The following is a 576716-nucleotide window of genomic DNA, read 5'->3' on the forward strand; positions in this document are numbered from 1 at the left end:
ATTTTGCAATAAATATTTTAATAAAAATAACACCTTGGAATAAAAGTGACTCCTATTATTTCTTATAAAACATGAATTTTATCACAGGATTTTAAAGTCCTGGTGTTATTATACCTTAAAAAAATAAAAACAACTGAGATCAAGGATTCAGAGCTGCTTGGCCACACTTAATAAATAAGGTAGCTTAAAAATGAGTCCACATACAATAATGTAAAAAATGAGAGTTCAGCATAGGCACTCTTCAGTGAACATTCATTTACTTTAAAATCCTGGTAACTTATAAATGCCTTTTAGCAGGTGGTTAGGTTTTAATCTTCTTGGAGTTGATCACAAGGAAAGCACTTTGATTTGTGTTAATGTCAATATGTTGTGTGCACACACACACACACACGGACACACACACACACACATTTGCTGGCCTCAGCTGATTTCTAAATGTTTGCTGCTGAATGAATGTGGTTTGGTGATACTGGATTTACTTTCAGACTTTGGGATGTATGTTAGTGCTCTGAATGAAGAGAAGCCTAGCTGCTTTTTTCCAACATAATATTCATGCCAAGCAATCAGACCTATTTTCCAGCAAGGAAAACAAGTTCGATATCAACTGATTATACCTTAGGATTTGATTTGCCTGTGTTTTCCCTCACAATATATGTGAATATTTGTTAACATTATTTCATTGGGAATTATATATCATCAGAAATATTTTCCCTATTTAGAAATAAACAAGGAGTGGGATTTTCCCACAAGAAAATCTGTCACCCGCAGGTAAAACCCTGTTCTGGTATTTCAGTTGAAGTAGTTTGCCCAATAGAGTTGCCCCACAAAAGACTGATTTTGTGAGTTTTGTTCTCCTTTAGCAAGAGAAATTAGCAGCTATGCTGTGATATAAATAAATTCTGCCCTTTTGGGGCCAGTTCCTGAAAGTGGACTGTGAAAGAGCAGTAAGATGACCTTATTGGTTTAGGAGGATGTCTTGGTTTGGGCTGCTATAACAAACTACTATAAACTGGGTGGCTTATAAAGAAGTCAATTTACTACAGTTCTGAGAAGTTCAAGATCAAGGTGCCGGCAGATTCAGTATCGGGTGAGAGACTACTTCCTGGTTCATAGATGACTGTCCTCTCACTGTGTCCTCACATGGTGGAAGGGACAAGAGAGCTCTCTATGGTCTCTTTCTAAGGGTAATTATCCCATTCAAGAGGGCTCCATTCTCTGACCTAATCACAACCCAAAGACCCCATCTCCAAATACCATCACATTAGGGGTGAGGGCTCAACATATGAATTTTGGAGAGACACAATCTATAGCAGAGGAGAAAATATCACCTAGAGATCTTTTTTCTGTGAGAGTCATTGAGCCATCTCCCCTCATCATAGGTGTAGGCTAAGCAGACTTAGAGTCAGTGCCCAGTGTTCTCAGATAATTCAATTTAAAGGGCATGAGAACTCTCAGGAGAAGAGGCTGAGCTTCACAATAATGAGGCCTGTAGGACCTGTGAGCAATCAAGTGGCTAACTGGAAAAATAGGGAGCAATGTCCATATTTAAATTCCAAGTTTGTGGGGCAATTCATTCAGACTACATTTGCATGGCTAAACTAAGCATTGCCCCCGGGAAAAATGAATAGAAGACCACTGGTATTTCTTATGGTTTTAAAACTCTGCCTCCACTCTGGAAAAGAAGGTGGCCACTCTGAGAAACAGGGACAGTAATTTTGCATCTGAGGGGGGTGCTGGCAGTTAGTGTGACCTCCTGCTCCCTGGGAAGCTATGACTGTGTCACTCCAGAAGGTTGTGATTTAAGAGATTCCAAGTGGGGTCTCACTGTGAATGCAATGATCTGAACTTGTCAAGGCATCCTTGTAATGGACAAATATCCATAGAAATGTTCAATTGCAATACATGTGGCAGTGAAACGGTAACTGCACTGGGTGGTATAAACAGACCAAATTTCAGTTCCCTCTACATTTGGCATTAGAAGAGGACTAACCCATTTTGGAGTAAGTGCCCAATGTTCTAAGACAATTTAATTCAAGGTGCATAAGAACTGTAAGAAGATGCTAAGCTTCATAATAATGAGGCCTGTAGGACATGTGAACAAGTAGCTAGTTGGAAAAATAGGGGGGAAAGGCCCATATTCAAATTCCAAGTTTGTGGGGAAGTTCATTCCTCTTAACAGGTAAACATGTGTTTTCTTAAAGCTAATAAAATGTAAAGCTTTTGAGGTGCAATTCTTTAGATATGACTTTTGGCTTCTTAACTATTTTTTAGTGAAGGATTTTGGATGTATATCTCTCATTTTCACTGATGCTGTTGATTAGTCAGCTATTAGCTTATCATCATTCCTTTATAGGTCATTTTTCTTTTCTCTGTAGCTTCTTTCAAGATCTGTTTATCTTCGGTATTCTATAATTTTAATAGGATTAAACAGGATTAAAGTATCTAGGTGTGGTTTTCTAATTTATCATGCTTGGTACTCACAAGGATTTCTGAATCTGAGGATTCCTGTATTTCATCAATTCTGGAAACTTTTCATGCATTATAACTTGGGATATGCATCTCTGCCATTATCTCTTATTATTACTTTCCTTAATTCCAATTAGATGTATATCATACCTTCTCACTTTATCTTCCCTTTCTCTTTAACTTACCTCCCATATTTTCAATCTCTTTGTTCCTCTGTGCTTTCAAAGTAATCTGAAAATATCTATCGTCACATTCACTCTCTTTCACCTGTGTAACTGAAACTTTTAAATGCCAGTGGCTATATTTTTCATTTACACAAGTTCTAATTCTTTTTTTTTTAAGATTTTTTTTTAAGTGGACCATTTTTAAAGTCTTTATTGAATTTGTTACAATACTGCTTCTGTTGTATGTTTCGGTTTTTGGCCGCGAGGCATGTGGGATCCTAGCTCCCCAACCAGGTATCGAAAACACACTTCCTGCACTGGAAGGCGAAGTCTTAACCACTGGACCACCAGGGAAGTCCTGCTAATTGATTCTTTTCAGTAAATATTCTTGGTAATTTCTTATCCTTTCAATACTTCTATTTATATATTGTATCCATTTCTAATATCTGAAGTTTTTAAAGTTCTGAGGATGCTTCTTGATGTTTCTCTTGATTTCTTCCCCTGACATCTTATTTCCTCATTTATTTTGTGATTTTTTAAAATTTTGAGCCAAAATTTAATTGGAATCATAACTGCAGGAACTTTTTTTTTTTTTTTTTTGCAGTACGCGGGCCTCTCACTGTTGTGGCCTCTCCCGCTGCGAAGCACAGGCTCCGGACGCGCAGGCTCAGCGGCCATGGCTCACGGGCCCAGCCGCTCCGCGGCATGTGGGATCCTCCCGGACCCGAGCACGAACTCGTGTCCTCTGCCTCGGCAGGCGGACTCTCAACCACTGCGCCACCAGGGAAGCCCTACAGGAACTTTCTGAGGCCTGAAATCATAGCACATGCCTTCAGAGAAAATTTATGTTTGCTCCTATCAGGCACCTGGGGGCACTACCCAACTCAGATTATTTTGAATTCTCAGCTTGGGATTCTCAGCTCATATTAATGATGCGAAGTCTAGCCTCAAATCCAACGAGAGTGACTCATGGTTATGAATTTCTCAGAAGAAATTTACCCTTCCTCACATCCCAAGGGTGAGAAGTTGTATTTAACTGGGCTTCCTTTGAGGGGCACATTATTTTCCTATTTCCTCTTTCCACCAAGGATGTCATCTTTGGGGAAACACTAGCTTTAGGCAACAGTATTTGATCCTATTTTCCACCTTGCTAACACCTTAAGATTTGTTTCTTCTCTCCCAAATGTAGTTTTCTCTGGTTTCTGCTTTCTTGTCATTTTTGGCCTCTAGGAATTTTCCTTTCTTGCCAATACAACTATGCATTTTTTAAAATATATAATTTTCCCAATTTTACATTCTTTTTTTCGGTGCTCTGCACCAGAAGGATTTTTTTTAATATCTAGTATTCCATATTGCCAGAAACAGAACTTCTATTTTTCATTTAGTTAGCTATATCAGGTTTCCCCAGCCTTTTGAATTTACCAAAGGGTAAATTTTAACAAAAAAAGAATTGACAGACATAGGCTTGCCAACTTTTTATTTTGTAAAGCAACATTTTAAAACAAACAAACAAATAAACAAAAACCTAACTACCTCTTACTAACACAATCATTCCATAGTGGAAATTTGGGCAAGCAGATTATGAAAGAAACAGCCTTTAACTTAAATTTACTTTATTTTGCATTTTGCTGAGATTGGTGACAACTTTGTCATACACCATCATTGGTCCATGGACTAGCATTTGGAAACCACTAAGCTATGTTATATTTCATGAAGACTAGTCTATCTGAAAGTGTAAAATCTATTAACCGGAAATTCCAACCACTAGCAAGTCAACAGCCAGCTGAGCTAATGCCACTAAATTTATTTGTTTGCAGTTAAGCAAATAATTCCCAATTTATAAAAGGAAGAAATAAAGCATGGGATGTGAAGTCTAAATCTTTAGTCCCACCTCCACTGGGAAAATCATGTAACCTCTCAGCCTCAGTTTCTTCATCTGTGACAATAATACATTACATATGTGGATATTCTGAAGACAAATAGGAGGAATATTCATTGGGGTTATTGACGTCTCCATTATTCCCCTCCCTTGCAAAATACAAACTGAATTCCCCCAGGAGGACTCAGCTCCAAACTCCACACAACAGAACTTTCTTTTCTTTTCTTTTTTTATTTTATTTTATTTTTTTATTTTTTTGTGCGTGTGTTTTAAATTTCCTTTATTAGAATCTTTTTTATTTTACTAGCAAAAATTAACTTTTCAGTGAGGAAGACTTTATAATTCTTACCTAACTTAATTGAATGCACAGTTCTTATCTTCTGATGGGGTTTAATTATGACAACATCAGTGAAGGGAGTTAAGTTTCATGAAGTTGGTGAGGTCATTCATCTCCCAAAGACAAAGAACTTTCTCTTCAATATGGATCTAGAACAGGCAATGTGTTCAATGGGCTCCTTTCACTCCTATCAGGGAGGAAGAAGTTTGGGCCAGCTAAGACTTCCAGGAGAATAAAATCTGCTAACACAAAAGACAACCCCGCCAAAATGTAAGCTCCACAGAAGCTGGGACTTTGTTCATAGCTGTCTCTTCAGTACCTGCAACAATGCTTGGCACATTGTAATTGTTCACTAAATGAATGAGGAATAAGAAAACAAATCTGAGCCCTATTAAAAAAAAAAAAAAAGAGCCATAAAGCTACTGCCAAAATGAGCCAACAGGAGCAGAAATCCTGTGTTCCACTTCATAGTCTTCTCTTTCATCCATCCTCTTGGCCCCTCTTCTTCCCATCCTCCCCACCAGGCAGTGCCTTTCCAACAAGTTCTGCACAGTCTCGGAGGCAGAACCTGACTTGGGAGAAAACAGGCAGAATTAGATTCAATATGTTGAGCCACCTTTTCAGAGTCCTTGCAATCTGTGCACAAGTCTGTCGTACAATAATTGTTTGTACCATGCTCGGTGCTGGCTCTGAAGGCCTGCAAGAGCATCAATCAACTGCATCATGGATGGTCAGCTAAAAGCTATGAATAATAATACTAGTTAACACTCACTGAGCATTTTCATTATGCCAGGCTCTATGCGAATGGCCTTTTATGGATTATCGCATTTAATTCTCAGAGCAACCCACCAAGTTAGGTATTATTTTTTTCCCCATTTTATAGATGGTGAATCTGAAGCTTAGAAAAGTGAAATAGCTCAGCTGGGGTCACATAGCTAATACTCTGTCTGCAAAATCCATGCTCTTATCTATGGCATTAAAAAAAAAAAAAGATTTTTATACCACTTCAAAGTCTTGAGTGTGGGTCCTATGTAAGCATATCCATGTTGTGGTGTAACTTTTCTTAAATAAATCTATCCCCTTTGATTTTCTTATACCAGGATATAAGATGAAAAGATACATATGAAAACAGAAAACTAAGCCAAAAGTGAAAATAGAGTTTGAAGTGACTAGAGTAGAGAGAAAGAACAAAACTGCTCTTCTTTCTTATATTTTTGTCTTCCTCCTCTAAATGTCTCTGTCCTGTCCCTTTATCACCATCACCCTCTGATTTATTATCATTTTTTAACTTCACTATCACCGCAAAGGCTTCCTACCTGATTTCCCAGTATCCACTTTTGCTCCTCCCCATTCTATCAGTCTTTCAAGAAAGAAAGAAAAGAGGGGATTGATAACAAAGTATGATCTGACCATGCCCATCCTCCCACCTAAAACCCTTTTCAGCGGCTTCTCTTTACCCTTAGGAGAAAGCAAAGCTCCACAATGGGGCCAATAAGGCCCTGCCCATCCCTCATGCTGCTTCCTGTTGCTCCCACTTCAGCAGCAGAGCTTGTGAACTTCCTGTTCTCTCTGCCTATCTGCTCTCCATCGCTTCTCCACCTAAGGGAGTCTGACTCATCTTCCAGACTGCTTGCCAGTGTATCACCATGCAGAGTACACATGTGCCCGCTGCATGACAGGGGCTCAACAGATGTGGTTAAGTGAGTGAATAAAGGAGTAAATCTATGATGGTCCACATCCCAGGTCTGTTGGCATCTAGTCCTCATTTTGAATCCTCCTGAATGATGAGGCTGGAGTTCTTTCACCTCCTGCCTCTGCCACGATTGGCTCAGGATCTGGATCAGACTGAGCCTGCAGGTGGGGGCTTATGACCCAATCCCACCAGGAAAGACAAAGGCAAGACCTATCTCAGAAGGCAAGCTACTCACCGAGGTAATCAAATTCAGTGATCTGTCTCTTGGAAAATCTTGAGGCTAAAATCAACCAACAGATGACCAGGAAGCTGGGAAGATACTGGTAGTATGCATATGTCCTCCTGATTAGTTCAGCAATGGCTCAACATCATTACTTCTAGCAGAATTAATCAGAATAACCAGGTGGCCACTCCTGACTTCCGCTTTTTGAAATCTCAACAGCTTTCTCTTCCACTAAGGCTCTGTTCCCTCTCTGAATTCTGTACCCTTGTCACTCCTCTCACATCTCCCATTGCACTATTAATACTCTGTTGGCTGTGCCTGGCCCTTCCCATCACTTCCTCATTAACTCCATGGCTGTCCTTCTCCAGTTCCCACAACCTCCCAATTTCCCCCATGTCCCCAACCCTTCAGAGCCAGAAGGATCCAATATTCCATGTTCTTTGGGCTTCATATCTCCCCATAGCACCTGATTAGACCTAGGAGGGATATGCACCTGTAGCAGATATTGTAATTAGCCTGCTCCAAATTTATTCTAACCTCCTTCTAGTGTGCCTGCCTGTGCTGAAGAGTCCAGAAAGCCAAAAACTACATTTTCCAGATTCTCTTGCAGCTAGGTTTCCAGAAAGACTCAAGTTTCATGGAAGAAACTTGAAAGGAGGGAGACAGAGCATCCATCCATTTGCTGGCATAGATTAAGGCAGAGGCAGCATGTTCCACAGCCAGCAGCTTCCTAATTTAGCAGCCTCCTGCAGCAGACATGCAACTGTTCTGATTATAACTGAGGTATATATGACTTCGGGGGCTGGAAGTATTTTTGGAAGCTCATCCTAGAGTCAATTCTTCCAGCCCTCAAGTAATTTGGTAGCCATTAAATATCTGGTAATATTAGTATCTGGTAATATTTCCCCTTAAATTAGTGAATTTAATTAGAATGGTTTTTGTTCTCTGAAGCTGAATCCACCAATACAGAGCATGAACTGTAAGTCTCTGGGGCACTAGGCAGGGACATGTTCAGTCTACCTGGAGGCCTTGTCAGGCCCAGGCCATTTCACATCTGTATTAGTCCCTGGCTGGCACCCTTAAGACACCACACCACACAGCAAACCCATGCCCAGGTTTTAGAGACACCAGACAAAAGGATCATTTTCAGGAATGCTCACTCACAGGCAGTCCTTAAATTGCTGCCTCTAATTGCCTTTTTGCTACCCCTGATAACTAACTTTGCACTTCCTCTCTTGTCTGTCTTAAGAGTCAGCTTATGGATTCTCCCAAAGAATTCCTCATTACCCCTACTTCCCAGGCCATGAAACAATCTTAGCTACTTTTACTAATCACTTCAAATGTAAATAGATACCCCTCTTAAGTGCCCCATAGCACTTTGTACACGCTCCGATATAGAGTTTGTCACACCATCTTATAAATTACCTGTCTACTTTTCTGTAGCCCCGACTAGACTGTATCTGCATGAGAGTGAGGTCAGAGCCTGTTTTGTGCAGTACTGACTCCCAATGCTTAGCACTATGCTTGGCATATAGTAGATGCTAAACAAATAGTTCTACAATTTTTTAATGAATACATAAATTCCTATGTAAATGTGGTTGTTTATTGCTAAATCCCAGGGTCTTTCCCTAGCTCCTCTGACTAAATCCTCAGCCAATCAACAAAGCACTGCTACGGGGAGAAAGAGAATTGCCAAAAGCCACTGCTCAGACAAATAGACTATTCTGGAATTGATCAGTCATATAAAAGTTGCATAATTTCATTCTTCCTCTGGGGAATGTCAAAATTCTGTAAAGGTAAGTTATTGTGTAATGTCTGCAAAGTCTTTTCCCCCAGTTATGATTTTCTTGGGCTTGGAATTAAATATATCTCAATATTCTCTATTCAGGTATAATTGTAATGAGATTTCTGAAATACAAAATAAAATCCTTTGACCATATCAAAGTCCTCCCTGGCAGCTCCTTGTCTTGAAGATTGGCATTCACAGATCTCCAGTTGCACCCATGTTGCGTTCATAGTAGGCAACACACAAATGAATAGCAAATGGTGTCAGAAAAACAATCCTGAACACCTGTGTGTGTTTGTTTGCTTTTGACATTTCATTCAACTGCTAGCTATAAATTAATTATCCAGTCAAAATTAATTTCACCCTCTTCTATTGCCCAGTAATACTTTCTTTATGCTGCAATTAGAGCACCTAGCACATTTTTCCATGTGTTGCAGAATAAGTTCCCCAGTATACCTATTTAGGAACTGCTACCCCATTTATTCAAAGACTGGAAGAGAACCACAAACCATCATTGAGATGAGGGGTCTTAGATGATTAGTTAGCTTCATGCACTAGTTAATGTCTAGTTCTCACATACCAGGCTCAAAACACTTGGATTCAAATTTATACTACAGCAATATTATAAATGATATTCATTACATTCATATAAGCTGTAACTTTACTACACTGTTACCCAAAGAGTGTGTCTCTGACCACTTGAATCAGAATCAAGTGGGGTTATAATTAATTAACACATGCAGATTCCCAGGCTCCGTGGTAGAGCTGCCTAATCAGAAGTCCCACCTGGGAGAGAGGACACAATATCCTAAGACACAGGCTGGGGCCCCATCTATCTGGCAGGCCACTATTTTCCCAGTCCTAGGCCTGAACATCATAGGTATTCAATAGATTGTTGTTGCAGCTGCTGCTTTTAAATTCTTTTGCCCACTGAGTTTTGAGGACTGCTGATTAACTACATAACACACCACGATAAGATAAATGTTATGTAATAAAATCATACAATAAAGAAGTAAATAAAATATTAATAAAGTAAAAAAGAAAATAAGAGAGATAAGTATGAACAAAGTGCTAGGAAACACCAAAGTGGAGATAATCAATTCTGCGTAGAAGGCTCTAGAAAGACCTCATAGAACAGATTATAGTTGAATTCAGTCATTCAAGATCCACTGGAAGTAGCCAATCAGAGAAACAACACAAAAACACTGTGGGTGGGAGGGCATGAGCTGGCTTGGAGAGGGAAACAAACACGACTTGGATGTCAGAGACGAGCGAGTCTCAAATTAGCTTGGGGGGCAGGGGGCAGAATGCAGGGAAGGGAAGTCGGTGGGAGGTGAAGCTTGCTGTCCTGACCAGGGCCACACTGTGAGGCATCTAGGCCATATGTGCCTTCCCCTGTATTCTCAGAGCTGTAAGGGATCTCAAGAAGCAATCTGGCACAGCAGCAGTCTAACCCAGCAAGAGGCAGGGCTGCCCTCAGACCTGGAGCTTCCACATGCTAGATTGTTTTTCAGTGCGTAGTTGTCCTTAGCATCCAGGTGACCATTTTCAGTGATGTGGAGGCCTGTCTGTTACATTAACCAGTCAAAGTGTGGACTTGTCTGGCTTATGACTTATCTGAAAAGGAACCCCAAATGGGGTCATGAATTATTTTCAGTGTCTACTGCTTTAGAGCCCAACAGTAAATTCTGAGAAACCAATTTCCACCATGGGCAGAACCCAGCTCCTGGTGTCTCATCATTTGTTCAAGCTTCAGAATGAAGAAAGTTGAGGAACGACTCAGTGACAGGTCCAGCCTGGTCAGATTTGCTAAAGGGATTGCAGATCTTGGGGGGAAGGGTGGACTCCCTTTGTCCCTTCCTCGCAGTGGAGCAGGATGAGAGCAGGTCCTCTTCGAAAACATTCAGACTTCATTCGCAGAAAACCAGGCAGGCTTGAAGCCTGCAGGAGGAAAGAGAAACCTTGCTGGACCACAAGAAAGGTGGGAAAGAACCCAAATGAAAGGGCTATTCTGGACCTTTTCCCTGTGGCTCTACCGAGAGGAAAATCACCCCGATCAAGCTCCCACCACTACTTCCATCTTCCTTTGGCAAGTTTCTGCCTCCAGTTGGGTCCTGTCCCTCCAATATCAGATGGTTTGCTCAACATCAAACCAACTACCAGTGCCCTTGAGCTTGATCTTTCCTGTAGAGAGGTCCGTACTCAACAGTAATGGCCAACACTTCCCCAAAACTGACCACACTCCTTACACAAAGGTCTCACTTAACCCTCCCAACAGTCTCATAAGGTGCACACTGTTGTTATCTCCATGTTACAAATGAGGAAACTGTGTCCCAGAGAGGTGAAGTCATCCACCACGGTCATCAGCCATGGCAAAACCACAGAGCTGGTGTGTGAACCCAGGCGATGTGACTCCGGACTCACAAGCTTAGCCTCTACATCATGCACACAGAAATGAAGCTCGATCAGAAAAGCAACACAGGGTCATTATAGGAAATTTGGGAAAATATAGAAAAGGCACGAAAAGGAAATAAAAATCACCCACAATCCTATCACTTCTACCTTCTGCAGAAGGGGATAAAGTAAAAACTGAAAATTCCTTCTTATTTCTAACTTCAGCTCTGAAAGGTATCCACAGTCCTTCCAGACTTTTTTCTTTAATGTTTACACGAATATGTGTAGGCATATATATCCACATACAGTGGCTTTCTTAAATAATAAGACTGTTTGCATGTTGCACAATAAGATTATTTTGCATATTGCTTTTTTTACTTAATATAACATCTATTCAAACTTTTTTAAATCATTGCATAATTATCCACTGTCTGCTGAACCATACTTTATTCAACCAGTGCTATAATAAATATACCTTTGTCCATACAGCTTTATTTGCCCAGGCTAGTAGTTCCGTAAGACACATTCCAACAAGCGGCTCATAGAGCATGTGCATTTTTCACTGCTAATGGTCAAATAACCCAGTGGATCTTTATGATGACAAAAAAGGTAGTTGTTGATAATAAATCTACATTATATAATGAAAACTGCACATAGCTTAAGCATAATTGTACACAACACTGAATAAGTCATACAGAAGGGGTTTGTACATTTCAAACTCCTCCCCACTATGAAACTGAAGAAATATACCCTTGCTTGTTGTGGGTAACAAAATGTGGGTCTTTCTGGCTTCTCTAGAATTCTCCTCTCTATTGGGCACTGCTTTTGCCCCACATGAGTCCATGCTGGGGTGTATCTTTCTTGTCTACATGCCTTGTCTACTATTTCCTGAAAATGTACATTCTTGATACCCGTATGCATTCAACATGTACTCCAAATGCCAAGGCTTTACCAACAACTCTGTCCTCAAACAGCCGTTCCCTCCAATACCTCCGCGAGATGCTCACTGCTGATTTTCCTGTCTGTTTGCCTGGCCTGCCCCTCTGCTCTAGAGCTGGCCAGTCTGACGGCTTCGGGCACTCTGGTCAGCACGGGGAGGGCAACGTCGCTGTCTTTTCCACAAAGAGTAACTTCCAGCTCGAGTTGGACCTGGTCAAACTCTTCAACTTCCCTCGGGCTGCTGCCCACTGTTCCTCTTAGCCGATTCTCCCCTTCACTTGACCTGCACCCCCTTGCGTTAACTAACTATCCCCCCGCCTGTGAGGCAGTATCGCCAAATGCAGAGTATGTGAGGTTTTGGAATCAGAAACGTAGGGGTTCGAATCCTGACTCTTAACCCAGTTGGTATGACCTTCAGCAAGGCATTTAACCTCTCTGCACCTCAATCTCCGATCATAAAGTAGGTAGTAATGAAAACAAATTAACTCACAGGACTGTTGAAAGCACCCGGTATACGGCGTCTAGTGCACACACACAGCCTAGTAATAATTTGTAGCTATTCTGAACATCATTCCACAGCTGAACTACTCAAATGATAGTAACGTCATATGAAATGTTAGAAGGGTTTCAAATGTGGGGATTTTTCTCAAGTTTCTTTCATACATGAGCCATGGAAGAGGCTCTGAATCTTAAAGCTTCTTCAGCCTCAGAGACTGTCCTCCCCTCTGCTGGTGGCATGTGACCAAGTGGGACACTTATGCATGGCTAGAGGTAGTGTGACTAACACGGCTCTTTCAGAGAGGGTCACACCCCCAGGGAGGAGACAGTCAGCATCAGCAATCTTTAAATACTCGTTCAACCGTGAGAGCTCGAGCTGCCAGCCTCCCCCGTTTGAGAACAAGGAACAGGGGCCCCCGCCGAGGCCAGGCAGCAGGTGTGCAGGCATATTTGCAGGGAGGACATTCCAGGCATGTTGTCCCTGGAATGTTGTCCATGTGGGGTTCCCAGCCTGAAGAGGTTAAGACACGTGTAGGGTCTTTTTGGTTATTGCAGCACCTGTGAGGTGAGAGGCTCTCCTGACATTTAGTGGGCAGGGTCCACAGGCGCCATATATCCTGCATTGCTTGGGACAGTGCCACCCAGTGAAGAACTGTCCCTCCCGTAATGCCAATAACATTTCTTTTTTTTTTTTCTTTTTTTTTTTTTTTTGCGGTATGCGGGCTTCTCACTGTTGTGGCCTCTCCCGTTGCGGAGCACAGGCTCCAGACGCGCAGGCCCAGCGGCCATGGCTCACGGGCCCAGCCGCTCCGCGGCACGTGGGATCCTCCCGGACCAGGGCACGAACCCATGTCCCCTGCATCGGCAGGCGGACTCCCAGCCACTGCGCCACCAGGGAAGCCCCCAATAACATTTCTTTTGAGAACCATCCGTAGGGTTCAAAAAGCCTTTATTATTGTTCCCCATCCTGGTAAAGAGGGCTTTGCTCCTTTGGCCCGGAGGCTGGGTTACAATTAGAGGTGTTGCTCTCCATGCCTCCTTCCCTGGGTTCCACATCACTGCTCACGTGGCTGCCAGTGCAGACCGGGCAGAAGGCAAATGCATCCTGTCTGACCTATAAAGCTCTGCCTTCAAACCCCTATGTGGTATCCTTGCTGGTGAACTGCCATTTGACATCTTGCCTCCTGGCTGATGCCCCAAGAAAAGCCCACGCAAGGAAAAACTCCCTTGGGCCTCCCAAGGGGAATGTAACCCACTAGCTTCGTGGCCTGGTAGTGCCACCGACCCTCCCCCAACGCTGCCCACACATCCCCAGGCCTTTGAGAATGCCAAATATGGAAGACCCCTAAGTCTCGCCAGAAAAACCCGAGAAAATAACAATTAATGAGTCAAAACTTTCTGAGTGCTTGCTATGTGCTAGGCTCGGTGCTAAGCATTTTACATGCATTATGTCACTCAATGCCAAGTGACATAAAATAAAGATCACCTTCGAAAAAGGCAATACCATTTGTGCTAATCGCGCCCCTCAGCCTTTGTGGGTGAGTGTCTCCTGGGCTGAAGCTGCACTCCGGGCCACCTGTGCTCCCAGAATCCCTCAGGTCTCAATGGCTTTGGAGGCCAAGCAGATAAATTCACGTGTCCAGGACACACACAGGGAGGGCTTATCTCTCACATGTCTTTTGCCATTAACAGAGGTAAATCCCGGGATTGTCATTATGGTAATGGCCTCTGTGACTAAGAGGGGTTAAATGGAAAGTCAGTGAACATCAACTATCTTGAAAAGTCTATTCACCATGAAGTCACCTTCTAATGTGTTCTGAGGAAACAGTAACATCCATTTTCACTCCAGACACTACTGTCTGTGGTGAATAATATCACTATGCGACTCTACCCTGTAAGTCCACAGAAATTGTTTTCTCATTATTGTCAGAGCACATCAGTTACCAATAGCGCCTCTGGGCAGCCCTCGTCATGGCTCTGAGTATAAACATGCTTTACTTCCATTTTTCCCATCAAGCCTCTCAGCCCTCTACATAATTAGTTGCCCTGTTTGGCAGTGGGCCTGCTTTCTTCACCCTCCTCTCTGAAGCTCTCATGGTGAAGTCGGCTTCTCATCTGGTCTCAGCCTGCACCTCACCCTCCTTGAGAAGCTCCTCAGCACCTGCCAAGGGCTCGTTCTATCCCTTCAGAAACACTGGGCTCTGGTGACCCAGATAACTGATAAAAGTGCTTTCAATCAAAAAACCAAAAACCCACTCTGGGCCGTGTACTGTATTATAAGCACATTTCATACATTATCTCATTAAATCCTCAGAATGACCCTGTGAGGGAGGTACAGTTACTTTCTCCCTTCTCCATTTGGGAAAACTGAGGCACAAGGAGGTTAAATAACTCGCCCGGAGTCACTTAACAAACAAACGGAGGACCTGCGGCCACCATGATGGAGTCTGTCTTCGCTTCCATTCTTCCGGAGGCCCTGGGCTGGGGTGGGGCTGGCGGGGGGGCGCTGGGCTTCCTCCTTATGTCCTCTCCTGATCACTGACCTCTGCATCCCTCCCACTCATTCCTTGAAGATTTTAGTCAGTTGGACTCTTTCCAAAGCTAGTTCTTCTATCATAATTCTTGCTGCTTTCAACATCCAACTAGACTTCAGGGAGCTGGGCTCCAGAAGACACCACCAGCAGGAAGTGGGGGAGCCTGAGGGGTAGCTGCCTGGCAGGGGAAGGCTCCTCCCCAAGTGCTGACCCCCCATTATTTCAGCTCCTCTCCTCCAGTGACTTCGCTGCTACCATCTTGGCCAGCCAGCCCATGTTCAGGCCACCACCTGGACATCACTAACTGCAATGCAACCGCACTCTCTGTTCCAACATCTCCCTCTGAGACCACTGTCTCCTCTCATTCCAGCTCACCTTTTCTAGGTTCCCAGTTCCAACAATTCTTGGACGACTCCAGGACTGACAAACCATTGTTCCTGGCACGTTGTTAGTGCCCCCCACCCTTCCCTACCTCCTGCCCTCTTACCCAACCTAGATTCCATCACTGTGCTACTCCCTGTGTAGACCTTCAGCATCCTCAACCTGCTCTCCCTTCATTGTACTCAGCTGGCAAAACCCTAAGCCTAGTGCAAGCCAACTCTCCCCTTACTCCATACCTGCACCTGAGCAGTTAAGCATGGCTGAAGAAAACAACCTTGCTGACTGGTCTCACTTTAGTCTTATCACAGGCCTCAACTGGGCCTCCCCAGTGCTGCCTGGCAGCCTGCTGTATCTCCCTAATCCACTTACTTTCCCAGGATCATTTCACCTGTTCCTCTCTCTCTTCAAACCTCCAACACCTCTCTTCCTCCTTGACAATTCTTGGCTGATAAATTCACTTCCCAATTTACTGAGAAAATCTGAGCAATCAGAAAAAGAATTGGCACAAGTTTCTACCATCACATCTACATCTTTCTGCACTTATGTCCATGTACTTTACCTTCCCACCTGTTGCTATGCATGAACTGTCCATCTCCTACCTAAAGCCAACCCCTCCACTTTGCACTATATCCCATCCCCTCATGCCTACTCAATGACATTGCTTTCATAACAATTTTCCTTATCCACTGAATCTGTATACAAACATGGTGCTATTTCTCTAATCAAAAACACAAACAAGGCTTCCCTGGTGGTGCAGTGGTTGAGAGTTCACCTGCCGAGGCAGGGGACACGGGTTCGTGCCCCAGTACGGGAAGATCCCACATGTCGCGGAGCGGCTGGGCCCATGAGCCATGGCCACTGAGCCTGCGCGTCCAGAGCCTGTGCTCCACAACGGGAGAGGCCACAACAGTGAGAGGCCCGCATACCGCAAAAAAAAAAAAAAAAAAAACACAAACAAACAAAGGCCCTTTGATCCCACATCTAAATCAAACTACTGCTCTATTTTTGTTCCCCTTCACAACAAAACTCCTTAAAATGGTTGTCTTCGTTCACTCTCTCCCATTCTTCTCCTCTGTGTTTTTTTTGGGTTTTTTTTTTATTTGTTTTTGTTTTGTTTTGTTTTGCCATGCTGCGGCTTGCAGGATCTTAGTTCCCCGACCAGGGGTTGAACCCGGGCTGTGAAAGCACCATGGTCTAACCACTGGACCACCAGGGAATCCCTTCCTCTGTCTTTTCTTAAATACATCACAAGTAGACTTTTGTTCCCTCCATTCTACTAAAACAGCTCTCGCCAAGGTCACCAATGACCACTCAAGGCTAAATGCAGTGGTAAATTCTAATTTGACCTTCCAGCTGCATTTGACCCAGAGGCTCATACCTTCCTTCTTAAAATGCTTCCCTCCCTTACCTTCCAGAGCACCACTCTGTCACCATCTGGTCATCTCAGTCTCCTTTGCTTGTTCCTCCTCATCTCCCTCGACATTTAGATGTTGGAATCTCCTAGGGTTTCAGTCTTTAGGTCTTTTCCCTTCTCTGGCTAGAACCAACCCTCAGGTGACAGCTCCACCTGGCGACACCTCCCTGCTGACATCCAGACTCCTGTAGTCAGCCAGCCTCGTCGCTGTTCCTGGGACACGCTGAGCACACCTGCTCCCTGGCTCAGTGCCTGCTGCCCTCTCCTCCAGGATTCTGTCCCCTAGACGGTCTGTTCCTTTCAGTTTCTCCTGAAGACTCACCTCAGAAGTAAGCCCCTCACTGCCCAGTTGATCTAGCATGGAACCACCATTACCTTCCCCACCCATTCTCCTTACCTTCCACACCAATGTATTTTTCTCCATAGCACTTATCTTTATCTGGAATATTACAGACTCAGTTGTTTATCTGTTTATATGTGTCTCCCTTCCCTGGAACCTAAATTCCATGAGAACTCGGACTGCTCTTTCCTATAGTGTCAGGTTCATAAGTGGGCACTCCTTTTAAATGTACTTTGACTGAATGAATGAAGTCGGGATTTGAATCCACACAGTCTGACTGTGGTGGCATTGGTCAGACAGTAGAAGAGAGACATCCTTGTCATGGAGGACTCCAAAAATTATTTGAGAAATCAAAGGATTGGAGGTCCCACCTAGTAAGGACACAGTCAGAAAAACAAAAGCTGTTTGTCATAACCTTATTTTTGCTGCCTGACTGGTGGGCTGAGAAGGCCAAGTTACACATCTGTGTTGCTACGAGAGATGCAAAACACCCCTGAATCCCGAGAACATGTGGTTTGACCTGACAACTGCACCCAGAGATCACTATGCGCTTCTTATGCATCTTTTTTTTTTTAACTCGCCAATTTCTGTTTCAACGGCCATGTGCTCACCCTGCCCTGAATTATTTTCCCCATCTGAGCACACCTGTGCCCACCCATGGACAAATCTGGGCCCATGCAGACAGTACCATCTTGCCCTGCTTGGTTGGGAAATGTGTCCGTAACGCTATAATCACAACTGCCATCTGAGCAGAGCTAGATGGAATTAGAGCACTCATTGGTCTATTAAAGTAAGGATGGGTTTTTCAGCCCTGCTGCTCTCTCAAAAAATAAAAAAGCCAACCCTTTTTTTTTTTTTTTTTTTTTACTTTGCTTTGCATTCACCTAGATATTCGTGCCAGGACTTGCATGAGAAAAACACTTCTTTCTGACCCCTGTAGTGATCAACTGGTGCCTTGAAGCAGGAAATTTGATTACCCCCATCTCAGGCTGAGACTCTGTTTTACCAATTACAAAATGACTCAACCCCTTTTTAAAAGCCAGCTGTGATCATTGACTCTGTGACCTCCCATGGTGGTGAATTCAGTTTAAAAACTAATAATGATAAAATAAGCAAGGTTATCGAAGCTATTAAGGCTTCAATTCTCAACCCTTTGGGGGCTGGAGGAAATAAAGCAAGTTGGCCAAACCTGAGGAGTTGATGATACACATTTCCCTCCTCCAGAAGCATCTTGTAACTCACCCTACCCCAGCAGCGACTTCCCAGGACGGCTTTTCTCTCTGCTGTTCCCCGTCAGCAAGAACGTGCTGACACACAGGCTGATGAGCGGCGCCTGCCTCGAACCCCACAGCCTGTCATCCCCTGTGGTCACACGGCTCCGGCTCATTCACTCACCGCTCACACAAATCTAGATGATGATCAAAGGAAAACTGCACCAGCTCACCCCTGCCTAGACCGGCGCAGGGATTGGTCAAGCGTGCTTGTGAAATATTACCAGATTCTAATCTATTTTTCACCTAGCTCGCTGGCTCGTACACTCACCCTCTCTTCTCTCATCTTCCAAAAAAATAAATTAATTAATGAATTCTGGGTTGGCTGAAGATTTCAGCACTGTGACTGCTGTACAGATGGATCCTGCTGAAGCTGGTGCTGGCTCTCTAGGGAGTAGCATGAAATGCTGGTTTTCAAAACCTGAGCAGCGTGTAAATGGCAGCTAAAAAGGAAATGCAGATTGGTGCTCGGTGTTAATTGTCTCTTCCTCTCTTCTTCACACACTTCAGAGGCTGTGTGCTGGCAGAAGACAGGAAAGCAGGCCTGCCCCCTCGTGGGGTGGGCTTTTTTTCTTTCAAGCTGGACTGAGAGAATTAACACCTAGAATCCAAGTCAAAACATGGAATGGTTTTTTTTTTTTTTTTTTTCCAAGTTCTTATCTGATGAAAGTCAAGGAAGTGGCACCGAGCTCTTCATGAAAGTAAGATTCTGCTGAGGAGCCGATGAGATGTGACACAGAAAGGGGAAGCAGGATGTCTTTGTTTTGAAATGACAGGCGATAAGCTATGGGGGTGCCTGGTGAGATTTTAGTCCATAACTAGGTAGCAGCCTGTCAAATGTAGGCCCCTGAAATGCATCACAAGAATTCTCACTTGAGATGATTTCAATTCCAGCTCTGCGTGTGTGAGTGTATGCACGCACGCATAGCAAATATAATTGAATGCCAGAATCACGGCTGTGTCCTGTTAAGGGTACAACCGTATTCACGCTGGGGCCAGAGCTCTAATTCCCTCCATCACCTTCCTTGCTTAGGCAGTGACAAGGTCAGCCTTAGGACCACAACCCAAGCTCAGCGCCATTTATTTTCATCCCTGGAGACTCATGTTAGCCTTCTCCCAAGACCTTCATCAAGCAGAACCTTGATTGACTGTCTTTTCTTTTTGTGTGTTTTGTCTAGATGAAGTGGGGTTCTTTGAATATGTGCAGTTCTGAATAAGACAGGGGCAATAGAGAAGCAACTGGAGAAATGGACTATCAGCAAGGAGAAAAGAAGAATCTAGAACCTTTTTTAAAAATCATAAAACCCCTGGGCCCCACCTGAGCCATGGTTCCCCCGTGTCTCCACGAATTCATGAAGAGGCTGTGTCTCCCTGCTGCTGTTGCTGGACTGCCAACCCCATTCTAGCTTACCAGTTGGAGGCAAAGATAAGCAATCATGAATGAAAACAAGTTACTGTCTGGACCCATTTTGAACTGCGTGACCAAGGATGTGCAGATGAACTGGTCCCCACCCCTGCTCTTCACTGGCACGACCAAGAAGAGCATGGAGTGGGCACTTTCCAAAGAAATGAATACCTCCTGTTGTTGCCTCCAACTCACCTGGGTGGTGGGCTCCACACTCCAGCCTCTCCTAGCACCTTTCCTAACCGGGGCAGAGAGTGGTCTCAGCCGAGGATGGGAAAACCATGAGCCGGGTCTTGCTCCAAGTACAAGTGGCCTCACTCAAGCTGCATGTGTGAAGGAAGCAGATAAAGAAGGTTCTTTCAAGGAATTGGCAAAGACAGTTGTAGGGGTGCAAGGGGGACCATCCTGGCTGACCCCTCGCCCCCAGAGAGAGCTTCCCAGGCTAGAAATAGGGCTCAGGTATGGGACACAAGACTGAACCACTAGGTCTCTGCCCTTAGAAACACCTCCTCAGTCTGAGTCCAGTCGGTTACCTGCCACCTTTCTGGGTAGAGTCCAATTCCCCAAGCCTATTCCCCCCGCCCCCCGCAAAAGGGAGCGGCCTCCATATGCAGGTCACCTAGACAGAATCACCACAGTCATCACTAATAAATGGGAGTAGTGATGGCTGCCATTGTAGACCATGATGTTGGCTAATGGGCTTTAGGGCATGACTCAGCCTTCCCAGCCCTGTGTGCAGAGGAGAGTCCGTCCCCTGTGGGGAAAACCCAGCGTAGATGTCTATGAGCTTATAACCCACTCTCCCCAGAGGGGGAAATGGGATGGGGCTGATGCTTTATGTTGTCTCAACATTTTCTTGATGCCAGTGGTTTGTTATGTGCCAGCCAACAAGAGCCTCAGGCAAGGTCTGGAAGCTGCTTAAATGTCACTTGCCACCTAGTGAATGCACAAGGGAGCTGTTGTCACAGAGACACTGCCTCCGTTTAGTGACATAAGCTGGCAGCTCTATCCAAGGGGTTTGCATGTAGCCTGGTACCAGGATGACCATGGCAACCAAAAGAGATGACAGGGTCCCTGCTGCCAGTCCAGCCCCTCCCATAGGTGACCAAAACAGAGCCACCTTAAAGCAGTTTTCCGAAGCTATGGGATGGGAATCGGAACTGAGGTTATTCGGCAGGAAGACCTGATTGGGGGACGGGTGTTGACTGAGATGGGACGTGAAATGATGGAAATATTTCTGGAGTGATGGAGATATTCTACTTCTTGATTGTATGTGGTTTACATGAGTGTCTGTATTTGTCAAAAGTGATCAAACTGTACACTCCGTTTCACTGTACGTAAATTATACTTTCATTATAAAAAAGCTATTCTACTTCTACAGGAGGCCACAAGAGGGGCAATTTTGATATTCCTTACCTTCAACCTACCTTTCTTGTACCAGTTGAAAAAGGGCAGCCCGGAAGTTCCATTCCTGGCTCCCTGGGTCCCGCTCTGTGCAGTAGGTCATGCCGAGGACCTGGAATCCAAAGCCTGCATCTGAAGCCCTGTCTCCCACTCACCACACCTGTGACTTCTGGATAGTCTCTTCATCTTCTGAGACTCTGTCTCTTCATCTTTAAAATGGAAGGTAATGACCCCTGCCTATAATATTATCAGAGGACTAATGGGTTGAAGTCACAGAAAACACAGAGGACCTAAAAGTAAAAAAGATATTTCCAACAAAATTTGTCCAACAATGAGATAGGCTCTTTCTAAGGGTGATAGAAATTCCTCAACACTGGAGAATTTCAAAGAGGCTGTGATAAGATAATATAGATGTTTGACTAGAGTTTTTCTATATTCAATGCTAATTATTTATCATTCTTATACTAGAGAAGAGATTCAAATTTGCCAAAGAGTCTCTTCTTAGAGTCATCAGGCAATAGCCAAGAGTAAATTGCCCTGAAAGAGAGAAGTAAAAGCACAGAGGAGCCTCACAATGGGCCAGCAGGGAGAGATATTTAGACTCTACTGGCTGAACCAGTGGTCCCATTAGGAGCTTGTCTGGCCATCCCAGGCAAGGTATCTTGAGAGGCTACCTTGAGCCCAAAGTGAGCTTCTGTCAGTATCCAAAGAGTCCAGTCTGATGATCTGAAAAACAGCCACAGGAGACTCTAGACAGTATAAAGTTCCATCCACAGTCTGGGATTCAAAATAAAGATAGAGTTGCAACCAGGGATAAGCATGCTAATAAGAAACCTAAGCAGTGGTTCTTAACTGTTTCAGGATCCCATACCCTTTTGAGAGTCTATGAAAGTTATGGACCCGCTCTGCAGAAAAATGTACATTGGCACAAATATACACCATCACGCTTATAATTTCAAAGGCTTCTTTGAACCCCCTACAGTTCATTCAAGAACTACAGCTTCAAAATACCAGGCACCATCAGTATATGATGATGGATTAGTTTTCTTGTACGAGTCAGTCTTACCAAAGTCTGAACAACTCTGATAAATAAACATTGTGGTTTCAATCCAGCAAGGTCTAAAGTAGGAAGAAATCATAACCTATTTATCTTTCTTCCTGGTACCTTTCCACTCACAGAGGCTAGGGAAATAGGTAAAGATACCTCAGTAGATAGCTCTTCTGTGCCCCTAGAGGAGAGGAGAGTGTAGGCCATACCTGAACCATCCAAAGGTCAATATGCAAAAATATTTTCAGGGTACTATTCACAACCACAGAGAAGTTGGCCATCCCCGCTCCCCAATTTAGCTCTTCCTATAAGCTGGCCCAGGCTGCTACGCCCAAACAGATCCAGAGAAAGTATTCACTTATCTTCTTTTAAAATGTCTTTTCCTGGCATGTAAACCAATTTGAGGTTCTTACCAAAGAGCAGTAAACATGGGGTGTTCATTGTCTATTGATGCAAAACAAATTACCTCAAAATTTAACAGATTAAAATAGGATTTATTATCTCACATGATTGTGGGTCAAGAATCTGGGCACAGCTTAGACAGATGCCTGTATCTCAAGGTCTCTCACAAGGCTACATTCAAGGTGCTGGCTAGGACTGCAGTCTCATCTAAAGGCTTGACTGAGGGAAGACCCACTTCTAAGCTCCTTACATAGTTGTTGGCAGAATTCAGTTTCCCACAGTCTTCTAGACTGGAGGTCTCACCTCCTCACTGGCTGTTGAATAGAGGCCTTCTTTGCTTCCTTGCCATTTGTATCTCTCCACCACATAGCTCCCAACATGGCAACTAGCTTCCTTCAGAGCAAACAAGCAAGTGAATGAAAGAGGGCAAGCAAGATTGAAGTCATAGTTTTTTTGGAATATAATCTCAGAAGTGGCATCTCATCTCTTTTGCTGTATTCTATTCATTAGAAATGAGTTATTAACATCAGCTCACACTCAAGGTGAGGGGGATTATACAAGGGCATGAATATCAGGAAGGGGCATCATGGAGATCCATCTTAGAGACTGCCTACCACACATGGGTTCAAATTCTGGCCCTGTACTGTAGGACCACAAGCAAGTAACCCAGCCTCTCTCAGCCTTGTTTTTCTCCTCTGTGAAGTTAGGGTAATAATGCCTAATATGCAGGGTTGTGATGAAGATTAAAGATAATGAATGTAACTCCTACAACTCAAAAACAAAACACAACAACTCAATTAAAAATGGGCAAAGCACTTGAATGAGTATGTCTCCAAAGATATACAATGGGCAATAAGTACATTTAAAAATGCTCAACATCATTAGTCTTTAGGGAAACGCAAATCAAAACCAAAATTAGATACCATTTCACACCTACTAAGATGACTATTATTTTTTAAAAATGAAATAACAAGGGTTGGTAAAAATGTGAAGAAATTGGAACCTTCCTACATTGCTCGTGGGAATGTAAATTGTATAGCTGCCATGGAAAAGAGTTTGTTCCTCAAAAAGTTAAATATAGAATTACCATATGACCCAGCAATTCTACTCCTAGGTATATACCCAAAATAATTGAAATGGGAACTGAAACAAATACTCATATGCCAGTGTTCATAACAGTAATATTCACAATAAACAAAGGTAGTAACAACCTAAGTGTCCATCAACAGATGAATGGATAAACAAATTGTGGTATACAGTATACATACAATGGAATACTATTCAGCCATAGAAAGGAATGAAGTTCTGAAACATGCTACAATATGGATGAATCTTGAAAATATTATTTTAAGTGAAGTGAGCCAGACACAAAAGGAAAAATATTGTATGATTCCACTTACATAAAATATCTAGAATAGGTAAATTCATAGACACAGAAAGTACCTTAGAGTTTACCAGGGACTAGGGGAAGGGAGGAATGAGGAGTTGTTGCTTAATGGATACAGAGTTTCTGAGATGATGAAAGGGTTTTGGAAATACATAGTAGAGATTGTTGAATAACACTGTGAATGTAATTAATGTCATTGAATCATACGTTTAAAAATGATTAAAATGGCAACTTTTATGTTATGCATATTTTACCATAATTTTTAAAATAATGACTGTCGTCTAGTATAGTAGGTACTCAACAAATTGTAATATTAAATACTTAACCATCAGCAGAAACTCATGCAGAAAATAGTTTGAATGCCTTGGACTATAGCCGTCTCAGACCTGGGATGTGAAAAATGTTACAGAGAGGGTGAGGGAGGTCAAATTTGCTTCTACCAACAGCTACTTCCTTGGTTGCCATTTGTGGGGCACTGCATTTTCTAAAAACTTTTAGTGCTAATAATCTGAGAAAGAATTTGCTATAATCCCTATGATAGTTTGGGGAACAGACATAAGCTCAGGGTCTCAGGTAAAACTTACACAAAAGTTAAATTTGCCTTTGTTAGATCATCTTCTTTCATTTCAGTTCCCCTCAGGATTTGAAGTGCTCTAAAATCACTCAGCTGACTTTTTATAATGGTTACTTTCCCATGGCAATCTAGACCAGTGGTTAAGGGCTCAGGGCTTGAATCCAAGCACCCTGGGATTTGAATCGCAGCTCTGCAGTTCCTTGAGAGTGATCAGGAACTGGTTACCCAGTCTCTAATGCTTCAGTTTCTTCCTCTGTAAAATGAGGAGAACAACGCCTAACTCATAAGCTATTGTAAGGTATAAATCCAATAATGCATATAAAGGATTTAGGAAGGAGTCTGGCAAATATCAAAGAGCACAATAAATGGCAGCTAATATTAATTTAGAGCACTATTACTTTCCTACCAAAGTTTATAAACACCTGTCTGTGGAACTTTAAATGAAGGAAGAATTATTTAACTTTAGTTTCCAGGTATCTGATGAATAAAATAGACCACTTATTTCTCCATTCAAACATTTAATGGACACTTGCCATTATGCTATTCTATTGTATGTATGTATTGTATGTATGTATGTATGTATTGTCAATGCTATTCTATTGTATGATTATATAATCATGCTTCATTCAACTGATGGAGTGGGTAGAGAAAGGAGGTGTGAACCAGATAATAGCCAGGACTGGAGTCACTGTAAGAATGAGATGAAGTTCCTCAAGCAATTAAAATCTTCCTATTAGCTTCTAGTATCCAGGTCACCTTATGTTACAAAGGTTTTTGAAAAGTCAATATGACTGTGCCAACATCTTTAATTAGAGCACACTGCTTCCTGGATATGACTAATTATGAAGACCAAGTCTGTTCTAACCCTCTTGGTAGGAAATAAGACTTACTTTGGTACAGTTCATGATGATTATTCGACAGCTGGACCAGAAGGCAAAGGAAACCCTGTGTGAGTGTTCAAATTGTGTAACACTCCAACAGACAGCTTTTCCTTTAAGAACATAAAGAAATAGCAAGAGAAAGCAACTACAGATCTTTCTGGACTTGTGATGGGGTTACATCCCAATAAACCCATCATAAGTTGAAAGTATCCCAAGTCAAAAATGCCTTTAAATACACCTAATGTACCAAACATCACAGCTGAACCTAGCCTGCCTTAAACACATTCAGAACACTTACTTTAGCCTACACTTGGGCAAAATCACCTAACACAAAGCTTATTTTATAATAAAGTGTTGAATATCTCATGTAATTTATTGAATACTGTACTGAAAGTAAAAAACAGAATGGTTGTATGGGTACAAGTGGTTGCAAGTGTATTGGTTGTTTACTCTCGTGGTCACGTGGCTGACTGGGAATGATGGCCCACTGCCACTGCCCCAGCATCACGAGAGTATCTTACCACACATCACTAGCCTGGGAAAATGTCAAAATGCAAAATTCCAAGTGTGGTTCTTACTGAATAGCTGTCACACCATCATAAAGTCGAAAAATCTCAAGTCAAACCATCATAAGTCAAAGACCATTTGTAAGAAGAAACCTTAGGCATCACTGAACTTCAGAAAATCCATAACAATTTTTGAGGTATAAGAAAAAGAAAGAAAAGTCATTAAGAGGTTTAAGTGATTGTGTGAGAGTTTTTTAAAAATATTTTTCAATGGACATAAGTTTAAGTTTCTAGAACTAATACTTCGTCAATTTTCTCTTAAGCACCTAAAGATACCACCAAGGGTAAACAGCAAGAACAAAACTATTTTTTAATTTAAAAAGAGAACCAAGTTTGAAACTTTGGAGGAAACTAATAGGGACAGGCTTCTCTGAAAGGAAAAATAGCCTGTAAAAAAGAAAAATTAGTTTCAAGAGAGGAAAACTAAATACATCACAGGAACATGATTAAATCTAGTAATTAGGACAAGCCCAAAGAAACTACACATGAATACAAAACATCAGTTGATCCACTTCATTTCCTGAACTATCTGATATTTTGCTTCATTATTTCAGAAATGCTGCTTTTTCATTTCCATCAATTGTTCTAATCATACAGTGTCATTTACTTCGTATTTATCACATGATTTTCTCATATGCACTTAGCTTTCTCTGAATTTCTAATTGTATTTCTTTGTAGTTGCTGCTCTTACTATTTTTCATTCATAGAGATTTTTTTTCCTTCATCTCATCAATATCATACTTTCCACTTTCAGGTTCTTAACAATCAATTCATAATATATATGACTCTCTTTAGAGACATTTTTCATGGATCTTCTGATAGTATGTTATGATTTAGACTTTAATTTTAGGCCTGCTAATCAGTTGTTAAACCAGGAGATTTTCTAATTTCATTCAAGGGTTATTTCCAATAGTTATTAACTCTTCATAATGACAGGGGGAAAAAATCAATCAAAAGTGACCCAGAACTAATACAGATATTAAATTTGGCAGATTAGGGCATTAAAACCATTATTACAACTGCATTCTTTACATTCGAAAACTTAAGCAGAGGTATGCAAAGGAAAAACAGCTAAATTGAATTTCTAGTAATGAAAACTACAATATGGGAGATGAAAAATTTATTGAATGGGATTAATGACATCAAAGAAGAAAATATTAGTGAACTTGACATAAAAAGAGAAACTATCAAAAATGAAACACAGGAAGAATTTTTAAATATATGTATATTTATAGAAAGACAGAGAGCCAGAAAGAGAGAGACAGAGACAAAGAGGAGAGAAATAAAAGTCAGCAAGATTGGAAAGAAATAAAACTGTCATTATTTTCAAATAACATGACTATCTATGTATAAAATCCAAAAGAATCTACAAAAAAAAAAACTGAACAAAAATCTCTAGAACAAATAAGTGCAAGCTGGAAGGATACAAAATCAATATGTAAAAAACAATTGTATATTTCTTTTTTTTTAGATAATATATTCTTTCGTTCTTTCTTTCTTTCTTTCTCTCCTTCTTTCCCTCTCTCTCTCTCTCTCTCTCTCTTTCTTTCTTTTTAGCTGCATTGGGTCTTCGTTGCTGTGTGCGGGCTTTCTCTAGCAGGGGCTAGTCTTCATTGCGGTGCACGGGCTTTTGATTGCAGTGGCTTCTCTTGTTGCGGAGCACGGGCTCTCAGCACACGGGCTTCCATAGTTGCAGCATGCAGGCTCAGTAGTTGTGGCTTGTGGGCTCTAGAGCGCAGGCTCAGTAGTTGTGGCGCAAGGGCTTAGTTGCTCCACGACATGTGGCAGGTGATTCTTAACCACTGCACCACAAGGGAAGGCCCAATAATTGTATATTTCTATACACTACCAACAAACAATTGGAAACTGATATTATAAAATAATATTATTTACAATAGAATTAAGAGCAATAGAATTATTGCATAAGAGCATATCTCTCCTTAAAGATACATCTGACAAAAGGAATGAAAGACCTATACACTAAAAACTATAAAATACTGCTGAGAAAAACTAAGAAAGACCTAAATAAATCAAGAAACATATCTTTGTTCATATGTGGAAAGATTCAACATTGATTTATAAGGAAGACCCTAAATTGATCTATGGAATAAATGCAATTCCAATCAAAATCCCTACATACTTTTGGGGTAAAAAGTAACAAGCTGATTTTAAAGTTTGTATGGAAATGCAGAGTACCTAAAATGGCCAAACAACTTTGAGAAAGAAGAACAAAGTCCTAGAGGTCTGACATTACCTGATTTCAAGACTTAGCTACAGTAATCAAGATTGTTTTAACTGATAAACAGATCAATGGAATGAAAGAGAAAGTCCAGAAATATACCTATACATATATGGACACTCATTTTGACAAAGGCACAAAGGCAATTCAATGGAGAAAAAATAGCCTTTTCAACAAGTAAAGGTAGGGAAAAAATGGACATCCTTGTGTAAAAATATGAACTTCAATCCATGCTTTGTACCATAACCAAAAACTATCTTAAAATATATCCAGGCTTCCCTGGTGGCGCAGTGGTTAAGAATCCACCTGCCAATGCAGAGGACGTGGGTTGGAGCCCTGGTCCGGGAAGATCCCACATGCGGCGGCGCAACTAAGCCCGTGCACCACAACTACTGAGCCTGCGCTCTAGTACCCGTGAACCACAACAACTGAAGCCTGTGCACCTAGAGCCCGTGCTCCACAAGAAGAGAAGCCACCGCAATGAGACGCCTGCGCACTGCAACGAAGAGTAGACCCCGCTCACCACAACTAGAGAAAGCCTGTGCACAGCAACGAAGACCCAACGCAGCCAAAAATAAAATACAATAAATAAATTTATTTTTTAAAAAAATATATACAGTAGACCTAAATGTAAAACCTAATACTATGAAAACTCTAGAAAAAAAAAAAAGAAAATCTCTGTGACCTTGGGTTAGGCAAAATTTCTTTATAAGACACCAAAACACAATCCATTAAAAAGAAAGTGTTGATAAATTGGACTTCATCAAAATATTAAACTTTTGCCATTCAAAAGACACTATAAAAGAATGAAGAGACAGACATAGACTGGAAAGAATATATTTTCAAAGTTTACATCAGATAAAGAGGCTGTATCCAGAATGAATAATGAACTCTCAAAACTCAATAATAAGAAAATAAATATCCAATATAAAATGGGGAAAGGATTTGACTAGACACTTCTCCAACACAAAAATATAGAGGTGGTAAATAAGCACATAAAAATATGCTCGGGGCTTCCCTGGTGGCACAGTGGTTGAGAGTCCACCTGCCGATGAAGGGGACACGGGTTTGTGCCCCGGTCCAGGAAGATCCCACATGCCGCGGAGCACCTAGGCCCGTGAGCCATGGCCACTGAGCCTGCGCGTCGGAGCCTGTGCTCCGCAACTGGAGAGGCCACAACAGTGAGAGGCCTGTGTACCACAAAAAAAAAAAAAAAAAAAAAATGCTCAACATCATTATTCATTATTCATCATTTAATAACTAAAATTAAAAAGGCTGGTCATATAAGTGCCAATAAGGATGTGGGGGAACTGGAACTTTCATACGCTGTTGGTGGGAATGTAAAGATGGTTCAACCACTTGTGTGGTACTGTTTTACACCTATCATGTGATCCAACCATTACACTCCTAGGAATGTATCCAAGAGAAAAGAAGCACACATCGATACAAAGACTTGTGACTTGTACAGGTATGTTCATAGCTGCCTTATTTCTAATAACTGAACAGTGGAATGCTACTCAGCATTAAAAAGAAATGAATTATTGATACAAACAACAACATGAATGGATATAAAATAACTATGCCAAGTGAAAGGTAAAAAAGAGTACATACTGTATGATTCTATTAAAATAAAAATTCTTCACAAAGCAAACTAATTTATATGGACAGAAAACAGAGCAATTGTTGCCTAGGGAAGGGGGTTGGATATAGGAAGGATAGTTGGGCAGGATTACATATGGGCACAAGGAAACTTTGGGGGATGATGAATATGTTGACTATCTTGATCATAGTCAAGGGTGTCAAATTTATGTTCAAACTTACCAAATTGCATACTTTAAATATGTGCAGTTCATCAGTTATACTCCAATTTAAACAATAAAAACTCTAGGTGTGATTATGAAGCCTAGTTAGCATGAGAGACACTACATCAGTCCTACGTCATGGATACCAACACGGCCATCCGCTCAGACTGTGCTCTTGTTCTACAGCAACATTGCAGAGGTTACAGGGACGGTCTGGAATGCAAAGGGAATATTCGCTCCCTGGTTTTGTGAGCTTTTGCCTCTACTGCCTAAGGTTTTGTGGATGTTTCCTTTACTTTAATCGGACTGCTAAATCTTTTCAAGCTTATAATCCAATCCATCATTGCCCCTAAAGTCTTAGTTCCATAAGTATTGTCAAGTCAGATCTCCCTATCCTCTACTTTTAGATCAATTGGCATTTTACATGCGACTAACATGTTTTATAATTTTTAACTCTTTTATAGTGTTATAAATAGAAATGCTTTCTATGTAACCCTTTTGAAACTTAATTGAACTATCCGACATTGCAATATACTAGTTATCCCTCCTCACTTTGAATTAACTTCAAACCTGAAAGTAAAACTATCTAGATTTTTCAACCACAAGGCTGATAACTTTTAAAAGTTAATTGATGTCTTAAATCGTATCAATGTTTTCTTAGGACAGTCTACCAAGGAAATAGAAACAAAAGCAAAAATAAACAAATGGGACCTAATCAAACTTATAAGCTTTTGCACAGCAAAGGAAACCATAAATAAAATGAAAAGACAATCTACAGACTAGGAGAAAATATTTGCAAATGATGCAACTGACAAGGGCTTAATTTCCAAAATATACAAACAGCTCGTACAACTAAGTAACAAAAACAAACAATCCAATCAAAAAAAATGGGCAGATGACCTAAATAGACATTTCTCCAAAGAAGACATACAGATGGCCAATAGGCACATGAAAAGATGCTCAACATCACTAATTATTAGGGAAATGCAAATCAAAACCACAATGAGGTACCATCCTACACCTGTCAGAAGGGCCATCATTTAAAAGTCTACAAATAATATATGCTGGAGAGGGTGTGGACAAGAGGGAACCCTTCTACACTGTTGGTGGGAATATAAATTGGTGCAGCCGCAATGGAGAACAGTATGGAGGTTCCTTTAAAAACTAAAAATAGAGTTGCCATATGATCAGCAATCCCACTCCTGGACATATATTTGGACAAAACTGTAATTCAAAAAGATACATGCACCCCTATGTTCATAGAAGCACTATTTACAATAGCTAAGACATGGAAGCAACCTAAATGTCCTTCAACAGAGGAACAGATAAAGAAGATGTGGATGTATATACAATGGAATATTATTCAGCCATCAAAAAAATGAAATAATGCCATTTGCAGCTACATGTATGGACCTAAAGATTATCATACTAAGTGAAGTAAATCAGAAAGAGAAAGACAAATACCATATTACTTATATGTGGAATCTAAAATATGACACAAATGAACTTATCTATGAAACAGAAATGGACTCACAGACATAGAGAATAGACTTGTGGTTACCAAGGGGCATGGGGCCTGGGGCGGGTAGGAGGTCCACATGGGAGGGATGGATTGGGAGTTTGGGACTAGCAGATGCAAACTACTATATATAGAGTGGATAAACAACAAGGAACTACTGTAGAGCACAGGGAACTATATTCAATATCCTATAATAAAACATAATGGAAAAGAAAAAAATATCACTTCATGTCTTATTGTCTCTATTTGCCAGTCTCTGCTATTACATGAGTAATAAAGATTGCTATGGAACTTAGTTACTTTGCTTAGCTAACTTGTGAGTAATTGAGGTATTTTCATAAAGTTACACATTTTATTGACTGTGATGACAGGCATTTAATGTCACCTCATTTCAACATTTACACTTTTGCTGGGGTTTGGATATGTCTGTTGACCCAGCACAATGCCACTTGACATCCTTTAACTAGACTAGGGCTACACATTTTTGGCCTCTATTTTACAGAGAATTCTGAAAGTATCTCCCAGTTATTGCAAATAAGACAAAAGCAATTGCATGCAATAACATTCTCCCCTTAGAATTCAGGGAGTCTTCCACCAGAAAAGTTTCCTATTTAGTAGCAGATTCTTAAGCTCCCCCATCGCCCGCCCTTCTTCCCCCACCCTCTTCCCTTCCTCCCTGTCCCCCTCAAGGACTAAGGCACTTGACAAGCCTCTGGCTCAGCCTCAAGTGGTTTCTTTTGAAAGGAAATCACTGATGAGTAGATTAGAGCTGATTGGAGATACCTGCCAGGGGGAATTTCCTAAGAACTGAGAGCAGACAAGCCTCCCCCAAGTCTTAGGAAAGTTGTTCCTTCTTCATTGTGGATGACTACGTGAAGCAGATTTTGCTCTGAACATTAGTGATAAATGACTTGAAAGCAAGAGGAGACTTTGTTTTACTTGAGGGATTTCAAAAGGAAAAAAGAAAAATCTTTTCCATATGCTCCAAGCCCGTGTCTCTCTTTCCCATGGAAGGAGGCAAGGTAGAAAGTGACTGTCTGAGACAAGACAGAATGCCTGCCTTCAAAAGAACAGAGAAAAGCAGGTAGTAAGTCCAAGTCCATCACATGGAAAACTGACAACGTGGTTGTGTAAGATCAGAAACGCTGGCGTTCCCCACACATCTTTAGAGATATCAACGGCAGAAAGAATGGATTCAGGATTCAGAGAGGACCTGGCAGGGCATGCTTTCTGAAACACAGGATGGAAACAAAAAGAGGAAACTGAGTCTAACACACTGACTTGGAGGTGGACCAAAGTCACATTGGCCGCATCATTTTGGGATATCATTTAGGGCCTACTATCTCGGTCACTCAGATGAACAGGGACAGAAGCTGGTTGACACCTTGACCATATTTTATGAATCAAAAATCAGAACACACGATCTGACAGACATGAATTTACTTACAGGATAGAATATTTAAAATTAAAACTGACCAGGAGACTCCAGAATGTTTGGTGACAAGAGAATAGGGCAACAAGACAATTTAAGTTGTACCTACTCAGTGAACTCAACAAAAAAGCTAAGCGAAACTGGTTCACACACTCAAACTGTGTGTATGTGTTCATTTATACCCAGAAAAACTGAACAAATGAAATTTAATATGCTTATTTTAAGATTTCCCTTTCTAGACTTTGAGGTATCCCTTTATGTCTTTTTTTAATATTATTTTTTTCACATCTTTATTGGAGTATAAATGCTTTACGATGTTGTCTTAGTTTTTGTTGTACAACAAAGTGAATCAGCTATACATATACGTATACATATATCCCCATCTCGCCTCCATCTTGCGTCTCCCTCCCACCCTCCCTATCCCACCCCTCTAGGTCATTGCAAAGCACCGAGCTGATCTCCCTGTGCTATATGGCTGCTTCCCACTAGCTATCTATTTTATATTTGGTAGTGTATATATGTCAATGCTCCTCTCTCACTTCATCCCAGCTTCCCCTTCCCCTGCCGTACCCTCATGTCTGTTCTCTATGTCTGCGTCTTTATTCCTGCCCTGCCACTGGGTTCATCAGTCCCACTTTTTAAAATTCCATATATATGCGTTAGCATACGGTATTTGTTTTTCTCTTTCTGACTTACTTCACTCTGTATGACAGATTCTAGGTCCATCCACCTTACTACAAATAACTCAGCTTAGTGTACGAAGGACTCCAAGATACACATAAACCACAAGGGGAGGGGAGAGTGTTTGAGAAAAATTCCAATCAGGATACAAGGAAAGTGTGTTCCTCCTCAACCCCTCCCCCAGCCCATAGTGCCCACCAAGCCATAAAGGCTCTCATATGCAGCAGAGATGCTCTGTGTTAGCAGAGCTTGAGAAACAGAAGTCCAGTGTAGGCCCAGCTGACTCGGGAAGCCTTGAGAGGTAGGGAGAGGGGGGCTTCCAGGCTGGAGAAGCAGCCCTTCTTCAGTGAGGTCCGCCACTGTGTCTGACGGCCCATGTAAGTGTTAACTGTCTGCTATCCTCTTTATTTCCATTCTCATTCCAGGTATTCCAGCACTGGCTACCATAAGAAATCCAGCACAGTACTTCTCAAACTCTATGTTATGTAAGTTCAAGGTTTTTTTAAAAATTTCCAACCCATACATTAGATTGGAGCAATGAAAAAGAAAGGCATATAAGCATAAAATTTAAATACTAACAGACATAAAATTATTTTGTCCAATTGTTATAAATGTTTCTGAACGCTTACTCTCTATTTCTATATTTATCTTATCTCAGACCAGTAACAAAGTTCACCTACCGACCCCACTTGGTAAACCACGCTTGGAACCCTACAGAATGTTCTTTTGACAATTGGAATAGGTGGACATAAATGTCATTAGACAACCCTGTGTCTTAGGATCGGAAGCTCAACTAATATCTGTCATAAAATAGTCACCCAGCAGAGGTGAGAGCTGTATGAGCTACTGAAGGAAAGCCTGATCTCTAGTAGAAAACTGAGGTTGAAACAGAGAAAGAAACAGGGAACAGTAAACAGGAGGAGAGAAATAGATACACGGGAGCTTGGAGAAAGAAATATATAGAAATTTATGATCTGCTTCAAAGAGAAAAGTAAGTTTAATCAAGACATTGAGAGATTGAACATACAATCAGACAATGGCCAGACCATATATACAAACAGAACTTTGCCCTACAACCTGCAGCAACCTGCCCAGGAAACCAACCAGTTATTTACAATAAACAACCCCAGAAGCCAGTTTGCTATAAGTCAGACTCCTAGGAAGCCCGACTGCTATCTCTAGTGACAATCCAGGAAGCGAAACAATAACTTATGTAACAATCAGCCAAAAACAACCAGGACTTGATTAATAACTGACAGCTTCCCTAAGTTTTGTCCCTTCTTCCCTAGTTTTTGCCCATCCTTCCCTAATTTTGTTCTAACCAGAAAAAGCCAAATATGCACCCCTAACCAATCTCACAGGATGCCCTGCTTCCAGGTAGCCCACTTAGAGCTTCCCCATGCCAACAGCCATCAATCAGGGCATAGCAGAAGCCTTCCTGTTTTTCACTATAAAGCTCTGCCTCTGGGTCTCTGCCTAACTTTGAGTCTCTACCAAAACGCAAATGACAGTGGCCGACTCCCTTGCCATAGCACGCTCTGAATAGTCTTTGGTTCTCTCATTTAGTTGGTCTTCATTTATTTCCACAGTATGCTTACTTTTGTTCAGAGACCTCAATGCTGTTCGCATTGGATGACAGAGTTTCCATAAGCATTTCAGAGAAATTTGCACATTCTTAATAACCAAGTCCAATTCTATCACTATCTTGGCAACTCCATTTCCTTCATGCCCATATCCAATCTATCAGTAAGTCCTGTCAAGTCTGTATCCAAAATGTAACCCAAATGGATTCACTACTTCTCCATCTCCAGTACCATCACTGAATCCAAGGAAACACCCACGTGCTCTGGATTGCCACAACGGCCTCTTCACTGGTCACTGCTTCCTCTCTTGCTCCTGCTGTGATCCATTCTTATACAGCAGCCAGAGAGATGTGCATATCAAATATATCATTTCTCCTCCACGTGTAAGCCTTCCAATGGCTTCCATCCCACTTAGAATAAAATCCAAACTCCTATACCATCTGGCATACTCCCTCTCCAGCCTCACCTTGTTCCACCCCTCCTGTCATCTGCTACACACCAGTGACACTGGCCTTCTCAAATGTGCCAAACATGTTCCCATCTCAGGGCCTCCGCGCCAGCTGTTCCCTCTGCCAGGAATACTCTTTCCCCTGCGTGGCTGGCTGTTTTTTGTCTTTCAGATCTGAGCTTAGCCATCACATTTTCAGAGAAGCAAAGAAAACACCTACTCTACCATAGTCACCCAATCACCTTCACATCACCCAATTCTACCTCTCTGTGTAATGTTTACCACTTCCTGAGACTTTCTTTTGTTAGTCAGTTTTATTCTCTGTCTCCCTCTACCAGAGCTGGGATCTGTCTGTCATGATTATTGACTGTATCCCCTGGCGTAAAACAGGCCTGGTATAAATCTATGCTCAATAAGTATTTGTTGAACAAATAAATGAATGAATAAAAGATTGAACTGCCTGAGACTTTGGACTCTGGTAGGTGAAACCATTCTCCTTCACCATATCCCAGCTCAAACCTAACTTACATGCACTGTAGCATTCAAATCAGTTTCCAGCTTCTCTGGAAAGTCTTCCCATTCCACTCAGATGCTGTGTTTTCTCTCTTTCTCACACACACGGCTCTGTCTGAAGGGTTCATTTGAATTCGATCACATCCTACCTTGAGGCCTCTCTCTGGCATCCTGCTGCCTAGTCCTGTTAAACTCTCCCTTTGCTTCTTAACTTAGCACATGTGCATGCTGTACCCACACACGTGCAAACACACATCTTTGTACCTTCCATAAGCAATGCAGTGAACATAGCGAAAACTCAATATCTAGTTGTTGAATAAATTTCTCAGATAAATATCAGGTGAAATTAGGATAACATAAGGCTAAGTTGTGTAGGACAGAGCCAATGACGAATGAGGTCAAAGCAGAGACCTCAGAGCACTTCCTCAGTTCTACATGGATTCCCTATTGGTGTAATGGCCCATGTTTCCCATTGCCCATTCATTGGTTTGTTCTGTGCAAAGTTATTTCATCTCTTTTTTCCTCTCTAGGATGCATCCTGTGCTCCAAAGGCAATGTTATGCATGGATTCAGATAACGTTATTGAGGACAGGCTTGTATGCCCAGTGGGCAGCCAGCCAGAAATTGCAGCATGAATGACATTTTTTTTGCTTGGCAAAGAAAGCATTGCTTCACCACCCCGGAGCTCAAACACCACTTCACCTGGTTGGTGAAGGCTTCTTGCTATTTTATTGAAATTATACTCCTGAAAACTCATATAGTAGTTGCTCCCTTAGAGTCTGGTTTATTAACACTAGCTCTTTCTAAAGTATGTAAGGGAGCTAAAATAATGTTTGGAGGAGTGAATTCTCAAAAAAGGTCAGCAATTCCACAGGTTACTCCGGCTTTTTTCCCCATCTGCTGTGACAGCAGGTGTGATTTCACAAGCCCACTCCCATCAATCATCCTCTCCAACCTGCCTCTGGTGCCTGACAAGGTGTTTATGTGCATAACATGGAAACCATCACTAGATCTTGCGAACGAGTAAGGCTGCCTTTCGCAGTCCTCCAAAGGAAGACTTCCATGGAAACCTAGGTGCTGGGTTCAGGTGGGTGATTTATTTAATCACCACGGTCTTACCTCCATCCAGGAGCTGCAAACTCAAAGTCTTCAGGGGCAGGTGGGTATTATGAAAGTCGGAAGCATCCTAGTGTAAAACAACAGAGGAGAAAACTGTGGCCAAAGTACATAGTGCATACTCCATCTAAAAAGTATTTGCATTCATTTTACATAAAATTGTGCTGGCTAAACACAAGTTTAATGTGGCCGGGTATAATGTGGCCACCAGTTTTCCATCTCTATGCTTCTATTAAGTCGGTATCCTAGCCTGAGGCCCAAGCACTGATGCTTTCCAAAGAATCTTAGAATTCATAAAATTATGGACAATGGAAACTGGAAATGATCTGAGAATTTATTTATTTCAACTTCGTCTTTCCAAGTAAGGGAACCAAAACCCAAAGGGTGATAAACCAACCAAAGGGTATACAGCAAGCATGTAGCATAGTCAAGACAAAACTCTAGTCTCCAACTCTGATGATTTTTCAGCTGCTTGCCATCACTTTTCCTATGTATTAGTAACAGCCTTATACTTCATGTTTGCTTAATATAAATATCATTTTAAAGATTTATCACAGTGATATTAATAACAGTAAAAGGTTCAAATGATAGAGGCTGGATTAAAATGTTATGTCAATGCAATAAAAGGGAATTTAGTCATTTAAGATAACAATAATGTAAAATGTGTACAAATATTATTCACAATTATTTTACATGATAAACAGTGACTACAAAATTAAGGTTTCAACTATGTAAAAGTATGTGGGCATGTGGACAAGGACAAGAATGAAATTTGCAAAAAGAAATTAATTAGAGTGGCATGATTATTGTCATTCTTTTAAAAATCATTTTAATGCTGTTATAATATTCCTTATAGCATTTTAGATTATTCTCTTTAACATGGGGGTTCATTTTAATCTCAAAGGTAGCCAGTTATCACTTCCTACCTTCTTTCTTGTTAGCAAAACCTCATATTTTGTTCAGTTATCCAGGCTTTTCCCTTATGACTAAAGAGAATGTCCTGATAAATCTGTCAATAGCAGTGTTTCCATTCCCTTTGTTAGTGATTGGCCCAAGCATGGGCATATGATATAAATCTGGCAAGTGAAATGTAAAAGAATTTGGTGTGGAACTACTTGGAATGGGTTTCCTAATCTTAAAAGCAGGTCTCTTTTTCCACTTCTTGATGTTGTTGTGAGAATATGAACACCTGGAGCTGCTGCAGCCATTCTGTGACCATGAGGCAGGCCAGCCTAAGGACAAGAACTATAAGCTGAGATTGGCAGAGCAGAAAGATAGAAATGATCCCTAATGAATTAGTGTGAAGTCACCTACCTCTGTACATCTTCTGTGTGATAATCAACCCCTTACCATTTAATTCAGTTGAGTTTTCCTGTTGTTTGCCAAAGCCCCAGCCAAAATAATAAACTTAATTCTCCCCTTGTATTTTGGGAAGCATAGTGGGATACCTTTGTGGAGAGGGGAGCATACCCCATATTTTCTTCTCTTTTTCTCTCCCTAAGGCATAGGCAGCATGACTAAATTGAAATTCTCTGGTGTCTCATTTCAGGGGTGTGATCAGGATGGATATAAGCACAATTCTTGTGCCTGAACTACCAGTTATGGTTCTTCTAAGCACCCTAATATGACCAGGAACTGATGACAATCAGTACTTTAATATGGCATCTTTAAACCATAAGAGCATTGAAACCAGTGTGAGAAAGGAATCCTCTCTTAAGGGAAAATAAGATAAGAAAGAGGAGGAAATGAGCATTTCTAGGACTAGGAATGTCAGCCCAATAAATCTGAGTTTTTATAAATTCCTCCAAGAGTTCTAGTGACACCAAATACCCTTGTTTGGATGTTTGTATTTGTCCTTTTTCAAACCAGCTACTTTGTAATAATCTGTCATTTTTCTTTACTCTGGGAGTGACTGTATTTCAATCAGGGCAGTGCAGTAGGATATCTGGACATCAGTGACAAGCTTGCAAAGGGGCTGTGGAGGGGACAAAAGCTACCACTGAATGCAAGATCATTGTCATTAACATACAGGTTCTACAACTCTTGTCTGCTGGGGAGAACTGAACTTTTGAGGATTAGAAAATGTAACCCACAGAGAATGGACTGCAGATATGCCTTATACATGCTGAGAATCTTGAAAAGTCAGGTATGAAGATAAAGGAGCTCCTTTGTGCTCTAGGGCAGGGATCAAACTATTATACAGGCACTTACCCAAGAGAGGCTTACTCAAGCCTCAATTTATGGCAACAATAATAATAGTCTATTTTTAATCTGAGAGAACATTTCCTCCTGGGAAATCCTAAAGTGTTTAAGACTTTTTTTTTTTTTTTACAAAATAAACATATATTTTTCATCTATATTTAGGGATTTGCCAAAAAAAAAAAAAAAAAAAAAGCACAACCTATTCTATAATAGAATGTTGTCAACTATGAAAAGGTTAAAGAACCTCTACTATCCCTCCATCTTATTCCCCCTATTGTCCCTCACCCCTTAATGTAAAACAGTTGAAACGTGCCTCACCCAGTCTAGAGCTTCTAGGTCTCTTTTGGGCTCCCAGATCCTTGCTTTCTTAGCCATCTCCACCTCTGTCATAACATTTCTCGTACTTCTCCCTCATCTCTCATCCCACACACATACAGCCTCCTGATTTCCAGGGTAGCAGTAAAAACAAATGGAAAGTAAATAATAAATTTTTCATGTCGTGTCTGTAACTTCATCTCTTTTACAGGCTTTTTCTTTACACTAGTGCTTCTCAAACTTTAATGAATAACCTGGGCATCTTGTTAAGATGCAGATTCTAGACTCAGCAAGTCTGGGGTGGTACCCAAGATTCTCCATTTCTAACAACTTCCAAAGTGAAACTGTTGTTGCTGCTTCTGGTCCATGGCCCATACTTTGAGTAACACAGTTTTATAAAATCAGTTACATAAGCAGCATCTGAGATTCAAACAAACACACTAAATAATAAAATGGCAATTGCTTCAGAATGGGATTTGACAGAATTTGAGATGTGCTCTTCTGAACACTAAATGTGACAAGTTCTAGAAAGATTGAATCTAAGTGTATTACCTATTGCTATACAATAAAATTATTTGCTTAAAACAGTACCAAACATTTATTGTGCTAATGAATCTGAAATCTGGGCAGAGCTTTGCAGAGACAGCTTGTCTCTGTTCCACATGGCATCAACTGGGACAGCTCAATTGGAGATTGGAGGAGCCACTTACAAAATGACTTACTCTTAGGGCTGGCAAGTTGATGCTGGCTTTCAGCTGGAAGCTCACCCAGGGCTGTGGGGCAAACTGTCTTGGTTTCTCTCCATGTGGATCCCTTCAGGGGTTGCTTGGGCTTTCTCAAAGCATGGAGACTGAGTTCCAAGAACAAGTGTCCCAAAAGAACAAAATGGAAGTATGTGGCATTTTTATGGCCTGACCTCAGAAATCACATAGCATCACTTCTGCCATACTCTATTAGTCGAGGGAGTTACAAGGGCCTACGAGGTTCAAGGAGAGACATAGACTCTACTCTTGATGGTGTAGTGGCAAGGTTCTAGAAGAGCATGAAAGATAGAAGATGTAATTGTGGTCATCTTTGGAAGATACAATCTGCCACATTCAACAACCCAAAGTCCTTTTTGAACAAATGATAAATTAATTAAGATACAAATTTCTCTAATTCCATCCCATCCCCATTCCCTTTTATATGTAATTTGGGGAAGAAGAAAAGAAATAGAATATTGGGGGAGAAAATGAGAAAAAGGTAAAAGAATAAAAGATTATCTGATGTAGAGTAGGAAAAAACAGGAAGAACATAGGTGGAAAAGTGAAGATGAAAGTATAAAAAGGAAGTAAGATAGATGCGCACACAGAAAAGTTGATATAAATATGAAAACAGATATCACTTATTTATTTCCTTCCCTACTCTTACTCTGCTACCTGTAAAAGAGTGGAGTGGGTACTGATCTGATTGGTTGGGAATCTTCCACTGTAACTTGGTGACATTCTCTAGTAAAAAAGAAGAAAGATTCGAGCCCAGTACTAGACAATAAAAAATGAATTGACCTATTTTTCTCTTTCATACGTTTATTACAGCAGCAGAGTGAATTCAAACATAAAACCTAGGTCTTTCTCATCTATGGCAAGACCACCGTGTCATTGGTGAGGAATGGGGGCTGGGATTAGGAAGATGCTATCATACTACTTGGCCCACTTACTGCATTTGCCAAATTACCTTTGCACTCTACAACTTGAGGTCTGATTCTAGTGAAAAACATACCAAAAGGCTATTCTCTGATGGTATTTATGTAATTTAATATCGTCATGCGAAGTGAGAGAGTAACACTGACATATATACACTACCAAATGTAAAATAGATAGCTAGTGGGAAGCATCCGCATAGCACAGGGAGATCAGCTTGATGCTTTGTGACAACCTAGAGGGGCAAGATAAGGAGGGTGGGAGGGAGACGCAAGAAGGAGGAGATATGGGGATACATGTATACATATAGCTGATTCACTTTGTTGTACAGAAAAAAACTAACACAACATTGTAAAGCAATTATACTACAATAAGATGTAAAAAAAAAAAAAAAAATATGTCGTGCTTCCCTGGTGGCGCAGTGGTTGAGAGCCTGCCTGCCGATGCAGGGGACATGGGTTCATGCCCCGGTCCGGGAAGATCCCACATGCCGCAGAGCGGCTGGGCCTGTGAGCCATGGTCGCTGAGCCTGCGTGTCCGGAGCCTGTGCTCCGCAACGGGAGAGGCCACAACAGTGAGAGCCCTGAAAATTGGCTCCCTACCCTGCCTCATTCGGTCTCCACACTGTCCTGTTGAGTGTGAGCTCTGTGGCGGCTTAAAGTGATGTGAGAAAGTCATGTTACACTCAATGGTTGGTACTGAAGGCCAGCTTTCTGTGATGAAACCCAAAAACCACTACCCTGGAGCAGCATTTCAAAGACTAGAGGGGAATATTTCTACCACAGACTTCACACCAATTCCCTTTCAAACAAAACCACTGAGCATGCCTATGTATCAGACACCCACCACCTCTTAACTCTTGCTCTAAACCTCCCAGTTCAGGTTCAAAATAGGAAGACTTCCCTGATGAAGCACTGTTGACTGGAACATAAGATGTTCCAGTCATGCTACTGAGACAGGTTCCTGGAAGGAAAATGAGAATGATCTATATTTTTCTTGATTTCTGCCCAAGCATATCGGTTTTGTAGGCATCCTGGAGTCCTTCCCAGAAGGCAGGTCTCCAAATCTTCAATGCCAATCACGAATAAGAGTTCTGTTTACTTAAAAGATTGAAAGTTGTTCAGTGTTGTATGAATGGGAAGTGCCAGATTAAAAGGAGCAATTGCTGACTGTCATCTACATTGAAGTCCTGAGAGAAAGGACCCCCTTATTCACCACCCACTTTCTGTTCCCTAAGGCAGTCAGGGAATCTACTAGAGAGGCAGTTGAGTGAAGACTGAGTTGACTGCCCAGATGTGTGACTTTGGGGATGTCGGTTAATTTCCCTCTTTATCTTCCTTTGAAATTTGCCAAATAAAGACATTACAAAAATGCTGAGGAAAATTCTGCCAGCAACATTTATAGCTGCTCTGTGAGGATACACCATGTACTCTCAACACAGAAAGTTTAGAAATGTGACCTTTCCTGCTACATTCGTGCATTATCAGGGCAGCATTATCATCAGATATGATATCATCAAACGCTAAAGAAAATAAACAGGGTACTCAAAGTGGAACCATGATGCTGAAAATGAGCAATAAGACCCTGAGCCCCTTAATAGGATTCTGCTAAATTCTACTCGTACATTCTCTGCTGTTACATATCAGATATGCCAAACCTTGACAGTGCATATTCTCTTGGTCCCCAAATCCAAGGGAAGAAGAGCCTAGGGGTTTACATTCAAGCTGGAAATTCCAGTTTTAGGGCATATTCGATATATTTATGCCCCATAAATCATGAGCAACCTTGGATATGGCACCTAACCTCCCTAAACTTCTGTATTAGTTTGCTAGGGTTTATGTAACAAAATACTACAGTTTGGATGGCTTAAACAACATAAATTAATTTTCCCACACTTCTGGGGGCTAGAAGTCCAAGATCAACTTGTTGACAGGTTTGGTTTCTCCTGAGGACTCTCTTCTTGGCTTGCAGAGGGCTGCCTTCTTGTTGTGTTCTCATGTGGCCTTTTCTCTGTGTGTGTCTCCCTGGTGTCTCTCCCTCTTCTTATAAGGACACCAGTCAGATTGTATTAGGGCACACTGTAATGGTCTCATTTTTTTTGTTTTTTTTTTTGTGGTACGCAGGCCTCTCACTGTTGTGGCCTATCCCGTTGCGGAGCACAGGCTCCAGACGTGCAAGCCCGGCGGCCATGGCTCACGGGCCCAGCCACTCCGCGGCATGTGGGATCCTCCCGGACCAGGGCATGAACCTGTGTCCCCTGCATCGGCAGGCAGACTCCCAACCACTGCGCCACAAGGGAAGCCCTGGCCTCATTTTTACTTAATCACCTCTTTAAAGACCTTATTTCCAAATATAGTCACATTCTGAGATTATGGATTTGGGGAGGATACAATTCAATCCATAACAGCCTCTGTAAAAATGGGCATCATGAGGATTTATGTAAGATGCAGATGGGAGCATGAATTAGAAAATGCCTTATAAACTATAAGTCACCATAGCAATATTGTATCATTGATATCATCATTTTTGTCATCATAATTATTATTCTCTATGACATATTGTCAGCCTCCTGGGAAATCTAAATTTTCCATCTTTGGAAGAATTGTAGCACAGTAGTGAAGAGAACATGCTCCAGAATTAACTGATGTCAGATCTAAATCCTGGCTCTACTACTTGTTAGCCGTGTGACCTTCAGAAATTATTTTAACCTCTCTAAGCCTCAATTTCCCTATTTATAAACTAGGAATGGAAAAACAGTACCTACCTTTTAGCGTTGTTGAAAGGATTAAAAGAGAGAATGCATTAAAATGACTGGCTACTAGTACATGCTCAATAAATGATGGCTGTTATTAATAGCAATATTTAGACCTTGTTGTTGCTGCCTTTCTCAGCCAGCAGAGGTCTCTATCATAGTTGAACTGGGACTAGTTTCCCATGACAGTCTGGACTGCAGCTGCCAAACATATCCACTGTTGGCAGAGAAAGTAGTCAAAGAATTACCACCCTTTCTGAAGGAAGGAAAAGAAATCGAAAACAAGAAAGTAGGGAATAGTTAGGATTCCATGGTTAAATGTTACATGAACAGGTGACAATGAATTAAGATTGTTTAAGTTCTAGTGCTGCTTCAGAAACTGACTTTCACTGACTACCCTTCATTGCATCTCCCTTTAGCCAGTTCTAAAGTTGAGTTTTAAAAAATTACTCACATATACCTCAGACGAGCAGTAAGCATGAATTGGCAAAGGTTATTGTAAAGTTCTCTGAAAACAAAGAGTGCCACTAAATAAACATTTAACAGTTCTCACAGTATTAAACTTATTTCAACTTTATCACCAGTTATACTTCATGCCTCAGTTTTGCTTCTGCTGTAATATATTTCCTTTAACCTTCTTTTCAAAGACAGGCTTACACCTCCAAGTTCAATTATTCTGTCAATTGTGTTTTAAAGTGTACTGATTTCTATTAACCACTTGTGGTATCAATTTGTTGATCTGCTCATTCTTCTGAACCAATCATCTTTACACCCACCAAAAGCTGGAATGACAATTAAACTGAGGAAGGTGAGAATTATTCAAGATAAATTAAAGCATAGAAGTAAAGACAGTGGGAAAACTGAGATTCAAAAGAGCACTGAGGGGAAAATACACATGTACTAAAAAGCATAGCACAAAGCACATAGAGGCACAGAGGGAAAAGAGAAGAGAGAGGTGGAAAACGGATCCTGCTACACCTCTTTTTCAGCACCAGGGACAGAGCTTCTGAAGGGCTGACCCAAGCAACGTTCAGTTTAGGGTCCCTCCCAAATTCTCTAGAGAAAATGATGCATTCGAAAGCAGCTATGAAACATGCAGTAAGGTCTAATAGGGAAGCTGGAAGAGAAGCACACAAGTGATTTCACCTGAGAGGCAAAAATGGGTGATTTTCCTTCTGTTCATTTCCACAGTTTCTGTGTCCTAGGAAAGGCAAAGTTTGCTTTGATTGGGCATGTCTGCTGTTAGTAAATGGCTGCAGGAGCTGAGGTGCTAAACCCCACAGTCTCCAGAAATCAGAAGAAATTTTCAGGGTAAGTAGTTTTTCTTTTTGTTTCTAGTTTAATACACAGTGTTTTCCTGAGAGGTTATTTAAGCAGTTTGGGGTTCTGTGGTTCTCTGAGAACATGCATTAAAACTCTGTACCCTCTCTTATTTAAAAACCTGAACCCCTGAGGAAACTGTTTTCATTTCTTCTCATTTTTTGGGCAGTAGAAACCTGTTCTCTTTCTCTTTTTTTCCCCCCAAATTAGATCTTCATGGGCTCTAGAAGCTATATCAAGGCAGAATTAAAAGATGGAAAATAAAAAGATGTTACTATTCCTGAGATTTTTATGGAAGTTGATTGTTTTCCTCTTAAGGGTTTTACTTAATTGGAAGGGTCTGTTATTTTAAATTCCCCAATTCAGCACCCTGGTAATCCAGGGCTGAGGGTTTGGAGAGGCACTGTTTTCAATGGTCTATTTTAAGTCAGGCTGTTTCCAAGTCAGAATCCAATTATTCCCAACAGAGATATGCAGTACTTGAGATGATAATTGTGTATATTTTCTTTACTGATGACGTGTGATTTTGAGGGTATTGTTGTTGTTTAATTGTAGGACTTTCATTACTTACTGTAGCTTATTGGGTCAACGGAAGTTGTTGCAATTAGTCATTTTTCCAGTTCATGTCTTTAGTTTAATCAAATACTATCAAAATGAATGCACAAACATTCATTTCTAAACACATTCTGCATGCTGTTTGCACTTTACAGGTGAAGCCCTTTGCTTACTGACACTAAAAGGTCAGTAAAACGTCTGTCCATGGGTAGGAGTGAAGAATCGCTGCTTGACATAGCACTGGATCTCTTGTAGCCAAAGAGAAGCAGATACCATATGAGAAAGATTCTTACTCAGACACATGTTTATTTATAGTTGAACATTTTCAAGGGTCTGCTTGGCTAGCAGTGTGCAGGGATGTTGAGCATAGAAAACACTGACAGTATTCGAATATATGCCTCATATTAAAGAATCTATACAGAAGCCTGCTTATTATGGAATATGAATTTAAACAAATATAAAGTAGAGTTTACCGAATCCTAAATTCAATTTCTAATGTATTGAAGTTTGTCATCAATTAACATTTGTTTATTGATTGATTGACTAATCCATTGAGTTCCCCCATTTTATCTCTGAATAGAATGGTAGGATGCTCAGACATTAGAATGTGTGATGGAAAGTAGGGATGCTCTGCTTTACTGGGAAAGTTTAATGAAGCAAAACTATATTACCTTAGCTACTGGATCTCAGTAACCAGATATGATTTTTCTCTGTACATTTACCAACAATGTAGGTGTGCCCAAATACATAAATAGGCTATGTATTTCAAAGCACTCGTGAATTTTCAGTAGGAAAATAAACTAACAGCAATTTTCAAGAATAAAGTGCCATAGAAATGCTAAAGACTACCTCTAATAATAATGACAATGTAACTCCCACTGTTTCTATGTGCAGTGTGCACCTGCATTGACTTCACTGAGTTTGGTCAGGTCATGTGCACAAGGTGCTCTGAAAAGGCGAGGTTTTAAAATTAGCCGCCATTTCAGGTTTGCTCCTTCACCTGAATAATGAGGAAGTTAAGAACATAGAGCTCTGGAAACAGACAGATCTTGAGTTGAATCAGCTCCATAATTACTGGTGTATGCCCTCAGCAAGATACTTAACCTTTCTGCTACTTACTTTCTTCAACTGCAAAAATGGGGATAATAATAGCACCTATTTCCTTCATCAGGTTGTTGTGAGGTTTAAAAAAGATAATGCTTATAAAATGTTAGTTATAATTATTAATTTTTTCAGGCAATATAGCAAGTTTGCATTGAAGCCCCAAGCCAGAAAAGCTCTGGAGACTAGAGATCAGGATGTAACTGAGTGAAAGTTTAGAGATGGCAAAAGACAGAGATCTATTATATAAGTAGTTGGTCTTGTGACCCTGCTATCAGGGCGTTTTGTTCTGGGTTTAGGAAAAACCATTTCTATCTGGAAATGACTGCCCACATCACCTTCCACCCCCAGCACAGACACATTAAATGTCACAAGTTTTGGATTTAGGGAAACACAAGATGAAAGCTGGGCTCAACATAGCCCCCTACACATTGTGTAATCTTAAGAAAGTTACCAAGTCTCAATTTTTTAACCTATAAAAGGGAGATATGAATATCCACCTTCAGGGTTACTATAAATATTAAAACGAGGTAATATCTGTACGGTACTAGTGCCTGGCACACAGTAGCAGCCAGAAGTGGTAGTGAATATTGTCTTCAGAAGGAGGTTGAGAACTCAAGATGTTTTTGTTTTTCTTGTTTGTTTTTTGCTTAACTTGATAGCCTTGAGGAAAGAGAACAAACAATTAAAGCCCTGTATATCTTAATAAATAACTTCTTAACAAACTCAATGGGAGCCTGGTATGGAACCAGGAGCCCAAACGAGACAACCTACAGATAGATGTTCCGGGCAGACTGTGGTTCCACACTGAGGGACTGAATATCATCAAATCAGGATGTATGTCATAGCTGATGGGGGCCTGACCAGGCTCTGTCCCCCTGCTTTTTAAAGTAGATTATGCATTCACTCTAAGAGATGCTAGAATAAACTATAAAGACTGTGTAAGAAATTCAAAGGCTCATTAAAATTTGTAAGTAGTATTATATATAATGATTCTTAAAAGAGTAAGACCAGCAATAATCTTCTAGTCCTTGCCTTCTCCACTTTCTCACTTCCATCCACTCTTAACTAACGCTCTTTGCTGAGGTCATCAGTAATCTCCTAATTTCCAAGTCCATTAGACACGCTGCAATTGTAGTTTATTTGACCCATGCACCTATTCCCACTTGCCCTTAAACAATAAAAGCTACAATATTTTAAGTGCAACGTACTAGACATTATGTTAGAGCCATGAATCTCAATGGGGAGAGCAATTTTGCCCCACAAGGGACATTTGACAATGCCGGAGACTTTTTTCACTGTCACAGCTGGGGCGAGGGGAAGTGCTACTGGCATCTAGTGAATAGATGTCAGGGATGTTGCTAAAAATCCTACAATGCAGATGACAGCACCCCCTGCCCCAAGAAAGAATTATCCAGCCCCAGTTGTCAACAGTGCCAAGACTTTACGTATATAATTTTATTTGACTGCACAATAACCCTATAGTTGGGTATGATTATCCTCATTTTGCTGATGAGGAAACCAGGCTATCATTATGAATTACTTAGAGAGTGATTATCAAGTTAATGAATTCTCCAGGCTCTTTACTTCTCCTACCTGAGACCAGTTTACTATCTGATAGCATATCTATCAAAAGGAGAAAGAAAGGAGAAAACCCAGCCCAGTGCTGTGTTATATAAGCAATGCTGGTTAAAAAAAAATTTTTTTTAATCTAAGGAGGGAGGAAGTTGAAACAATGAAGCTGAAAAGTGGGGAGTAATCTAGCATCTCACTCATGTTCTGCTTTCATCTCCCACACCCACAACTCATCAGGAACTGCCTGGGCAACCAAGGCTTACCCCCACCTGCTGCTCTAAAGAATCTAAGAGCAGAGACAGTGCAATGCAAAAAATAAGTAAATCAGAAACTCATGCAATGGTGAGTCCAACGTCAGGCTCAGAATTGATTTTCAGAGTTGAGGGTTTCCCTTCATATAGTTAGTCATTGACACTTAGCTGTACTATTTTTAAGTAGCTGTCAAACCTCGGCAGAGTAAAATGTCCAGCAAGATGGTCACAAATATCCCAAGGTTTTATGCCTCCCTCCTACCTGACAGGGAAGATGAGGCTAAGACATCATGAGACAACTACAGACCCTAGGAAAGAGTGATTTCTGGCCATTGATTTCCAACGTGGCCCAGGTGCAGAAGGAAAGGCGTTCTGGGCCTGAGGCTGCCTCGAAGGTGAAAATATCCTTGAACAATCAGAAAGCTTTGTATTTTTCCAGAAGCTCTTGGCAGCAACAGTGCTATCTCCAGGGTAGTGGCTGCCCTTCTCTGAATAATGAGAAAATTATAATTATTATCAAAAATTATTATTATGCTTTAAAATATATTTAGTGCAAACAGTGTGCCAAGATAAAGAACAATTTTTTTTAAACAATTCTCTGAATGCATTCCAAATCACTCGCCCCTTACAATTATTTGTTCATTTTAACACTTTCACATTCCAGGCTGAAACATTCAAAATGGCATACGAAATGACAGCCAGGATTAAGCCAATCTCCTAATCAAAGGAGAGCAGCAGTTAGCAGAATTGAGAGCAAATCCTGGCCACCAAGCCAGCCTCTACCTCAGCCACAGCCTAGAGCAAGAGTTCCCATGGAGGCCCATATACTCCATGTCTAAATATTTTAGTTATAATTAACAAACACCATTGAATGAAATGTTTACTCCTTCTGCCTTGATAAAGGCACCTTCTTAACAATCTGGAAGGCCAGATTTGAATTTAGTGTTCCTGGGCCTTAAGAGTTCCATACAAAATGTGAGATGGCAGGAGAAGCTGCCCCACCCGACATCTTGTCCCAGGGACTCGGTCCTTTTCTCTCCACACCTCGGGCTACATCCAAGCTATTCATCTGAGCTCCCCCAAACAGCTACCCCTGGAGCCCATGGGTCCCACACATACATGCCACAGTCTTCCTTCAGGGTGACAGATCCAAAATGAGGCTGGTGCTGCCCTAGAAATAGGCTCCAAGCAGTTTGGGCAGAGAATCCTGAGATCTTGGTACCAAGAGTATGGTCTAGAATGGGAGTGTAGGCTCTTGATGGATCTGCTCCTTGGTGCCATGGGAGAGCATGACCTCATCCTCTAGGAAGGATATGACCAGATGGGGTCCAATGTGGAGCCCTCGGAAGCACAGCGCCCAGGGCAGGAGTCACTCTTACCCAAGTCTCAGGGTCATACCATAGGCTATAAGCCTTGTGCTTCCCCCAGCATGTGGCTTTGGTGCACTGCTACCCTTGGCACAAAGTCATTTCCATATTTTTCTTCAGGACACAATGACTTTTGTCCCCCACAGACATGCACAAACCTGGCTTTAAGAGCCCAGAGTCTCTTCTGGCCCCAACAGGTTGGTGCCATGGGGGCAACCAATGGGCTCTGTTGCCTTTCCCACGCTATGTCCAAAGTCCCCACGGTTGGAGGATTGGTTTTTCCCAGTGGGCTAGTGATGTGACAGTTGCTATGGCTTTCAGATGTCAAAGGAGGGCGTTGGAAGGTCTGCATGCCAGTTCTGCCGCTAAGAAGCTGTGACTTAAGGTTTGTTAATCATCTCTCTGGGTCTCAATTTCCCTGTTTGAACAGTGAGGGCATTGGACTAGGTCAGAGATTGAAAACTGCTGATGCATGGGTCATTGGCCCATGGATGTGGGATTTTGGGGTGGAGGGGGACGGGAGACTTCATAAGGCTTAAATATTTTTTAAATTAGTAATGAGTCTTTAAAAATTAGGAGGTTTCAGGAATTCCCTGGTGGTCCAGTGGTTAGGACTGGCGCTTTCACTGCCATGGCCTGGGTTCAATCCCTGGTCGGGAACTAAGATCCCACAAGCCACATGGTGCAGCCAAAAAAAAAAAATTAGGAGGTTTCAAATAAAATTCGGTACATGGATTTTCCCTAAATATAAAAATCACTGTACTGCCTCTAAACCCCATTATTCTTGAGATTTTCTCCCACAGCCCAGTCTCCCAAACCCACCATGTCCTGCTCCATAAGACCCAAGAGAAAGAATGGGAGATTGAAGGAAGTGAAGGGAGGCATGGGAAAGGCAACTGCGGGCAAGAGAGACAGGGAGGGAGGAGACAAGGAGAGGGGCTGGGAAGCTAAGAGAAACAGACCAATCAGAGAAAAAGAGCTAAGACTTGCATAGCTTTCTAGGTGTCGGGCATGGCTGTCAATGTCTTCCCTATGTAATAGCTCATTTAATCTTCACAAAATCCCTGTGGGACGAGTTCCATTATTTCCCCCATTTTAGAGAGGAGGAAACTGAAGCTCAGAGAGGTGAAGTTACATGCCCAAGACCCCAGAGTTCGGAAGTGGTAGAGCTGGGATTCTAATCCTGCAACAGCTCCCCATCTCACTCAGAGTCCAAGCACGGTTCTTGCAATGGCCCAGCACGACCTCTCAACCTCAGACCCTTCCACTCTGCCCCTGCCTCACCCGGCTCTTTCCACTGGCCTCCCTGCTGTCCCTTCCACCTGCCAGCTGCCCTGTCTTTGTACCTACCATTCCTCCTGCTCGGCTATCAGCACAGTGGGCTTCCTCAGGTCCTCCAGGTCGTGACTCAACTGTCAGCATCTCCATGAGGGCTTCCTGCTTACCCAAGTACTCACACACACGCCATCCTCACCCTGTCCTCACCCCCTTCCCTAATTGTTTGTTCTCCAAAATACATGTCATCATCGAACATACCACATCTTGGATTTATCTTGTTTATTACTGTCCTCTCTGGAATGGAGGCTTCATGAGGGCAGGGATTTTTATCTATTTTTTTCATTGCTGTATATCCAGGGCTTAGAATAGTGCCCAGCATATAGAAAGTGCTCAACAAAATATTTATCGAATCAAAAAATCAAAAAGTGTACCCCGGGCTTCCCTGGTGGCACAGTGGTTGAGAGTCCGCCTGCCGATTCAGGGGACACGGGTTCGTGCCCCAGTCCGGGAGGATCCCACATGCCGCAGAGCAGCTGGGCCCGTGAGCCACGGCCGCTGAGCCTGCGCGTCCGGAGCCTGTGCTCCGCAACGGGAGAGGCCACAACAGTGAGAGGCTGGCGTACCGCAAAAAAAAAAAAACTACCCAAAGCAGCCAAGCTCCAAAGAGTCTGACTTGACCGACATTGTTTTCTATCTCCTCCCAGTAAACGTGTCGGGGTCCCTCCTCTCCCTCCGGGCTATGGCGCCTCTCAGCCAGCTGGGGGGCCACATCAACACCACGTGTGCGGCAGAGAACTCCACCGGGGCCAGCCGGGCCCGCCCACATGCCTACTACGCCCTCTCCTACTGCGTGCTCATCCTGGCCATCATCTTCGGAAATGGTCTGGTGTGTGTGGCCGTGCTGAAGGAACGGGCCCTGCAGACCACCACCAACTATCTGGTGGTGAGCCTGGCCGTGGCAGACCTGCTGGTGGCCACCTTGGTGATGCCCTGGGTGGTGTACCTGGAGGTGAGTAGGTCGCAAGTGCAAGCTGCCCATGTGACCGTGCTTGTCTTTGTCTTCTGTGAGGTCCTGGCATCTGGGGTCAGAATGCTCCCTGCCATGATCCAGGGTCTAGGGAGGGAAGGAGAGCTCCTGTCATTCTCCCTTTCACAAGGGACTTGAAGTTCCTGAGAGCAGCATTTTTCCAGCATCATTTGCCCATGTCAGAACCAGGGAGCTGGGAATGATTCTCTCCCCAGGCCTCCAGCATCCAGGTGACTGGACTTGAGTGATGGGACTTGTCCTAGAAATGCACTAGGCTTACTCTCTGTGCCAGTCATGTTGCGAAGACACAGGGGGTGGGGTGGGAGCAGTCCAGTGGCCATCCTCATCAGTGTTTCAATGTATATAGGGGTGGCGATGTGCAGGAGGCATGTAGGGGCAGAGGAATTAATTTTTAAAAAAACAATTTTCTTTTTTAACTGAATGAGAGGAAAAGAGAGCAAGAACAGTCTGCAGATAGATCAGACTTCTGATGGTTCAGTTGCCCTCGGACTCAGCATTTTCCTCCTGGGTACCAGCTTTCCACAGACTCTGCTTCCAAAGGAAAAGATCAAATTTATATTTTTGGTGCCTCCCTCACCAGTTAGATAATGCAGCAGACCCTGGAGAATTCTGCCGGAGAGAAACATTTCTTAAATGTGAAAGTATTTTCATCTGAAAGTGCAAAACAGAGTCAGGAGGTGATCAAGACAAAACATCCATTTGCTAACAAGGAAATCAGGGTGCCTACACCTGTTCAAGAAACAGATATTCCTACCAGGAAAACATGCAATTACTAAGGAGGTTTTTTTAAACCCTTAATATCCTATTAATATTTCTCCTCTGCACTGTGTATCATTCGAAAAAGGTATCCAATGAAAGCTCAAAATGATGCCATGATTAAGAGAAATTAAAATTCATCAAATTAATATCTCAGTTAATATTAATAGTGAAGATGACAGTTAATTAAGTATGACATATCACAGGAGAACAAAAACCTCGAACATAGACTGCTTAGGCAAGCAACCATATTAAAGAATGACTGGGAACTAAAATTAGACTTATGATCTCAATGGGGAGACATTAAGGAAAGAAATCAAGGAGATAGAAAAGGAAGGGAAAAGAATAAAAACAACTAGGCTGATTGGGATAGATTTAAAGGCTAAGGGAATACTCAGAGAAAAAAATATGCATTAATGTTTCCCAGTTAGGATTATCCTGATGTTAAAAGGTCTTGTAATTATCTTGACTTTTCTGTCAACCCAATTAGGCCGAGACATCCTTGAAGTCAGAAGCTATGTCTTTGTTCTTTTTTTCCCTGTAGTCCAAACATACTACCTGGCACATAATATGTACTAAATAAATATTTGATGTATGAATGATTAAATGAATCTGGTCTGCAATGTATGCATTAGATGGGCCATTTCTACTTATACCATCTGCAGCTACATCTATTGTTACAATGAACTATTTACTTTTATTTTATTTTTTAATGATGATACTGAAAAGTAGTTAGTAGTATATGATATTTCTGTTCAAGAGTGAGCAGACTTTAGGTGCTACAACCCAGTGTGGATGGATTAGTCAATGATTCAGAACATCACCACACCCTCTTCAAAAGTGTTTCTGTCCATCCCTATTCGTTACAAGGATTCTTAAGTCTGCCAGAAGGATGAATGTCAGAAAGAAAGGCAGGAAGAGAACCTTCACTCTGATAAGCATTTTAATTGCCTCTGAAATAAAACCAGGCTTTTGGTGTCTGTGCACTCAGGGCACTCATTGGCTGTCCATTTGTGATTGCTTCCAGGACTCTGAAGGGATTATACTGGAAAACCTCTGTAGCTACGGGTATAGGAGGTGGACATTGTGACCTTCTCACACTAGATACCCCTGGCATCCCCTTCTAGCCACACCTGCCAGTATGGGTGGTACGCCCACTCTACTGCTGAGCAGAGAGGAGCAACTGAGCAACAGAGGGCCAGCATAAAATCTTGCCAAAGGCCTTAGTGGACTCTCTGCAGGTTGTATCTATGGGTTTTCCCCTGTGAGAAGAGCTCTGGTGGAGCTCTTGTTTCCCCTCATTAAAACCAAGATGGCCTCTGTCCAACAGGTTATTTATAACAGGTAGGTATTCAGTAATCAAGAGTAGGTCACATAAGTTTAAAATCATACAAAAAAGATTTGGGGGAGCAGAGACATCTCTCCACTGGGAAATGGGCTTTGCGATCTCTTTTTGGTCCTACCCACTTGCTTCAAGGCTCTAGTAATTGCAGCCTAGTATCTCTTCATCACTTTCCCCAACAGTCAACTAAGGGTCTGTCTCAATAAAAGACAGAATAGGTAGCCATCATTAACAGAGAAGCAGTTAAGATAATAGAGGCTCTATTCCAAAGGATCAGGTCTCCCTATCCCACCCCAGTCTGTATATTTCCCTTAGTCTTAAATGCCTGCCTGCTTTCTGTGGACCTCAGAAGTAGACTGGGTGCTTTAACGAGAGAAAAGAGCACTTTGAGCTCTTAAAGTGATCGTGAATACATAAGTTCACGTGTCTCAGAGAAGAGCAAAAAGTGTAACTCTCACTAACTTGTCCTAATGATGAGTAGCTGGTCTAGTAATTAGAAGATCATACCACAGAGCTCCCTTGAAAAGAGGAAACGATGCAGTGTTGACCACAGAGACTGCTGGAGGTTTGAGGGCCCCCAGGAGGACAGAACAAACATGAGAAGAACACCATGAGGGGGCCAAATTAGCTGTCAAATTCCCAGCTTCCCGTGCTTTGATTTGAATGTATCCATCTTGTTTGAAGGGAATATTGGCTCACATTGGCCAGACCCCTTCCTTCAGAGGAAAACTGGCTCATATTGACAGACACCAGTATATATGAGTTATGAATGTTTTGTCTATAAATATTGGAAAATTTGACTCACTGTGGCTTAAACAAATAGGAGTTGCTTTTCTCACATAAACAGAATTCTGGAGGAAGGAGTTCTGTTGGTATTGGTTCAGCTGCTTCAGGTGTCATCAAGGACCAGACTCCCATTCTTTCTGTTCATCATCCTTGGCAAACTCACTTCCTCGTTCTAGTCACAAGAGGGCTGCCATAGCCCCAAGCTTCATGGCCATATTCAAAAGTAGGACAGGTGGGGACAGCAGAAAAAGAAAAAGTAAATAAAAGCCTTTTCCCTGGAGTGGCTTGAAGCATCTCCCTAAGGAACTTCATTTGTCTAAATGGCTACACCTGGAAGCTAAGGCCACTTTTAGATGCAAGGGAGGATAGAAAAGGAAAAGTGAAAATGTGGGTTTTATTAAAAAAGAAGATGTGGGGGTGATGTAGGCAATAAAATGTCATATAACTTTGTGCTTCTGCTGGAATTCACTGGGATGAATGTTATTCTGATGCAGGGTTGTGCTATGAGAAAGACTCAGAATTGGGAGTCAGAAGGCGTGGAGTTAAATGAATAAAATGAAAGTGACAACTACACTTTCCCTACCTCACAAGGTTGATTTAGGCTCAACTGTCATCAACGGAAAAAATGCTTCAATAACTAAAAAGCGTGATCAAGAAATATCTCAGTTTAGACAATTTTATTGTTAAGTAAAAGAAACCTTAACTCCGAGTGACTTAAACAATGAACAGAATGCATTGGTTCTCATACCAGCAAGTTTAAAAGTCCTGTGGTAGGGTGGACTGCAGGCACAATTTGAACAGGGCTCCAGTTCCATTTCTCTGCAGTTCTCTCAGCTCTGTCTTCTTCCATATACTGACCTTATCCACAGGCAAAGGGTAAGCTAGAGACCTCACATGTGTGCACCACACCATTCACAGCAAAAGAGAAAATCCATGTCCCAGAATTTCTAGTAGAAGTGTCAAGATGTACTTGGATTGGACTGGCTTATGGCACACGATTTTCTCTGAACTAATCACTGAATAGAATAGTCAGTTTAGCCTAGGTTATGTGTACCTTTCATAGAACACATCAACTGCTCAGGAATCTCAGGGATTCCCAGTGGAATCCAAGGACTATTGGAAAGAGGAAAGAAGACAGTCAGCAGGTATGCACCACAGTGGCCTTCGCTGGTACCATTCTCATCATGAAGGTACACAGAAGACTGGGCCTGGACAATATATTAAAAGGGACTAGCGGGAGCCAGTCACTGACCTTCTTCAGTTTCCTCAGTCCTCAGGCCTAGCAGAGAAGTTGAGGATAAGAGCCATGCAGGTGACCTCAGAGTAAATTATATTCCAGAGGGCCCTGGCCTGGCCATCTCTGTAATTCAGTTTGCAGCATTTTCATGAAAACTCTTTTCTGTTCTGTACCAAAGAGTTCTATCTCAGATTCCCTCTCAAGTTTTTAATTTCCTGCTCTAGAAGCTGCAGTCTGTTTGGAGCTCCCTCTCTAAGCACCAACATTCCATTTTGTTCCACTCGGTTAAGCACCTTTTGTGATGTTTCATACGCTTGTATCAGGGCAGAGAGGCAGCGTAGGCAACCAGGGGAACATTTAGAATACTAAACTCAGAGTACTTGGGTCCCAGTGTGGACTGGAGAAAAGATTTGAGGGTTAGGGAATATAAACAAGCAAAAAAGTGCCAAGTGGGTTCAGGCAGGGAAACTCGCCCTAGAGAGCCTGATTGAAGGTCAGAGAGTGATGGCGGGAAGAAGCAGTGTTGTTTGGGGAGACAGGTGCCTTTGGACTCGTAATGATATTGATTATTAAAAATAAAGACTTTTGGGCTTGTCTGGTGGCTCAGTGGTTGAGAGTCCACCTGCCGATGCAGGGGACACGGGTTCGTGACCCAGTCTGGGAAGATGTCACACGCTGCGGAGCGGCTGGGCCCGTGAGCCATGGCCGCTGAGCCTGCACGTCCGGAGCCTGTGCTCCGCAGCGGGAGAGGCCACAACAGTGAGAGGCCCGCGTACGGCAAAAATAAATAAATAAATAAATAAAGACTTTTTAAAGAAGAATTTTACCATTGTTCAAAAAACCCCAGATGATAGCAATTTAAAAGCTCCCTGCTGGAAAACAAAAGCAGGAGGTTCTCACAGTCTCTTCACCAAAGTCTGGATTTTGATGGAAGTCATAGACTATGAAAGCTGGAAGGGCTTGGAGAGTATTTCTGCTGTCATTTCTAAAGTATGATCCAACCTCAAGAAATTTCTGGCCACATCCCAGTGACCGGGATTCTCTGTGGGCATGGGCCTCAGGGTCTGCACTTTAAAAGAGCTCCTCCATGACTTTCATGAACCTAAACTTTGAGCTAAACCTTTATGACGGGGAGCTGCTTGTTCAAAATACAGACTGATGGGTGTACCCCAGATCTACCAAACTGGAATTTCTAGGGGTGGTCCTGAAAGTCTATAGCAATTGTAACAAGCCCTTAGTCCCAGGCCCATTCCCACCCCAGCTGATTTGTGCAGCCAGCTGGCCATCTGCTACAAACTGACAGGTAGGAACCACTAATCTGTAAAAACCCCATTTCACAGATGAGGAAATTGGGATTCAGAGAAGTGAAAAATCCTTATTTAGTACCCTATTTTGTCCCACAGCAATCCCATCCTGCAAAAAAAAAAAAGAAAAGAAAAGGAGGAAGGAAGGAAGGAAGGAAGGAAGGAGGGAGGGAGGGAGAATAAAAAGGATTTCAATTGTGGCAAACAAAAATGGAATGAAGAGGCTAATTAGAGAAGTAATTCCATCTTTGCTCCTTGGATATCTCCCCCAAACAACTAAAACTCCATCCCTTAGAACAGGAGTTCTTAACCTGGGGAGTCCATCAACTTGGATATAAATAAAATTACTTCTTTATTTTCACTAAACTGAAATTAAGCACTTCCTTCAATTATGAATGTCAGCATCAACCCACAGCAGAAGAAATCCTTATCATCCCCGATGGAAATCACAGGTATTTATATTTTCAAATCGCATTACAGTTTTTGCAGACCCCAAAATATCATTTACACTCATCAGTGCTTTGAAACTACTAGGTCTTGTCATTTAGTGCATTCTTAAAGAATCACATTTTTTTTTAAACTTTGGTAACTATATTTTGATATAATCACTATCCTTTGTGATCCACTGTATTTTATTTCATGCATTTAAAAACATTCTTCTGAGAAGGAACTATGAGGCCAAAGGCATCCAAGGGATAAAGAATGCTTAAGGAGCTCTAGAGACAACCATTTCTTTCTTTTTTTTCTTTGCGGTACGCGGGCCTCTCACTGTTATGGCCTCTCCCGTTGCGGAGCACAGGCTCCGGACGCGCAGGCTCAGCGGCCATGGCTCACGGGCCCAGCCACTCCGCGGCATGTGGGATCCTCCCGGAATGGGGCACAAACCCGTGTCCCCTGCAGGCAGACTCTCAACCACTGCGCCACCAGGGAAGCCCTCTTTCTTCATATATATATATATATATTTTTTTTTTTTAATTTTACTAAGGTACAGTTGAGTTACAATGTTGTGTTCATTTCTGCTGTACAGCAAAGTGACTCAGTTTTATATATATATATACGTATATATATATATATATACATATATATATATACATATATATATTCTTTAGGGACAAAGTCATGCCCCCACACCCGCTAGAGCCAGCATTTCCCAACCCTCTGAGGCAGCAAAAATCACTGGAGGTACTTATTATTCTGAGTAGGGCCTAAGAATCATTTTAACAAGAGCCTCAGGTGATTTCGGAAATGCTGCCTTATCAGAAAATTTGGGAAATGCTGCCTTAGGCTGTGTCTGTTGAAAATCAATAGCCAACTTCAGTACCTGAAGACACTCTTGCTTCTCCCACCTTCTGTATTGCCAAAGGGAGTTAGTTATATTCATTAGCAAGTGAGAGTAACACCATCTGGCCGCCGTTTAATTCCAAAGTGAGTTTTATTCATTAAAATTTAGGAAGAAGGTAGAATCATGTTTCTAAAAAGCCTTAAATCAATCAGATTTTTTTTTTGCTTCGCTTTACTTCTGCTTTAATTTCAAAAATCACTTTACCTTTCATGTTCTCCCAACACTCTGTAGTACTCATCTCACTGTCAGCACTTATCATACTGTATCATAGTTATTTTCTTAGCATCCATCTCCTGGGCCCTCAGTTCATCCCTTCTCATTCACACATGACTCCCCCTAACACACAGATATTATATTCTGAGGCCCTGGGAACAAAAACAGGTTTAATTCATTTCAGTACACCCACCCCAGCAAGGTATCAGCCCTATAATGGGCCCTCAGTGAACACCAGCTTTGTGGGTGGGTAGACGGACCAATGCCAACTCTTCTCCCTCCTATGATATGAGAATGGAGTTAAACTGTACACTTCCCGGAAGCAGCGTGTCGGGGTGCTGACCTCTGAGAGGCAAAATAGAGTAATGCTTGATATTAAGGGTTTGAAATTCCAGCTACTTTTTTTTTTTTTTTTTTTTTTTGCTGTACACGGGCCTCTCACTGTTGTGGCCTCTCCCGCTGTGGAGCACAGGCTCCAGACGCGCAGGCTCAGCAGCCATGGCTCACGGGCCCAGCCGCTCCGCGGCATGTGGGATCTTCCCGCACCGGGGCACGAACCCGTGTCCCCTGCATCAGCAGGCGGACTCTCAACCACTGTGCCACCAGGGAAGCCCCCAGCTACTTTTACTAGCTATGTGTCCTTAGGCAAATTATTCAACCCTTCTCAGACTCCATTTCTTTATCTATAAATTGGAAAGAACATTTACCTCATTTGGTGGCTGTAAGAGTTACTTAGCATGTTCTTGGCCCTTTCACTTCTTTATTGATCGTTCACTATTATTTACTTGGCGTGGAGGACTTAAGTATTTCCATTACACATCCCACCAATTAGGGAAAACCAAGTGATGGCACCTTAGCAGGAGTTACTTAAATTAGCTAATCAGGTTGTTTTCTTCTTGACACTTAGCTGAGATCAAGGAGTGAATGGGGATTTTGCTGGCAGAGTTGGAGACGGGATGAGAGGAGAGCCAGAATGGGGTAGCACAGTGGGGGCCTGGAAGCCAGAGGGCAGCTTGAGGGCTTTGGTCCTTAGGGGCTCAAGAAACCAGGGACCAAAGAAATCTGCCAGGTACATACTTTCACTAGGCCCCAAAGTCAGTAGCCCCCACTGTCTTGTGCTGTTTTTCTACAACCCTGGGATACAAGCAATCAGAAGGAGGTGTCTCATTCCCTAGAAGGGGGTTGATGTGGTCTGTCACACAAAAATCCTTGATGGCACATGGTTTTCTCCTTCTCCCTTGTGGCCACCCATTTCCATCCCTTTCCAACAGCTGCCCCCTCCTCGCCTGACACCCCCATACAGCAGGTGTGTAACAACCTACATTCCAGTGCCCCATCTGCCTCTATAGCCATGCCTCTCTGGGCAAGGTACTGAACCTCCCCAAGCCTTAGTTTCTTTCTCTGCAATGAAGATAACAATAGTCCTCTCTCACAGGACCATAATCAGCAATAGAGGCCATGTATGTAAAGTTCAGACATCGGTAATTATTAGTATTAACACAGATTATGTCAGAGACCATTCATTCTGTCAGAATATATTTGCAGGCTGGGCATTGCTCTAGGAGCCTGGATGCAGCAGCAAACAAGTAAAAGTCCCTGCTCCTATCAGGTTGATTAAGTTACAGTCATTTAATCTCCTATCAAATAAGTGTATAATTTGTCTTCAAAAAGCTTTAAAAGCATATACAGTTTTTAAAAATTCAGGTATCAAGTTATCAGAATCAATGTTTCAAAGTTATAGAACTTTCTGGAATGGGTTATATGGGTTGGTGACACACATAGATTGAGTTCTCAATAAATGTTAGCTTGTTTTAATGATATTAGGATCTCATGATGATCTCTAGTTACTTTATTTAAGAATGCCTTGCTTCTCCAGTTCTCTTCAAGAACAGGGCCTGAAGATCTTTTTTAAAAACCTCTTAAAACACGTAACAGGGCTTCTCTGGTGGTGCAATGGTTAAGAATCTGCCTGCCAATGCAGGGGACACAGGTTTGAGCCCTGGGCTGGTAAGATCCCACATGCCGCAAAGCAACTAAGCCCGTGCACCACAACTACTGAACCTGCGCTCTAGAGCCCGTGAGCCACGACTACTGAAGCCCGCACGCCTAGAGCCTGTGCTCCACAGCAAGAGAAGCCACTGCAATGAGAAGCCCACACACCCACAATGAAGAGTAGCCTCTGCTCACCGCAACTAGAGAAAGCCCACATGCAGCAATGAAGACCCAACAGGGTCAATAGATAAATGAAATAAATTGTTTTTAAAAATTTAAAGCACATAACATACCCTCCTCCAATGAACTAAGTATTAGGAGTTTCACAAGCACTTGTTTTATGATTGAATGAATGAACGAATGGACAAATGAGCAAACAAATGAACGAACATATAGGACAACCAGCAAGCCTGCAGTTTTCTATTGTTCTAATGATCCTCTCTCACCTACACTGTCCCCCAACATACGTACACAAACAGGCACTCACAATTTTGAAAAAAAAAAAGTGGTTTTCCCCAATTTAAGACATAAATTGCATAGTAAACATACGTTAAAAGAGATTTAGTATACAAATTTCACCTTTTGCAAGAAGCTTTTACAGCATACAACTGTCCTATGGATTGAGCAAAACCATCTTCTATTCTCCCGGTTCCTCTCATTGTGTTATACTATACATTGTGTTAGACTATACATGTAACTTTAAAAAAGTTTTCATTCTCAGAATTCCTTTAAAATTCATATTAAGTTTTTATTTACATACAGCCAAATGGTTGGACTAAAAGAGAGAAAGTAAATCCACAACTAAATGAACAAAAATGATGACTTCATCACTAGTTTGAACTTTTCATTGTTGCTTTCAAACAAAATATTTTCGGTCAGAGTTTCTCATAGTAGAGCTTGGAAATGACCAAATATAGGGAAAAGATCAAATGCTGAAAAGGAAATAAATCTAAGGGGAAAGAAATTAGTAGGGAAGGGGAAAGAGAGAGAGCCTTTCAGGAACTTGCATTAGTGCCATAAAACAATGATGTATAGTCAGGTGGCCTGGTGATATAACCAGCATCTTGGATGAGAAAAATTAGACAGAGGGCCAACAGCATCTTTATGCACTATTTTTTGTAGCTTTTTTCCTTGAGAACCTACTTCAGAGGCTACTGTACCTATGTTTCACTCCCTTTTCTCTTGAATAGCCATTGGGCCTGCCCAGCAGAGGTAACATGAACACCCAGCTACAGCCTGAGGTACAAAGCTTCACAGGTTTCCCCTTGAGAACCATGGTGCCCAAGAATGGCAGCCCCAAGAGCAGGAAGCTGGCAAATGCACAAAAGCCTCGGGGCCCCAAGAGTGGCATTTGTGGATGAAAGTGATAATCTCCCTAGCATATCGCTCTGGCTCAATTAGGTAATGTAAAAAAATTTTTTAATAAAATAGAAATGTGCTAGAATATAACTTAAATTACCTAAATTCCTGACTTACTTATAAGTGTTACTCAGAGGAGTTATGGAGCTTGGAACACACATGTAAATGCGTGAGGTCAGAACCATCCTCAGTGATTCCGTGAATAGTAAAGAGGATCTGGGCCCCTTTCCAATGCCCTGGACACACCTTCCCCCGACCTCTTGGTGAGTGAGACCATGGTGACGAAGGCAGGCACACCGGCACAGATTTATTTTACATAGGCTTTTATAGATGTTGTTAAAGCTTCAAAACCGGAAGCCAGATAGATTTTCATTTTGGAGGTAAGTTTTATGAAAAATGTGTTCTCAGTTTATTTCCTGGTATATGGTGAGCTCTCCACTGGGCGGAGGGCTTCAGAGAGGCAGTTTTGGCACGGCGCACACATCTGGCAGTCACCCAAGTTCTTTTACTCCCAGCTGTGCATCTATGGGCGTTATCACTTAATTACGATGAGCTTTAGTTGCCTCCTGGGTTTGAACCAGATCAGCAATTCACAAACCTTGGTGTGATGGGAGACAGGGGCGTTTATTTATTTAAAAATGAAGATTCATGGACCCCAGATCCAGAGACTGTGACTCAGGAGGTCTAAGGAAGGGTTCAGAAATCTACATCTTTAATGAGCACCCCACTGTGGACCACACTTTGAGAAATGCTGGACTAATTGATTTGGAAGATCCCTTCCAGCACTAACATTCTATGGATTTGTCCTTTCAGGGCAGCCTAGGGAAGGCGGTAGAGTCGAGTGGGTTGCTGTCTCTTCGCTGTGGGGAAACACTAACATCCTTGTCTCTGATACCCAGGTGACAGGTGGAGTCTGGAATTTCAGCCGAGTTTGCTGTGATGTTTTCGTCACTCTGGATGTCATGATGTGTACAGCCAGCATCCTGAACCTCTGTGCCATCAGCATCGACAGGTAAGGCTGGGCTTCCCTTCCAGACTTAGGAGAGAGGTGGCCTAGGTCAGGTGGTGAGGGAAACCACCTAGGGAAGCTGCTCTTGCTATATTCAAGGCACAGGCTTTGCATCTGAGGGCACTGGGGTCACTGCCATGTACAACTTAACTCTGAGACATTTTCTTTTCTTTTTCTTTTAAGCGATGGTTTGTAGGTGAGAGGAAACTCCTGTGACAGGAGAGAAATAACTATCCTATAAGCTTTCCTTTCCCCCAGAGGATTCTGGTTTTGCTTTTCCACCACCCTTGGGGCTTTTGTGATTCCTAATTTTTTGTGGGGAGAAAAGGTGAGGGGGACAAAGAGGTGAGATGAGCTGACACAGTTAGGAGACACTGTTCCTGTTGTTATTGTGTTTTGGTAAAGGGAGGGAGATAGAGAGAGCAGGGGCAAAAGATAGAGAGGGGAGAGAAAAGCTTGCGAGCTTGGGAGTACCTGTGAGGAGGGAGAGAGGAGTGGAGAATGGTAATTTTAGAAAATGTGGCTGTGCCCTATTTATTTATTTCCTTCATAGAGTTTAAGAAGAACAATGTTTTTTAGAATTGCCTTTTGGTGGCTGGAGTGGATTTCTGTGATTTTGACTAGAGCCTTTGTGTGTTCCACCAGAGTAACATCATTCTCTATCCCTAAGAGTGTACCGCCTTGGCTCTGGGGACCTCTGTTCCTCTCTTCCCCTCTCTTTCAGTTTCCTCTCCTCTTTCCCTTTCCCCTCCCTGAGTCTTAGATCTGCCATGGCTCCCAAGGACATCTGCAGGCCCACTGAGCGCCCTGGGGAAAGGAAGTCGTTTTCGAGCTTATGGCCCCTGTTGCCAGTCAAGAGCCTCCAATCTTCCCTTCTCCGAGTCCCCGTCTACCTCTTCTTTTCCTACAGTCTCTCCCAGGAATATTATCCATCCACTCCATAGCTCCAACAGGTGACCCCAAATAAAATCTGCCATCTATTGGGAATTTAGCACATCGCGCTAAGGCACGACAAAGCCTTAACTCACTTCCTCTTCACAACTCTCAGGTACTCTTACTATCTTCATTTCCAGCTTCTCAGACTAATTAAGGAATTTGCACAGTCACACAGCTGAGAAGAAGCAGTGCCAGGATTTGAATTCATGTCTATCTGACTCCAAGTTAACAATCTTAGACTTTGTGCTAAGGCTCCTCAAATCTCCAGCCTCACCCCTAATTTCTCCCCTGATATCCAGACCACATTACTTCCTGGATATACCACTGGCTCCTACAAGGCAAAATGTTAAAAACCAAACCATCAAAGCATCACAGCACCAAACCATCTTGACTTGATGATCTCTTACTGACAACATCTTTCTTCTGAAAACTTGGATTTTGTTCAAATCCTTTCTCTTCCTCATCTCCCACATCTAAGCAATCAATGCTTACAGACTCTCTTTCTGAAATGCTTTCTAAATGTGACCCATCTTTCCCTTCTTACCTCACCTGCTTATTGGGGGCTCCTATGACCTCCCACCTAGACTTCTGCCACAGCCTCCTAATTGGCCCTTCAACCACTCTCAGAATTATTCCCCCAGAAGTAAAGCCCGAATGTCTATTGCCCTACTCAAAACCCTTCAGTGTCTCTCTGGCCTGTGGAATAAAAACTGAAGTTACCTTCACAGCCTAAGATTCAAAGTTTTCCACAATATGGCCTCACGTTACTTTTTCAATCTCATCCCTTTCTGGGTTGCCCTCTAGCCCTCTCATGCTCCAAGGCCGATCACACTGGCCCCCTTTTCCGTGAAGCCCTTCCAAATGTCTACAGCTTAATTCAGTCACCCCTGTACTCTCACAGTGCTTCCTCTGTAACCATGTTGTGGCATCTCCAGGCTCCCTTTGCAGGAGTCCTAATACACGTCCTCCTCACGTGCCCAAGTGTGACATTCACATGACCCACTGTTGTGCCCTCTGTATCAACAACCCTAAACTTCCTTGCATGTGTGTAACCAAAGAATGGGCATGAAAACCCTATCCTCTAGTGATACTGCAAACCCAACCAGTCAACTCGGTGGGCTTTGACTTTTATCATTTGCTTGGCTATCACTTGACTTTTATTACTTGATTGGCTAGCCTGAGAAGGAAAATTAAAGAACGTGTCCATAATGCTGAAACTAATACCATTAAAGAATGTGTTAAAAATAAAGGGATACAGTTGCATAACTGTAAATATACCCCAAAAATCCACATTGATATTTATACTTAGATGAATTGTGTGGTATGCAAATTATATCTTGATAAAGCTGTTAAAAAGTGAAGGGATAGTTAGTGACTTTATAATATTTTTAGCTCTCTGAGAACAGAATTCCTCCAATAACATCTAAGTCATTTGTGTGATTTCCTGACATTTAGTACATGTTTTAGTACATGTTTTCAGAAATATATCATTTACAGAAGTAACAGACTGCATCTGGTTTGCTATATCATCACCTCCACCACCCCAAACTATTATATTATCCTAGTTCCTCATTACCTGTGAATCTCCCTGCTGTGCCTATTACAGAGCTTTGAACAAGGAATATTAAACCAGGGAATTTCCCTGGCGGTCCAGTGGTTAGGGCTCCACGCTTTCACTGCCGAGGGCACAGGTTCAGTCCCTGGTAAGGGAACTAAGATTCCGCAAGCCACCTGGCGCGGCCAAAAGAAAAAGGGAATATTAACTGAATCCTGAATCCGGTGGTCCCTGCCTGAGGGTAGCCAATGCTTATACCACAAATATGCACCTTCAGAAAGGACAAGAGAGAGGAGGATCAGATCAGCCTTGGAGGAGGGAGGGAAGAACTGTATAAAGAGACCTTCTAGAAGAGGGTCTGGGACAGCCCCCTCCCAGCCTTCCAGTTCCGACCCTACCCTCTACCATCTTGGAAAGTGTGCCTATACACTCCACCCACACACATTCTCACACATGCGGCTGGCAGGTGAGGCTGTGCACTGGAGTGTGGGAACTGAATTCAGACAAGGGCTGCATTGCCAAGCCTTGAGTAAACCAAGATAGGGCGCCCTTTACCAGCCAGGAGAGGGTATCTTTTTGTAACTTGCACAAAAGCACCATTTTGCTGGCAGTGGTCATGCTTAACACACACTTCTACTTGCACCACCAAGTAGATACAACCAACAAGAACAAACCTTGAACTGGCTTCTGTCCCATATGGGGAGAACTCCCAGAATGCATAGCATTCACCTACCTGCAACCTGAGGAACAAGTCCTGCCTTAGACCGCAAAGGACAAGGATGCACCCCTCTTGGCCTGTAGGTCTATAGGAACCAATCCTCACCAAACTTCAAAATGGAGCCTCCTTTCTCTTCTAGGACTGAAAATAGGCCTTGGAAAAGCCGTCTCCATTATCCTTCACAGCAGTTTGCAGTACACAGCATTAAATTCTGTTCATGGGATGCCAAATGGTTGGTCAATTCATTAAAAATGCAGTCATTCATGCAGACCTTTGGTCTTCACACAATGCTAGTCACCCGTCTGACAAACTTGACCAAATGGATTCAGCATTTTTTGGTCATGAAGCCCTGATCAGTAATAACAGGGTGGTAAGAGATAGGAAAGAAAAGGAAATGATAAAAGGGTTTTTGAAAGCAAGTAATGCCATTGTCATTAGATTCGTAGGCATAGCTCTGGATGTTGGGATTAATGCCGCCTTTTCTTTTATAAAAAGCAGAGTGGGTGAGCACAACCCCCTAACCCGCCCTTGGCTCCTTGCCTCCCAGTAGGCCAGCCCCCTCCTGCCACATCCTGGGTCAGAACTAACTCAGGGAGAGGGCTGAGAAAGTGTCAAAGGAGCAGGACAAGATCCGAGCAAGCGGTGAGAATTCGAGTCCTCCGCAAGGAGCCCAGGGATAATGCAACCAAATTCATTCACCAGGGAGTTCTTTAAGTGGCTCTCAAACGGCACCCATCACATAGGCAAGCCTCCGCGTCTCTGCAGCGAGCACAATAGGTACCAGATGAGTCACAGGCACCTTGGATTTTTAGTTTGCATCTAAATAAGCACTTTATATTTGCAAAGGGCTTTCCAGTCATTTGCAAAAAGCTTTCTCCTTCAACCATTCCGTGAGGGGAGTCCACAGAACTAAAGATTTATTGAGCCCCCTGTCTGACCAAATAAAAGGTGGTGAAAAGCAGCCCTCACAGAGCTCGGGGGCTCATTAAACCCAGGCGGGGAGTTAGACTCAGGTCCTCCCACCCAGCCCAGCCTCCTTCCTCCCCCACTGCCGCTTCCCTGGGACGCACCTTCCTCAGTACACACACACACACACACACACACACACACACACCTCCCACTTGGGGACAGGGCCCCAAGCAGAGGTCGAATTCTGTGAGGATCCTGAAAACTTCAGCAGAGTGACAAGCCCACGAACCCCCGTCACAGAATTGGGAGTCGTAAGGGGCGTTAGAGTTTAACTCATTTATGCAGAAATGAGTTAAACTAAATGCCCCCACGGGGACCCGTAGCCTCTTAGGTCTGAAACTAGAACCTGGGTCTCCCAACTCCCACACCACCGGTCTGGCCCCTTCATTGGTGGAGGCGGGGATGGGACACCGAGGGAGGGGCCTCTGGCCATGCCAGCGCCCAGTTCTCTAGGTGCTATTTCCTTGGACTAAACCAGTCACATTTGCTTTGTCTTCAATGCCCTGGCTACCTCTGTGCTAATCCTAACTTGAGTGAATCTAAAGGCAACAGCGGTAGAAATAGCTACCATTTCTTTAGCATGTACTACGTGCCGGGCACCAAGAGCTTGTCATTATCGCTAACGCTCACGACATCCCAGCAAGGTAGGTGTATTACCCGCACTCTACAGGTAAGGATTCTTAAGACTAGACTGTGTGGGTAACCTTGCCCAGATCACACAGCTGGTAGGTGCTGGAGAGGGGATTCAGCCAGCCTCTTTCTACTCCAGCTCACTGCCTTTCTCAGAGGCGTAGCCTACTCTGGGCCCCTAGCTCTGGGTCACACTGCCTAGCTGGAAATCCTGGCTTTTTCACTTAATAGCAAGGTGAACTTGAGCAAGTCAGTTAACCTCTCTGGGCCTCAGTTCCCTTACCTGTTTAGGGGAGATCAGAGCAAAAGTGTTGTTATGCAGAGTAAATGAGTTAATGTTTGTAAAGACTTCGAACAGTTGCCTGGCCCCTAGAAAGTGCTGTCTACTTTTTTGTTTGAGGAATAAATAAATTTAATGTTCCCTGATAATCAGGAATAAGGGGCAGACACCCCTAAATTCACTGATATGAACAATCACAGATCCCTTGGGCTAGCACAATAATAATGACAATAATAATAATACTATTTTTTGAATGCTTAAGATGGACGGGGCATTGTGCTAAAAAACTTCCCAGAGATCATCTCATTCAATACGCATAACAGCTCTATCAGGCGGACTCGTTATCCCCCTTGTGCGATGAGGAAACTGGGTCTCAAAGAAGCCACATCTGTGGGCTTCCCTGGTGGCGCAGTGGTTGAGAGTCCGCCTGCCAATGCAGGGAACGCAGGTTCGTGCCCCGGTCCGGGAGGATCCCACATGCCATGGCCCAGTGAGCCATGGCCGCTGGGCCTCCGCGTCCGGAGCCTGTGCTCCGCAACGGGAGAGGCCGCAACAGTGAGAGGCCCGCGTACCGCAAAAAAAAAAAAAAAGAAGTCACATCTGTGGTCCAGGTCACAAGGTTCAGCGGCAGGCCAAGCGGGATTCAGACGCTAATCACTCTGTTTCCAACGTCCATTGACTTACCCACTGAGCACACTGCCAGCGTTGCCGGAAAAGACCAAAAAGCTAGGAGCTCAAAGGGAGGCGGCTGGCCAGGCAGTGATTGGGCAGCACGCGCAGCGCGCGCTCGCTCTCTGACCTAAGACCCGGAAGAGCCGGGTGAGCGCATCGGGTCCACGCCCAGCCCTGCCCTGGCCTGCGGTCGGTCATCTGCGATCGATTCGGGAGGAGATCAGAGGCTGAGCAGTCTGCTTGAGTTGGAATTCAGGGTCCCTGCAGGGCTGCAGGAACCAGGGGGGCTGAGCTTTCCCTCCCCGCCTCCCCACTGGGGGCCTGGAGAGCCCCCAGGTGAGCCGTGAACTTCTCACCCCGCCGCGCTGGCTGGGTTCTTGCTGCATTCTGGTGCCCTCCGATGGTTCAATGACGGAACAGCCTCTGTGTTTCAGCCCCGATGGCAAGCTTCCTGGCGTTTTTCACCCTAGAAACAAATTTGGCGGGGCGCGGGGTGGGGGGGTCTCATTTATTCTAAAAGTTTAATCATGTTTTAAAACTAAGAAGAAAAAATATATAAATGTAACAGTGGTAAACGTTGTCTCATCTCTCACTTCTTACCCAATTTAACAAGAGTTTTGACACAGAAATTTTCCCTAATGCAGACTTTCTCCAACTTGTCTAATCTTATAAGATGCACTTGCTTGTTAAAAATACAAACTTCTGGAGTGGAACAAGTATTCAAGGGTGTGGCCTTGGAATATGTGTTTTAACAGGACCCCCAGGAAATTAATACAATCGAGCTAATTGATGGGGAAACTCAGTTCTGGGTAGCGGCGATGCTCTCAAACTACAAACCACCTTTCAGTGCCACGTTTCCTGAGGAAGCCCTTGTCCCCCGTAAGGCCTCAGAGACTTGCAGTGCCCTTGGCAGGGAGCAGGGCACCCAGGAGAGACCTGGCCTCGGAGACTGCTACCACCAGCTGTGGGAACTTGATTTCATCATGTAACCTCTGTATGGCCTTGATTCCTCCTTTATAAAATGGAGCCAGTACTCCCTACACTTACTGACTCATTGAATTAATGGGAGTCTCCAAGAAGTTGCTGAATATTAAAGCGGATCTAGGAAAGTGTGCAGCATTCAGTGGTGGACTTGGAGTCAGCTTGTAATGGCTAGTGGGAACTGATTGGCAAAATTTTAGTTTTTTGAGCCGGTTATTAAACCAATGGTGTAACTTGAAGTGGACAATGGTGGGAGTATTTGTCCCACAGAAATTGACAAATGGTATAAGTTAGGGCTTTTATTCGCCTGCAGAGCCAGTTGTTAGGCATTTAGCAGCACACTACCAAATGATGGAATGGTCGGATTCTTTTACATCCAAGGTCATTATGTAAATGAAGGCCAACAGGTCTGGACAAGGAAGAAGTGTGCCATACCTTTCCTTCCTGACCCTCATCAGCTGTTTGGCCAGGACAGCTGCAGGGCTTCAGGCTCAGCCTCTCCTCCACGGTGCCTCAGGGATCACTGCTAAGGGCCAGACCCTGGTTGACGTATTTGACGTGAAGCCCCAGCTCACTGCCCCAGCAGAGTCGGAAGTCCTGAGAGAGTGAGAGGCCTGGAGGAGTGCCAGGTGCTACTTGCCCTGCTCCTTTGTCGCCAAGTTAGGGATTCAAGGGAGGATCTATAGTGTATGTGCATCAGGAAAAGGGAACTGGGTTGTCATGGGCCTTCCTTGAGGTTGGTGGTGGGATGGTAATTTGACCTTATTAAATAAGGACTCTATTTCTCCCTCTTGACAAAGAAGCCACCTCTGTCACGTGTTAGGGTGCCAAGGCCAAGTTCTGCAGAGTCTGCCTCCATCTCAGCCCTCAGAGCTGACTCTCAGGCTGCTCTTTGGGGATACAAATGTTAACACATGAACTCTAAGGCCAGATGCATATGAGGCAGATGAGTCAGGTGGCTGGCACATATAGGAGGAGCATCGGGGAGCACTACCCCACCCCTTCCAGCCCAGGGTCTGTCCTTCCCTTCCTCAGCCCCAAGCCTTGAGGTGCACAAGGGGAGCTAAGGGGGTTCCTGCTCTGCATCTGGCCTCCAGGTTCCCTGGACGCTGATGAGACAATGAAAAATTGAGCATATGTACTATTTACAATTGCCAAGACATGGAAGCAACCTAAATGTCCATCAACAGATGAATGAATAAAGAAGATGTGGTATATATACACAATGAAATAATGCTCAGTCATAAAAAAAGAATGAAATAATGCCATTTGCAGCAACATGGATGGACCTAGAGATTATCATACTAAGTGAAGTTAGAGAGAGACAAATATCATATATCACTTATATGTGGAATCTAAAAAAAATGATACAGATGAACTTACTCACAAAACAGAAACAGACTCACAGACGTAGAAAAATCCTTATGCTTACCAAAGGGGAAAGGTGGACAGGACAGATAAATTAGGAATTTGGGAGGAACATATACACACTACTATATATAAAATAGATAAACAGCAAGGACCTACTGTATAGCACAGGAACTATACTCAATATTATGTAATAACCTATATGGGAAAAGAATCTGAAAAAGAATGTATATATAACTGATTCACTTTGCTGTATACCTGAAACTAACACATTGTAAATCAACTATACTTCAATAATAAATAAATAAATTAATTAATTAATTAAAAATTGAGGGCTTCCCTGGTGGCGCAGTGGTTGAGAGTCCGCCTGCCGATGCAGGGGTCACAGGTTCGTGCCCCGGTCTGGGAAGATCCCACATGCCGCGGAGCGGCTGGGCCCATGAGCCATGGCCACTAAGCCTGTGCATCTGGAGCCTGTGCTCCACAGCGGGAGAGGCCACAACAGTGAGAGGCCCACATACCGCAAAAACACAAAACAAACAAACAAAAAAAATTGAGCATATGTAGACACAGCTATATATGTTAGATCCCTTGAGCTGGGCTAGGATTAGAATTGTCCTCTTATGAGGACAGAGGCCTTCAGAGTCCATGAGGCAATCAGTCAACAGCTTCTTACTACTTGCTTTGTACAAGGACCTATATGGAATACCAAGTCTATAAGATGATTTGAGCCATTAAGTAACTTAAATCCTATGGGGTCTATCTCTCTCCAGCCACGAGGCAAGTTCAATAATGCATGCAGAAGGGCAACGTGATTGATTGGCATAGGAGTGCTATGCATTCAGAGTTAGAGGTCTCTGTAAGATAGAAGGACTGGGAAGGTTACTGGAGAGCTGATCTGGGATTAAAGGAGAGAAAAAATGAGCTACCCAGGGAAGAAAAAGGGATAATGGATTGAACAAAGACTGTTGAAGATAACCCGTCACTAGGCCAATATGGCTGCAGTTACATGTAAGTGTCAGGGTCCAACGGGAGGTCAGGTTGGCTGGGCTAGTTGGGGTCATGTTGAGGAAGGCTAAGTATTGACGTTGTATTTGTTTTCTGTTGCTGTGGAACAAATTATCACAAAGGTAGTGACTTTATATCAGTTTTTAATCTCACAGGTCAAAAAGTCTGTGCACCATGTAGGTAGGTTCTCTGCTAAGGGTCTCACAAAGCTGAAAATGAGGTGTAGGCTGACTTGTGTTTTCGTCTTCAAAATTTATTCAGCTAGTCAGTAGAATTCAGTTCCTTGCAGTTATAAGATTGAGGTTCCCACTTTCTTGGTGGTTGTCAACCAGGGGCTGTTCTCAGCTCACATAGGCCTTTTGCTGTTCCTTGCCAAATGATCTTTTCCCAAACATGGCAGTTTGCCCCTTGCAGGCCAGGAGGATAATTTCTCATGCTTTGAATCTCTCTGAATTAAGGAAGGGCTCAGTCCCTTTCAAGGGCTCACCCAATGAGGTCAGGATCACCCAATATAATCTCCTTTTTGATTTACTCAGTCTGTTGATTTGTAATCTAATCACACGATTTCTACTAGTTCTACAGTACATAAATCTTGGGGGCCATCTTAGAATTATGCCTATTTCAGACAGTTTTCCTCTGAGTTGGGGGGAACATGGGGTGGGGTGGACAGGATGAAATCTATTTGGGGACTTAGCAATAGGAGACCAGCCAGGAGGCTGTGGCCATCACAGAGAAAAAGTGGTAGAAAAGAAATGCATGGATAATGGGGAAGATACCATAATGGGTAAATTTACAGGACCTGCTGTCCTTCTGCCTAAAATGTTCTTTTCCTACCTTCCCTCATGTCTGGCTCCTTCTCACCCCACTCATTTTCCTACCCACTTATGTCATTTGCCCCTTCTTTACATCCTCCACTATCCTTAAACACATCACCCAACTTACTTCCTTTGTGATACTCATTTTATATTAACATTTTTTTCATCTATCTACTCCACTCAACTCCCAGCTCAGTAAGGACAGAGACAATGTCCCATTTGCACATCTGTGTAGTTCCAGAATAAGACCTGGTATATAGTAAGAACTCAATAAATATTGAATGAATGAAAGGCTAAATGAATGGGTGAGCAAATGATATGGAAGGACCAAAGAAGAGTCCAAAAGCCTGAGTGTTGGGTGTGGATGTCTGGAAGAAAGGCAGGAAGTGGAAGCAGATTAAGGGATGTAGGGAAATAGAAGATCTATTTCAGATAATTTGAGTTTGGGACAACCATGGAGCAATCATGCAGGTAAGTCCAACAAGCAGCTGTGAATGTATGTGTGGATATACCACAGAAAAGACAACAATATCCAACAAGAATAAGAAACTGTGCTTTGACCATGTAAAAGCATGTGCTGTAGAGTGAATGTTTGTGCCCCCCCAAAATTCATATGTTAAAATCCTAACTGCCAATGTGATGGTATAGGAGGTGGGACATTTGGGTGGTGATTAGGGCTCCACCCTCATGAATGGGATTAGTGCCCTTATAAAAGAGACTCCAGAGAGCTCCCCTCAGCCCTCCCACCGTGTGAGAACACAGCAAGAAGACTGCCGTCTACAAACCAAGAAGTGGGTTTTCACCAGGCACCAAATCTGCCAGCACATTGATGCTGGACTTCCCAGCCTCCTGAACTGTGAAATATAAATATTTATTGTTTAAGTCACCCAGTGTATGGTATTTTTGATATAGCAGCCCAAGCAGACTAAGACAGCATGAAAACTTGATTTTAAAATAAGCCTTCATTGGATATTACTCATCTCTATTTACAAAATCTCTGCTACTTGGAATAGTTGTCACTATGAGGATTAGAATTAATGTTAGGATACAGGCAGGGCTAAGCATCCTCTTTGGGCACAGTTCCGTCATTATCTGAAAAACTGTGGGAGAACATAAAGGCACACAAACCAGCATCTAGAGTCTTCAAGGTTAAAGGTGTGTGAATATAAGGCTGGGATATGCTGGGCCATCAACCAGCACTGGTAGAAGCTCTCCGGCAACCCAGTGTTGTTATGCTATGCTTTTTATTCTTTCTCCCTTTCTCTGCTCACCTCCTTCAATGAGTACTTCATCTATCTTGTCTCAGCCTTTCTGCTCTGTTCACTCAAATACCCCTTTCTCTCTAAGTTTCTCCAACCAAATTATTTTTCTCCTGCCACATGCATCAACCTGAGTATTTCTCTAGTAACCTCTTTCAACTTGTCTTTAGAACCTTTCTCATCATGTCTATCCTCCCTCCCCTCCCTTTCACAGGTACACTGCAGTGGTCATGCCAGTTCACTACCAACATGGCACAGGACAGAGCTCCTGTCGGCGCGTGGCCCTCATGATCACGGCTGTCTGGGTGCTGGCCTTTGCCGTGTCTTGCCCTCTCCTCTTTGGCTTCAACACCACAGGTAACAGTGACGGCCCCACTTCCAATAGCGGCGTGATTCACAGCACATCTGAATGGTTGTGAGTGGTGCTGAGCCCTGAAATGTCTGACCCCTGCTCAATGTAATCAAATGAGGATGCTATAGACTGCAAAGGGTTGGCCTTTATTGATTACAAATAAAATAGAAAACAAAACCTCTTCAATTAATGGCACAATAATAATGTTCTGCCCCAATTAATGAAAAGTCTGCTTACTCCTATTTTGAAAGAAAAGCCATTGTATTCATTTGAAGAAATGTGCCAGTTAAAAAACTATGCTATATGAATAATTCAGGTGAAGTTTACTAACGAAAAGATGATAATTCATAATGGATTTACAATGCAAAATAACATATCATGAAAGCCCTGGAGTAGGGTATACATTTCTAACTTTTTTTTTTTTTTTTTTTTTTTTTTTTTTTTCTTTTTGCGGTATGCGGGCCTCTCACTGTTGTGGCCTCTCCCGTTGCGGAGCACAGGCTCCGGATGCGCAGGCCCAGCGGCCATGGCTCACGGGCCCAGCCGCTCCGCGGCATATGGGATCCTCCCAGACCGGGGCACGAACCCGTATCCCCTGCATCGGCAGGCGGACTCTCAACCACTGCGCCACCAGGGAGGCCCCTATTTCTAACTTTTTATTCAATAAAAATCTTTTCTGGTGTTTGGGAACTAGGATGAATTCCTAAATTACTGGGGGATGTATTTCATATTTTTTAATATGCAAAAATTTTGGCCATGGTGCTTGGCACATGGTACATCTTCTATTGGATGGATGGATGGATGGATGGATGGATGGATGGATGGATGGATGGATGGATGGGTGGATGGGTGGATGGACAAATGGTTGAACAATGTGTATATCTGAGTTGTCTGGGATTTTAGATATGACACCAATCTGAACTGACACCTCACAGTGCCTTCAGTGTCTGTTCCATGACCATCTTTCAGCCTCAAGAATTTCATGTGTTGAATGGAAACTATTAGTACATATAGTATAGTTACAGGTATTGAAAATAAACAGAGTGTTCACTAAGAGAAAACTGATTGACTCATGTTCTAGTGTTCATCTGGACTTCTTAGTTTCTCCATTTGAATTGTTTCATTCAATTCCTACTATGTTCCAGGTTCATGAATTGCTGGTATATATGTACAAGTCATGTAGCTGTGTACTTATGTGTATACAGATATATTATATGTAACACATTACATGTAAATACAGGCAAATCTTAACTTATATATAGTCTTCAAAGAGTCATTTGCTGGTCAATTATTTAGAAGTCAAAATACATTTAGGAAGACAGAGGCTCTGGAGTCAGAAAAATCTAGATTCAAACTCCAGTTCTGCTGCTTAACAGCTGTGTCTGCTTGAACAAGTTACTTAACTTTTCTAAGTTAAGCTTCCTTGTTGATAAATTTGTGATAACAATATAGCACGGCATAAACTTGAACAAAATCAAATATGTGGACTAGGTCTATGTATTTAGTTAGGAAGTTTTCAGTATTTATTTTTATATATGGCCTCCTACAAGTAAGTCCAGCAACTTCATCTCTAAAATTATATGTTAGGTTGAACTCTTTATAATAGATGACATATTACTGCATGTGTCATATGTCTTTACTTATTACTGTTCAGGGTTGTAATCAAACCATGCGTATCTTTATACGTGATTCAGGGTGAATTTTGACTCTCTATAATTTTCATTGACTCTAGAATCTAAGCCTACATATGTTATAACTCCACTCTACCTCCTTCACAGAGTTCTTTTACAAGTAAGTGAGGATTAAATTGGGATAACATACATAGATGTGCCAAGCACATATCACCTGCTCAAGGTTAGGCTTGTTTCTCTGCTGCATTAGAGGTTAAGTAGCCAAGTTATCCAACAAAGATGTGCCTGGTTAACTCAGGGTGTTCCTAAAATATGATGTTGTTATTGTCTTTGCATTACTCTTTAATGCTTCCCATTATCAGTCACCAATGTCACGTTATAAACACAAACATGCGTTTCCACACACATGCACCAAGGCGACATTCTCTAACACGACTGTAGAAGCTGACTCTGGCGCTCAAATACCATTTCAATGAGTCTAAATGTGCCTTGGGGGTTAGTCCGATAACTAAGCCACCTTCTATATCCATGTTTCTATGAGAAAATGCCTTCTAAGTTGGAATTTGTAGTATGGGCCACTTCCTACCACTGCTAGACCAAGGCAATCTGTAACCCGGCCAGCAGCAAAGCCCCACCAACTTTTGCTGGGCGGAGTGATTCCTCTTCCTCATTCTTAGAGGCTGGCAGGGGCGGTCTTTCTCATGCGCGTGTGCGGGCACACACACACACACACACACACATGCACACACACAGATACACACATAGAGACACACACACAGATACACACACACATACACACAGCTATACAGACACACAGATACACACACATACACACACACACACCCGGTAACACTTAGTCAAAATCTGACATCAGACAGAGTTCCCAGTTAAAGTCAACATATAAAGTGAAGAACAATGATGACCTAATCGCAGTGTTGTTCCCACCAGTGACATCTTTATTGTTTCAGAAACAAAACTCAGAAAAATCTTTCCAAAAGGATTTTCAAATATAGAATTGAGAAGGCAAAAAATGCTCATGACTTACCACGTATAGGCTCACTTCTTTCTCATCTCCCTCTCTCTGTCTCTCACTTTTAAATGTATTAATTAGACTACAGTAGGCTCTCCACGTGTTCATGTACTGTGCTCAAGTGTCAGGTCCACTGCAAAAGCCCAGTAGATACTAGCTAGTGTTATTGTTGTTATTATGATTATGTATTAGAAAACGTTCCTCTGCCTCAAACTTTAACTGTGCCCCTGCTCCAACGGACATCTAAACAGTGGTAGTCCTGTTGGTGGTCAGAGAGCGGCCTAGTCATCTCATTCTAGAACATTAGTTCAGGGAATTCGTGAGCAGGACTCAAGGCAGAGAAGCCCCACCAGCCTTCTCTGCCTCCGTCTGACCTTCACAGCAAAGCTTCATTACCTTGATAGATGTGGGTTCCTCCAGCACCTCTTACAGCTCTAAGGAATTTCCCAAGTTCATCCAAAAGCCCAATAGAAATGACTTCCCTCGGCCATTTATTTCTACTCCTCCTGTGAGAAGGAGAGGAGAAAAGGGCAGGATACTGCCAACAACACCTGATATTGGCAGTGGCTGGATTTTCATGAGGTGCGACACAAAACAGAACTTTCTGGCAGGGCTCTTCTTTTAAGGAAATGGGCTGCCACGTGGGACTCTGAATTGTCAGAGAATGTAACGGAGAGGAAAGTTGAATTTCAGGTTCTTCTATCTTGGAATTGCTCTTATTGTCCGAAGAAAGAGTGACATGCATGTCTGGATGCACACCTAAAGCAGGATCTTGGGTCACAGAGAGTTCCAAGGCTGTGGGGCCTGGCTGACCTGTGTTGCCCCAGGTCCCAGCAGAGACCCAGCAGTCAGGAGCCAAATATCACATCCTCAACAGCCCCTGATGGCGGCGGAGGATGGAGGGTTACTGCTAGAGGAAACCTGAAACATCCCTGATCCTTTTATTTTACAGATAAGAAAAATAACTAGTATTTAAATGTCTGTTAAATCAGATAGCTATTGGGTTATTAAAAATTCCAGAATGGATAAGCAATAGCTGGTGACCAGGGTTTAAGAAACTTCCAAGGGCAGAAAAACTTAAAGTTGAGAAAGTCCAACCAACTGACATAATTTTCCTCTGAAACAAAGAAATGGAGGAGGGCTATTTAGATTTTAGCAATAGAACGCCTCACCTGGCTTTCAGAGCCCTGCATCTGGGGGTAGGGGGACTTGGCTGAGAAGCACAAAGAGAATACTAGGCTCATCTTCGATCAGATTCATTAAGATCTCCTGTCTTTGGAAACAAATTGAGGACAAATCCTTCAATGAACTAGAAGTTCATGAATCTCTCAACTCAACTTGCTTTTGACTTTGCCATTCACATGACTGTGGGGCTCAAGTTCCCAGGCTAGCGCACGAAAGACATCTAGTGTATCACCGAGCACAGCGCCTTGAATACAGCAGGTGCTCTGTAAACTTGTGTTGAATGAGTCAGTGGATGAGTCCTCCTCATAGTTCTTTCCTCCTTAGCTGTTGAGATTAGTTGGGATAAACATCCCAATCTCGGAGGATGGGGAGTAGCCTCCTGGCCTTCCCTATTATGCTCCAGCTAGTGACTGCTGATGTGCTTATGGAAAATGCTCATCTGTACAGTCTGCTCGTTTATTCATCATTCATGTATTCATTCATTCAATAACTGTCATGCTGACAGCACACTACCCTTTCAGTTAAATAATCAAGACAAGGCACCTCATCTCCTGGGGAAGCCTAGCTCCTGGGGGCCTCACTGCCCTCACCACCTCCTCAGGACTCAGCAGAGAGAAGCTTTCAGAATTGCTGTGCGTGGTGTTTCACTCTGCGCTGCCCACAGGACACACACCCAGGCCAGGCCTGGCGGAGGCTGGGGCAGGGCCCCACTCACTGCCCAACCGCCTCCAGCATCACTCTGCCTGCTGACAGGCCTCACGGGGGTGCATAACATGGAGAAATTCTGGGAGAGGCTGCAAAACTCTGTCTAAGGACAGGCAGCAGTTTCTTAGGTAGGGAAGGAAGGAAGGGATGACAATGCAGGTTCGGGGATTTATACTGAAGATCTTCATTGATCAGCAATTTCGAAATAGCTATGTGCTCTCTCTTCACTCTGTTTCTCATAGGCTTTCAATATTTCAACGTTTCAATATTTCAATGCTTTTAATGGAAAAATAAATACTTGCACATGATAAAACATAAGGTATAATGAGGTCTATATACAGACTTACCTGTACGTCTCCCTTCTACCCTAGATTGCCAGTCCCCCTGTGCCCTCCCTAGAAGTGAACACCCATATTCTTAAAAGATAATGCTTGGGACTTCCCTGGAGATCCAGTGGTTAAGACTCCGAGCTTCCACTGCAGGGCGCACGGGTTCAATCCCTGGTCAGGGAACTAAGATCCTGCACGCCACGCTTGAAGCAAGTGCATACACACACCCGTGCGTGGACACATGTGAGTGTGTGTGTGTGTCCATGTTTACACAAATGGAAGCATACTATACCCACTTTGGCTCTTGGCTTTTTAAGTGTAGTTGTTAATATATAAAATATAGAGGTCAGCCTCCCAAAACCCAGAGGAGGATAGAGAAGGGTAGATGGTATATCTGCAGAGACACATGGGGACTACCCAGCACACCAAGGATGGTGACAAGACGAATAGGGGGAAAGTGGCCCTGCCACCCCTGTGACCCCCTCTCACTACAAAACGTGCTGAGGTACCTCCTCATTAGAGGAGGCATTTCAATCATAGTCAGACGCTGACAGCAGGGGAGCTGACTGCAGGGGAGGGGTGATCACTGCCAGCATGGCTGCTTACAGATTCAGAAAGACCACCAGCCACCACCCTATCCTTACTCTCAACCCCACTCCCCTAGAAGACCAGAAGATGCCATTTTGGTGACCACTGTTCAGTTTTATGAGCCATTTCCTAAAAGATGATGATACAGGCTTTGGTGAGATGCCATTAATTTTACCTGATTTTTACCCCCCTACAAAGAGAGTCAGAGAAGTTGGAGTAGCTCATAAAGATTCTGGTGGCAGTGCCATCATTAAAATGCCCGACCGAGCACTGAATACATGCTTTCTTGTTCATTTTGTTTTAATTCTTAGCTGTTGCTCCCTTCTCTCCCCCACAAATATTGTTCCCTATAAGTCTCTCTCCAAATTTTCATTCCAAGTGATACCTTCCCTTTCAAGTTCAAAAAGCTCAGAGGAAGTATATAATAAATAATAGTAAAGAATAAATAATAATAATAGTTACCATTTCGTCTCACAACCACTAAATGAGACAATATTTTTGTCCTTCTTTTACAGACCATGAAACTGAGACTTGGCATAGTTAAGTAACATGACCAAGGTCACACAGTTAGTAAATGGAGACCTGAGTCTCCCACTTCAGGCTGCCTGGACTCTACCTACCTCCGTAGACCAAGAAGCAGAATGAGGGGCCCATGTGGCCACGGCCCTCTCCCCACCAGTTCACATCTGAGGCTGCATCTTCCGAGGCCAGAGTTTGGGTTGGAGAATGCCCATCCCTTTATTAAGATTGGCTGGATGTACCAACACCTGTTGCTGGCAGGACAAAGTGCAAATTTGTCATACCCCAATAGTAGAGGGAGGTGGAGAGTCAAAATCATAGAAAGAACATTGGTTTGGGGGTCAAAATGACTAGAGGAACACATCCAGACTGTGTGATGTTAGGCCACTTACCGAATAGCTCTGAGCCTTAGTCTGCTCATCTGAGAATAGAGACAGTAATGGCATCTGCCTACATCATGTTGCACATTTATTAGGTAAGATAATGTGTCTAAAACCCTTGGAATCACCTGGAAGATATTAGTTTCCTTCCACTTTCTTTTTCAAGATGGGGCAAGTTGTAGGCCTTACTCTGGCTCCTGGAGGGATCTCAACATCTGCTAGTGAAGAAGACAGAGCTGCAGGGCCCCCTAAGGAGGAAGGGAAGGAGCGTTTCAGGGCATAAAGCAAGGACAAGGATGTGCCTCGATTCACATTGCCCATGATGACAGTAGGTTTACTGGCCCTTTTCCCATCTCAACCCTGAGCAGTACTGGGATTCACCGAAAAATAGACTGGCCCGTATTCAGCCACCACCTGCCCAACAACTCAGATTCAAAATTGGGGACCTGGCACTCTCAGCAAAGAAGCCTTCCTCCTTTCTTTCATTGCGTGCAACAATCCTCTGATGCCTCCACACAGGCAGGCCCTTTTCTGGGGGCCGCACCCCTCCTGGGAGCCTCTGCTCTGTTGCTCTGTGACACCCCCCGACCCCAGCCTCCCAGGCCGTGTTCCTCTGTGACGCTTAGTACAGCATGCGGAAGGGATCGTCTGTCTGTCTAGACTGGGAGCTCCTTCAAGGGAGGACACTGTGTCTTATTCATCTTTGCAGTCCCATTGTAGAGCAGTGTCTGGCATGTGATCATTAGTAAATTTTCTTTTTAGTGAACTGTGCATGACATCGGGATGAATTAGACCTCCTACGCTCAGCGAGAGGACGACGTAGGTGTCTAAGATGGCACCCTCACGAGTTAACAATCAGGCCATGTGTGCTAACTGCACAGTAAAGGGCTGTGGGGCACAAAGGAAGTAAGAGTCCCTCCTGACTGAGAAAATCAAGCAAGGAAGCCTCCACGGAGGAGGCAGCACATAGACCGGGACATGATGAGGGGGTAGGTGGGACTGGCCAGTGCTTCTCGAAGCTCCACTGTGGATTCGATGGTGGAGACACCACACAGGATGTGAGGTCTATTTTGTGCCCCCCACCGAGGTCCCATACTTGGCCAACTACTCTGCTCTCTCCCCTTCTCTCACTCCCAGGAGACCCCAGCATCTGCTCCATCTCCAACCCTGACTTTGTCCTCTACTCTTCAGTGGTGTCCTTCTACCTGCCCTTTGGGGTGACCGTCCTCGTCTATGCCAGGATCTACGTGGTGTTGAGACAGAGGAGACGGAAACGGATCCTCACTCGACAGAACAGTCAGTGCATCAGCGTCAGGCCCGGCTTCCCCCAACAGGTAAGCACCCTGGAGGGGCAGGAGGAAGACAGCACCCAGCCCCGTGGCCTCCAGCCTTGTGTCCAGCAGTGCATGCTTTTGCCTGTTCTGCCACATCGGGGACACACATCTGATACCCACCTTTTAATCAGCAGATATTGGCTAGGCTTTAAAGGTAGGAAATCCAATCTCAAAAGTGCATTGATGGTCTTCCCTAGAGCACACTTGACTTAGCGAGATGATAGGATAGGTTCTGGGCTTGTTCTTCTCCCCTTCAAAGTCTTTCATTGCCCCTAAATGGCCAGCTGTTCAGATGTCACACAGGTATGAAGTTTTAGTGTGGCAGCTTTACCATTCGCTGATGCCGGGTTTCCAGGAATGACTTTTTGGCCAGATCATTACATCAGGAATCACTGGGGGTCCATTGAAACTTCTTGTCCTTTCTAGATCTGCCTCTGTGTGGAGGCACTAACCAGCTGAGGGAATGGGAGATGCTGATGACACATTTTATTAGGTCTTTCAAGGCTCTGAAAAGGAAGGTCACTGAAATCTTCTGATGGCTTGGGCTGTAAATTCTGCTCATTCCAGTGCCTGGCACATGCTTCAAGGTGTACTTGAAGCATGAATGGATGAATACCAATCACTTGCAATCTGCTAGGGAAGAGACAGCAGGAATATTATACAGCCTCTGCCTTCATGTAGCTTAGAATCTTAGACAAGGAAATAAAACACACCTCCACCCAAAATTAATGAGCAGCCCAACACTGACTGGGACGTTTGCCAAATGTGAGATGAAGACAACTACGCATCTAAATATTAAATGCTGGAGAGGTTATGAGAAGACAAAAGTCCATGTGCTCTGGAAAGGCTTCATAGAGTAAGAATTGAGTTTGATGTTGAAGGCAGGTACACATTGGATGTCTAGATCAACCTATAATGACTTGAATGAGAATCAGAACCTCAAACTCAAAGTCCCAAGACTTGCGTAGAGCAAAAATATTGGCCCCTGTGAAACAGGAGGTCAGGACCCAATACGGAGGATAAGAACACACTGTATTCAAAGCATTGTCACCTATATGGCCCAACTATATAGAGCTTAACCCACAACTGTTTCTCCTTCAACCCACCCTAGTCTTCCTGGCTACGTTTGCACCCTATGTGACAGTTTTTCAATAAGGGCCAGATTTCCATCAGATGCCATGGGGAAAATGGTGAGTAAGCCATGCCTTTGACTGTAGGAAAAGAATAAGAGACCCTTTCTTGAGACATTGGCTTGACTTAATTCCGCTTCCACCCCAAAATCAAATTTAGCGCCAACCTCACACTTGCGCCTGTAATAAATAACAGATCTGAGATTCTGCCTGATTTGAGCTTCAGAATAGGCATTATCAAATAATATTCCAAAAGCATATGACTGTTGGGCTAGATTCCAATGACCAGAGCCAAGGACTCTTGGATGTGTTGTGAAGATACCATCCAGAACAACCTGCATTAGAGGAAACAGGGCGTTGCTGAAACAGACATGAGCAGATCCAAGAAAAGCTGAAAAGGGAGACTAATGGGAAACTTTCAAGTGCCTTATTTGCCATTAAATATGGGGAAAACCAAGACAATTTCATAGTCACCCTGATTCTTATCCTTCCAATTCAAACCAGCCCCAAGAAAGCCAAGTGCTGCATGGAGCCTGAAGGTGTTAGATAAAAGACCAGTATTCCTCTCCCTGAGCTCCACAGCCAAGTAAATATTAGGAATGAAGCTTCAAAAACCCATAATGATGAATGTCTAAGCCTTGTCTAATCTCCGTATAGTTAATTAACCACTTTTACACGGGCCAGATGTAGCTATTACAGACTCTTGCTGAAAATGATTTTTTTTAATAGATAAGAGATTTAAAGTCCGAGAAGGCTCCAAGGCCAAAAGAAGGAAAAGTGTTGACTACAGAGGAGAGACTGAAGAGTCAAGAAGCTGGCATTGCCTGGAGTGTGGAGAATTGGGTTCTGTCTTGCCATCTGGGAGTGGAGGGCTCTGCCAGCCAGATCCAAAGCAATCCAATGTTTCTTTATGTCAGTCATGGAGGTGGTGATAAAAGTTTGCAGAGAGAGCTGAAAAATACACTCATCAATATAGAATCTTGGAAGAATCACTTTCCTTCTACATGACTGAATTTCCAAATCTGTGAAATGGAGGCAAGCTGTACTAGATCAGTGTTCTCAAATATAAGATTTCATAAATTTTTTTTTTTTTTTTTTGGCTGTGCTGGGTCTTCGTTGCTGTGTGGGCTTTCTCTAGCTGCCGTGAGCGGGGCCTACTCTTCGCTGTGGTGCGTGGGTTTCTCATTGCAGTGGCTTCTCTTGCTGTGGAGCATGGGCTCTCGACGCACAGGCTTCAGTTGTTGCAGCACACAGGCTCAGTAGTTGCAGCACGTGGGTCCTAGAGCTCAGGCTCAGTAGTTGTGTCACACGGGCTTAGTTGCTCCGCAGCAAGTGGGATCTTCCCGGACCAGGAATCAAACCCATGTCCCCTGCATTGGCAGGTGGATTCTTAAGAGCTGCGCCACCAGGGAAGTCCCAAATCTGAGATTTCATAAGCATTCTCAAAAATTTGTCCCTAGTCCTTTAGTTTCAGAAATAATGCATCTTTTAGAAGATCACTAGATGCCAGCTCAATCATAAAATATAATCTTGGTTACAAATGGTCATTCAGATAAAACACAGTATACTTACATTAATTATTAGAAAATTCCATCAAAATGAAAACCAAATTTTAAAAAATATGTTATGATAGGATTCCTACAAACACCTCTGTGGAGCACAGTTTTTAAAACACTAAATAATCTTGAAGCCCACTTACATTCATTCATTCATTTATTCAATAATGTTTCTACGTTTGTACAGTGTACCAGCCCTGTGTGTCTAGAAAACTATGATTCCTTGAACTAAGGAGAGACTAGTGAATGTTCTTGGTTGTTGACACTGACTAACTTATATAAAAAAGGAATTTACTGGAAGGATATCAAGTAGCTCAGACTCAACGAGAAGGCTGAAGAACAGCTTCAGAAGATGCTGTTCATGCCTAAGGAAGAATCTGGTTCAAATACCTAGGACACTGGACATTGACTGTCACACTGCTAGATGAATTCTGAAGTCTCCCTGCTTCATGAGCTCTAATTCAAGGTTGTAGGTGTGAATCTCCAATTGGCTGGGCTTGGTTCAGGTACCAGAGTTCTAGCTGCCCAGCGGGGAGGTCAGGGAGAGTGAATATCTGGCTTTTATGGCTTTAGTAAGGGTGCTGGGGAGTCCTGCCTTCTACTCAAGATTGACACAGCATCTGATTTTTCAAACATGGAAAGAAGTTCAGACGTTGGCACACACACGTCCTCCCAAAATACCAGAAACTTTCACGTATCTTCAGTTTCCTACCCTCAGAGTCTGCTCATCCCAAACCTGTTTCTTTTCATTTCCTTTCTATTTTACAAATGAGGCTCAGAGACATTTAATTAACTTGCCCAGGATGCATCAACTAAGTAGGAAACTGAGATGAAAATCCTGGATTTTTTAAAACTTTTTATTATTGAAAATTTCAAAACTAAAAAAGTAGAAAGACAAATATAACTAAGCTTTCAGTAGTCATCAGCCAGCTCCAGCAATTATCAACTCATGGCCCCGTCTTCTTTCAACTACACTCCCACCTACATTCACACCCCCGCACTGGATTGTTATGAAGCAAATCTCAAACATAACAACATTACAGCCAAAAATATTTCTCTAAGACTCTCTAAAGGATATGGGCTCTTTTATAAAACACATAACCACAATACCACATCACACTAAAAAATTTAATAATAATTCCTTACTATGATTAAATATCCAGTCAATGTTCAAATTTCCCCAATTGTCTTACAGATTTTTTATAGTTGGTTTATTTGAATCAAAATTCAAATAAGACCCATACCTGGTAAGTGGTGGTGGTGGTGTCACTGCAATTTATTTGTTGAAGAAACTGAGTCATTTGTCTTATCGTTTCCCACTTTCCAGATTTTTCTGCTTACATCTCAATGGTGCCATTTAACATTTTCCTCTGTATATCCAGGTCATTCTACCTTAAAAAGGCCAGGCTATAATTCTATTCTACCCTCCTCACGGGATTATTGTGATTCTCAAATGTTCTTTATGTGGTAGGTGCTTTTGAGTTGTAAAGGCGGAAGCAGGTTTTGTTTGCCTTAACTTCCCATGAGCCCGCCACTCTCAGATGCACCCTCTGTAGGTTTCACACAATGATGGCTTCTTCTTCCTTCATTGCATTCTGTTTCCCTTTCAGGAACATTCAGAAGATAAACAATATCCCCAGAAATGTCAGGACCCTCTCTTGTTACACCTACAACCCCTCTCCCCTGGTCGGACACACATGGAGCTGAAGCGCTACTACAGCATCTGCCAAGATACTGTCTTGGGAAGACCAGGCTTCCAAGAAGGGGAAGGAGAGTTGAAAAGGGAGGGGAGGACTCGGAACTCCCTCAGCCCCACCATGGCACCTAGGCTCAGCTTAGAGGTTCGAAAACTCAGTAATGGCAGGCTGTCGACATCCCTGAAGCTGGGCCCCCTGCAACCTCGGGGAGTGCCGCTGCGGGAGAAGAAGGCAACCCAGATGCTGGTCATGGTGCTTGGTGAGTCAGGTTAAGTTGGGATGGGTTGGATTATGTTGGGTTAGGTTGAGTTCAGTGGAGCTGGTGGAGGACACTAAGGTAACCATATTTAACAGAAATTGGAAATCCAATGACTGTAATATTTATAAATGTTTATAATGTAAATGAAAAGAGTTTGTGAATAAATCTTAACTCTGGTGGAAATTCAAAACACCTAGACTGAAATTTATGAAACTGAACAAGTCACATAATTGAGCTGTGTTTTGTGTCTATCACTTGGAATTATAATGGATAAATCAAATAATAAGTAAGATAATGATTCATTAAAAGCATCTAGCACATACTGGATATTTCCTACCTGCTTACCTATTTTAAAATATTAAGTGAAAAATGTGAGGATGCAAAAAGACTACTGTCATATGGTATTATAACATCTAGATTATTTTAAATACAGAGAAAAAAAGACTGAAAATTAATTCACTCAGATGTCAAAAGTGATTGATTGTCTTTGTGTGGTGGGTGATTATTTCACTTCTTCCTACTTTTGCATATTTACCCAGTTTTCCATAATGTATAAAATCAGGGCTGGTTTTTATAGTAGAAAAATATAAATTTATTTAAATAAACAAATTAAAAATTGATAAGTTGCGGTACCATACAGAGTTAGTGAAGGTGAACACATCCTGTTCACTGTCACAGACAAGCCCCAAACTACTCATGTCTTAGGGGCTTCTCCTATCCAGGGAACCTCTATGTTAATCCCCTCAACAACCTTAACTATATGAATTGCATCTTTAACGTCTTTTTTCCTATCAGTGCCTAGGAACCTATCTTGCATGGATAGACATAAAATAAATATTTGAATTGAATTGAGAAGTAGAAAAGACTAGCGAAGGACTATCTAAAGATCAACCCAGAAAACTGATTTAGGAACAAAGGCGTGGGATGAGTCAAAGATGTTAGCATCTAGTTTTCTCACCTAAGAAAAAAAAAAAAAAAGTGACTAATCACACCTGCTTCATAGGGTTGGTGTAAAAATTAAAAGGGTATGTGAAACTTACAGGGTAGTAGCTGCCATAAAGTAGACAACTGTGACTCATTTCCACGTTACAACAAAGGGAGTAAACAAACTCCTGACCCAGTTTTTCTCTTCCTTTGCAACCTAGGGACCTTCATTGTCTGCTGGCTGCCCTTCTTCTTGACCCACATTCTCAATACCCACTGCCAAGCATGCCACGTGTCCCCAGAGCTCTACAGTGCCACCACGTGGCTGGGCTACGTGAACAGCGCCCTGAACCCCGTGATCTATACCACCTTCAACATCGAGTTCCGAAAAGCCTTCCTCAAGATCCTGTCTTGCTGAAGGAGGAGAGAAGACTCCCTGTGCCCACCTTTAGCTGCCAGGCCACCAGGCCACTGACCAGGGCCTTCTCAAAACGCAGTGTGACGTCTGCTGGCATGTGGCAGGAAGAAGATCCCTGAAGGCAAGATGTCCCTGAGTAGCAGGTGTAACCAACTGCTTCCTCCAGAACAGACAGTTCTAGCTCCCCAGCTAAACTCTGACTTCACTCTGGCAATCTTCAAGTCGTTCGGAGGCCCCCAACTGATAAACAGTCATTCGGCGAGAAGATGATAGAACATGACTCCACACACAAACACAATTTTCATCAGAGGCATGATTCATTGTAGCGAAGGAAAAAGGAACAGATCTCATAATTCTCAACTTGCCAAGGGTCCTTGAAATCTCAGCCAGTAAACTGTCTTGCAGACAGCCGGTCTCACTTCCTTCAAACTTCTAATTAACTGTCAGGCTAACCTTGTACTTTCATGGGCCCACTCTCTTTGGTCCTTCCTTTCATTCATTGCATCCTGAAATACAATAGCAAGGCCAGTGCTTCCACCTCTCTGTAGAATCTGATTGGCTACATTTGATTTGGGAAATTCCTCACTCTGAGGGAAACATGGTCCCACACTGGGACCTGGGCTTCCTTTTCAAACCTTGCTCCCCCTGTATTTTAGCTCTAGCTAAGAAGCCCCTTTGATTCCACTTCCTTACTCTCAGAGTCTCAGTTCCAGAGTAATTTAAGATGGGAATGTTAAGTGACAAAGGAATGACAATGCCCACTACAGTATCACTGTTGAATCTTGTGGTTCAGAGCGTGCTTTAGATGTGTTTTCATAACGCTGTGAGGTTTTCCTACCCAGGTATCTCCATCTCCTGCTTAACAGAGATCCATTACTTTCAGACCCTGAAACCCATTAACTATTAAGTGTCTACAAGGTGCCATTCACCTCCCAGGTTCTGGATATATGACATTGAATAAGACAGCTCCTGCACTCAAGGAGCCCACCGCCTGCTCCTGTATTTGGCAGTTTACTTGTCTAAGGGTGGTACGGACCCACCTAAACTGCCAGAGGACACAAGAACTGAGACAGACTAGCTGTCCAAAGCCATCATATGGACAGTCTTTGTAAAGTCCTAATGCAGATGCTAGACATTATCCTCTCACAATTGAGATTAAAGGTATAGTAGAAACAATGTGTAAATGTCATTCAAAATTGCATTTATAAGAAACTTGAATATCCTCACATTTACCTTTTCACCTACAGAAGCTATTTCTTATTGATTACAGAATCAAGATACAATCTGTGGATAATTTATGAAATGTTATCATCCTGAGCCTCAATAAATTTGCTGTTAAGACCTGTTAGGGCATAGGCGTGACAGATACCTGCTGCAATGCTGTTAAAACCTCAAAAAACACAGGAATTGTATATGGAATCTGAGGGGTCCCTTGCCCCTTCTTATTCCTCTAACCCTTAAGTGTATAAGGAGGAAATATATACCCCCCCCCCAGTGAGTCAGTTATGTTACTCCTAAATGCTTTTAATGTCTATATATATATATATATATATATATATATTTTTTTTTTTTTTTTTTTTTTTTTTTTTTTTTTTTTGCGCAGGCCTCTCACTCTTGTGGCCTCTCCCGTTGCGGAGCACAGGCTCCGGACGCGCAGGCTCAGAGGCCATGGCTCACGAGCCCAGCCACTCCGCGGCATGTGGGATACTCCCGGACCAGGGCACGAACCCGTGTCCCCTGCATCGGCAGGTGGACTCTCAACCACTGAGCCACCAGGGAAGCCCTAATGTCAATATTTAATGCCAATATTTTTAAATGTTATCGTTGATAACAATGCTCTCTGCCCACTAGTTCTTGTACCTGGAGCCGTCTAGCTCAACAGGTTTATGGCACAAGCAGAACTAGGGACTGAGACAATTAAATATCAGAAGAAGTCAAAGTACGTGATTTCTAAGTTTTTTCAAACAGAATAAACAGCAAATGGGTGGGAGAGTGGGGTGAAAGACCACAGAATTTCATGTCAAAATCAGAGTTTTAAAGAGAGAAATATAAACAGCATCAGTATTCATATATTTGTGAGGAAAAGTGATAGAAAATATTTTGTTGCATTTCTTTACATCAGGTCATCCAACCCTTACGATGACTTTAGGAAGATAAGCATCATTTTGTAGGTGAGGAAACTGAGACCGAGGGAAGTTAAGAAATTGGCCTCAGGTCACACAGTCAGTAAGTGGCAGAGCCCGGATTCAAGAGCATGCCTGCCTGATTCCCAAGCTCATGCAATTAACCACTATGGTGCACTGCCTCCCACCAGAGTGGCAAAGGGGTGGGGAGAAAAAGATGGAGCAAGATCCCTGGGAGAGCCTCACCCTGCCCCACCTACCTCCGCCTTAGACTTTCCTAAGAACCCAGCCCAAGGCATTACTCTCACTCTCCTGCCATATTCAACCTCTGAACCAGTCACATGGGACATGCATAACCTATTTTTATAGAATCATGGAACAAACCCAAGGGAGTATTTGGTTCTACCCTCTCCTTCATTTACAGAAAAGGAAAGTGAGGCCAGGAATTGTTGACCCATGGTTGGATAATGACACACAAGTATTCAAATCCGCTGAATCCTAGTTCAGTGCCCTTTCTACTTTATCCCACTCCCTGAGAAGCCCATAAAAACTATAAACTCCACACAGATACAAGGATAAAATCGTATTGTCATCGCCATCGTTAAACTGAGAGGCACTTTTTTCCCTAGATAGTATCTATTAGGAGACAACATCTCCTTCCCAGGATTTTCTTCTGATCCAGGAAGAGCCTCCTGGTGGAATCCCAAACACATCTCCCAAGCACTCACTTCAGCCTCTTCATCCTGGGATTCTGCATTCTATCTCTTCCAACTCTACATTCCCAACATGAATCAGTACGCTTGACCTCAGAGCTCGCTACTTTCAGAGCCAGTATGACTCTGGAGAGATGTTGGCCTGAATAAAGCAGAGCAGAGTTATTGGGGCAAACCAGGCCTGGAGCCCAAAGACACCTCACAGCAGTCCATTCTACTTGGGTGAAATGCAAACAGCATGGAAATCCAAACAGATTACAATCAACATTCAACTCTAGACTTTAGTAAATATTTTCTTCTTCTAAGACACCATCCTGAAAAAATTCCATTCATCACTCATTTATTAAATCAGTCCCTTATTCAATAAATAAATTGATTACCTTCTATGTGTTCGGCATGATGCTTGGTGCTGGGAACATGATCAAGGAAGACATAGTCCTTGCTTTCAGAAGCCTGTAGACCACTGGGGAGGTAGAATTCCTGTGTACAGTGATGACCTGCTTGTCATCTATAATAAAGGGAATTCATGGTGTCTGGAAATCCCGTATTCTGCCTTGAGAAGGCTTCGCAGATGTGTTGCCAGGGTTGAGGCATAATGAAAAAGTAGGAAGAGTGTTCTCGCCAGAGAAAACCTCTGAAAAGTTAAAGAAACAAACAAGCAAGGAACATGCAAGGAATCTCAAATAATTCCAACTGGCTGTAGAGAAAAGATCCTACAGATAGCACAGGAAAGTAAAGGGCCGCATCTTTGGAGACATCCTCTGGCTCTGCTCAGGTGGCAGCTGAGCTGGTGGTGACACCTCTCACAGAAAATCTCAAGATTTTGCCTCCATTTTCCTCCAGGTGGGCAACGTGCATCACAGAACATTTATCACTGACTAACTTAACTACCTCTCTCTGAGCTGCAGTCAATTTCAGCAAATGCAGAATTCGATTCGAATTCTCTGTTCTTTTATCTACAAGAGGAGGGATGGCTTGTTGGGTGTCTGTAGAGTCAAAGGTGATTAAAATAAGGCAGTTCAGAGAGTTTAGATCAGAAATCAAGGGAGGTCAGGCAGAGAGATTTGTTTTTCTGAATGCTTGGGTCAGAACTAAACAGAGAGACAGGTTAAGGGATTTGCTAAAAACTGGCTGTTTCCTAGAGATCCTGACTCCCAGGCCTGTGCTCTGATCATATGGTATCTGCTGACATCAGAAAACTGAAAAAACTTAATTTGAATCAACACACAGAGAGCAGAGAGCGGATGACAGGCAATTAATTTGATTCCTCCTTTCTACCTAATTCTCTCCTCATCAGCTTAGAAAGGGAGTGAGTTTCCATGACTACCTCCTGCCACGGAGACTCAGTTGAGGGTGATGCCAGGCAGCTCAGCTTTGTAGCACACACTGGCAGAGGCCGAATCTGAAGTCTGTGCCAAGCACAAGACCTGGGGCCTCTCGCTCCACCTACCCTCACCTCAATTAATCACCCAGCCTCCACCACTGTGCAGCAAGTCCCTGCTTTGTGCAGTCTGCTGGGTACTGGGACGAGTGGAGAGATGGCCATAGGCCACTGAGGATGGATGTGCCCTAGAGAGGGGGCTGGGCTGAACCCAAGGTTTCTCTGACCAGCTTATGGGAAAAACAATGGACAGAAATGAATCAAAAAGACTGGAGGACTAGCAGGGACAAGCGACCTTGGGCAAGTGTTTCACCTCTATGAGTTCCAACCTCCTCATTAGTAAAATGGTGACCTGAAGACCTAGCCTTCTTCATAGACCATTGAAAGATTAAGTAGCTAATTTTGTGTGTGTGTGTGTGGTACACGGGCCTCTCACTGTTGTGGCCTCTCCCGTTGCGGAGCACAGGCTCCGGACTCGCAGGCTCAGCGGCCATGGCTCACGGACCCAGCCGCTCCGCGGCATGTGGGATCTTCCCAGACTGGGGCACAAACCCGTGTCACCTGCATCGGCAGGCGGACTCTCAACCACTGCGCCACCTGGGAAGCCCTAAATAGCTAATATTAAAAGTGCTTTGTTAACTACAAAACTCTAACAAATGTAAGAGATTATTATTATCATTGATATTATTATTTCCCCCCTAAGCAACTGTTTCTATGCTAACTATCTGGTTCACAGCCCACCTTTCTTTCTCTTTGCTGATTCTCTAATAGTCTCAAGTTATTAGGCATAATCTGTTCAGCCTCCCACTTGAAACTGATTTTTCTCTTGTCTTTTATTCCCCAAATGTGCCCAAGATACTTGGCTGAATTTGTAGTCAGATTGTTAGGCAATTGGCTAGTCCCTTTCCCTGTTCACACAGCCAAGTACACAAGTGTGGCATGATCTAACACCAGACTGACGGCAGATGCTCGCTTGCTAAAGTGACCTCAGGGCCTCTCTTCCTCTCCTGGCCAGGAAAAAGCAGCAGAACACATCTATTCCTTAGGACTTTCCAGCTTTGTTCCTCATGACGTCTGAGCCAAACATGCTTTTCTCTTTCTCCATCTCTTCCCTCCTGAGACAAGTGCATTGGATCTGGTGCAGTAGTTTCCTGGGGCTACTGTAACAAATTCCTACAAACTGGGTGGCTTAAAACAACAATAAAGAAGTTTATTCTTTCACAGTTCCGGGAGCTGGAGTCCAAAGCCAAGGTGTTGGCAGGGCCATGCTCTCTCCGAAGGCTATAAGAGAAGATCCTTCGTTGCCTCTTCCTAGTTTCTGGTAGCTGCCAGCAATCCTTGGTGTTCCATAGCTTGTGGCAGCATGACTCCAATCTCTGCTTCCATCTTCACCTGGGGTTCTCTCCTGTGTGTCCATGTCCAAATTTCACTCTTCTTATCAGTCATTGAATTAGGTCCCACCTTAATCTGATATAACCCCATCTTAACTCAATTACATCAGCAAAGACCCTATTTCCAAATAAGGTCACCTTTACAGGATCTGGAGAATTAGAACTTCAACATATCTTTTTGTGGGAACACAAATAAATCCATAGCTTTAGGAAGATAAGCATCATGGTGAAAGTGATCTGAAAGGCAGGAGGACTTAGAACTTGGATGACTTGGGGAAGTGTACAAAGCTCTGTCGTTCAGAATATAAGATGTCTGATTTCAGCCTTGGCATATAGTCCTTTTAGTGGCCCTGAGTCAAATCTGCAGACTTCCTGGAACTCAACTTTCTTATCAGTAAAAGTGATAAGTCTGAATTCCTAAGCTATGACAAGACAAGTTAAAATAATTCTAGAAGGATATAAATTATCTTCTGAGCCCTAAAAGCCTACAAATATGCTTATTAATAAAAGTCAAAACTGTTCAGAAACAACTCTTAGTTGCTTCTCTGGATCTTAAGAAAAAAAAACCTAATTCAACGGCAATTAGGGGCTGAGGAGGAAAGCTGATGGAATATCATGTAGGTCTCCTACTCCATGTAGCACCACTTCAGACTGACTAAGGTGGAGGAGGGTGTTTTTTCCTTTAAGAAAAACAAACATAATTGAGTTTTGCATGATGGTTTGAGCAGACTCCATAAAACTCCATAGTAAAGACTTAAAAAGCTTACAGTTCTGGCTTCCCTGGTGGCACAGTCGTTAAGAATCCGCCTGCCAATGCAGGGGACATGGGTTCGATTCCTGGTCCGGGAAGATCCCACATGCATGGAGCAACTAAGCCCATGCGCCACAACTACTGAGTCTGTGCTCTAGAGCCCGCAAGCCACAACTACTGAGCCCGTGTGCTGCAACTACTGAAGCCCACATGCCTAGAGCCCATGCTCTGCAACGAGAGGCCACCGCAATGAGAAGCCCACGCACCACAACGAAGAGTAGCCCCCGCTCGCTGCAACTAGAGAAAGCCCGCGCGCAGCAAGGAAGACCAAACACAGCCAATAAATAAATCAATATATTTATTTTTTTAAAAAAAGCTTGCAATTCATCACAGTGTATAATTATGGGATTTGAGAGTTGGAGGGGACTTTACTCCAATCCCCTGGTTATTGTAGAAATTCTCTCTAACATCTCTGATTCGTTATCACCCAGCTGTATTAAGGAGCTGGTTCACTTCTTTCCAAGACATATAACAAGTTATCCTTTAGAAAATCCCGCCCTCTTTTAAACCAAAATTTGCCTTCTTATAAAATTCAGCTTTTGGTCCCGTTCTCTCCTCTGTTCCATCTTCTCAATGATAGCCTTTGTGCGATTAAGACAGTTCTCCAAAGTTTCAATCCCTATATCTCTACTTCAAGTTACATTTTCTTACACTCTCTATCTTGGTTGCTTTCCTCTGGATGTAACCATGTTGTTAGTGTTTCTCTTAAAATATGAGGCCACAGGGGCTTCCCTGGTGGCGCAGTGGTTGAGAGTCCGCCTGCCGATGCAGGGGACACGGGTTCGTGCCCTGGTCTGGGAAGATCCCACATGCCGCGGAGCAGCTGGGCCCGTGAGCCATAGCCGCTGAGCCTGCGCGTCCGGAGCCTGTGCTCTGCAGTGGGAGAGGCCACAACAGTGAGAGGCTCGCGTACCGGAACGACAACAAAAAAAAAGATAATATGGTATTGGCATAAGAATAGATATATAGATAACTGGACAGAATTAAAAGTCTAGAAAGAAATCCTTACATTTATGCTTAATTGATTTTCAAAAAAAGGCAATCTGTTAGTGAAAGGAAAGCCTTTTAAACAAATGGTGTTAGGACAGTTGGATATTCATATGCATAAACATGAAATTAGACCATCCCCCCATATTAATTCAATATGGATCATAGAATTAAATGTAAGAGCTAAACAATAAAACTTTAAAAAGAAAACCTAGGTAGAAATCTTTGGACCTTAGGATAGACAAAGATTTCTTAGATATAACACTATAAGCACCTTAAAAAAGAAAAAAGTGATAAATTGATCTTGTGAAAATTTAAAACTTTGCACTTCAAAAGACACTAATTAGAAACAGCAGACTGGCTTGCAAAATATTTGCAAAACACATATCTGATAAAGGACTTGTATCCAGAATATACAAAGAACACTTACAACTCAATAATAAGAAGACAACTCAATCTAAAAATGGCAAAATATTTTAATGGATATTTTACTGAAAAGGATAGAAAAGTTGCTTATAAATACATGAAAAAGACACTCATCATTTTCATTAGAGAATGACTAAAAAATTTTTAAAAAGACAGACAATAACAAATGTTGGAGAGGAGGTGGAGAAATGAGAATCCTCATACATTGCTGATAGGAATGTAAAATAATGCAGTCACTTTGGAAAACAGTTTGGCAGTCTCTTAAAAAGTTAGATATAAATTTACCGTATCATCAGGTGATTCTGCTCCTGGGCATCTATCCAAGAGAAAGTAAATAAAACAAATATCCACACAAAGACTTGCACATTATATTCTTTGCAGCATTATTCATAATAGCCAAAAGTTAAAAACAACCCAAACATCCATCAGCTGGTGAATGGATAGACAGATTGTGGTGTATCTGTAAAACAAAATATTATTCAACAACTGGTTGTACATGCTGTGACGTGGACAAATGTCAGAAACTTTTACTAAATGAAAGAAGCAAGCCACAAGAGACTATGTATTGTATGATTCCCTTTATATGAAATGTCCAAAAAGGCAAATTTCTAGAGAAAGAGAGAAGATTAGTGGTTGCCTGGGACAGGGAGATGTAATGGGCATGAGGATCTTACTGGAATGATACAAATGTTTTAAAACTGATTTATTGTGATGGTTGTACAACTTGGTAAACTTACTAAAAATCACTGAATTATACACTTGAAGTATGTGAATTACACACTATGTAAAATATGCCTCAATAAAAATGTTTTTTTAAAAAAAGACCTGTAAATTTGCAGAGTCCTAAATAGCAGGGACAAGAAGTACAAAATTCCTCAAGTGTATCAGAGAGAATAATGTTAAGCAGTGGTGCTTGTACTTCTACTTCTCATTTCCCAGATCCATGTATTTTACTGATTGGATTGGAATCACATAAGGGTCTTTGGTTTAGAGTATATACTCTGTCTGAAGTCTGGTGCCCATCATCAGAAGGCATCATCTCCAAGCTGATGCCTCTACCGTGCATCCAAAAAGCTGTTGCACATCCATTAGACTAGCAGCTTCTGGGAGGTGTAATATGTGATAGAAACAGTGGATCACATGGTCATGTGCATACGGCCATCCCTCCATCCATACAAGCAATTACCTGGGTCTGAGGTAATGTTTGTCAGGATTCTATTCCAGTGGATCGAGTACCACATAAGCACTGTTGGGCTAAGATTGTATGAGTAGGAAAGGTAAATCCATACTGGAAAATGTGTCAATTCCTACAAAGAGGAATCACAAGATGGAAGGTCCCATTGTAATAAACTTTCCATTAAGGAGCTGATGGGTCTCTTCAAGAGGTGGAGCCATATTGGGAGCTCATTGCTGGTGTTTTTTGCTGGTAGGCTGGATATTCAACAGTGGCAATAATTAGATCAGACTTAAATAGCTGGAGCCCATGTTTTGGGGCCATGCGTAGCTTCCATCCTTGCTACCATTTCACAGGCCATGGTTGTTGTACTTGTCCATTACCATCATATTTGGGCAACTGAGTATTCTTTTCTATCTCCATTATGTAAGAGCAGAACTGTCTTCTCCTGGTGATAAAGGTCAGTGAGCCTTGCTAGGATGGTGGCTCCATTTCTTACCTACTAGTGCATTAATGTGCCTTTTGTGTCAGCACTGATAGAAGTTGGCTGACATCAACTAGCTAAGACATTCTCTTTCTTAGGTTGTAAAGCATCAACTGGCCAAATCATTCACTACTGCCCATGAGTGATATATATTCTTACCTCAAAGTATTTCTCTTGACAGGCATACTACCTGAGGCTTTGTCCCTTAAAAAGAATTCCCATTATCCTTGGATTAAGTCTGTAACCCTCTAAAATCCATCCTGGCAAGGGGAATGGAATACCATGATTGGTTTAGCCTTAAACCAGTCATTTGCAATGGAATCGATGTCAGGCTTCCTGATCCATGGTTGGTAGAATCTAATCTGTTCCCCTGTGTGAAAAGCCTTCAGTCTTCAGGCACCTCTCCCTTTTGCTGTAACCCCCAATGGATTACTGATAGAGGCACTGGGAATCCCTCTGCACTGCACATTATTTCAATTTCCTGGCATTTAATTCCTCCAGCTCTAGAAACTTAAATCCACTAAGAGAGGTTCCATGTTTTCTTAATTTCTCACTTATGTGGGACTTCAATTCTCCTTGCACCTCCCTTTCAAAATTGAATGTGGTATATCCTGGTACCCCCTTCCTCTGGTTCCTGCATTTGAAAGTTGGTTTTTATTTTCCCCAGGCCCCCTAGGGAACTGAGCTGAGTTCCATCTTCTATTTCCATAAGAAGCCCACTCACACTAAGCAATTAACAAGCTTTAATGGAATTTACCCAAGATCTGAGCCCCGTGGGGAAGGGGGGGGGCACATCACCACCTTCCTGGCTTGGTCTTTCTCCTGTATCTTCTCACCACCTGTCTCCCAAATTTGGCCTCAGGGCTCCCAAGTCTTCTCCTGTCTTTTTTTTTTTTTTTCTTCTTCTTCTTCTCCTGTCTTTGATGCCCAGACTCCGGGAATCTTCATTCCTTTTCCAAGTGGGATAATATCAATATACTCCTTCCACACTAGCTAAGAGAAAAACAATTTTTTTCCATCTTTTTGCATGTCGGTGAAGACAAAGCAATATAAACAATAGAAAAAAGTAAGAACTACTTAACTTATGTTAACATTATACCATCTCACTTACTGAAAGAACAAGTTGCTCCATGTTTGGGCTTCTCCTTACCATAACAAAGCTTTTAGGGTCCTTACAGCAGTCTTCAGCACTTTTTGTAAGGCTAGGTTTATTCCCAACTTTAGCCTCTTTTATTCTGTTTTTGAAGGTTCATGACAGTCTTTTGTGTTCAAGCTCATCTGTAATCCACTTTCCCTGTCTTTTGTGCATGTCCTTTTAAAAGCTTGAGCTCTGCAGAGAGCTCCCTGTACAACCACCTCCTTCTTTAGATGTCTCCCCTTTTATCCCTGGATTATTTCCTATTATATTATAATCAGGATTTTATTGTTTAAATCTCCCACCTCCCCCAAGTCATATTCCATTCTAAAGTCTCACATCACAGAATCACACCTGTGGTAAATACTCTTTTGAAGTGAAGAGTCAATTTGTAATGCAAATAATTTATCTCATTTTATTATTTATTTATCTCATTTTCAAGTAGGAATTTTCATATATCAAATTTTCATAAAGACAAATTAGGAGCAAATTCTTTCACACCTTTTTTCTTCTCCGTTACTTACTCTCCTTCCCCCTCCCCCTTCCCTCCTGTCTTTTTCCCCTCTGTTTTCCTGCTTCCTTCTAGGATCTGTGTAAGACCCCTGGGCTTCTCTTCCAGACACTGCTTTTGTTGGACTGAAATACCTTCTGTTCATGTATTGGAGTGAGCCTTTGTTGTACCAGGCAAACTCACCTACCACCTGCCTCCAGAAAACTCATGAGCGGAGCCAAGTGAAGAAAGCACTTCTACAGGGAATTGGCTGTCTCCACCTGTAAACCCTGACAGCTGGGGATTTCCATCTCCTAATTGTTCTACTTCTATCAACTTCAATTGAAGTCCACCTTCTTCAGCTGACAAACTCTAAGGAGTAAATCTCTGCCTCAGCCTCCTCAGTGAGGGCAATGAACTCTGTCCTGTCTACAGAGCTGTTGAAAAAAAATCACGTGTAAGAAAATATAAACTGGAAACCATGATCTATCTATACAAGAATATCTACTACTTGTGCTTAACATAGATATGTTGCCTGAAAATATCAGAGATGGGAGTTATGAGTTGGAACTGGGTAGAAATGAACAATCTTTAGGGAGAATTTTGAACAAGGAATGCTGAGAACTGAGTTTTTAAAAGATTTATTTTATTGAAGTATAGTTGATTTGCAATGTTGTGTTAATTTCTGCCATACAGCAAATTGATTCAGTTATACATATATATATACATTATTTTTCATATTCTTTTCCATTATGGTTTATCCCAGGATATTGAATATAGTTCCCTGTATTATACAGTAGGACCTTCTTGTTTATCCATTCTACATATAATAGTTTACATCTGCTAATCTCAAACTCCCAATCCATTCCTCCCCTACCTCCCCTTCTTGGCAAACACGAGTCTGAGAACTGAGTTTTTTAAATCAAGAATTGCCCTGTCCCCACCTCTCCCCATGGGGGTGGCCCTGGGTTTGTGAAAACCAGGGGTGGCCTGTCTGTATTGTATTTGTGGTATCCGGTTGCAGTGCCCCTCTACATACCTGACTCTAGGGATATCGCAGAAGAGGGGCAGACCAAGATTATAAGGGTCATGCAGGGTACGTAGGGGTGGAGTGTGTGGTCAGACCACTCAGGATGGCTGTTCTCTTGCTCTCCGTACATCCCCTGCCTGACCAGTGCCTGCTTCACCTGTATCTTACTCATATGACTGACTTTCCTACATACTTACCTCAGGCCCCAGCTAGTGATTGTTCTTATCAAAGGGGCGGTGAAGGGTGTGACCCTCTACTGGTTTCTCTGGTAACTAATGAGCCCACCTGACATGTCACTTCCCCTATAACTGGTAATCTTCTCCTCCGCCCCCAGTGAAGCCTGCAGCCACCTGCGGCCATACACAGTGGGGTGTCACTCCAGGACCTTTCTTCAGATGTGTAAGTTCCCCTATCGAGAAAACTACTGATGTCCCCCCCCCAAAAAAATGCCCTGTCCCCACACATATGGGGATTAAAGCCTGAGAATGTAGGAGGGTTTCATGAGATAAAAATGTTACTACCTCTTAGATGATTTGTCTCACTTTTGAAAATACTATAAAGACAAAACTGTCCAGAAGACTGAGATAGAGGGAGGGGAGTGGAGATAAGGGCAAGTCTTGCTCAGGATTTGCAAAGGGAGGTAAAGTGAGGGAGCAAAGATTCTGTGAGATAAGGGAAGTTGTGCTGTGTAGAGTAGAAATTAAAAGGAAGTAGGAAAACAGCTTGATCAAGTGAAAATAAACTCAAGTTTAGAAAAAAGAGAGAGAAGCTGTGAGATATGTTAGTAAGAAATAAAGAATTCAGTGAGAAGCTAGAAAGAAGCTAAGAAAGCTAGGAAGAGTAATTCCTTTCCATGAAGAAGAAAACAAAGCTTGCCTGGTAACGCTGTCCCACCCATATTCTCATTCGGCCCAGCACCGTCACCTTCAAACTTTATCAGGTTTCACTCTGAAGAAATGTAGGGGAAACCTCAAAGTTCTCATTCGTTTAATTATGTCAATCCATGAGCAACATCAGAGGGGTGGAAATAGAACATGAGTTTTAGTTCTTGTCAGGAAAAAAAAAACAAAACCATAGGGAACAAATAAAAAGTTGGTTCTCGCGGGCTGCCCTGGTGGTTACACAAACATGACCTCATACTAACTTCCTAAAGAGGAGACAGGGAGCTCAGAGAGGGGACTGGAACATCCAGCTGGTAGAAACGCTAAATTCTGCAACCCTGGGAGTGGTCCATGAGATTAAAAATGTTGTCTTCTTAGATGATTTATTTCACTTTTGAAAATATCATAAAATGTATCAAATACTCAGAAAACTTTAGAGAATAATACTATACCTAATAGCTATATCAGATGTTAACATTTTGCTATATTCATTTCAGATCTTTAAAAAGAAAGAGTACATTACAAAAACACTTAATCATCTTTATAGTATTTTTCGCCTTCTATGCCCAGAAGGAATCACTATTTGGCATTAAATGTTTATCATTTTCATCATGTTTTATGCTTTGCTACATACACATATATCCATATTGTATTTTATTTTATGCTTTCAAAGTATATATAAGTACTATTCTCTGAGAATTCTTTTTTTACATTAGTTGATACATGGAAGTTTAGTTCAATCATTCATTTTAACTCTATATAAACATACCATTCTCCTGTTGATAATCATTTAATCTGTTCTGAAATCTTTATTGTTTTAAAAAGCTATAATGAATATTTTTATAATATATCCTTGAGCATATGTGCTGAATTTTTTCTAGGATATAAACCTATAAGAGAAATTATTGGTAGAAAGATTTGCACATCTTTTACTTTAGTAGATATCATCAAATTTTTCTCCAAAGTGGTTGTGTTAATTTACTTCCCCATCTTTAGTTTATGAGTTCCCATTTATCCATATTCTTTCAAACCTTTGAGTTGTTAACTATTTAATTTGTTAATCTAATGGGTATTATTTGTTCCTAGACACTTTATAGCTTTATGGCTATCACTGATGAAATATCATTATTACAATTGCAATTTGCTTATTACCACAATATAGAAATACAATTGATCATTTTATATTGATATTGTATCCAGAAACCTTCAAAGACTCTCTGATTAAGTCTTGTAGCTTGTAGATTCTCTTAGATTTCCTATGTAATCAAAAATGTTGACTGAAAATAAGATCTATTTGGGAACTTCTTTGTAATTTCTGTACCTCTTACTCTTTTTCTCGTCTTATTACATTGTTTAGGATGTTCAGTAGAATGTGGAATAGAAAGTGGTGATATAGTTTTTCAGTTTCATTATTAACTTTCTGCAAGATTTTGATAGATACCTTTTGTCCAGTTAAGGATATTTTCTTCTACCCGTAAGTGTTAAGAGTTTAGTTGTTTACATCTTTTATGACTTAAAAAGCAATACACATGTTCCCATCTCAAAGTCTATATCCCTAACATTCTTCCCTCAGATGTCAGCATGGCTCACTGCCTCACTTCCATGAGGTCTCTACTCATATGTCACCTATAAAAGGCACTCTTTATATATTGATATAATAGCAACTCTCAACTCCTCAATACTTATTCTGCTTTTTTCCTTTAAATCAATGAATAAGAGAGTGCAAGAATGTTTGTTTAATTTTATCAAATGTGCTTTCTTTTTTCTATATCTATTAAGTTGATCACAGAGTTTTTTCAACCAATTTTCTTAATTGGTTGTGTGGTATATTAATAGATTTTCTGATGTAAAATCATTTGCATTTTGGGGATCAATTCATCTTGGTCAGGAAATTTTTTTTTTCAAAAGGTAGAGATTACGTTTGTTAAATTACTCTGTAAAAATCAACTGAGACTTTTGGTGAGGAACAGTGGGAGAAATGCTATAGTGTGAAGAGCTTTCTCCTAATGCAGCTTTGATTTTGTATTAAGGAGAGAATGGCCTACCCAGGGATTTCTGCTGGTATCTCACCATCCAGAACTGGTCACATGACTACCTTCGTTGCAAGGGAGACTGGGAAATCAAGTATTTTTAGCTAGGCACATTTCCTCCCTGAAAAATATCAAGATACTGCTATTAAGGGTGGAGGAGTGATGGTGATTGGGTAGGCTGTTAGTAATTCCTTCTGCAATAAAAATCCTATTAGATATACTGGAATGTTGGAACCTTTGAATCTATCCTCCATGTCTCTTAACTGAAGTAAATTAATTAAATAAACACATCACACATATATAGTGTGAATAAATACACACACACATTGTCTTGTTCAGGCTGCTGTAACAAAAATACCACAGACTGAGAGGCTTATAACCAACAGACATTTATTTCTCACAGTTCTGGAGGCTCGAAGTCCTAGATCAGGGTGCCAGCATGGCTGGATTCTGGTGAGAACGCTTTTCTGGGTTGCAGACTGCCGACTTCTCATTGTGTCTTCATATGGCAGAGAGCAGAGAAGGGAAGCAAGCTCTTTGTGACTCTTATAAGGGTACTCATCCCATTCCTGAGGTCTCCACCCTCATGACCTTCTCTAATCTTAATTACCTCCACAGGCCCCACCTCCTAATACCATCACACTTGGGTTTAGTGTTTCAAAATTTGAGTTTGGAGGGGACACAAACACTCAGACCATACACATATGTATATATGGGTCTCTGGGCTATATTCTGGGTGAATTTCTCAATATATACTATCTTCAGTTTACTAATTCAGTCTTCAATTTTATACAGATTTGAGTTTATATCATTGTTATGGGTTGAATTGTGTCCCTCAGAAAAGATATGTTGAAGTTCTAACCCCCAGTACCTCAGAACACTACCTTTGGAGATAGGGTCTTTACAAGGGTAATCAAGTTAAAATGAGGTCATTAGAAAGGCCCCTAATCCAATATGACCAGTGTCCTTATAAAAAAGAGAAGTTTGGAGACTTATTTGAAGTAATAATGGCTGAGAATTTTCCAAAATCAATGACACACATTAAACCACAGATCCAGGAAGCTCAGAGAACACCCAGCAGGATAAATATTAAAAAATCTACACCTAGGAATATTATATTCAAACTGCAGAAAACCAAAGACAAAAAGGAAAACAAATCTTGAAAGAAGCCAGAGGAAAAGAGCAACTTACCTGTAGAGAACAAGCATAAGAATTACAACTTCTCTTCAGAAACCAGGCAAGCAAGAAGAGATCAGAGTGAAATATTTAAAGTGTTGAAAGAAAAAACCACTCACCCTTATCTGGATTAAATACTCATGAAAATAAGCAACCCCTACCAATCAAAAGCAAAATAAAATAAACAAATCTGTGAATAGATTTGATTTAGCCACAGAGAGAAGAGTCATTCCAAGTGACTTTAAAATACATAATTGACTGTACATCTCTAAGAGGTGTACATCTCCAAGAGCATGAAGAATTATAAAGAACCTTTAAACTGTTATGAGACATCACATTGTTAGTAATAATATTAGAAATGTTACTCTGACACTGTTGCATATGTGGGTGGGGTAAATCAAAATATGCAATTAGGCTGATGTCATTAAGGAACTAAAATTTTCAGTGTAAAGGGAGATATAAATATAATATGTTTAACATAACAAAAGTTATGTTAAAACCCCATAATCTAAATTTGACTTTGAGTTCACAGAGTATTTTCTCTTTTAAAAAATATGTATTTCGGGCTTCCCTGGTGGTGCAGTGGTTGAGAGTCTGCCTGCCGATACAGGGGACACGGGTTCGTGCCCCGGTCTGGGAGGATCCTGCATGCCGCGGAGCGGCTGGGCCCGTGAACCATGGCCGCTGAGCCTGTGCGTCCGGAGCCTGTGCTCCGCAATGGGAGAGGCCACAGCGGTGGGAGGCCCGTGTAACGCAAAAAAAAAAAATATATATATATATATATATATATATATATTTCTTTGCTCTTTCCACTGAAAAAATGTAGAAGCAATGATCATAATGTACAGAAATAAATACTCCTAGAACCCAGATTATGGTCTCTGAAAAAGCATTTTCCAATAAAAGGAATCAGAACTTCTTTGCAAAATGGTTAATTCCAATTTGGGGCAGGAAATGTAAAATATGATCCTGGAAAATCTTATTATACCAGAAAGAAAAAAATAAATATTGGGATTGTGTCAAAAGGACTCAGAAGCCAACAGGATGATCCTTCTAATGACCAAAGCTGAGACAATTTGAGCATCACAAAGGATAACTGAAATGGTTTTTAAAACAACAGACAGTTAAAATGTTGTGAGTACCTTATGATACTTAACATATAAATTTTAAAAAACTCTCATTTGTTACTTTTGGAGGATGCTAAGAAAACAACACATTCTTTTGAAAACTAGTAAACACAGGAAAATAATCAAGCACTTATCCTATATAATTTGAACCTCAATAAAACCAAATCTTTGATGAGGAAAGGTTTTTTTTACAGAAATACTCCAACTAATAAAGACAGAAGTAATGGCAGACTGTTTCCTAGAAACCCCTGTCTTAATCAACTTGGGCTGTTGTAACAGAATACCGTGCACAGGGTGACTTTAACAATAAACACTAATTTCTCACAGTTCTGGAGACTGGAAAGTCCAAGATCAAGGTGCTGGCAGATTCGGTGTCTGGTGAGAGCCCTTTTCCTGGTTTGCAGGTGGCCATCTCCCTGTTGTACCCTCCAATGGTGGAGAGAGCGTAGTTTTCTAGTTTCTTCTTATAAGGACACTGATCCCATCATGAGGACTCCATCATGATCTCATCTAAACCTAATTATCTCACAAAGGCCCCATCTCCAATTACCATCACGTTGGGGTTAGGGTTTCAACATGAATTTGGGGGGGACACAAATATTCAGTCCACAGCAGCCACTAATGAAATAGCGCATCTGGGAAATGATCATTAGTGGCTGCCACGACCATTAGATGAAAAGCTGATGGATCAGGCTGCAATGCCAGGACCACTGATCAATCTTAACAGCACAAAAAGTGAACGAACCATTACATGCCTCCATGTGGAAGAACACACCACCATCCATGAAATGGTTTTGCCAGAAACATCAAATCTGAACCTGATCAAGCCTCTAAATGATCACTATCCAACAGAAATATAATATAAACCACACAGGTAATTAAAAATTTTCTACCAGCCACATTAAAAAAGTAAAAGTAAATAAGTAAAATTAATTTTAATAATAATATATTTATTCCAATGTGTTAAATATTATTTATCATTGAAATGTTAACAGGGTAAAAATTATTGTTTGCATCTTTTTTATGTGCTAAATTTCTGAAATCTGTTGTATATTTTATACTGTAAGGATATAACAATTCAGACTAGCCACATTTCAAGCAATTAATAGCTACATAGATGCTGATTCAAAAAAATCAACTCTAAAAAATTATGAGATGATGGAGGAACTTTGTGTACTGTCTAGGTATTTGGTTATAGTAAGGTATTATTCATTTTAAGTGGAATAACAGTACTGTGTTTACTTATTTATTTGTTTATTGATTGTTGAAATTTTTTTATTGAACCACTTTCAAAGATTTTTCAGTAAAAATCACTAGTCTTTAATCAATAATAGGATAAAGTGGTATAGTGTGTAATGAAGTAAAATCTGAAGTGGTCGGCTATTTCACATGTGTATTTTAGAGTTTCTTAGTTGTTTTTTAAATTATTATTACTCTTTTAAGAGTCCTTATTTTTTAAAGATACATGTTGAAATGTTTACAAATGATATCATAAATTGTCTGTAATTTGCTTCAAAATAATCCAGATAGGAGTGGGAGGAATAGATATGAATGTAGAACAAACAAGATTCGCCCTGAGCTCATCGGTTGACACTAAGAAAATGGCACCAGCTTGCTGCTTAGAGTTTCTGTCAAAGAATAGCAAGGGTCTTGTTTATTGAATCCACTGCAAAGGAGATAATGGAATCAGGATTAGCTGCTATAATACATGTGTGTGTTTTTTTTAAAGGGAACTTTATTATTTTTATTTCTTTATTTTTGGCTGTGTTGGGTCTTTGTTGCCGCGCGGGCTTTCTCTAGTTGGAGCGAGCGGGGACTACTCTTCGTTACGGTGCGTGGACTTCTCATTGCGGTGGCTTCTCCTGTTGCGGAGCACGGGCTCTCAGCACGTGGGCTTCAGTAATTGTGGCACGTGGGCTCAGTAGTTGTGGCTCAGGGGCTCTAGAGTGCAGGCTCAGTAGTTGTGGCAGACGAGCTTAGTTGCTCCGCGGCATGTGGGATCTTCCCAGACCAGGGCTCAAACCCGCGTCCCCTGCATTGTCAGGCAGATTCTTAACCACTGCACCACCGGGGAAACCCAGGATTAGCTGCTGGTTATGTCAATCACAGAAGTCAATCACTTCTGATTCCAGGAGAGGTTGTAACAGTGGCCAGAATACCTCCCCTGGCTTTGAAGCAGACACCAAATTGTGGGCAGTATCTCCCCACGTTCCCTCTGCTACCCTACATCGCCCCCAATGCTGAAATTTTAAAAAGATTGTGGGACTTTTCCCTGGTGGCACAGTGGTTAAGAATCTGCCTGCCAATGCAGGGGACAGGGGTTCGAGCCCTGGTCCGGGAAGATCCCACATGCCGTGGAGCAACTAAGCCCATGAGCCACAACTACTGAGCCACAACTACTGAACCTGCTCTCTAGAGCCCGTGAGTCACAACTACTGAGCCCGTGTGCCACAACTACTGAAACCCATGCACCTAGAGCCTGCGATCTGCAATAAGAGAAGCCACCACAATGAAAAGCCCAAGCACCACAATGAAGAGTAGCCGCCACTCGCTGCAACTAGAGAAAGCCCACACGCAGCAACGAAGACCCAATGCAGCCAAAAATAAATAAATAAATTTTAAAAATAAATAAAAAATAAAAAAGATGGTGGATCTAAAGATTTAGATCATCTATGTGAAAAAATGAAGAAATTCCAACTGCTGTCAGGGAAGGAGACAAATATTTCCAATCCAGCTTGAGCCAGCGTTCCTCCAGGAGAAGCTCACATGATGGAGACAGGGCTAACTTGAATATGAAACCTCCAGAGGGAAGTTAAATCCCAGCAGGAGAACGCTGGGACGGCTGGAATCAGTGAACCACCCCTTTGTGGAATACCACCTTCCTTCCAGCGCTAAACTTCAGGGATTCTGGGTTTCATTTTATCAGAGGAAACAACATTCCTTTCTTCTGTATCCCTTGCATTGCCTGCCTAGTCAGTCAGCAAATTGTGGGTGAGTAACGGATGGATAACGGAAGGGTAATCAGAGGCAACATGGCACCGTGGAAAGAACACAGGCAAGTCCGGGAGGAATTCCTGGACCACTTGGTTAGTGGCCTGGAATCTTCTTCCCTTGGTAAAACTCTATACATCGTTTTTAAATTACCAAGTCAACTATTTTCCCTGTTGTCCCCAAAAGTAGATTCATATTCATCCAACTACATGTTCCTATTTTGGTTAAAAAAACATGGTGAGTAAAACTTTCATACCATGGTATTATACTTTGTATATCTCACCAGCAATGTGGTTACTGTGCTGTTTTGCACAGTAAAATGTTTATTTTCTCCACTGAGCTGTGATTTCAAAAGCAAAACCCCTGACATTTTCACCTTTCAATCTCCACCATCCAGCAACTGTGGGACATATAAGCAGGCAATACATGTTGAATGAATAGACCATCCATCAACAAATATTATCAGGCATCCAAACAGGTTAATAGTATGAAATGGCAACTTCTTTAATTTTTTGTTTTCTGGATGAACACTCCAAATGTGGCTTTCTAGCTAGGATCCTTTTACTGACTTCAAAAATCACATGAGAAAACCAGTAGTCGTTTACTTTGCAGCTACTCTGACCCATACACCCACACCCTTTAAAAAAAAATCATAACCAGAATTACTTAGCTTGACCTTCTCATGAGACATGGATTCAAATGACCTTTTGTTATTTTCTAAAATATAAAGTACATATACAATGCTCTCATTAAGAACACTCAGCTGGGTGTGCTTTTGAGTCTGAACTCCTTTCCCAAACTCTGTTTCCAAATGTTGCTCCAAAAAGGTTTTGAATAATTGTTGGGTCATTAGGAAAGGTCTCTACTCCCATGAGGATCTTCTAGACATCAATATTAGATCACTTCTTTCAAAATTCTGTTTAAAAAAAATCAGTGACATGTCTCTGTAGAAATACATTTATTAAAAGAAGGCAGGCTATATATCCATTGCAGTGCCCTACCCTGGACCCCAGGTGCCAGTGAGTGAGAAGGGGGTGAGGTTGAAATTATAGTGTAGGCTCCAGAGCTAGATATTCCTGGAATCAAGGTACATAATTGTAAGTAGTTATTTGATTGTTCCAGCCTGTTTTTTCAAATATAAATGGGAACAATTATACTTTTCTGAGGGATTGTAGATTTGTTGGGAGCCTTAAAATGAAGAACACTCAAATTGAATTAGTGTGAGCCAGCCCAGGCAAACTCAGCTCACTAATTTGGCCCGCGGTTCTATTTCTTCATTAACGAATAGTAGAAAACTCTTTAACATTTGTATTTTCTTTTTCTATAGGTATTATCATCTGGTGATCTTCTACATTCTCTCATTTCTTAGGACAGTTTCATAGTCTTCTTTCGTGGTTGGGATATGATTTAATAGATTATTGAGCAAAGTGAAGTTTTCTAACTCTGTAGAATGTATGTAATTTTGAGTTTGCTCCTGGTCTATAAATTCCAAGAAGGTAGGTGCTCTCTGTGGGGTGTTTGTCATTGAACCCCAAGTGTAGAGAGTGCCTGACACTTAGCTGGAACTGGATAAGTTTTTTCTTGACTGACTGAATGAACTAATGCTAGGTATTGGAAGAATCAGGATGGTGAGGATATATATGACTGAACAATGTCCCTAGTGCCAAATTATGGGGAAGTCCCTCAAGATTTGTTTTTATGTATTGATTTAGCTGGACCAAATTCCATAGATCATCAAGGACCCATGAGAAAAAGATATGGTCACCTGATGAGGCCCTGGATGATAAACACCATTGCTCACTCCTTCCCCTCTCCTGACACAAAATTCATAAAAAGCAGTGGGGCCCTTTACAATTATGGGAAGGGCATAGGCCAGAGAAGGGCTTATAAATGGCATAATGTAATACATTGGGAAAAGCTTGGTCTACATGATCTTTCTGAACTAGGCTTGTGACATCTTTGCCAACCCAACATGGTACCCACAGTCATAATGAGGTCAATGTAGACTTTTAAAAATGTATCTACAAACAGAATGACCTTTGCGTTCAAGAATCACTATTATCCCAACAGCTGGGGAGGCTACAGCCACTGCCAGAGTGGTAAAATCATGCCTGTCAGAGTTCTCCAGAGAAACAGAACCAAAAGGAGATAGAGAGATGATAGATAGATAGATAGATAGATAGATAGATAGATAGATGGATAGATAAAAGACAGATAGGAGAGATTTATTATAGGAATTGGCTCACATGATTATGTAGGTCAAGAAGTCCTACAATCTGATCTGCCATCCATCCACAAGCTGGTGGCCCAGAGAAGCTGGTGGTGTAGTTCCAGTCCAAACCCAAGGTCCTGAGAACCAGGGGAGCAAATGGTGTAAGTTCCAGCCTGAGTCCAAAAGGCCAAGAATCAGGAACATCGATATCCAGAGGAACAGGAGAAGGTGGATGTCCCAGCTCAAGCAAGAGAGCTAATTCAGCCTTCCTCTGCCTTTTTGTTCTATTCAGGCCCTCAAGAAACTGGATGATGCCCACTGCACTGGTGAGAGAGATCTTCTTTATTCAGTCTGTGGATTCGAATGCTAATCTTTCCTGAAACATCCTCACAGACACACTCAGAAATAATGTCTTACCAGCTACCTGGGCATCACTTACCCAGTCAAGCTGACACATAAAATTAACTATCACAAGCACCCAGTATATGACGTAGGAGCTGCTTACGAGTACTGATCCTGCATGAGGCAGAACAAGAGATAGGGACAGAGAGAAGACCTGAGAAAGGAAACCTAAACTCTTAAACTCCTGTTCCAGCCTTGCCTCCCATTTCCTGTTGGACCTTGGGTTAGTCATATTCTATCTGGGCCACAGTTCTACCTCTGTGTATAAAATGAGGGGGTTGATAAATTATTATATTCTCTGTGTCACCAAAGAATCCTTTTTTGATAAGGAGAAAAGCTAATTTCCTCCCCCCACTTCTACAATTTAAATGTCCTTTGGTTTTTCATTTATATGTAAATGTATGAGACTTTGACCAAAACAAAATTACCATCTCTGGGTGACTCTTCAGTCCTCTCATCATTAAAATGCAGCTGCAGATTTCTGGACCCAAAAACGGAAAAGAAAACAGTTGCTAAGTCAATCTGACTTACCAGTCCTAGAATAACAGGCAGTAATTATGGGGCTGGCCCAGAGGGCAACCAGGAGAGGTGATCACACAAGGAACTTTGGCCTAGGCTTCCACCTACCTCTGGCCTTTGTTCCTGAAGGAGAGTAGATGCTCTCAATTTAGAGAGTTCAAGGCGTGAAACTGGGAAACACTGGGCTTCAGACTTTGTTTGTTTTTGCGGGAGGAAGAGGGGAGAGAAGTCCATGGCAACTGGGTAGCATCAGATTGTGACAGGGCTAGACATTCATGCAGCCAGCTTAGTGCTGATCTATATGGCATTGGACAGCCATGGAAGGTTTTTAGTCAGGGAGTGTCCCAGTGAAGGTAACATTTATGACAGCTTAGCCTAGTAGCAGTGAATGGTAAAACTAAAAGAGAAAGAGAGGAGTGGGATCAGACAAGAAGGGGATGAGGGCAGAACAGGTGGTAATCTTCCTTGAATCATGACTTAACTGCATCCTCTGAACTAGCCATCAAGCCTGTTGCTCTCTCCCTTAAAATATCTTATCCCCATCCCTTTTATGAATTGTACCATTCATCCAAGGAGTAAGTTTCCCAGCTGGATTGACTAGAAGACAGGTGCCATTGACAGAGGCAAGGAAGTTGAAGTGGAGAACTAGTTTGATTGAAGGAACATAGACAATAAATCTAGATTCTGACATGTTGGATTTGTGGTAATAGCTGAATGTTCAAGTCGAAAAGTGAAGTTGAAATGACTTTTTTCACATGACTGGAAGCGACTTTTCTACTCAGACAACATGAATTGGAGTCTAACCAAAATCAGATACAGGGTAAAAAAAGAAAAAATTGAACATGCTCTGTCATTCTCTTCTCTTTTGATGTGTAATTACTATGTGGGGGACTGAATATATTTACATAGTTTGTATTTTCTTCAGCTGGCATCATGGGGAATGATACAAAGAAGTGTCATGAAAATGTTCTATAAGTTTGTTAAATGAAAATAAAAATAAATGAGTAGGGAATGGAAAATGCTGGAAAATGTGGGTAAATATTTTAGCTTTTGGGAGGTGTGATTTGAAAAACACTTATATCTATTATGTAATTGAATTCTATGAAAGGATTTATGACCAACATAAATGATCCTGGGATGGTTCTGAGCAGTACTTTAACCATCTGGAAGGAAATCAGATCCTCCGAAGGGAGACCATCTTCCCATTCCATCCATAAAAATTAGAGGAAAACTTCACCAGACCACTGGGCTTGTAACGTTCAGTCTTCAGGGCTAATCTCACCTAATTTCTTCATGAAAGAAGCATCCCGAAGATGCTTGTCCCGTGTTTCAGTTTTGGAGATTCCCTCAACCCCTCACCTTTTGGCTTCTCTTCCCTTACTTTTATCTCCTCTCTCATATGCCTTATTGATAGCAACGATAAAGAGTAGTTATGAAATGGTTATGAAGCTTTTTTTTTTTTTTTTTTTTTTTTGCAGTATGCGGGCCTCTCACTGTGGTGGCCTCTCCCATTGTGGAGCACAGGCTCCGGACGCGCAGGCCCAGTGGCCGTGGCTCACGGGGCCAGCCGCTCCGTGGCATGTGGGATCTTCCCGGACCGGGGCACGAACCCGTGTCCCCTGCATCGGCAGGCGGACTCTCAACCACTGCGCCACCAGAGAAGCCCGAAACTTTTCTTTGAAGCAGAGATGATTATGTTGTGTTCGGGAGGGCAGAGAAAATGGACTAAATAAAAGGAAGTGACTCTGGGCTGTTAAGAAAGAAGACCATTAATAGCCACATCCTGATTTTGTTCCGAAGTCATCAGAAAGAGGCAGGGAACAAGGGGATAATAAGAGAAAATGTATTTCTCAGACAAAGGAGCAGACTGCAGGGGACAGCAGTTTAGAGAAAGAGACGAACATTGCAGAGGGAGAGTGTGCGGAGTGGGACGCGCTAATCCCTCTGAATCACACTGGCAGAGGCACAGGCATTTGAAGTCCTTGGCAACTTCAGCCTGGTCTCAAAGTGGATTGTGAGGAATAAGAACAAAAGAAAAGTTCACTCTGAGCTCCTCTTGTCAGAGCAGGGGAAATTGCTTTGAGGCCAGCACTAGAAGATGCTAATGGTAGAAAGCAGAGTCAAAGAAGAGAATAAAAGTGTGTCAGGTCACTGGGAGCTTGCCTAGCATAAAGTGAGATAAAACCACACTAACGAAATTGAGCTATTTGTAATGAGGTGGATAGACCTAGAGTCTGTCATACAGAGTGAAGTAAGTCAGAAAGAGAAAGACAAATACTGTATGCTAACAATATATATGGAATATAAGAGAAAAAAAAGGTCATGAAGAACCTAGGGGTAAGACAGGAATAAAGACACAGACCTACTAGAGAATGGACTTGAGGATATGGGGAGGGGGAAGGGTAAGCTGTGACAAAGTGAGAGAGTGGCATGGACATATATACACTACCAAACATAAAATAGATAGCTAGTGGGAAGCAGTCACATAGCACAGGGAGATCAGCTCGGTGCTTTGTGACCACCTAGAGGGGTGGGATAGGGAGGGTGGAGGGAGGGAGACGCAAGAGGGAAGAGATATGGGAACAGATGTATATGTATAACTGATTCACTTTGTTATAAAGCAGAAACTAACACACCATTGTAAAGCAATTATACTCCAATAAAGATGTAAAAAAGAAAAAAACCACACTAACAAGACATTCAGCCTAGGTCTCACCACGTGTTGCTGTGCCAGTCACTTCTAACCAGTGCTCAGCTGGCGAAAATCTGAAGATAATGCCTCAACTGCTCTGAAAGTATTCGTTCCCTCAACAAACAGTAATTGAGCTGTGCCAGCCAGGACTACTGCTGTTAATGCTGGAAGGTGTGATAGGAGACCTTACGTCCTTGTACCAATTGGTTTTGTGAGTCAGAAAGGATCCTTGCAAAGCGGGTACTGGGAAATCACTGCTGACCCTGGAAGGGCACAGCCCGGCAGGAAATAAGGTAGGACGGGGGAAAGCCAAAATGGTAACTGGAAAGAAATATGCTTCTGTTTTAAACTCCTTAAGAGGAAAGACACTGTGACTGCTACTCTTTCTTCTCCAGGCCTGAGGTTTCTCAACCATAAAATAGGTTGAACAAGGCGATCCATACCTTCCCTTTGGGCAGGTTTGGAATGGCTCTGGGAGTTATCTGGGGATTGTGCCAGGGAGTTGGAACAACATAGGGATCTCTTTAAAAAAAAAAAATACAATTACTTTATTGATTTCTTACAATCAAATACTGCCAACTAACATTAGTTCCACTCATGCATCACTGAAAACAAAAGGATATTTCCTTGTTATTTGCAAGTGATGCATTACACAATAAACAAAAAATGTTAGAACTTAAAATGCATCCTGATTAATTATGTAAACTGGTAATTTTTTTTTTAAAAAGCATAACTAATAATTTGGTTCCTAACATGGGGATCTCTTAATGGGGAAATCTGTAATCAGCTGCAGGAGCTAGAAACTCTAGGTGTTTTTTCTATATATTTTTATGCATCACTGAGAAACTTTTAAATGTTAAAGATGCCAGTCTTCCCTCCAGATTCTAACCCAAAGGCTGCAAACTAGGCACACCTAGATTTTGTCTGGCTAGCAGAATATTTTTAAAAAATGGATCCAGCATTTAAAAATTGTGAGCTTTCACGTGAAAATCCAGATTTTCTGGCTTCTCTGAAACACTGGAAGATCTGAAAGCACTGGACCCACAGCAGCGGTTAGCAGGAGGTGGGTAGCAACTGTCCGGTTTAGATGGGGCATCTGCTCTCTAGTTTGACCATCCCCACCACTCACATTAGGGTGACCATATAACTTGTCCAAACAGGGCACTTTTGAGAGTAAAAGGGGGTGCTGTTAGTAATGACGCCTGGACCACAGACATAAACCAGGACTGTTGTGAACAACGAGGATGTATGTTTACCCTACTTCACACTGCCTACACTGGGCTTGCTCTTCTTGTTTGGCCAACTGTTATTTGGGTTATATGGTCATAAGTCAGGGATTCCCATGAGGAAGAAGAGAGAGAAAAGGTGTAAAATGAGGAAGAGACTTGGCAGTTGAAAAAAATAAAAGAAATGAAAAAGAATATTAGGATGAATGCCAATTACACCAAACCTTCGGGTAAACGCAGAGCCTTGCTGGTGGCTGGCTCAGCATGTAAGTTTGACCTTCCTGGCTCCCTGCCCCCCACAGCACTGTCAGTTTTAATAAGCTGTAATCCCATCGCTACCAGCGAGACTAATCAAACTGCAGAGAGCAGCCTGTTCCTAATTAGGAAGGCACAGGATAATCATTTAACTCTGTGGTTTCTCAGTGAGCTCCAAGCTGCCTCAACAGGAAAAAAACATCCTGGAGAAGATGGTTGCTTACACACTCTAATCTTGACCTTTTGATGGTCTTTGTTTGAAATTTTTTAAAAATGCTTTAATTACGCAAGTATTTAGTTTGAAAAATGTTTTAAAAGAATCTTTTCCCTTTATTCCCAGAGAATAATAAAATATCCTTCCCCCAAGGCATACAGGAAACCTCAGGCTCCTATTGATTCCCCAAGAGTCCACTTTAATTGACTGCAGACAGAAATCCTCTCGAAACCATTCAAGGTGTGATTACAGTCCCCAAACTGGGGTCAGGAAGGACTGGGGGACGTGGAATGGCAACTCACATTGAGCACGTACAGACCTACAGGTGCCAACATGGTACCATGGGCCACACAGGCTGGGGCCAGCTAGTCTCCAGTGGAGCAGTGGAAACCAGGACTGAGCTGCAGCAAAGCTCCAGAAGCACCCCGCACCTCGGGGCCAGAAGGCCCATCTCTTCAGTCCTCACTTCTCATAGCCCCTTCAACTCAGGAGTAAGCACCAGGAAGAAGCTAGCGCAATGGTCAACTGTTGAGTTTTAGTCAGATGGCGCCAAGTCTAACCTGGGAGCTGACTAGTGGTAGGTCCTTAGGCAAACTACTCAACCTTCCAGAAATTCCTGGTAGGCCCTCAGGCAGGCTACTCAACCTTCCCGAAACTCAGGCTAGGAATAATAGTATCAACACCTCACAGCCATGCTCTAGAAGAGTCAATGAGATATGTGTGGAAAGCATTTACTAAGGTGCCTGGCACAGTAAAAGTACTCCATAGATTGTGGCTATTATTTTTTTTTTATTATGTGCTAGTATAGCCTTAAGGCCCTTGATGATATAATGTAAAAAGACAGGTGCATCCCTGAATCTCTTTCTTGGATTCTGCATTTAGTGTGAGTGCACTTAAAGCAATGACTACAGATGGAATAGGTGTAGAAAAATTCTTTTCTAATGGAGAACATTTCTGGTACCACGGAAATTTAACGTTTTGTTTAATAGACTCATTACTATTTACAGGAAACCAGACTAGTATATTTTTTTAATTAAAAATATTTATTGGCTATTGACCTTAATAGATTTACATTAAAGGAAAGGAACATTTTTTTCAAATGTGCTAATAAGAAAAAGACCCATAAAAATGGACAAAGTTGGACAGAATTTTCAGTTTTGAACACAAATAAAACTCATAAATTTTATATGGATTCTGGGATATTTATTAATACTCCTCCCACAATGGGTTTGGCATTGAACAGGAGTTATAAACATATGAACAACTCCAATCCAATATATTTCAAAACAAGCAGATTCTTCTTTTTTTAAATAAATTTATTTTATTTATTTATTTTTGGCTGCACTGGGTCTTCGTTGCTGCACGCAGGCTTTCTCTAATTGCGTTGAGCGGGGGCCACTCTTCATTGAGGTGCACAGGCTTCTCACTGCGATCGCTTCTCTTGTTGAGGAGCACAGGCTCTCGGTGTGTGGGCTTCAGTAGTTGCAGCATGCAGGCTCAGTAGTTGTGGTGCATGTGCTTAGTTGCTCTGTGGCATGTGGGATCTTTCCGGACCAGGGCTCGAACCCATGTCCCCTGCACCGGCAGGCGGATTCTTAACCACTGCGCCACCAGGGAAGCCCAAAACAAGCAGATTCTTGAGAACAGAAACTTTGTCTTTCATAAGTATCCTTGCCATTAATTGGAGGAGAGGTTGTAAGAATATCCATGAATTCTGGAATTCATGAGCTTTGGAATTCATGGACGTTCTTAAACCACTAATAAAAGAAAACAGTATAGATGGGTACCCTACATATAAAAATATAGTAACCACATAATAATTAAAAACAATGTTCGGTAATGCCCACTAAAATGAACAAATAGAAAAATGTAGCAAAAGAATGTAAAACAAATATATTTTATACCCCTGCAAACAAAACAAAGGCATCTTTTTGGTTCTGCTGTTTTTATAAAAACTATGTGTGAAACGTGCATGTATGTGTATTCTTATAGAAAACTTGACAAATATAGAAAAGCACAAAGAGAATAAAAATCACTTGTCACACCATCAACATGAATGTCATTCCTTTGACAAGCGCAGAAAAAAATTCAGAGAATCAGAGGTGATCAGCGAAGGTCTTCCCAGCCTCAGGACCTGCTGATGCCAATTTACCAACCACTTTAAAATCCACGGGCTAAACCTTTTTAGGCTCTCAAATATCTCTACTGTTGCCTGACTCCTGGCACCACCGCATTTTTTATCAGGCCAATAGTGATCAATAAACAAGGATACACATAAAGCTATGGTTCCAATCTAAAACTTCTTGCTCCCCAAATATTAGAGCTAGATGGAACCTTAGAAATTCATTTAGTACTATTCACTTTGCCTGTCCCCATTTATTCAGGAGGAAACAGGCATGGAGAGGTTAAGTGATTTGCCCAAGTGTCATAGTTGAGTAGAACTGAAACCCAATCCTCTAACTGGCAGGCCAGGGCTCTGTCCAAGTGAACACACGGTGACTGAATCTCCCCAGGTGATGTAGCTCCAGTTATTATGTGGTTCGACTCTTAATGAGCTTAAAAGGCAGACCACAGTGGATCTGTACGACCAGATGAAAGCAGCTAGGCAAACTTTCAGCTCCTAATAAGCAACTGCGCTGACTCTAGTGAGACAAGTCACAGAAAGACCATATGGTCAAACAAAGAGTGTGCCCTGGGCCAACTGGTCATTGGAGCAATGTGTGAGCTCCACATTCCGTGGAGATGTGAGCCTGGTTAAATCAGAAGAGTCATTTCTGGTTGATTGCACTGCCAGGACAGCCTGGAAGGCACAAGTGTCCAAAAGAGACCCCTGAGAATATAAGGATTAAAATGAAGAAAACTCTTGAATCAGACAAATTCCTTCTTGGTCAACAGGCATGTGTCCACAGAGGTCACTCATGACCAGTCAACTCCCTTCAAGCTCTAATCCAACTCAGGGAACCCTCAGATTCTCATCATCCCCACTTCAAGGCTGTCCCTTCACATCTAAAGCTTTTATCTTTGACTAAACGAATCTCTGTTGACTAAAAGAGTTAGCGCAGAAATATTCAAGGTCAGGTTTCAATTCTTTCTGATCAATCTAGGTCATTCTAGGTCATTTCAGTCGTAAGAAGAAGTCTCTTTAGCCTCAGGTGGGCAGAGTACAGTACAGATGTTCCTTATTTGAGTAGACTTCATTCTCAAATATAGGTGATTAAAGTGAAGATCACTTCCTGCTGTCTTCTTCCCACATTACAACTGTGGTGCAGGCTCAATGTGAAGAGTCAGGTTATGCGTACCAGCTCTCAAGATGCTTGCCTGTGGATGAGCTCTTTCAACTGTGCCAGTCGGTCACTTTTTAGTGCTTCCCGGATGGCCTGGAAAAATCCAAAGTAGTGTTCAAAGTTGTGCATCATAAGCAGGACGCCAGCCAACAGCTCGTTGGTCACCAGCAGATGGTGGATGTACGCACGAGTGTGATTCTTACAGCAGTAACAGGGACACCCTCTCACGAGCGGATCAAAGTCCTCCTGGTACCTGAGAAAGGAAGTTACAACAATATTCTGGAAAGTGAGGAAAACAAGACCTCGACAACCTAGACTGGCACGTAACCAATAGTCAGTAACACAACTGGCAAACGTAGTGCCAGGCACCTGCTTAAGACGGCAATGGGGTCAAAAGTTAACAGAGAGTACAGTGGGCCAGGAGACTCAGGAGTCTTCCTCAGATGGATACAACCTCCTAGACTGAGGCTTACCAAGGAGCAGCAGCAGAGTCACGTGCTCGCTCCCCCATGCTGAGCAGGGTTAGTCACACTGTAAAGGCACACAAAGATGTCAGGAGACACTGTTCTGATGAATGACACTTTTCTCCCACTCGCCACCAGAGCTAATATTAGAAGAGATGATATGACCTTTTACTTGCATAGCTTTTTGCAGTTTACAAAAAACTTTTATGTATACTGTCTCATTTAATCTCTGCAACCACCCATGGAGATAGGCATTTTTCTTGTCACTTTACCAGTGAAGACTGCCAAGGGGTTTAAGAGGGAGGGCTATGGAGCTACAATGCCTGGGGTTGGTTCCTGGCTCACAACTTACTTGGGAAAGTCACTTAACCTCTCCCTGTGTCTTTGTTTTCTTATCTGAAATGTAATAAGGTAGTAACAGTGCCTACCTAATAGAGTTGTTCCAAGAATTAAATAAGTTAATATAGTAAAGGACACTGCTAGGTACATGCTAAGCACTATATACGTGCTACCTTCTATCAGCTATTAAAAAGAAGTTAAATGACTTGACCAAGCTCACACAGTCACAAGCAAGGCTGCAATCTGAACGCCGAATCTCCAAAACTTCTAGTGCTGATGATAAAAATATCAGTTTCCAATTATATCTATAATGTAAAGTGAATTTTAGTAGTAACCATTTATACTACCCTAGCTTTTTAAAAATGGAAATGAATCTCCTTGGCTATTTTTCAAGAAGTCAAATGTGATAAAGGTCACCATTACAGACCTATAATCAAGAAATCACTATAGAAATAAGAACTAGGAACTTCATATTCTTTCATAAATTTTCAAGTCTGTACTGTTACTAGATAGACATAAATGAGTCTGAGTCCCTAAAATGTCCCTTTACGTAAGACCAAAAACACCCCAGCATTAAAGTGAGTATATACCAAGTTCACAGAAAAACCACTCACTGGTCCACTGATTATTTTATTTCCACTTTTGGCCAAATACAAAGTTATAAGATATCTTAGTTCAGTCTTTACAGAGGCAAATATTTTATTTAAGACTTATAGTCTGTATATAACCAAGATGGCTTAAATTCCTTAAAATTAAAAAATTTTGTTGTACTATTTTATCTTGAAATCCTTATTTTACACTGCTACTATTTAAAGTAATCATAAGGAGTAAAGAACACCAAACAATGGATCTGGTCTAATTTTTCTGACAGCTCTTCTAAAACAACAGTTATCTAGCCTCAGTTTTCTGACAAGACAAAGTACACAAATTCATCTGCAGAAAAAAAGAGTACTGCTGGCACTGACTTTGAGAAGGCCCAAACAATATCCAACTATAAATATTTTTTGAAGTCATGAACTGAAAAGGGAACAGTTATATAAACTTTCAAAACAGACTGAAATTACAAAGTCAGAAATCAAAATCCATACTTAAAAAAAAATTCCTTACTTTTTTTCCTTCAGATTAATTTCAAATGATGTCATTTCTTGGTTGCAGCTAGTTGTTTTACTTTTCTTTGCTTGATCCACATATTTTACTTCTTCCTGTGTCCCATTTTGTTGCAATACTAAAGGACAAACCAATAAAAAGTCTTGAAAGAAGATCAGATAAAGAGTGGCCATTGCGAGAATTTTATTTTAGTTACTATTTCATGCCTTTGACCCTGTAATTCCACTCCTCAGAATTTATCCGAAGGAAACAGCACAAGAAAAACAAAGCAATATGTAACAAGATGATCAATGACCTATTATCTATAGTATCAAAACTTGGAGATTCAACTATGTCTAAGTGAATAGTAGTTACAAGTATATATCTTATAATTAAATGGGGACTTGAGTTGTTCCCTTGAACTCTTTGCTTTAAGAAAGAACATTCCTGGAATTGCAAGAGAAACACCAGGAATACTTATCTACTTGCCTCTCTTCAGAGCAGCTGGCTCTTTGCATGGTAACTAGTGTTACTAGGGGGAATTGCTGCCTACATTATGCAACTTATTCCCTTGGAATTTTCACTTTGTAATTGGCAAAAAGCCTCAATTTACTATACACACATACGCACACAAATGTGATTCATAATACTTGCATAAAAATGTTCAAACTCAGTTTTCCCAATCATAAAGAAATCTGGCTTTCTCTGGCCCAAAAGGAACGTGTTTGTTACAGAGAATTCAATATCAGGTTCTTTGTAGAGTTTTGCATATTCACGGTACAGAATGACTATCAGTCACCTATGTCCTGGCAGAGATAATTTCACTTGTAAATGAAGTCATGAACATGTATAAAGTGTTTATGGTGTGCCTATCCATATACATTACATTCTAGTCTGTCTAAAAGATAGTAAAATTGACCTCCTCTATATAAGAATTTGATCAACTTGATTTTGTTTCTAGAACTAATTCCATTTAGATTAACTTTTAAGTTGCTTTATAGGAGTGTAACATATTCTGAATGAAATTTTCATCACTTGTGGGGAATAAAATGAACCCTTAAAGAAGTCTCTGGCCCTACTCAAATTTAAGGTTGGTGATGATAGAGCAAGAGTTCAACGGAGAGCAGGAGGAGAGAAAGGAAAGCACACTCTGAAGGCCAGACGGAAGGCCAGGCACACAACATTCTCCTGAAACACTGTGGAGACACTTCAAGGGACCCCAACCCAAAGTCTGTATCCTGGTTCCTTTTCTACTGCCAGTTAAATGTTAGAATCTGAAACTGATTTTCTTGACTTCTGAATAACCAAACACTAAAAGAAAATGGCAGTGCTTCAAAGCACCATTAGCAGAGGAAAACAGCTTTCACATCTCAGTATGTATAAAAAACCAAAAAAGCAAAAGTAACACTAGGATCAGAGGGGATGAGACACCCTGTATATTAATAGCATTGGGGTTTGCAAAAAGCAGACAAGAACTCTTTTGTGAAAAAACAAATTAACTTTTACCAAGCAGTTCAAAGGTTTTCTTTTCTTAGATTTTCATCACTATTCACTCTGAATGTTCTTTTTTCAGGTTGTTAATAGAAGAGCTTTTGTTTTTCTTGGTTCTGCTCACTACAAAATCACTTCCTAATATTGATGAGCTCTGTGTATAGTATCAAGTGCCTGGTTTTGTGTGCCAACATGCCAGAGCATACAGATAAGAAACAAAGACATAGTTTTATAAAAGCCTGGCTTTATAGTATGCACATATTTCTGGCTTGTAACTCAAGGCAAAAATTGATAGGAAATAGAGAGAATTTAAGGGTAACACAGAGATTAACTTCAAAAGACCTACATGTCTCTTCAGGAATCGGCTGGCAATCAAAGCTGAAAGTGAGGGCACATCCCCGCTCTGTTGCTTGATAAGGGAAAAAACTCTCAAATAAGTCCACTCCTCTTTCAATACACTCGAGCACCTCATCTGGCTGGCTAACACCGCAGATCAGCCTGTGAAAATAATGTGAACAGTGACATAAGAACAATGCCAGGAATGAAATCAGAGAGTCTTTCCAGAGGGCATTAACAGTAATAATAATAAAAATCATGGTTAGCATGGCAGGCAGTAGATAAGGAGGTGTATGGAAAGAACATAGAGCTTTCGAGGCAGAGAGACCTGGACCAGAATCCCAGCTCTGCCATTTATTTACTTGCTGTGTTACTTTGGGAAGGTTTCTTAACCTTTCTGAGTTTTAGTTTTCTCATTTTAAAAACAAGAGCAAGAATACATACCTCATAGACTGGTTGTAAGGATTAATGATATATTTGCAAAAGCACAGAGTGTAGTTTCTGCCCCAAAGAGAAGCTTAACAAAGGTTAGTTTTCCTTCCCTTCTCATCCCTTCTGAAATAACCTCCGTAGTCTCAGACTGAACTTTGTAGTCTTCCTATCCACTATATAAGACTTTTTTAGTGCAAAGCTGTGTGCTTTATTTCCCCTTCAAATACTCTTCCATGTTTTAACTTTATTTTGCTTATAATTCTTTTTCATAATTGCTTCAAGAAAGACATTTTTATCTACTGTATTCTTCATAGGTTCATTTACGAAGCAATTCTTGCTCTCAGAATTTCAACTCTGCCCACAGGCTCTAAGAATCTAGTCAGCTTTCTTTATGCTTCTTTATATTTTCTCCATTAATAAAATGTCTGCATGGTAGAATAAGATGGTATTTCCAGAGGCAATGGGTAATGAATTCTGAGAGTGTTAATAACATTCAACCAGGTTTTGCCACTAAAACAAGATGGGGAAATGCACTAGACTAGGGCTGGCTGGCTGGCTGCTATTTTTTATGTTTGTTTTTCTACTCATAGTCCCTTTTACAAACTGGCAGAGAAAAGCTTATAGACTCCCTGATTTCTAAAAGAAGTCCAAAAAAAGGCTTATGTAATATTAAACAACCAGAACCCTTAAATATATGCTGGTTTTTCTGACTACAGTTTCCTTCAAGTAATGTCATGTTTTAGAACTCCTCTCCAACTGAAGCTGGCATTTCTACACACTTATAGAAAGAAAAACAATCCCAGCTTTCAAATCCAGTAACAGACATCTGTGAGCACTTAACTCAAAAGAAGTCCAGAAAATGACTAGAAATACTAGTGCTGAATTATCATCTGCACCAGAATGAAATAAGCACAGGAGGGAAAGCAATGAACACAGAGAGTTAGGATAAAACTGGGGCTGGTGGAGCGGTGGGGTTGGGGGGGGAATGCTGGCTGGGGTGATGGCAATATCTTGCGCTGGCTGGTATTTACACAAGCATATATATGAATAAAAATTCACCAGGGTATACATAAAATTCATATACTTAACTGCAAGCTATACCTGGATTTTTTTAAAAGTAGTAAAATTACATACACATATCCAGCAGCCCAAGGGGTATAAAGCAGCACCCCATAATCAAACCTCTTAATATATCTGTAGGAAAAAAGCATGAATATTCATATCAACTGGGATAAAAGACTACAGTTTTTTAAAAAGGAAAAAATAAAAAATTTGGATAGTCTAATAAGACATTGGCTATACTCAGAAACTTGGGGATTTTTAGCTTTGAATCCTGCAGATCACTCTTCTCTCCAGCACATAATGAATCCTGTGACTGATGGAAAGAACCAACCCCACTAGGGTTGCCAGTGCCCTTGATTTAAAAAATAATACCACTCACTACCTGTCTCCAATCTAAGAACTTCTTAAAGGACCTTATTGACAGAACCCATCTTCATTGCACCAGGCATCCCAGGTCTGTCCTCAACTTTACTTGCTTAAGGCCAGAGTTCCACATGACTTTATATCTGTCCCCAGGCACCAGGTTATAGTGAATAAAGAACAATATTTACAACTGGCACAAGAATGAGGGGAACCAGTATAACACTTGCCCTCGCTTATAATGAGGATCAAATAAACTAATTCAGGGCTTCCCTGGTGGTGCAGTGGTTGAGAGTCTGCCTGCTGATGCAGGGGACACGGGTTCGTGCCCCGGTCCGGGAGGATCCCACATGCTGCGGAGCGGCTGGGCCCGTGAGCCATGGCCACTGAGCCTGCGCATCTGGAGCCTGTGCTCTGCAACGGGAGAGGCCACAGCAGTGAGAAGCCCGCATACTGCAAAAAAAAAATAATAATAAAATAAACTAATTCACATGGCAGTGTCCTCTGGTCTACATTCTGAAATCAAAGGCAAGACAGCCTTGATGGAAACTTCCTCCACAGTCCGCCTCAGCAGACTCAGCCCAGAAAGAACGTAATCAAAACATCAAAAGACACACCCACACACAGACTGCATACCGCACATTCGGCAGCACCCCTGCTCTGCAGCCCACCAGGCTCGGCCTGCACCCTAACGGAACACTAGCCTCGGTTTGTGCTCCGGTAGCTCCGCAGTGACTGATGACAGCAAGTGCAGTCTAGTCTCCAGGGTTGTTGGAGCCCCTTGAAAGCCATCCAGAAGGAAGCCACCTACAGGCCGCTTGGCTGTCTCTCGTGCTGACCTCAGCCTCTCCTCCATCACATCTCCACCTTCAATCACTCCAATGATCACACTTTTCCGGAGGACCTAAGGTAAGAAAGGATTGAACGCTTTTAACTGTTTCCAGTAGTGGAGACCTCTGTTTAAATGAGCCTTACCGCCTTCCTGAGAACCCTTAGGGCTCCAAAGAACACAATTTGAAAGCCACTCAAAGAGGGAAGAAAAGACTGAAAAGAAGCTGAGGCAATCAACATAGTTAATCAGGCTTTAGCTTAGATTAAATTAAGCACACACCAAGCAGGTATAAGAGGAAAAGAACAAAAGCAACAGTTTTAATTTCTATAAATGGTTATCCTGGTCTACCTTAGGTTACTTCTAAATCTCTTAGTTAGAAATAACTTTAGGAACTGCAAAACTGTTTGGATGGGACAACTGACTGTCCATTTGGAAAAAGATAAAACAAAAATTACTACTGTACACCATCCTCAAAAATAAATTCCAGACGGCCCTAAGATCTAAACATAAAAAATATAGTTATACAAGTATTAGAAGAATACGTTGAATATTTTTATAGTCTTGAGATAAGGCCTTTCAAAGCAAGCTAAAGCTTACAGGAAAAGGCAGACATGTTTGAGTACAAAAACATTAAAAATTCCCTAGTGAAATATACTATCAACAAAGACAAAGGGGAACTTATACTTTGGAGGAACAGATAAATGTCTACAGTATAGGTAAAGCTCCAACAAATCCTCTAAGGAAATGACAACCCCATAGAAATCTAGGCAGATATGTGACTATGAACTTCAAAAAAACAAATGTGAATGCCCCGTACATATCCGGAGAGCTTACTAAACCTCACAAGTAAGGAAATGAAAACTGGAAATAATTCGATACCATTTTTGCCCATCACACTGACAAAAAAGTTAAAAGACAGAGAGCAACATAGCAGAGGTAAAAGCGTTAGAGAAATGGCACTTATATACCCTGATAACTAGAGAGAATAAAAATTAGTTCAGCCTCTTGGGAGGGCAAGTAGATAACACTTATCAAAACGTCAATGCTTTTATCTTTATATATCCTAAGATTCCACTTCTAAGAATATCTCCTACAAATATATTGGGAGGGCAAGTAGATAACACTTATCAAAACGTCAATGCTTTTATCTTTTTATATCCTACGATTCCACTTCTAAGAATATCTCCTACAAATATATTCATTCATATGCACCAAGGTTTATTTGCGAAAGATGTTTAGAATAATGAAAAACTGGAAACATGCTAAACATCCATCAATAGAGTAAAGGCTTGGGCTTCCCTGGTGGCGCAGTGGTTGACAGTCCGCCTGCTGATGCAGGGGACACAGGTTCGTGCCCGCCCCGGTCCAGGAAGATCCCACATGCCACGGAGCGGCTGGGCCCGTGAGCCATGGCTGCTGAGCCTGCAGGTCTGGAGCCTGTGCTCCGCAACGGGAGAGGCCACAGCAGTGAGAGGCCCGCGTACCGTAAAAAAAAAAAAAAAAAAAAAAAAAAATCAGGTGAGAGTAAGAGACCAAGAAATGAGGAGCAGAGAAGCAGAAGGAGAAGAAAGGGTGGTATCTTGGAACGTAAATGAGCGAGAGTTTCTAAGAGAAAGGAGTGGTGAGTGGCAGAGCTTTACCTCTGACTCTTCCTGTAGCTTCAGACAATTATCCAGGAATAGAAGCGATCGGTCAACAGACTTTCTGGCTCTCTTTATGGAAGTGGCTTCATCACAAGTTGCCTCTCCATCTGAAAGGCACTGGAACCAGTCTGGCTGAAGGGCCTGCTGAATTGCCATGAACTTGGAGGCAGTCATTTCCACTCGTCCTCCAACACCCCACACAGACACTGACTGCCACAGGACAAGACGATGAGGGATTCAGAAGAGTAACATGCAAAGAAAAAGAAAATAATAAAATGATCAAAGCAATCCTGAACTCAACACTTCTTTACAGATGGAGAGATGGTGGCAATTCAATATCCTAGACACGGTGGGTAAAGAGGTTTCCTATACTATATTCCAATTTCTCTAAGGACCTGATAGCTCAGAGGGACTCCGATAAAGTCTTTCAATGGCCACACAAGCCAACTTCTGAGTTAGCACTCAGAATTCTATAATTACTTTTCCAGAAGCCCAGTCTTCCATTCTCCGCCACCCCCTGCTGTTCCTGAATACACCACAGACTTTAATTCTTCTGTCTTTGATCACATTGTTCCTTTTGACTGAAATGGCCTTCCCCTACTTCTCTGCCTGGTAAAATACTATTCAAGACATAAGAGTTCAAATACCATCTACTCTATTGTGTTCCCCAAACGTTACTAGGCATAATCAATTGCTCACTCTTATAAGCTCTTTCAGCAATTTGTATTTATTTCTTTCACAGAAAAGATAGCCCTGGGGCTTCCCTGGTGGCGCAGTGGTTAAGAATCCACCTGCCAATGCAGGTGACACGGGTTTGATGCCTGGTCCGGGAAGATCCCACATGCCGCGGAACAACTAAGCCCGTGCGCCACAACTACTGAGCCTGCACTCTAGAGCCCGCAAGCCACAACTACTGAAGCCCGCATGCCTAGAGCCCGTGCTCTGCAACAAGAGAAGCCACTGCAATGAGAAGCCCACGCACCACAATGAAGAGCAGCCCGCACTTGCCGTAACTAGAGAAAGTCCATGAGCAGCAACGAAGACCCAACACAGCCATAAATAAACAAACAAAGAAAAAAAGAAAGAAAAAGAAAAGATAGCCCTTACCACACCATTGTATATATGTCTGACTAGAGTATCCGAATTCATGGTTGTGCCCCAAGCGCACAGTCTGGGGCCTCACACATTATTAATGTTTATTAAGTGTTTACTAGAGTGAGTTAGATACAGAAATATGTGCAAAGACATAAATCCCATAGTACACAAGAATCTCTATATGTACCTTTGGTTACTCCTTTCCCTACAGCATCTCTCTTGTTAGAAGAGATGGACATAAATGCGGGGCCACATATAATCTTTTTATTCTGGCATAAGAACACTGTTTAAATGAATCCTTTCTCCCTTATAAGTGGAATAGACAACCGAGGTCAAAATATTTTCTTTTGAATTCAAATTACAAAATAAAAAGAAGTGTAAAACAGAAGACAAATTTAAAATAGTTACCTTAGGTAAGATTAATAGATATTGTTGATATCAATAAAGTGGGTGCAGGAAAAGTAACTGTTTGTAAAGTGGCAATATATACTAAAGCTTTTCTAGAATGCTGTCCTCAAGGACAATGCAATGGGGCCATATCTCAGGTTAAAACTTTTAAGGAAGTCCTCTGAATACTGTTTTTCACCAGCTAAAATCTCCAGCTTTTTCAAATTCTGTTCTAAAAAGCAGTATTATACTGAGATTCTACTATATATAGTTATACATGTGATAACACTCATCAGCAACTTTCCCCACTATTCCTGAGGTTGTTAAAACTTCAAATAAAGCATGGTATCAAAAGACTATTGTTTTCTACCATCATAGCAATTTCTTTTTTTGGCATGTACTTGACCTTTCTCTACTCCCAAATTTTTGGCAACAATGAAAAAGCTGAGGATACAGTCCTTACCTTAACCTCATCCTTGGGCTGCCCCACTCTAACTCCTATAAACCACACCATCCCACTGTAGTCGTAGAAATAAAGAGAAGGCATAAAGGGGTCTGGAATGATTCAGCATCCCAAGCAGTGGGATCCTTGCAGCTGAGAGATCCCATAGGCTGACTTCCTGAGAAAAACCTTCAGCCTTGGAGGACCTTCTGAGAACATACCTTATTTGTTACATAACCAGCTGGGCAAGGGCTGACTGGATCATGCAGGGAGCAGTACAAGAGTGATTCTGGCATGCCTGTATAAACATAAAAAAAGAACCCTTGAGAGCACCTACATCAACAATTACACTGTGTTGTAACAGAGAGTAGCTTCATAATGTGTACTGCTGGATAAAGCAGTACAGATTACAGAGTACAGTATCTCAGAATTGTAGGAGGCCTGTCAACATGAATGAAAAGATTACTTTGAAACCTACTAATCTAAAAGAAGAATTAAATGTAAAGGTTCACGTCTAAAGACATAGCGAGTTGCTGCAAAGGAAAGGTATAACCTGAAGTATGATACAATGAAAGTGTTTAATGATATGTTGACCCTACTTGATTTGTTTTGAAGAATTTAATATCATGTATGGTCATTCTAGGCACTATCCAAGGGGAACTAGCTACTGGAAAGATGAAATTATACAGTCAATAGGTAATCTTATTAATAATAAATCCAGCCCACACCATGGGTCCCTAGGGGCAGAATTATAGAAAAGCTGTAGGACATTGCAAATGGATCTAATTTTCAATAAGTTTCATTTACTCAAGATGCCAGTTTCCTAGGTTCTTTAATCAAAAAGACAGTTGCTTTAAAAAAAATCCAAAAAAAGTTCACTAAGCCATATGTACTTAAATTTCATATGCTGCATTTTCATAAGAAAAAAAATAGAATTTTGCTGAAAAAAGACCAAAAATATAAAGCAAACAAAAATCTCTGCAGTTCTCCACCTTATTGTCTATAATTTCAATTATTACAATTATCTCTAGAAAGCTTATATTTGCTATTTTCACTTAATTATATGCTTGTATACTTTAAAGCTGGTTATTAAAATTGGTCTCAGATCAAGGAAAACGATATTATATAAATTCCTCTCCTGAAACACAGGCCCTTGTGACAACCAAGTCATCATGCAGTTTCCCTCAGAAGCAGAGGACTGAACAACCAATGGAAGCAGGATTTTCATTCATTTAAGTGAGTCCTAGATATTGGGAAAAAGCTTCAAGAGAAAATGGTCTACAGAAGAATTGGTTCTCTGGCTGTCCCTGCTAAGCTTTTCCTATAAATAAATGGACACATAGATCAGCATTCAAAATCCAATTTCTGGAACAGAAGATAATATTAACACATCAGAATATAGCTGAATATAAACTCTTCATCCTCTGCCTTATGTTTTAGGCGCAAACATGACAAGCCTGCTTTGGATCTTAGGTGTGTCCCATGCAGTCCTTCACCTCTAGGTCTTTGCTCTTTGCCTGGAGTGTCTGCTCACACCTGTCTACCACCACCACTGCACCCACCTCCTGACCTGTCTAACTACTACTCCTCCTTGACCCAGGTAAGGCGCCCCCTCATCTTCTTTGTCAAGAATCCTTCCTTTATTCTGACCTCCTTCCACATGGACCCAACAGCAGGTTATGTGTTCCTTCCTCTGGGCTCTCATGATACATGTATCTACACCTGATCCTGCAAATGTAGTCACCACACTCTACTAGAATTACCTGTTTATCTTTATCCCACCTAGGCTCTGAGTTTCATGAGGGCAGCAATTGTTTCCCACTCATCTTTGAATCCCCAGTGCAAAGGGGTTCCTGGTTCTTAGATACTCATTAAATGCTTATTAAATTAATGAATAAATAAATGTATGAATGATCAAAGCATAAACAGCATCTCCAACCTCCAAATTAATACACCATAAGGCACACACAAATAACTTGATTAATTTTTACCTATAAACTTTCCAACTCCTTCCTTATATTCTGCCAAGACTTCATGATATTCTGCCCTGTAAGCAAAACAGAAAACTATGTAACATAATAATGAATTATTCTACAGATACTCTATGCAACAACTGAAGCCCTCTTCTCACCGAAACAAGCTACGTGACAGTAAATGTAGTCTCAAACAACCAAGTACATACACCATTATTCAAGAGTCCCCACTCATTAGGTTGGGTTCATTAGCCAGAGCAAAGCTCTTCAATTTGCAAGTGGTTCTGTGAGAGGAGAAATTGACAAAGAACAATGGCCCCAGAATATCTAGATTTTCTTCTTTCCCTTGTCCCTTTAAATTCACTGTTATTAACACAATCTTACAGAGTTATTTGATCTTATAGCAGATTCTTCAATTAGGGACAAGGTCAGTATGTACATTACACAAAATGATCTCACTCCATTAGTTGTTTCCTTAGAGTAGAACACGTGCAGAGACAGAGAAAACTTTGAGGCTGGTGAGTGAAGACAGCCCCTAGGTTCCAAGTTTAGCCCTCATAGAGCATTCCAGGCCCTGTCACCCCTGGGAGCAGTGGCAATGAGGGTGGTATGGAAAAGTGAAGCAGCTCTATCATGTAGGTCTGGCCCATGGTTCCAGATTAGGGCCAGATGATGTAGAATATTTGATATCTCTCTTCTGATTTCATTCTAAAAAACCTACAAATTTGGCACATAAGCAAAAAAGTCTTTCTCTTTACCACACCTTATTAAGGTAACCAAGCTGCTGCCAGGGTTGACATGTGAATGATCAGGTCTCATACTTACAGTGATGACAGTGTAAGCTGAGCCATGGCAGGAACCCCGTGGATTTTATGCAGTGTGTGATGGGTCAGGTGTGGGGCAGAGCCAGTCTTGGTGTACAGAAGGCAGCCTGGAATGTCCATGGTGCAGTCTCCTGTTTTGCCTACGTTTTTTATTTTTCCTAGGCGACAGCCATTAACCACCTTGGTAAGACTTAGCTTCATCCTAAGGGGTTCCTCCAGGTCCTGATAAGAAAAGTACATTACATTCAGAAGGAGTTCCATGACATCTAAAAGCTAAATATTTTTCCAAGCGAACTACAAAAAAAAAAAAAATGATAGCATGTTTGTTATTACTTCCAGTCTAGGATTTTTTTAGATATCAGGAATAGGGGAATGGGAAAAGACACAGAGAGAATAAGACACCTTCCCCAAAGTCCCAGCACAATATGATGACACCAACCACATTTAAATTCAGTCATGGAAATTTTGTCTGAGCTGATGGAAACCAAACAAACAGAAGGACAGAAGTAAAGACTAATCATGGAAAGAGCACTGTGAAGCCGAGGATTGCTCTCAGCCATGAAAATGTGTATAGAGAAAGGTCATACTGCTTAGGAAATACTGATTACTGATTTGATCCATTTTTTTTTCTTTCTCTAATTTGAGAGAATCCTAGGCAACATAGCAATTTTCCCTAATATGTAATTAAATGAAGAAAACAGATTCCAAAAGAGCATTCTGCTGTTTATTAAAATATATGGAAGAACATACATCAAAAGAGAAACAGAGGTTATGTCAGAGAGGTGGGATTATTCTCCAACTTTGTTCTTATACGGTGTCCAAACAGAGGTAAGAAACTGTGTGGGCATCCATGCAATTCGTAAGCTACGTTGCATTATTCTTATAATTGGGAAGGAAAAATATTTGATTAACAAAAAAGATATACTTTCTAAATTCCAAAGATACACAGGGAAAAAAATCAGAAAACATGGTCAATTACTTTGTTGGACTGTGTTAATTAATTATTATTCAGTGAAGCAAATCCTGGGTCCCACTTCTTTAAATGCCCTGTAAAACTCAGTGACCAGGCATGGCAGATCATTTGCAAAATGTCACTGGATATCCAGCATTTTGAAATACCAGCGTCTCTGCAGCAAGTATTGATACCATACCCTCTGGAATTTTTGCCAGTTAGGCTAGGCCCAGTTTTATTAACAGATAAATTAATACAGCTCTCTGAGAGGTTCCAACCTTAGATTCTATCCTCTTAAGCATTATACTAAACCACATGCTGAAAGTCAACCATTGTTTAAGATATTACTAAATAAATAAGCATTATTTATCGTTAGTTAAAAAATATTCAAGAATGCAAATATTACTTTTTGGGGAGTTATAAATTTTTATATTGAAATAAAATAGTTAACAGTCTTTTGAATTTTAGAAATAAGAGTAACTACTTTCCGTATGGTTCAATAAGTGATTTCATGTTAAACATGAATTATAAAAAATAGTATAAGTATTTGGGGAAAGGCTGGTCAATTTTCTGTGACTCTACCTTCATTATTTCAAGTTATCACAAAGATAAAATGTCTCACTGGAACCCACAGAAATGGAGAGTGTTAAGAGAAAAAAGTTATTATGTTTTAACAAAGGGTAATATAAAAGCTACTTTTTTTAAAGCCAGGCTATACACATTAAAACAGTTAAAATAAAAGAAAGTTTATACCAAAAAATAAATATAATTACAGGCTAATGAGAATGTAATATAGAAAATACAAGAGAATAGAAGAGTCATTAGTTTATACAATCATATTCCTTTTTTTTAAAAAAAGATTATTTATTTATTTATTTATTTATTTTATTTACTCTTGGCTGCATCAGGTCTTAGTTGCGGCACGCGGGATCTTCGTTGAGGCACGTGGCGCGCGGGCTTCTCTCTAGTTGTGGCGTGCGGGTTTTCTCTAGTTGTGGCTCGTGGGGTTCAGAGCGCATGGGCATCCCCCAGGCTCTCTCATTGAGGCGTGCGAGCTCAGTAGTTGTGGTACACAGGCTTGTGGGATCTTAGTTCCCTGACTAGGGATTGAACCCACGTCCCCTGCATTGTAAGGTGGATTCTTTACCACTGGACCACCAGGGAAGTCCCTCATGCTCCTTATTGATTTATCAAATAATACACATAACCTTCTGGTTTCAAGTGATAAAATCTTTTAAACTAACAGAGCTTGGAAGCCATTTGTAGCAAAGTTAAAGAATGTATTTTGCAATCTAAGTAAGTTCTAGAGAACTGAAGCGGGGGAAGCACGAAAGTAAGAAATTCACTTCAAAGTTAATGAATCAACCCTATTATTCTGACTATTAGAATAAACAAATATGGAACAATAGGTTTTTGAAACATAAATAAGAACTAATGAAAATTTAATGGACCAAGATTACTAATACTGCAACAACTTAGCACTTACTACCCTCATACACATCTGAGAATGGAAGAAACTGCATTGTCCTGCGTGTTTTCAGAAAGGCCTAGAGAGAATTTGCTGATTTCTCCTCTTACTCCAAAAGTTCTGTCTCATCTGAGCTGCCTAAGTTTTGTAAAGAGTTTAAATGTACACACGAGTTGTATTTTTTAAATTAAATCCATATAAAAGTAGGAAGAGCCTTCATAGGATAAAACTAGCATGTTTGAAAAATGAAGTTTAGGATTCTAGAATGCTACCAATTTTTATTGTTATCTCTCCCCATCAAACCCTCCTTTCATTTTTCCAGTTTATTAATAAATAAAAGACTGACAATCAAAGCTGCTGACAAGCATGAGATAATGTGCTTTTCCATGTCAAGTTAACTCAATTCCAGGTAAAAACAACAAACCGCAGTGCTTTAGTAACCTTCTGTTTAACATCCCAGGTAATGTATGATTGCCATCAGACTTTAGAAATTCTGAAAATAGTTAAGTCTGACCATTACTACCAGAGATGCCAAACAGAGAGCTCCTCATGGACTTCATCATCCCCTCTGCCGTTCCACAATAACAAATCTGAGGCTAAGCAAGATTAATCAGACTTAGTCTAGAACCCAGGTCTCTGCCAAGAGGCCTGAGCTTTTGATTACATCTTTGAAGTGAGAGTAATACAATGTCTGTATATGCATATCTCCTCTTCCCACTTTTTCCTCAATCGAAGAAATAGCTTCCTTCATTCTTAACCCAAGGTCTGTCATTACAGGTCCGTCGTAGTTCTAGAGGACCTCAGCCACCATGCTCTTAGATGCAGAGATGGGTCCTCCTGTGATACAATGCATAAAAGTTTAATCTCCATAACTTTAAGGATGAAATTGAAAATCCTTAGCTTAGTGTACTGAACCCACTAGGTCAGCTGGAGAGAAATACCCACTTGGTTCTCTCCACAGTATGGGACTCTGATGCTATGCACTCACATTCTGCTGTTTGGGGTTTCTTAAGAGTCCTACCCTAATCACAGTAAATGGACGCAGCATCAAAGGAAAAAGTATAAGCAAGGAAAAGTAGACAAATGTGCCTAAAGAAAAGTATTGTAATAGATAAATTGTTACTGGTGATTCTGTGTATTGTGAGGATGAATGCAAATATTAAGAAATCTGAGGAAAGCATCAGAGAATGTACTTTAGCTGGAAATCAACATTTAAAAAATAACATGCAACTTTGTCCAGCTTTGAACCCAGCTTTCCTTTCCTCATTACTGATCAATTTGTGGTTAGTGTTTTTGTCTTTGTTTTTGTTTTCGGTACGCGGGCCTCTCACTGTTGTGGCCTCTCCCGTTGCAGAGCACAGGCTCCGGACGCGCAGGCTCAGCGGCCATGGCTCACGGGCCCAGCCACTCCGCGGCACGTGGGATCTTCCCGGACCGGGGCGCGAACCCGTGTCCCCTGCATCAGCAGGCGGACTCTCCACCACTGCGCCACCAGGGAAGCCCTGTGGTTAGTGTTATTATAATTGCACCTTTTTTCTAGGGGCTTGAACACAAAAAGTTTTTATTATGGAGTAATGTAAATATAATATATACACACACACACATATTCATGTACATATTTTTAAAACATGTTTTTGGAGTAATATAGTCTATTAATCCAAGCAAAGTTCTCAAGAAATAAACTAACGGTCTCCAAAATATTAACTGGTTTTTATTTGGCTTCATATCATTACCCTTTTCCCTTTCACTTGTTGTGAGTCTCTTCTAAGATTTCTGGGGTTGTGCTTTTCTCAATATACAAACACCTACATTTTCACTTCCTGGTAAAGTCTTAAAAAACCATTAAAAGAGCCATTTGGAAATAATGGTTAATGGAAAAACTCTTAATCACTTTAAGGACAAGTAGATCTATGCTTTTACAAGGGCTAACCAAGATTCCCTGCGCTTGTGGCAGCATTGTACGTATCTTAATACCTCCATTGCCACATATTTCTCCCCTCCTTCCATTCCCTTAGGAAAAAAGGGATTTTTTAATGTTTCTTAATGGATTCTCTACAGACTGTCATGGAAAGATGACCACAATACACTGAGGGAAAAGAGCAGGCTTAGGTGAACATATTTTTTGCAAAAGAAAAATTGCATATATATATTTATAAATATACACACACAAACACACACTGTATATGCATGCAAAAAAAGTCTGAAGGACTTCTAAACAATATGGTGCACTGAGCTAAGAAAGACATATAGAAATGATGGACTCTAAAATTCTAGAAACTAGTAATGGAAGATGAGGAGGAAAGTATTCAGAGGTACTATTCTAAAATTCTTACACTATTTGGGAGGAGGAGAGAGATCATGAATAATGTTAAACTTTAAGTACGCGTGTTAAAAATTTTTAAGTAAGCATTAAAAGATTACTGAAAATGGATAATTCCCAAACCCGCTGGGGAGGGGCAGGGAAGGATCAAGAAAAATTGGTTAATACTTAAGGGAAAAAAAGAGGAAAAGAGACCAAAAAGCACATCAAAAATAGAAAATACAAAATAAGATGGCAGGAGTGAGTCCAAATATGTCAGTAATCACAATAAAAGTTAAATTAGTTTCACCTATTTAAAGAAATAACAGTAGCAACATTTATTGGGTGTTTACTATGTATCAGGTCCTGTTATTCACATGTTAACTCCACTATTATGTACTGTCATGTCAATCTAAGGCAGATTCTATTATTACAGGCATTTTACAGATGAGGAAACTGAGGCTAAAAAAGTCACCATTTACAAAGTGGCAGAGCCACTTAAATCATAGAAGTCTGCCTTTAGAGGCTGTAGTCTAATAGGCTGGTAGTCTATTAGAAGTCCCACCTTGTCCATCAGCACATGCAATGTTTACATATTAACTGTAATGTTAAGATATAATGTTACAGTCATATTTTCCATTTTTCTATACTGTTATTACTGTTCTTGTCTTCCTTCATCTCCCTTCTCTGCCTCTATCCATCCTCCAACCTCGACAACCTTTCTATGCACACAAACATTTAAATATACTTGTATGGGAAACGGTGTTTTTTAATTAAAAAAATGCAAATATACTATACTATAAGCACTTCTCTGAAATTTGCTTATCGCCCAGGAATACACAACGGATATTTTTCCTGAAGAAGAGACGCAGAATTTAACTTACCCTTTAAAATAACTACTTCATGATATTGCATAGCTTGGATGTAACACAACTTAATCTACCATCACCCTTCTGATGAACACTCAAGTTACAGAACAGGTCCTGTGATTGCTGCAGTAGTCTTGAGGGCACAGCTTCCCTGATTTTTTTTTTTGACAAACCTCAAGTCTATTTCAGTTTACGTTTCCTGGCAGAGTTCTCTACATACATTGATTTTTTAATGGGTACCACACTCTAATGATTTAGGTACTATAGCTCCCATTTTACAGATGAGTAAATCGAGGGTCCGAGAGTTATTAAACAAGTTGCGTAAGGTCATACAACTACAAAGTAGCAGGGTCTAAATCTCTACCCTGCCTTATGAACCTACATATCCCAGCATGGACTGTCCCTGGGAACACCTAGGCTCAGTCAGTAACGATGGATTTAGCTTCACTCCATGGGCCGTCTCCAGGGGCCCCAGACCTCGCGAAGGGCTTAGATCAGGTATTCGAGATCGGTCCAACCCTCTCAAGCATCCTGGGGAGTCTAGAAAAAACTTGCGCACGGAAACTTGACCTTTAAGCAGAGCCCGGTCGAAAGGAGACACTTCTCTCTGAGATGCGGTGAGGCTCACACGATTTGGGAGAATCTGGATTAACAGAAGCCAGGATCCACCAGGAGACCCAGAAAAATGAAAGAGACATGGCGCGAGTACAATCAGTTACCACAACACAACCAGGAAGCGTCTAGACGCGACGCGACTCTCTCGCAGCAGCCTCCCCTTACGCGTAGCAGCTCCCACACTAACAGGGAAAGGGAGCACTTACCTGCAAACCTCCCAACTTTTTGGGGCTTGAGACCCCTTAAGCTCCTCACCGTTCGCTACCACGTGTCCAGCTTTCAGAATTCTCGGCTCCCTGAACCACCGCCTCCGATGCAGAGCCAATCAGGGAGCATTGCGTCATCACCGGGCGCCAGGAAAAGGCAAAGATTAATTGAAAATGAGCTTTGGCGTTTGCAAGGCCGAGGGACTGCTACCATCGCCATGGGTAACTGAGCATACACGTTCCGCCTGCGCAAGGCCTCCTGGGAGTGGTGGTTCGACGGCGCCCCACACCTGCAGCCTTTGTGGGCAGAGGAACTACAACTCCCAGAGAGACCCGGAAGCAGCCTAGGCAAAGGAGCGGTTGTTTCAGCTTTGGCCGAAGTCCGGCCCTGAGCCTGGGAAATGCTTCTGGCGCCCCAGGAAAGGACCTCCTCAAGGAAGAGGTCGGGGCTGAATGGATGGAAACAGTTTACAAGGAAGCCGAGTCCCACCAAGGTGATCCATTCCTATCGGGAGCTCTTGGGGAGGCGAGGGGAGGGGAGGCGGGGACCGGCCCTAAGGCCAGCCGCAGCCCCACCTGCGCTTCCTCCCTCTTGCCCCAGGGGTATCATTACCTGGTCCGCTCCTGCCATGACCCACTGAGAGCCAGCACTGCGCTAAGTGAAGGGGGCCTAGGAACTTTGGGGCTTGGTTACCTTACGGCTTTGATGGGCAGCGTCATGGAAGAACTGTTTCCATCTAACGCTTTTCTCAAAAACCGGGGAGTCTTGATAGTGCCCATCCCGGTGAAGAGAATTCGAGAGCTATCCCTGCTCCCCACCACTCCTGGTTTTAGGGAGGTTCCCACACGGTTTCATTTCTTTTTCTTTTCTTTCTTCTTCTTCTTTTTTTTTTTAATGTTTTGCAAATCATAGGAAACTTCTTTATTGGAGGGGTAAGATCTTTACCTTAAGTCCTCGGCCTCATATTCCTCCCCTTCTAGTTTTACATAAAGTATCTAAAATGAACTCAGAAATGCAATTGGATATTGACTATATCAATACTTGATTCACTTGAAAATCTAAATTCTAGAAACAATCAAAAAATAGATCCTCTTTATATTTGCCACCTTCTTTGATTCATTAGCATCCAAAGACATGGAAAACTGATAACCCCACTGTAAACTTGAAATGTGTAAATGACATGTGAAAAGTCACAGTCACACGGAGTGTGCTTTACACAGACTACTTTTTTTTAAATTAATTAATTTCTTTATTTTTGGCTGCGTTGGGTCTTCGTTGCTGCGCGCGGGCTTTTCTCTAGTGGCGAAAGGGGGCTACTCTTCGTTGCAGTGCGCGGGCTTCTCATTGCAGTGGTTTCTCTTGTTGCGGAGCATGGGCTCTAGGCGCTTGGGCTTCAGTAGTTGTGGCTCGCGGGCTCTAGAGTGCAGGCTCAGTAGTTGTGGTGCATGGGCTTAGCTGCTCTGCGGCATGTGGGATCTTCCTGGAGCACGGCTCGAACCCGTGTCCCCTGCACTGGCAGGCGGATTCTCAACCACTGCACCACCAGGGAAGCCCCACAGACTACTTTTTTTAACAGTCACAAAAAATGAATGCCTTAAATGTAAATGGGAGTACCAAATGGAGGGCTTCTCAGCTTACAGCTGTTTTCACCCTTAAGTTACACCTCCTTAAAAAATATTCTGTAGACATGTGGCGTTTCTGAGGCCCCTAGGCAATTGTGCTTGCAGGTTATTCTAAATATACCAGCTAAATAATGCACTGGACATATTCTACTTGGTGAATATCTTGCGCCAGATGCTGGAGTGTGCAGACTGGAGCATTAGAGAGACTTGGAAACGGAGTCTGCTCCTGTTATACCAGTTCCATAATAGATTGGATCCAAAGTAGGTTATGGGTATAAACTTGATGATGAAAGGTAAAAGCTGGGGATAGTTTTGGGGACCCCAAAAGGAAAGTTTTTGCTGCTAGTGCTCATTGTTACTGCCTAGAGGATAGAAAGGTAAAAACACAGGATCTCCTTGAGGTTCAATTGTGTTTGAATAGGATCAGCTGTTTCTTTGTTGCAGCGACAAAATTATTCAGCAGTACAGCTGCATTAATTAGTTATCTGTAAGGTGCTTTGAAGGGGAAGTGTTATATAAGTGAAGGATAGTATTATACCTTTCCCTCCTGTATGTGTCAGCATACTCATTTAGATATTCCCTTATTTATTTAAAAACCCACCTGAATTATTAGCAAAGCAAATACCTCTATTTGTTAAGTTGCTATTAGAGGGAATTCTGCAAACTTCTGAGAGTTAACAGAGAGTGAAGAAAGCAGGTGTCCTACTGGTCTGATTTCTAATTTCAGATTAATATCTGACTGACCTGGGTAGAAATTTATGCGATTTCTGCCTTATTTTTGCTCTGTAAAACAGTGGAAGACTGGTTATCCCTCACTCTACCCCCCATTTCTTATTGGACTAAACAATATCCCTGCTCTAGGTAAATACAAGTTACTCGTGAAAAGAGGGGTCTGGGGAGAGGCGCACACCTTTCTCCAAGCAGATTTGCTTCCATGACACTTGAATAACCCGACTAATTAATCAGTGCTTATTTGGGTTTTTATAAGGAATATTATATGTAGCATTCCTCTATCTTGGCTCTTAACCCTGGGGAGCTTTAAAAAAATACATGGGCCCTACCCCAGACCAATTGAATCAGAATCTGGAGATGGGCCTAGGTAAGAGATAAAGCAGTCAGAAGTTGTTCCAGAGAAGGCTTCGTGTTTTCTTCATCCTACCAGCATTCTGTATTTTTTTGTTGCTGAACTTTCTAATGCAGTGCTTTGGGGAATGACTAAAGGACGCTTGTCCCCATGCTTCAACCAGAAAGACAAATTAAAATGGCAAAGATGATAGATACATTGCTGGGTACTAATATTCTGTATATATTATCTACAGTCTGTGTTTGACCCTGACAATGTGGAACACTGGATTAAGGTAAGGATATTTCATAATTAAGATAGAAAGAGAATTAAGAGTCACACATAATCAGATGGAATAGGAATACTAATAGGTCTCCATCTTGCATATATTTTGCTGTTTTCATTCCCATGTGACTATATATGTTGCCTTAGTTTTGTATCGTAGTACATTTTCATGATTTTGTGGCTTCTAGTAAAAGCATGAATGACAAGATAACAGGTAGACATCCTTTCAAATGCCATGAGGATCATCTGAAGAGGATTAAAGGAGGAGGGGAGGAGAAGCCTTAGGAGAGGACATTGTGGCTTTCCCCAGATAATTGGAAAGAACGTACTGTAGTTACATTGACCTGTGGGACCAATACAATAGGTAAAAGCTATGCATGCATCACAAGTAAGAATCTTCTAGTAACTAAAGCAATCCAAAAATGAAGTGGGCATTCTTATAAACAGATGGATTTTCTATCACTAGAGGTATTCAAGTGGCTTCTAAATGGTCACTTAATGTTAGGACTAATGAGGAATACGTTTGAGCATTTAGTGGGGGTGGCGGATGGTGGTGGATTGGGTTAGATAACCTCTGAGGTCTCTTCCAGGCCTGAGATGTATATTTTTGAGTCCAAGTACCATTTAAGTTGAAAGTACCATTAAACCACTACCAGTGCGTGCCTCCGAGTGTCATTTTGGCAAGTTGCCATACTCATTTGTGCACCACATGTTTCAAAATCATGCAGTATTTTCCTGGGAAAATATCCTTCTGCCTATTAGTATTTTTTTTTTTTTTTTGGCGGTACGCGGGCCTCTCACTGTTGTGGCCTCTCCCGTTGCGGAGCACAGGCTCCAGACACGCAGGCTCAGCGGCCATGGCTCATGGGCCCAGCCGCTCCGCGGCATGTGGGATCCTCCCAGACCGGGACACGAACCCGTGTCCCCTGCATCGGCAGGCGGACTCTCAACCACTGCGCCACCAGGGAAGCCCCCTGCCTGGTACTGTTTTGAAGAGCTATTACTTATCTAAATTGACAGGCATTATGAGCACCAGGCCAGGTGGAACCTAGGCCAGATATAATCACTGTTAACCATTTTTTCATCCAGCCAGTATTTATTAAGTTCCTGCCCAGTACTAGCCCACTATGTTGGGCACTGGAAGTAAAACAGTGCACGGGGCAGGTACAGTTTCTGCCCTCCCAGAGTTTATAGTCCAGTGGGGGGCTAAACAACTTATTTTAAATTGTTGGGAGAATTAAGGATGCAGTGGAAGCTCATGGCGTGGGGCGCTCATATAAATGGGGCCAGGGAAGCTTCCTGGCTCCTGCAGAAGGCCTGACTTAGAAGACAATAAAATGGGTCCACCGTCATGGAGGCTAGCCTCTAGGAAGCACACTTCTCAGTCTCCATCAGGCTCAGCTTGCGTGTCAGTGTTGAAAGTCAGAATGCCAAGCCTTTGAAGGGCTTAATTGTACATTTAGTCACCGTCTCCCCCAGAGGGGAAGATTTAGGTAAAATAGAAGGATAAAATTCTGCTGTGACTTGTCTGCACCATTTTCCTCTTTCATGCCGTTGTCAGCCAGCTTGAGTTGGTTAGATTTTATCATTCCTCTAAAACTTCTGCAGTAGCTCTTTCTCCATTATACCCTCAAATCTCCCGTCTTGAAAAAAAATCAAGAAGTTCTCATTTCACCATGCAGTCCATTCTGACTGCCATACTATTTCTTTTTCTTTTCCAGTATCTTTGGATGTATAGCCTGGACTCCTTGCCTTTGTGTTTTTATTATCCTCTTGTATCCAAAATTATTTTCCTTCAGTTTCTACTTCTTACCACTCCACAGAAAGTTGTCATAAATGACTTCCTGAGTAAATCCAGTGATCCGTTCTCAAACTTTTTAAGGTCTGTTTGATACAGTTATCACTTTTTAATTCTAGTTATCACTTTTTTATTCTAGAAATTCTCTCCTCCATTACCTTTTCGTGACACTGTTTCCTCTTTTCTTTTTTTTTTTTTTTTTTTTTTTTTTTTGTGGTACGCGGGCCTCTCACTGTTGTGGCCTCTCCCATTGCGGAGCACAGGCTCCGGACGCACAGGCTCAGCGGCCACGGCTCACGGGCCCAGCTGCTCTGCAGCATGTGGGATCTTCCCAAACCGGGGCACGAACCTGTGTCCCCTGCATCGGCAGGTGGACTGTCAACCACTGCGCCACCAGGGAAGCCCCCCTCTTGCTTCTCTTAATACCTCTCTGTTCACTCCTCTGTCTTCTTGTCTGATTTTGTTCCCTAATATATCCCAACTCTGGGTGTACCCTAAACTGTTACAACTTCTAGAACTAAGATTTCCAAATCCACTGAGTGGACCACTCACTCAAAATGGAAGAGGGGGACATATATGGAAAGATAATGTGGGAAACAGATCTCTCCAGAGTGACCTCATAAAGAATAAATGATACTTTCTTGACTCTAACCCTGATTAGATCATTTTTCTTCTGATTCATATCTTTTCCCATATGTTCTATTTTCTACATCTTTTTCAAGTTATCCTTGCCTTTTCAACTTTATTCCTCTGCTTCTAATTCAAACTTAGTATACAAAACCCTTGAGAGTTTAAAAGGTAAAGCCCATGGCAGGTTTTGACAGTTGTACTACCAGTCTTTCCACAAAGGGCACGAGGAAAAATCATTTTCAAAATAGGTCAGACAACAACATAAACTATGGGAAAGTGTGGCTTTTTTGAATAACTCTTTAACATAGTCATTCTTTAACAAACATTGATGGGGCATCTGTTATGTACCAAGCACTGTTTTAGGTGCTAGGGGTTTCACGCATGAAAAAGACAAAAATCCCTGCTTATGTTCAAGTTAGGGGAGACGATAAATGATAAAATATGTTATAAGGTCATAAGTGCTACAGAGAAAGTCAGAACTGCCGAGGGAAACTGGGAGAGCCAGGAGGGGGGTGTTTACAATTCTTTAAGGGGTAGTCAGAGCGGGCCTTGCTACGAAGGTGACATTTGAGTAAAGACTTGAGGAGGGGAGCGAAACAGTAGTACGGCCTTCTGGAGGAGAGCAGTCAGAGGGGAAGAAAGCACAGAGGCTGAGGTGAGAATGCGCTTGGCATGTTTAAGGAGGAATGAACAAGGAAGTCAGAGTGGCTGAGGTAGAGTGATCAGTGGCAGGAGCGGCAAGCGAGCTTAGCGGGCTCACAAAGGGCCTGATGTTGGAGGACCACGGAGCACATCATGAGGACTTCGACTTTTGTTCTGAGGGAGCTAGGGAACCATTGAAGGGTTTTGAGTATAGTTAATAGGAGACGGCTTTCATTTTAAAAGGGTTTCTCTGGCTGCTGTGGTGGGAGACTATTCCAGAAAATGTGTCAGGAGATGGTGGTGCCTTGGACCAGGGTGATAGCACTGGAGGTAACAAGAAGGGGTCAGCTTCTGGATATATTTTGAAATTAGAGTCAACAGATTTCCTGACAGATTATGTCTGGGATAACAGAGAGTGGATTCAAGAAGGCCTCCAAGATTTTCGTCCTGATGAACTGAAAGAATAGTCACTACCTGAGTTGGAAGGCTGGGAACACAACAGGCATGGAGGAAAAACCAGCTTGTGGTGTGAGAGGGGGGAAGTTGGGGGTTAATTGTAAAATACACTTTTTATACCATGCAGGTAAACCAAAATGCCAAGAGTTTGTCCACCTCTGCTAATCCCTTCCCCGTTGCTGTGAATTTGGCCATACTTTTACTAGATTCCCACTGTTGAGTTAAAATATTCCTGATTACTGCAGTTCAATGACTCTGTTTATCCCACTTTTTTTGAACTTACAGTTTGCCTAATATATGATGGGAAGTTCCTTTCAGAGGTAATTGAGGAAGTGTAGCTACCTGCCTCTGGTTCATATTCATATGCAAGTCCTAGTGGCATGGAAACTAATAAAATATTATATATTTTTTAAAATAAAATGTCCAGGTGTCAGGATCCCATTACTAATGCTCTAAACAAAAGTTATCTAAAGCTTAAATTACCTTTTGTTCAAATATAAACATTGTGAACACCTGTTAAAACTTGGTAAAATACTGTAATTAATCGCATATTTAATGAATGAAATTATTTAGGGTGGATGTTTAAACCTCAGAGTTCCTTTAAAATTGGAAAAATGAAAGTATCTTGGTAGTTGGTAGAAGATCAGATTCTTAAATAGGAGAGAAATTCTCTAACCCTGAAGGAAGCTGTCATCTTAGTGGATTTTTTCTTTTTTCTTTTAAAGAGAGTGGAGAAAACTTCAGAATTTGCAGTTTCAAAAGCATTTTCTGCTGGAAATTCAGATTTATCCAGAAGGCTTTGGGGCCAAATTGTAGATTTGGAAACACCTGAGCAAATAGAGGATCATGATGAAGTCTATGCAGAAGGTAAGAGAATACATTTTTTGCTGCGATGTTAACAATTCTTTGGAGTACAACTTACTAAAGAGTAACCCATAATGTATTTCAAAGTATGAAATGAGAGCTTTTCTTTCTCTTGTTCTTAATTTTTGTTTGTTTCTACTTCCCTGAAGCTAATTTACTTTAACTCCAATATTACAAGTCAGTTTACATTTAAGGCTTATTTTGTCTCTTGAAGTAGAACCACATCCAGAGGCAGTTTTGACATAACACAGTTATCTAGTAAGTGTAAGATATTAATCCTGTGGCACGGAGGGCAGCTTGTTAACTTGATCTACTATCATACGGGTAATCTGACCACTAGTTTATAAATCAACTTTGTTCTTTATGAAGAGAGTCTAAAGCTGACCTCACCTCCCTGCCTCCCCAAAACATTTATTCCTCTGGAATTCAGTATTTTAGTTACTGATGCCCTGAGGAACTCCACTGTTTAGGGGTGAAGAGATCAGGAGGGACCAGCAAAGAAGACTGGAAAGGAGAGGCCCCTGAGGTAGGAGGAAAGCCAGGGTGCCATGTCCTAGAAGCCAATTTCCATTTGGATCATTTATGTCTCCAGTTTTTCAGATTATTTCTTCATTTATTCAACATATATATTAAATTGTTACTCTGTGCCAGGTACTATTTTAGGCATTGGAAGAGCAGGTTATGAACAACAGATGAAGTCCTTGCTTTCATGGAGTATACATTCTAGAGTGGGAATAAATAAAACGAAAAATAAATGGTCAGGTAGTGATAAGTCATCCGAGTTTGGACCTGAATAACAAGAAAGGGCCAGGTGAGCTGTGATGGAGGAAGAGCATCCCAGGCAGTGGGAAAGGTGGCATCAAGAATTAAAGTACAGGGCTTCCCTGGTGGCGCAGTGGTTGAGAGTCCGCCTGCCGATGCAGGGGACACGGGTTCATGCCCCAGTCTGGGAAGATCCCACATGCCGCAGAGTGGCTGGGCCCGTGAGCCATGGCCGCTGAGCCTGCATGTCTGGAGCCTGTGCTCCGCAATGGGAGAGACCACAACGGGGAGATGCCCGCGTACCGCAAAAAAAAAAAAAAAAAAAGAATTAAAGTACAGAGAGACCTTCAAGATGGCGGAGGAGTAAGACGTGGAGATCACCTTCCTCCCCACAAATATATCAGAAATGCATCCTACAGAACACTTATTGAACACTGGCAGAAGACCTCAGACTTCCCAAAAGGCAAGAAACTCCCCATGTACCTGGGTAGGGCAAAAGAAAAAAGAAAAAACAGACAAAAGAATAGGGATGGGACCTGCATCTCTGGGAGGGATCTGTGAAGGAGAAAAAGTTCCCACACACTAGGAAGCCCCTTCACTGGCAGAGACGGCGGGTGGCAGGGGGAAGCTTCGGAGCCACAGAGGAGAGTGCAGCAACAGGGTTGCAGAAGGCAAAGCAGAGAGATTCCCACACAGAGGATCAGTGTTGACCAGCACTCACCAGCCCGAGAGGCTTGTCTGCTCACCCAGCGGGACGGGTGGGGACTGGGAGCTGAGGCTTGGGCTTCGGAGGTCAGATCCCAGGGAGAGGACTGGGGTTGGCTGCGTGAACACAGCCTGAAGGGGGCTAGTGTGCCACAGCTAGCCAGGAGGGAGTCCGGGAAAAAGTCTGGAACTGCCTAAGAGACAAGAGACCATTGTTTTGGGGTACGCGAGGAGAGGGGATTCAGAGCACTGCCTAAACGAGCTCCAGAGATGGGTGTGAGCCGCGGCTACCAGCGCAGACCCCAGAGACGGGCATGAAATGCTAAGGCTGCTGCTGCAGCCCCCAAGAAGCTTGTGTGCAAGCACAGGTCGCTATCCACACCTCCTCTCCTGGGAGCCTGTGCAGCCCACCAATGCCAGGGTCCTGAGATCCAGGGACAACTTTCCCAGGAAAACACACGGCACACCTCAGGCTGTTGCAACATCACGCTAGCCTCTGCCACTGCAGGCTCACCCTGCATTCTGAACCTCTCCCTCCCCCAAGCCTGAGTAAGCCAGAGCCCCCTAAACAACTGCTACTTTAACCCTGTCCTGTCTGAGCAGGGAACATATGCCCTCGGCGGCCTACACGCAGAGGTGCAGCAAAATCCAAAGCTGAACCCCAGGAGCTGTGCGAACAAAGAAGAGAAAGGGAAATTTCTCCCAGCAGCCTCAGGAGCAGCAGATTAAATCTCCACAATCAACTTGATGTACCCTGCATCTCTGGAATACCTGAATAGAACAAATCATCCCAAAATTGAGGCGGTGGACTTCGGGAGCAACTGTAGACTTGGGGTTTGCTTTCTGCATCTAATTTGCTTTTCATTTAATGTTTATCGTAGTTTAGTATTTAGAGTTTATTATCATTGTTAGATTTGTTTCATTGATTTGGTTGCTCTCTTCCTTTTTTCTTTTACTATATATATATATTTTTTCTTTTTCTCTTTTTGTGAGTGTGTATGTGTATGCCTCTTTCTGTGATTTTGTCTTTATAGCTTTGCTTTTACCATTTGTCCTAGATTTCTCTCTGTTTTGTTTGTTTGATTTTAGTATAATTTTTAGCACTGGTTCTCATTGCTGGCTTTGTGTTTTCGTTTGGTTGCTCTCTTCTTTCTTTCTTTTTTTTTTCTTTTTTTCTTTTAAGATTTTTTTATTTCTAATAATTTTTAAATTATTGTTTATTTTAACAACTTTATTTTATTTTATTTTTTCTTTCTTCCCTTCTTTTTTTCTACTTTTTCTTCTGAGCCATGTGTCTGACAGGGTCTTGGTGCTCCAGCCAGATGTCAGGCTTGTGCCTCTGAGGTGGGAGAGCCGAGTTCAGGACATTGGTCACCAGAGACCTCCCGGCTCAAACAGCGAAAGCTCTCTCAGAAATCTCCAACTCAGCACTAACACCCAGCTCCACTCAATGACCAGCAAGCTACAGTGCTGGCCACCCTATGCCAAACAAGTAGCAAGACAGGAACGCAACCCCACCCATTAGCAGAGAGGCTGCCTAAAATCATAATAAGGTCACAGACACCCCAAAACACATCACTGGATGCGGTCCTGCCCACCAGAAAGACAAGATCCAACCTCATCCACCAGAACACAGACATCAGTCCCCTCTACCAGGAAGCCTACACAACCCACTGAACCAACCTTAGCCACTGGGGGCAGACACCAAAAACAATGGGAACTACAAACCTGCAGCCTGCCAAAAGGAGACCCCAGACACAGAAAGTTAAGCAAAATGAGAAGACAGAGAAACACACAGCAGATAAAGGAGCAAGGCAAAAACCCACCAGACCAAACAGATGAACAGGAAATAGGCAGTCTACCTGAAAAAGAATTCAGAGTAATGATAGGAAAGATAATCCAAAATCTTGGAAATAGAATGGGAAAAATACAAGAAACGTTTAACAAGGACCTACAAGAACTAAAGAGCAAACAAACAACAATGAACAACACAATAAATGAAATTAAAAATTCTCTAGAAGAAATCAATAGCAGAATAACTGAGAAAGAAGAACAGATAAGTGACCTGGAAGATGAAATAGTGGAAATAACTACCACAGAGGAGAGTAAAGAAAAAAAAATGTAAAGAACTGAAGACAGTCTCAGACACCTCTGGGACAGCATGAAATGCACCAACATTCTAATTATAGAGGTCCCAAAAAAGAGGAGAAAAAGAAAGGGACTGAGAAAATATTTGAAGAGATTATAGTTCAAAACTTCCCTAATATGGGAATGGAAATAGTCAATCAAATCCAGGAAGAGCAGAGAGTCCCATACAGGACAAATCCAAGGAGAAACACTCCAAGACACATATTAATCAAACTGTCAAAAATTAAATACAAAGAAAAAATATTAAAAGCAGCAAGAGACAAACAACAAATAACATACAAGGGAATCCCCATAAGGTTAACAGCAGATCTTTCAGCAGAAACTCTGCAAGCCAGAAGGGAGTAGCAGGACATATTTAAAGTGATAAAAGGGAAAAACCTACAACCAAGATTACTCTACCCAGCAAGGATCTCATTCATATTTGACGAAGAAATTAAAACCTTTACAGACAAGCAAAAGCTAAGAGAATTCAGCACCACCAAACCAGCTTTACAACAAATGCTAAAGGAACTTCTCTAGGCAGGAAACATAAGAGAAGTAAAACACCTACAATAACAAACCCAAAACATTAAGAAAATGGTAATTGGAACATACATATTGATAACTACCTTAAATGTAAATGGATTAAATGCTCCCACCAAAAGACATAGACTGGCTGAATGGATACAAGAACAAGACCCATATATATGCTGTCTACAACAGACCCACTTCAGCCCTAGGGACACAAACAGACTGAAAGTGAGGGGATGGAAAAAGATATTCCAGGCAAATGGAAATCAAAAGAAGGCTAGAGTAGCAATTCTCATATCAGACAAAATAGACTTTAAAGACTGTTACAAGAGACAAAGAAAGACACTACATAATGATCAAGGGGTCAATCCAAGAAGAAAATATAACAATTGTAAATATATATGCACCCAACGTAGGAGCACATACATAAGGTAAATGCTAACAGCCGTAAAAGGGGAAATCAACAGTAGCACAATCATAGTAGGGGACTTTAGCACCCCACTTTCACCAATAGACAGATCATTCAAAATGAAAATAAATGAGGAAACACAAGCTTTAAATGATACATTAAACAAGATGGACTTAACTGATATTTATAGGACATTCCAACCAAAAACAACAGAATACACTTTCTTCTCAAGTGCTCATGGAATATTCTCCAGGATAGATCATATCTTGGGTCACAAATCAAGCCTTGGTAAATTTAAGAAAATTGAAATCATATCAAGTATCTTTTCTGACCACAACACTATGAGACTAGACATCAATTACAGGAAAAAATCTGTAAAAACTACAAACACATGGAGCATAAACAATACACTACTAAATAACCAAGAGGTCACTGAAGAAATCAAAGAGGAAATCAAAAAATACCTAGAAACAAATGACAGTGAAAACACAACGACCCAAAACCTATGGGATGCAACAAAAGCAGTTCTAAGAGGGAAGTTTATAGCAATACAATCCTACCTTAAGAAACAGGAACCATCTCGAATAAACAACCTAACCTTACACCTAAAGCAATTAGAGGAAGAAGAACAAAAAAACCCCAAAGTTAGCAGAATGAAAGAAATCATAAAGATCAGATCAGAAATAAATGAAAAAGAAATGAAGGAAACAATAGCAGAGATCAGTAAAACTAAAAGCTGGTTCTTTGAAAAGATAAACAAAATTGATAAACCATTAGCCAGACTCATCAAGAAAAAAAGGGAGAAGACTCAAATCAATAGAGTTAGAAATGAAAAAGGCGAAGGAACAACTGACACTGCAGAAATACAAAGGCTCATGAGAGATTACTATAAGCAACTATATGCCACTAAAATGGACAACCTGAAAGAAATGGACAAATTCTTAGAAGAGCACAACCTTCTGAGACTGAACCAGGAAGAAATAGAAAATATAAACAGACAAGTCAAAAACACTGAAATTGAGACTGTGATTAAAAATCTTCCAACAAACAAAAGCCCAGGACCAGATGGCTTCACAGGTGATTTCTATCAAACATTTAGAGAAGAGCTAACACCTATCCTTCTCAAACTCTTCCAAAATATAGTAGAGGGAGGAACACTCCCAAACTCACTCTATGAGGCCACCATCACCCTGATATCAAAACCAGGCAAAGATGTCACAAAGAAAGAAAACTACAGGCCAATATCACTGATGAACATAGATGCAAAAATCCTCAACAAAATACTAGCAAACAGAATCGAACAGCACATTAAAAGGATCATTACACCATGATCAAGTGGGGTTTATCCCAGGAATGAAAGGATTCTTCAATGTATGCAAATCAATCAATGTGATTCACCATAGTAACAAACTGAAGCATAAAAACCATATGATCATCTCAATAGATGCAAAAAAGCTTTTGACAAAATTCAACACCCATTTATGATAAAAACCCTCCAGAAAGTAGGCATAAAGGGAACCTACCTCAACATAATAAAGGCCATATATGACAAACCCACAGCCAGCATCGTTCTCAATGGTGAAAAACTGAAACCATTTCCACTAAGATCAGGAACTGAACAAGGCAAGGTTGTCCACTCTCACCACTATTATTCAACATAGTTTTGGAAATTTTAGCCACAGCAATCAGAGAAGTAAAAGAAATAGAAGTAATCCAAATCAGAAAAGAAGCAGTAAAGCTGTCACTGTTTGCAGATGACATGATACTATACATAAAGAATCCTAAAGCTGCTACCAGAAATCTGCTAGAGCTAATCAATGAATTTGGTAAAGTAGCAGGATACAAAATTAACACACAGAAATCTCTTGTATTCCTATACACTAATGATGAGAAATCTGAAAGAGAAATTAAGGAAGCACTCCCATTTACCATTGCTACTAAAAGAATAAAATACCTAGGAGTAAACCTACCGAAGGAGGAAAAATACCTGTATGTAGAAAACTATAAGACACTGATGAAAGAAATTAAAGATGATGCAAACATTTGGGGACATATACCATGTTCTTGGATTGGAAGAATCAACATTGTGAAAATGACTATACTACCCAAAGCAATCTACAGATTCAATGCAATCCCTATGAAACTACCAATGGCATTTTCATAGAGCTAGAACAAAAAATTTCACAATCTGTATGGAGACACAAAAGACCCCGAATAGCCAAAGCAATCTTGAGAAAGAAAAACAGAGCTGGAGGAATTAGGCTCCCAGACTTCAGACTATACGACAAAGCTACAGTAATCAAGACAGTATGGTACTGGCACGAAAACTGAAATATAGGTCAATGGAACAAGATAGAAAGCCCAGAGATAAACCCACACACATATGGTCACCTTATTTTTGATAAAGGAGGCAAGAATATACAATGGAGAAGACAGCCTCTTCAATAAGTGGTGCTGGGAAAACTGGACAGCTACATGTAAAAGAATGAAATTAGACCACTCCTTAACACTACACACAAAAATAAACTCAAAATGGATTAAAGACCTAAATGTAAGGACAGACACTACAAAACTCTTAGAGGAAAACATAGGCAGAACACTCTGACATAAATCACAGCAAGATCCTTTTCGACCCACCTCGTAGAGAAATGGAGATAAAAACAAAAATAAACAAATGGGATCTAATGAAACTGAAAAGCTTTTGCACAGCAAAGGAAACCATAAACAAGGTGAAAAGACAAACCTCAGAATGGGTAAAAATATTTGTAAATGAAGCAACTGACAAAGGATTAATCTCCAAAATTTACAATTAGCTCATGCTGTTCAAAATCAAAAATAAGGGGCCTCCCTGGTGGCGCAGTGGTTGAGAGTCCGCCTGCCGATGCAGGGGATACGGGTTCGTGCCCCGGTCTGGGAGGATCCCATATGCCGCGGAGCGGCTGGGCCCGTGAGCCATGGCCGCTGAGCCTGCGCATCCGGAGCCTGTGCTCCGCAACGGGAGAGGCCACAACAGTGAGAGGCCCGCGTACGGAAAAAAAAAAAAAAAAAAAAAAATCAAAAATAAAAACAACCCAATCCAAAAATAGGCAGAAGACCTAAATAGACATTTCTCCAAAGAAGATATACAGATTGCCAACAAACACATGAAAGGATGCTCAACATCAGTAATCACTAGAGAAATGCAAATCAAAACTACGATGAGGTATCACCTCACACCAGTCAGAATGGCCATCCTCAAAAAATCTACAAACAATAAATGCTGGAAAGAGTGTGGAGAAAAGGGAACCCTCTTGCACTGTTGGTGGGAATGTAAATTGATACAGCCAGTATGGAGAACAGTATGGAGGTTCCTTAAAAAACTAAAAATAGAACTACCATATGACCCAGCAATGCCACTACTGGGCATATACCCTGAGAAAACCATAATTCAAAAAGAGTCATGTACCACAATGTTCATTGCAGCTCTGTTTACAATAGCCAGGACATGGAAGTGACCTAAGTGTCCATCAACAGATGAATGGATAAAGAAAATGTGGCACATATATACAATGGAATATTACTCAGCCATAAAAAGAAACAAAATTGAGTTATATGTAGTTAGGTGGGTGGTCCTAGAGTGTGTCATACAGAGTGAAGTAAGTCAGAAGGAGAAAAACAAATACTGTATGCTAACACATATATATGGAATCTAAAAAAAAAAATTTGGAGAACCTAGGGGCAGGACAGGAATAAAGACGCAGATGTAGAGAATGGACTTGAGACCATGGGGAGTGGGAAGGGTAAGCTGGGACAAAGTGAGAGAGTGTCATGGACATATATACACTACCAAATGTAAAATAGATAGCTAGTGGGAAGCAGCAGCATAGCACAGGGAGATCAGCTCCGTGCTTTGTGCCCACCTAGAGGGGTGGGATAGGGAGGGTGGGAGGGAGACACAAGAGGGAGGAAATATGGAGATATATGTGTATGTATAGCTGATTCACTTTGCTATAAAGCAGAAACTAACACACCATTATAAAGCAATTATACTCCAATAAAGATGTTAAAAAAAAAAAAAAGTTAAAGTACAAGCTTGGTGTGCTTGAGGAACTGAAGGAAGACCAGTGTTGCTGCAGCTACTCCATGGAGGTGAGCTTGCAGGCGTGAGCAGAAGACATGTCACATAGGGCCTTATAGGCCTGGGGGAAGAATTTAGATTTTATTCTGAGTATGATTAGACATCATTGAAGGGTTTTAAGCAGAGGTGCTTAAATATATGAAGTGCTTTTAATATATGAGGTGCTTTTAATATATGAAGAATGATTTATAGGGAAGAAAAAGGGAAAAGGGAGACTAGTGGGAGGCTATTGTAGTGGTCTCTGTGAGCTGTAATGGCACTTGGTCTTGGGTGGTTGGTGGTACTGGAGTTGGAGAAAGGAGATTGATTCAGTAATTGGCAAGGCTATGTCTTACCCACCCCTTCTCCCACCCCACCAATAGGAATACACACTATACTTTAGCCACTCAAGGTTTCCAAAAAGTCCTGCAGTTAAATATATATTTACTTACCCCATTTTCCAAGCTTCCTAGAACCTGAACTCTTTTTATCTTGAAATACATATTAATATCCTGAGAAGCTAGTGATCCACATTAGAAAGTACTAGTGTATGAATAGAACATGTGTTTCAAAGGTTTATATCCTTTTTTCCTCCTCTCATCAGCTGTCTATTGATATTCAGTAAGAACTAGTGTTCTGGGGAACATACTTTGAGAAACTCTGCTTTGAGGTAGGCGTCAAGCCTCTGATCCAACATGAAGCGTTACTACAGTTGAACCCTCCCAGAGACGTTCTCATTCCTTGTTCTTTTGGAGCACTTCATAGTAAACCTCTATTTACTAATAAATGGCATTTAGTAGATCCAAATTATTTTACACATAATTTATTATAAATATGTGAACCATTGTACACAGGGTTACTCAGTAAATATCTGCTCACTTTCTCTACCTTCCTCTGAAAGCCAGTAGTATCTGTTGCTAGCGTACTTTTTTTTTTCCTGCGGTACACGGGCCTCTCACCGCTGTGGCCTCTCCCGTTGTGGAGCACAGGCTCCGGACACACAGGCTCAGTGGCCATGGCTCACGGTCCCAGCTGCTCCGCGGCATGTGGGATCCTCCCAGACTGGGGCACGAACCCGCGTCCCCTGCATCGGCAGGCGGACTCTCAACCACTGCGCCACCAGGGAAGCCCTGTAGCGTACTTTTTACACCTAGTTTCTATCACCTTGATTCATTTTTTTCTATTTTTACATATCACGGATTCCTATCTATATTAAATGTCTCTTGGCATCATTTAGTATTTGGAAACACTCCATTCCCTTAGAGTTGTGCAATAATGATAATAACAATGATGAAGATAATACTAAAATAGACATTTTTCTTCTTTGAAACACCCATGCCCTATCCATAAGAGCTGTATGATAATGATGAAAGTAATGCTAAAGTAGACATTTTCTCTCATAACTCTATAATTAAGAAGATTTTCTGAATGTCACTAAGAAAGAAATCCAAATGGAAGTTGGCTTCCAGGATATCACACTCTTTGATTTTCCTCCTATCTCAATGGTCTCTCCTTCCTAGTCTATTTACCTGGTTCTGCCTTATCTCTTCAACCTCTAAATACTAGAGTTCCTCAGGGCTTAGTCCTTGAACCAGTTCTCTATCTACCTTCCTCCTTTGCTGATCTCATTCATTTCTATGGCTTTAAATACCATTTGTTTGCTGACAACACCCATGTTTATTTCTTCAGCTTGGACCTCTCCCTTGAAATCCAGATGATATAACCAATACCTATTTGACATCCCTATTTGGATGTCTCATAAGCATCTCAAACCCAACTCATCTGATACTGAACTCCTGATCTTCCATCCAAACCTGCTGCTCCCTTGGTCTTCCCTATCTCGGTAAATGACATCTCCATTCTGTAGTTGCTTAAGCCAAAACCCTTATAGATTTCTTTCTCTCACATTCCATATCCAGCCCATCAGCAAATCATGTCAACTCCACCTCAAAACATTATGTTCTAGAATCTGAGCATTTCTAGTACCTCCACTTGGCAGGTCCAGGCCATCATCACCCCTTTTCTGGATATTTATCTCTCAACTGTTGTCTCCGGCTTCTGAGCTTGTCCCCGTATAGTCTATTTTAACATAGTAGTCAGAGTGATGCTCTTAAAATATGTTACCTCTTTGCTCAAAAACCTCCCATTACATACAGAGTAAAAGCCAAAGTACCTAGAATGCTGTCAAGACTTATCTAAACAAAGTGTTTTCAACCTCAACACTGTTGATATTTTGGGCCAGATAATTTTTGTTGTGGGGCCTGTCCTATGAATTGTAGGATGTTTAGCAGCATCCCTGGCCTCTACCCAGTTCCCCAGTTGTAATAACCAAAAATGGCTCCAGACATTGCCAGATGTCCACTGGGGAGTAAGATCACCCCCACTGCTCTAGAACCACTGCTCTAAACCTGATCCCTACATTACCTCTTCTAGCTCATCTCCAACTACTCTCCCTTCACTCATTCCTCCAGCTATACCACCTCCATGCTGTTTTTCCAATACACTAGACACTCTACTGCCTTAGGGCCTTTGCACTTGTTTTCCCTCTGCACAGATTAATTTTCCCTTACATAGCCAGATGGCTCACTCCCTTACTTCCTTCCCTTTTTTGCTCAGATGTCTTCTCAGTGATGTCTCCTTTGACCACCCAAAACCCAGTTTTAATTTAAAACTATCAACACCCATCTTTCATTTCTTGTACACCATTTCTCCTTCTCCTGCTCTGTTTTTCTGACTTGCTTGTTCATTGTCTCTCTTCCCCAATTAGAACATAAGCTTCATGGTGGTAGGTTTTATTTTTCCTCTTTTATTCACTGGTATATTCCCAACATCTAGAGCAGTACTTGACTCATGATAAGTGCTCAGTTAACATTTACTGAATGAGTGAAAACAGCAAATGAAGAAAGTCTCCGAAGTAAAAAGATGTTTTTGTTTTATTGACAGCTCAGGAATTGGTCAATGACTGGTTAGACACCAAACTTAAACAAGAACTAGCAAGTGATGGGGACGGTGATGCTGAAGACACTGTGTCACGTATCCCTCCTGTGCCAGAAGCCAACGGGCATTTGAAATATGACAAGTGCGATGGTAAGAACTTACTTAATTGTGCTAAGCTTTAACATCCAATGAATGTGTCCAAGAACGTGTCCAAAACTTTTAAACTGTTTTGAATAATAAATGATATGTTATTTGACTTTTCTGTGTTTTGCTTAGTTTTGTAATTGGCTTTAATTTTTCTTGATTCAATTTAAATTACTTATCTATATCCTCAGTAAATTTGTCATTTTTTTTAAATTAAAATATTCTATTATTTGTAATTCTTCTTATGATTATAAAGGCAATTAATGCTGTTTAAGAGTGCCTCTTTCCATATATTATTGGATGACCATTTACTTTGATGGCTTTTAAATGTTTTACTATATTTAAGCATTGATATCTCATTTTGTGTTTACAAAATGCTTCATATATCTTTATAAGGGAGGTTAGTACTTGTACATGGAGTTAGTTCAGACAAGTTAAATAGCTAACTTGTGAGGATTCCTCAGTTGTAACCAAAGAGTCTAAGATTTTTTTCCCTAAGCATAAGGGTAGGCATAGTGATGGTGGTGGCATCTTGCCATGCATGGCTCAGACACCCCTGATGAGCTCATCTTGCAGCATTTCCCTTGTTTAGGACACTACAGAATCCCCAGCTCACAAATCACAAAGTCATGAGCCCTTAAAGTTTGGGGACTCCTCAAGATCACCTAATCCAATCTACCCTCTTCACCCCCTTAGACAGAGATTCTTCTACAGTATCCCTAATATGGGGTAATACAACCTCTGCCTGAACACCTCCCAGGATAGGGAGCCTGCACTCTGGGAGGAGCCCATTCACCTGTTGTGAGGCTCTAATATTCATAAATTCTCTCTTAGTTAGGAGAATTAGGATTTTGTCCTCAGTAACTTTTACCCTTTTGTGCAACAGAAAATAATATCATGTTCTCTCTCTCAAGAACAGTCTTTTCTTTTCTTGTGGGAGTTGTAATCATATCTGATCTTTCATATACATCAGTCTTCCTAGATTAAATAGCACCAGTACTCTCAACAGTTCTTTATATCACATTGTTTCTAGATATACAGGTTGCCACCTTCTGGATGTTTTCTAGTTTAATGATATCATTATTAAAGTGAGGCATTTCAGTACGTAATATTTATTCTGAAGCATGTCTGAAATGTAATGAGACTGCTACTTTCTTTCATATGGTGCTAATATATCTAGTTATATCTCTTTACTTAGATTTGTTATTACCTTCTAGTATCTTATGAGGCCTCACTCATCTTATGCTTGTAGTATTACTTTTTTGGGGGATCGAAACATTGAACAAAAATATTACCTAGCCATTAAAAAAGGATGTTTATCAAAATTATTAACTAACGGACTTCCCTGGTGATGCAATGGTTAAGAATCCCCCTGCCAATGCAGGGGACACAGGTTCGAGCCCTGGTCCAGGAAGATCCCACATGCCGTGGAGCAACTAAGCTCGTGTGCCACAGCTACTGAGCCTGCATGCCACAGCTACTGAGGACCGCACATCTAGAGCCCATGCTCTGCAACAAGAGGAGCCATCACAACAAAGAGTAGACCCTGCTTGCCGCAACTAGAGAAAGTCCGCGTGTAGCAATGAAGACCCAACACAGCCATAAATAAATAAATAAATAAATAAATAAATAAATTATTAACATATGATTATCTCAATAGGTACAGGAAAAATACTTGACAAAATTAATTCCTGATTAAAACTCTCAGCAAACTAGTAATAAAAGGTAAATTTTTCATCCTGAAAGGGGCATTTACATGAGACATATAGAAAACAAATATCAAAATGACAAGCGTAAATCCTGCCTTATCAAGAATTACATTAATGTAAATGGATTAAACATCCCAATCAAAAGATGGAGACTGGCAGAATGAACTTAAAAATATGACCTAACTATATGCTATCCCAGGAGACACAGTCTAGAGTCAAAGACACAAACAGCTTGAAAATAAAAGGATGGAAAAAGATGTACTATGCAAACAGTAACCAAAAGAGAGTGAGAACAGCTTACTAATCTCAGAAAAAATAGGCTCTAAGATAAAAAATTGTTACTCAAGACAAAGAAGGGCATTCTATAATAATAAAAGGGTCAATCCATCTAGAAAACATAAGTGTAAACATATATGCACCTAACAAAGAGCCCCCAAATATGTGAAGCATAAACTGACAAAATTGAAGGGAGAAACAGATAATTCAGCAATAACAGTTGGAGACTTCAGTACCCCATTTTCAATAATGTATGGAACTAAATAGAACATCATCAAGAACGATATTCAATATTGCTAGTCATTAGGAAAAAGAAAATTAAAACTACCATGAGTAACCACAATGCACCTATTAAAATGGCTTAAATTAAAAGACTGATCATACCAAGTTTTGGTAAGGATGTGGAGGAACTGGAACCCTCCTACACTGCTGGTGAGAATGTGAAATTGTATAACCACCTTGGAAAACAGCTTGACAGTTTCTTAAAAAGTTAAACACATACTTATGCGATCCAACCATTCCAGTCCTAGGCATTTTTCCAAGAGAAAAGAAAGCAAATGTTCATACAAAGACTTGTACACAAATGTTCATAACAACTTTATTTGTAATAGCCAAAATCTGGAGGCAACCCAAATGTTTATCCCCAGATGAATGAATGAACAAATGTGGTATGCCCATACAGTGGAATACTACTCAGCAATAAAAAGGGATAAACTATTGATACAACAACATGAATGAATGTCAGAATAATTATGCTGAGTAAAAGAAGGACAACCAGAAAGAGTACATAGTATATGATTTAATTGATACCAAATTCTGGAAAATTTAAACTAATCTATTGGCAGAAAGTAGGTCTGGGGTTGCCCGGGATAGGGCAAAGAGCATGGGGAGGAGTGAGAGGAAGAGATTGCAAATCTGCGTGAGGACCCTTTTGCAGCTGACAGACACATTCATTATCTTGATTGTAATGATGTTTACTTATATCTATATATGTCAAAGCTTACTGCAGACTTTAAATACTTACACGTTGATTACATGTCAATTATACCACAGTAAAGCCTTTTTTTTTTTTAGATGTTGGCGGTAGGAGTTTATTAATTAATTTATTTATTTTTGCTGTGTTGGGTCTTTGTTTCTGTGTGAGGGCTTTCTCTAGTTGTGGCAAGCGGGGGTCACTCTTCATCGCGGTGCGCGGGCCTCTCACTATCGCGGCCTCTCTTGTTGCGGAGCACAGGCCCCAGACACGCAGGCTCAGTAGTTGTGGCTCACGGGCCTAGTTGCTCCACGGCATGTGGGATCCTCTCAGACCAGGGCTCGAACCTGTGTCCCTTGCATTAGCAGGCAGATTCTCAACCACTGTGCCAACAGGGAAGCCCCTAAAGCCTTTTTTAAGAAGAGCAATGGAGTCCTCAAGGATGTTTAGATCCTTGTAACATAAATGTAAAAGTACTAGCTTTTAAATTTGGCAGTGAGGGAGTTAGTGACTTGGGTGAGGGCAGTTCCTCATGAGTGGAGGTTTTTTCCCCTTAGTTGAAGGTAATTGCTGAGGGCTGTATTCATCCAACTGGCATTATCAGTTACTATTTATCGAACACTCACAGCTTTGTATTTTTATTGTACCAGGACTATTTACATAAATATGGAAATTATACTAAAATTAAGTTTTAAAAAAATTAAAAAAATTTTCCTTCTTTGTTGTTGTTATGTTTCCCCCAGATTTATGTGGTTATTTGGAGGAAGAAGACGAAAGTATCACCTTTCAAAAATTCATAGACCATCTGCTCCATAAAGACGTGGTAGATTCTGGGATATTGGAAGATCTTGGAATGAATGAAAACCAAGACAAGAAGTGGCAGAAGGATCCTCATCTTACCATGGAGATGAGACATAAGCAGGTGGGAGGGAAAAGCAAAATTAAAATGGATAACAGGAAGCAATTTTTGTGTAACACATTTAATAAGCTTAAATAAAGACTTAGGCTTTATTGTGAAAAAGGGTGCCATCTGTGGTTTGGTTAGAAAGAATAAAAATAAAATATAAGAACTTCAGAAGAAAAATAATGCTCATAAGCTGAGGATAGGAAACAATTTATTTAAGAAAAGCAAAAAGAGGAATAATTGATTTTAACCATGAGAGTGGTGAGCTAAACTTTATTAGTTTGGATGTGATACTTCCTATTGTAAATATGTAGATTGGGTTTTGCTTGAATTTGGTTTTTGTATTGTGACATCAAGATATTAATATCATGAATATTCTGGTGAATGTTATAATGATAATTCTTTTCTAGACAGTGGAAAAATTCACTTATTTTGTGATTATAATTTGAAAGGGAAGACAGAGCGGAATTAAATCTAGTTCAGCTGTTTTGAATTACAAAGGCGTATGGGAACTTTCTTTTCTCCAAAGGGAATAGTAGGTTATAGGAAAAAAATTCATCTCAACACTTTGTAGAGGAACTTCAGGAAGTCCGAAAGACCAAGTCTTTTCCACATGTCCAGAACCAAGACCAGAGTAGTATTAACGTCTATATGTGTGTATGCTATCTTTTTATAACACTGAATTTCTGATTACTTTAAACCATAATGTATGCCAAAGCAGCACTAAGGATTTGAGAGAAACTGGAGTAGAAGCATGATCCTGGTTTGGATTTATGATAAAAGGGAAGAGAGAAGGTTCAGTAAGAGGTAGCCGTTATCTAGAAGTCTTATCATAACTGAAGAGTAAGATAAGGGTAAAGTTAAGTGAAGCAGGAAGGAAAGGACCACTCCTTAATTCATAGCTAGTCTAAAGAATTGAGTTTGAAAAAAATGATTGTGCTTATTCAGAAATATCTGCGAAGTTTGTGGTTTTGATTTCCAAATATGATCCAGAATCACTGATAAATTCAAATAAAGATAGAATTGAATAAAAGGTCCTGATGCTCCTTTAAGGCAGTAAATCACTGTTCTAGCCTTCACAAAGTTGCCTCTCCAAAATATCCTTATTCTTTCTTAAATTATAATTAACATACAGACAGAGCCTAAATAAAAGTAAAAATGTATGCCTTGGAAAATCTTATGGATTGAAAATCATTACTAAATAAGAATCCAGAATTTGGCATCCAACCCATTGGATTTTCAGCTTTTCTGTAGTGCCAATCATTCCCAAATTGTTTGGAGTCATCTCACCTGACTTCATTTAAAATTTTGTATAGGCCATTACCCAGTAAACAAATGAGTTTCCCCTATTTTTCTGATAAACAGTGGGGTTCTGGGCCAAAATGTTTCAAAGTAGTTGTATTCTGAACTTCAAAATGTGTTCTAAGGTTTTGCATATCCCTTTCTACTTGAAAGGCTGCATTTCACCCTTGTTGTATTCTCTTTAAGGTAAAAGAAAATCGCTTAAGACGTGAGAAAGAACTGGAGCGCCAGAGAATTGAAAAGACCCTGAAAAAATCAACCTTCTTAGAGGCTCAGTATCTGGTGCAAGAAGAGAAAAAAAGGAAGGCTCTAGAGGCCAAGAAAGAGGAGGAGGAGATTCAAAGGGAGATGGTAAGGCTGCGGAGGGAGATAATTGAGAGGAGACGCACTGTGGAAGAAGCATGGAAAATGTAAGCCAACCTGATGAGCAGCGTGAAGTTTTTTTTGTTAAAGCAGTCATTTTGGAAGTACTTTAAAGGTCCTTAAAATGCACAGACAATGCAATAATAAAACACAAAAGAGAAATCACCCACTAGTCCACCATCTTAACAAGTTAACTATTTCCATTTTTCTATGTTTCCTCGTGGTCTTGGTCCCTTTATGAACTTAACTGCAACCATAAAGTACATTTAATTGGTTATTCTGCTTGTTGTAATAACCACATCGCCTGGAGTCCTAAGGTCTGTATATTACTCCACTGAGTTCCTATACCATAATTTATGTAATGACCTCCACTCCCTATACTGGTAAGCATTTCAGCTAATTTCAGATTTTTCACCAATAGTGCAGTGAGCATCCTTAAGCATAGAGCTTTTTCATTCTTTTGAATTATGTTCATAGTGTAATTACTGAGGTAAATTGTGTAGGTTTTTTATGACTTTTGAAACATTGCCAAATTCCTTTCCAGACGAGTTGTGCATATTTACACAATTGCTGACAGTGAGCCCCACTCAGCATTGGGGGAGATCATCATTTTGAATATTTTTGCACTTTTAATAGGTATTTTATTGGTCAGTGTGCATCTCTTTGTGTACCTGAACATTTGTAAGGTTGAACACGTTTCCTTATGCATGTTTGCTAATTATGCCTCATTCTATTGTGAATTGCCTCAGTGTCTTCTGATAATCATACTGAGAGTCACCATTGCCTTACTGCTACTGATGAAGAAAAAGAATATCTGACATAAGAGGGAAATCAAAATACTCCTCACAGGATGTAGTACTATTGTGTATCCTCATGCAGAAAATGAGCTTCATAAATGAAATAACTAATGTATTTATTCTGAGAACCAGCACTGGTGCATAAACTGCAAAAGCCTTAGGACAATGTACCTGAAATGCCTGAATACTCAAACTGAGGGGCCAGAAAGACCTATTATCCTGCCACCCGCTTCCACCCCCATTAGCCTACACAGCTTTTCCCCCTGTGTTCTTGACTGCTCTCATCCTACCCAGTTTAAAACAGCTCGGCAGTGGACGTGCATTTCATTCTTCCAAGTGCCAGGCTGAAGCCTCCTCCAGAGGCCTTTCCTTTCAGAAAGCAATCTCCAGTTTTTTAGTGAGTTCTTGCTAAGGTCAGCCTTGCTCTTCAGATTGTTCTCAAGCCCTGAAGAATCTAGGCTGACCTAAAATAAATTGTGAAAACAAGTAATATTTGATGGTAGCAGGAAGTTCTGCTCACAGTGGGCACTCAACAGACATTCACTAACCAGTCATTTCTTTTAAAAGTTAAAAGCTTATCCACATGGGGATATATGTATATGTATAGCTGATTCACTTTGTTAAAAAGCAGAAACTAACACACCATTGTAAAGCAATTATACTCCAATAAAGAGGTTTAAAAAAAATAAAAAATAAATAAAAGTGGGCAAAAAAAAAAAAAAGCTTATCCACAGATAGATACAGTGAGACAGGTAATATGCAGTACTTCTAGGTGGACAGACTGGTTTAAACGTTCCAGAAAGCAATTTGGCAATAAACAATAAGAGCCATAAAAATGTTATCACTTGACCGGGGAATTCCAGTCCTAGGAAAACTACCCTAAGAAAGGGATCAGAATCGCTCCTCGGCCTTTTGGCTAAGATCAAGTGTAGAAAGTGATCAGAAATCCAAAGATTTGTACACAAAGATAATGAAAATAATATTATTTATAATAACAGACACTAATAAATATTGGAGAAATTAATAAATACTAGTTGTACAATGAAACAGCACTGACATGTTATCAGGGTTTTCTTCTGGGTGGAAATATGGATGGCTTTTATACATCTCCAATTTTGCACAATGAGCAAACATTGCTTTCATAACAGATACGTGTTTTGATGTTTTTTTAAAAGACTACATCCATGGTATTAGAACTGTATTTCTTTAAATGCCCACTATGACCTGTCTATAACTATCTAATATAACATTGTTATGGCATTAGTAAGTTTGGTAAGAGTCAATAAAATTTTATTGTTGGTAGGGCTTTTTAAATTTATTTGTAAGGTGTCCTAAACCTGCTTCATTGCATAGTTTCAAAGTATCTTCTCTAAGAGATTTATTGATTACAAAGGGAAAAATAGCAACTTTACACTGGAGAAACCACCTTAACCAAATGATGGTTCATATCACCAGTAATAAGATTGTGTGCCCCCTGTGTGATATATGATAATTAATGAATGAATGTCTATAGATTATTCTGTCATCCCTCTCTCAATTTGCGTTTCCACAACTGTAAAGTGAAATTCAGAAAGACTGGGTGACTTGCCTGAGTTTTCACAGCTGATTTGTGGCCAGAACCCATGAATCCAGATTCCTGACTAGATGCTATCTTTACTACATCATTGATAAAATATATACCTTATACACTTACACACACCTGTGTAGTTTAATACACTCCAATAAGAAGGCAATGGCTATGAGCTGGCTTGGATTCTGAGTATAAGAGGGATAACCTGGATGAGAAAGAAAATGTAAGTGAGTGAGAAAGAGGTAAGCAGAAATATGAACAACAGAGTTACTAAGAGATTCTTGTTAACTTGCCTGAAGTCCTTTTCCTTATTGTTACTAAGTTCTATTTTTTCTCTTTCCAGCTATTTTAGAATTAATATAAATTCCATTTTCTCCTTATTCAGTAACACCTGATTCTTTTATTATTTTTCTTCCTAGAAACCTTGTAAAAACCTTGTGGGAAAAAAAAATGTCATTCCTTTCTTACCTGAGGGTCCTGTTTTGTCTCCCCTTGTGAGAAGAGAGAGAACTTATGTCTGTATTAGAGAATACCTGATAGTTGTTATCTCTCAAATTTTGATCAAGGTATCACTCAATGTTAAACTCAATAAAAATACTTTACTAAAATATATATAAGGCTTTCTCCTTTTCAGAGTACATTATAATTTTATTTCATTTAACTGTATTTTATAAAGGAATAAACTAAATCTCAAAAAAAAATCACCCTACTTTGTAGTTTTAGGGCCAAATCTAAAAATCTCTATCTTCTGATGGAAAATTCAGTGTCCATTCCACTATGGTATGTTCTAATTACTCATTGTTAAGTCTATTATTCATACTTGTGTTTTTTAATTGTTATTAATAGAGAGAAGAAAAAGCAAGAAGAAAATTCTCTAAAAAATCCAGAGAAAGGCATGTTTCAAAGTGTTTGTATTCTTCTGGATGAAGAAAAAATAGCAAAAGAAAGAAAGAAGAAACTGAAAGAGTTATTAATCCAAACTTTCAAGGAAAATCACCAGGTAGGAATTGTAATGTCCCTTTGTTCAGCATTCTGTAGCATAAATGACAAAGGGCTCCGTCAGAGATGGACGGTGTAACACTAAGCCCAATTGAGCCTCGTTACAAATACCAAAGTTGCCTACACCATTTGTTCTGTGCTACCCAGCTGGCTTAGTACACAGGGGAGTGCTTCAATCCTCTATTCAGGGCTATTCTTATATATTCCATGTGATCCTGGGAAATTGGGGTATGAATTTCCTAAATAATTTCCTAAATTACCCTTTTTAGAATTGCATGCAAGTACTAATGTAGATCTCTGGCAGTTTGGAAACATAGCTTCCACTTTGACAGTTTTGTGGACCATTGTGTTCTGGATTATTCAGAAGAATTATTCAGAAAGTTACTTGCCTTTTGGTAGCTCAGATCCTAAACAATGACATGTTTGTGCTTCTACTTTTAATGGTCTGCATTTTATTTTACTCTTCTATCCCTTTCTTTAGTTTCACTTTTTATAAAATTAACTGGCCAATTTTTATTTATTTATTTTTTTTTTGTGGTATGCGGGCCTCTCACTGTTGTGGCCTCTCCCGTTGCGGAGCACAGGCTCCGGACGCGCAGGCTCAGCAGCCATGGCTCACGGGCCCAGCCGCTCCGCGGCATATGGGATCCTCCCAGACCGGGGCACAAACCCGCATCCCCTGCATCGGCAGGCGGACTCTCAACCACTGCGCCACCAGGGAGGCCCAACTGGCCAATTTTTTATTGACTAATCAGCATCCTCCCCAGGCTACTTAGACAGAAATTTTTTTCAGTGAAGTGGGATTGATAACACCATAAATTTGGGGTTTATAAACATTTCAGGTGAAAGGAATTACTTGGAAGATTTGTAAATGAGGTGGTCAGATGAGAAAAGATAAATATGTATGTTTTATATTTCCTACAACATCCACTCCAAGGCCTTGGGCATTGATGAAATTCAGTGAAAGTTGATGGAATGAATGTATAAATGAATGGATTTAACAAGAGAAAAGAATGTCAGGAAGAGATTGAGGGAGTTTGATAAATGTAGGCTAGACTAAAAGGGACCTAGAAATCAAAAACAGGCCTGTGAATATGATATGGATAACTAAGATATGAGGGAAAAGTAAAGTAGTCAAAGCAATTCTTTTTTTTTTTTTTGCGGTACGCGGGCCTCTCACTGTTGTGGCCTCTCCTATTGCGGAGCACAGGCTCCGGACGCGCAGGCCCAGCGGCCATGGCTCACGGGCCCAGCCGCTCCGCGGCATGTGGGATCTTCCCAGACCGGGGCACGAACCCATGTCCCCTGCATCGGCAGGCAGACTCCCAACCACTGCGCCACCAGGGAAGCCCAAAGCAATTCTTTAGACACGTTTGATGGTAGCATTTTGGACTGATAGGCAAGAAGTCATAATTATTCAAATACAAAACAGCGAGTTTGGTCAGAGTTTTGGCTTTAGGAATAGGCAGAGGCCAGTGTAATAGGAGGAACTATTAAGAGTTGGGACTAACATTTTGGGAAAGATGGGCAAAGGCTTTTGGATGCTGTGTCCCCTCCATGAGACGGATGGAGTTAATGTGTCCTCCTACAGTAACAGTTCAGATTTATGAAAGAAAATAGGAAAGGAAATGAGTACAGAGGGGGCCATCTTGAGAAGACATAAGGAAAAAGGGCCATGATATGTTTGTTCCCCAACCAATGAGAGATGGATAAGATGTGTGTTCCCTATAAGATTAAGTTTTTAGTTTTATTGAACTCCACTGTGCAAGAAGTAATACAGTCGTCCCTTGGTATCCAAGGGGGATTGGTTCCAGGATCCCCTGCAAATACCGAAATCTGTGGATGCTCAAATCCCTTATATAAAATAGCATAGCATTTGCATATAACCTATTCACATACTCCCGTATACTTTAAATCATCTCTAGATTACTTATAACACCTATGTAAAAAATTAATAAATAGAAACCTGAATTAAGTAGAGTCAGAAGACCAGAAGGGGGAGCTCTCATGCCCTGTGACAATAGCAGAGCCCAAAAGGAAGAAGAAAAACTTATTTCCTGGCACGAGCTCAACCAATGAAAAGCCATGGACTCTGCCTACTACAGCCCTCCCAACTTACTTTTCCCTCTATAAGAGTTCTCCTCCCCTTGCCCTGAAAGAACTTGCACATGGATTACCAAGGTTGGAGATCCCAAATTGCAATTCTTTGCTGATTCCAAATAAATCCATCTTTGCTGGAGTAAACCCTCGCAGTCTATTTGTTCCAGGTCAACACCTAATACAGCGTAAATGCTATGTAAATAGATGTGAATACAATGTAAATGCTATGTAAATAGTTGCCAGCCAGGCAAATCAAGTTTTGCTTTTTGGAACTTTCTGGCAATTTTTCTTTTTTCCAAATGTTTTCTATCCATGGTTGGTTGAATCCACAGATGTAGAGCTTGCAGATACAGAGGGCTGACTATATATGTTTTAGAAAGAAGTGCTAGGTATGAATTTCAGACACACAAAAAGAGTTTTACAAAATTAGTGGCCTACCAAAACAGATTACTCAGCTTTAAAAGGATCAGCTGGTATATTTAAAAATGAGCCAATATGAATAAATTATCTCTACTTTGCCACAGATTCTGCTTGATTTGAACCTATATTTTTGAATCTTTATTTTGAAATAATTTTAGACATACAAAAAAATTGCAAAAAATAGTACATGGCGTTCCTGAATACCCTTCACCCAGCTCTCCTCAATGTTAACATCTTACATAACCATAGTTTAATTATCAAAACTAGGAAATTAACATTGGTAAAATACCATTAAGTACAATTAACAAGACTTATTAGAATGTCACCTATTTTTCCTCTAAGGTCTTTTTTCTGTTTCAGGACTTGATCTGTAATTTCATGCTGCATTTGCTTGTCGTGTCTCCTTAGTCTCCTTCAGTTTGTAATAGTTCCTCAATCTTTGCTTTTCTTTTGTGACCTTGACAGTTTTGAAGAGTACTGGTCAGGTACTTTGTAGAATGTCTCTCAATTTGGGGTTTTCCGATGTTCTCTTCTGTATAGATTGAGATTATGCGTTACTGGTAAGAATACTACAAGAAGTGATGCAGTGCCCCTGACACTATAGTATCAGGTATATTTAATGGTTTCTATTGTTGTTTTTTCTTTTTTAACTTTTGAATTTTATTTTATTTATTTTTTTATACAGCAGGTTCTTATTAGTTATCCATTTTATATATATTAGTGTATACATGTCAATCCCAATCTCCCAATTCATCACACCACCACCCCCAACCCCCCCACCGTTTTCCCCCCTTGGTGTCCATACATTTGTTCTCTTCATCTGTGTCTCAATTTCTGTCCTGCAAACCGGTTCACCTGTACCATTTTTCTAGGTTCCACATATATGTGTTAATATACGATATTTGTTTTTCTCTTTTTGATTTCACTCTGTACAGCAGTCTCTAGATCCAACCACGTCTCTACAAATAACCCACTTTCATTCCTTTTTAAGGCAGAGTAATATTCCATTGTATATATGTACCACATCTTCCTTATCCATTCGTCTGTCGATGGGCATTTAGGTTGCTTCCATGATCTGGCTATTGAAAATAGTGCTGCAGTGAACATTGGGGTGCATGTGTCTTTTTGAATTATGGTTTTCTCTGGGTATATTCCCAGTAGTGGGATTGCTGGGTCATATGGTTATTCTATTTTTAGTTTTTTAAGGAACCTCCATACTGTTCTCCATAGTGGCTGCATCAATTTACATTCCCACCAACAGTGCAAGAGGGTTCCCTTTTCTCCACACCCTCTCCAGCATTTGTTGTTTGTAGATTTTCTGATGATGCCCATTCTAACTGGTGTGAAGTGATACCTCATTGTAGTTTTGATTTGCCTTTCTCTAATAATTATTGATGTTGAGCAGCTTTTCATGTGCTTCTTGGCCATCTGTATGTCTTCTTTGGAGAAATGCCTATTTAGGTCTTCTGCCCATTTTTGAATTGGGTAGTTTGCTTCTTTAATATTGAGCTGCATGAACTGTTTATATATTTTGGAGATTAATCCTTTGTCCATTGATTCGTTTGCAAATATTTTCTCCTATTCTGAGGGTTGTCTTTTCATCTTGTTCATGGTTTCCTTTGCTTTGCAAAAGCTTTTAACTTTCATTAGGTCCCATTTGTTTATTTTTGGTTTTATTTCCATTACTCTAGGAGGTGAATCAAAAAAGATCTTGCTGTGATTTATGTCAAAGAATGGTCTTCCTATGTTTTCCTCCAAGAGTTTTATAGTGTCTGGTCTTACATTTAGGTCTCTAATCCACTTTGAGTTTATTTTTGTGTATGGTGTTAGGGAGTGTTCTAATTTCATTCTTTTACATGTAGCTGTCCAGTTTTCCCAACACCACTTATTGAAGAGACTGTCTTTTCTCCATTGTATATCCTTGCCTCCTTTGTCATAGATTAGTTGACCATAGATGAATGGGTTTATCTCTGGGCTTTCTATCCTGTTCCATTGATCTGTATTTCTGTTTTTGTGCAAGTACCGTATTGTCTTGATTACTGTAGCTTTGTAGTACAGTCTGAAGTCAGGGAGTCTGATTCCTCCAGCTCCATTTTTTTCCTTCAAGACTGCTTTGGCTATTCGGGGTCTTTTCTGTCTCCATACAAATTTTAAGACTTTTTGTTCTAGTTCTGTAAAAAATGCCATTGGTAATTTGATAGGGATTGCATTGAATCTGTAGATTGCTTTGGGTAGTATAGTCATTTTCACAATATTGATTCTTCCAATCCAAGAACATGGTATATCTCTCTATCTGTTGGTATCATCTTTAATTTCTTTCATCAGTGTCTTATAGTTTTCTGCATACAGGTCTTTTGTCTCCCTAGGTAGGTTTATTCCTAGGTATTTTATTCTTTTTGTTGTAATGGTAAATGGGAATGTTTCCTTAATTTCTCTTTCAGATTTTTCATCATTAGTGTATAGGAATGTAAGAGATTTCTGTGCATTAATTGTGTATCCTGCAACTTTACCAAATTCATTTATTAGCTCTAGTAGTTTTCTGGTAGCATCTTTAGGATTCTCTATGTATAGTATCATGTCATCTGCAAACAGTGAGAGTTTTACTTCTTCTTTTCCAATTTGTATTCCTTTTATTTCTTTTGCTTCTCTGATTGCCTTGGCTAGGACTTCCAAAACTATGTTGAATAAGAGTGGCGACAGTGGACGTCCTTGTCTTGTTCCTGATCTTAGAGGAAATGCCTTCAGTTTTTCACCACTGAGAATGATGTTTGCTGGGGGTTTGTCATATATGGCCTTTATTATGTTGAGGTAGGTTCCCTCTGTGCCCACTTTCTGGAGAGTTTTTATCATATATGGGTGTTGAATTTTGTCAAAAGCTTTTTCTGCATCTGTTGAGATGATCATATGGTTTTTATGCTTCAATTTGTTACTATGGTGTATCACATTGATTGATTTGCATATATTGAAGAATCCTTGCATCCCTAGGATAAATTCCACTTGATCATGGTTTATGATCCTTTTAATGTGCTGTTGGATTCTGTTTGCTAGTATTTTGTTGAGGATTTTTACATCTATATTCATCAGTGATATTGGTGTGTAATTTTCTTTTTTTGTAGTATCATTGTCTGGTTTTGGTATCAGGATGATGGTGACCTCATAGAATGAGTTATGGAGGGTTCCTTCCTCTGCAATTTTTTGGAAGAGTTTGAGAAGGATGGGTGTTAGCTCTTCTCTAAATGTTTGATAGAATTCACCTGTGAAGCCATCTGGTCCTGGGCTTTTGTTTGTTGGAAGATTTTTAATCACAGTTTCAATTTCATTACTTGTGATTGCTCTCGTCATATTCTCCATTTCTTCCGGGTTCAGCCTTGGAAGGTTATACCTTTCTAAGAATTTGTCCATTTCTTCCAGGTTTTCCATTTTATTGACATAGAGTTGCTTGTAGTAGTTCCTTAGGATGCTTTGTATTTCTGCTGTGTCTGTTGTAACTTCTCCTTTTTCATTTCTAATTTTATTGATTTGATTCCTCTCCCTCTTGATGAGTCTGGCTAATGGTTTCTCAATTTTGTTTATCTTCTCAAAGAAGCAACTTTTAGTTTTATTGATTTTTGCTATTTTTTTCTTTGTTTCTCTTTCATTTATTTCTGCTCTGATCATTATGATTTCTTTCCTTCTACTATCTTTGGGTTTTGTTTGTTCTTCTTTCTCTAGTTCCTTTAGGTGTAAGGTTAGAGTGTTTATTTGAGATGTTTCTTGTTTCTTGAGGTAAGCTTGTATTGCTATAAACTTCCCTCTTAGAACTGCTTTTGCTGCATCCCATAGGTTTTGGATTGTCGTATTTTCATTGTAATTTGTCTCTAGGTATTTTTTTATTTCCTCTTTGATTTCTTCAGTGATCTCTTAGTTATTTAGTAATGTATTGTTTAGCCTCCATGTGTTTGTGTTTCTTTATGGTTTTTTCCCTGTAATTGATTTCTAATCTCATAGCGTTGTTGTCTGAAAAGATGCTTGGTATGATTTCAATTTTCTTAAATTTACTGAGGCTTGATATGTGACCCAAGATGTGATCTATCCTGGAGAATGTTCTGTGCACTCTTGGGAAGAAAGGGTAATCTGCTGTTTTGGGATGGAATGTCCTACAAATATCAATTAAATCTCTCTGGTCTATTGTGTCATTTAAAGCTTGTGTTTCCTTATTAATTTTCTGTTTGGATGATCTGTCCATTGGTGTAAGTGAGGTGGTAAAGTCCCCCACTATTATTGTGTTACTGTTGATTTCCTCTTTTACAGCTGTTAGCAGTTGCCTTATGTATTGAGGTGCTCCTATGTTGGGTGCATATATATTTATAATTGTTATATCTTCTTAGATTGATCCCTTGATCATTATGTAGTGTCCATCCTTGTCTCTTGTAACATTCTTCATTTTAAAGTCTATTTTATCTGATATGAGTATTGCCACTCCAGCTTTCTTTTGATTTCCATTTACATGGAATATCTTTTTCCATCCCCTCACTTTTAGTCTGTATGTGTCCCTAGGTCTGAAATGGGTCTCCTGTAGACAGGATATATATGGGTCTTGTTTTTGTATCCATTCAGCAAGCCTGTGTCTTTTGGTTGGAGTGTTTAATCCATTCACTTGTAAAGTAATGATCGATATGTATGTTCCTATGAACATTCTCTTAATTGTTTTGGGTTTGTTTTTGTAGGTCCTTTCCTTCTCTTGTGTTTCCCACTTAGAGAAGTTCCTTTAGCATTTGCTGTAGAGCTCGTTTGGTGGTGCTGAATTCTCTTAGCTTTTGCTTGTCTGTTAAGCTTTTGTTTTCTCCATCGAATCTGAATGAGATCGTTGCTGAGTAGAGTAATCTTGGTTGTAGGTTCTTCCCTTTCATCACTTTAAGTATATCATGCCACTCTCTTCTGGCTTGTAGTGTTTCTGCTGAGAAATCAGCTGTTAACCTTATGCGAGTTCCCTTGTATGTTATTTGTCATTTTTCCCTTGTTGCTTTCAGTAATTTTTCTTTGTCTTTAATTTTTGTCAGTTTGATTACTATGTGTGTCGGCGTGTTCCTCCTTGGCTGTATCCTGCCTGGGACTCTCTATGCTTCCTGGAGTTGGGTGGCTATTTCCTTTCCCATGTTAAGGATGTTTTTGACTATAATCTCTTCAAATATTTTCTCGGGTCCTTTCTCTCTCTCTTCTCCTTCTGGAACCCCTATAATACGAATGTTGTTGCATTTAATGTTGTCCCAGAGGTCTCTTAGGCTGTCTTCATTTCTTTTCATTCTTTTTTCTTTATTCTGTTCTGCAGCAGTGAATTCCCCCATTCTGTCTTCCAGGTCACTTATCCATTCTTCTGCCTCAGTTATTCTGCTATTGATTCCTTTAGTGAATTTTTCATTTAGTTATTATATTGTTCATCTCTGTTTGTTTGTTCTTTAATTCTTCTAGGTGTTTGTTCTTTATTTCTTCTAGGTCTGCATTAAACATTTCTTGCATCTTCCCAATCTTTGCCTCCATTCTTTTTCCAAGGTCCTGGATCATCTTCACTACCATTATTCTGAATTCTTTTTGTGGAAGGTTGCCTATCTCCACTTCGTTTAGTTGTTTTTCTGGTGTTTATCTTGTTCCTTCATCTGGTACATAGCCCTTTGCCTTTTCATCTTGTCTATCTTTCTTTGAATGTGGTTTTCATTTCACAGCCTGCAGGATTGTAGTTCTTCTTGCTTCTGCTGTCTGCCCAATGGTGGATGGGCTATCTAAGAGGCTTGTGCAAGCTTCCTGATGGGAGGGAGTTGTGGTGGGTAGAGCTGGGTGTTGCTCTGGTGGGCAGTAAAACTTTAATCCACTTGTGTGCTGATGGATGGGGCTGGGTTTCCTCCCTGTTGGTTGTTTTGCCTGAGGCGACCCAACACTGGAGCCTATCCGGCTCTTTGGTGGGGCTAATTGTGGACTCTGGGAGGGTCATGCCAAGGAGTACTTCCCAGAACCTCTGTTGCCAGTGTCCTGGTCCTCACAGTGAGCCACAGCCACCCCCGACCTCTGCAGAAGACCCTCCAACACTAGCCCGTAGGTCTGGTTCAGTCTCCAATGGGATCACTGCTCTTTCCCCTGGTTCCGGATGTGCACACTACTTTGTGTGTGGCCTCCAAGAGTGGAGTCTCTGTTTCCCTCAGTCCTGTCGAAGTCCTGCAATGAAATCCCGCTAGCCTTCCAAGTCTGATTCTCTAGGAATTCCTCCTCCCGCTGCCGGACCCCCAGGTTAGGAAGCCTGACGTGGGGCTCAGAACCTTCACTCCAGTGGGTGGACTTCTGTGGTATAAGTGTTCTCCAGTTTGTCAGTCACCCAGCCAGAAGTTATGGAATTTGATTTTATTGTGATTGTGCCCCTCCTACCATCTCACTGTAGCTTCTCCTTTGTCTTTGGATGTGGGGTATCTTTTTTATTGAGTTCCATTTCTTCCTGTTGATGATTGTTCAGCAGTTAGTTGTGATTCCAGTGCTCTCGCAAGAGGGAGTGAGAGCACGTCCTTCTATTCCGCCATCTTGAGCCAATCTCTGTTTTTTGTTTTTGTTTTTTGGGGGCCATGACATGCGGCTTGTGTTATCTTAGTTCCCTGACCAGCGGTTGAACCCAGGCTCTCGGCAGTGAGAGTGCGCAGTCCTAACCACTGGACTGCCAGGGAATTCCACATAATGTTAATAAGTCTTATTACTGTTGATGTTAACTTTGATCACTTAAGATTGTGTCTGCTGGGTTTCTCCACTGTAAAGTTACTATTTTTCTCTTTGTAATTCATAAATGTCTTAGAGGAAATATTGTGAAACTATGCAAATATTCTGTTTATCCTTAAACTTTCACCTATTAATTTTAGCATTCATTGATGGGTCTTGCCTGTAACAATAACTAATGTGGTATTTGTCTAACGATGATTTTGCATTTCCCTTCTTGTCTCCATGTATTCATTTAAATTCTTCTAGAAGGAAAAACTGTCCCTTCTCCCCCATTTATTTATTTATTCATTTATTCAGTTGTTTATTTGTATCAGTATGGACTTGCGGATATTTACTTTATCCTAGGGATTATATTCTAGTATTATTTTTACTTTGTTTCTCAAATTTTTCTAACCTTGACTTCTGGGAAAATTTTCAGGTTGACTCTTTTGCCCTTTCAAAATCCTTTTCTGAAAGAATCCTTTATTTCTCTGGCACCACAAGATGTTCCAGGCTCATCATATTTTCCCTGCCCTAGCTCTGGAATCAACCACTTCTATCAATACATGAAACCCTCATTCCATTTGTTGGAGAATAATATTTGGAAACCAAGATCTAGGTACTAGCTGTGCTCACTGCTACTGGGGTATCATGTTTTCTGGGCCCTCTCAGCAGACAGAGCTGGGAAATAGTTGTAGCTATACTAACTACACATACACACATTATATTTGTTTCTGTGTCTATCTATTTGTGTACACATTAAAATCCATTAATTCATACTGATACATCCAATTCCAGTGCAGTAACACAGGGGTCATGCTCTCCTCCCCTTTCCTTAATTGTCACTTATTTCTGTATCTATCTGTATATATATTAAAATAATTGTGAGTTCATAATGATAACTTCAACCTTAATCTAGCACCATAGGTTTTAGTGTAGCCTTTTGCCCTTGCTTGTTTATACCTGGAGCTTATTATCTAAATTATATTTACTTATTTGTTTAGTCCTAGTATACTATAAAAGTAGTTTCAGAATTGGTAACCTATACTGCTGTGGAAACAGATTTACTAGCTACAGTGTAAAAGTTGTACAGTTATTTTTGTTTTCAGCCTTACTCAGCCAAAATTGTTTTCCAAAGTTACTTAGCTTGGTTCTTTTCTTCCCCTTCCCCTTCCACGTGATTATGTTATTCATGTGTATTATTGTTCGTGAACCTCTAATTTAGATTTCCCCAGTGTATGTGGATATAACTGAGACACAGGGGGAAATCCGCTTACCACACTCCTCAGGCTTTTACGTAGACTTGGCTGGAGACAGGATGTCCTCTGGTAAACACCGCCAGAGCAGCAGGCCCTCTGGGCTCATTATCTTGGTCCCAGTCCACATGCCTAGCCTGGCTCTGAAGGAGCCTGAAGCTGCCCTTGGATGATGAAACTTGGATACTCAGCAGCCTAAATATGACCACAGAATAAAAAGCGGGAAAATGCCTACGTGGCTTGCAGTGAGTGGTTAGATAGCCGGAAACTCTTGTCAGCACCCTCAGAATGGTTCACTGGCACAAACCCAACAGCAAGCTATATAATTCGCAGGAAGACTTCAAAGAATCTGTTTCTAAGGGCTGCTCTAGTTCAGGCCCTTTTAGGTCCTGTATTCTTTGTGCTTTGACTCTGGGTTTGTTCTGCCAAACAACTTCTTAACGTCACATTTGGGCCACATTGTGTGTGTGTGTGTGTGTGTGTGTGTGTGTGTGAAATTTATTTATTTATTTATTTATTTATTTATTTATTTTAAACATCTTTATTGGAGTATAATTGCTTTACAATGGTGTGTTAGTTTCTGCTTTATAACAAAGTGAATCAGTTATACATATGTCCCCATATCTCTTCCCTCCTGTGTCTCCCTCCCTCCCACCCTCCCTATCCCACCCCTCTAGGTGGTCACAAAGCACCAAGCTGATCTCCCTGGGCTGTGCGTGGGCCACATTATTTAATAGGAGACTTTCTAAGAGAAACAGAGCAGGCTCTCTTACCAAAACACAAGTTCAGGTGCAGCACTGTTCATGCCTCTTTCCCACTCATTTCATTGCCGAGTCTCTTTATTTTGTCAAAAACACTTATTTTTATATAGAAAGTTTCCACTTCCATCCTATCCTACTTTCTCTTTGATCTCTTTGGGAGATTTAGCAATCCACATGTCAGTGCTAATTAGCAGAAACAACAAGGGATTAAGTATGAAATTCTTATACTGTTTGGAAAGTGGCCTTCTTAATTCTCACCCTATTCTGAAATACATTTTATGTTTACTTCAGATTAAAAAATCTATGTTCTTTCCTGCTTGTAAAAGTTGAAAACAAAGAAAGATGCGTTGACACTAACTAAATCTTAATTCTAGGGGGGGAAGGTTTTGATTTGCTTGTTTACGTATCTCTGTTAGAGGATAAGATAATAATGACCCAAAGGAGGCATTGTTGATGTTATGCTTGTGGCACAGTGCCTTCCAGGAGGCTGCCCCGAACTAAACTGAGGGAATGTGGGAATCCATGGAAGAGAAGCCTGCATTTTTTTTTTCTTTCTTTCAAGGTGTTGAAAACTGTAGTTAAGAACCTCATTTATACAGCATGATTCCTTCCCCCAAATCTTAGCTTTAGCAGGACTGCCTACACAGCACTGAAACACAACCATTCCTGAGCTGAAACATAGCCGTTGCTGCTGTCGTCTCAGCAATGTTGTCTTATGTTTGGGGAAGGAAATGGAGGAAAAACTTCTTTGCAAATAAAACTGCAGAGTAAGAGAAGTGTTGGGCACACACACGAAGAATATTGGGATTCATGTAAATCTCCCCTCTGAACGTATTGCCAAGGGCATTGTGTGCTGTGTATTTTAGGAGGGCTTTGAAGCATTATTACATATTACTTCATACAGCCACTCTATGGAAAATTTCCAAATAAAATTTTGTTGCTGTTGGTAAGGAGGTTGTTTAGTTTGTTATTGTACTCTTCCTTACTCTCACCCTGTGAGTAACCTGGGTTTCCCATTCTCACAGAAGGGACAGTGAGAGCCAGTTTACCAAAACATTGCAAGAGCGTTTTGCTTTTCAAAACACCGTTTTGATCCCAGAGGTTCTAATTCAAAAGTATCTGATTTTCTTTTTTTGTCTTTTGAAAAAAGTACTGATTAAATTCTGCTTTTAAAAAGTTAAGAAAAGAGCCTTTGGCATAAATGAAGCCCATTCTCTAAAATTATGCAGAGTAGAGTATCTTTTCCCCTAAACACTAGAAATTTCAGGTGAATATTTATAAGGATCTTAAGAACCATATGCATAAGGAACAAATGACATCACATCATCGTCTTACTGTCAGAGACCCCTAGAGGTGAATCCAGCATTTGTCTAATATATTCTGAGGTCAGCTGTACTTTTGGCATAGTGTATGTTTGTGGGGCATGCTTGGAGTGGGGAGAATGGACAGGGAGTGGAGATTGTAGAGGGAGGAAGAAGGTCTAGAAGGGAAAGAAAGATGAAAGAGAAGCTGATGAGGAGCAGTAGTCCTGCCTTCCCTAAAGACATGAGGTCAAGAAAATTGGTTCAGGCTTTGTTGGGAAAGGAGCCCCATCCTAGTCAGGTTATAGGCTGTATTGCGATCATTCTTCTTTAAAAGATCCCAGAGCGTTTTATTGGTTAAGAATTTAATATGATGAGACTAAGCAGTTGCTTTCTGAAATTCTGCTACTTCTGCAGTGAAACAGAATTAGATAAATACAGCAATATTATTGATTGAAACTTCTTAGCAGAATTAAGAAGAATTTACAAAATGTCCTTTTGTTAGTAATACATATCAATGCATTTATGGGTGAAATGATACAATGTCTGATGTCTGGAATTTATTTTTAAATACTCCAGGAAAGAAAAGTGAGTGGAAGAGAAATGAAACAAAATCAGCATAATGCTGGTAATTTTTGAAGCTGAGTGAGGAGTTTATTCTTCTATTCTACTTTTGGGTATGTTTATGAAATTTCTGTAATAGAGTGAGGGGTTTTTTTAAGTTTAAAAAATGAAGGGGAAAAAATTAAATACAGAAGTAAAATGAGCATCACAGCTTCCAGTATATAACAAAAGTAGCTTTTTGTCTGTAGCCAGTGTTACCATTTCACATTGCAGTGGTTGTCAGAGTTTAGGCTTTTGCATGGAACCCAACACTAAGTCCAGGTCTTAGCACAGGGTGCTGAAAACTGAATGTATTTTCCCTAATGTATTTACGTATGCTAGTTATAGGAGTGTATATGGTTGACGGTAGGGGACACAGTGATTTCCTCTCTTTTCTTTGGGGCAAAATTATGAAAATCAGGGATAGGATGGGATATAGGGGACTGCTTTTCAGTGCTGCTTCTTCCCAGGGGCATTCATTTCGTCATGAACAAGATCCTCCTCTCCACCCATCAAATACTTCTTAGCATCTGTGGGGTCTTCTGCCTGGCTGTAGTGGTCCTCAAAAAGGAAAACAGGAGTGGAGGACTGCTTTCTTGGGTAGTATTAGAGCATCTGTCTGTTCCTTTGGGTCTGGGAGCAGCCAGGAGTCAGCTGGGCCCTTTATCTCTAACCTTTGGTCCTTATCCGGCGCCCCTTGACCACCAGTTGCACCACAATTAGTTCCATTCGGCAAAAATAAATTGTAAACTTGTTGACATTTTTGTCCTCTTTACAATTCATTGTTTATTTTTCCATGACTGAGAATTTTGATGCAGTTATCACTGAGCTTTCTGACAAAGGGGAAATAGCTGAGGAATTTTGATGAGTTACCCCCTTCATTAATCAGAACAAGCATCTCTAGTGACAGGGTTAGAATTACAATGAAGATTAGATAGCAAATTGCTGTTCCACCTAACGTCAATCATTCCCAGTGACAGCAGTGTGATTACACTTCAGGGAAGAGCTTTTCTTGCCAACAAAACGAGGGTAACTCCAGTGCAGGTAATAAATTTAGCAGGGTGAGCTGTCATTTCTTCTCTTGAGTGGAATCCTTAATGACCAAATGATGTCTCGTGGAAGATTTTGATTTTGAAAGGAGGAAAGCATTTCACTTAAAAACTTGCTAAATTTCACTTTGCAGTATTTTATTTTAAAAATTATTGTAGATATGTACTTAGGAGCAGTTCTTCCTACAGCGATTTTCAGTATTTTACTTACCTGTAACAAGCCTTAATTATCACCACAACTATAATAAAGAGATGGTAGAAATTACTAAAAGAACACATGACTATATTTGAGAATCTATCAGAAATAAAAACATGGTACAGAAATAAATGAACTAGGTAAGAAACGGAGGGAGGTCAGACTAGTTGTCCATCTAGTTCAAATGTTAAGTTCTCTGGCTTAAGCAGAAGTTGTTCCTCTTCTGACCAGTTGTGGTTTTAAATAATAGCTCTTGTTTCAAAGAGCAAAGGGATAGAGCGCTGCTGTAGTTCGAGTGTAGAACTGAAGAGGAAAAGCAGGCCTGAGCGCTGCAGGGACGCCACTTGGGGGAGGGGAATAGGAAATGTGAGTAGATGGTGACTGTGAACTATGCCACTTCTTGTCCCTTCTAAGTAGGAGTGGAGTGCTAGCATCTTCTCCCAGAGAAGACAGGGCCGAGAATGTTTTCCTTTCCCAAGTATTTTCCTCCAAGCACATTTATGGGACTCCTGTTTGCCTAAATAATGTTTGCTGTGAATCAAGAATAACTAAGTGGCTATTGTTTTTTGTTTTTTTTAAAGAAGATGTTGGGGGTAGGAGTCCATCAATTAATCTATTTAATTTTGGCTGTGTTGGGTCTTTGTTTCTGTGCGAGGACCTTCTCCAGTTGTGGCGAGTGGGGGCCACTCTTTATCGCAGTGCGCAGGCCTCTCACTGTCATGGCCTCTCTTGTTACGGAGCACAGGCTCCAGACGTGCAGGCTCAGTAGTTGTGGCTCACGGGCCTAGTTGCTCCACAGCATGTGGGATCCTCCCAGACCAGGGCTCGAACCCGTGTCCCCTGCATCAGCAGGCAGATTCTCAACCACTGCGCCACCAGGGAAGCCCCTAAGTGGCTATTCTTGATTCATACTTTTTATTTTTTTAATTTAATTTAAACGGGATTGCTCTTTTGAGTAGGCAGGAAAAAAAAACCAATGGCAAGTTGATTTCAAGAAAGCAGCTACTGTATGAGTATGTCACTTTGCTGCTATTAACCTCTGTGTAGTGAAACTGAATTATAGACCTTCAAAACCAATCATTTTGCTCTCACAGTCCAAACTTAAGTATTTTTAAAGAAATATATTGACTATGGCATTTACAGACTCAAATTTTCCCCCTCTCAAATTCAGATATTTTCCAGCAGTGCTTTTCTACTGTAGTAAGTTATATATCAAGTTCTTTCTCTTTCAGAAAAAAAGCAAGTAATTTGTTCTTCCTCTTTTTTTTTAAATTTATTTATTTATTTTTGACTGTGTTGGGTCTTCGTTTCTGTGCGAGGACTTTCTCTAGTTGTGGCAGGCGGGGGCCACTCTTCATTGCGGTGCGCGGGCCTCTCACTGTCGCAGCCTCTCTTGTTAAGGAGCACAGGCTCCAGACGCACAGGCTCAGTAGTTGTGGCTCACGGGCCCAGTTGCTCCGCGGCATGTGGGATCTTCCCAGACCAGGGCTCGAACCCATGTGCCCTGCATTGGCAGGCAGATTCTCAACCACTGCGCCACCAGGGAAGCCCTGTTCTTCCTCTTTAAAAGAGACTTTTTGCCTAGTAGAGTAGGGTCATCAGGATGCCTGAATGTTTCGGATTTAGCCTTAGGTATACCACTAACTCTTTGCTTTGTGAATAGCAATAGCAATTTGTGAATAGTCATTATCCGTTCTCTATTTGAAGTCTGGCTTGGTAAGGTAAATCATAATATCTGCAGCCTCTCTATTTTGTAGTGATGGTCTATGAGTCAATAAAGTAGTACATGTGAAATGCTTTGGACTAGAGAAAAAAAATGTGGAAATCCAAGAAGGACACTATTAATAGTGCTATTATTGTCAAGGTGGATTATGTTTGTACTATTTCATCATTAGAAATATTCCAGGAGTTAAAATTAGAGATAACTACCCATACGTAGACTATTTCATCAAGTCTTTTAAGAAGAATCTCTTAAATGAATCTGGTAAATAGATAGATTTTCTTTTGACTATGGTGCACAAGTTAACACTGTTTTTTTTTTCCATGCTGTATTTTGTGGGATAGATAAGCAAATAATAATGCAAAAAGCATACCCTCTCAACCAGGAAGCTGTGTGTCTTTTCCTTGTTATGACTGAAGGCATATCTTGTATTCAGCAAGTTTCCCTTCATTCATTCCTCCCTTCCTCCCTGTTCTCTTGCTCTCTCCCTCCTTCCCTCCTTTCCTTCCACAGAATCTAAGGCGAAGGTCTAGGAAACGTGCCCTCATTTGACATAATGGAAAGGGAACAAGGGCTTTTTAAAGACTGCCATGGTTTCTCCTAATGGAAAATTATAATAAAGAAGATTTTGTCGTTTGTCTAAATGGGAATATAATTGGTTTCTTTTGTAGAAAATATTTCAGGCCAAATGGGCTATTTCTAAGAAGTCTAGCCTGTGCTCTCTCATGTTATTGGTCTTTTAATTTATATATTCTCTCTCCCTATAACCTTTCAAAAATAGAGATTATATCTTAAACAACTTTGTTCAGAATTCCCACATTCAAACACAGCTTACTAAATGTTGAAATAGTGAAAGACAAGTATTTTTAAAGAGGAAGAAGCAATAAATAGGGCTGACCCTGATATGGCTACCAAGTTCTCGAAGCTGGTCAGCAGGCATCTCCTATACCTCCCAGAGTCACTTCCTGTGAGGTTACTTTCTGTTTCAGTGCTCCTCACACGTGGTGCTCTCAGATCTGCCAGTCCCTCCTTCTGGAGGCTCACAGTCTTGTGGAAACTGGTAAACAGGTGATTATAACACAGTGTGATGACCTTTTTTTTTTTTTTTTTTTTTTTGCGGTACGCGGGCCTCCCACTGTTGCGGCCTCTCCTGCTGCGGAGCACAGGCTCCGGACGCGCAGGCTCAGCGGCCATGGCTCACGGGCCCAGCCACTCCGCGGCATGTGGGATCCTCCCGGACCGGGGCACGAACCCGTGTCCCCTGCATCGGCAGGCGGACTCTCAACCACTGCGCCACCAGGGAAGCCCTGATGACCATTTTGACTAAAGAAAGCATAAGTTGCTCTGGGAACACAGTGGAAGGGCACTTACATGTGGGGAGAGTGATTGGTATTAGGAGGGCTTCCTGAGAGAGGTGACTCTTGAGATAGGCAGAGAGAGGGCAGAAAAGGACAGAGAAATTACTGTGACCATGTATAGAAAAGCACGGAACAGTGTGGTTGGTATAAGACCAAGAGCTGAAAGTAATTTGATATAGTAGGAGCATAAAGTTTTCTGTGAAGATAGAAGATGTAGGCAAGGCCTAGATCGCAGAGATTTTCTTAGCCTAGGACCGTAAGTACTTCTCTGGGGACATGCTTAGGGTCAGTAGACCTTGTCTGATTTGTTGTCAGATACATATAGTGGAAGAACGCAAGCAGCCCACGTACCTAGCTTCTGTAGGAGTGTTCACCAAAGCCCTGACGTGGTCAGTGGTAGCCCAGCTGAAGCTGTTTTCAGCCATCTTGTTCCCAGGGACCAGAGACCCCATTCCATCCTATGGGATCTCCCATGTTCATTTGTGCAGGACATCAGTGGTGATAATGGTTAATGGTATTTTAAACTCCAAGACAGCCTGGCAGGGGAGATCTGTTGGAAGCAGGCCTTTCAAGTCTCTCAAACAAGCCCCTTAACTTAGATCTTAGTTGTGACAGTTACTCCAGCTCTGCATAGGACTGGTGCCTTACAATGAGAACTAAATGTTTTAGTTTGCCATGAGGCTGATAGTGCCTTCATTGCATGGCTTGAATATTTCTTGTCATTTGAGCATAAAGCAATTGTCTGTTCCCCTTCCATCAAGACAACAGTTCCTAGATTTGTTAGAAAAAGTGTGAGGGGGATATCTGAGGAGAGGGTTCTCACTAGTAGATATTAGAAACCCTAGTACTGATTTTCCAATGTTTCCATTGCAGTGTCAAAAACGGTATTTCTCTGCCTGGCACAAGCTGATTCTTGATCATCGGATTAAGCTGGGGAAAGCTGGGACCCTGTCTGACTGGAAGTTGCAACTGAAGGTCCTGCGGGCCTGGAGAGACTACACAAGATCCCAGAAGTTGGGGCGGGAGACTCAAGCCATGGAAAATGACCTTAGGGAAGAAAACAGGTACTATTACTTATGCCATGAAAATCCTTCTAGTATGTTTATGTAGGACATCTTTCCTCCTGAAGAATCCAGAAATAAGCTCTAAAAGTGTTGTTCACTGGAATCATCTCATCTCCTTATAATGTATGCTAATTACTGTTTTTCTTTGTTACATCCCAAACTAGAAAATTGTAACAGAAAATTATAAGTGAAAAAAAATTTTTGATTAAAATATACCAATGTACATGCTATCCTTTTTTAAAGGTAGCAAGTATTATGCTTTTTCCCTTATCCTTTGCTGTAGTATCATTGCAGCCTGGACCATCTTACAATTTAGAAGACAGAATTTGGCTCATGTAGTAGTAATTCTCATTGAGAGAAATCACTGTCTGCATATGGAATATTAATTAGGGAGACAGGGAACATTCATCTGGAAAGGCAGACCTGGCAAGGGTGATTTCTCCCTTCCCCCACACCTTCTTTAGAGGTTTTGGACACCTTTATATCAGCTCCCTCTTAGGCTTGTGAATGACACAGAATTTGCCTTCAAATAAAACTTTCTTTGTTCCATCATCCTAAAATCAAATACATTTTCTTCTTTTCATTTCCAAGGTTAACTTTGCATTCTTGAACTGAAATCATAGATGTAGAAGGAGCCATTTGTTTATTGGTTGGGGGAGCTGGAGGGAGAAGTTCATGGTCTTACGTTTAATCACTTTTCTACCAGCAACTCTCTTATTCCTTCTGGGTGAAACTGATGTGAAAGCATCGTCATGTAGAGGGAATGGCGCCCCCTGGAGTTGTGCATCCCTGTGACAGCATCAGACCCTGGGGAGACTACTTAGGAGCCTGACACATGGCCCCTTGTCCTCCAAGAACTCAGTTTTGTGGGGAAAATGAGATCTAGAAACAGTATAGGTATGGATTAACATGATAAACTTTGTAATGCATCTCTTTCTGCTGCTGAGAACTTAGTAGAGGGAAGTAACTGGGCAGGCTCCTACAGAGCGTCCGGAAAGGCTTTATCAGGAAGATGGGTCTTACTGGGCTCTGAACAGTAAGTAGGATGTTCCTAGGTAGAAAGAGGGAGATGAGGTAATGGCATTACGTGTGGCTGGAAATCATCAAGCATGTGGTTGTCAAGTTCATCAACTTGTGGAAGGCCTTAAATGCTAGGGCAAGGAGTTTAGGCGTTCTTAGGTAAATTAAGGTGAATTCCTGAAGGTTTTTAAGCAGGAGGGTGACCTAGACAGTTTTCCTTTCCTACAGTATGCTGGGGGAAATCTTCAGTGGGGGGGGAAAAAAGCTCTTTCACAATTTATGTCTAAATTTTCAGGACCTAGTGATTAATCTAAGGAATTGGGATGATAACTTACTCAAAGCTGGATTTGTTGGATAAAGAAGAGAAATTGGAGGTGTTGGAAAGGGGAAGCATCACGAGTGAGGGCATAGAGGGAGCGGCAACTAAGATGTTAAAGGTAAAAGTGGTCTGTGAAATTTACATGCCAGAAGAAACTTGTAGAAGAAAAATCTGAAGAACTTCAGATTCCATTCCAATTAAACTATTTAAATATAAAAGCACTAAATGGGGATTTCAAAATAGCATATGTGCCAATTTTTTTTAAAGATCCTCTTAGAACTTCTTGTCTCATATCTGTGAATTATTTTCAAGTGTCTATTTTTAAATGTTCAGAATGGGTGCTACATTTTTTTAACTGTCAGAGTTAGAAAATATTTAACTTATAATAATTTTTTTTACTATAAAACTTTAGAGCAAAAAATTCTTAAGAGTAGGAAAGCACCTCAAGGAGCATCTGATCCAGCCCCTCATTTTACAGATGATAAAAGTAAGGCACAAAAAGGATAAACAACTGTCTCAAATCATAAAGTTACAAGTAGCCAGCCCAGGACTAGAGCCTTGTCCTTTCGATGCTGAGTCAGATGCTTTTTCCTATAACATGCTGCTCCTAGTTAAATAGCATCTAGGTGATGGCTCCCTAAGACAGCCATGTTTTTCAGTTATATTGCAGTTGACTTCAGATGATTGTAGATGTAAAACAAGAGCAATAATGAACAAATAACAAGTCATGCTAGAAACATATAAGAAAGGAGCTATTAGATACAAACTGTCCTTCATGCTGCTTTCCTACAGATCCTGGGCTCTCTGCATGTTGTTCTTTGTTCTAGAGATTGTTTTAGGAAACTGTTAGGTGATTTTGTTCAAAGAAGGTTGGGATAATAGAGGTGGAGAAAAAAGCTCAAAGGTAGCTACTATCAATACAAGCAGAAACCAAGAAATGTCAGTGGGATCGGGGGTGTCAGGAGAGCCAGGACCCTCATTACCGTGCTCATCGGAGTCTCTCCCAGTTCCTCTGTGGACACCAAATACATAATTGTTGAATAATAGGTGAGTTAGTGGATGAATGAAGAGCTCAGTTGCTTCCTCTCCTGCAATTTAACTCCATAACATTTTCAAGCACTTTTTTCTATATAGTGAGATCGAGGGATAGAGCACATTTATTGTAAATGGGTTACTCATTGTAGCAACTAAACTCTTACCAGATTGACAAGACATAGGTGGTTCTTTGGCCCATCTACCTGGACATGGAAATCATTTGCTGTGTCTGTTTCTCAGATGTCAGCTGTGTCCTTAGCCTCCAGCTCTTGAACCCACATTTGTTTTTGCCACTTGGACTTTCCTCTTACTGGCCATGCAGGGCCCAGCCTTTTGGGCTTCTTTCTTTGCCTTCTTTCTTTTTTGTTCTTCCCACTTTCTCTCGGGAGCAACAGCAGATCCCTCGCTTCTTCTCATTCATGATTTAGCCACCATATTTTCTTTTTTATAAATTTATTTATTTCTTTATTTTTGGCTGCGTTGAGTCTTTGTTGCTGCGCGCGGGCTCTCTCTAGTTGCGGTGAGCGGGGGCTACCCATCATTGCGGTGTGCAGGCTTCTCATTGCAGTGGCTTCTCTTGTTGCAGAGCATAGGCTCTAGGCACATGGGCTTCAGTAGTTGTGGCTCGCGGGCTCTAGAGCGCAGGCTCAGTAGTTGTGGCGCACGGGCTTAGTTGCTCCACGGCATGTGGGATCTTCCCAGACCAGGGCTTGAACCCGTGTCCCCTGCATTAGCAGGCGGATTCTTAACCACTGCGCCATCAGGGTAGTCCAGCCACCATATTTTCTTACTGAGCCTCTGTGCTCAGAGTCTCACTCCACTCCAAGGTCATCCATGTATTTCTTCTAAAAAATGTACCTTGCTTTCCCTAATAGGAATTTTTGTCCACCTCTTTTCTTTTAAAAGTAGTTATGGTAATGGTGTTATAAAATTTCAATACAATGTTGTAATACAATTGAAACATTAACAAATATTCCCAAATTCTAACTAAGGATTCAACCACTCAGGCAGTACAACAAAATTCTGGTACACCCGCTAAGTTAGACCCTTGGACATGGTGGTATGGGAATTTGAACTGTATTTTTTAATTCTTTAGCATATTCACTTTTGAAAGTTGGCTCCAGATCTTTCATTCCTCCTCTCTCCCTTCTTCTCTCAATTTACAGCCAGCCCTAGACAAGTTGGGAAGAAGCAGGGTTTGTTTCAACCTCCTCTTTCCACCCTTCCTGAGCCTTGGTACTCGGTACCAAATACTTTGGGCCTTTCCTGGAACAGGCTTTTATCTCTTCCCTGTGTCCCTCTAGCCCCTCATGCTCTGTCTCTGTACTCCTCAACTGATGTTATCCCTCCCAGGAAACTTATACATTAATAGGCATTGTCTGGAAACAGTGCCCAAAATGTAAGTGATGGGGATTTGAGGGTACAGTGGCAGGCCAGTGGAAAAACTGGCCCTATGATGTCCCTCAAACCATGGCATTCATTCATTCACTCATTCATTTATTCTGTTTGATAGCATATATTCAGTGAGTCAGCTTTACTGATGCTTACTGTGTACTAGACTTTTTTTTGGCCGTGCCATGAGGCATGCGGGATCTTAGTTCCCCGACCAGGGATTGAACCCGGGCCGCCTGCATTGGGAGTGTGGAGTCTTAACCACTGGACTGCCAGGGAAGTCCCTAGACTCTTTCTTAAGTACCAGCAGGGGTACTCCTGCCTTCTAGGAGTTTTCAATCTAAGTGAAGAAGTTAAAAATTTACCCAAATACTAAAAATAATTGCAACAGAAGGCACAATAACATAAAAACTTAGGAGTGACAAAGACTTGGCTATCATGCATTACAATCCCCCAAGAAGCTTTTTAAAGATAGAAACTGTTTGGTCCCATCTTCTGAGAGAGACAGATCGTGGCTAAGTAGAAGAGAGCACTTTTCAGTCTAGGGGAAAACTGGTAAACCAGCACATATGCAGCTTGTGTGGGAACAGGCTGGGGTGAATCCGCCAGGCTAGCCTAGGGGTGGGGAGACTGAATTGAAAAGAGACTGTCAGGTATTCCCCATTCCCAGCACTCCTGATTTCAGCGTACGTTAGGGCAGTCATTTATGCAGCACCTCTGTTAGTCATGGTCCATTGCCCTTCCCTCCATGCTCACCTGGGTATCCAGTTGAGAGGCTAGAAATTGCATGGCATCTGAAGCTGATAAAGCTCCTGGTATCTGCCAGAGAGGCAGGAGCACCAGACTTGCATTGACTGGCTCACTTTAAAACTCTTGAAAACAGAACGGTGTTATCTTCCACATTTTCCCTGGGGGGCTACCTGGTGCATTTCTGAATGCATTAGCTTATGCATTCCTATTCCTGCTGAACCTGCCTGTCCCAAATGCAGCTGTTTGCATCATTGCTATTTTCATGTTCTGTTCAGATTTCAGTACTCAATCAGATCAGTAGTATGTGGTTATTTATTTGTCATTTCTCATTTCCCTTTAAAAAATTCAAGACACTTTTTAGATATCTAGTAGTCGTGTCCTAAGATAGTGTTATTACCTTACATGTGAATTTGTTCTATATTTTCAGGTTCTTTTTAAAATTTAATTACATCTTTAAAAACAAAATCCTGTAGGATAGGCAGTATAGGGCTTGTTGTTGTCGTTAGAGTGACACCATCTTTGAGGAGGAATTTAGATACTTTCAGCTGCTTGCCCAGTGTCCTATATCTAGCTGGTGTTCTTCTGACTACTGTGTTTTAGAATGTGCATCAATAACTAAGTATCATTGGAGGTGCTGATTCTAAGTATCCTGGTTCATATTTAAATTCCTATTTAAACCTATATATCTTATATTCTTAGGTCTTTAGAAACAGTCTTTCTCTGCATGCAGTTGTATAATTACAATGATCAGTTTATAGACCCTTGCCAGAAATTACCTGATTTCAGCTTGGAAACATATTGGGATAGGATGTTTTCCATAAAGTAACTCTGTCCTTCATTTTATGATTATCTGGGAACTGTGGAACCATTTCTTTGGGTTAGCATGCCCAAGTAAATCACATCTGACTAAGCTTTTAAGAAATTTAAGTGATATTTCACTTTCAGAAATATTTATGTTTTTAGTGTCATCATTTAAAAAGTATAGAAATGGGGACTTCTCTGGTGGCACAGTGGTTGGGAGTCCGCCTGCCTGTGCAGGGGACGTAGGTTTGAGCCCTGATCCGGGAAGATCCCACATGTCACAGAGCAGCTAAACCCGTGCGCCACAACTACTGAGCCTGCGTGCTGCAACTACTGAAGCCCACGTGCCTAGAACCTGTGTGCCACAACTGCTGAAGCCTGCGTGCCTAGAGCCCGTGCTCCGCAACAGGAGAAGCCACCGCAATGAGAAGCCTGAGCACCGCAGTGAAGAGCAGCCCCCGCTCGCGGCAATTAGAGAAAGCCCATGTGCAGCAATGAAGACCCAACGCAGCCAAAAATAAATAAATAAAATAAATAACTTTATAAGTGCATCCATTCTTTAAAAAAAAAGTATAGAAATGGACTTATCTGCAATATTGTCACTCTGCTGAAGTGAACATCAAGCGAGCCAGAGTAGAACCAGTCTTGTCTCTGGATCCCTAGCTTCTGTGTTCCTACCCTTCCCATGAACATAGATATCTTAAGTACATCTTCAAATCTCCTGCATGATCATGATAGAGAGGGCTCTAAACACAATAATTAAAACGCTTTTTTTTTTTTTTTTTGCGGTATGCGGGCCTCTCACTGTTGTGGCCTCTCCCGTTGCAGAGCACAGGCTCCGGACGCACAGGCTCAGCGGCCATGGCTCACGGGTCCAGCCGCTCCGCGGCATGTGGGATCTTCCCGGACTAGGGCACGAACCCGTGTCCCCTGCATCGGCAGGCGGACTCTCAACCACTGTAACACGCATTTTTTAACCCACCTTTTTTTTTACTGTTTAGTATTTTTGTTATATTTACCAGAAATATTTTTCTCTTTGCCTTTTCATATTGTCCAAATAACCCTCTCCTTGACAGTCAGAACTCCAGTGTGGCTTTTGGCTGTTTATGCTGTAAAAACATGAAATTAACTCATCAGGTAAATTTCACACTCCTCCTTCCTAAGCAGATTGATGTAAATCAAATTTTACATTAATCAGACAGAGCAACATACGTCTTCTATTCTGTGGAAATACATGATTTCCACTTACTTGAGTAAAATGCCATCAGGTGTTTTGTTTGTTTCACTATTTAGACATTGATATTTTTGGAGCTTTGTTCTTACCTGCGTTGCTACCTGATTTATTATTCTTATTTCTTTTAAAATTTTTATTTCAAGGTTATTCAGTCTCAGATACTTTCTTTTTTCCATCAAAGTAAAATATTATATATAGATGTTTATTACCACCTATATTGTATTTTTATTATAAAAACCATCTGTCAATCGTATTTATTATCTATCATTGCATTAGAAAGAAGCAATTATATATAATGAAATATGCTCTTGGCAGAATTGCTGTTAGCATTTACCCTGAATTCTATTATTTCAGTCAACACTACTCTCACTAATTGGTTGTTTCACCCAGCTTCTCCGACATAATGTTAAATTCTGTGACTCTAGAGTAGTATTTCAAACTAAGGGTTTTAACTCATTAATGGGTCCTAAAATCAGGCTCAAGATGAGGCATATTTTTTTTAAAATAGAAAAGATTAGAAAAGAAACATTGGAGTACATCTCTGGTAGTAAGGGTGAATATCGTTTGGTGGAACCTTTGTTTCAATTATATATACTTTTGTTTCATGCACACGTACACACATCAACTTATTTTGAAGTCATAGTGTGACACTTTTTTCTTTAGGTGGCAGTCAAAAAAGGTTTAAAAGTCACTTAAGCATTTAAGAGCTGTAGAAATGTTCTTCTGACTCATTGGCTTAAAATGTTACGATTTTTTTGATATGACCCCAAAAAGTCCATGAGGAGGGTTAAACATTATTTATGTTTAACAGAAATGGGTATGCAAATAGTGTTGTAGAGACCTTATTCCAGTCATCTTTACAAGATAAAATCACGTAGGTATCTAAACAATCTTAGATCTTAAACCTCGAAACTGACCCCCGTTGCGACATAAGTTCCAAGCTCTACAGCTCACTTCTTTGGAGACAATAATCATCCACTTATAGCTTGATCTCAGAAATCTCTACACTTGAATTCTCAACTGGCTACCACAAACATGTCTCCTAATGGAGAGTCCCTTTGGGAGGGGAAGGTAGCTGGCAGTTCCCAACTCCACTCAGGCACGTCCCCTAACATCATGAAGTTTCCAGGAATCAAAAGGAGCTCCTCCTTAGGAAAGGAGTGAATCAGACCCCCTACTAGACTGTGAGTGAGTTCTCTGAGAGCAAGTGCCTTGTGTACGCCCTTCACACGTTTCTAAGATTCAACAAGTGTCTTCACAAAGCAGTTCTTCATTCACTCAGTTTATGGCTTTGGTAAGTGAGACCTTCTCTATAGAGATCCTTTCCCTGACCAAGTCCTTCTTTCACAAGATCCACCCTCATAATTTCATGCTGAGTTTTATAAGTCTTATACTTAATTATTGACAATTCACTTGTTAAGTTTCGTTCCTTTCTCTTTCTCCCAAACCTCTTGTCTTCCTTAGATTTGCAAGTATAACTGAGTATCTCCCTCATGTATGCATATTTTTTAAAGCAGTTATTTGAATACCTATTCTTTCTGCTCCTTCCCCTCCAAAAGCTCTCAGAAACTATTTTATGGTAATCAAAAAATTTAATATGCCTTTGTGATGTGATAGAACAGTCACTCTTCTGAAGCAATGCCTTGAGGTGCCAATGACTTCTCTGAGCAGACCCTTTGCCTTGGGGAGCTTTATAAGATGATTCCTTTGAGCTTAAATAAAAGAATAAGCTGGAGCTAAAATGGAGCATTTCTGGGCATTTGGACTTGTATTTCATTTATATAATCAACCAAAAAGCAGTAAATGGCTTCTTTTTTTTAAGGGAAGTGCTTTGTTTCTTAGAAAACAACAACTGGCCACTGACTATAACCGGAAACAAGTTCTCCGACACCATTTTACAGAATGGCAGCATTGGCATCGTGCAGAGATCCAAAAGAGAGAGCTGGCTGTTACAAAGGAGGAAACTAGGAAGAAAATGAATGAGCTGCTGAAGGGAGCATCACTAGGGAAACTCAGTGCAAACGTGTCATCAAGCATCAGTCTACTTGACGAGGCAGCAGCCATGGAGGATCCACCTAGAAATGGAGAGGTAAGTTGCCTTTCCTTTGCTTAGTCTTCCTGCTTTTGAGCTTTATACTTGTATAGCCTGGGGTATGTTAGCTGTTGTCAGGTTGCCTGGCCTGAGCTATCTAAAAGATGAGAGCTGCTACAGTGCACAAAGTTTATCTTTCAGTCAGTGTTGATTTTCTTGAACTGAATCCTCTTTTATAATCACATACAAACTAGTATAGTTGAAACTTGGTAGAGATGTAATATAGACAGGGAATTGAAAACAACTAAGTGAAAGATTCTTTCAGGAACAGATATATAAAGCATTGTTTACAACTCTTGAACACCTCTTATTTGATTGTCAGGCATTTCCTTTCTAAATGAGCTTGTGACTTATAAGAGGGGAATGTTTAAGTTTTTATTTTCCTAATAAGAAGAATCATATGTATTAATTGTAGCAATTTGGCAGGAGAAAATGACAGAGGAAAAAGAAAAATAGGCAGTAATTCTATCATTTAGAGATAACCACCAATAAATAACCACATGTTGAAGTATAGCCATCTTGTCTTTTCTCTATTCAGGCATATGCAGATTTTTCTCTTTAATGTTGTATTTAGCTTTTAAATTTTCTTCAGTCAAGTCATTGAGGATATCTAATCTGTCATAATACAGGAAAAGAAGGCCATGTATTTTTTCTTCCTTTTTTTTAATTGAAATACAGTTGATTTCTAATATTGTGTTAGTTTCAGGTATACTGCACAAGTGATTCAGTGATAGATATATATTTTTTCAGATTATTTTCCATTATAGGTTATTACAGGATATTGCATATAGTTCCCTGTGCTATACAGTAAATCCTTGTTGCTTATCTGTTTTATATACAGTAATTTGTATCCATTAATCCCATACTCCTAATTTATCTCTCCCCCTTCCCTTTTCCCTTTGGTAACCATAAGTCTGTTTTCTATGTCTGTGACTCTATTTCAGTTTTGTATATACATTCATTTGTATTATTTTTTAGATTCCACACATAAGTGATATCACATAATATTTGTCTTTCTCTGTTTGATTTACTTCAGTTAGTATGATATTATCTAGGCCCATCCATGTTGCTGCAAATGGCAATATTTCATTCTTTTTTATGGCTGAGTAATAGTCCACTGTATATGTATAAACCACATCTTCTTAAACCAGTCGTCTGTTGATAGGCACTTGGGTTCCATGTCTTGGCTATTGTAAATAGTACTGCTATGAACATTGAGGTGTATGTATCTTTTCAAATTAGAGTTTTCATTTTTTCTGGATATATGCCCAGGAGTGGGATTGCTGGATCCATATGGTAGCTCTATTTTTATTTTTTTAAGGAATCTCCATACTGTTTTCTATAGTGGATGCACCAATTTACATTCCCACTGACAGTATAAGGATTCCCTTTTCTTTTTTTTTTTTTTTTTTTTTCTTTTTTTTTTTTCTTTTTGCGGTATGCGGGCCTCTCACTGTTGTGGCCTCTCCCGTTGCGGAGCACAGGCTCCGGATGCGCAGGCCCAGCGGCCATGGCTCACGGGCCCAGCCGCTCCGCGGCATATGGGATCCTCCCAGACCGGGGCACGAACCCGTATCCCCTGCATTGGCAGGCGGACTCTCAACCACTGCGCCACCAGGGAGGCCCAGGATTCCCTTTTCTTCACACCCTCTCCAGCATTTATTATTTGTGGACTTTTTGATGATAGCCACTCTGACAAGTGTGAGATGATACCTCATTGTGGTTTTGATTTGCATTTCTCTAATTAGTGACGCTGAGCATCTTTTCATGTGCCTGTTGGCCATCTGTATGTCTTCTTTGGAAAAATGTCTATTTAGGTCTTCTGCCCATTTTCTTTATTAGGTTGTTTGCTTTTTTGATATTGAGATGTATGCATTGTTGTATATTTTGGATATTAACTCCTTGTCAGTTGCATTGTTTGCAAATATTTTCTCCCAATCAGTGGGTTGTCTCTTCATTTTGTGGATGGTGTCATTTGCTGTGCAAAAGCTTTTTAGTTTGATTAGGTTTATTTTTGCTTTTATTTCTTTTGCTTTGGGAGCCTGATCTAAGATAATATTGCTATGATTTATGTCTAAAAATGTTTTGCCTATATTCTCTTCTAGGAGTTTGATGATGTCATGTCTTATATTTAGGTCTTTAAACCATTTTGAGTTTATTTTTGTATATGGTGTGAAGGAGTGTTCTAATTTCACTGATTTACATGAGATTGTCCAGCTTTCCCAAGGCCACTTGCTGAAGAGACTTTTTTCTCCATTGTATATTCGTGCCTCTTTTATCATAGATTAATTGACTGTAGGTGTGTAGGTTTATTTCTGGGCTCTCTATTCTGTTCCATTGATCTGTATGTCTGTTTTTGTGCTAATACCATGCTGTTTTGATTACTGTAGCTTTGTAGAATTGTCTGAAGTCTGGAAGTGTTATGCCTCCAGCTTTGTTTTTTTTCTTCAGGACTGCTTTGGCAATTCTGGGTCTTTTGAGATTCCATATAAATTTTAGGATTATTTGTTATAGTTCTGTGGAAAATGTCATGAGTATTTTGATAGGGGTTGCATTTAATCTGTAGATAGCTTTGGGTAGTATGGCCATTTTAATAGTATGAATTCTTCCAATTCAAGAGCATGGGATATCTTTCCATTTCTTTGAATCACCTTCAGTTTCCTTTATCAGTGTTTTATAGTTTTCAGTGTATAGGTCTTTCATTTCCTTGGTTAAGTTTATTCCTAGGTTTTTTGGGGGTTTTTTGGACACAATTTTATTTTATTTATTTATTGAAGTATAGTTGATTTACAGTATTGTGCCAATATGATGTAATTTTAAATGGAATTTTCTTTTTTGCTTTCTCTTTCTGGTATTTCATTGTTAGTATTAACAAATGCAACAGATTTATGTATGTTAATCTTGTATCCTGCTACCTTACTGAATTCCTTTTTTTTTGGCCATGCTGCATGGCATGAGGGATCTTAGTTCCCCAATCAGGGATCAAACCCATGCCCCCTGCAGTGGAAGCATGGAGTTTTAACTATTGGACCTCAAGGGAAGTCCCCTTACTGAATTCATTTGTTAGTTCTAATAGTTTTTGTGTAGAGTCTTTATGGTTCTCTGTATAGAGAATCATGTCATCTGCAAGTAGTGACAGTTTTACCTCTTCTCTTCCAATTTGGATACCTTTTATTTCTCTTTCTTGTTGATTGTTGTGGCTTGGACTTCCAATACTGTGTTGAATAGAAGTGGTGAGAGTGGGCATCCTTGTTTTGTTCCTGAATTTATTGGGAAGGCTTTCAACTTTTCACCATTGAGTATTATATTGGCTATGGGTATATCATAAATGGCTTTTATTATGGTGAGATATGTTCCCTCTATACCCACTTTGATGAGAATATATTTTTCTACTTAATAATAACATAATCTGTTTTTCTAAAATTATTTTCTGCAATATAACGAGAATTTTCTGTATCACTAAATCTACTTATGCAACAGTAGTTCCCAACTGAGAGTATAACACAGAATCAGACCTACTAAATCAGAATTTCTGGGTGTGGGGCACCATACTTTTTTTAAAGTTCCACGGGTGAACCTGATGAATAACCCCTGGTTAAGGACTGTCATTCTGTGCCATCTTTTTTAATGGCTGCATGAAATCTATCATGAACCATGAGCTAGACTGTATACCTCCTTCTTTGTTGCTGGACATTTAAGTTGTTTCTAGTTTGCCACTATTATAAACAAAACTTCAGTGAACAAATAGCTAAGTCTTTGCACACATCCATAAGGCTTTAATTAGGATAAATACTTAAAAATAGAATGCATATTTTAAAGACTTTTACCAAATTGCCCTTCCAGGAAGGTTGTGTCAAAGAAGTACCTGTTTTCCTGCTTGATAACATATTTATCATTTTTGCCAAGTTGACAGGTAAAATATTTTTTATGTTACTATTGCTTCAACATTTGCATTTTTTTATTACTAGTGAGGTTAAACATTTTTTATATTTTCCATTTACATATATATATATATATGTATCTGAAAGTGGATATAGAAAGATGAATAGTGATGCCTTTTATCCATTTTTATCCTTGAATATATATCTTTTTCTTGTTTATAGGAGCTCTTTATATTTTTAAGACTATTGATGCTTTTATTATTATATATTCTGCAGGGTTTTTTCATTGTTTTTATTTGTCTTTTTGGTTTATTTATAGTGTTTGGTACTATATACAGTTAAGTTTTCTTTTGTTTTGTTTTTAATTATTTGTCTGTCATATTTGAATACAAATAATTTTCCTAGTTGTACATTTATTTAATTTATTTTTTTAACATCTTTATTGGAGTATAATTGCTTTACAATGGTGTGTTAGTTTCTGCTTTATAACAAAGTGAATCAGCTATACATATACATATATCCCCATAACTCCTCCCTCTTGCATCTCCCTCCCACCCTCCCTATCCCACCCCTCTAGGTGGTCCCAAAGCACTGAGCTGATCTCCCTGTGCTGTGCGGTTGCTTCCCACTAGCTATCTGTTTTACATTTGGTAGTATATATAAGTCCATGCCACTCTCTCAATTTGTCCCAGCTTACCCTTCCCCCTCCCCGTGTCCTCAAGTCCATTCTCTACATCTGCATCTTTATTCCTGTCTTGCCCTTAGGTTCTTCAGAACCACTTTTTTTTTTTTAGATTCCATATATATGTGTTAGCATATGGTATTTATTTTTCTCCTGACTTACTTCACTCTGTATGACAGTCTCTAGGTCCATCCACCTCACTACAGATAACTCAATTTCGTTTCATTTTATGGCTGAGTAATATTCCATTGTATATATATGCCACATCTTCTTTATACATTCATCTGTCGATGGACAGTTAGGTTGCTTCCATGTCCTGGCTATTGTAAATAGAGCTTCAATGAACATTGTGGTACATGACTCTTTTTGAATTATGGTTTTCTCAGGGTATACGCCCAGTAGTGGGATTGCTGGTTCATATGGTAGTTCTATTTTTAGTTTTTTAAGGAACCTCCATACTGTTCTCCATAGTGGCTGTATCAATTTACATTCCCACCAACAGTGCAAGAGGGTTCCCTTTTCTGCACACCCTCTCCAGCACTTATTGCTTGTAGATTTTTTGATGATGGCCATTCTGACTGGTGTGAGGTGATTCCTCATTGTAGTTTTGATTTGCATTTCTCTAGTGATTACTGATGTTGAGCATCCTTTCATGTGGTTGTTGGTAATCTGTATATCTTCTTTAGAGAAATGTCTATTTAGGTCTTCTGCCTATTTTTGGATTGGGTTGTTTGTTTTTTTGCTATTGAACTGCATGAGCTGCTTGTGAATTTTGGAGATTAACCCTTTGTCAGTTGCTTCATTTGCAAATATTTTCACCCATTCTGAGGGTTGTCTTTTTGCCTTGTTTATGGTTTCCCTTGCTGTGCAAAAGCTTTGAAGTTTCATTAGGTCCCATTTGTTTATTTTTGTTTTTATTTCCATTTCTCTAGGAGGTGGGTCCAAAAGGATCTTGCTGTGATTTATGTCATAGAGTGTTCTGCCTATGTTCTCCTCTAAGAGTTTTATAGTGTCTGGCCTTACAGTTAGGTCTTTAATCCATTTTGAGTTTATTTTTGTGTGTGGTGTTAGGGAGTGTTCTAATTTCATTCTTTTACATTGTACATTTATTTTAAATTCTGTGCTCTAAGTTCAGAATTATTAATCTGTAGGGAAACCTATTTAACTCATTTTCTTTTTTCTTAAGTTTTATTTTATATTGGAGTATCATTGATTAACAGTGTTGTGTTAGTTTCAGGTGTACAGCAAAGTGATTCGGTTATACTTATACATGTATTGTTTCTTTTTCAAATTCTTTTCCCATTTAGGTTATTACAAAATATTGAGCAGAGTTCCCTGTGCTATGCAGTAGGTCCTTGTTGGTTATCTATTTAAATATAGCAGTGTGTTTGTGTCAGTCTCAAACTCCCAATCTATCCTTCCCCCAACCCTTCCCCTGCCACCTTCTACATAATGCCTTTAAGTATCAATACTTAACTCAAATATGTGAAGTTAAATTGAGCACTTGGATGATTCCCAGCCTTGCTTTTTATTGTGATTATTGTTATTACTGCCAGCAAGTAGGCTGGTTTTAATTTAAGCTTAGTGTCTCAACAAAGGGGGATCATGAGGATGCTTACTTTGTCCCTTCCCCTAGGCAATTTATGTACCTTTATCTCAGTTAGATAATCTTGTTTCCCTTGAGACCTAAGAGAATCTTATCGGTTCCACCCAATAGCTCTGTGGAACCTTTTACCTCACAAAGTTCCACTATTATCTTCAAATGGAAAAAGTCAGCAGAAAGTCTTTTGTTACCTGCATAAAACAGAAAAATTACTAAATGTATATATAATTTAGACTCAAGAGAAAAGTCTCCAGATCTCTGAAGTCAAGACAAAAGACTTTATCAAGAAAAGATAAAATTGTGAAAAATAGAGCAAATTAAAATAAAAGGCTATAATAGACTCTGTAGGTTACTAGATAAATTCTGATCTTGTCCAGAGTATATAGTGTAACATGAACAAATGACAATATAAAATCTGTAGTTAGATGCTCATTAATTGTACAGTCACAGGAACGCATAAACCCATATCTTATACCTTGAAAAATTTTGAAATTATCAGTTAGCTAATAGGTGATTTTCTCTAATTGAGCCAGACTGTTCAGTCCTGTTCTATTAAGTACAGTCTGTACCATTAAGATTTTCTTTCGTTCTCTTATTTTCACCTTAAAAATTTACCATGATCCAAAAGAAATCTTGTTGCTGTACTCAAGGCTTTTACAGTCTTGCTGTGTTAATAATGTATCATTACCACAAAGTTTAAAAGGGCCTAAAACACAAACCCTGCTTGACGCTAAATTGCTTAAGCAGGTGTTCTCATGAATAAATGTCCACTGACATTCCTGAAATAGAAGACTATTTTAAAAAATATGTAACATTTCAGAGTTTCCATATATCACATCTTTCACTTTGGCTGAGTCTATGGAAAATATTTCCATCATTATGAAAAATACCTTTGAGTTCCCAAATATGGTGCCCTGTTAGAGCTAGAAGCTTCTAAAATAATAAGATAGTTCACAGTATTTTTCTCCTTACACCACTGCAGCTGACAGAATCGAAAACTGATCAGAGCTTAGACCATGGAATCAAACTATTCTAGAAGAAACATTTTAACTGTGACATTATTTTAGCCAGGATAAATTTTTCTGATTAAGAATTCTGCGTCTTTCCCATCTGTATAGAATTTGTAATTGAGTATGACACCTCAGTCTGTTAAATGAGATTTATGTGATAAAGCTTTGAAAACTATTAAGCCATACACTAATATAAAATATTATTAGGTAGCATTATTCTTATATAATGCAGATATTTGCCCAATGATCGTGGGCTTGCAAATATTTCCCATAAATAAATTGTTTGGGAATAGCTGGATTAAAGCTGTATGCTTTAATCTAGGCCTTGATCCTGAAATAGACAAATACCTTGTGATTAATTTACTGGTGGCAAGAGAGACATTGAAAGAGCTGTTATTAAAGAGCTATTGTTAGGGAGGGTGAGAGGGAGGGAGACACAAGAGGGAAGAGATATGGGAACATATGTATATGTATAACTGATTCACTTTGTTATAAAGCAGAAACTAACACACCATTGTAAAGCAATTATACTCCAATAAAGATGTAAAACATAAATAAAAATTTTTTAAAATAAAGAGCTATTGTTATTATTAAAGAGCTACTATTGATTTGTAAAGTTATTCCTTAGTTTTCCATCATTCTTGAGAAACAGTATATACTTTGCCACAATATTTTCAATTTCCTGCAAAATTTGTGCAGATTAAATTCCTGGAATATGTATCTGGAGTAATCATGCCTAATTCACGAACAAACTATCCAAATTAGATATTTCTAAGAGCACATTTTTCTGATTCCAGATATCCTGGCCATGGCAGTGGTTCATATGGTTGTACCCACTCTCCCACCAGCTTCTGTGGTGAGCAGCAGGGCACATTCTAAGAGTGACTCACGGGGCTAAGGCTGGTGGCTTCTGAGATGGCCAGGCCAGGAGCACAGGGCAGCTCTGGCTGGGGTGCAGGGCACTTGTGCCATTGAACAGAACAGTGCTGACCAGGTAGAGTTGGATCTCACCAGTACAGTCCTTTAAATAGCTGAGCTATCACACGTTCCTTCTTTCTCAGGCGGCTGCCGTCCCCCCTTTGTGGGAAAAGCCTCCCTCGGGAACCAGTGGTTATGTGCCCAGCCCCCACCTAGGAAGACCAACAAAGAACATCTTGCAGGTTCCCCTCCAGAATGTCCCTCTGGATACATCTGACACTAAACTGCACAAGGCCCTACATGTTGAGCCCTCCCAACAGCCTGGCAACAAAGAAAAGCTCAGAACCAGCAGCCAGAAAGCAGAACCTATGTGCATGGGTCATTTCCATAACCGCCACATCTTCCAGCAACAGCTGATTGAAAAGCAGAAGAAGAAACTTCAGGAACAGCAGAAAACAATTCTGGAGCTGAGGGAAAACCAGCGGCTGGCAGAGGCTCGGCGGGCAGCAGGGCGTGCCGACACACAGAGCTGCCTGCTGTCAAACCCCAGAGAAGATGAACGAAAAAGAACCTTCCAGGTGCTTCCAAAGTATGTCCATTGTATCAGAACACTCTTTGGACTCTTTATTTGGGGTTTTTTACTTTGTGATCGAAAGGCTCCTGAACTTTACCCAGCGTCCGGACTCTATAATTACTCCTTTTCTTTTACTGTGCACTCGCAAAGCAGAGAAGCCCCATGCATGGTGACTGGTATGTGACAGGTACCAAAATGTATTTAAGGCAAGTGGCTGCCTATAAGGATCCCGTTATATAGTTAGCATTTGTATGGTGGCTGCCTTTGTCTGAGGAGCTCTGTCACTATACCAGTAAAAGAAAAATGCTTACTTGCTCTAACTCAATTTCTGGATTTCTGAGTATGTTTAGGGCTGAGAACCAGATCAGACAATATTAGGTCCAAATGGAGCAGCCCTTGGTTATGGCCACTTACCTAGCTTAAGTCTGTAGTTGTTTGAGATAAAAGTAAACATCTTTGAGTCTAGAATTAGAGTCCAAATTTCTCAAAAACTATTTAAGATGGTTTTAGACATGCTTGTGACATACTCAGTATGTGTGATAAATGGTAGGATAAGAAGAGGGTGATATGTATTGATTTGAAGCACTGGGATGGGAATCAGAGTGCCTGACTCACATTGTAGACTCAGGCCAATCACTCGACCTTTCCACGCCTCATTACACCAATTTATTGAATGGGTATAATAATACATAGTTATCTCAGAAAGTAAGGATTAATTAAAGTTTGTAAAAGGCGTTGAGTTCCTCAGGTGCAAGGGCTTTGAATGAAGCTGGTGATTGGTCTGAATTCTGTTCCTTTTTTTTTCCCGCAGTTCGCCTGTTGCTTCCCCTGGGACTGAAGGTAGTAGAGGTGACTCCCGAAGTTCTCTGTCTGGACCCAGAAGGAATCCAAGGCAGCTGATGGCACCTCATCCCATACTGAAAGGCAGGGCTGTCTTGGTGGGGCCTTGGTTGTGGTTATCTTTCCTCTTGGAGTAGAATGTGTTGGGACTGAATCCTGGAAACTCTTGGGTTTTGAGACTCAGCAGAACCTAGTCAAGGTCTAAGATGGGTAGACACATGAGAAATGGATACACCAGAGAATGCCACGACTCTTTCCTACCCTTTTTGCCAAACTTTCTGGTCTTCCTAGCCAATACAAAAACAAAAAACAAACAAACAAAACATTGCTGAAAGGTTTAAGCATTTTTCTGTAATTTGAGATTTGGACTGTGATTTTAGAAATGGGACAATTACACAAATAAAAAATTCCACGTAGCTGCTAAGAATAAACCCTGATAAAGATCACCTATCACTGTACTTTGTTAACATTAAAATATTGATCCGCTAACAGCAATCCACATCAAGTTATTACATCATTTTATAATGGGTTGTGCCTTGATGATAGGCTTTTAGAATGAAATCCACAAACCAGACATCAAAAAAAAATTTTTTTTTATTGGGGTATAGTTGTTTTACGATGTTGTATTAGTTTCTACTGTACAGTGGAGTGAAGTAGAGTTCTCTATGCTATAGAGCAGGTTCTTATTAGTTATCTATTTTATACATATTAGTGTATATATGTCAATCCCAATCTCCCAATTCATCACACCCCCTGCCTCTTTCCCCCCTTGGTGTCCATATATTTGTTCCCTACATCTGTGTCTCTATTTCTGCCTTGTAAGCCGGTTCATCTATACCATTTTTCTAGATTCCACATATATGAGTTGATATATATTTGTTTTTGTCTTTCTGACTTACTTCACTCTGTATGACAGTCTTTAGGTCCATCCACGTCTCTACAAATCAAACCAGACATTCTAATAACATTCTTGATGTGCATAGAAATCATTATTTAAACCAAGCCATACTATGAGAATAGAAGTATTCCTCAGAACCCCCCTAGTGAATCTGCCAGTTGTTTTTACTCTGTACTTAGTCATGCACTGAACATATGTTTATACGAAGTGGTAGGCATTTTGACAATTACATTGTGGTTTTTAAATCTGATTTTTCATCTATGGTAAGATTGCTGCCCTAACAGGAAGTGATGTCACCTGAAGGACACTGTGCCTGAAGTCCATTCCTGTTAATGAAGAAATCAGCCATCTTTACATTGACTCTCTTCCAGGTCAGCAGTTTATGCCCTCTTTGTCCACCAATGAGGATGCTCAGGAAATGCCCAGTTTGGTGTGATTATTTTTAAAAAATTATTATCCGATCAAAGACTTCACATGTTTTAGAACACCTGGTTACTTTTCAAGTAGTCTTTAATGACTGGCTCTAGAAGAGATGGAAAAAGGGCATATTACCCCAGACTCTGCCTCTCAGGGCTCTCTCACTTTAATCCTCTAGTCTATTTCTGCCCCCTTAAAGAGAGTCTCATTCCTGCCATCTGTGCCAACCCCACTCTTCTTTTTCCAGCAAAGCAGACACTTAATATCTGTAAGACATAGACTGGCGAGTTTTTTATTAATTCTTGAAACTTGGACTTAAATTTTCTTCTCTGTAACGTAGCACAAGGAACCGAAAGTAACCATTGGCTGACTTAGGTGAGCAGAACTTGATACTCTTCCCACCCATGGCCCCCTGCCTATGAAACCCCAACTGGTGACAGGGTCGTATTGTCAAGCCATCTTGCACATTTGCTTGTTTTGGATGGATATTTAATAGACTGTCAAGAACAGGAGTCTGACACTTAAATTCATTCAGATGCCAGTTCTTCAGATGTCTAGTACGATTCCATTTCCTGTCCATCTGGATATCCAGGCCTTAAAACTAGTTTAAAATGTAATCATCATGACCCCAAACTTCAGTTTGTTTGTTGTCATTGTTGTTACATATACAGACATATGTATAGTGACTTAGGAGAAAGTAGCAAACTCAGTGGGATTTGAGGAGTGATTCTATTCTCAGAGTATTTGTTACATGTAATTAAAGTTTTCTACATTCATTAAAAGAATTATCAGATTAAAATTCTGGTTTCTGGGTTTCACGTACTAAAAGTATCATCAAGACAGATTATCTTGTTTAAACCAGTGAACAGTTATTCTAATAGAAATGTGAACAAAAACATAACTAATCTGCAAATTGTTCATCATTGCTGAGGATGGGATTGTAGGTCTTTAACTTGTAGGGCGTGTGTGTGTGTGTGTGTGTGTGTGTGTGTGTATACCTGCAGTTTCTGTAATTATATATATATATTTTTTTTAATTTTTATTTATTTATTTATTTTGACTGCTTTGGTTTTTTGTTGCTGTGCGCGGCTTTCTCTAGTTGCAGTGAGCTGGGGCTACTCTTCGTTGTGGTGCACGGGCTTCTCATTGCGGTGGCTTCTCTTGTTGCAGGGCACGGGCTCCAGGTGCATGGGCTTCAGTAGTTGTGGCATGCGGGCCCAGTAGTTGTTGTTTGCAGGCTCTAGAGTGCAGGCTCAGTAGTTGTGGCACACGGGCCTAGTTGCTCCACGGCATGTGGGATCTTCCCAGACCAGGGCTCGAACCTGTGCATGCCCCCTGCATTGGCAGGCAGACTCTTAACCACTGCACCACCAGGGAAGCCCTGTAATTATATTTTTATATAAATTTTATGCACACACATATATTTCTGAGATTATGAACATTCAACTTAAAAGAAAACTTTTAACAATGACACTAAATTTTACTATAAAATGGAGACATTTCTTTTGCAGCATTCCTTATATTTTTTATATTGGAACTGCATTACTGTTTTCTAGCCATGGAAGAGAGAGCAGTTCAGCGAGCTGAACGTAGGCGGATCTTGGCAGAGAGGAAGAAAAAAAAAGAAGAGGAGAAATTGGTAATAAATCAAGAATGCAAAGTGAGGCAAGAAAAAGGATTTGTATAGGTCTTTATTAAAAAATGAAACCTAGCTTGTTTAAGACCATTAAGGCAATAGTGTAACACCAACTTTGGATATGGCTTTTTGCCTCCCGGCCTGAACTCTGTGATAATTTTAGGAAAATGAAGGGAAAAAAACATCAGCATCATTAGTATAGCAGGAAGAAAATATTATGAAAGTTGTTGGGAGCTGGCAACTTAGAAGATTTACACATAACCAAGACTAATGTGTTACAGGTAAATGTCCAACCTGATAAGTTTACAAAGGTGAGTAATTCTTATCTTCCAAAGTTTTGACCTGGACTGCCAGAAGTAAATTTTGTACCTACTAAGAAAAAATAAATAGTTCTAATAGCTTTGGGGTTTTTTGGTGAAATGGAAGAAAAATTTTTCTTACGCTACATATAGTTTGGACTTAGTATTTCATAAATGAAAATAAGAACTAAAAAGTAATGATTTTGTAATGAAAAGTTAATGGTCTTATTCATGCTTAGTCTCATCTTCCCAAGTAGAAGAGAATTCTTTTGGAGAAACATTTAGGTTACATTACTGACAACCTGCTGGTCAGGCTTTCTACTTTTAACACAAAGCGCAGGCTTCTTCCAGAGACTGGGCAAGCACTTTGGTAGATACTTGACTTTCCTCAACATAAAAGATCTTATTTCCACACAAATTGAGGGTTCTGATTTTTACAAATTCTAATCTTGATCAGGCCCAGTTAAAGGCCCAAGAGGAGGAGCGTCAGAAGAGGGAGGCAGAAGAAAAGGAGGCTCAGCTTGAGAAAAAACGAGAAGAGAAGAGACTGAGGAAAATGGTTAGTAGTTTCTATTTGGTCAGCCACCTGTCCTTTGAAGCCTGTTGTGTGCAATCTTGTGGTCCTGTGCACCTTCCCTCCGGAGAACTTCGGTCTAGAACACTCTTCTCTCGCCTCCACCCTTTCTCTACCTTATTTAATGAAAACCTATTCATTCCTCAGATCTTAGCTCAACATGGTTAGCCTTTCCTGCCTTGTCCCACCCTCCTCTCTACCCAGAGTTAGTTTAGGTCCCCCTTCATGGACTCTAAGAGTATATCTTCTTCCAAGTACTACCAGGGCTTATAATTATGTATCTGTTTCTTGATTGTCTTATTCATTTCTGTATCCCCAACTAAACCATAATCACCATAAGAATAAAGGGAGCGCTCTGATGTTACTCACTATTGAACTGGCTAGTGGTAGAAACTCAGAAAATCTACTGAATGGATGAAAAATGAATGGACAAAGAAATGAACAAATGGAGGAAAATACAGAAGAAATAAGAGATAAAGCTCTTACTTTCAAGGTTATTAAATTCTAGTTGGAAAGATGAGGCCTAAAATTACACATCTGTCAGAGAGAATATAGTACAAGCATATGCTGTCCTGTGCCTCACAGACCAAAAGAGATCAAGAGAGTTATATGAACAGGGCTAAATCCATGAAGATTTTGGAGAAATCAGAAGTATTTTCATAGAAGAGGGATTTGAATTGGAAACTGTATTAGTCAGGGTTCTCCAGTGAAACACAACCAATAAGATATATGTATAGGAAGAGATTTATTATGAGGAACTGGCTCACAGGATTATGGAGGTGAGAAGTCCTAGGAGCTGCTGTCTGCAAGCTGAAGACCTAGGAAAGCTGGTAATTCCAGTCCAAGTCCAAAGGCCTGAAACCAGAGGAGCCAGTGGTATAAATCCCAGTTCAAGGGCAGGAGAAGACCAATGTCCCAGCTCAACAGGCAGGCAGGAAGCAAAAAAAACAGGCAAATTCCTCCCTCCTCTGCCTTTTTGTCCTCTGCAGGCCCTCAAAGGACTTGATAATGCCCACCCACATTTGGGAGGGCAGCCTACTTTACTGAGTCAACAGATTCAAAGGCTAATCTCGCCTGGAAACAGCCTCACAGACACACCCAGAAATGTTTAATCTGGGAACCCTGTGGAACAGTCAAGTTGACACATAAAATTAAAATCACAAGTCCATGCCTTATCAACTTGGCACCCATATACATCTCCCTAAACCATACCTAGTCTCCAAATAAAGATAACAACAAGATCATAATTCTGCCTAACATGATACAACTATCCTGCATACAACTGAAAATGAACACCCCTTCCCCAGAAGAGGAGGTAAAGTCCTTGAATGATGTTTATTCTTCTCCTTGCTAACCATGACACAAAGTCAATACATCTTATGTTACATGATTAGGGAATAAGAGTGGAAAGAAAACAAGATACGTATATACACAAACATATTCATAGCAAAATAAGAAGGGAATACTCATGACCATTACAGTCTTCATTTCTGTAACCGGTCAAGTCGATGTAGCTGGTACTTATAGTTACCTTCTTCCACTACCCACTCTATCCTTTGTCTTCAGCAAGCATCGCTGGTAATCATGGGATGACCTGAACCTTCACTCCTGAAAGGTCTGGCCCGTTAGTAGTCCAGCATGGATTGGGTTGTAGTTTTCCTTTCACCTTAATCACAGGGCATGGTAATACTAAGAGATACCCTAAGGGGTCTCCTATAGTCCAGGCATACTCTTCCTCACCTCCATTGTGGAGTAGTAGTCCTATTGCCCCTAGTAGCCGGGGTCAGTCACCCCAGCCAGCACTTCCTTTTTTACCTGTTGATTCAGAGGCATGAGGCGCCCACAATGATTAGGTGGCATTCTTTCCAGTTCAGTGGAATCTTTTTATGTCTCCTTGTGGAAGCATTTCCCCATTTGGAACCAAGACCTCTAGGCCAACAGAACATAAATTTGTGGGAAAAGAAGCAAAAATGTTGCTAGTTATAGTGAGTGGTGCCACTCCCACTTCCACCCCTTGCTTCCTGGACCCCGTGAATACTGGCTATGGGAGAAACAGTACCATGTACTGGATGCTGGTTCAGAGCATATACAGACTTCCAGAGAACCTAACCCCAGGCCTACAAGGTACTGCCACCTAGCTGGTGTTGCAGCTGAGTCTTCATAAGGCCATTCCACCATTCTGGCAAGCCAGCTGCTTCAGGATGGTGGGATACAAGATAAGACCAGTAAATTCCATGCATATGGGCCCTTTGTTGTACTTCTTCTGTCAAGTGAGTTCCATGATCAGAAGCCATGCTGTGTGGAAATCATGATTGTGAATAAGGCATTCTGTAAATCCAGAGATGGTCTGTAAGTCCATGGATGGTAGTTTTGGCAGAAATATTACGGGGAGGAAAGGCATATCCATATCCAGAGTAAGTGTCTATTCCAGTAAGAATAGAACATTGCCCTTTATGTGATGGAAACAGTCCAATATAATCAATCTGCCACCTGACAGCTGTCTGATCAACCTGGAGAATGGGGCCATATTGAAGACTGTGTTAGTTTCTCCTGCTGCTGGTAGATTGGGCACTCAGCATGGCCATAGCCAGTTGGCCTTGGTGAGGGGAAATCCATGTTTCTGAGCCCATGTATATCCTCCATCCCTGCCACCATGGCCACTTTGTTCATGAGCCCATTGGGCAATGAATGACAGCAGTGGCTGGGGGAAGAGGCTGACTGATATCCACATAATGGGTCATCTTGTCCATGGAGCAAAAGGCATATATAATTCATCCTTTGCTAAATCAGCCAAAGAAATCTCCAGAAACAGCTCAGTTACTTCCCTTAAAAACTACCTGAGGGGGGCTTCCCTGGTGGCACAGTGGTCGAGAATCTGCCTGCTAATGCAGGGGACACGGGTTCGAGCCCTGGTCTGGGAAGATCCCACATGCCGCGGAGCAACTAGGCCCGTGAGCCACAACTACTGAGCCTGCGCGTCTGGAGCCTGTGCTTCACAACAAGAGAGGCTGCGATAGTGAAGAGGCCCACACATCGCAATGAAGAGTGGCCCCCGCTTGCCACAACTAGAGAAAGCCCTCGCACAGAAACAAAGACCCAACACAGCCAAAAATAAATACAAAAATAAATAAATAAATAAAAGATTACTATTAAGAAAAAAAAAAAACTACCTGAGGGGTTCTAAGCGAACATTTCCCCAACATGTGTTCTGTGTAATCCTAGTAGTTCCTGAGATATTAAGTAGTTTTGAGAAAATACAAATTCTGTGGTCAAAAAAATTTGGTAAATGCTGGTTAAAAAAATCAAGTTAAACAAGTTTCATTATTAGCTGCCTTCTCAGAACCTTTAACATCCTACCAGGTATTATGAGTCTCCAGAAGAGGGACAGTGTGCCAAGCAGTCACATATGGCTGACCAAAGAACCCTTTTTATAGAGCAGCCAGCAACGTCTCATGAAGAACTGGGGGCCTGCTACTGTAAAAAAGTGAGACCTTTTTTTTTTTTTTTTTTTTTTTTTTTTTTTGCGGTACACGGGCCTCTCACTGTTGTGGCCTCTCCCGTTGTGGAGCACAGGCTCCAGATGCGCAAGCTCAGCGGCCATGGATCACGGGCCCAGCTGCTCCGCGGCATATGGGATCCTCCCGGACCAGGGCACGAACCTGTGTCCCCTGCATCAGCAGGTGGACTCTCAACCACTGCGCCACCAGGGAAGCCCAAGTGAGACCATTTTAAAAATACACAGTACAGAACATTTCTCCTCTCGTATCTGTTCATTGTAGAACACCGGAGAAATACAAAAAAGACGGGGGAAAAATGTATGAGGTAACTACTCTTAATATCTTAGAATACTTACTTCTGTTCTTTTATCTAGATGCATCTCTTTTTTTTTTTTTTTTTTTTTTTGCAGTATGTGGGCCTCTCACTGTTGTGGCCTGTCCCGTTGTGGAGCACAGGCTCCGGACGCGCAGGCTCAGCGGCCATGGCTCACGGGCCCAGCCGCTCCGCGGCATGTGGGATCTTCCCGGACCGGGGCACGAACCCGTGTCCCCTGCATCGGCAGGCGGACTCTCAACCACTGCGCCACCAGGGAAGCCCCTAGATGCATCTCTTTTTTAATAGTTAAGTTGATAATTTGTGTGTATAGGTGTATATAGTTTTTCAGCTGCTTTTTTCATTTAGGATTTTATCATGAGTATTTTCACTTGTTATTCATAATTCTTCAAAACCTTTTTATTTATATGCTGAAGGCCATTTTAAAAAAATAGCCTTTTTATTCTGAAATAATTTGTTTCTCTATTCCTCTGTTAATATTGCTTCCAGTTTTTAGCGATTATGAATAAAGCTGCTACAGACATTCACATGTAGGTTTTTGTTTAGACATAAGTTTTAAGTTCACTTAGGTAAAACACCTAGAAGTGTGGTTCCTTGGTAGTATGCTAAGTCTATGTTTAACTTTTTAGGAAACTGCCAAATTCTCTTCCAAAGTTGCTGCACTGTTTTGCATACCCACCAGAAAGTTCCTCTTGTCCCACGTCCTTGTCAGCAATTGTTATTGTCCTTTTGTTTGTTGGTTTGTTTGCTTGTTTTTTGCATTTTAAGCATTCTAATAGGTGTGTCATGAGTGGTATCTCATTGTGGTGTTTATTTGCATTTTCCAAACAACAAATAATGTTGAGCATCTTATTTGTTTACTTGCCTTCTACATGTCTTATATGGTGAAGTGTCTGTTCACATCTTTTTGACCCATTTTTCAATTGAGTTATTTTCTTATTGAGTTGTTATTTCTTATTGCTTATTATCTTATTAAGTTATTTCTTACTGGGTTTTAAGAGTTCTTTATATATTCTGGACCAAGTCCTCTACTAGATACGTGACTGCAAATATTTTCTCCCAGTCTGTGGCTTGTATTTTAATTCACTTAACAGCGACTTTCACAGAGGAAAAGTTTTAATTTTGATAAAGTCCAATTTATTGATTTTTTTTTCTTTCACTGGATATGCTTTTAGTATTATATGCAAAAACTAATCTCCAAATCCAAGGTCACTCAGATTTTCTCTCATATTTTCTTCAAGAAGTTTTATAGTTTTATGTTTTACATTTAGATCTGTTGTCCATTTGGAGATAATTTTTGCATAAGGTGTGAAGTATGTATCAAGTTTATTTTTTTGCATATAGACATCCATTTGTTCCAGTATCATTTGTTGAGAAGGCTCTCTTTTCTCCATTGAATTACATTTATACTCTTGTCAAAAATCAGTTGACTGCATTTATGTGGGACTATTTCTGGGCTCTATTCTGTTCTGTTCATCTTTATGTGTAGTCCTTTGCCAGTACCACATTATCTTTGATTGCTGTAGCTTTGTAGTAAATCTTGCAGTCTCACAATGTGAATTTTTCCACTTTATTCTTCTTTTTCAGAATGTTTTGGCTATTCTAGTTTCTTGTTCTTTCTATATAAATTGACAATCTTGTCAATTTGTATAAAAAAGCTTGCTACATTTGGGACCGTATTGAGATTGATTGGGATCATATTGAATGTATAGATCAAATCGGGAGAATTGACATTTTAACAACATTGGGTCTTTAATCTGTGAACATGATATAGCTCTCCATTTATTTAGATCTTTGATTTGTTTATGAGTATTTTATAGCTTTCCACATATCTTATATATTTTTTGTTAGATTTATACCTAAGTACTTATTTTTGTGGTGCTATTGCAAATGACATCTTTTTAAAATCTCAGATTCCATTTATTCATTGCTAGTAGGTAGGAACACAGTTCATTTTTGTATGTTGACCTTGTATCTTGCAACCTTGCTAAACTCACTTATTCATTCTAGGAAGTTTTTTGGTAGATTTTTTTGGGAGGATTTTCTACATAGTCCACCATATTGTCTGCCAATAAAGGCAGTTTATTTCTTCCTTTCCAATCTGTATGCCTTTTCTTTCTCTTTCTTACCTTATTGCACTAGCTAGGACTTCCAGTGCAAGGTTGAATAGTACTGAGAGAAGATATCCTTGCCTTAGTCCAGATCTCAGGGGGAAGATTGAGTCTCTCACCATTATTGTCATATATGTCATATATTTAACTTTTATATATATTATAAATACCCATCACCTTGTCACTGTTATTGCTTTACAGTTATATTTCAGCATGTTTAAAAATAAGCTGAAAATTATATTTTACATTCATTTCTTCCATTTCTGGTGCTCTTTATGTCTTTGTGTAGGTCTAAGTTTTTAAGCTATGTCATATTCCTTCTGCCTGAAGAATGTCCTATGACATTTCTTACAGGGTTGGTCTACTGGTAATGAATTCCCTTAGTTTTTATTTGTTTGAGAATTCTTTATTTTTCCTTCATTTTTGAAGGGCATTTTCACAGGGTATATTGATAGAATTCTGGTTTTACAGTTTTTTTCTTTCAACACTTTAAAAATGTCACTCTGTTGTCTTCTTGCTTGTCTGGTTTCTGGCAAGAAGTTCGCTTTAATTCTTATCTTTGTTCCTTTGTAGATATCATAGTCTGCTCAGGCTGCCCTAACAAAATACCACAGGGCAGGTGGCTTAAACAACAGAAATTAACATTCTCACAATCTAGGAGGCTGGATGTCCAAGATCAAAGTGACAGCATGGTTGGTTTCCGGTGAGAGCTCTCTTCCAAGCGGGTAGAAGGCCACCTTCTCAGTGTGTCGTCGCACGTCCTTTCCTCGGTGCATGTACACAGAGAGGGAGAGAGACAGTGTGTGAGCTCTCTGGTGTCTCTTTTTATGAGGACACTAATCCCACCCTTAGAACCTCATTTTACCTTAATTACTTCTTTAGCGGCCCCATGTCCAAATACAGCCACACTGGGGCGGTGGGTGTTGTGGCTTTAGGACTTCAACATATGAATCTGGAGGGGAACAAAAACATTAAATCCATAAGAGTAGGTACGATGGGTTTCCTCCAGCTGCCTTCAAGATTCTTTCTGTCTTTGGGTTTTAGTAATTTGAATATGATATGTCTAGGTATAGTAAGTTTGTTTGTTTGTTTGTTTTCCTTGCTTGGTGGACTCTAAGTTTCTTAGGTATGTGGTTTTGTGTCTATCTGTAATTTTAGGATGTGTTTTACCCATTATTTCTTCAAATATTTTACCTGCCCCATTTTTTTCTTCTCCTGAGATCCCAGTTAACACTTGTATTGCATTGTCTGATATTGTCCCACAGCTCTTCAATGCTCTGGTTTTTTTCACTCTTTTTTTTCTCTTTGCTTTTCAGTTTATATAATTTCTATTGCCCCAACTTCAAGTAACCTGATACTTTCGTCAGCTGTATCAAGTCTAGTGATGAGCCTATTGAAGGCCCTCTTCATTTCTATTACCGTGTGTTTTTGATTTCTAGCATTTTCATTTGACTCTTTATTATAGTTTCCATATCTCTGCTAAAATAACCTATCTAATCTTGAATGATGACTGCCTTTTCCATTAGAGCTTTTAATATTATCATAAGTTATTTAAAATTTCCTCTCTGATAGTTCCAGCATATTTCATATTTGAGTGTTGTTCTAATGATGGCTTTATCTTTTCCGACTTTGTTTATTTCTTGTCTTTTAATATGTCTGATTTTTTTGTTGTTGAAAGCCAGACATGTACAGGTTAATAGAAACTGAGACAAATGGGCCTTTAGTGTGGAGATTTGTGTTAATGTAGCCAGGAGTTGGGCTATGTTTGAAGTTTGTTGTTGCTATGGTTACCATTGTTGAGGTTTGTTGTTGCTATGGGCACCATAGACTTCAGTGTTCACTAGTGACTTTTTTTTTATCCTCTCTTTTGGCTTTAGGTCTTCCCTTTGTGCTGTTCCCTGAGAATATCTGTCTCTTTCAATCCTCCAGCTGTACTCCTCTGTTATTACTAGAGGTTTGCTAGCGTGCTGGAGTGGTGTGGATGAGGGGAGCATTCTCTAACGTTCTCTTTTGAGTGCACAGTATTGACCATTCGGAAGAATTTCTGCTCCTACTCTAGGGGCAGAGCTTCTCCCTGACCCTGTGTTCCCTTCTTTCAGTATCCACTGTCTTGGTCTGTGACCTTGAAGCCCTCCCCTCTGTGAGGTTCCTTCTTCACTTGAGTGAGATAGGGAGGCTGGTCTGGGCAGAGTTCCCCTCCCCCAGCTGCAGTGACACTACACTAGTGCTTCAGGTGGCGCTGCTTGCAGATGAAGCCGCGGAGAAGAGTAGGGGCAGATTTTGCAGTGATTGCTGTTCCTCTCCCCCAGCTAGAACCACGGTGGGGACTTTATCCGGATTTTCCCTGATCGTCTCTGTGAGAGCCTGGTGGAGTTCCTACAGCAAAATGGTAGGAACCTCCCTATGACTGTGACCCCCGGGAGCTTCACCCTTCTCATGCCGGCCCACCCTTGGCCTCCAGCAGTTAGCCAGATTTCTAGCTTAATGATCTTACTGGCTCATGGTGTAGGGTGGCTTCTGCCTCAGATAAGCAAATGCTTGGGTGTTGTGTCTCCCTGAAGGTGCCTGTCTCCAGATTTGGGGATGGCTTCAGTTCTCTGATTGGTTCATAAAAAGTCACTAATTTGTTATCTATCTGTCCAGCTTGTTTCTTGCTGGAAGCAAACTGCTTATACAGAGCAAGAAGGATGAGAAATACATTACTGGCCAATAGGTTGTTCTGTTTCTCTCACTATCCAAGCCCAAATCTTTTCTTGTTTATGAAAGGTAAAATGTAAGTTCAGTCTACAACAACAGACAAAAAGATTTTGTCACATAGACTAGTTTCCATTTAGTAAATCAGCTGTTTGTAGCTGTCTCAATTGAGATGGATGCATTTATAGACTGACTTGTTTGAGCTTTCTTTGGGAGCAGCTTTAGATCTAAAATGCACTTGGCAATTGTCTCCTTTTGCTTCTGAGCAAAGATGCTCTGCACAATGTGTTTTTCTACCCAGTTTATCATGTGGTTGTATTCCTTTTGATGCATCATTTTCTGCACAGGTGATTCTTGACCTCCTATATACTTTATACAGCCATTACCAGTAAGCAGCCTCCCAGGCCATAGCAGTGTTATTCCTCTGAACATCAAAAAAGTTAATGACACTTCTCAACCAGTGCCTGCTGTGGCTTGTCCAAATCAGTTGCATCCTGGATGTGTTTGATGGAAGCCTGCTTCCTGTCTTCTAGTTGGGCTGTTTTTGCTCATTAAGTTTATCAGCAAATTGTCCGACAGAGGCACCATACTTCTTTCTAATTACATAGATGAGACTGTTGATAAAGGTCTCTAGCAATCACATATATTTCTTTGGGTAGAAAACACAAGATCAGTTCTGTGATACCAGTTTTAGGATACAGAACTGGAAGAATTCCTCAGGGATAAGCCCATGACAAATTTGTCCTCCATATTAAAAAAAAGAGGTGGGAATTCCCCAGAGGTCCAGTGGTCATTGCCGAGGGCATTGGTTCAATCCCTGGTCGAGTAACTAAGATCCCACAAGCCACGCGGTATGGCCAAAAAATAAAACCCAAAAAAACAAAACAAAACAAAAAAGAAGTGGTTCAAGGTCTAGACATGGCTGCCCTCTGTGAAAGATTCTTGTTACCTACAGTTCGCCTGTATCTACAAATACTGCATTCTTCAGAGAGGGGCCACTTTAGCAATGGCAGAAGTACCACCTATGGCAGCATGGTCAGTGATGCTCCAAGTGGTGGCTAATGTCCCTGTGACCCTGAAAGGATAGCCTATCAGGTGCAGCAGTAAGGTGGCCAGTCACAGGTCTCACACAATGATCTTTTGAAGATAATCTAAATTCCTTTTAACATCCCATTGCTTTATTTTTATTAAAAGTATTCTAGAAATACTTATCAGGCAGTAACTTTTATGGCTGTGTAAATATGCTTTGTATTAATAGACAGTTGATGAAGTTTATGGTGGAAAGATAAATTTACCAGAGAAGACCAGGCAAGATTTGAAGTCTTTCATAATTGCTTAGCAAGCATATTTGTTCGTTTAACAAATATATGTAGAGCATCTACTATGTGCTAGGCATTGTTCTAGATATTAGAGAAGTGGAGAAGACAGACAATAGCCCTGCCCTCATAAAGCTTATATGCTCGTTGGGGAAAACAGGCAATAAACAAGATAATAACTAAGAAGTAGAGGGAGAGGTATAATGGGGAAAGCAAGATGGGGAAAGCCTCTCTGAAGAAGTGATATTTGAGCTGCTAGATGCTGAGGAGGCCTCTGTAAGGTCCACAAGGGCAGGTTAAATGTGAGATACCTATTAGACATCCAAATGAACATGTCAAATAGGCAGTTGAATATATAAGCCCGGACATCAAGATTGTAGTAAGGAACCTGGGAGTCAAAAACATGTCAGTGTTTTTAATGCTCTGGAAGTGAATGAAATCAACTTGGGAGATTGTCTGGATAGAGAAGAAATATGAGGATCCAGGACTAAGTCCTAGAATATATGAATAACTACTCAGAGGATGAGGAGCTAGTGAGGTAGAAAGCGTACCAGGAGAATTGTTTATTGAAAAGCTGAGAGAAAAAAGTATTTCTGGAAGGAAGTGATGGTGTTTAACTGGGCTAAATGCTGCTGGGTTCAATTAAAAAGAGGAAGACAAGTGAAACTTTGACTTGGCAACATGGAGATTATTCATGACATAGATGAGTGTTTTCAGTGGACTTCTGGGAAGGGAGCCCATATAATAGGGGTCACATGTGGTCGAAGAAGGATTTTTTTTTCTGTTGGCAGTTGGTCTTTTGAGTGTTATTTTGTTTTCTAAAAGATGGGAGGTATCAGCGCATATATGCATATTGATGGGAATGATCTAGTAGCAAGGGAGAAATTCATGATACAAGAGGGCAAAGACTATAAATTACAGGAGTGCCTAACTGGGAATACATTCCAGAGCACAATGAAAGGGTGGCTTATAATGGATGGAAGGCAGAGTGTGGGAATGGTGTCGACTGCCCTGTATTCTTCTTAATTCTTGCTGTAATTCCTTGTCTTTCTTTCAAAGCAGTAGTGGTGGAGAGAGAGATATATATATTCAAATGAGTCTTATTTGTTGCATATCGTTTGTTGAATAATTTAAATCAGAAAGATACCCTGACTTTGTGTCCCTTTTTAGCCTGAGTGAATTATGCTCTGTGAAACCCTAGCTGCATAGATCCCCAATATAAATGCCATCTCAAGGCAGACAGCATCATTTCATGTAATCCTCCCAATAAACCTTAGATGCAGGTGTTATGGACATTTTCTATACAAGGAAATGGAAAATACAGTAATAGTAATGAAATATAGCCAACTCTACTGGGAAACCTTAATCAAGGGTTTACAATTTACATTTAAAGTAAATTGTTGCATATGAATACAAAATTTTGGCTCAAGCAGATATCTGATTTATTAAATGTTTTTCTTTCTATTTTTCCATGGAAAAGTACACTTTTAAAAAATCTACAAACAATAAATGCTGGAGAGGGTGTGGAGAAAAGGGAACCCTCTTGCACTGTTGGTGAGAATGTAAATTGGTACAGCCACTATGGAGAAGAGTATGGAGGGTCGTTAAAAAAATAAAACTAGAGCTACCATATGATCCAGCAATCCCACTCCTGGGCATATATGCAGAGAAAACCATAATTTGAAAAGATACATGTGCCCCAATGTTCATTGTACCACTATTTACAATAGCCAAGACATGGAAGCAACCTAAATGTCCATCAACAGGGGAATAGATAAAGAAGCTGTGGTACATATATTTATACAGTGGAATATTACTCAGCCATAAAAAAGAATGAAATAATGCCATTTGCAGCAACATGGATGGACCTAGAGACTGTCACTACAGAATGAAGTAAGTCAGACAGAGACAGAAATATACCATATGATATCACTTATATGTGCAATCTAAAAAAAGGGTACAAATAAACTTATCTACAAAACAGAGTTACAGATGTAGAAAACAAACTTAATGGTTACCAGCAGGTAAGGTGGGGGAGGGATAAATTGGGAGATTGGGATTGACATATACACACTACTATATATAAAATAGATAACTAAAAAGGACCTACTGTATAGCACAGGGAACTCTACTCAATACTCTGTAATGGCCTATATGGGAAACGAATCTAAAAAAGAGTGGATATATGTATATGTATAACTGATTCACTTTGCTGTAGAGCAGAAACCTACAGAACATTGTAAATCAACGATATGCCAATAAAAAATTTTTTTAAAGAAATAAATAGGCCATTTTCCTCCACAAGCCACATGAAAATGGTTTTCCTTCAGAGCCTACGACACCAGCCATAGAGTTGTAATTCTAGGAAGATAACTTAGGTGTGTGTGTGAACAGGGTTGGCCGAGCCTGAGGGCTTCTCTGGAGGCTTACTGTGTTAGATTCCTGTCTACAAGTTGCAACTGCTGCCTCGATGCTACAGGGACATTTCAGTGGATGTGAAAATGGCCAGCTTTCATTTTCCTCCCCACTTAACTCTCAGCTTCCTCTTGTTGGTCATAAGAAAATTCTCGAAAATAATTTTTCTGTCCATTCAATTCAATGTCTCAACTGTCTATAATAAAGATTATGAAGGTAATTTTGGTTGAATCCTTTAGAGAATATGGACATTTCATATTCATTGAGGAATGCCTACAGATAAAGGTAGTTTGGATTGGAAGATCAGAGCAAATCTCCTTTCCACCTTAGAAATGTTCCAGTGCCCTATCTCTCTTTTTTTTTTCTCAGAGAAGACTCAGGCAATTAAGTAGCTTGTCAGAATCAGCCAATTCACCACAACCGTTTTCTTGAAGTGAAATTGTGTCAGATAAAGAAAAAGAAGCTTAAATTAGTGATTTTTACTGCAGAGACTGACAACTACTGTGAAGACAGTCTTAAGTCTTTGCTTTTGCTCCTGTGACTTGCATAACAGCCATCACTAGACTTTTAATGGAGTATGAAGTATCTTTAAATTTGAATAGAATTATTCATATATAAATTTCTATCCCATGATCTAAATGAAGGGGCTATATTGCTACATTTCCCGTAATAATAAGGGGAAAATACTGATTGCTCTCTTAACTGTTTTACTTTCTAGTAACTTGGTGAGATGTAAATCATTTCTGTGAACAATGCTGAATAAATCCAAGGATATGCATAGCCCTGATTCTTGCAGGATTCATGAGGAACTTTTCCTCACCCTCTTTGCAGGATTGTTTCCTTTTTTTTAATGTTCCAGTGTTCTGTTACCATGATTAACATGCTGTTTAGTGGTTACATATTCAAATTAAAGTAATTAGCTATTTGTTGAAATGAAATTCATGAGTTTTTAGGTCATTGCATCTTTTTTTTTTAGTTTTATTGAGGTGTAATTGACAAAATTGTAATATACTTAAAATGTACATAAAACATGATGATTTGATATATGTAGGCATTGTAAAAGGATTCCCACTGGGTTAATTAATATATCCATCACCTCACATACTTATTGTATGTGTGTGTGTGTGTGTGTGTGTGTGTGTGTGTGTGTAAGAATGCTTATTTTCTCCTCTCAGTAAGTTTCAATTATGAAATGTTATCAACTATAGTTACTGTGTTATAGATTAGGTCCTCAGGCCTTATTCATCTTGTAACTGAAAGTTTGTACCATTTTTCCAGGCCCTACCTATTTCTCCCACCTCAAAGGCACTGACAGTCACCATCCTACTCTGTTTCTACAATTTCAACCCATTTTTGTTTTAAGGTTCCACATATAAGTGATATCACTTAGTATTTTTGTTTTTCTCTTTCTGGCCTATTTTACTGAGCATAATGCCCTCAAAATTCATCCATGTTGTCAATGATGACCAGATTTCCTTCTTTTTTTTTAAGGCTGAATAATATTCCATTGTGTGTATCTATAGCACATTTTTTATCCATTCATACATCGATGGATACCTAGTTTCCATTCCTTGGCTATTGTGAATAATGTTGCAATAAACATAGGAGTACAGATATGTCTTTGAGACAGTGATTTTGTTTCCTATGGATATATACTCAGAAGTAGGATTGCTGGATAATATGGTAGTTCCATTTTCAATTTCTTGAGGAACCGCCATACTGTTTTCCACAGTGGCTGTACCAGTTTACATTCCCCAACATGTGCAAGCGCTCCCTTTTCTCCACATTCTCATTAGCATTTGTTATCTCTTGTCTTTTTGATAATTGCCATCCTAACAGGTGTAAGGTGATAGCTCATTGTGGTTTTGATTTGTGTATCCCTGATAATTAGTGATGCTGAGCACCTTTTCACATACCTGTTGGCCATTTGTGTGTGTCTTCTCTGGAAAAATGTCTCTTCAGATCATTTACCCATTTTTTCAAATGAGTTTTTTGGAGGTTTTTGCTATTGAGTTATATGAGTTCCTTATATATTTTGGATATTAACCCCTTATTGGATATGTGGTTGCAAATATTTTCTCCCTTTCTATAGGTTGCCTTTTCATTTTGTTGATGGTTTCCCTTGCTGTTCAGAAGCTTTTTAGTTTGATGTAGTCCTGCTTATTCATTTTGGCTTTTGTTGCCCTTGCTTTTGGTGTCAAATCCAAGATTTTGATTACTGATTCAGTCTATAGTAATTAGTTTATTAAGATTTTCTAATTCTTCATGATTCAGTCTTAGTAGGTTGCATGTTCCTAGGAATATATCCATTTCTTCTAGATTATCTAACTTGTTGGCATCTAATTGTTTATAGTAGTTTTTTTTAGGATTCTTAGTATTTCTCAGTTTTCTGTAGTAATGTCTTTCATTTCTCGTTTTGTCTTTTTTTTTTGCCTTAGTCTAGCTAATGGTTTGTCGGTTTTGTCTTTTTTTTAAAAAAAAACAGCTCTTAGTTTCTGTGATCTTTTTAAGTGTCTTTCTACTCTCTATTTCATTTATTTCTGCTCTGATCTTTATTTCCTTCCTACCACTAACTTTGGACTTAGTTTGTTCTTCTTCTAGTTCCTTGAGGTGTATAGTTAGGTTGTTTATTTGAGATCTTTCTTTTTTCTTAATGTACGAATTTAAACTTACGTCGTAGAACTGCTTTTTGCTGCATCCCATAAGTTCTGGTATGTTGTGTTTCTATTTTCATTTTTGTCAGATATTTTTTAATTTATTATTTTATTTTTCTTTTGATTCCTTTTTTGACCCTTGGTTGTTCACAAGCATGTTGTTTAATCTCCACATATTTATGAATTTTCCAGTTTTCCTCTTGTAACTGATTTCTAATTTCATAACATTGTAGCTGGAAAATATGCTTGGTATGATTTCAGTCTTTTTAAATTTATTAAGACTTGTTTTATGGCCTAACATATGACCTATCCTGAAGAATGTTCCATGTACACTTGAGAAAAATATGTATTCTGCTGCTGTTGGATGAAATGTTCTGTATATGTCTGTTAATTCCATCTGATCTAATGTGTTAAGTCCAATATATCCTTGTTGATTTTCTGTCTAGATGCTCTATCCATTGTTTAAAGTGGGTTATTGAAATCCACTACTGTTATGGTATTTCTATTTCTCACTTCAAAATGTTAATATTTGCTTTATATTTAGGTGCTCCAATGTTGAATGCATAAATATTTCAAATTGTTACATCTTCTTGATGAATTGACCTTTTTATCATGATATAATGACCTTCTTTGTCCTTGATATCATTTTTGGCTTAATGCCTATATTGTCTTATGTAAATATAACTACCCCTGCTCTCTTTTGGTTCCTGTTTGCATGGAATGTCTTTTTCCATTCCTTCACTTTCAGTCTCTATGTGTCCTTAAAGCTGAAGTGAGCCTCTCATAGAAAGCACATAGTTGGGTCGTTTTTTTCTTTTTTTTTTTTTTTTTTTTTTTGCGGTACGCGGGCCTCTCACTGTTGTGGCCTCTCCCATTGTGGAGCACAGGCTCCGGACGCACAGGCTCAGCGGCCATGGCTCACGGGCACAGCCGCTCCACGGCATGTGGGATCTTCCTGGACCAGGGCACAAACCTGTGTCCCCTGCATCGGCAGGTGGACTCTCAACCACTGCGCCACCAGGGAAGCCCTGGGTCTTGTTTTTTTTATCCATTCAGCTACTCTCTGTCTTTTGAAGGATTTAATCTATATACATTTAAAGTAATTATTAATAGGTGTAGACTAGCTATTGCCATTTTGTTAATTATTTTCTAGCTGTTTTGTAGTTCCTGTGTTCCTTCCTCTCTTGCATTATTCCTTTGTGCTTTGATTATATGTATTTGTGCTGTGATTTATAAATATTTTGTGTATTTACTATAAGTTTATGCTTTATGGTTACCATGAGGCTTACATAAAACATCTCGTAGTTATAACAGTCTATTTTAAGCTGATAACTTCAAGTGCATACAAAAACTCTACATTTTTACACTTCTCCCACCATAGTGTATGTATTGGTCACAATTTTATATTGTGTATCTAATTAACAAGTTATTGTAGTTATAGTTATTTTTAATACTTTTGTCTTTTAACCTATACTAGAGTTTTAAGTGATTCACTCATCACCATTACAATATTAAGAGTATTCGGAATTTAACTATATATTTACCTTTATCAGTGAGCTTATACTTTCATATGTTTTCATATTACTTATTAGTGTTCTTCATTTCAACTTGAAGAAGGCCCTTTAACATTTCTGGTAAGGCTGGTCTAGTGGTGATGAACTGTTTCAGCTTTTGTTTGTCTGGAAAGCTCTATCTCTCCTTCAATTCTGAAGAACATTTTTTCTGGGTAGAGTATACTTAATTGGCAGGTTTTTTTCTTTCAGCATTTGAATATAACATCTCACTTCTCTGGCCTACAAGATTTCTGCCCAAAAGATCCACTGATAGTCTTATACTATCAGTGTATAAGGAATGCACTTATACCTAACAAGTTGCTTTTCTCTTGCTGTTTTTAAGATTCTTTGTCTTTAATTTTTGACAATTTAATTATAAAGTGTCTTGGTGTGTGTCTCTTTAGATTCATCTTATTTGGTACTTTTTGGGCTTCCTGGACCTGGATATCTGTTTCTTTCTCCAGGTTAGGGAAATTTTCAGCCAGTATTTCTTTTTTTTCTTTTTTCCTTTTTTTTTTTTTTTTAATTTCTAGATTCATACCATTGTGGTCAGAAAAAAAATGCTTGACATGATTTCAATCTTAAATTTATTGAGACTTATTCTGTGGCCTAGCATGTGATCTGTGCTGGGGAATGTTCCCTGTGCACATGTTTCATGATGCAAGATTCTGGAAAGGGAGTGGTCAAAACCTAAGAAACGTGGTTATAATGAGACTAGAGCAAAATAAGAAGTAATTGGCTTTATAGAATAGGGTATACCAATGTTTCTGTATATTGTCATAGGTGTAGAGGTAGAGAAATATGAGACAAAGATGAAGATAAAGTACTTTTCCCTTTGAAAGATCTATAAAATTTTATAAAAGAGGAAGTTGGGAAAACTCTTTTGCTAAGTTGTTTAATAAGTAAGAAAAGTGTTGTTAAGGAAGAGGGACTGGTTACGACAGAATGAAGGCATTGTTTAAAAGGCCAAGTTTATATGGATTTGCCTCTTTAATCAGCAGAATTTTGTGGTTAAAAACAGTCACAGATAAAGTACTACAGGATGGAGCAGATTTAGAACTGGCACTGGGAAAAGACTGTATCATTGAAGCCCAAGGGATTACAGATGCTAAGCATCTTTCCAGCTGCCTGACCATGTGAAGTTGAACTATCCAGTATTTCTTTGAATAAGTTTTCTGCCCCTTTCTCTTCTCTCTTTCTGGGACTCCTATAATATGTTTATTCTCCCTTTGATGGTGTCCCATTAGTCCCTTAGGCTATCTTCACTTTTTCTCATTATTTTTTCTTTTTGTTCCTCCAATTGAATTCCACTGCTCTGTCTATAAGTTGACTGATCTTTTTTTCTGCTTGATCTGGTCTGCTGTTGAACCCCTCTGTTGAATTTTTCTGTTCAGTTATTGTATTCTTCAGCTGTATGATTTACGTTTGGTACATTTGTATATTTTCTATCTCTTGAAATTCTCACTTTGTTCATGCATTGCTCTCCTGACATCAGTGAGCATCTTTATGACCATTATTTTGAAAACTCTATTGGGTAAATCACTTATCTCCATTTCATTAAGACTGGTTTCTGGAGGTTTATCTTGCTCTTTTGGTTGGAACATATTTCTCTGTTTCTTCATTTTTCTTGACTCTCTGGGTTGGTTTCTGTGCATTAGATAAAACAGTCACCTCTGCTAGTCTTGACAGAGTGCTCACATGCAGAAGATGAATCTCATCAGCCTGGCCCAGGCTCCTAGTTGTCTCTCAAACCTTCGTCACTGCCTTTGTCCTTAGTAGCTCCCCGTATTTGAGCGTGTGCCAAGACCTATCCGTGTCCCAAAAGAAAGGATCTAGGTCAGCATCTTGATACACACTGATTAGAAGCTGTACCCTCAGGCAGCAGCTGTGAAAATACGTAGTTAAGCCCCTTCCAGGGAGAAACTAGGAGATGTGTGTTTTTCCTGCTCCCTTTCACTGAGCCCAGGTGTATAACCATGGGGCTGGGTGGCCAGGGCAATGAGGGGGCGGGGGAGGGTTTCTCCTGTGCCTGTTTAAAGCCTGCTTGTTTGCCGTAGTCCTATGGGACTTGTGAATATAAGTTCCACTGGCTGTCAGAGCCAGGCAGTCCAGGGGCCCATCCCACTCAGGTGGCAGTCACAAAAGTTAGCATGCAAAATGTGTGTACAAGCTTCTTTCAGACAGATACTAGCAATCTGGTTTTACCTTTGGAGTGAGCCAGAGGGAGAAGGCAGAGGAAGTACCCAAAGGCTTCCTCATGCTCTGGAGAGGATCTCAGCCAGCTCCTAGATGCGTGCTAAATTAGAATCTGGACCCTCAGGCAGCAGTTTGTAAAGTATGAAGTCAAATCTCTTTCAGGGAAAGACTGGGAAATGGGTTTTTTGCCTGCTTTCTCAGGGCTGAGTCCTGAGAGCATAGGAGTGAGTATAGGAGCATAGCCACAGTGAGTACTCTCATCCAATAAGACCTGTTTCTTTGTTTGCTATAGTCTTGTGTGTCTCGTGGACACAAGCCTTGTTGGTGTTTTGGGGGCCCATCCCTTGCTTGAATGGTAGTCTTTAAAGTTGGGGTGCTAGATGTGCAGTCCAAATCCTTCACTCCTTAGCAAGAAGCTGGGAGTTAGGAGTTCCCTCCCTATTATAGGGCACTGAGCCAGGGGTGGTGTTTATGGCAAGCCTGTGTCTCAGCCTTTCCTGTCAATATTTTTGATGTATCAATGTAGGTATTTTCTCATTCGCTTGATGTGGAAAAGTCACACAGCTAGTTTCTGGATTTCTTTCAGAGGGAAGTGCTCCATGTGTAGCTATACATACAGTGCATCCAAGGGAGAAGGGAAGTTCAGGAACTTCCTATGTCACTATTTCGGTTCCTCCTTGGCATTTTTACCGATTTATTTTTTCCAGAAAGAACTGGAGAAGCAGAAGAGAATTAAGAGGAACCAGCAGCTGGAAGCAATAGCCAAAGAACATTATGAAAGCGTATTGCTAAGAAAAAAAGGTCTGGAGCCTTGGAAGAGACTGAGAATGCAAAGCAAGCAAAACCTCCAGGTATAGTGTCACACTCCCCCCAAAAGCAGCAAGTGGACTTTAAAATAGAATAAACACCCAGTGAGGCTTTGGAGGTCGTTTGGAGATTTAAAAGTCAGAAAGATAAATGAATTGAGTGTGGATATTTACTTGTTTTAGATAAAAGTTTGAATTTGGTCTTCCAAGGTAGAGAAAGACTTCTGTAACTGAACAGGTTGGAAAAAACTACAGTACATTTTTTATTAGAGACCTCCAAGGTAGGATGAATAGAAGCCTCTCTCAATTTTAGCAGTGTATAGCTATGTAATAAAGGAAAAATAATTACTGTAAGGTATACTAATCAGATTTCTGCTGCAATAAAGCTGCCTAGCAAACAGCCCTGAAATATCGTGGCTTACAACTCAGGTATTTATTTCCCACTCACATGTTTGTGGGCCAGTTTAGATCAAATTCAGATCTCTCCACAGCCTCTTTCTGGCTCCAGCTGTTATTCAGGGCAAGCTTTCACCTGGCAAATGTCTGAGATACAAAGGCCAAACCCAATTATGTAAACCCATATGAAACCTTGGCTTGTATCATGTCCACTAACATTCCATTGGCCACAGCAAGTCATAGGGTCAAACTCACGGTCACTGAGAGGAGAAAGAGGCTCCATTTACTCCATTGGGAGACAGGATGAAATCACATGCAAGTGTGTGGGTGTCTGATCCTATTATCTGGAATAGTCATCCACTCTACCACACAGGGATAAATGAAATCAAATACCACTGAAATTCAAATTTATCCAGTGCACAGAACACGGCATTTATCTAAATGATCAAAAGCTCTAAACAGATAAAATGTTATCTTTAGAATACTATTTCAAAATAAGGTCAGTAATGCCTACCAGTTATGACCACTCTTATTTACACATTTGGCCAAGTTAATACTGAAAAGTAAGGCTAATCTTCTTGGTTATGAAAACCAGGACTAAAGATGAACAATAATGCTCTGGTATCATAAGAATCCCACTACATTCAGTAATGCTGCAGGTTGTACCTTTGTGAACCTGACTTAGGCTACTCTTTTTCCTCCCCTAGCCAGTCTATTCACCCTTCATTCTCTTTGTTCTCTTCCTATTTTCACACTTTCTTTTCTTCTTTATGTCTTCCCTAAATGCCCTCCCCACTGTTTTTCTGTCTCTGATTTTTTGTCCTCTGCCTCCTAACTGGTGGTTCTGGAACCACTGAGTATCTCAAACCAGCTAAGGAGGCCAATTTGTGGTGGTCAGGCCTGAGGGCATGAGGATGCCTCCTCTTGGAGGCCTTGACCCATCTGTGCCCCAAGCATTGCTGTTTTCCTGATAATGATATGGGAGGGCTGAGCCTTAGTTTTCTGAGTGAATGAGTCTGGAAATGAAATCTGAATGGAAGTTTGCTTCTTGCAATATACTACAACAAACATTAGTCATATCAGATAGTTTGTTATCCAATTGAGCGCTCCTAGTTTTGTTTTATTCTCTCTGGCTTTTGTCTGTTTCTTTGTTTTTAATTATTAATACACAAAGAAAAAGCAGATAGGAAGTAGAAAAACTCACTCTTAAATTCCTATCAGCTCTTGTTTTTTGGTCCCTGTTTTTGACCAAGTAAAATCAGGAAAGGTATAAAATTTAGAAACAAAATAATCTATGGGTGAATAATCAAATTAAATTTTTAAAAATTTACTTATAAGAATATAAAAAGAAACAGGAGTTTGAGTTCAAAATGACAGTTATAGGCCTTAAATATAGAAAAACCTAATTAAAATAAAAACAGGAGAACACAGATCTGAATCCAGCATTTCCAAATTTTCCTATTCATAAAACCATCTGGAGAGCTTATAAAAATGCAAGTTCCTGTTCCCACCTCCAAGTGTTCTCAGTAGGTCTGGGTTGTTGGCCAGGGGGCTGGGGGCGGTGTGTCAGGGAATCTGCATTTTTAAAAAGTAGCCCAGGGACTTCCCTGTGGTCCCAGTGGTTAAGACTCTGTGCTTTCAATGCAGGGGGTGTAGGTTCGACCCCTGGTTGGGGAACTAGGATCCCACATGCCACGTGGTGTGGCCAAAAAATAATAATAAAAAAAAAAACAGTAGAATAAAAGACTATAATATTAAAAAAAAAAAAAAAAAGTAGCCCAGGAGATTCTGATCCAAGTAGTCTGAGCACCACATTTTGAGAATCACCTCTCTAGTTCGTAACAAGTGTGTTAGTTTCCTATGCTGTTATAACAAATTACCACAAACACAGTGGCTTAAAACACAAATTTATTATCTTAAATATCTGGAGGTCAGAAGTCCAAAATCAGACTTGCTGGGCTAAAGTCAAAGTGTCAGCAAGACAACTGCCTTCTGGAGTTTCCCAGGAGAGAAACTGTTTCCTTTTTCAGCTTCTGATGGCTGCCTGCCATTGCCCATAGCCCCTTCCTCAATTCACTCTAATCTCTTACATTCACGTCACATCTCATATTGATGCTGATCCTCCTGCCTCCCTCTTACAAGAATTTTGTGATTACATTTAGGGCTCTCCCATATAATCCAGGATCATCTCCCCATTTTAAGATCCTTCACTTAATCACATCTGCAAAATCCCTTTTACCATGTAAGGTAACATATACAGGTTCCAGGGATTAGTTTGTGGCCATCCCTGAGGGCCACTATTCAGCCTACCACACAAGATAATAGAATTTTAGAATATTAGTAATCCTCTCCTTCTCTTTCAATTTGTAAATAAGGGGACTGAGTCTTAGAAAGGAAAACTGACTTGCTTAAGGTCACACAGCACATTGGTTACAAAGCTAGAATGGAGCTCAGCGACCCCTTCCTCCAAAAATCCTGCCCAGTTCAGGCATGTCTTTTGTGCTGTGTAGGAATCAGAGGTATATGCAGATACCAACCACCACCTGAAAGTTTAAAAAAAAAAAAAAAAAAAAAAAAAAATGAAGTAAGTTAAGTTAGAAAAAAAAAAGAAAGAAGTAAAAGGAAAAGTTCTGGAGGACAGTAAGAGGAAGCAGTATCTTCTTCATCCATCAGAGCTGACATCCAGGAAGGGATAGAAAAAATTAAGAAAGAAAAAGGGTCCAGTTAAACAGTTTCTGGCTTCTTTATAACGTTTTTGGTTTTTTTCAGAAGAGTTATTTAGCATTTTCCCTTAAACTCACATGTGCTATATTTCATTGGTTCCAATAACAGTTTTCAGAATTTTTAAGGGATCTTCTGATTATCTTTCTTTTTCCTCCCTCGTTCTCTGTGTTCTCCTAGAAGATGGAGAGCAGAGAGGGTAGGAGGTGGTGTGTTTCTGGCTCCCCTTGCCTTTTGGCTCCCAAGTGTCACAGAGACCTCCTGTGATGGTCATTTTGGCCAGTATGTGTGACTGCCAAGGGACTCACTTAGATCAGTCACATTCACAGTGCTCAGTGGTGAGACAAGACTGAGAAAAAGGCCTAATGGGGAGGACTAAGAGAGAAGGGCTTTTCCCTCTGCCTCTTAAGAGAATGTAACAGTTACTTTTAAAAAAAATCTATAAAGTCTGAGTTGTATGTTTATTTTGGTAGAATGATACTCTGAGCCCTTTAAGTTGGTAAGATATTAAATTATTCATCATGCTATTTTTCTACCAAATGGTTTGTGGTTTATTGATAATGTCTAAATTTCAGTGCTAGTGACAGCTCATTCTACAAAACTAATTGAAAGTATTGGCATTTCCTCAATTAGACAGTGGTTAAGCACATAATAAAGAGAGGTTTGTTATGCAGTTGCTGCCCAAGCTCCAGGAGAAGGAACCAAGAATGTTGCCACCCATGCACTTTAAAACTCAGTGCAAGCGACAGAATGGTTTTAGAGGTTGTTTGTTCCATTTCCTGAATAACCAGCCGGTCATTGTGGTCTTCAGGGAGTCAGCATTGAAAGGCTATGCATGATGTGAATCTAAAGTCCCCATGTAATACAGTCAGTAGTCAAAGCTTTTAGGATATAGGTGAATGTCCGTAAGATTATTCTCTCTAGTAACTGCCTGTATGTGGTTTACAGCATCACTTGCCAAGGTGATGTGTATTTCCTTAAATGATTTAACATATAAGGAATAATTTCCTTTTCTCATTTAAAAAACTGTCCAGGTGGCCAAAGGACATCACTCTTTGGCCCTACAGAGGAAATGCCTGCTGACCTGGTTCCAGTGGAGTCAGGAAAGCCTGGCTAGGAAGATGGCCAAAGCTGATCAATTTTATTCCCAAGTATTACTTAGGAGGGTCATCCGGAGCTGGCTACAGGTAAGTCCCCAATGAAGGGAGTGTTAAATACACGTCTCTGCCCAACCCTATGTAAGAAAATTAGGTGCACTCCAGATGTCAACAGTCATTATGTTTTTTTCAAGAACAATATAGAAGAGGCAATTCAATTCACTGCTTTGAAATGAATTTGAAAATGTCAAATCAATGTTTTGTTAGTATAAAATCTTAAGCACGTTTCTTTTCACATAGAGAGTATCCCTATAAACTGTAATGTGTCATTACATCAGCTTTTGTTTTTATACTAATTTCTTCTTTCTTGTCCCATAATTGCTCAAGTGGTTTTACTAGAAACCTACACCCTCAGTCTTATAACTGTTTCTGTCCCTCTGATTCCATTTATTATCTTTTAATACCTTACAGAGGATATGGCCTCGGCTGCCACATCATTCTTTCTCCTTATGCCTCCAGTGTCCTTTGTTTTGTGTCTGGTTCGATTCTTTCCCTTTTGTACTGTTTATTTGCTTGAATTCTTTGTCTATGATGTTATTTGTCTCACTTTTTTCCCTGTTCTCATCCCCAGTACCTGACTGACCTCGAGGAAGAAGTACAAACACTGTGTGTACATTTTCTTCAGAAGAAGATTTTCAGGGCCTGGTATAACACGGTCAGGGAGGCCAGGATCGATTCCCAGAACAAGCACAAGGTTGCAGTGGAGCACAGTGACAGGTGAGGTTTTCATCTCTACAAAAATTCACTCACTGATTTCACAATTGCTCTGCAATAGATTCTATGCCTGGGATGTATCTGAAAAGATAAGGTGGAGGCTAGGAGAGCTGGGCACTCGGGGTGGGAGTCCCAGCTCGCCCCCCAACTGCATGGGTGAAGACAAGAGAGTAACCCCCTTGAACTCCAGGGTCCCCATCTTTAAAATGAGGAAGGGGAGGTGGATGCCTGCCCTCCCTTCCTCACAGGACTGGCAAGAGAATAAAGTGAACTGTGCATGTAGCTGATTCACTTTGCTCTACAGCAGAAACTAACACCACGTTGTAAAGCAGCTATACTCCAATAAAAATTTTTTTTAAAAAGTGAATTTTGAAATACATGAAACACACCTAAATAGAGGTACTGTGTTCTTTGTCATAGTTTTTTCTTTAAGTTTAATTTTTTTTAAACATTATTTATTGTGAAATATAACACAAATATAGGTGAGTGCTTAAATCCTATAAATACAGCTTAATGAACTATAAAGTGGACACCCCTATCACCACTCCTGAGGTTGAGAAGTAGGACACTGCTGGCCCCCAGAAGTCCCCACAGGCTCCTCCCCATCAAAAGTCCCACCTTTTCCTCCTGAAGGTAAACTACTCTCCTGACCTTTATGATATACATTTCCTTGCACTTCTTTTTATTTATACCTCCTAAGTATGCATCCTTCAAGACTTGGAACTTTATATAAGTAGAATCATACTATATGTCATATTAATATTTATAATACAGTGATGACATTTAATTCAGTGTCTTTGGGGAATAAGGTATTCCATATAAGTATGCTTTTTCTTTGTTTTATAACTGAAGCATTTTGGATAAAAATGTTCTAAATTTCATTATGCCCTTCCCTTGGAGAGAACGGTCTGTCCTTTTTTGGTGATTTAATGTCATTCCTTAGGAGCACCAGTTAATGTGGTGGGCATAAGCCTCCAGGTTCTGAGGTGCGAAGACTACTGTGAAGTTGTAGAAGTGTCCCTTTTCTCACTACATCAGTTCACTTTTGGTTGCTTTGTTTTCATTTGTGTGTATGTGTGTGCGTGTCTGGTTTTTTATAAAAGTGTTTCTATCTTGTTGCCCGTAGGGTGCCCACCTCCAGCAAACCCTGCTCATCCTTGTTTAATTTACAGGTACTAAAATCTGTGGGCAGAAAAAACATAAGCAAGTTGATTCTAATTTTGTCTAAAATAAATAGGCAATGAATGAGGGTATTCAGAGGACTTGCCTTTGAAGAAATGCTCGCATTTGAACCTCCCTATTCCTCTTTTATAAAATGAGAATAACCGCAGAACCTGTCTTACAGCGTTGTTGTGAGGACTAAACAAGGTAACATAGGACCTCAGTTAATGTACTGCTTGGCCCAAAATAATAGCTATTGTTTTGTTTATTGTCATTGTTAATGCATTACTATTAAACACCCTTTTAGTCCGCCTTTGTTTTCTGTTTCTCAGCTGCCAAAAACAGACCGAGAGACTCACTGGGACAGCTGCCTTATGTGACACAGGGCAGTAAGAGGGCTTTCACACATGCCATCTCATCTGATGGATGAGTATAGGCCAGAGGGGAGGGGGCAGACGTCAGGATTCTCATTGTCAAGCAAAGAAACTAAAGCTACGCTCAGGTCAATGAACTGCCCAAATAACAGATGGTGGAGCCACTCAGGTCGATGAATTGCCCAAATAACAAGTGGTGGAGCCTGGACTCCAAATCAGGTTTTCTGGCTCCAAATCATCCTCTTCTTGCTAAGTCAGTCTTCTTCCCCATTTTTCTAATTCAATCTCATTTGTAAACTAAAACACAATAGTAAGATAGTGGTCCTATTTAGGGTTTGAAGTTAGTTAGAAAATCAGTATGTGAATCCATGCATTCAGCAAGAAGTAAATTCTCAGCCAGAGTCCACTTGATGTAAGAGCACTGCTGTGACTTCATGTCTTCCCACTCTGCCCCTTGTTCACCATGGTCCAGCCCCACTGGCCTCCCCCACTGTTCCTCAGACAGACAGACAACGCTCACATCTGTGTCACGGCTCTCACGTGACCCAGATCTCACCAGTCAGGTTTCCACTCAGATGCACGCCACCTGCCTCCATTCCCATCTATCCAATAACCTGCCCTATTTTCTTCACAGCACGTAAGACTCTCTGAAATTGTCATTTACTGTTTACATGTTTATCGTCTCTCCCCATCACATCTTGTGCACAACTGTATTCTCAGCATGACAGAGCCTAGTACATGGGTGTATGATAGATATTTGGTACACAAATGGATGCACTTTATGGCAGGAGTGACACTAATGGATCTTTTAAAAGGAACGTTAACACTTAAAAATTGATATTCAGAGTTCTTAATTTTATTTGAACAAAAGAATATTGTATAGAAAAGCTGTGGTGAGAAACTGCAGGACCACTGAAAAGATGATTCCTAGTAAGACCATGAGGTTTGATTCTGCATATCTATATCACTTCTATGTGTATATAATTTGTAATTGGATGTAGATTTATAATTTTACAAATCTGGTATTTTTTATATACATGGCAGGACTAAGAGATGTCTCCAGACCCAAGTCTCTCATTGTCAGCAGTTATTGTGTAGTTCTGCAATTAGAGCTCAGCTATGCACTTGGCCAGTTCTTCTCAGCCGAACTAGTACTTCTTATATGTCTGGTATTGCCTTGATACTGTAGTTCTTAACCACTTTGGAATCATAGACCCCTGTGAGGTAGTAATGAAGCTCGCAGACCTGCTCTCCAGAAAATGCACATATGCACATCACATACAACTTCACACAAAATGTCAAGGAGTTGGTAGACCTCAGGTGAATAGATGTAGGTAGGTAGATAGATGTAGATAGGTAGGTAGGTAGGTAGAGACTATAAATAAGCACCAAACCAGTGACTGTGCCCATGTGCTTTAGGAGTTCAGAGGAAGGACGATGAACGCAGGCACGAAGATGATCTCGGAAGAGTCCCCCGGGGCAGAGCACTTCAGCCAGGACGGAACAGTCGGAGCTGAACTGCAGAAGTCAGGAAATGGGAGCGTAGCCAGAGGACAGCCGTGAACAGCACGTGAGGGTGGGAGACAGGGGCAAGGACTGGGAGTGGGTCATACAGCCGAGTACAGGAAGCTATAAATGGTGGACTGGATGGATGAAAGGAGAAAGCAAATCAAGCAGCTCCACTCCTTGAAGCCTTTTAAAACTGAACAGTAATACCTCCACCAACAAAAAAATCAACACTATCAGAAGCATCAACCAACCATCAGCCATAAAACTAATGGGGACTGAAATGCCTTCTAGGGGGGCTTCATTAGAAGGTCATGAAGCCAGAATAAATCCCATCTATGCCTCTACTTGTGAAAATATAAACTTAGCTATTCTTGCCTCTGCCTTTACTCAAGACATGCCCTCTTCTAGGAATGCCTTTTCTTTGCCTAGGAGGGATCAAGATGGTGGAGTTAGGGGGACATGGAGCTCACCTCTCCCCACAAGCGCATCAAAAATACGTCTACGGGCTTCCCTGGTGGCGCAGTGGTTGAGAGTCCGCCTGCCAATGCAGGGGACACGGGTTCGTGCCCCATTCCGGGAGGATCCCATATGCCACGGAGCGGCTGGGCCCGTGAGCCATGGCCGCTGAGCCTGCGCGTCCGGAGCCTGTGCTCTGCAACGGGAGAGGCCACAACAGTGGGAGGCCCGCGTACCGCAAAAAAAAAAAAAAAAAAGTCTACGTGTGGAACAATTCTCACAGAAAACTAACTAGAAACTGGCAGAAGAACTCTGTACAGCCAAAGCTGCAAGAAAGATCTCCACTTAACTGGGTAGGGCAGAAAAAAGGCATCAGATTGGGACCTGTGTCCCTGGGAGGGATCTGAAAGGAAGAGAAGGTCCACACGGGCAGACCCTTGCCCTGGGGAGTGAGCAGGCTGAGCCACCGTCTGAGTGTTCAGTCCTGGGGCCCTGAACATAGGAGACAAGCCCCTTTGGCTGCTGGAAGAACTGCTGGGACAGACAGAAGAGCTGCAGAAGCCTAACGCGACTCACAAGGAGTGCACACACATTGGCTGGCAACGGCCGGGGCAGAGAGAGCCTTGCACCGGTGGCTCCTGCCTCACCAGACTCCCTAACCCAAACGGGGCGAACACCCCTGCTCTGTTCACTCCACACCACAGTCTGGTGAGATCAGGGTCAACCGGGCCATGGGAAAAGACTCAGTCTAGCTACACAGAGACAGCCCCGGGGGGGCTGGGTTGTGATCTAGGTGGGGTGGCAGCAGCCACTGTCAGCGGCCACTCGGGCAGCACCCCAGGAGCAGGCAATGGTTCATCCCCCGGCTGAGCAAACACTCCCCGCCCCCATCCACACTGCAGCTTGGCACAGGATCTGGGGCAGACAGGCCCAGGGAGAAGGCTCGACCTAGCTGCTCAGAGACAGCCCTGGGGGACTGGGCTGTGATCCAGGTGGGGCACCGGCGACCACTGTCAGAGCTCGCTTCAGTGGCACCACAGGAGCACCCGGCCCCGCCCACTCCACAGCACAGCTCGATGCTGGGTCTGGGGGAGACTGGTCCTGTAAGAAGGCTGCCACAGAGGCAGCCCAGATCTCAGGCGGCAGCACAGCCACCTCAATCCCTGCAGCCACAGTGCCCTGACCCCCAGTCCCAGCCTAGCAAATGCCCTGGCCCCGCCCACTCCACACCACAGCCTTGCACTCGATCTGGGACAAACACAGCAGGGGAAGAGATGTGACCCTGGGCCGCGTCTGAGCAGAGCTGACGTCATCTACTTAGGCGGCACACTGGTGCTCTGTAAGTGCACGAGCCCCAGTTCCTTCGGCAATCCCCGCCTTTGGGGCGGAGCATGCACTCAAGGGTAATGGAGCCTGATCAAGCCTGACCCTCAGGGCTTCTGCTGCAACAGCTGGGAACCTGACAGGGTGGTGACTGCCACTGAGCAGAGAGGAAGTCCTGCCTCACACTCTGCACAGGATTTAGATCCCCCACCACCAACCACACCCCCATCAGAGTGACAACGGCCAGTACACCCTGAGGGCAAACATGGCTGGTGTCCATATCAAAACCAGCCCTCACACCAAAAACACTGGACATACACAGTCTACACAGGGATGCTCTCACACAGAAACACTCCTTCAAGACCAAAATAGAGAACTGTTTCTCCTAAATTCATGAAGACAGAGAACTACTCCCAATTAAAAAGAACAGCAGACAGAAAGACAAATGAAAAACAAAAGCAACATACGAGATCTATGGGATAATATAAAGTGTGTCAACCTATGCATAATAGGGGTTCCAGAAAGTGAAGAGAGAGAGAAAGGGATCAAAAATGTATCTGAAGAAATTATGGCTGAAAACTTCCCAAACCTACAGAAGGAAACAGATATTCAGGTACAGGAAGCACAAAAGTTCCCAAACGAGATAAACCCAAATAGACCCACATTAAGATATATCATAATTATTGGGTGGACCTAGGGACAGGATAGGAATAAAGACGTAGAGAATGGAGTTGAGGACATGGGGAGGGAGAGGGGGAAGGGTAAGCTGGGACAAAGTGAGAGAGTGGCATGGACATATATACACTATCTAACGTAAAATAGATATCTAGTGGGAAGCAGCCGCATAGCACAAGGAGATCAGTTCAGTGCTTTGTGTCCACCTAGAGGGGTGGGATAGGGAGGGTGGGAGGGAGACGCAAGAGGGAGGAGATATGGGGCTATATGTATATCTATAGCTGATTCACTTTGTTATACAGCAGAAACTAACACACCATTGTAAAGCAATTATACTCCAACAAAGATGTTAAAAAATAATAATAATAGTTATTAGGCAGGCCAAAAAGTGCCTTCAGTTTTTTAAGTAAAAATAAAAGACTCATTTTTCATTTTCACCCAGAACTTTATTGAACAACATATTCACCCTTTTGTTCCACTACCTTCTACATTTTTCAGGCAACTTCATAATTCCATCTTCCCCAAACTTTTTTATCTTTTTTGAGCAAAGAACTGTTCTAGGTGCCTTTTACAGTCTTCCAGGGAATTGAAATTTTTTCCATTAAGAGAATTTTGTAAAGACTGAAATAAATGGAAATCTGAAGGTGCAATGTCTGCTGAATACGGCAGATGAATCAGAACTTCCCAGCCGAGCTGTAACAGTTTTTGCCAGGTCATCAAAGAAACATGTGGTCTTGCGTTATCCTGATGGAAGATTATGCATTTTCTTTTGACTTATTCTGGATGCTTTTTGTTGAGTGCTGCTTTCAGTTGGTCTGATTGGGAGCAGAACTAGTTGGAATTAATCGTTTGGTTTTCCAGAAGGAGCTCATAATAGAGGACTCCCTTCCAATCCCACCATATACACAACATCACCTTCTCTGGATGAAAGCCAGCTTTTGGTGTGGTTGGTGGCGGTTCATTTCACGTTGTTGTACAGTATCCACTTTTCATCACCCGTCAAAATTTGTTTTAAAAACGGAACATTTTCATTACATTTCAGTAGAGAATATCATGTGGAAACGTGCTCAGGAAGGTTTTTTTCACTTAACTTACGTGGAATCCAAACATCAAAGCAATGAATGTAACCAAGCTGGGGCAAATGATTTTCAACACTTGATTTGGATATTTTGAGTATGTCAGCTCTCTCCCGCGTGGTATAGCGTTGATTGTTCTCAATTATTGTTTTGATTTGATTGCTATCAACTTCAACTGGTCTGCCCAACCGTGGAGCAACATCCAGCGAGAAGTCTCCAGCACGAAACCTCGCAAACCACTTTTGACACGTTCGACCAGTCACAACACCTTCGCCATACACTGCACAAATCTTTTTGTGCATTTCAGTTGCTTTTTTACCTTTCTTGAAATAATAAAGCATAAAATGCAAAAATGTTGTTTTTCTTCCATCTTCAATATTAAAATGGCTACATAAAAATTCACCAATTTTGATGGCTTTTTTTAAATGCATGCTGATATGACAGCTGTCACATGCAATCTAACAAAATTGTTTCCAATGAAGTTAAAGACAAATAAGTGCTACTAGAGCCATCTTATGGAAAAAACCAAACGAACCTATTGGCCCACCCACTAAAATGGCAAAAGTTAAAGAGAGGATTCTAAAGACAGCAAGAGAAAAACAAAGAGATGTTTACAAGGGAACCCTCATAAAGCTATCAGCTGATTTCTCTGCAGAAACTCTGTAGGCCAGAAGGAAGTGGCATGATATATTCAACGTTCTGAAAGGGAAAAACCTGCAACCTAGGATGCTCTATCCAGCAGGATTATCATTTAGAATAGAAGAAGAGATAAAGAATTTCTCAAACAGGCAAAAACTAAAAGAATTCAGCAATACCAAACCTAACCTAAAAGAAATGTTGAAGGGTCTTCCTTAAATGGAAAGAAGAATCCATTGGAAAGGGAAAATCCCAATAGGAAGAGCAAATATACAGTTAAGGACTGAAGATCACTCAAATAAGCCAGTACATAATTAAAAAATAATGAAAAAGTTATAAGAGATTATAACTACAGTAAACAATAAAAGGATAAGCATGAAGATGTAAAGTAGGACATCGAAATCACAAAATGTGGGGTAGGAGAGTATAAAAATGTAGATATCTTTTAGAATGTGTTTGAACTTGAATGACCGTCAGTTTAAAGCAAGTAGACGTATTTATGGGTCAACATACTTTAACTCCATGTTAACCACAAATAAAAAACATACAATAGATTCACAAAAACCAAAAAGAAAGGAATCAAGCACATACTACAAAAGAAAATCATCAAACTACAAAAGTAAAAGCAAGAAGAAGAAATGAACAAAGAAGAACTACAAAAACAATTGGAAAACAAGGATTAAAATGGCAATAAGTACATACATATCAATAATTAATTTAAATGCTCCGATCGAAAGACATAGAGTGGCAGACTGGATAAAAAACCAAGAACTTGCAATATGCTGCCTAAAAAGAAACTCACTTCAGGGCAAAAGACACAGACTGAAAGTAAGGGCAGCAAATGGAAACAACAAGAAAGTGGGGGTAGCAATACTCATATCAGACAAAATAGAGAATTTGGATTCATTCCAGGGTCACAAGGATAGTTCAGCATATGCAAATCAATCAATGTGATACACCACATTAACAAAAGGAATGACAAACCACATGATCATCTCAATAGATGCAGAAAAAGCATTTAACAAAATTCAACATCCATTCGTGATAGAAACTCTCACCAAAGTGGGTATAGAGGGAACATATCTCAACACAATAAAGGCCACTTATGACAAATCCACAGCCAATACAATACTCAATAGTGAAAAGCTGAAAGCCTTCCCACTAAATTCAGGAACAAGACAAGGATGCTCACTCTCACTACTTCTATTCAACACAGTATTGGAAGTCCTAGCCACAGCAATCAGACAAAAATAAATAAAAGGTATCCACATTGGAGGGGAAGAGGTAAAAGTGTCACTATTTGCAGATGACATGATACTCTATATAGAGAACCCTAAGTCTCCACACAAAACTATTAGAACTAATAAGTGAATTCAGCAAGGTAGCAGGATACAAAATTAATATACAGAAGTCTGTTGCATTTCTTTACACTAATAATGAAATACGAGAAAGTTTAAAAACTATCCCATTTAAAATCACATCAAGGGACTTCCCTGGTGGTCCAGTGGTAAAGAATCCGCTTTCCAATGAAGGGGACGTGGGTTCGATCCCTGGTCGGGAAATTAAGATCCCACATGCTGAGGGGCAGCTAAGCCCATACACCACAACTACTGAGCCCACATGCTGCAAACTACAGAGCCCACGCACTCTGGAACCCGCGTCCACAACTACAGAGCCCGTGTGCTCTGGAGCCCGCACGCCACAACTAGAGAGAAGACTGTGTGCCACAGCGAAAGATCCTGCATGCCGAAACTAAGACCCAGTGCGGCCAGAAAAGACCCAACGCAGCTAAAAAAGACCCAATGCAGCCAAAAAATAATAATAAAAATAAATAAATAAAATCGCATCAAAAAAATAAAATATGTAGGAACAAACTTATCCAAGGAGGTGAAAGACCTACATGCTGAAAAGTACAAAACATTGATAAAGGAAACTGAAGATGACTCAAGGAAATGGAAAGCTATCCTGTGCTCTTGGATCGAAAGAATTAACATTGTTAAAATGGCCACACTATCCAAAGCAATCTACAGATTTAATGCAACCCCTATTAAAATACCCATGACATTTTTTACAGAAGTAGAATAATCCTAAAATTTATATGGAACCACAGAAGACCCAGAATTGCCAAAGCAATTTTGAGAAAAATGAACAAAGCTGGAGGTATAACCCTTCCAGACTTCAGACAATACTACAAAGCTACACTAATCAAAACAATGTAGTATTGACACAAAAAAACAGACTTACAGATCAATGGAACACAATGGAGAGCTCAGAAACAAACCCATGCACCTATAGTCAATTAATCTACAACAAAGGAGGCAAGAATATACAATGGAGAAAAGACAGTCTCTTCAACAAATGGTGTTGGGAAAGCTGGACAGCTACATGTAAATCAATAAAATTAGAACATTCCCTCACACCGTATACAAAAGTAAACTCAAAATGGTTTAAAGACCTAAATGTAAGATATGACACCATGAAACCTCCTAGAAGATAACACAGGCAAAACATTCTTTGACATAAATCGTAGCAAAGTTTTTTTAGATCAGTTTCCCAAGGCAAAAGAAATAAAAGCAAAAATTAACCAATGGGAACTAATCAAACTTAAAAGCTTTTGCACAGCAAGGGAAACCATCAACAAAACAAAAAGACAACGGACAGGATGGGAGAAAATATTTGAAAATGATGTGACCGACAAGGGGATAATATCCAAAACAACCAGCTCATGCAACTCAATATAGAAAAAACAAAACAACCCAATCCAAAAAAGGGCAGAAGACCTAAACAGACGTTTTTCCAAAGAAGACATACAGATGCCCAACAGGCACATGAAGAGATGCTCAACATTGCTAATTATTAGAGAAATGCAAATCAAAGCTACAAGATGTCACCTCACACTAGTCAGAATGACTATTATGAAAAAGTCTACAAATAATAAATGCTGGTGAGGGTGTGGAAAAAAGAGAACCGTTGTACACTGTTGGTGGGAATGTAAATTGGTGCATCCACTATGGAGAACAGTATGGAGGTTCCTTATGAAACTAAAAATACAGCTACCATATAATCCTGCAATCCCACTCCAGAAAAAAATGAAAATTCTAATTCAAAAAGATACATACATCCCAATGTTCATAGCAGCAATGTTCGTATTTTACAACTGCCAAGACATGGAAGCAACCCAAATGCCCATCAGCAGACAACTGGCTTAATACTTTTTTCCTCAACTAAAATTCAAGACCGTTGTTGGAGGTGAGGTTACCAATGGGCTTTTTAAACAATTCACGTCCAAGCACCAGGACCTTGATGCTAATAACTGTGGCACGTGCTGCACGTGCTTTCCCAGCATCTCTACCTCAAGGACTTTGGCCGCTGGAGCCTTTATTCCACTAGCCCTGCCTCACACACAAGGTGCAGGCTGTGGTCAGACCCCCTGAGGAGTACACCTCATGGCCTGCACTCAGAGGCACCAGGTGCTCTGCTCAGATGTCACCTTCTCACAGAGGGTGACCTGTGATGGAAGACCACCTGATGGAAGAGAAAAATAACCCATTAGTCACTTCCATCCTCTTTTGTTGCTTCATTTTCTTTGCAACATTCTTACTGTCTGAATCCCAATTGTGATTTCCATACCTTTCATAGAACATTTTATTCACATAAGGATTACTTTTGTAAAGTTTGCAATTCAGTTAGATGGAAAGTCAACTTTTCCGTCGTATTTCACTTTTTTTCCTTTTTATTCTTAAAGGAGGATTCTCTGGATCACATTTCAGACATGGAAGAAGTTTGCAAAATTTACGAAAGAGGAAAGAGGAAAAGAAGAAAGGCGAGAGCAGCTCCGTAGGAAGGTAGCTGAAATTCTTCCAGACTTCCAGATGCTCACACCGCTGTGACTCAGGTGTACAGCAATCAGATGCTCGGCCCGTGGGTAAGGAGTCCTTGGTGTGCCAGTGGCCACGGCCCAGTGCAGTGCTTGCAATGGGAAACTCCATCAGTCCGTGTGTGTGTGTGTGATCTCCACCCACCCACATACGTGCGCATATATCTGGTTTATGTTCCGTCACGTACTTCTTGGATCAAAGAAATTATTTCGTGCATTTGTATTTCCTTCTTTGATTTCTCCAAGGTTGCTAATCAGTCCACTAACACATTTATCACAGCAGGATCATCCAAAGGAACAGTCTAGAGCTCTGCTGTTCAAATGTACCCTATGTATTTTTAGGATTATAAACTTTAAAAAGGACAAGTGTTTGCTTGCCTGAGACTGTGGAGAAAAATATGTCCTTATAGCTTAATGTGAATTGTTGACAAATCTAACTTTAATTAAATAGAAATTAAAAGTAGTGAGCACTTAGAAAAGGAGGGCCAGTCGTCTGGTACCTTAGCATCAGCAACAGGCATCCTGCCAGACCCTGTCCTTTTTGCCCACCTGATGGAAAACCGTGGATCAAAAGGCATCCTAGACAGCTGCTGCAAAGGGTAGCAGTGTATCCTGATTTCAGAGAAACTGGAGCACCAGAGATACTTCTCCTCAGTGCACTTTGCTAAGCACGAAGGGAAGTCCAAAAGGTAAAGGCTCTATCAAAGGCAGTCCAGCAATTTGTTCAAGTGTCTGCTTGTGCTCCCAACTGCAACTTCTACGTAACACACTCGATCAGTCTTCCAGTCCTCAGCTCAGTTTGCTCTATGTATCAAGGTACTTATCTTAAATTCAAAGAATGTTTTAATGTTTAAGATGCTAAAGGATATAAAGACTGACAAGACACTCCTGTGAATTGTCTGAGAGAGTTGCCTGCTAGAAAAAAAAGTTTTCATTACAAAATACATGCTCATTACAACAAATTCAGGCAGTAAATGCACACAGTAAAACGAGACAGTCCCTTGCAGCCCTGAGGTAACTACTATTACTTGATAAGTTGCAACTTTGAGTTGGTAAAATAAAACTCTGTGTGTTGTTCAATAAATTCTGTTATTGTCTCTTACTTCCTAGAAGGGATATCTAGCTACACCACCTGCAAAATCACATATCCTTTTTCTATAGAAAATGTATTATGATTTACTCAGATATGACAAACAATGTCCCTGTTCCCACTCATCTTTTCCTTTAATATGATTATAAAGTCATCATCTAAAAACTCTTTTTAAGACTAATGGCCACTAAAGAAATGCGACTAAAAGTAAGTCATAGTTAACCTCTTCCCATCTAAATCACTATCTGTCTTTACTTATCAGTAGCACAGTTATAGAATATTGGCTGGTATTAGCCCCCAGAAATAAAAATCAATTTTATTTTAATGCCAAGCCAGTAGATAAGGAAGGGTGACTACCTCAAGTAAACCTGCCAGGGGCCTAAATAAATCCCATAAAGCTTAAGTTTTCTCTCTTAAGCTTTATTTTAGTTTGATTTCACCTCAAGCGGCAATTAGAGATTGAGTCTTCAGCAGCCCATATTCTCATTGGGCCAGCGAGGACTTTTTAATCTACTTATAGAACCTTCTAAAGAGACACTGGGAAATAACTTAGAAAATGACCTCCTTAGTAAGTGACTTAGTAAATGACCTAACGTTTCTTACTGCACTCTCTTAAAGATATGATTTAAAGTGTTACTGCTGACAAAATGCCCAAATAAGCAGTATCCCTGGCCTACAAAACTGGAAAAGTAATCACAAGGAAAAGAACAGTTTAGGGCTAGGGACGGTTTAAGTCCACAGGATGGGGACATCTAGGTAGCCAAAGAGGCAGCCCAGGTCTAATGCAGGCTTTTCTTAAAGCAAAAGAGTTCAGGAGACACGCCAAGAAACAACAACGATTTTCCTTAAAGAAAGCACTTTATTTTCCATTTAAACAACTTGGTCACAGTACGTTATTTTACATAAATGGCAGTAATTTTTAAAATCTCCACTTAAAAGGCCTTGTGTCTGAGTCTGAGGTGATAAGAGGATATGAATACAAGTATAAAAACAGTGCAAAACGTTTAGCCCGCAGCGTCCAGCGTTGGCTTCACAAGTCCCCTTTTAACGTTGCTGAATCAGTTACGTTAAATTTAGTATTAAATAAATTTTCCTGGGTTTCCTCTAGTCTAACATCAGATCCAGAAACGTAATCAGATGAAAAGGCTCAGAGGCCCCAACAACTCCAACCGGCAAATCACCTAGACCACAGGATCGCGACAAGCTGAGCTCTGTAACACGGCATCTTGTCAGTGGCGCCATGTGAAGAAATAGAGGATTTTAGTTGCATCGATAACTAGAATAGACTAGCTCTGCTTTTAAAGGTTTGCTTTTAAAGTATGAGTTTTCTAGAAGCTAGAGGTGCCCTCGGGAAGGCCAGCTAGGAACGTCACAAGCCCATCTCGGAAACCTCTAAGTCACAACCTCTAAGGGATGTGTCTCCACTAAACCATTCAGTCTTTGGCCTGCTGCTGATTCCTACAGTGAAACCCCTAGTGCCAACTGAAGTGGGGATAACTGTCCATTAGAAACAGGATTAACTGTAGCTGATTTTGCAAAAAGTTTATATTAATCACAACAAACCTCCACAAGAACAAACCGAATTTTATTCAGCGATCAGTTAAGCACAGCTCTCGTTCTCCCCCTGCATCACCTTGGCAATGTTTAATACAGAGTGGCATACTTGTCAAGCTGCTGATGAGAAAACCGGATTCCAAACAGGTGCCTCAAGCAAAGGTCTCTATCATCCATTGCTTGTTTGAGGAACTGCTCCTTTTTAAAATGCAGGGTACCGAAATAGAGCTAAAAATGCAGTCATATAAACCTGCTTACCGGGACGCTTAAACCTCACAAAACATTAATTTCTAAACATCCTGGTTAAAACTGTGCTTCTAGATGTCATATTTTTGCTTATATTAGTTGCATTTTATAATAAAAAGCTGATGTCCTACCCAAAGGAAACAAGTCTATTAAGCAGATGGTCACTATTACAGAGAACCTTACCAGCATTGTGTTTTCTGGCAGTGGAAGATTCTATTATAGAAAATTTTCTCTTGCTAAAAATTTTAGAAGTACCAAGGACTATTGCATAAGAGAAAGTTTGTAGCAGTCTTTCTGCTAGGCAGATGGTACAGTGGAAGACAACATTTACTTCATTCACCAAAGGAGACCACCAGTACTTGGAGAGCAAAGATTCACAGGATCCTAAAAACAGACACGCAGGTGGCTGACGTGAGAGGAGCAGCCCAGCGTCCCCAAAACACACTTCAGCCTTGATTCAGCAGCATCAGAGGAGCCTACCAAAGGGCTGCTGTCAGTGGACAGTTCACCTTAGGTGTGCCCAGCTATAATCACAAAGTACTCTTTGGGTAGCGTAAGAAACATTTCTAAATACTGAAGGATTTTCTCCCTTCGTGCAATCCTGATCCTCAACTATTTCTCCCTCACATCTTTCAAGTGGACCCATTTCCCTCCCCCGGGAAGAGTGTACAGGGGCATGACAGTAATGTTAAGTGGTCAGACTACAGCAGATCATTTACTCAACTTCACTTCCAGTATGTTTAACAGAAACTGAGGATTTGGGGTGAAAGGGGGGGACGCACTTGTCTGAAATACGTCGGGGCGGGCCTGCTCCTATGGCCAAGAAACTGCGGTTACAGGTCCGCAGGGCAATCCTCCCAGCCGCCGCCACCACTTGCGCCCGGGACTCATTTGTTCCCAGAGGCCTTGTCCTTTAAAGGGACGAAATCCCTCAAATAGCTCCAGACCCTAAAAGTAGGGTTGAAAGTCCAGGAGTAGAAACCAAGGATATCCCAGAGTCCACAGAAACTGCTCACACATAGCGCCTTGGTTGCTGCTCCTTTTGGTGCAAATACTTCAGTAGGCTTTTACCTCCGCAGAACCACAGGGCTTTTCAAAGGGTTGAGCTTTCCTCTGTAAACTTCCAACCTTGAAGTTCTCAACTTCAAACAAGCACCTGAATTCCAATCAGCCAGAATAATATACAAGGAGTTCTTATCTGAGTGAGGGAAACAGTGAGTTGCCCCATCCAGGTAACCCTGTTAGGGGTACACTGTTACAAAGATGATGATCATTCCTAATTCTCCCAAATGACTCTGGTCTTTCGGGCACTCCTGAGCTTCAGCACATCATATTTTGATTGTTGTTAAAGATTTGGCAAGAGGCCAAGATTACTGACTATACTAACATTTCTATGAATTTTATTATCAATTGCTAGACAATCAGAGTTGGCTATGCATCTGGCATTCAAGAGACTACAAGCAGAGATTTGTGGCCACATGTGCTGTCCTTGACATCATTACTCTCTCTCTCTCTCTCTCATCTCCAACCCACACAGAAAGGAATTTGTTACATCACCTCCAATGTTAATTCCAAATGAATGCTTGATTCTGGACCAGGGACAGGGTACCACTGTACCAACCACAGACTCTGCTAACATCCCCAGACTTGCTCTTTGGCTCATCCTAGTGGAATACGGAGCCTATCGTTCACTAAACAATCCATCTCTAGGGAGAGCAACGACAAGCCTGTATAAAAACGTGGTGCCTGTCTTAAGGACAGCCTCGATTAATGGCAGGACTAGGGACGGTGCCAGCTGCAGAGGGTGGCAATGCTGTAGAAGTAGCAATATTTCTTCTCGACTTTTATAAACCTCTTGCTACAGCAGCATGCACAGAAAGACGGACCGAAAAAGCTGGCAGTATTTTCCCTATATTAAGCTATTAGCCAAAACAAATTTAAGGGCTCATGAATTCTTTTGGGGTTCCAAAAAAAAGTACAGGTACAAAACCAAATATTTCAAGAGGGTATTTTTCCCCATGTGAAGTTGCTTCATCTTAATTCTATGCCAGAATAGACCCACGCGAAATATTTAATCCTTTACGCGTTTTCCGTTTTGAGACACGGTTGAAGAAACCATTTAGGAAGAGCCAGGGAAGAACAGTAATCTATTAATTAGTGGAAACCACACATACCCTGTTTCTTCTCTCCTAGTGAGATACTTTTATCTCGGGAAAGGTGAACGAGAAGTAATGTGCAAGTTAAGTGGGAAGACGTCAATCAGCCCCTCAAAGAGAGCTCATGCCAGAATAATGTGAATGCCAGAATACTGGTTTTTGCAGCTTAGTGCTATTACTGACAGGGTCTGAATTACTTATATCAACAAAAAAGTCAAGCTCTTGATATTAACCAGCCACCCTACCCACAAAGAGAGTAAAATCTTCCCGATAGGAGTGTCTGTTCTCGTCCAGACGTTGTCACAAGTGTGCTAGCACCTGACCAGGCAACACATGGGAAGAGGAAAAAAACACTGATGCCTACTGGAGTTACTTAGAGTAAATCCAAACAGAATAAATCCATAAGAAATAAGATCAATATAAGAACTCATCACCTAAACTCATGACCACTGTGCATTATACTAGCAATAATTAGGCTTGTAATTATTATCAACTTTCAAGATCAGATGACTGAGCAAATCCATTTGGTCTTCTTCTACCCTGTTTGAGTAGTTAATGTCTAATACTTCAGAAAGAGAAATCCCCATAACTGTACAACATGGTATTTGGGGATCGTTTTTTCACTCTGAAATGCTGAAAATGGAATGGCTTCAATATTCTGACCTGAAATATTTTTTCCAGTCTTAGGAGTCTCCTAATAATACTTCATACCTCTCTGGTGCTTTAGTTTTTCCTTGTTTTTCAGTGCTTTCCACATACCGCATCCCTCTCGTGACCCTCCCGTGTCCCCCCCGCACAACCACTCTGTGAGGTAGCCAGGGCAGCATCAGTACCCCACTTGACAAATGAACCTGAGACTCAGGGAAGTGACCTGACCAAGGGTCGCATGGCTATTAGGAGTTGAAAGAGGGACTAGAAACTACCCTAATCCAAAGCTCTTTCTCCCATACTAATGGGTGGCAATTGCTTCTATCAATTTCTGCATTAGCAATCCACATTCTTTTCAACTTCTGGTGACTGAGTGAGTTAACAAGGTGACTGGAAAGGAATGACTCTACTTTTACTGCTTTGATATAAAAATCCCTTAAATTGTGAAGTCAGAAAAATTAATTTCTTCCCAGTCCAGTGCCTAAACCTGAGCATGGCCCTATAACGCCTTTAAGAAACTGGGGATAAACACAAGCATCCTGTGCACACCGAAGTGTAGGATGCAAGGGAGCAGAGGGAGGAGACGCCCTCCCGCCCCCAGAGCCGTACAGAAGGCACTTCATACTATGTCCTCAGCAGGGTGGTGGAAGGGGTGCGTGCCCAGGGTGGAGAACTGGTGCCAGTTCCGCAGGAAGCCCCGATTGTACTGGCCTGTGTCCACGATGAGCCCGCAGAGCAGCCGGCGCCCTGTCTTCTGTCGAAGGGCCTGCTGCACTTCCCTCTCCGTCACGTTGTAGCTGATGTTTATCAGCTGGATCAGGAAGATGTAGGCCATGCCCCCCATGATGATCACAGAGTACCACACGCAGGTGAAGCACAGAGCTGAGCTGGGAGCAGGAAAAGGCAGGTCAGGGCGGCCAACGCTTCACATTCAGAGAGCTCTCCCCATGGTAACATTTTACACACGTAGTACTGACTCCTAAGGACGCTGGCCCCTTCCCTGATGACCCCACTTGGAAGACACTTTTCTCTCCTCGGAGTGCCAATAAATAACCTGCTTCACTTATGACTCTTAACATGTTCTATCTCATAATTACTGGTGCCTCCTTTTCTAGGATGTGATACTAGAACAGCAGGGACTGTTTTGTGTGTTTCATGTCCCCCACACAGCCAACAGTGTCTGACACAACCGCAGTCAAGATCTGTCTGTGGCATGAATAATTCCTAAATTGTTCTTAACGCAGAAGAAAACGGAGGCGCCGTGAGATTGCCGTAAACGTCCTCAAGGGAGCTGTGGGTGGGACCGAGCAGCAGTGCTAAGGTTGCTCATCCCCGTTCTTTTCCGTACAAGGCCGACGAGCACAGGTAAGAGGACAGCTCCCAGCACCAGCAGCCCCGAAGGAGCGCCAGGAGCACCGTCACATTTCAAATCCCGCTTGCCAAAACCAAACAGGGTCACACAGGACAAGAAAGCTGCTTCCAGCTCATTAATAAGGCTGTGAGGAGAGGCTGCCGAGTAACGTCTGCCAAGTGATTATTTTCAAATAGCTGCACGTGAGTTAGCGGGAAATTCATTCAGGATCTTCATCTGTTAGGCTGAAAGGGACCTCAGGGATGATTAAATCGCCACAAAGATGAGGAAAACTGAGGCCCAGTGAGGACACATGAATCGTGGGTCCATAGCACTGAGAACACAGCAGCAGGACTGTGTCCCTCATTTCATTTATGGGGCCCACAGAAAGCCTAGAAAACTCATGCTTACCAACGTACAGACACAACGACCCCCAAGGGCCTCTGCTTTCTTCTCGCTCTTTGTTTTCAAGACACTCCCTGCTTTGTCCACATAGCACCCCTGTGCGGGCCCTTGTCTGTACCAGTCTGTGGACAGATCTCCCCCTCGCCACTGCAGAGCTAGACATTCGCGGGCATTAGAACAGATGGGCCCTCCTCCGCAGGTTAAGTTCCTGTCTTCTTTGTGTTGAGAGTCTTGATAGTTTGTGAAATCCTTCAGTGACTACTATTCTTAGTGGGTTGTGATAAATGTCCTCAAGCAGAGCTTTCGGGGACGGGGTGGGCAGGGGATTGGGCCAAAACTAAAAAGTTCCCGCTTCTGCTACAGCACGGAGATCATCACACTGTATAAATGGGCCCCAACCTAAAAACACTGAAGGAAATTCTGACCTAGATACCACAGTAATCATGAGTGGTGATGTAAAAAAAAAAAAAAAAAAAAAAAAAGTAGAACAGGAAAAAATCAATGGAGGTTAAAAAGAAAAGAAAGGTTACAGAGATTGTAAGCATTTCACGAAAGGGTCAGAAGCGGTAAATTAAGACTAGGCTACAAAGCACCAGAAAACAGCAATAAAGTGAGAATTTCCCCAATAACGAGCGACAAAAGAGACCGCACCCATACCCAGAGACTGCTACTTTAGTTATCATTTCAGTTTCACTGTGGCTACCTTGGGCATGCTAGCGGTCGTTTGACTCTGAAGTCCCTGAGAAAGCCTAGTCCTACCTGTAGAGCACTGGTTCCTCACTTTTTAAGGTCAACGTTCCTTGTGACATCACCCAGAAAAATGCACGTATCCACTGCACAACTGTGTGTTGGCAATTTCAGGGATACCCAGCATCCCCAGAACCTGTCCTGTGTTTTGGGTGAGAACCCCTAACCTAGCAGTGAATCACAGCCCTGTACATTCACTGCAAACCCACTCCCTCTTCTGTGGGGCCCCGTATGGGGTATCCATGTCTCACCTGTAATTTGCATAAACTCCAGGGCAATAGAAGAGAGCTGTGAAGACGCTTCTATCCGTACAAATGGTGTCCAAGGTCAGCGTTATCCCGTACACCGAGGTGAGCAGGAAGATCAGAAGGGCAAGCATAAATGCTTGATGATTTGATTCTCCGACACAGCTATTTATCCTCCAAACAGCACAGGGGGGGAGAAAGCAAACATGTTTTTAAAAGTTCTCTAATAGCTCAATAAACAAGAAAGCTTTTAAAACAGAAATAGTGTGAGTTTCAGTTATTAAAAAATAAGTTCTCTTGTTTTTCAATTTTAGGGAATTAAAAACTTGTCTGCTGAGAGATGTAGTCTTATATTCTCCGCTCTTTGCAAAGTGAAATCATATCATTAGCTTAAGGACAAGACTAAGTAAAAAAGCAGAACCTGGCTAACAAATCTTTCTAGATATTAATAAGTGAAGTCTGTTACCCAATGGTAAGAGAGTTAACACTGTAATCACCACCTAAGGATAGGATGGTATCAGAGTTATAAAAACTTAAAAATGCTAAATCAGAAGTATTATACAATGTGGGAAAGCATATATTACATACACATATTAATAAAAGATCCCAAGAGGTTAGAAACACAGGGTGGGGTAGAGAACTCAATAGTATGCAGACTACTTGTCAGGTACAGAGTTCCAGGTCGTGGCCATTTGCAGGGCAGGATGACAGGCACGCCGGGACGCTCCAGCGGGCAGAGATCTCCCAGGCGAGGCTGCAGGACCTCTGCACACCAGCGCGTGTAAATGGGCCCCCACCCTGCACACACGCACGCACACACCCAGGTATGCACGAGCATAAATGATGAAGACAGAGAAGAGTAAAACCTAAAAATGAAAAGACCTGCTTACTCCAAAGACAAAGCCCCAGAATAGAGCCGTCCCTGTTCATGACCCTTGAACTTAAGGTCTGCTCCTGTGTCCTCCAGGGCTGTCTGCACCCTCACCCTGTCCCATGTCCCCTTCTGAAGGGGAGAGTGTGACATGATCAGAATCCTAGATAAAAGGCATAATTCACTGACCATGACGGCCTCAAGAGCAAGCTGCAAACATGCTACTTACAGCATTCATATCTGAATTAATCGCGCTCCTTTTGTTTAAGATTTATTCAGTAAAGCTGCACCATTTTCTTTAAAAGTTGCAATGCACACCTTACGGGTGTCCTCAGGTGTCCTCGTTTGTCACTGGCCAGCAAAGAGGAACCCAAAAAGCCCACTTCTGCACCACTAACCAAATAGGGAGTTATCTGTCAGGGCCTTAAGTCAATAATGTCAACTAGAAATCACTGGTAGGATCAAAATGATGACGGATACATGGTCAGAGGACAAGAGTCACCTAAAAGTACAGGAACACATTCTTGAGCTCTGTGAGCACAGGGAGATGTGCCTATACTATGTCTGATACATTCTTTTTAAAAAAGTCATTCAACTGTAGATACTTCTCTCTTAGAAAGGAGAAAATGAGGGCAAAAGAGAAAGCGGGAGGGCTTCCCTGGTGGCGCAGTGGTTGAGAGTCCGCCTGCCGATGCAGGGGACGCGGGTTCGTGCCCCGGTCCGGGAAGATCCCACATGCCGCGGAGCGGCTGGACCCGTGAGCCATGGTCGCTGAGCCTGCGCATCCGGAGCCTGTGCTCTGCAACGGGAGAGGCCACACCAGTGACAGGCCCGCGTACCGCAAAAAAAAAAAAGAGAGAAAGCGGGGGGCAAAAAAAAAAAAAAACACCTTCAGGAAATGACTGAAAAGAACTAAATTTGTGAAGCTCAAAAAACTGATGACTAAGTGGGAACATCATAACAGCCCACAAATATCTCCAAGGTGTAAAGCTGGGAAGGAGAGAAATTTGAGGAAGGCATAAAGGAAGAGCAAACCCGGCGAGAGAGTCTCACATGAACGTACCCTCCGCAAGCCTCCAGATTTTTCCAACATACCAGACACAGTGATGATCCATCCTCCTCACACAGACGCCGCAGATCCGGCAGTGCCAGGCCCGGGCCGGCCGCACCAGCCGGCACTTGGCGCACCAGTCCTCCTTCCCCATGGCGGGGCTTCCGGCCGACGTCCTGGGGCAGCCCTTAGGCTCATCCTTGGGCCCGCGGTTGTTGAGACCGCCCGCTGGGTCTGCGCCGGGGAACCCTTTGGGCTTCTCCAGCCCTGTCCTGTTCAGGCATTCGGTTTGGCTGCCGCTTAGAGATCTGTCATCGCTTGCTGGGTTTCTGAGGTAGCCTGGATCCTTCTTGGCTCGGCACAAGGCTAAGAGTATGAGAAGTAACCCGCAGGTAAGCAGAGCCAGCCGAGTGGGCCCTACACGCCCCCTGGGGACCACCTCCTGCAGGAACACGTAGTACATGTAGCCCAGAGAGAACAGTCCGAGGCTCAGGAAAAACAGAGTCTGTTCTCTTCTTCTGTGAGTGAGGTAGTAATACCGCAGAGCCAGCACAGGGAGGGAGGCCAACACCACCCCCCCCAGGAGGAGATGCCACGAAGCCACTCGGAGGAAGACAGGCAGCAGCAAGAGTGGGGGAAGGAGGCTAATGTTAACTTTCCTGGCTCCCCTAAGCCAAGGAATCCGGAGGCGGTCAGAGATCGTATCCATGATCCTTTCGTAGGTCTCGGGCTGCACGGACTTACACGTGATCCATCTGTTCAGAGAGAGCACAGAGAAGGCACCTCCGACGTGTTTACTGAATTAAAAACCACTCAACACTGTAGGCCAGACAACAGGATAAATGATAAAAGATGCCAAAGACCAAGCATTCTACTTCCTTACTATTAAACACGAGCTTTTCAGATTCATGTATAATTTTTTAATACAAATGAGAAAATGTTTAGATATTTAACAGAACTATTTCTCCACGAAACACACAGGAATACACACGTATTCCACATAAGTCCTGTTCAGACTGGGGTGGGCATAGAGACATAAAAATCTCAAAAAAATTCACCACCAGGCTTCCCTGGTGGCACAGCGGTTGAGAGTCCGCCTGCTGACGCAGGGGACACGGGTTCGTGCCCCAGTCCAGGAAGATCCCACATGCCGCGGAGCAGCTAGGCCCGTGAGACATGGCCGCTGAGCCTGCGCGTCCGGAGCCTGTGGTCCGCAATGGGAGAGGCCACAACAGTGAGAGGCTCGTGTACCAGAAAAAAAAAAAAAAAAAAATTCACCATCTAGTTGTGAAGACAACATGGGAATTCAAGAAATATTAGATAAGTGACAAAGTAGCAAAATCACCCAATGAACTATTACAGTCAAACACGGTAAGGTGTGCTCAGAGGAGAGGACACACTTCTGGGTGGAGTCATTGCAGAGGTCTTTGTGGGAAAAGACGGATTTGTGCTCAACCTTGACAGCTGGCTAGTATTCCTGTGGGTGGAGAGGAAGGCAAGGAGGCGTTCCAGTGGAGAGATGCATGTGCAGCACAAAACCTGTCCTGGGCCAGGGGAGTAAACCAGTTCATTAGGGCAGGGGGCTGCATAAGGAAGCGTGGAGGTCAAACTAGTACAAGTCAAATGACTGAGCTTGGTGGACAAGTAGTATTGTTGACTTTTTTGCATACTTAGGCTATTACGGAAAGGAACAGTTTAAGGAAGGATAACATTGGTTTTAGAAACTTAGAATTAAAAAAAAAATTTAGAATTTTAAAAAATAGGGCTAGACTTGGAAGTGAATGGGAACTAAGTATAAGGGAGGCATACAGAGCAGCAGGTCTGTGGAAATGCTGGGAGCCCATCTCATCCAGAAGGGTCTGGAGAGAAGAAAACTGAGGGACAGCCCGGGTCTCAAGGGCTGGGAGGGAGGAAGAGTTAGAAGGCCAATGGAAGAGCTGTGGTCTTGAGTGATGGAGGTTACAGAAAAGGCATCATTTCTCCATTCATTAGTCCAAAGTGTTCTACTTTCTCAGTATGGATTTTAGACTAAGATTAAAGAACCTACATTTAAAGACACCTGTAAGAGACTATTGACACTGTCAAGGAAGAATTACAAAGGGATTATGGGGTACTAGACTACAGTAGTCCCCAAGAACGCTTCTCATGGCGAGATTAACATACCAAGCAGCGTACCAAATCAGCAATGTGCCACTGCAATGACTTTTTTTAACCAGAAGGAATTGATGGGAAAAGCAAGTTTCCACCATCTGTGTTCTCCCCACATTATGCTTTCCATGTGATAATTTTTAAGTATATAATTATTTAGAAAATGGATAAAAACAAGGTTATTACTGTTTGGCACAAAATTTTTTCAGTGATGTTAGAAATCATCTCTTTGGATAGTTAATTTCCATCACTTGGGATAATGGTGAAAATAAAAGCCAAATACAATAGCATCAATCAGGACTGTGTTGCTGCTCATGCTGAAAACAGCCAGTCCAGGCGAGGAACATGCCTTCTGGCTGGATTTCCTCCCCAGAAACAAGGGGTGAAACCGATTCCAAGAGCAGGAAAATGATTTTTCAACCCTCAAGGCCCTGTGTGGCCAAGTGCAATCCAGTCCCAAGATGTCAGTCTCTGAATGCTGAGACCACTGAAAATTGTAGGAACTTTCTGGTACTAATGTGTTCATTTTAAACTTACAGAATCTCTGGCCTGCATTTTATTTTTTTTAATGCGTTTAACTTGCCTACTATCCCTTTACCTGCCTGTTTTCTCTGTCACCTCCTCCCTTTACATGAGAAATAATAATGTCCTAGTAAACTGAGCTGGACAGTTGTGCACTACTGAGTAATAATTCATCTTTATAAAGTCCTCACACTTGACATAAAAGACAACTTTCAGTTGGAGATAAGTGGAAATAGAATGAAGAGCAAATTCTAGTGTTCTGGATGGCTAAGCTGAAAGTATATACATGGTAGTTCTCAAGAGGGCCAGAGGGATCAGCATCAAGAAACACACAGCTCTTACCTATCACACCCTTCATCCAGATCTTGGCAATCACACAAACAAGCAGCCACGTGGTTCTTTTCCCCATTTCGATCTAGGTACTCGCAGCAGCACAGGGGCTCCAGTTCAGGTTCTTCCGCTTTGTTTTTCTTCCCTGGCTTCATACTGCCCTTCTTGGTCATGATTTCCACCTGTCACCATGAGGCATAAGAAGCCCTCAGGAAGTAAAGTGGAAAGAACACAACTCACATCTTGTAAGCACATCCAAGCCTATCCCTGATTAACCACCAACGCCTGAGAAATCAAAAATGAGAAGAGGGGGAGGTGGTCCCCTTTTCATCAGGCTTTACTGGCTCGGCGTGGCCAGACACAGAGCTCTAGGGCTCTAAGGGCTCCAAGCGCCCTCACCGCCAGGTCCCCATTCAGGACAGGCGCCGCCTGGGCGCTAGCCGTTCCCATGACAACAGCCTACTACGCGGCCCGGGACAGCCGGGGCATGGGTGGCTGCACTCACCTGCGGGTGCGGGCTGGGGAGGGCCTGGTTGTCCCCGCCCGAAGCCGGGGTGCGGGTGGAAACACCCTCGGGGCTGCGGGCGGAGGCAAAGCGTGTATCCGCTGGGGCCGACTACCCGGCTCCGGAGAGGCCACCCGGCGCCCGGGCAGCGCTCAGGGTCGCCGTCCAGACCCACTTCTCCGCCGCGAGCTGGGCGCGCCTCTCCCGCCCCGGCCAATCGTGAGGACGTGGGTGGGCCGAGAACACCGCCCGGCCCGAAGAATGACCTTGGGAGGGAAGTTACCTGCGCTCCCGGGCCGAGGTGCGGCTGCAGTCAAAGAGGCCGAGGCGGAGAGGAGAAGGGTCGGCTCCTCCCGAGGCGCGGACGCGTCTGCCGATCTCTGCTCTACGGGGCTCCCGGCGCGATGGCTGAAGTCTCAGGGACCCCGGCTCCGTTCTCCGCCGCGCCCTCTCCGCCGCCGCCCACCTGTGACCACAGCCGGCCGCCGCTGGGGCGGTGCGCCCGCCTCCGGCGGTGTCCCCCGCCAACCCCCGCCGTGTCCCCCGCCGCCCCACGGCCAGCCGGACTGAGCGTGGCAAGTCCGCGAGCTTCCGGGTGCCCCGCCCCCGGCGCCGGGCATCCCCCGCCCGCACGTGCGGAACCCTCCGGCGAGGCCCCTCCCCCGGCTCGCGGCCCTGGCGCCCGGGGGAGCGGAGGAGCGAAGGCCGGGCTCCGGCAGCGGGTCCAGGCAGTTGGGTGCCGGGCTGACCCGCACCTCCGCCCAGCCCCGCCCCAGAGGCGGCCGCCCGGACCCCGACCGGACCCGCGGGTGCCTGCGGGCGGCGCGTGGGCAGGGAAGCCTCCCGAGCCTTCGGGTCGGCGAAGGCGGAAATACGGGAAACCTGCACTCCTGAGAGTTTCCTAAATACGTGAGACCCGTGGGTCGGCAGGTCTTCGTTCAGACGCCAGCAACAGGCGTTGAGGGAGATCTCCACGGCAAAATGTTACCGACGTACCGCCCCCAAATTCGCTAACCTTCTCTTAAAGGCCCAGGTCACTGTCCCTGATCTGTTAATTATCCAACTTGTTCATTTTCATGATTTCTGGCCAGCAGTCTCTACATGAGACCAGCAGGCCTATCTAGTACTCTTGCTCCAGAAAGCTGCATATTTGAAATGAAACTGCCCTAAGATGAGAGTCCTCTTTGGGTTTCACTTTTGCACAAAATTTTTTTTTAAAGGGTGTAGGCCCATGTATACGTTTGCACAGAAACAGGCTTTCTAGTTTGGGGAGGGTTTAACCGAAAAAGAAGGAAAACAACTCAGAGATTTGGAGTTTTATTGATATTCAATTTACATAGGCTCAAATACAATTAACTGAATGCATACATATTTAGTTGTAATTTATAAAGCAGCTTAACTTTGGTAACTTTCTTTGAGGTATTTTATGAAGTACAGGTTTTAAAGAAATATCACAAAAATACTCAGCTTGTCAGTGACCATTTTTGTGAAATTAACAGAGAACAAGTTTTCAAGTTTATAATCCAGTCATTCTTGCTCACTCAGACACATCATAAATCCTTATCAAAAACCTCCAGGTAGGTACACTGGTATCCCAAGGTAGGTTAGTTGAGATTCTCCCAGAGAAACCCGTTTTTCCTCTAATCCAGTCAATAATTTTATTCTCTATGGGCATCTCGAAAATGACTTTAGCAATCCCATGTGGCTTGGGTGACTGGGTAAAAAAGAGACATCTAACTAAAGGCAATTGTTATTCAAGCAGTAAGAATATATACAAATTATTCTGCACTGTCCTTCTCTTGTTCCAGAGACATCACTTGTATTGAGAGACATACGCCTAAAAACTTTTAATGAAGAGCCAAAGCTCATGTCTGATTTACAACTTGTCAGTGCACTTATACTGGGAGATAATGCCCCCCCAGAGTCTTAAAGAGCTAAAGTTTGTGTCTGGCTTACAACTGACTGACTAAAGCCACACATGTGAATGAGTAAATGAAGCCATACGTGGCTACTGAAAAATAGTCCACAAATTATAATATTTTCAACCAGATGGCTCATTTCCACCATGAAAGTTTGCTAAGCTGAAGCCAAGCTTAGTTCAAGTATTCATTTGATCTGTCACTAAAATGCCCAGATTTTAACATAATCTTCTAGTTTTTAAAACTCAGAGCATGGTTCTTCGTTTTGAGAGATGGTATCCTACATGTTTCCTTTTCCAAAATGTACTCTTCTGCCATATAATGTATGAAGAGGCAAGATAATCTCACCTCTGAGAGCCACCTGAAGAAACACCTATTTCTTTCATAAAGATACCACATGGCTGAAGAACCTTTCAGATAATAATCATCAACATGCAGATTCAAAAGGTTTGACTACTGAATTTACATGCTAAATAAATGAAGACATTGTATTGATAATATTTACAGCACAAGAATCTATAAATGTTATAATAGATGCCTGAAAACGGATCCTTCAGAGTTAGTAATGATTTAGAGACTTCTTCTTATATTGTCTTCTTTATCCTCTTGAATGTATCTCAACTGTGAAAGCAGCCTATTGGACACACACTGATTTTGTGCTAACAGATAAACTTAAAGCGTCAAACTTCAAACCTCACTGTGAAAATGAGGCCATACCACTCAGTTCAGAATGTCTCATTTTCTTTTTGTATCATAGAAATTCAAATCCACAATACATTTCACGCTTCACTGGAGAAATCCACAGCTTAGAATAAAGTATAAGAAATGAAAGGATGGATTCCTAAGGCCATCAGAGACTAATTCTCCAATAAATGTTATTAAAAAGAATGTTCACATTAGAAGTACAAATAATGAGAAAATATGGAAATGTTCCTATGACAATTCAAATCCTTCACCCTCTAGTTTTCTTCAAGACGTTTTCTTTTGGTTCCACATATCTATAATTTTGGTCCTTAAGATCACTAGCTTTGGACAGCCATGCCTGTCTTGTTCTTATTTAGTAGATCAAAGGTTCTCTGTAGCATAATGAGTGAGCTCTTCAACTGCAAAGAAAAATTTTCAAAATCAGATTGTTTAAATTTTTCTGATTATTTGTATGCCAAAAGTTTGCATTTAATAAAATTCTGTCTATACTGATGCCCAAATAAAAGACTAACTATAAGACATCTGATTCCTTTGGTTACCTGTCAGTGTGACTGCTAGCGTTCTTTTCATTTGCTGTAGTATTGCACTTCTTCCTACAACATATTACTGTGTGCTTTACCTCCCAATAAGTCTATTTATCAAATGATCCAAAGTGAAGGGCTTGTTTTCTGAAATGGTTTCTGAAGCTACAGTGGTCTCCCACCATCCCCTAAACAACTCAAGTTCCACTCAAGGCCTTTGCTTGCAATTATGCTCATGTTCATCTTCACCTATCTAAAACTTACCCGTCCCCACCATTTCCATGCAGTTTTCCCTAATCATCCTGCCTCTAAACTCCTAAAGCTTTACTACTTACTTTGACACTTAATTTTGTACTTTTTTTTAATAGTCTTTAACAATACACATGGATATCTGACTTCTCTAATAAAATTGTAGACAACTTGAGAGCAAGAATTATGTCTTATATATGGACACAAAGGGGGGAAAACTGCGGTGGGGTGGGGATGGTGGTGTGCTGAATTGGGGGATTGGGATTGACATGTATACACTGATGTGTATAAAACTGATGACTAATAAGAACCTGCAGTATAAAAAAACAAACAAAAACAAAGAATTATGTCTTATTCTTTTTTGTATTCATTCACTCATTCACTCATTCAACAAATATTTTTTGCTTACCTGTTACATGCTGGGCACTGTGCTAAGTACTGGGTATACAATGGTGAACCAAATAGGCACTGTCCCTGCCTTCATGGAGCTTACAGACTAGTGAGGGACTCAGAACTAAAACGAATAATTACACAGATAAATATATACTTACACACTGTATGAAGTTTTTCACTTGAACAACTGGAGGATAGTAGTATCATTTTTTGAAATTAGGTCAACTAGAGGAGAACCAGGTTTGGCTCAAGATGAAAACTTAATTCTGTTTTGGACATGATCAGTTTGGGATGCCTGTTAGCCTCGAGGTAAAGATGCCAAGTCAGCAAGTGGCTGTATGAGTCTGGACTCAAGGAAGAGGTCAGCATGAGAGACATGCTTTGGGAGCCATTGGTGCATGTGGTATTCCAAGTTAGGGGAGCAGCTAAGATCACCTAGAGGGCAGTAAAGGAGAAGGGAAGAGAATCTAACGCAAAAGGCTGCGGCACTGGGAGAGGACGAGGTCAGGTAGCAGAGATGGTTTTAACCAGCAAAAAGCAGTTTTACATTATGCTAAGTGGAAGCCAGGCATGAAAGACTGTATATTATATGATTCCATTTATATGAAATGTCCAGAATAGGCAAACCCATAGAAATAGAAAGTAGATTAGTGATTTCCAGGAGCTGAGAGAGTGAGGGATGGGAATGACTGCTCATGGGTACAGGGCTTCTTTGGGGGATGATAAAATGCTCTGGAATTAGATAGTGGCGATGGTGGGACAACCTCGTGAATACACTAAAAATTCTTTAAAAGGTGAATTTTGTGGTATGTGAATTATATCACAATAAAGCTGTGTTTTTTTCCATGGTTCCAAAGAAGGGAAGATTAGATACATTTCAAGAAAGGAATGGTCAGCTTTGTCAAATGCTGGCACTGTAAGATGAAAACTTAAAAAAAAAAAAAAAAGAAAAAAAAGGTATATTAACTTTAAAAGCCAGAGGTCACTGGGGAGCTTAGCTTGAGCAGTATCAGTAGAAGATGTGGGGGAAGAAATCAAGACAGTGTGAGCTGAAGAGTGAGTGAGCAGATTAAATACAGGCATCCAATTTTGCTCCCTCCTGAAACACCACCAAAAGCACGGTAAAGGGATTCTTTTTTAAGACATAAGTGCACAAGGACAGAGGAAAACAGAAAAGGTGACAATAGCAACACAACTTTGGAAACTGGGTAGCGGATGGATTACTTAGCAGCCCTGAAAACGCTGAATCCTAAGCTAACAGTAGGGAAAGCTGAGAACCAACTGAAGCTGAAGAATCCTCTAAAGCCTCAGGAATTGACAGGCATCTGTGGAAATGGGAATAAAGAGGAAGGGACTGAAATAAGGATTGGATGAACTTTTGGACATGTGGCCTCTCCTACTACCTGGGCAGAAGTCTGAAGTCCTATTTTCTGGAGAGGATAAAAAAGAGGGTCTCTGGCAGTCTGGCCAGGAGGACACCAACACATCGTTAAAGATAGCAGTACCATACCAAAAATGGGGATTATACAAAAAACGTGTATACTGCATGTTGAGATCATCCCTTTGCCCTGCCCTCCTCAATCTCTCTACTCTCACTCACCTAAAATGCTGGCAGCCAGCTCTTAGTCCTTCAGGAAGGAGACTGGAAGAGTCTTCTCTGCGGAAACTGACCAATCCAAGAGAAAAGACCTAAAGATACTGACATCAGGATTTCTTAGCCAACGGCCCAGCCAGATCTACCAAGAAGTTCAGAGTAGACCAGCCCAACCCACACGATAAGAACTTTGGATCTATACAAGCAGACAGCAAAGGACTACAGACATCCAAAGAAATCCTCTAACCCTAAGGATAGAAATCAAAACAGGGGGAAAGGACCTGCTGGAATGTGGGTATGCAAGAAGAAGAAAAAAATTTTTTTTTAATTATCAGTAATATGGTCAGAGAGAAAGATATTATGGCCACTTTAAAAGTTCACAATGCCTTAAAAATGAAAATTCAGAGAAATGGCAGCTCTTTGAAATTAAAAACTTGTTAGCAAAAACTGAAAAACTCAGTAAAAGAATTTGAAGATTAATTTGAGGAAATCTCTGAGGAAGTAGAACAAAAAGGCAAAAAGATGGAAGCTGGAAAGAAAAGGTAAGGTCAGACAACCTGTCCAACAGAAGGCAGACACCTGATTACAGGTGCTATAGAAAGTCAGGGGAGAGAAGGTGGAGGAGAGGAAATCATCAGCCACATAGCTCAGTATATCCCAGGACGAAAGGGCACCAGTTTCCAGATGAAAGGATCAGGAATCTGGCAGCCTCAGAATTCTCAGTAGTAACACTGGAAGCCAAAAGGCAATGGAGCAATGCCTTCAATTTTCTGAAGGAACCTTATTTCCAAGCTAGAATTCTATCCCCAGCCAAATAATTAATCAGAGGGGAAGGACAGAATAAAAAAGTTCAGACAGGTGAAGTCTTAAAATATTTACCTCCATAGCCTCTTTCTCAGGAAGCTACTAGAGGATATGCTCCATTAAAAGGAGGGAGGAAACCAAGAAAGCAGAAAACATGGGATATGGGAAACAGGAGGTGGGCAACAGGAACCCCAAGATGATAGCTGTGCACCTGCAGAGAGGGCCACTGGCCCTGCCTGGAGCCCGTCAGAGGCTCCATGGATTGAAACCCTGAGGTGACCGAAGATGATGAGAGGAGACAGAGCATCAGGGCATGAAACACTTATAAACAATACAGTAAAGTGATCAACTGTAATAAGAAGACAATTTCAGGGGTAAGAAAAAGTAGCCACGGTTCATTCTATGGCTCAGCTCAGAACAGTAAACTTAGTCAAAACAAAGCCAACACTGAATACTGATCCAACCAAAATTACAACTTCCTTTGGAGGATGGGGGATGAGAAATGGGAGCATGAAGAGGTGAAAGGAAACAAAATCCCAGTCTCCATAACAGGAAGTCAAAAGATAACGTCTAAAGCTGAAAAATCAAGAAGTATCAACACATGCTTGTTGTTTATAAATATGGAGGTAAACACCAGAAGAATAAACCAAGAGAGTTAGATTGTAGTCTTTGGGAAAGAAATGGAGAAGAGGATACCAGGATTGCTATTTTTCTGAAACAACCCTGTAGAACAAGTTAACTCTTCATGTGAATGAGTGACTTTGGTGAAAATAAAACCTCAAAAAAGTGAAGGAGTTATAAAGGATAATATAGTGACAGCCAGAGTAGGCAACTCCGAGAGTGCCTGACTGTGGAAGGGAGGAGAGCGATAGATGAGCAGATAGAGAAGGATGTGGATGACGCAGGTTTTCTAATGTAGGAGATAAGAGAGCAGGGGAGGTGCTGATGGAAAGATCCAGCTGAATGAGGGAGTCTGAAGATGGGGAAGCTAGAGGGGTGGATGGAGTCTCCTGCCAACTCGTGCTGAGACTTGCGTCCCACAGGCAGAGCGATGCTTCTAATGGAGTGCAGAACAGGATGGGTGCAGCAACAGCGGAAGGTCTGTAGATCTGGTTATGGAAGGAGAGGGAGGGTCTCTTTTCTCCTTGAGGCATGGTCATGAGTTCAGAGTCAGCAGGAAAGGAGCGGAGAGGATGAGAAGAAAAGTGAGAGTATGATCTACTCCTTGCTGAGGGGGAGGAGAAAGTTCCTAACTGCAGGCACTGTGCATCTGAAGAGTGCCTAGTGGAAGTACCTTTAGTGCCCCACATGATGTTCTAAGAAATGCTCAATAATTGAATCTTCTAAAAAACAAACCAATGCATAGAAGAAAAGGATGGAAGCAAATAAAACAAAATTTTAAAAGTGATTAGGGGCTTCCTTGGTGGCGCAGTGGTTGAGAGTCCGCCTGCTGATGCAGGGGACACGGGTTTGTGCCCCAGTCTGGGAAGATCCCACATGCCACGGAGCGGCTGGGCCTGTGAGCCATGGCCGCTGAGCCTGCGCGTCCGGAGCCTGTGCTCCACAACGGGAGAGGCCACAACAGTGAGAGGCCCGCGTACCGCAAAAAAAAAAAAAAGTGATTATGTCTGAATGCTAGTAGGTTCTCTTCTATTCTCTATTTTTCAATTTTGAAAAGTACCTATGTATTATATTATAATGGAAGTATTTGTCCTCATTTTTCAAAGGGAATCCTAAGTTTTGGTTCATAGAACCGAGCAGCACACATTGATGACACTATGTTCAAGAGATAACGCTTATAGCAAAACACCAAAACAACCTAAATGCTCATTCTTCAGTGGAGAACTGGTAAAATAATTATGCCACATATGTACAGTTGAATTCTATGCAGTTGTTAAAAGAAGAGGATATGGAAGTAGCTCCATGATACATGGTTAATAGATAAAAACAAAATAATGAGCAGGTTAATAGATTAAAAACAAAATAATGAGCATGGTTAATAGATAAAACAAAATAATGAGCAATCTACCACTTCTATAAAAAGCTGATATTGAGCATGAAATTTTATATAGAAGGACCAATAAAAAGAATGAGGTATATGTATACAAGCTGATAGGGAAACATCTTCAAAATATATAACTAATTGAAAAAAGAGGGTATGCAACGGTAAGTACAGTACGTTCCCATTTTGTTAAAAACAAAAAGTACAAGTCACTATAAAATGTATAATCCAGAAACTGGCAAGGGTAGATGCCTCTAGGAGGGGGATTTCTTCAAATAATGGTACAGTAAATATTCTCTCGAAACCAGAGGAGCAGCTGATTCACTGGGATGACTACTAAGTAACGTGGTACACAGAGGTGCTGACCTGTTCCAGCATCACGATGGAGTCCCGGAGCACTCCTTTTAAGCGATGGGCCTGATCTTTGCTCTTTTGAATATTTTCTGCTCTTGACACCATATCAGAGGCTAAACTGAAAGAAAAATACCATCTTAAAGATCAAGGGAATAGCTTCTAGGCTTTCATCTCTAGAAATCATCAGTGCCCTATAAATTTGCAAATAAAACAAAAAAGTAAACAAAAAAGTTTGACTAGAGAATAGTTGGCAGACCAAAATCTCTAAAATTGGAATTAAGTTCCCTGCAGCAAAGGAATTATTGACATAATAAGTTGCGAGGGAAGAAGACTTACTTTACAGATTTCTCTTCCTGGAGGTGAAGACGGTAAAAGGACTGAGCAGCATACTCTATCTTTGACAGCTTCAGAAACAGCGTCACATTCAATAAAACCAGCAACAGCAAACTAGGCAGAGCAAATCAGACCTGGTTAATCCACTATTACTCAGACCTAAAGTGTTGTTAGTGCAGAATAGATACACAAAACCTTCAAAAATGTATATTATCCAGACTAGTTTCCAATTATTGTTATTATTTAAATCAATAACCCCTATTTTATTGTATGAAATACCTATTTCTAAGTATTCAGTGGATGTTGAGGGAACAGTTAGAAGATAACTAGTGACAATAAAGTCTCCAAACAAGCAGGTTGGGATTGTCCCTGACGTCTCTTCTCTGCTAGGAATCCCAGCCAGTGTGGATGTGCGACCACCGGCTTAGAAATCTACCATGTTAGCTTTCAAGATCTATTTTGGGGTGCTTTTGTCTTAAGCAATTATACATACATAATACTGCACTTCAGAAAGGAAATGAAGATCAATATGGATTTGATCTTAGATAGATCATGATGTACCTCTTATTCTCAGCAGAAGCCAAAACAAATTCACATTCACAAAATCACCATTCAGCAAAAATTTCTTCTAGTTCAACTTAGACGAAATTTCAAATCCCAAACATATATTAATTGAATCATACATAAAACGTTACCTGCTAAATAAACTTACTCTGTTGGTTCTCACAATAGTATTTCAAGTGAATGAACGTACCTCATTACACATACATGTAAATACATAGGTGGCATAATACCTCTCCGATTTTTTCTGTTAAAATATTGATTTGCCCTTAAAAATGCATCATATTCCGTTTTACCCATCCAGAAGAAGATTTTTCTTGAATGAAAACTAAGGTAGTAGCAAGAAAATCAAATCTATGAAATTATTGTGTCACTGAAATGGGGTATAGATCAACATTTCAACATCTGACTGTAAATCTTCTACAAAGTAATACAAAAGATCACACATAATATTTATTATTCAAAATTGTCACAGCAAACCAATGGAAGCAGAATATGAAAACGTTTTATAAAACTCAAAGGCACAACAAACATTTTGTATGTTCTGAAATCTATAATTAGAAAAAACAGCTGATATAAGAACTTCATTCCAAAACCCAGAGTGTATCATCCAGTCAGAACTAATTCAATTAAATGTGATGGACTACCTCAAGATCCAAGTACAGCCATGGAGATAACAGTAGTCTAAATAAGACTGGCTGAGTAAATTCCAGTAGAACACTCTGAGATGCAGACTAATTGCCCCAGTATTTCTCACCCTACAATCCTCAGATTATTTGCATCAGAATAACCTGCACGTGCGTTTTAGAATACTACTGATTCCTGATCCCTACTCAAGACCCACTGACTCGGATCTGTAGGACTGGGGCTGGGAAGTCTGTATTTCAGCAAGTGATTCTTATGCACAGTAAAGGGTAAGGACCACTGGTCTAATCAAGTAGAGTAAAATAGCATTGTTGGGATTTCATCAGCCTGCATATAAAAATATCCCCTTGGGCTTCCCTGGCGGCGCAGTGGTTGAGAGTCTGCCTGCCGATGCAGGGGACACGGGTTCGTGCCCCGGTCCGGGAAGATTCCACATGCCGCGGAGCGGCTGGGCCCGTGAGCCATGGCTGCTGAGCCTGCGCGTCCGGAGCCTGTGCTCTGCAACAGGAGAGGCCCGCGTAAAGCAAAAAAATATATATATATATATTCTCTTTAAATTTATGGTACTTCCCTAAAAATCTATGGTGGTAGAAACAAATCAGATTAGTTTAAAAAGCAAAAACATTTACTGAACGTGTATTTGGTATTCCCTTGAATTTAACAGTTCTTCTGAAAATCATTCAAAAACTATCAGACTGAAGCATATAAAATTACTGTTTTTGTAGGCCAAAATTGGTCAAATTGTGGTAATTTCTATATAATAATATACAAATACGTTCAAATTCTTTTGGAAACCATTAAAAGATAAGCGAGGGCACAAGCAAACTAAGCATTCAACACAAATACTTACAAAATACTCATCACCACAATAAGGACGGTGTTATAGCTTTCAATTTCCTTTTTCTTTCCTGCAAATTAAAAAAAAAAAAGGCCGTATTAGAATCAGGATTGTTTAATTTCATTTGAAAAGTACTGAAAAAGAAGTTTTTAAAATTATTTGTAAAGACAAAGTGATTTACAGTGAATTCCCTGCACCCCTCTTTTGACTTCTGATATCCTGAGTATTAGTAAACAAATCTACAAAAAGAAACCCTGTATCAGTTCTGCAAATTTGGCCTATATTACAGATTAATTTGTTCTAAAATTAAACAAGCAATTCAATATATCATGTATGATCTCTAGCTAAGTTCCATGTCTGCAAATAATATTTGAACTAGTTTTACGTATAATCCTTCCCTCCTTAAAAAAAAACTTTTTAAATCATCCTCACCTGTTCTCTGTTTCCCAAATTTTGTTGCCAAATCCCAAAATTAAAGAGCTATTAAGTTGAAATGGTAGGAAAACATATTCACACTAAGATGTAAACCTTAGAAAAGGATTTGATAATGTAGAAGGCTGAGAAGGTATGACAGCTTTATAGCACTGAGAGGGAGGGAACAACAGTTAGTAGGGGCAAGATGTCTTCAAAATTGAGAGTAGAGATAATAAAAGTCAACTTCTATCTCTGCAATTTTGCTGGGCTGGCCCTGACAGTACATAAGGATTAAAGCATACAAACATGGTAGTAGATTCAAGGGTAGAAATCAAATGTGTACAAATGCTAGGCAGGAAGTTAATGAGTGAAGCGTCCAGCAATAGGGTAAGAGTTGTGGGGAGGGGTGACCTGGGGAGAATGCACGCTCAGTCAAATGGGGCAGCTACTACTAAGCTCCAACCACCTGCTGCTATGAAGGGATGTGGGTCCAGGGCTGCCAGATCTGAGACTCTATATAAACATGTCCAAGGTTTAAAATACCATGTGAGCCCAGTAAAATACTTCTACTGGTCACATGCCTGCCATTTTGTAAACTGCTCCTTTATACTTATATATTGGTTTTCTTTAAGGAATTCAGAGTTCAACAAACATTATTGGAAAAGGAGAGGAGAAAGGGAGACCTCCTAACTGACGTGTCTTATAAACAAGAGGCATATTTGGCTTCATATAAAGTAAACTTATAAGGAAAAAAAACTTTCATCTCTGTTTACCAGGTAAGAGCTACCTGTAATATCCCCTTTGGCATCTAAGCCCAGGTCTCCAGAAGAACGCTGAGAAGAAAGTTTAGGAGCTGTTTCTGCTGTTCTGTTGACTGTTCGCCTTCTCCTTCGTAGGCCACTAAGTTTTCCAGGGTCTTCAATGGACTGATTTACCATAGATTCTTCCATTAACAAATCTGATTCTAAGAAGAAAAAAATCTTTAGATAGTGGAGAAACCTTCTCAACTATAAGATACTGGGGGGTTGGTCGTTGTTCTGTTCTCAGTTTGCTTTTTTTTAGACCTTGGAAACTTTCTTTAACTACTACTCAGATTCTCATGGCCTAGATTCAAACTTTACTCTTAATGAAAAGTTTTGGAGTGTACGATGATCCCATAATGAGGCTGCATTATTCTAGGAAGAATGAACTGTATTAATTAATGACAGGATCATCAGAGCAAATTTGCCATGTGCTATATTAAATATTAATGTAGAGATTTCAGTTATGGAAACAACCCACTTACATTGGATCATTAGAAAGATTTCCAAAATAGATTATAGTACTTGATTGTCAATCTCAAAGGAAGGAGAAGCATATAATAGTTCTAATTTACAATGAGGGTTTGCAAAAAAGGAAGCACTAGTAAAGAAAATCTGCAAACAACCTATCAATAAAAACCTCATTTTTCACATTTGTTTTAACCTTTCCTTTCACCAGATTTTTCATTAGAAGTTCATTATCTAGTGGCCAAACTCATTTTTGAGTTTCATTTTTCTAGTGATCTGGAGCTTAATAATGAAATAACCAAAGACAAGGAAACAAGGAAAATAAATAATCAACAAGCTGGATGATGAAGCCTTAAATTACCCTGAGTTGACTGGCCACCACCTTTTCTTTAACTAAAATTAATTATGCTCACATATGTGTATATATGTTTTTTCCTCATGTATATTTTAAAGAATATCCAAATAGAACAACTACATCACCTCCCCAGTCTAGTACACACCTCCACCAAATCCACACATGTATGTGGTACCATTGCTAGGTGGGCCTGCGTAAACCCAGGAGAGCTGCATTGGTAAGGGAGATGTGGGCCTGAGGAGGCTCCAGACCTTCGTGGGCACAAGTGCATACTTATGACCGGATTACCCAGTCCCTCACTGCAGTCAGCTTCCTTGGCTCCTTACAAAGGGAGGGAGTGTGACAGCTCCTAACTGTGTGATCTTGGACGAGTCACTTAACCTCTCTCTCTCTCTGTGTTTCAATGGAAAAAAAAATTAACAGTACTTATATTTCACAGGGTTGTAAAAAACAGGTTGATATTTATAAAGCACACAGAACAACGTCTGGCATATCATAAGCATTATATAAGTGTTTGGTAGACCAATGAAAATTAGAAGTTTTGAAATTCCAAGTGGAGTAGTTGGAACCACTTCAGTAGGAGTCATTCCAACATCATCTACCAGTTCCTGCTATGAATCCAAATGAAGAATCCATCCATTCTGTTAATAAATGCCATTTTGGGCTTCCCTGGTGGCGCAGTGGTTGAGAGTCCGCCTGCCGATGCAGGGGACGCGGGTTCGTGCCCGGGTCCGGGAGGATTCCACATGCCGCAAAGTGGCTGGGCCCGTGAGCCATGGCCGCTGGGCCTGCACCTCCGGAGTCTGTGCTCCACGGTGGGAGAGGCCGCAGCAGTGAGAGGCCCACGTACCGCAAAAATAAATAAATAAATAAAATAAATGCCATTTTTACAAAAATAGATAAATCAAGAAATTTACAAACCAAGCTGTTTGAAATAGTCCGCCAAGGAGCTCCAGGAATTCTTCTCAATTAAAGATTTGACAATGGCCCATGGTTGTTTTCTGTATTTCAAATCTGTTGAAACTCTAATAGATAAGGAAGCAAGAAGAATAATTTACAAAATTTAATTATATTATTAACATTACAATTAGATGTAGGAATGAATTCAGCGGAAAGCCAAAAGGATTCAAAGTCATTAAGACTATTAAAAAAAAATTGTTCACTGATAATGAATTCTTTAAAAAATTACTGGGCGCTGCTAAAATTTCATCAACTTGGCATTTTATTTCTTTCCTTTCTCTAACCCTGAATTTTCTTTACTTAAATAGCAATAGGGCTTCCCTGGTGGCGCAGTGGTTGAGAATCCGCCTGCCGATGCAGGGGACAAGGGTTTGTGCCCCGGCCCAGGAGGATCCCACATGCCGCGGAGCGGCTGGGCCCGTGAGCCATGGCCGCTGGGCCTGCGCGTCTGGAGCCTGTACTTGGTAACAGGAGAGGCCACAACAGTGAGAGGCCCGCGTACCGCAAAAAAAAAAAAAAAAAAAGCAATAAAAGCTCAAAATAAATTTTAAATTTCCTAAATGCCTCGTATAAAAAATCTCTAGTGGTCATACATTAGCTGCAAGTCACTACATTAGCTGAGACTAGGCCAACTGTGTGATGGCCCAGCACCATCTTCAACACGCCAACATTTCTGGTCTCCCATCGCAACAGAGCTGTTTACCGCCCACCATGTGCTCCTCAAGTCTCCCAGTCCCCTTGCCATTAAACGGGGTCCTGTGACCAGTTCTGGCCACTGGACTGTGAGCACAGTTCTACAGCTCTCTCTTCCAGTGGCAAATGAAATGACACAAATTCTGGATTGTGTGGCCCCGGGAGGTCAAAGCCTTCATCAGCCTGGGTCCTTGGATCCCCGCCCCTCTGCGGATTGCCGGTGGACACATAAAGCAAGAAATAAAGCTTTGTTGTGTAAGGCTACTACTAAGATTTCGGGATTGATACGTTACCAGCACACAATGTAGCCTGTCCTGACTAAAACACTCATTTACAGCAGCTCACCTCAACCGGCATTTCTGCTTTGAAGATCGGATGATATAGTATCTGTTCAGAGTATAGAAGTAATCATGGTAGGGGACATCGTGTGTCAGCACTTCTGAATCTACCAAGTAAAATTGTGCTTCCCGACTTTCTTTATACAGTCTCTGCCAAAATAAGATTAATTTTTTTTGCATGTACATGTTTAATACATCAAATTCCTCGCCAATTTAGAGTCTATATACTCGAATTCCTTCTCACCCATTACAAAAAACATGAGAAGCCTATATACAGAGCCAGAAGGGCCACGATGTTGGCTGTGAGATCTATGAATTGAGACGGGACCTGCAGAAATAGTATTTGCTACCTCTCTGTCATTTCACTGTATAATTGTTTCTTTCCTTTCTTTAGGCATGAGGAGGAGAAAGGAACTACATAATATCTCGTGTGTGTTAGTAATTTATAAAGAATTGTAAATGTTCCTGGTAGGGAAACAATTCAAAATTCAATTGAACAAAGCCAGGACCCCACTCTAAAATTCATCAAAGTTTAACAAAACCACCTTTCACCAAAAACGTGAAGGAAGGAGACAACCAAAAAACACACTGCTTTTCCTAAACAGGATCAGAAGTGGTTGCTGGCCAAATCTTTCTCATTTTCACCTTACCGATTCTACCCATCCTCTAAGGTTATCAAAGACTCTCCAATTCAAAATACAAAACTTCTCTTAAATGTTTGAAAATCTTTGGAAGAAAAATATTTAAGGCCTTGAACACTGACAGACAAAAACTATGATAGCACAACTAATTCAGATGTTAATAAATATTTTCTAACTTTGCAGAACAGTTATACTATATGTCAACAACAACTGGCCAAACATAAACCCCACTGTATGACAGTGCCATGCTGGCCACACAGTAGACAGAGCATTAAATATCTTACAATCTCTTCCTCATATGTCACAGCAGCCATCTAGTTATTTGTATCTAACCCTTGACATGATCCAGTAAATCAGATTCCAGTAGTGTTCTTTTAAAAACCATTTATTATGGAAAAGTTCAAACATATACAAGAGTTGAAATGAACATTATACAATAAACCCTCATAAGCTCATCAACCAGCTTCAACAATATTAACTCCTGCTCAGTCCTGTTTCATCTGTATCTCTCCCCATATTCCCTCCCTCTACTCCCATCCTCTGCCTGACTAGATTACTTTTAAAAAACACCCTAGATACCAACATAATTTCATCCAAAAATACATCAGTATATCTCTTTATAAATTCCTCAGTATATCCCTTTAAAAGATAAATATTCTTTTCTTTAAAATATAGCTACAATACCATTATTGCACATAAAAATGAACAATTCCTTAAATCTCAGAAATACCCTTTTACAGTTGGTTTGTCTGAATTAGGATTGAGTTAATTTGGTTGATATACCTCTTAAATCTCTTTTAACCTGTACAGTTTCTCCTCTATTTTTTTCCTTGCTGATTATTTGTTGAAACTGTCCTGTAAATTGGTGACTAGGACCTATGACAGGCATCTTCCCTCTTCCCACATGCACGATTCTTTTGGAATACTGGCAGCATAGACATACCTGCTTTTCAGTGGCCGTGGTGCACTTTCCAGTTAGTGGATTATTAAGGACTATAGTGTAGGTCATGGTTCTCAGTTGGTCACCTCCAGGTTCTACATTCCAAGGGGTAGATACTACATCTAATCACAGCAAATATAAAAAGAGTTAGTTCTAGGAGTTTGAGGAGTATGGCTTGGAATGGAATCAAAGAGGGAGTTTTTGAATTATTTCAATTTTTATTTTTGACCAATCCTAACTTCCTTATAACTGTGTTATTAACAAGAGTAAAATCACATGTTAGGCACTCTTCTTGTATGTGACATACGCCCCATCTCTGATCCATTTACTTCTAAATTGTAGTCCATTAAAAAACTTTTTTCTTTTCTCTAGAAGATAAAATTAAAAGTCATTTCATCAGTAGGCTTCTTTTTAAAGTCCCCAGTACCTATGAAGAGAAGTAACGGTGCTGGCCTTATTAAACAGAGACAGAACACTTCAACATTTCCATCACTGAGGACAAGACCTTGAATTATGCAGCAATATGATCTGATCCCAACTTGTGGGGAAATCACGTCGATGAGAAATCATGTAGTGTTAATGGCTTATCTGCCGAGATCTTTAATCAAGGAGGGAGCAATGGAATATAAATAAACTATGTTAACCTTTTCTATATGAAGAAAGCTATAGAATAATCTCTCTGCATCTATGGCAAGATATTGGTCAAAATTCTCTTTTATTTACTTAGCAACAACACAGTGAGTAAAAATACACTTTGAACGGAAACATATCTTTAGAACATAGCACCATACATTAACAAAGGTCCTTTAACAAGCCAAACACTAGGAAAATATAGGTAACAGCATCATGAACTCTATTCAAAGATCTGACTAAGCTGGCTAATGTTGTTGGCACAGTGGATTTAGGCAATTAGTATGTCTGGCTGCTATTCATCAATGTCCTAAAACATAGGAGCATTTATCTAACCCACTACCCATTATCAAAGGATTGAAGCAAGGCTTTATGATATATCCAATTTTGCTCAACTTCTTTCATTTAGTTAGGCCTAGAGATTTAATGAGGGATCCTGAAGCTGCCTTTTGCATATCTAGAAAAATTGTGCAAGCAAATTAAAAAGGCAACGTTACAAACCATGGGATCTACAATACAGAATTTGCTGTAAAAATGATTTGTTTAGTTGTCCAAGAAAGAGATATAAAATTAATTCTATAATACTTTTCAAAAGATCATTTTGGTCATATGTCAGCCTGTTTCAGAAAAATTATACAAATAGTCCATTGTTAATCAGTAACAGAATTTAAAGATATCATTGAATTCTGCCATTAAAACTGCACACCATTCAACAAAGCAACTATCAACAAAGATAAAAGTGTCTCTTCCACTTGTATTTTCACCAATGTTGCCAACAAGCCTATTGAACATAATGTGCCAGAACATCGTCTACTTCACAGAGACGGAAAGTAGAATGGTGGTCTTTAGGAGCTGGGGAGAGGAGGGAATGGAGAGTTATTGTTTAATAGGTACAGAGTTTCAGTTTGGGAAGATGAAAAAGTTCTAGAGATGGATGATACTGATGGCTGCACAACAAAATGTGAATGTACTTAATGCCACAGAATTGTACTTAAAAATGGCTAAAATGGTAAATTTTATGTTATGTACATTTTACCACAAGAAAAAAGATTGGTGAATCTAGGTAATGGGTATAGGTTTTATTATACTATTCATGCAACTTTTCTGAAGGTTTACATTTTTTCAAAATTAAAAAGTTGAATAAAAAGACTTAAAACTGAGCTTTGAATTACCAAAGTAGTGTCATACAATAGTAAACAACGATTTAAAAGAATCCAATTTGATAATTTTTATTGAAAATTATTAAGAATTACCATCATTTTTAATAATTTTAAATAATTATTAAAAAATAGATCCAGCAGTAGCCATTTTAATGCTGAAATTAGGTTAAATCCACAAATAACTGACCATACTAAACTTTCCCATTAAATTCTTGATATTTTTAGAAAGGAGCCTTTGAGACCAATTCTGAAGAAACACAACTTTGATTACTAGGCAACAAGTTCAGAAGATAACATAATAGCGTGCAATCATAGCAGATTATCTCTTTTGGGGAAAACCTTCTGACTAATTCTAGGTCTAAAGTCAACATGCCTATTACTATTTATACTTGTGATTAGCAAGAAGCCTTTGCTGCCCAAAGCCATTTATAGCATCAGATAGCAAACACAGTCATCCATATTGAAGCTAGATATGATATCAGACACCAAATGCAGCTATGATTCAAAAAACAAACTTCATTTAGTACCAGCGTGGAATAACATGCTAGTTTCTTGTGGGCCTTTTCAGCCATAAAAATAGTGGTGCAATATCAACAGGCATCATCTTAGAAAATTAAGAGAAATAATGTATCCTACTCTTCTGAAATAGCAAGTTCTCCAGGTAGACATGAATGGCAAGAAGATACAAAATAGATTCAGAACAGATATAATAAGTTAAAAATATAAGCTACTGAGTGAAAAGAAAGATTTATATCCCTCAGGTATTATACATTTTTAAAACTGGAAGAACTGGGGCTTCCCTGGTGGCTCAGTGGTTGAAAATCCGCCTGCCAATGCAGGGGACACGGGTTCGAGCCCTGGTCCGGGAAGATCCCACATGCCACGGAGCAACTAAGCCCGTGCACCACAACTACTGAGCCTGCACTCTAGAGCCGGTGCTCCGCAATACGAGAAGCCACCGCAATGAAGCCCGCGCAACGCAACGAAGAGTAGCCCCCACTCTCCGCAACTAGAGAAAGCCCACACACAGCAACAAAGACCCAATGCAGCCAAAAATAAATAAGTTAAAAAAAAAACTGGAAGAACTGAAAAAAGTAATGATTTTTGAAAACATGACATTCTTAATATAATCACAAGACTCAATAGCTATCAATTAGAAACTGCTTTGCTACTCTACTATAAATAATAAGGAAAAATTACTCTTTACAACTGAATCTATATCAATGATATAATCTATGAATATGTAATTATGTTTACATAAAAGTTTCAAATAAAGGAATAACATCTAATCGTTACTAAAATGTCTAAATTATAAACTATATTTAAATTGATTGTAGAGTAACTTTCTCTTTGACTATGTCAAATGACTCAGCTTATATGGATCTCTGCCACTGCTGATTTCTAATTTTATATAGCAAGCTAAACCACATGCTCCCAAAGTTTTAAAATATCTTGAAATATTTAGGATAAATTCAATTTCAAATTGACTATAAGCTTATTTGAGATGTTTACCAAAATAGAACTTTTAATACATAATCAATAAAATCTTTTTTATAACTAATTTCCTAACTGGAATTTTTTTTGGGGGGTATTTTCATTAAGGTAGACCATAGACACTGCAATCTCAAATTTCCATGAATTTGCACAGAGAAAATACACACATGTACCACTACCCAGATCAAGACAGAGAACTTTACCAGCATCCCAGAAGTCCCCTCCCAGTCTTTACCCACCCAATTACCAACAGCAGTTAACTAGTATGCTGATTTTATGCCCATAAATAAGTTTTACCTGTTTTTGAACTTTATATAAAGAAATCACAGTATGTACTGTTTTGTGTCTGGCTTCTTTTGCTTAATACTACAGAATATCAGTAAGATTTACTCATATTATTATAAGTAGCGGGAGTTTTTTTTTCATTGCTATACAGTATTCTTTTGTGTGAACATACACAATCTGTTTATCCATTCTATTATTGGTGGATATTTGGGCTGTTTTTTGAGTTTGGGGGCCATTATAAATAATGCTGCTATGAACACTGCAGTACATGTCATTCAGAGTACACATGTACCCATTTCTGAAGTTTATATATACCTAATAGAATTGTTGGGTCAGCTTTAGTAGATACTGCCAAACCATTTAGCAAAGTGATTGCACCAATTTATACTCTACTAGAATCCAATTTTTCCACAGTAGAACCCTTTTAAAGGTGGTTCAACCCAACTAAACTGCTACGTTAATAAATAAATGGAGTTTTAGTTCTCAAAGGGTCTGAACTTAATTGTAGGTAGGACCTGACTAATTCGACAATTATACTATTTACATGTGATTTTAGCCAAAACGCCTAAACACTAGTTTATACATCACCAAAATAAAATGGAAGCCTGTCTAAATTTTCCCCTTGACAACATAAATCAATTTATATAGGCTCAACCCTCTAAGGATAATAAAATTCTCCCCAATTTATCATTAGATAAGAACACAAGACCAACCTATTATATTTCTAGAACTGGCAAATATCTGCATAAAGCGTGAACTGGTGAACAGCAATTCAAACATTCTCTCAGCACTGATATGAAAAACACGGTTGATATAAAGTCTTCCATGAAGATCTTCCTCAGGAATATTTTCTGGGAAAACAAAAAACATGGAACAAAAAGTGAAGAAATCAAGGAAAGGTAATTTCAAGGTTTTGTTTTGGGCACAAAATGGTTTTTAAATGTGATTACAATGATCAGCACATTACAGGACACTATTAAAACTCTAAATTGGTATTATATACATATGTACTATGTAAAACTATACATAATAGTATACAGTAATTAAACTATATATGATCAATAGTTCAGTCAAAACCCAAAAGATATAGAAATATTTAACTTGAATATCAAACTCCCATAATCTATCATTCAAAAGAATATGTCATGAATTTGTGTGTCATCCCTGTGCAGGGGCCATGCTAATCTTCTCTGTATCATTCCAATTTTAGCATATGTGCTGCCAAAGCGAGCACTCAAAAAACTATTTCAAGAGTGACAAGGGCAGTTCTGAGACACATACGGGGGTATCTACCACGGTGAATAGCAGGTCCTATTTCTGAATATGCAAATATTTGGTAATTACTAAGTCATGAATGACTCGAATATCTCTCTGCTGCACTCACTAACTTATTAGCCTGAACAGTGTTTCAAATTTGACTTAAAGCTCACTCCTCCAAGACAAGTATCACTGTATCCACTACCTACTCTCAATACCACACATTAAAAGAAATCCTTCTGAAAAGTATTCTTCAAAGCTAAATAAAGCCCAACGGAATATTTTATTTTTCTAAGAATTTGACAGCGATAATTATGTTGAAAACTCTTGGTAGCAAATGAAGAAGCAACATCTGCTCACCTCTCCTCATGTTCCCTGGAAACACTGCATAAAAGAGCCCAGAAATCTATGGTGCTTAGCATATGGCAGGTATTGTGCTAAGCACGTTACAAATATTCACTCATCTTATCCTCACAGCAATCCTGTGAGATAAGAGGTATTAACATCTTCATCTCCATCGTACAGATGAGAAAACTGAGACACTGAGAGAATTGCTGAAACTCGCCGAAGCTCTGTGGCTAGTGAGTGACTGAATTAGAATTTGAATTCACTGTAGCTCCAGAGCACACAAACTAAACCTCTATTTTATAGTTCAAGGAGTTTAACTTAGAAGAATTAAAAGGAAATTTTTTTAAAAAGGGACATCTAGGAATAGGAGACTGGTAGAATAAAGGAAATAGAATAAAGCAATCCAATGTGAAATTTTAATGATTTCAGGACTGGGATTATTTATTATTTCAAGGATTATGCCTGTCAGTACAGAATGACAACTGTGACAAAAGCAAGCTCCCCACAGTTCACAAATCAAGCTCTAAGAATTATCTGTGTCAAGCATCTGTCCATGTTAAGCCATGAGAAGCAGTCACTTAAAGTAAAAGATAGTGGTCTAAGAATCAGAAAAACTCTTCTAGCTCTGCCTTCACCCCAGCTATTGGTTTTTCTCCCTCATGAAATGGTCTGTGTCTCCCTATTTTGCTACAGGTGCAAAGAGCTTAGGGACATCAGGTAGATACTGATTTACCTTCTCCTTGCAACAATACTATCTGTAGGCAAAAGCTATTCACTGCAATTTCAAGTAATGGCTCCTTCGGCGTAGAAATGAATCACTGAAACTAGGCAATTAACTAAGGTTCTGTGAGGCAACTTCCTAATTAGGCTTGAGAAATAGCTTTTTCTGACATAGAAGTAATACATGTTCATTGTAAAAATAATTCATGTATTCACAAAGAAAGCAAACAAGTACATGTGATTCTATTAATCCTGCTCATCACCTTCACAGAACTTATCCCAACTTGTAATTATATTTTTATTGGCTTAGTGACTTGTGTATTGTCTCTCTCCTGCACTAGACTCTAAGTTCTATGTGAACAGGGATCATGTTGATTTCAAACACCTAAGTACATTACATGTTTGGCACACAATAAGTGTTAAATAACTTTTTGAATGAATAAGTGACTATGGAAAATGCAAAAAATCTTAGGGTCTACTTTTATTTATAGGACTTTAAATTTGCAATCATATTTTTAAACTTTTTTAAAAAATAATTTTAGAGGTACAATTAACTAAACTAGGCTTTATTCCTATTTTTTCCAGTAATGTCCCGTTCTGTTCAAGAACCCAACCCAAAGTCCCATGTTGAATTTAGCTGTTATCTTCTTAGTCTCCTCCAATCTATGACAGTCCCTCACTTTTTCCTTGTTTTTCAGTGCCCTTATACATTTGAAAAGTACAGGTCAGGTATTATGTAGAAAGTCCCTCAATTTGGGTTCATCTGAGGGTTTTTTTTTCATGATTAGACTGGGGTTTGGATTTTGGGGAAGAATACCACAGAAGTGAAGTACCCTTCTCCTCAAACTCAGGGTGTACACATATCAGCATGACTTATGATGATGTTAACCTTGATCACTTGGTGGTGTCTGGCAGGCTTCTCCACTTCAAAAGTATTATTTTCCTCTTTCCACATTCTATTTGTTAGAAATGAGTCACTAAGTTCAGCCCATACTCAAGGGGAGGAGAATTAAGCTCCACCTCCTGGAAGGGGGAGTATCTACATATATTATTTGGAACTCTGTGAGGAAGACTCGTGCTTGCTCCCCCATTTATATATTTATTCAATCATTGGTATCAGTATGGACTTATGAATAATTATTTTATACTTTAGGTTTTAATGCAGTATTATCATTATTTATTTTGCTGCTCACATTTTTTTTTTGTTTGGCCATTAGAAGCTCTTTCAGGTTGACTCCTATGATCTTTCGACATGCCTCTTTTTTTCTTTTTCAAGCACTTCTTTATATTCTGGCACTACAAGATGTTCCAGGCTCATTTTGTATATTCCCCAACTGGGCCCTAGAAGCAGCCATTTCTCTAAGGAGTCCTGGAACTCTAATTTTTCAAAAGTAAGTTTCCTGTTCCCATTTAAGAAGGACATAAATTACACTTATATAAGTATTTCAATACAATATCTTCATATTTCATTTAAACTCCATTATTCGATACAATGTTCTATATCATGACTGATAAAACATAATCTGTGGTATTGCTGCTGGAAATTAACAATAATACTTTTTGTATGTAAATGTGTTTGAGGAAGTAAGGATATGAAATAAACTATTTCCACCTGGGATTATTTTTTTAATATTTATTTATTTGGCTGTGCCGGGTCTTAGTTGCGGCATGTGGAATCTTTGCTGCGATGTGCACGATCTTTAGTTGCGGCATGCATGCGGGATCAAGTTCCCTGACCAGGGATCAAACCCGGATCCCTGCATTGTGAGCGCGGAGTCTTAACCGCTGGACCACCAAGGAAGTCCCTGGGATTATTTATTTATTAAATTCATGGTACTTTAAAGCTTCCTACCTAAATAACATCACCAATAATATTGCTGGAAATTTATTAAGCTAGCAGGTGGCTTTTTTTTTTATTTTATTTTATTTTTTTGCTTTATAACAAATTTAATCAGTTATACATATACATATGTTTCCATATCCCCTCCCTTTTGCGTCTCCCTCCCACCCTCCCTATCCCACCCCTCCAGGCGGTCACAAAGTACCGAGCTGATCTCCCTGTGCTATGGGGCTGCTTCCCACTAGCTATCTACCTCACGTTTGGTAGTGTATATATGTCCATGCCGCTCTTTCACTTTGTCACAGCTTACCCTTCCCCCTCCCCATATCAAGTCCATTCTCTAGTAGGTCTGTGTCTTTATTCCTGTCTTACCCCTATGTTCTTCATGACATTTTTTTTTCTTAAATTCCATATATATGTGTTAGCATACAGTATTTGTCTTTCTCTTTCTGACTTACTTCACTCTGTATGACAGACTCTAGGTCTATCCACCTCATTACAAATAGCTCAATTTCATTTCTTTTTATGGCTGAGTAATATTCCATTGTATATATGTGCCACATCTTCTTTATCCATTCATCCGATGATGGACACTTAGGTTGTTTCCATCTCCGGGCTATTGTAAATAGGGCTGCTATGAACATTTTGGTACATGTCTCTTTTTGAATTATGGTTTTTTCAGGGTATATGCCCAGTAGTGGGATTCCTGGGTCATATGGTAGTTCTATTTGTAGTTTTTTAAGGAACCTCCATACCGTTCTCCATAGCGGCTGTACCAATTCACATTCCCACCAGCAGTGCAAGAGTGTTCCCTTTTTTCCACACCCTCTCCAGCATTTATTGTTTCTAGATTTTTTGATGATGGCCATTCTGACTGGTGTGAGATGATATCTCATTGTACTTTTGATTTGCATTTCTCTAATGAGTAAAGATGTTGAGCATCCTTTCATGTGTTTGTTGGCAGTCTGTATATCTTCTGTGGAGAAATGTCTATTTAGGTCTTCTGCCCATTTTTGGATTGGGTTGTTTGTTTTTTTGTTATTGAGCTGCATGAGCTGCTTATAAATTTTGGAGATTAATCCTTTGTCAGTTGATTCATTTGCAAATATTTTCTCCCATTCTGAGGGTTGTCTTTTGGTCTTGTTTATGGTTTCCTTTGCTGTGCAAAAGCTTTTAAGTTTCATTAGGTCCCATGTGTTTATTTTTGTCTTTATTTCCATTTCTCTAGGAGGTGGGTCAGAAAGGATCTTGCTGTGATTTATGTCATAGAGTGTTCTGCCTATGTTTTCCTCTAAGAGTTTGATAGTGTCTGGCCTTACATTGAGGTCTTTAATCCATTTTGAGCTTATTTTTGTGTATGGTGTTAGGGAGTGATCTAATCTCATACTTTTACATGTCCCTATCCAGTTTTCCCAGCACCACTTATTGAAGAGACTGTCCTTTCTCCACTGTACATTCCTGCCTCCTTTATCAAAGATAAGGTGACCATATGTCCGTGGGTTTAACTCTGGGCTTTCTATCCTGTTCCATTGATCTATCTTTCTGTTTTTGTGCCAGTACCACACTGTCTTGATTACTGTAGCTTTGTAGTATAGTCTGAAGTCAGGGAGCCTGATTCCTCCAGCTCCATTTTTCGTTCTCAAGATTGCTTTGGCTATTCGGGGTCTTTTGTGTTTCCATACAAATTGTGAAATTTTTTGTTCTAGTTCTGTGAAAAATGCCAGTGGTAGTTTGATAGGGATTGCATTGAATCTGTAGATTGCTTTGGGTAGTAGAGTCATTTTCACAATGTTGATTCTTCCAATCCAAGAACATGGTACATCTCTCCATCTATTTGTATCATCTTTAATTTCTTTCATCAGTGTCTTATAATTTTCTGCATACAGGTCTTTTGTCTCCTTAGGTAGGTTTATTCCTAGATATTTTATTCTTTTTGTTGCAATGGTAAATGGGAGTGTTTCCTTGATTTCACTTTCAGATTTTTCATCATTAGTATATAGGAATGCCAGAGATTTCTGTGCATTAATTTTGTATCCTGCAACTTGACCAAATTCATTGATTAACTCTAGTAGTTTTCTGGTAGCATCTTTAGGATTCTCTATGTATAGTATCATGTCATCTGCAAACAGTGACAGCTTTACTTCATCTTTTCCAATTTGGATTCCTTTTATTTCCTTTTCTTCTCTGATTGCTGTAGCTAAAACTTCCAAAACTAGGTTGAATAAGAGTGGTGAAAGTGGGCAACCTTGTCTTGTTCCTGATCTTAGTGGAAATGGTTTCAGTTTTTCACCATTGAGGACGATGCTGGCTGTGGGTTTGTCATATATGGCCTTTATTATGTTGAGGAAAGTTCCCTCTATGCCTACTTTCTGCAGGGTTTTTATCATAAATGGGTGTTGAATTTTGTCGAAAGCTTTCTCTGCATCTATTGAGATGATCATATGGTTTTTCTCCTTCAATTTGTTAATATGGTGTATCACGTTAATTGATTTGCGTATATTGAAGAATCCTTGCATTCCTGGAATAAACCCCACTTGATCATGGTGTATGATCCTTTTAATGTGCTGTTGGATTCTGTTTGCTAGTATTTTGTTGAGGATTTTTGCATCTATGTTCATCAGTGATATTGGCCTGTAGTTTTCTTTCTTTGTGACATCCTTGCCTGGTTTTGGTATCAAGGTGATGGTGGCCTCGTAGAATGAGTTTGGGAGTGTTCCTCCCTCTGCTATATTTTGGAAGAGTTTCAGAAGGATAGGTGTTAGCTCTTCTCTAAATGCTTGATAGAATTCGCCTGTGAAGCCATCTGGTCCTGGGCTTTTGTTTGTTGGAAGATTTTTTATCACAGTTTCAATTTCAGTGCTTGTGATTGGTCTGTTCATATTTTCTATTTCTTCCTGATTGAGTCTTGGCAGGTTGTGCATTTCTAAGAATTTGTCCATTTCTTCCAGGTTGTCCATTTTATTGGCATAGAGTTGCTTATAGTAATCTCTCATGATCTTTTGTATTTCTGCAGTGTCAGTTGTTACTTCTCCTTTTTCATTTCTAATTCTATTGATTTGAGTCTTCTCCCTTTTTTTCTTGATGAGTCTGGCTAATGGTTTATCAATTTTGTTTATCTTCTCAAAGAACCAGCTTTTAGTTTTATTGATCTTTGCTATCGTTTCCTTCATTTCTTTTTCATTTATTTCTGATCTGATTTTTATGATTTCTTTCCTTCTGCTAACTTTGGGATGTTTTTGTTCTTCTTTCTCTAATTGCTTTAGGTGCAAGGTTAGGTTGTTTATTCGAGATGTTTCCTGTTTCTTAAGGTGGGATTGTATTGCTATAAACTTCCCTCTTAGAACTGCTTTTGCTGCATCCCATAGGTTTTGGGTCGTCGTGTCTCCATTGTCATTTGTTTCTAGGTATTTTTTAATTTCCTCTTTGATTTCTTCAGTGATCACTTCGTTATTAAGTAGTGTATTGTTTAGCCTCCATGTGTTTGTATTTTTTACAGCTCTTTTCCTGTAATTGATATCTAGTCTCATAGGATTGTGGTCGGAAAAGATACTTGATACAATTTCAATTTTCTTAAATTTACCAAGGCTTGATTTGTGACCCAAGATATGATCTATCCTGGAGAATGTTCCATGAGCACTTGAGAAAAATGTGTACTGTGTTGTTTTTGGATGGAATGTCCTATAAATATCAATTAAGTCCATCTTGTTTAATGTATCATTTAAAGCTTGTGTTTCCTTATTTATTTTCATTTTGGATGATCTGTCCATTGGTGAAAGTGGGGTGTTAAAGTCCCCTACTATGAGTGTGTAACTGTCGATTTCTCCTTTTATGGCTGTTAGTATTTGCCTTATGTATTGAGGTGCTCCTATGTTTGGTGCATAAATATTTACAATTGTTATATCTTCTTCTTGGATCGATCCCTTGATCATTATGTAGTGTCCTTCTTTGTCTCTTCTAGTAGTCCTTATTTTAAAGTCTATTTTGTCTGATATGAGAATTGCTACTCCAGCTTTCTTTTGGTTTCCATTTGCATGGAATATCTTTTTCCATCCCCTTACTTTCAGTCTGTATGTGTCTCTAGGTCTGAAGTGGGTCTCTTGTAGACAGCATATAGATGGGTCTTGTTTTTGTATCCATTCAGCCACTCTGTGTCTTTTGGTGGGAGCATTTAGTCCATTTACATTTAAGGTAATTATCGATATGTATGTTCCTATTCCCATTTTCTTAATTGTTTTGGGTTCATTATTGTAGGTCTTTTACTTCTGTTGTGTTTCTTGCCTAGAGAAGTTCCTTTAGCATTTGTTGTAAAGCTGGTTTGGTGGTGCTGAACTCTCTCAGCTTTTGCTTGTCTGTAAACGTTTTAATTTCTCCATCAAATCTGAATGAGATCCTTGCTGGGTAGAGTAATCTTGGTTGCAGGTTTCTCTCCTTCATCACTTTAATTATGTCCTGCCACTCCCTTCTGGCTTGTAGAGTTTCTGCTGAGAGATCAGCTGTTATCCTGATGGGGATTCCCTTGTGTGTTATTTGTTGTTTTTGCCTTGCTGCTTTTAATATGATTTCTTTGTGTTTAATTTTTGACAGTTTGATTAATATGTGTCTTGGCGTATTTCTCCTTGGATTTATTCTGTATGGGACTCTCTGTGCCTCCTGGACTTGATTAACTATTTCCTTTCCCATATTAGGGAAGTTTTCAACTATAATCTCTTCAAATATTTTCTCAGTCCCTTTCTTTTTCTCTTCTTCTTCTGGAACCCCTATAATTCGAATGTTGGTGCGTTTAATGTTGTCCCAGAGGTCTCTGAGACTGTCCTCTGTTCTTTTCATTCTTTTTTCTTTATTTTGCTCTGCAGCAGTTATTTCCACTATTTTATCTTCCACCTCACTTATCCGTTCTTCTGCCTCAGTTATTCTGCTATTGATCCCATCTAGAGTATTTTTTATTTCATTTATTGTGTTTTTAATCGATGCTTGATTCATCTTTAGTTCTTCTAGGTCCTTGTTAACTGTTTCTTGCATTTTGTCTATTCTATTTCCAAGATTTTGGATCTGGGAAATAGAATCTTGGATCATCTTTACCATCATTATTCTGAATTCTTTTTCAGGTAGAGTGCCTATTACCTCTTCATTTGTTAGGTCTGGTGGGTTTTTATCTTGCTCCTTCTCCTGCTGTGTGTTTTTCTGTCTTCTCATTTTGCTTATGTTACTGTGTTTGGGGTCTCCTTTTTGCAGGCTGCAGGTTCGTAGTTCCTGTTGTTTTTGGTGTCTGTCCCCAGTGGCTAAGGTTGGTTTAGTGGGTTGTGTAGGCTTCCTGGTGGAGGGGACTAGTGCCTGTGTTCTGGTGGATGAGGCTGGATCTTGTCTTTCTGGTGGGCAGTTCCACGTCTGGTGGTGTGTTTTGGGGTGTCTGTGGACTTTTTATGATTTTAGGCCACCTCTCTGCTAATGGGTGGCGTTGTGTTCCTGTCTTGCTAGTTGTTTGGCTTAGGGTGTCCAGCACTGTAGCCTGCTGGTTGTTGAGTGAAGCTGGGTGCTGGTGTTGAGATGGAGATCTCTGGAAGATTTTCGCCGTTTGATATTATGTGGAGCTGGGAGGTCTCTTGTGGACCAGTGTCCTGAAGTTGGCTCTCCCACCTCAGAGGCACAGCACTGACTCTGGGCTCCTCAATTTGGGATGATGTGTTGTCTATTCATGTATTCCACAGATGCAGGGTACATCAAGTTGATTGTGGAGCTTTAATCTGCTGCTTCTGAGGCTGCTGGGAGAGGTTTCCCTTTCTCTTCTTTGTTCTCACAGCTCCTAGGTCTCAGCTTTGGATTTGGCCCCGCCTCTGCGTGTAGGTCGCCGGAGGGCGTCTGTTCTTCGCTCAGATAGGACAGGGTTAAAGGAGCAGCCTCTTCGGGGACTCTGGCTCACTCAGGCCGGGAGGGAGGGAGCGGCACGGGGTGCGGGGCGAGCCTGCAGCGGCAGAGGTCGGCGTGACGTTGCACCAGCCCGAGGCGCGCCGTGCGTTCTCCCAAGGAAGCCGCCCCTGGATCCCTGGATCCCGGGACCCCGGCAGTGGCGGGCTGCACAGGCTCCCGGAAGGGCGGTGTGGGCAGTGACCTGCGCTCGCACACAGGCTTCTTGGCGGCGGCAGCAGCAGCCCCAGCGTCCCACGCCTGTCACTGGGCTCCGCGCTTTCAGTCGCGACTCGCGGCCGTCCGTGGAGCCCCTTTAAGCAGCGCTCTTAATCCCCTCTCCTCGCGCACCAGGAAACCAAGAGGGAAGAAAAAGTCTCTTGCCTCTTCGGCAGCTCCAGAGTTTTCCCGGACTCCCTCCCGGCTAGCTGTGGCACATTAGCCCCCTTCAGGCTGAGTTCTCGCCGCCAGCCCCAGTCCTCTCCCTGCGCTCTGACCGAAGCCCGAGCCTCAGCTTCCAGCGCTGCGCGCCCCGGCGGGCGAGCAGACAAGCCTCTCGGGCTGGTGAGTGCCGCTCGGCACCGATCCTCTGTGTGCGGATCTCTCCGCTTTGCCCTACCCAGGTATGTGGGGAGTTTCTTGCCTTTTGGGAGGTCTGGGGTCTTCTGCCAGCGTTCAGTAGGTGTTCTGTAGGAGTTGTTCCACGTGTAGCTGTATTTCTGGTGTATCCGTGGGGAGGAAGGTGATCTCCGCGTCTTACTCTTCCGCCATCTTACCCGGAAGTCCCCCGCAGGTGGCATTTTAAATGGGGAAAGGAACACTGCTCAACTTAGTAGCAGGTTACTATTTCCAATAAAGAAGAAATACTATTTCAAGCATATAAGTTTGAAAGTGGCCAGTGGAAATCGTGGGGAAATTGAGACATAAATATGAGAAGGACCTGGACACGAATAAAACTGAAATCAGATGTTGATAGTATTTTGAGGATGTGTGAAAAATGTATTAGGTAGGTATGCAAGAAAATTAGGTAATTTGGAGTTTAATTGAGTAACTAAGGACACACAATTTGTTTTATCTTCCATTTTCTAAAAATGGGTGATTAGGGCTCATATGCAATACAGAAACTACGTCACTATTATTCTTTGTTTATTTCTAGATAAAGACACAGCTTATATGAGTTTTAATGTTATCCTTTAATCATTAATGTTAATTTTATAGGAACTCAATAAAGAAAGTAAGGCATTTTTTTTAAAGGACCATTCTTATAAAAAAGCAGGTGAGAAAGAAGGGGGGAAAAAAATCCCCGTTTTGCTGTCACTTACATGTCTGGCCACTGGGTGCCAGAGTAGATCTTCCTACAGTTAGAGGTTCAAGCAGGCAGGGGATAACTAATTCACAGGGCTGCATACCCAAGCGTGAATGGTGAGGACACCAAGAGAGTCTAGTCATTCCTGGTGCTCGATCCTTTTTTAAAAAGACTTCCTCTCAACTATCTTTTCAAAAGAACACATCAACTGTCTTCTTAATGCATTCTATGATCTTTTAGGGACTTGTTTATATTTATTTACGTTTTTAAGAGCGTGGGTTTAGTTTTCATCAGAGATGCTTCAGTGTTTCCAAACCAAGGTTGAACCTGATTTGGATTTGGTTTTCAAGGATTTGGTCTTGGTTTGGTTTTGGATCTGATTTTAGATTTGGACTTGATTTAGATTTGCCTTGGATCTAGTTTTGGTTTTCATGGATTTAGTAAACAGCCTTCAGGGGTTCCCAAACCAGGCCTAAGCCGAACAGTAAGTGGACTAGCAAATACAATCATGCCGGACAGATCCAAACCACTACAACGTCCCCATCACCAATATTCTGGTAGGAATATTAATATAACTTGTTGGTACAAAAGCAAGTATAGCAAAACTCCACTGACATTACTCCTTTCTTGAAATTTGAAAGTAGTCACTACCCTAGATCTTTCCCATTGTCTCCTCACTTCACTGACTTTAGTGTCAATAATCTTACAGCTAAAAAGAAAAAAAATTCCTTGAAATGCCCACTTGATAAGCATGACAAGCCCTAGGTTATTGGTTCTAATTTAAGAGAAATTAAAGAGAATATGATTTGCTATAAAGTTTCCCTTAAGCAACTGCTTTTTATTTTTATTATATTCTCTACTTTTGAATCTCTCTCTCTTTCTCTTTTTTCTTTTTTGTGGTTAAGGAAAGTAGTAAAATTATAGTGTTACACCATGATTTTTATTATGATTTTTTTAAACTCAAATGGTATTAAAGACTCGAATGTAAGACCTGAAACCATAAAACTTCTAGAAGAAAACATAAGCAGTACATTCTTTGACAGCTTTCTTAGCAGAATTTTTTTCTGTATATCTCCTCTGGCAAGATAAATGAAAGCAAAATTAAATAAATGGGACTAGATCAAACCAAAAAGCTTTTGCACAGTGAAAGAAACTATAATCTAAATGAAAAGGCTGACTAGAATGGGAGATGACATTTGCAAACAATATATCTGATAAGGGGTTAATATCCAAAATATGCAAAGAACTCATACAACTCAACAACTGAAAACCACCTGATTAAAAAATGAAATGAGCAGAGGACCTGAATAGATATTTTTCCAAAGAAGACATACAGATGGCCAACTGGCACATGAAAAGATGCTCAACATCACTAATCATCAGGGAAATGCAAACCAAAACTACAATGAGGTACCACCCCACACCTGTCAGAATGGCTGTCATCAAAAAGACAGCAAATAGCAAGTATTGGGGAGGATGTGGAGAAAAGGGAACCCTTGTGCATTGTTGGTGGGAATGTAAACTGGTGCAGTTACTATGGAAAATAGTATGTAGGTTCCTCAAAAAATTAAAAATAGAACTACCATACAATCCAGCAATTCCACTCCTGGGTATTTATCTGAAGAAAACGAAAACACTAATTCAATAAGATATATGTGTCCCACTAAGTTCACTATAGCATTATTTACAGTAGCCAAGATATGGAAGCAACCTAAGTGCCCATCAACAGATAAATGGATAAAGAAGGTGTGGTGTGTGTGTGTATATATATATATACACACACAATGGAATATTGAGTAATGGAATATTACTCAACCATAAAAAAGAATGAAATCTTGCCGTTTTTGACATAGATGGACCTAGAGGGTATTATGCTTAATGAAATAAGTCAGACAAAGACACATACTGTATGCTTTCACTTATACATGGAATCTAAAAAACAAAACAATGAACAAACATAACAAAAACAGAGTCATAGATACAGAGAACAAACAAGTGGTTGCCAGAGGGAAAGGGGGTTGGAGGAGGAGAAAAACAAGTGAGGGACATAAGAAGTACAACATCCAGTTACAAATGAGTCATGGATAAAAAGAAAATAATTGCTTTTCCCTTGCTACTGCTTCATCTCCCCCATCTTAAGGCTTGGGACATTAGAAGATAAACGTGATGAAGATTTTCAAATTCCAGGCTTCTGAAAAGTGGAGAGAGGTTAGATTTAGCAGCCCCTTTCCTCTATTTCTTATTAACTTCCATCCTTTTTTGGTTCATTATAGAGTGAGTCTGTATCTAATGCAAAAACCAAATGCTCAATTTGCACACACCTAATATAAAAGTAAACATTAAAATACGTAACTGAAATTTTACTAAAATTTATAAGAAATTCTTTACCTTCATCAACAGAATCTGAAGTGCTGCTTTTGTCCAAAGAAAGATATTCATTTTTATTCAAGTCCAGTGATTTTGATGACAGTCTACTTAACCTCTTTTCTGAAGTTAGTGAAGGACTTTTGATCTGTTTCTCACTTTGGGGTTCCTCTTTCCCTAACCCCTAAAAAGCAAACAATGAGATCTTTAATAATAAAGACACTTTGAAATATTGCTTTTTGAAAAATTTATGTTTGTATCACATTTCCAATTCAGTCCAAAAAATATTGGTAGATAACACAGACTATCCTAAAGTCATCTTCTTATACATTAATGAACAATAAGCTTATGAAGAACATCATAAAAAAAGAACTCACAGACAATTAACAACCTGTGAATCACTTAAGTCGAAGAGAAAGGGGACAAAGGACAAAAATAATAGAACAGTCAGTTCTTTGGGGTGTGCAAAGGAAAGGAGTCACACCCAGTTAGTTTCCCCAGACAATACCTGCCCCATCACCTCAAGGAAGAGAACTCACCCACCTCTTAAGACCAGTAACTAAAGGGGAAAGGGAAAGAAAAAAGAGAGATAAAAGTCACATAAGAGTACAGTGAGGGAGAAAAGATTAAAAGGGAAAATTAATTTCACAGCAAACCCATAAGAACAGAGTTGGCTTTGCTGTTAAGGGACTAAGGAACTGGGCATTAAAATATAGTCAATATATACTGCTATCCATACTTTCTGGGAATGGCTTAATAAAGATATGTCATTTCTATAATAAATTTAATATTAGGCATTAAAGTATGAATGCTATTGCTATGTTAGTAGTATTCAAGTAGAACAGTATTATAATTAGGCTTAATAGAACAGTGTGATAAATATAAACTACACAGCAATGAACTTTCTTGCATTGTCTGTGTATAAGCAGATGAAAGACAGCAAAAGCATATCTATAACTTCCTGCCCCATGAGATCTTTGAGCAGCACTGAACAACAGAAGCAGCTCCAGGGGGGAGACCAGTTTGCACTGGCCATTCAGAAAGCAGAATAACAACCGGGCCCCAGGACTCAATTTATTAAAGGATTATACTATCCTAGTCGAGGATTGATTTTTCAATCAGAGAGTATTGTTAAAATCAAGACTTGATTTATTTCGGAGTTCCACACTACGAAGCAACAGGTTTATTAGCTGACCCAGGGTCTCCTTAGATGCTGAGTAACTTTCCACACATATTTCTCCTGTTGTTTCTAATTAAGATATAGTTCCTATTATAAAGAACATGGGCAGATACTTATAGAAAAAGTAACAGTCCCTATTTTTGAATGGTTAGCATCTGGACAATTTTTATTTCTTTGTATATTTTTCTATATTTCCTGAATTTTTACAAAGAGTATTAATTTTATAACTTAAGAAAAACCTATTTTATTCTTGGAAAAAATGTTATTTCCAACTTTTTGTTATTTCCAACTTTGTTGGAAGTAAAAATGAAACAAACTAAGTGACATATGATATTCATGATATCTGAGAATCTCACTTTACTGCTCCGAGTGCAAAAGGAAAAAAAGGACCAAACTTCTAAATTACTTGTGTTCCATAACCTGAAAACATCTATACTAAACATCAATGTATATATAATCAATCTTAAAACATTAAATTATTCCTCTACATTCCATTCCCTTTCTTTAGAGAACATATGACTTCCTTTAGGGACAAAACTAGAAGCAAGGACCAATAGGTTAACTATCCCAAGAGCAGGTACAGAAGACATTGTCAAAGAGGCTGTAGGAAGGACTCAAGAAATATTAGTAGTTCTGAGAACTCAGTCCTCAAAGTCAGATTTTGTAAAAGGAAGAGGGGACTGTAAGAGATCCCCTGTCCTGTTACCACCCCAAAATTGAGTGGTTTGGTCTTCTCAGTGAGAACGTACAAGGGGATTAGCATTCAGAATCACCTCCCTTACACCAGCAGTAAGTTCCTAAGGGTCTCTTGATGAATAAGTTTTACATGAAATCCACAACACAAAATCAGACTGAGATAGGTGCGTGATGATTGCCTGAGACAAGTTTATAACTTGGTGGCCTTTTACATAAATATATCCTGTTTCAATGTTTCCCCAACGTTTATTCACAGCAGATGCTGGGAGCTCAAGAGAAGGTAGAAAAGGTCCACTGCAGGCCACACACAGATTCACCTTCAATCATAATAGCTTATGGTTATTGAATACTTAATATGTGCTAGGGACTGTTCAATGCATTTTCACATATATTAATTCATTTAGTCCTTATTAAAAAACCCTGTGGGGAACTTCCGGGTAAGATGGCGGAAGAGTAAGACGCGGAGATCACCTTCCTCCCCACGGATACACCAGAAATACAGCTACACGTGGAACAACTCCTACAGAACACCTACTGAACGCTGGCAGAAGACCCCAGACCTCCCAAAAGGCTCGCCCCGCACTCCGTGCCCCTCCCTCCCGCCCGGCCTCAGTGAGCCAGAGTCCCCGAAGAGGCTGATCCTTTAACCCTGTCCTGCCTGAGCGAAGAACAGACGCCCTCCGGCGACCTACATGCAGAGGCGGGGCCAAATCCAAAGCTGAGACCCAGGAGCTGTGAGAACAAAGAAGAGAAAGGGAAACCTCTCCCAGCAGCCTCAGAAGCAGCGGATTAAAGCTCCACAATCAACTTGATGTACTCTGCATCTGTGGAATACATGAATAGACAACACATCATCCCAAATTGAGGAGCCCAGAGTCAGTGCTGTGCCTCTGAGGTGGGAGAGCCAACTTCAGGACACTGGTCCACAAGAGACCTCCCAGCTCCACATAATATCAAACGGCAAAAATCTTCCAGAGATCTCCATCTCAACACCAGCACCCAGCTTCACTCAACGACCAGCAAGCTACAGTGCTGGACACCCTAAGCCAAACAACTAGCAAGACAGGAACACAACGCCACCCATTAGCAGAGAGGTGGCCTAAACTCATAAAAAGTCTGCAGACACCCCAAAACACACCACCAGACGTGGACCTGCCCACCAGAAAGATAAGATCCAGCCTCATCCACCAGAACACAGGCACTAGTCCCCTCCACCAGGAAGCCTACACAACCCACTAAACCAACCTTAGCCACTGGGGACAGACACCAAAAACAACGGGAACTACGAACCGGCAGCCTGCAAAAAGGAGACCCCAAACACAGTAACATAAGCAAAATGAGAAGACAGAAAAACACACAGCAGGAGAAGGAGCAAGATAAAAACCCACCAGATCTAACAAATGAAGAGGTAATAGGCAGTCTACCTGAAAAAGAATTCAGAATAATGATGGTAAAGATGATCCAAGATTCTATTTCCCAGATCCAAAATCTTGGAAATAGAATAGACAAAATGCAAGAAACAGTTAATAAGGACCTAGAAGAACTAAAGATGAATCAAGCATCGATTAAAAACACAATACATGAAATAAAAAATACTCTAGATGGGATCAATAGCAGAATAACTGAGGCAGAAGAACGGATAAGTGAGGTGGAAGATAAAATAGTGGAAATAACTGCTGCAGAGCAAAATAAAGAAAAAAGAATGAAAAGAACAGAGGACAGTCTCAGAGACCTCTGGGACAACATTAAACGCACCAACATTCGAACTATAGGGGTTCCAGAAGAAGAAGAGAAAAAGAAAGGGACTGAGAAAATATTTGAAGAGATTATAGTTGAAAACTTCCCTAATATGGGAAAGGAAATAGTTAATCAAGCCCAGGAGGCACAGAGAGTCCCATACAGAATAAATCCAAGGAGAAATACACCAAGACACATATTAATCAAACTGTCAAAAATTAAACACAAAGAAATCATATTAAAAGCAGCAAGGGAAAAGCAACAAATAACACACAAGGGAATCTCCATCAGGTTAACAGCTGATCTCTCAGCAGAAACTCTACAAGCCAGAAGGGAGTGGCAGGACATAATTAAAGTGATGAAGGAGAAAAACCTGCAACCAAGATTACCCAGCAAGGATCTCATTCAGATTTGATGGAGAAATTAAAACGTTTACAGACAAGCAAAAGCTGAGAGAGTTCAGCACCACCAAACCAGCTTTACAACAAATGCTAAAGGAACTTCTTTAGGCAAGAAACACAACAGTAGTAAAAGACCTACAATAACGAACCCAAAACAATTAAGAAAATGGGAACAGGAACATACATATCAATAATTACCTTAAATGTAAATGGACTAAATGCTCCCACCAAAAGACACAGATTGGCTGAATGGATACAAAAACAAGACCCATATATATGCTGTCTACAAGAGACCCACTTCAGACCTAGAGACACATACAGACTGAAAGTAAGGGGATGGAAAAAGATATTCCATGCAAATGGAAACCAAAAGAAAGCTGGAGTAGCAATTCTCATATCAGACAAAATAGACTTTAAAATAAAGACTACTAGAAGAGACAAAGAAGGACACTACATAATGATCAAGGGATCGATCCAAGAAGAAGATATAACAATTGTAAATATTTATGCACCCAACATAGGAGCACCTCAATACATAAGGCAAATACTAACAGCCATAAAAGGAGAAATCGACAGTAACACACTCATAGTAGGGGACTTTAACACCCCACTTTCACCAATGGACAGATCATCCAAAATGAAAATAAATAAGGAAACACAAGCTTTAAATGATACATTAAACAAGATGGACTTAATTGATATTTATAGGACATTCCATCCAAAAACAACAGAATACACATTTTTCTCAAGTGCTCATGGAACATTCTCCAGGATAGATCATATCTTGGGTCACAAATCAAGCCTTGGTAAATTTAAGAAAATTGAAATTGTATCAAGTATCTTTTCCGACCACAATCCTATGAGACTAGATATCAATTACAGGAAAAGAGCTGTAAAAAATACAAACACATGGAGGCTAAACAATACACTACTTAATAACGAAGTGATCACTGAAGAAATCAAAGAGGAAATTAAAAAATACCTAGAAACAAATGACAATGGAGACACGACGACCCAAAACCTATGGGATGCAGCAAAAGCAGTTCTAAGAGGGAAGTTTATAGCAATACAATCCCACCTTAAGAAACAGGAAACATCTCGAATAAACAACCTAACCTTGCACCTAAAGCAATTAGAGAAAGAAGAACAAAAACATCCCAAAGTTAGCAGAAGGAAAGAAATCATAAAAATCAGATCAGAAATAAATGAAAAAGAAATGAAGGAAACGATAGCAAAGATCAATAAAACTAAAAGCTGGTTCTTTGAGAAGATAAACAAAATTGATAAACCATTAGCCAGACTCATCAAGAAAAAAAGGGAGAAGACTCAAATCAATAGAATTAGAAATGAAAAAGGAGAAGTAACAACTGACACTGCAGAAATACAAAAGATCATGAGAGATTACTATAAGCAACTCTATGCCAATAAAATGGACAACCTGGAAGAAATGGACAAATTCTTAGAAATGCACAACCTGCCAAGACTCAATCAGGAAGAAATAGAAAATATGAACAGACCAATCACAAGCACTGAAATTGAAACTGTGATAAAAAATCTTCCAACAAACAAAAGCCCAGGACCAGATGGCTTCACAGGCGAATTCTATCAAGCATTTAGAGAAGAGCTAACACCTATCCTTCTGAAACTCTTCCAAAATATAGCAGAGGGAGGAACACTCCCAAACTCATTCTACGAGGCCACCATCACCTTGATACCAAAACCAGGCAAGGATGTCACAAAGAAAGAAAACTACAGGCCAATATCACTGATGAACATAGATGCAAAAATCCTCAACAAAATACTAGCAAACAGAATCCAACAGCACATTAAAAGGATCATACACCATGATCAAGTGGGGTTTATTCCAGGAATGCAAGGATTCTTCAATATACGCAAATCAATTAACGTGATACACCATATTAACAAATTGAAGGAGAAAAACCATATGATCATCTCAATAGATGCAGAGAAAGCTTTCGACAAAATTCAACACCCATTTATGATAAAAACCCTGCAGAAAGTAGGCATAGAGGGAACTTTCCTCAACATAATAAAGGCCATATATGACAAACCCACAGCCAGCATCGTCCTCAATGGTGAAAAACTGAAACCATTTCCACTAAGATCAGGAACAAGACAAGGTTGCCCACTCTCACCACTCTTATTCAACATAGTTTTGGAAGTTTTAGCCACAGCAATCAGAGAAGAAAAGGAAATAAAAGGAATCCAAATCGGAAAAGAAGAAGTAAAGCTGTCACTGTTTGCAGATGACATGATACTATACATAGAGAATCCTAAAGATGCTACCAGAAAACTACTAGAGCTAATCAATGAATTTGGTCAAGTTGCAGGATACAAAATTAATGCACAGAAATCTCTGGCATTCCTATATACTAATGATGAAAAATCTGAAAGTGAAATCAAGGAAACACTCCCATTTACCATTGCAACAAAAAGAATAAAATATCTAGGAATAAACCTACCTAAGGAGACAAAAGACCTGTATGCAGAAAATTATAAGACACTGATGAAAGAAATTAAAGATGATACAAATAGATGGAGAGATGTACCATGTTCTTGGATTGGAAGAATCAACATTGTGAAAATGACTCTACTACCCAAAGCAATCTACAGATTCAATGCAATCCCTATCAAACTACCACTGGCATTTTTCACAGAACTAGAACAAAAAATTTCACAATTTGTATGGAAACACAAAAGACCCCGAATAGCCAAAGCAATCTTGAGAACGAAAAATGGAGCTGGAGGAATCAGGCTCCCTGACTTCAGACTATACTACAAAGCTACAGTAATCAAGACAGTGTGGTACTGGCACAAAAACAGAAAGATAGATCAATGGAACAGGATAGAAAGCCCAGAGTTAAACCCACGGACATATGGTCACCTTATCTTTGATAAAGGAGGCAGGAATGTACAGTGGAGAAAGGACAGTCTCTTCAATAAGTGGTGCTGGGAAAACTGGATAGGGACATGTAAAAGTATGAGATTAGATCACTCCCTAACACCATACACAAAAATCAGCTCAAAATGGATTAAAGACCTAAATGTAAGGCCGGACACTATCAAACTCTTAGAGGAAAACATAGGCAGAACACTCTATGACATAAATCACAGCAAGATCCTTTTTGACCCACCTCCTAGAGAAATGGAAATAAAGACAAAGATAAACACATGGGACCTAATGAAACTTAAAAGCTTTTGCACAGCAAAGGAAACCATAAACAAGACCAAAAGACAACCCTCAGAATGGGAGAAAATATTTGCAAATGAATCAACTGACAAAGGATTAATCTCCAAAATTTATAAGCAGCTCATGCAGCTCAATAACAAAAAAACAGACAACCCAATCCAACAATGGTCAGAAGACCTAAATAGACATTTCTCTAAGGAAGATATACAGACTGCCAACAAACACATGAAAGGATGCTCAACATCTTTACTCATTAGAGAAATGCAAATCAAAAGTACAATGAGATATCATCTCACACCAGTCAGAATGGCCATCATCAAAAAATCTAGAAACAATAAATGCTGGAGAGGGTGTGGAAAAAAGGGAACACTCTTGCACTGCTGGTGGGAATGTGAATTGGTACAGCCACTATGGAGAACACTATGGACTTTCCTTAAAAAACTACAAATAGAACTACCATATGACCCAGCAATCCCACTACTGGGCATATACCCTGAGAAAACCATAATTCAAAAAGAGACATGTACCAAAATGTTCATAGCAGCCCTATTTACAATAGCCCGGAGATGGAAACAACCTAAGTGTCCATCATCGGATGAATGGATAAAGAAGATGTGGCACATATATACAGTGGAATATTACTCAGCCATAAAAAGAAATGAAATTGAGCTATTTGTAATGAGGTGGATAGACCTAGAGTCTGTCATACAGAGTGAAGTAAGTCAGAAAGAGAAGGACAGATGCTGTATGCTAACACATATATATGGAATTTAAGAAGAAAGAATGTCATGAAGAACATAGGGGTAAGACAGGAGTGAAGACGCAGACCTACTGGAGAATGGACTTGAGGATATGGGGAGGGGGAAGGGTGAGCTGTGACAGAGTGAGAGAGCGGCATGGACATATATACACTACCAGACGTAGGGTAGATAGCTAGTGGGGGGCAGCCGCATGGCACAGGGAGATCAGCTCGGTGCTTTGTGACCGCCTGGAGGGGTGGGATGGGGAGGGTGGGAGGGAGACGCAAAAGGGAGGGGATATGGAAACATATGTATATGTATAACTGATTAAATTTGTTATAAGGCAAAAAATAAAAAAAATAAAATTAAAAAAAAAATAAATAATAAAAAAATAAAAAATAAATAAAAAAAAAAAACCCTGTGGTGTATTAGTTCCTCATCTTATAGTTGAGGAAAAACAAGCATAGAAAGGTTAAGGAATTAAGTTAATTTATTTAAGGTCATACAGTTAGCAAGTGGCAGAGGTAGGATTTGAAGCCAATGCTCTGATCTAAAACAAGAAATTCAGCATTGGCCCCAAACTTGCATCCCCAATCAGAAGAACAAAAGTTGTACACTCTTAGCACTCAGAATGTGGTCTAAGTACCATTCTTCATTAAAACTATGGCTTATTAGAAAAAATGGCTGATACTAAGTCTGGGACAGAAAGTATACAAAATGTGCCTAGGACACATTATTGTACCAGGAAGAAAGGAAGTCATCAAAGATTATTGATTATTTCAAAAGGACAAAGGAGCCAACCTGAAGGGGCTCCCATTGGCAGAGGGGACAAACTGAGTATAAAAAGTAATAATAGGGCTTCCCTGGTGGCACAGTGGTTGAGAGTCTGCCTGCCGATGCAGGGGACACGGGTTCGTGCCCCGGTCCGGGAAGATCCCACATGCCGCGGAGCGGCTGAGCCTGTGAGCCATGGCCTCTGAGCCTGCGCGTCCGGAGCCTGTGCTCCGCAACGGGAGAGGCCACAACAGTGAGAGGCCCGTGTACCGAAAAAAAAAAAAAAAGTTATAATAATAATGACTTCAAGTGATAGAAACTCACTGAAATTAAAAAAGATTGAAGGGCTTATAATAATACTTGAGAAAATAAAGAAAGAAACTAACTAACTATGAAGCCCAGTAATTAACTGGATGTGCCTGCTTTAGTAATCAGTTTAACAAGCATCTATTGTTATTCAAGCATGGTGCTCATAGTTCTCATCTCCCTTTCAAAACAGATTCTTTCCACTACTCACACTACCTCCTATGGGAAAAATTCTGCTATCTATGAATTTCTCCACCTTATTATATTTTTAATGATGTCTATCCCCCTTACAGACTGATGCTCAGGGAGCTGCCTGGTAACTCTGCACCATATCCAGCTCTGAACAGAACCACATATTATTCCCACACAACCTCTGCAACTTACAGGCTTAAAACTCTTGTCCTAAAATAAAAGAGCAGCCTGACATCTTAAGTTTTTAAACATTTTGTATATTGGTTTTTTTTTTTTTTTTTTTTTTGCGGTACGCAGGCCTCTCACTGTTGTGGCCTCTCCCGTTGCGGAGCACAGGCTCCGGACCCGCAGGCTCAGCGGCCATGGTTCATGGGTCCAGCCGCTCCGTGGCATGTGGGATCTTCCCGGGCCAGGGCACGAACCCATGTCCCCAGGCAGACTCTCAACCACTGCGCCACCAGGGAAGCCCTGTATATTGTATTTTTATTTGCTCTTCCATTATGATGAACACATGGCAGTATCAGACAGATTTGAAAAGGGATATCATATACTAACCCCTTTTTGTGGATTTCCATCAATTGACTCTGTTTCTGAAACCCAACTAATTGATTCACGGGTAAAACTGATTGGCTTGGATAATTTTTCATCTCTCTCCCCACAGCCATCCAAGCTGCTTCTTCTTGGACTTCTGTAAGAAACACGTAATAGGAACATAAACAAGGTCACTTCCGCACAAATAGCTGATTTAGTCTCCTCACTGAGGTCCTTTTCTATTATAAAGCATTTTGACAACAAAATTTTTTTTGTAATGTAACAAATAAGCTTCTACTTATAACAAAGCTATCTTCTTAAATCACATGCAAATTGACTTCACTGCTGAAAATAAAATATGCTCATATAAGATTTTATAAACTTCAGAAACCATTAAGAAATTAACCAAGTACAAGTGGCTGTAACAGCAACTAATAAAATGAACATTGCTTATTTAAATTTCAGTTGTGGACAATGAAGAAGCTTTGAAAAGTGCAGGGTAGGTGTTTGAGTTGGATGCCAGGCAACGCCGGAAGGCAGTTCTAGATCTCATCTCCTTCCTTCAAATTCAGTCCCAGCTGAGATGGCACATCACTCCAGGAAGGGGAAGCTCCTGATGTCTGAGCACAGAGCCCATCCATCAATCCATGCCTCCCTTCTTGTTCTTCTCGTTCCTGAGAACAGGAATTCCTAAGGTTAAAGGAAAAGCTTTCAATGGTCATAGGGACAAGATTACAATAAACGTCTTGGGACCTTCTTTTCCTCTTTCAGGGAGTGGGGGGAAAAACAGGAAAGTGTATTAAATATAAAAGCAGCACAATGGATCTAATTTCCAAACCTCAATTTTATTGAGCAATTAGCATTCCCATGTAATCATTGTTATGTTTAGGCTTAAAGCTCTCCTAAAATAAAGTGGCTGCCTGACATCTGAATCCATATTATCCTGACAAAGAGACAGAAAAGCTAAAAAAGCCTATTCTACTCCACCCAAATAATACTTAGGTCTACTACTCAGTTACTCCTGGCCAGGCAGAATAGCAGGACTCTGAGGAAACCAAATAAGGAAAACGGCTCCTGGAGACAAGACCACCAGCTGAGGGTCTGTACTTGAGGATTTTAAAGATGGAGGTGGATTGTGGAGAAATGAAGGAAAGAAGAGGAAGGAGAGTGAAGGAAAGATTGAAAGTGAGAAGAAAGAAGATGGAAGAGCTGAGGAAATACAGGTGTGAGGTAGATATGCTTCTCTCAGAGATTGCAAGAACGAGAAAAGAGTAGAAGAGGGAATGAGGATCCAGGGAAGTCCCAAGCCTAGTACACTTTACAAGGAGAGCAGTCCAATGGAAATTTTTAACTTTACAGAAAACTAATAAAATATACATGTGTAACCATGTAAAAAAGACTGTAAAATATTAATGCTGAGCTGACACAATAAAAATAGCATCAGTATAACTAGAAGATTTATCTAGATAGAATAAAGTCTTGTACACACATGAGACTTCGAAAGATTTCCATCTTAAGACTTATTTGCTACAGAATTTTTAAATAAATAATTTACCTGATTTTTTATTAAGGTATAATTCATATATCATAAAGTTCACCCCATTTAAAGTGTACAATACAGTGATTTACAGAGTTGTGCAGTCATCACCACTATTTAATTTTAGAACATTTTTATCACCCCAAAAGAAGCCCTGTGCCCATCAGCAGTTGCACTCCCCACTCTCCCTTTCTCCCAGTCCCTGGCAACTGCTCATCTACTGTCTATCTCTATGGATTTACTGATTCTGGACTCTATTTCATATAAATAGAATCATACAATATGTGGTCTTTTGTGACTGCCTTCTTTCACTTAGCATAACGTTTGCTCTAGAATTTTCATGTATTATCCTTAGTTGTTTTTATTGCTCTGACCTCAATTACCACTGGACCAAAAGCACTTTTATTTGTACAGGTTAATAATAATGTCCACTCTTCCAAGTGAATTCCCATCAGTCAAAAATAATCTCTCTCCACTCTGACTTTTTCCCACATTATCTATTGCTCTTTTTGGCCCTTATCATTTTCAACCCTGTATTATAATTTTTTGCATTCCCAGTAGCGCTATAAGCTCCTTTCATTAATGCATTCAATATTTATTGAGTGCCAACTACATGTCAAGTACTACGTTAGGGTATCCTTGAGGAACCGTCATATTATCTTTGTATCCCTTAAAATATCTTCCAGCTAATTTTCTTTATTGTTATCTCTAGGTGCAGAGATTTCACTAGGTACTTCTCCATATCCTTAATAAAAAGGTTTACTAACCCCATGCTTTAAGCAAATCCTAGGTGACACAGTTACAAAGTTAACATTTCCTCATCTGACCTGTATTTGCTTACCAATTTAGCAAACTATTCACTGTCCTCACCTTTCACTCATTCCACTACAGAGAAGCAAGAGGCAAATTTCACTGGTTGGTGAATAAATAGAAAGCCTGAATTAGTAAAGTCTAAAATAATTCTGCTTTGATTAATGATTAATAAATCTTGACATTTCGAAACATTTTGCAGTACCTTGGCTGCACATTATCCTCAATCGACAGGGACAAGTTCTCCATCTCTTCAGCATTTAAGCCTAGCTCAGTGCCATAGTTCTGCTGGAGCAGCTGCCAGAATTCCTGTCTGGTCAAGCTCTAGAATGACAGAAAGATTACCCTGACTATTGGAAAACATAACATAGTATATAACATAGTGATTCAAAACATGAATTCTGAAGTCAAAATGACCTGTTGTGGAGTTACCAGTGTATGGCTTTGTTAGTTATTTCACCTTTCTAGATATCAGTTTTCTGTATCTATAAAAAGTGGGTTAACGAAACGTATCCGACATAGTTGATACTGGGAATAGGTAGATGATGATTTTAAAGTGTGTAATATAATAACTACTGTCAATGGGTGTAAGACATTTAAAACCCTCTTTTTATAAAATAATTTGTTCATCGTTTCTGGCAATTACTAATCTGTGATTTAAATTCTGCAATCCAACCAGTCTACCAGGATGACTGGATCACCATTCAGAATACCAAACGTCAGTTCAGAATCCCTCCCCTTAATTCATAATGTATCTGAATATTTTAACTATATTTGAAACCTCACATATCAGTAAATTTAAAATTATATTTTCCTAAAATATAAAATGCAAGAGTCTGGAATTCAGAATATTTCCGTTTTTATTTTTATTTATTTTTAATAAAGTCCAGTTTGTTCTTTCTTTGTAGGTATCATATCAGTGTTAAATAATCTAATATAAAAAATGCATGTGTTACAAAGGAAAACAAAAACAATAATAGTATGGCAACCAACAGCCTGATTTTTAGAAACATTATAGATGGTTAATTACATAATTAAGCAAGGTAGAGGGAGGCAGCCTAACACTTGAAGCAACTGTTGGCAAGATTCTTTACATCTCTCATTCATTCAACAGATATTTATTTAGAACCTACCATATGTGTATCACTGCACTAGATGCTAAAACGGATAAAAATGATGTCCTACTTGCTCTCAAACAACTATAATTTAGTTGAAGAAACACTGCAAACTTTTAAGTAAAAGTTAAATATGACAAGCTATATCATTATTATGTACTAAAGAACTGGTAGAATCAACATGATACAGAAATCTAAAGGAAAGAAATATTATTGTGGTTTAGGGTGATCAGATAAGGCTTCACATTGCAGAAGGGTCTTCAGCTAAGCTGAAGGAAGCACATGAATAGAGGAAATGGAGAAATAAAAAAATTTGGGAGAGGGAAGCTACATAAAAATATAGAATAAAATACATGAAAAACATAAGCAATATTTGTTTTGAAGTCAGTTAGCAATTTATCAGACTAATCAGAGTAAAAATTTTAAGTGGGTAAATAGTAGCGATAAATATAGGGAAATTTTATGGGGCAAAAACATACAGACACCTTGAATTCCTCGCAGACATTCCCAATGACAAATACCACACTTCCTTTTTTCTTTTTCCCTGTTTCTCCTCTCTGTCTAGTAGCTATGGTATCTTTGTTTGTTACATTACACTAAATGACCTTCATTATATTTCATGGAAACTCAAAGATATTAAGAGCAGAATTTCTGCACTTTAGACTGCTAGTTCCCAGATGACTAAGATTCCAAAAGAGTAGTCATTGAAACTTCAGATGTTACTATCAGTATTTCAAAAAGTCAAAAATATCCAAACAGTTACCTACAATAAAGTCTTTCAAGCTAGGTAAAATGTCAGGCCTCTTCGTTCGGAGCTGAATTATATTAACCTAGAGTGGTTATCTCAGGCTGATAAGAAACTCTCATTGGAAATAATGTATCCCTAATAAACAATAATGTTCTAACATTTTATTATTTAATATACACCACTTATTTGGTTGACAAAAAGTCTTTTGAAGCATAGTGTCCATAGAAGAAAAATTAAAAGGATCACTAGTGGTAGAGAAAGAAACCACTGTTCTTGATCTTAAAGGTACCCACACACATTTCTGATTCCCACTCCAGAAGAACCATTTGTGAATGGCTTTTTTTTTTCACAATAGCAGTTAGCTCATACTAATAATTAGCTCAATATTCCAAAGGTGTTATCTTTGAAACAATTTTAGTGTCATAAATGCATGGCTAACTTTATAAAGAGAAACAAGCAATATTTCAATATACTTGTGGAAGATTAACCTTTTATAAAAAGTCTTCTGAAATAATAGGTATCAAAGTATTCCAAAAACAAACTAAAGCAAGTAGATAAACAATGAGCTAAACACTCAGACAGCTTTCTAAGAGTGAAAGAAATGAAACTTATAAGTAAAATAGTAACAACAAAGATACAATTTTATTTGACTACATCAATAAATGTTTTAAATATATTATCAAATACTATCAGGAAGTTAATAGCAGAGTAATTTCAATATACTTTTAATCTGTTAATTAAATTTAAACATATAAAGTTAATAGAAAACAAAATAGAACTCATTTGTCACCTTATAGATTTGCTAATTTGTTAAAAATGACTTTTTCTACAAAGTTGGCACAAAGTCACAAAAATGATTATTTACAGCCATGCTGAATATTCAAACATTAAAACATATACCCAGACTGATATTCATAATTCTTTCAATAATCAGCAGCAGAACCAGGGTTAAGTAACCTTAAAAAACAACTTAAATTTTAAACAAAGGCTGACCACCTACCTGCTAACAATGGGGGAGGAAGGCTCCCCGTTCAACCTGCTGAGCACCTGAACAAAATAAAGACGAATCAAGCAGTAATCAGATAAGGCTCAAAAGTGAGATCAATTTCTGGCCCAGAAAGCTTTGTATTCTAAGTACGCTGCAAAGTCTTTATCTGCAGCAGAGTTCCAAACATTTAGTGACAACCGTGCTTCAATCTTCTAGTTTTGTTATGAGAAGTTTTCCTTATAAAAGACAAGCTCTACTATAATTTAAGGCAAATGATTTGTCACTTCCTGGCTGTAGTATCAGCACTCTTATCCAAGGCTGCCCTTCAGAATGCAGAATTGGAAGTTACACCTCACTCTACAGGTTCCTAAGCCACTCCTACTAGAATAGGTTAGGTAAACAGGGTTTTATTAAAGAGACAGTTCCCAATTTCTTCTGTTCTACACACTGATTAGAAACAAAAAATGCAAATGAAAATATCTTGCCTATGCTCAATTATGTAAAATGCTTATTGCAATATGATTTTAATCTCATTTTTTAAATTAAATATATTAAGGGTTAAATTTTCCTCTCCATGCTAATACTTCCTATTCAATTCGGGCAATGTCATTGCTTCTTCATACCCCACTTCTTCAGTACTAATGTCACATCCCCATCAGACTCCTGCATTAACCCTTTACAACTATCAAGGATTGCAATTCTTGAGTACTGTAAATGGAACGTCAGGAAATGTCAAGAAGAATGAGCTATTCAGGTGGAGCAATTCCAAGAAGCAGTCGGCATAACTTTCATCACTGAAAAGTTTACATGTTGATTACTCAATAATTCTTTCCTTTAGAAATATTTTTTCCTTTATTCAGAATAATTTCCTGGCAGGGACCTACCTGGACTATAATAAACACTATAGAGAGTCTCATCTACCAGTTCTAATTTATTTCCCAGAAGAAAAACTTTCTTCTAAGTGAAAAATCAAATCTTGCCCTAATTTCTACCTAGCTAGAAACAGCTACCTAGCTGTTCCATCTAGTCTGGTAAATTGTGTAGACATGTCAAATGCTACTTGATAGACTGCAAGGATCAACCTTTTGGGGGGAGGTAGGGTTGCTAAAATCTAATCATTTTATACAACAGCAGAATGAGGGACCAAAGCAACACTGGAGGATACTACTCGCTCAAACTGAAGAGAGCTCACTATGGGGCTAGCTTTTACTCCCTAAAAACCAGTGCTCTTGGCATATTATGGCAGGTCTTACTGACCTAAACCATAGATACATATCCTCACTGTACCATGGTAACCAAATAGCTATGAGAAAAATATACATTAATTGTACTGTAAATGATTTTTATATACTTTTGCTAAATATAAAAATCCCTTATAGTAAGCCACTGGATATGGAGCAGAGCTGAGCTCAGTAGGTTGAAGAGGGAAAACAGAACCTAAGACTGGGCCCAAAGAAAGTCTGGCATGCAGAGGCTGAGTGGAAGAGGAGGGAAAAGGACAGAAAAATACAAGAGAGGTAGAGCAAAGTTCAGAAAGAATGAATTGGAAATCAAGGGAAGAAGGTGTTTCAGAATAGAGGGAGTGGGGCTTCCCTGGTGGCGCAGTGGTTGAGAGTCCGCCTGCCGATGCAGGGGACACGGGTTCGTGCCCCGGTCCGGGAAGATCCCACATGCCGCGGAGCGGCTGGGCCCGTGAGCCATGGCCACTGGGCTTGCGTGTCCAGAGCCTGTGCTCCGCCACGGGAGAGGCCACAACAGTGAGAGGCCCGCATACCGCAAAAAAAAAAAAAAAAAAAAAAATAGAGGGAGTGTGCCATGGTGTGAAATGCTGCTGAAATATCAAGTAAGATGAACTCACATACACCAAATGCAAGTGTGCAGAGAAGTGGAGTGGCCGTGCAAGCCAGTTCACCATGACTCGGGAGGGCGGGGAGAGGAAGACACAGAGAGGAAGAAGGAAAGAGTCGGTGGGGAAGGGGGAAGCAGCCAGGTCATGAAGAGCCTGTATTCCACGCTAAATAGAAAAAGCTACCTACTAGTTACACATAGAAAGGCAACAAGTTCAGAACTGCATTTTTAAATGATCCACTTTTTAAATGACTACTTTTTTGGTAACAACCTAAAGCAGTGGTCCCCAACCTTTTTGGCACCAGGGACCTAATGTGAGCAATGGGGAGCATCAGATGAAGCTTTGCTCACTCACCTCCTGCTGTGTGGCCCGGTTCCTAACAGGAACCTAACAACCCCCCCAGGGGTTGGGGACCCCTGACCTAAAGGACAGATTAGAGTGTTAAAAAGAGATCCTTAGGAGACTACTGTAATGGTTCAAGCTAGAAATGATGAGGGCCTTGATGACCAACATGACATGTTGGCAAAGAAGAGGTAAGAAACAAGGATGCACCAGGTTTCTGGCTTGGGTGACTGGGCAGGAGGAGGTATACTTCACTGACCAAGGGAAAATAGGTGGAGGAGTTCTGCCAACCAGAAAGGTAAAAAAGAGGGAACAATATACAAATACTAATACTTCTACACTGCCGGGTTATTATATAGAATATGTGACTAAAATACTTAGCAATTTGCATTTTTTTCCTGGTAAGTTTGAATATTGTACCTATTAGATTTATAGGACTACTGGAAAACTTCTAGATTTCCAAGCAATTCCAAAAGAAAGAATCACTGGAGAGGGGCATAAGCAGTAATAAGAGGTTTGATAAGGCTGAGGAGTCTGCAGGAAAAAGCTGTATGACACTCTTCTGAAAGGTCTCAAAGGTGACACTAACTTGATAAACTAACCACTGTTTGCAGAATGGCCTCAGCACTGTTGACATCCTAGAGTTGCACTCAGATCAGCTGACTCAAACCAGCCACACTCACAAGCTGCATGTACATGCTCCGTAGTAAATATACTAATGCATAGTAGGGGAACGATCTTTTCTAATCATCAGAATTCATTCATCCTACCATCCAGGTAACTGAATACCTTGGAAATCAGACTAGTAATCAGAAATTTGCATGATAAGCATGAATTCGGAGCAAAGGTAGACAGTTTTAAAGGAAAAATTACTGTGACACTGATGGAGCCTGATGATTCATCTCTGTCCCATCTTTGTACATTTCTCTAGTGGTCAAAGTCTGTCTCTGTGACTTTGCTTTTCTGGCCTAAGTCTTAAGTTCTTGGCCTAAGTCTGGCCAAGCCCCCTTCAGACCAACACATTCTTTCTTTATATATACTAATACAATCAGTAAACTGTTTTAAATCCTTTTTTCCCCAACCCACTTGAGGAACAGGATACTCTCCTGTCATCCTTCAACTAGAGATTCCCAAAATAGGAGATGGAGTGACATGTATCAAAATTGGAAGACGGTGGGTCTGTATACATTGACAAAACACCCCTCATAACCTCCTCCCTAATTCTGACACGTGCCTCCTACTTCTGGCCTTTGGGAATAAGCCTGAAAGCCATTCTGTCTCTTTAAGCTTTAGAATTTAAAATGAGCGCAGATTTCTGCTCTGTTAGGCCCTGGATTTAAACATCTACTCTCAATATGTACTCTTAAATTTCCATGGAGAGCTAGCTTCCCAGTAGCCCCTGTGTACTGGCAAGAGATACCACTATTATATCTCTCAGAGAAAAAATAGTACAAAAAGAACAATTTCATTCTGTACACATCCTGCCTGTATTATTAGCATGAGTAATCCTAAATCTAATAGTATGATAATATCACTAGAAACATAAAAGTATTAATGAGGCTGGAGTGGTGGGCTGGGGCCAGATCATATAGTCTCTATAAACAATTAAAAATTTTTATCCAAGGGTGATGGGTATTAAGCAGGCAGCTAACATTAGCAGGTATGCATTTTTTTTTCAAAAAAAGATGAGTTTGGTTTAGTATTGTTCAGAGGTTAAAAAACTGTTTCTGCAAAAGACCATGGAGTAAATATTTCAGGCTTTGTGGTCCATTTAGTCTCTGTTGCAACTACTCAACTCTGCCTCTGTAGTGTGAAACCAACCACAGACAACACATAAAGAATGAGCATGGCTGTGTTTCAATAAAATTTTATTAATGGACATTGAAATTTGAATTTCATATAATTGTCATGAAATATAAATGTAAAACCACTCCTACTTTGTGGACCATACAAAAACAGGCGGGAAGACTGTCTGGTTCTGATACAAAACATGGAAGGGGGCGGGGCTTAAACTCAAACAAAAAGTGGAGGGCTGGAGTGGGGAAGGGCTGAGAGGTTCTTTACAAAAGACAGTAAACATCAATTGTTTGTAACCGAGAATGGAGCTGCCACAGTCTCCTGGCCTCACAAATCTCAAACACTCAATGTGCTATCTGCAAGAAGGGTGCTAAACTCAAAGGTTGTGAACTAAGCTGAAGTGCTATTAATTACAGCATGAATGACATGGTGACAGTTTAGACACGTGTCTAAACATTGAAGACTTATGGTAAGCTAACTCAAATACCTGAAATAAACTGTCCTTTCTGAAGCAATGCAACAGAGGAACCTTACGAATGAAAAAAAAAAATGTACTTTTAAAAGCATTCTTTCTCAAAGGCACCATATTTGCCTCCAGCTTTTTCCCCTTTTGTAGATTTATCTTACTGGAGAATTAAATAAAATACACACACACACACACACACACACACACAGATTTAAAATCACTCTATTGTCTTAATCAATCTTACTGGAATAGTCTTTTATCTAGATTAATATGCTATGCCTTTAAGGCTTTATTACGCAAACAGCAAGCAAAAGTAACACATATTTACTTTTACTCTCAAATTCCCTAATTAAAAGTAAACATGATTATAATATTCTGAACTTAAATTCCCTAAAATAGTTTGAATATATACAAAATTTATTATTCAAGTTACTTGTATTGTTTTCTAAAATTTTGTAGTTAGGCTGTGTATTTTATGAATTTTGGTTTTTACCCTCTCTTTTAAGAAATAGTATTACAAAAGATCAAGGAATCTAACCAATGTGGCTTTATCACTTTAAAAAACTAGAAGACAACTGAGGCTCGTAAAATTACAGACAATACTAAGACTACACCAAGCACCTAGCACTATGCCTGGCACCTAATACTTCCTAAGGGGGAGTTACTATTATTGTTATACATATCACCATGTTAAAAAGAATTGTTCTTCAAAGATCACTAGAAGAACACAGGAAGGGTAGCTTTGTTTTTTATTTTGTTTTCTAATTCCTTTTCTGGGTGAATTCTACAGTGTTCAAAATTCCAATTAGGACAGTTTTAAACCTGAGATCTCACCTTCAACTTTCACTAAGGTCTGTATAGTACTTAACATATGGTATATGCATAAACGTTGATTTTTGTCATAGTATAGAGCAGAAATGGTAACCGTTCTCTTTATTAAAATGAGAGTATAGCGATATTTCCTGGCACCGCAGTGGTTAAGACTCCGCACTTTCACTGCCGAGGCTGCATGTTCAATCACTGGTGGGGGAACTAAGATCCCGCAAGCCGAGCAGCATGGCCAAAAACTTTAAAAAAAAGGGGGGGGGGGGTATAGTGTCCACTTGAAATAGAGTTGCATGTTCAATGTTAAAGATAACCAAATAGGGCTTCCCTGGTGGCGCAGTGGTTGAGAGTCCGCCTGCCGATGCAGGGGACACGGGTTTGTGCCCCAGTCCAGGAGGATCCCACATGCCGCGGAGCGGCTGGGCCCGTGAGCCATGGCCGCTGAGCCTGTGCGTCCGGAGCCTGTGCTCCGCAACGGGAGAGACCACAACAGTGAGAGGCCCGCGTACCGCAAAAAAAAAAAAAAAAAAGGTAACCAAATAATCCAAAGATCTGAAAGGTATAACTACAGTAAAGATGATGATACTCCTCGTGTACACATCAAGAACACGGGTGACATGAGGATCTTTTCAAAGAGCATTAGATTTCACTCCCAGCCAGCATACAAGACATTTCTTGGCTACGGTGGCCTCAGAAGTATTCTGGAATTCCCTCTCTTTCTCCCACTTCAAAGAGCTTTTTTGGGGCTTCCCTGGTGGCGCAGTGGTTGAGAGTCCGCCTGCCGATGCAGGGGACACCGGTTCGTGCCCCGGTCCGGTAAGATCCCACATGCCGCGGAGCGGCTGGGCCCGTGAGCCATGGCCGCTGAGCCTGCGTGTCCGGAGCCTGTGCTCCGCAACGGGAGAGGCCACAACAGTGAGAGGCCCGCATACCGCAAAAAAAAAAAAAGAGCTTTTTTTTTTTTTTTTCATTAAATTTCAGATCTCAGTTTCTCCCCGGCTCACCTGTAAGCCTGAACTTTATCATTTCCCAGGAGGTATTTGTTTTCATGAGGATGCATCCCAACTTACCTGAGTGTGATAAGCGCAAAAGTGATTTGCAGAGGACACTCAGATCTAGGGTATAACCAAACGTAGGCTGCATAGCAGTCTCTGTTTCCTTGTTAGCACGAGAGAACGCACCTGGGGGATTCCCAGAGTACTCGAAAAAAATTGGTATTTGGGGGCAGGGTTAGCCATGCATGTCCCTAGAGCAACACTGGAGTTTTCAGCCCCCTTCCTGCAGCATGACCTGGTAGGGCAGAGTGGAGCTGCAGGGGGGCTCATACCTTAGCACATCTGCTTGGTGCTCTCCCAGGTGGCTGCCATGCACCGCTGGACCTGGCACCCGCGGGCCCACCGCCCTAAGCATCTCCCAGGTTAGGAGCATGGGCATGGGGAGACTGGGCGCCCAAACTCCAAGAAAGACTCAAGGGGGTGGGGGGAGCTTGGGCTTGGGGCTGCCCTGCCAGCCTTAAACGTTCCCTTAAGGAGGGAGGAGGGTCTGTGCTTGGCAAGTTCCCCCACCCCCACCCACTTCTCTCCTCCATCTCCCAACTTCCAGATCACCTTGAGTCCCCCAGCACTCCTGCAAAGTGAAAGCATCCGAGCAGAGCACTGTTTGAAAGACCCAGACCTCAGCAGCTGCCAGAAAAACTGGAAGTCATTCAATCCTAAGAGCCCTTAGGCAAAAGCTGTGCACTCCAGTGAGGAGCTGAGCTGGGTAGCGGGGAGGAGAGGAGGTCAAGTTTCCACCAGCGGTGTTTAAGCTCCTGTTTAAGCTCCTGCTGCAAAGAAGGAGCCTTTCTTATCAGCTGGAAATCTCTACTCTTCCCCCAAACCATTTTTTAAAAAAGTAACAGTTTTACTGAGCTATAATTTACTTACATAAAGTTCACTTTTCTAAAAGCATACAGTATGGAGCTTCCTTAAAAAAACTAAAAATACAGCTACCATATGATCCAGCAATCCCAATCCTGGGCATATATCCGGAGAAAACCATAATTTGAAAAGATACATGCAACCCTATGTTCATTGCAGCAAGATTTACAATAGCCAAGACATGGAAGCAACCTAAATGTCTATCAACAGAGGAAGGGATAAACAAGATGGGGTACATATATATAATGGAATATTAATCAGCCATAAAAAAAATGAAATAATGCCATTTGCAGCAATATGGATGGATCTAGAGATTATCATACTAAGTGAAGTAAGACACAGAAAGATAAATACCATATGATATCACTTACATGTGGAATCTAAAAACTGACACAAATGAACTTACAAAACAGATTCACACACTCAGAAAACAAACTTGTGTTTATCAAAGGGGAAAGATGGTGGGGAGGGATAAATTAACAGTTTGGGATTAACAGATACACACTACTATATATAATACAGATAATCAACAAGCACCTACTGTATAGCACAGGAAACTCTACTCCATACTCTGTAATAACCTATATGGGAAAAGAATCTGAGAAAGAATAGATACATGTATTTGTATTGGTATAACTAAATCACTTTGCTGTACATCAGAAACTAACACAACATTGTAAATCAACTATACTCCAATATAAAATAAAAATCTTTTTTAAAGTTTTTACAAAATAATGGCTATAGAGAAATAAATGTCTGTTTAAAAAATTTTTTTAAATAACAAATAACAGTTTTACTAAGCTATAATTCACATACCATAAAATTCACTTTTCTAAAAGCATACAATTCAGTAGTATTTAGCATATCCTGAGTTGTACAACTATCACTACGAATTTTAGAATATTTTCATCAACCCAAAAAGGTGGCCAAATTCATTAGCAGTCACTCCCCATTCCTCCCTCCCCCAACAACAAATTTATTTTCAACTTCTATGAATTTGCCTATTCTGGACATTTAATAAAAACAGAATCATACAATATGTGTTCATTTGGGACTGGCTTCTTTCACATAGCATAATGTTTCAAGGTTTACCATGTTGTACCATGTATCAGTAATTCACTCCTTTTTATTGCTGAATAATATTCCATTTTATGAATATACATTTTGTATATTTTTATGTATACTTTCATCTGTTGATGTTTCTATTTTTGGCCACTATGAATAATGCTATGAATATTTGACTCCAAGTTTTTGTGTGAACATATGCTTTCAATTTTCTTGCATACAACCCTAGAAATGGAATTGCTGGGTCATATGGTAGCTCTATATTCAACATTCTGAGAAATGACCAAACTGTTTTTCAGATTTTTCAAAGTTTTACAATGCCACCAGCAATGCATGAGGGCTCTAGTTTATCTACATCTTCAACATTAGGTAATGTCTGTCTTTTTATTTTAGCCATCCCAGTGGGTGTGAAGTGGTATCTCACTGTGGTTTTGATTTATGTTTCTCTAACAGCTAATGACACTAAGCATCTCTGCATGCACTTAGTCATTTGTATATGTTCTTTGGAAAAATTACAATTCAAATCCTTTACCCACTGTTTAATTGGCTATTTGTCTTTTTCTTGTTGAGTTGTAAGAATTCTTTATATACTCTTAACTTGCACATATTTCCTCTCCAGATATATAACTCTGGATGCAAATACCTTATCAGATATATAACTTGCACATATTTTCTCTCCAGATATATAACTCTGGATGCAAATACCTTATCAGATATATAACTTGCAGATATCTTCTCCATGAGTTAGTCGCCTTTTCCCTCTCTTGATGGACTCCTTCAAGCACAAAGTTTTTAATTTTGATGAAATCCAATTTACCTATTTTTTTCCTTTTTCACTTGAGCTTTTGATGTCATATCTAAGAAACCATTGTCTAATCCAAAGGTCATGAGTATTTACGCCTACAGTTTCTTCTGAGAGTTTTATACTTTTAGACCTTGCATTTAGGTCTATGATCCATTCTGAGTTAATTTTTGTATATGGTATGAAGTAGGGGTTAAAATTCATTCTTTTGCATGTTGATATCTAGTTATTCCAGCACCATTTGGTGAAAAGACTATTTATTCCCCACTGAATTATTTTGGTAACCTTGTCAAAAATCAATTTATGATTGATAATTAATTTTAAGATTTTATTTCTAGATTCTCAATTCTATGCCATTAATCTATGTCTAGACTTTTGCCAGGTATACTGCCTTGATTACTGCAGATTTGTAGTACACACTGAAATCAAGAAGTGTAGGGCTTCCCTGGTGGCGCAGTGGTTGGGAGCCCGCCTGCCGATGCAGGGGACACGGGTTCGTGCCCTGGTCCGGGAGGATCCCACATGCCACAGAGCGGCTAGGCCCGTGAGCCATGGCCGCTGAGCCTGCGCGTCCGGAGCCTGTGCTCCGCAGCGGGAGAGGCCACAACAGTGAGAGGCCCGCGTAACGGAAAAAAAAAAAAAAGAAGTGTAAGTCCTCCAATGTTATGAACCAAACACAGGGTATACTGCCTTGATTACTGCAGGTTTGTAGTAAACATTGAAATCAAGAAGTGTTAAGTCCTCCAATATTATGAACCAAATTGTAGTCCCCCAAATTCACATGCTGAAGCTCCAACCCCCAATATGGCTATACTTGGAGACAGAGATTTTAAGGAGGAGATTAAGGTTAAATGAAGTTGCTATGGTCTGAATTGTGTCTCCCGCAAATCCATATGTTGAAACCCCAACTCGCAATGTATTTGGAGATGGGGCCTTTGGGTTCCAGAACTCTAAGAAAATAAATTTCTGTTGTTTAAGCCATTCAGTCTATGGCATTTTTTTAATGGCAGACCTAACAGACTAATTCATCCAACTTTGTTCTTCTTTTTCAAGATTGTTCTTGCTATTCTGGGTAACTTCCATTTCCATATGAGTTTTAGAATCCACTTCTCAATTTCTACAAAAAGGCCAGTTGGTATTCTGATACGGATTGCACTGAATCTGCAGATCAATTTGGGGAGTATTGCCATCTTAACAATATTAAGTCTTCTAATCCATGAGCATGAGATTCTTTTCATTTACTTAAGTCTCCTTTAATTTCTTTCAACTATGTCTAGAGCTTTCAGTATACATGTCTTATACTTCTGTTAAATTTATTCCCAAGTATTTTATTCTTTTTTGATGCTATTGTAAATGAATTTTTTAAAATTTTTATTATCAGATTGTTTATTGTGAATGTATAGAAATATAAGTAATCTTTGTATTTTGATCATGCATTCTGCAACATTACTGAACTTATTTATTGGTTCTCGCACATTTTTATTGGTTTACTTAGGATTTTATATACACAAAAACATGGCATCTGTCAATGGAGATAGTTTTTATTTCTTCTTTTTTTTTTTGGAAATGACAGATCTTTCTTAGAGCTTTTATTCAATTCATGTAGTGTATATCTCTATAGTATATAAAATAGATACATGTGTTGAAATATAAACTTACCAAAGAGAACTTATCTCCAGGCAGTTTTTCTGTTTGAAGAACGATAATAAATAGTTCCTAAAATTTTTTTTTAATTTAATTTTTTTATATAGCAGGTTCTTCTTAGTCACCAATTTTATACACATCAGCGTATACATGTCAATGCCAATCGCCCAATTCATCACACCACGACCCCCACCACCCCGTGGCTTTCCCCCTTCATGTCCATACGTTTGTTCTCGACATCTGTGTCTCAACTTCTGCCCTGCAAACCGGCTCATCTGTACCATTTTTCTAGGTTCCACATACATGCATTAATACGATAATGCAATATTTGTTTTTCTCTTTCTGACTTACTTCACCCTGTATGACAGTCTCTAGATCCATCCACATCTCAACAAATGACTCAATTTCGTTCCTTTTTATGGCTGAGTAATATTCCATTGTATGTATGTACCATATCTTCTTTATCCACTCATCTGTTGATGGGCATTTAGGTTGCTTCCATGACCTGGGTATTGTAAATAGTGCTGCAATGAACATTGGGGTGCATGTGTCTTTTTGAATTATGGTTTCCTCTGGGTATATGCCCAGTAGTGGGATTGCTGGATCATACTGAAATTCAATTTTTAGTTTTTTAAGGAACCTCCATACTGTTCTCCATAGTGGCTGTAACAATTCACATTCCCACCAACAGTGCAAGAGGGTTCCCTTTTCTCCACACCCTCTCCAGCATTTGCTGTTTGTAGATTTTCTGATGATGCCCATTCTAAATGTTGTGAGGTGATACCTCATTTTAGTTTTGATTTGCATTTCTCTAATAATTACTGATGTTGAGCAGCTTTTCATGTGCTTCTTGGCCATCTGTATGTCTTCTTTGGAGAAATGTCTGTTTAGGTCTTCTGCCCATTTTTGGATTGGGTTGTTTGTTTCTTTAATATTGAGCTGCATGAGCTGTTTACATATTTTGGAGATTAATCCTTTGTCCGTTGATTCATTTGCAAATATTTTCTCCCATTCTGAGAGTTGTCTTTTCATCTTGTTTATGGTTTCCTTTGCTGTGCAAAAGCTTTTAAGTTTCATTAGGTCCCATTTGTTTATTTTTGGTTTTATTTCCATTACTCTAGGAGGTGGATCAAAAAAGACCTTGCTGTGATTTATGTCAAAGAGTGTTCTTCCTATGTTTTCCTCTAAGAGTTTTATAGTGACGGTGTTACATTTAGGTCTCCAATCAATTTTGAGTTTATTTTTGTGTATGGTGTTAGGGAGTGTTCTAATTTCATTCTTTTACATGTAGCTGTCCAGTTTTCCCAGCACCACTTATTGAAGAGACTGTCTTTTCTCCATTGTATAACCTTGCTTCCTTTGTCATAGATTAGTTGACCGTAGGTGCATGGGTTTATCTCTGGGATTTCTATCTTGTTCCATTGATCTATGCTTCTGTTTTTGTGCCAGTACCATATTGTCTTGATTACTGTAGCTTTGTAGTATAGTCTGAAGTTAGGGAGTCTGATTCCTCCAGCTCCGTATTTTTCCCTCAAGACTGCTTTGGCTATTTGGGGTCTTTTGTGTCTCCATGCAAATTTCAAGATTTTTTGTTCTAGTTCTGTAAAAAATGCCATTGGTAAATTGATAGGGATTGCACTGAATCTGTAGATTGCTTTGGGTAGTATAGTCATTTTCACAATATTGATTCTTCCAATCCAAGAACATGGTGTATCTCTCCATCTGTTGGTATCATCTTTCATTTCTTTCACCAGTGTCTTATAGTTTTCTGCATACAGGTCTTTTGTCTCCCTAGGTAGGTTTATTCCTAGGTATTTTATTCTTTTCGTTGCAGTGGTAAATGGGAGTGTTTCCTTAATTTCTCTTTCAGATTTTTCATCATTAGTGTATAGGAATGAAAGAGATTTCTGTGCATTAATTTTGTATCCTGCAACTTTACCAAATTCATTGATTAGCTCTAGTAGTTTTCTGGTGGCATTTTTACGATTCTCTATGTATAGCATCATGTCATCTGCAAACAGTGACAGTTTTACTTCTTTTCCAATTTGGATTCCTTTTATTTCTTTTTCTTCTCTGATTGCCATGGCTAGGACTTCCAAAACTATGTTGAGCAAGAGAGGTGAGAGTGGACATCCTTGTCTTGTTCCTGATCTTAGGGGAAATGCTTTCAGTTTTTCACCATTGAGAATGATGTTTGCTGTGGGTTTGTCTTATATGGCCTTTATTATGTTGAGGTAGGTTCCCTCTATGCCCACTTTCTGAAGAGTTTTTATCATAAATGGGTGTTGAATTTCATCAAAAGCTTTTTCTGCATCTATTGAGATGATCATATGGTTTTCATTCTTCAGTTTGTTAATATGGTGTATCACATTGATTGATTTGCATATATTGAAGGATCCTTGCATCCCTGGGATAAATCCCACTTGATCATGATGTATGATCCTTTTAATGTGTTGTTGGATTCTGTTTGCTAGTATTTTGTTGAGGATTTTTGCATCTATATTCATCAGTGATATTGGTCTGTAATTTGCTTTTTTTGTAGTATCTTTGTTTGGTTTTGCTATCAGGGTGATGGTGGCCTCATATAATGAGTTTAGGAGTGTTCCTTCCTCTGCAATTTTTGGAAGAGTTTGAGAAGGATGGGTGTTAGCTCTTCTCTAAATGTTTGATAGAATTCACCTGTGAAGCCATCTGGTCCTGGACTTTTGTTTGTTGGACGATTTTTAATCACAGTTTCAATTTCATTACTTGTGATTGGTCTGTTCACATTTTCTGTTTCTTCCTGGTTCAGTCTTGGAAGCTTATACCTTTCTAAGAGTTTGTCCATTTCTTCCAGGTTGTCCATTTTATTGGCATAGAGTTGCTTGTAGTAGTCCCTTAGAATGCTTTGTATTTCTGTGGTGTCTGTTGTAACTTCTCCTTTTTCATCTCTAATTTTATTGATTTGAGTCCTCTCCCTCTGTTTCTTGATGAGTCTGGCTAATGGTTTATCAATTTTGTTTATCTTCTCAAAGAAGCAGCTTTTAGTTTTGTTGATCTTTGCTATTGTTTCTTTGTTTCTTTTTCATTTATTTCTGCTCTGATCTTTATGATTTCTTTCCTTCTGCTAACTTTGGGTTTTGTTTGTTCTTCTTTCTCTAGTTCCTTTAGGTGTAACATTAGATTGTTTACTGGAGATTTTTCTTGTTATTTGAGGTAGGCTTGTATAGCTATAAACTTCCCTCTTAGAACTGCTTTTGCTGCATCCCATAGGTTTTGGATTGTCATGTTTTCATTGTCATTTGTCTCCAGGCATTTTTTGATTTCCTCTTTGATTTCTTCAGTGATCTCTTGGTTATTTAGTAACGTATTGGTTAGCCTCCATGTGTTTGTGTTTTTTACATTTTCTTCCCTGTAATTGATTTCTAATCTCAGAGCGTTGTGGTCAGAAAAGATGCTTGATATGATTTCGATTTTCTTAAATTTATTGAGGCTTGATTTGTGACCCAAGATATGATCTATGCTGGAGAGTGTTCCACGCACACTTGAGAAGAAAGCGTAATCTGCTGTTTTTGGATGGAATATCCTATAAATATCAATTAAATCTATCTGGTCTATTGTGTCATTTAAAGCTTCTCTTTCCTTATTAATTTTCTGTTTGGATGATCTGTCCATTGGTGTAAGTGAGGTGTTAAAGTCCCCCACTATTATTGTGTTACTGTTGATATCCTCTTTTACAGCTGTTAGCAGTTGCCTTATGCATTGAGGTGCTCCTATGTTGGGTGCATATATATTTATAATTGTTATATCTTCTTCTTGGATTGATGCCTTTATCATTATGTAGTGTCCTTCCCTGACTCTTGTAACATTCTTTATTTTAAAGTCTATTTTATCTGATATGAGTATTGCTACTCCAGCTTTCTTTTGATTTCCATTTGCATGGAGTATCTTTTTCCATCCCCTCACATTCAGACTATATCTGTCCCTAGGTCTGAAGTGGGTCTCTTGTAGACAGCATATAGATGGGCCTTGTTTTTGTATCCATTCAGCAATCCTGTGTCTTTTGGTTGGAGCATTTAATCCATTCACATTTAAGGTAATTATCGATATGTATGTTCCTATGACCATTTTCTTAATTGTTTTGGGTTTGTTTTTGTAGGTCCTTTTCTTCTCTTGTGTTTCCCACTAAGAGAAGTTCCTTTACCATTTGTTGTAGAGCTGGTTTGGTGTGCTGAATTCTCCTAGCTTTTCTTTTCTGTAAAGCTTTTGATTTCTCCATCGAATCTGAATGAGATCCTTGCTGGCTAGAGTAATCTTGGTTGTAGGTTCTTCCCTTTCATCACTTTAAGTATATCATGCCACTCCTTTCTGGCTTGTAGAGTTTCTGCTGAGAAATCAGCTGTTAACCTTATGGGAGTTCCCTAGTATGTTATTTGTCATTTTTCCCTTGCTGCTTTCAATAATTTTTGTTTGTCTTTGATTTTTTCCAATTTGATTACTATGTGTCTAGGCGTGTTTCTCCTTGGGTTTATCCTGTATGGGACTCTCTGTGCTTCCTGGACTTGGGTGGCTATTTCCTTCCCCATGTTAGGGAGGTTTTCGACTATAATCTCTTCAAATATTTTCTCAGGTCCTTTCTCTCTCTCTTCTCCTTCTGGGACCCCTATAATGCGAATGCTGTTGCATTTAATGTTGTCCCAGAGCTCTCTTAGGCTGTCTTCATTTCTTTTCATTCTTTTTTCTTTATTCTGTTCCACAGAAGTGAATTCCACCTTTCTGCCTTGCAGGTCACTTATCCGTTCTTCTGTCTCAGTTATTCTATTATTGATTCCTTCTAGTGTAGTTTTCATTTCAGTTATTGTATTGTTCATCTCTGTTTGTTCTTTAATTCTTGTGGGTCTTTGTTAAACATTTCTTGCATCTTCTCGATCTTTGCCTCCATTCTTTTTCCGAGGTCCTATATCATCTTCACTATCATTATTCTGAATTCTTTTTCTGGAAGGTTGCCTATCTCCACTTCATTTAGTTGTTTTTCTGGGGTTTTATCTTGTTCCTTCATCTGGTACACATAGCCCTCTGCTTTTTCATCTTGCCTATATTTCTGTGAATGTGGTTTTTGTTCCACAGGCTGCAGGATTGTAGTTCTTCCTGCTTCTGCTGTCTCTAGTTCTTCATTTTTAATGTGGATGTCTTTTACTTCTTTTTCTTGCCTTATTTCCCTGGCTAGAACCTTCAATACAATGTTGAACAGAAGTGGCAAGAAAGGACATCCTTGCCTTGTTCCTGACCTTATGGCGGAAGCATTAGTCTCTCACCATTAAATATGTAGGTGTGAATTTTATCAGGCTGTTGAAATTTCCTGCTAGCCCTAGCCTGTTTTATTTTTTATCATGAAAGGATGTTTGATTCTGTCAAATATTTTTCCTGTATTGATTGAGATTATCATGTTTTTTTCCTCTAGTGTATTGCATTGATCAATTTTCATATGTTGAACAACCTTGTAAAAATCATGGCATATAATCTTTTTATATGTTGCTGACTTTGGTTTGCTAATATTTTCTTGAGGATTTTTGCGTCTACATTCATAGACACAATGAACATAAATATTGGTCTGTAGTTTTCTTGTGATGTTCTTTGTCTGTTTTTGGTATCAAGGTAATATAGGCTTCATAGACTGAGTTGGGAAGTGTTCCCTCCTATTTAATTTTTTGGCATACTTTGTGAAAGACTGAAAGATTGGTATTAATGCTACTGTAACATTTGGCAGGATTCACCAATGAAGCCATCTGGGCCTGAGCTTTTCTCTGTAGGTAGATTTTTGATTACTAATTCAATCTCTTTCCTTGTTATAGGTCTATTCAGATTTTCTATTTATGATTGAGTCATTTTTAATAGTTTCTGACATTCTACGTATTTGTTCATTTCATTTAGGTTAACTACTTTTTTGGCATACAATTGTTCATAGTATAAACCCTTTATTTTTGTAAGGCCGGTAGTAATGTTACCACTTTCACTTCTGAATGTAATAATTTTAATTTTTTCTTGGTAACCCTAGCTAAAGGTTTGTCAATTTTGTTGATCTTTTCAAATAAAGAACTTTTGGTTCTGTTGATTAACACTATTTTTCTATTCTTTTTGTTGTTGTTGTTTTGCTATACGCAGGCCTCTCACTGTTGTGGCCTCTCCCATTGTGGAGCACAGGCTCTGGACGTGCAGGCTCAGCAGCCATGGCTCACGGGCCCTGCCACCCTGCGGCATGTGGGATCTTCCTGGACCGGGGCACGAACCCACATCCCCCGCATCGGCAGGCGGACTCTCAACCACTGCGCCACCAGGGAAGCCCTCTATTCTTTATTTCATACATTTCTCTTTTTAAAAATAAATTTATTTATTTATTATTTTTGGTTGCATTGGGTCTTTGTTGCTGCATGGGGGCTTTCTCTAGTTGCAGTAAGTGGGGGCCACTCTTTTTTGTGGTGTGCAGGCTTCTCTTGTTGCAGAGCATGGGCTCTAGGCACGCAGGCTTCAGTAGTTGTGGCACACAGGCTCAGTAGTTGTGTTTGCAGGCTCTAGAGCACAGACTCAGTAGTTGTGGGACACGGGCTTAGTTGCTCCATGGCACGTGGGATCTTCCCAAACCAGGGATCGAACCCATGTCCCCTGCATTGGCAGGCAGATTCTTAACCACTGAACCACCAGGGAAGTCCCATATATTTCTCATCTAATCTTTATTATTTCCTTGCTTCTATTTGCTTTCAATTTAGTTTCCTCTTCTTTTTCTAATTTCTTAAGGTAGAAAGTTAGTTTATTGATTTGAGATCACTCTTCTTTTCAAATATAGGTGTTTATAGTTATAAATTCCCCTCTTAAGCCCTGCTTTAGCTGTATCTCATAAGTCTTGGTATGTTGTGTTTTTGTTTTCATTTAGCTCTAAGTATTTTCTAATTTCCCTTGTGATTTCTTCTTTCACCATTGGCTTTCTAGGTGTGTTATGCTTAAAACCCACTTTTTTGTGAATTTCCCAAATTTTCTTCTGCTACTGAATTCTAATTTCATTCCGTTGTGATCAGAGAACACATTTTGTATTATTTCAATCCTTTTGAATTTATTAAGGCTTGTTTTATGACCCAGTGTATGGTCTATTCTGAGAATATTCCATGTACACTTGAGAAGGATGTGTATTCTGTTTTGAGTGGAATGTTCCACAGATGTCTTTTAGTTCTAGTTATATAGTTTTGTTCGTCTTCTATTTCCTTGTTGATTTTCTGTCTAGTTATTCTATACATCGTTTAAAGTGGGGTACTGAAATCTCCCAACTATTATTGTTAAATTGCCTATTTTTCTCTTCAGTTCTGCCAGTTTTTGTTCCATGTATCTTATTTATTTATCTATGTTTATGTGGTGATTTATTTCTGTTCCATATATTTTAGAGTTCTCTTATTAGGTGCATATAAGTCTATAATTATTATGAATTCCAGATGGATTGACCCTTTTATTATTATTAAATATTCTTCCTTGTCTCTACTAATTTTTGATTTTAAGCTTATTTTGTCTGATATTACTATAGTCACTTCGGCTCTCTTTTGGATATTGTTTGCATAGTATATCTTTTTCTATCCTTTTACTTTCCATCTGTTTCTATCTTTAAATCTTATGTGTCTATATATGGAATCTAAAAAAGAAAATGGTTCTGAAGAACCTAGGGGCAGGACAGGAATAAAGATGCAGACGTAGAGAATAGACTTGAGGACATGGGGGGGGAAGGGTAAGCTGGGATGAAGTGAGAGAGTGGCATGGACATATATACACTACCAAATGTAAAATAGATAGCTAGTGGGAAGCAGCCACATAGCACAGGGAGATCAGCTCGGTGCTTTGTGACCACCTAGAGGGGTGGGATGGGGAGGGTGGGAGGGAGACGCAAGAGGGAGGAGATATGGGGTTATATGTGTATGTATAGCTGATTCACTTTGTTATAAAGCAGAAACTAACACACCATTGTAAAGCAATTATACTCCAATAAAGATGTTAAAAAAATAAAAACTAAATAAATCTGATGTGTCTCTTATAGATAGCATATAGTTGGATCATGTTTATCTCTGCCTTCTGCTTGAGGAGTTTAATCCACTTATGTTTAACGATTTAATGTAATGTCTGCTATCTTGCTATTTGTTTTCTTGCTAATGTAATGTTTGCTATCTTATTAGGTCTTTTTTGTCCCTCTATTCCTCCATTACTGCCTTCTTATGTGTTAAATAGATATTTCTAGTGTGCCATTTTCATTCCCTTTATGTTTCTTTTACCATATTTTGGATGGTAAGTTATTATTAAGTTATTTTCTTGGTGGTTACTCTGGGGATTACAATTAACATCTTAACTTGTAACTGTGGATTTTGTTTTGCTTCAAGTTTCTTCTTGGAATTGAAGAGTCTAGTCAAAATTAACCACAGAAAAATAAAAAGGAGCTTTCAACTCACAAACACTGTATAGGTACACACTGGGAGGCTGCTATTATAACAACCACCAGCCTCTGGTATGAACACTTACCTTGTCTAACAGTACGTTCTGCCACAACCTAAAGATACTGAGGTAACTTCTATCCCTGGCAGCAAAAGATGTGAAGAAAAACTGCAAAGACAAATAATAGGACAATTTTAATGTCATGGAAAAAAAAGGGAAAGTACCTGTCATGACAGTCTGCTGTGACTTGATATGGTCAAAGCGAACTAGTAGGTCACCACTGCCTACTTTATATACTAATTTTTGTTAAACTTTTCATTATAATAGAAAAAAACCACATAACTGGTGCATGGATAAGGTGTATTTTAAAATTGTACCTTACAGCGAAATGACTTTATCAATATTTACTAGGGAAAGGAGCTTGAACTGGGTAGCTATTTACATTCATTGTAGTTTAATTATTAAAATCAATCTAAATAAACTTATTAAAAAATTAAAATTTTATTTATTCTGAACTTTGCAGAGAGATATAATTTGGTGGCCGTTTGAGCCAAATATACACAAAGAATAAGAGAAAACTGCAAGTGGACTTCAGAGATAGATTTATTTTAAGGATCTTAATTTAAAATTATGTCATCTTTCATAGTCTTCTAAAAAAATCCAGAAATACGTAATCTCAATTAATTATAGATATAGAACACCCATGTTAACACTAAACTTTGCTTTCAATGTTGTATAAGAAAAATAGCATACTTCAATCTATAATTCCATGTTTGCTTTTAGCCCCATCTCTTCCTCTGCATGTAAATGATTTTTGCAAAGTCGTATCTTATAATAGGCTTTTATGAGAAAATATGACAAGCAGCAGCACTAAATACAGTCTCTCAGTGTATCGTCTCTTCTGATCCCCTAGTTAGTGACTTTGAATGATTGACTGGCTATTTTTAGGAATGAGAAAGCTCAGTTCCATTTTTGATTTATTAAATAAAATGCCAAACATAATAGTATTTGAGGTGTTTATATTTTTCATAGAAAGGTTTTAAAGTAGTATTTTTCCAGCTAATAAACTGAAACCTAGTTTATATAATATTCTTCAAAAAGCAAAACTTTTTATCATGGGGATATATCTAGGAGCTCTTCCAAACACAATTACACATATAATATTGTGACCTAATGATCAATATTTACTACCCTTTATCTCCTTTTCTTAGACCAAATTTTAATAATCTTACAACCTTGTATGTAGACATATAGATAAGAAAAATCACCTAGTCCATCTCTTTTTCACCATGGTGTTACGCTTACTATTCCCACTTTTTAAACTAAATACTTTGTTATCAACTTTATCCACTCTTATATACCAAAACCACATTCTCAACTCCTTAACACTCCCATCTTTCTGGGCAATCTATGTAAATTACCATCTTATTTTATTCCTCGTTAGATATCCAACTTCAAAAATTTACTAATAGGGCTTCCCTGTTGGCGCAATGGTTGAGAGTCTGCCTGCCGTTGCAGGGGATGCAGGTTCGTGTCCCAGTCCAGGAAGATCCCACATGCCGTGGAGCGGCTGGGCCCGTGACCCACGGCCGTTGAGCCTGCGCGTCCGGAGCCTGTGCTCCGCAACGGGAGAGGCCACAACAGTGAGAGGTCCGCGTACCGCAAAAAAAAAAAAAAAAAAAAAAAAATTTACTAATATATCTTGCTTCTATAATAACATTAGAGAGTTCCCTGGTGGCCTAGTTGTTAGGATTCAAGGCTTTCACTGCCGTGGCCTGGGGTCAGTCCCTGGTTGGGGAACTGAGATCCCGTAAGTTGTGCAGTGCGGCCAAATAATAATAATTATTATAATAATAACCTTAATTTGTGAGGAGTTCTGGATAATGACATCTCTAAGCTGCTGAGGCATAGAACGTATGCTAGAAACGAAAACAACTAAAAGTACCATGATTAACCTTCCCTTAACCATACAGTACATGGAGGGATAAATACTTAGTAGTGTAGATTTTTTTTCTCCATGATGTTAGTAAAAGAGATCACTGAATCAATACAGTGAGGTAGTTAGGACCAGTGTCTCTGCAATTAAACTACCTGGGTTCATATCCTGGTTCTACCACTCAGTTCTATGACTTTGAGTCACTTTTATTTTCTTTAGTTTCCTCATCTACAAAATGAGAATAATTTCAGTAGCAAATTTTTGTGAGAACTAAATGAGAAAATACATGTAAAAAAAAACTTAGCACAATATTTAGAACAAGTATGCTTGGCAAATACTAGCTGTTGTTATCATTATTAAAATTTAAATGCTTGGGCTTCCCTGGTGGCACAGTGGTTGAGAGTCCACCTGCTGATGCAGGGGACACGGGTTTGTGCGCCGGTCTGGGAAGATCCCACATGCCGTGGAGCGACTGGGCCTGTGAGCCATGGCCGCTGAGCCTGCGCGTCCAGAGCCTGTGCTCCGCAACGGGAGAGGCCACAACAGTGAGAGGCCCGCATACCGCAAAAAAAAAAAAAAGAATAAGCTTATTTTAGGTCTTGTTTCCTTCTTGAACAGTTTGGCCCTAAAGCTGTTTAGCAGAACAGAGGAAAGCAAGGCATCCACGCTAGAGGTAAGGGCAGGGGCAGAGGAGCTGCAGTAGCCCAAAGCAGGGTGTCAGCACCAGAGAAGAATGAGGAGATTGTCCTCATAGAAGGGCTGCCCTGTGTGGAGTATCAGAGCCCAAGCAGGGTGAGGAGAGCTTTTTCAGGATGAGAGCCCTAGTGTGGTGGGGAGATGGGCAGCAACCTGACTCTACGTGTCAGAAATCAAGCGTAGGGAAGGGGCAGCAGAGGAGATGAAGATGAATTACATACAGGTCCACTGATCAAAGTAAATATATTAAGGAGAATGGGAGCCTGGTTTCTCTGTCAGGGAAAGGAGTTACAAATACAAAAGGAAAGGGATTTCCCTGGCAGTCCAGTGGTTGAGACTCCGCACTCCCAGTGCAGGGGGCACGGGTTCCATCCCGGTCAGAGAACTAAGATCCCACATGCCGCATGGTGCAGCCAAAAAAAATGAAGGGGAAAAGTAAAAATAACTGTGTTGTTGGACTAGAATTAGAGGTATTCATGTGAATTGGTGATTTATTATTCATAGATAGACAGATAAACGTAGATGTATAAGTGGGAATATATGTGTGTGTATTATGTATGTAGGTGTGTAATTTATATATATATTGTATATCCCCTTGTTCTGCCCAATTAGAGGGCTCAAACAGTGATACCCTATAGCAATGAACAAACTGGCTTCTAAAGATCAGTCTCCCCTAAAAGAAAACAGGACTCCTTGGAGAAATGGTTGATTCCAGGACTGAGGCAGAGAAAACCTGTAACATCTTGTGCTAAAAAGCAAGAAAGTGCTCAAATAATGCTGAGAATGGTCTAAAGGACACCGGAGCCAGCTTGAGGGGGCTCCCACTGGCCAAATTTGGGACAATTTGAGCATCAAAATAAGTAATGATAGCAATGGATTATAATTCATTGAATAAAATAAGAAGCTATGAGGTCATATTGATATAAGTAAATAAATGAACAAATTTTATGAGGCATAGTATATTTACATAGTTTCAAAGTAGTTGACCACAAAACATTATTACAAAGGAAAATAGACTAACTTTACAGTAAAGTCTGGCAGACAGCACCTTATTCAAGTGATCAAAGTGAATATCACCAGTAATCATAGAAATTAAATCATGTACCACTTGATAGGACACAATGGAAAGAAGAGAGTATCATTTCTGTGTTATTTCTGTCAAAATTGTATAACTTAAACTTAATCATAAGAAAATATCAGACAAACACAATTGAGGGATATCCTACAAAATAACTGACCTATAATCTTTAGAAGCATCAAGGGCACAAAAGTCAAGGCAAGACTAAGGGACTAGTCCAGAATAAGGAAATTAAAGAGCATGACAGCTAAATATAATACGTATTTCTGAACTGGGCCTATTTGCTATAAAGGATTTTATTGGGATAATTGAGGAAACCAAAACGGGTTTGAGAATTGAGCAGTGATAATGATCAACGTTAATTTGTTGAATTTGATGGTCATGTTGTGGTTATGTAGGAGAATGTCTTTGTTAGAAATACATGCTATATTTTCTTTAAACACATATCAGGTTCATTTCCATCTGCCATCTTTTTGGGGGATGAAAAACTCCCTAGCTGAAATATGTTTGCTAATAAATATAACCTGAGATTTTTCTTTGAAATTAAACTGTAAAAATGTTAAAAAAAAAAAAAAAGAAAAAGAAATACATGATAAACTATCTGGGATCATGTCTGGAATGATAAGTCTTCAGAGTGACAACTTATTCTCAAATTGTTCAGAGAGGAAAAGTTCTTTGTACTGTACCTGGCAGTGTTCTGTAGGGATGAGATTGTTTAAAAAGAAAAATGAAAGTGCATGTGAAAGAAACTTTACAAGATTAAAAAGTATCATCATAATGATTCAATCTCATGATCGTGTTTCTATCCTGCTCTCCTTCCTCTTTTCTCTTTCATTTCCTTCCTTCCTTCCTCCTTTCCTTCCTTTCTTCCTTCTTCTTCTCCTTCATTCCCTTCCATACTTTCCTTTTTTCCTTCCTTCCTTCCTTTTTCTTTCTCAACATTATGCTTCTAATGTCACATACAGAGCCCGTATCAATTTTCCAGGTGGGTAGAAAAAGATTCTTCATACCAAGAAATGATGGATATTGTAGGTGGATAATAAAAATGATGGCAGTTAAAGAAAATCACCATTCTAAAAAAGATTGTAGTGATTATGTGTTTACTTGTATGCTACCAAATCTCTGTTTCCTCTGGTTTTTATTAGTTGCTATTGTGCAGGTATTACTGACCAAACAACGATCATGGAATTATAGGGTATTTAGAAATAATAAGGATATTTGCTAAGGCTTACCCTACCTACCTCTTATAATGAAGAAATGAAAAATATGGGAGAAAGTTCTCTGTAAACTATAAACTACAAAAAATTTTAGCAGTCATTTAAAGTTAGTCACCAATATGTATGTAAGTATACAGAAATCTAGTATTAAATACTATTAAATATTCCTAACTCCAAGAAGAATTGCTTACATTCCCAACATTGATGATCAGTATGAGGCAGATTTTCTCCACATTATGTTACAAGGCAAAGGTAGAAAAGTTTTTCACCTTTTCACCCTCTGTAAAGATCTGGATAGCATTTGGGATGAGTCGAGCGGTCTTCTCCTTGGTCATAAAGGTTATGTTCTTTAAAGCAATAGAAATCTAAACACACAAAAAGGGATAAAAAATTGCAAAATGAATTTCTCAGAAACATACACAACACAAAATACCAAGTATTACATCAATCTAGTCCAGAATATTCAGGTGAAAAACCTAAAGGAGTTAATAAGCACATGCCCGCATTCTCTGAGATAAACACAGTGAACAGATATTCTTCCCTTCAGTAATTTCCTCCATCAGCTCCTATACCTAATATTAGGATAAGGTGTGAAAAGACACATGGGTATTTATGTTCCACATTAACACACACACAGACACACAAATATACACAAAAAATTCAGAGTCTGTCACATAAGACATGCTTTTGGCAGCCAAAAGGAGGTATGTTCAAGTTTTTTTCAACCTGAAATCTCTCTTCTCAACTATATTAAATATGTACAAATGGAGCTCAATGTATTAAGAAAAATATATTACACACTTATACTACACATAAATATATTTAGATGTATATAAGTATAGATAAATATATGTAACTTACTTTGAAATCTAAAGTACATTGTTTTCAGAAGGACTGTATACATTTCTATCTATGCAACTATTTGTATCAGCATATCAAATGAAAATAAATCTTACTGTAGTTTCCCATCTGAAGATGTTGCTATAGAAACATAGCCAGTTTTCTGAAAGGTATAGTCGTCCCTGAAGCAAAATGTCCCTCTGAAGAGCACAAGCATAATCTACATTAAAAAATAATAATAATAAGGAACAGCTTAGTAACAAAAAAATGTGGCAACTTCATAAATCTTATACTACTTGAACACGTGGAAAGTCATCACTTTGTTCATTAGTTCATTCATTCATTCATTCACTTATTCCTATACTTTGGGCACCATACACCAGATATTTTGCTAGTCACTAGGGTTACCAGAAATGGACCTTGCCCTCATGGAACACTGTCTAGAGGGGAAGGCATACAATAAACAAATAGAAAAATAAGTATAATGACCAAAGTGTGGAGAAAGCTGAGAGAATATAGCAAGGGGTATACAGGTATGGGGGAGTGGGCAGGGAGAGTATACATGGAAAAGTTCTCCAGAAAAAGTAATCCATAAACTGAGATCTGACGATCAACAAAGGGTCAGCAGGAACATGAGGGAACAGCATGTGCAAAGGCCCTGTGGTAGATAGAAACAACATCTTTGAGCGACTATACAAAGATCTCTTTCTAGAGAAGCTGGAGAAGCTAGCTCATGTAAGGTCTCACCGGCCATGGCATAGCGTGGATTTTATGAAAAGCCATCGATGAGTGGGAGGACATGATCAGATGTATGTTATTAAAGACCACTTTATTCACACTGTGAGTATGGATTCAGATAAATCAGTTGGAAATTCGGGGGGAATTGATGGTGGCTCAGACCAAAAGATGACAGTACTAGAGAAAGAAGTAGTTAGATTCAGAGATATTTAAGGGGTAGTACTGATGGGGAGTTGGTAATTAATTAGATGTTGGATGAGGGTGAGGGAGGGAGCAAGGATGACTCTAAAAATTGTATACATTTTAAGTTTAGTTTCAAGTTTGATCCTCTCTACCTCAGCACTATAATCCAGCAAAATCAAGAGTGCTCTGGTAAATGCCACTGTCTACAAGCAAGTTAATACCATGCCTCTAAGATTAAGACCTGTCTCTGTGACTAAAGTAAAAAGCATTGCTAAATTATTAATAATATAAGATATAAAGAGCTGCTGTGAAGAGATTTAGTTTAATTGATAAATTTTAAAACTATATAGTGATTAGCAATTTTAGGAAAAAGTTATTGAGGTTATGAACCTTAAAATATTTAAATTTGCTTGTGTTAAATTTCTAAGCAAATACTAAAAATAGAACAAAGGAATGCAGTCTTTCACAGTGCTTCCTTCAGCAAAACAAAACTGAGATGCCATCAAACCAAAAAAAAGAAAAAAATCCTAGTAAATAAGCAGATTAAGTTACTCTTTTACTAGTATGCACCTCTAAAACAGGGACGGGGCTAAAGGTCACCTTGAAGTATCCTGAAATTTTTATCTAAAGCGCTGAAACACTTTATTAATTCCATGCTTCTCAAATATCAGATCAGAAATACCTGGTAGATTTATTAAAACACAGATTGCTAGGCCCCTCCCTGAGTTTCTGATTAAATACATCTGGGCTGGGGGGAGAGTTGGCACGTCTAGCAAGGTCCCAGGTGATGCCAACTTTGCTAGTCTGTGGACCACACTTTGAGAACCGCTGCACTATTTTACATTAACTCTATTCAAAGCTATGCTAACATTTTAACTGAAGACTAATTGATATAGATTGACAGATTTTTTCCAGTGGTTTTTAAAAACAGTCTCCCTAAAACAGGTGTTTTACTGTAGTAAACTTATACCTCATAAAAATTGATTTTTTGTAAGATAGTTTCATAGCAATATGTCCTAGGCAAGAAATGAAAAAAAAAATTTTTTTTCATTTATTTTTTTTGGCTGTTTTGGGTCTTCATTGCTGCACATGGGCATTCTCTAGCTTCAGTGAGCGGAAGCTACTCTTTGTTGCAGTGTGAGGGCTTCTCACTGCAGTGGCTTCTCTTGTTTCGGAGCACGGGCTCTAGGCGTATGGGCTTCAGTAGTTGTGGAGCTCACGCGGGCTTAGTTGCTCCACGGCATGTGGGACCTTCCCAGACCAGGGATCGAAACCGTGCCCCTTGCATTGGCAGGCAGATTCTTAACCACTGCGCCACCAGGGAAGCCCAGGACTAGTTATCATTTATCTTTAGAACATGTAATGGTTGTACCTGCCTGCCTATATAAAAGGGGGAGATTTCTTTCTGCCTTCACAATGTCTTTTGCAGGTTGCCTGTGATGCACATCACATTCTAGTTTAATGTTTATTCAATAATAAAACCAAGTGTTTTCTTTCTCTTTTACTTTTGTGGAGAGGTTTTCTGGGGTGGTAGGATATTTTGTTTTTAATTATATTTTCCCAACACAACATTTTCCAGCATGAAAATCTGCCTTGTTCACTCATTTAATCAGAGAAGTTACAAAATGTTTTGAGCAATGACATCACTGAAAAAAGCATTCTCTCAAGGTGAATACATTCAAATCAACAAACATATTTAGCAGTATACATATTGTTATTTTAGTACAAAACTAGTACACAGAACTTCCGGTCTAAGTTGACACGTGTCTACTTCCCCCCTTGCTCCAAAATTCCTTTGAAATGACAGGGAAGATGTATGAAAGAGATTAAATTCGTAACAATGCTGAGGGGTGGGTATAAAAACTAGAAGTTTTGATAAATTTTAGAAGACAAAAAGTGGATAAAAATGTGTAAACCACAGCGTGGAGAAAGCCTCAGCTCAAAAAATATACGGGAAGGCTGCAGCAGAGATAACAGCCACTCTTCCCTATGCCACCCCAGAGAGACTTCACACTTAGAATCAGCAGGTACAAAGAGGGATAGCAAGAACAGGGACAGATATCAAATAACTGCCTGGTGAACTCCCTATGGTAGAGGTCAGCCACAGTCACCCACAGCTTCCAACACAGCGGAGTTGCTATAGCTTTGCAGCATCATCATTTGGTGTTGTCAGTTGTTTTGTTTTTGTTTTTTAATCTAATTTAATTTTTTAATACTTTTTATTCATTTATTTTTGGCTGCGTCAGGTCTTAGTTGCAGCATGTGGGATCTTTTGTTGAGGCACGCAGGCTCTTCCTTGTGGTGCTCGGCTTCTCTCTAGTTGTGGAATGCAGGTTTTTCTCTCTCTAGTTGTGGCGCATGGGCTACAGGGCACTTGGGCTCTCTCGTTGAGGTGCGTGAGCTCAGTAGTTGTGGTATGTGGGCTTAGTTGCCCCGAGGCATGCAGGATCTTAGTTCCCTGACCAGAGATCAAACCCACGTCCCCTGCATTGGAAGGTAGATTCTTCACCACTGGACCACCAGGGAAGTCCCTGTATTTAATTTTAGTAAGACTATTAGCTATGTTGTTTATTTAATTGTGCTTTTAATTTGTATTTCCCAATGACAAATGATAGTGTGCAACTTTTTTTTTTTTTTTTTTTTTTTTTTGCGGTACACGGGCCTCTCACCGTTGTGGCCTCTCCTGTTGCAGAGCACAGGCTCCAGGCGCGCAGGCTCAGCGGCCATGGCTCACAGGCCCAGCCGCTCCGCGGAATGTGGGATCTTCCTGGACCGGGGCACAAACCCGTGTCCCCTGCATCGGCAGGTGGACTCTCAACCACTGTGCCACCAGGGAAGCCCGTGTGCAATTTTTAATATGCTTATTTGCTATCCATATATCTCCTTTGGTAAAGCATCTGCCTATTTTTTAATTGGGATGTTTGTGTTCTTACTGTTAACTTTTAAGAATAGTTTCTATTCTGGATAGAAGTGTTTCTTTAAAAAGAAAAAATCAGATATCTGATTAACAACTGTTTTCTCCCTGTGTCTTATATTTTCACTCTCTAAAAAGTATCTTTTGCAGAGCAAAAAAAGTACAATTTATCAATTCTTTTCTTGTATGAATCATGCTATTGGTATTACATCTAAAAATTCACTATCAAATCCAAGTTCATAGAGATTTCCTCTAGAAAAACCCAGATGTTTTCTTCTAGAAGTTCTACAGTTTTACATTTTACATTTAGTTCTATGATCCATTTTGAGGTAATTTCCATAAAAAGTGTAAGGCAGGCATCAAAGTTCGCTTTTCTGCATATGGACGTCTAATTGTTCCAGCACCATTTGTTGAAAAGACTAACTTTTCTCCATTGAATTGCCTTTGCACCTTTGTCAAAAATCAGTTCACAATATTTGTACGAATTTATATCTGGGCTTTTTTCTGTTCCATTTATCTAAATGTCTATCCTTTGGCAAATCTCAGACTTTCCTGATTACTGTAGTTTCATAATAAGTCTTGAAATTGAGTAATGTGTGTCTTCCAGCTTTGTTCTTCTTTTTCAGAATTATTTTGGCTATTCTAATTCCTTTGTTTTTCTGTATAAATTTTAGAATCAGTGTGTCATTTTACTCATCTATGAAAAAGCTTGCCGGGATTTTTCATTGAGATCTTAACAATATTAAGTCTTTCAATCTATAAACATTTATTTAGACTTCTTTTGTCAATGTGTTACAGTTGTCAGCATATAGAGCCTGTATATGTGTTAGATTTATACCTAAGTGCTTCATATTGGGAAGTTCTGATGTAAATGGTATTTTTAAAATTTCAATTCCAATTGTTCTTTCTTTGCTAGTACATATAAATATGACCCTTTCTTTTACCTTCAAATGACCTTCAATCCTGAGACCTTACTAAATTCACTCATTAAATCTAGAAGACTTTGTAGATTATCTGAGATTTTCTACATGAATAATCATGTCTATTGGCAATAAAGTTAGTTTTTTTCCTGTTCTTCTAATGTATATGCCTTTTATTCCCTTTTCAAGTCTAATGCACTCATTATACTTACAACTTCTAGTACAATGCTGAGTAGGAGTAGTGAGAGAGGACATCTTTGCCTAGTTTCTAATTTTAAGTGGAAGGCATTCACTCTCTCATCACTAAGTATGATGTTAGCTGTAGGTTTTTCATAGCTACTTCTAAGGAGATTGAAGTTCTATCCCTAACTTGCTGAGAGATTTCTTATGAATGAATGTTGAATTTTGTCAAACACTTTTTCTGCATCTATTGAGATGATCACATGGTTTTCCATATTTGGTCTGTTAAGATGATAAATTTCATTGATTTTTTTAAGTGTTTAACCAGCCTTGCATTCCTGGAATGAACCTCACTTGGTCATAATCTATAATCCCTTTTATAAATGCTGAATTTCATTCGCTAATATTTTGTTTCAACTTTTTATTTCTATGTTCATGCCAGATATTGGTCTTTTCTTGGAATGTTTCTGTCTGGTTTTGGTATTTTGGTAATACTAGTCTCATAAAATGAGTTGGGAAGTGATCCTTCTTATTTTCTGGAATGGATGATACTATTTCTTCTATAAATGGTTGATAGAATTCACCAGTGACACTATCTAGACCAAGTTTTCTTTTTATGGAAGGTTCTTAACTACAAATTCAATTTCTTTACTAGGTATAGGACTATTCCAGCTATACGTTTCTTCTTGTGTGATGTTCAGGAGTTTGTATTTTTCAAAGAGTTAGTCTATTTTATCTAAATTACTGCATTATGGGCATAGAGTTGTTCATAGTATTTCCTTATTATCCTTTTACTATCCATGGGATCAGTAGTGATGGCCTCTTTTCCATTCCTGATATTGGTAATATGTGTCATCCATCATTTTTCTTGGTCAACCAGGCTCTCAGTCTCTCAATTTTATTCATCTTTTCAGAGAACCAGCTTTTGCTTCATTGGTTTTCTCTATTTTTAATTTCATTAATTTATGCTCTGGTCTTTATCATTTCTTTCCCTTTGTTTGCTTTAGGTTTAGTTTCCTCTTCTATTATAGATTTATTAGGTGTAAGCTTAGGTTACTGATTTTACTTTCTTTTTGTTTTTTAATATATTCATTTAACACTATACATTTCCTCTATATACTTACTTTAGATCAATCCCACAAACTGTTATTTTCATTTAGTTCAACTGTATTTCACACTGTTAAATTATTCTGATTCTTACAACTCGTTGCACCCTGAAACACTGTGATACTCCTTTCTTCTGGATCTTCACACATTATTTGACCTTTCCTTCTGAATTTTTTTACTGGATTTTCTTCTTCTACTGCTGCCATGATTCTTTTGTTAGTGTTCTTTTAACTCTATATGTTGTCCATGGTTGAGCTCATCTATTCTCCTGATTTTAAGTGACATTGATATTCATTTACTCACTCGTTCCTCTATCCATCAACCATCCATTCAATCATTGAGCACCCATTATTATAAGTCGAGTACTGACCTTGGTATCAGGGTTACAATAGCAAATAATATAGATAATGGTTATGTAAATATATGATAGAGAAAAGTGCAAGGCACTTAAGGGAACACAGAGTGGAGGCATCTATCCAGAGGTGATATTTAAAGTAACAGCACTGATCACCAACCATAGTGTTGGATCAGAGTTCTACAGGGACCTTTCTATGTCAGATATAAAACCTTTCATTGCTGGATCATGGGAAGGCCCTGGGAATCCTAGAAGAGAAGCCAGGAGAGCTAAGGTATGAGGAGTCAGTTGGGGGGCTAAAGGCAGTGGCTATTTACCAGTCAATGTTTCAGTATTTTAACTACTACTACTGTTACTCTGGTGAGCAGTAGCTGAATACGAGACCTGTACCAATCCAGTCAAATTTACAGTAAAGGCACTGCTAAATGAGAAATATACAAATAACATATATATGTAAATATATATAACACATAAATATATATTTTAAAATATATAGACAAAAGATAGCCAGGTACAGAGGAGGGAAAACAGTTCTAGGCAAACTGAAGTAAAAAGGCCTGAAAACAAAAGGATATGACATGTCCAAAGAAGGTTGCCTTCAGAAGGCTAGAGACTGAAGGGACCTTGATGAAGGATGAGGAATGAGAGGATATTTAACATATATGAAAGGCCACGTAAGTCAGGCAGTCAAGCTTTATTCTAAGGTCATTGGAATACTATCCATGAAGGGTTTTAATCTGATCAGATTTGCATCTTAGAAAAACCACTACAGCTACAGTATTGAATAGATTGAAGGCACGTAAGAATAGGGGAGAGACAAGTTAGAAGATTACTGTGGTGTACACTAAATCTTTATTTCCAGATAATATTTATACAATATATATATATATATATATATTTTACTTGTCTTGGCAACTCAACCTCAACGTGCCCAAAATGAAAATACTTGCCTTCCTCCAACATGTTATGTCTTCCTTTGTACCACTTCTGTACCTTGTTAAAACTGTTCATATCACCCTGAATCATAGTGATTTGTTTATATGTGTTTGCTCTCCCACCGCACCCCAAGTTCTTCAGAAACAGTATGGTGTGTGGCACATACTGAGTACTAATAAATATTTATTGAACTAGCCTATAAAGTATGATATTGTGGATTTGAAATGACAATGAGTTGTTTTTTAAAATAAAAGTTTAAATTAAATTTAAGATTCTCTGTTTCAGAAGACAGTGATCCAATATGTGGTTAAATCGAAGAACTTAAAGTGATTTGTACAGAATGATACCAATTAGATATTTTAATTTGTATAGATATGTGTGTCACTGACATTATTTCCAGATAGTACAATTATAGGTGGTTTTAGATTTCTACTTTGTAAATGCCTGTATTTTCCAAATTTTATACAATGAACAAGTTTATTATAGCAGTGAGTGAGGAAAACCACAAAAAATGTAAATTTTTAAAAGCAAATATACATACTGAAAGATATCTACAAAATATTAAGCAAAATTACATATAGGTGATAGGATCACCAATGATTTTCAATTTTTTCTTTATACATTTCTGTATGGCTTTAATGCTTTATAGTGAGTATATATCACTGTATTATCAGATTAATTTCTTTCAAGAAAGCAGTGATGAGTATAAAATATTTTATAAAGGTTTCCATGAAAAGTATTTGATTTCAAGTGACAAAACAGGCAAGACACATTTGCAACAACAGGTGAAAAATATCTAATTTCTTTTAACATCTAACAAGCTATTACAAGAAAAAGACAAATAACTGCTAGAAAAATGGGCAAAGTTTATGAAAAGAAAGGTTCACAGAAAAATACAAATGATTTATAGATGTTCAACCTCCCTCATAATTAAAGAAATGCATATTTAAATACAATTTCTATATACCAAATTTTGCTAAAGCAAAGTTCCTGAGGTGTGGCACAGCAGATACTTACATACACTGTTGATGAGAATGAATATTGGTGTAGCCTTTTTGGAGGATAACTTGGCAACAGTATAAACCTTTTAAATGCTCATTACCTTTTAGTCACAATTCCACTTCAAGGAATTTAACCTACAATACATGTGGCACATACGTGCCAAAACAAATGAACATGAAGGTTCAATGTAGCATTAGTGGTAATAGCAAAAGACAGGAAGCAATCAAAATGTCCATGAGTAGGGGATTTATTAAACAAATTATGGTACAAAATTCATTCAATTGACTGCTAGGCAGCCATTAAAGGAATGCAGTGGATCCATAAGTAGTGCTAATAGAGCTCTAAACAAGACTGAAAACAGTAAGCACAGTGTGCTCCCATTTAAGTTCTCTTAGGAATATATTCCTCTTGATATACATACAGAAAATTTCTGGATATATACATAAGAAATTGCTAAAAGTGGTTATCACCCAGGAAGAAGGTCAGAGTGGCCTTGGGTGAAATGATCTTTCACTTTTTTACCATACACTCTATTATCGTGAGACTATATTACATTCCAATCTTTAAAAAAATTGTTTTGATTCATTTCTTTGATATTTAAAGAACTAAACTGAACTCTCTAGAAATTCAGTTACATTGAATTGAATATTAACCAACATCACCAGAAATCTGAGAAATTCCTATGAATAAATGGTTTAAATGAAATATGTACTAAAACTAAAGCCAACTTCAGTATTTTGATGGTAAAGAATCTATGTTATACTTATAGCAAAAATAAAGCACTTTTTAAGTACTATGACTAAATTTTTCCTCTTAAGGCCTATTTTAAAAAAAAAATCTACCTGAAAGGCTATATGAATAATGATAAAGCCCTAAAAGTTTTTATAAAATTGCTCTATAATCTGTTAAGGAGCACTTTTTTCTGAGGAACAGTAATATATACTGAACATCAAATTTAAATTTTCCCTACAAAACCATATGAAACAAGCACCAGAAGAAACTGACAAATCATTTCTTCTTAGGTCTATTTTTTAGCGAGTATAACTGACCCTTGAATAACATGGGTTTGAACTGTGTGGGTGGACTTATATGCAGATTTTTTTTTTTTTTTTCGGTAAGCGGGCCTCTCACTGTTGTGGCCTCTCCCGTTGCGGAGCACAGGCTCCGGACGCGCAGGCTCAGCGGCCATGGCTCACGGGCCCAGCCACTCCGCGGCATGTGGGACCTTCCCGGACCGGGGCACGAACCCGTGTCCCCTGCATCGGCAGGCGGACTCTCAACCACTGCGCCACCAGGGAAGCCCAGATATTTTTTAATAGTAAATACTACAGTACTACAAGATCTGTGGTTGGTTGAATCTATGGATGCAGAATCACAGACACAAAGGGACAGCAGATATGAAGGGTTGACTATAAGTTATACGTGGATTTTTGACTCTGCAGAGTCAGCGCTCCTAACTCCTTCAATGTTCAAGGGTCAATTGTACTTAATACTGCAGAAATCACTCCTCCCTGAATTACAACTTAGTTTTACATTGTCTAATTACAGATGATAAGATGCTGCTTATCTCAAAAAATAGTTTCTATGTAGCATAAAGGCTTAAATTTTCTACAAATATTGTCACTCATCAGCTCTACTTTGATGAGGTAGTAAAAGGGTTTTTTGTAACTTCCTGGTTTTTTACCTGCTATCAGCTTCTCTGTATCAGGTAGATGTGTGAATTGTCTTTTATACTCCTCATTCCTGTCTTTATAGGCAGAACTTGAAATCTGCAACAATAAAAAAATTAATTTTCTGTTTAATTATGATCATCATTAAATGAACTGAATTGTAGTATCTTAGAAAATAAAATTAAAATGGACTTTAAAATCATACACTTTTTATGCAATATTTTTGTTTGTCTTTATATGAAAAACCACATAAACATTTCAAAAACACCAAAAGGAAGCAAAGGATGCTTCCAGGATGATGGAGTGAGGACTTTGGCAAATCCTCCCTGCAAAGTCAAATATATAGCTGGGGAAAAAAAAAAAAAAAAAACAACTGTCAAAAACAATCATCTCAAATGATTGGAAATTGACTAAAGGCATACAATAAATGGAGAAATATTTTCTCAGGAAAATCTACTGAACCTGGGTATGAGCATCAGAAGTCTGTGGCACTCTTTCCTGGGCCTGCTCGCATTACTCTTCCTCCCCCACAAGTTAAGTCAGTATAGTACTTCTACAAAGGTGGAACAGGCCGTGAAAACTAGCAGCGATGCTGACAGAGCAGGACTCAGCTGATTCAGAGTGGAAAGCAGAAAACCTATCCCAGAAGTGAAAGGAAAAATTCTGAAGCTATCCAAGTGCGTGGAGGTTGAAGTCCCAGTTAGAACAACAAACAAGCAGACTGTCTGATCAGTAGGGGGTGTAACAGAGAGATCTTAGAAGAGACTGTCACGGATGAACTTGAAAAACTCTCCATGTACTCCTAAATAAACAGGGACTACATGCATGTGTAACAGAGATTGGAAAAATCCCAAACTATCCACACATTCCAGGATGGAGATACAAGAAGTCTCAGTGGAACATTTCAACTGGGACAAACTTGAAAATGATCTGAATTTCGATGCACTACCCAATATATACACAGATCTGTCAGCAGAAGGGAAAAGCCTTATGGGCTCTCTGTCTTTGAGCACAATTTCTCACCAATGATTGGCTGATATAAGGGGTGACACCAGAAACCAGCCTTAAAAATAAAACAACAGGGCCTCCCTGGTGGCGCAGTGGTTGAGAGTCCGCCTGCCGATGCAGGGGATACGGGTTCGTGCCCCGGTCTGGGAGGATCCCATATGCCGCGGAGCGGCTGGGCCCGTGAGCCATGGCCGCTGGGCCTGCGCATCCGGAGCCTGTGCTCCGCAACGGGAGAGGCCACAACAGTGAGAGGCCCGCATACCGCCAAAAAATAAAAAATTAAAAAAAAAAAATAAAAAATAAAACAACAACAATAATAATAAACTGAGCAAAGACATTTGCTTCCACATACCACAGGACAAACAATTTCACAGATTTACTCTAGGCAAGTTACTAAACAGAAATTAGCAATGACAAGCTTTAGGGGTAGAAAGGATGCAATCAGAATCCACAGCTGCTACAATATGTTATCTATATTGTCCAATTTTCTTTTTTTTAATTAATTTTATTTATTTATTTATTTATTTATTTATTACTGTGTTGCGTCTTCGTTGCTGCGCGGGCTTTCTCTAGTTGTGGGGAGCAGGGGCTACTCTTCGTTGCAGTGTGTAGGCTTCTCATTGCAGTGGCTTCTCTTGGTGTGGAGCATGGGCTCTAGGCGCGTGGGCTTCAGTAGTTGTGGCTTGCAGGCTCTAGAGCGCAGGCTCAGTAGTTGTGGCACACGGGCTTAGCTGCTCCGTGGCATGTGGGATCTTCCCAGACCGGGGGTTGAACCGTGTCCCCTGCATCGGCAGGCAATTCTTAACCATTGCAACATAGGGAAGTCCCTATGCTGTCCAATTTTCAAAAAACTTATGAAACATGAAAAGAAATAGGAAAATGTGACTCATAATAAGAAAAGAGAAAAGCTGGTAACAGAGTCTTTCATGGTTCCCAGATACTGCATCTAGCAAAGACATCAAAGCAGTTATTTAAAATATTTTCAAAGAACTAATGAGAAGAAAAAGAGGGAGAGGACTCAAATCAATAAAATTAGAAATGAAAAAGGAGAAGTTAAAATGGACACCGCAGAAATACAAAGCATTCTAAGAGACTACTACAAGCAACTCTATGCCAATAAAATGGACAACCTGGAAGAAATGGACAAATTCTTAGAAAGGTATAACCTTACAAGACTGAACCAGGAAGAAACAGAAAATATGAACAGACCAATCACAAGTAATGAAATTGAAACTGTGATTAAAAATCGTCCAACAAACAAAAGTCCAGGACCAGATGGCTTCACAGGTGAATTCTATCAAACATTTAGAGAAGAGCTAACACACACCCTTCTCAAACTCTTCCAAAAAATTGCAGAGGAAGGAACACTCCCTAACTCATTCTACGAGGCCACCATCACCCTGATACCAAAACCAAACAAAGACACTACAAAAAAAGAAAATTATAGACCAATATCACTGATGAATATAGATGCAAAAATACTCAACAAAATACTAGCAAACAGAATCCAAGAACACATTAAAATGATCATACACCATGATAAAGTGAGGTTTATCCCAGGGATGCAAGGATTCTTCAACATACGTGAATCAATCAATGTGATACACCATATTAACAAACTGAAGAATAAAAACCATATGATCATCTCAGTAGATGCAGAAAAAGCTTTTGACAAAATTCAATACCCATTTATGATAAAAACTCTTCCGAAAGTGGGCATAGAGGGAAACTACTTCAACATAATAAAGGCCATATACGACAAACCCACAGCAAACATCATTCTCAATGGTGAAAAACTGAAAGCATTTCCCCTAAGATCAGGAACAAGACAAGGATGTCCACTCTCGCCACTATTATTCAACATAGTTTTGGAAGTCCTAGCCACGGCAATCAGAGTGGTTAAGACTCGGCACTCTCCCTGCCAGGGCCCTGGGTTCCATCCCTGGTCGGAGAACAAAGATCCCACAAGCCGCGCAGTGTGTCAAATATATATATATATTTGTGTGTGTGTGTGTGTGAAGTATATATAAATATATATATATATTAAAGTATCTGTCCTTGAAGGTCCCAATTTCTTCTTTCTCTAAAATCATTTTCAAAATATAACAATCTTCTCATTCTAAGTAATTCCAACACTTTTGTTGCATATTTATACATGTCAATACAGTAAAATTCAATAAACTAGCATCTTGCAGTCCAAAAATCCTAATGGCTGGCACCAGCTAGTCAAAAATGATCTGGAGAGTCTCAATGATTAGTATCTATGGCACACTCCATAAACTCATAAGCAGGTTTTTAAAGCAGTTTTGATAGCAGACTGGAATAAGAGAAAGTGTAAAAATTATGAGTAAATTAACTTGGTACATTAGTCATAAAAGACTAGATTGTACTGTAGTAATCAGCAACCCCCAAATCTCAGTGCTTACAAGAACAATGGTTTATTTCCCATTTAAACACAAATGAACAATGTGGGTTGGCAAAAGGCTTAGCTCCACACTGTCCTAACAGAGGGACATATGCTAATAAAGGCTCCACCATCCAGGGACAGGAACATGGCAAGGAGTGTACTAACTCTAACGGCTTCCCCCTGGAAATGACACACATCATTTTGTTCACATTTCATTGACAAAAAAATAGTCACATGGCTACACTTAATTCAGGTACATGGAGAAACAAATATCTATCATGGGCCCAGAAGGAAATGAAACAAAAATCCTGATGAACAGAATGAATGATTATTTAAGATTACTGAATGGGCTAAATCAAGAATTACTGTACTACTAGAGAGGCAATGAATCTCTTCAGAGAGCCCATTTCTACCCATTCAATGCAGAAGAAAATAGTCATTTAGAGTTCCATGCCAACAAGGCACTCAACTTTTAAAATGGAAATATAATTCACATACCATAAAATTCACCCTTTTACAATATACAATTCAGTGTGTTTTGGTATAGTCACAAAGCTGTGCCACTATCACCATTATCTAATTCCAAAAACTTTTATCATTCCCAAAAAAAACCCTATACCAATTAGCAGTCATTCCCCACTTGCCCCTCCACCCAGCCCCTATCAACCACTAATTTACTTTCTGTCTCTATAGATTTGCTTATTCTGGGAATTTCATATAAACGGAACCATGCAATATTGTGGTCTTTGTGTCTGTCTTCTATCACTTAGCATAATGTATTCAAGGTTCATCCATATTGTATCATGAAACATTACAGTTTATGGATATTATTCCACTTTATGAATATATTATACCACATTTTATCTATGTATTCATCAGTTGATGGACATTAGTGTTGTTTCCATTTTTTGGCTATTATGAATACTGCCACTATGAACATGGATGTACAAATTTTTGTGTGAATATGTTTCAGTTCTCTTGGGTATATACCCAAGAGTCGAATTGCTGGCTTACATGGTAACTCTCTGTTTAACATTTTGAGGAACTGCCAAACTATTTTCCAAATTGGCTGCACCATTTTACATTCCCACAAGCAATGCATGAGGGTTCCTATTTCTCCACATACTCGCCAACACCTAATGTCTGTCTTTTTCATTACAGTCATCCTAGAGGGTGTGAAGCGGTATCCGATTGTAGTTTAGATAATGATGATTGATGTTGAACATCTTTTCCTGTGCGTATTCACCATTTGCATATATTTGGAGAAATGTCTATTCACATTTTAATTGGGTTGTGTTTTTATTATTCAGCTATGAGTTCTTTATACATTCCAGTATAAGTCCCTTATCAGATATTTGACCTGCAAATATATTCTCAAATTCTGTGAGTTGTCTTTCCATTTTCTTAATGGACTCCTTGAATCACAAGTTTATAACTTTGATGAAGTCTAACTTATCTATTTTTTTTTTGCCCCTTGAGCTTTGTATCATATCTAAGAAATTATGGCCTAATCCAAAGGTCATGAAGATTTACATCTATGTTTTCTTCTAAAAGTTTTACAATTTTAATTCTTACATTTAGGTCTATGATCCATTCTGAATTAATTTTGTATTCGGTATGAAATAGGGGGTCCAAATTCATTCCTTTGTATGTGGATATCTGATTGTCCCAGAGCAATCTGTTGAAAAGACTATTTCCCTCAATGAATTGTTTTGGCACCCTTGTCAAAAATCAACAGACCATAAATGTGAGAGTTTATTTCTAGACTCTATTCTATTCTATTAATCTATGTGTCTAGCCTTATATCAGGGCCACATTGTCTTGATTACTGTAGCTTTGTAGTAAGTTTTGAAATTAGGATGTTTATATTTTCCAACTTCACTCTTTTTCAAGATTGTCTTGGATATTCTTGGCCCTTGCATTTCCATATGAACTTCGATTCAGCTTGTAAATTTCCACACCCCCCCCAAAAAAAATCAGTTGGGATCTTGATAGGGATGGCACTGAATTTGTAGATCAATATTTAGGGAGTACTGCCATCTCAACAATGTTAAATCTTCCAACCCATGAACAAAAAAATATCCTTTCATTTATTTATAGAATTTAAAATTTCTTTCATGAGACTTCATAGTTTCAATGTTCCTGTCTTACACTTCTTTTGTTAAATTTTTCCTAAGTATTTTATTCTTTTGATGCTATTGTAAATGGAATTCTTTTTTAAATTTCATTTTCAAGTCATTCACTGCAATGTATAGATTTTCAATTAATTTTAGTTTTAGAATCAGGGTAACACTAGCCTCAGTGAATGATTTAGGAAGTGTTTCTTTTTTTTTTTTTTTTTAAGGGAAGGGATTTTGCAGGATTTGTGTTAATTCTCCTTTAGACAATGTGGTAGAATCTGCCAGTGAAGCCATCTGGTACTGAACTTTACTCTGTGAAGTTTTCTTGCTTTGGTTTGGTTTGGTTTGGTTTTCTTAGTAATTCAATCTCTTTCCTTGTTATAGGTCTTTTGAGACTTTCTATTTCTTCTTGAGTGAGTTTCAGTAGTTAGTGTTTTTCTAGGAATCTGTCTAGTTCATCTACGTTCTCTCAGGTATTATTTCAAATGTATAAGGTTAGCAAAACTTTAAAGACTGATAATATCAAGTGTATTGGAACAAAAACCGAGATAGACTATATGTTCAGCCACATCTCAACAAATTAAGAGAAGTGAAACCATACAGAGTGTGTTTTCTGACCATAATGAAATCAATCTAGAAATCAGTAACAGGAAGATAGCACAAAAATCCCCAAACACTTGGACACTAAACAACACACATCTAAATAATCCATGGGCCAAAGAGGAAGTCTCAGGGGAAATAAAAAATATACTGAACTGAATGAAAATAAAAATACAATATATCAACATTTGTGGGACACAACTGAAGCTGAGAAACAAATTTATAGCAGTAAATGCACACATTAGGAAAGGGGAAAAGTCTAATAATCTCAGTGTCCAACTCAAAAACTTAGAAGAGGGAGAGCAAAATAAACCCAACATGAGCAAAAAAAAAAAAAAAAAAAAAGTATATAATAAAGGTAAGAGAAATCAATGAAACAGAAAAACAAAAACAACAGAGTACCAATGAAAAAAGAGATGATTCTTTTAAAATAATCAATGAAACTGGCAAACCTCTAGCAAGACTGACAAAGGAAAAAAAACCTTGAGCAAGAAGATATGAATTACCAATATGAGGAATAAAACAAGGTATATAGCACTACAGACTCCAAAGATATCAAAAGGAAATAAGGCAATACTATAAACAGCTCTACACATATAAATATGACAACTTAGATGAATAGACACAAACTATCACAACTCACTCAATATGAAATAATTTGAATAGATTTACAACCATTAATGAAATTGACTTTATAATTTAAAATCTCCCAAGGAAGAACTCTTCAGGCCCAGAGGGCTTCCGTGGAGAATTTTATAAAACTTAAAAAAATTAACTCTAAGTCTATACAGCCTCTTCTAAAAAACAGAAGCAGAGGGAGCACTTCCCTACTCATTATATTAAGGTAGTATTACCCTGATACCAAAACAAGATAAAGACAGTACAAAAAAAAAGAAAATTACAGAACAATATCCCTCATAAATATAGATGCAAAATCCCCAACAATGTACTAGCAACTGCAATAAAGCAATATATGAAAATTATACAACATGACCAACTGGAGTTTATTCCAGGAATCCAAGGCAGGTTCAACATTCACAAATCGACCAATGTAATCCACCATACTAACATGTTGAAAAAGAAAAATCACATTATCACATCATTTGAAACAGAAATAAAATTTTACAAAAGTCAATGTCCATTTGTGATTTTATTAATTAATTAGTTTGTTTGTTTGTTTATGGCTGCATTGGGTCTTTGTTGCTGCACGCGGGCTTTCTCTAGTTGCAGCAAGCAGGGGCTATTCTCTGTTGTGGTGCGTGGGCTTTTCACTGCAGTGGCTTCTCTGTTGCAGAGCACAGCCTCTAGATGCGTGGGCTTCAGTAGTTGTGGGTCGCGGGCATAGCTGCTCCGTGGCAGGTGGGATCTTCCTGGACCAGGGCTTGAACCCATGTTCCCTGTATTGGCAGGCAGATTCTTAACCACTGAGCCACCAGGGAAGTCCCATTTGTGATTTTAAAAACTCAGAAAAATAGGAATACAGGAAACGTACTCAACTTGATAAAGAACATCTACAAAATACCTATAGTTAACAAAATACTTCGATAGTGAAAGACTTAATGCTTTCTCCCTAAGATCAAGAAAAAGCCAAGGATGTCCATTCTTACCACTCTTATTCAACATAGCATTGCAAGTTCTATTCAGCACAATAAGGTAAGAAAAGGAAAAAAAACATACAGATCAATAAGGGAGAAGTAAAACCATCTTTGTTTATATATGACATGATTGTCTAAACAGAAATCCCAATATGAACACAATATGAAAAGATGTGTATGCTGAAAACTAGAAAACACTGATGAAAGAAATCAAGAGATCTAAATACACAAGAGAGACATACCACGTCCCTGGATTGAAAGACTCAATGTAGTAAAAATGTCAATCTTCCCCGAAGATATATAGGTTTTACACAATTTCTATCAAAATCTCAGCAAGATCGTTTGCAGATATAGACAAGATCACAGGCATACCTCAAAGATACTGCAGGTTCAGTTCCAGATCACTGCAATAAAGTAAATATTGCAATAAAGTAAGCCATTCAAATTTTTTGGTTTCCCATTGCATGCAGAAGTTATGTTAACACTATACTGTAGTCTATTAAATGCGCCATAGCATTATGTCTAAAAAAGAACAATGTAAATACCTTAACTAAAAAATACTTTATTGCTAAGAAATGCTAACCATCATCCGAGCCTTCAGCAAGTCATAATCTTTTTTCTGGTGGAGATTTTTGCCTCAGTGTTGACAGCTGCTGACTGAACAAGGTGGTGGTTGCTGAAGTTGGGGTGACTATGGAAATTTCTTAAAATAATACTACAATGAAGTCTGTCACATCGACTGACTGATCCTTTCATGAATGATTACTCTGTAGCATGCAAATACGGTTCGATAGTATTTTACTTACAGTAGATGTTCTTTCAAAACTGTAGTCAATTCTCTCAAACCCTGCTGCTGCTTTATTAACTAAGTTTATGTCATACTCTAGATCCTTTCATTGTCATTTCAACAATCTTCACAGCATCTTCACTACGAGTAGATTCCATCTCATGAAAACATTTTCTTTGCTCATCTATAAAAAGCAACTCTTCAACCGTTAGAGGTTCATCCTGAGATTGCAGCAATTCAGTCATCTCTTCAGGCTCCACTTCTAATTCTAGTTCTCTTGTTATTTCCACCACATCTGCAGTTACTTCCTCCACTAAAGTACTGAACCCCTCAAAGTCATCCATGAGAGCTGAAATCAACGTCTTCCAAACTCCTGTTAATGTTGATATTTTGACCTCTCCCCAAGAATCACAAACGTTCTTAATGGCATCTAGGATGGTGAATCCTTTCCAGAAGATTTTCAATTTACTTTGCCCAGACCCATCAGAGGAATCACCTCCTATGTCAGCTATAGTTTTATGAAATGTATTTCTTAAATAATAAGAATTGAAAGTCGAAGCTACTCCTTGACCCATGGGCTACATCATGAATGCTGTGTTAGCAGGCATGAAAACAACATTAATCTCCTTGTATATCTCCATCAGAGCTCCTGGGTGACCAGATGCATTGTCAGTGAGCGGTAATATTTTGAAGAAATCTTTTTTTTTCAGCAGCAGGTCTCGACAGTGGGCTTAAAATAGTCAGTAAACAATATGGAAAGATGTGCTGTCATCCGGGCCTTGCTGTGCACAGAGTAGATTTGGAATAATTCTTAAGGGCCCTAGGATTTTCAGAATGGTAAATGAGCACTGGCCTCAACTTAAGTCACCAGCAGCATTGGACCCTAACAAGAGAGTCAGCCTGTTCTCTGAAGCTTGGAAGCCAAGCATTGACTTCTCCTCCCCAGCTATAAATGTCCTAGATGGCATCTTCTTCCAATATTAGGCTCTTTTGTTTACATTGAAAATCTATTGCTTAGTGTAGCCACCTTTGTTAATTATCTTAGCGAGATATTTTGGATAATTTTACTGCAGTTTCACCTTGGACTTTGATGTTATGGAGATGGCTTCCTTCCTTAAACCTCATGAAACAGCATCTGCCACCTTCAAACTTTTCTTCTGCAGCTTCCTTACCTCTCTCAGTCTTTGCAGAACTGAAGAGAGTTAGGACCTTGTCGGGATTAGGCTTTGGCTTAAGCGATTGTTGTGGCTGGTTTGATCTTCTATGCAGACCACTAAAACTTTCTCCGTATCAGCAATAAGGATATTTTGTTTTCTTATCATTCCTGTTCACTGAAGTAGCACTTTTAGTTTCCTTCAAGAACTTTTCCTTTGCATTCGAAACATGGCTAACTGACGCAAAAGGCCTAGCTTTCAGCCTATCTCGGCTTTCGACATGCTTTCCTCACTAAGCTTAATCACTTCTAGCTTTTTTTCTTTTTTTTTTAGAAAGAAATGAAATCCTTTAGTTTATTTATTTATTTTTGCTGTGTTGGGTCTTCGTTTCTGTGCCAGGGCTTTCTCTAGTTGTGGCAAGCGGGGGCCACTCTTCATCGCGGTGCGCGGGCCTCTCACTATCGCGGCCTCTCTTGTTGCGGAGCACAGGCTCCAGACGCGCAGGCTCAGTAGTTGTGGTTCACGGGCCTAGTTGCTCCGTGGCATGTGGGATCCTTCCAGACCAGGGCTCGAACCCGTGTCCCCTGCATTAGCAGGCAGACTCTCAACCACTGCGCCACCAGGGAAGCCCCACTTCTAGCTTTTGATTTAAAGTGAGAGATGTATGACTCTTCCTTTCACTTGAACACTTGCAGGGTTATTAAACGGCCTAATCTCAATATTATTGTGTCTCAGGGAATAGTGAGGTCCACAGAGAGGAAGAGAGACAGGGGAACGGCAGGTCAGTGGAGCAGTCAGAACATAAAAAACATTTACTGATCAAGGTAAATGTTTTATGTTCTGACATAAAACATCCCCAAACAATTACAATACTAACATCAAAGATCATTGATCACAGATCACCATAACAAATATAACAATTAAAAAAAGCTTGAAGGGCTTCCCTGGTGGTGCAGTGGTTGAGAGTCCGCCTGCCGATGCAGGGGACACGGGTTCGTGCCCCGGTCCGGGAAGATCCCACATGCCGCGGAGCAGCTGGGCCCGTGAGCCATGACCGCTGAGCCTGCGCGTCTGGAGCCTGTGCTCCACAACGGGAGAGGCCACAACAGTGAGAGGCCCGCATACCGCAAAAAAAAAAAAAAAAAAAAGTTACATAACTGTATTATTCCTTTTATATAATATTCTTGAAATGAAACAATTATCAAAATGGAAAATGTTTTCCACTAACCTGGAAAATAGGTTAGTGGTTGCCAAGGGTTAAGTAGGGGCAAGGGGCAGAAATAAAGTGGCTGTGTCTATAAAAGGGTTGTGCCTCTAAAAAGGATTCTTGTTGTGAAAGAAATGTTCCATATCTTGACCTTATCAATATCAATATGCTAGCCGTGATGTTGTACTACAGTTTTGCAGGATGTTACCATTAGGCAAAACTGTTTAAAGGGTACAGAGTATCTCTATTATCCTTACAAGTACATGTGAATGTAAAATTATCTCAAACTACAGGTGAAAAAAAAAGAGTTAAAGAAGGAAAGGTTGGTTGGGATAGAATAAAGGTGTTAATTCTATGTAAGAGGGGAAAATGTTTAAAGTGCTTTTAATGCTGATTCAAATGTCAATACCCCATACCCTTATTTGTACTGCCTACCATTAGGCCATTTTACTACTTAGTAACATCTTGACCAGAGAAACAGTGAAATTAAAATAACAATGAGCCAAGTGTGACTAGGGTAATAGAAGCTCACTCTGGTAGATCGACAGGAAGTTTTAGGGGGACTAACATGCTATTTATTGAATCTCCTTCTGCTCACTCATACAGTATTAAATCCAAGTCCCAAAACTTCATAGGAGATGAACAACAGTTAGTCCCAGTTTCCCCCACCACCGCAAGCCCAAGTTGAGACAGATAAGCTTCCTTGTCTTCAACCTGCCCTTTCACAGAGGGTAAAACTCTTCAAGAGTCATAGCTTTGTAAACAGTTCTCAGTTCCAATTTCTACAAATCCAAGGCATCATCCCCTATCCCGGGGTGGCCATTAAACCTTTGGTTACTGAGACTAATAAACTCCTCAGGGCTGCCTCAGCATTAATTCTCATGCTTACAACTCTGGCAATCAGTTCCCTCTTCTCCTTTAGCCCTTAGTTATTTCCCTTGCTATCTTGAGAGCCCAGAAAAGCATTTTATTAAAAAGATATCTGTAACATTTCACCCAGAATTTCTAGGTACTTGGTAGCAAAAGAGCTTTTAAGTTAGACAGTCCTCTCTCCATATTGCTAGAAATGTTAGTTCCTACCCCTTTATAATTAAATCTAAAAGTGTTAAAAAGAGATCTAGGTTTTTCAAACAATATCTATCTATAATTGAATTTTTTTATAACTGAAATTTTTAATTGCATAAAATATGTTTTTTAAGCCAACAGAAATTGGAAAATGAGTTTACTCTTTTTATCAGTTTCCAAAGTGAAATTACAAAATATCATTTTTAGCTTGAAAAAAATCCAAGATATGTTGTGGAGGACAGCATATTACAGGAAGCCTCTTAGTTGCCAAAGTTTGTTACAAACATACTAATTAATCCTCGTGGGCTTTTAAAAAAAATTTACAGTGCAACATTAATTAATCGTCATGATGTACCTATAAATCTGGTTTGTGGCAAGTTTTATCCCCCAGTTATAAGTGGAAAAGTTTACCTGTGAATAACAATAATATGATCATGCAATACGTCAATGACAAAGCATACAATCAAGACTTCTGATTTCTTGTACAATTAGAAAAACTAGATTATGATCTAGAAAACTTCAAACATATTTTTTATTAAAACATAGGTATACTACTTATTATCTGTACATATGTAGATAATATTTAAAAATCTAGACTTGTTTTGCTCTTAAAATGTTTTAGAGCAAAAAAAGAAACAACAGATTTTCTAATCTCTTTTAAAATTCTCCTACTCCACCTTTTCTTTTTCCTATTTCCCTTACTAAATCAAAGAACTGAGGGATCTGATATTGCATATCTTCTTTACTCTATTTATATTTTTCAAGATTTCCAAATACACAATTATTTAAAGAAAAACACATCAAGGATCTCTTAACAAATTTAGTTTTAATTTTACTTACACAATTCAGAAAACTTTATAAACCCTTCCACTTTTAGAATGCAAATATCAACTAATCAGCTATTAAGGAATAAGTATATACAAGTGACAAATATTTTTAAGTGGGAACTTTATTAAGTACCTTACCCAAAGCACTAATGCTTCTATTTTAAAAATCCAGTATTGCAGCAACATGGATGGACCTAGAGATTTTCATACTTAGTGAAGTAAGTCAGACACAGAAAAACAAATATCGTATGCTTATATGTGAAATCTAAAAACAAAGGGTACAAATGAACTTATTTACAAAACAGAAGTAGAGTCACGGATGTAGAAAACAAACTTATGGTTACCAGGGAATAAGGGGTGGGGAGGGATAAATTGGGAGATTGGCATTGACCTGTACACACTACTATACATAAAATAGATAACTAATAAGAACCTGCTGTATAGCACAAGGAACTCTATTCAATACTCAGTAATGGCCTATATGGAAAAGAATCTAAAAAAAACAAAAAGAGTGGGTATATGTATATATATATAACTGATTCATTTTCCTGTATGCCTGAAACTAACACAACATTGTAAATCACCTGTACTCCAATAAAAATTTTTAAAAATCCAGTAAAGGATGTCATCTTCTAAACATACATAACAGAAAATCTCAAAGGCTTTTTTCTACTCCCAATAGTTGCTAGCTCTACATCACTAAGAGAAGTTAACATTAAATAAATGAATCTGCTGCAGATCTCTGTATGCTCTTCCTCTGGGACCTAATCCACAGGGACTATACCATTACTTTAGTCAGGAAAAAAAAAAAAGTTTTTGATTTTGGGTTTTTTTCTTCTGCTGTGTATTTTTGCTAACCGATAAAGGGCAAAGCATAAATAGTTATTTGCTATTAACTTCATTTTAAATTTCATTTCTTCATTTCACATCATTTTTATTGTTACATTAGGATTTAAAAATTAATGATAAAACTCATCTCCCACATACTAGGATTAAATATTTTCATTTTAAAATAAAAAAATAAAACAAATGTAACAAGATTCCTATGTTTATATCATAAGATGGAAATAGAAAATCTGTAGCTTTTGATCTCAGTATCAGTTGCTACGGTGATTTAATCAATTCATTTAAATTAAAGTCCTACTGTCAGAAAGACACTAGCTAGTCTATTAAGTAGCACAAGATTAAAGGGATAGGATCTAAAAGAAATTAACTTCGGGGGGCGGAAAACCTTAATAAACTTTGGTTCACTTTCTTGTATCCTCTTGTTAAGTTTTCACAATTTTTTTTATTTGCGGGAAAGCATCAAAATAATTTTCCAATAGTACAAATATTATGTCCTCTTATCTAGAACTTTTCAACCGTTTTACAACTGGGGCAATGTTAAGGGAAGGTGTTCCCCATGTAACATACTCTCTCATGACTGACACAAAGCTTTCAGGACTGTAAATTATGAGCACTTGCTAGCCATAAACCTCTTTTGTCTTGATTCAAGACACACTGGTGCTTCAATAGTATGGCCCAATCTCGAATTTTACAAGTGAGCCACCTGAGGCCAAACAGGTTAAACAACATACTCAAGAGCACTACACAGTGATATCACCAGGGGCAGAGCACGCACTGTATTCCAGATGTTTTGTTCCTGATCTCCAATTTGTTCAGTTATATCATGCTGGCCTCTAAATTCATTACAGTCAGATCAATAGAGTTAGCCGGGCCAGAATATATGAGATATTCCACATAAGTGAAGTTTTCAGATTCCTGGGGCTTAACACTTTAAATACCAAAAGTTTACAAAGTGCTCAATCTTTTTTGGTAGAAACTTTCCCAAAGTGAAAAGGCACAAAACTAAGTTCATTGGGTGTTCCAGTGAAACGGCTCTGACACTCTACTAATTCTTTGCTTAACTACCCAGTCATGTGCCTCATGAATATTTTCCTGTTATGCTATTGGTCTTCGTTCTGTTACTTTTGGATCTCTCGGTGAACTCTGACATCTTAATGTATTCATTCAATTCCTACTTTATTGCCGGGAGAACATGAAAATGGCAACATGGTGTAGAGTGGTAGAAGCATATGGATTTAAAATGGCAGAGGGAAAAAAATGCATTATTTATTTTCCAGACTTCTTAACCATTTTTACCAGCTCCAGTACTGTATTAGAGTCAATGATCTGCATAGACCTTTGGCCTCCACATTGACAGGTTCTGCTATCTTTCTGAGCTTCTGCTATCATTTTTTTTTTTTGAGCTTCTGCTATCACTTCTTGCTACTGTCCATGTGTCATCACCAAATAATTCCCATCTCCAATAATCTATTCAATTACACAATGGGAACCTACTTATTTAGACTTATAAAAAACATGTCAAAAAATACATTAAAGAAATTCCAAATGAAGGCTTAGGGATTCTCCTTTTACAAGATCCACCCGTATGAACTCTGATTTAGCTCTTCAGGTTCTTTTTTGGTTTTGTTTGCTTCTAAGTTCTGATAGTTCTAGTTTCTGGATAAGTGACCTCTGGAAAAGTCAGTAAAACTTCTGAGATGTTGTATTTGTCTCTAAATCTATTCCATGTGAATTCATATAAAAAGTCCTCAAAATAAAGTGTTTGCAATCATCATAGAAACTTAAACTGAGCCAAAGTGAACATTCGACACTCTAAATCAGTGCTTCTCAAACTTGAATGTGTATACAAATCATGGAATTCTTGTGAAAATGAAGATTCTGATTCAGTAGGTCTGAGGTTGGGCCCAGGATTCTGCATTTCTAATCAGGTAATGCCAAGTCTGCTAGCCCCACATACTAAACTTAAAGAGTAGCAAAGCTCTAGAACACATACCTCTTTTTTTCTCTCTCCTTCTATTTCTAAATCCTCTCATTCCTTTGCTTTTTCCTTTTCTTGCTTTACCCTTTTTTGTTGTTTTAAGTCTGCCACAGGAACTGCTACAGTCTAGCCCTGTAGATAACACTTGGAGCTATAAAGGTTTTCCAAACTATAACATAAGCTGTAAAAATCACAGTGCAGAAGGGTGAAAACACTACAGCAGTCATAAACTTCCTCAAAATGTGACCAAAAATAATATAATCAATATAGATGACATGATTTTTAGGATATGTAGCTATTTTAGTGTATTTCTTAGCAATTAAATATTTTCCTTAGGATATGATTCCAAAAAAATATGATGTTAAATTTTTTAATGGGCAGTAAGAACCTGTTATTTATGCTAAGATTCAATAGCATTCAATAAATGAGCTGCTAATTATGAACAGAATAATGGTGCTTAAACTGATCCTTATAACCTGGTAATATTGTTTTTTCTTGATCTAGTCTAAAATTATACGAAATTCTGCTACCAAGTACACCTAATCCTCAAGAGACGAGCTTTCTAATGAATTCGTATTGGAACTACATATGCCTTAGAATCTTATGTAAATTCCACTCACAGTTGCATTACACCAGATTCTATCAAATGGCTCATAACTCTCATAGGAATTGCTAGATTTAGAATGAGCCCTTTAAAATAATAACTGCTGGCATTCATATGGTAACAGAAATGTTGTCCTTACCAAAGACTCTGTGCTCCTAATCAACAAGCAGGAGTCTCATTTTACAGTGGGGAAACCTGAAGCATATCCAGGATATACAACCAGGTGAACACAGGGCAAAAAGAATATGAAACTCCTACCTTTAAAACCTATCCTATAATCATTACACACTACAGGTCAAACATTGTTAAACCTCCTTTTAGGTACAGGAACTAATTCTTTAAATCAAAATTATGTAAAGTGGCTGGTTTCTCAGTAACATTAAGAAATACAGTTTCTGTATGATATTAGTCTCTTGCCAATATAAGGCACAACAATGTTAGTGGAATCCATTTCTGTGGTGTAGTTTTCTCCCAGGGAAACTGAAGCAGATAATTCTACTCCATCATTGCATCAAAATGCAGTGGCCACAACACTGCATTCTAGTGGCCAAAGGAGAGCATAATCAGAAATGTCTTTGGGACTCTGGATTAAAACTTAAATATCTGAAGTCTAGAAGTTAATAAGAAAATATTATAAATAAGAGTTGCTATAGACAAAGAAATCTTGCATTTAAGATTAAAATGAAAATATAAGAAAGAAAGTATATTATCCAAAAGCTCCAGTCACCACTCCAGTTATATAAATTTGGCCCCTGTTTTGTAGCTGACACTATATTATTCTCATCCACAACTGGACTAAGATTTTCCTCTAACTCTTCCTGTAACTCAGCAGCAAAGCTTGAATCCCTTTCATTTATTAGCTGGAAACAAGTATCAAACAATTAAACTACTTACTGAGAAATGCCCCATTTTAAAAAGAAAACAGTTAATGTTCAAAATACTCAAACTAATATAAAAAGGACAATATTTAAGCTTTTAGAAAAGAGTAATTAATATGTTTTTGCTTCTATAGTTCATATGTTTATACATGCAACATATACTTTCCAACTACTACTATTTATTAGGTAGTTTAGTTGGCACTAGAGTGAACCAGGAGTTCATAGTCAGCTAGAGGAACAATTAAACAGAAAAAAAAAAAAAAGTAACGGGAGTTAACCATTCTCTCTTTGGAGGATAATTTGCAATGCCTAGTAGGGGGTCTAAGATGGGTATACATGTACTACGACCCAGCAATTTAATGTACATGAAGTTAACAATGTTTTTAATACTAAGAAAGTGGAAACAACCTTACTGTCCATTGGTAGGGAAATTGGTAAATTAACTCTGATTTATACAAGCATGAAGAAATAAAATAAATGAATCAGATGTCTCAACCAGGCACTGGCCTCAACCTATAGAGTGCTTAGGGGAAAGGTTATACCCTATGCAAGATATTGGCCCATGGGGTGGTCACTCACGAAAGAGCAGTCACTATGGAGTTAAAAAAAAAGGGGCGGGGATGGAGCGGCATCCATCATAAGACCACAAAGCTCACCAGGACTCTTAAACACTGCTGCCGCGACTGCAGTCACCACCTATGCCTCTTTTAACAAAAATGCTGATCCTCAGGGTTACAGGGAAAAGCTCCCACAGCACCCATGTGGCACAATAAAGGGGTAATTCAAACACAACTTCAGCTTGAGTTTCCTAAACTCTATGAAGTAACCCCTGCCATGGGGGAAGCCCCTAACCCTGGTGATTCTGATTTGAGGTTCTCTGGAGGAAGAAATTTACAAATAGGAAAGGATAGGGAGGACCCCCTCCACAGGAAGTACATTCACTAACCATCAAAAAGAGAGAGAAAAAAAGAAACAAACACGGCTGGATACAGGGAGAAGAAACCAACCAAAAACAAAACAAAACAAAAAAATTGAAACAGAGGTCCACAATCTGACGCAGTTGGAAATCTAAAATGTATTAAAATAATTTATACAACAAAAGGCAAAGATTGGCTTTCATACCTCTACAGCATAGGGTTTTTTAAAAATATATAACCATTCTTTTTATTGAAGTATAGCTAATTTACAATGTTGTGTCAGTTTCAGGTGTATAGCAAAGTGATTCAGTTCTAAATATATATTCTTTTTCAGATTCTTTTCCATTATAGGTTATTACAAGGTATTCAACATCAGTAGGTCCTTGTTGTTTATCTGTTTTATATATAGTAGTGTGCACATATTAATCCCAAACTCCTAATTTACCTCTCCCCCTGCACCATACCCTCTGGTAACCATAAGGTTGTTTTCTATGTCTGTGAGTCTCTTTCTGTTTTGTAAATAAGTTCATTTACATCATTTTTTTTAAGATTCTACATATAAGTGACATCGTATGATTTTTGTCCTTGACTGACTTCACTTAATATGATAATTTCTAGATCCATCCATGTTACTGCAAATGGCATTATTTCATTCTTTTTTATGGCTGAGTAATATTCCATTGTATATATATGTACCACATCTCCTTTATCCATTCATCTGTCGATGGACACTTAGGTTGCTTCCATGTCTTGGCTATTGTAAATAGTGCTGCTATGAACATTGGGGTGCATGTATCTTTTCTCTAGATATATGCACAGGAGTGGGATTTATAGCATAGGTTTTGAATGAACTTCAACATCTGCTGAAATGCATTGATTGGCAAATCTTCATGGCTCTAATCAATACTGGGCTCAAACGACGGTTATACCTGAAGATCTAAAGAACTAAATTTAAACAAGTTACCCTCTATAATCTTAGAGGAATTACTCAACATAAAATAGACAACAAATAGGTATGTCTCACCTTAACTACCAGAACTACTATCTTGCCTACATTCTCCCTGGTCATAGAACACATTGCCCTAAAATATCCTGTAGTGGCAAAGGATGCTCTGACCCAATGAGTAATAAATTTATATCAAGTCTTTGGGGCTTACAAAATGCTTTTATAAAAGTCGGACCCTATGGACCACCCCTCAACCCCTAGTTAAAATAGCTAACATAGCTCAATGTAAAATAAAACAGGGCCTTCAAAGATTGAGATTTATTATATAAGACCTAATTAGTGAAAGAGTGATTATCCCTATTGCTTCTCCATTTAACAGCCCAATGCGGCCTGGTAAAGATGGAAAAATGAATAGTGCCTCACAGTTGATTACTGTATCCCTGATGCTATGGTCCTACCCGTGAAGGCCCCTCTACCCAATACTATTAAAATTACTGACACCATCCAATCAGAAACTGGTAAATATTTTGATAAGTTTGACAAATATGTTCTGTTCAGTGACCTCTCAGTCACAGTTTGCCTTCCCCTCCAGAGGGACACGATATACCTTTACCTGGCTAGTCATAAGGTATCTCAAAAGCCTTGCCACCACATACAACCTTTATAGGTAACTGTATCCAATTCTCTCCAGGAGCACAGGTATGATGTTACATTCATTATCCTCCTCTGAGGACATTCTTTTGACACACCCATTCAGGTTGTACAAATACTCATGAAAAGAGGAGGGGTCATTGCCCCACACATAGTGTAAGGCCTGCTACCTTGGTTACATTCATGAAAACTATTTGGTAAACCAAGGGCCACTCCACCCCTTACAATGTCAAGGAGCAACATTAAAACAAGTCCAACAAGGAACAATATATATTCCATATCCTGTGATAAACCATAATGGAAAAGAATATGAAAAAGAATGTATATATCACTTTGCTGTACAGCAGAAATTAACACAACATTGTACATCAACTATACTTGAATAAAATAAATTTTAAAAAAACAAAGTCCAACATCTTTTAGGTCCTTTTGGATACTGGAGGCTATATATTACTCATTTACAAATTTTACTTAAGCCTGTTTATGCTGTTACTTGCAGGTCAATCCACCCTTAATAGGTGGATTCCCAAAAAAGATTCTAAAATTTGTCAAAATTATAATATAACAGACACTCCCAACAGTGCTACTTCCTCTCCCTATCCCCCCACACATGAAAAACCCCACACACAAACACACGTAAAAACACACAAAGAATCCTTCACTGTAGAGACTTTAGCAGCCTCTTTTCATGACTCCTGGAGTCTCTGGACCACCCACAGTGTCCATAAGTTGTCCACTGGCTTCTGATGCAAGAAACTCTCTCCTCACCTCCACACAATATGCCATTTAAACAGCAATGACTGACAGCACACTGGACCCTCCTAGAAGTAGAGGCCCTCACAAGCCCTGAGCCTATGACCCTCCATACCCAGTTGCCCATTATGCCTTGGGTCCTGGAAGCAACACCTTGCAAGCTCAGCATAGCCACCAAGGTCTCCTTGCTGCAGGATAGAAACACATCTGGGCCCTCTGGCATATCCCACTTACAGGCAGGCATGGCCCTCCCCGGTTCTCATTCAGATGTCATGGTGCTAGAAGAGGTCACCCCTCTCCCGAACCCCTTGAATACCTGGAGACCAGTTTGGATTCAGCTGAGTGAAAGCAATAGGAGTTCAACACTTCTAACTCCCATCTTAAGTCTGACGGACAAACTTCCTGTTCAGTGGACAGCATCACGACCCCTACACATGCTGGAGCTCACTGGAGACCTACTGCTTTTCATCCCTTAACCAGGATGTCCCTGATAAAGGAAAGGACCCAGAGGTCAGCACAACTGGCTGAACTTCCCACAGTTTTCTTAATACTGAATGCTCTGGCCAGCAATCGGCTCCATCTGCACATTTTCACAGACTCTTGGGCCATTGCCTAGAAGTTGTACCATTTGGAGAAAGAACTCTGGAACTCTCTTGCTTTCAGATACTCAAAATATAAATCATGGTCCACGTGTCTATACATATACTAAAGCCACAATAAAAGGTCTCACCAAGACACTCCTTATCCCCATCAAGAGTTCCAGACATTACTAATAGTGACCAAGGTACTCATTTTATTTCTCAGAATACACATCATTGGGCTCTTGAACAAGGCATTCCATGGAACTTACATTTTCCTTACTGACTTCAGGCTGCAGCCCTCATACCACAGCCATGATGGCTTAAACAAGTTCAAAATTAAACTCAATGAAAAATGGTACATTTCAGTCATCAGTCAGACACCAACGGTGAATTGTAAGCAGTCTCATTCAATTTGTTTAAGTTTACCTGGTCACAGCTTTTAGCCTCACCCCCTCCTTCTTCCTCTCTGTCCCTCAAATGGGCAAGTTGGTAAAAAAAAAAAAAAAAAAAAAGCCTGGGTGCTCTTTCCTTTGGTGTGGGTGGGAGAGTCAAACCAAGCAAGACCCTGTAGGCACACAGGAACCCCTGACCCCACCCCGTAACCACAATAAAAGCCCAGAGCCAGCCTCCTTCCCTTGCCCCTTCAAATCATTTTGGATCTTCTTGAGGAGACTGTCCTGCTCTTCCCTCTTCACTATGTACCTATATAAGTAATAAGCCTTTAAATAAAAGCAATAAACCTCTTCACGGTGTGTGTGTGGCATCGTCAGTTTCTCTCTCCAAATCAAATGTTGGGTAGAGTCCATTCTGGCTTTACAGAGTGGCCACAGCAGAATCCTAGCTCTCTAAGGTATTAGCTATGCGGTCACTTGCAGTCGCTCAACCTCTCTAAATCTGTTTTCTCCACTCCACAGTCTGGGTAACAATGTTCTCTAGTCTAGACAATAAGCTCATTGCGAGCAGGGATCACGTCTGTGTTGCTCTGCATTTATCCCAAACACGCAGTGCCAGGGACATAGCTGAATGAGTGACTGCTTCGGTCCATAAATACCTACCTGGCCTATTTCGTAGTAATGTTTTGAGACTCAACCGACATAGCACATTCATTTATTTGATCATCCAACAATTATTTGAGTGCCTCTGCCGTTTTATAAACTATAAAATGCTCTGGATTAAAAGGGACGGCACTGATTGCAACTCCCTAAAAGTAAAATACACACACACAACCAAGGTAAAAGCAATGAGGATAGTGTTGAGAAATGCAGGTATTCCTGCAACAAAAGTGGGCTTTCACCCTAGAGATTAATCAGCAAGTTCTTCCGTTAATCAAATAAGGTAGTAAACAAATAAAACTAGCTGAAACCAAAAACGTGGTTGACAGCACAGTGATTTAAACTATCTACAGTTCTGAGCCCTTTTATCAAGAGCTGAAAGTTAAGGGAATGGCGTGAGACTGGATCGACGTGATCCCACGTCGGAATCATGACAGTGGGGCCTTAGGCTGGGGCGTCGGGACTAGCACATCTCGGGACCAAATGCCAGCGTTCCACGCCCACAAACAAGCAGATCTTCCCACCACCGCGCAGACGGAAAGGCTCCCAGGAAGCACAGGACACCGTTTCCTCGGTAACAACTTGGCAAATTACTCTAAAGAGCGCCAAGAAAAGGAAAAAGACGAAATAATTTTCATAATCTGAGAGGGTTCAAACAACCTTCGTGAAGAAAACTGCCGGGTACATCCCCCGCTTGGGAACTCATCCCTGCGCGGCGCCGCTTACCTGGCGGACCATCAGAGCGCCTTCCATCGCGGATCCCTCCGCCGCCGAGGTACCGCGCACGCGCGCGCCGCCGCCGGGAGGGGGCTGCAGGCGCGCGCCCCGCGGCCCCCGGCGCGCGCTCCGGGCTCCCGGCCCCGCGCGACCCTCCCGACCGCCCTCCGAGGGCCACCTTGGGTCCCGTCGGCGCGTCTTGCGCCCTCTGGCGGCCATTCACGACTTGCCCCCTCCACACACACCCCAACCCCAGGATGTAATGTTAATTTGTTAGCCGGCAGGCCTATCTTTGCTAGGAATCAGGATGAGTCCCTGTCCTTACCTACCTCCCAACCTCAAACTCATGTGCCTACCGTGAAGTGGGTTCTAGGCACAAGTCATTCCTCAAAAAGCCTCCACTCTGCTTCTCATTTGTACGTACCCTGCTCCAATGTGCAGAAAAAGTGAATTGCATGGCAAGGTCTGTTCCTTCAAATAAGCAATTGAAGTTATTGATAAAAAAGCTATTGAATGTTGTTGCAGATGCTAGTTCCAAAAAAGCTATAAAAGACATTTCTAGAACAGTTGAGGAATATTGAATACGAAACGTTTATTAGAGCTAGTGTTACAAAATAATGAATGACAGATAAATTTATTGATATTCGTTTATGGATAATTAATACTTTTGGTTATGTTAGAGAACGTCTTTATTATTAGAAAATTCGTGCTCGAGTATTTAGGAGTGAAGTGTCATGATGTCTGCAACTTGATTTCAAATGCTTCAACAAAGATAGATGCCAGAGAATGGATGTGTCCCCCCAAATTCACAGATTGGCGCGTAGTCTGCTTCCACCGTGTGAGGACACAGTGAAGAAGACTGCCGTCTATGAACAGGTCGCCGGCTCCCACCAGACACCGAATCTGCTATTGTCTTGAGCCTGGGCTCCCCAGACTCCACAACCCTGAGAAATAAATATTTGTTGTTTAAGCCACACAGTCTGTGGTATTTTTGTTTTGGCGGTCTGAGTGGACTAAGACAATACATAGAGAGCAAAATAGCAAAATGTTAACAATTATTGCATCTTTGTGGCAGGTATACCTTTCTATTTCTGTATGTTTGAAAATAATCATGTGAAGTTGAGGAGGAGGAAAGAGTCAAATCCAGTTCCACAGAAAGTCAGATATTGAGTGTATTTTTAAAATATATTATACATGCTAAAGGACAAATTACCTAATAAGATAATCAAGAAAGGATAGGTTCTTGTCCTTGTCCTGCAAAACTTTGCATAAGCTGTGTTTTCCTTCAATGTTGTGTACAAGAATAGGCTGAAGAAAAAATGACTGTCTATTCTTTGAACCAGAAGCCACACACTTCGTTGGATTGAAAGAGTTTAATAATGCCAGTATTTTTCTTAATAGTACTTTAATGGTAAGATGAAAGGGATCAGTATACAAAGTATTTTTTAACTATTTAAAATTTTGAAACAATTTCAAACTTACATAAAAGTTGCAAATATGTTACAATAACCTTTTCCCTAAACCATCTGAGAGTCAACTATGGACTCAGAATACTTTGGTGAATACTTTCTACATACAAGGACATTCTCCTAAACAGTTACAATATGACCAACAAAATTGAGAGATTAACATTATAATACTGGCTTCTAATTCACACACCCCACTAAAGTTCTACCAATTGTCCCAATAATGTCCTTTATAGCAAAAGAATCTAGTCCCAAATCATGTTACAATCAGTTGCCATATCTGTTTCGATGTGCAATATATATTAAAGCTGTCCACTGCACAGAACCGCTCCTCATCCATCCCACCTTAACACCCCTTGCCCAGCCATTGCAGTCACTGCATACTTCACTCTCCTCACCCTGCTCTGGTTCTAAATCCCCTCACAGTGCTGCCCCCACTAAATAGTTTAAACTATTTGTAAAGGCTGAAAAAATGAAAATCATCTAATAAAGGAAGATCCTGTGGTTGGGCTGAACAAATCACTATTCAGGTTTTAGATCCAATTTAAAGTGAATGGCATTGGTTTTAAAAATCTAATTTTTAAGAAAAAGGAGAATAGCAGTGAATATCAAATTTCTGCAAGGGTAAAAATTATTTATGTTGTAAACAATAGAAGATATCATAAGAGAAAAATTAATAATGTCCATTAAAATATAAAATTCCAAATGTTAAAAAAAATAACACATTTTTAAAAGACAAAGACTTGATATCTTTTTTTTTTTTTTTGCAGTACGCAGGTCTCTCACTGCTGTGGCCTCTCCTGTGGTGCAGCACAGGCTCTGGACGTGCAGGCTCAGTGGCCATGGCTCACGGGCCCAGCCGCTCCGCGACATGTGGGATCCTCCCAGACCGGGGCACAAACCCGTGTCCCCTGCATCGGCAGGTGGACTCTCAACCACTGCGCCACCAGGGAAGCCCCATAGTATTTTTAAGTTAATAAAAAATAAACAACTAACTAAAGTAATTCCCTTTTTATTTAAATGTTGCTTGTTGAATGTTGGATTGACAGAAAGATTTTGGTTTTGATTTGAATCACTTTTGTAAGATGCAAGTGCCCTGAATGTATCTTTAGCCTAGTAGGAAAGAGCCAAAAGAGAAAAAGAGGATTGAGAAAGGGAAAGGGATAATAATGTTACCTGGGAGAGTAGCATAAGATCCACTGGACAGAACAACTTTAGAGACTGGCAAAATCTAAGGGTACCTGTGAAGTAGAAGCTAGTGTTGGGATAAAAAGAGAGAAGAGCAAGCTGAGAGAGCTCTGACGTCATTTGCTAAAGGTATTGGGTTTCTAGATTTCATTTCATTAAACCGTGAATTATTTAAATCCACCTTGAGCCAATTTCTGAAATGGGATGCCTTATATTATCTAATGTAGCACTGTAACCTATGGTGTTAAATAAATAAACATACCTAAATTTGACCTGCCATCTCACACCCCTTTCCTATTCCTTTGCTTTAATGATATCACTTAACCTCACAATTTTAGCATTGCTACTTTAAGTAGAAATGCTTTGCTTTTACAAAGATATAAGTAAATGTTTTCTAACAGACTATTGATAGGGTAATTAAATTTAGAGATCATCAAACATGTTGAGACAATGTTTTCCCTTACATAACACTCTTCCTGGAAATTAGACATATTTAGAAACTATATTATCTATTTTATTGAATCTAACAGGCCACAGGAGTATTATTTTTTTTAAATCTCTAGTAAGATCATTAGCAGTTTAACATTGAATTATAACAATTCATGGATAAGTGTTAATTCTGCCTACAAAAGATAAGAACACAAATTGTGCTCACGGTAGAACTCAATGTTAAATATATACAAATTGTAAAATATGTAGTATTTTTTGTGTAGCTCTGTTTGTTGGGGACAGAGAATAGAGTACTAATATCAGTGAGTATCTTGCCTTGAACCACACAACGGTGCATTTAAAAATAAGTCCAACCCCTGGGGAACAGCATCTGTATGTGTTTCAGATCCTAGACAAGAAGAAGGTCATAGAAGAAAAATATGTGGCTTGAATTCTCAATTCTTTCAAAATGAAGATTACAATTTGAAGGATTTTTTTCAGTGAAAACTTCTCAGAACAAGATGCCTGACCATGTTCAACATGGCTGGAAAACTCCTGGTAGTTATTTCTACTCAGTGAGAAATTCTGTGGAAGAGAAAATGGTCCAAAGGGAGGAAATGGAAGGTGATGTGTTTGGTTCCATTCTCTAGAAATTGAACCTGAGAAAGAGATTCCTGTACAAGTGACCTGCTGAGGGAGTGCTGCTTAGGGGAAACTTATAAGGGAAGCAGGAAAGGAGAGGCAAAGTAGACACTCATGTGGGTGCAGCTGAAGTTCATCCTGATCCCACAGGGAGCTCTAGAGCATGAATGTCATCACAGGCACACATGACGACATTCACCTTGAGGCAAGAGGATTGGTCTTTGATACCCTCATATTGGCTTGGGACCACCGGGCGTGGGGTGGTGGGAGAGCACAGGCACAGAATGCTTAACCTTCCAGGCATTGCCACATGTGGCAGCTCCTTTTGGTTGAGGGCAAGTTTCAGTACAAGTGTGCTGCTGTGCATCTTAGCGGTCAACACTCAGTTGGAGGCAGTGAACCGGCCTGGTAAATGGACTATGGGCAGTTCACCAACAGGATCAACTACAGGTAATATTTTTATTTGTGTTCTTTTCTCTTTTTTCCTAAGCTGTCACCATTTCCTTCAGCTGCATATTCTAACTCCAGAACATTTTTGGTAGTTGTCATTAATATAATTGTTCCAAATAAAACTGGATTTGATCCCGGGTTCCAGCACCAAAAAGAAAAAAACAAAAACAAAAACAACCGGATTCTAGTCTTCAAACATCTTTTTATTTAGCATCCGGGTTCACCGTTAACTAATACTTTAAAAAAGCAAAATAAAAAGGTTAAATTACTTTTCAGAAAAGTTACCAAAAGTCTTCACTCTGCGTGAGGCATATTGTTGGGCAGAGAAGGGAAAAAGCTCTGAGCAAGATAGAGTGGAGTTTTGTTGTTGTTGCTGCACCTTGCAGCTTGTGGGATCCCCGACCAGGTATTGAACCTAGGCCTTTGGCAGTGAGAACACCAAGTCCTAACCACTGGACTGCCAAGGAATTCCCAAAATAGAAGTGAATTTAAATTCTGGCTCTAATATTCACTAGCTGTATGATTGTGTGTAAGTTTCTTCTATGTGCCCCATCTGCTTCTTTATCTGGAAAAAAGAGGAATAGTAATCCCTTCTTAGAATTGTTGTGAGGTTTAAAGAAAACATGGTAGAGTTCTAATTGTAGTTCTGGTGATAGGGTGGGCCACTTACTGGGACCAACTTTCCCACTAAGAATAACTACAAATGCTTTATAAAATATTTTTTCAAAAATCTTCTGTAAATTATCAGAGAGCTGACAAGATAGTAAGAATTATCAGGCCAGTATCTAAGGAACCTAGAAACATGAGTGAAGTAATGAAGACGCTTTTGCTTTGAATCTGGCCAAACACTAAGTTTTAGTTTACAAGGCCTGGTGAAGAGAATGACAGAAGATAAAGTCCCAATGTGGAGAGTCTAATGGGAAACCACCTTCTCATAAAGCTGGGCATGAACTTGAAGAAAGCCCATCCCATGCTCTCACCTGTAAGAGATTAGAAGGTGAGTTGGGGAACGCATACTTGAAATTTTGTTATTATAGACCAACCATTACACTGCTTTGCAGACCATATTCACACTACCTAGGTGGTCCAAACAAATTTCAATGTGAATTTAGTTTAAAACCATCCTGCAAGTCCTTTTTATATAGAAAATTCCAAGCTAATAAATATAGAAGAAATGATGAAATTGGATATCACAAGTATGAAATAATGGATCTAGACTTGTGCTCTCCAGTACAGTAAGCACACCCACAATTTGCTAAATTTAAATCAATTAAAATTAAAATTCAGTTCCTTAGTCACACTACCACACTTCAAGTGCTCTATTGACTCTAGTGGCTGCCATATTAACAGCACAGATGTAGAATACTTCCATCAACTTAAAGTTCTATTGGGCAGCCCTAATCAAGACAATGATCATCAGTGGCTGCTATTTCACTACTGAGTGAAATATGAGGATGTTAAGGTAGATGGATTGGCTGACAACATCTAAATCCACCATCAGTTTTAACACACACACACACACACACACACACACACACTCAAACACATACATTCATTGTGGCAAATTTTAAAGACCTTCACAAATTTCCAGAACTCCCTTAAGGATGATGCTACCGTCACTGAGAAACCCTGATCTTTGTCTTGGCTCACGGCTACCTGGAATAAAGACTATATATCTCCCAATTTCTTTGCAGATAGGTGTGGCCTTGTAACTAATAACTGGCCAATTTTATGTTAATAGAAATGTTCTAAAAGGGAAGGACAGGGGCTTCCCTGGTGGCGCAGTGGTTGAGAGTCCGCCTGCCGATGCAGGGGACACGGGTTCGTGTCCTGGTCCGGGAAGATCCCGCATGCTGCAGAGCGTCTGGGCCCGTGAGCCATGGCCACTGACCCTGTGCGTCCGGAGCCTGTGCTCCGCAACGGGAGAGGCCATAACAGTGAGAGGCCCGCGTATCGCAAAAAAAAAAAAAAAAAAAGGGAAGGACATATTCTTCTTGTTTCTGATGGTTGGGATATGTTATGTAGGCCTAAATGGCAGGAGCTGCAGCTCTGTTGGATGAAAGACATATATTGAGGATGAAGAACAAATCTGAGTACCTGAAGTACTGAGTAAAGTACTGGAATGCTTACATTTATGTGAAAGAAATAAACTTTAACCTTATTTTAACCACTTTGTTTTGGATTTCTGTCACTCAAGCTGAACCTAACCCTAACTAAAACAGGTAGATATTTTTATCATCTCTATTTTACAGATGGGAAAACAGAGGCTAACTTGACTGCCCAAGGTCATACAGCTAGTAAGTAACAGACTTGGGATTTGAAATTGGACCATCTAATTTAAGAGCTTATGCTCTTACTGACCATGATATTTTATCCCTGCTACTAGATAAAGGGAAAAGAGACTACTGGAACAGGAGCAACTGATGATATATATATATTTTTTACATTTTATTTATTTACTTATTAATTTATTTTTGGCTGCATTGGGTCTTTGTTGATGTGCACGGGCTTTCTCTAGTTGCGGCGAGCGGGGGCTACTCTTCGTTGTGGTGTGCGGGCTTCTCATTGCAGTGGCTTCTCTTCTTGCAGAGCACAGGCTCTAGGTGCGTGTGCTTCAGTAGTTGTGGCACGTGGGCTCAGTAGTTATGGCTCGTGAGCTCTAGAACACAGGCTCAGTAGTTGCGGCGCGTGGGCTTAGTTGCTCCGCGGCATGTGTGATCTTCCCGGATCAGGGCTCAAACCCATGTCCCCTGCATTGGCAGGCAGATTCTTAACCACTGTGCCACCAGGGAAGTCCCAACTGATGATATTTTAAGTATGAGATAATTGTTGGAACAAATTTCTCAGGAGATGATGGGGACAGTAATGAGAATTGCTCATGTTTCAAAGCTTAGAAAGAAATTACACTTACCTTTAGTTTAACATATTATGTAGCTGTAATTCAGGAATTCTTTTCCAAAAGAGCAAGCCCATCCTTTTGGCTTCTGTTATGTTTATGAAGTAAGTTATTTTAATGATGTATAATTTTAAAATCTTCACTTCATAACATTTAAATGGATATTGCTTATACTTCAACCCAATTTGCTGTAAAATCAAGGTGCATGTTTCCCCTTCTGCTCAATATACAGACTCAATAGCCTGTGTTTCTGTTTACAAAGTTTCTAGGGATTAATTTAAGTTTCTCATGAACATACATTTTTGAGGACAACGTATAGTGACTCTTGCTATGACATAGGCCCTTTCTTTATGGGCAAAGAATTGTTAACTAAGAATCTAATGAATGGAGGGTTCAAATAAGTTAGTCACTGAATTTGGGTTAAAATACAGGCAGTGTGGCACATGCAAAATTCCCTTTGGGAAGCCCAAAAAGACACCTCAAAGACACAAAGCAGCTGCAGAGGTGCATTGTGTTATTTCTTAGTTGAGCAAATCTATAAATACCAGAGATTTATTTAATTATGTTTATCACAGAACTACTGCTTACCTCGCGGTAGTTTAATCTAAGTAATACCAAGAGGTGCTGCTACAAGAAAGAAATATATTTGAAATGGTTCTTGTCGGTTCATTCTATTTAATTTTTAATTTTAACTATTTGACTAGGTAAGTCACATGATTCAAATGTGAAGAAATATGTTTTATTATTTTTGAATTAGTCACTTCCTGAAGAGTTTTGCATTTGATGATGAATTTCTATATGGAATCAGGCCAACATTGGTCCTTTCAGAAGTATTCAGTAAGCACTGACATTTTAACAAGCACTAAAAGAGTCCGGCTTTTCACTTGTAGGGGTTGTTAAACTTTCTGGTTTGAAGACTGCCTTCATGATCTGGCCATATCTTCTTATTGCCTGCACTTTTCTGAACTTAATATTTTTCTTTAGAAATGGCTCAAAAAAAATTTTTTTACTAGTTTGGCCTCCTCCCTAAGCAAATACTTGAAATCTTGGATATGAAGTCCATTTTCATATGTACATATGAAAATGTACGTATTTCATAAGTACATTTTCATGAAGTACATTTTAATGTACAGAGGCAAAAATGTACGTTTTTGCCTCTGTACATTAAAATGTACACTATACATCTGTCTCTCCCCCAAAACTATCTCATGGGCACAGAGTTGTGCTGTGCAATCCCCCATCAAGGAAAGACTTGTTGGTCAGCTGCCAGGAGTGTGGTCAGCAGACAGCTGCCAGCTGTCAGCTCCTTCTAGGCTAGGTCTGCAGATGCCACCTCACCTGAGGTCACATCCTCACAGGGCAGCCTGAACCGGGATTCTGTGAGGTGAGGGAGAGAGAGAGAGGCACTGGGGTATTAAGGCCTGGCCGTCTCAGTCTGATGCATGTCAACTCTGATCTGCAATATTTCCTCCAGCGCTTCCCCCACTGGAGTGGCTAAGGCTTTGCCAAACCTGCTTTGTATTTTGATTTCCTCTCTGCCCAATCCCGCTTCACCCCTTTCCTTTGTGTTGATTCCAAATAAGCAACTTGTACCTCTATCTCTATCTCAGCATCTGTTTCCAAAGAACCCAACCTACAATACCATGCTTGAGAAAATACTGTCCTAAATCATATTTTTAGGACAAGTGTCAAAAGGTCTTCATAAAGACTGAAATAAAGCATGCAATTTAAAAATAAATGCCATGGAGTTCCCTGGTGGCGCAGTGGTTAAGAATCCGCCTGCCAATGCAGGGAACACTGGTTCGAGTCCTGGTCCAGGAAGATCCCACATGCTGGAGCAACTAAGCCCGTGCACCACAACTACTGAGCCTGCACTCTAGAGCCTGCAAGCCACAGTTACTGAAGCCCCGTGCACCTAGAGCCCGTGCTCCGCAACAAGAGAAGCCACCACAATGAGAAGCCCGTGCACTGCAACGAAGAGTAGCCCCCACTCGCTGCAACTACAGAAAGCCCGCGCATAGCAACGAAGACTCAACGCAGACATAAATAAATAAATAAATATATATATATATAAAAATAAAGGCCATGAATATGATTTTATGTGATTGAAAGTAACGTGGCTTTTATACAAGGTGTCTAAAACTCAGTGCTATTTTAAGTCATCTAGTAAATGCTAGATGTACTACTTGGAAGTTATAAAAGTATACGAGCTGTTCAGATGATGGTTGAAAATCAAACTAAAAAATTATTGTAATGGATTAAAGAAAAAGGAATTTTAAATCCCAGGACAAATGCTGTTTTTTAAAAATGAGACTAAATTATATTTCTCTATCATTTTATTTACAAATTAAGCCTGTGTATGAAAAAATTCAAATATATCACAGAATTTTGATTCCTTTCTGAAATCTCCTGCATACAAAGAAATAAGCAGAAGAGAAACTGCTAGTCCATGCAGTAAATACCTGAAACCACTGTAACAGAATCCTGTTTGAAATCCATAGGTATAACAATTATTATTGCTCAAATTTCGTGATTTAGGAAAACTTTGTCTTACTGCCAGACAATTCTGAATCTAAATGAGTCAGAATACACATGAATCAGTAGAGCATTGTTTAAGGCCAACAGGGGATGTCTTAAAGGATAAATGGTTCAGTAAAATCTTAAAATACTGAGATTGTGGTAAAACTGTTAGTATTCAGAGAACACTTATTTAAGTCTCCTGGGTTACCTTTTATATCTAAGCATTGAATAAAGACACTTATGTCCTAAAACTTGCCCCATAGTAAGAATTATGTGGGATATTTATTAAATTGACTCCTATACCTTTTCCCTAGAATGGATTCCAATTCAGTTGGTTTGGTGCAGGGCCTAGGAATCTGTATCATTTACACAGTCCCATATTTCCTATATTCAGACAAGTTTGAGAAACAGCTCATTAAGACATCTATATTTAAAACATCAAAGCTGCTTTTAACAGTCATCCACTGCTGCTTTAAGGGCTGTGATGTGTATTCAGGGACACCTGAATACGTATTTGCATGCGACCGGCTATAGCACTGTTAACAAGCCAACAGTGTCTGCATTCTATGACTGTGTGGTCTGGTTAGCTTCATTCTGTTCCAAGAACGTACTTTCCCCAAATCCTGGTCAGCTGTCTGGCAAAGTAAGTTACTTGTTGCAAACAGAACTGAGAGCTCCTGGATTGAAAAATTCAAATCTATCACCACTGCTAGAAAAGTGCACATTTAAAAATCAAACAAACAAAAATGTGATCATTTTACTAGGTAAAATTCAAACGCACTTTAAAACCACCACTTTACATATCTTAGTGTGAAACTACTTTAAATAAATAGAAATCCCTTAAGTGTAATGTTTTTGGTAAACATTATTTAAGTATGATATACATACAGGAAAGTGTTTGAATCATGTGTGTGAATTTTTACCAAATGAACACACCCATGTATGGCAGGATCCACAAGAATCAAAACATTACCAACACCCTGGAAGGCCCCCATATTCCACCCTCTTGATGACACTGCCTTCCCCACATGTGTAACTGCTATCCTGACTTCAAACACCATATATTAGTTTTATGCTTTTGAATTCTATATAAATGGAATCATACAGTATACTTTCTTTTGTTTGGCTTCTTTAAACATTATTAGTGAGGTTCATTCATGTTGTTGCATTAACTTTCACGTCTATATAGTATTTCACTGTGTGAATATACCACAACCCACTTATCCATTCTTCCATACTACCATTTAGGTACTTCCCAGTTTGGGGCTCTTACAAATAGTGGTGCTATAAACGTTTTGGGTCATATCTTCTGGTTGTGAACATGTATGTATGCATTTCTATTGTGTATTAGGTATTACTAACTCAACTTTGTAGATACCACCCATAGTTCTCCAAAGTGGCTGTAGAAATTTATGCTCCCACCAAAAATGTGTGAGTTCTGGTTGCTCCACATCTGTATCAACACTTGATATTCTCTGTCCTTTCCATTTTAGTCATTCTAGTGTATATAAAATTGTATCTCGTGGTAATTTTAATTCACATTTTCCTGATGACTAGAAGCTGACCATCATTATTCAAGGATTTTGTGAGGTGCCTGTTCAGGTCTTTCATGAGTCATGACAATGTCCACAAGCACCTTGACTAGCCAGTCATTTCTCCCTACTTTTCTTCTGATTACTTTATCTGTCTCACATTTATAAACCCAACTTCTTGGTTCTGAATGAGAAGTACATAGTAAGGAAAAGATGTACAATATGATTGAGTACAAAGAGACCCTAGAAATCAGGAGGTCTGAATTCTGATATTAAGTGGCTGTGTGACACTGGGCAAATCAGTTAAACTTCCATTTCTCTTCTGTATTATGAGGGGGTTGGAATATATGATCCAAATCCCCGCTAATCCAAGAACCTGCTTTACTTTCGGGAGCATTACACCCCACATCTGCCCATTTATAATCATAATTGGTGTGTGTACTATCTGCTCTTTAAAAGACATCTTTTCTCTTTGAAGAGATGCTCTTTTAAAAACTCTTTTCAAAGAGTGTCCAGGATCCTTTCACAGGGTGCTTCTTTATGTTGCAGAACAATGGCTTTTCAGTTGATTGATTGAACAATCCTTTTTTCCTGTTCTTAAGAGGCCTGAAGCAGATGCTATGAGTTCCCCACCCAAATCTCTTCAGCCATGAGTACCATTTCAGTGCCCACCAGCTGACCTCCCAACTGCCGGCACCTAAATCTCTTTGCAGAGGGTTTCCTGTGGCCACCAGAGCCTGATCTACTTATACTCATGTGCCGGGCACTGACTCTCCCTGTCTTTGTGGGAACAGCCTTCAGTGGACGACTGACAGCAGGTGGCTGTCAATCAATGATGCTGAAAGGATGCTAGTTCCTTTGCACCCCAGGTGGAATGTAACGAGGTGCATATTTTTCAGTTGTTCCCACAACTCCCCAGCAGGATGGTGCTCCAAAATGTTGACTTGCTTGATAAGAACATGTATTGGCTTCCTTCAATTCTGTCTTAATTCTCTATTCCCCTACTGGTGCTTTCCTAGGATCACATCGCAAATAAACTGCCTGCATGCAAATACATGTCTCAGTGTCAACTTCTGGGGAACTCGAACTAAAAGGGAGCCCTTAGAACAACTTCAGAGGCATTTTATCATACCTCACCTGGGAAAATTGGTTCCCTTCTTCATACTCTTATATTGTGGCAATACATTAAAACTAATAACCTGAAAATATTGGATTATTACCAAAAAGGACTAAAAATCACCCATTCTATAATGAATAAGCTTTCCCATGAATTTTTAAGTATTTCTCTACATAAAGTTGGTAATGTAGAGTTTTTCATTTCACACTGCTTCTTACTCCTTTAGAAATTGTTTAAAATATACTTAAGGAAATAAAATCCACATTGCTACATTGGATCTTAAATAATTTGGCTTGCAGAATTACGAATTACAAAGCTTTAGTTCATTTGCCAAAAGTAGAGATGAGTACACTGATTTCCTTTCATTTATAAGTCTACTTTTAGAAACCATTCATTTTTTCAATTTAAAGTTAATATTAGAATGCTATGGGATTCCATGTACTATATTTCCAAATCACAGTGGTACATGATTATAGGACTTTTTGCAGTCTATAGTGAGGGCACCAATTCAATTTCATGATCTTAAGTAACAATCTATAAAGAGGGAAATAAAAAACTTTAAAGTTCATACTGAAAACAAGCCAAAATACAATAAGGTGGCACGTTTTTTTAGCAGATCTTGCCACACCCACAAAAAAAGGGAAAAATGTTAATTTAAATCCACTTTTTATTCTTTGATTTTAACAATTATACACAACTTTTAACATAAAGATAGTGAAACCTCAAGGATAAGGAAGCACTATATATGACCTCTTCTATTCGTTCATCAGGATGGAAGGAAGTTTCCAAAGGGTACAGTGTGTGAGATTTAACACTGGAAAAATACATATGAAACTTGTTAACTGGCTCCACTTAGGATCAGGCACAGCACAATAAATAGAGAACTGCATCATCTTTTTAAAAGACTGTTGTTAACTTTAACACATTCTTACTAAAGAAATGTGATCAGTGACCAATGTGAAATTCTACAACATATGGGTGAAGGGACACTTACAATGAGGCTCTGAGCAAAGTTTCTCTAGCATCTTCACACCCATACATCAACATTCTTAAAAAGGAGTAAGAATGTACATTTCAAATTCAGAAAAACACATAAGAAACTTGGTCAAACTTTCTTTGTCATATCATTCATTACTAACACAATCCTAGTTTGCTGGTAGGTTTAAGGTAGGAATTGAAAGTTTTTGAAATTCTTTTAATTTCCACTGGTCTTTGGGCCTCTGGGTAGGAGGCCACATTGGAAAGCAAACTGATTCAGCAGCACCATTATATCCATGTCTCAACAAATCACTGCACAATTTTTATCTTCCAATATTCTGAAAGGTTAAAAAAAGATACATGGCAGAATACTTATCCTGAACAGCAGGCCACTGTAAGAACATGTAATCTGCAAGGATTTAAACAAACATAGCTGAATTCTCTAACTGCATCTTTCCTTAACAGACCAAAAGAAATACATTACCTAATGTGCCTTATCATACAAACACAGAAGCTTTTATTTTAAAACATATACTTAAAAGATAGGAGGAAATGATCTTTTTTCACATGACCCAGATTCTGTTATCAGCAGATATAAGAATTAACTTCATCCCTACGAAACAGAATGGAAACTGTTATGCTGCTACAGCTACAGGTATTCTGAGAAATCTTTTGAGCCAGTGAATCAAAAACCACATGGAAGAATATTTTTTACAATCAGGAAGCTGTTGTTCAAAAATTCAATTAGCAAACAAACAAACATGTGACACATGTCATTATCTTGTAAAAACATAATGCCACTCTGGCCCCAAGAATCACTAAAGCCCAGCTGGTCCTTAAAGGTGCTAACAGCCTTTAACCACTACTAAATATCTTCTCTGTGGCATTTTACTGCCCATCACATTGCCACATGATTCTTAGAAGCTTAGGCTTCTACGACGTTTGAGGAAAAAAAAAGAGGGTGTGATGTGGATCAAGTTCTTGGTGATTGTTTTAAACATAACTTTAAAAAGAATTTCCTAGTAATGTAGTATAATAGTCCTTGATACCGAATTTTTCCTAGTGAAGTAAAATAGGCTTCAACAAGATGATGTTAATCTAAGTTTGATCACCTGGCTCCTTTTTCACTTTTTTAGAGGGCACTGATTCATCTATTGTGCTGAGTCCCACAAATGCCTGCTTTAAAAACAGTACAGTTCTCAACAGTTTCCCACAAATATTCTTGATTTATACTGGGGGAAGCAACACATAATAGAAACATTAATTATTCATGTTTTAAAAAAGTAATTACTTCCTACAAAGCAGGTTACTTAGCAAAATGCTAAGCTGCAAATAACTTTACCACACAGATATTGAGTCATTTCACAATGAACCTGACAAAATGTATAGAAATCTGGCCTTCCATTCCAAATCCATTGCAAAGAGAGTACATGCAGTAGTCCTGTTTACAATTTAATGGCGATGAGGAAAGGGCAAACCTAGGACAAGGAGAGACGTCACCCTATACACGTTTACAGTAGTATAGCCATTGTATATCCTATTTACTACATTCACCACTTTGGAGAAAGGATCAGGGAGGCCCTTCAAACACTGGAACAAAGGAATGTTTGTTTTATATAAGACCTACCAAATAAACAGGGAAACAAATGATAACACACATAGGCACTAGTCTCAAAGCTGCACAATAAAGAAGCAAAGGGTTTGAGATGAGAAGTTTAGGAAAATATACACATATGAGAGCTTGCTGAGGAAAAGGAGGAAATAAATCACAGTTCTAATCTTCAAGGCTACGGAATGCATTCTGCATATCTTCAAGAAGTTGTGCATAGTCGGCCTTGATCTTTGCCTCACCATCTTTCACTGGATCCTGAAAGAAGACATGACAGAATTCAATTTACCTTTGGAAAATAATTTTCAGAACAAATAGTGAGTTATTTATATTTACTATATTTGAGTACTAGGTTGAGGTACACTGGTAAAACACAGGCAGGAGGCAGAATTAACCTTATTTTTCTTTTTTCCTTTAAGGGTAGAAATGTATAAAGTAGTCATCCAACCAAACAGAAGACAAAATTTCTGTTTTGTGTCTTGCTTGCTAACTGTATTCAACAACCAATGGATTTACCCTCAACAATATGCAAAATATTAGGAAATTATGCAGCAATGTGTATTAGATGCATTCCTCTCTGTGTATATGATAGTTGGAATTTAATCAAAACAGAATTTACTATTCAAGGTCTGGTAGTATCACGTTGGGACGGGGGAGTAAAATTTCTAAAATAACCTCAAAATGCACCCCATTTAAAATCTGTATGGAAAGGACCTTAATTGAGTAAAATGTATGAAAGAAACCTTCAAGTGTTTAAGCCTTCTGACCCAATCATTCCACTTCTGAGAACATATACTAGGAAAATACACAAAACCAACTACATGAACAAAGTTGTCCATACCAACAACTGGAAATTTCCTAAATGCCTAAGAATAGGAAAACATTATTCTCCAGCCACAAAATAGTGCTATAGAAAAATACTTAATGATATTAAAGGACAACTGAAATGTTAATTTGATACAATGTACCTGTAAACAGAAAAAAGACAGCACCTTTAGTTATACTACCAGAAGTCATCACTATTATATTATTGCATATATTTTTTTATCATCTTCCTATGAATGTATAATTTTTAAAAATAAAATTTGGATCAAATTACATATGGAATTTCTTTGCAACCAAATTTTTCACTAATTATACCATAAGCGTTTCCCTGTGTCTTTGGATATTCTTTGAAAAAAAGATGTTAATGCCTTTATAATATTTTTGCTGTAATGTACATGCCACAATGGCTCCGTTCACTTCTGGATGACATTTAAAAGTTTAATATACAATCTTCTACATACATCCATATAAAAATCTCTAATTATTTCCTTGGGTTATAAGTTTTGAAATGGAAAGACAGGACTCAAAGGATGTGAATATTTTAAAATCTTGATACAGTGAGTGTCTACACAAATTTACTTCCAATCTGTAATGCAAACACTATATACATAACATACACATTCAGAGAATCACTCTTAATTTCTCAGTAGGAGATTAGTAAATATACTTGGATGTCATGACTTAGAAATAATTAAATACAACTTGACTGATCAAGTATTTTAAAAACAATCTTACACATTTGAGTTTCTACAGATAATTTCACTTAATTATCTATTTATGTCTTGTGTACTTCCCAAAGAATGAGAGTCTACTTAAAAGTAAAAATGACGTGTAATAGGATACTTGAAGTAAGCAGCAGAAATCGTTTCAGAAGAGCGCCGGGATTAGATATTAACAGGCACTTGAGGTAAGGTAATTGCTGCTTAGCAATGATTTTAGCTCTAAATTGCCTGGCACTTAAGACAAAAGGGAAAACACGTCAGCGTTTATTTTAGACGTGACATACTACAATCTTTATCATGTGAATTCCTATTTGAACATAGCTTTGAGGTCTCTTCTGGTTTTACATTACCCGAGCATGTATGAAAATGATAAATGCCAGTTTCACACACCAGGTTTGGGACCCAAATATTTTAAAAAATCAAAAAGAAACACTTACTACTAAAAAAAGTTTATGGTAGAAACAAATATACCTTGAATTTCATGGAGGAAAGCTTATAGAGGATCTCCCCCATGTGCTCACGGATAATGGACCATGTGATTTTATTGTCACTCTGGGCAGTGGTTTCAACAGCTCTGCGGGCCATGTCATAAAATGCAATCATGTTGGACAGCATCCCTACTGTCTTGTAGAATGGGCAGAACCTAGGATAAATGAAAGTCAAAATAATAAACAAAAACAAAATCCAAGGAAGTTCATAGTTTTTTCTTCATCTATAAAACACCAGAGCATTAACATCTTTATTTAGATATGCACACTACTTATATTTATTGCATGATACATAAGGAATGAAAAAAGAATAGTGGAAAAGATCAATAATACTTAACCAGAGTTTTTGGACAGAGATGTCTCAGGAATAGGGGGTGGATGGAGAGATGGAGCTATGAATTCTTTTATTTAAAGAGTGACGTTAATTTTTGTTAACACAATCAAACAGGAAGAACAATGAAACAGTACTGCTACAATCTAATGACTCTCTGAGGGTTTGTGTTTGTACAGTGCAGTTAAAGCAGTTACCCAAATGGTAAAATAACTGAGTTGTAAAGACTCCCTTGTGACAGTCAGTGAAGGTTTAATAAATAATAGGAAAGCAGGGAACTGTAATTTCCCAAAGTTAATAAGCATTCCCTTTCTCCAGTAATGTGTTCACTTTCATTTACACATATCTTTTAATAATGAAGACACAGAAGTTAATATTCAACTTGCATCACATGCATTCTAATCAAATTTCCAACGCATTTAAACTTATTTGCATACACAATTTCATGCACACTCTCTTACACTCTTTTCAAATAATTTTCCCTTTGTGGGGTTATCTTTGTGTGGATGGTTCCTAGAGCTTCTTAAGTTCCTGAAGCAGATTTTTTTGAGCCTTACTGATTATACTGTCATATTTTCTGCTTGTCTTACATTCTGGTAATCTTCCTATCTGTTCAGTTTCCACAGTTTCAGTCTTATATGGGGCCAAATATGATTGAGGGAGAAAAACTAGCCTATGATGAAAGGGTTCAAATTATCAAAGTTTAAAAGAAATGGGAACTTTTAAATAAGCCATGGAAGTAGCAGAGACAATAATGAAAAACAAGCACTGGGCAGGAGTAGCAGGGACTGGTGAGACGTCCGACAGGGACTTCAGTAGAAAGAAAAAGAATAGGACTCTTGGGCTTCCCTGGTGGCGCAGTGGTTAAGAATCTGCCTGCCAATGCAGGGGACGTAAGTTCAAGTCCTTGTCCAGGAAGATCCCACATGCCGCGGAGCAACTAAGCCCACGCACCGCAACTACTGAGCCTGCACTCTAGAGCCCACGAGCCACAACTACTGAGCCCACGTGCCACAACTACTGAAGCCCACATGCCTAGAGCCTGTGCTCTGCAACAAGAGAAGCCACCAAAATGAGAAGCCCGTGCTCTGCAACAAAGAGTAACCCCCGCTCTCTGCAACTAGAGAAAGCCCGTGCGCAGCAATTAAGACCCAACGCAGCCATAAACAAACAAACAAACAGAATAGAACTCTTGGGAAATGAGGCACGAAAGTATATTATTTAGGAAAAGAGTAGAAGAGGCACAGGCTGTGGTAACAGGTAGTGAGAAAAGCTTCTGAAAGAGGCAACGATCCCCAGGCTCCGTACACCACGCCACAATTTAATCTAATTAAAGATGGCTGGATAATGAGTGAAAACACTGTCATAACTGGAAAAATGAGCCAACTCAAGACAAGGGAACATACTGGATCACTAGATGTCTGCTATGAAAATATAAAATAAACCTATACACTGAGTCAGAGTGTGTCTGTATGAGAAAAAAAAAGGCGGGGAGGGTTTTGTTGTTTGGGTTTTTTTTTTTTTTTTTTTTTTGCGGTATGCGGGCCTCTCACTGTTGTGGTCTCTCCCGTTGCGGAGCACAGGCTCTGGACGCACAGGCTCAGCGGCCATGGCTCACGGGCCCAGCCGCTCCGTGGCATGTGGGATCTTCCCGGACTGGGGCACGAACCCGTGTCCCCTGCATCGGCAGGCAGACTCTCAACCACTGTGCCACCAGGGAAGCCCCGAGGGGAGGGTTTTAATGTGTAGGCAGCTCCTTCTTCAAAACTTGACAGAATATCCTCAAATTAAAAAAAGAAAATCAGGCTAGATTACCTGTCATAAGGAGTATATCCATTTTGTTGAAGGAAGTCATCTTTGATAAGTTTTGCTACCTCCAGAGTGATTTTATCTGTTTCTGCTAGTGATGCCTAGAAGAGGAAAAAATACATTTTTAGAAATTTACTGCCACAACGTGGGACCAATAGTTCTAATCAGTTAGCATGCAGAAGCCACATAATCAACACATGATCACCTATCATTAATAAATTCACTTCATAACTGCTTCCTGATTGATGTTCTTTTTTGGATTTTGTTGTGAAAACATATAAATTTACCATCGTAACCATTTTTTTTTTTTTTTTTTTACAAGGTACCATAAAAAAAATTTAAAAAGCTGATCTAAAACTCATACATGCCTTGGAAGTGCTCTGTATTTAATGCACAATAATTCATAATAATACCTTATTCTAATTTTTTTTTTTAAATTTTATTTTATTTTTTTTTGCTTTATAACAAATTTAATCAGTTATACATATACATATGTTTCCATATCCCCTCCCTTTTGCGTCTCCCTCCCACCCTCCCTATCCCACCCCTCCAGGCAGTCACAAAGTACCGAGCTGATCTCCCTGTGCTATGCGGCTGCTTCCCACTAGCTATCTACCTCACGTTTGGTAGTGTATATATGTCCATGCCGCTCATTCACTTTGTCACAGCTTACCCTTCCCCCTCCCCATATCCTCAAGTCCATTCTCTAGTAGGTCTCTGTCTTTATTCCTGTCTTACCCCTATGTTCTTCATGACATTTTTTTTTTCTTAAATTCCATATATATGTGTTAGCATACAGTATTTGTCTTTCTCTTTCTGACTTACTTCACTCTGTATGACAGACTCTAGGTCTATCCACCTCATTACAAATAGCTCAATTTCATTTCTTTTTATGGCTGAGTAATATTCCATTGTATATATGTGCCACATCTTCTTTACCCATTCATCCGATGATGGACACTTAGGTTGTTTCCATCTCCAGGCTATTGTAAATAGGGCTGCTATGAACATTTTGGTACATGTCTCTTTTTGAATTATGGTTTTCTCAGGGTATATGCCCAGTAGTGGGATTGCTGGGTCATATGGTAGTTCTATTTGTAGTTTTTTAAGGAACCTCCATACCGTTCTCCATAGCGGCTGTACCAATTCACATTCCCACCAGCAGTGCAAGAGTGTTCCCTTTTCTCCACACCCTCTCCAGCATTTATTGTTTCTAGATTTTTTGATGATGGCCATTCTGACTGGTGTGAGATGATATCTCATTGTACTTTTGATTTGCATTTCTCTAATGAGTAAAGATGTTGAGCATCCTTTCATGTGTTTGTTGGCAGTCTGTATATCTTCTGTGGAGAAATGTCTATTTAGGTCTTCTGCCCATTTTTGGATTGGGTTGTTTGTTTTTTTGCTATTGAGCTGCATGAGCTGCTTATAAATTTTGGAGATTAATCCTTTGTCAGTTGCTTCATTTGCAAATATTTTCTCCCATTCTGAGGGTTGTCTTTTGGTCTTGTTTATAGTTTCCTTTGCTGTGCAAAAGCTTTTAAGTTTCATTAGGTCCCATGTGTTTATTTTTGTCTTTATTTCCATTTCTCTAGGAGGTGGGTCAAAAAGGATCTTGCTGTGATTTATGTCATAGAGTGTTCTGCCTATGTTTTCCTCTAAGAGTTTGATAGTGTCTGGCCTTACATTTAGGTCTTTAATCCATTTTGAGCTTATTTTTGTGTATGGTGTTAGGGAGTGATCTAATCTCATACTTTTACATGTCCCTATCCAGTTTTCCCAGCACCACTTATTGAAGAGACTGTCCTTTCTCCACTGTACATTCCTGCCTCCTTTATCAAAGATAAGGTGACCATATGTCCGTGGGTTTAACTCTGGGCTTTCTATCCTGTTCCATTGATCTATCTTTCTGTTTTTGTGCCAGTACCATACTGTCTTGATTACTGTAGCTTTGTAGTATAGTCTGAAGTCAGGGAGCCTGATTCCTCCAGCTCCATTTTTCGTTCTCAAGATTGCTTTGGCTATTCGGGGTCTTTTGTGTTTCCATACAAATTGTGAAATTTTTTGTTCTAGTTCTGTGAAAAATGCCAGTGGTAGTTTGATAGGGACATCGTAACCATTTTTAAATGTAGTTCAGTAGGTTAAGTATGTTCACATTGTTGTGAAACAGATTTCCATAACTTTTCATCTTACAAATTTGAAACTCTATACCCATTAAATAACAACTCTCCTTCTGCCCTCCCGGTCCCTGTTAACCACTACTCTACTTTCTATTTCTATGAACTTGACTACTTCAGATATGTTATATATAAGTATTTGTCTTTTTGTGACTTGTTTATTTCACCTAACATAATGTCCCCTCAAGGTTCATCCATGTTGCAGCATGTGTTAGAATTTCCCTTCCTTCTCAAGGCTGAAATGGATTATTAATTCCATTGTGTGTGCACGTGTGTGCACGTGCGCACACAAGTGTGTTGCAAAGGACATCTGGGTTGCTCCCACCTTTTAGTGCTTAGATGTTTCTATGAACATGGGTACACAAATAGGCTGATTTTTTTTGAAACACCACATAGAGAGAGAAATGCCCAGCCAACCCTTAGCTATTCCAGTCATCCTAGCCCAGGCACCAGACATGTGAGGGAAGAAACTTTCAAATGACTATGGTCTCTGCCACCATATGACTGCAAAAACTGTATGAGGGGACCCAAGCAAGACTTCTCATCTGAGCCCACTAACCCCAAAAACCATGAGCAAAAAAACACTATTTAAGCCACTATATGTCGGAGTGGTTTGTTATTCAATAATAATCTAAACACCAGTCATCTTTCTACTTTCCATAACACAAGCAGGTCCCTCAAATATCTGCTGGATAAAGGAATAATCTAAAATTCTATTAGTTTAAAAAATATTTAATAAATACTCATTCTCCCAGCAAGAATCCGCATATCCAAGGTTCTGTTTGTCCTTAAAAAGCTTCAGTGCAACTCACAGACCTGTCGTCCACAAGATTTTACAACCTACCTTTCCCACAAGCTGTACAATTTCTGCCAAGTCTTCTTCTTCCTGCAGAATCTCCTTAGCTTTGGTCCTCAGAGGAACAAACTCTGTGAAGTGTTTGTCATAGTACTCATCCAAGGCACGCATGTACTTGCTGTAGCTGATCAACCAGTTGACAGATGGGAAATGCTTCCGTTGAGCTAGTTTCTTATCTAAGCCCCAGAACACCTTATTTAAAGACAAAATCAAAAACAAAACATAAAAATTTTTCTTAAAAACAATTTTTTTTGAAGTACTGAAATATATTTGTTTGTCCTAAATATGCAATTCTATACTTTTCTGGTCAAATTATTTATCTTTTTAGTATATAACAAGTATAAATGAAATAGAATAAAACTGCAAATAGGAAAATGTATTTCTTTTCATTTCAGTATGGGTAATATCTACAAATCAAAATTTCCTTAATAGTATGTCATATCTGAGAGCAAAAAACTGACTCCTTTGAAGATTATGATGGTGCAATAAAAACAGATGAACCAGAAAATGCTTATTAAGATAGATACTTCACTTTAATGAAAACCTCTAAATGTTCTGAATAAATTCAGTTCCATATCATTAAGGGCCAATCCTAAAAGATCTGACAGTCATTTTTCTGAGGCCAAACATACATATGTATTTTATGCGTTCCTAACTTTGCTCCCCATTTCCCTGTAATTAAAAATTCAAAATTTTAGCAAAGGTTAAACATCTTGAAAGTTGTAAATTTAGCCTCTGCCACTTCCTTTTATCTGAAACTGACAGAAATATAGGCAAATATTCTATTTTTCCCATATGAATAATACATATGCTTATAAATGTATCAACATTAAAAAAATTATAGCTCTGATTTATATACATCTTTCATTTAGGCTTACTTTAAAAAAATTATTTATTTATTTATTTTTTATACAGCAGGTTCTTATTAGTTATCTATTTTATACATATTAGTGTATACGTATCAATCCCAATTTTCGAGTTCATCCCCCCCACCCCACCCACCCTGGCTTACTTTTTTTTTTTTTTTTTTTTTTTTTTGCGGTACACAGGCCTCTCACCGCTGTGCCCCTCCCGCTGCGGAGCACAGGCTCCGGACGCGCAGGCCCAGCGGCCATGGCTCACGGGCCCAGCCGCTCCACGGCATGTGGGATCCTCCGGGACTGGGGCACAAACCCACGTCCCCTGCATCAGCAGGCGGACCCTCAACCACTGCACCACCAGGGAAGCACCCCCCCAGGCTTACTTTTAATGGCCAAGTTGGCTGGCTATCCATTAGAATTCATGCCCTTGTCACTGGGAAGCTGCCTAGGCAGAAACTACACTTTCTAAGTTTTGCTTTCATCTGGGTGTGGCTAACAGAATGAGTGGAGTGACCAGGCGTGAGCCCAAAGTAGGTGTGCCTTCTACACAGTCCCCCCGTACCAGCCAGATGCAGACAATTACCAGACTAGGTGGAGCCCAAGGTGGAAGAAGTGCTGGTTCTGGATTACTATGGAATGGAAAAGAGCTGCCCTCTAATAGCGTTACCTGCCTTGGACCATACCACGAGGAGAAACTTCTATGGGGTTTTTGCCATTATATCTTTTTTTGTTTTGTTTTTTTTTTTTGTGGTACGCGGGCCTCTCACTGTTGTGGCCTCTCCCGTTGCGGAGCACAGGCTCCAGACGCATAGGCTCAGCGGCCATGGCTCACGGGCCTAGCCGCTCCATGGCATGTGGGATCTTCCGGGACTGGGGCACGAACCTGTGTCCCCTGCATCGGCAGGCGGACTCTCAACCACTGTGCCACCAGGGAAGCCCCATTATATCTTTTTTGGGTCCATTTATTTCTACTCCTAGGGTTACTCTAACTCAAAGTGTAGTATTACTCTAACACGAATAAAACTTTGCTACCCGAATGTATTTTCCACTTACAGAATATTAAGTCTATTATAAACTCTAGATAAAGAGCTAAGAAAGAACAGACAGCACTGAAGACTTTCAGTAGTAAGAATGTTGCTAAAACAGACTTTACCACTGCCTACTCTTCAGTGACCAAATGAAATATTTCACAATGATGTGGACAGCCTGGGGTGGGGTGGAGCTCAGAAGCTGACTACACTAGGGGAAGATATACCTGAACAATACCAAGAGTAGCAGATGTAACTGGATCAGAAAAATCACCACCAGGTGGAGAAACTCTAAATTTAAAAGAAGAAAAAGTCATTAGAAATACTTATGGAAAATAACTTGTATATAAAAGCAATTTTTTGCAAGTCAATTTTAATGTAAATAACTTTAGAAATATGACCTTTGGAAAGAAAGTCTTATACAAAAATCTTAAATAAAAACCAGTACTAAGTTGAAAATTAAGAACGACAACTATTAAACACCTTCTAGTTTGAGAAATGAGACAGATTTAATTATAATCTGTGTCACTATTCTAATCAAACAGATGAAGCAGGAAGGAAGGAAAAGGTCTGAGTGGCTTTATGTGGGGATCGTGAATCTTCACATTGTTTTTATCATGATAGTCTTACCTTAACATGTCTATAATTTTCTAAATTATTTCTATGATATCGTGACTTGAATATAATAAATCAGTCAAGTCAAATCTATAGAACCAGAACATGTAGAGATGACCTAAACATGTGCATTTTAAAGAGCTCCTTGGATGACTCGAGTGCAACCTTGGTTAAGAATCACTGCTCTCAGGGGGGGCTAAATATTGTCTCTTTAAAATAAATAACCTTTTTTCTTATGAAAAGCACAGTTTTGATACTTACGCTCCTACAATGCTGACACTCCCTTCTCTCTCAGGATTTCCAAGACATTTCACTCTGCCAGCTCGCTCATAGAATGAGGCCAGACGGGCACCGAGATATGCAGGATATCCACTATCTGAAAAATGAAAAGAAATTTTAAAGAGAGGTTCTAAGCCAATCCCCAAATCCTAACAGTCTTGCTTATGTAATAAGCAATACAAAGACTTACCTGCAGGCATTTCAGCTAAGCGACCAGAGATTTCTCTAAGAGCCTCAGCCCATCTAGAGGTAGAGTCAGCCATCATACTGACGTGATAGCCCATGTCACGGAAATATTCTGACAGTGTAATTCCTAAATTGGGAAGAATTACAAGTCATAATCCTACAAAGTATAATCCTGACTTTTTCACCCTTAAGAAAAATTTAAAGCAATAAGTTCCTAAGACTTCTAGCTGTTCATCATAATCTGTGCTCCTTCTTTTGGGCACACAGCTGAATTATATTGTCTAGCCTCCTCTGCATTTAGATGTGGCAAGTAACTGACCCCTATCTAATGGAATGTAAGAGTCATGTGTTCCACCACCAGGCAAGCCACACATCCTTCCATGCTACTTCTTCCTTCTGGCTTACTGAGAGGGTGAGAACTCCCAGGACCCATGGAAGATACGTGTCGAAATGAAAGAGCTCTTTTCAGCCTGTGTCCCAGCCCAAAAATGACAGAATAATGAAGACTGCCCTGATCATCTGAAATAAATGTCTATTATATTGAGCAATTTGATGTTTGGGTTTATCATAGCCTAGTATACATTTTTAAAAGTAGGAAAAGACTTTCCTCCCATTCTTTGTTGAGATAATTAGACATAGGCATCAAAAAATCCTCAACTAATTAGCTTGTTTGGTTATTTTTCAAAAATAACAAGTGTTATTAACGTGAGTAATAATCTTAATTATCCAGATCATTCTGCTATGCAGATTGGGTCCTCTCCTGTAAAATCACATACAGTAAACCACTTAGAAGAAGCTAATATACAGAAAGAAGTCCTGGGTTCTACTTCCTATTCTGTTAATCTTAGCAAAATAACTTCATTTCCCAGTGTGGTTTCCTAATCTGTGAAAATGGAATAACTCTCACCCTATCTATCTATACATATCAGATGAAATGGTTTCTATAAATGCCCTCTGCAAAGTACAAAGTACTATACAACTCTAAGATATTAGAAATATATATATATATATATATATATATTTTTTTTTTTTTCTTTTTGCGGTATGCGGGCCTCTCACTGTTGTGGCCTCTCCCGTTGCGGAGCACAGGCTCCGGACGCGCCGGCCCAGCGGCCGTGGCTCACGGGCCCAGCCGCTCCGCGGCATATGGGATCCTCCCAGACCGGGGCACGAACCCGTATCCCCTGCATCGGCAGGCGGACTCTCAACCACTGCGCCACCAGGGAGGCCCGAAATATATATTTGTTGCTACATCATAAGCATCCCCAAATCTACTGCCCTAATTCCCTTATTTTACCAGTAAAGAAACAGATGCTTACATAAGTAAAACAAAATAGTTGCTGGAAAACTCAGAACTTTACTATTTATCATATTACATCCTTCAGAATAAAAAATACTGACTTAGGCTTCCAAAACATGATCCAAGGAACAAAGTCTTTAAGAAATACCACTTATCATTATTAAGGCTTAAAAAACACAGTAATTATCACATATTTCAATCTGATGGTAGAATCAGATCCTCTCTTATACAAGTACACTATGTCTCTGTGATAACATTCACTAATGCCTGTGTGTATGTATTTATTAAAAAGACTTGATAGAAGAGACAGATACACATGACTAAACCTCGAAGAAGTCTCATAGACCACTTTCATAGACCTAAAGGTATCAGTGCCTACAAGAAAAAAAAAAACAAACCCTCAAAATCAAAAGATAAGCAAACTAGGACAATATCTGCAATTCGTAACAGATGAAAGACTGATTTCAAAGAACTTTACCAATCCATATGATAAACAACTACTACCAATACAAAAATGGACAGAAGGCAGTTTGCAAATGGTTAATACACACAGAAAAGATGCTAGCTCACTGTAAGAAATACAGACCGAATAGGCATCTAATAAAGCAGGGACAGTAAAATGCTAATGATCAGATCTAGGTGTGGGGTACATGGGTATTCACTGTAATATTCTTTCAACTTTTCTGTATGATAATGATCATAAGAAAGTGTTGAAGAAATTAGCATTGGTGAGTATGTGAAGAAGCAGAATTCTTGTCCACTGTTATTCCTTTTCAAGAGCTATTAGAAACTAAAATCTAAATTAACAGTTGTATTCTTAGCAATTTTACTTCTAAGAACTTACCTGACAAAAATACAAAGAAACATGCACATAAAACATACAAAGCCACAGTGTAAAAAACATGCTTAAGAATGTTTTACGGTATGAAGTTTGTGGGAGCAAAAAAATTATCAATAATCCAAGTGCCCCCTAAAAGGATGCTGGTTAAATAAATTATGATATATCCATACAAAGGGATACTGTGCAGCCATTTAAAAGAAGTAGGTAGACTTCTTGTCCTAAAATAGTAGATGAGTATGTCACTTTCTCCTTCTCCTCATACGAGTAACCACCAAACAAGGAGAACAAGAAATATAGAAACACAAACTCCATAGTCAAAAACTAGGGGCCATGTTTAGCTTTACAACAAAATAATGAGGAAAGCCAACTAAATGAGATAAAAAACAAACAAGGGGGTGGAAAGACACGAAGAATTCACCTGAGGCTGCACATCTCAGATTAAGCTTTTGCAAACCAGAAGTACATCCTGAGAGGCAAAACCAAGAATCCGTTGTCTGGAACACAGTAAAAGGGGTACAGGGCTAGTGGCAGGGGTTCCTTGGACCCAGTTTGGCATCAAGGGGAAGTAGAGAGATGGGGACAAATAAAACAAAGGCAGGCACTCCTTTTCAGTAAGTAAAAAAGTGAATGAGGCAGGGTAGAAGAGAAAGAATTCATTGTAAGTGGCCTTGTAGCTGTGGATTTTTGTTGGCAGGAAAGAAAAAGTAAAATAACTTACACAACTCTATGCTATAACAAACTTCACAGATTACCAGGAAGAATTCCTGCTACCCTGGACCATAGTAACAACCATTCCCTCCCATCTCCTGCAAAGATGATTAATAGTAATAATAAACATCAGCACAGGAACTAAACAAAAATAAAAGAAAGAAAGAGACAGAAGAGCAGAGTACAACAATGAACCTGCCAAGAAACAAATGAAAACTGTGACCACAATTAATTAATAAAAGAAAATCTTAATATTGCATCCTACCACAAAATAAAAATCTCAAGGTATATACAGTAAGATCACAAAAGATGTTTCATGAGCCAGCAGAACTCAGCAAAGAGCTAGAAGGACATAAAGGCTTCATTGGAAGCAATACAAAGAATACACGTTGATTACCCTGTTAAAAAATGGATAAAAGGCTAAATAAAAAGAATTAGAGGGGCTTCCCTGGTGGCGCAGTGGTTGAGAGTCCACCTGCCAATGCAGGGGACATGGGTTCGTGCCCCCATCCGGGAAGATCCCACATGCCCCGTAGCAGCTGGGCCCGTGAGCCATGGCCACTGAGCCTGCACATCCGGAGCCTGTGCTCCGCCACGGGAGAGGCCACAACAGTGAGAGGCCCGCGTACCGCAAAAAAAAAAAACAACAAAAAGAAAACAAAAAAGCCATAATGGAAGAGAATAAGTTTCAGAAACAATTCTCAAAAATTTTCCAAAATAAAAGACATATTCATAAATTGAAAAGGTACGCTATATCTCAGGAAAAAATTATCAGAACTATCAATACTGGGATATATCCTAATAAAGTTATAAGACTTCAAGGTTAGGACTTCCCTGGTGGCGCCGTGGTTAAGAATCCGCCTGCCAATGCAGGGGACACTGTTTTGAGCCCTGGTCCAGGAAGATCCCACATGCCGCGGAGCAACAAAGCACGTGTGCCAGATACTGAGCCTGAGCTCCAGAGCCCGTGAGCCACAACTACTGAACCCATGTGCCACAAGTACTGAAGCCTGCACAGCTAGAGTCCGAGCTCCGAAACAAGAGAAGACACTGCAATGAGAAGCCCGTGCAACGCAATGAAGAGTAGCCCCCACTTGCGGCAACTAGAGAAAGCTCGTGCGCAGCAACAAAGACCCAACAACGAAGGCCCGACACAGCCAAAAAATAAATAAATAAATAAATAAATAAAAAGAAGACTTCAAAGTTAAAGAGACATTCCTTTGGGTAAAAAGAAAAATCACCTATAAAAGGAAAAAAAGTAGGCCAGCGTCAGGTCTCTCCCCAGCACTTAATGCTGAAATAAGAGTTCTCTAGGCAAGAAATACTGATCAAAAAATTTTATACTCTGCCAAACTGTTAAAATTTAAAGGCAGCTGAAAAAACCCAGACTTACAAAGAAACAAGAATTCAAATTTTGTCCAACCATGAAACAAATGGAAAAACTGTAGTCAAGGGACTGCCAGTGGGCATGACTCCATTTTACTAGGTCTAAGGTTAATACAAATACTGGATTTATGGTTATAGAAAAGAATACGAACATTATAAATCCTGAAAATGTAGAAATCAAAGCACCAAAAGCTGGATGGAAGTGGGAGCAAAGATGGAAGATAATATATAAACATACTGATATTCAAAGTATTTCAGTTCGAAGCTGATAATTCAAGTTATAGAGATACAGATATATTCAGAGATACAGCAATGATAAAACATATAATGAAAAAAAAAACCAGTAGTACATCAATACATCATTTTAAAGTCATCAAAAAGATTGTGGCAGCTCTATTAATGTCTTAAATTGACATTCTCAAGATATAATAATATGTGAAATATTTAAAAAAATATTCTAGGAACATAGTTGTGTGTATGAAGGTACTTTAGAATGAAAGAAAAGTTCTTTGGAAAAGAAAAAGTTTGGTGCTAGCTTTAAACTTAAGAACAGATATGTTAATCGCTTTTATTCCAATTCATATACTCACCAGTATAAATAGAGGCTTCTCTAGCAGCAACAGGCATATTAGAGGTATTGGCTACCAACGCTGTCCTCTTCATGATTGACTCTACCTTACCATCAACTTCCATCGTGAGCTAGAGGCAAACAATCTATCAGTGATCCCCAGAACATTTCAGTCCCCTTTTCATAACTTGTTTATATTTAATCCCTCTTATAATCTGTATTCCCAAAGCCATATTCCCATCACTCCAACCTCTTCCCTCTATCCCACTGTGCTGTAAAGAAAACAGCCAGTATTTCCATTTCATAAATGAAGCCCATTATTTTATGGAAAAAGGAATATTACTACAGTAACCTAGTAGATCATATAAAGGCTATGTAAAGTTCACACCTATAAATATTTTGCCTATTGTACCTTTCTCCCAATAACTGAAAACCACCAGACCACAAAAAGAAACTTTCAAGTGTTTGACTGAAAAATTCAAATTCCTCTCCTTGAGTATACAAACTGAATCACAGATGTAATTAGAAAATTCCTTAAAAGATCCTTGACAAATGAGAACACTGCTCCAGATCCAACACAAAGCTTTATTAATTGCCAATTAAAGTTGATTAGTGGTATTTTCTCTAGAATAGTATTGGAAGCTTTATAGATACAGACCTCTGGGAAGTCCCGGAGGACTTCAGACATCTCATTTCCTCTCTCACCACATCCTACGTAGATGATCACATCACTGTTGGAATACTTGGATAGAGACTGCGATATCACGGTCTTTCCACAGCCAAAAGCCCCAGGGATTGCAGTAGTTCCTCCCTGTACACATCTATACAAATAAAACAAGCACGGATTACTTTACTCGCTAATACATACCGATAAATAACGTAGGTAAGTGACACAGAAATACAAGTTAAAGAACGAAAGCACTTTATAATACTGTCATCTGTATCTATATATATACTTACAAAGATAGATATACAGATAGATATATAACAATTGCTCCCCTAGTTTCCACCTAGAGTAGTATATATTGTTTATTATAAATTAATCATTTCTATCATCTTTAATAGCAAAAAGTGAAAGTATATTCCATAAGGTAACTGGGGAAGAGGAATATGAAAATAAATAAAATAGCACTAATGATATTCTGAATGCTTAAATAAATTAGTTTAGGGAAGGACAATATAAGAATTAAAGCTGAAAGAAAAATATAAACGCTTTGAAAGTTGTCTTCTGAGGTAAAAAATAAGATCTAAGAAATTCCTATCTTGTTACAGAGGTTAATAAACGAAGACTTTTGTTAAGGTGTTAAGTCAATCCCCTTTTACCCATTCAATAGCGATTTATGAGGTACTTCCAAGGTACTACAAACTATGCTTGAGATGCTGCAGAGACAACAGCGGAGAAAATAGCTATGTTTCTGTATTCAAAGAGCTCACATTCCAGTGGAGTAAACTGGAGAGTTAGCTTGTGATTACAGTACCATTTAGCACCTTTCCCTAAAAGGTGTCAGTGGAGAGTGAAATACCGTTGAGGGCAGAGGGAAGTGAATGTCACAGGTGTATGTGTGCGTGCGGGTGAGTGTGTGTGTCAGGCAGGAGTGTCTGGGCAGGAGAAATGAGACATCATGCTAAGGGAAATTCCTTGGTAATAGTGTGTTTTATCATAAAATTCACACAAACACTGCATCCTTAATAATAATAACAGACTTTTCTCATATGAAACTAATACGCATTAAAATGTTTTCTCCTTCAAACCTTTCAGTGACTCTGATACACTAAGAAGGCATGTCCATTCCGCCTATGGCTTTGTATACGTCTTTCAAATCACCTTTAAGCCAGGGTGGGGAGGCAAGGCTGGGTGTGCCCCACTTTAGAAGTTCAACAATCCAATGTGGAAAGTGCTATCATAGAGACCATCCAAGGTTTGTGGGAGTACACAGGAAGGAGTACAAAGTCTGACACTGGATGGGAGTGGGGTTAGGAAATTCTTTCCAAAAGAAGCTAAGACCTGAAAGAAAATAGAAATTAGCCAGATACAAGGAAATAACATTCCACATAGAGGGAATAGAATGCCCAAAGGTCCAGGGGCAAGAGGGAGCATTGCTTGAAGAATTAAAAGTCCTCCATTAAACCTGGAAGATGGTGTATAAGGAAGCAGTTGGGCAGGCAAGTGGCTGAGACAATACTGGAAGGTAAGCAATAGTCAGATCATGGGTGGCTTTGTAAGGAGTTAAGGAGTGTGTGTTTGTCTTGAGAGCAATAAAGAGCTCTGAAGGGTTTCAAGCAAAATTGTGCAGGATCACATATGTGTTTTAGATCACTATGTAATATGGACAACCACTTGGAAAGAAGGCAAAACTGAAGATGGGAAGTCTGATTAAATGTGTTTATTACAGGAATTAGGGTAAGATCCTTAATTATAGTCATGGAGTAGAGATGACAGATGCAGATAAAAATATTTAGGGAATAGAATAACAGCATTAGTTCACTAATTAGATGTGGGAGGGTAAAAATGATACTTGAGAGAAGTCATAGATTTTAGATTAGGCATTTACTGGATGTATGATAATGACATTGGTTGAGAGAGACAGCAAAGTTTCAAGGAAAGGAGTGGTGATTAAGATGATGATTTTAGTTTTAAACATACTGACTTTGAGGCACCTATAAGATATTCAAAAGGAGAGGTATAATCAGAAGTGGATATATGAGTCTGGAACTCAGAAGAGATCTGGGATGAAGATACAGGTTTAGAAATCATCATATATAGATGAACATTTAAGTCTCGAGAGAGAATGAAGTCATCCACAGAGGGTAAGACATATAATGAGGAAAGAAAAGGGAAAACCTCCAAAAAATATCAAAATTAAGGGAGAAGGAACCTGCAACAGAGAATAAGCAATAGCTTCCTGTAGACAGAAGCTTACTGGAAAAGCAAAGAAAGAGGGTGTTTCAAAGAGGAAGGAGTAGAAAGCAATATCCAATATCCAAAGTTGTAGGAATTAAGAAAACACTAAAATGTACTTATTGAATTGGGAGTGACTGATGATGTTAGTGAGAGTAGTTTCGGTTGAGGGGTGGCACCACGGGCAGATCAGTACAGTGAATTAGAGTGGGAAAAGTGGAGACAACTAATTTACTTTTTTAAAGAGGTTTGGCTGTGAAGATAGGGAGAAAAGTAGTGGAAGGTAGAAAGGGGAAAAGGGTCGAAGGTAGATGTCTTCTCATTAGATGGGAGATAAAGAGAATATCACTTAATGGGAGGTCTTTGAGGAAACATGAGGTGGGATAAACTCCAGAAAAAGGAGAGAAGTAAGGGATGGATGGGAATGTACATTAACTGATGGAGTTCCAAATCTCATGGTCTCTCATTTGTCTGTGAAGGATCTAGCATGATCATTTGTTGAGAATGAAGGAGAAAGAAGACTGGAGTTGAAGCTCTGAGGCAAGTGGAGAGGTTTGAAATAGTCACTGAGGAGAGCAGGAGAATGATAATTAGGGAAATGCTGAACGACTGTGCCACAGTGGTGAGATACCAACTTGCACTTATTTATTTTTCTCAGCAGCCTGTGTGTAGATTTGGGAGAAGGAGATAGCAGGACTGATTCACAGTTGATATTTTGCCAGGTGGGCGTGACAGAAGACAAAGGAACCAAGAAAATTTAATATACTGACAGATGTTAGTAAAAGTGATAGACTATTAAATTTAAACTGGATAGTGAAGGATATGGAAACAGGAGGTACTGACTAAATAAGAAGAGTCCAAGTAATGAAGATCTTATGAGAGAGTAATAGTGAGAACAACGCAGAGTAGGTTTAAAGGTAAGAGGCTGAAGAGTAAGTCATACATGGGTTGGTGATCAGAAGTTGAAAGAATTACTACATCACTGCTTCAGTCTTTTCTGTGAATTAAATGATGAAGTTATTTGTTAAAAGTAAAGCAGGGTAGGGCTTCCCTGGTGGCGCAGTGGTTGAGAGTCCGCCTGCCAATGCAGGGGACACGGGTTCATGCCCCGGTCTGGGAAGATCCCATGTGCTACAGAGCGGCTGGGCCCGTGAGCCATGGCCGCTGAGCCTGCACGTCCGGAGCCTGTGCTCTGCAACGGGAGAGGCCACAACAGTGAGAGGCCCGTGTACCGCAAAAGAAAAAAAAAAAAAAAAAAGTAAAGCAGGGTATGGTGATGCCTAAGATTTAAAGAGAAAGGAGGTTTTTAAGCAGGTGATGAAGAAAATGGCAAAGAGCAGACTACAAAGTAAGAAAGATTGCTGGGTAGCATAGAGAACCCAGTTGATGTTAGAACCCAGTTGATGTTAGAAGTCATCAATTTATAGTGACACCAATCTACTAATTCTGGGATAACTTAAGAAAAATAGTTATATTGTTTTGGCACAGATTTCCTTCTGGAAATTTCATTTTTTCAGAAAGTTTTAGAAATAATGCTTTCCTTTTGCAACTGTGAAAAAATAAATTTTCTTCAACAGTTTGATTCTCTAAATAAGCACTGGTAAAATACATTACTCTAGATAAAACGTATTACAGGATTAGCACATAAAATCTTTATCTATAAGGAAGTGAAACAATAAGCACATATAATAACCCTGAGGGAAAACCATGGGACACAAATCAAACTTACGGAAAAAGAGCATCAAGGACTCTCTGGCCAGTCAACAGAGGATGATTAGCTGGCAACTTCTCAGTGACAGGCCGAACCTGACGTACAGGCCATACTTGGACCATGCTGAACTTCTCCTTTATACCTTCAAATTCAAGCTCCAACACAACATCCTACAAAAATACAGCAGGACTTTAAGTACATTATAAACATTTCTTCCTCTAAAATCAAAGTAATGTCAGATTTCTCTTGGGGGGTTAGGGAGGTGGTATGTGGAAGTGGGGAGGGAGATTTACACTTTTTTATTGTAAATCTTTACATACTGTTCTAATTTTTTTTAAGTGAGTTTGTTTTTATTTAAACAAAGGCTTGACTATCACAGTAACTAAGAGAGTCACAAATAAAAGTACATTCAGTAGCCATAGTTTTCATAACTGAGGATCTAAAATTAATGTGCAAATGGAAAAAAGTTGACTGTTCCCAAAGGGCTATTTCTGGCCACATAGATTGTACACAGGGTAGCCATCTTTAAGATCAAATAATGTGCCCAGATGTGTGAACCTTGTAGTGAGTTTTAACATTTTGATTCTAGAACATATACATCAAGAAGTGAATTCTACATCAAGTATAAGTTAGAATGATTCTTGAATATCTTCGTACTGGTAAGAAAATGATGGTAAATTCCAAAAATTTACCAAGCTATTAAAGAAATTTTTTTTAAGTTAGTTCAATGTACACATCTATGTAATATGTAGGACTACTTAGCTTATCATAAATGTAAAGGCAAATTACACTGTTTAATGTTCAACAAGAAGTAAAAGGCAACATGAAAAATGAAAAATCTATAAAAAATGAAAAATCCAAGGGGAAAAAAAATCACAATCTCACTCTAGAGTAGACTTGTGAATAAATTCTGATCCAATTTAGTTTAGGAAGTATGAGAACCAGTATGCAGTCTGCCTTTTGGAAGTAGCAGTAGAAAGTTCATACAGGTAAAATGCACACACAAGTGAAGATTAATAACATTTTACATGTTAGTTGTGGTTCCTCAATTTCTACCAACAGCTGTTGGAACCCCTCCACTTATATAGCCCACAGTTCGAAGAGCCCCACCCTAAACTCATCACCTCCTGAACCCACACAGGGAGTGTTCTCTATCACAGGCACTTAGGTTAGATATCTAGATGTCGACTCACTGTTCTTCTTCACCCTCTTGACCCAACTGTCCATCAAGTCATGTTGACAATACCAGAATCTCGTTTTCTTCATCCCTGCCACAATCACAGATCAGACTACCATTAACACTCGTCGAATAATGTCTTTGAAAGTGTGGTCAAACATGCCAACTTTTTTCAATAGCCTGGACTCTCGCGGAATGCTTGATTCAGAATTTGATAATAAAAATGGTCTGGTGCCAATCCTATGACCACAGCATTAGGATCACTTGTTTGTATTCCTCTAAAATCAGGTAGGGCCCGATCATCAACCAGCAGCATGGGTTGGACTTGTTTCTGCTCTACCAAGTTTCTGGCTGCAGTCATCTTCAGAGATAGCAAACTCCAATTTTTTCAATCTTTCCAAGAGGTCTTTCTTGCTCTCTTTGGTTGTACTGGTCACAAACCTAACCATTACAGAAGTAGCAAGTAACCTTTGAAGAGCTTCCTGTGCGCCTGGCACAGCTGTATCTTCAATGTGAAGTGTGCCACTGAGATCCACCAAAACAGCTTTTAATGAACGGCGTGCTGCCATCCTTCATTCCCGGGCTCCGCACGCTGTCCTCAGCAAAGGCAAACGCCCCGCTAGCAGAGAAGTCAGCACAGAAGCTCCGCTCCGCAGTGTCCTTGGCGGGGAAAAAGGTGCCGGGGCGGCTGCCTGAGGACGCCGGCTGTTCTAATTTTTTTTAAACTAGGTGCATTATTACTATTTTAATGATTTAAAAAAAAAAGCTTAGAAGTTTTGGAGAAAGGAGTATCTCAAGTAATAGAGGGATAGTTAAATAAATTACATGAATATGCATAGGAAAAATTCTTGAAGGGTACAGAAGGTACTCCTGGGACTGAGGGAGGGAAGAAATGAAAGCTTTCATAATTTATTTTCCATTCTTTATTTTGCTTACTTTATTATAATGCTCTTATACTGCTTTCATGAAAAATAGTGATCTATTAAGAACCCTAACATATTTAATAAAGTTAAATATTTTAAATTACTTACAAAAGCAAAAAGATAACGAGTAATACTCTAACATTTGTGAACACTGAGATGGTTTTAACTATTCACAAACAATCTCAAAGTCCATAGACCTATAGAAATCTGTAATCTTGTTGATGCATGAATCTGAATTGTCTACTTCAGGGTTTTCTTTCAAGTATAGGTGAGTCTCTAAGCTAGTGAGTAAGGTTAGCTGACTGCCCAGAATCCCGATCTTAATTCTTTTGTTCTGTATATGTTGTAGAGCACAGACTGATTCTTGTGAAATGATTAGAAAATTATTATCTTTTATCATATTTTATTGGGAAAAACCTATATGCCACAATGATCTTCTCAATAAAGCTATCTTCATACCCACAAAGATTATCATTCATCTACTGTATTTGGTATGATGTGACTATAATAACATTAAAGGACTAAGTTTTAAGTGGCTCACCCGGAGTAAGAACTTATATAATCCATTCTACAATTCATTATGTGAATAGAGATTGACAAAAAGATCAAAGTCTATTCTATGCCTAAAGAATCAGAGGTTTAAATAATGTAGCATAAGTTAAGAAGGTAGGAAAATACTATACTAGCTATTTCTCTTCAAAAAGAAATAATATATTTTGCTTTTTGTATTCCCAACCTCAAGTTTTAAAGAAAAAAATCTTAAATTAAAAAGTAGTTATGGGAGTAACTTAAAACATACACATTAAATATGAATTCTGTAACTACTCAGAGTACTAAAACTGGGCAACTATCACATATAAATGGGGCCACTCTTGTAAGATAAAGTTTACATGATACTTACAGAGGTATCGTAATTTCCAGGTGGAGCAATGTAAGTGACAGTTCCTCTGTTTCGTGGGGGCAACATGATTTTGTGTTTGATGAGTGAGTTCTCGTTGACAATCCCATAAATATCTCCACCAGTGATGTGACTACCAACCTAGAGAACAAATGCACTTGTTTAATGTTCAAATAAATGTCAAGCCATTTAATGTTCAAGAAACGTCAAGCAGACTCACCCTTGCTATTATTTAAATCATTTGCTTCATTTATCAATAGAACACATTTGTTCTATAATCCTTCTAGTGGAGCTAAAAAAAAGATGTAAACTATGCTTCTGTGGTCTATTTTTATTTTGACTAAGAGTACAAAATAGTTCAGTAAACACTCTTTTCACATTCTTTCACCAATTTTAGAAGTTTAGGTTACAAAGACATACCCGTAGGTTTTTGCAAGGTGTGAAATCCCATTTGACATCTCTGCTAAGAGCAGACACATTTACTCCTCTGGGAATGTAGATACTTTGAGTCTGACTGCTGATATCCGACAAAGGTCTTTGAATACCATCAAAAATGGCTCCCATAATGCCAGGACCAAGCTCTACTGAGAGGGGTTTACCAGTGCGGAGTACAGGATCTCCAACAGACACACCAGCTGGAAACAGCAGTTGAGAAAAACTCACTATGAAAGATTAGAGATACTATAAAAAGGAAATACCACAGTTTAACAGGAAATGATACATAAGACGCTAAACCTGAGATTCTCAAACTTTTAGTCCACAGCATCCTTAGTGTTTCAGTAACTTTTTCATAGTGACCTACAACAAAAGATATATATGTGTGTGTGTGTGTGTGTATATATATAAAAAATAATAATTCCATCTATTAAATAATTATGTCCAAACATCTTAATATGTTTAATTATGTCCAAACATCTAACAACTAAGTGGTACTTCGAAAAATATACATAAATTGAAAGAAAAAAGAACATTTTAATTTCATTTTAAAATAACCTCGGGCTTCCCTGGTGGCGCAGTGGTTGAGAGTCCGCCTGCCGATGCAGGGGACACGGGTTCGTGCCCCGGTCCGGCAGGATCCCACATGCCGCGGAGCGGCTGGGCCCGTGAGCCATGGCCGCTGGGCCTGCGTGTCCGGAGCCTGTGCTCTGCAACGGGGAGGCCGCAACAGTGAGAGGCCCACGTACCGCAAAAAAAAAAAAAGTAATCTCAATTCTTACAAATGGGATTTATGTGCCTGTTGGGTATTCTACAATTTCTAAACCTTGGAGTCACACTGAATACTCATCCCACATCATTTTTGTATCCCACTTGGTTTTTGGCTTAGCAATTGCCAAAACTCAGCTTCACAAAGATATGATATCATCGACAAGAATATAGTAGAGTCAAATAATAAAAGTGTTTATTATCTCAAGCTACTAGTTCTCATGGTGTCTGACAAAATGTCTAATATTCCCGTGTTTACCGTAAAACCTTAAAATATCCTGGAGCACCCACATGAGTTTGCTGCAGCTGCCCAGAGTGCCCTGGTGCACAGTTTGGGAACCACAGGCTTAAAAATAGAAGCAAAAGCCTCTCCATCATACTTTGTTTCAACTACACAGGTGAGGAATATCAGTTCCCTAAAAAGGATATTAGGACCTGGACAAAAACTTAAACTCTTAAGACTAAGAAACAACCAAAAAAATCTTTAGACTTAACAATCATTAAGGGATTTATTAATAAATGTTGCTATATTCATAAGCTGGAATTCTATGTAGCTGTAAAAAAGACTAGGCACTTCTATGAATTTTTCAAGAAAGATCTCCAAAATATATTTTCACTTCCAATATTTGATTATGAAATATTTCAAACCTACAGCAAAGCTGAAAGAATTTTACAGTGATCTACCATAAACACTGTACTATATTTATCACATATTTATCCATCTTCCACCATACATATATTTTTAAGTGAAAAAAACAAGGTGCAGAACAGTGCATATAATATGCTATCTTCGGGGGAAAAAAAGGAAATAAAAATAAAAAAATATATTTATATTGGTTCATATAACAAACTAGAAGGATACAAAATAAATGGAACTAACAAAATGGGCTGCATGAATGCACGTCTGTTTTGAAAATTGGCCAAATACATGATAACAAAGGCAGAGCGGGTTCTCACTATACACATGATAATTTGTTTATTTTAAATCTTCAAACCATGTAGAAGACTAAATAAAAGATAAACCTAACAATAGAAAAAAATCCTTTTGATTAGTGATTATTTCATAGCTATGAAGACTCTTAATTTTATTAAAAATTTCAAATTAAAAATTTTAATTTTATTAAAAATTTTCAGATTTTGTTTAGAATTAGCACTCCAATACTGACAGAGAGAACAGGTACCATAAGCATATATTTTAGTATGGCAAAAAACCTGTACCAAATAAAACTTAATTAAGTAGCCAAAGAAGTAATGCCGATCTTGAGAATAAGAGCAATGAAATATTAAGAGCAATGAAAGGTCAGGAGATAATACTAATTTCTTAAAATAAGAGCACTAATTCTTAGTACCTTTCTTCAATAAACTCCTACATATCAGGTTTCTTCAAAACACCAATATTCCACGTTTCTGATACCATTGGTGCTACTTCTACCTTTGCCATAAATCTTTCAATTCTGATTTACAGAAAATGGCTAGAAATTGAACCAAAAAGGATACAGGTTTCTTCATACACCTGGATAGTGGCCATGTCACCCTCCAATCGGATAATCTCTCCAACCAACTCACTGTGGCCCACTCTCACCAGTTCATACATGGCTGCACCTGCCATGTCACAAGCTGTAACCACTGAAAAGAACAAATGAGTATTAAGATAATTAAAACATCCAATAAATCCTATAATACACTTCTCTCATATATTCATAGGAAAAATAAAATACCTACTATGGAACACACTATCTCATAAAAAGACAGTTTTAAAAAGTTATACTTGATTTAAAATACTGTGTTAGCCGCAGAAATACAAAGCATCCTAAGAGACTACTACAAGCAACTCTATGCCAATAAAATGGACAACCTGGAAGAAATGGACAAATTCTTAGAAAGGTATAACCTTCCAAGACTGAACCAGGAAGAAATAGAAAATATGAACAGACGAATCACAAGTAATGAAATTGAAACTCTGATTAAAAATCTTCCAACAGGGCTTCCCTGGTGGCGCAGTGGCTGAGAGTCTGTCTGCCGATGCAGGGGATACGGGTTTGTGCCCTGTTCCAGGAAGATCCCACATGCCTCGGAGCGGCTAGGCCCGTGAGCCATGGACACTGAGCCTGCGTGTTCGGAGCCTGTTGCTCCGCAACGGGAGAGGCCACAACAGTGAGAGGCCCATGTACCGTAGAAAAAAAACTTCCAACAAACAAAAGTCCAGGACAGATGGCTTCGCAGGTGAATTCTATCAAACATTTAGAGAAGAGCTAACACTCATCCTTCTCAAACTATTCCAAAAAAGTGCAGAGGAAGGAATACTCCCAAACTCATTCTATGAGGCCACCATAACCCCAATACCAAAACAAGACAAAGATACTACAAAAAAAGAAAATTACAGGCCAATATCACTGATGAATATAGATGCAAAACTCCTCAACAAAATACTAGCAGACAGAACCCAACAACACATTAAAAGGATCATACACCATGATCAAGTGGGATTTATCCCAGGGATGCAAGGATTCTTCAATATATGAAAATCAATCAAGGTGCTACACCATAGTAACAAACTGAAGCATAAAAACCATATTTTCATCTCAATAGATGCAGAAAAAGCTTCTGACAAAATTCAACACCTATTCATGATAAAAACTCTCCAGAAAGTGGGCATAGAGGGAACCTACCTCAACATAATAAAGGCCATATACGACAAACCCACAGCAAACATCATTCTCAATGGTGAAAAACTGAAAGCATTTCCTTTAAGATCAGGAACAAGACAAGGATGTCCACTCTCACCACCATTATTCAACACAGTTTTGGAAGTCCTAGCCATGGCAATCAGAGAAGAAAAAGAAATAAAACGAATACAAATCGGAAAAGAAGAAGTAAAACTGTCACTGCTTGCAGGTGACATAATACTATACATAGTGAATCCTAAAGATGCCACCAGAAAACTACTAGAGCTAATCAATTAATTTGGTAAAGTTGCAGGATACAAAATTACTGCACAGAAATCTCTTGCATTCCTATACAGTAACAATGAAAGATCAGAAAGAGAAATTAAGGAAACAATCCCATTCACCACTGCAACAAAAAGAATAAAATACCTAGGAATAAACCTACCTAAGGAGGCAAAAGACCTGTATGCAGAAAACTATAAGACACTGATGAAAGAAATCAAACATGACACGAACAGATGGAGAGATATACCATGTTCTTGGATTGGAAAAATCAATCCTGTGAAAATGTCTATACTACCCAAAGCAATCTAAAGATTCAATGCAATCTCTATCAAATTACCAGTGGCATTTTTTACAGAACTAGAACAAAAAATCTTAAAATTGGTATGGAGACTCCGAAGAGCCAAAGCAGTCTTGAGGGAAAAAAACGGAGCTGGAGAAATAAGACTCCCTGACATCAGACTATACTACAAAGCTACAATAATCAAGACAATATGGTACTGGCACAAAAACAGAAATATAGATCAATGGAACAGGATAGAAAGCCCAGAGATAAACCCACGCACCTACAGTCAACTAATCTATGACAAAGGAGGCAAGGATATACAATGGAGAAAAGACAGTCTCTTCAATAAGTGGTGCTGGTAAAACTGGACAGCTACATGTAAAAGAATGAAATTAGAACACTCCCTAACACCATACACAAAAATAAACTCAAAGTGGATTAGAGACCTAAATGTAAGACCAGACACTATAAAACTCTTGGAGGAAAACATAGGAAGACCATTCTTTGACATAAATCACAGCAAGTTCTATTTTGATCCACCTCCTAGAGTAATGGAAATAAAAACAAAAATAAACAAATGGGACCTAATGAAACTTAAAAGCTTTTGCAAAGCAAAGGAAACCATAAACAAGATGAAAAGACCACCCTCAGAGTGGGAGAAAATATTTGCAAACGAATCAATGGACAAAGGATTAATCTCCAAGATATATGAACAGCTTATGCAGCTCAATATTAAAAAAACAAACAACCCAATGAAAAAATGGGCAGAAGACCTAAATAGACATTTCTCCAAAGAAAACATACAGATGGCCAAGAAGCACATGGAAAGCTGCTCAACATCACTAATTATCAGAGAAATTCAAATGAAAACTACAATGAGGTACCACCTCACACCAGTCAGAATGGACATCATCAGAAAATCTACAAACAACAAATGCTGGAGAGGGTGTGGAGAAAAGGGAAGCCTCTTGCACTGTTGGTGGGAATGTAAATACAGCCACTATGGAGAACAGTATGGAGGTTCCTTAAAAAACTTAAAATAGAATTACCATATGACCTAGCAATCCCACTACTGGGCAAATACCCAGAGAAAACCATAATTCAAAAAGACACATGCACCCCAATGTTCACTGTAGCACTATTTACAATAGCCAGGTCATGGAAGCAACCTAAATGCCCATAGACAGATGAGTGGATAAAGAAGATATGGTACATATATACAATGGAATATTACTCAGCCATAAAAAGGAACGAAACTGGGTCATTTGTAGAGACGTGGATGGATCTAGAGGCTGTCATACAGAGTGAAGTAAGTCAGAAAGAGAAAAACGAGTATCATATATTAATGCATTTATGTGGAACCTAGAAAAATGGTACAGATGAACCAGTTTTCAGGGCAGAAATAGAGACACAGATGTAGAGGACAAACGTATGGACACCAAGGGGCTAAAGTGGGGGGTGTGGGGTGGAGGTGGTGGTGGGATGAATTGGGAGATTGGGACTGACATGTATACACTGATGTGTATAAAATGCATGACTAATAAGAACCTGCTGTATAAAAAAATAAAAAACATTCAAAAATTCAAAAAAATATATTAAAAAATAAAATACTGTGTTAGTTTCAGGTGTACAGCAAATGATTCAGTTATATACATTTCTTTCAGATTATTTTCCATTTATAGATTATTACAATATATGGAATATAATTCCCTGTGCTATACAGTAAATCCTTGTTGCTTATCTATTTCATGCACAATAGTTTGTATCTGTTAATCCCATACTCCTAATTTGTCCCCTCCTGCTTCCCTCTCCCTTTTGGTAACCATAGATTTGTTTTCTATGTCTGTGGGTCTGTTTCTGTTTCATATACAGATTTATTTGTATTATTTTTTAGATTCCACATATAAGTGATATCATACAATATTTGTCTTTGACTTACTTCACTAAGTATAATATTCTCTAGGTTCATCCATGTTGCTGCAAATGGCAATATTTCATTCTTTTTATGGCCGCGTAATATTCCATTGTATATATATACCATATCTTCTTAAGCCAGTCATCTGTTGATGGGTACTTAGTTTGCTTCTACGTCTTGCCTACTGTAAACAGTGATGCTATGAACGTTGGGGTAGACGCATCTTTCGAATTAAGAGTTTTCCTCTTTGCTGGACATATACCCAGAAGCAGGATTGCTGAATAATATGGTAGCTCTATTTTCATTTTTTAAGGAACATCCATATTGCTTTCCATAGTAGCTACACCAATTTACATTCTCACCAATAGTGTAGGAGGGTTCGCTTTTCTCCACGTCCCCTTCAGCATTTATTATTTGCAGACTTTTTTGATGACAGCCATTGTAACTGCTTTGAGAAGATACCTCACTGTGGTTTTGATCTGCATTTCTCTAATAATTAGTGATGTCGAACATCTTTTTATATGCCTGTTGGTCAGCTGTGTGCCTTCTTTGGTAAAATGTCTATTTAGGTCTTCTGCCCATTTTTTGATTGGGTTGTTTGTTTTTTCAATATTGAGTTGCATGAGCTGCGTGTATATTTTGGATATTAACCCTTTGTCAGTTACATCATCTGCAAATATTTTCATCCATTCCATATGTTGTCTTTTTGTTTTGTTGATCAAAAGACACAGTTTTAGGGACTTCCCTGGTGGCTCAGTGTTTAAGAATCCGCCTGCCAATGCAGGGGACACAGGTTCAATCCCTGGTCTGGGAAGATCCCACATGCCATGGAGCAACTAAGCCCGTGCGCCACAACTACTGAGCCTGCACTCTAGAGCCCACGTGCTGCAACTACTGAAGCCTGTGCTCTGCAACAGGAGAAGCCACTGCAATGAGAAGCCTGTGTACCACAACAAAGAGTAGTCCCCGCACGCTGCAACTATAGGAAGCCCGCACGCAGCAATGAAGACCCAATGCAGCCAAAAAAAAAAAAAAAAAAAAAGACATTTTTAGCATATGACATAGGGTAAACAATAAAATTTGTTAGGCTAAAGATTACTTATTTACATAATATACATGAAAACTATATTCATTTTGAAGTTCTATATGACAAACTCTTACCTAGTAGCATTGAGGCAAGTTTTGATCAACCTAGGTTGCTATAATATATGGAATGATGGGTTTTGGAACAATAGTAATAAAAAAAACCTTTAAAACTAAAATGAGAACAAGAGCTTTAGCTAGTTGCATGATAGAATGCCACACAATTATCAGTTTGCTGTGTTGTCACCATCACTTTGAGAAATATTATATAAAACAACATCTTTACTTTCTAACACTTTATACCAGTGCTTCTTAAAACTCTTCTGGAACAAAGACTCTTGATAAACTAATGACAGATCTATCTAGAAAACCTCCCATTTGCATCAAAAATTTTTTTCATATCCCATAGGATGTTTATTTCATATCCCATAGGATGTTTATAATCAGTCATCACCACTGGGTGAAATCCTAATTAAAAATCCCTATTTCTTATAAATACTGAACTAAAATTTACACTTATTATTTTGGTTTATTTGTTTGTTTGTTTATTTATTTATGGCTCAGTTGGGTCTTCGTTGCTGTGAGCCGGCTTTCTCTAGTTGCGGTGAGCAGGGACTACTCTTCGTTGCGGTGTGCAGGCTTCTCATTGCAGCGGCTTGTCTTTGTTGCGGATCACAGGCTCTAGGGTATGCAGGCTTCAGTAGTTGTGGCACATGGGCTCAGCAGTTGTGGTTCGTGGGCTCTGGGGCGCAGGCTCAGTAGTTGTGGCGCATGGGCTTAGTTGCTCCACGGCATGTGGGATCTTCCGGGACCAGGGATGGAACCTGTGTCCCCTGCATTGGCAGGCACATTTTTAACCACTGCACCACCAGGGAAGTCCTGATCATGTTGTCTAGTAAGCAAAAATTACTTTTCTGAAAGGAGGGGAATGTTGTACATTTTCAGATATGTAGAAATAAGTCTTTTTTTTTTAATTAAGGAATCCACTTCTACGACTGTCATGAAGCCCAGGCTGAGTTAACAGTGACAAGTTATGGAAGTAACAACATCCCACTCTGGACTTGCTGGTTATAACCACTGTCTTCTCTCTCTAACCTCAACCTCTCTACCTCTACCTCTCTCTGTCTCTCTACCAGACTCATGAGGCCTCAATTCCTGCCATCCTATTCCTGGAAGATGCCAAAGCCAGCTATGTAAGAGGCCTTTTCAGGAGAAGACGACTTCTGTCTTCCCAGAAGACAAAGCCTCTACTATGCTTTATGAGGCGGATAGCATCCCCAAACCACAGACAGGTTGGGACCTGCGCAGGCCTCAATGGAATAAGTCTCTTTTAATATTTAGCCTTCTGATACAATTAATTAGAACTATGAATTAGGTAATATTCGAGTGAAAACTATTAAGGTATTAATATTTATTTAACACTGAACAATGGAAATTTATTAATTTTATAAATACTTACCTCTGAACCTATATGTAAGAATAGTTAAGATGCACCAAAATACCAGAGATCACTAAAGTTTTAAATCATATTTCATAAACAAAAGTATGCCATTTTTCTACTATCTCATTAAGTACTTAAAAATTATAAATAGGTTCCAAGAGCAGTTAACTATAAGTTTCAGAAAAATATTTTTACCTAAACTCTTTTGATAGTGTTCTTTTGCCTTTTCCCTAAGAGTTCTTGTGTATAGCCTCTTTCCTGAAGACCTTACAATCCTCAAGGGGAAAAATTGTTTCTCCAAATGGCAAAAAGAGATTGAAAACAGTGAAATATATTATCTGCTAATAAGTTCAAGCTCAAACACCAATTTCTAAGCGGTAGAAGCTTCTTAGGGAGAAATAGGCACAGTGACTGACAGTGTTTTCTTTGCATTAACACCAAAAAAGGGTCATCACCTCTTCTGTGATTAGAACAAGAAAAAGACTACAACATGACTTTGTAAAAAGATATAAGGAAAAATGAAGTTCCATGGCACTAAAAATACAAATCAATGAGCAGCTTTACCTATGGAAACTATGAACCACATTTTGCAACAGAAGTGTGGAATAACAAAATGAATACTAAAACAAAATTTATTATTTAAAATGCAGTACCCCAAGTGTGGGCAGAACAAACATAAACTGCTTTCCATTCTCATTATCATGTCATAAGACTATTTTCCTACAGGTAGCTTACGTGATATCTGAATAACCATTCAGAAGGATTTATACATGCAAAGAGCCAAGGTTGATATTTCTGAGAAATGCTCTGAAAGCAATTATTAAAATTCAAATCCAATTAATAGACATCTAGGCATCACATACAAAAACCTATAAACTTTATAGTCTTTTAACCTCACGTTTAACAAAAAAATTAAGACATATAACACCAACTATACATTTATATAATAAACAGGATATCACAAATTAGTACCTCAATAATTATCAAATTTAGATAATAAATGTTACAGTAGCCCTTATGATGGAGGTATTACCTCAGTCTTACAGCAGCTATGAAATCTTTTAAAGACAGAATTTATGTAGGTGAACAGAAACTTGTGTATTTCTGCCTCAAACACCTTGAAAAGACATTAATTGATGTTAGGAATTTTTACTATTGAGATTATTATGTATTACTTACCAGGTCCTGAGACCCCATGCACATAACCAAACGTGCTTTCTTTATCTTCATCACGTATTTTGGGTAGCTTGGAGAAATCCATCATGTTAACTCACCTATGGTAAAAAAAAAAAAAAAAAAAATTAAGTTATAATTACAAACTTTAAAGCAAAAGAACCAATATAGGTAGTGAACTTTGGTGTATTCTTGAGTTATTACCACTTCTTCAAAGTAAAATATAAAATTCTTAAGATTTGGTTAAAAGTACCTCATTCTTGGATAGTCTACAGTTACTAAAACTCAGAATTAGATAGCCGTATGCAAGACATTCAATAGAAAATACCCCATGGAATGTAACAGACTGTGAATTCTTTCCAACCTCTTATCTAGCCTGCCAACATCTTGCCCTCCCATTATTTCTCTGACCTCCTCTCTAACTACTCTTCCCCTTAATTAGGCTGCATAAACACTGAACTCTGCCATTACTCAAAGCACATACACATTCTGCCTCGGGGTCTTTGTACATGTTGTTCCCACTGTCTGGAGTACTCTTCTGCCAGACGTCCGCTTCTATATACCTCCTTCAGGTCTTTACTCAAATGTCCCCTTCTCTGAGAGGCTTCTCTGCCTATCTGCCCATCTATTTAAAATACCTCCCCTCCTTCCCTGCTTTATTTTTTTTTTTATCATCTAACAAGTTATATCTTACATTTAAAAAAATGTTTAAATGTAAAATCTACCTTTAAAATATTTCTGGGATCATTTTTCCCTTTTTTCTTTTTTTAGCAGAACACAGAATAGTGTAAGAAATTTAGTTCAACTTCTTTACTTTAGAGATGTGCAATCTGAAAAACCCAAACAATGAACTACTCAAGTCCAAATAGAAAACTGGTTACAGATCCCAAAGTAGAAAGTTTCTATGTAACTGCTGGTCTAACTTATTACTGACAATTTAATAAAGAAGATAAAATATATGTACATTTAAAAAGCTAAATAATGTCTCCAAACAACCATAAAGTAAAGGTCACAGGTCAATATGTAATAAAGTATCAAATAATACACACTTATTTACTAAAAGTTCAAAGATTAGAATGTTCGGGGAAAACATCTTGAAGGTCAGGTAGAATTAGCATAGGAAAAGGAGAGCAAAAGGCATTTCAGGTGGGGAAATAACGAGAACAAAAGAAGGGAAATAAAAATTTCAGGAACAGTTAACAGACCAGCCAGACTGGAATAAAAGGTTTATGTTATGGCAACAGTGAGAAATAAGGATTAGAGAGACTAATTTGTGGGTCTTGAAATGAATGCCTAGTGGGCTTTATCCTACAAACAATAGGAAATAACCGAAGATTGAGGGAGAACTGTTACAGAGAAGAATGATGTTTAACCAATCTAATGTTAAGTAGGGGAAGGGATGCAGGCATGAAGAGAAGTTGAAAAGCTCCGCAAATAGTTATGGGTTGAGTGTCAATATGTTACCAGAGTTGTCACCAGACCCTTGCTCAAAACCCACCAACCCCTCCTTGGAATAGGAACTAACATATATCTTTAATCACAGGGTCTGGACACAAAGAAAAGAAGCTATAGGAAGAGAAAAACAAAAACCGGATAGAACCAGCTGAAACCAAGATGGCGATGAATCTTAACTCCAAGAGACCCCGAGTCTCTTTCTACACTGATTTTACTACATTAGTGTACTAAATGACACACCTACTGGCGGCTGTGACTGGAAGTCACTGACCAGAAAAGGACAGAAAAGTGGTGGCATCCCATTTCCAGGAAACCTGCCTCTTTCCCAGAAAACTAATGCATATGCATCCCCATCATCAGTCTCACTCCTTCCCCCTATTGTCCTTATTCCTTAAAAGCAAATCCGACTTGCCATTAAGGCAAGAACTTGATTTGTGAACTAAGTTCCCACTTATCCATTCTGTGGCCATTGAATAAAGCTTCTGTTCCTTCAGTTTCTGCTTTGGTTTCATTTTTTGGCTGCTGGAACCCGAATGGAAAAAACCTTCTCTGTGGAGGCAGAGGGTCTCAGTGGGCTAGGGCCCGAGCAGGGGTCCATACAACTTAACTGGTAACAAATGGACTCAATTTATTAAATGTTTACTGAGCTCCTACCAAGGAAAAGGTACTGTGTTAAACTTAGGGAATAAAAGCTATGAATAGAAGGAGATTTCACTGGTTTTAAACAACTGTACCATAAAACAAAATTACTTAAGTGTTCAAAACGACAATACATTGGGAGCAAAGGAGAAATTGGTTCAGATGTGGGAAAAGTTGTAAACCAATGGGGATGAGTTGGGGAACAGATAAGAACTGGAAAGTAAGGTTCAAGGCTGAGTTGAGTCCAGATAGAAAGAATACAGAAAGGGAGGAAAATCAAACCCTGAGGCTTAGGTATTAATTCAGGCAGGGTAGAGTGGTGTTTTCCAGTCTTTCTGGAGTCATTGAAGGATGGCTACAGAACCCTACACTCCTTGGAATACAATTTGTAATCCATTAACCAAGGTATCAAAGAATTCGGGAGGGGTGTGTAACAATAAAGTCATTAACAGTGGATTTCTGGTTTGATACACTTAGTGCCTTCAGAAGGGGGACAGTGTACAGGGATAACAGGGGAGAATTAAAGAGTGATTAAAGAAACAAGCAAGAGTAAAAACAATTAAAGATCAAAACCATATGGCGATTCACTTTGTTATACAGCAGAAACTAACACAACATTGTAAAGCAATTATACTCCAATAAAGATGTTAAAAAACAAAAAAAACCCAAAAACACCACATGGCGATATGGGAGACTTTCCAAGTGAGAAGAATATGATCAAAGGGGCAAGAAAAGTACCAATACCTTAAAGATGGTATCAGTGATAAGGTAGAGACTATCATCACTTTGGTCATTTATTGATAAAGATGAAGTTAGTGTATAAGTCCTTAGAAATCATGGAAAAATAATAATAAATCTGATATTACAGTCACAAATGTCAATGTAAAGGAGGCAAGGATTTTGGTGTCAGTAGGAAAATTGGAGGAAGGGCAGTTGAGGGAGGAAGTAAAGAAAAGGGGAAACTGGTTTATTAGGATTTTCCAGCCTCCTAAAGATGCAGGAGGGAACTGTTGAGTAAGTAGGAGTGGGACTGCAAAAGATTAGAATATAAAAAGTTTTTCTAGAAACTACTTAGATAACAAGGGAAAAAACAAAGTTTAAAGATAAGCATTTATTTGGGAAATGGGTTGGGCAAAGTCTTCAAAGAAGTACTAAACAAGCAAAGGAGGTCAAATTTTAATCTCCAGAAAATCAAAGATTTTCAAAGTCAGAAGAGAACTTTTTAATAATACAGTCTAACTTCTTCCCCAAATATGGGTATTTCCTATGATACATGATCATCTGCCTATTAAAGTGGAAATATCATGAAATATTGAGTCAGCAGGCTTAGGAAATATCCTGATTCTACAAGTGACACTCTGCAGGAGATCTTGGACGAATCAAAATCTCTTAATATCTTCATTTGAAAAACGCAAGTACCACCTACCCTGGGGCTATGATTAAATTACAGTTTGTCAAAATGTTCCTTGTGAGATGTAAAATGCTCACAAAAAATTCATCTGTAATACCTACCATTTAAACAGGGCTTCAGTTTTGAAAAAGCCATTCTATTTTTAGAAATCGCCTCTTAGAGAGTTGTTTTGTATCCAACCTAAATCTACTTCCCCAACTTCTACCCTCTGGCTGTTTCTTCCAACTACTGTAGCCACACAGAGTATCTTCCCTCCCTGAGGAATTCTCTTTGGTGTCAACTGTCCCTCAAAGGATGGCCTTTTTCAGATCTTTCTCCCCTGAGGCTACCCTCTTCCGGAAGTATATCACAATGTCAATGTTTCTTTTAAAACAGAGCAAACAAAATTAAAAACTGTATTCTAAATGTCATATGAGTAAGTTCTGAAGAGTACCACTTTCATCTATCTGTTCTGGCTGCTTTCTTTTTATTGAGAAATAGAGACCAAGGCTTTGAGTCAGACAAATGGAGTCTGAAATTATAAATTGTGCCCTTGAGCAAATCAAATTCTTTTAACCTTTTGAGACTCATTTCATCTGTAAAATCTACTGGGATTGTTGTGAAGCACCTAACAGTAAGCCTAACAGAAAAGTATTACTGACGACTACTAACTTTCTTCTGTTAGTACAAGCTAATATTGCCTATATTTCTAAAAAGAACCTAACATATTCTTATCTTCTTGTTATATGAACCAAATCTAGTCAAGTGGCTAGTTTTTTTCTTAGCTATTATGTGTATTTTACCATAACTTTATTTTCTAAAACTAAGTAGATTTTATTTTAAGCATCAATGATATGCCAGGTGCTGTATCATAGATTGAAAATACAGTGGAGTAAGAATAGTTATAATAGGGTAACAAATGTGCTCTCATAGAGCAGTGCAGAGTGATTTAGAAGAGGCATCTAACCTTGACTTGGGCAGGACAAGAGTGACTTAGAGGAGGCTAAGCTGAAACTTGAAAGATGAGGAGGCATTAGAGTATACAGTAGAACTTTCTTACAGATGCTTTAAATCTCCTAGCGTTCATGAAGGTGTTCTAGAATGTTCATGAGGCAATAATAGTATCTGTTCTGATTTTTAAACAGGTGTTTACATACTTTCCCTTTTAAACAACAATAAGAGCCTCCAAATGTATGAGCAATAATTAGTGGAAATCAAATGAGTTTGTTCATGATTCAGCTGCCTTGTGGATTTATCACTCAGCTGGATAGTCCTAGCCACCATAGGAAACTGATGATTCTACAGTTTTAAACTTTATTTTTAGGCATATATTGTTTAATTTATGCCAAAGGCAGCAGGCATTAGAAACAGTGATATCAAACTAATAAGTGAACCAAGAGCCTAAGTGATAATTCTATAAATTCACTTAAATATGCTTTTCACCAGATCCACAAATTTCCACTCATCTGATTAATATTCTTATAACAAATCAAGATGATTCTACTTTTTAAAAAGTCAGTGTTTACAACAGCCAAGACATGGAAGCAACCTAAATATCCATCAATAGATGACTAGGTAAAGAAGATGTGGTATACAAATATAATGGAATATTTCCCAGTTGTAAAAAAGAATGAAATCTTGCCATTTTCAACAACATGGACGTAGAGGGTATCATGCTTAGTGAAATAAGTCAGACAGAAAAGGACAAATACTGCATGAGTTCACTTAAATGTGTAATCTAAAAAGCAAAACAGGACTTCCCTGGTGGCCCAGTGGTTAAGACTCCGCACTTCCACTGCAAGGGTGCACAGGTTCCATTCCTGGTCGGGGAACTAAGATCCCGCCTGATGCAATGCACAGCCAAAAGAAAAACAAAACAAATGAAGAAACATAACAAAACACAAACAGAGTCATGGGTACAGAGAACAAACAGGTGGTTGCCAGAGGGGAAAGAGGTGGGGGAAGGAAAGAAATGCGAGATTAAGAGGTATAAACTTCCAGTTGCAAAATGAATGAGTCACAGGCATGAATGCACAGTGCGGGGAATACAGTCAATAAGTATAAAACTGGAAGGAAAAAAAAGTCAATGTTAAGAGGAGAAAAACATGATGATGGTCACAAGTAATTTAGCTTTTTGTACACCACTGTATGATATGCAGAGAAGTGGTTACAAATACATTCAAAAACCAGCTCTTAACACATCTTTCATGATAAAATAAGGAAATTATGAAAACAACAGTTTTTAAAGTATAAAGTGTAGGAATTCCAAGCACTTTTGTCCATTTTTGATGCTTCAACATGTTAAATTTTAATCTCGGCTTCAACTCGGACCTTTATATTTGCTGTGCCCTGCCTAGAATGTCTTTTCCTCACTCTCATGAAATAGTCCCTTTCTTCCCATTGTCATCCTCGATGCTCTTACCCGGCTTTTCTTCATAGAACTTTTAACTACCTGAAAGAATATTTTTTCTTTTTAATTTACTTGTTTACTGTGGTTAGTATAAGCATCTGTATCACTCCCTAGAATACTTAGTTTCATGAGGGTAAAGAAAACAGTGCCTGGGCAAAGAAAATAAGCACTCAGTGAAGAGTTACTGAATACCTTCATACCCCCTAATACCATCTCCATTTTACAAATGTGGAAACTAAAGGATGGAGATGTAAGTAACTTTGCCCAAGATCACAAAACCAGCAAACAGTAAAGGTGGGATTATGAACCGAGGCAGTCTGACTCCAAAGCCTATGCTCTTTAAGCACTGCACTCTGCCTCCTCAGTTAACTAGGCTGATTTCTACTGTATACATCTAAACAATCCTACGTGGTACAGAGGACAATAGTCTCTACCTCAAGACTATATGTTTTATCTTATTAGACACAGAGCTGCAACATTCAGATTCCACTTCAAGGAAGTGGATAGCCAACAGCTGTCAGCCCTTCAGGGTCGGCCTCAGGTGCAGAGAGCTGCCTTGCCCACATTCACACCCTTCACAGAGCAACCTGCACCGAGTGACTGAGCAAAGTGGAGGTATAAAGAAAGGCCCAGCCCTATCAGCCCAATGTGGGACGTCACAAGCAATAAATGCTCACTCCAGATCATCCCACCTGGCCAGCTGAGGCTTTGTCGGGCTTGCATTGCATTTGCACTTCTTCCCCAGACCAACTCTGTTTCCGTCCCCTTCCTTTCACATGTGTTGATCCTTAAGAAAATCTTATACACCAGACTCCTTTTTTAGACATCTGATTCCGGAGAACCTAAAATACTTACAATGAACAAACTGAATAATTACTTCCTGGATAACTGAAACTTAGACTCACACTTGAAGCACTACAGTTTTGGGCCTGTTTTCTGTCTTAGTAATCTTGTAATTGGTTACTTTGTGAAATGGAAAAAACAATACAAAAGTGGGTTTAGAAAGCACGGCCCAATAGGCAATTCTCCGGCTAAGGTTCCCATACAACGAAAGCCTTAGTTTCTGAAAGGAACTTGCTCCTCCTCCTTCAGCATAAACCTTAGATACAGCCCATCACCACCAGTCACAGGAAAAGAAGTCTAAAGTACTATTTTCTGATATTGGAAAATATGTTTTCCTGGTCCATAAGTTTGAGGCTCCAACCTCTTAACAGGTAAACACTTTGAGAAACTTCCAAGCATCAGTCCAAGGTACTAGGCTTTCTTGAACATTAAAATTTGCAATTCCCACAGCACTGATATAAGGACACACACACACACACACACACACACACACACACACATATAGATAATATACTTCTAAAGCTTTTTCATCAAAGCACCCCAATTGCAGAAGAACAAGTAAGCACTAAAGTAATAAATACCTCCCCACCACTTCCCCAGAATCTTGACAGACAACAGGATGTTACAGCAGTCTACTGTAAGCAGCCAAGTTTCTTTGTCTGCTCTTGTATACCCTCTTAATCCAAACAAGTTTTGCCCTCTACATCGTCATACACAATGTGTTTTACAAGAAAAATATGGAAGTGGTTCCTCCCCACAAATAAAAATGATAAATTAGGTAGACATATTATATTGACAACCACTGAATAGGGCAAAGCATATAGCAGTTTGATAGACATGGTCATACAACATACTAATTTGTATCCATTAACCACCCTTCATTGTTATCTATGAAAAGAGTGAAAATAAAAATACCCCACTAGAATCTTCTGCTTCACTACTGAATGCTTATGTATCTATGTGAAAAAGTATAGGCTTTTTTTTTTTTTGGCCGCGCGAGCAGCTTACGGGATCTCAGCTCCCCAACCAGGGACTCAACCCATGCCCTCGGCAGTGAAATCGTGGAGTTCTAGCCACTGGACTGCCAAGGAATTCCCAACGTAGGCTTTCAAAAATGTTAAGACAACAACCTCCCAAAACAGTTTAACTTGCTATAAGCAAATGATACTGCAGGTCAGATTATACGGAAAGTTAATCTCATGCCAAATCTCCATAAGATCCAAACTATCATGATATGATTTAATCCTACATGAAGTTTTATGTGTTATGTAATAACTCCTTTCTAATACGATATGCAGCTATTATTGTTGCTTTCAATCGTTTAAAAAATAAAAGCATGATATTTACTTTAAAAACAGTTGCTTTCGCTAAAACAATGTGTTATATGTACCTGCGCTTATAGAGAAATCAACTCGATTATATTTTTTAAATTGGCTTTAGCTGTTGGACTCCTCTTTTAAGGATAAAAAGTAAATGCAATTAAAACCAAGCTTCTGGGGACTTCCCTGGTGGCACAGTGGTTAAGAATCTGCCTGCCAATGCAGGGGACACAGGTTCGATCCCTGGTCTAGGAAGATCCCACATGCCACCGAGCAACTAAACCTGTGTGCCACAACTACTGAGGCTGCGCTCTAAAGCCTGCGAACCACAACTACTGAAACCCACGCGCCGCAACTACTGAAGCCCGCTCTCCACAACAAGCAGCCACTGCAATGAGAAGCATGCAAACTGCAAAGACGAATAGCCCCCACTCACTGCAACTAGAGAAAAGCCCACACACATAGCAATGAAGACCCAATGCAGCCAAAAAACCCCCAAAAAACAAAAAAAATCCAAAATTCTAATAGTCACAAACTGTAACCACCCCCCATATTTGTGAAATTAAGAAAAACCCAAGAAACAAAAAACCCTGCTGTAGAAGGGGAAAAATCCCGATAGCACAGGCAACCATCAGATCTAATGAGTCACCAGTCTCTCCCCCAAACACTGCAGAACACTGCAGAGGCAAATTACAACACCAGAGGCCCACTTTTGTTCCTTCTATTTTATAAGATCCCTTACAAATTGCTATTGGTTAATGAAATTACCTAGTAATTTCATTACTCGGGAAATGTTTTCACTACCAGTCTTGGATGATACAATTGTTGGAGGCAAGGGTAGGTGTTATGTAAAAGCTAAATACCAAGGTTCTAAGACAAGATTTATTTACATACAAAATCCTTAATTGATACTGGGGCACTTCATTGATACTTAACATAACACTTGGAAATATACATCCTATCCAACTGACTGAAGACTATCTTTGGAAATAATAGATTTTTTTTTTTAAGATGAAGAACAATCTAGTTGATTAAAAGCAAATACTTATTTCCATACACAGTTTACCTTCTTGGAGAAAGGCATCAAGAATCTGTCTAATATTTTTATGCTTGCTATAAATTATAACCAAAGTTATAGAATTGGTAGAATTCCAGCTAATAGCACTACCTTATATTCATAGAGTATAGTACACAATCATTTGTGAGGTACTTTTCTATTCGTTTTATTTAACCTACCTCCCTAGCAACACCATTAGAAAGGCTTATGTGGCAGATTAGCATAACTAGTTCCCCCTTTTTATCTTGTTAGCAAAACCCTAAATTGGTTCAAATTTTGGTAGACACATCAAGGTAATTCCAGGTCCCCTGTCAATGACTGGTTTGGAAATGAGCATGTTATGATGTTCTGACCAATAAGAGGTAAGGCAAAGTCTACTGGGAAGCTTCTGGGAATGATTTCTTTGCTCTTTTAAAATATACAGGCCATGAAAAACACCTTTTCCCTTGGGATCTGGTCATCTGCGTGGGACATGCAGCCATCTTGGGACCTTTAAAGAAGCAAATCTAAGCAGACAGGCCATCTTGCTAAGGACAGCAAAACTGAAAGACAGAAAGCATCTGGGTCCCTGTTGCCTTTATAACAAAACAGAAAGGAGAGGATTTCAAGAATAAATATTTTTATATGGTATACATATTTCATAGTGTTATTTTTTTAAAGGACAGGTCAAAAGGTTAAGAATAAAGGCATCTCTAAGGTCATTACTTAAATAGTTCACAAAAATTTACTTGAGATGAACTACAAGGAAATATGCAGACAAAAGTGGGAATCAGAGTAGAGAAGTATAGAAAGATCACAGATGGCAAACTGGACTAACAGAATCAGAAAAAATTTATTCCTACTACAATAAAATTTTTTGAGGGCACACACAGATAACACCCTTTCACTTATTAAAATACAACTAATCCTGTAAAAGAGATAGTAAAGATAAAAAGCTAGGGTGGACAATTAAGCTGGCAATAGAATTCAAATCTTATTGGCTACATATTCTTATGCTTTGATGACAAGCTTATCCATAAACAATTTTGATAGCATTTCTAGAAATAAACAATCACAGATTCCTTTCACTTCAAAAATTTATAAATAAAATTGGGTTATACTGAGGTGATAATCCAAAGTATTAACCAGAATAACAAAATACTGTATTTAGTGTATAAGTTCTATGGTTTGAAATTTATAGGCTAGAAGTCTATGACCAATGGTAGAACTGTCATATGAACAGACTCATGTATCCCTGCCTTCAAGGGGCATAAATTTATCATTTTCTTACTCTCTTCCCTCCACATAGCATGGAGCCTTGCACAGCAGTAACTCAATAAAATGTTCTGATATTAAAAACAGATAAACTACTACTTGTTAAGCACATATCACACTCCAGGCATTATGTTAAAAAAATAAACACATCCCATTTAACCCTTAACAACAGTCCTAGGAGGCAGGTATTGTTTGATTACGAAATAGGTTTTGAGACTTTAAGCAACCCACTCAAGATTAGAGCTATGGAGTGGAGAAGCCCAAATTTAGTCTGATTTTAACATCTAAGCATTTATAATAATAACAAATAACTCAGAAGACCTTATTTAGCCAGTAGCTTTAACCTCTATTACCTTTAAAAAAAAAAAAAAAAGCCCAGGATGCCTCTTTTCCATTATTAACTGACTCTATGTTAGAATGGCAAAGAATAATATGCAGGCAAAAGGGAGAAGATGAAAAAGAGATGACATAACAGGTCATTCACAAACTAAAGAGCAAGTAGTATAACAACCAAGAATTGACTGTTCCTAGAATATCCATCTCCTAAAGAACTAAGATTTTTAAAGAACAACACACAATGCTGTGTTTTATTAATGCCTAGCTTTATAACACAAACATAAATAATTGATAATAATAGTAAAAATAAATTTAACTGTGAAGTAAATGGGCATATTTGGAACTAATAAGAATATTAATGAAAACAGACCCAATACAATTTTGCTACAGGGAATAGTAGTAGAAAATTTCTGGTTAATAGACTGTCATAAATTTGGAATAATAAATTTACCTGAAACACTATCTGAGAAATTCCTCTTATTTTTCTTATCTCTAAGACAAAACTTATTAAAGAGTTAAAAGTTATAGTGAAGCTAACATTAATATCCCATAAGACTTCTATGTGAATTTTTAGAATATTTCTTGATTTCAGGTTACAAAGAAAAAAACGAGTCACTGATTTTATATTTTAACTTACCAAGAATGTAAACAGCCAAAAAGATAGCTAAATGATACAAACAGTAAAGAAAATAAGCATTTGTTACATACTTCTGCTTAAAATTTACTTTCAGAAGCAATATGCTTATAATTTTAAAAATACCCAAAGGAAAGTCTCACAACTTGAATACTGTTGACTTTGATGTTATTTTCCTCACAATTTTTTATACAATTGTAATCAATACTACAATACAACTTTACATATTTTTAATAAGTATCATCTTTTTTTTTGCGGTACGTGGGCCACTCACTGTTGAGGCCTCTCCCGTTGCGGAGCACAGGCTCTGGACGCACAGGCTCAGCGGCCATGGCTCACGGGCCCAGCCGCTCCGCGGACGGGGCACGAACCCGTGTCCCCTGCATCAGCAGGTGGACTCTCAACCACTGCGCCACCAGGGAAGCCCAATAAGTATCATCTTAAACAGTATGATATTCCATTAAATGGATACCATAGTTTATGTAATAATTCTCTTTACAGTACCCCACTTTTTGTTATTTATATTTTTTACGGCTTCCCATTTTTTGCTATTTTTATTTTCTATGTTTTGCTAGTATACTTTCATTCACTTTAACTTACTGACTAGGTGAAGCCAAGGTAAGGCAACCAACTAAGGATCCATATGAATCCTCTTACGCTGCTGTCTCACAAGAGCAATTCTTACACACACTCTCCTACCTAGAAGTACTACCGTATTTCATCTAATCTAAGATACCATCAATTATAACATATTCCTTTATTTGATGTACTACTAAGAGGAAAACCAACATATTAAACTAAGACAGTCCAGAAACTGCAGGACAGACATTAATTTCAAAGGTATGAGATATGGGGGAAAAAAGGTATATCCTAGAAACGATAATATATGGTGTAAGAACTAAATACAGCACAATAATGTTTATATATAAAGTGGTCAGACTTGCCAACCTTTATTGGAATAAAGACCTAAGAAACAGAAAAACAAGATCTCTGAACTGCTAGCATGACAGTCTTAAAGCTTCTGCACATTGCAAGAGAACTTTGTATAGTCTTATTGACTCAATTTATGCACAATTAAAAATTATTACCTAATATTTTAGACCACTGCAGATTTAAAGTAACAAATCATTAAAGAGCTACACTCAAAGAATAAATAGAAGAGACAAGGAAATATTTTATGAATTGATAAATGGCCATGAGAATGACCTATAAGCATCAAAGAAAGGTCAGTTTGGGTTTATTATTTTGTAAGAAATGTGGGAAGCAATTTGGCAATACACAAGGCCTTTAAAAATATTCAAACCTTTTGATTTGTAAATTGTACTTCTGGAATATATCTGACATGTGGATAAGGATTTATTTATATATGTGTTATTTATTTATTTATTTATTTATTTATTTATTTATTTATTTATTTATTTATTTATTTCTGCCTGCCTGCCTGCCTGCACTGCATGGCTTGTGGGATCTTAGTTCCCCAACCAGGGATTGAACCCGAGCCCTCAGCAGTGAGAGCATGGAGTCCTAACCACTGGACTGCCAGGGAATTCCCTATGTGTTTATTTTAACATTACAATAGTGAAAAACTAGAAATATCTTTAAAATCCAATAACGATAAAGAATGAAGTATTAGTTTATTTCAAATCCTACAGTCTTCCCCCCCAAAAGTATTTAATAATAACAATAACAATAATAATAATGAAATTTCTTGGGTTAAACAGTCTATAACTCCAGGTTCACAGTGCCGAGGACTGTCCTTAACAAATTTTCTTCTGAGAGGATCCTTACTCTTCATGGGCTCTGAGCATTGCAGTGGCTCTTCGGCTTTTGGACAGGTTTTCTCAGATAAACTGTCTATGAGTTGCCTTTAATTATTTTTTTTAAATGCCGACAGTCTTGTATGACAACTATCCCTTTCAAAAGCAGTCAACCCAGAAATTTTACAACTACTTAAAAAAAAAACTATTGCTCAAAATACCTAGAAACTTCTCTTGAAAACTGCCTACAATTACCATACCACTCTTTTGAATGTTAATTAATGAGAAATTTCCTTGATTGCTCTGCCAAGAAAATACATCATGAGCAGGCCAAACACAAGCAATGCATGTATTTGAGAATGATATACACAGGAGAAGAGTCAGCATCAGCAGTGTTGCAGTAAAAATGCTACTACACCTTGTGTTATAAAATCATGCTTACATATTCAAATGGATCTGTCCTGTCATTTATTTCACGGATGGGAAAGAAAAGAAAGAAGATTCACAAACTGTGTGAAGGCTTATTAACTCAGTGTTTAAAAGGAACCATCACCCTAACTAGGTTTACCTCCAACTACGGAATTCATAAAATCTCTGCCATAAAATAAAAATATGACGTAAAGCATAAACTGGAGACAAAAGAGGAAAAGAACCCTGCTTAATATATATAGGTGAAAAAACACCTCACAATCTGGATTTAAAGATATGACTTCAGTCAAAGTCCACAGACTGAATTCAGAGGGCAAGAAATTTGCGTTTCTAACAGTCTGCCTAGTATTCTATGATTAACAACCAGGGTTTATTTAACTAAATTGGCTGTGGGGAGAGAAGGACTTAATCACAGATGGAGGTTTTCAATAGTATGGTTTGCTAAGGAATTAACTTCCAGTTCCCCCTGGTATGTGCTCACAGCCTTCAATATTGTTCTACTGTAGCATTTACCACTGCTGTAATTAAAAATCTGAGAACAGAATTTTTCAGTGTCTGTTTCTACTGCCAGACTTTAAGTGTGAGGAAAACAGGGACCACACCTGCTTTCTTCAATGAGTACCCCAATTAGATAGTAAAGCGTCTTGACACATAGTAGGCAATTACTAAATATTGCTCAGAGACAGTCTGGCAAAGGTGTGTGGGAAATAGGCATACGCCTTCACTGACTGAAAACTGATACAACCCCTTTGAAGTGCACTGAATACACATTCTGGCCTAATGCCCAACAGCCAAGGTTTTAAAAATCAGTATTTACCTGAGGCCAAAGCTGAAGCCAAATATTACCATCATAGAATGACCTCTTGATTTAAAAGAATAAAAATGTTTGTTAAAAGTTTAAAATGTTAAAGTTTTAGTGGTTATTTTATTTATTTTATTTTTTATTTTTTTGCGGTACGCGGGCCTCTCACTGTTGTGGCCTCTCCCGTTGCGGAGCACAGGCTCCGGATGCGCAGGCTCAGCGGCCATGGCTCACGGGCCCAGCCGCTCCGCGGCATGTGGGATCTTCCCGGACCGGGGGAAGAACCCGTGTCCCCTGCATCGGCAGGCAGACTCTCAACCACTGCGCCACCAGGGAAGCCCTTAGTGGTTATTTTGTTTGATGTTATCAATGCTAGAACACCAAATAATTATACAAAGAATAGATAAAATCTTATCTCCATTATTCTGCCTGGTATTATTATTTAAAATTTTACAAACAAATATTAGCTCAAAAAGGCTATACAGGGACTTCCTTGGTGGTGTGGTGGTTAAGGATCTGCCTGCCAGTGCAGGGGACACGGGTTTGAGCCCTGGTCCAGGAAGATCCCACATGCCGCAGAGCAACTGAGCCTGTGTACCACAACTACTGAGCCTGCACTCTAGAGCCTGAGTACCCCAACTGCTGAGCCCACGAGCCACAACTACTGAAGCCCACGTGCCTAGAGCCCGTGCTCCGCAACAAGAGAAGCCACCACAATGAGAGGCCTGCACACTGCAACGAAGGGTAGCCCCCACTCGCCGCAACCAGAGAAAGCCCATGTGCAGCAACGAAGACCCAGTGCAGCCAAAAATATAAAAATAAATTTATTTTTTTTAAAAAAGGCTATACAACCACACACAGAAATGGACAACTGACTAAAATGGAGACTTTTACACAATTAAAATGATGGGCAAGAGATCTGAAGATGTACTGCACAAAGAAGACCCATGAATGGCAAATAAATACATGAAAATATGCTTAATATTAGGAAAATGCAAAGGAAAACCACAATGAAATGCCACTCCATAACTAGCGGGGCTAAAATTTTAAAAGACTGACCACAGGAAGTGTTGGTAAGGATGTAGAACTAGAACTCTCACTGGCAGTTTCTTAGAGAGTTAAGCATACACCTATCATATGACCCAGTCATTCTACTCCTTGGTATTTACCCATGAGAAATGAAAGCTTATGTCCAAACAAAGACTTTTACATGGATGTTCATAGCAGCTTTATTCGTAACAGCCAAAAAGCAGAAAAACAACCCAAATACCTATCAACAAGTGAAGGGATAGACAAATTGTGGCATTTGTGGTATACAGTGAATACTCAGCAATAAAAAGAAATGCATCATAGAAACATGTAAAAGTAAGAGGTATGTCCCCCCGCCCCGGGGAAAGGGTTCCATTTATATAAAACTCTAGAAAATACAAACTAACCTATAGTGATAGAAAAGAGATCAGTGGTTCCTTGGGGATGGGCAGTGGGGAGGTATAGAAGGAAGGGATTACAAAGAGGCACGAGGAAATTTCTTTTGAGGGTGATGGATATGTTTACTATATTGACTGTAGTGATGGTTTCATGGGTGTATACATATATCAAAATGTTGAACAGTACACTTGAAATGTTTGCAATTATGTCAATTATACCTCAAAACTTTTTTTAAAAAGTACAAAGTATTGACAATATGACTCCTGTAAGGGCATAATGCTTACACAGAATACATCATATTCACTTTTGTTTTTACTGGTCATCTAACAGTTACAGAAGACTACACGATGCTATGTATGCCTATGATGCTAATAAGAGAACCTTAACCCTAGGAATATTGTAGGGGGAACAGCTGAAAACCACCACACAGGCTTTTGTCTGTTTAGAATGAACTAATGTGGCTCTTGATAAGGCTGTATGGGCACCCACTTGTCCAGTCAAGTTCGGCAAATCCTGAGAATTTCCACAGTCCCTTAACAGCTCAGGAGTATATTACTCAGAAATGCCTCTAAAGTACTTACTCATCTTTGTTTCAGAACAGGGCTTAATGGCAATATCTTGTGTGAGGATTTAGGAATATTATCTTGAACTGTTGAGCCATGAGGCATGAGGCATAGAAGGGTTTGTCCTCCAAGATTCAGGCTCAGCTCTAATATTTTAGGTATCAAAGTTGCTATGGTGCAATGATTCATTTGGAGGGTGAAGGTAGAGGGAGTTATTGTCTGTTGTTTTATTCTTCTCTGAGGTAGAAATAGTTTACAATAAAGAATTAATAGTCTTTATCATTGCCTATTTTTAGGTACTTCCCCCACCCTCCTTATCCAACAGCATCTTTGGGTGAGGATGAGATCATATTTAAAACACACACACACCACTGAACGATAGCAGGTACTATAAATCTACATTCAAGCACTGCAGGCGTACCAAGTTGGGACCTGAGCATTCTGTATTTTAAGTGTCTGCTTTGGATCACACTGAAGAGTTTGGGTGTCACTTAGCCTATTCTTCGGATTAATAAGAGATACTTTTCTTTCTTGAAACAAGTATTTTGGCAAGATACTGAGGACAGAACAGAAGTATGTTATATTCAAAATAATTTGTGGATATTGTAACTCATCTTAATAAAGTCCCTCACTGTCTGATTCTGCATTACCTAAGACTAGGACTTATAGAGTGACAACCCTTTTTTCACAAGATACAGTTATTCTTACATTTAGCTAGCTATCACACTCTCAATGTTCGTATTAATTGGCAATCTGATTCCCTATGTATTATTTGAGAGCTCTAACATAATTGTTTTGGTACATAAATTCAGCAACTTTCACAAGTATTAACAACTGTAATATTTTACTTTTAATAATTTACATTCAAACTTCAATGGACAGAATTTCAGTGTATGAGTCACATAAACAGCACTTCAAGTTATATCTAGAATGTTTATTATTATTTTAAAGTAACAAAAAGTCATGACATTTGCCAGACCTTGTCCTCATACTGACACTATTATATACTGATTAGATATGGGGTAACCTATGCTATCACATGATGGTAGATCACACGTAATTCAGGGATGCTAGAAATGTTAAAGGCATTCAGCTATTCAGCTTCCCGAAGACTCAAGCTAAATGGGCAGATTTTGGCAAAATACTGAGGACAAACCTGACCGTCAGTGCATCCCTAAATTGGACAATAATTTGGCAATACCCACCAAAATTCAAAATCCTTTGATCCACTTCTTCCATTTTTAGGAATTTACTTTATGTGTACAAAATGTGCTATTAACAAAATAATCTATTACAGCACTGTTTCTTACAGCAAAAGACTGGAATGTCCAATAATATGGAGACTACGCAGTTAAATAACTTTTGGTAGTCTGAGAGCTGTGGTGTTAAGATAGTAATCTCTGGAAAAAGACTCTCTGGGTTCAACTCCAGTGTCCTATTACTTATGAACTGTGTGACATTGGTGGGCATTTAACCACTCAAAGCCTAAACTGCCTCATCTGTTAAATGGGGATAAAAATAAGACCTAAGGTTGTTGAGAGCCTTGCATGACTTAATTCAAGAAAAGTGCCTGATACAGGAGTAAACTCTCAAAAAATTGTTGTGTAGGATGATGATGGTACATTAGTACAACTGAATACTAGACTATTATTTAAAAGAACGTGGCATCTTTAACTGTATCAATGTGGAAAAATCTCCAAGGTAACATTGTTAAATGAAAAATGTAAGGCCTGAGAATAACATGACAAGATGCTACCTTTGTAAACAAATACATGAGAAAAAAGAGTAAGGATGGAGAGAGGGGGAGAAAACGCACACATGTATGAATATAAAAATTTTACTGTATTTGTACATGTATTATCCGTTCAACTTAGTTAAAAATATTGAGTGGGGCTTCCCTGGTGGCGCAGTGGTTGAGAGTCCGCCTGCCGATGCGGGGGACACAGGTTCGTGCCCTGGTCCGGGAGGATCCCACATGCCGCGGAGCGGCTGGGCCCGTGAGCCATGGCCGCTGAGCCTGCGCGTCCGGAGCCTGTGCTCCGCAACGGGAGGGGCCACAACAGTGAGAGGCCCGCGTAGCGCAAAAAAAAAAAAAAAATTGAGTGATTCGATGAGTGCTAAAGCAATTAAGCCAAGTGATAAAATTACTATATATAACTAATTAACTGAGCAAAGAGCATAGTAACTAAATGATAATGGCAAATATGTACATGGCTCTTATTATGTAACAGTCGTTGTTCTAATTACTTTTCTTATATTTTTCATTTAATCCTCACAACACTTAATGAAATAAATATACTCTTAATATCCTTATTTTAAAGCTGAGAAAAATGCAATACAGAAACAAAAGAAACTTCCCCGAAGTCACACTGCTAAGAAGTAACGGAGCCAGGGTTTGAGCCAGTCTGGCTCCAGTACCTACACCCCTAACCTCCTTGCTTGCTATGTTGCCTCTCAATACTACTCTAAAATTACTTTTTATTTACATATATCCCAACTCTTTTCAAAAGAAATTTGTACATTCCTCAAATAATGAAAAACAGAACTCCCATATGATCCAGCAATTCCACTCCTGGGTATTTATTTAAAGGAAACAAAAACACTAACTAGAAAAGATATATGTACCCCACTAAGTTCACTGCAGTATTATTGACAATAGCCCAGAGATGGAAGCAACCTAAGTGTCCATCAGCAGAAAAATGGATAAAGATGATGCGGTGTGTGCATACAATGGAACATTAGCTGTAAAAAAGAATGAAATCTTTCCATTTGCAACAACAGAGATGGACCTACGGGGTTTTAGTGAAATAAGTCAGAGAAAGACAAATACTGTATGATTTCAGTTATATGTGGAATTTAAAAAACAAATGAACAAACAAAACAAAACAGAAACAAAGTCATAGATACAGAGAACAAACAGGTGGTTGCCAGAGGGAAGGGGATTGAGGGAGGAAAGAAACATGTGAGGGAGATTAAGAGGTACAAACTTCCAGTTGCAAAATAAATGAGTCACAGGTATGAAATGTATAGTGCGGGGAATATAGTCAATAAGTATGTAATATCTTTGTATGGTGACATGTCGTAACTAGACTTATTGTGATTATTTTAAAATGTATAGAAATATCGAATCACTATGTTGTATAGCAGGAGCTAACATAGTATTTGCTTTAAGTCAATTATACTTCGAAAACAAACAAATTCATAGAAAAAGAGATCAGATTTGTGGTTACTAGAAATAAGGGAGCAGGGGAAGGGGTAACCAGATGAAGGTGGTCAAAAGGTACAAACTTCCAGTTACAAATAAGTGCTAGGGATGTACTGTATAACATGATATATAATTACATTACTGAATGTTAAATATGAAAGTTGTTGAGAGTAAATCCTAAGAGTCTTCATCACAAGAAAAAACAATTTGTTTAACTTTCCTTAATTTTGTATCTATATGAGATGATGGATGTTTACTAAACTTACTGTGGTCATCATTTCATGATGTATGTAAGTCAAGTCATTATGCTGTACACCTTAAACTTACACAGTGCTGTATGTCAATTATATCTCAATAAAACTGGAGGAGAAAAATGTGTACAGTTTACAATAAAGAACATATACATAATTAAGTTAGTAAAACTGATAAGGAAAAGGGGAAACAAAAAATATCAACATGAGAAACAAATACAAATTCTTTAAACATGCAACAAATTTCACTCTAAAGCAGGGGTCCCTAACCCCTAAGAACCCGGCCGCACAGCAGGAGGTGAGTGGCAACAGGCAAGCGAGCGAAGCTTCATCTGCCACTCCCCATTACCGCCTGAACCCTCCCCCCCAACACCTGCCGCCACCCACCCCGTCTTCGGAAAAACTGTCTTCCATGAAACCGGTGCGGGATGCCAAAAAGGTTGGGGACCGCTGCTCTAAAGCATCTGTTATTTTCTATTACGGCTTTGAATGATATATTAATTTTAGATTCTTAAAAGGACTGAAATCAAGTACTAAATAACTTAATTTTGCTTCTTTACAGGCATTCTTATTTGAAGCTTTCTACGGAGAGTTAACGTTGTATCTAGTTTTTTTATTCATCAAAACCCAAATGTGGACTTTCCCTTATGCTGACCGTCAAACGATTATGTCAGGCAATAGACTCCATAATTGTACAATATGCTCTATTATCTCCAAGGCAGAAAACATTTCTGGAGGACTTAATATCCATACCAAAAATAAAATTTGTAACCCTATCTGGTAATGCCTATCACTTTTCTGTACATTTTTTTTTTTTTTTTTCTTTTTGCGGTATGCGGGCCTCTCACTGTTGTGGCCTCTCCCGTTGCGGAGCACAGGCTCCGGATGCGCAGGCCCAGCGGCCATGGCTCACGGGCCCAGCCGCTCCGCGGCATATGGGATCCTCCCAGACCGGGGCACGAACCCGTATCCCCTGCATCGGCAGGCGGACTCTCAACCACTGCGCCACCAGGGAGGCCCCTTCTGTACATTTTTAATGACAACTTCTTATTGGATGCCCATGGGTTATCACATACACAAAAAAATTAAGGAGAATTTATGGAATTAGCAGGGTAATTTATACACTTTCCCCTCAGATACCTAAGTAATTAAGACAAAAAAAAATTTCAGACAATTGCCATTTCTGGCCATTTCAAATGGAATCCTTCCTTTTGTTAATTCCTTCTTTGCCCTAAGAGATCTTTTACTTTTAATTAATTAATTAACTTATTAATTAATTAATTTCTGGCTGTGTTGGGTCTTCATTGCTGTGCGCGGGCTTTCTCTAGTTGCGGCGAGTGGGGGGCTTCTCTTCCTCGCGGTGCGCGGGCTTCTGCTGCAGAGCACAGGCTCCAGGCGTGTGGGCTCAGTAGTGGTGGCTCGCCGGCTCCAGAATGCAGGCTCAGTAGTTTTGGCACACGGGCTTAGTTGCTTCGTGGCATGTGGGATCTTCCCGGGCCAGGGCTCGAACCCGTGTCCCCTGCATTGGCAGGTGGATTCTTAACCACTGTGCCACCAAGGAAGTCCCTTCTTTTTAAAAAAGGTAGTTTTTTCTAATTACAGAAACACTACATGTTCATTGTAAAAATAAAAACACATAATACAGAAAAGGGTAAGAAAATAAAAACCACCTAAAATGCCCATCCATGTAGTGAGGTAACCACTAAACCTACACTTTGGTGACTATCCTTTCTGCAATTCAACTTGTACACATATGCACAAACATGTAGTTTTATGCATGTGTTATTGTGAATACCCTGCCTTTTTTCCTTTGTCTGTTTTCTTTTGCTTACTTCCTCCTTCCAGTGTTGATAATCATATAGGCATATACAAAACTCATGGTGTTTTTCAGCTGTTTAACAAAAATGGGATCTCGTTACATATATTTCTCTAAACTTTGCCTTTCTCACTTAAGATACATGATGGATCCTTTTAGGATGTATTTGGAAATCCTTTCGATTCACCAGTATGGATTTAACTCCTACTTTTTTTTTTTTAACTCCTACTTTTAATGGACTTTAAAAACATAAAATCTATAAGTTATATATCAATACCCCTACTGGCAGGCATTCCCTCTGTTCCCAGGCTTTTGCTACTTCAAACACTGCTTTAATCGACATTCATGTCAACACTTGCTACTTACTGGTGTTTTTATTCTAAGGAAGAGTCCATACGGTGGGAATGTTGGATGGAAGAATATGTATTTTTAATATTAACAGATATTGCCTGATTGTTTACGAAAAAAACTAACAATTTACATCTCCACTAGCATTTTATGAGAAAATCCTTTACCACACATCCCTGCTAGCGGTAGGTTTACCACTTAATTTCTGCTAATCAGAAAAAAATTTTCATTGTTAGTATATTGATTACTAGTGAAGTTATACATCTTTTCGTAAGTTTGTTGAATGTTCGGATTTCTCTTGAAGTTCTGGTCATATGCTTTACCAATGTTTCTACTGTGTGGACTTTTTCTTAATATGTAAAAGTTCTGACAAGTGTTACCTCTATCTGTTATACATATTTCAATTTTTTTTCAATCTGATTTTTGTCCTCTATTTTTGCCATTGAAAAATTCTTCATTTCTATGTGTTCTCATACACCTATGTTTACTTTTATGACTTTCAGATTTCCTATCTTGGTTTAAAAGGTCATCACTACATCTAGATTGTATATATAAAAAAATTTTAGGAATTAATATTTTTAATATTTTATTTTAAATATTTAAGTTTTTAATCCATCTTGAAACTAGTTGGTGCATATGCTGCAAAGTACTGGCTCAAGTTAATTTCTTCCAGACAGACAAGCTGTGTCAGTTACATTTACTATATATGTCCCCGTTTTTCCCACTGGATTCAAATATCACTTCACCATGTATTAAATTCTTTTATATGCTGAGATTTACTTCTGCTTTTTAAAATTCTGCTGAGCTTAGAGGCCTAAAAACATACCTGCACCTATAAACTTAAATAACGTATTCAGTTATCTGGATAAGTCAAAACATTTTCACTTAGGATATCCAAGTAATTAAGAAGAAATCATCATTTAAATGCCGAATTCTCCATACCAAATTAAAAAATTATTGCCCAAAGCAATAAATAGTTATTGTAGGAACTCAAATATAAATTTTAAAACTTTCTTAAATCTCCTAATCTGACTTATTTTGATGCATTTCTGTCCATCTTTTTCAATATGTATACACAATCATTACCACACATACAGTTTCTATATCATGCCCTTTCTTCAATTTTATAAGTGTTTTCTAATTTAGTCTTCTCTATTTTATTTTTAAATAAACACTTAAAAGAATTAAACTAAGAAATAACTAAAACAAAACAAAGTCTGGTTGTTTTTCATTGCTCAAGCACATGAGGAGCTCTTCTGCATTATATCATGCATTACCCACTTTATTTTCAATGAAATAAGCCTAACTATTTTTCAGAAAAGAAATAAAACATGGCATGTTGTTGATATAATTTTTAAAAAGGTTTGTCAACGGAAGAACAACCGTTTCTACAGATAGCATTAAGATTCAGAAAAACACTGAAAATTTTATTGTAGTAGCTAGTCATAGTATTGACACCAAAAAAATAGCAACAAAAAAAACATAGGTTAAATCTCAAAATACCTATGAAATACCACCAATTTTGAAGGCTAAGTGCAGTTGTGAAATTTATTAAACAGAGCGAACTACAAACAAATATAAAGGGGCGTTTCAAAAAAATTAATCATTAAATAATTTTATTCACAGCAGTAACTAATTCTAAAGATGACTTTAATAGTTACAGGTAAAAATAAAGATTTATTACTATGAAAATATACATCTATTTCAGCTATCTTTATAAACACACACAATGTATATTATTTACTATACATATAATATGTATATACTATATATATATAAAATAATACACTTATATAAACCGAAGTCACTTTCAGTTCACAACAGGAAACAAAGAAAAGTCTCTACAGAAAAATTAAATGGAAAATATGGTTATTGATCATAATTTATTTCACTATAACAGAAAACTTGACATTAAAGACACTAAAGAGAATATTCAATAATCTCAATAAAATCTTTCCTTGAAACAAATGAGTTATTTTTTTCAGGACTAAGGTGAAACATAAACTCATGATAGCTACACTTCAATTATTGTTTAATTTACTGCTATTTTCCAATACAAAACCACTAAACCTTGTGAATCATCAACCTAGGAAGGGAAAAATTTTACTCTAGTTCACGTCTCCACTGTGTTCTCTATATTCCTATGTCTACTTCAAATGAGGATAAAAATAAGGCATAAAAACATTTAGAATAAAAGCCAGAAATTTTAAATATAAGCTAAACTCAAAAGTTCCACCTCTATAGGGTGGTATAATTTTAATATATTTCTATAATCCATTGTAGGGATAATAATTTAGAAATACAATACTTCCTTAAATTGATTCCACATATGAATGATCACGAGCTCTGGAAAGTCTTTATATAGAAAATATTAAGTCACTGCAGTTGCCAAAATAATAGACTTTATGCTGATATTTCTTAGCTCCTATTAATAAATATATTTTAGAATCTTTGCTAGAAGTACATTTTTCTTGCTATTTTTTTGGTAATAAGCCTCATTTCAAATTCTACTCCTTACTCCATACCCCAAACTTGTTGCTCAATTTTATAGGATATCTAAAAGTCTCCTTTAGAAATTAGGTATATAAAATCAAACTAGATATCAGCAAAATTAATTTTTTAAATGTACAAAGTATGTACTAGGTCCTCTGCATCATGATCTAATTTAATAGTATCTGTGGCATAGATTTAAACACGAGGAAATTTAAGCTTAGATTAAGTAAATTGTCCAAGGTCACACAGCTTAAATAAGTGGTAAGGCCAGACTTGAACCCAGGTCTATAGATCAGGAAATACCACTTAGTTTAAAAAATACTTTCACATAGATTACCTAGGGTTTATCTCACTTGAAATCATAATACCCTTGATAGAAAGGTTCCTAAGTATCAAACCATAAGCCCCCATCCCCAACTTTACTTAAAAGCACATAGCTAAAGTGGCAGTACTTAATGATTTTCTGACTTTTAGTCTAGTGCTGTATCACGTGTAGCCTGTACAGTGCCTCTTTCTTCAATAAGCACAACTCACTCCTCTTCCCTTCCCTATCATGCAAACACATACGTTGTGAAAATAAGTTGATCACTACATTAATAAAGTCCATCTGAGGTTTATATCTATTCTATTGACCATGATTTGGATGGTTACTATTAACAATTTATATTTGAAAGCTAATACCTAGTGCATAAACTCAGTAGGAGCTATGATCTGCAAGAACTTTAAAAGTAGTTTAATCTCCCTGTCCAACTGTCAAACACTCATTCAATAAACAATTTATTGAATGCCTACCAGGTACTTCTGCATCCTGGTGCTAAAGACACAACAGTAGAGACACTGTCCTTGAATTCCTAGGAGCTTTACAGTTTACTAAGGAACAGCCCAGCAAACAGTATTTAAATACAACGTGCTAGAAATGAAAATAGAAGAATAGAAAATACTGTGTAGTAGTCTATAGAAGTGAGTGCCTAGTTCTGCCCACAGAGGAAGAAAGCATCTTGGTGGTGGCCATAATCTACAAAGGCAGTGACATATAAGAAAGACCTCAGAGTAAGCACATAAGACGTGCCAGGGACCTGAACACAAAAACCCCCGTGTGCCCTTTAATGTTGGACTACAGCATAATTCTCTAATGAATGTTAAGATTTCTACATATAGGGAATTCCCTGGTGGCCCAGTGGTTGGGACTTCGCACTTTCACTGCCGGGGGCGGGGGTGGGGAAGGGGGGTGCCGGTTCAGTTCCTGGTCAGTGGTCAGTGAACTAAGAACTAAGATCCCATGAGCCACGTGGCATGGCCAAAAAAAAAAAAAAAAGATTTCTGCATATAATACTCATAGATGGATAAAAAGCTCGTCTCAGAAATGGTTTCCACACTTCACATCACTTGTTTGTGTGTGTAAATCGTGTATAACGTCAAAGCTCTTTTTCAAATTCAACTTTAGTAGCAATTTAGTCACTAATTCCTGCTGCCAATCTTCCAGATTTCATTAGTGGTCTAAATTATTGCTTTTGCAAGTTCCCTAAAATCAGAGGAACTGTGAAGTAAAATTGCAAACTCATTCAACCTCTTTCACATTGACATTTTCTCCTCTAGTACTCAATCCTTTTTAGCCTGTTTTCTCTATTCCATTTTGGTCTCACCCAGACAGGACTGGTTTGGACTTCAAGAATTCCTCTTATTTGGTGGAATGTTACCTGGGCAATGAAGCAACACTGCTTACATTTTTCTCTCCTCTAGTGATCAGGGAACCTCACTCTGGAGCAAACTAATGGATAAAACTATATTTATATCGGTAGCAAGCATACCGATACATAAACATAAACAAATTAGTGCTTTTGTCCAATATAGGTTATATGCACAAAATGCTAAAACTGTAAATCATAACAGTGGCCTTCGTCATTACTCAGAGAAAGCAAGAAAGATCTTTAAGGTTATATTTTCTAGTAATGAGCATCAATAAGCAAGTTTCTCTATTTTGAACTTACTATAAAACATTTTGTTAAACTGATATTACTCTAGAATTTTAACTTCCCCCTTAACAAAATAAGACCAGTTTATTGCAGAGAATTTGGAAGATACCAGAAAAACAAAAATAAGCCAGTCATACCCACCACTCAAAGATAATGATTCCATCTTCCTCATTTTTCAGCTGTCTTTTTAATGGATTCTTCAATGACATGGGTTAGAAAACTCTAAGGCTTAACTAAGAATATAATTTTTTCAGATTAAGAAAAAGTAATTTAAATTTTAAAAATCAAATTTGTAATTTCTGTAAGGCCTTTCAATTTAAAAGAACCAAGGGACTTTCTGAGTTTGCAGTATAAACAAGAGTTTAACCCCAAACAGAAAAACACTCTTCCCTAAGGCACATTGTTTGGGGTCAAAACATTGGTTACTATATTACATGTGAAAAGGGAGTACACTGGGTTGGGCAAAAACCTAAACAATCCTTTCTGCACTTTCAGAAAATACTGTTCATCAAAATCTGAAGAGGTCACCTGGAGCTTTACAAATGGGGAAAGCTAAGGAGGGATACAAATGCTACTTAACATAAATTTACCACTAGTCAAGGAATTGACTGGAAGTGGCAATTAAGTAGGATTTTAGGGAGAAATGGCAAGAGGATGTCAAAGGCAGAAAATATGAAGTCAGCAACATCTCGACTTAACCTCCTTACCTTTAAGTTTATGGTCAAACACATTAGTTTAATTATCTTTCCAGCCCAATTAGTTTCTGAAGAATTACTTCCCTTTCAGGGAGGTCACTTTTCCATAAGCTAGCCTGGGTCTCCTGCAGATCATGACATCGCAACACCATCTTTCAACGCCTCCCCATTCAATCTAGACTGTCGCATTACCAACACCTCCTGTTTTGAAAGTAGTATATATTTATTCTTTCAACTGTCCTCTCCTTTTCTGCACCATTAAGTCAGAGAAGAGAAAGGTAAACGGCCACCTTTTACCCTTCCAGATCCATTCAAAGCTTGTGGACATCTATAAAACGCCTCTCGCACGGATGTCAGATAAAAACTAAGAATTAACTGAGAATGCACATTCGGAAGCAAGCTTTACAGTGACTCCGCAGTGAGGGCCACATCGGTGACATTCTCTCCTAAGCCTGTCTCACAGGAGACGCCTCTGCCTCCGGGGTTTTTCCTATCTCCCTGCTCCCCAGCCCGAGGCTGAAGGTAAAGACCTTACAAGGCCTCTGCCAAAGAACAGGGGATTGAGACCTGGAGGCTACTGCAGACCCCGAAGAATGCCTGAACCAACCACTACCCGAAGCCCCAAAGACTCGAAAGGGGAACCATAATGGCGGCACTCACCCCCAGCCCCGGGAAAGGTGGACATGTGAACTCCTAGGTTGCAGGGGCGACCACAGTGGGGGAGCGGGTGTCAAGATAACTGGAGAAATTAGATCGCCGGTGCAGGATGACAGCGAGGGGAAGCCCGGGACAGCAGAGGCCACCATTCACACTCTCTCTTCTCTTCCTCCTCCCACCTCTTCTCTTCTATCCCAGCCAGCCTCCGGTTACCGGTCGCCACTCACCTGCCGGGGCGCGAGGTCCAGAAACTCTGCCGATCACCTACCCAGAGGCTCTGTCACTGTGGGAGGGGAAGTCTTCAGCTGCAGAGGGGGCGGGTCTAGACAGTCACGTGACCCCGGGCTCCGCCCTGTTCTCCCCAACCGGGCTTGCTGCATCTCCAGTGCCTGTATTTTTGCGGATCGTTTGAACATTAATTTTCTTGCGATTAGATTTTAGGAGAACAAAAACAAAACAAAAATGTCCGCAAAGATTATGTTGTAAAGTGCAACGTAGAAGGCGTGGGTGGAACGGGCTAAAGTGCATTGCTAAGGAAGTGACGTTCACGCCGTGGTCTAGGGGCCGGAAATGGAGATGGAGTTCCGCCCCCCTGGGGCTCGCCGGCAAAAATCCCAGGCTTACGGGTTTGGGGCCATCACGTGATATCGAAACCGAAATGTGCTGGACGGAAGCCAAGTTATCCGGCCAATTGTTAATTACACCTATTTGTCTTAAAAGCACTAATTTACTTAAGTGTCCCACAGGCTTCTTTACATTTAGAGGAACCAGCTTTATAAAATCTTATTAGGAGACAGGAGCGTTTGAAGGTCATACTGGAGACTACCAGCTGGGAGGACCAGGGCCGGGGAAGACTGATCTTGTTGAAGTGGGAGACGTGAGGGAGGGGTGGAAAAATCTGGCTTTTACCGCCAAGGCCTACCCTGCAAGCCCCACAAATTGCGTCGTAAGATATGGGAGGAGGAAGATGACGCCAGAAGGCAGAGCCCAGTAGAAAGATGCAGGTCCTCAAGTGGAGGGGGAAGGGTACTCGGAGGCCTGCAGTGCGGCTGCGCGCCGGGCTGCCGACGCGCCGGCGCGCAGAGGGGGCGGGGTGAAAGGTCACAGCGCGGCGGCGGGTCTGGCTGGCGGCTGCGGTGGCGGAGGGCGGGAGGCGAGTGCCCCGTGTGCACGTGTGGAGAAGCGGCGGCAGCAGCGCGGCGGCGGGAGGCACCCCCGCCCCCTCTGGAGACGCAGGGCCGCGCTCGACTCTCGCGGCCTCCGTCACCCCCTCACCTCCCTGCCGTAAGCGAGGAGGCCGGCTTGCGGGGTGGAGTGGCCCAAGCTGAGGGCGCGGAGAGCTCAGGGCGGCGACGACAACGGCGTTGATATCGGTGGTAACAACGGCCTCAGCAGGCGGGGAAGATGAAAGGGTGAGGAAGGGCAGCCGGGCAGGGCCCGACCGGAGGGGGAGAGGGGCTGCGAAGGAAGAGAGAGACTCCGGGCGAAGACCCGGCGGAGGGAGGTTTCTGGGCTTCTCTTCTCATGGAGGGGGCGGAGGCTCGGCTCCGGCTGTTGGCGGGCGAGACCCGGGGAACCTAGGGTTTGGGCCTGGAGGACGAGTGCGGGTTTAGTGCACACCAGCTGCTGAGTGGGGCGGCGGGGAAAAGCTGTCGTGCGGCGCCTGGGGCCTCCTGCCCGGGAGCGGACGGCGGAGCCACCCCCGGCCCGCCCCTCCGAGTGAAGCGGTCCGGTTGTCCTCTTCAGATACCGGCTCGACACTGAGAACTGTGGTCTTTGACACCTTTCGGGCTTATTCACACTTGGAAACGGTGCAGAACCTTCTGGAGGGAGCAGGAATTGGAATAAAGAGCACGGAAAGGAGTATTAAGAGCTAGTGACTCAACTGGATTTGGGTTGGGTCAGAGCGAGTGGAGGAGGGGGAGAGAGCGTGAGCACTGAAGACTTGGGGTGCCAAAATGTTTAAGGAAGTATTGCTGATCAGTAGGTGGAGCTATTGCTCCAGCCGTTCACTGTTGCCCTTGTGCCGCGAGGGGGTCTGGGTTCCTAGTGAAGCTTTCTTCAGGGGGTTGGCAAAGTGAATATTCTTTCACAGGTTCCCTCTTGGACCAAGTTAGGGATTATTTTGGTTCGACTATTTCCATTTGGATAAGATGTCATCTTACTATTAAATTGCATACTGTTAAAGTATTAATTACCTAACACGGTGTTTTAACATATTGACGGAGTGAGCCGTTTTGAAGCTTGCCTTTACCCTCCTTAAAGAACGAAATGGAATCTTAATCAGTGTTAAAAGCTTTCTGAGGTGCTGAGTGTTTTCTACGATAGCAAGTCAATTAAAGAATTGTAACTGTTTTGAGTTAGCGAAGCCTTTCAGACTGTTTAGCAGCCCTTTTGAAGATGTAGAAGTCAGTGTTCGAAGTAATCTCATACTGCCTAAAACAAGGGTCTGTATATTACTTCGGTGTGTATATGTGTTTGAGGTCGCAGAAGAGGTCCAAGAAAGTTTAATTTGAAGGTCTGTAGCGTGATTCTTTACTCTGATTTTGCTTTAAATATTGAGAATCCACTGTAATGTCGAATTGCGTGTTTTGTATCAAGTTTAGAAATCATGAAGAAATTTTCACAGTACCTGCATTAATTCACATCAAGTTCTAAAGAGTTCCAATCAGGATACTAATTGAGGGGTATTTGAAGTATGTGCTGCACTTGAATCATGAGCTAGGAAGTTTGGCTGTTTTGTATATGATCCAATATAACTTGGCGAGATTTATCTCTTTTTTCCTTGAGTATGGATGCTGTCTCTTACTTGTTTTTGTGTTCTCATTGGCACTCAGTGCTTATTTGTCTTTGTTAAAGTAATAAAAATGAGTCTGAAGAGTTCTTGGTTTTGAGATTGTGCATGGATTTATAAAGGAGTGCCTCCAAGGAATTATTCTGGATGTTTAGATCCAAAATGTTTTGGTCTAGCTCAGTCTGCCTAGGATGTAATGCTCTTCCTGATACTAACTTGGCAATAGAAGTAATCTACCTTCAGTTAACCTACTCATGAGGCAATTATCTTTTTATTTAAAATGGTTATTTTATATGTAACAAACTGATGGAGGCCAATCTCCAGAAATGAGTAACTGGTCAAATTTAGAGGAAATTATAGTTATTGAACCTGTACCTTATGCCAGCAACTATGCCTAAAATGTAGAGTCCTTAAGTCTAGTTCCTATCACCTCTTACTTACTATTGGGAGCTTAAGATCATGTTCTTAATGGTAAACTTTTAAGATGATTTCAGAGGAACTTCTAAGGTGAACTAACTCCCAGGTAAGATGGGACTGTAAAATTTTTTTCATTTGTTAGTCTTGCCCTTAAGGCACTGAACAAATGAAGACAGTGGATATTATTTAAAAGATTTTAAGGTTCTTGAGTTCAAAGATTTGTATCACCGTGTACAATGTAGTCAGTGTTATAGTCCTGACTCTTGGTTTATGAAGGCCTGTGAAAATGAAACAGTGGTCCTGATTATGTGGTTTTTGTACGAAATTTTATTTGCTAAGTGTTTTATTGTATATTGAGCTAATTGAACTGTAAGTTGAATACAAGTATCTAAAATTGAAAACATGCAGAACTCCTCACTCTGAATCAGTCTACTGTTTCAATATTTTACATCATTGCCTATATTGTCTATCATTTTGAAACTTTTAAAACTTAACTATTTTACCTGGCTTTTTCTTCATATTTTTACTTAGTTTTTTATTAGTAGCAGTAGGACATTCCGTGGTATTGGCATGTATTTGCCTTTCCTCCATAGTAGATAAACTTCCAGTTGTTAATTACTGCGTGCATTTATATGCATGGCTTAGAAATTTGAAGTGTATTATGAGGTGTTACTTCCCTTGTACTGAGGTTGCTTGCTTTTATGAACCAGGGACATTATAGGTTGAATTTGTGGATGGTAAGCTGATTATTTTTATCTGTTCCCCTCTAGGGAGGGCGATATTCAAGCAAGAAGGTATGCTATACACAGCCGTGACTGAAATGAGACGGCAGTGTAATTAGTCGATATAATAGAAAGTAAAACTGAATCCATTTGCCCTTCAATTGTAGCAAAGAGGTGTAAATTCTAATAAAGATGTCTTTAACTAGATGTGAACAAAGTAAAGATGACAGCAATAATATAGTATATAGAACAGTGTAGTTTCCTAATTGAAGTGTTAAAATATAAGATTCTGCAAGTAGAAATGAGTCTATGTTGAAGAACTCAGAAAATAATTGTTACCTCTGACAGTTTATGGACTGGGAAAGGGCACAGATAACTTTACTGAGGTGCTAGAGACATTCTGTATCTTTACCTTGGGTATTGGTTGCAGAGGTGTATACATATGTATAAAATCATTGAGCTGTAACAAGATTTGTGCTCTTTACCGAGTGTATCTTACAGGTCAATAAAAGTTTTTCTTTTTAAGGTTTTATTGCAGGGAAAAACAAAAACAAAAAAAGAAAACCAGTAAGGCTGAAGTATATAGAATTGGGGAACTTTTGTAAAACTGCAATTCATACTCCTTGCTTCTGTGAAGCCAGTGGTTTGTGGGATGTTGATTAAGTTACTGGATTTTAACAAATACTTTGTAACGTTCCCTTGCTTTGTTCAGATGAATTCATATAAAATATAACCTGTCTGTACCATAATTTTAAAAAATCAATATCCTAACTAATATAAAGGAGAATAAAAGGAAAGTAAACTGCAGTAAGATATCTATTTCAGTATGCAGATGAGCAGGTACAATAACACCATAAATCATAAGATCAGGTGTTTGCATCTATCTGTAAATATAATCAACTGTATAATTTAAAAAGTATATCTGCTACCAGTACAGATGTGTGCATTGGTGAGTAACGCTGTGTTGCCATCAGTGTTGGGATTTCTTCCCCAAATTGTGGACAGCTGTTGGTAAAGTTCTGAACAAAATGCACAATAATCAAGAACTGTGGGTTGGAAGAGATTTTTAAAAGGCACTCATAAAGCATTATCTTTCAAAGCCAGTGCTTTTGCCAGACCAAACTAATATCTATATTAAATTTCACTTTGCTAAATCCTCTCTTTTGGTCTGTAGAAATTCTTTCGACTCCTGATTTTCTCTTCTAGGTATTAGCTATGGCTTCCAGCTTTGTGCCATCTGGAAAGATACACCTTCTCAATTATTTAAATGGCTGTCCTTTTTTCTTTTTTTAAAAGTGCAGCCTACAGAAACCGTTAGAATACCAGTACTAATCAAGAGAAACATCCTTCGCATCATAGAAATGAGAATTGTATGATTATAGTTTAATAACTACAAAATTGTATAATTGTGCTATCACAGAACACTCCTTTCTCTTGAGCTGTTCTCTTCCATCATCTGCTGTTTACATTCATTCAGTGCCCGACTTATTAGCAGAACGTTAGTCCTGTCTTGTCTAGTACAGTAGTGACTAGCTATGGTTGGCTGTGGAGCAGTTGAAATGTGTCTTGCGTTACTGAGGAGCTGAATTAAAATGTCAGTTGTTGGACAATTCTTATGTTTCGAACAACTTGGGTATGTGAATCCACTGTAAATTTTATGAAATATAAGTACAGATAAAACATTTCCAAGGAAAATTACCATCTGAATTGAGACGTGCCGTAAGTGTAATGTGCACTGGATTTAAAGACTTAGTATGAAAAAAAGATTTTTTTAAAAGGTCATTAATTTTATTTTGATTACATGTTGCAATGATTTCAGCTGTTTCTTTTTGGCTTGTTAGTGTAGATATTAGGGGGAAAAAGTTTTTTTTTAACAGGGATTTGAACCCTGGACCTAGAAATTTTTAAATTACGTATGTGACTCGAATTATATTTCTGTTGGACTGTGCTGTGCTAGACCCTGAAAAAAACAAAATTGTCTAAAATATGATCTCTTCCCTTAGGATCTAGTTCCTGGATGGTAAATGTTTCAAATGTGGGACAACACACAGTGTGTGGCTGTTTATACCTCTGTGGTAACCACTCCTGGTTTTCAATTAAGATATTATAATCCAGTCATATCCTCTGGGTAAATGAAGGGGTAATTGGAAGTATGTATTTGCCTTGCCTGAGCTAGTACAACCTGTATTCTACCTCTGTCATTGCTGAAGCTGTTCTTAAGGGAAAACCTTGTTTCCCAAGTTCAGACTTCTCCTCTCAGTCTTCGGTAGAGCAGAATGCTTGCTTGTATAACTACTGGACACACATCCTTAATTATTTCTTCTGGATAATTCACTAGAGGAGAATTTTTTGGATCAGAAAGTACTGTCATTTTTAAAGCTCCGATATTTGTTGCCAACTGACCTCCAGAAAGATAGTAACAATTTATACTGCCAGCAGTGTATGAGAGTGCCCTTCTCTTCTTCAAGGGCTGGTGGAGAAAGGGAGGAGCACTTGCAGAAACTTAAAGGAAAATGGAGGAAGACATTGTGGCTGCCATTTCAGTAATGGGTGGTGTAAATTACCTTTGTCTGCGATGAGTGGCATACATTGAGCATTTCTAAAATGATAGAAATAACTAATAGTTTCTTGACAAGTTGGTTTTGAGGACATATACACATATACCCTTAATTCTAATTTTACTTTGCTGATTAGGTGATAAATGGCCTTTCTTTCTTCCTTTCTTGTTGATTACTTGGTGTGGAGTTGGACATTTCCCACTTTTACTGGCCATTTGTATGCATTTTAAATATTTCTTATTTCTCCTTCCAGAAAACTAAGATATATTTAAGGAAATATTTGGATGCCCCCCAACCCCCAGAATGTAGAGTTTGTTATTTGTAGCATAATTTATCTTCAAAAAGGAGGCTTACTATAATGCAAAAGGCATTTGGACAAAAAGCAACCACATTTTATAGTTCAGTGTGCCACCAATAATAGTTAGCAGTAGTAGGGACACTGACTAATAAGTTTCTTGGCTTCTGGGCCCTCATTTCTTTGTCTCTTTTGCAGCTTGTGGGATCTTTAGTTCCCCAACCAGGGACTGAACCCAGGCCCCGGCAGTGAAATCACTGAGTCCTAACCACTGGACCACCAGGAATTCCCTCATTTCTTTGTCTTTAAAGAGAACAGCTTGAACCTGAATAGGAAAGGCCAAAGGTTTGAGTTCTTGTGCCAGTTCTAATCTGTTGATAGTATCTTATCAGTATTATATTTAGTCTGTTGATAGCTTTGATGAGTTCTCAGACTGTAGGAAAAACAAGTGATGTCATTGATTATTAATGGCACGTGTGTTGCATGTTTGCCATTCCTGGTCTCTGTCAGCTCTAGCTTTCTATGATACCAAGAAACAAAACTTTGGAATCATATTTGAATTGTTCTCTTTTAAGCTGCACTCTTCATTTTGCTCTTGTGTCTGCTTTTTGGGACCTGCTCTCCCATCCTTTCCCCATGCCACTATTACCTTTTACGGAGGAGGCACTGTTAAGGCAATGTGCCAGGCAGTAGTCTCATTTAATCCTCACAGTAGCTCTAAGATAGTATCCATAGTCTACTAATGTATCTATAAATATGGTATAAAACAAATATAGAGGTGGGCCAAGAAGGGAAGAAAGCTTGTTGGGTGGTGGGGTTTTTGAGTAGTTTTATATGGGCAAAAAACAATGGGGGGTTGTTGGGGAGAAGGCTAGGCCAGTGGCCACAGCTAGGTGATGAAGGGCTACTTGAATTTTATTTGGTAGATTATGCACAACTTTTTTGAAAGATTTTATGAAGAGAAGTAAAGTGGTCAGATTTGTGTTTTAGAAGGATTATTCTGACTGCATTGTGATGGCTTTGTCTCCTTGGCTCTAGTCTTATTCCCCTTTATTAGGCTATTAAAATATGTGTTGAAATGAGGGGTTGAAATGATGGCCTGAACCATGCTGCTCAGAGAAAGGGTATAGGAACAGGTTATAAAGTTAGTTAGGAGGCAGAATTACCAGGGATTAAAATGGGCTGTTAGAGTACATCTAAAGCTCAGTGTCTGTATTGGATGAATGATGGAGCTGTTCGTAAAGGTAGAGAACAGATTTCCTATGGAGAACGATGAGTTCAGTTTTTGATGTGTTGAATTTGTGATTCCTGTAGAGATAGCCAGTAAGCCGTTGGAAATATGTGCTTGAATTCAGAGATTTGTAAGTAAAAACATCAGTGTTTAGGTAGTAGTAGGGGAAGAGCCGTAGCTGGGAAGGGGCTCTCCTAATTGAACATATAACGATGGAAAAATTTTTCAAAGGATGATTTTATTCTTTTTTAGGTTATAACCTTGACTATATTGTGTCCCTGTGTGTGTTTAGCATTTCTAGTACCCAACCGAATAATTACTGAGATTTTTACACACCTGATACTTGCAGTCACACAGCTTGGAGGACTGATTCACCCACCACTGCTTTTTTGATACTACTAAACCTCTAGAACAGTGACTGAACCAGCGGTACACCTCCCACCCCACTCCGGACATCTGATAATGTCTGGAGACATTTTTAGTTGTCACAGTGGGGTGGGATGGTTACTGACATCTAGTGGGTAAGGCTAGCAATGCTGCTAAAACATCCCAAGGTGCTCTGGGAAACCCCTCACAAAAAAATTATCAAGCCCTAAATATCAGTAGTACCAAGATTGAGAAACTGCTCTAAAATCTAGATGAGATGAAAGAGAGCTCATCCGTTTTACTAAGGTCCTAGAGATTCTTAGATTTACTAAAAGTAATTTAGCAATCCTTGAAATAGTTGAGGTTCTGCCCTAAGTCTTGTAGTTCAGTAGAAGAGGTAAGGTTCGAAAACAGACGCTTATAGCAGTGCAGAAGTTCTGTGCCTTGGAAGAGTACCACTAATATAGTTTAAATGAGGTGGAAATCTCAGCAGGATGACAGGTTAAGGCCTCATGAGCAGTTAGTATTTAAGCTGTGCTTTGATAAATGCTGAATGGGCTTACTTTTAGGTTGAAAGAATTTATACTTTAGAGGAATCACTCTTTCATGTAATTTACTTGAAGGCAAGAGTTTAGAACCAGATTGCTGCTAGCTAAGAAAAAATTATCTCGCTTAAGCCCCTTGAAATTTTTAATCAAAGGACCATGGGCATACTTTGATCCTTGCTAAAAGACTTAAATTTTATACAAAAGTCCTTTATCAGTACACCTTAGATAAATGTTGGGTATTTCTCTCTCTCTCTTAACCTTGAGAAGTAAAGATGACTCCTTGGAGGGAAGTCATATGGTGTGGCTAATCTTGCACTATAATGGAATTCGTAGACATAAGCCTGATTCTGGCTTTATTGATAATTGACTGTATAGTACAGGCACATCTGTCTCTGGGCTTCAGTTCTATCTGCAAAATGAAGGGGAAGAGAGCCAGTGGTTCTAAGGTCCCTTCCAGATCAAACACTCTTCATAAGAAGTGACCAGACAGTTAAAATTTTGTGCCAGGGTGCACTTAAATACCCATCTAAAGTATAAAGGCTTTAAGCTTTCTCTGTACATCATTTCCTCTTTTTGCTATGTAACTTTAGCAGTCAGACTTTGCACAAGAAAGACCCATTTTTGTGTAGTCGTATCTCCATCTTGTGGCCTTTCAGAATATTGCCACTAAATTTTGTTTTTGTAATTATGGCCATAATTGACATTACCCTTAAAAGCCAGAAACATTTGAATGCTTATTATCTGATGTTGCTGTACTAAATAGTTTTCCCATTTTATCATACCACTTGTTTTTTAAGCCAAGGGTAAAGGTTTCCTACTACCATATTCTAAGTGCAAAGATTATCTGAGATTTGACTGAGTAACAGGCTAATCTTGTGGTGCTACTCTCTAAAAGTAGGAGGCAAGTAGATGTGTTTTCCAGATCTGAGGACTTGGTTCACATTTCTGTGGATGCTTGTGCTGTATGAGTCTGTCCCCCCCTCTTAGATCTTAGTCTCAAAACTTTGGTATGAAGATGCGTTAGAGTTTGTTATGGATTTGAAAAACAAGAAAAAATAACATGTCACGTGAATTTACTTGAGCTAAGAGAATAATTTAGTTACTTTAATAACTACTGTCTTCAGTTTTTTAGTTAGCGTTGTGAACTCTAGTGCCAACAGGAACCTAGGACCTGGACCAAGCAGATAAGGTAAATGAGTAAAACAAGAAACGTAGGCTTTATGTAAAATCTTCTGATTTAAGTATTAGCAACCAAGTTAATTTGGAAAAACAAAAAATTGTTGAGTCAAGTAGATGTGGCCACATGGCTGATTTGACTTTTAGGCCAGGAATTTGGGGCTTATCTACAGAACAGAGGTCTTGAACCAATAAATTAAAAATAGTCTATATTGTTAAATTATATTGAAATCTTACCTGAAGTAAGCAGTCAGTGTAGTGATTTTAAAAACCCAGCTTTCAGAGTTAGGCTGATTTGAGTTTGAGTCACAGTTCCTCAATAACAGTTATGTCACATACATTAAAGCTATAGTGTAACATACTGTACTGCTTGCATAAGGGAAATGATTGACATTTTATGGGGAAATGATTAACATTTTATGGAAACCCACTCTGATCATATAGTGTATTTTTTTGCAGTGGTCTATTCCACTTCCCTGTGCCTGTCTTTAGTCTCTATTTCCCTTACCAGACTCCTTGGATTTAGAAATTTACACACATGCAGTAGGAAGTTTCTTGATTAAAGTGGGTGTTTAATTTGTATGGTTAAAAGAACAAGCTTTGTTACAGAAGTAAAGATTCCAAGGTAGGATGTGGGAATTTGAATTTGTAACCGGCAGAATGATTCTGGTGTATAGCCAGCTTTGGAGCCCAATCTTGGATTTTACGACACTGCTTCTCCAGATTTATCCCTACTCTCTTGAACATTGTTTCTCAGACATCTTTATGGGCTCCTACTCTTTTACTTCTGAAATGAGATTATCACTTCACACCACTAGAATAGCTATAAACAGAAAGGCAGTAAAAAGTATTGGTGAGGATGTGGAGAAACTGGAACCTTAAAACATAGCTAATGGAAATGTAAATGGTCTGGCCACTTAGGGAAACAGTTGAGCAACATGTTAGTTTTCCCCTACTACTGTAACAAATTACTACAAATTTAGTGGCTTAAACAACACAAATGTATCATCTTTGTTCTTGAGACCGAAAGTCTGAAAGGGGTTTCACTCTGTTAAAATCAAGATGATGGTAGGTATAGTGGCTCCTGTCTACCTGAAATTTTAGCATGTGACCTTATTTAGAAATAGGGTCTTTGCAAATGTAATTAAGATGAGGTCATACTCAATTGGGGTGGACCCTAAATGACTAATGTCCTTATAAAAGAAGAGAGCATACATACACACAGAAGACCATGTGAAGATAGAGGCAGACATTAGAGTTACGCTGCCACAAGCCAAGAAACACCTGAGGCCACCAGAAGCTGGCAAAGGCAAGGAAATATTCTGCTCCAGAGCCTAGAGGGCATGGCCCTGCCGACATTCTGATTTTGGACTTCCAGCCTCCAGTACTTCGAGAGAATACATTTCTGTTGTTTTAAGCCACTGAGTTTGTGGTAATTTGTTAAGGCAGCTCTGGGAAACTGATACAACAGGACTGTGTTTCTTCTAGAGGCTCAAGATGATAATATGTTTCCTTGCCTTTTCAGCTTCTCAGACCACTTGCATTCCTTGGTTCATAAGCCTTCATCTTCAAAGCCAGCAGCATAGCATCTTTAAGTCTCTCGTGTCTGTGCTCTTAATCACAACTTCTCTGACTTGTAAGGACCTGTGTGATTACAGGGGGCCCACCCAGATAATCCTGGTTAATTTTCCCATCTCAGGGTCTCACATCTGCAAAGTCCTCTTCTCATGTAAAATAATATATTAAAGGTTCCTGAGATTAGAACATGGACAGCCTCTGGGGGCCATTATTCTGCCTACCACAGGCAGTTTCTTTAAAAAGTAAAACATGTACCCCAGTGTTCATTGCAGCACTATTTATAATAGCCAGGACATGGAAACAACTTAAATGTCCAATGACAGATGAATGGAAAAGAAGATGTGGTACATATATACAATGGAATATTACTCAGCCATAAAAAGGAATGAAATGGGGTCATTTCTAGAGATGTGGATGGACCTAGAGTCTGTCATACAGAGTGAAGTAAGCCAGAAAAAGAAAAATATCATATATTAACACATATATGTGGAATCTAGAAAAATGGTGCAGATGAACCTATTTGCAGGGAAGGAATAGAGACGTAGACACAGAGGACAGACATGTGGACACGGGGCAGGGGAGAGGAGGGTGGGATGAAAGTGATACATATTTGCCATACGACCAAGCAGTCCCACTTCTAGGTATCTACCAGAAAAAAACTAAAGCCTATGTCTGCACACAGACTTGTATGCAGTAATCATAGCAGCATTGTTTATAATAACCAGGAAGTAAATACAGTTAAAATGCCCATCGAGTGGTAAATGGATAAACAAAATGTGGTATATTCATACAATGGAGTACTGTTCCACTACTGACACAAATTGCAATATGGATGAACCTCAAAAACATTATGCTGTGTGAAGGAAGTCTAGTCCAAAAGATCACATTTATTGTATGAAATGTTCAGAAATGGCAAGTCTTTAGAAAGAAGGTAGATTTAGTGGCTGGCTTGGAGTAGGTAAGGGGATTTATCTCAGCTGTGCACAAGGGATTTTGGGGGTGTGATGTGAGTACTCTAAAGCTGAATTGAGGTGATGATTTCACAACCCTATAAATAGTTTAAAACCATTGAGTTGTACACTTAAAATAGGTGAATTTTATAGTATGTAAATAATACCTCAAGAGGGCTGTTTAAGATAAAAATAAATGAGAGGGATGTAAGGGGATGAGGCTCATACACCTAAATGTAATAAAACTTCTAGAAGAAAACAAAAATCTAAATGTTAGTGGTCTTGGGTTAGGCAAAGATTTGTTAGATATTACCCTGAAAAGCATGATCCACAAAAGAAATTCATCAAAATGTATAACTTCTGCTGTGTGAAAAACACTGTTGAGAAAATGAAAAAAGCCACAGACTGGGAGAAATCCTCTGCAACATACATAACTCGCAAAGGACGTGTATTCATAGTAACTTAAGTCTCAATAATTGGAACCCAGGATTTTTTTAAGAGCAAAAGATTTCAACAGCACCTTTACCAACAAAGATAATATGGGTAGCAAAGAAGTACATGAAAAGATGTTCACCATTATTTAGGGATATGTAAATTAGAACTGCAGTGCAATGTCAGTACACATCTATTAGAATGGCATAAATTTTAAAAGTTGATAGTGCCAAACACTGGTTTGGATGCAGAACACCTGAAACTCTTGTACACTTAACTAATGATCCAGTATCCCCTCTCCTACGTATTTATTCAAGGGAAAGAAAAACTTATGTTCACACAAGAACCTGTACAGAAATTGTTTGTGGCAGCTTTATTCATAATCTCCAAAAACTGGAAACACCCAAATGCCCTTCAACAAAAGTGTAAACCATGGTACATCCATACAATGGAGTACTACTCAACAATAGCAAGGAATGAAGTTGATACAGTAGTGTGGTGAATCTCAAAGGCATTGTGCTGAATGAAAGAAGCCAAGAAAATGGGAATGTATTGTGTGATTCCATTTATGTGGTATTCTTGAAAAGGCAAAACTATGGGAAACAGAAAACATTAATGGTTCCCTGGGAGTGGTGGTAGAGCTGAACTACAAAGGGTCATGTGGGAGACTTTTGGGGTGATAGAACCATTGTGTTTCTTGATAATTGTGGTCGTTAGGTGACTATACGTATTTGTCAAAACTCAGAACTATATGCCTGAAGTTAGTTTTATATAGGGAATTCCTTGGCGGTCCAGTGGTTAGGACTTGGTGCTTTCGCTGCTGTGGGCCTGGGTTCGATCCCTGGGTAGGGAACTAAGATCCCACAAGCCATGCAGCCCCAAAAAAAAAAAAAAAAAAAAAAAGAATTAAAAGGAAGTTTATGTGAACTTTTAAGGTTTTTTTGTTTTGTTTTAGCTAAGAAAAATTTTTTTTCCCTAAGAAAGTAAATTGACCCCCCAAAACGGCTGGAAAATAAAGGAGCAACTAATAGTTGATACAAATTAGAAAATTGCAAGCTGGTGGACTTGAATACACTATGACAATGATTATATTAAATCTGAACAGACTAAATACTCTGATTACCAAATTAAAGGAACAAGACTCTTATGCATTTGCTGTTTATAAAAAGACACTTTAAATATAAGGCCACAGAAGTTCAAAGTAAAGGGTGGTAGAAGATACACCATGCAACATTGATTAGAAGAAAACAGTGTGTCTATATTGATAAAGTAGATTTTAAGGCAAGGAATATTACAGCAAAGAGGGACATTTCAAAATGATAAAAGGATCAATTCATCAACTCATAACAGTCCCAAATATTTATGCTGTTAATAACATAACTTGAAAATACAGAAGCAAGCATTGACAGAACTGAAGAGCAAGAAGAAACACTTCCAAACTTTCTTTGAGGCCAAGAAACCTTATTGATAAGAAAACCTATCAAGAATATTATAAGGGAAAAAAAGGGTGTGTCAGAGTAAGACTTCCTGACATATCGTTTGAACACACCTAAAGGAGGTGAGAGTACACTTGCAGCCAAGAATGGAAAGGCCACCAACTGAGATAGGGAAAGCTACAGGTGAAGCACATTTTGTGGGGAAAATCAGATAGCTAGTTTTGGATATGTTTAATTTGAGCTGTCTACTAGAGATGCTTTGGCATTTAGGAGTGATTTCTAGGCTAGAGACAGAAATTTGGGAGTTGGCAGCATTAAATCCATAAGATTATATATAGATTGAGGTCACCTAGAGAATGTAGAGAAGACAATGAAGTACCATCTTGATGTGCAAGGCCCTCCTCTCCAACCCCGGCTTCCACATTTACACAAAGCATACTTTGTTTTACCATAGCAAACTGCCTGTGGTTTGGGAAATACATGAATGTAAACTCCTTTGCATTCCAGGTGTTAGCACATAGGTGTTGAAATATTTATTGAAATAGAACTGATTTGTGCTTTGAATAGGCAACTATTATGTTCATAAGAACTATAGAAAATTTTAGATTCACGATGGAATTCTTAAAATATTATTTAATTTTCTAATCAAGTTCTTTTAACTTCTAAAAGCTTTTTGGTTGTTTACAGTCAAATGATGTTCTAATTTACTTGATATTTCTACATAACTCTCTACGTTTATGCCTTTGGTACTACACGTTCTTTACTGAATTATATTTACAAGTTGATGATATTACTCTGATATATTTAGAATATCCACATCTTAGAATAATTTGGAGCTAAGTGATCAGGATTACAGAAGTGTTCCATTTCAATCAGACATATCATGTTCAGGAGAGTTAAACTGTATCTGAAGGTGAATTTTGCTGACAAAGTTATATTTAATAGACATTTTAAAATTCTGTTTCTAGCATATGCTGACAGTCTGGTAATAATAAAAATTGATTATAAACAGCAAGGTCCTACTGTATAGCACAGGGAACTATATGCAGTCTCCTGGGATAAACCATAATGGAAAAGAATATTAAATAAAGAATGCATATATATGTATAAAACGGAGTCACTTTGCTGTACAGCAGAGATTGGCACAATATTGTAAATCAACTGTACTTCAGTTTAAAAAATCAAACTTGATTAATTTCTTTCTTAAACAGCTACCGAACCATACTCAACAGTATTCTAATTCAGTTTTAAAACTTGTCAGTATATATGTGCATAGAAGAATATTGGAAGACTGTATATGTCTAACTCGTTTCTGTGGTGTTGGGTTTGTTTTTGTTTTGTTTTGTTTTTAATCAAGACACATTTTTTTAAATTAGGCATGGAAAGATTAAGCTGCTTATTCCCTAATGATTCAATATTATATTCTGTATTTAGTCTTGATCTGCCCACCCTAATGGAATTTTTTTTAGTAGTTACCTTTTATTAGTTTCAGTCTACCACACTGCACCATGACCACCTTTTCCTTCTGTATGAAGTCATGAAATACCTGGTTATTATCCTTTTAAAACTTATACATATACTTGAAGCATGGTAATTACCTAGAAATTATTCTTAAACTCTTAAAAACTCAAGTTATTTCACTTATTATCTAGAAGCTTAACTTCCTAAATTCTGAAGTTTTTCTTTATTGTTGTTTACTATTAGATTTCATAATGTAATTTTTCAATCACTATTAAAATACAGAGACTGGCTTTTAAGTGCAGTGGAGTAATTTTTTTTTTTTTCCATGTGGCATGTGGGATCTTAGTTCCCCAACCAGGGATCAATCCCGTGCCCCCTACAGTGGAAGCGAGGAGTCCTAACCACTGGACCGCCAGGGAATTCCCCTGGATTAATTTTTAAATGGTGTGTTCTAAATATAATCAATATAATAAGCTATCTTATATTTAAAATAAATTACAGCACCCAATCTGTGGTACAATACTAAAGAGTAGCATTAGGCTGAGTGAAATAAGCCAGATAGAGAAAGACAAATACTGCATAGTATTACTTGTATGTGGAATCTTAAAAAAAAAAAAAAAAAAGTTAAGCTCATAGAAACAGAGAGTAGTAGCAAAGTGGTTTCCAGGTGGGGAAGATAGGGAAAGGTTGGTTAAAGGGTACAAACTTTCAGCTATAAGGTGAATAAGTTTGGAGAATCTAAAGTATAACATATTTGATAACACCATATCGTATAATTTAAATTTGCTAAGAGAGTAGAACTTAAATGTTCTTACCAAAAAAAAAGGTAGGTGATGGATGTATTGATTAAGTGGGAGGAATCCTTTTTACAAAAAAAGAAGAGACTGTGCAGGTAAGATGTGATCCCTGTATTTTAAGGTGAAATGTCATTTACCTCAGCCTTAAAGAAGAGAAAGCCAGGGTGTGCTTTAATGAAAAGGGAAGTTTTTCTGTGAATGAGATGTAACCTAGTAAAGAAGACATGACTCAGTACTTCCCTGGTGGCGCAGTGGTTAAGAATCCGTCTGCTGATGCAGGGGACACGGGTTTGATCCCTGGTCCAGGAAGATCCCACATGCCATGGAGTAACTAAGCCCACGCACCGCAACTACTGAGCCCACGTGCCACCATTATAGAAGCCCTCGCGCCTTGAGCCTGTGCACCTCAACAAGAGAAGCCACCGCAATGAGAAAGCTGCACACTGCGAAGCCTGTGCACAGCAACAGAGTAGCCCCCGCTCGTGGCAACTAGAGAAAGCCCACGCGCAGCAACCAAGAGCCAATGCAGCCAAAGATAAATACAAATTAAATAAATAAATTTTTTTTAAAAAGAGACATGAGTCATGAAGGGAATTCATTTTAGTCAAATACTTGGGAAGAAGGCCATATTTACTTCATATTTACTCATGTGGCTAGAAATTGAAAGAGAATATAACAAATCTATATATTTTTTACTAAGATGCCTGCATCTTAAAATTTTGTGTGGCTGCTAAGAAACTCAGTGTGCTTACATTTTAAGAAAACATGCAAGATATACACAAGGGTGGTCGGTCACAGTAATGAATAATGAAAAACAGTAGCATACAAATGAAATAATTGAGGCAGGAAGGCTAAAGTTCCAAATGAATATAATGGTCTGTAATCAGGTTTTTTTGTTCTTTAAGAACTGTAATACATTCTGGAGGTTTCTGATTATCTTATTAACATTTCAGAGAATATTGTTATAAAAATTATCCACAAACCACACATTGTTTGAATGTGCTTTTAAACATTTTTCTGTACGTTAACAAAAGTTGGAGATACATATATATATCCCCAGGAAACAATATATCAGTGTCTTTCTAATATAAATGTATCATGCTTTATTTAATTAACCAGTCCCCTAATGGTGGACACTCAGATTTTTCTTTTCCTTTTTTTTTTAACCATTATAAAAGTGATGATTAGCTTTCTTGTTTAGTCATTTCTGTAACAGAGAGCTTTCAAAACCTCTGTGCATATGATGTAAATGGTTAATTAGGGTGCATTGTTTGTATTTTCCTGCTATTGACTAATGCAGTTGTGATGTGGAACTAGCACCTAGTGGTAGGACACATATCATTTTCTAGCTGCTTGGTTGGCATCAGATTGTTTTATTTTTGAACTCATTTTTAGTTTGATTTGACAATTTTTTTATAAGATACTATTTTTTTAATTTATATTTTGGCTGCGTTGGGTCTTTGTTGCTGCACCCAGGTTTTCTCTAGTTGCGGCTAGCGGGGACTTCTGTTCGTTGCAATGTGCGGGCTTATTGTGCTGGCTTCTCTTGTTGCGGAGCACAGGTTCTAGGTACGCGGGCTTCAGTAGCTGTGGTGCGTGGGCTCAATAGTTGGGGCACCTGGTGGTATCTTCCCGGACCAGGGATTGAACCTGTGTCCCCTGCAGTGGCAGGCGGATGACATTGTTTTCTTTAAATGTTTTTATGACCCACTGTTAAGAGATTTTTTTTTTAATTTTTTTTAAACTTTTTATTTTATATTGGAGTTTAGTTGATTAACAATGTTGTGTTAGTTTCAGGTGTGTTAAGGTTTTTAAGAAGGCAAATAGTGTATATAAGCAACTCTACAAATGATAGTGCTGGTGATAATAGGAAGAAAAATTGTGTAGATGCTGTTTTTCAGGTTTGTCTTGTCACTTTTGATCAACCTTTAGCATGTGGTGGTGAGATTGATTTGAGTGCTTAAAAATTTGTTGACAGCTCTGTAGGCAAATCAACTTCATTATCATGAGTGAAACTTTTTAGTGGTTATCCCTTTTCCGGTGGAACCAATTGTTTTGGTTAAGTATGGTTACTCAGCAATGCTACTGTTGTGTTCTTGATAAGTAGTTTTCAAGCTGGGGTTTGTTTTGTTTGTTTGGTTGGTTTTGTTTTGTTTCTGAAATGTAGATTCCCATGTTCCATTTCCAGAGACTCTGCTTCTGAAGGGGGTGGGGGTGGGGCGTCCAGGAATCTCGATTTGGTCGCCACCCTCTGTGACTCTGGTGTATGTGGTTCCTGTGTCCAGTGACCAGAATACATGTGATTCTTGCATATTTTGATTATTTTCTTAGAATAAATTCCTAGAGTGGGGATACTTTGACAAAGGAGGTGTACTTTTTAGGCTTTTTAGTACATAGTTGTAGATTGTCTTCCAGAGATATTGTATCTATTTACATCCCTGCCAGCAGAGTATAAATATCTTACTTGCCACCCCTTTGCCAATTAGGTATCATCAGTCTTTTTGATCAGTAATAGATGTCTTTAAATTTTTCTGAAAATTTCAACATTTATATGTAGATTATTATTATTACTGTTTACTGTATTTGTCTCTAAATGTATACAATTGTATGAAAGCTAGGAGTTGGAACCTGGATGGAATGACTGGCAAAATCTGCTTATAAATGGTGATCTTCATAGGAGTGTAAGGTTACTGTGAAAGGGTTGGATTTATCAGTCATGTAAAAAAGACTTGGTACCCTTTTAATATGTCCATCTTAACAAATGAAGCTAATTATATTTTATTGAGTACATTTTGGTTTGTTCCAGTAGCCGGATCGAGCTGGGAGATGTGACACCACACAATATTAAACAGTTGAAGAGATTAAACCAGGTGATCTTTCCAGTCAGCTACAATGACAAGTTCTATAAAGATGTGCTGGAGGTTGGCGAGCTAGCAAAACTTGGTATGATATGGTTTTTCTTCTTCCCTTCATTTGTTTATTCATGTTCTTGACCTCTAGTTTTTAATATCAGGGCAAAAAAAAGAGTTAACTGATTTAATCTCCTTGTTTTACAAGTGAGGAAATGGGGGTGATCCAGGTTCTGAGAAAAATCAAGATAAAATACTTGAATTTCAAAAGGAAATGCTAAATATCTTTTCTTATTTAGGCTGTGTCTGTGTTTTCACATATTTAAGAGGGGTCTTAAATTCTTAAGGTATAGGATATTTTTGAGGCTATTGATACTCAGAGTACCTGATAAAATTTAATTAATGCTAATAACAATTTAGTCGTTGTACAAGGGGAGGGAAAGATTCAGTAAAATGTGTTATTCTGTCTGCTAAACTTTGTATCTTTATATTTTCCGTGGCAGCCTATTTCAATGATATTGCAGTAGGTGCAGTATGCTGTAGGGTGGATCATTCACAGAATCAGAAGAGACTTTACATCATGACACTAGGATGTCTGGCACCATACCGAAGGCTAGGAATAGGTAAAATTATTTGTGGTTTTTGGTTTTGTTTTTTTCTTTAAAGAAGCATAAATATATTGGTACTGTTCCTGACCCCACTAAGGCAATATTTCTTCTAGGAATACTGGGAAAGGGTTACTGAATTATATAAAGTAAGGTGGAAAAGAACTATTTTATATGTCAATTGAACATAATTCAGTTGAAAGCCCTATATATAAATAGATTTGTTACTGATACCCCTTTTGCTTTTTCTGTTTTCCTTCTTCCTGGAAGGGCTGTATATAAAGATTGCTTGTCTGCTAGCAGTTTTAAACACAGTAGGTAGTGTAGAGAGAAAAAAATTGTGGAAAATCAGGATGTCTGGTGTTTACCTCAAATTCTGTTAGGACTCAGTAAGATGTTTAGTTTAAAGATTGATTTTTATGAGATTACTTATTTGTTGTTTGTCTTGTTAATAGGAACTAAAATGTTAAATCATGTCTTAAACATCTGTGAAAAAGATGGCACTTTTGACAACATCTATCTGTAAGTAAAGTCATATTTAATGATCTTATCTAAAGAATTTAATAAATTGGCAATAGAAATCTTTACTAGAAAATTTAAAATCTGGTCACTTATTGTCTTTGGGAAATACCATGGAAGTGGTAGTCATGAAGTTTGTTTTAATAATAGATAAGGAACCTGTGATAAAACATTCTTGTTTTGCTTTATTACATTGGGGTGGGAGCTCCAAAGTCACATATGTGAAACCAAGATTAAAACTCAAATCTTCAGAATTTAAGAAATTAAATACCATTAATATTACTTTTATCATGCCATCTGTTTGCACTCTGAGTTTTGTTCAAGGCTCTCAGTGACATGCTCATTAGTAGTAGAATATAATCATCAAAATCAGAGAGTACCTAGCTGATTTATACTTGAATCTTAAGAGTAAAGCTAAGGTGGCAACTATGGATTCTTTTTCTTTTTTTTTTCATTGAAGTATAGTTGATTTACAATGCTGTGCCAATCTCTGCTGTACAGCAAAGTGACTTATACACATACATACATTCTTTTTTTTTTTTTTTTTTTTTTTTTTTGCGGTACGCAGGCCTCTCACGGTTGTGGCCTCTCCCGTTGCAGAGCACAGGCTCCAGACGCGCAGGCTCAGCGGCCATGGCTCACGGGCCTAGCCGCCCCGCGGCATGTGGGATCCTCCCGGACTGGGGCACGAACCCGTGTCCCCTGCATCAGCAGGTGGACTCTCTACCACTGCGCCACCAGGGAAGCCCCCATATGTTCTTTTTAAATATTCTTTTCCATTATAGTTTATCCCAGGAGATTGAATATAGTTCCCTATGTGGATTATTTATAATACAGATATTGAGATTATTCTCATTTTCACTTTGGCATTGGGAGAGATTAAATTATATAATGCTGTTTTGAGGAGTAATTGAGAAAGCACAAATTATTTTCAAAAGCTAACATGCTTTTTATCAGTCAGAAAGATATATTCAGGCATTTGAGACCCTAGGTTTTGTTTGTTTATTTTTTAATGTGTTACTATGGTCTTTGAATCATCCCTATAGTTACTAATGCACTTTTAATTACAGGAACCTTTTCTCCTCTTGAAATAAAAAATGTTATGATACTTTAACCTTTGTTGATTTTAAGAATAAACGCTGTTCCTGCATCTCCTAATCTCAGCTAGCTGTCTTCCAAATGTTAGATTAAGAGTTAGGTTAGAGGGCTTCCCTGGTGGCGCAGTGGTTGAGAGTCTGCCTGCTGATGCAGGGGACACGGGTTCGTGCCCCGGTCCGGGAAGATCCCACATGCCACGGAGCGGCTGGGCCCGTGAGCCATGGCCGCTGAGCCTGTGCATCTGGAGCCTGTGCTCCGCAATGGGAGAGGCCACAACAGCGAGAGGCCCGCGTACCGCAAAAAAAAAAAAAAAAAAAAAGAGTTAGTTTAGAAGTATAAATTTGTCATCAAAAGTTTCTCTGAAATGAATACCTAATCTTTGTTGATAACTAGTAATTGTAAAGAGAGTCTAACAAATGTCTGCAGTATTCCAGCTCCAACCAATAGCTATCTGTGGAGGACACATAAAAGCTGATGGAATCTTAATTTTTTTTTTTTCCGATACCCTCTTGTATCTCAGGCATGTCCAGATCAGCAATGAGTCTGCAATTGACTTCTACAGAAAGTTTGGCTTTGAGATTATTGAGACAAAGAAGAACTACTATAAGAGGATAGAGCCCGCTGATGCTCATGTGCTGCAGAAAAACCTCAAAGTCCCTTCTGGCCAGAACGCAGATGTGCAAAAGACAGACAACTGAACAAATTACAGATGAACTTTCTTGCACTTGCTTGTCGCCAAATAAAAGAGAGGCCCATTGATTCCCACCCCCCTTTTCTTTTAAACTTTTCCCCCTTCCTTGTTCTTGTGTTTCCTCCTTTCAAAACTTCCTTCCCTTTCCTCTAAAAGTTTTAAACTTTTAAGGACTTATTAATCATGTTTGGATTGTTTTAGTTTTCTTATTTTTGTGAGGTGGTTTGATTGTAGGAAGGAGAAGGTATAGATCTGTTTAGTTTCACAGTTAAGATATATGGTCCCAAAAACTTGAGTGTCAATTTCTTTTTTTTTTTAATGTCCTGCTTTCACATTGAAGGGCAGAGCCTACAAAATATTGTATATTTCAAAGGACAAGAAGCAGCAGCAGCAATATCTTGTTCTCTGACTCATAGACAAGTTTAGTGTGTTTGTGGTACTTTGGGGTTTTCAAGATTTTGTGGGATACTAATCCCTATACATTGCCTTCACTCCACCTTTTGTCCTTCTGAGTATTATCTCAGGAGTTGGACCATTGTTATCCTTGTAAGAAATACTAAGTTTATTTTGTTCTGTTAAGCAGTTATTTCTTCCTTCCTCGCTGGTGGCTGACGGTGGTTGGGACAGTCTGAGTAGGTAGTATTATACTTCGGTCTCAGCATTTGAGTTAAACTGCTTTTTGCTAATGAGTGAGCTGGTTGTTAGCAGGTTTATTTTTCCTGCTGTTGATTGTTAGAAGTGGCATTAACTTTAGGAGTGTGGGCTGGTGAGATTAATTTTTTTTAATATCCCAGCTAGAGATAATGGCCTTTAACTGACCTAAAGAGGTTTGTTGTGATTTGCTTTTTTTTCTCCTGTCCTTTTTCTTCAGTAAATCCACAATAGTTAGTCAGACCTTAAAAATGGAGTTGATGTCCTTATAGGCCAATGCCCCTAAATAAAACTGAAGCAGGTGTTGTCTCTTGGACATATTAAAAAATACCTAAAAGGAAGCTTAGATGGACTTGTGGCACAATAAATGCATTTAATGTCAGCTAATGCAGACGGTTAGAAGTGTGGCCACTGAGCATTTGATTTTAGAGGAAGGAATATCTAGACAGTATTTTTGAGAATAACATAGCTGTGCTAATTGCTTATCTGTTGGAGAACATCCCAGATTTGCTTACATTCTGTGCCTGTGATACTGAGTTTAAGGATTTGGGGGTGGGGGAATTATTAAACATATTGCTTCTATTCTTGGAAAAAGTAGAAGTCTAGAAGTGTTCATAACGCAAATGTCACTGTGACCTCCTCTACTGACAGGACTGGTTTATGCCAGATCGTTTCCTGGCACATAGGGAGTGGCTTTGACGGGTCGATAACTTTTTGTAAGATAGAAGACATCTGAAATTTTCATGTTTTCCTCCATAATCCCATCTCCAATATTTAAAATTTTCTACATTGCCAATACTGGTGGCCCAAGAAATGTTTTCATTAGACTTTAAAACAATGCACAGAGCTTGAATTTTCTGTCATTTGACTTTAAAAGGAAGATTGATTCATAATATTTATCCTCTTATGTAAATTCTGGCATAAAATTTTCATCTCTTCAGATATGTTGAATGACACAATTATTTTACACAATGTTTATGCACATTTTATAATCTTAAGTTCTTATTTGAGAATGTAAAAATACAAGGTACAATAGACTTCAGCAGTCTTAGTTGAGTGCCAAGAATAATATAGAAAAGGAAGATAGTTGATAAATGAGTTTATAGGGTTATAATCTTAAGATAGTAAAAATGTAGAAAGACCATGCTGGTTTCTTGGGTATCAGTTTCTTAAGCAGTCCAAATCTAAGCTTAGAAGAAGTTTAGCATTAAGCACCTTTACCTTCATGGATAAGCTTCAGCTTGCTCTTGCCAAGAGAAGAGTGCTTGAGTTACAGAAGGCATAATTAGTTTGAAGATTCAGCCTTTTTGTAAACTTCGCATATCAGAATAGATTTTGATATATAAATGAGTTTTGTGAGATGACACTGCCTCTATTTCTATAACCATTTCACCTGGACTATCTAATCAGTCCTATGAATGTATCCCTGAATGTGGTTAATGAAAACCGAATAGCTGCCTCATGACAATTAAGTACATATTATTTATGGAGGAAAAAATATTAAATTTTGAATTGAGTGTGTAGGCTCCCTATCATTTTAGTGTTTCTTTTTCCACACTAGTCACTGACTTTAACCTAAATTGTAAGTGTTTGTAAAGGGTGAATTGTCCTACATCAAACTTACATGAAATAATTCCATCCACTTATGGAGGAGGAGGAGGATGTAGAAGAGGTAGAAGCTGGGCACTAGTTCGTGTGCCTGTGAGTCAGTAAAGACTGAAATAATGTCCCATGTTCAGTTGGTTATTTTGATAAAAATTATTGTTGAGGTAAAACAATTCTATTAACTGGAAGATCACAGGATATATCCATCATATTTTTCAGGGCAGATAGTTTTTTTCTGTAGGGCAAATAGATAAACATTATATTGTATGGTAATTGCATTTAGGTTCTAAAGAAAAGAATCTGCAGAGAAATCTATGCAATATATAATTTGTCCAGATTAGTTTTCATTTGGGGAAAGAAGTTCTGAGATATCCCCAAAGCGGCTTACTCATCAATTGAAAGTCCTCCAAAAATAGAATTATTGGGAAACCATGACATATGGGGTGGAAAAGAAAAGCTCCCTCAGTTTTTTGGAGGGAATAACTTTAAAAATACTTAAATAGCTGAGTTTACTTGGTGCAGTTAAGATTTAAATTTGTTGATTTTAACATTGCTGTTACATCTGAAATAAACTTACATGATGTTCTGGTAGTAATCTGTGATGTCTGGTAAATGTCAAAGAAATGTAAATGCATTATGTTGAATTCTGAGATCAGCAGCTATATGTAGTTATTGTTTACTGTTGCCCATACTGGTTTATGTACTTTCACTTTTCTTTAAGACCTAACTTAAAACTGATTAAAATAGGCCAAGTGTAATCAAGGCCTCCTAATTCAGACCTTTTGGAACTTGCTAGAAACACTGCCTGGTATCTGCAGTTCAGTCCCAATGAGAGAAAAAATAAGATCTGAAGAGCTGTCTTACTGTTACTATATTTTGATGCAATTGTTAAAAGCACCTGACACTTTAGGCTGTAAGCTAATTAGCAGTGTGCATCGACTAGAGAGAACATATATTAAGATTTTTTTCTTTCTGTTAACAGTGAGGAAGGAGTTTAGTTGAGTGAGTTGGGAATTGCTTTTTAAGTTTTTTCTGAGTACCAAACAAAGATGAATTTAGAATTTTGTCTTTAACAAAATTAACTCAATATCTTAGTCAAAAGTGTTAGGATTTTGCTTATTCCATTCAAGAAACAATGGGTGATCTTTGCCCAATGTGTCTTAATCATATCTTCCCCAAATTTAACAGCTTAAAACAATGAACATGCATCATCACCCAGTTTCTGAGTCAGGAATCCAAGGGCAGCTTAGTTACATGGTTCTGGCTTAAGGTCTCATCGGGTTAAAGGACTGTCAGCCAGGGCTGGAGAAGCCACTTCTGAGATGACTGACTCACTTGGTTGTTGGAGGGATTCAGTTCCTCACTATGTGGGTGTCTCTACAGGGCTGCCTGAGTGACAGCTGGCATCTGACTTGCCCCAGAGTGAGTGATCCAAGAGAGTAAGCAGAAGCCATACTCTTGTATGACCTACCTTCAGAGTGACATACCTATTACTTCTGCCATATTGCATTGGTCACACAGACCAGCCATTGTACTAGCCTGGTAGTATGGGAGGGGAATAGACAAGGATATTAATACCAGGAGGTGGGAATCAGTGGACCTGGCTACCATGTCATGTTTGGAGGAAATGTCGGGCTTTATTGACAACCAACACAGGGAAGTTGGAAAGGTTCTGTTAATCTTACTCTTTGAAGGGCTTAATTTCCTAAATGAGGGTTAGAAAACATTGCACTTTACCGTTATTCAGAATGTTAAAGAAGGGACTTCCCTGGTGGTCCAGTGGCTAAGATTCTGTGCTCCCAGTGCAGGGGGCCCAGGTTCGATCCCTGGTCAGGGAACTAGATCCCGTGTGCCACAACTAAGACTCGGCGCAGCCAAATTAATTAATTAATTAATTTTGGGAAAAAAAGAATGTTAAATAGGAAGTGGACCTAAAAGTTCTGCTCTTATGGTTGGGTTTTCAACTGCATGGGCTCACTAGTCTGTCTCCCAGGTTGGTGCTTTTCTAGTTGTGTGATCTGAACATTCCTGGGAAGTTGAGTACTGTGGGCATGAGTAGGAGTGATGAGCCTTTGAGAATTTTTCAGGGAATAAACCATATGACAGAGGGTCCTGAATTGGACTTCTTTACAGTGCTGTACTACAGGAATTTAGTCCTAGTTTAAGATACAGCCAAGTAGCATAGCCATATGGAAAAAAAGGCTTGAGTCAGATTTTTAAATGTATTGATAGGTATAGCTATCTTGATAGAACGTTGAGGAATGTAAAGAGAATACGTAATCTGTTACTGGGGCAGAAGTCCTCAACCTTTTCAATTCTCTAAAACAATTCGGTAAAAAGTATCTAGAATCAAAGCCTACTCCAAGAATAACTGGGAGCATAACGCTAATATGAGACAGTCACCGCTTAAACAGGCTGGAATTTAAATCTCAAAGACTTACAGCCTGTTTTTATATTAATTTGTGATGGAAGCTTAAATCCAACATTTGGGAGAATAGTCTTGTGCAGGGATATTTGGAGTGAGTGAACTTGGAATTAGTTATTCCTGATATACTGAAACTAATCTGCCACATAGCTGAGGGGAGCTTCTTCGTCCTGATTTTTACTCTTATTTATTTACTGTCTTCAAGAACTCAAGACATACTTGGGACTTCCCTGGTGGCGCAGTGGGTAAGACTCTCCGCTCCCAATGCAGGGGGCCCAGGTACGTTCCCTGGTCAGGGAAGTAGATCCCATACGCATGCTGCAACTAAGAGTTCGCATGCTGCAACTAAGGAGCCTGCCCACCTGCCGCTACTAAGACCTGGTGCAACCAAATATTTTTAAAAACCCTCAAGACATCCTTTATAAAGGAATCTAAGTAGTATAAATTAAATCACGTTAAATGGCTGTACCCTCAAGAAGATAACTGATTATAATGTTTTCCTTTGTTTCTTTGACCAAACTTAGTTCATCTTTTAGAAACCGTACTGGCAATATCAAAAGTTCTCTATAAAGATTTGAACAATCTTAAATCCTATCTGTCACTAGTAATCTCTATACTAAAGTGAAAACTGTATACTAAAAACAGGTACCACAAGTATAACTGCTTATGCAGGTGAAATTTGAATATACAACTTGAAATAATTAGTATGTAGAGCAGTAAAATCTGGTAAGATGAAGGCTTATAGCAGTCTAAAAGCAGTTTAATGACTATCCTTACCATCTTCCAATGTGAGAAAGTTATCTGCCTTTCGTGGTATAAATGCTGAAAATTGTTTTTGCGAATTTATTGAACACATACTATTGTAAGCTTTAGGGATATGTCAATGAACTAGGCAGATAAAAATCATAGTCTCTTTAAAGGGAAGTAAAATTCTAATTAATTTACATAGAATTCATGTCTAAGTAGAGGCCAGCTTCTTTACTAAAACAACCAGAGCCTCCAAGGACCTTGACTTTACCTTAACTTTGGAAGGAACTTGGTGGAGAGGAATATTCCTTATGCTGACTTGCTTTCTTTAACATTGGTTTGAGTATAAACAAAAAGCCTAATTCCCATAGAAGAGCTGAGACTAAAAATATGAAAGGGAGTGCAAAAGGGATACAAATTCAGAATTTATACAACAGAAACCATCTAAGTTACATTTTGTAGTTTCTGCTTGTCCTCCAGTTCTCGGCCTATCCCATTCTAAACTGCCTTGAGGAAGCTACAGTTTAGAAACAGCAGACTAGCTCAACTGGCATATTAGCTGGAGATTATACTATTAGCCAAATTAAGAATGACCTTTGGGCTTCCCTGGTGGCACAGTGGTTGAGAGCCCGCCTGCCGAGGCAGGGGACGCAGGTTCGTGCCCCGGTCCGGGAGGATCCCCCATGCCGCAGAGCGGCTGGGCCCGTGAGCCATGGCCGCTGAGCCTGCGCGTCCGGAGCCTGTGCTCTGCGGCGGGAGAGGCCACAACAGTGAGAGGCCCGCGTACCGCAAAAAAAAAAAAAAAGAATGACCTTCTACAAAATTTGACCTTTTGCCTCAAAATCCAAAGAAAACTTCTACCTCCCTATGTCTTCCTTCGTCATTGGTTTCTCTTCTCTAACATTTCTTCTGATGACAGACACTAGGAAAGACCACCTGTTAGGGACTTGATTCATTTGTTTTACGTATAAGTAAATCTATATGACCTTTGTTCATACTGTGCAGGTTTCATCAGACGTCTTAATTAGTTGGTTATAGTTGAGACACTGATAACTTGCAATTTTTTTTAAAGTTTCTTTTTTGTCTGCGTTGGGTCTTCGTTGCTGTATGCAGGCTGTCTCTAGTTTCAGCGAGCGGGGGCTACTCGTCGTTGCATTGTGTGGGCTTCTCATTGCAGTGGCTTCTCTTGTTTCGGAGCCCTGGCTCTTGGCGCGTGGGCTCAGTAGTTGTGGCTCGCAGGCTCAGTAGTTGTGGCGCACGGGCTTAGTTGCTCCGTGGTATGTAGGATCTTCCCAGACCAGGGCTCGAACCCGTGTCCCCTGCATTGTCAGGTGGATTGTTAACCACTGAGCCACCAGGGAAGCCCACTCCTGCAATTTTAACTGCAACTACCATATACTAAAAGCTTCCCCTTCTCTTGCAAAACCCTCTTTTCCTACATAAAATTGTCTAGTGTCTCTTCACTCCAAATTGAAATCCAGCTAGTAATATGTAACCTGGGACAAATTTAGAGCATGGTTCCTGGATTATTGCCAGTCCTTAAAGTTATTTTTTTTTAAAAAATGTTCTTGTAACTTGTGGGACTTAGTACAGAGATAAGGTCAAAGAACGTACCCACAATGGTTCAGGCACTGGTGATACAACAGTGAAAAAGATAGGCATAGACCAGCCCTGGTGATCTTAACAGGGAACAAACATTACATTATTTCAATTGCCATGAGGTACTGTGTTGGAGTGGTAGGTGTAATACATTTTACAGAATTTTGGAGAAAACATTTCAGTCAATTTTTACTTTGGTTCTCAATACAAAATGAATAATTGTTAATGTTTTTATACCTAAGAGTGGGGGGAAAAAAGAGAGATGAATGATCATTGTAAAACTTTGGAATTGAAAAGCCCAAGTTATCTCAACATTTCAATACAGAACCAACTAAGTTTAATAAAAGCTAGACACAAGTATCAGGAGCATACTGTCAGCACTCACCAGCTAGATAATGGGAAACTAACCCATTCACAGTGATCACAGAGGAGAGAGATTAACTTAGTAAAAGCTATAGTTTATACAAAATATGAAGTTCCTTTGAAACTGAATGAATTAATGGAAGAGATAAAGTGGTGATATACCACATTCGTGGATGTGAAGAATATAAAATGCCTGTAAAAATGTCTGAAAGAGTGAAGTTTTAAAAAAATTCTAATAGGCATATCCTCCAGGGAAGTTACAAAAACCATAAAGTTTTAAAAATATGGTCAGATTTAACAGTTACAAATAAGTGTATTAGAAAGGGGACTGCAAAATTTTGCATTAACACAGTTTTTCTGTCTAAAGAGCTCATACCTAAGAAAAACATTGAGATCTTTTGATGGTGAAAGGACATAATTCACAAAGGAAATACAATTAATGGAAAAGGAAACTAATAAGGCAGCTTACAAAAGTATGGCCTTATTTTTGCCTAAATGATGAGAATTTGAAAATACGTGCATCCTCACGGCCTAACCCCACTGTCTGGCACTGAATTCATTCATTACTATAACACTTACTGAAAGATTACCATGTGGCAAGCACTTTGATTGATGCTCTCACTGAATTCACACAACAGTCTTTTGTGGTAAGAACTTTCATTAGCTCCATTTTACAGTTTCAGAAACAGGCTTAGAGAAGGTAACTTTCTCAAGGTCACAATTAGTTAAGGGGCTGAGCTGTATAATATGCTCACAATAAACATGATAAAATATGATATCTCAGTATTACCCAGCTTTTAAAAACTAACAATATGATTAAAGTGGAAGAAGGCAAGGTATAAAATGTACACAACAAAGAATAGATGAGACAAATAGAAAACAAATGGCAAGATGGAAACTTCAAATACAACCATATTGATCCTAACATTGAATGTAAATAGTCTAAACACACCAATTAAAAGGTGGAGATTTTTCATACTGAATTAAACCAAACAACATGCTACCTATAAGAAACCCACTTTAAATACAAGTGAACCAGAAGAGGGGTGGAAAAGATACACCATGTAAACACAAATGAAAGGGAAGTTGGAGTGGCTAAATTAATACCAAAGTAGATTTTGGAACAAAATATATTTCCAGGGATAAAAGGGGGATATTTACGGTAAAGGAATCCACCAAGAGAATATAATCTTAAATGAATATGAACCTGATAATAAGAGAAAACTGACAAGAGAAATAGACAAATCTGTTATAGAGATTTTGAACTCTTGGTAAGTATGTCACAATATATTAAAGAGGACTGATACTATGCAAACCACATCCTTTAACCACACCAGAACTAAACAAGAAATCAGTAAATCTGGAAAATCCCCCAAATATTTGGAAATTAAACAACATTCTTCTAAATACTCATGTGTCTAAAAAGAAATTGCAAGTTAGAAAAAAATTGAATAGAAGGAAACTGAAAATATGTCAAAGCTGTAGGCTTAAATGCTTAAAAGAATTTATAGCATTAAATGTGTATATGAGATCTTTTTTTCTTCCTTGAAGTATAGTTGATTTAGAATATTGTGTTTTAGGTGCACAGCAAAGTAATTCAGTTATTTATTTCAGATTATTTTCTATTATAGTTTATTACAAGATATTGAATCTAGTTACCTGTGCTGTACGGTAAATCTTTGTTGCTTGTATATGAAATCTTGAATCAAAGATCTAAGATTTTACCTTAAGAAACTAGAAAAAGAGCCAATTAAACCTAAAGTAGGCTGAAGGAAGGAAATAATAAAGAGCAGAAAGCCATCAAATTGAAAACAGTAAGAGTAGGAAAATTAAATGAAACTAAAAGCTACTTCTTCGAAAAACTAAAATTGATAGACCTCTCCTCTAGCCAGACTGACCACTCCCCCCGACCCCCTACACAGAAGACACAGATTACCAACATCAGCAAAGAAAGAGAGGACATCACTATAGAACTTACAATAAAAAGATAAGGAATATTGCAAACCACTTTATTCAACAAATTCAACAAATAACATGGACAAATTTTTTGAAACACACAAGTCACTCAGGTCACCCAAAAAGAAATAGAGTTTGGCAGTTCTTCAAAAGGTTGAACATATGACTCAGCAGTTCCACTCTTAGGTATGTAAGTATATAATTGCAAGAGAAATTAAAATGTCCACGCAAAAACTTGTACATGAGTGTTCATAGCAGTGTTATTCATCGTTAGCCAAAGAGTTGATGCAACCCAAATGTTCATTAACTGATGAATGGATAAATAAAATGTTTCATATGTGTATAATGGAATATTATTGAACCATAATGGGTGAATTGTAAGGTATGTGAATTATATCTCAATAAAGCTGATACCAAAAGAAAAAAGTCAAATTTTAGAAAAAAATAAAGAATAGGTAACTTGAATAGCCTTATATGTATGAAAGAAATTAAATTTGTAGTCAAAATCCTTCCTGCAAAGAAATTTTCAGGCCTAAATGGCTTCCCTTGTGAATTCTAAAAAATATTTAAGGAAGAAATAATACCAATTCTACATTCTTTCAGAAATAGTAGAAAAAAGAATATTGCCTAACTCATGTTATGAGAACAGCATTCTACAAGTACCAAAACCAGACAAAGACATTACAAGAAAACAGTAGACCAATATCCCTAATGATTATCTCAGTAGGTGCAGAAAAATTCAGTACTCATTCACGATAAAAACTTTCAGTGACAAAGGAATAAAAAGAAAATTAACTTGGAAAGGGTATCTGTAAAAACCCTACAGCTGCCATCATACTTAATAGTGAAAAACTGGATGCTTTATATGTAAGATTGTGAAAAAGGCAAGGATGACTGCTCTCACCACTTCTATACAATATTGCCCTGGAAGCCCTAGCCAGTCCAGTAAGACAAGAAAAAGAAATAATAAGCCTATAGGTAGATTGGATAGAAAGAAAGAAAATTGTCTTTATTTGCAGATAATATGATGTGGTAGAAAATGCTAAGATAACTTTAAAAAAAAAAACAACTAGGACTAATAAGTGAGTGTAACAAGTCCACAAGATACAAATATCAATCGTATATCCAGCTATTAAAATTAGAAATTTAATAACATTTACAATAGCATAAACATGTGATATTTAGAGATAAATTTAGCAAAATATATGCAAGACCTGTATACATAAAGCTATAAAATACTCCTCAGAGGAAAATTTAAAAGACCCAAATAAATGGAGAGAGAGAACACATTCATGAATCCAAAGACTCAATATTAAGTTGTAATATCTTCCCAAATTGAATTATAAATCCCACTCAAAATTTTAGCAGGCTTTTTTTTTTTTTCTTCTTAACTTCACAAGCTTAGGTCTATATGGAAATGCGAAAGACCTAGAATAGTTAAGACAATTTTTTAAAGAACAAGAAAATTGGAGGACTTACATACACTACCTGACTTCAAGACGTATAAAGCTGCAGTGAATTAAAAAAAAAAAAAGCTGCAGTGATTAAAACAGTGTGGTATTGGTGTCAAGATCAACAAATAAATCAATGGAACAGAATAGAGTCCAGAAATAACAACCACACATATATGGTCAACTGATTTTTGCCCAAGGTACAAATACATCTCAGTGGAAGAAGGATGGTCTTTACAGTTGGTGCTTGAGTACTTACCTGGTGGTCCAGTGGTTAGGACTCCATGTTTCCATTGCAGGGGGCATGGGTTGTGTTCAATACCTGGTTGGGGAAGTTCCACATGCTGTGCTGTGCAGCCAGAAAGAAAAACAAACAAACAAAAAAACCACAATTGGTGCTTGAAAAACTGGACTTCCCAATACAAAAGAATTTTTCACCCATAGTTCTGTGATATACAGCAATTAATTTGAAATGCACCATGGATCTAAATATGACATGAAACTATAATACTTCTAGAAGAAACATAGAAAAATCTGTGTGACTTTGTGTTAGTCAAAGATTTCTTAGATATCACCCCATAAGCATAATTCATAAAAGCCATAATTGAATAAATTGGACTTAAAATTAAGAACAACTATTTGATAAACACAGGAGAATGAAAAGACAACCCAGAACTGGGAGAATATATTGTATGTCACAAATCTGATAACGGCTATGTAGCCAAAATCCATAAAGAACTCTTAAAACTCCATAAATAACAAATGACCCAATAAAATTGGGCAAAAGCTTTAAACAGAACTTCATAAAAGATATACAAATGGCTAATAAGTACATGAAAAATGCTCAGTATCACTAGTCATTATGGAAATGCAAATTAAGGTCACAAGGAAATACCTCTACACCTATTAGAATGACTAAAATTTTAAAAGATTGACCATATTAAGTGTTGATAAGGCTATGGTACAATTCAGATCCTCAGAGTCTACTAGTGAGAATATAAAATAGTATAACAACTTTGGGAAACAATATGGCAGTTTTTTTTAAAAGGTACACTTAGCATCTGACTCAGCCATTCCACTGGATATTTACCAAATTGTTACCCAAGGAAATGAAAGCAAATGTCCATGCAAAAATTTATACACAAATGTTCTAGCATCTTTATTTGTAATAGTCAAAAATTGCAAACAATCTAACTGTCCACCAACGTGAATATATATGTTATATCCATATGATGGAATACTACTTAGCAACGAAAGCTAATGAATTATTGATACACACAACAAAGTGGATGAACCTCTCCCCCCATCATGCTGAATGAAAGAAGATAGACAAAAAAAAAAAAGTATAAACAAAGATTCCATTTATATACAATTCTAGAAAATGAAACGAATGTATAGTGACAGAAAGCAGTGGTTGCCTGGAGAACAGGATGAGGGCAAGAGGAAGGAGTGAATAAGGAGGATGAGGAAAACTGAGGGCAGGCTAAATATGTTCATTTTTTATTGTGGAGATGGTTTCACAGGTGCTTACAAACTTCAAAACCTGCCATGTTGTACATTTTAAATATGTTCAGTTTATTGAAGATTCCTTAAGAAAGTGATCTTGGTTTTGTCCCCCTCCCCCCCAGGATACAGACTAGGTGAAAATATTTGCACAACGTATATCTGAGAAAGAACTTTTATCCAGAGGGTACAAAGAGCTTTTACAACTCAATAACTAGACAAGCATCCTGCTTTTAAAATGGGCTAAAGATTTGAACACTTTACCAAAGAAGATGTGTATCTGTCCAATAAACATGGAACATATGCTCAACATCAGTAGTAATTAGTGAAGTGCAAATTAAAATCACGAGAGACCACTTCACACTCACCATAGGGCTACAATGAAAAGGACTGACCATATCAAGGGCTGGCGATGTGGAGTACCTGGAATCCGCATATATTGCTGTTGACAATGCGAAATACCACAACCATCCGGGAAAACAATTGACCATTCGCTTGTACCGCTGCCATTCATCTCCGAAAGCTTCTAAAAAGAACACGCAAGCTTGGAGCCTCTCTAGCCCTCCACGCATCTGGGGATAGGGGCCCAGCGTGAGCCCCCGCGGGCCTGGCATCCTGCGACGCGGGGCGCCCGGGGGTTGGGTAGAAGAAGGGCGCGCGCACCCCCATTCTCGTGCCCCACCTGGCTCCGCACGCAGGGGCCCCCCGCGAGGAGGCACACTCTGCGCGGCCCCCTCCTCTGGGAGCAGGGAGGTGTTGGGTAGAGCAGAGCCCAGAGAGCCCCTCCGTCCCCTAGTCTTTCATCCCCAGGAACAGGAAAAAAGAGGTGTCAGGAAATGAAACTGGGGAGGCAAGCAAGGGGCTTGTAAGTCATGCAGAGCGTCTTTTAGAGCCACTGAAGTATCTTAAGTACGTGGGTGAAAATCAGATTTACTCCAGCGGTGTGAAAAATGGATTTGGCCTAGAGGCAGGGAGACCAGTTTCACTTGGCCACCATATTTTATTATCAGTGTAGGCACTAAAAGCACATGTCAGCTAGCCGGGAATTGGACTGGTGCGATATTCTGATGTCATCCTCTCATCTAGAGCTGTAAACCAACGTTGAATAGGCAAAGTCAACGAAGAGATCTATGATTGGGACTTGGGCTTCAGTCAGGAATGAGGATTAAATTAAAAAGCGAACATTCAGACCTTTCTGTTGTTGTTGTTGTTTTTAATTTTTTATTGAAGTATGGCTGATTTACGTTTCAGGGGTACGGCAAAGTGATTAAGATCCTTTTCCATTATAGGTTATTACAAGATATTGAATATGGTTCCCTGTAGTATACAGTAGGTCCTCGTTGTTTTTTATATAGTTTGTATCTGTTAATCCCAAATTCCCAATTTACCACCCCCACCTTTTACCAAACAGAAAGTTAACATTTCTCGGGTATTCATGTATGTTTTCAATGGTGGTCCAAAGAAACTCTTAACAGCTGTTTTCTGAACTGTCAGAACTATGTGTTATTTTACTTTAGGCTTGATGCATTGCACTTGCTTAGAAAATCATACATACCCGAGATACGATGTTTATTAACCAGAATAATTTTTAACAAGAATACCTTATATTCTGGTCACAGTGGAAATTACTTCCTACAGCTGGACATACTAACTAATACTATACAATTTCAGGCGCTATATTAGCATTACTATTAGGCTCTGAATCCTAGGGTCTTTCTTATCTGCAGCTTTGATTTGGGTATGCTAAATGCATTCAGAGGCTAGAACTTTATATGCTGAGATGCAAGAGTTAAAGAAAATTTCCAGGCTGTTTATCATGCCATAGTTTACAAGTAACACTAAAGGCCTTCTGTTTCATCATAGCTTTTAAACTGCTGTACAAACATAAGGTGTGGTTACTGTTTAACTTTACACCTTTTCCCAATACGAGGTCAGCTTCCTCTGTACACAGGCTCAAGTAATTCCCACTATGCCATGCCCTGTGTGCACCTTCTGGAAGTTGCCTGGTCTAGCCCCTGGACATGTAAGATCTGGGACATTTCCGAACCTGGTGGTGGAAGCGCTTGGAAATCTTTCACCACCACTAGGTGGAGGACACCTGTTTCAGGGGAGGAGGGGTTATGAAATAGGAAGTAAAACCAGGAAAAGAGAGTTGTGACCACGGTTCCAGGGCCCCAAACCCATCTTGGAATTAGTGGACCCTCAGGTCTCCATGCCATCACCCGCGGCTCTGTACCTCCCAGATCTAGGTCTATAAGAACCCAAGCTTGAAGTTCCACATCCCATCCCCGAATGTCACATATTCGCTTCCCCCAGCTAGGAGGCCCCCAGGACATTTCTGAACACTTGTCATCTCCAGTTCGCAGGAATCCGCCTTTGTGGCTAATGCAAAATGACAGATGACCACAGCCAACAAATTTGAGCAGCGTCAGGTCGGCAACGATCTTCCAGTGAAATGGCAGCCGGAGACGTCTGCATTCTCTTTTTTCTTCCCCACCTCCTGTGTTACAGAGGCATTATCCCGCCTTCCTGCCCTCTAGGCTAAGAGGATCTCTCTAATCGTTTCTGAAAGCCTTCCGTGCCCTCCTCCTTTCCAGTTTTTCCACTTCCAAACTCCTACCGAAGACGTGTAAAGCAGAACAGAGACCATGATACAAAGAAGTTTCTTAAAACACCTCCTTTTCTAGGTTCTCAAGGCGTCCCCTTTAAGGAACCAGGCCCACCTCTTTCCCATTCACTTACTGGCTTTCCGTCCTGCCCATCACTCTACCTTTAAGAATATTTCCTGTTCCTTCAACCCAACTTGCACACCTCCGCCCCCCGGCCCTCCTCATTGGGCCGCCAGAGGCCCGTTCACTCTTCACTTTTCCCTCCACCTCCTCCCGCCCTCTAGCAGAGCGCAACGGCGTCTCGGGTTCTGATCGGCTACCACTGCAGCCTCCCCGGGGTCGGATTGGTGCCGTGAGTGGCAGAGGCGGGACCGCGGTGCACCCAGGATAGGCTGTTCGCGAGCCGAGCGGCGGCCGCGGGAGGGGCGGGAGGAGGGGTGGGGAGGGGCGGGGGGAGGGGGGCTGGGAAAGTTGAGGCCGTGCTGCCGCCGGGTCTCCGGCCTTGAAGGCTCGGGCTCTCAGCTGCGGCAGTGGCCGCAGGAAGAGGCGGCGGGGGCGGGGGGAGAGGAGGGCCTGGGCCCGCGCTCCCCCAGCCCCAGAGGAGCAAGCGGCGGCCGCAGACTGAGAGATTCGCCCGGGCGGTCGGACAACCCTGTGGAACCCGCTTGGGATCATGACCCAGGCTGGGGTCGCCGCCGCCGCCGCGGCCGAGCCCACGCAGCCCCGGGGTGAGTGACTGCTGGAGGGGGCCGCTGACAGCCGGGGCGGGGGGCGGGGGCCGGGGCTGCGGGGGCGGCTCCGGGGGGCGGCTCCGGGCTCTGCTCCACCCACCCCTTCCCCGCTCCCGGAGGCAAGGGCTGCTCAAAGTGTGTCTTCCTCCTGGGGACCCCTGCGTGCGGAGCCTAGTGGGGCACGAGCGCCGAAGGTGCGCGCACCCCTCTTCTCCCCGACCTCCCGGCACCCCGCGTCCCCTGGTGCCAGGCCCGTGGGGGGCTCGCGCTGCGTCCCGACCCCCGACATGCGCGCGGGGCGAGAAGGGCTCCACGCTGCCCCGGGTGCATAAAGAGCTGGGCATTCAGGTTCATACCGGATGGCCTTTGCCCGCCTCCTTCACCTTTTCCTGTTTCCTTCATTCCCTCTTCTTTCCTTGCCCTCCGAATTTCCTTCGGACCCACTGGTCAGACTCCTGTGACTTGCTTTTTAACTCTGACACCTGTGTCGGAGAGTTAGGCTTGCGTCTTCTTTTTAGAAGCCTTTCTTTTCCTTTCTGAATAGGAACGATTCTCCCATACCCGCTGTCCCCTTCCCCCTCCCCCCACTGCGGTTACAGTGGGATACAGTCCTTCGAATTTATTAACTTTATCTGGAGATAAGAGAATGCATAAACCTATATGTGGGATCCCAGATAATGACTTCCAGCTTACGTTCTCATGCTGTTTTTACTATTAAGTACATATATTGACCTAACACCACACAAAACTAGACAGTTGTGGCTAACTTAAGTTTGCGGAAAAAAGACAGTTGCTTACTTATCAAAGTACAGATTTCTTGAATAAACCCTTCCGCGAGTAACATAGATTCTGAAGCATATTTGTACCTTTGCTTTTTCTTAAAAAGCAATCAAGCAAACAAGCAAACCTGCTTTTTGAAGGATCAACAGGCTGTCATGCACTCTAATCACTTTGATGACTTTTTCCTCCTACACAGGACGCGTGTTTAATGTAGTACAGAGTTGCTGTATGGGATACATTTGGTGTTTCCCTTTATTTGTGAAGTACTTTAAAAGTAATTGTTACAAAATAAGCAAAATACTTTGTAATCATTGCACTAATGAAACCAGGAACAGTATCCTGTCTCAGGAACAGTGTAAAGAAGAACTTAATCTCACGTTTTGCTCTAATCTAAGCAGTATGACTTTTTTATACATAGGTATTACATTCTCTCTATATTTAAAAAAGAAGTTTTATAAAATCCAGACATGCATGCAGCCTAGAACATTCTTTGGAATAAAAGCACCTCATTGCAGGGCTTCAGGGGAGCATAGGATTGAAATGCTATAAATAAAATTCCATGGAATTTTAAATTTTAAATTTTAAATAAAATTTCATGGAAATAAAATTCTAAAGTTGCAGACTGTGCAGTCAGTGAAATAGGCAGGTAAGAGAAATTGATCTGCTGTTTTCCTATTTTCAGACCTTAGCATTGTCAACAAGGGAAAAGAAACGTAAGAAAACTGAGAATGTTTAACTCAAGTTAGGAGATAGGCTTCAACAGGCAATCAGCTCAAAATTGTTGCTTATAAACAGAGACTAAATCAAGCTTGGGTCTTAACCATATCTTTCATGTCTTACCTCTTCATCCTCTAACCCAGTGGTTCTCAGTCTGGACTATACAGTAGAATCATCTTATGTACTTTTACATTTTAATGCCCAGACTGCTAGCCCCAGAGAGTCTCTTACTTTTGATGTGGGGTTAACCTCAGCTGTAGGTGTAGTTTTTAAAGCTCCCCAGGTGTTTCTATTCAGCAGTCAGGGTTGAGAACTACTGTGTGTCTAGAACAATGTCCAATCTACTAGGCTTGCCTTCCAGGCTCTTCTAAATTAGGCCTTCACTCATGTGTCCAGCTTTCCCCCCACTACTTCCCAACATGAGCCGCCTTGTGGTCCCACAGATATGCAGTTCAGATCCCTGCTTTTGTTAATGACATTGGTCTTTCTCAGCATATGGATGCCCCTCCCTGTGCGCCCTCTCCCCAGTGACAACAGTTCTAACCCTAAACTTTAATGAAGGTTTTCCTGGACAGCCCTTTCTCTTTAGTGACTGGCTCCCTCTGAACTTTTAATCCACATATTGTTTAAAAGACTCCCTTTGTGGTTACATCATGTGGTGGCTTAACTTTCTTTTTCTTTAATAAATTTATTTATAACTTCTTTTGTATATGTGTTTCATTATTCTCAAACTTAACAGCAAGGAGTATTTTATTTTTCGCTCTTCTACAACAGTTTGCTGTGAGTTGGATTGATTTGCTTTGAAACCTCCCCACTCTGCCTGCAACCATAATTTCAGGTTTGATTCCATCCCAGATGTTTCTGTCGTCGTAGCTTCCTCACACCTTAACTCACATTGAATTCATGTATGGATGTCAGTTTCTTCCATGTATTTTCCTGACTTCTTCAGTAGGTTGATTATTTTCTGTGGCCCCATAACAGCTTGTACTTATTTCTGTGTTAACACTAATCACATTGCCGTTGAGTATGTGTTTATCCACCTTCTCCATGAGCCTGCTACCCCTAGAGCATCCACATTGAGAGCTCCAGGAGGTACGATTCATATTCTTAAATACCATTGCAGCCTGTGGAGCTAGAACCCCGTGAACGTAGCAACTGTGTTCTCTTCATCTTTGTACTTCTGGGACCTAACATAGCACTTATTAGTAGGCACTCAAAGAATGTTTGTGAAATGAGTAAATGACTGTTGTGTTATGTATTATGCAAAGATAACCATATACATCTTTAGCATAGGTTGATTTGGCATTAACTGATTTCACTATTAAATATTTTTATGTCCTAGACTCCTATTATGGATTTATTAAGGATTAGTGGAATTTAAGTAATTATGGTTATGATAGATCGCTTAAACATGTAATCATCCTTCCAATATGTATGGAAATCTATGCCTTGAGTCTTTTATTCTGAGCTCTGGAAGTCGACTCTTGTTATCTGTAAAATATTTGTGGAACTCTAAGAGAAAAGCTGTTAACTGTCCAATTAGATAATTTTTCTTTTTCTCATTAAATTTTCCATATGGGTACAATTGCACTACTTCAGAAGTCCAGATCTTTTAATTAGATCAGTAGGGCATAATAAGTTGCTCCTATTAATGTGCTAATATCCTGTTTTTAATTCAGTTCATCAAGTATTTATTGAGTGCTTACCATGTGTCCAATACTCTTAGGTGCTAAAGAGAATACAGAAGTAGTAAATGGTGTGGACTGAGCTCTCAAGAAGTTTTTAGACTTATTGGGAGGATTGGAGAGCATCATATCAAATAAGGGACTGAACACAACATTCATTAGCTAATTTAAACGTAAGTACTCAAAATTGATGATGCAGTCATTAATACCATGTAAAATTAAGAAAGACCAGATATTCCTTCAATAGACATTTATTACTCCCATACTGAATACTACTTGTTGAGCATACAAATATGGAAGTTGTGGTGTCTACCATTTAGAAGCTTACGGTCTAGTGGGAATAGCCAATAAGCATGTAGAGTGTATTTCCTGTTAAGATACTGTGGAGTATGTATTATGTCAGGATGTCTGGGACTAACCTCTAGGGATCAGAGAAAGTTTCGAAGAGAATAATTAGGAGTTCCCAGTTGGAAAGTTGATATGAGCATTCCAAACAAAGTGATAGGTACAAAGGCATGGAAATGAGAGAGGGCATTTCTTGATTAAGGAGCTACAAGTAGATTGTCATGGTAGAAAGTGGTATGTTAAAGAGCATGGACGTTGGGGTCAGACGTGTGAAGTCAGACATGCAAACTTTTATTCCTGAGAGGTCTGAGCCCTGGCAGACCTTGTCTGTGTAATGTAGCAGCAGTGTGGCAATTTTGCTGCTAGTATTAGTAAATAGAGGTGCCCCAGGGTTCTCCCAGTTCCCACCTATGCTCCTTGTGACTTCCCTTTTGTCTATTACCTGGCTGCATGAGGAGCCCCAGACAGCCTTCCCTCCAAATTAGTGAAGCCATTATTGGGTCCCTTGGCAAAAGCAGTCTCCCCTTAGCTACTATAATTTCTTAAACAGCAGAAGCCTATAGTGAAGGTGACAGGGAGAAGAAATTTGTAGTGTAACCATGAGAGGTACCACTTCTACCTCTACTCCACTTGCAGGATTAATTTCTCTTTGGTTAGAGCAGCAGAAATTGTCTTTGGCTAACTTAAGCAAAAAAGGGGGATTTATGGATAGATACTGGTAAGTTCATGGAAGTGAAGGAATGTAGAACAATGAAGCCTTGGGAAGACCAGAGAAAGCAGCTTCTAGGATCCCATGGGTCTGTGGGGCTAACTCAGCCTCAGCCAGTTCTCCTCCTTGTGCACCGAGTCTTGTTGGTCAGCCCTGTGCCCACCCCAGAGGTGAGCCCATGTTTGATAGTCATATCAGACCTCAGGAATCAGACAGAGAAGCTGTCCAAAGGAAGAGCGACGTGGTATTGCCAGAAGGCCAAAAACAAGATATTTCCTACAGAGTTCATAGGATCTGTCAGTGCGGAGATCTTGATGTGTGAGCTTGATGTAAACAGTTTTAGGAATAAAAGCCATGTAACGGAGTTGAAGAGTGAATGGGAAGTGAGGAAGAAAGGACAGTGAGTATAAACCACTTGTTCAGGGAGCCTGATGGTGGGAAGGGAGAAGAGAATAGGGACATCTAGAATCTGTGGCAAGTTCAGAAAAGGGAAAAAAAAATTTTTAATCTTTTAAATAGGAAAAAAATGAATAATATATTTTGATGTAAAAGCACTAATAGGGAAGGAGAGATTAATAATATATGAGAGAAAGGATATATTTTTGTAACAAAATTGCTAAGAAGTGGCAGTGAGAGAGTCCAGAACAAAGGTAGAAGGTTTAGTGTTAGCTGGAAATATTAGGGAAGGTTTTATAGAAGAGGACATATTTGCACTGGGCTTTTTTTTTTTTTTTTGCACTGGGCTTTAAAGAGTTAATAGGATTTGGATAAGCAGAGCAAAGTGGAAAGGTTGTGTCAGTGGGAAAATAGCATAGATTTAGCAAAAAATAAACTAGCTGATAAGGAGCACAGGAAAACATCTGTCTGAATTGGGGAGGAGGGAAGAGTAGATGATGTGATCAGCTATATAACCCTGCTCCTCTGTGTGTTGTACTAGGTAGAAATGGATGAGTGAGCCCTGCAATAAAGAAGTCAGTGTGAGGTAGAGTCATGAAAGGTAGGACCCAAGAGTTTGGATTTGATACAGTAGATGTTGGAAAATGGTACTGTAGATTCTGGAGCAGGACAGGCATGTGATGGGATACAGTGCAATGGAAAGATGAATGAGACATTGGAGTATAAAACCATTGAAAAATAGGGAAGAGACTGGAAGCAAAAAAGAGCCAGACCTGTGTAAAATGGGGACTCATCTAAGGTGGTAGTAACAAACATGAGAAGAACATTGTGAAACAAATTAATAGGATTCGGTGAGAAGATCTGAAGGTTACTTTTGAGTTTAAAGCCATGTTAAAATTTTGGTGTCGTTGATAAAATGGAGAAATTGGAAATAGGTCTCTTAAGAGGCAAGGCCATTTGACATGTTGCAAACAGACTGTTGTTTACTGGTTTTGAAATGAATTGCTCTGAAGAGAGCTTTGCCTAACCAAAGATTTGGAACAAGATCAGTGTTGAAATGTAGCTTTATTGTAGAAAACATAACAGCTTTTACACAGAAACAATTTGAAACTTTGCAGGGAAAAAGCAAATAGAAAAAAGCATTCAGCCTTGGAAGTCAAAGTGAGAGAAAGACAAGGATTCATGTTAGAGAAAGATGATGCATAATTGGAGAGAGGAAGACAGCCTGGGAGAGAGAATTTCAAGAAAAGGCGGAGATGAGCAGCCTCAAATCCTGCAGAGACGAGAAGACCTTTGACCTGGTGAAAAATAGTCCCTGACCTCTAAGGAAGCAGTTTTGGCTAGCAGGAGCAATCAGAAGGCGTACTGCCATGGGGTTTTTAGAAGAGACTGGCCAGTGAAGGAAAGGTGAGACGTTTCGTAGAAAAGGAGGAAAGAAACGGAATGATAGACAGAAAAGGCAGTAAATTCCAGTTTAATATGAGGAAACTCTGTATTTTGGAAACAAGAGAGAAATGGTTAAGGAGGGAATATAGTACTAAAGAGGAAAGAATCAAGGATAGAATCTCTCTCCACAGGTGGTGGAATTAGCTTTAGGTTGTTCTGGTAGCCTGAAAGGACAGATGTATAGACAGAGGTCTGTTACCATAAATGTAGGATCCAGTTAAGGAACGTGAACCAGATGACCTTCATCTTCCCAGTGAATTGGGGGGGGGTGGGGAATGGAAGAAAGGCAAGTAAAGTGTCTTTAGCTCTTGCTACATACCAGACACTTTGCTTGATCCATTAAACGTATTATCATGTAAATTCCTAAGAGTTCTTTGAGGGGTTGGTGATAATCTCCCAATTTTTTTTTCCCCCCTGGTACGCGGGCCTCTCACTGCTGTGGCCTCTCCCGTTGCGGAGCACAGGCTCCGGACGCACAGGCTCAGCGGCCATGGCTCACGGGCCCAGCCGCTCCGCGGCACGTGGGATCTTCCCGGACCAGGGCATGAACCCGTGTCCCTTGCATCGGCAGGCGGACTCTCAACCACTGCGCCACCAGGGAAGCCCTAATCTCCCAATTTTAAATGTGAGGATGCTAAGACTTCCAGGAATACTTACTTTTAAAACCAAATAGCTAGTAAATGTCAACTTTGAGATTTGATCCTCTGATATCAAAGGCTAGTCTCATTCCACTCTACCATTCATTCATTAATGTGAGGTGAAGAATATGGGGAACTTGAGAGAATCTGTATTACTGATTACAGTGGCCGTGCCTCAGAGTCACTTGAGGAACTTTAAAAAGCTCCTGCACCTTACTGATTACCCACTATATTAGTCAGGCTTCTCCAGAGAAACAATAGGATATATGTCACAAGATGAGTCTGGAGCATCTTACAGTGCCAGAAAGTGAGAAAGTACTAACGAGTGTTAATAGGAAATTTGAGGAGGACAGTTGGTGGAGAAGACTACTACTTTTACAACTTAAATCCTTCAGAATGATTGGAGTAGTTTAATATAAGGGTGTTTTATTTGTGTAATGAAAAAATCCAGTTAAATAACAAGAATAAGAAAATGGGAGAATAAGGACACATCCTTATTAGTGTTGAAAAGCTGGGAAAGGTGTCATCTAAAGATGAAAAACATTGAGGACTTTAGGAGAAATGAAAAGCATATAGGAGCAGGTTGATGACAAACCTTATAGCATTGAGAAATCTGCAACCTGATACAGGCTTAAAGCAGAAACACTAGAAAAGTGAGTTTTGCCAACACAATTGTGGAAAACCCCAATTCTCAGAGACTTTGAAAAATTGAGGTTGGTTATCTTAGTCCATTTTGGTTGTTATAACAAAATACCATAGACTGGGTGGCTTATAAACAGCTGAAATTTATTTCTCACAGTTCTGGAGGCTGGGAGTCCAGATCAGGGTGCCAGCATGGTTGGATTCTGGTGAAGGCCTTCTTCTGAGTTAGGCCTTCTTCTAAATAAAAAACGGCCTACTTCTTGCTGCATCCTCACAAGGTGGAAGGGGCAAGCGACTTCTCTGGGCCTTGTTTTATAAGGGCACCAATCCCATTCATGAGGGCTCTGCCCTCATGACCTAATCATCTCCTAAAGGTCCCACCTCTTAATACTGTCACCTTAGGGATTAGGATTTCAGCATATGAATTTGGGGGAGTGGAATGCAAATATTCAGATGATAACAATGGTCAAAAGGTAATTAGTTACTGGATTTTAGAACAACTGTACTAGGCCTAATTAGAATAGCTAATTACAGTGTTTACTCTCGGGCTAAGCTACTAGAACTTATTTATATAAGTTGGGTGTATCTCCATCTTGGGCTTGAGGGCCAGAGAGAGAATCAGGGTTATACCTCAGAGAACTTCTAATTGCCCCTGTGACTGTAGGGCTCCTTCCTTCAGAAGTTACCCGTCTAGCTGCTCCTCTCCATCTCTGCATGATACTCTGGATAGGCAGCACTCTCATAATCAGCATACACTCGCATGATGGGGAGAAGAGTGATGTTCACATATATTAAAGCAGTGGTTGTTAGTGGTGCATGCCCATTAAAAGCACCTAGGGAGGGGCCTCCCTGGTGGCGCAGTGGTTGGGAGTCCGCCTGCCGATGCAGGGGATGCGGGTTCGTGCCCCGGTCTGGGAGGGTCCCATGTGCCGCGGAGCGGCTGGGCCCGTGGGCCGTGGCTGCTGGGCCTGCGCGTCCGGAGCCTGTGCTCCGCGACGGGAGAGGCCGCAGCGGTGAGAGGCCCGCGTACCGCAAAAAAAAAAAAAAAAAAAAAAAAAAGCACCTAGGGAGCTTTTCTTTCTTTCTTTTTTTTTTTTTAAAGATGATTTCTACAGTGCATCCAGAGTTGAGAACCACTGTGCTGGGGAAACCAACTTTAGCTATCAGTTCTATTAACCAAGACTAACTAAATATTTAAGGAAAATCAAGAGGGTGAAAGAGGGATACCAAGCTGAACAAACAGAGGAATTGATTTTTGAGAAAACAAATTGAATATAATAGATAAAAGATAATATTTGTTATTCAAAAAAATCCTGAAAGGTTTTAGGGGATATAATTTCCATAAAATAACAGTGGGGTGCTATGAAAAAGAACAAGACAGTTTTTGGAAATTGAAAACATGTTTTCTGAAATAAAAACTTTAATAGCAGGCTGAATAGCAGCATGGTTGTAATAGATGACTGAATTAATGAACTAGAAGATCAGACCAAGGAGTTCTTCCAAAATGTGGTACAAAAGAACAAAGAAGAATGGGCTTCCCTGGTGGCGCAGTGGTTGGGAGTCCGCCTGCCGATGCAGGGGACGCGGGTTCGTGCCCCGGTCCCGGAGGATCCCACATGCCGCGGAGCGGCTGGGCCCGCGAGCCATGGCCGCGGGGCCTGTGTGTCCGGAGCCTGTGCTCCGCAACGGGAGAGGCCGCAGCAGTGAGAGGCCCGCGTACAGCAAAAAAAAAAAAAAAAAAAAAAAAGAACAAAGAAGGAAACTATGAGCTGTTGGACATGACATATATATCTAGGAGGAGAACTAATACTCTAGAACTAAAATTCTGTACAATTTCAGTAAGTCTTTGGCAGAGGGGAGATGGTGGGCATTTGGTGGGTAAGAATTAGAGTGTGTTAAAACTTCTGTAGTGGTAGAAGAGGAGACCATAGATACTGTTTTTAATAGGAAGAAAATTTGTTTAAATTTAATATTAGTATATCTTAAGTTATTGATATGTGATTCCTTTTCTGTCAGCTTTATCCTCTCAGCTTTGCTTTTCTTTGTGTGTCAGTTTCATCCTCAGACTGGCTTCCCTCTTTTGCAAGATGTCTGCAAGTTCAGTATTTAGAATTACCTGCTTTCTCTTTAAATTGGAGAGAGAAAGGGCACAGCTACCCACATCATCAAAGAAAACTTCTGAGCTTTGCTTTGATTGGATAGGTCAGAGACCAGTCACTGTTGTCAGAAAAAAAACCATTTGCCAAGACCTGCCAAGGTCTACTACTGAAGCACAAGGGCTGTGCTGGGGAGGGGTACATACCTAAGTGAGAACTGGGGAAGTTCATGGAGTGGAGAGGAGAAAATGTCTAACAAATGTCCACTACAGTATGCTTCTTAAAATTGTTAAGGATATTTATGAATAGAATAGATATAGAAGGAAAGAAGATATTGAGGAAAATAAACAAAAAGCCAGCCAAGGAAAAGTAAAAGCTTAGTGGAGGAGGGAAGAGAAAAAAAGCAAAATATGACCAAATGTAGCAATAGTTACAATAAATGTGACTGTAATACATTCTCATTTTTTTTAAAAAAGCTCTTAAATTATGTAGAAACAAATCTCCAGATTTGTGTTATTTTAGACAAATATAAACAAAATAATGCAGAAAGGTTGAAAATAAAATACACACATACATACTCCAGGCAAATGTTGAATGGAAGAAAATGCATAGTAATTTGTTATCAAAATTTAATTCCAGGCAACAAACATTTAATTTAAAATAGTTGATAAAAATTTATACCTAAGGAGCTAAAAATACACACTCTTCTCAAATACTCATATAACACTTAACAAAAATATATCATGTAACAGGGCTACACAGAAAATCTCAAATTCTGAAAATTGAAAACTTTTTATTGCCAGTTGTAATGCAAGGAAATAGTTCTCTCTCTCTCTCTGTGAGAACACACACACACACACACACACACACACACACACACACACCACACACACACCACACACACACACACACACACTCTTAACAAATGTGGAACCAAAAAAGAAGAAATATAACTTCTTGGAAAGCTTTTTACTTTACCTAAGTTTGAAGAGGATATAAAAGTTGAAATTACAAGGAAGAAAAAGTCAAGGTAATAAAAACAAGCAAATCATGGAAAAAAGAAATATAAATGATTTATAATATGTGAAAGGGTATTCAGCCTCATTAGTCCTCGAGATGCAAGTTAAGCAATAATAAGATATTTTGTGTTGCTTTGGACTGAAAAATTTAAAAGATGTTGATTGTACCCGTTTTTTGTCAGCATTGTTTTTAATAGCAAACAAAACAAAACAAAACCCAGAAGTAAAAAAGCAAGAGGGATAACAACACTGTAAATCAACTATACCCCAATAAAAATTTTAAAAATAAAATAAAATAAATAAAAAAGAAAGAGGGATAAAGAGTATTCATCAATGGGTAACAGCTAAATAAATGATGACTCATCCTTGTTACACAATGCTATGCAGGTATTAAAAAGAGTAAGTTAAATTGATATGTACTTACTGGAAAGATGTCCATAATGTATTTCTAAGTAAAAATAAAGCAGATTTCAGAGTGACATAGAGCATGATTTAATTTTTATTAAAAAAGTTGTGCATGTGATAATACATATATGTAAATAACTCTGTAGAAAGATCAAGAAAATTGATGTCAAATTGATTACCAACTGGGAGAGTGTAGAATGAATAGGTGGTAATGGGGACTTTGATTTTCCTCCTTGAAAAAAGGGATGTAGTTAGGGGTAGTGTTTATTTTTTTGATTTTCAGTATAGCATTTAAAAAATAATTTAATATTTAAGTGAAACTGTATACTATTTAGAAATTAATAACTTGAAAATATTACCTATCAAAATTTATGGGCTGTGGACAAAGTTGTACCTTGAGGAAATATTATAGCCTTAAATGCATTTATTAGAAAGACAAAAATTAATTCATAATGCATACATGTGGCAAAAATTAAAATTGCATTTGAAGATATACATTAGGTCTCCTGTGTACTGTGTCCCCCATTTCCCTTCCTCAAAGGCAGTCCTTCCAGAGAAATTCTGTGCATCATTTATTAACATATGTTCTCCTCCCCATCCCAAAGGATAGGTATTATATACAAGTTTACTTGTAACATTTATTTATTTATCAATATTTATTTATTTATTTATTTATTTACTTATTTGCTAGGGCTGCCATAACAAAATACACAGGCTGGATAGCTTAAACAAGAAAAATTAATTTTCTTAAAGTTCTTGAGGCTCAAAATCCAAGATTAAGGTGTCAGCAGGTTTAATTTCTTCTGAAGCCTCTCCTTGGCTTGTAGATGGTTGCTTTCTCCTCACGTGGTCCTCCCTATGTCTGTGTGGTCTGCATTCTAGTCTCCTTTTCTTATAAGGACACCAGTCATCTTGGATTAGGGCCTACCCTAATGACCCCATTTTAACTTAATTACCTCTTTAAAGATCCTATCCTCAAATACCGTCACATGCTGAAGTATTGGGCATTAGGACTTCAACATGTGAATTTGAGGGAGATACAATACAGCCCATAACAAATAAATAGGTAAATAAATAAATAGATAAATAAATAAAATTGATTATCAGTACATATAACTACATTGTATGGGTGGAGCTATTAGGTTGATCCGTCTGAAATTGTAGTTTCTAGAGGCAGAAAATACCGCATATGGGCAGTTTCAGGGGTTCAACATGATACTGTGACATATTTAATCAGTCTCCTTTTGATGAGCATTTCCGTGTCTTTTGTTACTTGAATATCCTTGAGTAAATGTCTCTGCCACATACATACTTGCGGTAAATTTCTAGGAGTTGTTGCATTAAAGAGGTATGTGTTTCTGTGGACCAGGTGTGGGTCCACATTATGTCAGGAGGGAGCTGGTCTGGGCACTGTGCTACAGGCCTTCCTGACAGGGGCAAGGGCACCTCAGCAGAAAGAGACTGGAGCTGTAAGGACAGAGGCAGAAGGCAGGTGGGGAGAGTGCAAGAGATTGTGTGGCGGGAGGCATTACCTCCATTAAAGGAACTGTACTGATACATTCTCAGTGGATTATTTTGTGACTAGAAATGACTAGAGGATTTTTATTATGTAATTGTGACCAGTAGAGTCATGGGATCTGCCCCAAATTTTATCCAAGGAGCAGGATCACCCAACAGAGGAGATTTGAACTGGGACTGGAAGATATTTTATACTATTTGCATTTTATGTGTCCTGCTCTTTCACTACAACAGTTACTCATATGTACATAAATAATTGCTTGGACATACATAGGAAAAATACCTGGAATTGATACCACCAGACTGTTAAGAGCAGAAGGGCACTGGTACTTCATATACATCTGTGCTGTTTAAAATTTTTACAAAGAGCAAGGATTATTTTTGCAACTGAATTTTAAAAAAAAGCTTTAAAGCATGGAATTCTCTTTGAATTTAATTATGATATAGTTTCTGAGCCAGAAGTATCAATATTTGTAGTTTGTATGGGCAAGAGCAAAGAAAAGGTCTGAAAAATGCCGAACTGTTTACAGTGGTTATTCCTGAAGAGTGCAGTTATAGAGCTAAATAACTTTTCCATTTAACTTTATACATTTCTAGACTCTTCAAAAATGATTTTTAAAATAATACTGTAGGGGCTTCCCTGGTGGCGCAGTGGTTGAGAGTTCGCCTGCTGATGCGGGGGATACGGGTTCGTGCCCCGGTCCGGGAAGATCCCACATGCCGCGGAGCGGCTGGGCCCGTGAGCCATGGCCGCTGAGCCTGCGCGTCCGGAGCCTGTGCTCCGCGGCGGGAGAGGCCACAACAGTGAGAGACCCGCCCACCGCAAAAAAAAAAAAAAAAAGAATAAATAAATAAATAAAATTTAAAAATAAAATAATACTGTATTGAATATTTGGAAGTTGCTAAGAGAGTAGATGTTAAAACTTCTCATCACAAGAAAAAAATTTTGTAACTGTGTGGTGATGGATGTCAACTAGACTTATTGTGGTGAGCATTTTGTAATATATGCAAATATCAAATCATTATGTTGTATACCTGAAACTAATGTTGTATGTCAATTATATCTCAATAAATACATTTTTTTATACAAACAGGTTGCTTGTGTAGCTTAAAAATAAAAATTTAAAACTGCATTCAGCAAATTACCATGCCCTTGGCTTATTTCTTTTTCTTGAGATATAGTTTCACTCAACAGCCCAGTAAAAGCAGGACTTCATTTCATATTCTTATATATGTCATAGCATCTCAAGGTTGGCATTTATGAAAACTCCATGACTAATTGCGCCCAACATGATTGTGGGAGCCAACAGACATTGTTAAAGGACGTAATATTTCTTTAACGGCAGAGAAAATTAGAACTTCTGATAGCAGTTACAGAAAGCAGAAGACAACACAGCACACTCATAAACAGCTCCTCAAGTTCCCACCAAGATGGAAAGCAGCTGCTGAAACCACATGCATAGAGGAAGGATTTTTTGGGTATGAAAAGCACCCCTGTGCTATTCCCACTATCAATACATATATGCCAGATTTCAAGATTTAATGAATTGAACCCCGTAGACCAGGTAGGAGGTTATTAACCTAAAATGCTGGAGAAGATAAATGCAAATAGTAGCCCATCTAGCAAAATACAGAGATCAAAGCTGCCTCAAAGCACTAAATAAGATGATAGTGTACGTATATCCAAGAAACTAAACATAAATGCTGTAATCACAATTTTGAATGACATGGAGAAATGCCCACCTTAAGTAAAAAAACAGAACATAGCATTGCCTATGGCCTAACATTTTAATGACTGTGACCCAGACCAGGAATTAATGCTTAATTGCGTTGTAATTTCCATGGATCATATTCTAGTTCAGTAGTGTAAATCATTTTGATTGGAGAGGACTAAGGATTTATTATAGATCTCATAAAGAAATGGAACATTTTTTTGTCATATATATATACAGATAGAGAGAGAACGAGAGATAACCTATCACAGTCTACCCATATCACCTCTACCATTTCAAGTGAAGTGTAGAAACTCTTAACATCCATATAGGTTCCTTTACTCCTGTGCTTGTCAAATATAATTGGCTTAAGTATTTCCTGTATATACATTGAGTGGCACATAAACAGGTAGGGTTATAATTTTTGTTTCAACCATGTATTTCTAAAAGCATGTGTGTGCGTGCATGTGTGTATATAAAGAGATTTTGATTGAAGTATAGTTGATTTACAATATTAGTTTTAGGTGTACAGAGTAATGATTCAATATTTTTATAGATTATACTCCATTTAAGCTTATTACAAAATAATGGCTATATTTCTCTGTGCTGTGCAGTAAGTATATCCTTTTTGCTTATTTATTGTATAAATAGTAGTTTGTATCTCTTAATCCCCTATCCCTCTCTGGTCCCTCCCCCTTCCCTCTCCCCACTGGTAACCACTAGTTGTTCTCTATATCTATGAGTCTGTTTCTATTTTGTTATATACATTTGTTTGTTTTATTTTTTAGATACCACCATAAGTGCTAACCTAGGGTATTTGTCTTTCTCTGACTTACTTATTTCACTAAGCATAATACCCTCTAGGTCCATCCACATTGCTGCAAATGGCAGCATTTCATTTTTTATGGCCAAGTAATACTCTATGTTTTGGTATAATTCACCTGTGAATCTGTCTGGTCCTGGACTTTTGTTTGCTGGGAATTTTTTAATAACAAATTCAGTTTCACTACTAGTAATCAGTCTGTTCATATTGTCTATTTCTTCCTTATTCAGTCTTGGGAGGTTGTATGTTTCTTCAGGTTTGGGAAGTTTTCAACCATAATTTCATCAAATACATTTTCAACCATTTTCTCTCTCTCTTCTCCTTCCAGGACCCCTATAATGTGAGTTTTGGTATACTTGATATTATCTTAGAGGTCTATTAAAGTATTCTCATTTTTAAAATTTGTTTTTCTTTTTGCCATTCTGTTTGGGTGATTTCCATTATTTTATTTTATTTTATTTTTAAATCTTTATTGGAGTATAATTGCTTTACAATGGTGTGTTAGTTTCTGCTTTATAACAAAGTGAATCAGTTATACATATACATATGTTCCCATATCTCTTCCCTTTTGCGTCTCCCTCCCTCCCACCCTCCCAATCCCACCCCTCTAGGTGGTCACAAAGCACCAAGCTGATCTCCCTGTGCTATGCGGCTGCTTCCCACTAGCTATCTATTTTATGTTTGGTAGTGTATGTATGCCCGTGCCACTCTCTCACTTTGTCACAGCTTACCCTTCCCCCTCCCCATATCCTCAAGTCCATTCTCTAGTAGGTCTGTGTCTTTATTCCTGTCTTACCCCTAGGTTCTTCATGACATTTTTTTTCTTAAATTCCATATATATGTGTTAGCATACAGTATTTGTCTTTCTCTTTCTGACTTACTTCACTCTGTATGACAGACTCTAGGTCCATCCACCTCACTACGAATAGCTCAATTTCGTTTCATTTTATGGCTGAGTAATATTCCATTGTATATATGTGCCACATCTTCTTTATCCATTCATCTGATGATGGACACTTAGGTTGTTTCCATCTCTGGGCTATGTAAATAGAGCTGCAATGAACATTTTGGTACATGACTCTTTTTGAATTATGGTTTTCTCAGGGTATATGCCCAGTAATGGGATTGCTGGGTCATATGGTAGTTCTATTTTTAGTTTTTTAAGGAACCTCCATACTGTTCTCCATAGTGGCTGTATCCATTAACATTCCCACCAGCAGTGCAAGAGTGTTCCCTTTTCTCCACACCCTCTCCAGCATTTATTGTTTGTAGATTTTTTGAGGATGGCCATTCTGACTGGTGTGAGATGATATCTCATTGTAGTTTGGATTTGCATTTCTCTAATGATTAATGATGTTGAGCATTCTTTCATGTGTTTCTTGGCAGTCTGTATATCTTCTTTGGAGAAATGTCTATTTAGGTCTTCTGCCCATTTTTGGATTGGGTTGTTTGTTTTTTTGTTATTGAGCTGCATGAGCTGCTTGTAAATTTTGGAGATTAATCCTTTGTTAGTTGCTTCATTTGCAAATATTTTCTCCCATTCTGAGGGTTGCCTTTTGGTCTTGTTTATGGTTTCCTTTGCTGTGCAAAAGCTTTGACGTTTCATTAGGTCCCATTTGTTTATTTTTGTTTTTATTTCCATTTCTCTAGGAGGTGGGTCAAAAAGGATCTTGCTGTGACTTATGTCATAGAGTGTTCTGCCTATGTTTTCCTCTAAGTTTGATAGTGTCTGGCCTTACATTTAGGTCTTTAATCCATTTTGAGCTTATTTTTGTGTATGGTGTTAGGGAGTGATCTAATCTCATACTTTTACATGTACCTGTTCAGTTTTCCCAGCACCACTTATTGAAGAGGCTGTCCTTTCTCCACTGTACATTCCTGCCTCCTTTATCAAAGATAAGGTGACCATATGTGCGTGGGTTTATCTCTGGGCTTTCTCTCCTGTTCCATTGATCTATATTTCTGTTTTTGTGCCAGTACCATACTGTCTTGATTACTGTAGCTTTGTAGTATAGTCTGAAGTCAGGGAGCCTGATTCCTCCAGCTCCGTTTTTCGTTCTCAAGATAGAACATATTTTAAAATTGCATATCTACATAGCCACTGTTAAAACATTTTAAGTAATTGTAAAATGCTTAGGAATGCGTTAAACAGCAGCAAGACAAATACAGAGATTGGAAAGATCTTTCTCAACCCATGGACAAATGATGTTTAAGCAATGTGCCATAAAATATTTTCAATTAAGACACTTTAATTCCAACTTGAAATTTTTATAAGAATTAGGTTTTTCTCTTCATAGTATCTAAAGACACAATTACAATTAACCTTTACCACTAATTTGCTTCTCGATGGGAAGAAAATGCAACTTGCCACTGAACGTTAAACTAACTCTTAAATAAATGCCAGTACTTTTTGGTGGCTTCACACTTTCCTTGTATTAGGGAAATTGGGGGTGACTGGTAACTAAGTAGAATTTTGAAATTATATGCTGAAAGAAAGCAGATGTACAAAGTGACGAAAAAGATGAATGGGTGGGGAGTTTCAAATTACCCAGAGACTTCTATCAAACAGTTTTTTTTTAATTTAAGATCTTGATTGAGATTAATTCACATACCATGAAGTTTACCATTTAAAGAGTAATTCAGTGGTTTTTAGTATGTTTACGGAGTTGTGCAGCAATCACCATTATCTAATTTTAGAACATTTCATCATCCCCCAAAGACCCCCCCCTTCCTCATTAGCATTCACTCCCCATCCTTTTCAACCCCTGGCAACCACTTTCTTTCTCTATGGGTTTACCTGTTATGGACATTTCTTATAAATGGAATATATAAAGGTCACAATATGTGACATTTTGTGTCAGACTTCTTTCATTTAATATAATGTTTATAATATAAAGGATCACCCATGCGGTAGCATGTATCAGTACTTCATGTCTTTTTATTGCTGAATAATATTCCACTGTGTGGATATATCACATTTTATTTACTTGTCACTTGAGGACATTTCGCTTGTTACAACTCTTAAACTATTATGAACATTGCTGCTACAAATATCCATGTACAAGTTTTTGTGTGAGCATGTATTTTCAATTCTCTTGGGTATATACCTAGGTGGAATTGCTGGATTATATGGCAGCTCTGTGTTTAACTATTTGAGGAACTGCCAGACTGTTTTCCAAAGTGACCACACCATGTCACATTCCCACCAGCAATGTGTGAGGTAGTAGCACATTTCTGACTATATACATATATTTTTTCCAGCCTTATTGAGGTATGATTGACAAATAAAAATTATATATATTTAAGGTGTATAACATAATGCTTTGATATAAGTATACGTTGTGAAATGATTACCACAGGCAAGCTAATTAACACATCTGTCACCTCACATAGCTACCATTTGTGGTGAGAACAATTAAGATTTTCTCTCAGCAAATTTGAAATATACAATACCTTTTATTAACTATAGTCACCATGCTGTACATTAGGTCTTCAGAACTTTCTCAATGTATAACTAATTGTACACTTTGACCATTTCCTCCACCCCCTGGCCCCTGGTAACAACAATTTTACCCTCTGTTACTGTGAGTTCGACTCTTTTAGTTTCCACATATAAGTGAGATCATACAGTGTTTGTTTGTCTGTGTCTGGCTTATTTCATTTAGTATAATGTCCTTCAGGCTGATCCATGTTGTTACAAGTGTCAGGATTTCCCTTTTTTTAAGGCCGAATGATATATACATACACATATATATATCACATACAATATACAAAATAATACATTCATATAGTACAGTATTTTCTTAACCCATTCATCTGTCAGTGGGCACTTAGGTTGTTTCCATATCTTGGCTACTGTGGATGATGCTGCAATGAATGGAGTACAGATATTTCTTTGAGATAGTGATTTATTTCCTTTGGATATATACCCAGAAGTGTGATGCTGGAACATATGGTAGTTCTATTTTTAATTTTTTGAGGAACCTCCATGCTGTTTTCCATAATGGCTGTACCAGTTTATGTTCCCACCAACAGTGCAGGAGGGTTCCCTTATCTCCACACCTTCACCTGACACTTATCTTTCAACTTTTTGATAATAGCCATTCTAACAGGTGTGAAGTGAGATCTCTTTGTGGTTTTGATTTGCATTTACCTGATGATTAGATGTTGAGCATCTTTTCACATACCTGTTGGTCATTTGTATGTCTTCTTTGGAAATATATATTCTTCTTTGAATATACATATATATATATATATATATATTTATTTTTTTTTTATTTTTTGATATGGACCATTTTTCAAGTCTTTATTGAATTTGTTACAGTAGTGCTTCTCTTTTATGTTTTGGTTTTCTGGCCACAGGCATGTGGGATCTTAGCTCCCCGACCAGGGATTGAGCCTGCACCCCCTGCATCGCAAGGCAAAGTCTTAACCACCGGACTGCCAGGGAAATCCCTGAATATATACTTTTAAAAGAAACTTCAGGGAATTAAGTGGCAGTGACCTCGAAAGAGCCTTTTGAGATGCTGGTAATGTTCTATATATTGATCAGAGTGGTGGTTACATGATTGTATTCATGTATAAAAATGCATGAGGAGTTCCCTGGTGGCCTAGTGGTTAGGATCATGGGCTTTCACTGCCGTGGCCTGCAAAAAAGCATGGAGCAGTGAACTTAAGTTAGTGACTTACTGTACGTAAGTTATATTACCAGTAAAAAAGAAAAAATATCCTAACTGCATTGTCCTTTTTTCTATTTCACTGTAGACCGGGGGACTTCATTTTACTTCAGACCAGTGGTGCTAGGCTAGTTTCTTGGATTGCTAGTCAAGAACCACTGATTTTAAGATAAAACCTGAACACATTCATTAGGCATAGAAAATTCCTTTACAGTCTGGTCCAGGTTCTCTTTCTGCCCTCCACACCCCCGGCCCTCAGTAGTGAATGTGCAGGGTCCTAACCACTGGACCACCAGGGAATTCCCTAAATTTGCTTTTAAAAACTTTTTATTTTTAAAATAATTATAGACTCAGAGGAAGATACAAACACAGTACAAAGAGTCCATGTGCTCTTCACCCCGCTTCACCCAAAGGTGACATCTTTTATAACTGTAGGACAATACCAAAACCAGGAAGCTGACATTCATTAACCTATCTTTTAATTCATCTTTCACCTTTTAACTTATTTTTTACATTCCCTGTGTTGTCCAGTACAGTAGCCACTAGCCACAAATAGCTATTTAAATTACTTAAGAATATATAAAATGAAAAATTTAATTCCATGGTCTCACTAGCCCCATTTCAAGCACTTAATAGCCACATGTGACTAGTGGTGACCATATGGAAAGTAGATTTTCCACTGCACAAAGCTTTTTTGGAAAGCCCTGATCTAGACTGTATTCATCTTTATTTCTGCAATTGCTAGGCAGTGTACGTACTCAATCCATACTTGAACAGTTGAGTCTAGACCTACCCTCTTCTTTTACACATGAAAAAACTTAGGCCCTGCGTTATGGTAAATAAAATGGACTATAGCTATTGAGTAGCAAATCTGAGACAGAGCCCAGGTTTCCTAAATCCAAGTTCACTGGTCTTTTCAAGTGGACCCTAATTTGTAAGCTCACCAATTTGTATCAGTTTTAGAGGAAGGAGTGTTAAAGTAATGTAATACTTTCTAACTTTGGGGTGTATAAGAATCAACTAGGGGCCTCCCTGGTGGCGCAGTGGTTGAGGGTCCGCCTGCCGATGCAGGGGATACGGGTTCGTGCCCCGGTCTGGGAAGATCCCATATGCCGCGGAGCGGCTGGGCCCGTGAGCCATGGCCGCTGAGCCTGTGCGTCCGGAGCCTGTGCTCCGCAACGGGAGAGGCCACAACAGTGAGAGGCCCGCGTACAGCAAAAAAAAAAAAAAAAAAAAAAAAAAAAAAAAAAAAAAAAAAGAATCAACTAGGAAGCTTGTTAGAACTGCGTATTCCTGGACCTCTCCCTCCCATGATTCTGTTACATTAGGTCTGGGGTGGGGTGTAGGAATCTATATTTTAAACATAAGCTTAATCAAGACTGTGTGGTGATAATATAAGGATAGATCAGAATATAGAGCAACAGAATAGAGAGCCTAGAAACGGAACTGCACTGTTACAGATGTTTGACTTTTAACAAAGATGCCATTGAAGAAAGGAAATCTTTTCAAGCAGTGGTGTTGGAACAATTAAATATCCGTATGAAAAACAAAGAACTTTGACCCCTACCTCATGCCATAAATAATATGGATCATTGACCTAAATATTATTATTAATTAGTAATTAATTTATAATTAATTATAAACTTTCTAGAAGCAACCATAGGAGAATATCTTTGGGATGGGTAAAGTCTTTTTGGACAGGATACAAAAAGAAATAATCATAAAAGAAAAAATTGACAAGAAAAAGTGATGTTATATTTTCATCAAGAACTTTTGCTCACCAAAAGGCACATTTAAGAAAATGCATAGGCAGGGACTTCCCTGGCAGTCTAGTGGTTAAGACTCCTTGCTTCCTGTGCAGGGGGCACAGGTTCCATCCCTGGGTGGGAAACTAAGGTCCCATGTGCCCTGAGGTGGAGCCAAAAAATCAATTCAAATCAGAGAATCAATGAACTTGAAGAGAGAAAAAAAGAAAATAAGAAAAAGCATAGGCAAGCCATGTAATAGGAGAAAGTATTTGCAAAATATATTTCAGACAAAGGACAGGTGTCCAGAAGATATGTCAGTTAATAACTCAGAATATATAAAGACTTCCTATAAATCAATAATAAAAAGATAAACAGTCCAATTAAAAAACTGGTTAAAGATATGAACAGACAAAAGAAGATCTACAAATGGTCTTAATAGGCACATAAAAAACATTCAAGGGAATTCGTGGCAGTCCAGTGGTTCAGACTCTACGCTTCCACTACAGGGGGCATGGGCTGGATCCCTGGTTGGGGAACTGAGGTGCCGCAAGCTGCATGACGCAGAAAAAAAAAAAAAAAGCATTCAATATCATTAGTCATGATACCGCTGTATACTCACCAGCATGGCTAAAATTAACAGGCTGACAAAAAACCCAGTACTGGTGAGGCTGTGGAGCAACCAGCAATTCTTCTACATCGCGGGCGGTGTAAAATGGTACTACCACTCTGGAGAAAGTGTGACATCTCTTGGGTAGATACCTAGGAGTGGAACTTAAGGGGACGTGATAAACAATTATACTTGTAGGTATTTACCAAGCGAAATGAAAGACTATATCCACAAAGAGACTTACGCAACAGTGTTCTTGGGTAGCAGCTTTATTCATAGTAGCCAAAACATGGAAACAATCCAGGTGTCCATGAACAGAAAAATGAATGAACAAATTGGGTTATAAATTCACACACAATTATATATTTGTACTCAGGAGTAAAGAGGAACAAACTACAAATGAATTTTAACAACATGTTGAGTAAAAGTTTGAAACAGCGTTCTCAGTTAATACATTATAAAGCTCTGTGGTGAAAAAAATGAGAAGGCTGGTCACCTCTCTGGGAGTAGGGGGAAGGCCCTGAGTAGGAAGGGTCATGAGAGAACTTTCTCTGATGATAATAATGTTCCATAGCTTGCTAGGGGTTGTGCCACACAGGTGTATGCATTTGTCAGAACTCTCTGAATGTTACACTAAAATCTGTGCATTTGACTAATATGTAAGCTTTACCCTGAGGGGGAAAAAGTTTTAAAAGATGTAATTTTGATGCAGGTGATCTGAAGGCCACACTTTGAGAACCACTGGGTTTGACCGATTTCAGAAATAATTCTTTCTTACCGTGAAAAATAGTAATCCATAGATTACTAATGTAACGTTTTGACAGTTTTCAAAAATTCATGGCACCTTAAATATTTTAAAGGGTATATTTGTATTTAGTTACATAAATATTGTATTAAAAGTGCCATTTCCTTATTAGTAGGTTAATTAATAAGTGGACAAGGATTTATGACAATATTATATAGTTCTTCATTCCAGTAAATGTTCTTTTTTAGTGTCAGGAAGGCAATTTTAATATCAGGAGGTAATGGACATGGAAATAATTTAGCACTGAATTAGATTAATTGACTTGGTTAAAATGTGCTTTGAGATGGATATTTATAGTGACATTTGATAAACTGGATCATTTTGATTTGCCGTTATATTCCTCTTTCAGTAAACTACTGGCTTTCACCACAGTGAAGTTTATTGAATGTGTTTACTTATGTGATAAGCCTCTAGTGTCATTTACTTTAAGATTCTAGATGTTAAAAAAAATTAAAACTTTTACTTCATGTATCTTAATTGTAACATGAATCTGCAAACTTGCAAAAGGGCTACAGGGGAACAACTGGAACTGTGATATTAATGACCAAATGCTGACTCATGTGGGTATGAGGCAAATCTGACCTTACTGGTTTATAGGTAAAATTATCAGGTCAACTCTCATACCACATCACAAATAATCTCTCCTACAGTAGAGTATTGGTCAGGTCCCTGAAATTTCACCAAGATATCTGCCTGTGCTTTCAAATTGTCCTGATAAGAACCACCTGGGGGCACTCATTAAATTTCAGGTCCCTCCCTCAGAGCTTTGAATTCCTTCCTTAGAGACTGATTCAGTGGGTCTGGGATGGGCTGAGAATCTGTATTTTTAAACTAGTACCTTCAGATTATCAGGAATGTTTAGGAAATATTGCCCTAAAGAGGAGCTAAGTTTGTCCAAAAAAAAAAAAAAGAAGAAGAAAAGAAAAAGAAAAAAAAATCACCCAGAGACCTTGTTGAAAATACAGATTCCTGGGCCCTACCTAGCACTTCTCATTTGTCTGGGATGAAGCCCCCATATATCTGCTTTTTTTTTTTTTGGCCATGCTGCAAGGCTTGTGGGCTCTTCGTTCCTCAACCAGGGACTGAACCCAGGCCCTGGCAGTGAAAGCACCGAGTCCTAACCACTGGATCACCAGGAAATTCCGCCCCCCCCCCATATTTGCATTTTTTAAGAGCACAGACAGTGCGCAGATCTGAGGGCTGTCTTCCTGGTGCCTTAGTGGTAGGTCCTTGAGTAAGTTTTCAGTCATTCGCACAAGAGAGAATGGGGAAGTAGGAGATTGAAGGAAAGATAATTTTAGAATTGAGGACAGCGGAGGGCAAGGAAAACTGAGCATGCATGAGAAAGGGGAGAATCACCTTCTGGAGACTGTCCAATGGCTGCTGTGCTACCATCTTTGTGCAGGGTGGAGCACTCATAACCCACGGGGAAGTGACTTTTGAAAGCAACCAGGTTTATTAACTTTTGAGAGGTGGGGAGAATTCAGGATCATTTGTATGCCATGGAAAATCTGCCTGCCTGCTCTAGGTTGCTAGTCCTTGTTTTCCACGCTGCTAGTGGAAACCTATAAACATTCACTGATTTTTCTCTTGTGTAGTAAGAAGAAAACACAACTTATAGACCATCTTCTGGCAGAAGATGATAGATTTGGATCAGAAACGGGAGGCGTTGGAAGCCAGGAATCAAAAGTGAAGAAATTCTGCAAGCCCTTGGGTGAGAAAGGTGACAGGGATTGATTTATTTACTCACGTGTCCCACATTGTCATTCTTTGGTTATCTAATGTGAACTTGTTTTTTAGGCTGATCTGGACCTTCATAAATGTTAGGGAGAAGGTGGAATAAGCTGCTGGAAATGGGTCTAGAGCACACATTTCTCCTCAGGCTGCTTCAGTTAGTACTTTTCTGTCAGCACCTTGTCTGCATCTACTTCTTCTTTCCCAGGACCCTTCCCCCTCCTTTCTAGAGCTAAAGGCTTAACCTGAAATACCTCATTAATATCCATGGCTAATGTTGATTAAATTCTTACTACAGCTAGGCACCATGCTGTTGTCCTCTCCCTGCATTATTTCATCATTCCTTTCTTGAAACAGCCCAATAATCTAGATACTGTGATTATGATCCACTTTCGAGATGAAGCATCTGAGAGGTTCCAAGACGTTACATAACTTGCCCAGGACCTCACAGCTAGGAAATGGCAGAACCAGATTTTAAACTCACGCTGACTTCAGTTCCTTACTTGCTGCCTTCTTTTTTTCTTAAAGAGAAAATAGGAAACTGCTCTTGCAACCTCCTCCAGTGTATCAGAACAGGTATCCCAACTTGACAGACCTCCTTTGAAAAGTTGTCAATCCCTGGGATTTAAAAGCATTAAAGTTGTCATTACAAAATTCTTAAAAATCAGAAAAGAGAAAGAAGTCACCTATAATATTCCTGGCCTTATATAACTGTGATTAATATTTTAATGTATTTGCTTTCAGGCTTTTTTGTCATAGGTGTATATTTCCATATTGTACATATATTATTTAGTATCATGATATTTTAAATATAAATAGGATTTTCACACTCAAACTCAGATTTTAATGATTCTCAAGTGGTAATGTGTAAGACTTCTAGCAGTTTGAAATGAAAGAAGCCTGGCAAATGAGTGAATGAATAAAGGAATGAATGCTTGCTTCCATATATGGAATATTAAATATTTGTGTACTTGTCACTTTTGTTTTTTCTGCGTTCAGAGAGGAGGACCATTGTTTTAAATTTTGTGTCATGAACAAACAGTATCATGAACAAAGAACTTACTCTCCCAACAAGTGTGTTTTGCCTGTCTTTTCAGGTCTTGCTCAAATCTACACCCCCTTTAGGCTTTTCTTGATTTCCAGACCTATAATGACCTTTCTCTCCTCCAATCTTCTCAAGCACTTTCTGGCTGTACCTCACATATGACATTTACCATGTTCTCCACCTGCTGGTTATAATAATTTTTGTCCTATCTTCTTATACTTATCTACAACACCTAATCCAGTGCTTTTTCATGATGTCACTTTTATTTCTCAGCATCTTGGTATTCAAACCAAATTGCTATTAATCAGTTTCTCCAAGATACTAGAATGCCTTTAGACTTTCTGACATGTCTTTCCATGCCTTGTAGGTTCCTATCACTGTAACCATGCCAGAAATGACAGAGAATGAGACTCCTACAAAAAAGCAGCACAGGTATGAAGACACAATCCAAAAATAATACAGTTTGGCAGATAAGAGGCAGAAGTAGTCCCCACTTTGCTAAATAGTAGTCCTTTAGGGAACTTTCATTTGGATGCCTAGAAAACCATTACTCTTCAAAAGTAGGTGTGGATAAATATAAATAGATTTACTGAAAGGGGTACATAATTAAAATCTACCTGTCCTTTAAATTCTACTAGCAGTGTAAGAAATAAAATGACTATCAGTAGTTAAAATAGTATACTACCTAATCTATGCTAAATGTTTAGTTTCTCCTGAAATTTTTACTTGCATTCAATATTAGTCTTTGTGGTGGACACTAAGTTCACTTAGGCTGCAGTCAGTTTGAACCGACATTTTGTGACATTACAAACCATTAATGCCAATGTGCACATTAGTACACTATTAGTTCTGGTTCTTTGTATAATACCTCCTTCAAAATTTCTAGCATTTTGGGCAATGTTTCTGCTTAGAATTGCATGGCCAATGCTTCCATTATTAAATATTAAAATCATTATTTTCTTTCCTTACCAAATAGCTATTAGAGAATTCTTAGGTATTGAGTAATTGTACATAAAAGGGAAAATTGGTGTTTTTAGTAGATTAGCTTTTAAGAAAATGTAAGAGTTTGGATAACCTAAGATACATAAATGCAAAAGATGGCTCAGATGCCAGTTGTTAGTGCATGAGTGCTAGTGACTACCACACTTCCCTCCCTGGGGATTACAAGGTTCTTCTGTACCATTGCTTGTTTTCTGTACATACTCATCCCTACCCCTGGCCAGGTGCCAGAGCAAACATCAGAAATCACCTACAGGGACTTGCCTGGTGGTGCAGTGGTTAAGAATCCACCTGCCAATGCAGGGGACATGGGTTCAATCCCTGGTCTGGGAAGATCCCACATGCCCCAGAGCAACTAAGCCCATACGCCACAACTACTGAGCCTGCACTCTAGAGCCTGTGAGCCACAACTGCTGAGCCTGCGAGCTGCAACTACTGAAGCCCGCATGCCTAGAGCCCGTGCTCCGCAACAAGAGAAGCCACTGCAATGAGAAGCCCCTGCACTGCAACAAAGAGTAGCCCCCGCTCACCGCAACTAGAAAAAGCCCACGTGCAGCAATGAAGACCCAATGCAGACAAAAATAAATAAATAAAAATAAAATAAATTTATTAAAAAAAAAATCACCAACAGTTGACCCTTGAACAGCGTGTAGCTAGGGGTATAGCCAGACCTCCTATTCACAGTTCTCCATATCCACGGTTCCATATCCATGGATTCAACCAACTGCGGATCCTGTGGTACTGTAGTATTTACTGTTGAAGAAAATACAAGTATAAGTGGATCCGTGTAGTTCAAACCCCTGTTGTTCAAGGGGCAGCTGTACTTGGCACATCACTTAGAGAGCTGACTAGCCCCTTAAGTACATTTTTCAAATAGGTAAGATTTTCAATGATTGACTTACTTCCCAACCAATGACTTCTGGGTATGGAAAAATGGAGAATTGTAGTTACTTTGAGAAATTGTGAATTCTAAGTTTATATTGATGTATCTGCAGTTAGGTTTTTATACCATAATATATTATTAAGAAAATTTTCCTTCAAATGGCTTCTCATTGATACAACAAATACAAATTCATAAAATTAATTTTTATAGTTCTCAAAATATAAAGTAAAATGTTTTCCTATTATTTTCATGTTCCTTTTATCTGTACTTTTTGTTTCAGAAAGAAAAATCGGGAGACACACAATGCAGGTAGAAACAGCAATTTAAGTTTTATTTGTTAGCATTTTTTGTATTCAAAATGAAATTATACTGCAGTTGATTGTGTTTTTATGTTATAAGCACAGAATCATTATTAATTACATTTTAGGAAAGTGTTCCTTTATTGTTTGGGTTATTTTTTTTTTTGCATTTTTTATGTTGAAGTATACTTGTGCAATGTTATATACATTACAGGTGTACGACATAGTGATTCAAACTTTTAAAGGTTATATTCCATTTATAGTTATTATAAAATATTGACTGTATTCCCTGTGTTGTACAATATACCCTTGTATCTTACTTATTTTATATAAAATAATTTGTTTTATATTGTTTTTAGTTGACAAAATACTCCCTAAGTCTCATGAAGATGGCTTATCACTTTCTAATTCACAGCCTATTAAATAATTTAAGGATTAATATACCCCTGGAGCTAGTGTTTTAAGTGATTTCACCCACTGAGAATTCCAGATATACTCTTCCTGAATAGAGTGAAGAGTATGTACCTCTGCAGAAATTCTAGAGTGGGCTAGCTGCCTACAGTAGGGAAGAAATGGGGAGCAGGCTGTAGATCTTAAAGGTACTTGAAATGTGAACAGTCTTAAATTAAGCTGTGGAGTTCTCAATTATAAGAAGAAATGTAGAAAAAAATATTTGATTTTTATCTCAAACATCAAAATTATAGGCCACAGCCAGGTAAACATTTATAGAAGTAATTATGCATACGTTGACAATTTGGTACATTTTTAACATTTTATTTTCCATCAGGGACTACAGTCAGATCTAAAAATATATATTTTAGACTCAATTTCTATTACTCTATAAATAATCTCTTCCCTTCCCTAAGGAAAGGACCCTGGGGAAAACTTTATCTATGGAAAGATGTGTTGAACACTGGTAGGACATTGCTGTTCCCCAGAATGGGAGTTTACTACCTTTAAATTCCCTTTTATCACTGTGGATAGAGCCTTAATGTTGTTGTTCTTGTTGTTTTATCTACACACATTAAAAAATGTGCTCTTAGATAACAGCAAATACTATTGTTAGAGAATTCAGAAAAAAGGTGAGCTATAGTTTATTGCTTTGTGGGTTTTTTTTTTTTTTTTGGCCACATCAATAAATCTGATTTTTTTGGCCATATGAACTAAATCTTTTTATTAGAATCAGATGTCACATGGGACCATAAATATGTCCTGATAGTAATTTATTAAGAGAGAGTAAATGGATGTCATTTAAAGGATGTTCTTACTGCTAGATTATGAAGCAAAAAGTATATATTTTGAAAAACAAGACCTACTTATGCTATATCTGAAAGATCATCCTCTTAGAAGCGCTGAAGTCCTTTGTTAAAAGGAAGGTTTTAGAAAACTAACAGAAAGTAGACTGATTTTTCTATTTACAGTGTCTTATAGAAAAACTGTTTAGATCATCGCTTGTATCTTCTTGCCCCTTTCATACAACTTTTAAAGTTGTAGCACGTAAGCCTGGAACATTTCTCAGTTAATTGAGAAGTTGTCAGTTGTTCAGCTTCTTAGATGGGCCAAAGTGAACAGCACAGACCCCACAGAAAAAAATAAACCACTGCCTTTTCTTGTCTATTTTAAGTCACAACTAATAGCCATTTCTAGTCCAAAAATACCTTCTAGTCAGCCTAAAAGGTGTGTTAAAGTTCTTTAATCTGTCTAAAAAGGTCTAATTTGCCCATTTGCTATAAAGAAGCAGCTTTCTAGTAACATAGCTAGTGGGTTCTTGTAATTTAGTTATCATTAAAATCTCTAATAATTACTTGAAATATAATAATGGCCTAAGAGTAATGTAGTATTAGCACTTTGTGTTTATAATTTGAATTTAATTATTATAGATTCCATTATTTTAAATCCTAATAAATGGTATGGCTTATATTGATTTCCATAACACTAAACCTAGAATATGACATTCTTAGAAATCTTATTGTAGTTATTTGTATTCAGTAGATACTATTTGATAAGACTTTCTTAGGTATTTCTTTACCTAAAATTTCTTTACTCAGGGAGAATGAGACACTTTGGCAGTAGTACTGTAAGGTTTGATAAATGAATTTTTCCTCTGTCTAGTGGAGAGGCATAGAAAGAAGAAAATCAATGCTGGGATAAACAGAATAGGAGAGCTGATCCCATGCTCCCCTGCGCTGAAACAGGTAAGAAATCCACTCATACTTTCACCAATTGCTTGTGATCATATAATTCCCTAAGTTGTTTCTGTGCTCAGAATGATTATTTTTGTTCCCTGCCATTAATGGTTTTTTAGAGTTAATAATTGCCTCATTGTTTTTCATTTGCTCAATTTTCTATATACCTGCCTATCTTTAATTCTTTCCACACCTCCAGCAGTCTCTTACTACAGTTTCTATATGGTCAAATTGCCACATAATTTCCATTTTCCCAATTTTTCCTTTGAACCTTCTGAACCTTTTTACTTCTGGAACCCTCTGCCCTTCCTTTTCAATCTCAATTAGTTGGTTTCTTTCAACTCTTCTGTTTTTAATTTCAGCTCTTATATTTTTAATTTCCAAGTCTTTTTTTCTTTTTCTCTTTGTTCCTTTCATACATTTTTTATGGATATAATATCATCTCAGCTTTGAGAATATTATATAGGGTTTCGGGTTTTTTTAATGTTTCTTCTATTTTCTATATTGTCTTTGTTTCTTCTGATTTCCTTTTCCCCTCCTCTGTTTTGATGTTTTGTCTTTCTTTTTGGAGACATTCCTTAAATGTTTAATGATATTTAGCTGTTTTTTTCATATTTGAGAATGAGACATTAAAAAGCTGATTGAACAGGCTTGTGGTTTGGTGGTCCTAACTGTCTGGTGATTGGCTAGTGAGCTGATGTTGTTGTTATTGTTGCTGAACTAAACAATATCAGTATTTGTAGATTTCTTCTTTTGGGGTTAGCTATTAATTTTTATTTTCCGGAGGAGGAGCCTTCAGCACCCTACCTAGGAGTGGGAATGGTGGGAAAAGAACTATAAGGCTCATTGCCATTTTTCTGAGGGCTGGGATGGGGAAGGGGTGCTGGAGAGTCTCATGCTTTAGAAGGCAGGATTTTACTTTACCTCCCTGTTTTCGTTTAGGAGCCTCATCTTGTCCACTTCTGTGCCAAGTAAGTATCCTTGAGGCTGAAATCTTCTGGTTCAAATTTCACAGAAAATAAACTTGTCTCCTGTGGTTGGGGAAGAGGGGAAGTCATCCAGCTGCATAGGGTGTGTGTGTGTGTGTGTGTGTGGGGGGGGGGGTGTGTGTGGTTCTTATTACTGCAAAATAAGAATCTTTCTATCAGTCCCCTCAGTTTTAACCCATGCCTCACCCCACCTTCTGGGGTAGCTGGAGCTTCCCAGTCCCAAACCATCCCAGGCTTTTGGTGGGGAGGGCCAGATCAATGTGTTCACTTCACAACACTGTCTCCCTCAGCAAGGTCTTACAATTCAGTTTCTTTCCATTCTCCCCTACAAGATGGTACCTAGTCTTGCATAAATGTGTTTTTTAGTCTTTTAAAAAAGATACTTTCTGTTTCCTTAACACACAGGCAAACTTAAGGGGAGGTACTATGTCTTCTGATTGTTTTTCTTTCTCCACATATCAATGTATAGTAGCTGCTCACTAAGCACTGGTGTTTGCCCCATAAGATGTTCCTCCCCTTGGCTTCTATTCCTACAGGTTTCTCTGAAAGGAAACCATAATCATTTCTCTTTCTTGGTGTCCTAGAATGTGCACTGGAAGTCAGTATTTGGTCTCCAGAAGCTGAATAGATTTAGATTTTCTTGACTGTTGCCACATGTCCCCACCCCCATCTGCAGTAGAGAAGCAGTAGGTGGGCATTATCAGGTTCTGCCTTTGTCTCGACATTTGCTTTAAGAAAGGACACTATCTTAGTTTCTTTCTCTAAAGTACAGTGTTTCCTGGGTTATACTGGATTTCTGATGGGACCCAGCCTAAGGGACCCAAAATTGTAACTTGCTGAACCAAAGCCCTAAATCACCGACTCCTACATGAAGAGAGCTATCGGATAAAGTACTGGAGATATTTAATAGTATAAATACTGAGTAGAACTTAAACATTCACTGTAACATTTTTAAAAGCTGAAGAATAAAAAAAAGAAATTCCTCTTTCATAGCTTAAGTATTTATCAGTAATAGACTGGTAAACAAAATAAACACAGCTGTTAGAAAGTATAGCATAGACATAGATATATACACACACATATCACATCTTATTTATCCATTCATCTATTGATGAGGACTTAGGTTGTTTCCATATCTTGGCTATTGTAAATAATGCTGCAATGAACATAGGGATGCATATATCTTTAGGAATTAGTGTTTTTGTTTTCTTTGGATAAATATCCAGGAGTGGAATTACTTGATTGTATGGTCATTCTATGTTTAATTTTTTGAGGAGTCTCCATACTGTTTTCCATAGTGACTGCACCAATTTACATTTTCACCAACAGGACATGAAGTTTCCCTTTTCTTCACATCCTCGCCAACACTTCTTATTTGTTGTTTTTGGGTTCTGTTTGTTTTTTCTGTTTTTTAAATTTATTTATTTATTTATTTGGTTGCTCCAGGTCTTAGTTTTGGTACACGGGATCTTCGTTGTGGCATGCGTGACCTTTAGTTGCGGCATGCATACTCTTAGTTGTGGCATGCATGCAGGATCTAGTTCCCCAACCAGGGATCGAACCCAGGCCCCTGCACTGGGAGCACGGAGTTTTACCCACTGGATTACCAGGGAAGTCCCTGTTGTCTTTTTGATAACAGACATTCTGAAAGGTGGGAGGTGATATCTCATTGTAGTTTTGATTTGCATTTCCCTTATGATAATGATGTTGAGCATCTTTTCATGTGCCTGTTGGCCATCTACATTTCCTCTTTGGAAAAATGTCTATTCAGATCCTCTGCCCATTTTTTATTTGGGTTGTTTGGTTTTTGATATTTAGTTGTATGAGTTCTTTGTATATTTGGATATTAACTCCTTATTGGATATATCATTTGCAAATATCTTCTCCCATTCAGTAGGCAGCCTTTTTGTTTTGTTGATAGTTTCATTCACTGTGCAGTAGGTGGGCATTATCAGGTTTTGCCTTTGTCTCAACTTTTGCTTTATGAAAGGACACTGTCTTAGTTTTTGTTTGATGTAGTCCCTTTTGTTTATTTTTGCTATCCTTGCCTGAGGAGACAGATCCAAAAAAATATTGCTACAATTTACGTCAGACTGTTCTGCCTATATTTTCTTCTAGGAGTTTTATGGTTTTCAGTCTTACATTTAGGTCTTTAATCCATTTTGAGTTTATTTTGGTATATGGTCTGAGAAAATGTTTTAATTTCATTTTCTTACATGTAGCTGTCCAGTTTTCCCAGCACCACCTAATGAAGAGATTGTCTTTTTCCCCAAAGTATCCTTGCCTCCTTTGTCATAGATTAATTGGCCATAAGTGCATAGGTTTATTTCTGGGCTGTCTATTCTATTTCATTGCTCTATGTGTCTGTTTTTATGACAGTACCATACTGTTTGTTTGTTTATTTGGGGTTTTTTTGCCACACCGCACGGCATGTGGGATCTTAGTTCCCCGATCAGGGATCGAACCCACATCCCCTGCATTGGAAGCACAGAGTCTTAACCACTGGACCACCAGGAAAGTCCCAGTACCATACTGTTTTGATTACTGTAGCTTTGTAGTATAATTTGAAATCACGCATGATACCTCCAGCTTTGTTCTTTTTCAAGATTGTTCTGGTTATTTGGGGTCTTTTGTGTTTCCATACAAATATTAAAATTATTTGTTCTAGTTCTGTGAAAAAAGCCATTGGTATTTTGATAGAGATTGCATTGAATCTGTAGACTGCCTTGGGTAGTATGCTCATTTTAACAGTATTAGTCCTTCCAATCCATGAGCACAAAAATTACAGGCCAGTATCACTGATGAACATAGATGCAAAAATCCTCAACAAAATGTTAGCAAGTTGAATTCAACAGTACATTAAAAGGATCGTAAACAATGATCAAGAAGGATTTATCCCTGGGATACAAGGATGGTTCACTATCTGCAGAGCAATCAGTGTGTTACACTATATTAACAAATTGAAGAATAAAAATCATATAATCATCTCAATAGATGCAGAAAAAGCTTTTGACAAAATTCAACACCCACTTAAGATAAAAACTCTCAACAAAGTGGGTTTAGAGAAAACATACCTCAGCATAATAAAGCCATATATGACAGCCCACAGCTACCATCATATTCAATGGTAAGAAGCTGAAAGTATTTCCTCTAAGAAGACAAGAATGCCCACTCTTGCCACTTTTACTCATCATAGTACTGGAAGTGCTAGCCACAGAAATCAGATAAGAAAAGCAAATAGAAAGAATCCAAATTGGAAAGGAAGAAGTAAAACTGTCACTGTTTGCAGAAGACATGGTACGCTTCATAGAAAATCCTAATGATGCCACCAGGAAACTACTAGAACTCATTAATGAATTTAGTAAAGTTGCAGGATACAAATTAATATACAGAAATCTGTTACGTTTCTATACACTAACAGCAAACTATCTGAAAAAGAAATTAAGAAAACAATCCCATTTACAGTCGTATCAAAAAGAATAAAATACCTAGGAATAAATCTAACTGAGGAGGTAAGAGACCTGTACTTGGAAAAGTATAAGACACTGATGGAGGAAATTAAAGACAACACAAACAGATGGAAAGATATATCATGCTCAAGGATTCGAAGATCCATAAAATGACCATACCATCCAAGATGTATAAATATATTTTTAAATTAATTAATTAATTTTATTTTTGGCTGCACTGGGTCTTTGTTGCTGCACGTGGGCTTTCTCTAGTTGCGGCAAACGGTGGCTACTCTTTGTTGCGGTGCGCAGGCTTCTCCTGCGGTGGCTTCTCTTGTTGTGGAGCAGGGGCTCTAGGCATGCAGGCTTCAGTAGTTGTGGCACGTGGACTCTAGAGCGCAGGCTCAGTAGTTGTGGCGCACGGGCTTAGTTGCTCCACGGCACATAGGATCTTCCCCGACCAGGGATCGAACCCGTTTCCCTGCATTGGCAGGCGGATTCTTAACCACACACCACCAGGGAAGTCCCCAAAATATATTTTTGAAAATTAAAACAAAATAATGTAACATACTTAAATTTTTTTTGTTGAAGTACAGTTGACTTACAATGTTGTGACAATCTCTGCTTATAGCTAAGTGACTCAGTTATACACATATATACATTCTTTTTTTAAAAAATATTCTTTGCCATTATGGTTTATCCCAGGAGATTGGATATAGTTCCCTGTGCTGTACAATAGGACCTTATTGTTTATCCATTCTAAATGTAATAGTTTGCATCTACCAACCCCAAACTCCCAGTCCATCCCTCTCCCTCCCCGCCTCCCCCTTGGCAACCACAAGTCTGATCTCTATGTCTGTGAGTCTGTTTCTGTTTCATGGATAGGTTCATTTGTGCTGTATTTTAGATTCCACATATAAGTGATATCATATGGTATTTGTCTTTCTCTTTTTTTTTTTTTTTTTTTTTTTTGCGGTACGTGGGCCTCTCACTGTTGTGGCCTCTCCCGTTGAGGAGCACAGGCTCCGGATGCGCAGGCTCAGCGGCCATGGCTCACGGGCCCAGTCGCTCCGCGGCATGTGGGATCTTCCCAGACCGGGGCACGAACCTGTGTTCCCTGCATCGGCAGGCGGACTGTCTTTCTCTTTTTGACTTACTTCAATTAGTATGATAATCTCTAGTTGCATCCCTATAACATACTGTTTATAGTATCCTATCTGGGTTTTTTAAAAAAGATTTATATATATATATATATATGTTTATATATATATACATATACATATATATATATATATATATATATATATATATATATATGTATTGGCATAGAATATTTCTGGAAAGATACACAAGTAACTTACAGTTGTTGACTCCAGAAAGGGGTTTGGAGGGCTAAAGTCAAAAGGAATGTACTTTTCATTATATATCTCTTCATATTATTTACATTTTTTTTGCCATATGCATATATTATATTTTCAATTTTAAAAATTTAAGTAAAGAATACAGGAACTTTGACATAAAATATGATCTTTTTGAGAAAGCTTAGGAATGGAATATATTGGGAGCATGACGCCAAAACTCAATCGAGTGACACTGTTATCTCAACCTACTATTTAGAATAGTTTGTAGTTGTGGTTGACAGAGTAAAGAATAACATTAAAATCTAAAATCTTTCCATGGTCTTGAAGGCTCTCTCTGGCCTCTCTCCTCTTACTGTTCCCAATATACTTGACTCTAGTCTCACTCACTTCCTTACTATTCCTCCAACATGCCAAACTCAGCCCCGCCTGAGGACCTTTGTCCTTGATGATCCTGATACCTGAGCCTTCTTCCTCTACATATCCACAGGGCATAATTTCTTGTACTTCCTTCAGATTTTTGCTTAAATATCACCTTACAGAGAGGCCTTCCCCAACCTCCCTATGTGAAATAGATTGTAGCAGAATGTCTTGGTCAGTTTGGGTTGCTATAAGAAAATTACCATAGACTGGGTGGCTTAAATAACAAAAATGTATTTCTCACAGTTCTGGAGGCTGAAAGTCCAAAATCAAGGTGTCAGCGGGTTCGGTTCCTGATGTGGGCTTTCTTCTTGGTTGTGTCCTCACATGACAGAGAGAATGATCACCTCTCTCATGTCTTTTCTTCTAAGGGCAGTGATCTCATCCATGAGGGATCTACCCTCATGACCTAATTACCTCCCCAAAGCCCCACCTTCAAATACCATCACATCAGGGATTAGGGCTTCAACATGAATTGTAGGGGGACACACACATTCAGTCCACAGCACAGAGTAACCTCTGCCATCTCTCTGGCCCCCTCCTTACCCTACTTTACTATTACTTTTTTAATATCTTACAATTTTATTTGTCAGTTATACCTCAATAAAGCTGAACAAATAAGGAATAACAATATAGTTCTTCTAATGAGTCCAAGAAATAATGCATTTGAAGTACTTAAAATAGGACCTGACACACAGTAGCTACAAGAAGCTAGCAATTATTAAGCACTTTCCATACCCCACTAACTGTGTTCTCAGAGTGTTACATTGCTCTCTCTATATTAAAGACTTTAATCCTTACCACACCCTTCAAGGTACGTACTTTTATTAGCCCCATTTTACAAATGAAAAACTGAGGTTTAGAAAGACTAAGTAACTTTCCCAAGTTACAGAAATGCTAAGTGGGGGAATCTGTGCTCCCATCCATTATGCTCTTCTGTGATCTGGAATAATAAAGCACACAGTAAATATCATAGTAAGAGGGGAATAATACCTACCGTCTAGCCAAGAAAATATAGAGTGCTAGAACAGAGAGGCCCAGGGAAGAGTTCCTAGAGAAAGATGCATCTAAACTCAAACCTGGACCGGGCAAGGGAGGTGACTAGATTAACAGAAAGTGAAGTACCCTACTTGATTTTTCTTCATGCTATTTATCACCACCTGATTTTATTTATAAATATAAATAGATATTAATATATAATAGTTCCTCATAAATAAGTAATATTTCTCAAGGTCAGGAACTTTGTCCCTTTTGTTTATTACATCCCCAGTGCCTAGAACAGAGCCTCAATAAATACTTACTAAATGAAAGAGGAACAGTAGAAGTTTTGAATATGGTGGCAGTTTTAAATTTTGAAAAGATACGTATCACATATATGTGATAAAACCAAAGCTTTAACTTTCTTCTGGCAAGTTCTTACCCTTCAGTGAAACTTTTAAATGGTTGATTTTCTTTGGCAGAGCAAGAATATGATCCTGGACCAAGCCTTTAAGTATATAACAGAATTGAAAAGGCAAAATGATGAACTCCTGCTTAATGGAGGAAACAATGAACAAGGTAAAGATGTTAAGATTCTTACTTTCTGTTGTTTTTTCAATGTTCAGGCCTTTGTGTCACAGTGCAACTTATATTAGGATACAGAAGGCTTGTTTTGCCCCAATACATTAAGATCATGCGTTGGGTGGGCCAGTGAGGATAGTGTTGCAAATAAATTCAACCTAGTTGACCCCTTTTCCCCCTTCTTTGAGCAACTCTAACCTTGTAGGCATACACAATTTTGATTTTTTACTCTTCTTGTACTTCATGTTTGCTAAACTCATGATGCAAATAATACTGGATCTCCTTCCTTCCAGGTGGATCTTCCAGCTAGGGGAATCCCATAAGAGGATGCAGCGGGAGTCCTGCTCAGTGAAACTTAAAACAGATAAAGATATGCCTGTGCCAGGACTTAACTAGGAGTTAACTCAGAAGGCCAAAACATTCAGTTCATAATTGTTTATACTGCATGTAATGTGTGCATGAGACTGCCTGGTCATTTAGTGACATTTGAGTTTTAGAGGTGACTTTTTTATGCTATCAGATGAGTTCTCTTTTCCCATCTGCATTGGAGAGAAGGTTTCCTTGTAACAGCTAAAAAGAAAAATACCCCAGGCAAGTAGAAAGCTCCGAGTGGTAGGCCAGTTTGAACTGTCTTTTATTTATGTCTCTGACAAGAGCAGAGAGAATCTCCTGTGACAACTCAGTAGATCACCTTAAAAGGAGACAGACCTCAGAATTTGCTGATGTGGGAGCAATGCTGGGCTGTGTTTATTGTAAGAAGTGAGAAGGATGCTGGAAAGCACATCCAGAAGGTCGGCATTCTGAATTCTTGTTTACTTTCAGTTAGCTGACAACTTACCCCTCCCCTCAGTCAGCTGTCTTTTATGGTCCAGGTCCTGTTTTATGATGCTGTCAGGCAATTAGATACATAATCAATATTTGGTAACCATTTTGAGGCACCCACGAAAGGGATAGTAAGGCTAGAGTGATGTATAGACTTTTCTAATGAGGACTCCTCTGGTTTCACAGCCCAGCATCTGAGGCAATCGAGTTACCCTGGGGAAAAGGGAAACTTGAAGAAATACAAGTTGCAGGCGGTTCAGGAAGAGCTGAACAGCCAGGCCAGGCGTTGGGGCAGCACCCGAGGCTTAAGTCCGACCGTGTTGTCATCGCGGTCATGATCCTTTCTTTGGTTCTTTTTTGTATCTGCTCTCTCTTCTTTTCCCAGCAGCTTCCTCCACATACTCACTGTCCACATGACAGTCTTGCACAGTGGCCACAGCAGTGGTCTTGGGAGTCAGGCCCACCTGGCTTTGAGTCTCGGCTTCCTTTGCTCACTCAGTACCTTTGGCCAGTTACTTAACCTCTCCAAGTGTCAGTTTCCCTGTCTTAAAATGAGGATAATCATAGCATCTATCTCGTCGACTTTAGGCAAATTATATAGCTACTCTGAACCTGTTTCTTACAGCTAAAAGTGATGATGACAAAGGTGGTTGTCCCATCTCGTGGTTATTATGAGGATTAAAAGAGATAACACAGGTAAAGCACTTAGAGTAAAGCGCAGCACAAGAGTAAATGCTTAATAAATGTTATCTGTTGTTGTTGTTAATTATTATTATCATTAAATGAGACAGTGAATGAAAAGTGCCAGGCATAGAGTAAGTGCACAATAAGTGAGAACCATCTTCTTTATTATTTGGTCCATGATAATTGTCCTTTAATTTCTAATGTCCATAGCACATTGGCATCTTTCTTCTGTGGCTCTTTCTTTAAATAGCTGAGAAAAACAATCTGATAGTCTCATCTCCTCCTCGTTGGGAAAGAACTTGTTACTTCAGGCTACCTTATAAGGTACTGGCCTTGAGGATCGGCTGCCTTTGGCGGAGAGAATGGGGGAGAATACCTACTATGGCAAGTCAGGTGGGGATGTATAGGGTCACAGAGCATACATACCAACAGCCAAGGCTGACCCTTAGTATCCATGGTTGAGGCTGTCTCCTTTAAAACAGTGTAGGGCATCAGGGGCATCTTCACTACTCACTAGCATACACGCATTGGCCCTACCAAGGAAAAAGCACGTTTCACTGGTGGTGCTTTCTTCGGCACTCTCCCATCTTACTTCTTACATGTTCTGCTTGGTCTCTATTGTTTCAAAGGGTAAAATAGGAACCAGTTTAAAGCCATTTATAAAAGAGACTGTCGGGAGTTCCCTGGTGGCCTAGTGGTTAGGATTCTGGGCTTTCATTGCCATGGTCCCAGGTTAAGTCCCTGGTTGGGGAACTGAGATCCTGAAAGTCGTGCAGAGGGGCCAAAAAAAAAAAAAAGACTCTCTGTTACCACCATAAAGTAATGTTAGTTATTGCAACATTTAAATGCTATTATATTGATATTCAGTGTTATTTTCCTAGCATGTTACCATGATGTCTTTCCTTGCTGCCCTATTTTGAATTTTGAGATTTCTACATTATGAGTAATTTTTGACCTTTGAATTGTTGACCTTTAAAGATACATACTTTTCAAAGGATTAGGATAGAGATTTGAGATACCATTCTAAAAAGAAGAAAGAACTTATATTAGAAAAGAGCTGAAGCTTCTCAGTTGAGGTATTTAGAATGCTAAAATTAGTATTCAGTAGTTTAGTATACAGCTATTTCTTAAATTATTATAAATATTGACACTTAGTGATAATTTTTTCATTTTTGTTTTTGATATTGTAGCTGAAGAAATTAAAAAGCTACGTAAACAACTGGAAGAAATTCAAAAAGAAAATGGCCGATATATTGAATTACTAAAAGCAAATGACATATGTTTATACGACGACCCCACAATCCACTGGAAAGGAAATCTTAAAAACTCAAAGGTCTCTGTTGTTATTCCCAGTGACCAGGTTCAAAAGAATATCATTGTTTATTCCAACGGGAGTCAGCCTGGTGGAAATAGCCAGGGAACAGCTGTTCAGGGGATAACCTTTAACGTTGGTCATAATTTACAGAAGCAAACTGCCAATGTGGTGCCAGTACAGAGGACTTGCAATCTTGTGACTCCTGTGTCTATTTCTGGAGTTTACCCTTCTGAAAACAAGCCATGGCATCAGACCACGGTTTCTGCATTGGCTGCCAACCAGCCTGTTCCTCTTTGTCTTCCTGCTACCATTTCTGCTCAAAATATTCTTGAGGTTTCCACCTCCGAAAGCGAGTCGAGTGTGCTTGGTGCCAGCAGTGGCTCACTGATCACTGTCCCTGTCGGGCCTGTACCACCCCAGCATCATTCATTGCACACATGTCTAAAGGATCAAAATTCTTCTGAAAATAAGAATGGGCAAGAGAGCCCCAAATCATTGAAGAAAACAGTCCCTTGTGCCACAAGCATCTCCTCCAGCTGCTCAGCAGCTGCCACTAAAGGGCACCAAGGAAGCAAGTCCTGCCTGAGCGTACAGGAGTGCCGAAGTGATTTTCAAACCAACTTTGTTGTTTCCGTTACCACGACAGTTTGCTCCCAGCCTCCAAGATCTGCAGGTGATTCTTGTCCAGCGAGCATTAGCAAGGGTGCAGACTTGACAAGTGTTACTGCGGTGGTGGCCCCATCTGCCCCTGGAGGAGGGGAGACCACCACCCCTGTGAGCACCCTTTCTGCAAACCCTGTGGACAGTGGTTGGACTCTTTCTTGTTCTTTGCCTTCTTCAGCTGTTAGTGCTTCAGATTTGAAAAACATTAATAGCCTTACCCGAATTTCCTCAGCTGGAAACACGCAGACAACGTGGACTACTTTGCAACTGGCGGGAAACACTATTCAGCCCTTAAGCCAGACACCATCTTCTGCTGTGACTCCGGTATTAAATGAGTCTGGTACTAGCCCCACCACGGCCAACCACAGTAGATGTGTGGCTACAGGCATCAACTTGAATAATTCCTTTCCAGCAGATGGGCAGCCAGTTGAGCAAGTAGTTGTAACCTTGCCTTCTTGTCCATCTTTACCTATGCAGTCACTGATTGCCCAGCCACAGGTTAAATCTCAGCCTCCAAAAAGTATCCTTCCATTGAATTCAGCAATGCAAGTGATTCAGGTGGCTCAGCCAGTTGGGTCGGCTGTTAACGCTAATCAAAACGTTATCATTCTTCAGCCACCCAGCACCACCCCGTGCCCAACAATGATGAGGGCAGAGGTTCCCAACCAAACAGTAGGTCAACAGATAGTCATCATACAGGCAGCTAATCAGAACCCTTTGCCACTCCTCTCTGCTCCACCTCCCGGTTCTGTTCGACTCCCTGTCAGTGGAGCCAGTGCTATCATAGGTTCTAACAATTCAGTGCAAAATGTTTCGACCCCACAGAGTTTTGGAGGAAAGCACCTTGTCCACATATTACCAAGACCTTCATCTTTATCAGCATCTAATTCAACACAAACTTTTTCTGTAACCATGTCAAACCAACAACAGCCTCAAACCATTTCTTTAAATGGACAGCTCTTTGCTTTGCAGCCTGTGATGTCTTCATCAGGAACTACAAGTCAAACCCCTATGCAAATTATTCAACCCACCACCAGCGAAGATCCAAATACCAATGTTGCCCTGAATACATTTGGCGCTTTGGCCAGCCTCAATCAAAGCATATCGCAGATGGCTGGGCAAAGCTGTGTACAACTGTCTGTTAGCCAGCCTGCCAATCCTCAAACTGCTGCAAATAGTCAAACCACCACAGCTAACTGTGTTTCATTAACAACAGCTGTAGCATCTCCCATGACAAGGGAGAATTCAGCCACACTACCCAGTACGTATAATCTAGTGACCACTCCCTCAATGAACACTGTAGCTTGTTTGCCTAACATGAAGCCCAAAAGGCTGAATAAGAAGCCGAGTGTCAAGAAACACTTAGCCACTAATAAGTCAGCCTGCACTCTGAATCCAGCCAGAGATGTGGGTAAGTTAGACTGCCCCAGCACTGAAGGCTCCACAGAGCCATCGTGTAATGATGGACTTCTCGACAGCCTCCCTGGTGTGTTACCATCTGTCACTATGTCCCAGGCAAATAGTGTAAGTGTTTCTGGCTCACATTCTTTGGATGTTCTGAATTCTGAATCAGTGATACCTGAGTCCATACCCAAATCTAAGTCAGCAGAAGAGTCTAGCTCATCCTCCCAAGAATCTGTAACAAGTGAACATTTTACAATGGCCCCAGCAAAATCCAAAGATTCTCTCCCCGTTTTCCAACGAGAGACATCTCAGGATAAGCCACCAACTAGTTTGGCATTGCCAGATGCTGCCAAATCCTGCACTTCAGCCAATGTGTTGATTTCGTCTGCGAACGATCCCCACGTTTTGGTTTCTCAGGTTTCTGATTTGTCATCTGCCACGAGCACTGCAAGTAATGACTGTGTTTCTGAGGTAGAAGTCATTGCTGAACCTTGCAGGACTGAGCAAGATTCATCAGCTACAGTGCAAACCACAGGTCTCTTAAAGGGGCAGGGTTTAACTGCATTGCTATCTGATCTTGCTAAAGAAAAAGACCCTCAGAAATCATCTCTTTCAGTCCAGGTGGACCATCCTGACTTTTCTTCAGAAAATTCTAAAATAGTCCATTCAAGTGTTGATTTACATCCCAAACAGGAGCTATTACTGATGAGCAGTGATGACAGAGATCCAGGACAGCATCATTCCTGCATCCCTGATCAGGAGGTTATTAATGGTTCTTTGCTCACCAGTAGGCAGGCTGACTCCCCCATGTCAACCAGCTCTGGCAGTAGTCGTAGTTTCTCAGTTGCATCCATGCTTCCTGAAACAACTAGAGAGGATGTCACCAGCAATGCAACGACTAATACGTGTGACAGCTGTACCTTTGTAGAGCAAACTGATATAGTTGCTCTTGCAGCAAGAGCTATTTTTGACCAGGAGAACCTTGAGAAGGGAAGAGCTGGCACCCAGGCTGATATAAGGGAAGTTCCTTCAAAGCCTTCTGAAGCATCCTCTTTAGAGGGAGACCAGCCTTTCAAAACACAGATATCTAAAGAGAATGGCCCAGGACAGGCAGAAGCGACACCAAATGAATTTAATTCTCAGGATTCAATTGAAGCAACTGTGGGTCGGCCCCTTGAAAAACCAAGTTGTTCTATAGGAGTGAAAACATCAACTGCCTCTTTACAGGTTTCGACTTCTCAGCCACCAAGCATCACCAGTTTAAGTGTGAATAATCTTATCCATCAGAGCAGCATCAGCCATCCTCTGGTCAGCTGCGCTGGTTTATCCCAAACTTCAGAGCAAACAGCTGTTCCTGCAACAGTTAATCTGACGGTTTCATCTAGCTCCTATGGCAGTCAGCCTCCTGGACCATCTCTGATGACCGAATACTCCCAAGAACAGCTAAATACTATGGCTGGTACCATACCAAATCCACAGGTTCAAGAGCCACTCTTAAAGCCAAGTCATGAAAGCCGTAAAAACTCTGCTAAGCGTGCTGTCCAAGATGACCTTTTACTGTCTTCAGCTAAACGTCAAAAGCATTGTCAGCCGGCTCCCCTCCGGCTTGAAGGTCTGTCCCTGATGAGCCGAACTCCAGACAGCATTTCCGACCAAACTCAAATGATGGTTAGTCAAATCCCTCCCAACTCTTCAAACTCAGTTGTGCCTATTAGCAACCCAGCACATGGAGACGGCCTTACGCGGTTATTCCCACCTGGTAACAACTTTGTGGCCCCTGCGTTGAGGCAAACTGAGGTTCAGTGCAATTCACAGCCTTCCGTGGCCGAGCAGCAGCAAACACAGGCCAGCCAACATCTGCAGGCCCTGCAGCAGCATGTGCCAGCTCAAGGGGTGCCTCACCTGCATAGTAACCATCTCTACTTAAAGCAGCAGCAGCAGCAAGTGGGGCAGTTAAGAGAGAGGCATCACTTATATCAACTGCAGCATCACGTACCTCACGCGGAGAGCTCTGTCCACTCTCAGCCCCACGTCCACCAACAGAGAGCCCTGCAACAGGAAGTTCAGATGCAGAAAAAGAGGACTCTAGTTCAGGGCACTCAGGCCTCTCAGCTTTCTCTACAACCCAAGCACCATGGAACTGACCAATCCCGACCCAAGAGCGGTCAGCCACACCCCCACCATCAGCAGATGCAGCAACAGATGCAGCAACACTTTGGAAGCTCCCAGCCAGAGAAGAGTCGTGAAAACCCTTCCACAAGCCGGAGTCACCATAACCATCTCAGTCAAGACATCATGCACCAGCAGGATGTGGGAAGCCGGCAACAAGGTGCGGGACTTTCTTCTGAACACGTATCTGGGCATAATCCAATACAGAGGCTTCTGACATCAAGAGGCATAGAGCAGCAAATGGTGTCCCAACCGAGTATTGTGACGAGACCTTCAGACATGACTTGTACTCCACACAGGCCAGAGAGAAACAGAGTTTCAAGTTACTCTGCAGAGGCACTCATTGGAAAGTCATCTTCCAATTCAGAGCAGAGAATGGGTATATCGATTCAGGGCTCCAGAATTTCAGATCAGCTTGAAATGAGAAGCTACCTTGATGTTCCCAGAAATAAGAGTTTGGCCATTCATAATATGCAGGGTCGTGTGGACCATACTGTTACCTCAGATATCCGCCTTTCTGACTGTCAGACATTTAAGCCAAGCGGAGCCAGTCAGCAGCCCCAGAGTAATTTTGAAGTACAGTCTTCAAGAAATAATGAAATAGGTAACCCTGTGTCGTCCTTGAGGAGTATGCAGTCCCAGGCTTTTCGAATTAGTCAAAACCCTGGTCCACCACCAATTGACCGCCAAAAGAGATTACCTTACCCACCAGTTCAGAGCATCCCAACAGGAAATGCTGTCCCACCAAGGGACAGTGAAAATACATGTCACCAAAGTTTCATGCAGAGTTTGCTTGCCCCTCACCTGGGTGATCAGGTCATTGGGAGCCAGAGATCACTCCCAGAGCATCAGAGGAATACACAGTGTGGTCCCTCCTCTGCAATCGAATATAGTTGTCCCCCAACTCATGAAAGTGTCCATATTAGAAGAGAGAGTGAGAGTCAGAATAGGGAGAGTTGTGACATGTCCCTGGGTGCAATTAACACCAGGAACAGCACTTTGAATATTCCATTTTCGAGTTCTTCTTCCTCGGGAGATATTCAAGGTCGAAACACAAGTCCCAACGTTTCTGTACAGAAGTCCAATCCCATGAGGATCACTGACAGTCACGGGACCAAGGGCCACATGAACCCTCCAGTCACAACCAACATGCACGGGGTTGCAAGGCCAGGTTTGCCGCATCCGTCTGTGTCTCACGGAAATGCTGACCAAGGGCCTCCTGTACGTCAGACTAGTTCTTCAGTTCCCCAGCGATCAAGGCATCCCTTGCAAGACAGCAGCGGTTCCAAAATTCGTCAACCTGAGAGGAATCGCTCTGGAAACCAAAGACATAGTAATGTCTTTGATCCAAGTCTTCCCCATCTTCCTCTGTCTACTAGTGGCAGTATGATTCTCGGACGCCAACAACCCACTACAGAAAAGAGAGGAAGTATTGTTCGTTTCATGCCTGATGGCCCACAAGTACCTAATGATAATTCAGCACCTGACCAGCATACACTATCACAAAATTTTGGTTTTCCATTTATTCCTGAGGGTGGCATGAATCCACCAATAAATGCTAATGCTTCTTTCATTCCACAGGTTACTCAGCCTAGTGCCACTCGAACTCCAGCCCTCATCCCTGTAGATCCCCAAAATACTCTCCCCTCCTTCTATCCCCCATACTCTCCTGCTCATCCTACACTGTCCAATGATATTTCAATCCCCTATTTTTCTAATCAAATGTTCTCGAATCCTAGCACAGAGAAGGTAAACAGTGGAAGTTTGAATAACCGATTTGGATCAATTTTATCTCCTCCCAGACCTGTTGGTTTTGCTCAACCAAGTTTTCCTCTTCTCCCTGACATGCCCCCAATGCACATGACCAACTCTCACTTATCCAATTTTAATATGACATCTTTGTTTCCAGAAATAGCTACAGCTCTCCCTGATGGCTCAGCAATGTCACCTTTGCTTACGATAGCAAACTCCTCTGCCTCGGACTCTTCCAAGCAGTCCTCAAACAGACCTGCCCACAACATAAGCCATATTTTAGGTCATGATTGCAGTTCAGCTGTTTAAATACTGACTGACTAAACATAAATGTAATGGGTGAGGTTACAAATGTATTTGTGTGTGTATTCACACATGTGCACAGGAAGAGAGAGATTGTGTGAATGTATCTCCTTGTGTTTGTATAATCAATTGTCAGTTGTCTTCTGAATGTAGGGAAGCCGTGTCAGAGATGAGGCAAATACTGGGTCGTCAAAAACAAATTATCTTTCATTTTTAACTGCATGGTGTACTTTTTAAATTTTCCAAGCAGATTTACATTTTCAAGTTTGATCTGTAATCTGACATGCCCTAGATATTAATCGGCTGGAAGTTGAGGGAGATCATCTTGGTGTGTCCTGGGTGGTAGGAAGGAACCTAGATTTTTTTTTTTTTTTTTTTTTTTTTTTTTTTGCGGTACGCGGGCCTCTCACTGTTGTGGCCTCTCACGTTGTGGAGCACAGGCTCCGGACGCACAGGCTCAGCGGCCATGGCTCATGGGCCCAGCCGCTCCGCGGCATGTGGGATCTTCCCGGACCGGGGCACGAACCCGTGTCCCTTGCATCGGCAAGCGGACTCTCAACCACTGCGCCACCAGGGAAGCCCAGGAACCTAGATTTTAAACTTGATTGTTGATAATTTGTAAAATAGATAGTTGAGCTGATTGAGTTGCTTTCCAAAAATACAGACAGTTCGATATAACACAATGGCTCATAACCAAGTATGGGCCAGTGTCAGCATCTAGAACAGTTTCTTACCCATGGCAGGTGTTGACTTAATGTAGAATGAATGTCCATGATTCAAGTCAAGCAGTTAGCAAATAAATGAGTTGTTTAATCAACCTGTATTCCCAAGGTTTGGTTTAGGTAGAGGCTTCTTTCTTAATTATAACAATTCATAAATTATCTGAATGTCATGTCTTGTTCTCCAAATTAGGGAACCATGTTATCCTTTAATGTGCCAAGATCCTGTAAAGCAAAGGTCTTCCTTAAACAAGTAGCCTTAAAAGTGGAAAGCTAAAAAGCAAAGTACATAGATGTTCTCCATTTTGTACTTGCATTTTGCATCAGGCCATAAGGATAAAAGCAGTGGCATTGTGGAGTTTTGCATGTGTTCAGTTAAAGATTGTTTCATTCATTGAGTTTTGTTGTAGAATTCTCTTCTATTTATTTGATCTTGAATTAAGTTTATATTTGTTTAATCATTATGGACTGATCAGTAAATAGCGTGTTTGGAATCTACACAGTTATTTGAGCCTTACTTTAAAAATATTTCTGAACAGAGTCTTAAGCTCTGTCAGTATTTTCATTACTGATATTTATATTTAAAATATGGCATTGTATATTGCATTATTACCCTTCATAGTAGAATTACAATGAGAAGATAAATTTGTTCATTATTTTTCCTGATGGTAGATGTGAAATGGTGCTTCAAAAAATTGTCTTTGCATATGTCCATGTTTGTGAGCGTGTGTGTACTTGGACATAGATTTTAAAGTATAAACTGGCTCTTTAAAAATAGGCCTGCCATCTGAAAATGAGGAATTGGGACCTGAGACCTGCTGAAGTGTAGAAGAACTTGATGTAGCGTTTTTTAAAATCCCCGCTGAAGTTAATAATGAATTTTAAAAATATATTCAAAATTCATGAATTGAATTTTGAAAATTTAATTAAAAATTAAGAAAACAATTATATGTACTCACATTCTCAAGCCCATTAGTTTTTGTTGTTGTTATAGTCTGCCAAAAATGGGATGGAGTGGGAGATATAAACTGTTCTGTCTACTCTGTTAGCAAAGTGAACCCACGGACCAGAATTTCGTTTGTTTTTTTTTTTTCCTTAAAAAAAAGCCTCCTAAGGCTTGGTTAGAGCAGTTAACTCCAGTGAATACCTCTATTAAAGACTCAGCAAAAGGGTCATCTGTGCCTCTTCAACTGTTCTCACCAAATTTTCCCGTCTCTTCCTGCTGCCAGCTGAGGCAGCCTCCTGGGGGCAAAAAAAATAAGAAAAATGTTTGTATTTTCTCCCTTCAAAACGCTCGTGGGGAGGAATAGGAGAGCATCATGAATAAGTTACTTAAACAAGACAGCAGATAAACACAGTAGTCAATTGAGAAAAAATATGTGAGGTTTATAACTTAAAAAAAAACCTGAGTTTTAAGCTTTAACATTCAAGTTTTTCTTTGTTCTTGAAAGGTCCAGTCTGCTCATTTCAAGGACTGGTTTCAATGTGTTCAGCTATTCATTCTCCCTCCCTCCCTTCCTCCCTCTCTCTTTCTCACCTTGTCTTTCTCTCTCTGTCTCCCCCTCCTGCTCCTGTACCTGCCAACACACACACAGTGGCTATTGAGTTCTGAAGAACTGGAGACTGTTAGAATTGGAACTAAGGTAACAGGCTAAGAAGAAGCTCGATTTGAACATTCAGTGGAAAGGCCCCAAGCCTGATACTTGCAGATATTTCTCTCTTGCCTTGATTGTATTTTTCTGCTCAGCTCTGTTCAGAGATAGCATTTACATTCCTCAGAGCTTTCATTCCAGGAATATAACACTTTGATCCCGAAAAGAGTCTCTACCCCCTAAGTAAGGCTTATTTGACCATTGGAGGAAAGATAGACCATCTGCAAATAATTTGGCTCCTGCTTACATGTAGCTCTAATTATCTTACAGACATGTATGTATGTATGTAAGAGATCATTTTTTACACAAACTCAATTCTGAAAATGTTCAGAGCACAGTAATCTTACTTGATTTATAAGCACGAGTATATGAGATTTTTGTTTGTTTTTGCGGTTCGCGGGCCTCTCACTGTTGTGGCCTCTCCCGTTGCAGAGCGTGCAGGCTCAGTGGCCATGGCTCATGGACCCAGCCGCTCCGTGGCATGTGGGATCTTCCCGGACCGGGGCACGAACCCGTGTCCCCGGCATCGGCAGGCGGACTCTCAACCACTGCGCCACTAGGGAAGCCCGAGTATATTAGATTTACCAGCAGTATTAAGTATTTGATAATTAGAGCTATATGGTCTGGGGGAGGAAATTTATTATTTAATATCTAACGATCTCTGGGTATAATTTTTGGCAAAGGAATGGCAGAGAACATAGTCAATTTTTGTTATAGTAAATTTAATGTTACTTATGGCTTGCTAATATATGTCTATAGAATGTAAAACCATTTCCACAGATAAATTTGTAATTTCTAGAAATACACTAACTTAGGTATGAGTCATAAGTGAGAGTCACCGATTAAATCATTTCTCTCTCGTAGTGTTATTGCTCACATAGAAACAGCTTCAGAAAGTGGTTGATTCCTCTAAACATTTTACATAGCAACTTCTGATGAGGTGAAAATTTTCAGATTTCTCATCATGTAAAAACTTCTAATGTGTCAATCATGGATAAAAGAAATCAACTTTGATGTCATTTCTTTTTCTTTTTTGGTACATACAGGTTGTTTTGAGATGTTTTATACTGCTCCAGGAAGTTTATTTTTATTTTTATTTTAAGACCTTTGGGGTGTACCAGAGATGGCACCCTTTTTCTAAGTAAGGAGTTCAAATTCCAGAGTGATCATGATTTATAAAATGTAATGTATCAGAACTTTGGGAAGAGAAGAACGAGGAAGGAATGTTCTTTTTCAGTGATTTTCAGTCACATATCAGGGTGAATTGCAGTGAAGATCAACTTTTAAAAATCAGGCTTCTTGGGCTTCCCTGGTGGCGCAGTGGTTGAGAGTCCGCCTGCCGATGCAGGGGACACGGGTTCGTGCCCCGGTCCGGGAGGATCCCACATGGCATGGAGCAGCTGGGCCGGTGAGCCATGGGCGCTGAGCCTGCGTGTCCGGAGCCTGTGCTTCGCAACGGGAGAGGCCACAAGAGTGAGAGGCCCGTGTACCGCAAAAAAAAAAAAAAAAAAAATCAGGCTTCTTAATATACAAAATTATTTAAACATTTTAAAGATAATTCGTTTTCCTTGCTCTTCTAACATTGGCCATTTCATGGAGAGGCTAAGATTTATACTCCAAAAAAATGTAGAAATACATTTTAATGGGAGTGAAGTTTTTAAAATTTGAGAAATGGTAAAGACTCACTAATATGCATCTTCTTAGCTTTATCCTTCCTTTGATACATAAGTACTTAGGCTCTTATTTTCTTCCATCTGCTCCATGTCAAACAGGTGGCAGGGAATCTGGTCATTTCCTTAGAAGGATGATTACTCCTCTGCCTTGAAACATTTATTGGGTCCAGTGTCTATTGGATCGGTGTGTGATAGGGACTCATACTTCCAAATCAGTGATTCCCAAATGCCTGCCTTTGGAAGCCATTATATCTCTTATTCTATTAAGGGGCAACAAGAATTTCTCGAAACAAAAGTAGTTCACGACCGATTGAAAATGTTTAATGTGCCATATAGTTCTGTCCCTTGTTTGGGAGAGTTGTTTTTTTTTCTTTCCCCTCATGGAGGAGTTAAGAAAGGGCAAAGGTGGTACAAAAATCAGATAGCTTTGGGTTGATATCCTTCGGAACCTGGAAGTCGTTGTTCTAATTCTGCTGTCTCTCTAAATCTGCCTTTGCCCAGAGATAATGACCTATGGCTGTGTACTTCCAGAGGGCAATAATAATAAGTGATGATTTTATGATACTTTTATGCAAATTAACGGCCAGAAATTAGTTTCTTCTCCGATACCTTTTTGGCTGAAGGATACCATTTCTCCTTCCTCCAGAGTTCAACAGAAAAGGGTCCTTTTTTTACTTAACAATATTCTCCCTGCATTCTACACTTCCTGTGTGAGCCTAAGAGTGTTTCTACTAGAGTCTGTGGGGGACATCAGGTTCAGATTGAGGCAATCCAGGTGTTCTGGGAAGAAGTGTTGAGGAACTTCTTGGACACAGAGCTTCTACTTGTGCCCGCATGCCGCTACCCTGAGACTGCACTTTACCTGCAACTGTGCCTCTGGTCCTAGGACCAGCTATTGGAACATACTGCTCACTCACTCCTCTGTTACAGCAAAGAACCGGCCGGGATGGTACATGCTGTGTAATCAAACACCTAGATGACAAGTACAGCTGATGTTTCTCACTGTTGCCTTAACATTCTCTGAGCCATCTTTAAAGCTGATCTTGTAAAAAACTTACTAGTTAGATGCAAGACTCCCTTTAAACTCAGAGCTTGTATGTGGTGGCCATTCAACATTCTTCTTTCTAGATTTGCACAAACCCTGTCAACTGTAATCGTTTTCTGGCACATGCCTGTGTTCAGATGCTTCATAAACATGAGCCAACCTGGGTTGATAATATTGGGGATAGTATCCAAATTGGTGTTATTTTGGATGACCGCATAATCTGTCACTAGGGATCTCATGAGACATAGAAGACAACTCTTCATTTGTTAACACTTTTTTGAAAAGATGATCATTAATTTTTTTCCCTCAGTTGTGTGTACAGCTATACACCATACTATGTCATAGGAACTTAAAGTTTACTCCATGTCAGTCCCCTCTTCACTTTTCTGGACCTCTGTTCCTCCATCCCCTAAGTCTTAAAACCGTTTTTCATCTGTGAGGCACTGGACATGACTATATTGGTAACTTTTAGGGGGAGTTGAACTGTTGATCTTCCAAGAAGAAAGGGACCAGACAGTGTTGCTTAAAATGCTGCAGTTGTGTTACTGTGAAGAAAAGATTTGCTTCCACTTTCAACAGGAGATATAGATATATATATATAGATATATATATATATATATATATCCATATACACACATATTCATTTCAGTAAAAGTGGGTGGAAAAATCTGAGAACATAGTTACCTTCACAAATTATTTATAGATACACTGGGTGAGAAGCTTACTGTAGGGCAGTCACCAGAAAAGATCTAACTGTAGTGCTTTCAGTAGTGTATGTAATATTTGTAACTATTCTCACGCCAGCAATGTCTGCTGTGCACTGTGTCCTATTACTGTAAATTACCTGGTTTATAATTCTAATGGGAGCTAATTTGTTTTGTAATAGAATCCAGAGCAGATATGTATAATATGGTCAGGATTGTCCTACAGTTGTAAATAAGAATAGGTCCTGTTTATTTTGACATCTTTTTACAAATGCATTGTACTAGGGTGTGAATATTCTGAACCATGCTCTTGTTTAAAGTTTTGAAATTTTTATTGGTAAATGTAACATTTTAATGGTTGTAATAATTATTTGTATAGATATGAATATAGTATTTTATTTAAGAAAATAAACTTTGCATTTTTGCATTGTGAATTCTGCCTTTTCTCATCATCAGTGGCCTGTGCTGCTTCAAACCTGGTATTAAAATGACTTGTCTTACATACTGAAGATTCATGTTCAGGTAATCTTTAAATTTTGCCAAAATGTTTGAAAATGACTCCATGACACATTTCCCATGGGGTTGTGTTTCTGATCAATGAGTCAACCTCAGATAAATCATAATTATGATTAGCACTATATTTTTGGAGTAAACTGTACACCTCTATATTTATTGTAAAAAGTAGAATTAGAATTTCAGATCTGGAGAGAATTGATAGACGATTCAATTTAAACTCTCCTCCTTGTGTATTTGTAGCGGTGGAAACTGAAGCACAAAACTTTGGGACAAGAATTAGGTCTTTCATTACAACTACCCACATCACCTTGTCACATCTCACAAGCATGAAGTTTGAGGGGAAAAATAGGTTGCCGAGGATCTTGTGCAGTATAAAGCTATGTAAAGTTTAAATACCTTTAAATCAAACAATTTATTCTTTGGGGATAGCCTACAGATGTGGGAAAAATGACAAATTGAGGGGAAATTCCCCAGCAGTCCAGTGGTTAGGACTCCACTTTCACTGCTGAGGGCCTAGGTTTGATCCCTGGTCAGAGAACTAAGATCCCACAAGCCACATGGTGTGGCCAAAAAACAAAAAACAATCAACAAAAGTTATAAATTGAGGAAATAAGAAGCCCAAAATTCAGGATAATGGATACTTCTTAGAAAAGGAGGGAGGGAGAAGGTAACGAGAGGTACTTCTAAAACACTGGTAGGGGACTTCCCTGGTGGCCAATGGCGGCCAATGGCCAATTCTTAACAGTGGTTAAGAATCCGCCTGCCAATGCAGGGGACACAGGTTCAAGCCCTGGTCCGGGAAGATCCCACATGCCGCGGAGCAACTAAGCCTGTGCGCCGCAACTGCTGAGCCTGTGCTCTAGAGCCTGTGAGCCACAGCTACCGAGCCCATGTGCTGCAACTACTGAAGACTGCGCGCCTAGAGCCCGTGCTCCGCAACAAGAGATGCCACTATAATGAGAAGCCCGTGCACCGCAACGAAGAGTAGCCCCTGCTCGCTGCAACTAGAGAAAGCCCGCACACAGCAATGAAGACCCAATGCAGCCAAAAATAAATAAATTTATACAACCCCCCCCCCCAAACATTGGTAGGTTCTATTGAATCTGAGAGCAGATGCTCAGGTGTTCATCTCACTTACACCTGACATTTTTGTCTTATGAATGAGTAAAACATGTCCTAATATTAAAACAGGTAAAATGAGTTTAGAGAGCATTTATTTCACATGTTCTCTAGGAAATTAGTGCTCACTATATTTTCCTGGTCTAGCGTTTTGCGAGTTCGGGTTAAAGCTCAGTATTCTGACTATCAAGGGTTTAGAGTTCTTTCTGCTGTTGCCCACTGCCTCTCATACAGAGGTCATAGGTGTATCATATATTTTGGTTATACAGGGAACCCTAATATGCTGTAAAGTGCATACAACCTATAATAGTGCAACCACTGTGCATAGATTCAATATCCCTAAAATGAATGTGCAAGTTATAACAGCTATATATTTAACGTTTTGTTAGCTTTCCAGTTTAGTTAGATGTTTGAAGGAAAGTGATTTTAATAACTTATATCTCTTTAAAAAGCTATCCAGGGAATTTTCACTTTTGGATAGAATGTAATAGCTAGTAGCATGTTATCAATCCCACTGCACCACTAGAACAAAGAATAAATTAGAAAATTATGTTTAGAAAGATACTAAAACCCATCAATATAAGAGGACAAAATTCCTCTGACTATATAAATAGATCTGAACAAAACAGAGAGAGAAAAGGCCTCCCTAGGTGAGGTGAGATCTCTGGCCTTTCTATTTAACCCCTGGGGACATTGGATGAGTATGGGTTGAAAAGGCATAGTGAAAGCTCCCACAGTTTTTTTTTGTTTGTTTGTTTTTTTGCGGTACGTGGGCCTCTCACTGTTGTGGCCTCTCCCGTTGCGAAGCACAGGCTCCGGACGCGCAGGCTCAGCGGCCATGGCTCACCGGCCCAGCTGCTCCATGCCATGTGGGATCCTCCCGGACCGGGGCACGAACCCGTGTCCCCTGCATCGGCAGGCGGACTCTCAACCACTGCGCCACCAGGGAAGCCCTCCCACAGTTTTATGAAGCTTAGGAGACAAATTCCTGCTAGAAGAAGCAGTCTCACCTTCAAGACGTTGAAAACCAGAAGAGAACTGCCTCTAACTACAGCTGCATCCCCGTTCTCACCCAGCTCAACTCTCTAACAGAGGAAAAGCGTGATTCCCTTCTGGTGAAAAATAACACAACTTCAATCTTTGCTGTTCGTTTATGTACAATATCCAGGAAATATATACAATGTCCAGAAAAATGTGACCAATAAGCAGAAGAAAAGGCAGACATATGATAGAGAAAATCAGCAAACCCAAAAGTTGATTTCTGGAAAAGATTAAAAAGAAAACAAAAGAGCTCCTAAGAAAGACTGATCGGGGAAAAAAGAAGATATAAATTACCAATAAAATGAATAGAAAAGGGGACTTCACAAAAGATCATACAAAAGTTAAAATCATAAAAAGATCACTTACAACATTATGCCAATATTATTGACAACTGAGATGAAACGGATGAAATTCTTGAAAAATATGATTTACCGAAAGGAACACAAGAAGAAATAGAAAATCTTTATACCTCTATACCTGTTAGCCAAATTGAATCTATAATTAAAAACCTTCCTACTATGTATTATATAATTCCATTTCTATGAAGTGTTCAGAATAGGCAGATCTAAAGAAACAGAAAATGGATCTGTGGTTGCCTAGGGTTGGGGAGTTCTGGGGAAAGTGAGAGGTGGCTGATAGTGTGTGGGGGGTTTTTGATGGGGGATGATGAAAATGTTCTAAAATTGATTGTGGTGATGGCTGTACAGCTCTGTGAATACACTAAAAACTGTTGAATTGTACACTTTAAATGAGGGAATTCTCTGGTATGTGAATTATATCTCAATAGCTGTTTTGATTTTTTTAAAGGTCTTCCCACAAAAAACCCTCAAGCCCAAGAGATCTTAGGGAGGAATTCCTCTAAATGTTAAAGGAAGAAGTGATACCAATCTACCCAAACTCATGAGGAAGAGGGATCATTTCCAAACCTGTTTTAAGAAGTTAATATAACCTTGATACCAAATCTGTCACAACATTATAGTAAAAGAAAATTATAGCCCAATATCCCTAATAAACATAGTTGTGAAAATTCTTCTTTTTTTTTTTTTTCTGGCTGCAGGATGGCTTGAGGGCCAGAGTTCCCAAAGAGGGGTGGAACCCGGGCCCACAGCAGTGAAAGTGCAGAGTTCTAACCACTGGACCCCCATGGAATTCCCTGAAAATTCTAAACAAAATGTCAGCAAATCAAATCTAGTAATATAAGAAAAGAATAGTACATCGTGACCAAATGTGGTTTATTTCAGGAATGCAAAGATGTTTTAACATTTTAAAATCAATTTATGCAGTTCATTGTATTGACAGAATAAAAGATTAAAAAATATGGTAACTCAATTGCCATATTTTTAAAATTGGTAACTTTTTAGTTGATAAAATTCAGCATCCATTTATGGTAAAAATTCTAAACAAAAGAGGAAGAGAAGGGAGCATTCTCAATCTGATAAAGCATTTCTGCCAAAAAAACCCCAGTAAACAAAACTACAGCTAATATCATACTTAATAATTTCTCCCAAGTTGGGATCAAGACAAAGATGATCAGTGGCAATTGCCACTGAAATCACTGCAGGGATTTTTTTTTGGGGGGGGGGGGGCGGTGGAAATTGACAACCAGATTCTTACATTTATATAGTATTTAATATAATAATTATATAAATGTGAAAGTCCTAGAATAGTCTAGACTCTCTTACAAACAAAGTTAGAAGACTTAAACCACCAGATTTCAAAACTACTCTAGTAGAGTAGATCTTAAAAATCCTCACCACAAGAAAAAAAATTTTTTGTAATTATGTATGGTAAGAGATGTTAACTAGACTTATTGTGATGATGGCTTCACAATATATACAAATATCAAATCATTCTGTTGTACACCTGAAACCAATATAATGTTATATGTGAATTATACCTCAATAAATTTTTTTAAATGACTATAAAGCTCCAATAATTAAAACAGTGTGATATTGGCACAAGGATGGACAGTAGACCAATGGAAGGGAGCAGAAAATTCAGAAATAGATTAGACACATATAGTCAACTTGATTGATGATAAAGGTGCCAATTCCATTTCAATGAGTAAAGGATGGTCTTTTCTGTAAATGGGCTGGAGCAAGTGGATATCAGTACGGAAGGGGAGGAAGCCCTAGACACCTGCCCCCCGCCACCACCTCACATGATAAACAAAATTTAATTTGAGTCGGGTCAAAGACCTAAGTGTAAAAGGTAAAACACTAAAGCTTCTAGAGTAGTGTTTCTTAAAATGTAGTCTCCAGCCTCCCTGGGTTTCTCTGAGACACTTTTAGGGAATCTGTGAGGTCAAAATTATTTTTATGATAGAACCAAGATGTGACATGCCTATATACTGTGTTGACATATGCACTGATGATGCAAAAGCAATGGTGGGTAAAACTGCTAGTACTTTAGCACAAATCAAGGCAGTGGCACTGACTACTGTGCTAGTAGTAACAGTCACTGTATTTTTAATCATCATAAAGTCATAGTAAAAAACCAAAACAAAACAACGTAGTTTGGAATCTCCTGGATGAAGCAACAGAAATTAACAATTTCATTCAATCTTAACTCTTGGGTATGCTTCCTTTTAATATCCTTTTTAAATATTGTGTGAGCACATGGGAAGCAAACATAAAGTACTTCTGCTGCAAGCCAGAGGATGGTGGTTTTCACAAGGAAACGCACTGGTGTTAAATTACAGAATGAACTCCTGGTTTTCTTTATGGAATACTATTTTTAGCTGAGAGAATGACTAAAATCTATAGTTATTCAGACTTGGGTATTTGGCAGACATTTTCTCAAAAATGAATGAAATGTACATGCACTGTATCCACTACTGTGAGCTTAACAGGTTCCCATTAAGACCTCTCTGATGAGATCAGTAGTGATATAAATGAATAGTATATGTATACACGTATATATAATTAATAATTATATAATTAAATTTGTAATGTTTGAAAGATTTGCACAATTCAGTGAGCCAATATTTTCCAAGTGACTGAGGCATGCTGTTACAAAACCATGCATGGGTAAAAAGATCCATTCAAATTGAAAGATAGACCAGTGGATTTTAGCTATTTAGCTATTTTTCATCTCCAATGAAAGGGATAAGCCTTAGATGACAGGGAATGAAAAAGAGGTAGGATAAAATCATGGAGTTTTTAAAAATTTAGTTCAGGAAAAATCATGAAAATTTCGAATATAGAGATATTCAGAAAGAACGCAGAGCTCCATTTCCCTAAGACTGGAGGAGCAAAGGGTAATTCTATGTCAACATTTGTCACCACTTAGCCCTCCTTGTACTTCAATAAGAATAGCAAGACCCTACTTCAGGAAAACCATATGATGAACTGCAAACCCCGCCCCCCTTGGAGTTCACAGGGGTCAAAAAAGTCTAAAAATTGGTTTCTTTTTGCAGAGGAATCCCGTCCAAGTGAAAACTCTATTACTATGGCCTTTTAGAAACTCATTGAGAAAGGCTGATCCATGACCCTCGCCAGCTTATTTGAATTCATGTGTGTTAAGGCCTAAGATTCAGCAGGCCATTAACCTTATTGACGATGGTGCCTTAATATTGAGGAGACATTTGAACTTAGCCACACAAATATATCTTGTCCCCGCCAAAACCGTGGGTAATTAGTCAAATCCATTTCCCCTGACTTCACTAATCAAAGTCATTTTAAGGCTTGCCTGTTCTCCAAAAAGCACGTGGCCCAAACAAGAAACTGTTTGCCTGAGTTTCTTTCCAGGAATTTGGAGCAGGTTGTATCTAGCACAGCTGAGCTGGTTGAAACCAGGTGGGACCACTGACCTTCCAACTGGGCATGCGCGAGTGTCCACCCGTGACCTTTGAAACGTGCAGAGGCACGTAGCCTAGCTACGCCTGCGCAGTACGGTGATGACCGCACCTTTTCCCAATCGCCTTTCCCCACCTCGCCTGCTTCCCACACTCTCCGTGCCTCAGACAGCCGGCTTCTTCATTCCTCGTCCCATAAATACCCCCGCCTCTTATCTTCGGGCGGGACGATTTGAGACTTGTTCTCCCGTTTTCTCCTTTGGCTGCCTTGCGGATAAGCCGTGTCTTTGCTGTAGACGTCAGCGTCTCCGCGTTTTGGTTGCTGTGCTTCAGGTAAAATGAACCCGGTTCCCTAACACCACCAAACAGAATTTAAAAACAAAGCAAAAAAATGACTGTAGGGGCTTCCCTGGTGGCGTGGTGGTTGAGAGTCCGCCTGTCGAGGCAGGGGACGCGGGTTCGTGCCCCGGTCCGGGAAGATCTCACATGCCGCGGAGCGGCTAGGCCCGTGAGCCATGGCCGCTGAGCCTGCGCGTCCGGAGCCTGTGCTCCGCGGCGGGAGAGGCCACAACAGTGAGAGGTCCGCATACAAAAAAAAAAAAGACTGTAAGCTGGGCAAAATTATGGTAGACATAATTTTGGGTTTTACGTTGCTTCAGGCAGAGGCCAGTTGTATCTTCACTAATAATGCTTTTCCTTAGTTTCACCAGGGGACGTTAGAATCATTTCAAAACCAGAGCGACCCTCCCAGGCTTCCTCTGGGACCTGTTTTGTCACCCGTAGGCTGAAGTCCCTGTTCATCCAGGCTGAACATACAGGCTTTCCCTACAGAACATTTGGTGATAAGGGTCGGGGGAAACGTTTGCAGCTGGCATCCCCTGGGCTGTAGTAGCTATAGATGCTGGAGAGAGGAGGAAGTCTAGGTTTTCTTTGAGATTCCCAGAGTAGAACTGGCAGTAATGAGGTGTGACTTTATACACAGCCAGACTTTCCACTTGGCCCCAGCTTTGGCAGCAAGTTTTTCATCTGCGTTGGAGTATTAAGGGCCAAAGACAATGAAATGCAGCAATTAAAGGGCAAGGAGGGGGGCTGGGGCTGTGAGGTGTGATAATTCTGGGCAGTTTCTCTGAAGGTGAAGAGGCCTCCCAGCCCCTTCAGGGCCTCCTGGAACTGAGGACCGGAAACAGCATAGCTGGTTTCAATGAGGGGCTCCCTTGGGCGAGAGGTGCCAGCCCAGCAGGGAGACCTGCTCTGGCCCTGCCACCCTACAGGATTCGAGAGGTGCAGGTGAGGACCTTCTCTCTGCGGGCACCGCTCCAGGTGCTCTACACAGCTCCACCTCTGTCACCTTCATGTAGCGTCATGTAGATGTGGCAATAAAGATCAGAGAGTTCCAGCAATTTGCACAAGGTCACACAGCAAGCAGGTGAACATATGTGGACTAAAGTCTGACTCAAGAATTTTTCTCGGATTCAACTGTTCCTTCTATGAAGAACGTTTCTCTTTGTTTTTCCCTTTTTCCCACGTTTTAGACAGACTGTCTCCCAGGAGGAGAAACATTTGGGTATTATTTGTTTCCCTGACACATGCATTTTGCGACCCCCCAGGACATTCTGGTGGCTGCTTGGAGCTACAAAAGTAGAAGCTGCCACTCTCTTTACCCCAGGAGCTGACTCGGTGATCTCCTTCAACCATGGAAAGTCCCTTCCCCAGAGAGACTCTGGTTTTCCACTGGCTTCTCCTGCTGCTAAAATAAAACCGGGCTAATCCCTCAGCCATCCAATGTTAACAGGTGGGGCTGCCTCCCCAGCATTTGTCAGAGGTGTGAAGAGGCCTTTTTTATGTGCAGTTTTGCCCCTCTGGCTGCCACATCTCTGTCCTCCAAGGGAACTGCTCTTATTACCCTGGGCCTCTCTGCCAAGAGCCTCTTCTCAGTGGCTGGCTGGCTCCCGTTACCCTCCTGTTGGACTCGGCTTTCAGAGTCGCCTTCCCTTCTCTTGTAAAGAGAGAAGTGCATGAGGACAGACAAAAGTCACACGGGCCTGTGCTACATGTGGATGAAGGACCACTGTGAGTAACTGTGGCTGCCCCCTCCACCCCGCGTTCCTATCAACCCTACAGACGCAGCTGAACGACTTTCTTGTGGCCTCCAACCATGCACAAATCGGCACTATAGAAAAAGCTAGCAACAGGTACGTTTAGAATTGATATTTATAAGAGCAGGTTTGGCCTGGGTTTTTAGTCCTGCTGCAGAGAACAGAACTGACCACAACGTGTGAGTTTGTAGCACAAGACAGACTGTCAGAAAACGGTCAAGAATACAGCAGCACAATCCACCATTTCTCTGGGGCCCCTTCCCCATTTCCATGGACATATTTCCCAGACAAGCTACCGAACAGGTAACGTGTCCTACAATTTATTCACTTCAGGCCACAGGGCTGCTTGAACAGACTTTGTCGTTTGCATTCTGCACCACCCCACACCCCTGCTTTTTTTTGGATTTGAAAACTTTTAGTGCATTAAAAATAAAAGAATTAGGTCAAATCAGCCAAGTTAAACAGGTTCGAAATTTATTTTAAATGTTAGATTGATACAGCCATTTAATAGGTGGCCTTCATATGGCCTATGGAAGCCAACAATTTTTAAGGAATTAAGAATAACAGAACACCAATTATGAATTTGGCGGCATTTTAGAAAAAAAATCATAATGTTTCATTGAAAGCATCTTTGTGTTCTTAAAATCAGGGAAAGTTTGCCATTCAAACTTCCAAAATGTGTTTTTGAACATTATTTTAGAGAAAGAATTATATATATATATATATATTTAAAAAAGAATGAAGGATCCTTCTAATGAAAGATCAAGAAAGCAGAGGTGAGAAGGTGACTTCAATTTCACCGGCAAATATATCTTTGTGTGCACATTTGCATGTAAACCTGATGATGTCATATCACAGGTAATACAGGAGTTTTGTCAAAATGGGACTTCCTGGGGGCAGAGCTGCTGGACAGTGAGAGAGTGAAGTGGGACACTGAGCATTTCAACACCATCCTGGGGAGTGAATGTGAATCAGGTGTGTCAGAGAGACAACTGCCCCGCCCCGAAACCGGCTGAGCTCTTTGCAACTGGAGAGGAGGCGTGAGATGCGTTCACCCTGAGAGTGGCCTCCAGAGAAACTCAGGAGAAAGTCTAAAGCCCCTGATCTGCATAAAGCAGCAGAGGAGGGGCTTGGCCGGTTGTACAGGAGCCTGAGAGCAGTGCCCCTGCTTAGAAAACTTACTTCTTCCCCAAGGGTGATGCAGGCACGGAATGGAGCTGTTTGACTTGGAGGCCTAATTGCCTTCGCTGAATCTGCTCCAGGAGCCCAAGTCCTTAACGTGAGGCCTGAGTGCTTGATGCTTATGTCGCCAGTCTCCTAGTGCTGTTGGTCATTCCTCTTGCGCCTCCTGCTGCTGGAAGAGTTTTCCCATTTCCCCTTCCACCGTGGAGCTGGTCTGTGTAGAAGTGGCCTTCCCAAGAAGGTAGAGCCTGAGTCAGGGGGTCAACACACAGCGGTGAGATGAAGACACCAAGGAACAGGGAAGCACCCACACCTTGGTCTCAGGGACAGTTACCTGCCAGGAGCAGGTGACCCAGCCTGATGTAGAGTCCTCCTAATGCAGTTAGGAACCTGGGGGAAGCGTACAGCATTCCTTTGGTGGAGGTGACGAGCTGGTGCTACAAGACATCTGTCCCAGTTGGGTAGGGCCTTGGGGCCACCCCTCTACCAGACTCCAAGGAATCACATCATTCCAGGACTTCGGAGAAGTGGGCTGGTGTTTTGGGATGTCTAGAGCAGCAGATGTTACAGAGGTGCATGGGGGCCACCCTGGAGTTTCTGGGCGGGGAGGCAGCTGGAGGGCGGAGAGCAGCATGGTCCCCCCTGTGGCTGGCGAATCTCAGGTGAGGGTGGGAGTGGTCCCAAGGTCAACTTCGATGCAGCTTTTGTCCATGTCTAACTCAGAGTAGTGACAGAAGGGGATGGTGGGTGTTTTTCGACTCTGAAGGGCTTGACTCTGTCCACAGTTGCTGCCTCCCTTCTGCTTCCCTTCTTGCAGGTTTGGGTCCCCCTGTAGCTCCTCTCCTCCCTGCGGGAATGTGTATAGAGCCAACCCAACAGAGGGTGAGTGGAGCATTTGGCAGTGCTTACTTTGCTGCAGTCTCTGTATTTTTCATGAAACAGCACCAAGATTGGTTGCTCTCTCTCCCCGCTCTCCATGCTGGAGGCTTAAAAGACAGGGATCTGGTCTCTCCGAACCACATCCAGGTCATCATCCAGGGTTAACAAAACCTGAAATGAGAGAGGCAGAGAAATGAGAGGAACCCACAGTTGCAATAAGTCCCTGTTTTCTCTCAAAGACTCACAAGTGCCGTTACTTGTTTTCATGTCTTCTGCAGCTTTTTGCAACGCCGTGCTCTTAACAGGCACTTGTCGTAATTACATAGTTCATGTATTAATTCAAATATTTATCAAGGGCCTACTAAGTGCTATTCCAGGTGCTAGAGATATGGCTTAGAACAAAAGAGACAAAAATCCCTACCCTGGTGGGGCTTACATTTGAGAGAGGGCTTCAGACATGAAGCAAATGCATGAGCAAAGTCAAGTATGTTAGCTAGTAATATGTACTAAGGATAATAATTAAACTGTGGTGGGGATATAGGAAGTGTGGGATGGGGTGAGGTCAAAAAAATTTTTTTGGTTAAAATTTTAGTTCTCTAAATTTTGTATTTTTATTTTATATTGGAGTACAGTTGATTAACAATGTTATGTTAGTTTCAGGTATACAGCAAAGTGATTCAGTTGTAAATGTATAAAATTTTGTTTTTCATTGGGTGGCCAGGGACATCATTACCACTTAGGAGGGGACATTTGGGTCGGGACCTAAAAGGAATGAAATCTTGTTGCATAGAATATTGCCATATAAGAATTGTACCCTAATCCTCCACTTTTAGTTCCCTCTACCATCACTCTCTCCACATGGAACCCTTAGCTCCACTTTTGTTGTCTCTGTCTCTCTAGAGAAGGTGACTGTCAAAGATAAAAGCCTTCAGGAATGATGTTTACACGGACTGGTTAAACTTTCCAAACTGGCCACGAGGGGGTAGCCCTGCTCCACTCTTGAGGTTACATGGACAAGACTAAAGTAAGTGGGCAGCGTGAAACCAGGAGGCCTAATATTGGGCTGGCCGAAAGGTTCGTTCGGTTTTTTCCGTAAGATGGCTCGAGTAGCACTTAGTTGTCTTTAACTTCATTTGAAACAATTTTGTTAGATTGTGTGTGACAGCTGTCATATCAGCGTGCATTTAAAAAAAGACCTATCAAAATTGGTGAATTTTTGTGTAGCCATTTTAATACTGAAGATGGAAGGAAAAAAGCAACGTTTTCGGCATATTATGCTTTATTATTTCAAGAAAGGTAAAAACAACTGAAACGCAAAAAAAAGATTTGTGCAGTGTATGGAGAAGGTGCTGTGACTGATGGAACATGTCAAAAGTGGTTTGTGAAGTTTTGTGCTGGAGATTTCTCGCTGGATGATGCTCCACAGTCGGGTAGACCAATTGAAGTTGATAGCGATCAAATCGAGACATTAATTGAGAACAATCAACGTTATACCACATGGGAGATAGCCGACATACTCAAAATATCTAAATCAAGTGTTGAAAATCATTTGCACTAGCTTGGTTATGTGAATCACTTTGATGTTTGGGTTTCACATTAAGTTAAGCGAAAAAAACCTTCTTGACTGTATTTCCGCATGTGATTCTCTACTTAAACGTAATGAAAACGTTCTGGTTCTGGGCTTCCCTGGTGGTGCAGTGCTTAAGAATCTGCCTGCTAATGCAGGGGACACGGGTTCGATCCCTGGACGGGGAAGATCCCACATGCCGCAGAGCAACTAAGCCCGTGCGCCACACCTACTGAGCCTGCGTGCCACAACTACTGAAGCCCGTGCACCTAGAACCCGTGCTCCGCAATGAGAAGCCCGTGCACTGCAATAAAGAGTAGCCCCCGCTCGCCGCAACTAGAGGAAGCCCGTGCACAGCAACGAAGACCCAACACGGCCAAAAGTAAAAACAAACATAAAAAGTTCCGTTTTTAAAACAAATTGTGACAGGCAACGAAAAGTTGATACTGTACAATAAAGTGGAATGGAAGAGACCGTGGGGCAAGCGAAATGAACCACCACCAACCACACCAAAGGTCGATCTTCATCCAAAGAAGGTGATGTGTAAATGGTGGGATTGGAAGGGAGTCCTGTATTATGAGCTAATTCCAGAAAATCAAATGATTAATTCCAACAAGTTCTGCTCCCAATCAGACCAACTGAAAGCAGCACTCGACAAAAAGCATCCAGAATTAGTCAGCAGAAAACGCATAATCTTCCATCAGGATAACGCAAGACTGCATGCTTCTTTGATGACCAGGCAAAAACTGTTACAGCTTGGCTGGGAAGTTCTGATTGATCAGCCGTATTCACCAGACATTGCACCTTTGGATTTCCATTTATTTTGGTCTTTACAAAATTCTCTTAATGGAAAAAAAATCAATTCCCTGGAAGACTGTAAAAGGCACCTGGAACAGTTCTTTGCTCAAAAAGATAAAAAGTTTTGGGAAGATGGAATTATGAAGTTGCCTGAAAAGTGGCAGAAGGTAGTGGAACAAAAGGGTGAATACATTGTTCAATAAAGTTCTTGGTGAAAATGAAAAATGTCCTTTATTTTGACTTAAAAACTGAAGGCACTTTTTGGCCAACCCAGTGTTATTTGTTAAATGACCTTGTGTACAGGCACCATGGGCTTTTATTTTGGAAAAGTCAAAATTAAGATGGAAGTAGGCTGGGAGTTCTCATCCTGGGTGGTTATGATAGGCATGGCTTCTGGAAAGGTGTTTGGGCAAAAAATGGAGGGACTACTGGAGAGATTTGGAAGAGACTGGTTAGAAGGCAAAAAGAGGCCTGGCTGCTATCCTGAGCCACTCCAAGAACTTGTGAAATGTTTGTAAGACATGCAGTGGGACTGGAAGAGGGGGAGGAATGTGAGTATAGCCCAAGAAGGAATAACCTAGTGTGGCTGAGATTGTAGCCAATGCCAAAAGTGGTTCCCGGGGGATTTGGGCATGTGAGGTCTAATCAACAATTCAGTCCAAACATTGCACACCTGAAGGAAAATTACTTTATCACTCTGTGTCTTAAAGTATTGAAGAGTAAAAGGAGAATGAAAATAAAGATCCAACCGAAGGATACAGTGTAAAAAAAGAAATAAGATATTCTGTACATTGAATTATAATGAAGACTTGGAAAGGGAAATTAAAAATACAAAAGGGGATGTAAGAAAGAGGGGAAGAGGAAAAAAGGGGTACAGGATGTAAAACGAGAAGAAATGAAAAAAGTTTTTATGAACTCACCAAGAATGAGAAAAACAGGGCAGTAGCAGAGAGGAAGTGCCAGACGTCATGGTCATCAAAGAAATCCAGCAGGATACACTCTCGATTCTTCTCTCGGGATTCGGCTGGCGTTCCCTGGAAGAAGGTGAGGCAGGATATAGTGGGGGCATTCCCACAGTTCAACTCCTTAGAGAGCTGAGTATCCAGAAACCTAAAAAGTCACTACTAGATGCCTGGGTCAAAAAGTTAGCTTCCAAGAAAACATACGTCCACGCAAAAAATTGACCACAGTTGTTCACAGCAGCAACATTCATAAAAGCCAAGATGTCCATAGACTGATGAACGGGTAGATAAAATGAGGTATATCCATACAATGGAATATTCAGCAATAAAAACATGAAGTACTGATAACATCTACACATGGGTGGACCTAGGAACCATTATGAAGAGAAGCCAGAATCAAAGACCACATGTTATGTGATTCCATTTATATGAAATGTCCAGAATAGGTAGATGTGTAGAGACAAAAGATAGATGAGTGGTTGCCTAAGGCTAAGGGGTTAGGGAGAAATGGTGATTGACTGCTAAGGGATGCAGGTTTTTTCCTGGGGTGATAAAAATGTTCTAAAGTTGCCTGTGGTGATTATGGTGACGGAGAGCTAAGGCTTCTTCCCTGTTCTGTGCCTCAGATACATCACCAGTTTCCTAGGCCTCAGCTTTTCTATCTGTGAAATGGATTTATAAACACCTGCACCTGTGTATTTCTTTATGGATGGTGACTATGATAAGGTGGAGAAGATACACTAAGCAAGGTTTCTGTACATATTAAACATCCACTGGGAACAGGATCATAATCATAATATGACACATAATGAAGATCACACTTGCAGTGTCGGTAGAGCTTTGTTTGTAAGAGGTGCCACCCTGATAATGATGACCTGCCATTTATTGAGCAGTCACGTGTGGATATTTAAAACCATCCCCTTTAGAGAAAGCATTCATATCAGAGAACATAAAAAAGATAAACAGCAACAAGCACATGAAGAGAGGGAGGTAGGAAGGTCAGAAAGGCAAGATGGAGAGAGAATGTCATCCTGGAAAAGAAAACTGCCCTCTTACCTCCCAGCTGCTGAGATTCTGGAAGAAAAAATACAGGGCGGCGGCCCACACCGCAGCCGTGGCAACGATGCAGAAGAGCGGGATCAGGAGGATCTTCTCGGAGCTGCGAAGCTGTGGGTGAGAAGTGCTGCTGCCAAGCTGCACGCGTCACCCGAGGAGGGCCCGCGGTGCCCGGCTCCCAACCGCCACTCTTACCTTCATGATGATGTAAAAGGCCAGGTAGAGCAGCAGGTTACAGATGAAGATGCCCAGCATGTAGGAGGCAAAGTCCCTGGGTCGATAGATCAGTCCAAAGAGGGCACTGAGCACACAGAGGAATTATTTTGTAGCTATGAAGGTGGATTTGTAACATTATTGGCTTTTTCACTCCCACACCCCCATTTCTGGTGGGAGGGGAATTTAAAAATGTTGAACATATTATAAGTAACTTTCAATTCATTACATCTTCAGAACATTCATTTTTAACGATTGTGAGGTTCCTATCAGTGGATGTACCATAAGCAATCATCCTACCTCTCTAGTTGAAATGAAGAGTTTTCTCTTTGTCCGTCAGTTGTGCACTATTATTAAAAACTGCAATAAATACCTTCAGACATATTGTGCTTTTTTTTCTTTTTGCATTCAAGATGATTAGAATAGATTATTAGACATAGAATTATCTCGATACTTGGCTTGACACACATTACCAAATTTTTGCTAGCTGTCTAAATGAATAGTGAAGTTTATTTTGGTTGGGGTTTGGCCTTAATTTTCCTCCAAATTTCTATTCCGTTCTAACAAAAGTCTTTATTATACAGCCTTTCCTTATCTCCTGGTTTTGAAAGCTTGTTTTTAATACAGACACACCATGTACATATATATATATATATATATATAGTTGGATTTCTGGCCTCTTCGTCCTGATTCACTAATTTATAATTTCTAGTTTTGGAGCAGTGGCTCATCGTGTTATTGTTGTTTTATAATATGTTAGATTATCTAACAAAGGTTAGGCTAGCTTGCACTATCCAATGTGGTAACCACATGTGGCTATTTAAATAAAAATTAATAAAAATTAAATAAAACTGAAAATTCATTTCCTAGGTCACACCACATTTCAAGTGCTCAATAACCACAAGTGGCTAATAAACACATCACTCCAGAAAGTTCTACTGAATAATGCTGGGCTGTCACTATACACCTCTGCCCCTCCTTTCTCCGGTCAACCTTTTGCAGAGACCTTTGACAATTATGTCTAACTAGGTAAATAATTTCAGAATAAAATCCTGTTAACTTCATTCCATTTCTAATTCTAAATTTACACATTAACTTGAGAATTGATATCTTTACAATAGTTAATCTTCTCACCCAGGGCATGCCATCTTTCTTCATTTAGCTAAGTTTTCCTCTATGTCTCCTAATAAGGTAATTAAATTTTCTGCAGAAAGATTCCATACATCTTTCAAAGTTTATTCCTAAGTATTTCAAGTGGAAAGCTGTTATTAATGGACTGTTCTTGTTCATTTTTAAAAAATTAATTTTTTTATTGAAGTATAGTTGATTTACAATGTTATGTTAATTTCTGCTGTACAGCAAAATGACTCAGTTATACACATCTATACATTCTTTTTAATATTCTTGTCCATTATGATTTGTCCCAGGGTATTGAATATAGTTCCCTGTGCTATACAGTAAGACCTTGTTCATCCATTCTATATGTAATAGTTTGCATCTACTAACCTCAAACTCCCAGTCCATCCCTCCTCTGCCCCCCTACACTTGGCAACCACAGGTCAGTTCTCTATGTCTGTGAATCTGTTTCTGTTTCGTGAATAGGTCCATTTGTGCCATATTTTAGATTCCACATGTAAGTGATATCATATGATATTTGTCTTCCTCTTTCTGACTTACTTACTTAGTATGATAATCTCTAGTTGCATCCATATTGCTGCAAACGGCATTATTTCAGTTTTTATGGCTGAGTAGTATTCCATTGTATATATGTACCACAACTTCTTTATTCATCTGTCAATAAACATTTAGATTGTTTCCATATCTTGGCTATTGTGAGTAGTGCTTCTATGAACATAGGGGTGCATGTATCTTTTTGAATTATAGTTTTCTCTGGATATATGCCCAGGAGTGGGATTGCTGGATCATATGGTAATTCTATTTTTAGTTTTCTGAGGAACCTCCATACAGTTTTCCATAGTGGCTGCACCAACTTACATTCCCACCAACAGTGTAGGGGGGTTCACTTTTCTCCACACCCTCTCTAGCATTAGTTATTTGTAGACTTTTTTTTTTTTTTTTTTTTTTTTGCAGTACACGGGCCTCTCACTGTTGTGGCCTCTCCCGTTGCAGAGCACAGGCTCTGGACGCGCAGGCTCAGCGGCCATGGCTCACGGGCCCAGCCGCTCCGCGGCATGTGGGATCTTCCCAGACCGGGGCACGAACCCGTGTCCCCGCATCGACAGGCGGACTCTCAACCACTGCGCCACCAGGGAAGCCCTGTAGACTTTTTAATTATGGCCATTCTGACCATTGTGAGGTAGTTTTGATTTGCATTTCTCTAATAATTAGTGATGCTGAGCACCTTTTCATGTGCCTGTTGGCCATCAGTATGTCTTCTTTGGAGAAAAGTCTGTTTAGGTCTTCTGCCCATTTTTTGATTGGGTTGTCTTTTTGTTATTGAGTTGTATGAGCTGTTTATATACTTTGGAAATTAAGCCCTTTTGGGTCGCATTGTTTGCAAATATTTTCTCCCATTCCATAGGTTGTCTTTTTGTTTATGGTTTCCTTTGCTGTGCAAAAGCTTGTAAGTTTGATTAGGTCCCATTTGTTTATTTTTGTTTTTATTTATATTGCCTTGGGAGACTGACCTAAGAAACTTTGGTATGATTTATATCAGAGAATGTTTTGCCTATAATCTTTTCTAGGAGTTTTATGGTGTCATATCTTATGTTTGTCTTTAAGCCATTTTGAGTTTATGTTTGTGTATGGTGTGAGGGTGTGTTCTAACTTCATTGATTTACATGTGGCTGTCCAGTTTTCCCAACACCACTTACTGAAGAGACTGTCTTTTTCCCATTGTATATTTTTGCCTCCTTTGTCAAAGATTGATTGACCGTAGGTGTGTGTGTTTATTTCTGGGCTCTCTATTCTGTTCCATTGATTCATATGTCTGTTTTTGTGCCAGTACCCCACTGTTTTGATTACTGTAACTTTGTAGTATTGTCTGAAGTCTGGGAGGGTTATGCCTCCTGCTTTGTTCTTTTTCCTCAGGATTGCTTTGTATTTTATGGTTCCATACAAATTTTAGGATTATTTGTTCTAGTTCTGTGAAAAATGTCATGGGTAATTTGATAGGGATCACATTAAATCTGTAGATTGCTTTGTGTAGTATGGCTATTTTAACAACATTAATTCTTCCAATCCAAGAGCATGGGATATCTTTCTGTTGATTGTTAAGTCTGATTGCAGACTTGGGCTTGATTTTAGTTCTACTAGAGGCAGGGACAAGCTAGGTGATTCTGACCCTGCAGACACTATCATCAGTTGTTCAGTATCGTATCTCCTATCAGCGCCCTCTGTCCTGTCTTACAGAGTCTCCAGGACTGTGGGGTCTTCCCTAAAAGGGTGGCTGAGAGAGCATCGCAGGTGACCACGGCCAAGAATCACCCATCCTGACGTGTCCCTGAATAAAGGACAGTCCTTCACAGGTATGGACCTTCCCCGAGGTAAACCCTGGGGCAACAATATTGTGGGAAGTTTCTTCCAAAAGCATGTGGCCCCGAAATAAGATTCAAATTCTCATGACTTGATTCTGGCTTTCCCTGATGGTGTGCTTCTTTCTTTGTATCTGGTATCTTAAAGGGAGGAGGAGTAGGGTGTCACCTTTCTATCAAAGGTCACTGACCCAGAGGAGCACATCAGCTAAGAACCACTAATAAAAGCAGCTCAACATACTTATTTTTTGAGGGATCAATAAAATATCTCACTCATTCATATTTTTAAGTTAAGAGTAAGTTGCAAAAAATAGATACATAAAATACAGCTAGCATAAATGTACTTCTGTTGCACTGTTCTACTTTGAGGTCATTTGAGGAAACAAGACCAAGGTGATAATGAGGGAAAAGAAAAGGAAGAAGAATGATATAGGCAGAGTAGGAAGATTGAGACCTGGAGGGAAAGAAAGAAATGAGAAAGAAAGACACACACACACACACACACGAAAGAGAAATGCCTACTGGGTAGCCTTTATGGAAAGTTCTAAAAAGAGTTTAAAACTGTTGCATTTTTGCAGCTGCTGGCATAATTAATCTCTCTTTATATATATGTATGTATGTGTGTATATGCATATATATCCAATCTAATTTATCCACCTAGATATAGCAAATTTGATGTTTGTCTTATTGAACAAATGAGCTCAAGGCATCAGTGTGTTGAACTCATTGCTTTAAGGGAGGCAACTATTGGTACACAAGAGCTTCCTAGTGCATTCTTTGCAGGACAAAAAATAGCTTTCTTTCAAGTCACTAGAACAAGCACAGTCCTATGCTCTCCTTAATTTAAGACTTCTTTATAAAAATGACAGCCAAGGAAAGCTAAACCACGGCGTTACAGAGAAATTAATAATGAGAAAAACATGTTTTCCTAAGACTACTTACAAGGACCAGTTAACCAGATTCCCCACGATGAGCAATACCATTCTGTCCTGGAAAGGAGGAAAGAAAACATCAAATGAGGGGCCTTTTAAAAAAACTTACCATAGGGGAAGCATCAATTATGGGAAAACAATTGTCTTGGTGGAAACAATTTTTCTATAGTTTTAAGAGAGCTGTGCCTATGACCGGAAAGTCCTCTACGAGGACTAAATGGCAAAGCCTCTGACTGCAAGCAGACGTGACCTTGTCCCTGTAAAAGAAAGCCTGGTGATAAAGCAGAAGTCTTGCTGTTTTCCCCCCAGATTTTTTTTTTGTGTGTGTGTGGTATGGGGGCCTCTCACCGTTGTGGCCTCTCCCATTGCAGAACACAGGCTCCGGACGTGCAGGCCCAGCGGCCATGGCTCATGGGCCCAGCCACTCGGCGGCATGTGGGATCTTCCCGGACCGGGACACGAACCCATGTCCCCTGCATCGGCAGGCGGACTTTCTGCGCCACCAGGGAAGCCCTCCCCCCAGTTTTTAAAGGAGCTGGGCACCTGGGCCCACCTCTTGGTGGGAAGGCTGGTGGTATGTGCTGATTACTCAGTAGTTAAAAGAATTCTGCCACCGGTGTTCTGTAACCAAGGACTCTTTCCCTGGGTTGTGTTAACTGGTGGGCCCTAAGGCAGCTCTTGGGATGCACCTGGAATTAGTTTCATTATTCTGGCTCCAAGGAGGTCCTGCAGCTCCCAGGCTCCTGGTTTCTAAACACATGGCCTTATTAAGATTAAAGTTATTGGTAGGGGAGAAAATAGAGAGGTAAGGTACATCTCAAAGGACAATTACTCCGACAGAGATTTATTCACAATCCATTCCTGCTCCTTTGCCTACTACTTAACAACTGTTAGGTGCTATCTAATTATACTTTAATTTGCATGGCCACTCATCTATTTAAAAGTAGTGATTCTCTTTGTGGGTGATCCGTTATATTTGAAGGAAATATCTTCCTTTTAAAAAAACGAATTCACCTACTAGAAAGGCCAAAATCCAAAACAGTAACAGCACCAGTTGCTCGTGAGGATGTGGAACTCTCATTCAGGGCTGGTGGGAACGCAGAATGGTCCAACCATTTCGGAAGACAGTTTGGCAGTTTCCTAGAAAACTAAACATACTTTTACCGTATGATCCAGCAGTTGTGCTCCTTGGTATTTACCCAAAGGAGCTGAAAACGTGCCTATACAAAAACCTGCCCACAAAATTTTATAGCAGCTTTATTCATAATTGCCAAAACTTGGAAGCAACCAAGATGTCCTTCAACAGGTGAACGGATAAATAAACTGTAGCACATCCAGACAGTGGAATATTAGGACTAAAAAGAAATGAGGGCTTCCCTGGTGGCACAGTGGTTGAGAGTCCGCCTGCCGATGCAGGGGAAACGGGTTCGTGCCCCGGTCCGGGAAGATCCCACATGCCGCGGAGCGGCTGGGCCTGTGAGCCATGGCCGCTGAGCCTGCGCATCCGGAGCCTGTGCTCCACAGCGGGAGAGGCCACAGCAGTGAGAGGCCCGCGTACCACAAAAAAAAAAAAAGAAATGAGCTAGCAAGCCATGAAAAGACATGGAGGAAACATAAGTGCATATTATTTCAGCCAATCTGGAAAGGCCGCATACTATATTATTCCAACGATATGACGTTCTGGAAAAGGTAAGACTAAGGAGACACTGAAGAAGATCAGTGGCTGCCAGGGCTTGGGGAGGAGGGGCAGGTGGAAAGAATAGGTGGAGCACAGAGGATTTTTAGGGCAGGAAAACGACTCTTACCTTCTTTGATACTATAATGATGAATATATGTCATCACAAACTCGTCAAGAAAACCATAGAATGTACAACACCAGGAGTGAATTGTAATGTAAAGTATAGACTTTGAGTGATTATGATGTGTTAACCTAGGTTCACTGACTAACAAATGCACCTCTCTGGTGAGGGTGTTGATATGGGGAAGCTGTGTCTGTGTGGCAGAGGGGCATACGGGAAATCTCTGTATTTTCTTCTCAATTTTTCGGTGAACCTAAAAAAACTAAAAACTCTAAAAATAGTCTGTTAAAAAAAAGACAGCCTGCATCAATTAATGTAAAAAAAACCAGAAACACTAATTTCCTCTTACGGTTCACAGCTGAGGCATTCTTATCTCTCCTAATACTCACAGGTCTTAATGGGCTTTTAAGTTCTCCCCTGAGTAAAACCCTCCAGCTTCAATTCCTTCAATTTTTAGTGCCTATAGCTCCTGCCCAAGCTCTACCGGGCTTAAAACATTCCCAGGTTCCTTTATGTAAAAATCCTTCTGATTATAAACTATCAGCAAGAATTTAGTGAATGCCTGTGTGCCACGCCCAAATGGCATCACTAGTTCTGATCACAGCACGGGGTAAAAGTTGGGGCAGTGGCTCAGAGGAGGTATGTAGCCTTCTCAAGGTCACTGGCCAGCAAGCCAAGGCAGCTGGGAGCAGGGCTGATCCCAGCTCAGTGTAGAAACTACACTGATCCCTCCGCTCAGTATAGAAATGTGCAATATATTGAAAACCCTACGGTAGAATTTTTTAAAGTGTATTTCTGCCATCAAGCAATAACTACAATTTTGAAAAAGCATTCGTGCTCATTGTAAAAGTCAAACAATGTATAAAAAGCAAACAAATGTATAATGTGGAAAGTTCCTAATGAAAGTGATTGGAGTGATCATATGTCCCTAGTTTGCTTGGGACAGTCCAGGTGTCATTTTTAATAGTGCCCTCTCTTCACTTTCACAAGTGAAATAATCATACCTCTTTGGATGATTATTTATAGGGACACCGTATCTTGATCCTCCCTCCCCCAGCGATCGTCACTTTAATAGTTTTGTGTGTGTATATACATAAATATGTTCTTTATATACTAGCAATTTTTCATGTACAAAAAAGGAACCATCCCAGCGTGTCTTTTAAGAGTGAGAAGGGGGCTTCCCTGGTGGTGCAGTGGTTGAGAGTCCGCCTGCCGATGCAGGGGATACGGGTTCGTGCCCCGGTCCGGGAAGATCCCACATGCCGCAGAGCGGCTGGGCCCGTGAGCCATGGTCGCTGGGCCTGTGCGTCTGGAGCCTGTGCTCCGCAATGGGAGAGGCCACAACAGTGAGAGGCCCGCATACCACAAAAAAAAAAAAAAAAAAAAAAGTGAGAAGGAGAAGCAAGATGCCTCTTCCCTCACTAACTGGACTTCAGCCACGCCATCTGGCCCTCTTGGTTTGGGGAGCCTTGTGTGACTACCCCGAGCCTGCCCCTCCTGCTGTCCTCCTGTTGTCTGGGAGAAGGCCAAGGCACGCAGGAACACCCACTTACCATATAGAGAGGCCGGCTGCACTGCTGGATGCAGTCCGTGTAGAACACCATAGCGGCCCGTCGGAAAATTCCCAAATCTGCTGATGACACAATCGCATGGTGAGAAGGCTTGGTCAGAGATCATCCAAAACACTCCCCTTTGGCCCAAGCCTTTGCGGCCAGGATGATGTTGTCGTCACCTCATAAAAGCCATGCTTTGTACCTAATAGGTCAGCAATAAATGTTTGCTTTAAAAAACGCCACCCACAGCTGCCTGGGCTTTCGTGGCAGGTGTGCTCTATCCATGCAGCAGGCAAGATGGACACAAGGAACAAGCACTCGCAAACCATTTGGGGGGCTGGCCAACCCTCCTATGGTCTCCTTCAGCTAAGTTTCCCTCTGTTGATAGTTTACTCTAGTGGTGTTTTCTTTACAGCAGAGATGTATGGGGACTTTCAAAAGTCACCTTAAAACATCTGCTCTCTCTAGACCATGGGAAATCTTAGCTTGTAAAAATTCGAATCTGTGTTTCTCAGTGTGGTTATAAGTCAGTAAGAATTGAACCAGGGGACAGTGGGATCTACTAAGCATGTTCAGAAAGCCTGTATGTATGATAATTGTTACATGAGCAGGGTCAGGGCCCCAGGTGGGGCTGTCATTCTGTGAGCCATCCACACAAAGATGTCACGGGCAAGGCTGGGTCTTCCCGAAGTGAGCATTTCAGTAAGGGTGGACCCCAGCTCTGCTGTGCTGCTGCTCCTCTTCAAGGCTACCCCTGGGGTCAATTTAAGCAGCGTTCGCTAGGCTAGATACACTGGGGGTTGGGGGCATGGGCGTGTCCATGCACTAGCCCAGAAGAGGCGTGTTACGGGCTGGGTTGGGGTGCATCCCTGCCTCTGAGCCTCTCTTGAAACCCCCTGCCCACCAAATCCTGCCCAATCTGGAAGAAGTGTTCAGAAAGCAGAGTTGGCAGGTCAGCCAGGCAGGTCTCTTTGTTAAGAAAACAATGTAGAAAACCCTGGGGACGGTGGCCGAACGTTACCTGTGTCAGACACATCTGAATCAGTGGGAAGCAGAGAATTGAGGAGAGAAAAAAAAAGATTTGTAAGAAGGTAGCCAAACAGGTAAACTACTGGTCATTTTATTTTTCTCTCGAAACAGATGACCTTACTTTTGTTTTCTGATTACAAAAGTAATGTCTTCTCGTAAAGTACACAGGCTCCTTCTGCCTGTCTCAAACGTTCAGAAGTTCACTGTTCTTCAAAGCGTGAATCAGACTTTGCTCTCTCCCTGTGTACTTTTGCGCACCCCTTGCAACTTATAATCCATCCTCTGCCTGTGGTCCTTTTCGGGAAACAAGAGGCACGATGGTGACCTGGGCAGGTAGCTCTGCAGTTTTCTGTCCTGCTTATGAAATGCTCCGCCTCATTGCTCCTGCCTTTCCTCGTGTCCACATTTATTTTCCTGTGTGGCCCGAGGGCCCCAGAGAAAGGAGTCTGTGATTTGAGAAAGCAAAGGCAGCTTATGGAATGGGCAGAGAGGTTGGTGTTGCCTGAACCACCGTCCACTCACCCGACTTCCTGCCTTTGGACTAAATGTAGATGCAATTGTCACAGTGTTTTCCTTTTGACTTTGGTAAATCCGTAACCACTTGGGGGAGACTCCGTAGGTCCAGAAAGTTTAAATATTGGGTTAAGTTGTGTGAAGGTTATCTTCCCTTTGCCCCTCCAGACTCACCTGCCATGTCTCTCTGTCCTCACCACGCCCGGGGAGGCTGACTGCAGGGACCACTCAATGGGTTCCCTTGCTCCCCTTGGATTTGGACAATGAGAAACGCCAGCAGGAGACTGGAGGGACAGAGGAAGGAGAGTGAGCCCCGAGTACTATCTGCCTGGTACCCTCCCTGTGAGGTTGCCTGTCTGTTAACCAAAGGTCACTGCTCCACGCTCATGGAGGAAGGTGACTTCCTGACTGTGATGCCCTCCTTCCATGTTTGGGTAACCACTTCCTCTGTGCCCTTTTGGGCTTATGGGTAATAAAAGCTTCTCTGCTACTAACCCCAGGTTACTGTGCTACCCCTTTCATTCTTCGCCACCCCACCCCTGTCCTATGAAGAGTCCCTCTGTGAATGAATCTTTTTGTCTTTGTATGTGATAGCTTTTTCCTGTTGGAACCCTGACAAACTAGTACATGGTTATAATAGACGACCTTAAATTTCTCCTTTTTTAAAAAGGTACATTAATTCGGTATTGCAAAGTTGCATGGGGCAAAGGTGGTATAAACATATTAAAAGCTCCTCTATGTATTAATGGTCACTACCATTACATATATCTGTATTCAAGTTTATTTTTCCAACTTGCAAAGCCCAGAGAAACAGTGCCTAACTTATTTTCCTTTTGAGAGTTTAGTTTGTATGACTTCATTCACCTTTGAGTGTGGAGGATGGAGCATGAACAGAGTGCTGTACCAAATGTTCTACCCAACCAGCTATTGATGCTTCCACTGGGGGAGTTGGAGGTATACTGGCTATGTTAACACCAAGAGTTAATCTACTGACCATGCCAAAAGGAAAAACTAAACTGCCAAGATGAGAGATTGTTTTATTTGGTCTTCTAGTCTTAAAGCCACTTGTTTATGTAGAATCGCTCTTAGATCTGGGCAACAGTGGTGCCATATTTTAAAGGCCCTCATTCCCCAATGAGTGAGGAGTCTGCAGGGCAAGGGGACTGCTTCTTCTAGGCCACATTCTGAATTCCTGGACCCAAGAATTCCCTGTCCTGATGGCCTTGAGCCCGCTCTCAGAGCCTGCGTAGGTCCTTTCCCTGGTTTGTCTTCCTGAGGGCAGATAGCACCACTCGAGTATGCACTTCTAGGGGCAAGGAATGGCCAGTTGGATGTTAGACAAGGGTGTTCATATGCATACCTGTGAGACCCCTTAAGATGCAGGACAGAGCCAGAGGTGAGAAGAAAAGAGGGGCAGGGGCTGGGGACCAGCTCTCCTGTACAGCTATGTTCTGGAGTACTCTTCCATGCACCTGAAAATTTTTTTTTTTTTGCTGTACGCGGGGCTCTCACTGTTGTGGCCTCTCCTGTTGCAGAGCACAGGCTCTGGACACGCAGCCTCAGCGGCCATGGCTCACGGGCCCAGCCGCTCCGCGGTATGTGGGATCTTCCCGGACCGGGGCACGAACCCACGTCCCCTGCATCGGCAGGCAGACTCTCAACCACTGTGCCACCAGGGAAACCCGCACCTGAGAATTTTAAATTTGAACTTGTACCTTGTAGGTTGTAATGAAGGTGTATTTATCAGCTTGTTGGTATTCCCTCTTTCTTCCTTCCTTTCTTCCACATATTTAATACTTTTTTACTCTGCTTTATAAATTAAACATTTTTATACATATGGTAAGTGGGCTTTTATTTACAATCTTGCCTTGGGCTCTGCAAATATTAGGGATGGGCCTAGTTTATATATATATTGGTTTTTCTTGAAATATACAAATGAATCTTTGAGTCTGACTTCCCGGACTTTAAAATGATGGGTGAAATTTAGATGCTCTAAAATGACTTGCACCTGCTCAAATGTATGCTGACTGACCAAGAGCAGATCAGAAGCTGATTTCCACAGAACACTTGGCGATCTAATGTGATACGTTCATGCCGTCAGAGGGCGTTCGGCAGGTGTCCTGCCTCTAAGATTGGCAAGTTGGGCTCCAAAACTTCCAGCCCCAGAATTTGAATATAATATAGAATTTATTCCTGTTAACCATTTAGGATAGTTAGAGAAATGCTCCTTTTAAGTGCTATGAACTGAAAAACTCTTCTCGGTGGAACTAGCAGTGTGATGATCATGCTGTTCTACAAACGCACTTTCAAAGTTTGGCGAATGGTAAAGCTTTTGGGACTTGGAGTTGGAAGGACGCCTCGGCTCTGAGCTAGCTTAGTGTCTCAGTTGAAAACAGAACTAGTGATAGTAGATTGTTGCTATCTTATACAGGAGAGGAAGCTCTTGGAGAGAATATATGCTATTAAACACACAGAATTCAGAGCAAGCGTTCACGGTGACAAGTAACACTTCCGTTTAGGATAGGCAAGACAATCCTTTCTCAGGGTGAGTTAATCAGCATGTTTAGTATAGAATAACAGGTGACTCACCTATCTTGAAACGACCCATGTAGTAGATCTGGGTGCTGAGGGCCAGAGAAGCCAGAATATGGATTGCAGAGAAGATGACCCAGAACAACCACAGGTCATTTTTCCCAAACACCTAGGAGTAAAGATGGAAGTTACCTTCATCTGGGTTTTTTTTTTTTCTTTTTCCCAGAGAACTCACTAAAATTGTTTCATCTCTCATGTATGCGTAAGGTGTCAGAAACCTCGCTGTGTGTGAATTTTGGGTTTTCCCCTTCTCTGATCTCACAGGGATCTTACTGCACAAAGGGCAGGAAGAAGAATGGCTACCTGGCCAAACGAACAACAAAGAAATGGAAAAGGAAGCAGTGGGTGAGGCAGCTGAACAGCAGGTGAAGAGGCAGTAGGTCTAAAGCTGGGAGCTGATGCTCCTCACATAACAGCAGAGGACTGACACACGCGCACGCACATGTAGAAAGTGGTTGTTGTCCTTTCAGGTCAGTCTCTCTCCCATCAGCCTGTGCATCTTTATTCCAGGCTCACCTGAGTCAGGTCTCAGCTTTGTATTAACACTGTCCAGGGGCAGTGTTCCAGGGGCCTGTTACATTATGAAAAATTCTAGCTCAGTAACTAAAATGCTATGAACGGACCAATGATGAGAGTGTGTCATGAGCCAAGGACTATGGTTAGTTAAACCTGTTCACCTGAGGTCCAAAAACCAAAATACAAAGCCTCCCAAGAGGGCTGCCAGCTGTGGGGAGGGACGCACCACTCCAAGGACGGTGAGCGTGATGACCAGGGCGAAGGAGATGTAAGCAGCGTAGGCACTGGCGTTGATGTCTGGGTGGCGGGTCTGATAGAGCTTCAGCATGCAGAGGCCGGCGATTATGTACATGAACGAGGTGTCTGAGGAGAAGCCGAGACAATCGAGATCCAGTAGGTGGCAGATAGACCTCTCTTCAGCCTCAGAGAACCCCTCCCTTCAGGCCTTGGAGTATTTGCTGCCCTCAGACCGTGTGGTGACCTCCAACACGCCAGCCTCTCCAGGCACATTCTAGGTAAACCCTACACACTCCACCTCTTACCCCCTCCAAGAGGGGCGTTCCTAGCTCACAGAAGAAAAGTATCAGATGATATGATGAATAATTGCCCATCCCCACTCGCAGGGCTATGTGTGTATAAACGCTTCTGTCTAACAATAAGAAAAGAAGCCCTAATGGGAACAGGGCAGTGTGACAATAAAGAGAATCCTACGTGGGTGCAGGAGGTCCTTCTCAGCATACTGAAACGTAACCACATTGATTACTGCTCATATACAAGGCTTTCTAGCCTAGGGATGGAAGACAGCTAGAAATTACATGTGGCTTAGCTGCATGGGGGTTAAGGAAATGCAAATTAAAACAGCAATGCAGTGTCCCATGTTACTAAAAAATGTGGCAAAAGTGTAAATGTCTAATAATAACACATGTTAGTGATGATATGGGGGAAGTGGAAACTCTCACTCAGCCACTGGGGGTGGAAATTAATATTCTGGGGAGAAAGTTGACTGTTTTTGGTAAAATGGAAGATGCATCATCCAGGACCAGGTGACCCCAAAATGCTCCTTCTAGGTATTCCAGGGACCCTCTCTGACATGTGCACAACAGGCATAGATGAGGCTAGTCATTGGTGCACTGTCTGTACTAGCAGAATATTGGCGAAACCTCTAAGTGTTGCTCAATAGAGGAATTGATAAATGTGGTATATGTTTATTACAGAATGACAACCTTTAAAACGAATGAACTGGATATCCTTGATTTAATACCAGTAAATCTCGAAAACATATTGTTGAATGAAAAAAGAAGGGTGCCGAACCAAGTGTGATAAATTAATATTAATTTGTTACAAATGAAGAAAAACTATTAAACTGGAAGGATAAATATAAAATTAATCACAGTTGTTGCTTCTAAGGAAGGGGAGAGTTGATAAGTTTAGAAAACCGTTCAAAATGGGACCTCAACTTTACACAGTTTTATTTCTTAAAGTAGATTTAAGGCAAATATTTTAAAGTGTTGGCATTTTTTCCTTCTGAGTGGTGAATGATATTGTTCTCTATAGTTTTCCTCTATTAAAAATGTCTTCTAATTTTAAAAAATTAAAACGTGACAGAGAATTTCTGTGGTGTTCTGAGTTAACAGCCAGAGGCTAGAACACAAACACAAAATAACTTTTTAAAAACCTCATCCTCGAGTGTGGAGGACATTGTTAATTGCCTTCTTCCAGCATCAGCTATTCCCTTTTTCCATCCTAACAGCATCTCAATACCAACTCAAATATCTCAGCCCCATTTTCTATTCAGAAATGCACACCCTCCCAGACCACTTGCTTTAGGAAAGCTAACCGCACCCCTGGTTCCAGGGAAGGGTCTCATTGGTCTAAAGGTAACCTCACCTCCTTTGCCACCGTGACTGGTGTAGCAATGCTGGCCCGAGCTAACCCTCACACAGAGAAAGATTCTGGAGTAAGCTCAGGGCTGTGTAAGCTGTTGAGGCACGAGGGGCTGTTATCTGGGGAGTTTGGGGAAAAGAAGTTTCCTGCTCTCAAATGAAGGCTCCTGGAAGCCAGCTCGCTGCTTTCTCTAGACATCATGGTGCGGAGACAGGAAGCCAAGACCTGCTGTAGCTATTTCTGCCACCACTAGGGAAGGCAGCCTGAGGAGACCACCAGTGTGCAGGCTGGGTGCAACCAAGGGGATCACAGAGAAGCGGAGCCAGAGCCACCAGACAGACTACCCACAAGGCCATTCCACCTGTACGTTCGGCTGGTGCGCTGATGAGTGTACTTATTATTTAATCCAGTTCGAATTGGGTTTTCGATTACTTTCAACCCAAAGCAGGCAAACTGCTAAATTGAGCCAAGCTACACTGAGGGAGATTTCTAGATGTCTGTTGGTGGTTTCCACCTGACCTGCTGCCTGACACTTAGCCCATTGCCCACCTGCAGATCTAGCCATGAGATCAGTACCCAGTGTTCACTCTTTTGTAGTCTATAAAAGGTGGTCAGAGAGAAAAAAACGGTACAATGTGGGGAAACCATGCCCTGTGGTGAGGTGCCCTCAGATCACTTCATGTAAAATGTCATTTAATTCTTGCAAGCACGACCTTGGCATTTCTGAGAGGGTCCCAGGATAAGACTCAAAGCTGTGTAGCTGATGTAAATTCTAATTACCGAATTGGAAGTTGGAGTAATTAGGGCAGACATGGTAACAAGCACTGAGCACCCCTTCCGTCATCAGTGCGATGCCCATAGCATAGAAGAGACCGAAGTGTTTGGGAATCCCATACTCCTGAAAAAGCAGAAAGCTTGGTCAGTGGAAAGATACTCCTTAGTGACTCAGCCACAGAACCAGGATGCCCATGCTCTGGCCTCGTGTGGTCCATTACACATAATCCATCGTCACACTGTCTAGCCAGATGTCCCTCCTCTTTGCAGATCCCGTTTGGAACCATAACCCTTCCTAGCTCTCACCTCCCTCATCCCACCCTCTCCTCACCATGGCAAAGATGTCCTTGGCTTCCAGGGCTCTTCGATGGAGAATGTCCCGGCGCAAGACTATCAGCAGGAAGAGGCAGCCCAGGAGCATGTGGCCCAGGTTACTGAGAATGTTGTTGAAGGCACTAAGGGGATGACAGAGAGACCATGAGAGAGTCAAGGTATCAACGAGCTTTAGAGACTGAATGAGGCATGGATGAGCGAGTGAAATCAGCATTCAGTGTTTTCCACTGCCAACCTTTCCATGAGATTTCAGGACCGAGATCATCAGAAAGCGTCTTTAACCTAACGCCACGTTAGGATGCTTAGCCTGTGATAATGTGTCCGTTTCCTCTCAGGGATGCCTGCTTAGCTTCCCTAACACCCACTCAATCCTCCCTTGTGCTGATGGCACTGGTGGGGAATGAATCCCAGGAAAAAGAGTCGCTCCACAGATGGGCAGTTGGGCCAAGCGTTTCAGCTACACTGTGAGAGTGAATTCACATAGATGGATGGACCCACGTTATGTGTCCATACTCAGCTCTGTAACCATGAATTTCAGGATAAGTGTCATCTGGTCACAGCCAGCAGATTCATTTAAGGAAGCTGAGACTAGTTCAGTTCTGGATCAAGAAGCCAGGCTCGCAACTCCCAGGCAAATGCTCCCTCCACTTGGCCGTGTTCTGGAGGCTGGAGCGTGGCCTTGGAGGCAGCAGGCCGTGGTGTGCGTCTCAGCCTCACTAACGGCTGAGGGACCTCCCGCAAGGCCTTACCTTTCTCACTAAGCCTTAACATCTTCATCTAAACCCGGGGGTAAGAACAATCCTACCTCATGAGGTTGTGTAACAGATTGAATGCACTGGTGGCTCATGCCCATGGATGAGGGTCATCACAGCTAGGGACCTGGTATCTTCAAACACATCTCTGGGGCTTCCCTGGTGGCACAGTGGTTGAGAGTCCGCCTGCCGATGCAGGGGACACGGGTTCGTGCCCCGGTCCGGGAAGATCCCACATGCCGCGGAGCGGCTGGGCCCGTGAGCCATGGCCGCTGAGCCTGCGCGTCCGGAGCCTGTGCTCCGCAGTGGGAGGGGCCACAACAGTGAGAGGCCCGTGTACCCCCCAAAAAACCCCCCAAAAACCCCCATCTCTGCCTTCTCCTCAGGACTGTTTCCTGAGGCCCCCATACAGGAATGGAAGAGGCATACCTGATCTCAACTTCCTGATTTCATTCCTCTTTACCCTTGATTGGGGGTGGTTTCCACAATTGTTTCTAGTATTTTTAAAAACTGAAATCACCACATTACACAGAAAGGCATCTCTCATTGCCTCAGAGGGCTGGGCTTACCTCAGGACACCCCAGGGGTGAGCACAGAGGAAGTTGTAGTAGCAGATGTCCTGGTTACCAGTGACATTGACTATCTGTAAAACCAAGAGTGAGAAGAGGAGATGCTGTTTTCCTCCCCCCCACCCCGAGCCTGAAATCACAAAACGTGGACAGTGCTCACAGCGATCAACTGTCAGTGATTTACAGCGTAACCAGTGCTCCTTCTCAGCAGGGGATGGGTCATTATCTTCAGCCTTTACACAGTATAGACACATTTCCTTTAAATGCTGCCATCTTGCTTTGAATTGAAATATTCCGTGTCCCTCGTTATGTGGCCTCACGGCAGAATGCAACTGAGTATATTTCCTTTGTTCTCATTATAAAAGGATTTTGAGAGGATGCTAACATTGGGACCTGCCTATTAGGACGGTCATGGTACATCCTATTTTCTAGATGAATCCTGGGAGGGTAAGGAGCTGTTCCATCCTCTGTGTGGAAATGATAACCACAGGGCAGGTGGACATAAGGAGATGTGTGATCAGTTTTCCATAGTTATCACTCTCGCTATCATTAAGAACCTTCCTAGATCACAGCATAGCTGTATCTTCTGACAGAGCCCCAAAGTATTCAGAGAATATTTAGATTATAAATGGTGGTGCTCAAACCTTAGAAAGTCCTCATCCTCATCACGTATTAAGTATGGAATTGGTGAAATATGATTAAACTCCTGGCTCTCAAACTTGGCTGTACACTGGAATCACTGGGAGTTTCATCAATACTGATGCCTGATTCCACTCTGCTCTAACTGGTGTGGGGTACAGCTTGGACACTGGGATTTTTTAAAGTCCCCCAGATGATTTTAATGCAAAGTTTGAGAACCATTGCATTAGAAACACCTTTAGCCTGGTGCTATTCTAAATGGGCTTTTTCATGTGTAATAGATTCCAGACGAGATCACTTAAGTGACCTGGACCCTAGGGTTCTGTGAAGGTGCAGTGGGGATTCTCAAGCTATTTTAATTATTGTTTTTGTTTGTTTTTAAATTTATTTTATATTTTCTTTTAATATCTCATTAGTTTTGTGAAGCTGTTTTTACTTTTACAAAACATATTTACCCTCAATGACAGGACACAGGCTAAATTAGACATCAGGTTTCTTTGTTTTGGTCTGGAACTTTACTCATCATCCCATGATGATCAGAAGTTCAGACTGGTAAAAAAATAGACATAGTTGATAGATACCAAGACTAAATGAGTGCAAGGTAATAATTTCAGATTGGTAGTCAAAATAATACAAGAGGTCTGTGATAAAACAATTGGGAACTAGATTTAAAGGTCAAAGATGAACCAGTGGAGAAATCCAGTGGGAACCCAAATGGGGAATTAATTCTTGGACGGAGCTCAAGTTATACCTTTCTCTGTAAGTCACAGCAAAGATCTTTCCCTGCAGTATGAAAGGTGGGATTTTGGAGTTCGGGGCAGCACTTACTGTCTGGTAGGTGATAACCAGCTGGATCACAGGCAGCGCATAAAACACAGCAATGGTAATGATGTTCCTACGCAGGCAAAGAATCAGAAATGGTTATTTCCAAAATAACAATGGAAACTTTGCCCTTTTATTTATTTATTTACTTTTTGGCAGTACGCGGGCCTCTCACTGTTGTGGCCTCTCCCATTGCGGAGCACAGGCTCCGGACGCGCAGGCTCAGCGGCCGTGGCTCACGGGCCCAGCTGCTCCGTGGCATGTGGGATCTTCCTGGACAGGGGCACGAACCCGTGTCCCCTGCATCGGCAGGCGGACTCCCAACCACTGCGCCACCAGGGAAGCCCTGTCTCTTTTTTTTTTTTTTAAAAAAAGAATCTTTCCACCCCATAACTCCCTAGTTAACTCAAAAAAGCAATTAGAAACTGATTATGTGGTTCCTGTTTCTCCAATCTTCCTCTCATACAGTTACTTGTAAAACAGTGTAAATAATGCTTGCTTCTGGTTTAACCAATTATTAATGAGGGCCTATCTATTTAGGATATTGTTAGATTAAAAGTGATCAGAGAGGGACTTCCCTGGTGGTGCAGTGGTTAAGAATCCGCCTGCCAATGCAGGGGACACAGGTTTGATCCCTGGTCTGGGAAGATCCCACATGCTGCAGAGCAACTAAGCCCATGCGCCACAACTACTGAGCTTATGCTCTAGAGCTCACGATCCACAACTGCTGAGCCCACATGCCACAACTACTGAAGCCCACGCGCCTAGAGCCTGTGCTCCGCAACAAGAGAAGCCCACCGCAGTGAGAAGCCTGCACACTGCAATGAAGAGTAGCCTCTGCTCGACGCAACTAGAGAAAGCCTGCACGCAGCAACAAAGACCCAACGCAACCAAAAATAAATAAATTAAAAAAATAAAAATAAGTTGTGACTTAAAAAAAATTAAAAAAAACAGTGATCCAAGAGTAGGTAATGGGTGATGGATCTCACAAAGGGATGTGGCTTTTTTAGATATCTCTTAGTTCCCAAATGATCGTCCTACTATGGAGTTCCATGTGGTCCCCACTGGCCCTTGTTTTCCTCTAATACCTGTATCCCAGTAAAAGGGTATCCTTCCAGAAAAAAGAATGGGAAGTGCTATCACAAGTATCAGCTGGGGGTTTCTGAGAGGAAGGAGGGGACCCTGCCAGGCACCTCAGACTCTCTGCTTGTAGGAAGACTGCATCTGTGTCTGACCATTGCAGGTCTATTTATCATTGGCTGATGGTATCATCTTCACTCAGTGTGGTTTCCAGCTACTATGAGATGCTCTAGGCATCTCATCCCTCTAATCACTGGCTCTTCCAAGAGCAAGTCCTGGTGAGGAGAAGAGGGAAGGTGGTGACATTATTGTTACCGTTACTGTATTTTCCTAGAAAAGGATTTAGTGTCTCCCTATGGGATTCCACTACTGTTCTTATTTAATACTTTGTATTTATTTAATTTAGGGCTGGTTGCCTTTGGTAGTTCATTTTTGTCTTTCCTATCGAATGTGTCATGAATCCTTTAAACACCTATACCTGTGCCTCATTAAACACTGAAACCTGTGATTTGATTCACTTATATGAATCTCATAAGTGATTGTGGCTTTTACAAAGAAAACTTTAATTTTACTAGAGAGAACCATAGCCCTCCTGGTCATCTACTCACCAAAAATAAATCTTATATTTTTTGCTGACAATTCTCCGGTCCTTCCTGGACAGATCTGACAGGTAAAGGAACATCTGGGATGCCAAATAAAAAGAGAATGCAAAACTGTACTTGGATTTCTTGCATAAAATATAAAGGAGAGCTTTACACATTTCAATTCAATCACTCACTAGGGATTAAAATTATTTAACAAGACTTTTCTTTTAATTTTGCTTTTCTCAGGATGCCTTTAAAAATCCTAGTATTTCCCTTGGCTTTAGGGAAATTGGCTGATGTGGGAAACCTACTGGGAGTCTTGAATGCTTCTTAAATCTCAAGAATTGGTTTCCCAGTTTTCAGAGATGCCCACTGTGTGATTCTTGAATTCCGAGGTTGAAACGGTACGATTCACCTTTGTGTCCCTTATTGGATACAACACAGTGTGATACATACAAGCCAGAAAGAAATGATCTTTTACTCCTGAAGGATTTTATGTATACAACCAGGGAGTTTTTCCAAGTACACCCTTCAAGTGAATCTTTTCCTCCATTTGGTTGGATCCCTTCCTCATTTTTGTCTATGGTCAGCCACTTCAGACCCTGAGAGTGTTTTAGCACTCTGTTTTCTTTACTGCTCTCACTTTCTCCCTCCAGAAAGAAGTGTTAATTAACCAAGTATTGCTTTTAGTATGTAGCTAAGTTTTATCTAAAAATCCCCCTGAACATATATACACTACCAGATGTAAAATAGCTAGCTAGTGGGAAGCAGCTGCATATCACAGGGAGATCAGCTCGGTGCTTTGTGACCACCTAGAGGGGTGGGATAGGGAGGGTGGGAGGGAAATGCAGGAGGGAGGAAATATGGGATATATGTATATGTATAGCTGATTCACTTTGTTATACAGCAGAAACTAACGCACCATTGTAAAGCAATTATACTCCAATAAAGATCTTTTAAAAATAAAAAAATAAAAAGCTCACTGAGAAATGTGACTCCCTCTGAAGAAAAAAAATATATAAAGGAAATTGAGGTATTGCTGAAGTTGTATTTGGCTCCTGAACTTTTCGCCCTCTCGAAGAGCACCACCAGGCAGAAGTACCTTGGTCCGGATGACATTCTTATCGCTCTCAATGTCTGGCATGGTGTCGAAGTCACTCTCCTCCACGGAGCTGTCCGTGTCTGACTGGCCCGGCTGTCTGCCATTGGAGGAGGACATTTGCCTGCCAGGACTGGAGCTTGACTCATCTGAAACAGAGGAGACTCATCTGCCTTCCCAAGTCGAGAAGAACCCATGGAGTCCATCTTTCTCCGCAAAAAGCACAGTGCTGACTCATTCCTGAAAACGTTGTGTTGGTAAAAACCAACTCCTTACCCACAGCACATGTTCTTTCTCTCAATTCCTCCTCAATGGACTTCTGATTTTCCTCTCCTCCTATTTTTATATTTAAATCATCTCTTTCTAGGGCTGAATACATAATATAAAGACATCTGCTCTGTTAACTATTTGGATGCAAAAATAATATTATGCTTATATTTCATGTTTCATATTTTAAAATATGAGCACAAATGTATAAACATACACATGCACATAATTATGTATAGCATCTACCACATGTACGTGTAAGTACCCACATGTCCAGCAGCTATACATTTCTCGTGGATAAAGTATTTGTACACCGAAATCCCCCACATGCCATATCTATGATTATATAATGGAAACAACATTCTCAGGAAGAAGAATCCTTGTGTTCCTGTGAATGTTTCCCAGAGCAGATGGGAATTTGCACAGCCTAATGAGCACATGAGCAGAGCCTACCTTCTGCTTTATTTCTTCTATTCAGATGGTTAAAAAAAAAAACCAAACCCTGTTCGTGCAGAGCCAGAAATAAGTCTCCAGCACTGAGCCCACATGCTTCTCGAAGTTACAGAATAACAGGGCAGGCATACAGGATTCCCAGCCCCTCTACGCTGACAGCTTAAGGTGCACCATTCATAGGCCCGCAAGCATCATGGAAGTGTGTGGAAGCGTCAATGCACGCCGACTCTTAACAAGACAGGGATCAGAATTCTGTCCCCTTCAGGCCACTGAACGAGCCCTGGGGGTTGCCATGTGAATGACTGGGTGGCAGTGAGCAGGTTCATTTATGCAGTTAGCCCAAATGGAAGGTCGTTAGGCTTCAGCCGTGTTCACCTGCTGCACAGCCTGTCTTCTGATCGCCCTTACTCCACTGAAACCTGAGAATGAGACAACGGGTCAGTTGATGTCGGGCTCCCTGACGTCAGACTCTTGACGCGTCTTTCACGCCCTAAACTCAGGCTGGGTACGAAAAAATCCCCAAGGGAGTTGATGGCAACCATAGAAAATTCTGCTCAAGTGTGGCTAGCAGACCCAAGAAATGGATCAATAGAACCAGAGAAAATTAGAGCTGGAAGGAACCTTCCAGATCATCGAGCCAATTCATCTTATAAATAAAAGATAATCTTATACGATGACTGCCTTGCCCACTCTCACAGTTATTAGTGGCTGGAGGGCTCCTTGTATCCTATTCTTTGGAGAACCAGGAAACACTTCTATGAATGGACTCATTGTAGGAAATACCTATTGCCCCATAATTGCTTTCTTCAGGGGTGCTGGCAGCAATGGGATGTGACACCGACGTATTTCCAGAGCCTGTTAAAAAGAAAAGCAAAGAGGCAAACACTTTTATGTCCAGTTGCCAAAATGAAAGAACATAACTCTAAATAGTTTGATTTTCTTTTCACTCTAATATAGGAGCCTGCAGGCCAATTTTATGGTCTGCAGACCAAATCTAGCCTGCCACCCATTTTTGTATGGCCCTTAAACTAAAAATGGTTTTAAATTTTTTAAATGGTTAGGGAAAAATCAGAAGGCGAAGAGTATTTTATGGCAGGTAAAATTATAAATTTCAATATTTATATATGACGTTCTACTGAAACACAGCCACTCGTTAAGTATGTCTATGGCTGCTTTTGGCTACAATGGCAGAGTGGAGCAGTTGCAACAGAGACTACATGGCCCACAGAGCCTAAAACATTTACCATTTGGCACTTTACAGAAAAAACATTGCTGATTCCTGCCTGACAGTATTGCAGAATCATAAGAACAAAGGAGCATGGGTCCTGGAATCACTGTGAGGAAGGCCACCACTGAACATAAACACCAGAAATAAACTTCTGTGATTAAGGGGCTATAATTCGGAGGTTTATTTGTCACAGTCATTAACAGTACCCTAACTATAGACAGGATGAGCCCTGACAGGATGGAAATTACTGCACTCCTTGGAGCAAAAAATAATGACAGCATGAACTAAGGATGTGCAGGAATATGAGTTATTTGGGGGATGGTTCAGAGGTAGAACAGGCATGTCTGTTGCCAAATGGTTGTTGGCAGTGAGAGAAAAACATTCTCTAAGATGACGCGCCTCAAACTTTTCCAAATATTACATATTTGCATATTACATGTGCAAATAGTAAGCGAAGAATGATACTAAAATCGTAAACCCCAGAATTTTTGGCAGTTTCTGTTCCTGGGAAGCCCCCTGGCATGGGAAGTAGACACATGCGTCGGAGAATGCTTGAGTTCTGCTGCGGCGGGGGGTTGAAATGGTCTGTAGGAGGCAAAGGGTTTTCGTGTGTGTGATCAAAAGAGAAAAAAAGGCAAAAACTAAAGTCAAAGCAAGTGAGCAAACAAAAACAATTACTGTTTTGTTAGGCGACAACTTCACTAAAAAGAAAAAGCCAGCTGTGTAGGTTTGTTCAGACTTCGATGATTTCTGCACTCTGCCTCGCAATCGAGCAGGACCTGGTTTGGATGTAGTCGCTAGTTCTTTTCACCCCGAGGCAACCACAACAACAATGGTTCTGTGATGGACAAGAGCATCTAGATTTTCATGAGCAGTGCACTTGTTTCAAATCTGTGCACTTCTATATGCACAATTAAATAGGAGATTGTTCAACACGGGATAACGGTATTCTGTTAACGTTTCTAATGTCTAAGACCTTCTTAGAATGCAAAAACCGAAGCATTACCTCCTAAACTTCAAACGTGATGGATGCGCCCAGAAGGCAAGCCATATTTCTATTTAACTGTATGGCATTTAGAAAGCAGAATTAAACACAAAATATCAGTTTATAGGACAGACCAAGATGTTCTGGCTGGGAATAAGCAAACATATAAAGTTGTGAATGAGCTCATCTTAACGGGGAAACTTGTTCTGGTATGTTTTTCTCTGTGCGCGAGCCCTTTGCCATCTGTCTGCTTTACTAACTTAGAATAGGATATGCTTGCATGCTTGCCTTTTATATTAATTGCTCCATGTGAGGAGAAAAACTTCATTTCATTTTGAGCATGCTTGGCTCTTTCAGGGACGTCACATTTATAATTGTCCTGCCCCCTTCCGTCTCCAAACTCAGGAGGTTGGAAGCGGAAGAGGGAGTCAGCAACGCTGTGAACTAGCTGCCATGAGATTTCATTTTTATGCCAGTTGGCTACCTATCCCAGTGAGTGTCATGATGTATCTCAAAAGTTGAGGAGAAAATGAAGAAAACCACTAATCTTTGCAGAAGGATGTAAAAGTAAAATTCCTCTAGAGGAAAAAACTGGGCAGGCAAAGTTGGGAAAAAGCAGAGTAGAGAGTCAGGACTAGGGTCTGAGACCCGTTGCCACAGAGCCTGAGGATATCCTGTGCTCCCTGACCCCTCTGAACTCAGCACGCTGCTTGTCTTATCCCTTCTGGGCCCTGCTCTCTGCTGGGAGGCTCATTCAGTAATCGCTCCATCCAGGGAAGGATCTGATTGGCCATTTGGTTCTTAAATCTGCAAACTTGGCAAGTTCACCAAGCTCCCTCACTTGAGAAAGTACCCTCCTCTTAGGCTGCACCCAGGTTCGTGGTGACAGCTCATGTGGTCCCAGAGGCCTGTGAGTCACGTTTCATCTGTCTCTCTTTCAAGGTGGTAACTGAATTTCTGTATAGGCTCTTTAACAATGATGTGAAGTGTGGGTTTTTTCCACTGAGAGCCACTGGAGGACATGTTTTTAGAACACAGAGCCTTGCCCAGTGCCCCTTAGATTACCACAGAGGCCCCTGTCCTAAGTGCAAAGTGAGGAATAGAGAATACAGTGTGCATCCATTCACACTGCAGCAGTAAAGTCCCTTCACAGCCTGAAGCTACTCTTTACCAACACTATTTCCATTTCACCTGGGCTCCAGGCTCTTATCTCCTTCTTTATCCCATGAAGTATGAAAGAACTTCCTTTGCTTTTTTTTTTTTTTTTTTTGTGCAGTACGCGGACCTCTCACTGTTGTGGCCTCTCCCGTTGCGGAGCACAGGCTCCGGACACGCAGGCTCAGCAGCCATGGCCCATGGGCCCAGCCGCTCCGCGGCATGTGGGATCTTCCCAGTCCGGGGCACGAACCCACGTCCCCTGCATCGGCAGGCGGACTCTCAACCACTGCGCCACCAGGGAAGCCCTTCCTTTGCTTTTTAGTTTAGTTGGAGCCAATGTCAACATTTTTCAAACACAACTTTAAAAACTGCAGGCAAATCAAAGAAAAACACATGCAGGGGAGCCGACGGATTTTCCAAATGCAGCCTTCCTATCATTACATAACTAAAACAGAGCTGCCGACAGTTTAGCAAATTGTAGGGACCTGGCTCCATTTCCTCCATCTCAGGCATACCTAGGGTGAAAGCCTCAGGCCAAGTTCCTCAGATATCCAGCTCCACGTTAATTGCAGCAGACAACATGCCAAATCTAGTGGGGTCCCCTTTCTCAAACGCTGCTCCTAGCATTTCTTCTAGGCACTAGCCCCCAGGGCATTTCCTGTAGCTCTAAGCTCCATTAAACTTCTTGTAGCCCCCGTGGGCACACTGATACTGGACCTTGGAGACAAAGACATTTCTGTATCCTTGCTCCTCTCTAAAGGTTCCTCCCCTGAATCTTTCACATTAACTTTCAGATAAGGTCCCTCACTTGCCTCTGTCTCTTGCTACAGGCTGGTTTCTCCGTGCTCTGTTTCATATGATTAAGAGTCACTAACTGGTTCCTCCCTAGGCTAGAGCTTATCTTCTCTGCTCTTGTTTGAAGAACCTAGGTCTTGTCTCACCAGTGGTCATGTGCCATCTTTCCCGGTAGCCTCTCAGCATTACATAGGTTCCTTACTTCCTCCTGATTTCAAAGCCCTTTGTGGTGAACATTCCTATTTCCTACTTCCTAACTAAGCTGGAATTTTGTTTGGGTATCCTCCCTCATCTGTGCCTGGCAGCCCATATTTTTAAGTCAGTGATTCTCGGTTGGGGGTAGGGGTGGGGGGAACATTTTGCTCCCAAGAGGACGTTTGACAAGGTCTGGGCATAACTTTAGTTGTCACAGGGAGGGAGTGTATTACTGAATTCTAGTAGGTTGAGGTGAAGGATGTGGTTAAACATCCTATAATGTACAGGGCAGCTCCCAACAACAAAGAATCATCTGGCTGTAATGTCAATAATGTTGAGTTTGAGAAACCCTGGTCCTAGAAAAAGATGACCTCACCCTAATTCGATAAGCAGGCTTGATTGATCTGTAAGTAAATAGATTCCTCTGCAGTGACTGGTTTAGCAACAAGTATATGATCCTCTCTAGGCCAATGAAACATGAGAGAAGTTGCTAGGTGCTTCTGAAACAGTCCTTCCTTCTGGACATTGTCAGGTGAGGACCCATCTCACTACCAGCTCTGGGGGCAAAGCAGAGTCAAGGGAATGGCAGGAAAAAGGACCAGAGCCACTGGACTCAGTGAAACCTGAAGCCCACCCTTCTGCTCAACTTCCGGGGAGAGGAGACACTCTTTATAGTTTAGGTATGTTTGAGATAAACTTTGCTGTTACCTGCAGCCACATGAATCCAACGGATGCATCTTTATTTATTTTTTTGGTCACTCATTCATTTCTGCTTGTTATCTGAAGGGTACCTCTAGCTCTTAGCTAATTTTCAGAGCCTTCTTGATCTTGGACAGTGATTTGGCTCAAGTCCCGGCTCTGTCTACCAGTACTTCACTGTTCAGGAGACCCTTCTGAATACGAAATTCCTTTAATTGTCATTGCAGTGATAAAATGACTTCACTCATACAATAAAAATAACAGAGCATCCATTCACAGAGCACCTATCAGATCCAACCAATTAGGCTTTCTAAGTTTGACTAGGCCTAAATAAGAGCAAAACCTGGAGAGCATCAGAGGGAAAAGGCTGAGATCCAGAGAGAAGACATTTCATTTTAACATTTTATGAATAAAATAGAAAGTAGTACTTAGCATTTTAAAGACAATAGAGCAGGTGTTCTTTTATATTCCTTTACATTGGCTCTTGAATGTTATTAAAACCAATTGCCTGGATGCCTGGAAAAATAGACACGTTGACATTAAGGAAGACAAAAGTCAAAGGAAGGCAGGAGAAGCAGACCTCCAGCAGAGGGAGAGATACTCCTGCTGGGTGGGGTAGGGAGTCACTTTGTGTCTTTCTAACTTAACTGTAGAAAACACAGAACTAAACATCTGCTGCATACCTACTGTATAGCACAGCGAACTCTACTCAATCCTCTGCGGTGACCTAAATAGGAAGGAGATCCAAAAAAAGAGGGGATATATGTATATGTATAGCTGATTCACTTTGCTGTACAGTAGAAACTAACACAACATTGTAAAACAACTACACTCCAATAAAAATTAGAAAAAAAATCTGCTGCATGTGACTTAAAAATCAAGTCTCACTCCATCATTCCTTTTCCAAATGATCATTCTATGCCAAGTAGCTTGTGAGCACTGAGTAACTCATGCTGATTTAGGCTTTTCAAAAAATAGGACACTTACAAAAGGTGCAAACTTCCAGTTATAAAATATAAGTAAGTCCTGGGGATGTAATGTACAACATGGTGACTAGAGTTAATAATACTGTATTGTATATTTGAAAATTGCTAAAAGAATAGATCTTAAAAGTTCTCATCACAAGAAAAAATAGTATAACTATGTGTGGTGATAGATGTTAATTAGATTTCTAGTGGTGAGCATTTTGCAATATATACAAATATAGAATCATGTACACCCAAAACTTATACAATGTTATATGTCAATTATATCTCAAGTTTTAAAAATAAGGACATTTTTTTTTTTTAAAGATTTGATAAAAAGATCAAGCAACTGAATTCCTTTGTTCAAATCCTCTTAGTGGAGGAAAGGGCACATTACAATGGTTGGATAATCAATTACTCTGGATTTCCCAAAGTTATAAGACTCTATTATACTTGCTAGTCTCAAATACTTCAGTTTTCTAGATCCTTGAACAAAAAAACCCTCTATCTCAATTTGGGAAAAGTAAGCTCTGTATTAGATTTGACACAATAAATTCTTACCATTGTTCACAAGTCAGCTCTGTGATAAGACAGATATGAACAATTTATGTCCTAGAAAAGAGTAAACTCTTTAAAAAGATGAATTGCTGACAAATGGGCTGTGGACAACTACAAGGAACTCTCCGAACAAAGGCTCTTAGTGTGAGCTCCATATTTCAGTAATTACCAAGTGCATAAATTGGTTCTCACTGGCTCTGCTTTCTGTAGAAAGACTGCAGATTAGACCACTCTGTGTGTGTCTGTGGTGGGGGGGGGGTAGGAATCAATAGAGGGTTTGGGAAATTACAAAAGTCAGAGAGACAAAAGTACCAAATGGAATGTTGCCACATTCTTGACATCAGTTTGAATTGAAACCAGGGATTTTTCTTACCGTCATTGGAACCAAAGCTTCCATCAATGGACTTTCTCTGAAACCTGCAAACAAGCACATACACATGCTCCTAAGACTGCAAAAACGTCAACATTTTCCATTTGTTCCCTATAGACTTTGTTGCAGATTTGTCTGCTAGGATCTCTTAAAAATGGGCCTTTGGATGTGCAGAAATTGGAACTCTGATACATTGCCAGTGGGACTATAAAATGGAGCAGCCACTTTGAAAAACCATTTAACAGTTCCTTAAAAAGTTAAACCTAGAGACACAATATGACCCAGCAATTTCACACCTAGGCACATACAGGCATACAGATATTAAATTCATTAATTTATTTCCATTTTCATTTATTTTCAAATAATTCACATGCCATAAAATTCACCCTTTAATTTGCACAAGTCAATAAATTTTAATATGTTCACAAAGTTGTGCAACCATCACTATTTTCTAGTTCCAGAACATTGTCATCATCACTCAAAGAAATCTCAGATCAATTGACCATAGCAGTTACTGCTCATTCTCTACTCCTTCCAGCACTTGGCAATCACTAATCTACTCTCTGTCTCTATAAATTTGCCTATTCTGGACATTTCATATAAATGGAATTGTATTGCATGTGGTCTCTTTGTCTTCTTTCACTTAGCGTAATGCTTTCAAGGTTCATCTATGTGGTAGCATGAGTGAATACTTCAGTCTTTTTACGGCTGAATAATATTCCATCGTATGGATATATACCATGCTTAATTTATTTGTTTACACTTGATATACATTTTGATTGTGTCCACTTTTTAGCTATCATGAATAACACTGCTATGAATATTTGTGTACAAGTTTTTGTGTGGATATATGTGTTAAATTCTCTTGGGTATGACCTAGAAATGGAAGTGCTGAGTATAAGGTAACTCTGTGTTTAACATTTTTTTCTAAACTGTTTTCTACTGTAGCTCAATAGCAGGAACTAAATATTTTACATTCCTACTAGCAATGTACAAGTTTCTAATTTCTCCACATCCTTGCCAACTCTCGTTATTTTCATTTAAAAAATTTTATTATAGCCATCCTAGTGGATATGAAGTGACATCTCATTGTAGTTTTGATTTGCATTTCCCTGATGGCTAATGTTGTTGAACATCTTTTCACATGCTTATTGGCCATTTGCATATTTCTTTGGAGAAACATCTATTCAATTTAAAAAATGCCTATTTTTAAATGGGGATATTTTTCTTTTTATCTTTGGGTTGTAAGAATTCTTTACATAGTTTGGACACTAGACTCTTACTGGATATATGATTTACAAACATTTTCTCCAGTTTTGTATTTTCACTTCCTTGATAATGTTCTTTAAAAACACAAAAGTTTTAATTTTGATGAAGTCCAATTTACCTATTTTTTCTTTTTTTACTTGTGCTTTTGCTATCATATCTAAGAAACTATTACCTAATCTGAGGTCACAAAGATTTACACCTATGTTTTCTTCTAAGAGTTTTATAGATTTGGCTCTTTTATTTAGATCTTTGTTCTATTTAAAGTTAATTTTTTTTATATGTTGTAAGGTAGGGGTACAACTTCATTCTTTTTCATGTGGATACCCAAGTGTCCCAGCACCATTTGTTGAAAAGAATATCCTTGTTCCATTGAATTGTCTTGTTACCCTTGTCAAAAATCAATTGACCATAAATGTAAGTGTTTATTTCTGAACTCTCAATTCTGTTCCATTGATCTGTATGTCTTTCCTTATGTCAGGGCCAGAGTTTTGAATATTGTTGCTTTGTAGTTGGTTTTGACATCAGAAAGTGTAAGACCTCCAGCTTTGTTCTTTTTTTTTTCATGATTTTTTTTCCTATTCTGGGTCCCTTGCATTTCCATATGAATTTTAGGATCAGTTTATCAATTTTTGGAAGAAAGTCAGCTGGGACTTTCATAGGGATTGTGTTGAATCTATAAATCAGTTAGGGGAGTATTACCATGACTTTTAGTTTATATTGCTGCTGTAACAAATTATCACAGTCTTAGTGGTTTAGAACAATACAAATTTATTATCTTCAGTTCTGGATGTCAATTCTAAAATGAGTCTTATGTGGCTAAAATCAAGATATCAGCAGGGCTATATTCCTTCTGGAGAATCCAGGGGAGGATCCATTTCTTTGCCTTTTCCAACTTCTAGACGTGGCCTGCATTCCTTAAGTCATGGCCCCTTCCCCCATCTTCAAATGTATTACTCCAACCTCTGCTTCCCTCATCACACCTCCTCCTGTCTTTGACTCTCTTGCCTCCCTCTTATAAGGACACTTGTGATTACATTATACCCACACAGATAATCCAGGATAATCTCCATAATTTTATCACATCTACAAAATCTCTTTTGCCATGTAAAGTAACATATTCACAGGTTCTGAATATTAGAACATGAGCATTTTGAGGGGGCATTATTCTGTCTACTATACCATCTTAATAATATTAAGTCTTTCAATCTATGAACACAGGGTGTCTTTTCATATATTTAGGTTCTCTTTAAGTTTTTTCAAGGATGTTTTGTAGTTTTCAATGTACAAGTCTTATATTTAATTTCTTAAATTTTTTCTTAAGTACTTTATTATTTTTGATGCTATTGTTAATAGAATTATTTTCTTAATCTCGTGTTTGAACTGTGCACTGCCAGTGTATAGAAATACAATTGATTTCTGTATATTGATCTTGTATCCTATAATCTTGATAAACTCAGGGTTTCTTTTTGGAGATGATGAAAATTAGATAGTGGTGATGGTTGTGCAACTGTGAATATACTAAAACCACTGAATTTTTAAAGG

General features: G+C 39.8%; 9 protein-coding genes across 23 annotated transcripts in view; 4 read left to right on the top strand and 5 right to left on the bottom strand.

Annotated features, from left to right (window-relative positions):
- Nucleotides 1-52092: 52092 nt before the first annotated feature.
- On the top strand, nt 52093-89330 carry DRD3 (dopamine receptor D3; the record flags this gene model as incomplete). The annotated part of the gene is given in 8 exon segments (XM_082625041.1): nt 52093-52723; nt 63993-64105; nt 75508-75650; nt 83150-83346; nt 84458-84484; nt 84486-84536; nt 87643-87988; nt 89134-89330. Coding segments are annotated over 8 exon segments (1344 nt in total). The 5' UTR covers nt 52093-52453.
- A 28842-nt stretch (nt 89331-118172) lies between these two features.
- On the bottom strand, nt 118173-139756 carry QTRT2 (queuine tRNA-ribosyltransferase accessory subunit 2). Of its 5 annotated transcripts, XM_082626143.1 has the most exons (10): nt 139660-139756; nt 139409-139481; nt 133252-133472; nt 132445-132500; nt 130675-130751; nt 128527-128739; nt 126759-126958; nt 124211-124362; nt 122395-122512; nt 118173-120737 (listed from the first exon to the last, which is right to left on the bottom strand). In XM_082626143.1, exons 3-10 carry the CDS (start codon nt 133449-133451, stop codon nt 120506-120508), a joined length of 1248 nt encoding a protein of 415 aa, XP_082482269.1. In that variant the 5' UTR covers nt 133452-133472; nt 139409-139481; nt 139660-139756; the 3' UTR covers nt 118173-120505. The 5 variants fall into 5 exon arrangements, with proteins under 5 accessions (XP_082482269.1, XP_082482272.1, XP_082482268.1 ...); XM_082626146.1 differs by lacking the exon at nt 139409-139481 and having other exon boundaries at nt 118173-120577; XM_082626142.1 differs by lacking the exon at nt 139409-139481.
- Nucleotides 139757-140000: 244 nt separating this feature from the next.
- On the top strand, nt 140001-244852 carry CCDC191 (coiled-coil domain containing 191). 3 transcript variants are annotated; one of them, XM_082625038.1, is made up of 17 exons: nt 140001-140153; nt 142602-142640; nt 146882-147023; nt 158594-158737; nt 162433-162611; nt 164082-164305; nt 167472-167625; nt 185973-186163; nt 194557-194803; nt 203044-203489; nt 204286-204398; nt 207186-207268; nt 208022-208123; nt 227616-227759; nt 231866-232018; nt 232560-232705; nt 243658-244852. In XM_082625038.1, the coding sequence occupies exons 1-17, from the start codon at nt 140061-140063 to the stop codon at nt 243800-243802; spliced, it is 2745 nt and encodes a 914-aa protein (XP_082481164.1). In that variant the 5' UTR covers nt 140001-140060; the 3' UTR covers nt 243803-244852. The 3 variants fall into 3 exon arrangements, with proteins under 3 accessions (XP_082481164.1, XP_082481166.1, XP_082481165.1); XM_082625040.1 differs by lacking the exon at nt 243658-244852 and adding an exon at nt 233875-234174; XM_082625039.1 differs by lacking the exon at nt 142602-142640.
- Nucleotides 244853-249655: 4803 nt separating this feature from the next.
- Nucleotides 249656-258076, bottom strand: ZDHHC23 (zDHHC palmitoyltransferase 23). 2 transcript variants are annotated; one of them, XM_082625304.1, is made up of 5 exons: nt 257942-258076; nt 257166-257335; nt 254198-254908; nt 252238-252405; nt 249656-250370 (listed from the first exon to the last, which is right to left on the bottom strand). In XM_082625304.1, the coding sequence occupies exons 2-5, from the start codon at nt 257324-257326 to the stop codon at nt 250103-250105; spliced, it is 1308 nt and encodes a 435-aa protein (XP_082481430.1). In that variant the 5' UTR covers nt 257327-257335; nt 257942-258076; the 3' UTR covers nt 249656-250102. The 2 variants fall into 2 exon arrangements, with proteins under 2 accessions (XP_082481430.1, XP_082481431.1); XM_082625305.1 differs by having other exon boundaries at nt 257166-257360; nt 257942-258003.
- An 883-nt stretch (nt 258077-258959) lies between these two features.
- On the bottom strand, nt 258960-364105 carry GRAMD1C (GRAM domain containing 1C; the record flags this gene model as incomplete). Of its 2 annotated transcripts, XM_082624797.1 has the most annotated exons (18): nt 258960-260680; nt 266212-266317; nt 266536-266646; nt 268589-268646; nt 269778-269954; nt 271535-271638; nt 272612-272754; nt 274189-274307; nt 278468-278605; nt 291515-291667; nt 301279-301415; nt 303811-303929; nt 325692-325772; nt 330801-330896; nt 331488-331591; nt 341391-341475; nt 358285-358434; nt 364079-364105. In XM_082624797.1, the coding sequence occupies 18 exons, from the start codon at nt 364103-364105 to the stop codon at nt 260600-260602; spliced, it is 1989 nt and encodes a 662-aa protein (XP_082480923.1). In that variant the 3' UTR covers nt 258960-260599. The 2 variants fall into 2 exon arrangements, with proteins under 2 accessions (XP_082480923.1, XP_082480924.1); XM_082624798.1 differs by lacking the exons at nt 325692-325772; nt 330801-330896; nt 331488-331591; ... (1 more) ...; nt 358285-358434; nt 364079-364105 and adding an exon at nt 306469-306588 and having other exon boundaries at nt 291515-291674; nt 301283-301415.
- A 12869-nt stretch (nt 364106-376974) lies between these two features.
- On the bottom strand, nt 376975-439639 carry ATP6V1A (ATPase H+ transporting V1 subunit A; the record flags this gene model as incomplete). Of its 2 annotated transcripts, XM_082626148.1 has the most annotated exons (15): nt 439514-439639; nt 411539-411633; nt 404184-404312; nt 401904-402145; nt 401487-401624; nt 398504-398655; nt 394534-394696; nt 393898-394006; nt 389077-389199; nt 388869-388983; nt 388220-388283; nt 386093-386296; nt 383078-383172; nt 380915-381086; nt 376975-379154 (listed from the first exon to the last, which is right to left on the bottom strand). In XM_082626148.1, exons 2-15 carry the CDS (start codon nt 411621-411623, stop codon nt 379062-379064), a joined length of 1884 nt encoding a protein of 627 aa, XP_082482274.1. In that variant the 5' UTR covers nt 411624-411633; nt 439514-439639. The 2 variants fall into 2 exon arrangements, with proteins under 2 accessions (XP_082482274.1, XP_082482273.1); XM_082626147.1 differs by lacking the exons at nt 376975-379154; nt 380915-381086; nt 439514-439639 and adding an exon at nt 439290-439480 and having other exon boundaries at nt 383074-383172.
- Nucleotides 439640-440367: 728 nt separating this feature from the next.
- NAA50 (N-alpha-acetyltransferase 50, NatE catalytic subunit) lies at nt 440368-463400 on the top strand. Its single transcript, XM_082625197.1, has 5 exons — nt 440368-440698; nt 458854-458990; nt 459400-459519; nt 459957-460023; nt 461639-463400. The coding sequence occupies exons 1-5, from the start codon at nt 440691-440693 to the stop codon at nt 461814-461816; spliced, it is 510 nt and encodes a 169-aa protein (XP_082481323.1). The 5' UTR covers nt 440368-440690; the 3' UTR covers nt 461817-463400.
- A 13980-nt stretch (nt 463401-477380) lies between these two features.
- Nucleotides 477381-524260, top strand: USF3 (upstream transcription factor family member 3). 2 transcript variants are annotated; one of them, XM_082624791.1, is made up of 8 exons: nt 477381-477446; nt 480673-480804; nt 501815-501939; nt 503363-503427; nt 505158-505186; nt 507289-507371; nt 515039-515135; nt 517835-524260. In XM_082624791.1, exons 4-8 carry the CDS (start codon nt 503381-503383, stop codon nt 524254-524256), a joined length of 6678 nt encoding a protein of 2225 aa, XP_082480917.1. In that variant the 5' UTR covers nt 477381-477446; nt 480673-480804; nt 501815-501939; nt 503363-503380; the 3' UTR covers nt 524257-524260. The 2 variants fall into 2 exon arrangements, with proteins under 2 accessions (XP_082480917.1, XP_082480916.1); XM_082624790.1 differs by having other exon boundaries at nt 501815-501930.
- Nucleotides 524261-540740: 16480 nt separating this feature from the next.
- Nucleotides 540741-576716, bottom strand: part of SIDT1 (SID1 transmembrane family member 1) — a gene marked incomplete at its 5' end in the record, with an annotated part of 86426 nt that continues 50450 nt past the window's right edge. For 3 of the 5 annotated variants that reach the window (XM_082624796.1, XM_082624795.1, XM_082624792.1), the window contains 16 exons: nt 540741-540843; nt 543958-544071; nt 545056-545166; nt 545251-545356; nt 549705-549751; nt 553047-553126; nt 557178-557289; nt 557923-558059; nt 560361-560478; nt 560686-560809; nt 562009-562082; nt 563476-563542; nt 565158-565231; nt 566236-566381; nt 567736-567807; nt 573909-573952. In XM_082624796.1, coding sequence (XP_082480922.1) covers nt 540781-540843; nt 543958-544071; nt 545056-545166; nt 545251-545356; nt 549705-549751; nt 553047-553126; nt 557178-557289; nt 557923-558059; nt 560361-560478; nt 560686-560809; nt 562009-562082; nt 563476-563542; nt 565158-565231; nt 566236-566381; nt 567736-567807; nt 573909-573952 — 1489 coding nt within the window. In that variant the 3' untranslated portion in view covers nt 540741-540780. Of the gene's footprint in view, nt 540844-543957; nt 544072-545055; nt 545167-545250; nt 545357-549704; nt 549752-553046; nt 553127-554067; nt 554083-557177; nt 557290-557922; nt 558060-560360; nt 560479-560685; nt 560810-562008; nt 562083-563475; nt 563543-565157; nt 565232-566235; nt 566382-567735; nt 567808-573908; nt 573953-576716 lie in introns of all 5 variants that reach the window. The other 2 variants (XM_082624794.1, XM_082624793.1) reach the window with 2 other exon arrangements.

This window comes from Mesoplodon mirus, assembly GCF_964341445.2.
Source record: "Mesoplodon mirus genome assembly, chromosome: 6".
NCBI classification, from domain to species: Eukaryota; Metazoa; Chordata; class Mammalia; order Artiodactyla; family Ziphiidae; genus Mesoplodon; species Mesoplodon mirus.

Excerpts from the sequence above, each read along its gene's own strand:
- USF3 (XM_082624791.1), top strand. The coding sequence starts at position 503,381 with ATGCCAGAAATGACAGAGAATGAGACTCCTACAAAAAAGCAGCACAG. Across the intron at positions 507,372-515,038 it reads GCTCCCCTGCGCTGAAACAG|AGCAAGAATATGATCCTGGA; the intron begins GTAAGAAATCCA and ends TTTCTTTGGCAG. Across the intron at positions 515,136-517,834 it reads TGGAGGAAACAATGAACAAG|CTGAAGAAATTAAAAAGCTA; the intron begins GTAAAGATGTTA and ends TTGATATTGTAG.
- QTRT2 (XM_082626142.1), bottom strand. The coding sequence starts at position 133,451 with ATGAAGCTAAGTCTTACCAAGGTGGTTAATGGCTGTCGCCTAGGAAAA. Across the intron at positions 128,740-130,674 it reads CTGGTTATGTAACAAATAAG|TCAGTGTCTGTGTGGGGTGT; the intron begins GTATGTTCTCAG and ends GTCCTGTGGCAG. Across the intron at positions 122,513-124,210 it reads GCCGATTCCTGAAGAGACAT|TATTGCAACAAAATGGGACA; the intron begins GTAGGTCTTTTG and ends TTTGTCCTTTAG.
- NAA50 (XM_082625197.1), top strand. Across the intron at positions 459,520-459,956 it reads ATACCGAAGGCTAGGAATAG|GAACTAAAATGTTAAATCAT; the intron begins GTAAAATTATTT and ends TCTTGTTAATAG. Across the intron at positions 460,024-461,638 it reads ACTTTTGACAACATCTATCT|GCATGTCCAGATCAGCAATG; the intron begins GTAAGTAAAGTC and ends CTTGTATCTCAG.
- CCDC191 (XM_082625038.1), top strand. The coding sequence starts at position 140,061 with ATGCTTCTGGCGCCCCAGGAAAGGACCTCCTCAAGGAAGAGGTCGGGG. Across the intron at positions 158,738-162,432 it reads GAAATATGACAAGTGCGATG|ATTTATGTGGTTATTTGGAG; the intron begins GTAAGAACTTAC and ends TGTTTCCCCCAG. Across the intron at positions 167,626-185,972 it reads CTTTCAAGGAAAATCACCAG|TGTCAAAAACGGTATTTCTC; the intron begins GTAGGAATTGTA and ends TTTCCATTGCAG.
- ZDHHC23 (XM_082625304.1), bottom strand. The coding sequence starts at position 257,326 with ATGACCAAGAAGGGCAGTATGAAGCCAGGGAAGAAAAACAAAGCGGAA. Across the intron at positions 254,909-257,165 it reads CTGGATGAAGGGTGTGATAG|ATGGATCACGTGTAAGTCCG; the intron begins GTAAGAGCTGTG and ends CTCTCTGAACAG. Across the intron at positions 252,406-254,197 it reads ATGGATCATCACTGTGTCTG|GATAAATAGCTGTGTCGGAG; the intron begins GTATGTTGGAAA and ends TGCTGTTTGGAG.